At 41.5% G+C, this 491,457-nt stretch overlaps 9 protein-coding genes and 3 long non-coding RNA genes across 41 annotated transcripts; 6 read left to right on the forward strand and 6 right to left on the reverse strand.

Moving 5' to 3' along the window:
- The first annotated feature begins 291 nt into the window (after nucleotides 1–291).
- ARMC2 (armadillo repeat containing 2) lies at nucleotides 292–93,104 on the forward strand. 9 transcript variants are annotated; one of them, XM_081186572.1, is made up of 23 exons: nucleotides 292–431; nucleotides 30,034–30,080; nucleotides 37,035–37,093; nucleotides 44,618–44,702; nucleotides 47,451–47,539; nucleotides 62,928–63,066; nucleotides 64,524–64,780; nucleotides 65,465–65,537; nucleotides 66,226–66,405; nucleotides 68,373–68,572; nucleotides 73,248–73,324; nucleotides 74,521–74,607; nucleotides 75,481–75,656; nucleotides 76,999–77,101; nucleotides 77,815–78,035; nucleotides 81,696–81,841; nucleotides 83,720–83,819; nucleotides 87,158–87,470; nucleotides 89,240–89,362; nucleotides 90,555–90,668; nucleotides 91,301–91,433; nucleotides 91,589–91,749; nucleotides 92,785–93,104. In XM_081186572.1, exons 7-23 carry the CDS (start codon nucleotides 64,563–64,565, stop codon nucleotides 92,907–92,909), a joined length of 2,550 nt encoding a protein of 849 aa, XP_081042698.1. In that variant the 5' UTR covers nucleotides 292–431; nucleotides 30,034–30,080; nucleotides 37,035–37,093; nucleotides 44,618–44,702; nucleotides 47,451–47,539; nucleotides 62,928–63,066; nucleotides 64,524–64,562; the 3' UTR covers nucleotides 92,910–93,104. The 9 variants fall into 9 exon arrangements, with proteins under 9 accessions (XP_081042698.1, XP_081042699.1, XP_081042697.1 ...); XM_081186571.1 differs by lacking the exon at nucleotides 292–431 and adding an exon at nucleotides 462–692; XM_081186576.1 differs by lacking the exon at nucleotides 292–431 and adding an exon at nucleotides 541–692 and having other exon boundaries at nucleotides 66,226–66,397; nucleotides 68,368–68,572.
- Nucleotides 19,247–39,426, reverse strand: LOC308583034. 4 transcript variants are annotated; one of them, XR_014006002.1, is made up of 4 exons: nucleotides 38,994–39,062; nucleotides 25,205–25,300; nucleotides 24,951–25,092; nucleotides 19,247–19,684 (listed from the first exon to the last, which is right to left on the reverse strand). It is a non-coding gene; the product is annotated as an uncharacterized lncRNA (long non-coding RNA). The 4 variants fall into 4 exon arrangements; XR_014006003.1 differs by lacking the exon at nucleotides 38,994–39,062 and adding an exon at nucleotides 38,766–38,987 and having other exon boundaries at nucleotides 19,248–19,684; XR_014006004.1 differs by lacking the exons at nucleotides 19,247–19,684; nucleotides 38,994–39,062 and adding exons at nucleotides 21,437–22,946; nucleotides 38,766–38,987 and having other exon boundaries at nucleotides 23,332–25,092.
- A 929-nt stretch (nucleotides 93,105–94,033) lies between the features above and the next one.
- SESN1 (sestrin 1) lies at nucleotides 94,034–145,811 on the reverse strand. Of its 6 annotated transcripts, none has more exons than XM_081186611.1 (10): nucleotides 145,095–145,811; nucleotides 105,719–105,784; nucleotides 104,531–104,731; nucleotides 102,070–102,252; nucleotides 100,896–101,135; nucleotides 99,159–99,306; nucleotides 96,985–97,094; nucleotides 96,572–96,762; nucleotides 95,761–95,905; nucleotides 94,034–95,100 (listed from the first exon to the last, which is right to left on the reverse strand). In XM_081186611.1, the coding sequence occupies exons 1-10, from the start codon at nucleotides 145,389–145,391 to the stop codon at nucleotides 95,014–95,016; spliced, it is 1,668 nt and encodes a 555-aa protein (XP_081042737.1). In that variant the 5' UTR covers nucleotides 145,392–145,811; the 3' UTR covers nucleotides 94,034–95,013. The 6 variants fall into 6 exon arrangements, with proteins under 6 accessions (XP_081042737.1, XP_081042736.1, XP_081042739.1 ...); XM_081186610.1 differs by having other exon boundaries at nucleotides 96,985–97,097; nucleotides 145,095–145,778; XM_081186613.1 differs by lacking the exon at nucleotides 145,095–145,811 and adding an exon at nucleotides 110,086–110,298 and having other exon boundaries at nucleotides 96,985–97,097.
- A 267-nt stretch (nucleotides 145,812–146,078) lies between these two features.
- Nucleotides 146,079–146,831, forward strand: LOC308583049. Its single transcript, XR_014006027.1, has 2 exons — nucleotides 146,079–146,173; nucleotides 146,425–146,831. It is a non-coding gene; the product is annotated as an uncharacterized lncRNA (long non-coding RNA).
- Nucleotides 146,832–154,363: 7,532 nt separating this feature from the next.
- CEP57L1 (centrosomal protein 57 like 1) lies at nucleotides 154,364–167,956 on the forward strand. Its single transcript, XM_081187098.1, has 11 exons — nucleotides 154,364–154,484; nucleotides 155,178–155,316; nucleotides 158,021–158,200; nucleotides 158,996–159,117; nucleotides 160,690–160,806; nucleotides 161,304–161,381; nucleotides 163,363–163,458; nucleotides 164,326–164,403; nucleotides 164,497–164,711; nucleotides 166,201–166,345; nucleotides 167,514–167,956. Exons 1-11 carry the CDS (start codon nucleotides 154,431–154,433, stop codon nucleotides 167,736–167,738), a joined length of 1,449 nt encoding a protein of 482 aa, XP_081043224.1. The 5' UTR covers nucleotides 154,364–154,430; the 3' UTR covers nucleotides 167,739–167,956.
- An 854-nt stretch (nucleotides 167,957–168,810) lies between these two features.
- Nucleotides 168,811–232,973, forward strand: LOC308582958 (uncharacterized protein). 6 transcript variants are annotated; one of them, XM_081186534.1, is made up of 49 exons: nucleotides 168,811–169,974; nucleotides 174,643–174,747; nucleotides 175,052–175,184; nucleotides 176,377–176,449; nucleotides 178,489–178,599; nucleotides 180,225–180,338; nucleotides 181,521–181,715; nucleotides 181,816–181,966; nucleotides 184,267–184,409; nucleotides 184,796–184,948; nucleotides 186,774–186,872; nucleotides 187,359–187,523; nucleotides 188,631–188,743; nucleotides 189,298–189,427; nucleotides 189,524–189,727; nucleotides 190,835–191,027; nucleotides 192,828–192,955; nucleotides 193,668–193,868; nucleotides 193,980–194,101; nucleotides 195,137–195,365; nucleotides 195,969–196,171; nucleotides 196,913–197,071; nucleotides 198,254–198,344; nucleotides 199,174–199,314; nucleotides 200,102–200,250; nucleotides 200,972–201,083; nucleotides 201,772–201,821; nucleotides 202,833–203,009; nucleotides 203,812–203,929; nucleotides 205,762–205,927; nucleotides 211,887–212,025; nucleotides 213,983–214,136; nucleotides 215,601–215,696; nucleotides 215,951–216,094; nucleotides 217,366–217,577; nucleotides 218,676–218,814; nucleotides 220,131–220,251; nucleotides 221,285–221,394; nucleotides 222,244–222,393; nucleotides 222,531–222,584; nucleotides 222,715–222,882; nucleotides 223,402–223,554; nucleotides 224,987–225,121; nucleotides 226,390–226,542; nucleotides 227,751–227,960; nucleotides 228,403–228,523; nucleotides 230,854–230,916; nucleotides 231,810–231,943; nucleotides 232,778–232,973. In XM_081186534.1, exons 1-49 carry the CDS (start codon nucleotides 169,809–169,811, stop codon nucleotides 232,787–232,789), a joined length of 6,762 nt encoding a protein of 2,253 aa, XP_081042660.1. In that variant the 5' UTR covers nucleotides 168,811–169,808; the 3' UTR covers nucleotides 232,790–232,973. The 6 variants fall into 6 exon arrangements, with proteins under 6 accessions (XP_081042660.1, XP_081042657.1, XP_081042659.1 ...); XM_081186531.1 differs by having other exon boundaries at nucleotides 169,233–169,974; nucleotides 232,231–232,973; XM_081186533.1 differs by having other exon boundaries at nucleotides 169,233–169,974; nucleotides 175,052–175,178; nucleotides 232,231–232,973.
- Nucleotides 189,244–192,814, reverse strand: LOC308583045. The gene is made up of 2 exons (XR_014006023.1): nucleotides 192,509–192,814; nucleotides 189,244–189,421 (listed from the first exon to the last, which is right to left on the reverse strand). It is a non-coding gene; the product is annotated as an uncharacterized lncRNA (long non-coding RNA).
- Nucleotides 232,935–246,323, reverse strand: CD164 (CD164 molecule). The gene is made up of 6 exons (XM_081186677.1): nucleotides 245,882–246,323; nucleotides 241,824–241,910; nucleotides 239,564–239,638; nucleotides 237,262–237,315; nucleotides 235,997–236,104; nucleotides 232,935–235,665 (listed from the first exon to the last, which is right to left on the reverse strand). The coding sequence occupies exons 1-6, from the start codon at nucleotides 245,988–245,990 to the stop codon at nucleotides 235,502–235,504; spliced, it is 597 nt and encodes a 198-aa protein (XP_081042803.1). The 5' UTR covers nucleotides 245,991–246,323; the 3' UTR covers nucleotides 232,935–235,501.
- An 11,458-nt stretch (nucleotides 246,324–257,781) lies between these two features.
- ZBTB24 (zinc finger and BTB domain containing 24) lies at nucleotides 257,782–273,733 on the reverse strand. Of its 2 annotated transcripts, XR_014005982.1 has the most exons (8): nucleotides 273,639–273,733; nucleotides 271,020–271,988; nucleotides 269,031–269,198; nucleotides 268,296–268,379; nucleotides 267,340–267,423; nucleotides 265,981–266,062; nucleotides 258,710–258,805; nucleotides 257,782–257,822 (listed from the first exon to the last, which is right to left on the reverse strand). XR_014005982.1 is itself a non-coding variant. In XM_081186593.1 (7 exons), exons 2-7 carry the CDS (start codon nucleotides 271,981–271,983, stop codon nucleotides 264,718–264,720), a joined length of 2,208 nt encoding a protein of 735 aa, XP_081042719.1. In that variant the 5' UTR covers nucleotides 271,984–271,988; nucleotides 273,639–273,731; the 3' UTR covers nucleotides 264,502–264,717. The 2 variants fall into 2 exon arrangements, 1 of the variants encoding a protein (XP_081042719.1); XM_081186593.1 differs by lacking the exons at nucleotides 257,782–257,822; nucleotides 258,710–258,805 and adding an exon at nucleotides 264,502–265,543 and having other exon boundaries at nucleotides 273,639–273,731.
- A 2,269-nt stretch (nucleotides 273,734–276,002) lies between these two features.
- Nucleotides 276,003–353,059, reverse strand: AK9 (adenylate kinase 9). Of its 4 annotated transcripts, none has more exons than XM_081186689.1 (41): nucleotides 352,934–353,059; nucleotides 351,298–351,422; nucleotides 347,805–347,868; nucleotides 344,874–344,926; nucleotides 344,329–344,425; nucleotides 342,295–342,407; nucleotides 340,710–340,901; nucleotides 331,928–332,053; nucleotides 330,792–330,866; nucleotides 327,528–327,626; nucleotides 326,600–326,739; nucleotides 326,340–326,520; nucleotides 325,346–325,490; nucleotides 324,484–324,600; nucleotides 323,967–324,041; nucleotides 316,901–317,049; nucleotides 315,073–315,229; nucleotides 314,162–314,276; nucleotides 313,333–313,388; nucleotides 304,764–304,889; nucleotides 304,183–304,260; nucleotides 303,062–303,145; nucleotides 302,125–302,331; nucleotides 301,311–301,453; nucleotides 299,732–299,944; nucleotides 298,818–299,084; nucleotides 297,811–297,932; nucleotides 296,315–296,534; nucleotides 295,164–295,226; nucleotides 294,375–294,590; nucleotides 292,453–292,671; nucleotides 290,551–290,764; nucleotides 289,820–290,021; nucleotides 287,691–287,837; nucleotides 286,813–287,033; nucleotides 281,748–281,944; nucleotides 279,314–279,483; nucleotides 278,251–278,349; nucleotides 278,060–278,162; nucleotides 277,400–277,514; nucleotides 276,003–276,524 (listed from the first exon to the last, which is right to left on the reverse strand). In XM_081186689.1, exons 2-41 carry the CDS (start codon nucleotides 351,415–351,417, stop codon nucleotides 276,322–276,324), a joined length of 5,703 nt encoding a protein of 1,900 aa, XP_081042815.1. In that variant the 5' UTR covers nucleotides 351,418–351,422; nucleotides 352,934–353,059; the 3' UTR covers nucleotides 276,003–276,321. The 4 variants fall into 4 exon arrangements, with proteins under 4 accessions (XP_081042815.1, XP_081042816.1, XP_081042814.1 ...); XM_081186690.1 differs by lacking the exon at nucleotides 352,934–353,059 and adding an exon at nucleotides 352,007–352,161 and having other exon boundaries at nucleotides 344,874–344,920; XM_081186688.1 differs by lacking the exon at nucleotides 352,934–353,059 and adding an exon at nucleotides 352,007–352,161.
- On the forward strand, nucleotides 352,283–410,691 carry FIG4 (FIG4 phosphoinositide 5-phosphatase). 3 transcript variants are annotated; one of them, XM_081186697.1, is made up of 23 exons: nucleotides 352,283–352,469; nucleotides 360,364–360,462; nucleotides 361,803–361,926; nucleotides 363,390–363,546; nucleotides 365,358–365,408; nucleotides 367,776–367,924; nucleotides 369,727–369,855; nucleotides 371,271–371,371; nucleotides 372,346–372,508; nucleotides 373,591–373,688; nucleotides 381,944–382,077; nucleotides 382,927–383,043; nucleotides 386,282–386,327; nucleotides 387,896–388,044; nucleotides 388,310–388,476; nucleotides 390,525–390,663; nucleotides 394,199–394,257; nucleotides 394,721–394,871; nucleotides 395,458–395,541; nucleotides 398,108–398,303; nucleotides 404,974–405,056; nucleotides 406,603–406,689; nucleotides 409,408–410,691. In XM_081186697.1, the coding sequence occupies exons 1-23, from the start codon at nucleotides 352,422–352,424 to the stop codon at nucleotides 409,583–409,585; spliced, it is 2,709 nt and encodes a 902-aa protein (XP_081042823.1). In that variant the 5' UTR covers nucleotides 352,283–352,421; the 3' UTR covers nucleotides 409,586–410,691. The 3 variants fall into 3 exon arrangements, with proteins under 3 accessions (XP_081042823.1, XP_081042824.1, XP_081042822.1); XM_081186698.1 differs by having other exon boundaries at nucleotides 352,283–352,433; XM_081186696.1 differs by lacking the exon at nucleotides 352,283–352,469 and adding an exon at nucleotides 353,195–353,496.
- Nucleotides 410,692–418,655: 7,964 nt separating this feature from the next.
- Nucleotides 418,656–458,397, forward strand: GPR6 (G protein-coupled receptor 6). Of its 3 annotated transcripts, none has more exons than XM_081186753.1 (3): nucleotides 418,656–418,882; nucleotides 450,681–450,913; nucleotides 456,938–458,397. In XM_081186753.1, exon 3 carries the CDS (start codon nucleotides 456,962–456,964, stop codon nucleotides 457,943–457,945), a length of 984 nt encoding a protein of 327 aa, XP_081042879.1. In that variant the 5' UTR covers nucleotides 418,656–418,882; nucleotides 450,681–450,913; nucleotides 456,938–456,961; the 3' UTR covers nucleotides 457,946–458,397. The 3 variants fall into 3 exon arrangements, with proteins under 3 accessions (XP_081042879.1, XP_081042878.1, XP_081042880.1); XM_081186752.1 differs by lacking the exons at nucleotides 418,656–418,882; nucleotides 450,681–450,913 and adding exons at nucleotides 454,832–455,014; nucleotides 455,110–456,415; XM_081186754.1 differs by lacking the exons at nucleotides 418,656–418,882; nucleotides 450,681–450,913 and adding an exon at nucleotides 456,475–456,706.
- The last annotated feature ends 33,060 nt before the right edge of the window (nucleotides 458,398–491,457 follow it).

The following is a 491,457-nucleotide window of genomic DNA, read 5'->3' on the forward strand; positions in this document are numbered from 1 at the left end:
AATCAGCAAAGTACAAAAGGGAAGCAGAGCTGAGGGGCTGTGTCTGCTTTCCATGTTGATGGACCTTGGCTTGGATGCTCCTGGACTTGGGAGCAAAACTAGGCTTTATTTCATCTGGGTCAATGACCCAGTTTGGCACCCCCTGCACGCATTACCATATACACAGGCTGTGAACCGCAACGGCACCCCTCTGTAGGCTTCACCTGGGGCAAATAAAAACTGGCTATGCCCCCCCCCCCAGCTCTGCTAGACCTCTATGGGACTCTGCTTTGGTTTTGATTTTGGACTATGCTCTGACTCCTGGACTTCCAGGCTTGGCTGCTTGGATTGGCCCTGGACCGCATTTCCTGACTCTTGGACTTCAGACTTCGTTTGAGTGGATTGACCCCCTGGACTTGGACTTTGGACATGACATACTGACGTGCTGCCAGGTAGGCCAGGGGTTCAGGACACCAGAAAACGATACAAATAAAAGTAAAGAAAGATTGCAACCAGGAAGGCTTCATTTCCAAATAGGAACCACAGAGTTAACTTTTAGAGGAGGAGCCATTTGCCTCCTGGTGGACTGTGGGGAAAAGAAGCCCCCTGGTGATTAAGATGGCTGCTGGTAGTAGTTTTCAGTTGGGATGCAGCATATGGAATTCCCTCCCCAGGAAGACTCGCCAGGCACCAAACATCCCTTTTTACACCAGGTAAAGTCCCCCCCCCTCTAGCATGTTATCTAATTGTTTGTCAATCCTCAGATAGTTAATGTGGGCTCCACCACCCTGGCTGGGCCTACTAATGCTGGCCCTGCCTTGGCCTTCCGATACAGCGTCCCTCAGGGCATTGTGGGAAATATATAAGGGCTGTCAAGTGTTGCTGCTTCTGTCACCTGTAAAAACCCACACTTGGGGCCACACCAGTGTAGGAGGGGACTGATCAGGGTGTAGTTTTGCCAAAGCCCCTTCAGTTGTACTCTAGGGACAATATTTTTACTTACTTCACCAATTTTTCAGGTGCAATCTTCTGCTGTATTGGAAGCAGCACTGCCCTATGATGAGCAGGTGTAAGGCACCCTCATCCCCTGCCACACCCTAAGGCACCCATTCTTGCCATAGCTGAATTTTTTTTATGGGAAATTCCCTTCTTCTGAATAGGATTCCTCACAAGAAAAGGGAAAAGTTGACAGCTATGATTCTTATTTTTTGCATTGCCACAGTGAATTGGTATGGCACAACATGCAGGTGCAATAGTGGTGAAACATCAGCGTAAATCCACTTCTGTGACAAATCTTTTGGTTTCACACAGAGAGAGGAATTTAGGAGTGATCTTATCCTTGCCCAACAGGCATTCCTTGATAGAATTACAACTGTAATCCATAGCATTTTCTTTCTTAATGCATTATTCCTTATTACCAGTGTGCAGCACATTTTTATGGGCCTTATGCACTGTATTTATTTAACATATTTATAGGCTGCTTTTCTAGGTCAACCCCCCTCGTGGTGGTTTCCAGTATACAAATCGTTATAAAAAACAACAACAATAACATAATATTATGCCACCCCCAATCTCTGCCATGTAGTAGCAAAATTCATGTGGGGTTCCAGGTGTTGTACCCAAGGTTGTTTCTGTTGGAAAATTCAGGCACAGCAGAGACTGTAGTGTCTTTACACCTAAGCATTGACGAAAGGTGTGCAGAGCATTACACCCCAAGAGTGTCCCATGCTGCTTCTCCCATTGTTTCAGCCAGCTTGGGTCCAAAGAAGCAGCTAGCCATGCTCTCTGGGTACAGTCTCTCCCAGACAGCCTGCATGGAGTTCTGCTGCCACCTTCCTTCTCGATCTTTCTAAAAACCTCCTGCAAAAGGACACTTTTTTACTGTAGTGACATCACAGTCCCTGGCAATCTCCCCCTCCCAACTCTTTTGTCTCTGCCCACTATTCATGGGGGGAGGGGAGGACAGTATATGCATTGTCAATCACTCTTAATGGCTCAGTAGTCTGCTTTCTTTGGCTGATAGAGGTGCCATTAAGAAACAAACTCCTGAACAGGAAAACCTGTGTCGTCTGTATTTTTACACTGCTAATTTCAGAGCCTGTTAGCTTGCCTTAGTTTTCTAAACACTGATTAAAGCTCAACACCCAGGAATGTAGGGAGGGGCAGGGCACCCAGAAACCCAGGGGAATCAGGGCACCCACAAATCAGTAATGATACCAACAAGTTGGCACTAACAATAAAATATTAAGCCCAGCATAGTAACACTACCATCTGACCAAATTGTTTATTCTACTTATGTATTTTTTATTTTATTATTTTATATATTTACAGTGTCTACTGATTTCCTCCTCCCTTGGGCCTTTTCCAGTTTTTCAGAGTGGTCTTTAATATATTTGTAATTTGTATACAGCTTTATATTTTGTTGTTGTCATTGTTTAGTCGTTTAGTCGTGACCGACTCTTCGTGACCCCATGGACCAGAGCACGCCTGGCACTCCTATCTTCCACCACCTCCCGCAGTTTGGTCAGGCTCATGTTTGTAGCTTCGAGAACACTGTCCAACCATCTCGTCCTCTGTCGTCCCCTTCTCCTTGTGCCCTCCATCTTTCCCAGCATCAGGGTCTTTTCCAGGGAGTCTTCTCTTCTCATGAGGTGGCCAAAGTATTGGAGCCTCAACTTCACGATCTGTCTTTCCAGTGAGCACTCAGGGCTGATTTCCTTAAGAATGGATACATTTGATCTTCTTGCAGTCCATGGGACTCTCAAGAGTCTCCTCCAGCACCATAATTCAAAAGCATCAATTCTTCGGCGATCAGCCTTCTTGATGGTCCAGCTCTCACTTCCATACATCACTACTGGGAAAACCATGGCTTTAACTATACAGACCTTTCTTTATATTTTATACAATGCTAAATGATACTGCTTGGAAACCACATTTGTGCTGTCTTGGGTTCCATGATGTACGAAAGGTGGGCTATAAATGTAGCAATAAATTTGCAAATGTATGCAAAATCTGATGAAAAGGTAGTGGTGTGTATGAAGGAGTATAACACTAAAGCAGATTGGGGGTTTTTCAGAGTGTAAGATGCCCAGGAATGGGGAGGGGGATTCAGACAAAATGAAACAAAGGTGTAATGAGATCTCACTTGGGTCGTTTCCAGATGATTTGTTTATTGAGCATTCATCCTGATTTGTTTGCACAAAGCTTGTAGGGAGGTTATACAGTGTCTGCTGTTTATTGAGTATTAATTCTGGGTTTTTTTTCGGGGGGCGCTGGCCTGTTGGAAGCCATATTAAAAAAATGTTATCCCACACGTTCTAGTACATTTTTGCATAATTTTCCTTACCACAAAGGGACTGTTTTTCTCAAAGTGAGCTTGTTATACAAGAGCACCAAATTCACTTTAATTGTGCAACCTGAATTTGCCAGTATGCAACTGAATCCATCCCACAAAATAGTGACAGCCTAGAAGAATTTTGGTGAAAATGTGTGAGTAGACCAATATGTAATCAGTTGTTTTTAAAGCAAAGGATATTGTGACAAATATGAGAATAGAATCATAGAATCATAGAATCATAGAGTTGGAAGAGACCACAAGGGCCATCGAGTCCAACCCCCTGCCAAGCAGGAAACCCCATCAGAGCACTCCTGATATATGGTTGTCAAGCCTCTGCTTAAAGACCTCCAAAGAAGGAGACTCCACCACACTCCTTGGCAGCAAATTCCACTGTCGAACAGCTCTTACTGTCAGGAAGTTCTTCCTAATGTTTAGGTGGAATCTTCTTTCTTGTAGTTTGGATCCATTGCTCCGTGTCCGCTTCTCTAGAGCAGCAGAAAACAACCTTTCTCCCTCCTCTATGTGACATCCTTTTATATATTTGAACATGGCTATCATATCACCCCTTAACCTCCTCTTCTCCAGGCTAAACATGCCCAGCTCCCTTAGCCGTTCCTCATAAGGCATCGTTTCCAGGCCTTTGACCATTTTGGTTGCCCTCCTCTGGACACATTCCAGTTTGTCAGTGTCCTTCTTGAATTGTGGTGCCCAGAACTGGACACAGTACTCTAGGTGAGGTCTGACCAGAGCAGAATACAGTGGCACTATTACCTCCCTTGATCTAGATGCTATACTCCTATTGATGCAGCCCAGAATTGCATTGGCTTTTTTAGCTGCCGTGTCACACTGTTGGCTCATGTCAAGTTTATGGTCAACCAAGACTCCTAGATCCTTTTCACATGTACTGCTCTCAAGCCAGGTGTCACCCATCTTGTATTTGTGCCTCTCATTTTTTTGCCCAAGTGCCACCCATTTTTTTGCCCACTTTACATTTCTCCCTGTTAAAATTCATCTTGTTTGTTTTTGCCCAGTTCTCTAATCTGTCAAGGTCGTTTTGAAGTGTGATCCTGTCCTCTGGGGTGTTAGCCACCCCTCCCAGTTTGGTGTCATCTGCAAATTTGATCAGGATGCCCTTGAGTCCATCATCCAAGTCGTTGATAAAGATGTTGAATAAGACCGGGCCCAAGACAGAACCCTGTGGCACCCCACTAGTCACTCTTCTCCAGGATGAAGAGGAACCATTGATGAGAACCCTTTGGGTTCTGATATGAGAATATCAGAACAATGCTCAAGATGGGAGCTGTCTGGGAGGTGTCAATGTATTTACACATGATTACATGTCTATCCAGCTCTTCCTCCATGGAGATTAAGGCAGCATAATTTTTCCACTCCATAGTAGCCTCACAACAACCCTGAGAGGTAGATTACACTGAAAGTGTGTGAGCAGCCCTATATCACTCAATAAGCTTCATAGCTGTTGCGATTTGAAGCTGGGTCTCTCCAGTTCACATCCACCACACTAAGCTGATTATCCAGATGCCTGTTCCTTGATCCCTATTTTTTGACATATACCTGCATTTGCAAAACAAGGTGGAATATGGAATTAATTATGGGCTGCATAAGCTACTACTAGAAGATATTCTTGGAAGAAACAGGCAAAAATTATTCAACTCATCCCAGGCTTCCCAATATATTATCCAATGTTTTTTAAAAACATTATTCCATCTCTTTCTCTTTCCTCCCAGCATAATTTGAATAGTGCTGAATCAGCACATCTAGTTCTCAAAGAAAGTCTTGTGCGATTCAGCCTACATTTGCAGTGTTGGGACTTGCCCTGGGAAAGCAAATTCTCATTTGTTTAAATGCAGCAAGGTTGTATTGTATGGCTTGGGGTGATTCTGGACTGAGTAAATGAAACTTACACACAACACAAACATACATACAGTCCATTTGGCTGTCACCTTGAAGGCAATGCATACTTTTTGCAAAACACTGAAGTGTAATTATTGGCTTTCCTTCTGTTTCACCAGTCCTTTCCTGTTGCTACCTTTAGATGCCCTTGGGAGATGGTGCTAATGAGATGACCTGCTGCCACCAATATCTGTCTCTTTAGGATTATGAAATTGAGTTGTTCAAGTGGATAAAGTCCAGAATTAGAAACTGTACGTCACCTGCATATTATAGCTACGTGCTTCATTTAGATTTGGCTGGTGACACACCTGTTTTGCATAAACATATTTTCTCATTGCTCCTCCTTAGAAAGGAATCTCTTTCTGTTAATGATGTTTTTCCAGTAATGCAAGAAGTGACCTATCAATCTTCTCCGTCTCTCCAATAAGAATGTATTAAGGAAGCAATTATCCTGTATTTGGATAAGAATTATTTTCCTCCCTTCCTTCTACAGCCTGCCTCCTTATGCTGGTTTGATTCCAGAAAATAAAAAGGCAGACCATAGTCTTATTTGGGGACCAAATTCTGCAGGTGAAGCATGTAAATCACAGTCCCATTCCTTCCTGCTGAAGAGTTTTCTAACACTCAAAAGTCTTCACACACCAACAGAAGGTGTAAAAATGCCTTCATTTCCTTTGAGACTGGCCCAAGGCAGAGAATGCATTTATGTCTCCGGACACTTCTGTTTCATTTGGATGAGCATTGATTAGAACTTTTTTTAATAAATTAAGTGCAATAAGTAGAATGACCCTTTACAATGTCTTCCTCTTATTTGTGCATGCTGTCAGTCTGGTAAAGCCACTAGTGTACTCTACAAAAGGAGTACTTCTGTAGAATAAAAGATGTGGGCATGTGATCAAATCAAGTCTGCATTCCTGTACATTTATGAAAAAGGTTATGTGGATGTACATGTACAGTCTTATAAGGCAGCCTATCCTTTGTCCAGGCGTTGCTCTTGGAACAGTCTTCCTAACTGCAATCTGTTAAGAGGTGATACCAATAACTTCCTCCCCTCAGCAGATTCAACTACTGGAACCTAACTCTAGTTGTTTTTTAAATAAAGAGTTTATTATTATTATTAATATAATTTATTTTTTATACCCTGCCCATCTGGCTGGGTTTCCCCAGCCACTCTGGGCAGCTCCCAACAGAATATTAAAAGCACAACAAAAGATCAAACATTAAAAACTTCCCTAAACAGGGCTGCCTTCAGATGCTTTCTAAAAGTCAGATAGTTGTTTGTTTCCTTGACATCTGATAGGAGGGCATTCCACAGGGCCGGTGCCACTACTGAGAAGGCCCTCTCAACAAATTGATAAAATAAAAAGTACAAATAAAGCAGCGGAACCCAACCATAGTTGATTCTGTTTGGTAGGAGGAAAAAGTAACAAATAAGGAGGCTGGTTGGTTCTCTAGATCAGTGTTTCCCAAACTTTTTTGGGCAACGGCACACCTGTTTACTGAAAAAAAATCTCGCGGCACACCATCATTAAAGCCCCGCCCCGTGACGTCAGCGCGCAGCGTCACGCCGGGAGGGACGCACGAAAGTGAAAGTTTTTTCCCTCCCCCTTGCGGGGAACCTCCAAGCCTTGGAGGTGGGAGGAGGCAGCAGAGCGAGGGACTGAGGGACGGCGGCAACTGAGGCGGCGGCGGCTGTTGTGGTGGTGGCGGCGATAGCGGGCGGAGGAGGGGGCGGCGGGGCTTGAGGAGCCGTCGCCGGGAGTTGCTGCAGCTCCTCGAAAGGCTTCTCTCAGCTGCGCTCAATCCGCCTCGGAGAGGATTTCCCCTCCGGTCCCATGCGTTCGTTTGGGGCATCGCTCCGGCTGCTCCCTCTCCCGCCGCGCAGGAGCGATGCCTCTCTCTGGCTCTCCCTCCGCGCAGGCTGAGGGAGGGAGGGAGGTGCGCGTGTGACCCGTCTCTGCTGGGAGACCAAACCCAGCGAGGCAGAGTCGCGCGGAGGCGCCCAGGCAGCGCTGCCGGCTGCGAGGAGGAGCGCCAGGCAGCAGCAGGAGGCGCGGCCTCTCCTCGCCGCCGCCGCCCCGACTCGCCCGCCTCCCTCCAGGCATCTCGCGGCACACGAGGCAACGTCTCACGGCACACTCGTGTGCCGCGGAACACCGGTTGGGAAACACTGCTCTAGATGCACTGCTACAGGGCTTCCCACAGCATTATATCGTCCATGTGGAGTGAGGGAGTTTGCCAAACTGGAAAGCTATGGAGACTCTTTACACTGGCATGACAGGCTGCAGAGAGGGATGAATGCCTCTAGAATGAGCAAGGAAATGGTTGGGCAAAACTCGCATACAGGATATAACCAACATATTTGAATAACAGTGTTGCCAAAGCTGTTGGTATGGGATGGGAAGTAGTGAGGAGTGGAGTCACTTCTGAAATACGTGGCTCATGTGCAAGGAAGCCTTTAATGTGGCTACACCCCCTCTGCTCCCATTTGCAATGTTCTGATGACCCCTGTTGCTGTTGGTCATCCTTGATGTTCCTGAATTTATCCACCCATAGGATTGGTATCCTGCCATTCTTAAAAAATATTTTCAGATTTTGAAAATATGGTTCCATTATCCACATTTGCCCTCATGTAGCCATTTGTTTTCTTTTATTTAAAAAAGAACATTTTGTTGGCTTGATATTGAAGCAAGTCAGAAGCTGTGTTTGCAATTTAGTTTTGTAAATATCGGTACTTCACTTACTTGCATGGGAAATGGTTGCAATTTGGAAAGTGGAGGAAACTGCAGGTGCCTGATCTCAGGTTCCTGATCTGCAACCACGTTGATGACAAGGGATGAAAGCTGTGTACACCTTGCCAACACAGCTAGGTTTTTCTTTCTCTCAATTTGGATTGAAGCAGTGTTTCATCAAATGACAGGATAGACATGGAATGCTGTGGCTACGCCACTTCCCAAACCAGTGGTGGGAGGGCACTGGATGCAGAGCAAACGAGAATGTGTACCCAGCCTAATTTTACAATGGAAGGATTTGTTTCACAAGGTTGCAGTTTAATGGGTATCATGTTTCCTTCTCCCATATCTATCCTTCTGCCTTGATACATGGATTTGGGAGTACAGTCTGGAAATCTAGCATATCAACCACACCTTACCTTCTGCTGATTTAGAGAAAGAAACCTATGATTAGGCAACAATTATAATGAGCACCACTATTTTTAAAATCTAAATGTTCTAGTACAAGATTTGTCATGTCTTTGGTGCCCCCAATGAAATTTAACAGCAGGCCTATTTGGGTGGAATGTGACAAAAGACTGAAGCTTGAACACTGAGGAGGATACACAGATAATAAGCTATATTTACTGCACAACCACTCTGATCTAGCTAGGAGATATACATGTAGAAACAGGCATTCAGCATGTATCTGTTCCATTGGATTAGGCAAACTGCACATGAAAAGAGGGCCTATGCATGGTGGTGTGGAGTGTGTCCAATTTCTGGAGCTACATTTCCCAACACTGGATTTGGAACTTCTAGCAAACCCCACTCACAGTGGTCCTTTTTGTCCATTCTAACAGTGTCAATCCCAGCAAAACCATCTCAATAGTCGGTATCACCTGTAAAAAGGCACATTCATACCTGTATCCAAAATAAAATGATTCATGGAAATTGTTATTATTACTATTTATTAAATTTTTATGCTGCCCTTTATCCCTGGATCAGAGGGTGGTTTACAATAAAAAGCAGAAAAATACATAGCATAGTACCAAACAAAAATAATACCGCCCCCCCCCACCTAGTTTAAAAGGCCATCAGTTGTTTAATTAGCCAAAGCCCTGGAAGAAGGGGGATGATTTTGCCAGGTGCCTAAAGATATGCAACCAAGATTCCAATTGAGGTTCACTGGGGAGAACATTCTGCCAGTGTGGAGCCCTTGCAGAAAAGGCCCATTTTCGTGTTGCCACCTTCCGGACCTCTTGAGGAAGGGACACAAAGAAGGGCCTCAGATGATGATTAGTCAATGAATGCAGAGACACATTACTGTTATTCTTTGTTCATTTTTATTCTGGCTTCCTGTGGTGGTAATTGTGGTGGTAAATTTGTTTTATGATTTGTATGTAAGAGAGGTAAATAAAGTTCTGCAGAAGGATGATCATGTTATTGGCAGCTTTTTATAAATATAGCAAAAATAAAATGATCTTCAGTAAAAAGTCTCTTTTTAAAAATATAAACTTTCTCCCTAATTATAACCTTAATATTATTTGTTGGTAGCTTAAAATATTCAAAATGTTTGTCCATTGTTCGATTAATTGCAAAGTTCAATATAAAATGTTAACTTTCATGTGTTTTACTTGAAAATAGTTAAAATGTATTTAAACTGGAGGCTTCACTAAAATAAAGTCAATGGTAATTGTTCCTTCAATTGTAACAAAAGTATATCTTTCTAGAAACCTATAGCTTTGTTACTAATAGAGAAATATCAGGCCATTTCCTCTGTGTTCAGCTGAACTTCTGGTGACTTCTTGATATGTGAGATACAGATATTTCCACCATAGCTCTCTTGTTAAATTGGACTTCAGTGTTTCTGTCTCTCTTAGATAGGCAGGAAGTGTAGAAGACTTTCAATAACTAAGCCAGTGTTTTTAAGAGTATTTTGTACTTGACACTGCTATACATGCAGTATTTATAAAGTACATGTTTCTTTCAACATGTATACTAAAAATAGGACACATCCACAGGCCTATCACTGGCTTGCCAGAAAAGACATGTCTGGTGTCAGGACACATCAGTAGTGACATTAATGGGGAGGTGAATGGCAGCATCCCAAGAAAACTCAGCTTTGCATTCCAATAGCTCTGGTGCACTTTGTGATACATTGTCTGTGAGCAAATGGGGCAGTGGAATAAATGTAATGGTTTTAAAAAACCTCCCCGGCTTCATTTATCAGTCGGTAAAAGTTCATGATTTCAAGCATGATGGATAAGAAGCATTCCCCTGATTAAAGTCACCATTCCCATGCCTCAGCTGATCTGAACCCCCCTTTAAATGGCGTCTGGTGCAGCCAGGGGTGTAGCGTGGGGGGCAGAGGGGCCATGGCCCCAGGTGTGGATTTCTGAAGGGCTGCTTCCATGCAGGAGACCCTATGCAGGCACCCCCAGCATGGTCCGGCCTGGCGGTCCCCTCCTGGTGTCAGAGGAACCAACGTTTGCAGAGAGAAACACCAGAGTGTGCTGCGCTGGGGGTGCCTTCTTTGTTCCGGCCAAATGCTTTGTCGACTGGCTGGGTTCCCCCCTGAACAGGTAGGCAGGCTTAGCAGTGTGTGGTTGTTCCTTCTTGCGCTGGCGCCACCCTCCCTAGATCCCAGCCTTGTAAGGCTGGTGGGGATGCAGTAGCCATGCACCCTTCGATCCCAGCTTTGCCTTTGCTGGTGAAGCTGGGATCGAGGGCACATGGCTGTTGCGTTCTTCTCGTGCCACCCTCCCCGTATCTGAGCCTTGCTGAGAAGAATCAGACTTGTAGCATTGTTTTTCCTGCCAGGTGGTTACAGGAATGAATGCAGGTTGCTATAATCCTGTGCTCTTTCACTGAGCTATCAGTAGTGCATTTAGGTATTTTTCTACTCTGGGCTCAGTTGGCGCGGTGATCTTTGTATGGCAATGTGCAATTGCTTATTTCAAAGTACGATAAGCCAGACATGATGCATCTAGTTACATTTTCTCCTCATTCTGCTGAATGAGGTGCTGGACGTCTGCCCTGAAGTCCTGTCTTGATGGCACCACTGTAAGAAATGGGGACTTCAAGAATGAGAAAATGTGTATATTAGACTAACAGGTTTTAGCATTAATGCATTCACCAGTGGTTTATGGAGAGAGAAAAGCTGCAAACATATGAGCACTTACCTTGAACTGTGTGTGTGCTTGAGTATAAATGCATAAAATCATGCTAAAACTGATATTTGGATGTCTTTCACAGGATCAATGTACATATGTGATGATGGTGTTTTACATTGGTTTTTTACTATGCCAGTGTTTTAGCTGTTTTTTTCTATTGTATTGTTCAAATGATTAATTAATAAATAACATAACTAACAAATAAAACTACATCACCCTACCCTCTGAAATTATTACTAAATTATTACTAAAAAGGCATACAGTGATTGCTCCATAACTCTAAATTCCATGACTTAATAATTATACTTTTTTCTGCATATCCTAATATTGATTAACTTTGAACTTGACACTTGGCTAATTTTTAAAAATGTATTTTAGTGTTACACCTGGATTGTACATGTGGGCAGGAACCTTTTAATGTAAATTGAATGGTGAAGCTTTTAAATATGTTCACTTGCTCCTTTGAAAGTGTTACCTGACTTAGCATCTTACAGCAAGTGAGAGAGCAAATTGACGTTTTTATACACGTAGTTAGTGAATCTTGAAAATTAATTCCATTTAAAGGTAGTCTATTTTAATTCTGTGAGAAATTGAACTTTGCCTCTGAGTCCTGTAGGGTGTTAGGATGCTATTAAAAATTGGAGATTGGATTCCTTGGTCTGTGGTTGGTTGTCTGGACCCCTCTGTAAGGATATACAAAGCACACAAAGTCCTTCAGAAAAAAGGGCCCTCCAGCAATTTCTCTGAAGTATAGAAATAAGTCACGTTTATTTTCAGAAATGGTGTGTGGTTAGCAATAGCTCTGTGTGGGATCACGTACCCCAGAGCTTGTTACAATTTATAGCTTCCACTGTGAACAAATGCTGCCAATAAATCTGTTCTCTGTGTTTAAGTCCAGAGCCCAGAACAGATATAAATATAATGTATTTATTCTTCAAAGATTCATAATTTTCATTTTCTTAATTTTAGCTGTTTTATCAATTTCTATACTGCAAACATTTTATAATCTACTGTCTTTATCTTGATTGACATAACTTGCTAACTACATGATCAGTTTTCTATCTGAAAACAGAATCCTGACTGAAATGTTTGTGGGTCTTTAGTACACAGAGTATAGCAGCAGCATGATTTTAACACCTAACAATTGAGATTGTAGTCCTATATATGCTTAAAGGTAAAGATAAAGGTACCCCTGACCATTAGGTCCAGTTGTGAACGACTCTAGGGTTGTGGCGCTCATCTCGCTTTATAGGCCAAGGAAGCCGGCGTTTGTCCACAGACAGCTTCCGGGTCATGTGGCCAGCATGACTAAGCTTCAGCGCACAGAAACACCGTTTACCTTCCCACCGGAGCAGTACCTATTTATCTACTTGCACTTTGATGTGCTTTCGAACTGCTAAGTGGGCAGGAGCTGGACCGAACAACGGGAGCTCACCCCGTCAGGGATTTGGACCGCCGACCTGATCGGCAAGCCCTAGGCTCTGTGGTTTAGACATCCTATATAGATGCTTACCTAGAAGCAAATACAGTAGTACCTCGGGTTACAGATGCTTCAGGTTACAGACTCCGCTAACCCAGAAATAGTACCTCAGGTTAAGAACTTTGCTTCAGGATGAGAACAAAAATCATGCGGCGGCAGTGGGAGGCCCCATTAGCTAAAGTGGTACCTCAGGTTAAGAAGAGTTTCAGGTTAAGAACGCACCTCCAGAACGAATTAATAATATTTTTTATTTAGGGTATATGCCGCCCTCCCCAACTATATATATATATAGTTCTTAACCTGAGGTATTACTGTACTAAAATGTACTTTTACACCAGAAGCCACCGCCGTGCAATTTCTGTTCTCATCCTGAAGCAAAGTACTATTTCTGGGTTAGCGGAGTCTGTAACCTGAAGCATCTGTAACCTGAAGTGTCTGTAACCCAAGGTACCACTGTATCCCTGAACTCTGTGGGACTTAATTCTGGTAATATATTTAGTTTAGTTGTGAAGAAAATACATAATTAGTCCTCTTTGCACAGTTCCTATTTAGGTTGAAGGAAATTTGACCTCCTACTTATTGTAGGTACTATTTTGCAATGCTGTCTATTAAGGTATGACTCATTCTAGAAAATAAAGTCTAAGGCAAATCTTGATGTACAGCCTTGAGTTTCTTAACCCATTCAAATGTCTATATACTGTATAGATAAACACTTACACATGAACTTTGAGAGAAAACTGGATTTGCCTATGTATGTTTGCTGTTTCACTTTACCTAATCAGGAATCAAGCTCTGTACTATCTGGTCAATTCATGCTATGTACTATCTGGTCAATTCTTCCTTAGATGGATTATTTTTAATTTCACTTCCTCTTAAATATGAAGAACAGCATGCTCCAATTCTATTTAACTTCAGATTTTCATGCCTGCAGAATGGCCCAGTTTTTCTCCATTTAACTCATTAGCCTAGGTGCAAAAAAATAGTCAAGGTAACTATACTCTATAAACTATACTGTATAAATGGGTATTTCTTATATTGATATATTTGTAGCTTAAATATCCTGGGTGGTAGTCAACTAAGTTTTACTCAGAAATTTTACTCAAATTTACTGAAATTAATGGACCTAACTTAGTCATGGTTATTAATTTCATTGAGTCTACTCTGACTAAAAATATAGTTGAATACCACCCCCCTTTATATATTATTTTTACTGATTGATAGTTTGCTGTTTATTCCCATCATACGTAACATCCCCTCCCGACTGACATTTTAAAAACTCTTTAATGCTGGTAATTTTCATGTGTACAATGCAGTGCTTTCCCCCCAAAAAATGTTTAGGGGTACTCTCATTTTGACTCAAGAAAATCACAATATTATAGTTCAAATCGGGGGAAATAAATACAGTAAATGGACAAAAGTACAAAGATTCACAAAATGTTTAGGTGTATCTGTACCCCTGCATACCCCCAGGAAAAAAAGCACTGGTACAATGCATCCTTTTTGTATTTAACGCTAAGATTTTGAACTCTCCTGGATTTTTTTTTAAAGAGGATCTTACATTTTCTTGGGATTTAAACTAAGTTTTTCACTTGACCTTTAAAAAACTCTGTTATTTTATGCAATGCATACGTCGCAAGTGTCCTGGAAAAACACGGGACATCTTATTTTTTCTGTGAGAGCACAGTGGCCATTGTGGGCACTGTGATCTTGCATGATGTCATGCCGAGATCTTTCCTTGAAAAAGTGCTTTTTTGGGGGCTGCGAACTTGTGTGGTGCCCCAAAAGATGCATATTTGGGCTCCATGGTGTCGTGCAGGTCACATAACTTGCCTGGGAGCCCAGACGGGAAGGCACACATCTTGGTTTTGGGACTCAGCATGTTGCAGGGTATGTGCAATGCACAAAGCTTATTAAATTAATAAAAAGCAATGATGGACAAAAAACCTTTGATTTTTCCTGATGTCTAATTTTTATGTCACTATATAGCCTAAGCATAAGTTTAATGAACACTGAAATTAGAAAATATATTATTATGTAGCACATAGGGCCAAAGGCTCCACTGTGCCAGACTTCACCAAACGTCAGCCCTGGAGTGAGTGCCAAGATTCAACTCTAGAACATAGGAAGGCTGAATGCCACATTTCACTCCTTTGAGAAAGTGGGATATAAATTAAGCAAATAAAAAAGCAGAATGGAATTGCTTCTGAATAGATATTGAATACATTCCTTCTAAAACTTCAGTGTTTTAGCAGAAAAACAACTAATAGATCTAGAAGTATCCCCAGAAAGTATCACAGAAAGTATCCCCTCTCACATCCAAGAGTCAATGTGGAGCAGATCTACCCTTAGAGAATGCAGACTGCCTTCACAATGCAATCTGTCACCTGCATTGACTATTAAGTTTGCCTCACTTACAATGAATTGCCAATTGTCTAGACTTGGGAGTTATGGTTGTGGTCCCTAATATACTGCAAATGAGATCTTCTCTCCATTAAATCAGATTTCCATAAACTAACCAGTGAAAGGTCTGTCCGTGTGTTCGAAGCACATCTCCCATTTAATAAATGCCAACAGATCCTGTTACATTTCGGCAAAAATGGCACAATCTATTCTGGTAGCAGCCATGGCTTGAACTAAAAGTTATGAGATGCCGTACTGAGAGAGATGAATTCTCTAAAGAGCTGTGACAGAATATAATTATGGAAGCCTTTCTGAATTTGGCAGTACCTCTCGCTTTGGTGTGAAGCCATCATTTCCCCTTGCCATGTAGCTAAATTCCTGTGCTTGTTCTCACCAATGCTGAATTCATCACTGTGGCAAGGTTCTTTCAGAAACTTCCATTTGCCCCTTTTGCCAGTTTCCAAGGATCTTATGGACAGAGGCAGCCTTTGTCAGTGTGGGGTTGCTTATGAAATGGGTGGTTTCATGCATCAGTGTGGGAGAATTCTCATCTATTCAAGACCACGATGTGCCAGGTGCATCCACTTACCCAGCCTGGAGGAACTACTGCTGTCTCATCTGCTGCTGCCAAGAAAATTGTTTAGCCTTGTCTTGGGCCAAAAGGGTGGGGATTAGAAGAGCAAGGGAGAGCAAACTGTCTTTCTCACACACAAATGAGTGCACCAGCCTCTTAACTCCCAGTGGTTTTGTAACATTGATGGGATTAGTGCATTCGCCTGCTCCTCCTCCTCCTCCTCTTCTTCCTCCTCTTCTTCTTCTTCTTCTTCTTCTTCTTCTTCTTCTTCTTCTTCTTCCCCACCTTTCACCAGCAGGACCCAGGGCAGGTTACAACAGTTTAAAATTCAGAATTAATTTTTTTAAAAAACAGATTACAATCACAGGGATAGGGCTCTTAGATCTGGTGGAAAGGCCAGGGTGAAGAGGTGTGTCTCCAGCATTTGCCAGAAGCTTTGTAGTGAAGAAGCCAGACATGCTCACACCAATTAAAAGCCCGATACAAAGCAAACTTCTATGTACCGCCTTAGGACATGTGCAGAATGATAAAAGGAAACAAAAACTCCAATGCAGAATAGCAATTTTCTCTCTCTTTATTTTTCTGGGTCCACAATGACTACATTTGTCTGCAAACAAAATTGCTGGACCAAGACGACATGCATGCCTGATGATCAAGAAAAGCCTGCCTATCCTACATTAGGGAGACATTGTTCAGAAATGGTGCATCCTTTTGTAAATATTGCCCATGTATTGGTGCCAAGGTTACTGTCAGTTCAGGTTATGTGTTGAAGAAATAAAAGCAATGCACGTGCTGCCTGAGGGAAACTTTTAACATGTGCCCCAGATTTATAAAGGGAGTAATATCCTTTCAGCGATCCTTCTGTTCACTTCGGCCTAATATCCCTTCGTGCAGGATACCTTTCAGTCCTCTTTTAGATTCGTTCCTTTTGCTGCTTTCTGTAGGGCAGTCAAATTTGTAGTGAAAAGGCGGCAACTGTAACCTGTGTAAATTTGCTACCTGCTCCAAGTCACAGAAATGCGACGTTTCCTGTATGGTCCCACCAATCATCCCTATCTGAGTTTTCATGGATAACTGGACATTTTATTTTTATTATTTATTTAAATCCTCTGGCAGCTTGAACACTGTCAAATTGAACATGATTATGAGAAAGTGGAAATTTAAAACAGGTTCCACATGAAGTATGTTTACAAACAGTGGAGGGCGTTTAAGTTGTATTCAGAGTAGACCCTAACGACGACGACAACGACAACGACAACAACAACAACAACAACAACAACAACAACAAATATGTTGCCCATCTTACTGTGTTATCCCAGTAAATATAATAAACAATTAAATTAGGTCCATTTTCAATGAGTCTACATACATACATACATACATACATAATTTTATTTGTATGCCACCTTTCTATAGTTAAAACCATGCTCAAGGCAGCTTACAACATGAAAAATATATAATTACAAACATAACAAAAGTAGTAATAAACAATAAATAACACATTAAAAAGTAAACAATCAAATTAAAACAATTTCCACATACATTTCCGCATAATAAATCTAAAATAAAGATTAAAAAATAACAATAGCAGTAACAACACCCCTCCTTCGCCAAAAACCCCCAACTTCCTTCTAATCAATACCCAGCGGGCTCAGCTTTTGTAGCTGGAGTCAGTCAGGGCTCTGCCTTTCTAGGACAGGTGGAAAAAGAATGCAAGGCAGGGAGCAGGTCTTCCAGCACTCGCAGTCAATCTGGTGCTCTGAGTAAAACATAGCTGAACACTACCCAGAGCATCTGAACATCTTTATTTCCCCATTTGTCATCCTTTGGTCAATGTCAGTTGAGTCAATGTCAGTTGACTTGAGTCAATGTCACCACTACAAAATTGGTTACAATGGTGACTACGGAAAATTAACTGTTAAAATGCTCTGCCTTAAAAAAAAAAAGCTAGGCAACAGTTATTCATTAAGTTATTAATTCCATTTCAACCGTGTTTGGTTCTCCCTCTTAGAAAGAAACTGAAACCCATTTGTTTCTGAAAGCTTTTAATGGTTGTTTGACTGACCATGTTGCCACCTCAGGCTTTAAAGCTTACTTTATTATATATGGTGTTGAATGGCTGCTTTTAATATAAATGGCTGTTTTTTTTTTTTTTGTACACTGCACTGTGTGCAACTGCAGAGGAGTGAGATACAAGAAATATTACAATTACAGCAACTTCTTTCTTCGCAGTTTAAAGGCAGGGGGTGGAGGAGAGAAAGATATTGCCTGTGTGACTTGAAGATTGCAGTTACAAACCTCATCCTACATAGGTTTCCTTAGATATTTCTGGACAAGATCAGGTTTTATTTTCCAGGCTAAAATATGATCAACTGGAATTTTGTCATCGGCCTTTAATGAGGACATCTAAAATACCACCAAATTCTGTCATGTTGTTTATGTATTTCCTTTGTAATAAACAGAAGTGTATTAATTGTCACTCCCATAATCTGCCAACTTCCCCCCATTAATTTTTATTAATTTTTCAAATTTATAATCTGCCAATGTTTCTTTTAGAAACATTTCAGTTCTTCTGTTTCTTCATCTTTAAGGGTTCATTCAGTCATCAGGTAATGGTTCTGACTAGTACTCTGATCCTAAACATTTATAACTCTGTATTTTGTCAGGGATGTTAACTAGCTTTGCTAACATCCTGCTTTGTGTTCATTCTGAGAACCTAGGCTGATGTAGTAAAGCATAGCACTGGACTTTAGAAAGTCAAGATTATTTAATTTTCCTCAGCAAATAACATTATGATAAAAATAACAATTCAGCCTCTATCTCCTCAGCCAAATCTGTGCTTCTCTGTTTTCTAAGCTTTTGCTCACTGTAGCATTAACAGGACGAGGGAAACCTTTCAGTTTTGTGTATAGTTACATCCATGACAGGGAATGGTGAAGTTCACCACTGGCTTCTAAGTGTTCACCAAAAGAAATATTGGATGGGAGGACTCTTGTGAAATAAAATAGTTCACATTTTGTTTTTCTACTTAAATTTCCATTTTTATTCATAAACATTATTGTATGCAAAAATCCCTTATTCCTCACTTCCCTTGTTTTCTCCTTGGTTTTGTTTTTAACCAGCAAGTTGCGCGCTTTTAAACACTAGAAAATCATAGAACAACAATAATAATACATTGCTAACCACAAATGTAAGAGTCTAAGAGCCAGGCCATGATAAAAAGGTAAAGGTAAAGGTACCCCTGCCCGTACGGGCCAGTCTTGACAGACTCTAGGGTTGTGCGCCCATCTCACTCAAGAGGCCGGGGGCCAGCGCTGTCCGGAGACACTTCCAGGTCACGTGGCCAGCGTGACATCGCTGCTCTGGCGAGCCAGAGCCGCACACGGAAACGCCGTTTACCTTCCCGCTAGTAAGCGGTCCCTATTTATCTACTTGCACCCGGGAGTGCTTTCGAACTGCTAGGTTGGCAGGCGCTGGGACCGAACAACGGGAGCGCACCCCGCCACGGGGATTCGAACCGCCGACCTTTCGATCGGCAAACCCTAGGCGCTGAGGCTTTTACCCACAGTGCCACCCGCGTCCCATCCAGGCCGTGATAGAATCTGCTTATTATGGATATTTCTGTTTTGGCTGAAATCTTTGAAGGGACTGTATTTTGATTGATTTCTGGTAGAGAAGGGGAGAAAAATATACCGGTAACTCTATATCTTATGCATTAAGATACTGAGATATGTACCAAGTAATATTATTGACAAGGAACAGAACAGACAAGGCATGGTGGCTTGCCAAGGCCCTCACCTGAATAACCATTATTTTTCTTACAGAAAAAAAATATTATTTAAAAAAGACTACTAGCCCTAACTTAAAAACAACCCGAACCCCAGAGTTAATACTTTGTATGTTTCACCCAATACTTTGTGTGAAACAATGTCTCGTAAATAAATAAGCAAGCAAGCAAGCAAGCATGCTACGTGCAGAGTGCTAAAATAAAATTGATGTATATAATAAGAATGAACAAAGAATCTACACAAACAATATTTCACCTGAACAATATTTTACCTATGGTAAGGAGTGTCTTTACGTCGGTCCACTGTTTCCTGACAGATCTCTCTCCGCCTGTGAAGAGTATGAAGAATATGGCACTTCTATACAACATAACAAATTATTTTCAAACAGATCAAAGCAGCACTTTGCATGAAGCCTGGATGCCAGTGTGAAGAAGCCCAATAACTCTTGTAGCATGCCATACATTTAGGAGTCAGGTTGATGCATTCTGCACTGTTTCCAGTCACCATGCAATCTTCAGCATAGACCCAAAAGCGGCACTCTTTTTCAGGGACCCTGGGGAAGCAAAGGTGGAGTGCTGTGCAAAAACATTCTGCAGAATGTGGCTTCTGTTGTTTGTTTTCCAGCAACTGGCTGCCATGAAGCACCTAATGTGACATTGATTCTGCTGAACCATCTTGGTTAATGGATTATGTAACTGAATTCTCTGTCATTCCCCCCCCCCATCACATACATTTAAACTGATGCCAGTATGACAGAATGAATACGACTGAACATAGGAATTTCATATTGATTCAAAATTCCTATAATTTATCAATCACTAGGTCATAACTTTATATATTTACCACACTCTTTGTTAGACTTCGTTCCTATTTTTAGTTGCTTCCTTTTACAATCACAGATTGGTAAGTGTTTGTTAATCTATGACATGAAAAACAAAACGAAATCTTGTGCTATCAGGTATCCCAAGCTGTGGGCGGCGATGGGGGGGGGGGCAGGGCAGGATCCTCACCTATCTGCAATTCATGGGACAATTATAAGAAGAAAATGATCCTGGTGTGCTTTGTTATTTGCTGAAAAAATGCTTTAAGAACTTGCTCTTAATTTTTATAATTGTCACACCATTAATGAAACCTTAACTCATATCAACCATATAAGGTTAAATTGAGTAATCAATCAAATTTGCATAAAATTGAAGGGGAATAAAATGAGTTTTAAAATAGAGCATCATATATCAGTTATTTGCAGATTATGTATGTATGTATTTATGTATGTGCCACACAATAGATACCCGTGTGGAAAAAAACAGGGATGAGCCTGCTGCCTGCAGTTTTTGCAAATACTTGGATTTAAAATATATAGTTTAATATATTTTAAAATGCATTTCCTGGTTTAATAAAGAGCAGCTCTTTAATCAAAAGGTTTTATATCCATGAATATAACCTAATTGACTCAAATTTTATTTTAAGTAGGACTTGCATTAGCAATGTAATGCAATTATCTTAGGATGTACCTTTACATTTTTGTAGATCAGATTTTCAAAAAAATAAATGATTTGGTTTGGTTTGAGCAGAGTACTCTTTACAGCTTCTGCAAAACTCACTGACAGTGTTAAAACAATAGTATAATTGAAGTGTCATCATTATAAAAATAGTTTTCTTTCAACTTCATTTGTTGTAGTACTAGTAAGATTACCACTCCTCAAGGTGGCCATAGTATATTAGCATTTTGTTATTCATTTAAATATATGCAAATTTAAAGTCACCCATTACCTAGTACTGGGTATTTGAAAAGCCCTCCCTCAAAAAAATATTGCTAAAAAAGATGAGTAAAGCAGGCCAAGACACTCTACATGTTACCAACCTATTAAAAAATTAAGTACCAGAAGAAATATTAAATATGAAACATTGTGTCTTGGCCTGGTATATTTCCAAGAGAGAAATCAATATACCTTTATTTAATATGCAAATTTCAATCTCTTGAAGGATCCCCATTTGCTTTATTATGCCAGCTGAATATAACTATCCTAAACTGCAAGATTCCGAAACAAAATGAGCTCATTGAAGATGTCCCCCTACAAAAAACCAATTACCATCAATTATCTTGACTCTGCCATCCAATAACTATTGCACTTCATAGAAAAATGTACGGTTTAAAACAAGCTATGATGGAGGCATTGTTAAGTCTCTGGAAAGGTTTTGAAGAATAACGGACCATAATAATAATATTGGGTGGGATCTAAAACAATTAGAAGTTCTGCATTCCAAATGGGACTTTTTGGGGCGCAGGGATCTAATAATTTCTAGTTCATCTTCAAGTCCATTCTTTTGCATGATTTTTTTTTTTTACACATATTTATACTTTTTAATCGTTGGTGGATTTTAAACAATTCACATCCCTTCCTCTCTCTCTCTCTGTATGTGTGTGTATGTTTCAATGCTTTCTTAGTGTTCTTATGTATATTTTATACTTCAGCATTGCATCTTGTAACATATAGTGAATGGTGAAAAATATTACCAACGATCATTTGGATGAACACAACATGAACTGAACTAGTCAGTTTTATAAAAGGATGAACTGCATCTGGAATTTGTTCCTTTTTGGATATCATAACACAACCCCTTTTAAAATGAATTTCCCAAGCTCTGTTCTATGTATCCAAATTCATAGGCGCACCCAAAGTAGGTCTTTGGAGACACGGGCAATTAGGCTTTTGCTAAGTAAGTTTGCCCATCCTTCCAGCTACATTCCAGCCCTTCTGACACCACAAGACAGGAGTGAGGAATCTGTGACTCTCCAGGTGTTTGACTCCCAACAGCATGGACAATGCAAACCCTCCAACATTCCTCAGATGAAAATAAGGACATTTCTTACTCCTCCCCAACAGACCCTCCTCAACCCCCCCTTTTTTTGTTCCCCTCCCTGCAGAGCATTTCCTATCAGAAGAATGGTGAGTGCCATCACCAATGGGACACAGCTCACACACCCTCCACTGTCCTGAGAAAACTCCTTAATCCTGCTTTTATTTTATTCTTTGGTAGGGTTACAAAAAGAAAAACATACACCAAGAAATAAATTTTAGAAAAGAGGATTGAATGTGGATGCACAAAGCATTCTTTAATTAAAAAATCAAGACTCCTTGCGCTCCGCTCTACCACTCCTTTGTTCCCACCAAGGGGAGACAGTGGGGCTGGGCCTCAGTGGCAACAGCCTCTTCTCCTCCTCATCTGCTCTCCAGCAGCCGCTACAAGCTGCCCAAGGGAGGAGGCCAGCGGCAGCAGTCCTGGAGAGGCCATGGGGGGCTCCCTCACCACCACCTCTGCTCGGGACAAGCGCCAGCTCACCCTCTTCTTCAAGCTCAGCAGCAGCAGCAGTAGCAGCAGGGGAAATAGGGACAGTTCGAGATGAAATCAGAAGCCGGGATGGCTTTCTTAATTCCAGGATTCTCCCTGGAAAATCAGGACACTAGAAGGGTGTGGACAACGATCAGGGATTATGGGAACTGCAGTCTATCAACTTCTGAAGGTCTGCAGATTCCCCATTGCTGCACTATAACTTAGTTATCTTGGTGGGTGTTTTAATTAACGGTAACCTTAAGGGACGCGGGGGGCGCTGTGGGTAAAACCTCAGTGCCTAGGACTTGCCGATCGTATGGTCGGCGGTTCGAATCCCCGCGGCGGGGTGAGCTCCCGTCGTTCGGTCCCAGCTCCTGCCCACCTAGCAGTTCGAAAGCACTCTTAAGTGCAAGTAGATAAATAGGGGCCGCTTTATAGCGGGAAGGTAAACGGCGTTTCCGTGTGCTGCGCTGGTGCTGGCTCGCCAGCTGCAGCTTCGTCACGCTGGCCACGTGACCCGGAAGTGTCCTCGGATGGCGCTGGCTCACGGCCTCTAGAGCGAGATGAGCACGCAACCCTAGAGTCGGACACGACTGGCCCGTATGGGCAGGGGTACCTTTACCTTTTACCTTTTCTTTTAACCTTAATATACCAGAAGGACAGCTGCAGCCAAGTATGTAGAGAAGGACTGAATTCAACAACAATGCACAACAATGTTTATTACAGTATTATATTTAGAGGTTGTACTGTATGAATTAGCACACTTCAAAATAGATCCAAATGCTTTGCTGCAAATATAAATACTACTGTAAACAAAACAGAAAAAAGCTATAAAAAAATTCATGGTAAGTGTTGTTTTTTTAACAACCCTGATAGCAAGAACAACCAGAAGCTGTAGTGGGGGGAAAGCTTATGTAAGTGTGGAGTTATCTAAACTGTCACTGTAGGAGTTGAGGGCAGGGAAATAATGAAATATACGCAAATGCTGGATGAAGTTTTGCTGCAATTAGGTTGCCAGATCAAAATTTCAAAAGCATAGCAGACTGCCAAGCTGAAGTCTCTGTGAAGTTCTATGGAGCTGGAAGATTTTAAAACAAGGAGGGATGATCATTGCATTTATGGAGCTGTGCTGTTCTGGAATAAGGAAAGTCCTTTAAGTAAGAGACATCTGGCAACCTTAAATTACATGATATGTATGTAGACCTGACCTTGCTTCAACTTTCTAGCGGGCAAGGAGGCGATTTTTCTATATTTATCTGATGACGTTTGAGTCAGCTTGGGCAGACTTCAGTAAGAAAAAATGTTTAAAAGCACTTCAAAAAGATAAGATCAATAGTTATTTTTAAGCATTATTTTCCTGGTTTTGCTGGCCAAAACTTCCAGAGTTGCAGAGAATGATCATTTTTTATTTATTTATTTATTTTAAAAATAAATTGTTGTTCAATGAAAACTTCATCCTCAGCTGCTAAAATACATGGCTATCACCACTTCTGAAACTACTATGAGCATTCTTAAAAGCAATAAATTAAACTAATATTACTATTCAATTTATTTTAGCCTATCTGTAAGCATATTTTATCTGCTTCCATTATTTTGTCTGGAATTTGTCATTACTAAAGAGTGTAATCCACATTGCATTTTAAATTATAGAAAAGCTGCACTTACATTTAATAGATTTGGATGGCACCTGGCATTTTTGCATCAGATTAGTCATTGTTTTTCCTTGCAATCAGAATTTCCTTGTACTTGAAATATATTTGGATTGTGTCCATCTTATTAACACACAGTTAAATATGGGGACTCACTTGAAAGCTCCACATTTCCGGTGCTAATCATGATGCTGATGCAAAGCGATAAGTACCTATCTTAAAATACCTGACTTTTAAAGGAATCCTCAAATCAGGGTGAAGCATGAATCCATTAGTTGGCATGGGCAGTTGATCAATGAATTAATCACAGCTTTAACAGATGGATTTCTGTTCCAGTTGCAATCAGAGATGTAGCCCTTGCAGCGGTGACAGCCTATGAACACCTCATGAGTCACACAAGTTTGATTTCCCAAACAGTGACATTATATTGTATACTTAGGAGAAGCTAGTATATTTGTAAAATAACTGCAAAACATCATTTGCTTTGAGACGTAGTATTAACTGATCTATATATTTATTTACATTAACCATTAAAACAAAGTAACTGCTTGACCGAACACTTTTAATACATTTTCATTTCAAAAGCAGAGAATCATAGTCTGAATCAACTACCTTTCAATGGATACCTCAGGATACTCTTGCACTGCGATCGTACCAGCACTGTATAACGATGAAGTGCAGTGATGTCTATTTTAGCCATATCGGAGGGGGAGTATGTTGTCGAGTAAGATGCTTCGTATTTTGCTGCTGCATTCTGCAGAGCAAAATCAATTTTTAGCTGTCCGAAACGTTTGTTTATTTCTGAAGAATTGGGAAATAAGCACATGGCAAAAGTGATCAGAGCAAAAGATGACTCGTTTAATCACCTCTTCGTTACAAATATCCAGAATTCATCTCTTGAATCCCGTCAATATGAAGTCTAACTCCTCAAGAACATAAGATTCATCTTCCAGATATTCAACCTAAGGTGGTGTAAAATGTAAAAACAAAAAAACAAAAACCATATGAAACCAAACACATGCATTTCGGGACTCTGTAGCCTTACTCCTGTACAGTATATCAGTGCTACTAATATTTACTACCACTGTTAAATTCAGCAATGGTTTACAAACAGTACTTGCTCCATCGTATTTAGCTGTATTTAGTGCAGCAAAATCTGTTACTTCAGAATTTGCCGGTATTGATTTATTTAGACTGTAACCTTGGGAGCAGGCACATAATCTTTTAATATGTGTTTAATTAATTATTGTATATTATTACTTATGCCCCAAATATATCTGTATTTACTCTGACATATATCCCATTGAGTTCCGTAGAAACTGGGAAAAATCTTATCCACAATTACCTGGGAGTAAGCCTTACTGAAAATAGTGTTGTCTACTTCCAAGTAAATATTCATATACATACTCTGGTTTCTCTTCAGATCGTATAAATCTTTCGCCTTTTACCAAGTAAATATTCATACAGTTGCACTGTGTGCTTAAAATTGCAACCAAAGGTGAATAAAATAGTCAAGAGAGCTAGAGGACTTGTTTTTAGAAAGCATCAGATGTTTTATGGTGCACCTTTACACTCTATAAAACAATCCCGACAAAAATGTCTTTGAAGCAATGGAAACTTGTGTCAAGCAGCATATATTGCATCCATCACATTATGAATTGGTATCTCCTCACTTGTATATAGTATAGACTGTACAAATTAATCTAAGAATTGAGGAGTGCTGCTTTATGAATCAAGAAAATCCTAAAATATTTAATTATTCTGTTTGTATTCAGAGGTTTTAGAAGTCAGGCTGATGAGCAAGAATATAGTTAACCGTCCACCTTCCAATCTATTTACTTTTAATGTAAAAGGTCTGCCTTTTATATCTGGTTTATCCATGGTTCAGTTGTACTGAAGCAACTGTCTGGCTCGGAGCAGCAGTCTAAATGTTCTGCTTTCTTTCGGCCTTCAGTTAAGTGATTGAGAAGTAGTGAGAAGTGGAATGATTTATCCAGACCTTTAAGTGACTTTTAAGATTTACATTTTTCGCTAAGGCCTCTGTGGCCATAACAGGAGACATATACTATTTCAAGAGTATTGAATTCTCCTCCATATCTAATTTTTGTGGCTCTATCAATTGCATCTATACAGCAAAAGGAATTCCCCGTGAAAGCCTCATAAACTCCAGCAAAACTGAGTACATATGGATCCTGCTCCACTTTATCACACTGCAATTGTCAAAAGCCTCATTTTTACTGTGTACCATTTTTCTACAGAAACCTTCAGATCTGGGGATGGTGGAATCTTATTTTCAAGCTGTATCTTATATATAGGAAATGTTGGTCCTAAACAGGTTCTATTTCTATCCAACTGTAATGGGACTTAGGGAACTACTCCAGGGTATCATCACTGCAATATTTGTTCAGCTAATGTTGTTCAAGGGTGCTAGGAATATTAACACGGAAATAGTCTACATCATACAGAATCCTTGACATTTTAAAGGTAAAAGCATAGTCAGTTGAACAACGAGACTAAATAATTTACAACCAATTTTTTTTAAAAAATAATTGATTTCATATTTAAGTTTATATCCCAGTTTTTAATTAATGCGCTAATCCTAAATATCTTCCCACCACTGTCTATTAAGTCACCTCTCTTCCCTCCTTCAAATCTGTCTGCAAAACCCAACTTTTCTACAGATATTTTACTAGCACACTCTGTCCTCAGGGCTCCTCCAGACATCCTGTTTATTGAGCATTCACCCACATTTGCTTACACAAAGCTTACATGGAGGATAAATTCTGTCTGGTCTTTATTGAGAATTTGTTCTGTTTGTTTGCAAGGAGGTTCTATGACAATGAGCATTCATCCTGAATACATCCCAATTTGCTTGTGCATCTTCCTGCTAATCATTCATTCACCCCACACTTTGTAGTTTCATTTCCCCATCACTTTCTTAACTGCAAAAAACAGGGTTTTTTAAAGTGAATTTGATGCGACAGAGCTCTTTCACCTACTTTAGCTGTGCAAACCTAGATTTCGTGTTCACTTGAATCCCTCCCTTGAAATACAGATAGTCTGGAGATGATGCTATTCTTTTGCCTGCAGTCATTACTATTTTATCCTTTCTACTTTTGCTTATCAAGTCCTGCCCTTTCCGTTTCCCTCTGTCCTATCTATAAAAGTCTTCTTAACAGACAGTGCAATGGTGCACTGATTCTACTAAACAAATGCTAAATAGCAGCAGTAATAATGATAGTGCCAGCACTAGCACACTTATCCAAACGTTGCCATTTATACACCCATTGGACTAGCACTCCAGTTAAGGAGGCAGCACAGAGGGGCACCCTTCCTGGCCTTTCTTATACTATTCACGGCCTACGTGAAGCAGAAGACTCATGCGTCTAAATAACAGTTTTAATAGCTCTTCCTTTATAAAAACAGGGTGGCTAATAAAGCAAAAACCATGCCATCAAAGTACAGATCTGTGAATGCAGCACCTGCCTCCCTTGTTACATTATATGCATGATGGAAGAGAGAAACTGCTCTTCCAGCTCATAAAATGGAGCACAGGTCAGGTGAGTGCACAATCCAGGCCGCAGCTTGGTAGCTCATTGAACTGTAGCTCATTGGTAGAGCATTTGCCTGAAACTCTGGTGCACTTCTGTTGGTCAGTGCAGACAATGCGGAGATAGATGGAGCGTTGAGCCAACTCAGCATAAGATAGTTTCTTGCATTGGTTGTATAATCACCGTATTTTTCGCTCTATAGGACGCACCCAGCCATAGGACGCACCTTGTTTTAGAGGGGGAGAACAAGAAAAAAAATCTCTCCCTCTGCGCAGCACCCCTTCAGCAAAGCGGCAGGAGAAACGAAGCCCCTTCCATTTCTCCTCCCGCTTGGCTGAAGGGGCGCTGCGCAGAGAGGGAAAGCGAAGCAAAGCCAGGAGACCGAGAGGGATCGGTATGCACCGACCCCTCTCGTTCTCCAGGCTTCAGCGAAAGCAATGCAAAGCCTCTGGAGCGCGGCGGGAGTGCTCCCACAATTTTGCCCATTCTCATTTACCATATTTTTTGCTCCATAAGACGCACACATATTTCCCCTTAATTTTTGGAGGGGGAAAAGTGAGTCTTATAGAGCGAAAAATATGGTAAATGAGAATGGGCAAAATCGTCACCATTTGTGAGGTATTCTTAGGCAATAATTCAAACACAGCCTTTCCCCGCAAACTGGCGTCAGAATATTATAGGACTATAATAATAATAGCAAATAATAATACTTTTATTATTATTTATACCCTGACCATCTTGCTGGGTTGCCCCAGCCACTCTGGGCAGCTTCTAATGCATATGAAAACATAATAAAACATCAAACATGAACAACCTCCTGATACAGGGTTGCCTTTTCTTCCTTATGTGAAATCTCAGCTTATCTTGGCCACTGTGAACTGGGACAAGAAAAAGGGCAGGGTCTTTTGATTTGCTGCTTCAGCAAGTGAAAGATTAAGACAAGATGGATGAAATGCTGTGCTTGTGCAGTAGCACTAATTTGGGTATGGTATTGGTCTTTCAGGACATTACTGCCAGAAATGCTGATAACCAGATAATCGAAGGTTTGGATAACAGAAATGAGGTTTGGATCATGGAAGTCCCAGTAGTTCCAATATAAAAACTAAACTGACGCATTAGTTTCTGGTGCTGAAAATTAGTTTTGCAGAACTACTGGGCTATTTCCATCTATAATGTTTTTAATTAATTCAGTCCTGGTCAGTGAATAAATTAAACCAAGACTCACAACAACCCTTCTGAAGTCACATTTAATCTTCACTCGTTTCTGGAAACTGTAAATGGGTTACAATGCTACACAAGTTTCTCTCTTGTATGTTTAATGAGCATAGATCCTCCTTGATCCCCTTCTCTCCAAGCACGTACATGCATGCACATCACCAGTATAATTTCCATGCACAAGTTCTGAACACTGTGAATGAGAAGTCCAGCATCTTTTTAGTGAAAGCAGACTGCCACCTATAGGTGTATGTTAGGCTTCGCAAATAGGCTCTTTTTTGGGTAACAGGCCCTTTATATATACTACGATAAATTCAACTTAAAATTGTTATAATAGGATGACACAATCCTAATATTAATGTAGTTGCATAGTATTGTTTTATATTCATTCTGCTCTTCTATCCATAAAAAAACTAAACCCTTTAGGAGATTATTTCTACCTGCAAGATGGGTAGAAAAGCAAAAGGGTTAAAAAGAAATGTGGTATGTTCATTTTAAGAAGCAAAGCAATGTTTTAGTTTCATTATCTAGGCAGACCATTGATAGTAGACAACCTGTTATTCTGATAAAAAAGAGTGTTGTAAAAATTGATACAATATTACTTTATAGCATACCTATTTGTCTATATTGTTGCCTATTTATCACTTACATAACCATAATTTTAGTCATGCATTGTATTTCCATTAAATCTGATATGTGTCCAATGTATCGCAACAAGGTTTATTAAAGATAAACAGCTACATTCCTTTATTTTGTTTTTCATTAAATCTTGGGGTAAGGGTGGGATGAAACGCTTGCAATGAAAGTCTTGGTTATGTAAGACTCAAGTATCACATAATCAGTCTCATCAGCATACACCTTGAAAATGGAAATAGAAATTACAATTCCAGATATAGAACATTTTAGATTATTACTCTTATATTTTGCAGGTCAACATTTTCTAAATCACTTGGATAGATCTTGGAACAGTTAAAAGGTAAATAGAAATCCTTTTTATTTTTACTGTGCAGCTAATGACCTGGTCTATGCTACATGTATTAACATGGATGCTACTGCATAATTTCTGAAAATTAAAATCATATAGTAAAAGTTGCTATAAATGCTTTGATAGTGTATTTGGTTTTGTGTTGCTCTTTTTTAAAAAAAGATGCATTAAGCTTGATGCATTGAAAAAGAGTTAACGGTAACATTTTCAACTCTCTTACTTAAGAGTAAATGTTGCTGATGGCATCTGACTCGGAATTACTGGGGAGGGGGGAGAGGGAATTAAAAGAAGTGCAGCTTTTATAAAGTTCTAAGATTGCCGAATGACTATTTAATTTTGTTTTTAAATAGTCTTAGCCATTGGTGTATTGAAAAGGCCCGTTTTAAAATGTCCTGCTTTCTGGGTTTCCTAGTTTACCCGTCTTTGTGTGATGTATATATCCTTCCTTATTTATATCAAATTATTTAAAATTTATTTTATGCTATAACCTGTACAAGGTTGTAAGTAAATGATCTGTGCTGCAGGATTTGGACGTTGTGTGTTAAACGACTGTCCAAAAAAGGAGTACAGCAGTATCTGTTTGTGTTAGTTTTTTCCTCCACTCAATTCGTGGTTGCTGCAATACATTTTAGTAATAATTTGAACAACATTTCCCAATTACAACACGTTCAGCAGACATATTTTGAAACAATTCCACCCAATTTATATATTTTTGTTTGGATCTGGCCCACCATCTTGACACTTTGGATAGCAGGATTTACTTTAAAGATTATTTTACTTTGTAAAGTACAGTATTAACTTTAGAGGAGAAGTGGCCAAAAGTATGAAAACCAACATCCTTGAGCATTATAATTCTTATTTGTTTTCTAATCTATACAGCAAATGGCCTTCTTGGTAAAACCCTTGGTAAAACAACTGCCAACACTTCCACAAAATATAGAATACATTTGTCATAGTCCAAACCAAAATCAATACATAATACAGTAAGAGTCCACAATTTTCTGGAAAGGGACAAGATATTTTAAACGTCCCCTCAAATACTGGATGAAATAAGGGGTAAAAACCCACTGTAGTACTTACAAAAGAACCTAAAAACGAATGTAAAATTATGCTCTGCAATAATGTGCTTTTATGAAATACTTTTCTATTTAATGTAGAAAGAGAATGGATACGTGGGAGACATATAGGGTGGGTGGAGAGCACAAGTAGAATTTGGCCTTATGTCATTCCCATGTTATATAATTAGAAAGCCAACTTTAGAGCCTTCATCCTGAAGGATAATTCAAGCAGAAAAGCGGGGGGTGGGGGTGGGGAAGGGCAAGGGTGCTATATAAAATTTGGAAAGCGACGACCAAGAACATAGTTATATGATTTATCAATGAGTGATTGCCTTGCATGGAGAATTTTAAAAGGAAATATTAAGTAATCTTTCGAACTGCTGTTTATTTTTTTTATGTCAATTTCATATTTTAATGAAAGAATAGAGGCAATTTCCTCCTTTTTTATGAAATGTGAAAATGCTGGATCATAGAATTTGCAAGGCAACTTTTAAAGTTGTATAGAATTCTGCTAATAGTTTACAACTATTTTACTATATTACTATATAACTATATTACAAAGAAATATAAAGAACAAGTGTTACTATACAGGTGATAAATCTGTTAGTACAGGGGTCAGCAACCTTTTTCAGCTGTTCACCATCCCTCAGACCATGTGGTGGGCCGGACTATATTTTTGGGGGGGGAATGCACAAATTTCTATGCCCCACAAATAACCCAGCGATGCATTTTAAATAAAAGCACACATTCTACTCATGTAAAAACACCAGGCAGGCCCCACAAATAACCTAGAGATGCATTTTAAATAAAAGGACACATTCTACTCATGTAAAAACACGCTGATTCCCGGACTGTCCACGGGTTGGATTGAGAAGGCAATTGGGCCACACCCAGCCCCCGGGCCTTAGTTTGCCTACCCCTGTGTTAGTATATGTAAGAGAGTTCAGGTGTCTCAAGATAAATAAAGTGTAAGTATCCTGTAGTAACATTTGCACTTCTATGCTAACATCCGATTGTCATCAACTAGATATGATAATGCCTATTACGGGACCAAGAGTTTTAAAGCCTTCAAATATCACATTATTCATCGGACAAACATCTAACCAGCAGTCCAGCACAGTAAAATGTGTAACCAAATTAGCAACCCATAAATAACACATCTTAGCTTAATGTTCAGTTTATCTCTCTATGTTCATTGGAACTATTAATTGCACAAAATGAAAAATGTTGCAAGGGTGAATTGCACCATAAATAAGTTCTGGGAGGATCTTTTATATCATGTGAGTGGGGGACGGAGACGGGACAACAGCATGTTTTCTCCATAAAGTCCAGATCTCAAATGTATTATATAATTCATTGAGGGCCTAATGTTTCATTTCTTCAGTTACAAAAGAAAACTACTGTATGGAGAATTTAGCTAAAAATCCAACATTAGCTAGAAAAGAAGTTAGTTGCATCACCAAAACGACAACTGGTGGTCTATGAATCGATATAGAGACTGATCAGAGACATTTAAGAGGGAATGCAATCACAGACTTGATTATAATACATAATATGTACGTCTATATTATTGGTATCAGGACTTGGGATGCCTGAAGTTGGGATGCCTGTATCTCTAGCTAACACTAAATTTTATTTTATTATTGCAGAGAAGGAAATGTCCTTCTATAGCCAATAAATGTATGGATTACAAAGTTTCACTGAAGAGCTGCAAGAAAAGTAATTAGTCTTGTAAGAATTCTGTAAGATGGGGAAAGGGGAAAGGGGATCTCTTATCATGGTATACTCGCTGTTCTAATAAGGCGCCATTAGCTGTTACATAATCACAACTATTTCTTCCTCTTAGCCTATGTTTATGCCCGGCAGTTAAGGTCCAGCATAATTAAATTAAAATGTCTTTGACTAGAAAAAAAATGAATGAGGTACTTTTTTGTTTCAGCTCTTTACACTATGAAAGAGAAGCCTGATACTTGCTTCGACAAATGTTCATGATCTTTTTTTTAAACATCCTACCAGAGGTAGAGACCTTTACTGACGTAAGATTGGGATCTGTCTGAATGGGGGATGTTTTTTTTAAGCTGGCTAAAATTACTGGAAGCGTTTCTGAAAATAAAGAGAAAAAATTACAGTGCTCATCTGCCCTAATATTTTCACACGCAGCAAGACTGGTTTGCAGTGTCAGGAACATGCATCTGATCTGTGTCACCTGCTTTGCCATCTGAAAATCAGTCTTGGTGCAGAATTGCAGTGGCCTCCCATTGGTGTAAACTCATCTATTTGAAGAGGCAACATTATTCCATTCTGCAGCTTTTCATTGTTACAGTTGTGTGCCACAACAATGTAATTTATCCATTTGGGCTACCACTTGAAGTGTACCACTTTCCATCTAATGCCCAGTCTTTAAGGGCACATTCCCATACTAAAGATTTACTGGACGAGGAAATAAAAGATTTGATGGGAGCTCTATATGCTGGCAGAACACCAGATATGCTACTGCTGTGGGAGATACATTTGGCACAATTGTGCAGATACGTTGGTGGAATGGCCAAAACCAAGTGGAGTTGTGGTTTCGACATGGCCGGAACAGAGGAAGAACACGTTTATGCTACATTCTAGACTCTCCCAGACTACGCGCACCCCGGTCAATGGTGCAACTTTACACCATCCCTAGATCAGGTGCATATTTTTTTTCCATCACACACATTTTATGCTCATAAGGGGGAATTCTGGTAGCAGGACACTATGGAGAAAGAGCACTTTACACCCTGAGCTTGCAACACATCTGGGCATTGGAGCACATTGCTAACGCTTCTCTAGAATTCCAGACACAAATATCCAACACCAAACTCTACTCTACTCCAATACCCAGGGATGCCAGGACAGAGCACCCACACAGGGTACTCCCGCTCCCATGCCTCCCGAGTCCCTATGGGAATATGGGTGTCGTCTGAACTATACTGCTCCTACCTTGCAGCAATTAGGAGCAGGATCGCGCGCACACAGGCAAGGCCCTTATCCCGCAGCCATGCAAGCTCTCTGCCGTCAAAGACCAGGTACTCCAACTGTTGCCACTACTGTACCAGTCAACACTCATGAGCATTTTTACCTTGCATTCTCACAGATGGATGAACGGGGCAGAAAAAGCTGTCCCCATTCTCGCAAGAGTTCCACAACAACCCCCAAAGGGGAAGGAGTATGTATACTCACAGTCAGTGTAGTCTCTCTTCCTCCACAAGGTGTACAGCTAACGGTGGCAGAGCACTCAGGTAGCATTACTCCCTCTTCTCTTTCAATCCCTCACACACTGTGTGTTCAGTATATTGCTTGTTATTTGCTGTGGTGGTGTTCCAAGGGCACTATAGCCATGTCGGTCATTTTCACATTTTCTACTTGTACGTTCTTTCCCCTCTCCTCCAGGTTGAACACACACTCGATATGGTGTCTGAGCGTAAGTGTTCAGACAGTGCCTTGTCAGTGGTGGCACTACAGTTTTGGAATCAACTTCCTGGTTGTATCTCTGTATCTCTCTCAGATATCACAGAGGTTTTCTTTTGACAGGCTTTTAAATTCAACAATTTAATTGCTAAAGACAACTTCTATCCATTTTTTGGTGTTGTTTGTCCTTGTTTTATTCCTATTTTGTTTTTATACTCTTAGTGTTTTACTTTAATTTTACTTTAACTGTTTTGGAGCAGAAAGGTGGTATAAAAATGACAAAGTACTGAGTTAGCATACCAGGTCCAATAAATTAAAGCCACCAGAATGTGCCTTTGTTGTGCAAGAATCATATTGATTGGATATCATGGTGCATTACAATTGTTTCCACATTTCCATTTCCTTGGATTTCTGTTTCTTGCTTATCCTCTCTTCCAATATCCAAATTTAGACAAAAGTCCCCACAATTATAAATAACAATACAGAAAACACAGAAAGTATTGACTGTTGCTTGCAGATGTGGGGATCATGCCTCATTTAATGTTTATAATGCACACTCTACTTGTGCCAAAATTCAAGGTAGTTACACATTTTATGGAAAAAAGGGTAGGACAACTAAGAAGAATGGAAATTCAAGCTTCACTAACTCATTTCCTAGGAGAGGCCATTGTCCCAGAAAAAGTGGTATAACTAAGTTCGACAAAAAAAATCTCATTCCCTGAAAGGCATAATATCAGAAAGAATACCGTTGTGCGGTAAGTAATCTGAATCAACATTGCATGCATTGCACATCCACACAGTAATGTACGGCCCTAGTGACATCACTGATTGCCACCAAGTGTGGTTTGGGCTCAGTGTATGTTGATAATTAATGCCTATTTGTAGCACATGAGAGAGGAGAATCGTCCTACTGCTTTTGTGGGAATTTTTAAATTGCATTTGTTGACTAGTGGAGAAAGATGAATGAAGTGAACATGCACTTCATATTTCATCTTGCAAAGTACACGATTCAAAAAAAGAAACAGCCCTTCAGTGCCTCTGATCTTTAATTAAAAAGTCAAGAGCTTTAATCCAATGCTACCAAAAAATAATAGAAAATTAAATATAAAAACTTCTCTCCAGGAAAACAGGGGGGAAAAATAGCCTGTGGTTCACTTATGCCTATGATTAAATATAGAAAAATGGCAGTTTCTTAGAATGGAAGGCCAGCCAGACAGCACAGCTTTTCCACAGAACGTTGGGACGGGAAAATGCAGAATGTGTTTATTTGGAAGAGTCTTTGACTTGTCTTAATTTTGACCGCCATTCAAGGTCTGTGCAGCTGAATTGTCATTCATTGGGGATATGTACAACCTGACCCAATATGTTTATGATCTAGTGGCACTATTTTAAAAAAATAATCCCAACATACCATCTGCACCCAAATGCTTGAGGCAGAAATTATTATAAGTAGTTGTACTTTTTAGATCGGTTTATATGACACGGGACAGAATGGCTCGATTTGCCTCAGGCAAGAAATCGACACTAGAAGTGAAGAATTTTATTTACAAATAGCTGTCCAAGTATGTCCTTAACATCGTGTTAGCCCACCTCCTGTTTGGGTCTTTAAGACTTCCCATGCATTCCCCATCTCTGCTCCACTTACTGAATTGGATCCTAAATACATGACTACTTCTTCCACATTGTCATCTCCCAGACTCATCAAGAGCATGTTGTGAGGTCTTCTCTACTGCAATGTTAGAACTTGAAAGTCATTTCTTGCAAGGTTAGGTTAAATTAGGTTTATTACACCGATATCTCACCAAATGTGATAAAAGCACTAGGAAACATTTAAAGACTTTTTAATGTTATTTAGGTTGGCTTTTGGTGGCAGAAGTTAGGCTAGGTAGGATTTAGTTTTTATTATGATTCATCCACTGCATTGGCTTCAGTTATATTATATGTTGTTTAATGTTAATGTATTATTACCCATCTGGTGCCTTTGTTCAAATAAAATATGTAATTAGGCCGGCCCCGCGCTTCATTGTGCTGCTGCTGCTTCTCTTTCCAAAATTGCTGGTATAAGAGTGCAATAAGCACAGGTGAAAGATAGATATAATGTGGATCATCTAGAAGTGGACTACCCAGCAAAGTGCAAGAGGCCACAGCTCTGACCAGTTGTCCAAGGTAGTAAACGTTGCCAGTGGCTGCAATGCTTTCAGTATGAAAAAGCAACAACATCGATTAGAAAAATGTGAGACTGTCAGCTCACTCCCAAGTTGGAACTTGTCCCTTCAGAAATGTGGTTAGGAGTGTAGTGTGACTGTCTTTTTATATTTCCATATGAAGCCCTAAATCTAAAACATACAAGTTTCTGCATTGGACCATAAGTTTTGTGTTAATGTTGACCCAGAAATCCTAGAAACATCATTACTGCCATCAGTTGATTTGTTTTAATGTTTGTTTTATTTAGAAAATTTATTAATGAGGAAGTGAGAGCATTATCCAGAGCTGGGTTTATGGTGAGCTGCTGTAAGTATAACCCTATGACCTTGATTCAGCCCTCTGTGGAATCAAAAGATTAGAGGGCCACCATTGCCATTCACAGTAAGAGAAGGAGGAAGAAGAATAATGAAAAATATCTTATTTCTAACCAGACCTCTGAACGGTCTGGCTGTTCTATGAGATTCTGGGTTTCTGATGTTCCACATTGGTTTTGTTCCGCTTCATTACCAAGCAGATTTGTTATCTGAGAGTCATTATCCCGAGTTGAAACTAGGAAGGATTCCAACTACCTGTTTCCTTGTTAAAACATCCTAGGGAAAAAACATATTTAGGGGTATCTTGGATTCAACGTTCAATTTAGAAAAACAATTCAAGAAAAATAAAATTTAAGTGGAAAATGATAATTAAACAGAAATGTTTTTAAACAGTAATATTATTCTTTGCTGGCAAATGCCGCTTTCTTTCACATCTGGAAACATGTCTTGGTCATCAAATGAAGCAAGCTAGATTGCCTAACTGCTGTTGCCCTGCCCCTGCTTTTTAAGGGGTTTGTCTCTCAGTCTAGAAAAGCATACCTCTTCCAGATCACTCAGTCAGTCAACTATTATCACATAATGCAACAGTCTCAAAGCCCCACAGAAGTACCACAGCTTTACCACGTTCACTTAATTCTGAAAGTTGTGTGTGGCAACCAAACAGCACGCTGTTAGTGGCTATCTAGTCATATTACACTGTTCAGGTTTTAAATATATTTAACATTCTGTTTGGGAAACAGTTATTTATTCTGTCTTGTTTTGAGGAGAGGCCCAGAATTGACGAAAGGAAGCCAATAAAAGACAATAAAACAGAAGTAAACATAAGCTTCTCTCTGCTGTTACATACTCTGACTAGTTTGCTTGCAGTGCTATATACATGCATTTTTCATTTATAAGCTCTAAATCATCTTCCCAGTTTCTTCTTTACTGCTTTCTCTAAAATGGTCCACCTATGTTAGGTTTGGATGAAAATTTTGTAAAAGAGGCTTATTTATCTGCTTTGGCTCAATGGACAGGTACATTCATTTTGGCTGTGCCAAACTGGAACCCAGAAAGCACTGCTTACTATTCTGGATTTTTAAAAAACTGCTCCACACTGGCTTTTCCTGAAGCTTCTCTTATGTATAAAAACCCTGTCAGGGATTTGCAAGCAGCAATAGCAGCAGCCTGCAAGTCTTTTTCAGCATCTCTGAACAAGCCAGTACCCTTTTCTCTTTACTTATTTTGTAAAAAAAACACACACCAAAGATTTGATAGGACATTAACAGTACATCTAACCCCTCTTTTCCTCAATCCCCGGCTCCACTTTATTTTCCCAACACACAAAGAAACACACACAGGCACAGGTATCCATGTAAACAATGTATTTACCTTCCTTTTTTTTTTTTTTGCTGCTTCTTCTTCTTTGCATAACATTCATTTTGTGATACTATTAAATCTCAGCCGTCTGCTTGACGCACAAGCCATCTTAAGATGGTTTTGTTTTGCTTTTCCAAGCCCTTCCAAGAAAATTAAAATGGAATAAGGAGGGTAGGGAAGAGACAGCACAAGAGGAGCTAGATTCGGCATGAGATTTATGCTACATTTCACTGCCCCGAGGATCCTTAAAAGGGGGGGGGGGAGACACACACACACCAGAAAGCAAGGGAGAAAACTGTACTTACATTACTGCACACTCCTGCAAATCTCCTCCACCTTCCCCCTCCCCTTTACAACCTGATAGTACTACACATCGCATTCCTAGTGAGCTCCGTTCTCTGGATACCGAATTAGAACCCCGAGCAAAGGATCAACCACTTATCTCTTTAATCTACGATTTAAAGTACATTAAGATCAGAGCGAAAATAAAATCACTGACATGGCATGAGAATATTATAACACACATGACAGACCTTTCATGCCTCTATGTATTTCCCTCCCTTAGTGACAGACGTTTCATTGGCTTCTCGCCGCGGCACGAGCCCTGCCGCTATTGGCTGGCGAGGTCGGGCTTATCCCTGTTGGTAGGCAGAGGCTGGCTGCCGGACTGGCCAATCGTGTGTTTTGTTTCCAGGAGAAACATGGCATGTATAGCTATTTAAATCCTACTACACGGTGATGTAAGCGAGGGGGCTGTTGTAAAAAAAGAAGAAGAAGAAAAAGGAGGGTGGGAGAAGAAAAGAGGTTAGTAATAAGGCAAACTGAAAGGAAAATCTTGTCAAGCTGAATTATTTACAGTGCATGAGTTAATCCAACTGGAGACAAATATAAGTGACCCACCACACCTGCACATTGAACCAATATGTTAAAACCCTCTTCTGCAAAGAAATCTGCACAAACACATATGGCCCTTCTATTAGCCCAAATGCTGAGGTAATTTAGAGACACTGTTTTTGTCTCTTGACATAAATCTTTAAAATTCAAACACTTGGATTAATATTCAGGACACATCCTCTCAAATACTCTGTTGCTGCTATATATAAATAAAAGAATCCCCATATATATATATATATATATATATATATATATATATATATATATATATATAATCCTTGATCTACAACTTGCTTAGGGAGAAAAACACCTTTCTCTTTTAAAATGCAGTGTAGTACCATTGTTAGAGGGCTGTATTTTTGCAGCAGGGTTGATATTTTAAAGGACTGTCCAAGAACATTACTGCATGGAGTAGTAGGCACAGAGGTTTTATGGAGAATCATTTGGAGTACCGTATCCCTTTGACCCATTTGCTATATTCCTTCTCTTCCTACATTCATGCAAGTGGTCAGAGAGATTCATGTAAGCGCTCTTCCTCCCCTGACCCTGTACAGTTTATCCCACCAGTAATACAGCAAGCATAGTAATGGTAATCCTGGTCCTTGTGCTGTTAAGCTATTTGTATTTGAATTTCCACCCAAACAAGATTTTTACAGTAAGTTATTGGAAGAAAGGACAAGATTTGCACATCCACTGTATCTGGGAATCCCAGGGAACAATATTACAACATGGGCTTCTGTTTTGCAGGGGCACCATGGGTGTAGCGGGGGGGGGGAGCTGCCCCCCTAGATCAAGTAAAACAATAGAAATACTTAACTAACTGATCAATCACATCGGTTCTGCCCCCCCCCCAGGTCTTGCCCCTCCTAACAAAAATCCTGGCTACGCCCATGAGGGGCAGAGGATTTAAAAATCTGTTCAAGGAGAACCCTCTGAAAGCTTATTGCAGCTACCTTCAAGTAGAAGATCTCTAACAGTGGATAAACAAGCTTGACCTCCATTACTGTCATGGAAGACTTAGTGGACATTCAAGTCAAGGATTGCCCCGCTCAAGCAGAAACCAACAAAAAGCAGAAAATATGGTGCCGATTTGCAAAATTGAATAAACAATATATGCAAATGTATAAATAACTATTGATATCTGAGCTATACTGCCACTAAACATGGAGGCTCAATTTATTTATTAGTAGCATCAAATACCCGGCACTGCCTGAAAATTTGTAGAAACCACACAATATAGTAATTTTTTAATGTGATTTGTGAGTTTGGGCCTATCATGCCAAAAACACTATCTTTTTGCGTTTTTATGACTGCTATATCTGATTCTGTCTTATAACTTTTTGTTATATTCATGAGACTTGCCTTTTATTCAGTGTTTTTGCAGCTGTAGTGTGCCAATAAGGCAGTATATTAAAGAAAGGTCCTTGTATTGCCTTTGCCATATTTGGTATATGTAATAGTCTTGTAATGTTCTGCATGGAGTTCTCTATAATATTCATTGTGTGGCTACACTGGTGTTTTAAAAGTATACTCTCTAAACAACAACAGCAACAAAGTAGCCTCTGTTCGCCATTGCGGATTCATGGTACAATAGACTGCATTTAATTCATAAGAAAGGCAGGAACTGAACATTTTGGAATGAGATTTGGGTCTCAGACTTTATAAATAAATGACAGTTATATGGCAGAAATAGGCAATTTCTTCAGCACTTAAAACCATGCAGAAAACCCATTAAGCTTGATGGCTGTTTCTTCAATTTGCTAATTTTTGTTTTTCTGCAATACAGTTTTGTGTGCATTTGGTAGACAGCATCATTTAGCTGGCATAGAAGAGATATCATAAATACCACAGTTTTTATGTCAAGTATGATCAGACATGAACCAAACTATATGCCAAATGCGAATCAGATCCCGTATTTTAATGCTTGGAATAAGGTATAACCAGCAGTTACATAACTGATTATCTTATTCTGGACACAGCATTGCTTACTGTTGGAAGAACATTGCAAATCTTCATTATATATGCTAGTGGCATGTACATGAGTCAATTAATTTTTCACCATTTTTATGTATTAATTGCATATGTATTTAAATCATCCAAAGAGCCTGAAATATGTGAATTGTCTTTTTAAACCCCCCTTTATCCTCACAACACTTCACACAAAGCACATAGTTAAAGTTTGGAATTTGCTTTCAGAAGATGCCTTTTAAAAAGGGTTATAGACAGATACATGAAGGAAAAGGCTGCTATCAATGGCCCATGATGGTTAAGTTCTACCTCCAGTGTCAGAGGTAGTGTGCCTCTGAATGTCAGTTTCTGGGAACTGCAAGTTCCAGCAGAATGATGTTGTACTCAGGTCCTGCTTGCAGGCGTACCATAGGTATCTTCTCATAGGCTAGGCTTTTTATGTTTTGTGAGGTAGCTTAAGAATGGGAGATTGTAGCTTGCCGCAGCCAGTCAGCCAGTGAGATTCATATCTGTTTGGATTTGATATCCCGCCTTTCACTCCCTTTTTTGAGTGAACATGGGCCTTCTGTGTTAATTGCAAAAAGAAATGTCCCTTAAGCCATCAGTAGTCTGGGAGACACAGCTCTTGCTAGTGGGAGACTTAAAATACCAAAAATGTCACTAAAGCCACATGAACAAACATTTCTTCTACCTGGCAATCCTCTGATTGGAGAAAGGCTTTTCTTTCTTTCTCCAACCATTTTCAAGACAAAGAGCTCAAAATAATAACCTTTGTGCTTCATTTTGAACTAAAAGCATCTTCTTCTAGCACCCTACAGAGATGATTTATTCATGGAACAGCATAATAGGTAAGAGTAAAAATAGTTGAGGTGCCCTTTTGGCTTCAGTAAAAAAATAAAAATCAAATTAAATTGCATTTAAAAATAACTACTTTGACATTTAGTTTAGATAAATACTTTACCCTTCCCTGGCACCAGTCCTTCAGTTTAACTGAAACATATGCTGCTTCCATTTACATTATCTCTCCATCAAAGCAGTTCACATCTCCACTTTTAGAAATTATACAAACCACAGAGACATTTGAAGAGCCTGCTTCTTCCATAATGCACAGGCTTTAATATTTTGCCACTTCTATTACTGCCTTTTTAAAAATGGCATTTCCAGCAATTTAGTGACTATGCTGGTTGCAGAAATCAAAAAGATTTGGTTTGGTTTGGGCTGTTACTTTTAATGTGAAAGTACTTTAAGCTTTTGTATACCACAGTATTATATTTTTCTGGTTCTGGAAGGTCAGGATTCTAGTTTGAATTCCAAATTGCAGAATTCCAGCTTGAACTGGTGGTAGGTTACCCGGTGTGTTAGCAAAGGTTGCCATGGACTAACACGCATGTGGCAACCTACAGGCCACACACAATCATAAGGAAACCTGCAGCCTCTGGGGGTGCCTTGCTACTCACCAACATTCCTTCCATTAGTGAATTTTGATGCCTCCCCAGTGGGTTTGTGCCAAAGCCCACCCACCTCCCTCCCCGTATAAACCATGCTCCCTACCACCTGCCAAAGTGTAGTTTGGTGGTCTTGGAGCAGTGGGGAAAGAATGTGAGATTAGCGATGGCAAGCCATTCATCTAGGACTACCGAGACCAATTGGTGCTGATTATATTTTAAAATTAGTTATTATTTGAAAAATAGATATTAGAGTGCAGTAGGAACAATTAACACTGTGAGGGAGTTTTTAACAGGAGCAGCATAGGGCATCAATATTCCATATATTTGCCCTGGTTATTTAAAAAAAGTAATATGTACTATTTGCAAACAGCCAAACTAAGCAACATATTGTTAAGAATTTCAGCAAATCATTGAAGATAATAATGCCATGGGACTACGTTGGTTTTTCCAAATGACATGTAACCTGCCTTTCACCATGCAACTTCTTTTTTAAATGGCCCACACTTTATTAATTTTTGACCAGGCTGTTTAACAACAGATATCTGTTTATATTGCATGGTGGCATCTAGCAGGACTGACTGTTCTGGTTGTATTTTTTTAAAATCTCCATAAGCAAGCACTAAGGAATTGCCTGAGAGCAAACTTTATACTTCAACATCTTTGCCTTGCAGCAAGTGATAACTTCAGAAAAGGCAAATAAATGTTCCCACCGTCCTGTCCTCATTCTTTGACTACAGTAACTGCTCTTGTCTCACCGTAAAATTTGCCATGGCAGGTTACCTACTTGATTTGTCCACTGCACTTGAAGTGGTTGCTAAAAATAGTTATTCTCAGCCTGTCTTCTTTGTCAGTAAATGCATCCCCCACCCCACTCCTGTCATTAGGAAAATACACGAAGATCTACAAAATGAGTAGATGAGGACTGGATTCATCAGCTAGTAACCATATGGTCTCACTCTAAATATAGAGTGATGATAATCAAAAGATTATGTGATGGGAGTCATTGCCTTAAAAATAAAGATAAAATACAATAAAAATAAAACACAACCACAAATAATCCTTACATCGTTTTTGTCATCTTTATTTTATTTTATTTTATTACGATATTACCAAAGACTTTTCTTAACTTGAGTGGTATCCTTGCCACTTTTATATCGTGTTTTTAACAATGAAATCGTATCGTATACTTGAATTTTAAATGTTATGATTGACCTGGCTGCCATTGTATGTTCACATGCACCATTTTAATTGGATAGTTCGTTTTTGCCAGCCACTTGGGATATTTTCCAGTAGAAAGATGGGTTATAAGCAATTGTAAAGGATCCCTGGATGGTTAAGTCCAGTCAAATTCGACTGTTGGGTGCGGTGCTCATCCCCATATCCAAAATCCAGTGATTTAGCACCTCTACTAGGTGAGCCAGAGGGTGCCATATAATGAGGTATGGGGGAAAGAGAAAGCTTCCTGCTCCATAATTGTATGAGGTTCTTGTACACAAAAAGGTCTGAAAAGGGTACAAGGTAGGGAGCAGAGATCGTTTGGGGAACACTTGAACATTTCACTAGTCCTAAAAGCTGCTTCATTTCTTATAATTTTTTTACACAGAAGAACCTTCTGTGTAGGAAATAATGTAGGAAATATAAAGACAAGAACATTTCTGTTTCCATATAGTGTGCATGCATTAGGGAACCATGGCCATTTGTGGTTTCCTAGCACTTATACACATGTGCAATGTGCAATATTTACCTATGAAACTGCTGGGGCAAGTTGTCCAGATGTTTGGGTTGCAGCATCACCAGTATCAGGATGATACTCTGCTCTACTTCTTGTTTCCATCTTCTGATTCCAGGGAGGGGAAGCTAATAAAATCCAAAACCAGTGTTTGGAGGTAGTTCTGGAATGCATGAGAGTCAGAAAACTGAGCTTGCAGCCAGGTAAAAGAGCAGTAGTGTAGCAGATTGTTTCATCATCATCATCGTCATCATCATCATCAATTTTTATTTGTACCCCGGCCTCCCCGGCCGGAGCCGGACTCAGAGCAGCTAACATCATATAAATAATACAATATCTATCAATATCTAGGTAGGATTATACTCCCTCTGAAGGACCAATTGCACAAAGGTGTTTTCCTGGATCCAGTGCTAACTGGAGAAGCTCAGTTGGTGGCAGTTTTACCAACTTAGGCTGGTATGCCAGGTGCAACTGTATCTGGAGAGGCCAAACCCTTCCTCAGTTATCCAGATTGGACCACTGCAATGAACTGTGCATGGGGCCACATTTTAAAATGGTTAAGAAAATTCAGCAGATCCAATTTCAGCTGCATGAGTTCTGTTGGGACCTAGACGGTCACAGCATGTGGCACCATTACTGTACCAGCTATACTGATTAATGTAGCATTGCCATGCTTTAATAAAAGTGCTGGTTATGTTTTTTGAAGCTGTACATGTTTTGGGTCAAAGCTATTTAAAGAACAGCCTGCACCCAAATCAATATGCCGGCAGTCTGAGGTCAACAATGGAGACTCTTCTGATTTGCCTACCACCAGCAGTAGTAAAACCAGAGGGTATAAGTCACAGGGCATTTTCCATGGTAGCCCCCCAGCTATGGAACTCATTGTTAATTGGGTTCTTTCAGACTGAAATACTGCAGACTTTCCAGAAATATTAGGAGACTTGTGTCCCCCCCTTTTTTGGTAGACTTTTTCTTGAAGGACAACTAATTTGGAGGGATTATTCTCTGCTGTTGGGATTGTCTCTATCTCAGTAACCTTGCATTGGCTCAATCTTTTACTAATTGTTGGTTTTTATTATTTTATCCATTAGTATTTTTTTTGTGTGTGATTTGAATGTTTCATATATTATTGTTATTTGCTTGTTTAACTTTACGCTCTTGTTTGCCACTTTGTGAGAAATGATCTAAAAGGCAGGATATAAATTTTAAAAGTAATAAATACAAAAATATTACACTCTCACATATGTCCTCCACTGAAGGCACTTCTGTCAGGGAAAGCTTTGTATAGTGCAAGGCAAGGAAGCCTTTCAAAATGAATGATGATTCTAAAGTATTATTCAAAGTTTTCAGGAGCACTTTTTAATGGGATAATCTTTAACACTTGTAATTCATAAAGTAATATACAGCAGCTGAGATTGATTAATAGTCAAAGCAAAGTTGAGGCATGTAATCAATCTCAACAATTGTTTATTGAAAATACTTTTCAAAGTGACAGAAACTGTTGGTTTTTCATAGTAAACTATAAGATTGAAAGTGGGGGTTGTTTATTTCCATTGGCAGGGACTTCTTGGTTGGCTCAGATTGTAGATTACAGGGAGTCACCTTTTTAGATCCAACATTTATAGATCCTGCTGCAGTTTGGATCCTATTCAACTCAGTACATAACACCGGGCAATACCTTTACTAAGTTCAGTCAAAATGACACAAAATTGTGAGGAAACTATTGAGTTCTTAGATGTTAAGTGAAACATCTAAGGGGAATAAAAAAAAGGTGCAAAGGCCTATCTAATCCAGTATCCTGTTTCAGCAACCAACCACATGCCTTTGGCTCAGACCTCATCAGTGTATATCTGAAGATGTTTGCCCCTGTAAACATCATTTTACATTTACCTATATGTAGGTGTTGCTTAGTGGCAGACCACATGGACTGCATGCAAAAGCTTCCAGGTTCAATCCCTGGCATCTTCAGGTAGGGCTAGAAAGACTGCTGTCTGAAACTCAAGGGAGCTTCCGCCAGTCAATGCTGAGCTAGATATGGTCTGACAATATAACTCATGTTCTTATGTTATCAATTCAGACCTTAATCTGGGGAAGTTTTCTCCTTTTGACCTAGGTAGTGAAGCTGAAGGTTTTGTTCTTTGGATGAAGCCAGAGTTAGCTCAGATAGCTTTTGCAACATCATAAAGCTGCTTATGTAGGTGTGGGATTTTTGTTCTCTGTGTGTATCAGCAGAACACGCATAAGCCCACCCCACCCTGTTACACCCCATTATGCCCCCGTTCTGCCCTCCTCTGGGTCCAAAATGACCCACCCATCAGCGGTTGGTTGAACACACACAAAATGGTTGCCACCTGTACTAAGAATTATTATCTAGACCAGTGGTTCCCAATTGGTGGTTTGCAGACACCAGGGGGTCTGTGACACCATTCACATAAAAAATTCCATAGAGATATCAAAATTTTCAAAAGTGGGGGGTCCATGACTTGGCTTTTGAAAAATGGGGTCCGCAGTACTTAGCTAATTGAGAAGCACTAGTCTAGACCCTTATTTCACTCAAGGGCATTTTCAGAGCCAACTGATATTTTGCGTCATTGGAAAAACTACAGAATTTTGCAAAATCTATGGTGATTTTGAAAACAATCAGCCTTAAATGTACAGTAGTACCTCAGGTTAAGTACTTAATTCGTTCCGGAGGTCCGTTCTTAACCTGAAACTGTTCTTAACCTGAAGCACCACTTTAGCTAATGGGGCCTCCTGCTGCTGCCGCGCCGCCGGAGCACAATTTCTGTTCTCATCCTGAAGCAAAGTTCTTAACCTGAGGTACTATTTCTGGGTTAGCGGAGTCTGTAACCTGAAGCGTATGTAACCCGAGGTACCACTGTAGTACATTTTTTAATGGCATGAACCTTACACAGATCTAACTGTAGACAATAAATTGTTTGTAACCACAGGTTATCCCACATGGAGAGTATTTTCATGGACATCAAAATATAAATCAAGCCAATTCAATGAGGCCTGTGTGAACATTGTGACGCAGAGGGTAAGTTTATCCAGATGCACATCTGTATCTACATTAGCTGGGACACTACGTCTAGGCATGAGTTTTTCTTACTGGATTTGTTGATGTGAGAATAGGGCCTGCCTCGAACATCACAAAGAGAGTGGATGTGCCACGTAAAAGCTGGCAGTGGAAAAATTTCAGAACCTGAAATAGTTGTGTAACAGGCACATGTTCCTCCGGTAAAAAGAGGAAGGAAACAAGCTTAAGACCTTGCGATTCCTAAAAAGGCAATGAATTAAAATGGACAGTACATTGTATTAGAAATATGTTATTTTGTAACAGGAAGATTGTAAGCCAAGCCTCCGAAGGAGGGGCGGCAGTTAGGGCTTAAAACCTTCATGCATTGCTTGAACGGGGCTCTTCGGTCACACGGGGATGTGATGGGAGCCCGCCTTTGCAAACGCGACCCAATAAATATATTTGGTTAACCAAGCTAAAGGTCTCAGTCCGTTTATCCACGTTTAGGATTTTCTCACAATTTGGCGCCCAACGTGGGGCTCCTTACCGTCCAACGGGGGAATCGGTGGAGACGAGGGGCTTGAGGCGCCTCTCCTTGATTTCAGGGAGGTCCGTCCTCTCCACCCGACCCGCCGTGGGCGAAAGGGGCTAGACGAGACCCATAGGAAAGTAATGATCGGTAGGATCTCCGCCGTTTGAAATACGGGCAGGAGAACTTGCAGGGACGCCTGCCTGTCCACTACCTGACGGAGGACTGGACTGACCGACGGGGTGAGTAGAAGGGAAGAAGCAAAAGGGGGACTGGAAAAACTGGGAGGGGGACGAACTCCCTGGTAAAAGAGAAGTCCAAACGGACGCGTGAGAGTGGACCGGATCCCTGGTGGTCCGGCGGGAGGATTAGCTTGCGGTTCCGTCCTCCCGCGAGGGAAACGGCCAGGCGATTCCGCGTGTTTGTGTGTGTGATTGGGGAGTATTTTTGTGACGATGGGGAAGGGACAGAGTAAGTCCGCCCGCAGAGGACGGGAATCTGAAAAAGAGGCGGCAAATGACGCCGGAAAAAGGAAACGTATAGATCCCAATTCACCCCTGGGACAACTTCTGCAGCAATGGTCCGAGGAAAATTTACAAAAATATACCCGGAACCTGGTTAAAGTCACCATGATAAGACTTTGCCAGGATCTGTGGCCCGGTTATCCGATTGGCCCAAATGGGGCCTATCGTTGGAGCCCGGAGGGGGAGGTGGATAAATATTGGATGAACCAGTTGAGAGCAGTCAGGAGGGGCGGCGCCCGGGTCCAGCCCCACAATCAGGACCGGGCCCGCAGTTGGGGTTGGGCACGGATGCCTCCAGAACCCAGCCTAGTGCTCCAGAGACTAAGGAGGGGCCGGAATCCGAAACGGAGCTCCCTCCCCCTTATTCTCTGGACCACGGACGTCTGAGAAAGGAACTAGAAAACCTGAATAAGGATCTACAGAATTTGCCCATGGATCGCACCCATGGGTCAGGTGGACGGAAGCGTCCGCCGGCAACGCAGGGAGGGACACCCATAGCTGCAGTTTGGCCATCTCCCGCTAGTTCTCCCGGAGTAAATAATTACCCTTTGAGGGAGGTCCCGGGAGGGGTAAATGATGGAGGAGCAGCCGTAATGGTTCACGTAGTAAGCCCCTTGAAGCCCAGTGAACTGCGAGAGCTGGAAAAAAAAAACCCTACCCAAATTACATGAGAACAGCCAGGAGGTGGCGGAACAATTAGAGTTGTGGATGGGACCGCACACCCACACGTATACGGAATTAATGTATATATTGGGGTATTTGTTCACTCCGGAAGAAAGACAAATGATCCGCACAGCGGCCATTAGAGCATGGGATGCAAGACACCAAGGGGCGGCGGGGGCCGTAGCGGGAGACGCAAAATTTCCTCTGGCAGAACCTGCATGGGACATAAACATTCAAGCTGATCGAACTAGGATGAATGACTTAAAAGACATGATATTGGAGGGCATACGTAAGGCGGTCCCTCAGACAAGAAACCTTACAAAAGCCTTTGAGGTCTGCCAGACGAAAGAGGAATCGCCCGGGGATTTCGCGGGTCGTATACGGGAACACCTTGTCAAGTATTCAGGAATCCAACCGGATACTGAAGCTTTTACCAACCTCCTGCGCATGCAATTTGTAACAAAGTCCTGGCCGGACATCCAGAAGAAGTTACAAAAATTGGAATGGCAGGACGCCACCATGACCGAACTGGTCAGGGCGGCACAGCAAGTGTTCGTTAATAGGGAAACGGCGAAAAACAAACAGAAATGTCAAATGATGGTGTCAGCCTTTCAGGCAGCGGCGAATAAACAAACGCCGCAAGGGAACCTGGAAAGGGGGGTTCTCCCCTTTTCGGCAAGGAGGGAAAAGAGGGGAGGGAGGCCGGGGCAGAGGACAGGGGATCGTCTGACTTGTTCTCGGTGTGGAAAAATGGGACATTTTGCCAGGGAATGCAGAGCCCCTCAGCCGATGAGAGAAAATGGGAAAAAATAAAAGAACTACTGACACAAGCCCCGGTGTTAGCACTGCCCAACCTAAAACTGGTGTTCCACCTTTATGTGACAATAGCTCCACAAGTAGCAATTGGGGTCTTGGCCCAGAAAAGAGGGGGGCGGTTTCAGCCGGTGGCATTCCTAAGTAAAACACTGGAACCTGTGATTAGGTCCTGGCCAACCTGCATTCAGGCTGTGGCGGCCGCTGCTTTATTAGTGGTGGAAAGCAGGAAACTAACATTTGGGGCTCCAATAATAGTGCACAGTCCCCACCAAATTTCCTCCATTCTCACAAACGTGGCAGCCACCTGGATGACGGAGGGACGTTTGGTGACCTACGAGACAATTCTTAGGACTAGCCAAGACATTGTGATAGGGACGGATAGAAATTTAAACCCTGCCGAATTCCTTGCGGGCGCCCGGAAAGAGTGGGAGGAGGACGAACATGATTGCAGAGAATCTATAGAAATAGTCTCAAAAGTAAGGGAGGACTTGGAGGAGACGCCGTTGGAAAGAGGAGAAAGATGGTATACAGATGGGTCAAGTTATGTGAAAGAAGGAAAAAGGAGATCTGGGTATGCGGTTGTGACTGAGGAGGGCGAACTCATAGTTGCGGCAGCATTGCCAGGGACGTGGTCAGCTCAAAAGTGTGAAATCATGGCCCTCATGCGGGCTCTCGAAGAAGCACAGGGACTAGAGGTAACAATTTGGACGGACTCCCGGTACGCTTGGGGGGGTGGTTCACACATTTGGAAGAATGTGGAGAGATCGGGGATATATAAAAGCAAACGGAAAGGAAATAGATCATTGGAAACTAGTGGACCGCCTTCTTAAAGCCTTGATGGTCCCCTTGCGGATCACTGTAGTACACATCCCGGGACACGGTAAGGGAAGGAGTCCCGAGGAGGAGGGAAACCGGTGGGCGGACAAACGGGCGAAAGAAGCCGCAGAGGAAGGGGAATTGGAAGCAGGAGTTAAGGAACTGGCTCTAAGGATCCCCGTGATCGAAGGACCAGTGAAGGGAGGTGTTTTTAAGAAAGAAGAAGAGGAACGCCTGCAAAAATTGGGATGTACGCATGGAGGGACTGGGGAATGGAGAACAGTCGAAGGGCAACTGGTGGTGAATAAAAACACAATGAGAGGAATATTGGAGAAAATCCATGAAAGTAGCCATGGAGGAACTGAGGCCATGATTAACACCGCCAAGGCTCTATATTGGAGTCCAGACATATGGGCGATGGCGCATGGGGTGGCTTGGAAATGTCTGATATGTCAAAAGGTGAATAAAACTAGGGCAAAGCAACGGGAAAAAGGGGGTCGCCCCCTAGCTGTTTGGCCCTTTCAGCGGGTCCAAATAGATTTCACAGAGTTGCCAGAAAAGGGAGGGATGAAATACCTGCTGATACTGAAAGATCACCTTACGGGCTGGGTGGAGGCGTTCCCCAGTCGAAGGGCAACTGCCCAAGTAGTCACTAAGATCATCCTGGAACACATCATTCCCAGATATGGAATGATGGAGGCGATGGATTCCGACAGGGGAACCCATTTCACCCAACAGGTGCTTCAGGAAGTAATGCGGGCTTTGGGGGTAAGATGGGACCTACACACCCCTTGGCACCCCGAGAGTAGTGGAAAAGTGGAGAGGGCAAACGGGGAAATTAAGAAACATTTGACAAAGTTGTATTTGGAAAATGGGCTACCTTGGACGAAGAACCTCCCTCTGGCCCTTATGAGAATTCGAACAACCCCGAGAAAAGACACAGGGGTCTCCCCATTCGAGATGTTAATGGGAAGGCCCTATTTGGCCTGCTTGGGAAACCCCATTCCGGAGTTCCGAGACATGTTTTTGAGGAAATACTTGCAGACATTGTCCCAGTCTTTATTGTCTCTTCACAGACGAGGTCTTCTGGCGCAGAGACCACCTCTCCTTGGAAGCCAACATCCCCACCAGCCTGGAGACTGGGTGCTCATAAAAACCTGGCGGACTGAGAAGCTAACCCCGGCTTGGGAGGGACCGTATCAAGTTCTGCTGACAACTGAATCGGCAGTGCGGACCCGAGAGCACGGGTGGATACACTATCACTGGGTTAAGAAGGCACCACAGGATTGGACTGCTCGGGTCGACTCTAGCAACCCGCTAAAAATCACGATCCGACGAACCTAGGTAAGGGGGGGATGAGCTCGAGGAGGAGAAGGATGGACTGGCCAAAGATGACCTGGACATTTTTGCTGTGGGCCACGGCTGCAATCACGGACGAACAGGCCTGCACGGACTGCATCCAAGTTACCAAAACTGGGACTGTTGTCACACGGACATTGATGTATTATAATGTTGCTCCGGAATGTGAAAAAGAACTAGGACCTTGTGTCCATAACCAAACCCAATATTTCAGGTGCAGAACTAAGGAAAACAAGACCGAGTGTTATGAGCCCCTAGCAGTAGGGCCCATTACATCCAGTATATATGTGTATGGGTATAAGGGAGGGACGGCAAATAAGGCTGGAGAAAGAGCACACATGTTTACCCTGGCACAACAAAGGCGAGGGTATATAGCTCACAACATCACGAGGGGTGCAGATAAGGTACATGTTTGTTTTGATGCATGCGCTGCCATCACAAAGGGACAGGGGCCTAACGATCAAGATGGAGTTACCTGCGGGTCACTGAGCTGGGAAAGAGCTTACCTCCAGGAAAATAAGTATTTATTCCAGCAATTTGCCGGCTCTAACGTAGGGGCCACCCGGATGATCAATTATTGGTATACTAAGGGGGTTGATGAATCACCTTCGTATCAGGGTCCAGAAGGTGTCAATATTACCCGGGCAGGAATTTCTACGACCTGTAGCTCGGGAAAATGCAACCCTGTGTGCCTATGGGCTAAGGAATTGCCCTCCACCAAACCCAAATATATCCATGTAGGGTTGGGGATAGATGGAACTGGGAAGGATCCCTATGGGTATTTAATCATAATGATTCACACTACCAAGGTAAGCAAAAAACCTATATCAGTATATGAAAATTTCGAAGAGGAAATACAGCAACTAAACAATTTACCTTTACCCCCAAAAGCAAATAACATGTTTCTAAACCTGGCTGAAACCATAGCCAAAGAACTAACAGTAAGGAATTGTTTTGTGTGGGAGGGGGACAAACATGGGAAGGGCTGAATTTTAAGGAATTATTCGGCTCATGGTTCCCAAAGTTGCCAGGGTTGCAAGCCATCGTAGCCCTAATTGGATTAAAAGCCGCAGGATGTGTATTGATCCCTTGTGTGTTACCTATCTTTGTCAGGGCAATCAACAACTCCCTCTCCCTGTTAGCACAGCGACATGCTGCCACCCAAATGATGGTAATGAGGTATGAACCTGTGCCTACAGAAATGTGTGAGTTCGAGGCAAGCATGAAAAAGAGGGGGGATTTGTGAGAATAGGGCCTGCCTCGAACATCACAAAGAGAGTGGATGTGCCACGTAAAAGCTGGCAGTGGAAAAATTTCAGAACCTGAAATAGTTGTGTAACAGGCACATGTTCCTCCGGTAAAAAGAGGAAGGAAACAAGCTTAAGACCTTGCGATTCCTAAAAAGGCAATGAATTAAAATGGACAGTACATTGTATTAGAAATATGTTATTTTGTAACAGGAAGATTGTAAGCCAAGCCTCCGAAGGAGGGGCGGCAGTTAGGGCTTAAAACCTTCATGCATTGCTTGAACGGGGCTCTTCGGTCACACGGGGATGTGATGGGAGCCCGCCTTTGCAAACGCGACCCAATAAATATATTTGGTTAACCAAGCTAAAGGTCTCAGTCCGTTTATCCACGTTTAGGATTTTCTCACAGTTGAGATTGGGGCAATGGTCATATACTATCTCACACTATGCTCCTGATTATGTATAGTGGACAAGATAAACTGTCTTTAACATAGGAATGGTAAATCATGATTAAATGCAACTTATATCGTTCGGTCCCAGCGCCTGCCAACCTAGCAGTTCGAAAGCACCTCCGGGTGCAAGTAGATAAATAGGGACCGCTTACCAGTGGGAAGGTAAACGGCGTTCCGTGTGCTGCACTGGCTCGCCAGATGCAGCTTGTCACGCTGGCCACGTGACCCGGAAGTGTCTGCGGACAGCGCTGGCTCACGGCCTATAGAGTGAGATGAGCGCACAACCCTAGAGTCTGGCAAGACTGGCCCGAACGGGCAGGAGTACCTTTACCTTTTTATATACTACACACTGCCCAGACCCTAAATTTCCTCCCTCATTGCCTTTGGTACAGGAACCCCAGATATGGAATAGGTTGCCCAGAGCCTTCTCTATTGTTGAGTGTGGGGTTTTTTTTGTAAGTGAATAACCTTTCATTCACCCATATCTTTTCATTGTGTTTTGAGTCTGTGCTGTAAACTGTTTATACTGTCACTGTTGCAAGGTTTTCTATTTAACATTTTTTGCTGTCTTTTACTGCTTATTGTTGATTTTCATTATCATGCTGTATAATTTTTAATGTTGCCTTGTTTGTAAGCCATCCAGGGATTATTTATTTATAAATTAAAATTGTGATTCCAAGTCTTTCCCACTATTTTTCAGATGTCTCTTTCAATGTATGATATAGGAACAGCCACCACAGATTTTAGTTTCTTTTTTGACTCACGCCTCCATTAGCATGATGACACACTAGTTTGTAACTGTGCTGAAGCCATTGTTCAGGGTGAGTTTAAGGAGAAATTACATTTTCTAGAAAGACTTTTTCCTTTGCAGCATTCCATAAGTCCCAGATCCTAGTGTATGTTACTTGGTTTGATGACACATCCTAATGTAGTCTGTTCTAGATATAGTAGATGGATGAAGAAAGTATGTGTATTTGAAGAAGGAACCTTTTTTATAATTTAAAAGAATGAGGTGCAAGGGATTTCAACCATTAAGACATGGCAAATAAAAATTACAAAGGGAAACAAAGCAGTGGAATAAAAATTAACTCTTGAACTTGACAACCTAGAGAATGGGGAGAATAAAATAATGTGCATATGAAAAGAGTTAGAGAAGGAGCCAAGAAAGCTTAGTGACTTTTATACAAAAGTGGCTCAAAGAAATGTTAGATTATGATAATCATAGGGAAAAGGTTCATGCTCATTATTTTGCCAGCATCATGGAACTAGATCCAGAGGTTTTGACTGGATGCTATATAGGTAAAGGAAAGGTTCTGGGGAGGAAGCCAGAGAGAACAATTAATTGTCCATTATGTGTCAGAAAATGACTTTTGGAAATATTTTTGCCTTTTGATTCTTAAACCAAGAGGGGGACCAGAGAACAATGGAGCACCAAGAAAAATTAGTTCATTGCAGATGGAGTTTGATTTCCTTTGTGGTGTCTGCCTGCACAGGAAAAGAAAAAAGGAGGAATACAGATGAGAAGAATCTTAAATATACAGAAAAATAATATATTTCTCTTTGTGAACTTGGTGACACTACATAGCCAACAGGGAAAACGTCTCCTAATTTCAGTACTGGTATTATAAAGCCAGAATGACATATGAAAATGATTTTTCTTATATATCAGCTTATAATCCCAATCCGAACCACCTTTACTTGGAAGAAACTCTTCATTTCGTTTAGTGGAATTTACATCCAAGTAGGTTGTTTAGGACTGAAGGCTTAGGTGCTAAAAAAGACAGAACTTTTTTAAGTGCTGGAAACAGTATTGTTGAATTGCCATTGCCCCACCATACTTTCTTCTTTCTTTTTGTCCCACCATAGTTGTTGATCAAGCTAACTTTTCAGGTTTTGTAGCGCTTCCAGGGATGGGCTGGCCAATTTCCCACAATTTCCCCCTTTGGGGTGCAGCAGAAATTTTACCTCAAAAGGGATATTGTAGAGTTGGAAGGGGTTCAGAAATGGGCAGCCATAATGATAAGGGTCTGGAGCAACTCCCCTAAGAGAAAAGCTTGCAGCATTTGGAACTTCTTAATTTTAAAGAAAAGGTGAGCAAGAGTAGCATGATAGAAGTTTATAAAATTATGCATGGCATGGAGAAAGTGGATTTTCCACAGGCACCTTGTTGGCTACTGAGAACAGGATGCTGGACTATATGGGCCTTTGGCTTGATCCATCAGGTTCTTCTTGTGTCCTTACGTTTATAATTATCTCTGTGAGAGAACCAGGTGGTGGACTATATATGCAATTTGCCTGATCCAGCAGGCTCTTCTTATGTTCTTAGGTTTAGGTTGGTTAGGATTAAAAAGGCTGGAGAGTCAAGCGTAAGGGGAATAGGACTTGTGATGTGATGTTTTTCCAATTAAGTAGTTGTCGTTTCATCACTTTCTGTGTAAGGGGTTGCCTTATACCGAGACTTGTAAATTTTTGTTAAGAAGTGTTACTTTCTAGTTTTCCTCTGTCTCTATGCTCCTCCCCACTGTGTTTTATCTTGCCCAGGGCAGCCCTAAGTGACTTATAACCAACAGGGAAGCAAAACCCTCCACAATACAGAAAAACTGGAGGGGGTGTTTGAAATACATTAAAAGCATGCCAACCAATTCTAAAAGGCCACAAATAGTTAAAGGCCAAAGACATGGTTATAGAGGAAAGTTTTTCATAGAATCATAGAACTGAAGAATTGGGACTCAGGTGGTCATTTAGTCTGATTCCTTTCAATGCAGGAATCTTAACTAAAGCATCCATGACAGATGGCCATCCAACCTCTGCTTTAAAACCTCCCATGGAGAAGAGCACCACCTTCTGAGGGAGTAATTTCGGCTGCTGAACAGCTCTGGCACCTAAAGATATGTAATGATGGCGCCAAGTGAGCTTTATGCTTATTCACTTCTTCAGTTTCTTTCTCAACCGATGGTTTGTGATTTCCTTACATCTTTGCATTGCAGTCTGCTGGTGCTGCTATTAAATGCAAAGTCAGTTCCTAACAAAATCTCATTCACCCATGATTCCATGATGGATAAAAAGGCTGACCTGGCTTGTATAACTGAAAGCTGGCTTGACGAGCTGAGGGTATAGTTTCTCCTAGTTATGCCCTCCTACTTAAGTGCTCAGTTCAGTACCAGAATAGAGTCAGAACTGGTGGCGGCGATGGAGGGTTTCTGAAGTCTCACTGTCTTCAGGCTTCTTGTCTGTTTGAGTGCAGTATGGAGTATATGTATCTTGTGTTGAGTGACCAGGACAGATTAAAAATTCTGCTGGTGAATCACCTGACAGAGGCGGTATTGGATATGGTGTTGAAGATTCCCAGGATGGTTGTTCTGCGCTGGGGGGAACCTAGTTTTCATGCTAAGGTCACCAGGTCCTTGATGGCTCTGGTCTTTATGGGCGCCATTACAATCCTGAGCTATTCCAACATGTCTTTAGCCCAACACATAAAGCAAGATACACCTGATAGTTGTTTCTTGGCCACACAGGAAGATAGTAATCTGAAAATGGGGGATTTTGCATTATTATGATTGAACCACTTCCGGTTGAAATCTAGACTTGCATTTCCCCTCTGAATGCATGGGAGGTCTAGTAATGTGATTCACACTCAGATGCTTATGGACACTGATGGACTCCAAAGGGCTTTTTGGGATCTTCTGGTGAGCATGACAGGCACACTTGCCTTAGGTCCTTACATGTATGAAATAAATGTCAGTAAGGTCATAATGTCAGTAAGGTCATAATGCCTCAGCTTTTATATGTTTTGGAATCTGACTGTGGAAGAAAAGCAAATAGAAATACAAAGCAAGGGGCCCGGAAAGGACCATTGCTAAAAGGAGTTGTTTGGGGAGAAAAGTCAAAACAAAGTGAGCTTGATTAATTTTCTGCATTACTTAGACTAAAAGCTGGTCAAAATAGGGCAGGAAAGTCTTGTACAGCACAATTTTACTAAGAAGTCCTACTGAGCTCATTGGAATTTGCAATGTAATCCTATTCATTGTCTGCTTATAAGAATGTAAACTGAGTCCTGCTGGATTAAACCAAAGCCCTACCTACTCCAGCACAATCTAGAACCAAAACCCTGTCTAGAAGCACAGGTTCTGCAATAAATGCCCTTCTTGAAGTACCCCTTTTCTTTTAGCAAGCCCACTAATGATCTAGAGCCCTTGCCAGATCTGCAGCTGCTGCTATAATATAATATAATCTGTAGATCAACATGGTTTCAAAGATTTAGGGTGTGGATTATTTTTTGAGGTCCCTTCCATCTCTGCAATTCTATTATTTAGGCTGAGTGACAGGGTTGCTGACATAAATATATATAAATGAAGCAATAATGTAACATATAAATCTTAGAGACGACACACAGGTAGAAAAAGTAGTCGTGATGTTACATATAAGGGTGTTGCAGTTATAGTGAGCAAGGAATAAAAACAAACTAGTGCAATTAAGATGGGGCTAAAGTCTGTTGCGCCGGTCAAGGCATCGCTGTGGAAACCCCTAGTAAACTGATGTAAGGCGTGGGCACAGAGCTGACTTTGTAACCCGATACCGGGCAGAGTAACTATGCTGCCAGAGAACACTTCAGCAGAACCAGCGGCAATGTGGTGCCTATTTAAAGGTAAAGGGACCCCTGGCTATTAGGTCCTATTTAGGTCCATTAGGCCTATTTAAACTTGAGCGCTAATAAATGACTTCCCACCTAGCACAGTTAGCATGGACGAATACTACGATGTCGTTTTTGCGGCAGAACAGACCCGCCTTTCCCGCCTGCTCGCCCGCCAACATTTCGGGACAGGTTGCCGTATTAAAAAAACTACAACGCGGAAGTAGCTCGAGGGGGGATAAGGGCAAAGGCTTCGACCGCTGCTGTAGAGCATGCGCCGTTCTTCCGAGCATGCCCAGTACCGACGACGGAGGCGCCCGCTGCCCACTCTTACGGTGCACCGGCTGCGACGGGAGCAGAAAAAGCAGCAGCGGCTGCCGCGGCGACCGGCCTTTCCTCGCAGGATCTCGGATACATTTCTTCCCTTCAGTAGCTTGGAGGACACGGGGAGCCCAAGGTGTGGAGGGTCGGAGGAAGGGGGCAGCTTAGTAGGGCTTCTGCGCGCGCGCGCGTGTGGTTGCTATGGTGACCGAGGCTACCTGGTCGGTTCCCAGGGAACAGGATGCCGCCTGGAGCAGGAACTGCTAAGGACTTCCTGGCCTGACTGCCTAAATTCTCCCTCTATATACCTCCGTCCGTCTGTCTGTGTGAGTTACTGGACTTTTCCTGGGCTGCCAACCCTCTTGGCGGATGGCATCATGGGTGCCCACCTGCACTCAAGCCTTGGATTGGGATTGAGGTTTGGTGGTGGTGGTTAGAAATGCATCTATTCCTAGAAGATACTGAAAGTTAAATAGGTAAATATGTAGAAAATGTAGCCTTAAAGACAAGAAGAACCACGCTGGTACCAACTCTGTTCTCTCTAGAATCAGCTTGTTGTGTGAATGGTTGTGAATAGCAAATACATAAATGTCCTACATTTTGCCTGTGCAAAAATATAATATGCATAAGGCTGCTGTGTCGGTCAGAAACAGGAGTAATTGTGAAGCCAGCTATTTAAATCACGTGGTATTTATTTGCAGCTGAGTTCCTGTTATAACTATATTGAAGTTATCCCACACTAGCTAGCCTATGTGTATATGGCTGCTTCTGCTCAGGATGTGTTTGTGTGTGTAAGGCAGGGGTGGTGGTTGTGAAAAGCCCCAGCTAGTAAATTCATTTAAATTCATTTAAAACAACTGTGGTGGGGAAGTTGTGCCAGCTGCACTGATTCTTCTGATTCCTTTGAAGTATCAATGATTGGTTCAGGAATAATCTGAATAGCTCAAGTTACACCAGGCCTGAAAACTGTTATTTAAAAGAGTTTGGAAAACTGTGACAAATGAAGACAAAAGGATGATCTTATAATTTTTTAGTAGTCTGGCTATCTTAAATTGGTCCCTAACTTATTGTGAACTTAGGCAACTGAGTGCCTGTTCATTTAGCTTGGGTAACCAAATTTTTAAAAAATGTATATAGAAGTTTGTAATAATCTAAAACACACACTCCAAATACAGTGCAACAAGCACATGTTTGCTTTCAAGATATAGGAATGCAATTGTATCCATTTGTAGAGGAAGGAGGAGGAGAAATGGGCATGCTCAATAGCAGTTTATAGTTATTTATTAACTTATTTGTTTAAAACCATTTATATCCCTCTCTCCCTAAGGGTATTAGAGTGGCATAAGCTAAAACACTAAAATATATAAAAAGTAAGTATTCTGGAGGGTGGGGAGATTAGAATTGGGTGGTGGTGTATGCTTTTAGAGTTAAAATAAACTCCCTTCCTTGGACTATACTGGTATGTTTCAGAATGAAAGAAAGGGGAAAGGGACACACCTAACATTTCCCAGCATCCTCACCCCTGCTATTAAAAAAAGAGAGTTGAGAATAAATCAAGGCAGGCAGGCAGCCTTAAACCTAAATCCTCTAGTGCTATATAGACAGTGATAGCCAGGGGTGTACCTAGGTATTGGTAAGATTGGCCCTGCCAAGGGCCCAGGTCAAGGGGGGGGGGTGTAGAAATCACACCCTTCCACTCTGACTCCATCATAGCAGGCCTGTAGGGCCGCCTTTCTGGCCAGCTGGCAGCACTATTAGCTCCGTGCCTAGGGTACAAGGGGGCCTAGGTATGCCTCTGGCAACGGCCTTAGGGGGGGCTTCAACAGAAGAAAAACAAATTTCCTCCTTCCTCTCCTGAATTCCCTTCCTGAGACCTGATCAGCACGAATCTTTGTGAGTTTTTAATCTTTTCGAATCACTGGGGGGAAAGCAGCTCTGATGTGCTGCTAACTTTTATTTTTCTTCTCAGAATTCAGATTAGTTTTTATTTCAAAGACATGATGGCTCTTCCAGTGTAGGAATGCCATTCAGATTAAGGATATGTGGCTCCTTCATTATTCAAATAAAACATAAAACACAAATACTGAAGGAGCATGTTTTTAATAATGTGTGTTTTATTATTTTTGAGGGAATTATGCCATATCCTAAGAATAAATCATAACTTTTTCATTATGAGCAGAGTTGGTCAAAATGTGGTAAGTGAGGAGACAGGAATTTATTTTTTTTAATAAAATTCTGTTTGCAGGCTTGACTATGGCTCTGCAATCAACGCCTCCATCATAAATGTACTTGTAAGGCAGACAATTTAAGATCGAAAGGAGATTTGATTGAAACTTAATTAGAACCTGTCATGGGCTATGCTTCTGCTGCAGTACAGAATGTATTCATGTCTCCCAGGTTGCCAGTTACTTAATTAAAAGAGAGCAAATATTAAAATCCAATAAATGGTATATCTCTAGAGCAAAACGTAAGGATTTTAAAGTAGAAGGAAATGACTCATTCTTCAAAGACTGAGACCAGCAACATAGGAATTGTTAAGATGTTCTAAAACTTCACAGTGCAACAGGGAGTATAATAGAAATTGAAACTGAAAGATTTTGTTTCTGTTTATATTCCTGTCACAAATTTAATTTATCATTTGATTATAGCACTTATTTAATTAAAATATAACCTACTGTTAGTACTTACAAGCCAAAATCATGACTCCAGCTTGGAGTTTGTGATAGAAGAGAAGAAACAAAAAAGAAACATAAACAAAAACAACTCACAAAAAATATACGTATCTGATGCAATTTTCCAGATTAGAAAATTGGTTTGTTTGCTAATCTACTCCAAAAATTTGTATAGTTCACTCATCATTTTAACTCTCATGACTTCCTCAAAGAAACCCTGGGTATTGTAGTTTGGTGAGATATCTAACTATTAATGGAAGTATGTGAAGTTTACTATCCACATCAAATGACAGTATGGATTAGCCCAAAACCAAACCATAGCTTAGCCTCAGATAGCACAGCAGCAGCAGGATTGGATGAGGAGTACAGCAGCCGTGATCTTCACTTCATGAGCCCACATGCTGAGCCATGGTTGATGTGTGAACTGGGTTACCATATACTGAATTGTATTTCCACATACATACATACATACATACATACAAACATACATACATACATACATACATACATACATCGAACCGCTATAGAAAAGTCCATGTAACTACTGAAATAAGAACTTAACACTTAAAAACTTAAAAGACTTACAACTTTGTTGGCACAGCCTATGGTTATGAAAAGGTCTGGCAGGGAGTTCTTCTTGCCAGTAAATCCCTCCAGCTTGCTCAGCGTTCAATGAATGTGTAGTTTCCCAGCTGCATTTTCCGCATGTTGAATTTCAGAGGCCAATTGGCATACCTTAGAGCAGTTGTTTTCAGCCTATTCCGTTGAAGGTTTCTCAAAAGCTTTTAAAATGATTTCTAAGTGAGAAAAGCCATAATAGCAGACCAACCTCTTTGAGAAACCTGCATTCACCTGCTAGTCATCCAGTGTAAATTAAAGAAGTACAGAGAAATCAAGTGTGTATATGCATGGGTGAAGTAGGTCCCAGTTACTGTTCAGTAAGAAGCTTGGATTCCTTGAAAGAATGTAATACTGTAATGGCTGTGGAGTTTGTGCTTAAAAAGAAGTGGTTTGGAAAGAAGCACAGTACACAAAGTCCTGAGAAGTTTTTTCTAGAAGTCAAACTGCCATGCCTTTGTATGCAGCGGAGGCAACAAATTAACAATAAATATTCTGGTTAGATTTTTGTTGGTTATCTACAAAGAAATTGAGTTGGCAGGTTGCCTTAAGCTGCATAAATGTGGAAGAAATCTTTCATTGAGATATGGAGTGTCTGGAGCTTGCATTTTTTAAGTTGATGATCTGTCTTGTGTAGGATATTAGTGTTTGTTCTTTTTGGCTGTAGTTTCGGTTTACATTTTCTATTAGAACAATCCCTAGATAGCACTGATAACTTGCCTTGTTTGTTTTGACAGTAAATGTTTTCTTTTTATCATTCAGATCCTGCTGTGATATCATCATTGTAGTATTTACCACATCTTCAGCTTGTGGGTGTTTATATGGTTATTTAATGAAGTTTTCTATGGAGTCAGGAAACTGTTGTGTTTGGCCCTGAAAGTGCATAGCAGTGAATCCTTTGGTGAGTATCTTTTGTGCATATGTTTGTGTGACTTCCTTCCCGCTGGTAAGTGATGTTCTGTGCTCACTGTACTTCTCCATTGTTTCTTTGCCATTAATAATAAAGCAGTAGGATAATAATCATTGGCACTTCAGTACTGCAAGGAAGCTTGAGTTATCTGAGAGTGCCTTTCTCTCCCAGGTTCCAAAAGCTGCATCTTTGAATGGGCTAATCCACATCAGCTCTAAAGTTGTGGGAAAGTGGGATCACAACCACCTGGCCCATCAGCTGAGTGTGTCTGGCCTGCCTTTGTCCCCCAGTAATGCAGCTACGACATGCATAATGCAGGTAGAAGTTGTAAAATGTAAAGTTATAAATTGTATACTGACGGAAGTTAGAAAATCGCACAGGAGATACTGTGACATAGTTCAGATGGAATATCCAGCACACTTTTCAAAATGGCCTTAAATGTATGTTGGAAGTCCTCCAGGAGACCATAGAGTTTAAATACTGCTCTTCTACTCTGTTAAAACAACCCCACACACATGCATACCAGTAGCTCCCAATAACACCCCAAGGGGATTTTTTTGCTGAACAAGAAGAAAATGTTCAGTAAACCTTACTACAGAAATGCACTGAAAAGACAAAAAATATCCAGCTTGTCAACCTATATAAACAATACACTGTAGACAAAATGCCCTCTTCAACATCACATAAGTGTTACCTTCATGTGTGTATTAAGCTCATCTTACATCTTACCATGGGCCAAATATAACACTGCAAATAAATATTTTAGATTCTGAAAGCAATAATTTATTATTTTTAAGGCATTTATTTAAAGCAGCCATATCTGATGGGCAAGGCTATGCTGTGCATAGGTTCTGTGAATTTAGAGATTGTCTGAAATAATGTTTTACAGTGGTACCTCGGGTTAAGAACTTAATTCGTTCCAGAGGTCCGTTCTTAACCTGAAACTGTTCTTAACCTGAAGCACCACTTTAGCTAACGGGGCCTTCCGCTGCCGTGGCACTGCCGGAGCACGATTTCTGTTCTCATCCTGAAGCAAAGTTCTTAACCCGAAGTAATATTTCTGGGTTAGCGGAGTCTGTAACCGGAAGCGTATGTAACCCGAGGTACCACTGTATTTCGTAATGGTCTTGATGCCTTAAGGGTGCATTTGCACTTGCATGTGCTGCTGATTACTTTAATTGTATCAGGAAGTAACACAAATATATCAATAATAGCAGAAACAAAGCAGCACTGGAGAATCCTGCAGCAGAATAGCTTCTGCTGCCATGCAGACTAGACTGACCATGCTAATTTGTGGTGCAGACAGATGGCTGAGCAGCATGAACTAATGACCAATGCAGTGGGAAACACAGGGATTAGATGTTCATCAGAGTGTGATCTGAACCTTGAAATACTGACATTGCAATCAAGTTTCTAGAAGTTTTATATTTCCTATCTCTTCTGCACAGTGTTGGAGTACTTACTGCAAACTCATTTCTATCAGAAAAATGAAGCCCACAAAGAACAAAAATGTAGAATATTCGGAAGGTTTCTATAAGCCCCCATTAGCTGTCCAGAAGACCAGTGCTGAGATAATAAATGAAGCACGAAATACACTAAGGATTTTAAGAACCCAAAGACCGTTCACACCAAGGGAGGAGCAAAGGAAGCTTTTTGGATCTGCGTCTTCAAGAACACCTGAAAATAGACCACCTTCTGCTTTTAGGTATGGGGTTTTGGAGGGAATGGCTATAACCCTGTATTCCATGTGAATGGGGGATAAAATATAAGTGTCTGTCACCAATATTGATTCAGGTGCATTAGAGAAGTATAAAAATGCAGGTATAAAATTGTCCATCTATTTTGGTAGGGAGTACATGCTTCCTCTGTATGGATGTAGCTGATAAGAAGTTTGGCTAGAAATAACTGAAGTGTTTCTGACAACTTTTAAAAGGAAAAGAAGTATTCACTGTCAACCCAAAACTATTATTAGGTTTAATGTGTAGGAAGCTGAAGCACCTCTCATTTGCTTTCTGGATGTGTCATCTCCTGCTCTTGTTGATTTTGACATTCCCAAAGGAATTGCTTCTAAAAGAGAAGCACTATCACTATATGGATTGCCATTACAGCTGCTCAGTAGCCAGCATAGAGGGATGACTAGGAATAAGGCAGCGTTATTGCTTGTGCCATTGAGTAAGTACAATAGGCACCATGGCATATAACTAGCCCCTTTATTTTCTTTACATCTTCTCTAACCTGTGTTTTGTTTTGCATTCCAAAAAGCGATTTTCAGTAAAGCAATTTGGCAGAGGTAGAATTTTCACTCCATTAGTATGCACATAGAAAGTACTTTGTGGAGAAAAACATGTTATCTACACATTTAATTAATATGTTCTGTTTTTCATTCCAGTCTCCATGCTTCCAGCTTTGAATGGGTTGAATCAAGGCCTGTCTCTTGTGCACGCCTAAGCCCACTGGACCATGTATGTATTATTTTTTAGCAGGGCTTTGTGTATTCTGTGCTCCATTAAAATTATGTGCCAAGAAAGACTACCTTCTGCAAACTTAATGCAGATTGACACTTAAGGCCACTTTCCATCACTTAAGTATTTTTCAGCTGCCTCTCTGGCTCCTTAGGTCTCTGCAAGCATTTCTTACACAGCACAGGAGGAACTTGCTTTTTACAATTAGATTATCAGGAAAGTGAATTTGTGCCCACTACCACATTCGGTGCTTTTTTTGCAGTCTCATGGAACTGTGGCATATCCCTGGTCCTATCCATTGGAAGTAAAATTACAAAGGCTGATACTGAAGCATCCATGTCTTGCTTCCCCCACCCCCCTTCTTTCTAAAACCATCTTTGGAAATGTGTGTAAATAAGTTTTGTGGAATTTCACTACAGTGATCTGTAACAAGAATACCCTTCGGAGTATTTGTTCCTTTGTGAATTCACTTAAGACCTCAGAGTCAGCTCCTATTATTTACCAGGAAGATAAGATGAAGTAGTAAACAGACTGGCTTAAGTTTAGTGGAACTTATTGCTCAGGGAAAACTATTATGAGAATAAATTTGTCAATAAATAGATTATGGCAAGACCTATAATATTAATAACCTCCATCTTCTGATTCTTACAAGTGGCTGTATGTTGAATTAGATCTTTTCTTGTAACAGAAGCCAAAGCTGCTGTCATCACCCAGGAATAATGAGGAGCATCATATTTCACCTCCTAAATCACCAATAGATTCAGAGGAAATTAGGAGAATCAGCAATGCTCGTGCCCGTTTATTTAGAACCGCATCTCATGGAAACCTTCTCCCAGATAAAATACTACTTCCCAATGAGAGTAAGAATGTTTCTATTTAATCCTTTTTACCAAGCTTTTGTAAGAACTCAGATTATAAAATATATTAAAGTCAGCCTAACTGAACAATTGGATTTCATAGAGTCATAGAGTTTGAAAGCATCTCAAAGGTCCCCTAGTCCAACTCACTGCTGATGCAGAAAATTTTCTGCTCCAGCAGCCCTAGCTTGCGGTCATAGGAACCTAGGAAGCTGCCTTATACTGACTCAAACCACTGATCCATCTAGCTCTATATTGTCTCTCCAGGATTTCAGGCAGGGTTCTCTCCCTCCCCTTCCTGGAGATGCCGAGTGATTGAACTTGAAACCTCCCACATGCATTTCAGATGCTCTGTTTCTGAACTATGGCCCTTCTCTTAAAGTGCAGTGATTTAGTTTGCAGTTCATTCCAAGTGAAATGTCTTTTCATACATTGGTGTGGATCCTAAGGGCCAAACTGTGCAAGATGCTAATGATGTGATCAGAAATAGTGTTGTTTTTACAATGAAATGCCAGGCTGGGGGAGCTGCAGTAGTTATTGGCCTCACAGCATGGGAGAGGGGAGGTTTAATCTCATTAAAACTCACACATTCCCAAAACATAAATGCTTGGGCAGTTAGCATTTTGGGGAGGGGGGCTTCTAGTTACTAAGTTTGGCTGTGTTTGTGTGACTTTTAATGAGATTGTGGCTGGCAGGGAAGGCTTAAATCATAGAATTGGACAGTAGGAAGGGACCTTGAGGGTCATCTAGTCCAACTTCCTGCAATGCAGGAATAAGCAGCTGTCCCATATGGGGATCGAACCTGCAACCTTGGTGTTATCAGCACCCCTCTCTAACCAACTGAGCTATTTAGAAAGCCATGCTTCCCCCTCCCCGCTTGCTGTTCTGTTGACTATCCTCCTCACCACCCCATGTGCCTGGTATTTAATTTTAACAAAACAATGTTATGAATACTATCATGGCGCTATCCTCTCGTGTAGTTAGTCCATAAATTAACCTTCTACAAATGGATGGGTTCCTTCCATCTATGGAAGACTTTCAGTCCAGTGGAGGAACCCACAATCAAAAGGAGGGAGGACAGTTTTTCATCAATTCCTACTGTAGCCCCACCACACCGTTCCAGAGAGTCCCTGAGCCCTCCAGAGAGTTTCAGGGGATGCAAGGGGCTGCAGGGGGGTGGAGAATTACCAAAAGTCACCTTCCTCCCATTTCACCAATAGAACTAACCAAGGATACAGACAACTGCAGTGAAGATACATCAAACTCTGGAATAGTTTCTTTTTTAAAAAAAATCTGATCCCTTGCGGGGGGGCAAGATTTAGTTGGATTTGGGTTGGGTTGAAATGCCAGATAGTTAGCTTGGAGCACATCCATCTATATACAGATGGATACAATATGTAGTTCTTGATTTCTATACTATCTAAGAAGATAGAGGGGATTACTTCTCAATCAAGGGGGTGGGATCATAGAATTGAAGAGTTAGAACGGATCCTGAGGGTCATCTAGTCCAACCTCCTTGTAGTGCAGAAATATTATTTCAGCTAAAGCATCCATGACGAAAGCATATTTTCACTGCTTTGTCCTTTGGGAAGAAAGTTAGAGAGAGACTGCTTTGGAAAAAACCATTAAATTTGAGTGTGCTTCTTTAACCTTATCTTACTACTGATGCTGCAGTATATAAAACATTTTCACTTAGTTTAGGAATAAAAGTTTCTATACAGTAGAAAGGTTGAGCTCTTATGAATAAAGATCTCATTAGGAGTTCATGTGTCTTTAGAAAAAACTTTGATGGAAAGAATACCAGCCTGCATCAGTTCCTTTTATACAGATTTATCTTATTTTAGTTAATGCCAGCTAGCAAGGACAGTTATTACAATGTGAATAATAATATTTCAGAAGACTAGCTGTCCTTTTAAGGACATCTTTCTGTATGTTTCCTTTATAAGAACACTTTAACCATTTTGTTAAAACAGGTAAGACACTGAATTTTGAAGACCATCCTACCACGTGTGATAGTTCTGGAACTAGAGATGAAAGTCAAAACCTGACTGTCCAGTTGACCTTTAAGGATAAGTGTGTTCCATTAACATATAAAGAGCATCAAAATAAGATAGAAGGGGAAGAAGTATATCCACAAATGACAGACATTTTGCCTTCACCTCAGTGCAGCAATCAATGGTCAGTATTTTATTTATCTTCAGGTATTTTCACACAAAACGTTTAAAAGTGGGAGCAGCTGGTGTGCTGCAGTGCTGTCATGGAGCCATGCTACTGGCATCAGCATCACTGTTGCCTACTGGGGTGGTGCAAGGGTGCAGGATGGCACTGGATGCAGAAGGGCCATCTTGGGTCCAGCAGTGCACCAACACAGCACTGACCTCACTGACCTCACTGCCCTTCCCCGTGTCCCTGGTGACAATGGTATCACTGTCAGGAGGGTAGCTTCATGGCACTATACCATTGTTAGCTGTCATGATGGTTATCACAAGAAAATGGATATATTTAAGAAGGATTAAATAAGGATTTATGGTATAGTTAAATCTGGTCCATAGCTATTGCTGAAAAATTAGCTGAAAAATTAAGATATGCTAGAGGCCAAATAAAAACATTATTTTTCAACTACATGGCAAAAAAATGATTTTACATATTAAAGATGATAACAGTGTTCAAATTCCTCCTGTTACAGATAGGTAGCCGTGTTGGTCTGCCATAGTCAAAATAAAAAAATTCCTTCCAGTAGCACCTTAAAGACCAACTAAGTTAGTTCTTGGTATGAGCTTTCGTGTGCATGCACACTTCTTCAGATATTCAGGTATCTGAAGAAGTGTGCATGCACACGAAAGCTCATACCAAGAACTAACTTAGTTGGTCTTTAAGGTGCTACTGGAAGGAATTTTTTTATTCAAATTCCTCCTGTAAAATATGCTACTATTTGGAATCCTTAGTAACTCTCCAGTTACTGATAGTTATAAATGAAACAAATCTTTCAAATAATGTTACCACCCAGCAGTTTGAAAGCATACCAGCGTGAGTAGATAAATAGGTACCATTGTGGTGGGAAGGTAAACAGCGTTTCCGTGTGCTCTGGCTTCCGTCATGGTGCCCCGTTGCTCCAGAAGCGGTTTAGTCATGCTGGCCACGTGACCCGAAAAGCTCTCTGTGAACAAACACTGGCTCTCACGGCCTGAAAGTGGAGGTGAGCGCTGCACCCCATAGTCAAATTTGACTGGACTTAACCACCCAGGGGTCTTTTACTCAACACCAATATAATATTACTATTTTCCCCCAGGGATTTTGAATGAAGCGACCCAAATATGTGTGTGTATGTATGCTTAATTTTCATCTTCATTAGATTTTATTGTATTTCCTTATTCCTGATTCAACTGCCAGCTTCCTAAAAAGACACTGGCTTGCTTCTCCCCTTGGCAAGTGTTTTTAGCTTTATCCCCTGATGCAGTAAGGAAAACTAGTTCCTAATCTACCAAAGGATCAAATGGTTTCCTCTTGAATTGGTGTTAGGAATCGTAGCACCAAACTTTGTGCTTCCTGCTGTTGTAAATTGTAAAATGTTTAAAAATTGGTAGACAACTGTTTACAAAATTAAGGAATACTTCCTATGCCCCTTTGCCTGACAACAGCAAATCGCTGCCCCTCTCCAAATACTCTTTATGGATCTAAACATACAGGACCCAGGGTCAAAACTATCATTCTTGTCCAGGCTGTATTTTAAGCCTCTTGTACCTCTTTCTCAAAGATTGAAGCTAGATTTGTTTGCATTGTTTATAGGAACATTATTTTGTTTAACAATAATGACAACTAATGAAGCTTCCAAACAAAAAACAAACAAAAAGGTGGCTAGGGTATTTGGATGCAGACTTTTTGCTACATTCCCTAAAACATGGATTCTGAGCCCTTGTTAGATGATTGTAATGATTTTCCAGGCAATGTTTTTTTTAATGTTCTTGGGCCTATTAACTTTAGTGAGATGCTCATTTTGTCTCCATTCAAGTAGGTGTCATTGATACTTAATTCCCCAATGGTTATCAGCCACTAGTTCTACTTTTTGCCTTTCTTGCCAGTGCATATGCTCTGCTTAAGATTGATCAGGACTGTATGCATGCAATTGTTGCTGCAGAAGAATCTGCCAGTTCCAAGAGGCCAGGAGTAAAAAAAAGTCTAATTAATTTGTACCCAATTTCTCCTCCACCAAACGATTACCCGATTGTGCCAGCTGTTGCTATGTTATCACTTTTCTAAAATAAGATGGAATTAATGCTTGAGTACACTTGAGTTTATTACAATATGTTTCGTAGTAATATTTCAGAGTAATATTATCAGCTAAAGTTTCTTTAACACTGAGCCTGAGAAAGTAATTTGATAACCACTTCTAACAGTTTAGAATGTAGCTATTGGAAAACAGCTTGTGTCCTGGACTTAATCCAAGTCTGCATATTCTACGGTATATTGGAAAGACCAAACAAAAGGAAAGAGATTGAAAGGCAATGAGGAATGGATGCAGAGTGGGATGCCAAACATAGGGCACTTGAAATTTAATAGGAAAAGGGCAGGTTGGTGGAAGGAGGCAGATATAAAGGAAAGAATATACTTCATTTTCATCCTAAGCTGATTTATGTCCCTTCATACTAAAATATTTTGTATAACAGATTTCATGGGCTGCAAAAACGTATTGAGCTTTTCCAAATTTGCTTTCATTCTGCTCATTTTGTATGGCAGCAAGGCTGGAAATTAGTTTTCGTCCCCAAGTGAATACTTGCTTGCAAAGGGTTTGCATCTACCGTTCTTCATAATTGATGAGACTGTGCCTCGCACAGAGTGATAGTTGTTAAATTTGCAGGTATACTCAAATAATTTGTCACTTTGCAGAATTACTGTTGCAGTTAAATTTCTGTACATTCACCTAAACTGATTTATCTCTATCAGCACATTTTCACTTTTTCTTATCCATATTACTTTTGAATGCTAGATGTTTACATGCCCTCCAGTTTTGAGGCAGATTGTTCTATTTCATCTTCACTGTGCTTAGTGAATATGATTTGACAATGCCTAATTATGGTAGCAAAGTATGTAGGATTAAAATCTTATGTAAGTGGATTGATGCTCTTTAAATTCTAGTATTCACACTGACAAAAGCACTGCTCTACGTAATAGGCACCTTTAATTTTTCTTATGTCCATGTTATTCAGGTACATGCTTACAGTTATAAGTCAGAGTAGACCCAATGAAATCAATTGACCTACTCATAAGTATGAGTTGTATAAAATCCTATGGGATCTAAAAAACCAAATAATTCAAACATAAGCTTCTGCTCTAGTTCCCCTCCTCCCTTTCCCCCCTAACCTTGTGTCCCCTTTCCTGAAATTTGATAGTAACTTAGACATGAACTTCTAGCCATAAGAACTGCCCAGTGGATTCACTGGCTGTAAATGTTGCTTCATATTAACATTTTGTGACCAAATTACCACAGGACCATTGAAATTCAAGCAGAACTCTTGTTTCTTTAAAAGTACTCTATGCCACCTTTCACAGCAAAGCCTTCCCAAGTTGGTTTACAGAAGCTTAATATGCATAATGGGATGGTTAGATAATTACTCCTCATAATTAAGAGAATTGTCTTTATCTCACAAGCACCAACAAGTGTGGGGATTTTAAGGGCGAGATGGATGTATGGTTGTTTTGTGGAAATCTTAATTGAGCTCAGAAATGAGAATTCACAGACTCTTAACTGCTTTGTACACTGCAAAACACTATGGAAATGATAGAAGAGTATTTCAAAGCAAACAGTTTTTTTGTAAAATAAAATAAAATCTACCTGATATTTTCTGTTGAAAATATAAAATGTATACTTTTTTGAAGATCAGATGTTAATATATACATTTTGCATCAGCACCAATTGCTCTAAGAAATTACCATAAGTATAATTTAAGGCTAACATTTAGATTCACTTCATTATTTCATGACAGCAAAATCCTTTGTACTGTTGATTCTCTCAGTCTTGAATAGAAAAAGAAGTTTGTCAGTATTTTATGTTCAATAATGGCGGCCTCTTGTGGCCTGACGGTTTAATTGCAGCATGCTTTGATTGATTCATGAAATAGTGTTTAAATACAACTTGTGGGAAAATGTAAGTAATATATAAAATTATTAACTGTATTAAACAATTGACAGTCTCACTTATGATAATGGTAAACACAAGTGGTACTCGTAGTAATCAGTGAGGTGGAAGCACAAAAGGAGGAAATACTATTTGGGCTTTCATTGCTCCTATAACTAGCTGGTTAAAATGTATATAATATGATGATGGGCCTTTTGCCTCAGCTGGGGATTGCCTGTTTGCTTTCAAGACTGGCACCAAAAGACATAAATAAATTTATGGCTATTTTTGCTTAGCTAAGGCTGGACGGAGCAGAGAGACTCCTGCTCTATCTATAAGACTCCCAAACTGATTGTGGTGAGTTAACTTAAGCCAAGAAGTTTCTGTGTCAACACTTGGCAGCCTCTGCATTGATACTCTGATTGTGAGCTGTGGTTGGTAGTCCCAGTCAGATAATAGGAAGTTATTGGGCTAGGCGGGAAGCCCAACTCTCCAGTTTATCAGAAAGTTGGCGTTTATGTTCTAGTTTGGGTTGCTGAGAAAACACCAGTCAGAGACTACAGTGTGTGCATTTTCCTGGGGGATGATTTGGTGAAGTTCTACCAGCACTGAGGTGCACTTTCAATTTTCCAAAAATGACTTTCCCAGTTGTGTGCATGGAAAGCTGAAAGTGCTACTATGTACATGATGTTGATGTGTACCTACAGTTTTCTCTGTGTTAATCTCATTCCCATTTTTAAGTGACCAGGTTAACGGGCAAGAAAGTCCTTCATCATGCCTAGAAAACACTGAGTGGACTAAGTCTGCAACTGTGTCAGGTACATCACATAGTTTGGTTGAGTATAGATTTTTTTTTAATAAAAAAACTGGTTTTCTTTCTTGTACGCTGCTGGGTTGCACCTTTGCATTTAGAAAACATAAGTGATATGCATAGTTGTAAGCATCTGATTTTTTTCATGAAGCTGTTTTTATTGTGATAGCAGTCTTTCTCAACATTTTTCTTCAAGAAGTACTCACAGCTAACATTTTACAGGGTGTTGTAACATAACACCTGGAAATAACTCATTGGGGTTTACTTCCAAGTAAACATGCTTAGGAAAAATTGTGCCTGATACTAGCATGCCAACTAAATCTAAAAGTTGCACCATGCCAGCTTTCACACCTTGCTGCAGTGTGTCAGGTTTCTGAATAGACATGATGTTCTGTTTTATTTATTTTCTAACTAAAAATATAACCTGTACCTGAAATTTGAAATAGCCTTTAGATTTGTTTCACTTATATAATTTTTGAGTGTTCCCTTCTAATTAAAAACTGGGCTAGAAGTGATTCAACCTGCCTGGTACTCTAATTTGCTAAACAGGCATATTGGAAGCAACCCATTACAAAAGTCTTTTTAATGGAGCATTCAAAAGCTGCAAAAGAACATCATCACTCAGTATTATGATATGCTAGCAGTGGTTAGAATTCGTATGCAGCTGCCCAGTATACATTCTCATTTAGTACAGATTGACATAGATTAGGTAGTCAAGCTATTTTACACTGCTAAGAACCTGTTAGAGTGATTCACTTATATGTAAAGCTTAGTGTATTTCTTTTCCATTGCTTCTGCAAAAAGGTTGAAACAGTAAGCTTGGAAGGGTTCGACTTTCAGTGTTGCTAAGGCTTTTGTATTTACATACTAGGAACAGCAGCCAATAAATGCAAGCCAATGTCATTTCTCTGACCAGACTGCAAAGTTGTGGTTATGACCGACAAACCACCAAGACATTTTGTTCAACTTGTCATTTTTTGTTGTTTCCTTTAAAAAAAATATCAAACATACATTGAGGTAGTTGAAAATAATAACCTTAAATAATTTTTTATTGCTTGGGCAGATACTGTACTTCAGATTGTTAAGATTCCACTCATTTACACATTTTAAAGTATTAATATGGTTGTAGTTTTAAAATCAGTTTTGCATATGTTGTGTAAGTTTCATTGTGTGGTCACTTAATAACATGTTTTCAAATTTCAGAAAATACTTTGGAAGCTAATGAGACAGAAGAGGAAGAAAACTACTGGAATACGAAAATTTTACCAATTCTACATGAATTAGAGTCTGGTGCATAATGGTTTCTATGATACTTGTTATGACTTTCCCAAAATAGATTTTCCAATACTTACTTCCAGTAGTTGATATTCCACTTAATGTTCTTGCATTGGTAATATATTGTGGCCTATGGTTGAGGGCGTGATCCACATCCACTTTTTCAGCACTGTGATCAGGACTGCCATTTCAGATTTGGGGTAGGGGGAAATGCTATTTAACATGTACATGAAACCACTGGGGGTGGTCATTAGGAGATTTGGGCAGTGTCCTATCAGTATGCTGATGACATTCAGCTGATGCAGATCTCAATGATATCAGGTGACCTGCTTTTGCCTGCATGGTGTGAAATCAAACCATGGGGGCAAAAGCATAACCCGCAGGGTACTGACAGTCAGCTGATCATCAGTGCTTGTAGAACACTATGCACAATGCTTTGCAAGTTCCAAGGATCAGCTGGTCATTGAAGGTTGCAAAGCTTTGTGCATACGGCTTCATAGCACCTGAGGTGCTTTGCAAGTGTTGTCAATCACCTGATCAGTGGTGCCTGCAAACCCCATTTGGCTGAGCCACATGTTTACCTGCAACACATATGACATCATACATGGCATCTATGAATAGGGCAGGTGGGCGCAGCTTGTCCAAAATGGCATTACAGACCCAATGGAGAGAGCTGATGGGCCTAATTAGGCCCCTGGGCTGGAGATTCCTCACCACTGACCTAAAGGTTTCATGTTTAGGCTACAGTTTTTAGAATCATGCTTGATACTGAGTTGCTTACATCTCTGTAACACTTCCTTTTAGTCAATTTATGGTTTTGTTTTTTCTTGATGACTCTGAAAAATGTTTGATAATTGATGTTGCTTTATGCTTTTCCATATCAAATAGAAGACAACGTAGAAAGACTTTGCCATGCCTGTACTGTTCTCTATAAGGCCTTGGAGGAAGGAAATATGCTTTGCAAGCGATTTAAAAGACGAAATTTGCTTCTGAAGACTTTATACAAATTAGTTGACATTGCTTCAGATCCGCTTGGCCTGAAACTTGCAAAAATTATTCTGGACGTAAGTTAAAGTGTGGAGGGATCATGGTGCAATGTGATGTTTTGTATGTGCTTTAAGCACCCTGTTTGTGTGATATTGTATGATGAATCCTAAGTATCAAGAAACACAACAACTTTTCACAAAAGAGAACACACAGAGTTAAACCAAAATTTCAAAAATACTGGATTAACATAGTTTTATAAGTTTGAAATACAAATCCTGTGAGCATGTGATTTTTAATAATTGACATATTAAAACAAAAATATGTATTGCTACATGGTATCCCAAATACATGCTTTGTATTATTGGTTTTAGCGCACCAGAATATCCAGAATATTTGTCTGTTAATGCTGTGCTATGCATCAAACTGGAAAATTATAAGCATCTTTCAAGTGAATCAGACGTATTAGATTGTTAAATAAAGCCACAGAAACTTCCTGTTAGAAATATACCATTAAAATGCAACCCACAATAAAAAAAACATGAAATCTCTGATTAAAAAAACCCTAAGGATCTGGAAAAGAAATCCAGTGATTCTCTCATTGCTCTATGTATCATAGGCTCTTATTCTACATTAAAAATATTGGGGGGAAAGATGTGAAACACATTTGCATACTTTTAGTTTTCATACTCAGTGAAAATTTTAATACTGTTCCTGTAATGGGTGTGCAGGAACAGTCTTGTCAGCCGTTCTGACATGACGTTCTCATTTTTAGATTTTAAACTGCATTTGTAAAAAAACCCTTCACTCCTATAAAAATAAACCTCAGAATCATGAGTGCAATACAGATAGAATTAGGCACATCTGTAGAGATCTCTGTGACTTATGCACATGAATATGAACGAGTCTTTTAGTTGCCTTTTGGTTTCTATGCTTTTAATATATATTATTCATAAAAGGTTGAAGTCTCATTGAAACCAAGCTCATGCTTAAATCTCTCACACCAAAAACAGTGGAACTTAAAAATTGCATAAATGGTTTGAATTGCACCCTTTATTTTGTGTTTTGCCTGATTAAATTTTTGTGTAGTATTTCATGCATGCTTTCCATATCTTCTCACGAATGTGTGTGTGCCTTTATATGTGTGTGTGCTTGTTTGGAGAAGGAGCAGTCATATCACTTTTGCCCAGGAATTCAAGAGCACAGTTAGGAAAGGAGAGTCTGATAATTCTGTGATTAATTATGCCAGACAGCCCGTTATGATGTAACAACCCCAGCTTCCTAAACCATAGTTTAATATTTTTGGGAACCCATCAAGGCCTTCCTGCACTTTTTTGACACACTGATCCTGTCTATTTAAAACAGATTTCCCCATCAAGTATTGATTGCACTGATGTTGCTTTTTTCCTGTGTTATTTGCAGCTGAAAGTAAGTGGAAAGAATCTGCTTAATGTCTGCAAACTGGTGTTTAAAATAAGCAGAAATGAAAAAAATGATTCCATCATTCAACATGACCAAATATTGGGCAAGTATCTCTTAAATTCTACCGTGGCTGTAACCATGTTTTATTTCTTGGGTAATTTATAAGAGAAAATACACATTTAATTTGTTGGGGAAAATGGAGCCGTCTCGAAATGAAGCAGGAATGCAGACATGATTTCCAGGCTGCATTTTGATTTTAGATTGCTTCCCCCCTCCCCCCCGAGCATAAAGCACTCTGAATTTCCCACACTATTCAGTATCCAGGTATGTCTGCCTTTGATACTTCAAGGATGGAGGGAAGTTTTTATTTTAACCTTTTGAACTCAAATAAACCACAACTGAGCACCAGAAAAAATGTCAGCTCACATCTATATTCAGCCAGCCTGCTATCTTGAAGGTAGTGAATGTATTTGATACCAGAAAGTAATCAGTAATTATGATCCTTCATTTTGATTACTTAAAGTTTTGCATATGTACACTCTAAAATTGGGTGGCAGTAGCTTGTGTGAATCAGAGCTCTGCTCACCCAAGCTCCCTCCAGCCAGTTTCCCTGATACTGTAGCCCATCATCCCAGCCCTGTTCCTTTTCAGAACAGGGTTTTTTTTTGGGGGGGGGGGTGTAACAGCAGGCTGCCTTGGGAAGGAGGAGGTGGGGAATTTCCCTTGGGCAAATGTCTGGGCACTCCCACTCTTGTTCACTTCAAGGTAAGAGGCAATAAGCATTGTTCAGATTAGCATTCACAATTTTCTCCATAGATTCTCTGCTAGAAGTTCTGAAAGCTGAAGACTTGCAAGCAACTACTGAGGCCTTTCTCTATTGTATGGGCGCTATAAAATTCATTTCTGGAAATGCAAAGCTCATTAATGAGATGGTCAGCAAGGGAACTGTTGAAATACTGTTGCAACTAATGAAGCAGATCAATGAAATTAATGAAAATGATGCTCGGTTTTCCAGTTCAGGACACCTCTTGGTTCAGGTCAGAGTTAAACTTTTATTTCAACCAGATAAGATTTGGGACCAGTCTTGAGACTTTGCATAAAATATAAAACAATGAGAGGGAGAAAACAGGTATGTGTGTATTTATGTATAACAGTTGGAGCTTCACAAGTTATGGTAAAGAATAGGAAATATAGGAACAAACAAAAAATAACTAAAGATAGCAGTTTATATATTCCTGTATAAGGTACACACAATTATCTTTTTAAAACACTTTTGACTTTGCCCCTTAGATATTTTGATTTCTACTGGTTATCATTTGTTAATACAAAACACCAACTTTATTTTATTTAGAGCTTCCTTATATCAAAAGGAAAGCATTACCAATCACTGCTGTTTGTTTATCATTCCACACTTACTTAAATCCATTCAAATCTTGTTCAAGTGTAGTGCAAATTTATTTTCTCTGACTAGCTCATGTTGCCTAGATGAATTTGTTTAGAGTTGCCATACCCCTTATTTCAACATACTTACTAATCTCTTGAATCGTAGTCTCTGGTTTTATTTCCTGTACTTTACATATACAATTGCAGCTGCTATGATCACTTGAAAAAGAAGAGGTAATGACATATTACTCATAGAAAGATTCCCTTTACAAATAATGAAGATATGTAAAAATAAAAGTATTCTGGAAGCCAAAACATTCTGCCACATAAATAACAAAAGCTCTATTTTGCTAAATATAGTAACATGTGCTTTATTTTAGTCAGTAACGGAATCCTAACAGGGATCCAGAGCAAGCTTATAGGAAGTGCTGTTTGATGCTCTTACAATTATCTATCTCACCTGTTATGCACACAAACAATATGGTGGTGTTGGACTGTAGTGTATAGAGTCTATAATCATAGGGTCACTATGAGAAAATAGTACTTCAGCAAGGGAAGGCAAAAAAAAAAAAGTTTAATTCTTGTGACTACTTTCTATGCTTTTGGCAAGTTGGGGGAAAAGTGATAAAGGAATGGAATCAAATGTCTTTATGCCCTTTTCTATTATTTAAGAGGCAAAAGCAAGCTAGCAGAGAGGCAATTTTCAGAGGAGATTAGAAAAGGGATAGAGAATCAGTGAAGCAAAGAGATGCAAGATAGATGTTCCGTATAGCAGCAGTAGCCGATGAAAAAGCTCTTGTTCCAGTATGGATGATGATGAAACATGGAAATTGGAGTTTGACTATTGACAAGAGCAGAGGGGACATGCAGATCACTTTGCAAATGGCATTTATGTAAGTCTAGCAGTGGGAGTCATTGGTAAAGTTCTCATCAAAACAACCCCACTTTTGCTTGTATTGTGCTTTGTAGAAAGTTTACAATTTGGAGGGATTTTAATGTTGAATTAACCGAGATTATCATTACTATTGTGGTCATCACTCTGTAGAAGAGGAGATGCGACTCCAAGAGAACAATATGGTTGATATAACTGACAACTTAGCAGAGCCAGAGACAATACAGAAAAGAGCAACTAAAACAATGAAAGCATTGGAGCATGTTCTCTACAAGGAAAGGCTGGAGTCTTATTGGGAGTTTTCTATTTTTGGAAAAGATAACTATATGAGAAAGGATTATAAGTTTATGAACGGGATGGAGAAAGTGCAGAGAGAGACTTTTTATCCTTTTCTCTTCATATTAGGGTCATGTAATGAAATCAGTTGGCAGCATATTCAGAACAGTCAAGAGGAAGTATGTTCATCACACAGCATATAATTAGGGTGTAGAATTCACTTCTGAAATTATTGCCAGCCATGATTGTTTTCTTCCATGGAAGGAAGTATACCTCTGAATACCAAATTCTTGAAGGGTTGTTGACTTCATGGTCTGCTTGTGAGCTTCCAGGAAAAACAAAAGTTGCTCTGTTACAAGGGCAAGCTCCCTTTAACTAGCTGCCACTGTTCCAGAGCAACCCCAACTTGCCTTCCTTCATATCTCAGTTCACATTTTGTTAAAGCTGGATTATTTTTGTTCAGTGGGTTAGCTATTCAGAGAGTAGCAAATGAAGACATCCAAAATGTAGGAAGCTTTAAAAAAAAAACCCCAAAGCTGCTGTTCACCACCACCTGTCCCACTATTGGCAATCTTGTCCTTGCTAGCTTTACCAGTTGTTTGTATGTATAGTCTTCTTTTTGAACGCTCTGAAGTACATGAAAGGCAAAATATAAAAAGTTAACATTTAAACATGTGGAACCAAAAATTAAAATAGCCATAGCTCTCAGTCACTGACAAACCAGAGGCCTGCCTAAAAAGAAAACACTTAAATTGCCTTCTGAAAGGGATTTGCGCAGCGAACTCTGATTTGTGGATGCTATGTCAAAAAAGGCTTTACTGCTGGTAGAAACTAGTCTCTGTTACTGATGACATACTATCAGACCTCATGCTTCCTACTTTATGGCATAGCAAAGTACACGTGTAAGAAGACAAATTATCAAATACAATGGATCCATGCAGGGTTTAAAAAGTTAAAATCAGCACATTGAAATTAGGCTGGAAACAATGACCAGCGGACTTCTTGTAAATATGGTATAACATACTGCATGCAGTTAGTGGTGGACATATCCTGCTGTATTCTGAACCAGCTGAATTATCTTCAAGGGCAGCTTTACACAAACTGTAATATAGTAGTTAAGTTGTGAGGTTATCAGGGCATGCACATTACAAGTTGTGTGTTTAAAGAAGGGCACCATTGAAATTTGTGCTGAAAGGGGCACACTGAGCGCCACATGCAACACTTTGCCAACCCAGGAGGAAACTCAGATCCAGAAATATGCCCCAAATGCATTCCTGGTTCTTTGTGGGGAATGTTATCTTATCCAGGGCAAGCATTACTGATTTCAAGAAACTGCTAAAGCTAGTTCTGTTGGAAAAGAAATGGAGAACTGGGTATTGTCGGTATACTGATGATATCTCACTCCAAACTGCAAGACAACCTTCCCCAATGGTTGAATGCAGATGTTAAATATAAGAGAAACACTGCAGGCTAATTCCTGCAGAGAAGGGCAGCAGCCTCCTAAAACCACCTTCTGGATCCTTTCAGCAAGGTAGGAGTAGAACTACTGCAGAAGTATTGTCCTGTACTTCTAATCCACAAAGTTGGTCCAGAAGGATACTGAAAATGAAGGTGCTGAAAGTGGCAGAATTTGTACCCCTTCTGTCTATCTCCTGGTGAAGGTAAATCTTGGCCCCAACCCTTGGTCAGAAGCTAGATTGAAATAGGTTTAGGAAATTTGGTTTCATCCAGGAGTGTCTGTCATGGTTTGCTCTAGTATTTTGGTTAAAAAAAGGAAGGATCATCACACGCACATGCAGTAGTTCCCTGTCCAGTTGTGAAGAGATACTAGGTAAACAAGACAGGTCAAAAGGCAGGAGGAGATGGATTCACTTGTATCCAGGGAAGGAACAACATACTGTCTGCTTTTAAAATAGAGAAATGCGACTCGTGCTGTCCTCTATCCTGTTTTTTTAAATTATGTCTGTATCATTGCTTCGTATTCCAGAGTTTAAATAATCCACACTATTTCATACATGTCTGTAGAGTTTCTTAGAGCAGCCATCAGAGGAGGTTTAGGCTAGATCTAACCTTGTTAAATTTTCAAAAGTGTCTGGGACTCATAATAATGTGATGATTTATTCATGTTTAAATATATTTTCTCCAGCTCACTGCCACTTTGCGGAACTTGGTTGACTTGCCTCAGTCAAGGTGTAAGCTCCTGGACTCTGAAGCAATTCCAGAGCTTTGTCTGATGTTGGAGAAGCGTATGAACGACAAGGATGTCTGCACCAACGTGGCCAGAATATTCAGGTAAAGTCCTTTAAAGAAATACAATAGAGTTTGTTTGTTTCCCACGGAGCAAATACGTGCAGCACCCACTTCTTCACCTCCATCCCCAGCCATGCTGGTTTATTTTGTACTACCATCTTTTGTATGTGTGCAGCTTTAATCCTTGAAATATTGTTGTGGGTATTGTTTTGAAAGGGAAATGTTCTGCCTCATAGACTTAAGTCACATAAATGGACATACACAGAAACAGTCCTTAAGTACTGAAGTCAGCTTGTGTGCAGTTAGGGAATTTTAGACCCTGGACTTCATGGTTTTTATGGTGCCCCTTTTCTCTTTAAATAGCAGTGTTGGTTATTTTGCTTACTTCACAGCATGGCAAGCTAGCTCTCTGGTGTTTTGCTCATTTCACTGAGTGAGGCCCTGGACCCCAAAGTTCTGACCTGACGGCACCACTGCTTGCATTTGCCTTGCCTGAAATAGGACCCCGTTGCACATGCAGGCTGAACCTGCAGATTTAAATACGCTTCGCCTCCTCAAGTCGTATGACATTATTAACTAAATCTCTGTTTGGTCTCTCCTTTGTGCATGAGCCACCAGCATTGCTAAGCCCAAGAACCCCATGCAAAAATCACAAAAGGAACTTCTGTAGGAATTGAGCTGGGAAGCAATTCCTTTGCACATACACATTCCTAGGTTCAATCCTTGGCCTAATCAGTTAAGGAAGGATGTCCACAAATTACTGAAAGGCCTGTATCTCAAATTTCCCAGAGCAACTGTCAATGGGCTCTTCTACACCTCCTTCACAAATCCACATTTTCCAAATCCTTTTTGTACATTGTTTGTGCATTGTAGCCCTCAGTTGTTCCATACCACTGCTCACTTGTTATCACATCCCATTGTCACAGGACCACACACCCTGCTCATATGTTTTTTGGATTTAGAGTTATTTTGCTCATTTTGAAACCCATGGACCCTTTGTCAACAACCCATAAACCCAATTACACTCCTTTCTGTCACTGTTTCCAGCTGAAATAAGGAAAAGCACATGCCCTGCTTCTCCCTGCCCTGCGCCCCAGTATTTCTGTGGCACCATTTGATTACCTTTGCACTCTGAGTAAACATCACTTCTAGGTGTAGCAATGCAATTCAGTGATGCAGACCACTATCTCACCCTACTATTGTCTCTACCAGTCAGTATAAAGCCTTTTCTTTCCCAGAACAGCTGTGATGGATGCTTCATCTGCTTCTGAACCTTCCCTTATTGAGGCTCTGAGGGGGCATGACAAGGAAGGGTTTTACAGTGCAATCCTCTATATGTCTATTCATAAATAAGCCCCATTGAGTTCAGTAGAACTGACTCCCAGATAAATGCATTTAGGTTCTTAAGAAAAGGAGGTAAGGGAGGGGGGCTGTGGGGGACATGCTGCTGCTACTTGTCCTTTGCCAACACTGAAGATCCATGTTACTTTGCACTTTCCTTTGAGGCATGTTGGCCTGGATGGGAAAGGGGGTGTGGAGAGAGAGAGGGAGGGAGAGAAAGAAAGAAAGAGAGAGAGGGGGGGGGGTAGGCAGCACCATAGTTGAAACCTTGGATTTAGCATTCTGTCTGGGTCCCAAGGAGGCAATGGTTTTCTTGTCTTCCACTTTAATTGGAGATCTCAGATTCAGCTTTTGATTGTCATTGCCCTATGCAATATAATTAGCTATTCATTCATAACGGCTCAGCTCCTCTGTTATATAATCCTTATCTTTACTGTATTGGACCAGAATCCTAGCCTATCAGTATGAACACTGAAAAATATTTAAAAATGGAGCAAATGACTTGGCTTGGGCAAGAGCAAGGGACAACTGTAGGAAAAGTTACCCTACTGATGCATGTTATTATTTTTAAACATACAGCAAACTTTCTTCCTTCAATGACTGCTGTACAGCTTTGGCAGATTGCTCCAGATGTTACATCTTATTTTTAGCCCTGCTAAACAAACACCCAAAGAAGCAGGTCAGTTTTTTCATCTCCTGCTTTTTATATTTTAATCCTCGGATGTGTCTGTGGTGTCGTATGTGTGTAAGCCCATATTCAGTGACCTACTTTCATGTGCATTTACAAGATAGAAATTTTAAACGGTTGACAGCATTTCTAAATAGTAAATTATTGAAATGGACTCAACTTAGATTAACAGCGGGGGCGATATAAGGGACAGGCAGTTGATTAACTCCCTTCTTCTTCTTAGCATACAGATGAGTCGTTTTTGGAGTGTTGGGGCGGGATTCAACCGAGTTGTTGCACAAATAGAACAAAATCTGCTTGCGCAATGAGACTTTTCTCCTTTCACCTTCCCTTGCTTGATCCTATGCCCCCCAAATATGCTCTGAAGAGTTGGGGGGAACCTAGAACAGGTTTAAGGGGCGCATCGGGTGAAGAAGTCCTGTTGAGCGAGCTCTCACACACCCTTCTTGACGCTGCGTTGAATTCCCCACCCTTGACATTTCTCCTAATGGACTTCATTATCAGAAATAAGCAATATAAGGCCTATGTGTTATATTGGGCCAAACTTTAATTCTGACCGCCAGCCAGACATTGGCTCCACCATGCCTGCCTCGCTGCCCCTGCACCCCTCCCTTTCTCTGTTCATGTATTCTGCAGAGTGTCAGCCGGACAGAGGTCGGGCGAGAGGTGCAGCTCCACCACGGCATCCGCTGCTGCCACCAGGCCTGCAAGAAAGTTGCCACACAGTAGCAGTGCTACAATGGCTGGGTGACAACAGTGCATGGCACCAAGCTTCAGTGTACTAGACATATTTCACAAGCCTTACACTTGCTTCCCCTTTGCTTTAAGTGCTAAGTAGTCTGACTCCGTTCATGCTTGCTGCATTCATTGGGCACACCAAAGTAAGTGTGCATTGCAGCCTTAGGCTGATCGTAAGAATTTGTACTTGTAGGTAAATTCCATTGAAAACAGGCCTTCCAAGAGGAAATGTGTTTAAAAGCAGGAAGCCACCCCATGATAACTAAGATAATATAAAATTCCCTTTGTTATCTCACAGATCTGTGGGAAATGCTGAGCAGATAAAAATAGTTATTTTGTACTGGGAGTTTCAAAAAATGTTTCACCCGAATCCTTTGGCCTTTTATGCCTGGCGGGCAATTGGCCAGCATCTCAGAAGAATAGAGTAGCAGAGGCTAATGACCTTTCTTCACAGGGACAAGAAGTTATAGTGAGTGTCCCAAGAATTTTTGTACTAGGGTCTTTTCTTTAACATGTTAAGCACATAAAAAGGGTATGACCAGTGATACCAAAATGATGCATGAACAGCTAAATAGTGATGTCTTGCTTTGTTTTAAGCCCCACTGACTTCAGTTGAATTTATGTGCTTGAGGTCAAAGCCCCCACCTTTTAAATCTTCAATAGGGATTGCTTTACTTTTAAAGTGAGAAGTTTGTAATCCTTAAAAGATGTGGGTTTACTCAAATCTATACCAATTCCCCAGGGGATTTCTGTGGTGACTGAGCCAAAACCAGCCACAATGGGTCACTCTTTCTCCTTGGTAATGTCACTGGTACAAGGCTGGGCTGTTTTAGGCTGAATAATTCTTACTTAGAATGAAGTTATCTGAAATTATTGGGACTTAGTTCAAGGGAAATAAATTTAGAACAAAAATGTAATTATTTTAGTTTTAGGATACTAATAGAGATACAAAGAAATCATGCGTTCTACATAAGAGTAATAGTTTCTGTATTTTGGACCAAGTCTCAACAGATCTGCTCTCCCAGTTCATACTGTCGTTAATGCTCCTCTGTTTAAGATTTAATGAATGACAACTATTGCATTTCATGCTTCAGGAGTAACTTTCTTCCATTAAAGTTCAATTCTTCTTTACTAAATCCGACACATAGATTTTAAAATTATGGAATTTTCAATCAAATCAGAGTGATTAGGCTCATTGGAGAATTCATGACACCAACCAATGGACTATTGAGGACAAAGTTCCAGCCTAAAATGACTTTGAAGATAAGAATTTACTCCTGATGAAATACTTATGAGTAGCTCTGCATGTCTTATAGCTGCCTCTCACAGGGAATAGAGATATGGAAGACTTGTTTTCTGTGGGCTGACTAGTGCATGGTTTATTTTTCTTGTCGTGCAAAAAAGTGTCAGAATTCTGAAACCTTCCATCGCTTCCTCTAGTCTGTACTGTAGTATCCTGAAATTTACACTACTAATGCAATGCCAGACTTATTTTAGTAATTTTCTGTGAGCCCACAATCTCACAGTAGAAATCCCACCCTATCACACCCTTTTATTTATGTCTTTTCATAGCCTAGAATGTTACATAGAAAATAAGTATTCTGGTATAGCAAACTGCATAACAGCATGGACCTGATGTATGCAACAAATAATAACACAGCCAGAGCACTTTGCCTAGTGGTAATACCATTGGTAGAACAGTATATTCAGTCTCAGACCACCAGCCTATTGAACTAACTTTAAATCTGTCAGTCCAAGGTCTTATTTGTGGTGGTGTTTTGTTTCTTGCTACGTAAGATCCCATGACAAGCCTGCTGGATTGTACTAGTGGTTCATCTCACAATGGTGAATCAGATGTCTATGGGAAGCTTGCAAGCTGGAGATGAGTGCTTCAGCTCTCTCCCTGCAATTCCCTGCTGCTGGGAAACCCAGCCAGATGGGTTATTTATAATATATAAATAATAAATTATTATAGTCAGAAGCATCATGCCTCCAACAGTGGAGGTGGAACATAGCCATTGTGGCTCATAGCTGTTGGTAGCCTTGCCCTACTGTGCTAGCTGTCCTGAGAACATAAATTGTGTGAAGGTGCGAGATATAAATTGATGATATCTAGCTGATAATTCTAATTTATGACTGGACAGTCCTGTTTCCAGACTGCTGCATTTTAACAAAACGAGAAAGTCAAAAATATTTTAACTTTGTTCTCCTGATTCATCAGTTGCTTGGTAACTAACGAAGAAAGGTATTCCTCCATTCACATATGGGGATTAAAATAAACAAAACTGTAATAAAACAATAAAATACAGCTAATACAGTACCACCATAAAATAAAAACACTTTAAAACAGAAATATATGTACTTAGGACTATTAACACATTCTATTTTTAAAATATCACAAGGCATTCTTGGCTTCTATAAGGTTTTGACATGAGACAGGAGAGAGGTAATTTTACATGCTGTGGGTTTTTTCATTTTAAAATACTGTACAGTAGGTATTAACTGAAGTAAAGACGACCATTTTCTTCTTGCAAACCATTATTGATCACTTTTACTTACAGCAGGGATGTTTACATCTTCTTTAATTCCAGGATTTAGTCATCCGTATCATTTTTATTCTTGGAAATTTAACAGCAAAGAACAACCGGGCCCGGGAACAGTTTTTTGAGGTGCAAGGAAGCATTAATACCCTGATAGCACTATTCCAGGCTAATTGTGAAGCTGATTTAAATAGTAAACTGCTGGAAGGTGATGGCGATGTAAAAAATCTCAAGCATCCGTCTGAAGCAGAAGATGTGCTCATCAAACTTGTAAGAGTGGTTGCCAATTTGTCCATCCATCCCACTGTAGGCACAAGTCTGGCAACAAACCATCATATTGTGACATTACTCATTACAGTACTAGGTAAGAACTGCTTTGTTCTTAGAGGAAGAAACGTTTTTCCTTAAGTTTCCCATAGTGAAATAATTTAAATCCTGCTAAAGTGATGAAATTGGTTGATTAATGATACTAGAAAACTGGCTGCATCTCCAAGATTTCCCTAGTGTTTTCCAGTCATCCCCCAAACCATATTCACCATCATCTTCCTTTATCTGCAAGCTTGTCTGCTGTTCCAACTGCTGCATACCAGCCATCTCCTATAAACCATAGTGCATGTCATTTCTCCCCGATATTTCCTATATTAAGTTCAACATCTCAAAACTGAACCTCTTCACACCACCCTGTACCCTCTAGCTAGTTCCAGCTCCCACCCTCAGAAACTCAAGCACCCTTTGCTGATTTAGCCCATTGAGAAAACAAAGCAAGCCATCCATGCTGATTTTCTTCTTTCTGCTACAAAAACAATACTGAAACCAGAGGGAAGATGGTGTATTTTCTAGTTATATGACCATGAAGCCTTAAGCCACTGGGACCAAGCTCCTTTTCACATTTCAATGGAGCTTACTACTAGGTCAGTGTGACTTAGAATTTCACCAGGTTTTTCTATAGTGCAGTGTAGAGAATAGTGGTGGGCATACATCATAAATGCATAATACTTAATGTTTGTATAGCACACTCAAGCTTTCAGAGTTCTTCACGCATGCATTTGGTTCGTAATCCTTACAACATCCCTCAAAGGTAAAGTGATAGTATCTCCCATATTGCAGATAGGATGGTTGAGGTACAGAGAGAGTTGCTTGATTAGTTGCTTGAGTTGCTCTGGTCAGACCTCACCTGGAGTACTGTGTCCAGTTCTGGGCACCACAATTCAAGAAGGACACTGACAAACTGGAACGTGTCCAGAGGAGGGCAACCAAAATGGTCAAAGGCCTGGAAACGATGCCTTATGAGGAACGGCTAAGGGAGCTGAGCATGTTTAGCCTGGAGAAGAGGAGGTTAAGGGGTGATATGATAGCCATGTTCAAATATATAAAAGGATGTCATATAGAGGAGGGAGAAAGGTTGTTTTCTGCTGCTCCAGAGAAGCGGACACGGAGCAATGGATCCAAACTACAAGAAAGAAGATTCCACCTAAACATTAGGAAGAACTTCCTGACAGTAAGAGCTGTTCGACAGTGGAATTTGCTGCCAAGGAGTGTGGTGGAGTCTCCTTCTTTGGAGGTCTTTAAGCAGAGGCTTGACAACCATATGTCAGGAGTGCTCTGATGGTGTTTCCTGCTTGGCAGGGGGTTGGACTCGATGGCCCTTGTGGTCTATTCCAACTCTATGATTCTATGATTCTATGATTAAGACCACCTAATTAGTTGATGCATTCAGTCTTTTGGGCCACTATGCTACACCAACAAACTGGTATCAATGGTAAGCAGGATTGCTGGGGCTGTATTCTGTGATGATACACTCAGCTTTGATGGATATAAATTTGAGAGCCCATATAAGTAAGGTCTGGCATTGACATGTCTTGAAAGCCTCTCTCTCACTTGCAAATTTTCACAAGTCTTGCTGCACATTTCTTATTAAAATAGCAGTATGAAGGATTTTAGCAAGGAGAAAGGGCACATATGAACACCTCATGGAAAAACCAGGCATGATCACAATGCGGTTTTGGAATGGCCCAAAGCTTTCTTTTATGTAGTCTTTGGAATGTTGTGAACAACAGTCACCAAAGCTGTGAAATGTCAAAATGTTAAGTTCCTTGAAAAAACACTTATGTCTTTTTTTGTCCAAATTGCTAGAAAACAAATCAGTTGATGAATGTGAGGAGCTGGTTATTAATACCACAGCAACAATCAGCAATTTATCTTTCTACCAAGTGAAGAATTCTGTAATCCAGGAGAAGAAATTATATATTGCAGAGTGTAAGGATTTTTTTATTTAAAAAGATTAGTATATCATATTTCTGTTATTATAATGATATAATATCCCTCACTGTATTGAGCAACAGTGAGAAATAGCACTGAAATAAGACAGCTGTTATCTACTTTCTCAGTTTTGGTTGGTAAAGCTGATCTCATTTGATAATCCTTGTGGATGAAATGAATATGAAATTTGCTCAGTTTGCAAACTGGTTAGGCTGGAGAACAGCAGGTTAATTTCTTAACTGAATTGTTTCATCTGTGTTCTGCTGTTGCAACTTTGCTCAGGCCCAAGGTGGCTGATGAGTGTAGATCTAAACTCAAAGTTGCTCCTGCCCATTGCAGATTAAAAACTATAATATCAAATTTAAAGCTCAAGTATTAGGCTCAAAAACATTAAATGAGAAGACATTAACAGGAGTCTACACATATTCCAAGACTAGATGAGTATTTCCTTGGATTTAGGTAGTTTTTGGACTAGTTAGTTTTTTTGGAGTTGTAGTTACAGGAGAACTAGAAATTATTTTAGAATACTGAAAACTCAGTGAGTGATACTGAGGGGGGAACTGAAGAAGAGGAAAGGGCTGCAGCTGGAGAAAGAATACCATAACAATAGGCCAAATGTTAAATGTATCAGTATGTATTTTGCTTCATCCTGGTTTTGTACGTCTTTTAAAATAAGATCAAAAATAAAGGGGAAACTGTGGTGTCTGATCAAGAGATAGTTTCAGTGAGCATCTCCTGAGGGCAGATGTTATCATTGGACCCTGTAATATGCTACACCACAATGTAGGTCTGAACTTTGGATTCGTAATATCTTGTCCAGAGGCCTAACCATCTGTTTTAAGGCACACCCAAGCTGGTAGGTTTTGTGTGTGGTTAAATATGAAGGAGGGCAGAAATTATCATGCTCAAGGCATAACTCCTACAGAGCAAACTGCATGCCCTAGCAGTTGGTATTTCAGTTATTGCTGGCTTACCAAGTGTAACCAAAATGTGCTTGTCTAGTCACACATCAGTATTTTCATATGACAGAGATTCAGTAGTTTAGTTTCCAGCAGACTCTCTGAGTATTGAGCTTTCCTACTTCCACTCCTCTACGTTGTAAATTTTCTTCAGTTATTTAAGTGTGTTGCAAAGGTGACCAATTTCTTGAACTATGCTAAGTGCACCTTTTCTGCTTCTGTACTAACAGTGCTTTTAAAGCTATTAATGAGCAGTAATATGGATGGAATTCTAGAGGCTATTCGAGTCTTTGGTAACCTTTCACAATGCCATGAAATCTGTGACTTCATTATACAGCGAAAGGGTGAGTTTCTGTCCCATTAGACCAAATAAATAAATATCAGTTACATGACTACAATATGTTGCCTATTCAAGTTTAACGTATCGAGTGCTAAAATCCATTTACACCAAAATGGCGCCATTTGAAAGCATATGGATTAGAACAATGTGTCCGATAGGCTGCTTATAGACCTTGGAATTCAGAGATTCTCATTATACCAGAGCAGGTAATGTTGGGCAGATACATCATAATAGCTCTCCGTGACTAGGGCCACTCTGAAATCATAGCAGATAGACCATCAAAAAGGCAGAGGTTGCAAGAATTGGAGGGAAGTTAAAGGGCACCTATGGCCCATCGTGTTGTTGAGCATGTAGCAAAGATGTTAACAGTCTGAGCTGTTGGTAAAGCACATCTTATTTTAGTTGTTATAATAAAGAAGTTTAATGATTCAGCTTTGTAGTGCTCATATTGTTTAGCATTGGATAACTGCAACTTGGATGCTGGGAGTGAGAGAGTGGTATTCCGGCAGTGCACCACATAAATTCATGGGTTGTTGGGTTCTTCAAACTCTCAACACACATTTGTTTCATTGTTAACACTGTGAAAATTCTTAAAGACAATTTTGTTCTCTGAAATAGCTTTTTCTTGCCATCTAGTGTACAAGTTCATGATCGCTTTGCTCGATACCAAACACCAGGATGTCTGCTTTTCAGCCTGTGGAGTTCTCCTCAATCTTACAGTGGATAAAAGCAGGCGTAGTATATTGAACGAAGAAGGAGGCATTAAAAAGTGAGTTCAGAAAACTAGTGGGAGTTGGAGGGTTAAGTGAGCTTTTACTGACGTTTATGTTGGGGAGGAGAGAAACATCCACGTTTAAGGACGGCCTCAGAAAAGGTAGTCCTGACAAAAGTGTTAAACTAGTCTTTACTCCATTATTGCAACAGGTTGATCGATTGTTTGAGAGACTTTGGGCCTACAGACTGGCAGCTGGCTTGTTTGATATGTAAAACTTTGTGGAACTACAGTGAGAATGTTAGCATGGCTAAGGCTTGCTTTGAAGATGACGAATCAAACACCTTGCTCGTTATCCTTGCATCATTTTTAGGTAAGCTGTAAAAGCCAATCTCATTACCCTTCCTTAACAAGTAGAATGAAAATACAGAAGCTACTCACTCAGACAGCTGTATTCTGAATACTATGTATAGTGCTGGTTACCTCCTCGCAAGAAGAGGTTGGACACCTCCCCTAGATAGAGTAAGATCCAAAAAGTCTTCCTTGACTGCTCTGAAGGATTCTGGGGAAGGAGAGGAATTCCTTTTTGTGCAAGTGGGAAACTACAACTAGATATCACCCATATTGTCTTCAGTTTGCAGGTAGGGAAATGCAAAAGGCAGAGGCATGACAGAATTGAATAAAGTCATTAAGAGAATGGAATATATTTTTCTTCCTCTTAGGTAATACTAGAATTTAGTGTTAATGCCATGAAAGTGACTGGCAGTAGTTTCAAAACAAATGAAAGCACTTCACAAAATGCACACGTACCTTATGGCAGCAAATGCCATAAATAATGGTAATGGCCACAGGCATAGATTGCCTAAAATCAATTGGGGGGTGCATTTTTGTCAATAGCTATGAGCTATAACAGTACCTTCATGTTCGGAGGAAGCATGTCTCTGAATACCAACTGTGGTGAGGAGCAAAACATAGGGGAGGGCTCTTGCCTTCAGGCCTGTCTTGAGAGCTGTCCAGAAGCAGTCAGCTGTGGGCCGTGATGCTGTACTAAATAGCGTCTTTGTCTAATCCAGCAGGGCTCCAATGTTTTACCTCTACTTCTGATCATTGTAATTCTATTGTGTTGAATCCAACTAAGCCATATTTACCGAGAAACTACCTCTTGTTCAAATGGCAGTATAGCAGCTGTGTGAAATTATCTACGCAGTGTTCCATCTAGACCAGAATCAACACTCACTGCTGTCACATGCACAAGGTGGATTTTTAAGAAGACATTGGCACTATTTTTCTGAGTCTTACTCACGTTTACTAAAAGGAAAATCCTGCATGTTTTGTGAAGAGACCCTAAATAATTTAAATGCATTGTTCTGTTTCATATTGACTGATATCATTGTTGTTCTTGCTGCAGATGAAGAATTAGCTCTGGATTACAATTTGGACGATTTAAGAGATTATCACAAACTTTGCTGGGAAACAGAGTTCAAACCTGTGGCGCAGAAGCTTCTCCAGAGGATTCAAAACTGCAACTTTTGAATTCCTTATTTTAAGGTGGGTGCGGAGGATACTCCAGTGGCCGTTTATGCAAAGTTGTTGCACTCAAAAGTGCTTTGACAGAAAGTGGCTTTAGGTAGTTTTCTTTTGTATTAGCATGTACGTTTATTGTATGATACCTTTTTCTTAAATTTCCAGTGGCATTTAGGGATGTAAAAATAAACCAGCTGCAGCATCTGGTTTGTGTGTCTTTTTAGAAAGCTAAAAATATGCCCCAAGACAGTAGAAGTTTGCAGAAAAAGTGATTATCACATGATGAGCAAGGATTCACTGTTCCTTGTCCTGCTGACTTGGGATATTAAATATGCATTTATTAGATCGGATTGTAGAAAATAGAGCCTTAATGGGGGGGAAATAGCAACTTCTGGCCTCTCCTTCTGTGATTTCCAGAAATTTAGAGGTGCACTAAATCAGCATTAAGAGGGGTTTTTTTCATGTGTGTAGCTAAAATTAGACATTGCCCCCCAATCCTATGTTTCATACAACTGTTTTTTAGATAATGGAGTGTTCTCATACTAACTCAACTAAGACATTGCCCATAGAGAAACTGATTATATGACTTGCTATCAACAAAATAGTGGTGGAAAATCTCTACTACATTATACAGAAGAGGCACATGCCCAAATAACCTCTATAGGAGATTTTGCATCGTTAGCTCCTATTTGGTTTAATGCAAAACTACTATATTCTACTCTTCCCTCTGATGCTTTAAAAAAAGGGCTGCATCTGTTTTAAAACTGAAACTAAACAATCTGCAAAGAGGCAAGCATCAGCTTTATACAATATCCTTGAAGAACTGAGAACATCTTTGGATGTTGATATTATTAGACTTCAATTGCTTTATACAGCAATTAGTAGAAGGTATGTTTTAGCCTAAGCCAATTTAAGAACCACACATTCGTTCTATGATTTTTTGGATCAGCATAAACCTTGTATTTTATTTTTTTTACTAGAGGAAATAGCAGATGCTTCCTGTTAAACTGTCAAGGGTTGCATTTTAGTTTTTTGTTCTTTCCCCTCAAACACAAATAGACAGCAGTGCAGGGCCAGATATCGCACTCACTACTCTATACTAGTTAATGCTAGTTCAAATAAAATGCCTGAAATAAGAACAGAACAAAAATTGTTTTATTTAAACAATTCAGTAATACTGACAGATTTTATAGCAGTTCATGCTGCTCATACAAAAGTATCCATATATTTTCCAGAAACAGCTGTATGACAAACTTAAGGGTTTTATCGTTATGCTATTTTCCTGCTTGACTACATAAGCTAAGTGATGGACCATAGGCATGGGTAAGCAAATGTATTGAGAGGCTGCCTGATAGTCTGAATTAACTTTCCCACACCTTAGATAACTTCTAGGAACAATAAGAAATAGGAGAATGTTTGTCCTTGTTACCAAGCATTTAGCATTTCACATAGTTGCAGTCTTAAGCAGCTTTGAAAATTCTTACTCCTTTTCACACTGTTGATTTAGCCACACAACCACTGTGAACAAGTCCAGGCCAGTAACATTTTTTTTAAAAGAAAGCTAGACACTCCTGTTACAATCAAAACTGTTAGTGTGAATACAGTTCAGTTTCAAATCATTAGCAAGGACTTTCTCTAATAACCATATAAGGCTCAGATTTCATTTGCAGCTTAATTGGAATTGCTAGTCTCTTCATTTCACTAGCAAGTACAGCAGCATCAAGACGTTTCCTTTAAAAAATATCAATTATTCTTATATCAAAAGCAGAAGTCTTTAAATTCTCCTCGTGTCCCCAGATTTTGTTATCTACTTGCAACAAATACAAGATTTACGTAATTAACTACTTGGCTGCCACAAATCATGGTTTCCTGTGCAGGAAACCTGTGCAGGTTTCCTGAGCAGGCTGTAGTGATCAAGGAGCCTCTCTGAACAATTTTGTCCACCAAGCCCAGTAGCAATATTCCACCAAGGAAGGAGCTGAAACTAAAAGAAAGTTATGGCACAATCGATCTCATGGCTTTTAGCCACCACTGGTTCCGAAGCTCGGTAGCATCTCCTAGTAGGCAGCACCTGCTGCACCTTCCAACCCAGTTAGCCAGCCAGCCAAACATTTCAGGTCATGTAGCGAGTAATGGCTCTCAGAGCATACAGCAGTTCAGCCTGCATCCGCGCTTCTATGAGAAGCAAATTGACATGAACCTTTAAAGAAGAAAAGAAGCATAGCTGAGTTTCAAGTATGTCTCCTGTCCAGAGTATTGTTGTCAAGCATGCAGGATTTCTGTGATTAAACGTTTCACTGGTCAACTCATTAGGCTGTGAACCCAGTAGCAGTGGCATGGTGGCTACTGGCCCTGGATCTGTAAAGAGTGCATGTTTCTCCATCTGACAGCCATGGTCACTGTTTGAAAGTATTAAAATGAATCAACAGAAAAAAATATTAAACCACTAGAATCCTGTGTACAGAAGACAGGCAAGTGGGAAATAGTGCCCAATACATCCTCACTGTGTGATAAGGTTGGCCAATGTAAAATGAAGGCACTGTGTAGAGCCTTCCCTGGGATCTAAGAACATACTATGTAGGTGCTGTAGGCAGAGGCCTACCCTTAATGAGATCTTTGATCAAGCTTGCTACAGTGATGTGAACCAACATCATTATAATCCTTATTCTCTCATACTATGAATGTAAAAATACAAACACTGCTTATTTGAAAAAAGTATACAAGTTTGTAATAAATGGGAGATTAAATCTACGTAGAATCATGGGAGTTGCAAACAAAATGTATTGGCCTCATTATCTAACCGTCAAGCAACATTATTGCTCAATATAGGAAAGTCAAAATATATGTTTGAAGAACATACCTTCTCAGAGTGTTTGAACTGTCTCCAAAAGCTATCATACATTCTGTTTGTGGTCTTCTCAGGAGCACACACCACAGTTTTGATGTAAATTTTAAAACTGCGATCCAGTAGCTGGTTAATTTCACCATAGTCATAGTCATCATATCTGTTTGGAATTAAGGGAAAAACTTATCTCTCCAAAAACAAATATTTTTGTCATTACAGTACGATCATCATAGTAGCTACTTGACAGGAATAGGTGTTTCTGTGGATCTCCAACCACAGCCCCATGACAGTAGCCTTCTGAATACTTTCTCCTCTTCTCTCCAGTTGAACAACTTCCCTTCTCCAGTGCTTTTCTCTGCTTCCCACAGCTCTGGAAGATTACTTCCTTTGTGTGAAGCAGCACTATCACATGGTGCTTACAGTCCTACAGGTTTCTTCTGCCTTTCTCTATCCTGCAGATCACTGCTTCCCATGCCCCTACCCACAAATAATTCCAGTTCCTTGGTGATTTCTTCAGGCCATGAACCTGAGAGTAGTATAAAACCCTATTCCATACTAGCATTTTATTTTATTTTATTTCAAATTAAGGCAAATTACATTCCAAGCCACTAGGCTATTTGCTCTGACCTGGAACTCCTTATCAGCTTATCCAATTAATGTATCCATGACTGCTGCAGCATGGGACAACATAACTTTTGATGTAAGTTTTGCAAAGTATTCCTTACAGGTTATGTATACTAAACTCAGAATGTCAACAATGTCTAGCATAACAAACAAGTGCACAGCGTTACCATAAAGCTGCCCATATACACATAACAGGACCAACCTTATTCCAAACATACAATGGATATAATTCCAGATTGCCCGCCTGAGCATTGAGGTATCCACATCTTTATGCATGGCCATTGTGTTGTAAGTCAGGTTGTATGCAATCTGAAACTTCTCATCTATCAACTGCCCCACATCTGGATAGAGACGATTTACCAATGAATAGCCATGGTCTTCCCATGAATAGTCCTTAAAAACAAATTCGGTACGTGAGTGCAAGTTCCCAAGAAAGGTGCCATTGTATTACACACACAGTTTTAAGCTAAGCTTGCAAATGGATTTGAAATGGCTTAAGGAAACACAATCTTATTTTCTTAGGATAATAGCAAAGCCCTACAATGAGCTTAGTGTATAAATACTAGTTATGCAGCGCACTCTTCCAAGTTTTGCTACTTGCAACCTAAGTCTTACCTGAACATGGAACGTGGGTACTTGCATTCCATGTCTGGAGAAATCTTTATAGCCATAGCTAGTATCCTCAAAGTGGCGAGACACATCTCTTGTTGGCACAGATTCTTCATCTTCTGTTAAAAATGTAACAAAACATTGCAAAACTTAACACCGAAAGCCCTGACACAAATGGCTACAATTTAAAAATTGTATCCCTTTAGTTTGAAAATCCTTTTCTAGACCAAATACGGACAAATCAATTAAAATTGATAGTTTATTAGACAAAACATTTTATTAAATGCAACATTGAACCTATATTACAGAAGTAGAGAAGTAGAGAATATGTAGCCCTCCAGATGTGGTTCAGACTACAGTCCCATCAGCCCCAGCCAGTGTGACTGATGTCAGGGTTGATGGAACTTGTAGTCAATATCATATAGAGGGCCACCAGTTCCCTATCCCTCAGCTATGTGAAATTCAAGGCCATAACTCTGTATTTTGTGTTTATTCATTTATTTTGTATTTTTATGCTGCGAACCATGAAGGGCAGTATATAAATAAAATAAATAACATCCACATATTAATGCAAGTCGTGAGCATATAATTTCTCTACATCTGACTTGATGAACAGAAAAAAATACAGGGCCAGGAATTAGTAACAAGTCTTCTTGTTTCTGGTCTTAGCATTTCATTCTGTACATTTCAAGCTCATTGGTATGGTCAGATGGGATTGAAACACATTGTTGCTTTAAGTTGAATGGCAGCATTTTTAGGATTTCAGCCAAACTTTGGGATCACATGCAGCCCACCACTACACTAGTTTTTCACTGGATATGTCCTTGCATCCATGTGCTCTTGACATGACACTGCACTGACACAACAATACTAAACGTTCCAAGATAGAATAAAAAATGAATGCTACAGAAAACCATGTCAACAACTAGCAACATCCTGCTTCTAGGTTTTTATGGCAGTGGAAAGGAGGATATAAACAGAATTTAAGATTGGAGTAAAACCAAAGTATAGCAAAAGGAGGATATCTTTAGTTTCAAGTACAGTGGTGCCTCGCAAGACGAAATTAATTCGTTCCGCGAGTTTTTTCATCTAGCGAATTTTTCGTCTTGCAAAGCACGGTGTAGGAAAAGTTTTGGAAAAGCTTCAAAAATCACCAAAAACCTCAGAAAAGGCTACCACACCGCGTTCTATGAGTTGCTCCTCGAAGTCAAGTCGCAACTGTATTAACGGTGTTAAGAAAAAGGAAACAAACTTGCAAAAAACGCAAGACGTTCTCGTCTTGCGAAGCAAGCCCATAGGGAAATTAGTCTTGCGAAGCAGCTCAAAAACCGCAAAACCCTTTCGTCTAGCGAGTTTTTCGTCTAGCGAGTTTTTCGTCTTGCGGGGCACCACTGTACTATTTTGCCTGCGTATTTCCACCTAATCATGTATACATGTTAATGGCAAACAGTTCCAAATATTTAATGCTTTCTCTGTGTTGGTATGGCCACACTCCAGATACAGCCAGATACAGACTCACTCCCCATTGGGAGGCCATAAACTCCAGACTCATAGAAGTAACAAGCGTGGTCAGGTACATAAGATTAGCTGTAGTCTTGGTACAATCAACAGTGTTGATGGAAACAAAGTCCATACTCCCACACCCCATTATGCCCCAAAATAAAGTGCACCTCAACAGTGCTAGGTGCAAGCAGACTGCAGATCTGCTTGTTGCTGGGTTTGTATTTTCATTTTAATATACCTGGACTTTTTTTTGTAGGTGCCTAACGAATGAAATAAACGACTCTAGGTGGCTCTTCCAAGTAGGGAAGGCCAGGGCTCTCTTCTGCTGCTAGTGTTAGCTGACAGCCAGTGGGAAAGGGTCACCTTAATTAAGCAGTAGACACACTGGGTGGGGCATGACAACACACACATCCCTTGGCAACATACCTCCCTACATGCGTAGGTTTGTGTCTTGGGCAACTACCCAGATGAACTGATTAACTTGTAATTAAGATTTTGAGTTATAAAGGAGATCGGTGTTTTTAATGTATTTCATTATCTGTTCATGACAGTGGAAACTTGCTGTGATCTGGAATTGACAAAAGCATTTTACTATCTAACTTGATAGGCAACACTAAGACATGCGCCACAAGCCAAGATGGTTTTTAAAGATATGTTGACTTTAACTATGTTCCCACCTGAGCAACACACCAACATGCTTTCTCTCTTTTCCTTCTCAAAACGAGTGGCTTTTTCTTCTTGACTGGCTTTAACATCATCTCTGCATTCCTGTAGTTGCTTCAGTTTTTCCATAAGTGCTTCTACTTCACAGAAAGGCTCAGTGGTCTTTAAAAAAACACCAATATTCTAATGCATTGGGATATTGTACTGAGAGTATACAGTCACAGGTAAGTATAAACATTATACTATGTTCCAGTTCTATGCCTCCCTGCTTACTACCTTAAATTCAATGGTGCCCTCAGTTTTGTTGATATTCTATTTGCCTTTATTATGCAATGATGTAATGCAGAATTAACAGTTATAGCTGTTTCTGGACAGGGATACCTGGCTACAGTGTTTGATGCATTAGTAGCTGAAGTACATCCTATTAAGTTTTGTCCAAAAGCTGCAGCTTGTGCAAAATGCTGTCCAAAGATCTAAAGTTCTTAAAAAATGGCTATTTCAAAAAAAGGTATTAACAAAAAACACAACAGCTACATTTAAAATTGGCATCACATACCTACAAGAAAATTTAGTTGATATAACATCCAACATAAGTGACATAACATCCAATTTCTGTCTATCACCTTGTTCTCAGGCTGTAGTTTGATGTAAAAGATGTTAGGAATAATTAAAACAAATGCTCTATTCCTGCTAGTACTTCACCCCCCCACCCGCAAAAGATAGCAACATTACTGATTAAACATCTCACTTGTGAAATGTGATGTGTTTTTTATAACTGAAATTCATTAGGACTGCTTTTCACATTATTGTGTTGTTGTTAATAATAATAATAATAATAATAATAATACTACACATACATACAAAGTGTATGTGCATTCTTGGGAGTTGGAATCTGCTTCATGGTAAGCCTGTTTCTCACCTTTGGAACCTTTTAATAATTCTCAGTGACACATTGTTTTTGACAATGGCAAAAGTCACTAGACCAGCTAAACCAGGGGTTGGCAAGGTTTACTTTGCCTTGGGCCAGTTCACTCCAGTGGAGATCCCTCCGTGGGCCAGATCACGCCCACAATTTTCGGTACCACGGAAGCAAGTCCCCACACTGTGCTGGTTTAGCACAGCACATGGGGACTCGCTGAGCAGGCAGCTCGTGGGCTGGTTAAATGACCCCTGTCGGCTGCTTGTGGCCCATGGGCCTTAGGTTGCCGACCCCTGAACTAAACCATCATATTAAATTAGTGAGGACTTGAACAATTTCAGTTCAATTTTGATCAGCTCCACACCTCTCACGGCAAATAAATTTCTTGAATTGACACTTGTATTTTCCATATCAAGTGTGTACGTCAGGCATAGGCAAACTCAGCCCTCCAGATGTTTTGGGACTACAACCTCCATCATCCCTGACCACTGGTCCTGTTAGCTAGGGGTGATGGGAGTCTTAGTCCCAAAACATCTGGAGGGCCAAGTTTGCCTATGCCTGCTGTACGTTATCCACATTTAGGGACCTTGGTCTAACTGGGCTTCCCTGATGCGTTTGCTTCAGAAAATACAAATACAGTTTCTACATTCATACAAGTACAAATACATTTGCTGCTTTGAAAAGTCACTGATTTCTGCCCCCACCCCCAATGAATAAAAAAGTGCTACTGGGATTTGTCATATACTTTCATGTACATATGCTTCACTACCAGTGGAAATGCTGGAAAAAATGTTCATGTATGTAACTTACTTAATATAGGTGAAATACTTACAGCAATATTTGCAGCTGGGCCCTGCGTCTCATACACACCATGATTTCCATTTGCAATATCACAAATGCAGTAGCCACTGACAGAAGGTGGCCTGAACGTGTGACCACCGTCACAGTGAATTTCTGGGTTGATTCCACAGCCAAACGTGAAGGACGCAAGCGAATGATAATGTGTAAGGAGAACTACAGCATGGATCAGTTCTGCCAGGGACCAGCTATGTTCTTCAGTCTTCAGAAGTTGCTTCAGGAGGAAAAAAGATTTACAAGTTCTCTTAGAAACTTTGCTTGTAGCTACCTCACAAATCTGATTATACAATAAGGCCACAGATATTTCCAGCATGACACACACTCATGCTTTTCTATCAGGAAGATCCTACTAAATGCAAGGACTGAATACCCATGAGCAAGATTTTCAACTAGGTGAATACTTTATAGCGCTGCAACTTTATACATGATATTGCTCTATTATCAAAATTGAAGGTAGTTTAGATAATTTTGAAACAAAAATGTATGCTAGCTAAGCAAAGGGAGACCAAATAATTCTAAACACTAATTTCTAATTAATTTTTAAAGTATCTAAGGTCAGGTGGTTCAGGGACAAATTAGTCACTGATACACTAAAATGATACTGTCTAGTATAATGAGAGCTAGTTAAAAATAATTCAGTTTTGTTTTGACAAATGGAAATCAACATTAGATAGTTAATCTCAGGGTTCAAAAAGGAGAAAAAGAAAGGAAAGGAAAGGAAAGGAAAGGAAAGAGCACTTGGACCTACCATGTCCCTAAACGATCCTTCAGCATCAGGTGCTCTATGCGAACAACATGAATCATAGTTTAAGGATGGTGCCCATCCATCTGAGAGCTATATATCAAGACTTGGCAAGTACCTAGTACTATGCCATGCCCCCCCCCCAAAAAAAAACCCAGCTGGTATCCCAGTAGTAAATAGAATTTCCAAGTAAGAATGTTGTTCAGTACAGACACTTAGCACTTGTGTTTCTATTAAGATGATTTGAATGTTTTAGCATCTTATGACACAGCACATGGTAGCAAATATTTAAAAAGGTATGGATTAAAATACTAGATGCTTGAAAAGCTCCAAATAAAAAAAAATATTAAGGGAGCTTACATATATAGTATTTATATGTAAATAAATAAATAAGTAAAATACTCACTTCAATATGTTCTTTGGTAATGAGCCATGGTCTGTGCGCCAAGATTTTATTCAATTCACCCAAATTCTGCAGTTTTTGAGGTGCATTCTCTAGACCATTCAACCACTTAGGGTCTCCCCCAACATGAAGAAAGCAATTGACATGGACGTTAACCAAGTAGGAGCACTGGTGCCTAGCTGCAGCCTGGAGGGAAAATAAGCAAAAGAACTATCAAACTCAGAGATTCCCTGCAGGGAAGTTCCTTGCCTATCAATATGGATAATTACAGAGTATAGCTATGCTCAAGAATGGGAAACAACAAAAAACCTGCCTGTGTAGTCATGTTTATGTATTTTGTTTGCATAGCGGTTTATTTCTGTATGTGCTTTGTAGATGGCAAAAGCAGTACAACAGCAACTTTTATTTCTTTACCATATACAAATGTATTCACTTTATAAGCCAGTGTACTCAGAATAAAGTCCCACTGACTGGTTGCATCCAATGAAATTGTTCTTTCCACGCAAATACTGAAGCAACAGGACTCCTCCTCCCTTATCTCCTTGCAACCCCCTCCCAATTTGCTCCAGAAGATTGGAGGACGCCCCCCAGAACACATTTAGGGGGCATAAGAGGAAGGGCAAATTCTTTTACACAAGACGTCCTTGCACAAAAGGGCCACTTTGTTCCAGGTAAAATTATATAAGATTGCAGCCCATAATTTTAACTTAAATATATCAGAGATACTTTGTTTCTGCTATTTTAGTCTAGTTCCTCCAATCCCTTTCATACATGAAGGCTAGAGAAAACAGCTTGAACACTGTTTTAACAACAGCCATCATTAGATGTTTCCTCCCACAACTGTCATTCTCTTTGTTCGACAGATTTCCTGGAAAGCTGCAGCAATAATACTAGAACCTCAACAGACAGTCTTAAATTATTTGGTCACAAATGAGCCAACTACAAAGTATTAAAAGATGCGTGACTGGGTCTCTTGCCATTTTAAATTTTGCTTAAAAGCAGCCATGAGGCAAAATTTGATTGCAGCAAAAGTGCTCGGAAAGAAGTTGTTTAGACCTTTTCCTCTCCTACATTATTTCACTAATCTAAATCTACCCCCCCCCCAAAAAACCCTCCCTATTGTTTGCCCTGAATTATGCGCATTTCAGTCATTTGTTTTCTTTGGAGGGGGGGAACCTATAAAAATTTTTTCGTCCTATAGGGCGCACCAGCTCATAGGGTGCACCTAGTTTTTTTGGGGGGGAACAAAGGCGGCTTGTGGAGAGCTGCCCGAAGCCCGGGGTGCGCTCCCCGGGTTTCAGGCTGCTGTCCGCAAGCCTTGGGAGCCCGGCGGGAACTCCCACCGGGCTCCCAAGGCTTGCGGATAGCTTCCTGAAGCCTGGAGCGCGCGAGCGGTCAGTGCGCACCGACCCCTCTCGCTCTCCAGGCTCCAGCGAAAGCCTGCATTCGCCCCATAGGATGCACACACATTTCCCCTTCATTTTTGGAGGGGGGAAAGTGCGTCCTATAGGGCGAAAAATACAGTACTTTCTAGGAAGAACTAATAGCAGCTTGGAGAGGAGATTTAGATTAGTGAAACCTTTTCCCCACTGCTGCAATCAGATTTGTTCAGGGCAAACAGAACTGTCAGAATAAGTAGAAGCTGACAGGATGAGGCCACTCACCTCACCTTCCTGTCACCCTTGCTGCTGGTGGTCACCAGGAGGTGGAGGGGAGAGGCAGCAGCAAGGTACAAATGCACTTGTAGAGCCAATCCGTGTGTTTGCACCATGCCTTTGTTACTCCCACCTCTAGCTCTCAGTAAGCAGCAGTGGAATGGGTAACAGGAGGTCAGGTGAGTGCAGCTACCCTGTTCCGCTGACCACTACCAGCTAGAATACCTTAAATAATTCCTCTGCTATTCTAGCCATTCTAGCCACTGAAAAATTATAAAGTAGAAATAAGTAGAAATATTAGAAATAAGTGTTCCAGATTGCAAAAATTAAACACATTTGTTCCAATACTTTCTGACTAATATACACCACAAACATGCACAAGAGATGCCTAATCGGTGGGCCCCTGATGTTGTTCGACTTGAAATCACATCATTACCATCCATTGGTCATGCTGGCTGGAGCTGATGGGAATTGGAGCTCAATATTACCAAAGGGCTACAGGTTAGCCACAGTATGAACACAGAATTCCCACAAAATTAACAAACTTCATTTATATTTTATACACACCCTTCATTCAATTTAGAATTTTCTGACTGTACAGTCACTTAAGCATTTTAAAGAAACAAAAATTAAATTATTAAAATACACACAAGAATAAAATGCATGGGTGAGCATACATGTTTTTTAGTTTAGTGCCAAAGAGATTGCAAAGATACTAAGTTTCTCTTAAGTACAGCCATATCTGATATAGAAACTTTAAAAGATGTACAAAATACTGCCATTGCTTTCTGTTTCATAGTTTAACCTACCATGATACCAATGTAGTGTCGATAGTGAAGAGGCAGTGGGCCATCCATCTGCAACAGATAATGCTGAGTTTTTAAAAAGCTCTCCAGGTACTGTGGGTGGAAAACCATCACCAGGGCAATGTTGTCCAAATGCCCTAAAGTTGTGAAAGACTCTGCAAACAAAGCATGCATGTGGGTATCTTCAGCGCTCACTTGGATAATCTGTTTGAATTAGAAAAAGAATAGTGGCAAAACATTGTAAGAAATACAGACATAGCAGCCAATAGGAATATTTGTTAATATTTACTAGCTCCAAATTAGTTGTTAAATCTTAGTATAGCAAATTGTGTGCTGGATCAATAACGTGTAATAATATGTTTATTATTTATACCCCACCCATCTGGCTGGCGTTCCTAAGCCACTCTGGGCAGCTTACATCATATATAAAAAATTGTAAATCATTAGACATTAAAAATTTCCTGATATTATGGGGCTGCCTTCAGATGTCTGATAGCTGTTTATTTCCTTGACATCTGATGGGAGGGTGTTTCACAGGGTGGGCACCACTACTGAGAAAGCCCTCTGCCTGGTTCCCTGTAACCTCAAGCTTTATATCAATTTTTAACAGAGATAAGTGGACAGGGAACATATATTTATTGAAGGGCAGTATGCTAGCCTATAAAGAGGCAACAGTAGTAACCCCAAAATGCTGAGTTATTTAAATAGTTAGCTGTTGTGGGAAACATGTTTACGACTACTAAGCTTGGCGTAATGTTAACCAAAGCCACATTGATAAAGCCTCTTTTTACCACCCAAGTTTTATATCAGCCAGCGTGTGAAGTAGCCCAGGAAGATCACTTGTTCACCTTCTCTCATACACTCACACTATGCACTAAAAACATGCTGGTTAATTAGATTTAAACAAACATACATGTCCACTACAATTAAAGGGCAAGCTAATCCTTACCTAGTATCCAAACAACACTGGGTTTATTAAGACAAGCTAGTATGAGTGTGCCATTAAATATCAAAATTCCACATGGACATTACTGTTTTCTAATTCAGCAGAATTCTTGCCAAACTCCTGATGATTTACTGTGGACATGTGAATAATACTTTGCAGCTGTTCCTCAGCCAATACTAGATTCACCACCACCAAAAAATGTAACAAGTTCTCTGTGTACTTGCAAAATGTAAATCACCACGCACCTCCATCTCTGGGATGAATCTGCTTGGTCCTTGTCCCAGTGGTCTGGGGATCCTAATTCCAAGTTCCTAGAAAAGAAAATTGCACTATCTGAACTTTTAGCTATAAACATTTCAGCTGTGGTTTCAGGGGAAAGAAAGAATTCAACACTGAAACCAACAGAACTGTCCTTGTTGCAGAAGTGCTGCCTGTGGAAATTTTCTATCTGTGCTTCATAACAAGCCACACTTGTTTACAGTATACCATACTGATGCCATTAAAAACAATGAGACCTGGTTCACTGCAAACCTAGTTTTGCATAAAGCACTTGGCAAAGTGTCCAGAACAAGGAGTTCAGCTCACAGCTGCCAGTTGACTAATGTCAGTGATACTAAAGGCTTTTGAAGTACCTCTCTGCACATCCGCAAACCAGAATATGAAATCTGTCAGTATCTTTCAGGAAGCAACACAGCTGTAATCTTATCGAAGGTTTTTGCATGAGTGTGGGAGTTACATGCATCAACCACAAAAGTATATGCAACTGTGTTTTTAAGTTCACTGTTTAAAAATGACAAAGAACAAGCAATGATTTCTCAGACTGAAATTTCATGCCAATCTGAAACACATCTACCACAATACTTTCACTAAAAGAATCAACAGACTCCAGTGCACAACTAGAATCCTACAAGTCAGCAGACAGTGGGAAAATATTTGGCAAGAACCTTTGGCAAGGGCCACAGGATGCATTACAAAATTAGTGAGTGGACTTGCCATATACCTTTACAATTAATGTGATTAGAAAAAGCCATCTGCATACCTATATCAGGGCCAATCGTTGTGTGGTGCGACTACATAGTCAAAAGGGGGGGGGGACTGAAACCTGCTGTGGCCTATCTGAAACACCAGGCCCACAGACGTATTCAAAGAGTGCTGCTCAACCCCTGCTTCTGGGAGATGCTGAGCAGTTTGGGAACAGGGAGAGGCACTATCCTTGGGCTAACATCAGAAGGGGAAGACTGAAACCAGCTGCATCCAAATTGATGATGATGATGATTAAACTCCCCTCATCTTGTATCTTCTTTTGTTCTCCTGCCCTCCCCCATTTTCTTTTTGCTGTTTTTGCTGTTTGTAGCAGTTGGTCTGATGAGCAGTTGGGCATCATTTTTTACAGCTCAGGGTAATGTTGTTTAAAAATATTTGTACCTGACTTAATATTTTGTATTGTATTTTTAGACTGCATAGTTTTTTTGAGACACAGTTAAGTTCTATTTGGTATGTAGATTTGATTTCTTTTGTATTTCTGAGATTCCTTTACACTATATTTGATTATTATATTGCTTACTGGCTTAGAATCAGAGAAGCGTAGCATTGGAAGGCACTCCCAAGGGGCATCTAGTGTAACCCCCTGCAATTCAGGAATCATTGCTTAAAAATCCCTGACAGTTGGCCATCCAACCTCTGCTCAAAAACCTCCAAGGAAGGAGAGTCCACAACCTTCTGAGGGAATCCATTCCACTCTCAATCAAACTGCTCTTACTGTCACGAAGTTCTTCCAGACACACACACAAAAAAACATGTTTACTCCATCCTTCTTCCCAAAGGAGCCAACACTATGTTAACTGCTTTAGCAATTTCTCATAATGCTAGAAGTTGTGGACATCCAGTGAAGCTGAATGCTTCAGTATTCAGTATAGATAAAAGAAAGTACTTCTTCACGCAATGCATAAATTATGGAATTTGCTCCCACAGGAGGAAGCAATGGCCATCAACTTCAATAGCTTTAGAAGAGGATTAAACAATTCCTTCAGGAAAGAGCTGTCAATGACTAAAAGCCATGATGGCTACACTCTGCCCACATGGTCAGATGCAGTATGTTTCTGAATACCAGTTGCTGGAAACCACAGGAGGCACATGCACTTTGGTCCTAAGGTCCTGCCTCCCACAGGCATCTGGTTGGCTGGTGTGAGAACATGATGCTGAACTAGATGGGCCTGATCTAGCAGGCTCTTCTTATGTTAAACTGAAACTGAACTAGTTTGGTGTTGGAGCCGTCCATGGTTCCAACCATGGGTAGATATTTCCAATTCTCTTGTTCTCACTTTTCAGTACAGAAATAATGTGTGTTTTATAAAACCACAATATTGTACCTCTTTAGTTACGTGAGAGCAAGTTAAAACTTCCATGCCTTGCTCAAATGTCACTTGAAGACAATAACTCACTGATCATGACACCGCTAATGTCAGCTACCAGTTACAGTGGTGCCTCGCAAGACGAAATTAATCCGTTCCGCAAGTCTCTTCGTCTTGCGGTTTTTTCGTCTTGCAAAGCACGGCTATTAACGGCTTAGCGGCTTTAAGAAAAATGAAACAAACTCGCAAGAACTCGCAAGACATTTTGTCTTGCGAAGCAAGCCCATAGGGAAATTTGTCTTGCGGAATGACTCAAAAACCGGAAAACTTTCGTCTTGCGCGTTTTTCGTCTTGCGAGGCATTTGTCTTGCGAGGTACCACTGTATACTTTCATGCAATGAGAGGCATTGCATTGCAGTCATTGCATTAAAGTATTTGACATCTTTACACAAACTGATACACACTGAAAATTCATGTTTTCATTTCAGCTTGAGACAATAATGGTACTGTCTCCAAGAGAGCTATCTAGACTCAGAGGCATACTATTTTTTTGTCCCTCTTGTGCATAAAAATGGCATGCCTCTCACTACTTACAGGGAAGTAAGGTAGACAGTCAACGAGCTTCTCTTTGCTTAGTCAGAGATGTTATCCACACACACTGTTCCCACTGTAGCCTAGTCTCTGAATAACATTATGATTCATGACTGACAACTTACACCACTTTCAGATGTTTAAATTATTTGCCAGTTATTTACAATTTTGGCACTTGATGCCTTCAGAGGACTTTTTAGAAACTGAGAAAATATTGTAGTGCCTGTATATAAATGTTAAACATTCCAACTAAGTTCAGACATAAATCAAGTAGGTTTAATTGCTTATCAATATGCTGTCAAAATTGTACTGTAATTTACTGCTAATATTTCAACTCCCGTTTTCATAATGTTTTTACGTTCTTAACTACAGTCATGCATGCATAAATAATTACTTTTAGTTAAGAGAAGTACTACTAAGATCATTGTGATGTCTCCAAAGTTATATTTCTGATATGTAAGAATGCAGGAGACTGGTAAATTCCAGCATTAGTTACTGTTATTCATAAACTGATATTGTGGTTCGATGTGAAGTTCCACATTTAATTTCCCCATCAACACTTTTACTAAGTTTTCCCCACATTCTCCAAAAATTCTAACCACAGAAGGTTAACTTGAGCAGTACACTTTATACTAGAAGGTGGTTTTGAAAAGACTGCAGACTATTACAGTGGTTTTTCATTTGTTAATTAAGTTTGTGTTTGGGACTTGAAAAGTAAGTGCAGGGGTAGACAGTGCTGTGCCCTCCACCTTGTTATTGGACTTCAGCTTCTATCAGTCTCAAGCATCGTGACCATTGATCAGGGATAATGAAAGTTTTAATCCATCATGACCATTGATCAGGGATAATGAAAGTTTTAATCCAGAATCAACTGGGGAGCACCACGTTGGCTACCCCATAGCTATTATCACAATCTTTTGTGTGCTACTCTAGAACATGCACATAGCAAAAATCAGCTTTGTCCTCCAAACACCTGAGCCCTTCCAAAATAAAGCTGCAGGAGGCTTTCAAGGGAGAAATATTGCCACCCATGAATAAACAATACAAACAAAACAATACCGACATTTAAGCATTAAAACGGGCTGCAATACCCAGTTTCGAAGCACACCCAACAACTTTTAAAGACAACAATGACACTTAAATAATTGCCCTTGACCCTACGTAGAATTGCTTTCCCAGGTCTGTTGAAACCACAGAAGAGGATCTTTTACAAGCTAGTCATCCTTTGTTAGGTTCTTCGCAGGAGGACCAAATGAGGCTTCAAGAACACGCCAATACGGCAAACCAGGGGATTCAGACGCAGATCCTCACAACGCTGCAACGCTTCCAGCATCTGCCCCCCACTCCCCAAAAGGTGCTATTCTTCCCCTACATGCTTTTCCTGCAACCCAGCCTAAGAGCAAGCAAGTGGGGGGTGGGGGTGGCGAAATGCCAAGCGACGTCGACGAAGCCAGCAAGAACACCTGAAGCTGGGAGCCTTTCCGTAAACAGCTGAATCTACCTCAGGCTCGCTCGCTTTCACTCCCGTTGACTGACAGCCGAACAAGCGGCGCGCGAGCCGACTCAACTTCACAACAAGCAGACTGAAGCACCTCCAAGCCCGAAGCGAGTCCCCTCCTCCCGATGCACCCCGCTGGTTCAAGCCCTCCCTTCCCCCCCTTTTTTTTTACCTTGCGGCACTGCTGGCTTCCGCAGTGGTTGCAGCAGAAGCCCGAGGTCCGGTTGGCTGTGCTGGCCAGCTGCATGCCTACTAGCTCGGGTCACGGGGAGGAGGAGCTGCTGGTGCCGCTGCTGCTGCTGCTGCTGCTGCTGCTCAGAGCGCGCGACCGCCTCCTCGCCTCAGCAAGGGCGGCAGGCCGAGGCTTAAAAGCCAGCCTGTGGGCGGGCAGGCCCAGCACAAACAACAAGCCCAGCAGAGCCCGCCCCCTTCAGCGGCTGCCCAATGACCGGGAAGCGGAGGGACTCGCAGGCAGGCAAAAGCGCCTGGAAAACGAAGGGCTGAGGGTCTCCGGGGAGAGCGGCACGTGGATTTACGCCCCGTCCCCCTAACTCGGGCCGCGAGCTCCTGACGGCTACCCCGACCCTCATCTGCTCTCCCAAGACCTCCCTTCTCAACCCCCCTCTTTAAGCAGAAAAATAATAATAATAAAGAAGCCGCCGCGTTTTTCTTTAGCGCTGACAAGGAGAGGCACAATATCCCAGCTGCAGGCAGCGACAGGCCCTGGAGCCAGCTATCAGCCCTCTCCCCTCCCACTCTCCAAATAAAGTTCGCGTATGATCTTAGAAAGCTCTCTGTCTGGCATGCCTCCCTGCCACGGAATAGGCGCTTAGGGATACTGCTGGGTGGAGGGCAATAGCAACCACCACCACCACCACCACAACAACAGGAAAGGGGAACCAAGTCTTCTTAAAAACTGGACCCTTCCCAGTTGAGGAAAGGCTTGCAAAACGAAAAGGGCTCTGTTCAACAGATGCAGTTCACTTTAGGCTATGCTAGCTTCTTCAGGCGATTTGCTGGGCATCAGCATTGTCCTCTCCCTCTCCGATCTGCCCTGATTTCAAAGTTCCCAGTCTTTTGCCCACGTTCCAGACACAGCTTTCCTTGCTAATTGTGTCACGCCAGAAAATGATGCGACATGCTAGTTGTTGCTGGGGAACAACTGGTCTGCATATTTCCACAAACTTCCATCATCTTCATGTTCAAATTCCTACAAACAGAGGCTCCAAAGCTCCTCACTAAGGTTAAAAAGATGTTCTGTCAGTCCTTGTGACTGAGTGAGCGCGTGTCAATTTGCACTATTTTTCAAGAACTGAAAGGAAACAGAAAAATAAAGTTGCAGAAGCCAAAGCTTTCAGTTGACTCAACATGTATTCACTTGCTCTGTACAAAGCACATTAACTCCGTGTGGGGATTTGTGTACAGTTGGTTCACAGTGTTTACAATACATATCTCCCTTCAGGGAGGAAAACTGCTGAACTTGCAAAAAAAAGTGTTATTGCTCTCAACTGTGACAGGATAATGGGCTCTTTATTTTACTTCTCTCAAAAAATTGTCTCAAGACGTGTGGATTTAAAAAAAGGGGGGTTGCCTATATCTTCTTTATTGTTGATATGCATATTTGACACACCAAAATAAATCAGTAATTAAAGGAAGTCAAACTACTGTTGCTTGAACAACAAAAATATAATGATGCTAAGGGGAGTTGGATACTGCTTCACATATTACTCTAACACAGTTTAGTGATAAAGAATCTTGGAAATAGGTGGGGAAGGCATCTATCCTGCCATGAGTATTGGCTTTTGTTTTGCCAATTAATTCTACAGGTTCTTTAAAGGATCTTTGATAGTCAACATATGAGGGGAAATATATTTTTATTTGAACAGAACAGGAAAAACGCCTTAACGAGCAACAAAAACAAAACTCCTCAAACAGTAAACCTCCTTAAACCTTCTTACACAGTAACACAAAACACTCTACCACCAAGAAGTAACCCCAAAGGAACAATTTCCAAATAACAATTCTCCCACCAGACCTTCACTCACATATAACACCAGATCCAACCGTGGGAAGCCTCAGCAGTGTTTGGTCCATCATCCTCTCCCTCCTCACCCCATTGCCCTGCACTATTTATACCTGCCTCAACCAGGTGCTGCTGGATATCTCCATGGCCGCCACCTGTGGCAGTTAGGGCTCCTACTCAGGGCAATCAAGCCCCAGCTGGCCACCCTTGAAGGCAGGAGTGCTCCTGCAAGGACTCACAGGAAGGGTTGGCTGCCTAAAGCCAAGCCTACTCCTCCTCGGTTTTTCTTCCGCATTTTCCACTACAGCTTCCTGATCTGATTGTGCAAAAAGAGGCAAAAAGAGAAGCTGTATTGTCATTTAAGCATTACAAAACAGCTCTCTGCTTACATCAGATATGGGGTACTGTTGGGCCTTCAAGACATTGCTGAACTAGAACTCCCATTATCTCTGTCCATTGGCTGTGTTTGCCAGGGCTGATGGGAGTTGTTGTTCAGCAACATCTGGAAGGCCAAAAGTTCCCCACACTTGGTTTACACCCACAACTTCATTTAGAATAAGTTTCTTTCAACTCAAACAGGTAAATATCAAGTCCTTGCATATTCAGGAACCCTTCCCCCCATCTAAATATTATTTACACTGTACTAGTAAGAGATAAACAAGAAAAAAAGATAAGGGAAGTATAATGGAACCCACTTCCCAAATACCCTAGGACAGCCTGTATAAACAAAGAAAACTTCCACGCAGAAAATCTTCCAACTCCCTCCTAATAACGAACTATCAAAATATAAATCCACAATACAGCAGTGATGTTTGCAGTTAAGAACAACAACACATAATATTTCAGTGTTTCATTTGTAGTTATATGATTCTAGTATGGAATCCCCTTCTGAAGGCTTATTTACTGTTTGGTCTTGTAAATGACACAGTACAAATGCGCTGAATAGTAGCAAGACTTCCATAGATATTATTTGTGTTAAAGTGTCAACCAGCACTAGAACATTATCAACCATTTAGAACTCATCTAGATCAGTAAAGAAAAAGTGTTTTATATGCATTGTATATGCATTATAACACTGACACCAGATGGGGTTGTGGAGTTCCCTTTTCGCCAATGCGGTTTCGCATACAAAGTTTACAACGCGTTTTCCTGAAACGCTTCTTTGATGTGTCTAGATCCAGCCTTAGAATCACCATTTCCATGCTATGGAATACTCTTCCATGAGAGATTGCACAGGCGCCGACACATCTATTCAGCTGCTTGAACTACAGACGTTCTTGGATTGAGATTGTCTGACTATGGTGATTCATGTACTGGTAACCTCAAGGCTTGACTACTGTAATGTGGAGCTACCCTTAGCCCTGGTCTTGAGACTCTAGCTAGTGCAAAATACTGCATTGAGAGTGCTGTGGGTCTAGACTAAGCATGCAACTCTGATGCTCAAAAGTTTACATTGTCTGTCTATATGCTACTGGACCAGTTTCATAGTAATTCGCAAGACCCTTAACAACTTTGCTACAGAATATATTAAGGACCACTTAATCCCTTATATCTCTGCCTGACCACTGAGGTCTTTGGGGGAGTCACTGTGTGCCCCCCCCTGCCCATGGCTCGGATGCTTGCCTCAGGAGCTGTGCATTCAGAATTGTATGCCCAATTTTATGTAACTGCATGTGAAACATCTGACACTTATTGAATACTTTTTTCTTCCAGCAGGCTTTCTGGTTTTATAGTTTTAACCAATTTGCCCCTTTTCTATATTCTATGTTCTGCAACCACCTAGAGATGATTGTAGTTAAGGAGTATATGAATTGCTTAGTTTAAATGAATGAAATAATAGCATTGCCTTTATGAACATTATCACAAGTGTGGCCATATGGTGGCATTTCTGTATCTTGGGTCATGGAAACACTCAACATGCAGTGTTTAAAACCAGCAACAGCCTTCATCTTTCTTCTCTGGCAACTCTTATTGTCCAGGGGCCAGAAACTATTCCTTAATTGCTGCCAGTGTGACTTTTTATAATTCAGATTAAATAAATCTAATTTTCTTCATTAAGATTCTAAGTTTTAATTTCTTGAAAACATAACAATACTAGATTTCTTTGCCTCCATATGTTCATTAGGACTAACCTACTGAAACTCAGAAAAGTTGTGTAAATTTCTAATCTATCATACCTCTGGAAAAGAACAAAAGAGAAGAAATGAAGCAGGCAGAACTGAGCAAAGCAGGAGAAAGCAGTTGAAACATGCCACACTCCCCTTTCTAATTTTGCCCAGGAACAAAGAAGTGAGCCTAGCAACAGTTTTTACCCAATCAGAGATCAGATAAACAGGTATGAGGCTCAGCTTCTCAACACCTCAGAAAGGCCAGCCTCCTCAAGCAACTTCTCTGATTGTGTACTGTAAAAAACTGACTGCCATTTCATAAGCTGAAAAGGAACATTTGCTTTCCTGCTCTATAAGATATAAGGCACAAACAAATGTTTTCATGTACAGGGCTACCTCCACTTGTTAAATAAAAACAAACGTGTTTTCCTTAATTTGAAGAACTTTTGTACTATGAACTATTCATCTATTTAGCTTCCCTGTTTATTTTAGGACTCTTTTTTCTTTTGGACCTTGGCACAGAAGTTGTTTCATTCTGTTCAATCTATCAGCTTGTCCATCTAAAGTCTTGCCTATTAACTGAGATCTCATTGTACTGCTAAACATACAAATTCAAAGATACACTTAAGTACACCCCCAAAAAAGAAACATCAGCCCAGTTTAATGCTGCTGTAGGTATTCTGGGAAAATCAGTTGTTTTGAAAGCAGTATTGTAATTACTTAATGCTAAATGTGAATTTATTTTCTACAACCCAGTTGATACCAGGAACTCGGCCTCATTGCCTTTTAATAAGACTGCATGGAATCCTTTGTCACAAGTGACTTGCCACTCATATAACCTCTAGTAACTCATATTTAACAGGACAACTATTTTAAGTACACCCAGTTTAGTTTCTAGAAAACATGTTTACAAGGATAGAGCTAAAAACCATGCTTAAAATACATACTATTCATTATCAGCATAAAACCTTAAATAAAACTGCTAAAACCCACTAACTTTTAAATAAGATTTTAAATAGATCCGACCAACCATCGTAAATGCACATTCAAAAACAACATGCAGAAGGCACGCAAACTTTGGTATGCTGAAATATGTCCTCTCCTCCCACAATATGTGGTGAAAAGAGATACTGTTCTTTGTTTCCAAAATGAAATCAATGTTATTTTCATAATGTTCTCAGAACTCATGAACTACAGGGGGAGGGGAAACAGCTAATGGTTATTGTGGAAATAAATGAAATTAGCAATTGTTCCCAAACAAGCAAATAAAGGGAGTGCATTTAGTTCTCTATCCTCATTAGCCACACCTACCCCACCCCAATGATCTTTGATTGCCTAGGGAAGAGTCTCTTGATTCTCCCATCCCTTGAAAGCCAGCAGATACAGCTAGGATAGCCATACAGGTTTCCAGTCCGGGGAAAAGAGATGCACAGTGCTTCCTTATAATAGCATTCTTTCTAATTGGGCCATCACACACACACACACACACACACACACACACACAGACACACCATTCTCTTAGTTTTATAGGGCTCAGAGCACTAGTTAGTGTAATTATCACAATACTTTTACAAGCTGGGGAAGAAGACCTGAGCAACTTTACAGAACTAACTGCAAGGCTAGATTAAAATAAGAAACTCAAGGATGCCTCACTCAAGGTGCTGAAACTGAGAACTAACACTACAATAATACAGATGCTACACTCCACTACACAAAAGGACCGGCATATTTCCATCTGTTCACACAACACTTCAAGTGCACACTGGACACATAAATTGTATTTCCCCCCAACTTGCAGCTATGTCAATGACCCTGGGGCATTTATCAGTTAAATCAAATCACTATTGCATTTAGGAGGATTAGAGCTAGTAATTAACTACCTGGAACTGAATAATGCTGCCTGACAGTCATTTCTCTCCTTCAAACTATATATAGGTGGCATCTAGAAACATATAAAAAACCCACTGTGAAAATGCTTTTTTTTAAAAGAAAAATTGAAAAATACATTGAATTTGGCATAGCTCACTTTCACCATCTAGTGTCACATTTGTATATTGCACTTTAGAACACATTTAAAACGTTTTATTTGCAGCTGTATGGCTGAGTCCATAATCTGAACTGTCACTTTCGTGTTCACTGTTTAGAAATATCTGAAACATTCCCCATCACATGTACCTAGACAAGAAAGGCAATGCCAACGATTCAAGGGACAGGAGTGTAACCTGTTTCATAGCTGGCAGGAAAAAGTCTCCAATAGTTGCATTGCTGAGCTCCCAATCACGTGCATACATTGTTACAAAGTGTTGAAGCAGTTTTAATAGAATTTGTGAGAATTTATTTTTGATACCTCCATACACCCCTGCTGCATCCTTCCTATTTGTTTATAAGCAAGCCAAAGCTTATAGGAGAGAACAAAAAGTTTGAGAAATTTGTTGTTTCCAAGAACCGCATTAGGAAGTCAGTCACATAAGGGGCTAAAGATCTTCAACTTGAAGAATGTAAAGTGTATTGCCAGACACGTTATCAGACATTTTTCCAATCTTGTAGTCTATAAATATAGAGCATTCATGACCCTGGAATATTATTTGTGTACTATCTAGCTTTCTAGTCTTTCTGCCTGGTGGCTGCTGACAGATGAGAATTCCTTTTATGCAGATCAATGAGCAGTAGCCATTTACCCAGCCTGTAACTATTTACCAGAACTACCTTTCCTCACTCGCTTGCAAAGGAGAAAGCTTTATCTTTCAAACTCTCCCAAACATATTCTTGGAGACAGTTGTATCTATACACATCTCTAGATACGGTTGAGACTATCCTGCATATATATGTGCAATTTTGTTCACTGCGTGGGTAGCAAATTAAAAGCCAGCAATCAAGATAGCCAGTATGCTCAGAGTAACATATGCTAAAATCTTCACACATACACCCCCACCCCTTGTTGCTGGCTTAGCCCTGGCAGGAGCGACCTCAGGGAGGCCTCCTACATAGACAAGCTGTTTGGTGACAGCTTATCAGGACTGGATAAATGACTAAAAGTGCTGCTTCATGCATTACAAAAAGTAATATGCACAGGAGGCACTCAATAAAGGAAGTGACATTAAGTCTGTATACAGTCAGCCATAAATGACCACTTTGTGAGTTTAAATCATGCATGGTTTGACTGTGGGTCTCCTGCTGATCAGAAGGGAGGACATTTCCTGTTACCCGCACCACAACCCCCAAACACAGGCTATTGTTAAAGGAATTGCAAATAGGAGGTGTGATCTTCTCTTCTATTCAAGATGCAAGAACAAAGAATGGATAATATATTACCTGCCACTCACTCTTCTAAAGTAAGTGCTTTGGAGCTCTCAGCATGAGTGGGTGCAGAGAGTGGAGAGTTCAAATAGGCATTTTAATACTTTTTGGCCCAGAGTTTGTTTTCTTGGCACAGAAACTCAATCCAGATTAGACAGAGGTATGGCTGCCTAGTTTTCAGGTCCATGAGGTACAGAATGGCTTGTTCTGGACTCCCTGGGAAGAACCAAGCGTGTAGCTTGAGGATACTCCTTGATTCATCATCACTTGAGGCCCAGGTAGCTTCAGTGGCTAGGAACATCTACTTCCAGCTCTGGTGGATATGCCAGCTCCAGACCCTTCTGAGTAAGAATAACTTCGCCACTGTACTCCATATTCTGATAACCTCCAGTTTAGACTTCGGCAGTACATTCTACACAAGGCTTACCATGAAGACAGTCCAGAGGCTGCAACTACAGCAGAAAGGGGCAGCCCAGCTCTTTGCTCAATATCTTTAAGGACAAGCATAACACTTGTCCTGAAGCAGCTGCACTGGCTGTCAAATCACTTCCAGGACCAAGTCAACATATTTAAAGCCTAAACAATCTGGGTCCCAAGTACATGGAAGATTACTTCCTCCCTATATGGCAGTCAGCATTTGCAGAAGAGGGTTTTATTATGTCATCTCCCTTGGAGGGGTGGGAAGTGATGACCTGTGGGAGAGCTTTTTTCACAAGGCCCCCGAAATTGTAGAACTCCTTCCCTATAGTGGTGTGTCAATAGGAATCTGCTTTAGGCAATCATGGATAATGCACTTCTCCTTGGCCTTTAATAGTCAAGCTATTGTTAGCATCCCCCATATATCATTGTATAATCTGCCCTAGGACTTTACAGTCAAGGGCAGGTAACTAAATGATGATGATGATGATAAAGGAGGAGGAGGAAGAAGAAGAGGAGGAAGAGGAAGAGGAGGAGGAGGAGGAGGAGGAGAAGAAACAGCAGCTATGATATGAAAAAGGGGTTTGAGCCCTTAAAGGTTTGGTATTAAGTTTACGGTATTTTTATGAATTGCATGTGTTCTTGTGTGACCACATTGATATTATAGTGTATTTTTTGCTGATGCTTTAAAATAGGCTGTATGGATAATTCTGTATGAAATTAGCAACTGTTTTTGAATAAAAATGAGAAAAACAAGTTCTATCAACTCTGGGGACTCAAACCAAATATTAGCCTTTTCTGTGACAAAATAACTCTGCTACGTATGTTCAGTTTGCCAGAGGTCCAGTATACCAGATGGGTCACAGCTCTAAATATTGTGCTAAAAAGAAAAAAATAAAGATCTGCTTCATATTAATCAAATGGAACTCAATGTATACATTTATAGTGAGAAGCTCCTGGGGGAGCTGGTTCTGAAATGTAAACAACAGTTCATTTAAAATGCATCAAAATTTAAATTTGCCTGTTATTGGAACTAGGTTTTAAGCTCACTATACAGTAAGTTATTTTGAGCTTGTCAGCTATAAGTAACATTGTAAATATGGAGATTAATGGCTAAGTGTGTGGTTAAGGTGAGAACCAAAGAGCTCATTTTCCCTAAATTGGTCCTTTTCTATATCTAGGACTGGGCCTGAGAGAGGCAAACAGAAATAGTGTCTTGTGATGGATATTTACAGAATAAGTAACTCTCTTGTGCTTAGAGTGTTTTCTGTATAGCTACATGGCTGGAAATGATAAAAGCACACACATGCCAAAGCCGGAGAACTGAAGATTAGCAAATAAATTCCAAATTGTTCGCTAAGACTGAAGCAGACTGAAGCGTTGAAGCATACTATATATCTCAGGGGTCAGCAAACTTTTTCAGCAGGGGCCTGTCCACTGTCCCTCAGACCTTGTGGGGGACCAGACTATATTTTTGGGGGGGAAATGAACGAATTCCTATGCCCCACAAATAACCCAGAGATGAATTTTGAATAAAAGCACACATTCTATTCATGTAAAAACACCAGGCAGGCCTCACAAATAACCCAGAGATGCATTTTAAATAAAAGGGCACATTCTACTCATGCTGATTCCCGGACTATCCGTGGGCCGGATTTAGAAGGCGATTGGGTAGGATCCAGCCCCCGGGCCTTAATTTGCCTACCCATGATATAACTGGTCTTACTAGTTCAATGTCTTGTTTGTACTGAAATAACAGTTGTACTTATGTCACTACAGTCTCATCTAGAATTTCTACTAGAGTCGGCCGACTTCCGGTTTGGATCGCCAGCAGTATGGGTGCGCGGAGAAGTTGCTGAGCGACTTCTCCGAACTGCGCGGGGTTCTGAGGGGCAACGCAAAGGCACTGCGACCCCCAAACTTCCAGGGGGGCCCCCTGGAAGGAAGCGCTACCAGCAGCGTCGGAGAGGTCCGAAGCCTTTTGGAATTTTCCCTATTTTGGGAGGACTCTGAAGTAATGGGACCGAGAGACGCATTTCGGTAAGCTCTGCGACCCCATGCAGTTATGTCTCGAGCCCCCGCTGAAAAGCGGCGACAGATTTCCGAAATCTTTTAGAACTGCTGCCTTTGGAATTGAAAGATAATTGCTGAACTATAAAAAATAGGTGAATAGACCCCAAGGTGCAGCAGATGTTAATGGATTAAACTAAGGAGCCCGACTTGTATTTCGGAGCTAAGATGGCGCTGGGAAGCTAATCGGAAGAGCGAGACAAAGTAACAAGCTTCACTTGCTGCAGAACAAAGAGAAGGAAGTCCCCGCTGGGGGTTTACCTCGCGGGGCAAAGTAACCACTGAAAGAAGTGTACAAACGAAAAGAAACTTTAGAGACTTTGTATCGAAAGTGGACTATTGGAGAGCTGGATAGAAAGTTAAAGGGGAAATCGGGAGGAGTGGGGAAGACAAACAGAGGGGGAAGAAAGAACAAGTCAGTTTGAAGGCTTCGGCAAACTCCCCCCTCCACCAGCCCCCACTCCGTTAACTCCCGCGACGGATCAAAACTACCCCGACCCGCTGTACCTGCGTTTTCTCTAGCTCTCCAGCTTACAGCCTGTTGCCATACTGATTAATATTAATCGGAACAACTCGCGCAAGCCCCTGTGTGTGAAAAGAAACAGCTTGCTTTCGTTCGGGGGACGTCCGGTCGGGCTTGCCTGAAGCTGGTCTCCCCAAAGGACTCAGAGACTGGGAAGGAACTTTTCGCCTCTCTCTTTTTGGATTGAGCCTGTGTCATTGAACCAGCCGTTTTCCTGACGACTGCCGCTTTTTTCGGAGACTGGAATTAGACTCTTCATTTTTGCCTCCTTGCCCCCCCTCCCACTTGCCCACCCCTTTCCTGTGCCCACCTCTTTTGTTTCCTTTTTTTTTTCTCCCCCCTTTTTTCTTGGTATTTTAAGCCTTTGGTTGTGTTTAAGGAACTATCTACAAGATAGAACCCCAGCTTACCCAGCCAGGCAGCAACACCGCATGTGGCTGATTTAAGAAAGTTGGACAAGAACCTATTATATCGGGGAACGGATTAAGCCAAATAAGTGGCTGAAAACCAAAGGAGAAGCCTTCATATTACCTGTCTTATTTAGACTGTACTAACTTCTTTATTGTCTCTCCTTTGGGTTATACCTCCAGTATACCTTAACATTCCCCTTCCCCCTTTTTCTTTGGTTTTTTTTTTTCTTCTTTCTTTTTTTCTTTTTTCTTTTTTTTTCTCTCTCTCTCTTTTTGCCTTTCAGTGGAAATCTATTTTTTTGATCAGCTAAGTGCAAGGATATGTAAATTAGATGGGAAGGCCCTCAGTATGGTGTAAGAAATTTAACTGTGTATAAAGTGTGAATATAGAGGGATAGATTTATATTGATCTAAAAGATACTATTAACACAAATATTGCTTGAATTCAGGGAGCAGGTCAATATAATCCTTTTTGTGACATCCAAAAATATTCAAGATTGTATGCCGTGCTGGGAAAATCACAAAATCCCTAAGTTAATTCATTGTGAGAGGTGGGGGCTGAGGGGGGGAGGGGGCGGACAGATGTCGGGGAGGGACGGAAAGAAGGCGGTGGGAACACCAATGGACAGGAGAACCTCAAGGCAAGAGGAAATAAAAGACTTAGATGCATTATGGCTGAAAATAAAAGAGGAATTCAGACAAAATGAAACACGTATAGAAAAAAAGTTAGAAGATATGCAGAAATCCTTTGATAAAAAGATTGAAGTTGTTACAGGAGAACTTTCAAACAAAATAAAAGATTTAACAGTCAAAACAAAGTCCTTAGAAGAATTAAACAAAAAAATGCAAAAAGATTTGAGGGACCAGAGAAAAGAAGCAGAAAAAACTAAAGAAAATTTTGGAGATTTGAGTAAAACTCAAGAACAGGTGCTAGACAACCTAGCCTTGATGGAGATGAAACAAAAGCAGTTGAACCTAAAATTCAGAGGAATAGGGGAAGAAAGAGAGGAAGATATAAAAGGGAAAATGATCAAAGAACTTGCGACATGGCTTGCACTGAAGGAAGAAGAGGTTGCACAAAAGATAGAAAACGCTTTTAGAATAAAAGTAAGACCCAAACAAAATAGATTGAAAAAAGCCCCAGGAGATTGTTTAGTGATCTTCAAATCGTTAGACATGAGAAATATGATTTTGAGAGAGAGCTACCAGAAGAAACTGATAATTGATGGAAAACCAATTATCATTTTTAAAGAAATTCCTATTAGACTACTTCGGAAAAGAGAGGGCTACAAACAAATAGTTGGTATTTTAAGGAAAAATGGCATACAACATAGATGGGAATTCCCAGAAGGGATTTCCTTTTTTTACAAAGGGAAAAGATTTAAGGTAACTGATAACCAGGAAGTCAGCAAATTTTTACGTAGATATGAAAAAGACCTCGGGGGGGTGGAGGAGAGATATGGAGAGAGGGATGGACAGAGGGAAGAAAGAGGGGCGCGTTTGGAGGGGAGTTTGGAGAGGGAGGGTGGAGCCAGGGGAGGGGGGGATGAAGATGAGGGGGAGGAGGGGGAGGAGGAGGAGGAGGAAGAGGTCGAAGAACAAACAGAAGACAAACCCACCCGAATCTAAACAGACAAAAACCAAACCGGGAAATTACTGACTTACTGGTAGATAAAAGTGATAATGAACCTTAAAATCGCAACATGGAATGTAAATGGTTTGAACGAAAAAGCCAAAAGGAATAAAATTGCAAATGTGTTGAAAAAGGAAAAAATGGATGTAATCTGTATTCAAGAAAGTCATGTAGCTAAAAGGCACAAACATGTCTTAATAAATAAAACCTTGGGTACGGAATTTATAAACTCTACGGAAGAAAAAAAAAAGGGGGTGGTAGTATATGTGAAGGAAAAATGGGAACCAAAAATGATATACAAAGATGAGGAGGGGAGGATACTAGGGGTTCAAATCAAGTTCCAGGGAGAAAAGATTAATATAGTTAACATTTACGCCCCAAATACAAACAAATCTGAGTTTTTCAAGAAATTAGAACAGGTATTATTAGATTTAGACGACAACAAGACGATATTACTGGGAGACTTCAACGCGGTGCCGTCACCAGAAAGGGATAGACAAGCGGAAAACAGAAAACGAAATCAAGGAAAGTTACCGAGATCATTCCATGATCTAGAAGAAAACTTAGACTTAACAGATATATGGAGATATAAACACCCAACAGGAAAGCAGTTCACCTTCTTCTCCGAAGTACATAAAAGCTGGGGCAGGATAGATCAGATCTGGACCTCGAGAGCACTTACCCTAAGAACAACAAGTTGTGAAATTCACCCAAGAACACTTTCGGATCATAACATGATAACCCTGGAAATCAAAGGGATAACACAGGGAGGCTTTAGATGGAGACTAAATGAATATCTACTAGAAAAAGACGATGTTATTGAAATGGCCAAAACTACCCTAAAAGAATACTTTAACTTAAATTTAAATACAGAAACAAGCATAGAAGTGGTCTGGGACGCCAGTAAGGCGGTAATAAGAGGTCTATTCATTCAGCAAAACAACTATAGGAAGAAGATAAGACAGCAGAAGAAAGAAGAAATACTTAAGCAGCTAAGAGATTATGAGAAAAAATTAACAGACCACCCGAAGGATGAACAAAGTATCCGAGCAATAAAAATGTTACAAACACAATATTCGATGCTGACGAGTCAAGAAATTGAATGGAAAATCAAACTAATGAAGCAAAGATACTTTGAGTCAGCGAACAAAACAGGGAAATTTTTGGCCTGGCAACTGAGGAAAAGACAGAAACAGAATATGATAAATAAAATAAAAATAGAGGAAGACTTGATAGTAGACCCAATTAAAATACAAAAAAAGTTTCTGGAATTTTATGAAGAACTATATAAGAAGGGGGAAGAGGACCCAATGCAAATAGAAAGATATTTAAAGAGATATAAAGGGAAGACTATCACGGAGGAAGAAAGATCTCAACTCAACAAGCCCATTAACATAGAAGAGGTCCAAAATGCTATAAAAAAAATGAAAATAGGAAAAGCTCCAGGCCCAGATGGTCTTTCGGCCAAATATTACAAAGTTCTAGGAAACCAACTATCACCGGTGCTCTGTGACACAATGAACAACATCTTGAGAAGAGGGAAAATACCTGAGTCGTGGAGGGAAGCTTTCATAACATTAATTCCAAAACCGGATGTAGATAAAATGTGTATTAAAAACTACAGGCCAATATCCCTATTGAACAACGATTACAAAATATACGCTGATATTATGGCAAACAGATTAAAAAAGTGTCTGCCAAACTTAATCCACAAAGACCAAGCAGGCTTTTTACCAAATAGATTCCTGAAGGATAATGTGAGACACACTATAAACTTAATCGAATATCTGGAAATTAACAATAACATACCAGCGGCCTTGATCTTCATAGATGCCGAAAAGGCGTTTGATAATGTCTCTTGGTCGTTCTTATTAAAGACTATGGAAGAAGCGGGGATAAAGGGAGAATTTCTGAGAGGAATACAGGCAATATATTCAAATCAATCTGCCAAACTGGTGATTAATAACAATCTTACAAACATGTTTCAAATTGAAAAAGGAACCAGGCAAGGTTGCCCCCTCTCCCCGCTCCTATTCATTATGGTTTTAGAAGTTTTGGCAAATAAAATAAGATTAACACCTGAGATTAAAGGGATCAAAATAGGATCAAAGGAGTTTAAATTAAAAGCCTACGCGGATGACTTGATGTTATCATTAGAAGAGCCGCAAGAGAGTATGGAAAAGGCGTTGGAGATATTAGAAGAATATGGCAGACTGGCAGGATTCAAATTGAATAGATCAAAGACCAAAATATTAACAAAGAATTTGAGAAATGATATAAAAGAAAAATTAGAGAGCCAACATGGAATTAAAGTGACTAAAAAAGTAAAATATTTAGGGATTTGGCTTACACCGAAAAACATAAATTTAATTGAAGATAACTACACATCGACCTGGAATAAAATCAAAAAAGATCTGGATGTCTGGAGCAGAGTTAACCTTTCGTGGCTCGGTAGGATGGAGGCAATAAAAATGAATACTCTTCCCAAGATGCTATTCCTTTTTCAGAATATCCCGGTTATTAGAGGGACCAAAATTTTCAAAGATTGGCAGAAAGTCCTCTCAAGATTCATATGGCAGGGGAAAAGGCCAAGGATCAGATACAAACTACTTACAGATCGAAAGGAGAGAGGGGGAATGGCGGTACCCAACTTAAAATTATATTATGAAGTGGCCTGCTTATGCTGGGTGAAAGAGTGGATAACTTTGGAGAACACGGATCTATTAGAACTTGAAGGTGTAGATAACAGGTGGGGCTGGCACGCCTACCTTTGGTTAAATAAAGGAAGAACACATAAGGGCTTCTTGAATCACATCATTAGAGGCCCACTATATGAAGTTTGGGAAAGAAATAAAAAATTGTTGGAACCAAGAACACCCTGGTGGCTGTCCCCAATAGATATTTTATCATTTAAAAAATCAAACTTGGAAGAGAAAAACCTAACATATGAAGACTTACTGATAAGCTACCGTGAAAACTGGAAACTAAGACCATACGAGGAACTGAAAGGAAAGCTGAAGGGTTGGCTACAGTACCATCAGATCAATGCAAGATGGACGGAAGACAAAAAAGTAGGAATGAGCGAAAAGAAATCAAAATTCCAAATTGAAATAATTGAAAGTAAATCTAAATTATTATCCAAATTGTATAATATCTTATTGGAAGAGGATACTAAAGATGTAGAAATTAAAGAGGTTATGGTAAAGTGGGCAAGAGATTTGGGGCACAACATAGAATATGAGAAATGGTCGAAATTATGGAATCAGGGAATAAAATTTACAGCAAGTGTAGCAATTAGAGAAAACCTAGAAAAGATGATATACAGATGGTATTTAACACCAGAAAAACTAAATAGGATGTACAAGACCGGTAACAAGGCTTGCTGGAGATGTAAAACAAATGAAGGGAATTTTATACATATGTGGTGGACATGTGAGGGAATAAAAAAATTTTGGAATCAAATATATGATGAACTAAAAAAAATATTTAGACTCACATTTCCCAAAAAACCAGAGGCCTTTTTACTAGGGATGGTAGGAAAAGAAATACCGGAAAAAGACAAAACCCTGTTCCAATACGCAACAGCTGCGGCTAGAATGTTAATTGCCCAGAATTGGAAAAACCCAACTACACCAACGGTGAAGGACTGGCAACTGAAGTTATATGATTTTATAGAATTGGCAAGAATGACGCAAAGAATCAGAAATCAAAAAAATACAAAGTTAAAAGAGGATTGGAATAAATTTATGGTATATATTGAAGGCGATTCTGGTAACCTAACAACTGTAGTAGGTCTGATCTAACTCTTCCGATGTTATAAACCATAAACTAAAAACTAACACCAGCTGTAAGACGAATCTATTGAAAGTAGAAACCCGAAATCAAGAGGGAAGGAAGTCGATATAAATATGTGGTACGTGTTTTTCTTTTTTCTTTTTTTTTCTTTTTTCTTTTTCTACTTAATGTCCTTTTAATGTTTAATGTCTAACTTTTAATGTCTCTTTTTGGCTGTGCCTTTTTGGATGTGTGTGATGAAGGAAATACAATAAAAAGCATTTATTAAAAAAAAAAATAGAATTTCTACTAGAGTCATTTCTGCTTTCAGAAACTCGTCATCTCACAACACTGTCCTGCTAGCTGATGTCATGCTAAAGACCAAAGTCTGAGATTAATCGATTTGCATTCCTCCCTTCCCCCAAATTTCAATTCTTGGAGGTCAATGGAGGCAATTTGCATTTTAAATTTCAGTAGATTCTTTTTAAAAAGACCTTTGACTTCTACAATATTTTTTATCAAACGTTTGAATCCCAGCCCCCCTAATCTTGGTCTATGGTGATTGCTTGGGAATAAGGTAATTTGAGGACATGTTTGACTTAGGACTCAGCCATTCCAAAACCATTTAACAGAACTGTTTTAGTACAGTTGCACCATATCTCACATGATCACACTGCTAGTGAGAACACTAGCACATTGCCTGAAAAGAGATAATGTGAATTGAAGGCAAAAAACAATTAGGTTTAAAGGGGAAACTGCCTCCCCCAGTTTGGTTTCTCTGCCAAACTAGGCTGCATCAACATAAGTGTTGTGCTCAGATCAAGGGGTGTCATAATACCGCTCTGTTCTGCCTTGGTCAGACAACACCTGGAATACTGGGTCCAGTTCTGGGCGCCACTGTTTAGGAAGGATGTTGACAGGCTGGAATGTGTGCATAGGAGGGCAACTAAGATGATCAAGCATCTGGAAAACGAGCCTTATGAGGAACAGTTGAGGTAGTTGGATATGTTTAGCCTGGATAAGAGGAGACAGAGGTGATAAGATAGCCATCTTCAAATATCTAAAGGGCTGTCACATGGAAGATGGAGCAAGCTTGTTTTCTCCTGCTCCGGAGGGTTAGAACCAAACTAATGGCTTCAAGTCACACGAAAGTAGCGTTCAACTAAACGTATGGAAGAACTTCCTGACACAGTAAGAGCTGTTCGAGAGTGGAATGGATTCACTTAGGGGGTGAAAGATTTTCCTTCCTTGGAGGTTTTCAAGCAGAAGTTGGATGGCCATCTGTCATGGATGCATTAGTTGAGATTCCTGCATAGCAGAGGGCTGGAATAGATGACCCTTGGACCCTTCCAACCCTACAATTCTATGATTCTCAGTTTTAAAATTTGACAAATGAAAAGTCTCTGCTGGAGAGCTCCATGGTCCAAAAATTAAGTGTTTCTATAAAAGGTGGCGTACACTTCAGAAATGATAGACAGCAGTACATTTTTAAATTTCATGATTGATTGTGTTTAAGAAGCTTGCTCATTTTCCAGTACAGTAAACTGAAGAACGCTTTGCATGCAAACGGTACACAAAGACAGTGTTCTAATTTTGGAGGTTACTTTTAATTTTTAAGGTATTTGTTTTAAAGTGACTGTTAGTCATTATGGGGTTTCTCCCAGTAAAGTTATTTCTTTTTGCCAGATAATTAAGATGCATAGATAATGTAGATGTGGTGCATGTCTTTACTTAGATGGGTATTTAGTGATTTTGATGTTTTGTATTGTTTTTTATTGATTTATTGTACTTATTGCATATTTATTTTGTATTAATATGCTTTTCACTGGTTTGGGGGACAAAAAACCATTAAATAAACCATTTTTTTAAAGTGCCTTTTGTATGGTTAGGCCTTTTGACCATATTTACCACCAGCTTCAGTAAAATGCAGGCAATAACAGAACAACATGCTTCTCAGTAACTAGTTTTACCACCAGGTATTTTTTATATTCCCCAAACTTTAAGGAACTTCCTCCATAAAGCAGCTTACAATCGCCAATAAAAACACCACCTCTGACTCTAAAATATAAAAATAAAAAGTACGGTAATGTACAACTAAACAATAAACCAACATAAAGTACAGAAACAGAGGTTGAAGAACCACACCAGCAAGACTTAGCACCACTTCCTCTGCCCACCATCTTCCTGCCTACACAGTATTTGAAATACGGGAGGAAAGAAGGAAATGGATAGTGGGAAGGGAATAAATGTTATTGGAGAACACCAGAGTGAATGGAGGTAGAAACTGCAGCAAAGTTGTGACACCAGCATCCAACATTTTTCTAGTTCTGGCTGCTCTGGCTGCCTACCATCTTGCCCAGCTTTTGGCTATGAAAGGCAAGTAGGGATTTAGTCTAAGAGCATGTTGTCTCTCCCTCTTTAAGCAATTTAAAGAGTTGGGAAGAAGAGAGAGCATTGATAGATATGGACTAGAAAGAGCCTCTAAATGTTAAATCTGTTTGAATACAATGGTGATGATGATGATTTCTTAAATTTGTTAGTCACTTTATCTTGCCCAGGGCAACCCAAAGTAACTTACAACCAACCAAGCAGACAAAAAACCCAACATAGATGCATTAAAACCAAGAGGAAAAAGAAAAACATTAAAAGCAGCCCACCCTCTCAGAAAACAGTTAAAGGCCAAAGGCCTGGTTATAGAGGGAAGTTTTTGCCTGGCACTTAAAGATTTGTAGCAAAGACACCAGGTGAGCCTCCCTGGGCATAGCATTCCACAAGTGGGGAGACACTGCAGAAAAGGCCTGTTGTTGGGTTGTGACCCTCCAGACCTCTTGTGGAGGAGGCACGCAAAGAAGGGCCTTAGGTGATGATCACAGGACGCTTTCAGCTATGCAGGAAGACGGGGAAAGTTTGATGATTGACTGACAAAGTGAAAGAGATGGGGAAATGGTGGAACCAGGTGTGGTGAATGGCAGGACTACTGCTCCACTGGTATACAGAGGGGATCACACAGGTTCCTCCACCAGCATTGCCCTGTGTCAATCTACCTTTCCTGATTCACTTAGACCCCTCACTGCTTCTTCTACTCCATTTCTGTTCTCTTCTCCCTCCTGGGCCCAACACATACCTATCCTACTTCCGTCCACCATCCTTTATCCCAATTCATTTTAACAGTTATTTGAGGATTTTAGTGGGCAGCTGAGCTTTAAACATTTAGAATATATATATATATATATATATATATATATATATATATATATATATATATATATATATATATATATATATATTCATATTCCTATGTGTAATATTTTGGATGGGTGGACATTCAACAAAAACACCTGTAAGGTCTCAATTACAATTAAGTGTACACTTACGAGTAGAAGAAGCCTAGTCTTTAAGCAAGTCAGTACTTAACAAGTAAACAATGATGGTTTTATTTCACAGCAATTGAGCAAAGTGTTTTAACTGTGCAGTTTCCACTGGGAGCAAAATAGAAAGGTTAACCTGTTTCCAGCCCAATGCCTTCATGTGGGAGAGAATTGCTTATCTGCTTCCCTTTGGAAAAGCTTTGTTTCATCTTGCATTTAAATGCTCTGAGGGCACAAAGATGTTTCCTGTTCAGTGATGTATCACAGCCAGATTTTTTATTCTTTCATAAGGAATTGTAATAAAAATGTATCGTAGTGATCCCAAAATAACTAAGCCAATTTCTAAACGAGAACCTCCAACACTGGCAAAATGTAATATTGTTATGTATTTATTCACTTTGTATTTGTTACCTGCAACTGCAAGGCAAGTTAAGGACATTTTTAAAAACAACATGCTTTACATTAAGTTACATGTGAAAATTGCTAGTAGAGGAGAAAAATTAAAAGGAATCCTTCTTAAATCAAGTGAACAGTGTATGTCTCACATCTGAGTAACACAGGAATACAAAAATTATTTAAGTCTCACTTGTAGGAAGGTACAAAGGACAAGAAGCTGGGCTTTGCCTATTTTACCTCCTTTCATTTGCATTATTCAAGTACAAGAAAAGTTATTTCTGAAGAAACATAAAGATTTCTGTAGAAGCACACAGTCTTGTTTTGATGTCTGAGAAGGAAAATTCATTTATCAGATACACAAGGTTCCTAGAGTTCTTGACCCAGGCAACAGAACCAAAGGAAAAAAACACCATGACATCTTCATTGGAGTGATGTTCACAAATCCAATCTGACAATCACAGAGAAAGTCTGAAGTACACTTTGCCAGAAGAATAACACTTAAGAAGGAAAAGAAAAGCTGTGAGTAGCACATGGAAGAAAATACAGTGGTACCTCGGGTTACAAACACCTCGGGTTACGGACTCTGCTAACCCAGAAGTAGTACCTCAGGTTAAGAACTTTACCTCAGGATGAGAACAGAAATCGTGCGGCAGCAGCGGGAGGCCCCATAGCTAAAGTGGTACCTCAGGTTAAGAATAGTTTCAGGTTAAGAACGGACCTCCAGAACGAATTAAGTTAACCAGAGGTACCACTGTAATGTAAAATGGTGCATTAGGCTCAGTGGCTGCAAAAAGATTCAGAAGGGATATTTGACTTCACTTATGTGCAGCAGGAAGTAAAAGAGCCTCGCCAGCAACTAAAAACATTAGTTGGCTACCAAGGCCAGTCAAAGCATGTGGATCCTTGCTTATAAGGAAAGGATTGCACAACTCTGCCTTTCAACTCTCTTTTATCCCTATGATCTCCTGTTCTTGTATTTCCTTTAATATACTTTTTTACATGGCATGCCTACTCCTTTTGTTTTTTAAACCTGGCAATAAAGAACATGCTGGGTTTTGTGGGACTAACTGCCAAGCGTCTCACAGAAGATGTAAGGTGTGTGCACCTCTGTGGAATCTCAAGATCACGGTGGATGAATTTATATGGGTGTTGTTTTAAGGAGCAATTTGGAAACTTGGCATGAGGGCAATTTATATAAAACTCAGTAGAAAAAATAGAATGCACACCTTGATTGTTTTTTTAAACTAAGCACAGATCTAAGTAGTATTTGTCCCTGGAAACAACTGAATATATATAAATTCTTGTCACGAGGCCCTTCTCTATGATGCCCCCCCCCCCATCCCAGAGAGGTTCAGAAGGTGGCAACCAAAGAATGGGCCTTTTCTGTGGTGGCTCCCTGATTGTGGAATGCCTGACACTGCATGTCTTTAGGCACCAGGCAAAAACATTCCTCTTTTACCCAGGCCTATGGCTATTAAATAATCTATGGCCTGTAAAAGTGTGGGGGAGAGGATTGTTCTTATGATGACTAAGCTATCTGTCAGTGTGCTTTTTATTGTTTTTATCACTGATGTTTTGTAATGTGTTTTTAATGTTGTACACTGCCCTGAGATCTTTTGATAAAGTGTGGTTAATAATAATAATAATAATAATAATAATAATAATAATAATAATAATATACAGAGAGAGTACATGCTATTGTACTGGCTACCCACTAGCTCATAACCAAAATTTACTCTGTAATGTTACTTTCTTTTTCTTTTTTTAAAGAGCCGATTACTGTAACTTCTAGCTGCTTTCATTTAAAACATTTTCAAGTACCACAATTATTGTTACTTATTTCACTAGATTCAAAAACTAAAATTGTGTATAAGAAAATTGTAATATCTGATGTGGGCACATGCTAAGCATATTATTAGTAGCACTAATAATAAAATAAGATCGAGTAATTTCTGGTTATTAGGAGTATTAGCAAGTCCTTTATTCAACACACACTCATAACACTCACACAACTCACACAGGCATAATTGCAATTAGTCTGTACTTTGGGTTGTATGGGAATGCATGCACACACACACACACACACACACACACACACACAGCAAGATGCAATGTAGTTAAGCTCTTGCACAGCTTCCTACGTGTGTCAATGTACCATTAGGTATGAAAAACAACGAAGCATTGCCCTACCCACAAAAAACTCACATAGCACTCACCGTTCTCAAAAGAAACACACTTATTCATTCCCCTCATTCGTAGCCAACCCACCCAAATAATTTGCAAATACTGTAATTATGTTTGTTTGAATATGAAGTGTTGCATAAAAGGTTTCACTGAAACGCACAGAAGATTCTATCTTATTTTTAGGGGATAAACAGATTCCAGAGGTGTGATCTCCTCCAGCCAATCACAAAGCTAAGACACAATGCTGCCATTTCTCCATGTCCTATTACAGCAAAGGGTGGCTTGTTTTTCTGCTTTTGTCTGAGATCTGAAATGATGAATGGCTGCTTCAGGGAAAAGATCAAGCTGTGCGGTTGAGATTTATTATGAAAAGTAGATGGAACAAACAGCAAGTGTCAGAGCAGAAAACATGTTCCTCTCTACTGTTTGTATCTCTCTAAACCTAAACTTACAGGGCCAAATTAGGCAGGATTGCAGACGACCTCTAAGCAGAATCCGGTTTGCTGCTGAACCTCTTAAATTTTAAGAGTCTAAAAAGTGGAAGGGAGGGTGCTGAAGAACAAAGTGAGCAAGCAGGAGGAGCTGAAGCCTCTGCCAGCTCATCCTCCACAAAACTATTTTAGAAAAAAGAACCCACACTCACACGTCTCTGCCTGATGTTCAACAAACATTATGGCTTTGCAAAAAGAAAAGAAAAGAAGGTAGTATATTTTTTTCTAAGCTGGGATTCCATAACCAGAAACGACTCCTACCAGGAGAAAAATGGCTAAAAGCAAGCAATTATGTATGGCTGGACAAATGAAGATGTGAGAAGTTGAGCTTACAGCAGCACTGCAATTTCAGTAGGCGTTTACTTGAAATGCACGTGTGAAATTCTCACAACCTAAATGCAGGTTTCATGTTCCTTCTGTTCAGATTTCAAAGCACATGAAACCATCCTCCAGGTACCTCAAACGGCTGTCCGCTTCTCAAACTTCCATTAACAAATACATTTGGGAACTATACTGGGGATTTTAATTTCTCAAACCCGAGTCACATGCCAAAGCATGGCAGAGTTACAATGGACTTTTCTCTTCTGCTACCATTCACCTTCCTTACATCAAGACATGCCCACCCCTTTTGCCTGCCTCATCCATTATCTCTCCCTACTCCCCAAAACAAACCTCTAGCTTTGGTGTTCCACAAACTGGTGGTTGCAGCAGTTGTAGAACTCTTTCTCCTACGTGCCTCTTTATTTAAAGGTGTTTTTACATAACTTTAGAGGTAGATCACGCAAAATAGTTCACAAAAGGCTATATAACAATAATCAGTGGGTTTTTTTAAATATAGTAAGAGGAAAATATGGCAGTTTAGAGCAAGCTACGATTGCCTCTTCTCAGCTCCCTTTGGGGCAAGATGGTCTTTCAGAAGTCCCTGTGGGGCAGCTGGGGAAGAGAGGGGCCAACACTGGGAGAGGGATTGTAGCAGCTCGCTAGGCCGTTTCTTTCTTCCCTGCTCTCACTGGGGCAAGCTGGTCTTTGGAAAGAATGGCAGGTCTATTAAGCTCCTATACACAGACCTCATATATGGCTCATCTTGTTTCAACCCACCTAATGGTACACAGGAAGGGAGTGTTTATGTTTTCATTTCAAATGTATATTCTCTTCTGCCAACGAGGCTCCCAGAATAGCTTATAGAAAACCAATAAGATTGCCGGTATTGATGCTACCAGCCTACAAATGTATCAAACTGGTGGTATCCAACAGCACATCTTTTTCTACCGCTATACATGGCTGACCAGCTGCCTGCAGCAGAGGCACAGAGTGGGGGGTGCTGTGGGGGCCGTGACCCCAGCCAGAATTTTGAGAGGGGGCGCAAACAGGCGCCCCCACAGCAGACTCCTTCATTGAAGCCTATCTCCACGCCAGAAGGAGCTGGGCCTTGTGGCCTGGTGCAGCTCCACCCCCCAGGGCAGGCCTGACCCAGGGGAAAAGAGCAGACGAGTGGGCGGCAGTGCTGCCACCCCCCACCTCGGCTGTGGCACACCTGGTACCCGGCAGCAGCAGCTCTGCTGTTGCGTCACTTCTAACCCAACAGCGGAGAACAGCTCTCCTCAAGCTGCAGTAGCACCACTGCCAGGTCAGAAAGGTGGCAGAGAGGAGGAGAGTGGGCAGCAACTTCCCACCCCTCTCCTAACCCTGAACTGTGGCATGCAGAGGGTGCCCTCCGCACCCCTCAGGGGCATGCTCCAAGTGCCCACCCCAGGCAGAATGGGCATACGCTCCGCCGCTGGCCTGCAGCCAGGCAGGCGGAGATGCTAGGCACCAAGGATGGCTCCTGAACATCGCCTGGCTAATTTTGAATGCTGCTCCAAAACCTGATGTAGCTTGTTGGGGGACCCTGTGGAGTAGATTGAGAGGGTGCAGATTGCTGCGGCAAGGAAAAGGGGAAGTCTCCTCATGTCCAGCAGTGTGATGTCATATCTTACCCCACACAGGCAGCACACGGCAATGTATTTCTGTTTATTTGGAAGTGAAATCGTATTTCTTCAACAATGACGTCTAATAAATGGCTTCCCCCCCGTTTCACATCTTTTTACATCTATAAAATGTAAGGGGCCAGTCCTCAAACATCCAGCTGATCCATGCCCTATTTGCCTCAATGGCTTGTGCCGGAGGTGTTCCTGCAGCTACCAGCCAAAGGGAACAACAACAGTGTTGTATAACAAGTATAAACAGGTTTACATGCTCCATAGTTGCTAAACTGAATAGACCACGGATATTAAGAGCAGTAGAAACAGCTTTTATTTTCGTAGTTATTTTATTACTAGAAATCACAGACTGAAAAGTCCACCAATGTTAAAATTCACAAAACTATAGTAGGTAATTAGTTAGGACTACAGTCCCATTCCCTGGGTTCCAAACCTGCCATAAACCACAACACTTTTCTTTTTAGAGCTTTAGACTATCCCAAATTTACACTTCTCTTTATAAAGGTTACTATACCAGCTACTTTCCACAAGCAAACATTTCACTTCGTCATAGAATCTGTGTCCTTTTTGAGTAACAAGTGTACTTTTATTGACCTCTGGGGGAGAACTCAGCTCAGACAATGTTTCCCATATTTAGTTTTGCTGATATTTTGGGTTGCTATAAGGACTGTGTAAGCAAAGTCTATACATTGGTGCCTCGCAAGACGAAATTAATCTGTTCCGGGAGTCTCTTCGTCTAGCGGTTTTTTCTTCTTGCGAAGCAACCCTATTAGCGGCTTAGCAGATTAGCGCTATTAGCGGTTTAGCGGCTATTAAAGGCTTAGCGGATTAGCGGCTAAAAGGCTATTAGCGGATTAGAAAAAGGGGGGGAGCGAAAAAAAATCGGAACACTTGCAAGACGTTTTCGTCTTGCAAAGCAAGCCCATAGGGAAATTCGTCTTGCGAAGCAGCTCAAAAACGGAAAACCCTTTCGTCTAGCGGGTTTTCCGTCTTACGAGGCATTCGTCTTGCGGGGCACCACTGTACACAGAGTTTGTTGCAAGACTGCAGCTTTCATATTTAATATGCAAATGTATTAACTGTGCCTTTAAAATATGAGCACCAATTTCTCTCAGGAGTTAAGCATTGTTACCCGCAGAGTAGACCTCTTGGTTGCTCAGCCCCCGCTGTATCAGATTGTATCTTAGCCTGCTTCCTGCAGCTGTAGGCTAGACAGAGCCTCCGTACAGGTTGGCGGACCTGAATATACATATGGAAGTACTTTCATATACCTTTCACTCCAATGATCCAGTTTCCATAAAGCTACCTTAAATTATTCTACCCTGAGAAACTAGAGCAAAATTTCCTATTTACCGTTGTCTACATATTATGATAGGTACACGGGTGGCGCTGTGGTCTAAACCACTGAGCCTCTTGGGCTTGCCGATCAGAAGGTCGACAGGTTGAATCCCCGCAATGGGGTGAGCTCCCCTTGCTCGGTCCCAGCTCCTGCCAACCTAACAGTTCGAAAGCACACCAAAAAGTGCAAGTAGATAAATAGGTACTGCTCTGGCAGGAAGGTAAACCGTGTTTGCGTGCATTGCTCTGGTTTTGGTGTTTCGTTGCACCAGAAGCAGCTTAGTCATGCTGGCCACATGACCTAGAAAAACTGTCTGCGGACAAACGTCGGCTCCCTCGACCTGTAAAGCGAGATGAGCGCCGCAACCACAGAGTCGTCCATGACTGGACTTAACTGTCAGGGGTCCTTTACCTTTACCTTTTACCTTTTTACATATTATTACATATTCACTATTTTGCACAGCTTCAAAGCTTTCAAGCCCTTTGGGCAACTACATTGATTTTTAAGGAATTATTTCTGAAAGGAGTGACATCTGCTATTAGTTGTACACCAGTGGCAACTTAGGTTGCAGCAGTCCCTTGCATGCCAGCACCTATGCAAGTTTTACAGCTGAAATGCAATGGGTGTCGCTTTCAAAATAAGCATTGTAAAGAAAACCCGAAACCAGCTCACATCTAATGAAGGCAGAATATTTAGTTAAAAACAATGAAGTCACAGTGCCCCCAAGTGAGGGGGAAGGAGAAGTAAGCAGAATTCATGAGCAATGAGAATGTCCAGACCTTTAACATGCAACTGGTGCAACTTTTCCATTCAGCAGGTACTAATGCATGTCTAGGTCACATGTCCAGTCCTTGGCCTAGCTAGCATAATGTCATGTTTGGATTTAAGGGAAATTAGTTTTGAGTTCACTTCTTTTGTTTTGATTTTTTACCACTTATTTAGATTTGAAGGTAGTGTTAATGTGCTGGATTAGCCCTTCATGCCCCCAAAGTCACTCCCTTACATCCAATCATGGTGTTCATCATTGGACAGGAATATCCTCTTTCCTACACTATCTATGCACTTTTGATGTCTGCCCCTATAATTCTAGAAAGTTTTCCCCTGAAGACTCCAATTGGAACATGCTTAAAAGCATGTAAGTATTTTTATATTAGCTTTCTGTTGTCATAGCCAAGCTGTCCTATATGCCTTGGGAGGGAAGGTGGTTTCACGTGTCATTTTTACTCATCCAGCTTCTTAAGCCTGGAGAGGCAGCTATATCTTTGTGAAGCAAACTGTTCAGGGGATAATTTCTGGTCATGGCATCATCACTAGTTGGTGCCGATCTTTCAGTTCCAACAGAAGACCAGCTTATAACTCAAGCTTTTGGATGAATATGGGTATCTGCATTTTATAAATAGCTTTATTTGCTGTGTAAGCTATTGTCCAGGCTTCCTCAACCTCAGCCCTCCTGTTGTTTTTGAGACTACAATCCTCATCATCCCTGACCACTGGTCCGGCTAGCTAGGGATCATGGGAGTTGTAGGCCAAAAACATCTGGTGGGCCGAGGTTGAGGAAACCTGCTCTTGTTTGCTTTTATATTTTGACTGACTAGATATGGGTTGGACTAGATTACCCTTGGTGTCCCTTCCAACTCTACAGTTCTATGAAAATATATAAACACAGTGGAAGCCTCTGGCATATGATGGGCCTCTACATTAGGTTAATGAAATGCATTATATGCAGGGCTGCCTCTGAAGACAGCATGGAAACGTCATCCGATGCAGAATTCAGCGGCCAGGTTGCTCACCAGGTAAAGAAGGTTTGAGCATGTAACATCAATCTTGGCCTGACTGCACTGCCTGCCTATCAGTCTCTGGGTCCAGTTCAAAATACTGGTTTTGACCTATAAGGCCTTATGTGGCTCAGGACCACAATACCTCAAGGGCTGCCTCTCCCCTTATGAGCCTACCTGAACCCTGCAATCATAATCTGAGGTCCTTCTTCATGTGCCCCTCCACAAAAGGTCCAGAGGGTGGCAACACGAGAACAGGACTTTTCTTCAGGGGCTCCCTGTCTGTGGAATGCTCTTGCCAGGAAGACTTTCCTGGTGTTTTTGTTACATATCTTTAGGCACCAGGCAAAAACTTTCCTCTTCTCATAGGCCTTTGGCTAACAATCTATGGCCTTTTAAACTGGGGAGGGGGTGTATTGTTTTGTTTACTTGGTGTGTATTTTTGTTTTTAAATTGTGAGGAAGAGCAGTATATAAATTTTAAAAATACAAAAATATAATAAATAAATTTAATATTTGCTGATGGCTTCTCTTTTAACCTTGGGGGCCACATAAGGAAAACTCATCTTTTTTGTTGGGTGTGTATAGTTTAAGAACTCTTGCTCAATGCAATCAAAACAGAAATCATTTTCTGGCTTGAAGTGGAAACAAAATATCACTTTGGATAATCACAAACACTGAAACCAAAGACTGAAAATGAACTCTTTTCGGTTTCCAAAATACTGTGGTTAAGACACCCTCTTTTTCCAAATGAAAGCAATAGCTAATATAAATCAAGTAGAACAACAATGTTCTGGGAAACGGGGAGGGGGGGGGAAACAAAGCCAACAGACTGTTGTGACTCTAAGCCCAAACAGGAATATTTCAGCAGGCACACACATTCTTTGAATTCATTCTGATAGTTCAGGAATATAACTTATATTTAGGCATAGCTCTGTTAAAACCAAACAACTTTTTTTCTTTGCCTCTCACAAGCTAGAGACAAGGACACTTGCTTGGTTAAGAAAGTCACAAATGAAGTTAACTGAAGCAATATGCCATGCTCAAAACAATTAGGACAGCAAATCAACTTGCTTAGCTTCATACCCATTCTCTAGCTTTGCACTTCGAAGTAAAAAGTGTGAAAACTGACATCCAAATTAGCTCTGCGCTTCATCATCACAATCGCTGTGGTGACACTGTACCCTTGGCTGTATTTGCTCCTTTATCAGTTTGGGGTTGGGAAGAAGCATATCTTGTTGTTTTGCATGACTGAACATTTCTCCACAATCTAGGAACTGCACAGCCCTTGAAGATAAGGGCCAGACTTTTGCCACAGGCATCTGAAGCCTGATCGCATAGAGCTTTTTAATTTCTTCCAAGGGCAGAAATCTTCCAGGCAAACTTCACACTGGGTGGGAGAAGGAAGAGAACAACAAAAACTGACAAAGCTTTTTTTCACAGGAGAGCCAGCTGCTGTGTAAACATACATTTCATTATCATTTGGCAGCAGTTCAGCCAGATGACAGTCAGATACAAGGCATGCAAAGCCTATGACCTAACATAACCCAAGCTAAAAACACAGTAGTGCAGACTGGTCTTCTCCAGCCTGGTGCTCTCCAAATGTTTGGACAACTCCTCCAAGCAGCCCCAGCCAGCTTCTTTGTTTAGAAATCCTGGTATGCTTAGAAAGATGTAAAAAAAGGAAGAACCGCAGCTATCAGTCTCCTGACTTCAGGAACTATGTTGTCAAGAAACATTATAGTTGCCACTTGTTCTAACTATGCATCTTTGTAATGAATAATTTTTCACAAAACTTCAAGCAAGTTCCAAAAAGGACAAACAAAATGATTAAGGGAGCGATTCCCCTATTGCAGCATTTGGGGCTTTTCAGGGTAGAGAAATGGCAAGTAAGAGGGAACGTGATACAAGTTTTTAAATTATGCAGGGCATGACAGAGAAAAGTGTTTCTCCCTTTCTCATAACAGTAGACTTTGTGGGCATCTAATGAAGCTTAAGGTTGGAAGGGTCATGACAGATAAAAGAAAGTACTTCTACACACAGCGCCTAGTTAAACAATGTGCGGAAACAGAGGCGCTGCCTGTAAGTTCCACTGAGTTCAATGGGGCTTACTTCTAGGTGAGTCGGGTATAGAGTTTAAGCCTTAAACACCTTCAGTATTGCTACATGGCTAATATCCAGTCCCTAACCAAGTATATGCTTCAAGTTCAAAATACTTCTTTTTTAGTGGCCCCGAGTGCCTTCCATCAGCTTCGGCTGGTGGCCCAGCTACGCCCTTATCTGGACAGGGATAGCCTAACTACTGTTGTCTATGCCCTGGTAACCTCAAGGTTAGATTACTGCAATGCGTTATATGTAGGGCTGCCTCTCAAGATGGTTCAGAAACTTCAGCTGGTGCAGAATTCAGCAGCCAGGTTGCTCACCGGATCAAGACGGTTTGAGCATGTTACACCAATCCTGGTCCAACTGCAATGACTACCAATTAGTTTCTGGGCCCAATTCAGAGTGCTGGTTTGACCTATAAAGCCTTAAACAGCTCAGGACCACAATACCTCAAGGACCGCCTCTTCCCATATGAACCTACCCTGACCCTGAGATCATCTTCTGAGGCCCTTCTTCGTGAGATCCTTCCTCAAGAGGTCAGGAAGGTGGTAACATGAGAACAGGCCTTCTCTGCAGTGGCTCCCCGTCTGTGGAATGTTCTCCCCAGGGAAGTTTGCCTGGTGCCTTCACTATACACCTTTAGGCGCCAGGCAAAAACGCTCAGTTTTGACAAGGCCTTTGCCTGACCTGACCTGACCTACATCCTATACCCTTTTAAAAATGCTGGCTCTTTTTAGGGGTTTTTTATCGGGTTGTTGTTTGTATTTTGATTTTATGTATGTGATCCTTTATGTGAACCGCCCTGAGACCTTTGGGTATAGAAATAAAATAAATAAATAAAATATGTAATGTATAACCAAGAACCAAGTTATTACAATTTAATGTAAGCAGGGAAGGTAATGGAGATCTCTTGACAAATGAAACTCAAAAAAGAAGATGACCATTGAGATTTAGCTCTGAGTTCTCATACCAAGGCAAAATATTTTATTAAGGATTGCTGCCATATATTACCAGTAACAGGGTAATCAAGACTCTGAAAATATTTTAACCCATATTGTCATGTATTTTTGTTTTGTATTAGCAACTGTATTACACAAACAAGAGAAAAAGTTTGTGTAAAAAGTCATTTAAACATCAGATTTGCACAAGTCATTGATCTACAAGTTGGGGTTTTTTTAAGTATCTACTGAAAGGATAACAACAACCTGCACAGGATGCAGAAAAACTGTATGCCAATATAAATCATTTAAATATAAACTTTCTTAAAATGCAAGACTCATTGTTTTGGGGGGTTTTTTAAGTTGCTTTAGTATTGTTTTATTTATTGTTCCCTTATTTGGGTATTTTTAAACTAAAGAACCAGTTTATAATTGTCTGTTATTGTGATTATACATCATTATTTCCAACAAGCATATTCTGATCCCATTTTTACAATCAGTATATCAAGCGACTAAACTACCAGTCTATTAAGCAATCTAAATAATTTATATAGCACAGAAAAACAAAAAAGAAAGGAATTTATAAGAAATAATTCAAAGTGCCCACAAATCTTTCATTTCAATGAAAACAACCATTAGGCCAAGACTTGAAACTGCATCTGAGGTACTGCAAACCACCACTCATTACAAAAACATACTGAAAGAGATAGTTGACTGTTCCTTTACTGAATGTTTCACTTGGAGAGGCAAAGTACCACATTAAGCACAATGCTTTTGAGTTGGCAGAATGCTTGGAAAATTCTGCTTTCAGTTTAAGTTTACAAATACTCCTCTACATAAACCTTCCTGCCTGGGCCATCCTAAGAAGCAAATGTCAAAGGCAAAATCCTAAACATGTCTACTCAGAAGTAAAAGGGATACTCCCAGAAAACCTTCAACAGGAATGCAGCCTTAAAAAGCATTCTTTCCAGCAACCTTCTAAGTACTATAAGCAGCACTGTAACACTGTATAGGCTTGATCAGTCAGACTGGAGGAGACCAAGAGTAGACCATTGGTAGACCCAGACAACAATAATTCCTCTTGCCACACTAATAATGGTAAGTGTGGGACCACCCAGTGGAAAGCATTATCAGAGGACATACTTCTTCCCAATATTGAAGCTGCAGAGGGAAGCAGGTTTATTTTACTTAACAAAATCTATATACCGCTTCACTGTAGCAAAACTGCCAATCAATTTACAAGAAATATTAAATTTTTTAATAAACAGTTAAAACAAGGAATTAAAAACATTATAAAAATTAAATCAGCAGTGAACTAGCAAGATGTCAAGATAGGCTTGCCTAAACAAAAATGTTTAAAGCAAGTTCCAAAAAAAATACAGCACCTGCCTGATGACAATAGGCAGGAAGTTCCAAAGCGAAGGTGTTGCCACACTAAAACAATAATTTATTACAAGTGCAGAACAAATATTGTGTGGCACCTGTAACCTTGTCAGTTCCAAGGAATAGTTCAAGAAGTTTTGTGGTGCTCCAAAACTGGGAGGAAGGCTGGACGTTTTGGGGACAGCCCTGTGACCAAAGGATCCAGGCAGCCTTGGCCATGTGAGGCCAAACTGACAAGCAATCTCCACTCTGCCATTGGCTTTTCCTGTCCCAGGCTTCCCTACACCTCAGCAGGAAACGTGGACAGCAGGAAGGGGTAGCACCCAACCAGACATGATCTCCACTGGTCCCTACATGAAGAAAGTGGGGACAAAGCTGGCACACTTTCCTGCCCAGCATCCTTTCCCTACAGAAAGGATTGTCAGGTGGGGAACTGATGACTACAATTTTTGGCTGGACCTGCAAGGCCAGGCAAAAATGGTAGATTATTAATTTCCATGGACCACCCGCAGGGGTAGTCAACATGGTGTCTCCACATGCTGTTGGACTACAACTCCATCAGCTCTGACTACTGGCTATGTTGACTGGGAATAATGGGAGTTGTATTCCAACAACATTGGTAGGACACCATGGTGACCACCAATGGACCATAGAGCCTGCTGATAGCTGGGATACTTTCCATGAATACTGGACTAGGTGGACATTGATCTTATCCAACAGGGCCTTTCATATGCTCTCAGGCAATAGTGCCTGCTCAGGTTAGCAACATAGAGGCCCAGATCAAGCAATATTTCCTCCTTGAACTTCTACTTATGCACAGCTATTACACTTTCTTAACCTGCCCACCAGACACACCTGTTGCATAAAACATCCATACATCAGTGCAATATCATATGCAGTCCTGAAAAGTGTTAATGAGTTCCCTTATTCAGTCTCAGAATCAATTGCACCTCAATTTTGTCCTGTGTGTGGTCTGTTCAAGTGTTATCACCATGCACTGACGTACTGTGATCATGAAAAGAAAACACCATCCTATTTCCCTTCTGGACACTGGGTGAGTGGGGCGGGGGATAACTAGGGGGAAAGTTCAGTTATATGGTCTGAATCAGAAATGTGCTAAAGGGCTGAGATCCTGAGGGCCACCATACATGAGACATTTAGCACTGAGCATGCCCTTCAGTACTAGCTTTTTCTGTAATGGGTGTGTGTCAATATGAACTTATTTCCATGGGTTATCACTGTAGAACATTTATAATATTATGGTATGAGAATGTATAGCAGGACTACTAATAGTGATAACTAACTTTGTAGCTTTACTATATTGTTATATTTGTCAGAACTTCTGGCTTTATAAACCTGTAACAACAGAGTTGAGTCAGGGCTGGTAGCACGGTGACAGAACAGGAACTATATTGGAAACACTCATATTTTAAAGCAGGTTGACTTAATATTAAGCTTAATTTCTGTCAAGTTAATGTGAAAATCCAATGCATTTTTTCTCTCAGTAGTATTCAGTTGTCCATTTACCTCAGGGGTGGGAAACTGGATCTACTCTGGGGTGGTGGTCAGATTATCTCCCTCACCCTGCACTTACTAAGTTTGTCCACCTGTTGATTGTCCACACGCCTTTTCAGAAGCTCCTTTCAAAGAGCTATTTTCTACAGCGATTGGCAGGTCTTCAGAAACCCCTTATAAAGAACCGTCTGGCCAGGCACTTTGCAGGCACAGCCAGTTGGAGATCCCCTATATGACATCAGGTATAGGGAAGTGGACATGACCTGGCCAGAACTGTCTCATGGGCCAACTAGGGAGGCCTGTTGGTCCCAGTTAGGCCTGTGGGCTGGAGGTTCTCCACCCCTGCTTCAACTAGATAAAAGGAATAAATCTTGGCAAAATCTTCCACATGGAAGAATAAAAGTAATAATCTTCATCGTAATTAAAATTTGAAGGGCCCAATGACCTTGCAAAGGTTGGCGGATTCTGACCTTTATTTCAGGCAAGTAAATTCAGTGGCGGAGCTTCATGCTCTGGCACCGGGGGGGGGGTGTGCTCCCCCCCCGCACTCCTCCTCCTCCACTAGTGAGTTAATTAAATGCTGAACAGGTCAATAAGACCTGTTAGAATTATACTGCAAGTGTAACATTCTTTACTTGCATAGAACATAGTTACTATCAACTGCTAATTCCAACAGAAAAGGAATGGAGATTATTTGCTGGAGTTTAATTAATCAGCACTGCTACTGTTCCACAGGTCTCCAATGAAGCACAATTTCCAAGCGAACACATTGGAACCTTCTTTTGTTAACTATATTACTATGAGCAGATGGAGAACTTGCTCAAAGAGCCACTTTGAGCCAAAGGTTTTCCCAAAGGTGAATTAATGTTTACTGCATAATCCAGATAAGGTTAGGGGATTGAATTTTGTCAGCTGGAAGTTAATGATGTTGCGTGTGGGTAAATCCTAGTTCAATTCCCCTTAAGAAGATCACTGCTTAAATTTTCTTACATCCCAGTGCAAAACAAATTTTATTAGAATGAAATCTCATCGATCATTTACTCAGAGGTCAAGGTTTGGCAGCAGCAGAAGAAACAGACCTAAATCCTTGACAATCCTGGTGAAAGGATCTCCAACACCAGGTCTGAGAAAGACTCCGTCTGCACCCTTGAGCCACGCAGCCAAAGTAGCTGCATGATACAATTCGGCTTAAGACAGCTCCCCGCTCTACCACGGTGACCTTGGTCCCTCAGTTTGCTTTACCTCACAGGGCAGTTGCAAGGGTGAAAGGAGGAAAATCCCATGTGCCTTGAGCGCCTTGTCTTACCATCGAAACACGCACACACAAAAGTTCCGTCCTGAAGGCACCCAGGCAGAAAGCAGAAAGGCCTTCAGAACTCAGCGAAACTTATTCCAAGGGAAAGAGTTGCAAACTTCGAGACGCTTCCCGAAGAAAGCACAGGAGCCGGGCATTTACCTGAACGCTCATCAGGATGGCCTCGCTCTTCTCCCTCACGTCTCGGAAGGGGCATCTCTTGGACAGCATCAGCAGGCGGGCGAGCATTTCGTTCAGCCCGCCACGAGCCCCGCTGGGAGGCGGCGAGAGCCCTTCCGCCGCTGGCGACGCCGGAGGAGACGCGGCTTCTTTGGCCGGAGCCACCGCCTCGCTCTTCTTCAGGACCGCCTGCCTTATGCTCTCCATGGCGCTGTCTCTGGCGCTGCGCTCCCTGCTGCACAGCCCATCCCACCTCACCTCTCCATCTCGGTCGGCCATTGTCAGAAAGAGATCCCCGCTCCTCGCTCTCCCAAGACTCAGTTCTCCGAGGCGGCCGCCATCCTCCTCCTCCTCCCCAGAACAGTCAAAGGAATATCGGAAGGCGGCGGCGGCAGCGCTGATCGGGGTCTTGTCCTGCGCCTTTCCCCCACTTCCCTTCTTACCCGCCAGCCCTCATAATAATGGCCGGGTGCCGAGAAGTGCTTCGCGGATTCGTTGCAACCAAGCGCTATATAAATATTGCGAAATAAAATACGTCTCGCTCCCTGAATGCGCGAAGAGGCGCCTCCGTTAGGCTGCGAGAAGCTCGGCTTGCAGAGTCCGAGGACTTGCACGGATAAGAAAGTTGCTTCGCGCTGGCTGGGACCGTGCGAGGAGGAGAGTCCCTCCCTTCCTGGCGCTCCTCTCTGCCCGCCGCCCCGCTTTCAAGGGGAGAAAGTCCCCGTCCGGGCTCGCCTGCTCCCAGCCCTGCAGGGCCTGGGTCTCTTCCCTCCCCGGACCCACCCCTCGCCCTTCGGCAGCGCAGCGAGGAGGCAGCTGCCCATCAGCAGAACGGGGGCGGGAAGGAGAGGCTGGCGCGAGCCCGCCGCGAGGCTTCTCCGGATGGAACCCCAAAGAACCGGAGCGGGTCGGATTCGGCGGAGCGCCCCCGCCCACCACCGCTCCCGCTTCTGAAGCGGCCAGCCTCTCTCCCCGCCATCCCCCGGGGCGGCTGCAGACGGCAGGCCCCGCCCCTTCTCTCAAAGCTGCACGCGCCGCCTCGCCCGTGGAGTCGACGCGAGGTAGATGTCCGGTTTCAGCCAATCCCCCCTCTGAGCTGTCAAACCAATCGGCGCAAAGTGTTCCCGGGGCGCCTGGGACATATAGTGTCACGCCCGCGAAACTGCAGAGCTTTCTTGTTCGAGAGGAACTACAAGTCCCAGAAAGCAGTGCGCTGAGGGAGAAATGCGTCTGCTCCATCTGGTCACGTGGGAATATTAAAAAAAATTGCAACCACGGCTATATTCCGTGTTTCTTTTGTCTTTGTCTACAGGCGACGAGGGTAGTGGTCGCTTTTGCGATGAGAAGGTGAAAGAATGGTGAAAGGTGAGAGGTGATGAGAAGAAGAAAGAAGATGGTTGCTTTTGTGATGAGGTGCTACATAGATATAGCTGGATATATACTGGGGGACTAGCTTTTCTTAAAGATCCTGCTCCGTTAACGGTAAACGGCTGCATAGTAACGAAGCGTCTTCAGAAAGTGAATGTTGGCTATGCCTGTACTTTCGTTAGCTCCATTTTTACTGGATTATAACCCATGTTGGCCCTGCTCAAAGACGACCTATAGAAATTAATGGACATGACTAACTTGCATCCATTATTTTCAGCGGGTCTCCTCCAATGTTTCTTTTAATATGAAGTTTATAAGCATTATAAATAAATCAAATTGGGCCTCTTGTAATTTTATCTCTGTGTCAGTTCTTTGTGTTTTGGACTCCTAGAAGAGTAGGATTGTTTTTCATTTTTTAGAAAAGCAATAGTCGCTCAGTTCCTTTCAGTCTGTGAAGTTAAAGATACAGTGGTACCTCAGTTTACGAACTTAATCCATTCTGGAAGTCCATTCTTAAACCAAAACCGTTCTTAAACCGAAGCACACTTTCCCTAATGAGGCCTCCCGCCGCCAGTGCCCCTCCACCGTTCGGCTTCCGTTCTTAGACCCGAGGTAAAGTTCTCAAACCAAGACACTTTTTCTGGTTTTGCGGAGTTTGTAAACCAAATCATTCTTAAACCGGACTGTTCTTAAACCGAGGTACCACTGTACTTCCTTTCACTTTTATATAGGGTCATTGAATTAATTGAATACAGTAGCCAATTAGTCATCTATTTTGTAACAAGGAAGGCAAATATTAAGTTAAACATCACAATAAATAGCTTATTCTAGAAGCTTACAGCTTTATATACTTGTCTATTATATGTATGACTCGCTTAATGTGGATACCACTACATCTCACTATGCCACATATTTAATGTATATAATCTTGTCTATTGTTTGTGCAGGTTAAAATGCAATTGGTATCTGACTACATCTTCACAGTAGATGAGAGGGAGTATTCTTACTGAACTTTGTAGGATGCAGTGAAGCTTGGGAGAGGTAGTTATGCAGCTGAAATATTATCCAAAGTAAAACTCCTAACACTCTCTGGTATAAAGTTTGGCTATCTTTCCAAAACAGCTCTTGACATGAACATTTGATATATAACCTACACCAGCCTAAGCCATTCTAAGCAATACCATGAATAAATCCCTCTTAACATAATGGGGGCTTATTTCAAAGTAAACCTGTTAGAACTGAGCTGTAAGTGCTCCTGAGCTGCAGTTTTATAAAACCCTTAAACTAAGATACCTGTATCATGCAAAACAGCTCATAGTAGAAAGCAGGTTAAAATTCAAATATGCCATAGTTAAGTGTGTTCTAAACTGTCTTGAAGGTTAAAGTGTTTGCAATTGTCTTTGCTTCTACAGTTGTGTAATTGGATCTTTGATATAATCCTCTTCCACCATGGTATAACTTCAAAAGAACTGAAATAATTATCCACAACATCTCTGACAAGCTAAAACTAAAATTCAGCAAAACTCAGTCATCGTAACATTTTCTAACCTGTTCATTTTAGCTCTTCTGCTTAGAGCCAAGCATTCCTGGCAAACAACCATTTGAATACTTAATTCCTATTTTAATGACATTTATGACTTGCTTTTCTTATATTCCTTGTGAACTAATGCTAAGAGGAAAAACATGCTATATTATTACAGTGGTACCTCGGGTTAAGAACTTAATTCGTTCTGGAGGTCCGTTCTTAACCTGAAACTGTTCTTAACCTGAGGTACCACTTTAGCTAATGGGGCTTCCCACTGCCGCTGTGCGATTTCTGTTCTCATCCTGAAGCAAAGTTCTGAACCCAAGGTACTGTTTCTGGGTTAGCGGAGTCTGTAACCTGAAGTGTCTGTAACCCAAGGTACCACTGTATACATCTATATGCAGGATTCACCTACCCAGTCACATCAATGGAAGTCCTACACAAGGACTTCATCTTGCACAATGGACCTCCCCCCCTTCCCCAGTGCCGTCTGCGATGGGCCTTGGGGGCATGGGCATAGCCAAGAGAGAGCAGCTGCCCCCATCAAGTAAAACAAAAGAAATACTTAACTAACTGACCAATCACATTGGTTCTGTCCCCTTAACACGCCATGCTTTTGGGGGGTGTCAGGAGAACCCCTAGAACAGCTTATGGGGGGGAGGATAAGGGGGTCATTCTTTCAGGCAAGCTGGAATGCTTGTGCTGACAGAACAATCAGAAGAGTACAATGTTGAATTCCTCCCAATATGAGCAACAATAATTAAATGTATGCTGTTTGATCTTACGCAGTGTTAGGCATACATAAAACCATTAGGTTTTCAGTGACTTCTCAAAAGTGAACAACCCTGGGTTTAAGATGGTCACTTTTGAAAACTTAATATAATATATGCAAAGGGCAAAAAAAATTTACTTCATTTCCGTTTCCTCATATGGATGTTCTAAATCAATTGCTACTCTAAACGAGCTCTCAACAGGATTATTGTGGTTAATATAAAGTTATGTTAAAATGATTTAGATGGCTGTTTTGTGCTTGTGCGAACAGTCAGTTATTGGAGTTGGGATTTAATGTGACACATTGGAGGCTTTTTGTATGTCCCCCCTTATGTCAAGCTGGGGGCTGGGAGAGTGGAGAATAGCACCAAAATACATTATTTTTCCCAGCCTAATCATCATAGCAGGAGGAATTTTCAAAGAAACCATCAAAATAGTATGTGCAGATGTTCAGCCAACTGTTTTCTCAGTTCTGGATGGAAAACAAGGGGGGTTGGGAAGTAGGTTCATGTTCCAAACTGGCCTTTTTAAACAGTCTCTTGCCAGTCATATTGGCTTCAGGACAACAGTTAGAAGAGCAGAGAGTTTCTCAATATTGATGCCCATATTGTAGCTATTAGCATGAATTTATTTTGGAAAGCGGTCAGAAACTGAATGATTCATAACACTGAAGGCTGAAATGTGGACAAACATATGTGGATAAATGTGCACATTCCAGTAAACCACCTTGGAGGATTTATAACTGTTTGCCTGAATGCAGGGCACAGTAGCAGTTCTCAAACCATTTAAAAAGTAAGTAATCCGATTAAACACGGGTGGCGCTGTGGTCTAAATCATAGAGCCTAGGGCTTGCTGATCAGAACGTTGGCGGTTCAAATCCCCATGAGGGGGGTGAGCTCCCGTTGCTCAGTCCCAGCTCCTGCCAACCTAGCAGTTCGAAAGCACGTCAAAGTGCAAGTACAGTGGTACCTCAGGTTAAGTACTTAATTCATTCCGCAGGTCTGTTCTTAACCTGAAGCACCACTTTAGCTAATAGGGCCTCCCGCTGCTGCTGGGCCGCCGGAGCATGATTTCTGTTCTCATCCTGAAGCAAAGTTTTAACCCGAGGTACTATTTCTGGGTTAGCGGAGTCTGTAACCTGAAGTGTATGTAACCCAAGGTACCACTGTAGGTAAATGGCATTTCCGTGCACTGCTCTGTTTCGCCAAAAGCGGCTTTGTCATGCTGGTCACATGACCCGGAAGCTGTACGCCGGCTCCCTCGGTCAGTAAAGCGAGATGAGCGCCACAACCCCTGAGTCATCCGCAACTGGACCTACAGGGGTCCCTTTACCTTTACCTTAATCCTATTAAAAGTTAACTTCTCTGAAGCAAGAGTGTTGACTACTCTGAACAACATTTTTAATTCTAGAACTCAGTTCTTTCTGGCAAACTGTGAGCCACAGTTGTTAAGCAACTTTCCCAACTAGACAATGAATCATAACTCTTTTGAGAAAGATTTCAATTTTGCATTTTTAAAATCTGCTGCCCATAAGAAAAAAAAATGTGAACCTTAAAAAAAATTTAATTTGAGGCATTAATGTAAGTGGATAACACTATGTCATATCAACTTTCTGTATGCTATACTTGCAGAAATATACATATCTATATGTATCAAAATACTATGTATAATGCAAACGTGGTTTTAACTCTAAAATAATATGTATATACATATACTTTCCAATACTTCTGCTTTGTATTATGCAGGACTGTTACTGATTTGGTGTTTGAAGTTGGTATGCAGTTAACATGAGCTAAGCATCTGACTGCTATAAATGGGAGGTCTCGCTAATTAAAACATCTTCGTGTTTCCTGCACTAACACTACAGCAATAATATCAACTGCTGAAAATCAATTACCCTTGACAAAAATAGATTAAGGCCATAGACCTATGTTGACTTACTTGGGAGTAAGTCTTGTTGGACAGGTGTTTGAGTAAACATGCAGTCTTAAACTGCAAACGATGAACACCAAACTCAGACTAGTTATTACTTCACAGTATCTTTTTATAACTACTCTGCAGGTGAGGGCTTAGATACCATCTTATCAGTTGATCCATTCTACCACAATGTAGGAAATGGAATTTCCTCCCTTTTAGTATTAGACAGTATTATCTTTCAGGTGCCTACTGAAGACCTTCCTCTTTCAACAAGCCTTTTGAGACCTTTCCCAGTCTGCATCTGCATTGGAGTTGTTTTTAAGGTGTTTTGCCACTTGTTTCCCACCCTGGGCTTTTTTCGGGAGAGTGGGATGCAAAATAAATATTATAAATCGGGCAGTAATAAACAGTCACTTTGTGTATGTGGTCAGTGTTGTGAAAAGCTGCATCCCAGTCGCCTACACTGTGGCTGGTGGAGAGCTAGCCACTCCCCCTCCCCAGGGCAGTTGCGCCTTTAATAAGTAAAAATTCCAAAAGTATTGCTAAAACCCGCCATGTACCACGGCGGACCATCGGTCTATCTAGATCAGTATTGCGGCGCTTCAGGGTCTCAGCGTGGGGCTGAGCCCTACCTGGAGATGCTGTGGACCCCCTTCCCGCACAGGAAAAAGCGCGGCAAAGGCAAAGGACAGAATGTGCACGTCCATTGTCTGTCTATCCATCTCTCATGGAGCCTATCAAACCAGTAATTCAGCTAATTCATCCCATCGCGAGACGAACGCACTCTCCCCTGCATGCAATGCAAGGGAAATGATGGCGTGCCAGCCCAAGAGCAGCACAAACAACCTCCTCCTCCCGCCCTGAACCAAGGAAAGCACTTCTGCGGGCGAGGCAGGAGGGCGGGCAGCTTCCCTAATCCAGGGGGAGCCGCTAAGCGACCTGGGAGGAGGCGGGGCCAATAATCCGGGTCACGGGGCGAGGGCGTGGAATCCCCGAGAGCGGGAGGGGAAGCGGGCGGCTTGAAAAACGGCCCCGGCGAAGAAGGGCGATCTAGGAAGTGAGCCGCCTTTTATGCTTAGCTGTGGTCTACCCGAAGCCGGGAAGCAGAAGGCGAGCGGCATAACTGGGGCTGGGTCGTAGCGCGAGCTCCTCTGGTGTTTGCAGCTCGGGTGAATCCCGGTAAGGTGTGTACGCGGGGAGGGAGGGGGCCGTCGTCTCTTCCCCTGTTGAGTTTCTGCTGGTTGCTTCCTCCCCCCCCCCCGCCCGTTTTCACCTGGCTCAGGTTCCTCGCTCCGCCCGCGTCCTCTTTGTGACCGTGGCCCAAAGGGGAGACCCGCAGATCCCTTCCTTTACCACCCAGCCCTCGCCCAAGGGCCCCACCCTGCAGTAACTTCCAGCGCCTCGGCAGAGTCCGTAAAGAGTGTCGTGCCTGGGTTTTCCCAGCCCACCCTCCCCCAGGAGAGGCGAGAGCAATTCTGGCCACAGACCCCCCCAACAGTTCGCTTCCAAGCCCACCCTGGCGAGCCAGGAAGAAGATGCAGGCAAGCGAAGAACACTAAACCTACAGCTGTTTTTATGGGAGGGGAAGGAGGAGGGAGCCGAGATGATGATGATGATTATCATTATTATTATTACCACCACCACCGGGCGGACACAAAAGAGGTGTTTGGTGGCGGTGAAGGGGGCATCCCTGAGATACTCGCTGTATTTGGCTGCAATCTTGCACCCACACATGCCTCGTTCAATTCAAGACGGCTTGCTTCTGAGAAAACACGTGTAGGCTTGCTTTTTAAGGCCTTTAAAACACGCGCCTCCAGGGCTTAATCGTTTCACTTTAAAATGAGGGAGAGGTGCTAGAGCGCTCCAGCCATGGCTCAAAATGAGCTCAGGTGTGGATGCAGGGATAGGTGACAAAGTACAAGATACCTCTCTCGCCCTGACCTAGCCACTGTGCTCCACGCGACAGTCACCTCCAGACTGGATTATTGTAACTCACTCTACGTGGGGCTGCCCTTGAGACTGACCCAGAAACTCCAGCGGGTGCAGAATGCTGCAGCGAGACTCCTTACGAGGTCTTCACTGTGAGATCACATTCACCCGGTGCTACACCAGCTGCACTGGCTCCCGGTGGAGTACAGGATCAGGTTTAAGGTGCTGGTTTTACCCTTTAAAGCCCTATACAGCCTAGGACCCTCGTACCTACGGGACCGCCTCTCCTGGTATGCCCCACAGAGAAACTTACGGTCTTCAAATAAAAACTTCTTGAAGGTCCCAGGCCACAGAGAAGTTAGGCTGGCCTCAACTAGAGCCAGGGCTTTTTCGGCTGTGGCTCCAATCTGGTGGAACACTCTGCCACAAGAGACCAGGGCCCTGCGGGACTTGACATCTTTCCGCAGGGCCTGCAAGACAGAGCTGTTCCACCAGGCCTTTGGCCATGGCACAGCCTGACTCCCTCCCTCGGCAATCTTCGCGGAGCTCTGGCCCAATGGTTGCCTGTGGCCTGAATTAATTAATTTTATAATGACTGATTTTAAAGTGTTGTTTATGCTATACTTTTATACTGTTTTATTGTTGTTAGCCGCCCTGAGCCCGGCTTCGGCTGGGGAGGGCGGGATATAAATAAAATTTATTATTATTATTATTATTATTATTATTTAAGAGTATTCCTTAAGTAGCTTGCAAACTTGTCTGTCCAATAAAAGGGTGTTTTTTTCCTTTCAAAAACATGTTTAAAGATCTCTCTGACTTAAGTGTCTCGGTCCAAATATAAAAATTATTTCACACCCATCTGTCAGCCTAAAACAGAAGGATTTATTACAGCTACTAGCTGAAATTCTTTGCCTAGTTACTGGGATTACAAGGCCTATTTAATATTTGTACCAGTGTAAAACAGTTTAGGCTTGTTTGCAACACTGCTGCACCCAGTGAAAACATTTGGACAGAACCTGTCCAAATGAGCATTGTTTTTGTGTGTAATATTGTGTCCACGTTTGTTCTTTGATTACATACATGCTGCTTCTAGCTGAAATTGGGTTTTAATGGTTTTCCTAATAAATGATTACTGGTACTTTGTGCAAATAAAGCTGTGTGCTCCTACACTCTTGGTAATATACTTATTACTTTGTTGAACACCTAAACATTGGTCATTTTACATAATATGTAGGAAGATGGGCTCTGCTGATGGTGAGGATACTATGAACCAGTTTAGTTTCCACAAGAATGAACAAGATTGGGGTGGGAGACTTTGGTTAGCTATGGTGAACAATTATGTAAGTATTGTACAAAGGCTAATTTCATTTGAACAAAAAGTCCTTTGGAAGAAAAAAGTTGCCATAACAAAGGATGAAGGGACAATGCTGGAAAGAGCAAAAGTATGAATGATTTTTCCAGACCAATTGTTTGAGAGATTATTGTATAGAATCATAGAATTTTAGATTTGGATGGGACCCCAAGAGTCATCTAGTCCAACCCCCTGCTATGCATTGAAAATCTGCAGCTAAGTGGAATGCAGGCAGTGCAATCACATCACAAAGTGTAGAGCAGGCTAATATATTTTGCGCCATTTTACTGTTGCAAGCTTGTGGGAAATCATCCCGACTTGATGTAGCCTCAGTCTTGTTCATAAAAAATGTAATCTGTCTTCTCTTCCTTTCTTTGTAAATGTCTTAAATCAATACAAATAGCTGAGGAAAAAATCTCATTCTGCTTATACTTCAAAATAAGAATCACACAACATAATGACTTTTCTGTCTCGGCAGGTGAGTCTAGAGTCTAGACCCCCTATAATGGAGGTAAGTACTGTAATGTGATGTTAGCAGCCAAAGAAACTAGCCCATTCTAAAGCAGTCCCTAAAGAGGCAAAGATGTTTGAGCAGGTTTTTTTAAGTTAGGGAAAATAGCTTTCAGTGTAGCATTACTGCAGATTCTTCTCTTTTTTATGAATCTGTCAGCTACATTGATCTTTCTATTTAATTTCCAAATAATCACTGGGAAACTTAATGCTTCTTAGCATTAGGGGTCTGAGGGAACCCTCTCTCAAGCAACATGAGAGAAAGAACATAGAACTACAAAGGAATCTAACCTAAATTTACATCATTGCACAGAATTAGGCAAAATAGCTATGTGGGTTTATTTTTAATGGTTCTGACTTTATATTTTAACCTGCTATGGGAGCATGGAAACAAACGCCTGTGAAGGAAAGTTTTGCCACAGTGAACTAGTTAATCTCAAAGTCATTGCCCTCAGTCTTATTCCCACCAATAGATGTTAGAGTCAAATTCATGCATGAAAAGGAAAGTAGCTTACTGAACAAAGATAAAATGTACATTCCTTGCTCTGTCTACTCCTTGCTCTATTCCTTCCATGTAGCTTATTGCCCAGGAAAAAACACGACCCTGGGTGAAAAAGATTCCCCAGCATAGTGGAAGGTGCCTGAATCAACACTTTAAGATAACTATAAATGACACTGTATATCTTTTCTGCAGTCTCTAGATTCTGAGTCGAAGAACAGCTACATAGGAAGTTTTCTTCAGCCTCCAGGTAACATATACTCTGCATTTGCAAACGTCAGATCAAAGGAGGCAACAGCTATGGCAAAAGACACTCCTGCACCAAACAACCAAGGTAAAACACAAAGTATTGTAATATGACACATGAGTAATGTGACATTTAGTCAGCAAATATTCTTGGCCTATGCTGAATGCGTTTTGGAATGTGCTACTGGTTTAGAACTTATCTGATATTTGAGATCCAAGAAAAATAGCTAGAAAGACAATGTTGGCTTGAGTAACATATCTTCTAGTGAACAGGCTCTCTCTGGTATTTGTTCGAGGTGACACTTCTCCCAGGTGCAGCTAGGCAGTGTGTGGGGCTACTCAGATTTCAGCTACAGAGTAAAGGGAAGCTGCCTGGGTGAAAATATGTGCACTTCTTTTTCAATTTGCTGAGACTTCGTAGGTGGCCTTGTCTGGCAAGCTACATAGCTCAATTCAGACCTCAAACCTCTAAGTAATAGTTTAGAACTTCAACCGTAGTTTAATCCTCAAAATGTGAAGGCAAACCATGGTTTTGAGCTGCTTCTGTGCTTCTATTTGATGTCTGTTCAATGGCATTCTAGTCTCTTAAGTGCAGTGGCCTCAAGAGGACAAATGATTTGTCAATTTTTTCATCACACCAAACGATGATTTTGCCAGCTAATCACAAACTAGTTTGTTGATCCATATATATCTATATCTATATATCTAGATCATCTATGTATCTATCTATATATCTATATATCTATATATCTATCTATATCTATATCTGTATCTATCTATCTGAAAGTTTTGATATTAGCACAAATGGCCAATTCACTGACTGGATTTCATTTACCAGCTTTGCTTACAAAGGTAAATTTGGGCCATGTTCCTGGCCTTTTATTTTTAGCTTTTTTACTAGTCAAAACAAAAAAGAAACAAGGCTTCTGAAACATAACAAAAGAAACACAACCAGTAAACATCATTGGAATTTTTTTTGTCACAAATGAATATAATGCAAAAGAAATATATTATACTACAGTATTATGCTGCAATAGCTGCACGCACATGTGGAGACTTGATAAGTACTGCATGTGCTTGTGTTTGGTTTCATGTTTTCTACAAGAGTGAGAGTTTAATTTGGCCTAACCTGAAGTGCATTCAAAATGACTTCTCTATTTGCCATAGTCTGTTTCCTGTCTGTTTTTGGCATGGAACCATTTATTTCATGCCCAAGTATTTATTCACACAGCGCATAGTTAAACTATGGCACTCACTCCCACAGGAGGCAGTGATGGCCACCAACGCAGATGTCTTGAAAAGAGGATTGGACAAATTGATGCAGGAGAGGGTTGTCAGTGGCTACTATGCATGATGGCTGTGCTTTGGCTCCACAGTCGGAGGCAGCAATTCTTCTGAACACCAGTTGCTAGAAACCAGAGGAGGGGAGAGTGATCTTTCGCTTGACTCCTGCTTGAAGGTTTCCCACAGGCATCTCATTAGCCACCGAGAATAGGATGCCTTTGGCCTGATCCACCAGCCTCTTCTTATGTCCTTACATTCTTATTTATTTTGTTAAAGAGAAATGTAACTTTTGGTGTTGGACTATGCAGCACGTACCTATTTAATGTTTTACTTACTTGTCCTTGAATATTTCATTATCTTAAACTTGGTTGGTTTTTTTGAGTAAAGCAAACATGAGTGGGGGCAGGGAGACAAAAAGAATAGCAAATATCTTTGTTCTGCCTTGGAAATGCAAATCTTCAATAGAAGTCTGAAATTCAAGAGTGAGGGTGCCTGCCAGCTCTGCTGGAAGAGAGTTGCACAGCATGGGACCAGCAACACTCAATGCCAGGTGTCTAGTCGAGATGAGTTAGGCCTCAGTAACTAACATCTCTCCTCCTGATGGCCTCAGTGATTGGTCTGGTAGTCATGGGACTACCAGAACACATTGCAGTCGTGGGACTACATAGAACACATTGCAGTAATCCATTCCCAAGGTTATCAGTGAACGGGCAACAGCTGTAGAGTTCTCCAACACCACTTTTGACAGTTCAGTGAGGAATCTGTCTCTTTGGCCCTGTAGCAGATGCAGACCCTCGTAGCATGTTCCGGAGCAGAGAGGTATCCTGGCAAATGGATTGCAAATGTTACGGGCCATAGCAAACCCCCTTGCCAGCCCATTAAACCCATGCTGGTGCTGCACCAAGTTCCCAGATGGGAACAGCTGAGTCAGATCAACTCCACTCAGCTTGCCCACCTAGGTCTTGGTAACGTTCCACTCCCTGACTAGGAGCAGGAAATTACTGCTAGGTAGCTGTAGTGAACCTCTTTATTCTGTCATTCTTAGTATATGGTCTTGTTCATCCGAGTAGAAGAACAGCTTTCTTCTAGTGGAGCAGGATACACAACTTTATACCAAGAAAAATAAGGATGTGTGATTAGGGCGTTTTGCAGCTATCAGCAGAGAATGGGCAGTAATATTTTGTAGGTTTGTGTATGCATGTGTGTCAAATTATGCCTTCTATGATCCACCTGCTCCAATCTGAGTGGTGGTTACATTGAACCAGAAGCAGTAAGAGAAGATGAGAGAAACCTTCATATTTTTGGTGCCTTACTGGCTTTCTAACCATAGCACAAATGACAGAAAGTGGATCTTTAAACAAGTCTAAGTTTCTATCATCTAAGCAAAATATAATATCACTGATGTTGCAGGTTGATGCATAACTGATGTTCACATTAAAGTAGCTTCTTTGCTTTATTGTTATTAAAGCAGAGATGTGTCATTAACAATTAAGTTACCTTTTCACCAGCTCTAGTGGCAGCCCTTAAAACTCTTCAGGAAAAGATCCGCCGTCTTGAATTAGAGAGGTCACAGGCTGAAGAGAACCTGAATTGCTTGTCCAGAGAAGCTGCCCAGTATAAAAAGGCCTTTCAGCATGACTCCAATGAGAAGGATATAACTCACCAGGGAATGATGCAAGAAAAGAAAGGTACCTCCTATTACCACTGATGACAGCCTTACCATTCGCATCTATTATATCTTAATCTCAAATGAGCACTCATGTTGTTGTTTGATTGTTCAATTAATGTTTAATCAGGATATGTAGTAAATAGGTCTATCACATGATTTAAATATTTAAATATTTTGTTCTAGCAGATCTGCCTTTTAACTGCTTTACTGATTGTTTAAATAAAAATGCATATTGCACTTTGGCGATATTGTAGAAGTGTGTGATCATTTGCAATTTTTAAAAAGCAGAAACTGCTGCTTATTAAACTATTTTCATTTAAATTCCCTTATGCATGGGTGGAGAACTTGTGACCTCCAGATGTTGCTGGACTTCAATTCCTGTGATCCCTTGGCTGGGATTGATGTTTCTATTTCTGATGTTTTAATCTTTTTTTTTTTTAAATTGTAGATTGTTTGCTTCTTTCTTTAAGCTACTTTGAGACATATAGTGAGAGGCAGGGTACAAAGTCCTTAAATATACAAACATAATTTCTTTTAAGAATTGTGCAGGCTTTAGGCAAGCCATAAGAATACTTATCAGTTTTTGCAGGAATACTTTCATGAGACTCTCTGAAAATAACCAGAGCGCTTCATGTATCTCTACTGTTGATAACCTAATAAAATGAGAGGACAGTAATGGGATTGGGTCATTAGTGAAAGCAAGCAAGTTCATTTCAACAGCATCATTATATTGCAAATTAGAGCATAAATCTGTAAAATCAAATAAGACATAATTATTACTCTCTTTCCCTCCCCCTGCATTCCTCCCCTTCAGATGTGAGCATGCAGTTAAGGGCAGCACAGTCTCGCTGCTCTTTGCTGGAGAAACAACTAGATTACATGAGAAAAATGATGGTCAATGCAGAGTTGGAGAAGAAACTGGTTCTAGAACAGCAGGTGCACATGTTTAATATATCATATTCTTGCCCTTTGTTTCTCCTTCCTTTGTATCTAAGAGGATTTGCTTAAACCTTGTTGGTGTGGTCTCTTGTTAGATCTTGCTTATCTGTCACCTTCATAGACAGTCTTGGAAAACACTGAGAAATTTGTGGTTGTGAAAAATTGGTTGACCGAGCATAAGGTGTACATATATAGATTTCCATGCATTTTTTGTCTGAATTAATTTTAAGATGTATTTTAATTAATTGATGTCTGTTTTTATGCTTATTGTGTTATTTTTATGATGTTAGCTGCTCCGAGCCCGGCCTTGGCTGGGGAGGGCGGGATACAAATAAAAATTTATTACTGTTATTACTATTATTACATGCTTTGTTTATCAGAAGAATAGAATAGAAATCACACAACTACAATGTATGGTGGCTTCTATAGATTCCTGTGTTTTTAGTAATGTCACCTTTGGCTAAATTTAACAACAGCAGCAGCAACAACAACCAAAACAACAATGTTATTATTTATATGCATCTGACTGGGTTGCCGCAGCCAACCTGGTTGAAGCTGTTTTCACCAACACTTTGAATTGTGCTCAGAAATGTATTGGGAACCAGTGTAGGTCCTTTAGAAGCAGTGTTATATGGTCCCTGCAGCTGCTCCCAGTCACCATTCTAGTTGCCGCATTCTAGATTGTAATTTCCAAGTCATATTCAAATGTTGCTCCACTTAGAGTGCATTGCAATAGTCTGCAGATGACAAATATTACCTCCCACCTCCCTCAAAGCTGTGGAATAGTGTGTAAATAAAAATGAAAATAGCCATCCAACTATTCTTATCTAGATTTTTTAATACTAGGGTTTCTTTTAAAAATAAACTCAGATTTCAAGAACCTTTCTCTAGGAGATCATGTTGCCTATAAATGGGAAATGTCTCATAATTGTTTCCCATTTACTGAGGCCAATAAATGCCTCAGTACAATCTCTGTTGAAGCTGTGTGTGTGTTTCACGGAAAGGCATCAGTAAACCCAATATTTTTTTTCTGCGATATTCTTTGCCTAGATGCAAACTTGCAATATTGAAAGTTGGCATTTCTGTTCCTTAGCTAGATTTAATGCAGCTTGGTGTTACATGCAACTAGTAAATGTGCAGTGAACTATGGATAGCAGATAAGGATACACATTTCCATCCATGTTCCAAGGTGCATTCCCTTTTTTTGTGCTATGCACTGCTGGTGTCACTTGGACACCTGGAACCTAATGCATGTATGTTTACAAACTTTGTCCATCTCCACCTCAATCCATATGCACCAATACATAGTGATATCCAGTGCCAGCTGTCATACACAGAAAGCAGATGCCTGAATCTTCCCTTTGTTTCCATGTGCAGCAAGATCCTGTGCAAATCTGTATGCATTTTCAGTTCTTGTCTGTAAGCCTCCTAAACTCATGCCTATAGCACTTGCTGCTGCATCATCATTCCATCTTCTGTGGCATCGAATTTGATAATCTGAAAGCTGTAAATCATTTGAGCAAAGCTTGCTATCAGTTGCCAAACCACTATCATGTGCATATTTTTCAGATGCAGCTTCAGAAGGAAAAAGACCAGAATCAGCTGGAGCTATGTGCAAAACTTGACAAGCTTGAAATTCTAGAAAAAGAATGCTGGAGACTTACTAGCACTCAGAAGACTGCAGAAGTAAGTAAATAAATATCATTAAATGACTTTCCTAATAACATTTAACATTTGTGAGACTGGTAGCAAAACTTCAGTTCTGGATCTGGGCATTCCTGTGGCAAAGGGAGATAGCGGCAGAAGTGGGAGCGCTGCTGTTACCTATAAACGCCACGCTTCTACATTTGGTGGGCAGGGCTGTTTGTTTCTGTCGTATTTTTGTATTTTGGTTAATATGGTCCCCATATGTTTTGTGCCGCTTTAAAATGTGGATTTTTAGTGTGATTTTTGTCTTTATTTCTGATATTTTTACTGTATTGTAAACCATTCACATATTTCTTTGAAATATGGAATGGTATATAAATTACCCAAACAAACAAATATTTTGCTTTTGCTTTTCTTTCCTCAGCCTTGTTTCCTTTAATGGAAAGCTTTGGCTTACTTTCAGTGTTCTCACCCTTAAAATGATAACTGTTGAGTTCATTTATTGTATGTGGTCCCTTCCCTGCCCCCCCCCAAAGGACAAGATCAGACACCTGGAACAGAAGCTTCTGGAAGAGCAACACCAGCGCAAACTAATTCAAGATAAAGCTGCGCAGGTAGGAAGATGAGTATTTTTGCAGTGATAAAACGGGAGGTTCTGCAGACAGCCTTATGCTGCAGTTCTGCTTTAACCAGCAGTGATCCTGAATACAAACCGTGACACACAAGTGTGTTTTGCTATCTATATCTGCATTAGTTTGGATCTAGTGACTTTATCCTAAATGTGATTGCAGGAAATGCCATTTCCTTACCCCTGCCCCCTTTTGCTTTTGAAGAAGGACAATACCATGAGAATAGAAAGCTACCAGAAATACATTGTTCCTTTTAGTTCCTGACCCATCAAGGGAAATTCAGCCCATCAACAAAGTATCATTTCTGAACTTGCTATTCTTGTTGCCTATCTGTGACTACAAAAAAGGTCTCTGTTAACCAGTTGGAGAGCACACCATAAATCTGTAATTCACATGGTCTTGGTAAGTTGTGCAGGCTTGGTCTAATAAAAATAATAGTTCTAACATATTAGCAAAGATAGATTAATGTGTTTTAGAGAAAGGTGGTCCTGTTCCTTGCTAAGCAAGAAGTTTGTGCTTAATAAGTAGCTTTACCTGAGAGACTTATTAGCCCCAAATCCTGATGTATAAGATGACCTCTAAGTGGTTGAATAATACACTTGGCAAATAGACAGTACTGCATTCCCTCCAGTGGTGGGCAGAGCCAGAACTGACGATGGGCAGAGGCAATAGTGTTCTGAATAAACTGATCCAGACTTGACTGTCTAGATTCAGTTTCTGCCATACCTGTTTCAGATTATAGATGCATAGAATGGTTTCAAATTCTGTTCAGATCTACTCTGAAGTAAGCTCCGCTGTGTTTGATGGTGCTGCAGACATACATACTGTATATAGTTTTGTGTGTGTGTGTTGCCTTTCCATAGTTCAAACTATACTCAAGGCAGCTTACAGCATGAAAACAATACATAAGTACAACATAACAAAAGTAGTCATACACAATCAAACATCAAAAAATGGACAACCAAAATGAACAATTTCTGCATAAGATCTAAAATATTCAAAAAATATTATCAATAACAACAACAACTTTTCCCGCCCCAACAAAAAACCCAAAACAATACCTCAGTCCAAAAGTTTGTACCTGGAATCAGTCAGGGCTCTACCATCCCAGGCCAAATGGAAAACAGACCTGCAAGCCAGGGAGCAGATCTTACAGCACTCACAACCAAGATGGTAACACTCAAATTAGTATATAGATGAATTTCTTTAGTACAACAGACCAATACAACTACTATTCTGAAATTAAGTAATTATTCCCTGGCTTTAGTGTGCTGCACAGCCACTTATATAGCAGGATCCTACTAATTTGTTATTTGATAGCTGGATGGGGAAACTAGTTCTTCTTAGGTTTCACAATTAGGAGAAAACCTTAGAACAACAATTTACTATCATCAAATAAAATGCTGTCCCTTCCAATTGTTCTGAAATTAAATGGATCTGGAGTAAAGTATTTTTAAAAAACAAGTAGGAAAGAAAATGGAAAAGAAGAGACTCTGATGTTATGGAAAAATGGGGCAACTTCAGGGGACACCAGGGGCTACATAAAATGAGGCTGGAAGTCATTTATGATATAAAGGAATAGTTTTACTATTTTACTAGTACAACCTGATAGAAGTAAGCCCTATGTTCTGACCAAATGCTGCTAATAAGTTTAGGCAAGAGTTTTGTTCCATGCCAACATAGGGTATAGTTTTTAACCCATTAAGCAGATGGCCTTTTTGAGAGCAATCATTATTCACTGTAGTGGTATTAAACTGCTCAGATGGGTCTTACAAACTGTTAAAGCTTCTTATCCATTGGCCACTTATGTCACACTGAAGAGAGGGATCACTATCTCAGTGAACATCATTGGCATCTGTTGAGAGAGATTTGTTATCTTTGGACCCAGCTGTTTTCTCTCTCTAGCTTTGGACTGAGATACCACTCTGTCCATTTAACAAGACATGGTTGTATTTTTTTACTGCAGCTCCAAACGGGACTTGAGATGAATAGAATTCTTATGTGTTCGCTTTCACCTCAGAAAGAAGCAAATAAAAAAAGCAGGAAAAAGAAAGCCGTAAAGGTAATAAAATAAAATAAAAGGAAAAAAGTTAGGTCTCTCAGCTATGTCTTGAATACCAAGAAGAAACTAGTCAAGTGGTGTATTTCTGTTATGTTCTTTGTTGTGTCTTGTGAGCCCTTGAACTAGATAGAACCGGTGGGACTTCCAAATTCAACTTACAGCTTCTTCTCCTTGCCCTGTCACCTGTATAATTAGGTTTGGGGGGGGGGGAAATCTATTGACACCAATAGGTATTTTCCAAGTCTAAAAGCAGCATGAAGCAATAACAAAAAAATGTGCTCATATAAAAACTGCAGTTAGGTTTGGAAGAAGCCTTCTGTTGTCTTCAATGGCTTTTTTTGAAGCTTAATGGTGAGATTGACATTAAAAGGGTGCACAGGGGGGTGAATGGGTGTGTGTGTGTGTGGCATCCTCAGAAAAGGCTTCAGGTGTGACATGGTGCTACAGAGGGAGGAAGAACTGACAAGAGGCAGCTTGCACAAGTGGATTTAAGACCTCTTCTGTATTTTAACACACAACTATTACTTTATTAACTGTACAGCAAGTTTGTCTTTTGAGCATTTTTTGTATTTTGCCAAGTCTCAAGACAGCTTAACATCCTGTTGATTATTCTGAACATTGGAGGTGCTGATAACGTTGGAAATCTTGTCTTGGTAACAATGCAACTTCAGCAAACTATAATAATACTTCTTAAAATTGCATATAGCAGCATGCTCCTACACGGTGTTCTAGCCATTTAAAAGGTTGCTTGGGACACTATAGAGAAGCAATCCGATGTCAAAATCAACACATGATACAGTTGCAAGTTTAGGACACTACTTCTGCTTCTTGAAATAAAGGAATAATTCTAGTTTTTATACTTCTCAGAAACCTTCTGGTTTGAGGAAAGCATGCGGCTCACAGCCATACCTACCAGCTGGGACACTACCTTTTGTTGCTGGGAAGGTAAGCGATGTATCATCATCATCACCATTGAGAACTTGTTTTAAATTACCGTTTGTTTAATGAGGCTTTCTTATGTGCTGCTTTCCCCACAAGTCTGCTAGCTCAAGTCACTCAGTTGTTGCAAATGTTCAAAGCGTCTTGCATATGATGAAATATCGTAGTCAGAGCGCAGCTTCACAACGCCCAGAAGGGGGTGAAAAGAGGACTGGCACGAGCAGACCTTCATCTTGCTCCACATCTTCCTCTGCTACTGAGCATCTTTCAGATCTTCTCTTGATTATGCAAGATGAACTGGGACAAATGAACTTGTAAGTACTCATTTTCATTTATCCATTTGAATACCAAAAAAAACCCTGTAGGCTTGGAGCAAATTGTTTTGTAAGTTAAGAAGAAACTATTTGGGCACTTTTGCAAGTGGTGCTAGGAATAATTTTAAACCCCCGTTTTCCATGCGGATATTGTTGATGGCACCCGTCTGTCTCAAGAGACAATGGAGTGCACCTCTGGCGGTGAAATCTAACTGCTGTGCTAGCAGCACCAAAGTGACCTCCCTGGCATGCAAGCCTGGGCTGTGTGTATGGAGGTCCTGGACTGCCCAGATGACAAGACCTCCCTCTTGGCCTTGCTGATGTGGTCCAAAGGAAAGCAGAGAAAAATTGTTTGACATCAGCTTGGCCACAGGAGTTTCTGAAAGGAGGTATGCAAGGCACTATCAAACCATCTTAGGGACTCCACTCCAGATTTGTGTAGGGTTTACTCCTTAGCCTTTTCTTCTCCTGAAGATATCCCGCAAGGCAGCAGAGGTTTAGGACCAGAGTTTTCCTTTTCCTAATGGGTTACCTTCCCAAGTCAACAAGCCTCATGTTAGTATAGTAGAATAAGTTACTGAAACAGCAGTGCAGCATGACAAAGTGCTATTCAAAAGTAATATATGATAGGGCAGGTGCGATGGTGCTGTTAAAAGAAAAAAAGAGGTGTGCCTAACACAGCTCTTTAGATTCTAGTCCTCCTGTTTTTAGTATCACTTGTGAAAACACCCTAAGACTTTAGTGGCAAGTCACAGAAAGCAATGAAGGATTTAAAAGGTAAAAAATGTATCCTGCAGTGCAAACCCCTTGTGGGCTTAAGCCTATTTTGCAACTTGCCATTTATGGTAATTTACCCATCTTCTACAAGCAGCTGAGTACTTACTTTAGGCTCTAAACCATAACAGCAAGAATTTATGTCTGTAGAAGCCTTTAAGCCACAAGACTCTTGATTACTAATGCGGTGTTTTGTTAACTGCCAGCTTCTTATTGTGACAGAAGTCAAAACACATTTAGTCCTAGTAGGGTGCACAATAGCATATCCCGTTAATGCAGCTCTTCTGGTCTTTTGCATATCTTCTGGTCTTTAAATAATACATTTTCTTCTCATTGTAGCATTTGGAGCTCCAGTAACTTCAAAATATTACTTTTTCACTCTGTTTATCCATCCAAGCCCTAGATAGTCTATTTAGAACTTGTTTGTAACTCTGTTGCTAAAGCAACATCTGCGTAGAAAACAGGACTATAGCAATATGAAATTTTTACGCTACACAGAGAAGTAGCTTATTTTCTGATGATAATGTGTTAAGGACAGTGTGACACTGCTTCAAACATAGATACTTTACTTTCTGGAATGAGAGGTATTCCCTAATAGTACTTATGTTGTCACTGTGCATAGTCATCGTACATTGGATGACATGCTGAAATACAATAATCAAGTGGTGGATTGGATTGTGCCAAAAATGACTACTAAGAGTTTCTCTTCCAATAGTGAACATCAAGAACTCCTAAAGCAGATACAAGAAACACAAAACCAGGAGGTTCGGGAAGACCTAGAACGTGAACTAGATTGTCTTGTGAAACAGATGGAATCTAAAGGAGAGCAGATATCGAAACTGAGAAAGCACCAAGAAAATGTAAGCAAACCGCCCTGAAGTCAGGAAAAGGGATTGACAGTGTAGGCAGTGCAAAAAATAACTAGTATTTTCAGAAAGACAGTGCCTAGATTCTATGAGTCTTGCAGAAACAATGCGTAATAGGTGGTGAGGTTATATAAATAAATTTGCTAAGACTTATATGGGTGTATTAGATTTTGAATGAGACAAGCAAACTAGATGTTGTGTAGGAGACATATGAATTGTCTCCTAAAAGGCTTTGAAAGAGTGGGTGGATGTATTCTTGATTTTTACTGTTTTATCTTTTAAAAACCACTTTGAGGATTTTATTTTATTTTTTACAATCAAGCGGGGTATAAATTTTATGAAATGAATAAATCAATTTATGTGTGAGAGGATGGGTCTTTCTTTCTGAAAAATCAGTCTGTAAGCCTGCAATCAGGATTTGCCATTTGTCTGCTCAGAATCACAACACATACCCAGATGTTTTCTCACCGGTAGGCAAGGGAGGTCCTCATATCTTATTTCATTCTCCGTGTCCAAATTCATTGGATGAGAAAGAAATAAGCAGCTCTGCTTTTTATCCCCATCCTTCACCATTCCTCTTCTCCATGGGGGCCTCCCATGATTGCTTTTCATTAAAAAGAGCTAACCATTAAAAAACTGTTTACACATCTCCTGTGCAGCATCTGGTTTTGTGTGTGTTAAATTGAGGAATGTTTTTTTAAAAAAACTAGATGCTAATACATGAATATGTTGTCCCTTCTAGACTATAACTGGTCTTACGGATTAAATAGACGTCTTCACCTTCTCTGTTACTGGGTTGTAACATGACTCATTGATAACTGTATTTACATTATGAGTTGAAAATTATGCCACCACCATGATGTAATATTTTTGTGTATTGCATATTACCATATGCTTGCAAGGAAGTGTGAGGTATATCTATGCTTTCTAGTATTTTCATTCTTCCCTTTGTTCTAACCAGCCACTGCAAGCAAATTCCACAATTGCAGAAAAACAACTGACAATGTCCTTGCTTGGCCTTCCTGTATCATAAACAAATATATCTGGAAAAGTACTCAATGTCTTGGTGGGGAAAGCTGTGTGGTATAGGCAGGGTCCTTTGTGCCAAAAAGTGCATGTTTCTTTGTACATTAGATGTATTATAGAATTGTTCTCTTCTTAGGTTTACAGACTGAGGCAAAAGGCTAGAAAACTGAAACAAAAAGCAGCCAATTCAGCATCAAGACCTAATCGATTAAAAGGAGCAAAAGAGACTGCAGCCTCTTCAAGAGCCAGTGTGAATAGTGCCTGTCCTATGAATAAAAGCACAAGTTCTCTCCAGCTATTAAAAAGTGCTCAGAAGCTTCAATCAGTATTGAAGAAAGATGATATTGTGTGGGAACCTTAGTTCTCAAAATTGGCTTATAGATAAATGCCCATTGGGAGCTGATTTTATTATCTTGGCTTGAACAAATCTGTTCATTAATGTGCCCTTAAATTCTGCAGCTTAGTTTTGGAATAAATATTTTTTTCTTGTTTCTATCTTGACTTTTAATTTTACCTTAAAAAATATAATTGTAATTGTTCTAATGAAGTGTTCTTTTTTATTAAAAATAATAATAACAACCTACCAGCCTATATAGAATAAATACCACTGGTTTTTGTACAGTATTGAGGGGAGAAAGAACTGAATCATCTATGAGCAAAAATTAGCATTTGGCTTCTAAATGACTATCTATGCTTATTCATTTATTTATTTAAAACGTTTATAGCCTGCCTTTCAATATTTCCCCCTGAGATTTAATCTATAGTTTTAAGCCACATCACTGTTTATCTGACCATTATTCTTAGAATCCATATGACTGAGGCCTCTTTAACAGCAATCTAAAGGGACGCGGGTGGCGCTGTGGGTAAAACCTCAGCGCCTAGGACTTGCCGATCGCATGGTCGGCTGTTCAAATCCCCACGGCGGGGTGCGCTCCCATCGTTTGGTCCCAGCGCTTCCAACCTAGCAGTTCGAAAGCACCCCCGGGTGCAAGTAGATAAATGGGGACCGCTTACCAGCGGGAAGGTAAACGGCGTTCTGTGTGCTGCGCTGGCTCGCCAGATGCAGCTTTGTCACGCTGGCCACGTGACCCGGAAGTGTCTGTGGACAGCGCTGGCTCCCGGCCTATAGAGTGAGGTGAGCGCACAACCCTAGAGTCTGTCAAGACTGGCCTGTACGGGCAGGGGTACCTTTACCTTAAAGAGCTTTCAGTCATTTATTTTTCTGTTTTGAGAAAAAGGATAATTAATGTATAGCAAGAAAAAATAAAATTCAACAGAAATAGTTAGGTGTCAGCCCTGCATGACTTGAGAACTCAATGAGGTGCCCGGGATTTGTCTAGGGGTTGGTTCTTGTGAAAGGGGGGGAGGGGGTAATGAACTTAACCAGTTGGTGTTGGGCTTGTAATACTCTTTATCTGCCTGTGAGAGGTTTCGTGTTCAAACTCAGTAGGTAGTTGACTGGTGCAGCAAATGCTGTACATGCAGATGTCCAGTCCTCAATCCATTGGGCTACATCCAGCACAAGTGGACTTTGGGGCATGTAGCATGATTTATTCTCTTCCCTGCACACACCCCAAATATGTTTCAGAGGCTCCCCCAACAATTAGGAGTACATCTTGGTTGAGTGCAGGGGGTAGAGCAATCTGTTCCACTAATGGTGTCTGTTCCAGTGGCAGATAGATTCTGGATTTCACCCGAAGAATCTCTGAGTTGCTTTTTTAAATTAAAGTCCCAAACCAAGTAATAGAGGGGTGGTCAACTGATAGATGTGTGGTATTCTAAACTTTTTACTGGGGTTTTTCCACCTACTTCTACGAATTCATGAATATGGATATTTATTTGAAGTTATCGTTGTATACCCTGAGATCTTTAGCATAGGGTAAGATGAATAGTCTAAAATAAATAAATAAGGGACAGAGATATGAGGAATATCCACATTTCAGCCCTCTTCATGCCCCCTCCAAAAAGCCTCTCTTGAAAGTTGGTGCACCTTTTGATTTCGTATGTAGGGCAGGAGACTGTAGCAGAAAGAAGAATTGGGGGAAATCAGGTGAAGTCGGGTCATGTAAGGGGAATGTGATTATTGAATATAATTATTAATGTTTGATAGCAAAATGCTTTTTAACAGCTTTATATATATAAAAAATGTGGCTTCACCATCATTGCAGTCAATATTCTAATAGATTTTGCACTCCTCTTATTTAGCTTCGTAGCAGAACTGACTGCATGCCTACTTTGTCTTTTGCCCTCCAGGGCTGAAAGAAGTATTTGTTCCTCTCCTTCTGTGGAAAGCTCCTGTATTCTGCATTGCAATGGAGCAGTGCACCACCCATTAGTTTTAGAAGCATGGTCAATTCTTTTTCAGTGGATTGTGTGTATGCATGCTGAGGTTGCTATGGTTGCAGTTCGGCCTGCACAAGCACAGTGACGAATGCCTCTGTTGCTACTTTGGTGTTCGATTTCACTAGCTATAGAAACCTGTGGGAGACGTGGTTTGCTGCTACAGTTTCCAGTAACACAACAGGGCTTCTCTTTGCTCTGCTGGAGGCTGTTTACCTTCTGCACTTGGGAGGCTGCGACCTTGCTTTTCCTACCAGGTATCATATTGCTCTCAAGCTGTGAGATCTAAGATAAGGCAAAGCATTTTAAATAATTCCAAATAAATCAGTTTATCGTTTATCACATATACTGCGCTAAGTGCAGTCTGTTAAACTCTTTTCCTTGCTTATTAATTCATGCTGTAATTGCTGCATATAAAATTTTCAAAGAAAAGTTAGCTTTCTGTTAGCTGACACAGAAGCCAATATGTAGCTCTTCCCTTGGCAAACTAAATCAAAACTAAACTGAAATAAGTTTTTAAAAAAATAATCATGGAGCTAAGGGGAGAATAATGATTCCTTCAATCTAATTAAAAGCTTTAAAACTGTATTTTTAGTTTCTGTGCAGGTGTGTTGGCTGATAGACTGGATAAGGACTTCCCAAATCAAAACAAATAACCTTTTTTGTCTATTACCCCACTTTCTCTTCCTTAATCTTTCTGCTGACCGCCCCCCAGCCATAACAACAGGCATTTCACTAGCTGTGTTTTTAAGCTTGTAGACAAGTTTGATGTCATTAATCATGTTTCCTTTGAAATTTTATACAGTTATTTCACAGTGCTGATCTTAATCTCATTACTAATTCAACTTGTTCAATCATGTCTTTGGCCTTTAAAGGAGGGAGTAAAACTGATCAGCTATAATTTCAGAAAATAATTGAGGTCCAGACCTTGGAGACAATGTACCATGGAATAGATACGGTGCTTCGAGTAAGAGCTTGCATGTTTTTTAAAAAAGAAAACGGGTGGAAAATTGCTTTTTAAAAAAGCAGTAGCAGCTGCTCATTGTCTTTTGCTGCGTCCATAAGAAAATTACTTTGGTTTAACAAATGCACACACACACACACACAAAAACACAGCTCTCAGTCTTGTGTGTTACCTTGGACAGTGTCTTTTTATTATTATTAAAGATTTTCTTGGTTTACAAAGGTACATACCTTTTCTTTTTTCCCCCAAGTTGCAGACTTTTCTACAGATCAGTTACATTTGTTATGAGACATTAGTGTTGAGTACAGTTTAAGGTCAGGAACACGGTGGGGGGAGAGGAGAGGTGGTGGTGAAATTTATATTTTTTGCAATGTACGTGTGTGTTCTCGTATCAGCGTCAACTAGATAGGTTCTTTTTCTATTCGCTTGTTACGTTTCCTTGGTAGTGAGAAAGGTTGGGGGCCCGGGGTATGGTTGGTTGTCTGAGGTTGGCTGCAATGTGGTTTGTTTACCTTTGTGAGGGGAGGAGGGCTTGTTGGGTCAAGTAAGCCAGATTGATTCGTATGCTGTTGGTGGGTAGCGTCATTCTTTTTGATATATCACATTATGTTTTCAATTTGTGTGGTAAACAGCCTCCGGGTGGTTTGGGCAATTTTCTACCTTCCTATGAAAATGCTTCACATTGCAATGTATTCCAGGGCATGTTAACTATCTCATAGATGAAAAGTGCCTGTACTATGTGGCTGCAGGTTCACACAAGTTACTTACCATGAGACAGAGATTTATGTGGCATGACTTCTTGGCAGCAACTAATGCAATTCAAGCAACTAAAAAATTGAGCCTTCGTATGAGCACTGCAGGAGTTAATGTGAAACTGGACTATGGAGTCATACACTTAAGAGAATAATTGGATGTGATTATCAGCATAGACTGGTGGAAGTGGTGGCCTTATAACATTTTGGATTATTTAATCATGTTTTCCCATGCTACTAGGGCTAGCCACTGCTGTGAAGAAGTGGCAGGGTGGGGGGGACCTGTTCTGGTGCAGGGTTGGGCGAGATCAGCTTTTCAACATCGCGGTAGATCACCAGCCAAACATCATGATCTGGCGATATACCGCAACATTGAAAAAACAGCATTGGCCTCAGCCTGCGAGGCGCCGGGGGAAATTGCTGCAGCTCTCAATGCGGTTTCTCCCCAGCGCTTAGATGTTTGTACGGCTTAGCTGGGGCACGGAAGGGCTCTTGATCCCCACCTGAACCATCCCTGGTGCTCCCCCTGCTTGTGCAGGGCTGGGGGATCCTTTTTTTTAAATAAAGTTTTTTATTGATGCAACAAGAAAAAAGAAAAAAACACAAACACCAGATTACAAACAAGGATAACCATAGACACATAATTTTCTTAGCAAACAGAAAATTTGGGGAAATTGGGGGATCCTTTAACTGATTGGAGGGGAGCGGCAACTGCACGCTCCTCAGCTCAGCAGTTAAAAAATATGCAGAGGGAGGAACAAGCTGTAGCGATACCTTGCTGATGCAGCTTTTTTCCTCTGCGCAGTATGAGGGCAGAGAGGGATGGCGGTTTCACTCAGCGATATATCACCGGTGTAACCGCCGCCACTCCCAAGTCCCTCTGCCAGCAATGCTCGCTGAAGGAAGTCACTAGCAGAGGGACTCAGTGTTGATATACCGCTGAGTGAAGCCGACATCACAGTCTGCTCCTCATACCGGTCCTGGGCGATAAATTGATATATCACCCAGGCCTATTCTGGTGGTGTAGTAGTTAAGAGTGTTAGACAAGGATTAAGGAGACCTCAGTTCAAATTTCCACTCGGTTCACTTTACTGGGTGGTTCTACAAATAAATTGCATGAGGAGGTGAGAGAACCATGTACACTACCTTGAGCTCCTTGAGGAAAATGTTATGTAGATATAGTGTCATTTCACTAAGCCGAAACAGAGTGAAGGACTTTGACTTGCACTTGTCATTATTGGCAACAGATGTAGGCAGAGTATTGGGCCTACTTTAGTATTTCATGAAATCTGTACATTTTGACACACTAAACCAAATGCAGCTCACCAGCCATGTAATGTGACCTGATGACACACGACCCCACCCAATTTCTTCCTGAGGTAACTCGGTTCACCATAAGGTCTGGATGCTGGTGCCATAGAAAAATAGTATCCAATTATTAGTGTGTAAAACAGCCTCTGGTTGTTATCAGCCTCTGGATGGCGGCTAATGGATTGAAGTTGAATCCTGACAAGACAGAAGTACTGTTTTTGGGGGACAGGGGGCGGGCTGGTGTGGAGGACTCCCTGGTCCTGAATAGGGTAACTGTGCCCCTGAAGGACCAGGTGCGTAGCCTGGGAGTCATTTTGGACTCACAGCTGTCCATGGAGGCGCAGGTCTATTCTATATCCAGGGCAGCTGTCTACCAACTCCACCTGGTACGCAGGCTGAGACCCTACCTGCCCGCGGACTGTCTGGCCAGAGTGGTGCATGCTCTAGTTATCTCCCGCTTGGACTACTGCAATGCGCTCTACGTCGGGCTACCTTTGAAGGTGACTCGGAAACTACAGCTAATCCAGAATGCGGCAGCTAGACTGGTGACTGGGGGCGGCCGCCGAGACCACATAACACCGGTCTTGAAAGACCTACATTGGCTCCCAGTACGTTTCCGAGCACAATTCAAAGTGCTGGTGCTGACCTTTAAAGCCCTAAATGGCTTCGGCCCAGTATACCTGAAGGAGCGTCTCCACCCCCATCGTTCTGCCCGGACACTGAGGTCCAGCGCCGAGGGCCTTCTGGCAGTTCCCTCATTACGAGAAGCGAAGCTACAGGGAACCAGGCAGAGGGCCTTCTCGGTGGTGGCGCCCGCCCTGTGGAATGCCCTCCCATCGGATGTCAAGGTGATGGACAACTACCTGACATTCAGAAGACATCTTAAGGCGGCCCTATTCAGGGAAGCTTTTAATGTATGATATTTTAGTGTTTTTTAGTTTCTGTGGAAGCCGATCAGAGAGGCTGGGGAAACCCAGCCAGATGGGCGGGGTACAAATAATAAATTATTATTATTATTATTATTATTATTATTATTATTATTATTATTATTATTATTATTATTATTATTATTATATCAGGCAGCAGGAAGCAGATTTTAGAAGTACAATAATAATAATAATAATAAAAATACATCATCCTACCTTGGTTGAAATAAACCACCATGCCTGACTGTTTGTGTCAACTGAATAACCATTTTGTTTTAGTTTGCTTGCCTCTGCAATGTATGTTTGTTCAGATTAGCATAAGCGCCTGTTGGATAAGGCCAATGGCCCATCTACTGCAGCCTCCTGTTCTCACAGTGGCCAACCAGATGCCTGTGGAAACCCCAAAACAGGATTCAAGAACAAGAGAACTCTCCCCTCTTGTGGTTTTCCAGCGACTGGTATTCAGAAGTGTTGCTGCCTCCAACTCTGGAGGCAGAGCATAGCCACCGATAGCTAGGCCTCTCCTGCATGCATTTGTCTAATCTTGTTTCAAAGCTGTCTAGGCTGGTGGCCATTATTGCTTTGTCTATGCTGAATGAGGGCGCTATTTCCTTTTACCTGTCCTGAATCTTCCAATACTCAACTTCATTCAGTTCTAGTGTAATGGCGGGGGGGGGGGGGAGAGAGAGAGAGACTTTACGTATGTACTTTCTCCATGCTATGCATAATTTTATAAATTTCTATCGTTCCACATATTACTCAACTTTTCTGTAAACTAAAAGGTCCCAAATACTGCAACCTTTTACAACTCTGCAATATCTTTTTTTAGGTGAGGGGACCAGAACTGTACACAGTATTCCAAATGTGGTTCCACCATATATTTGCCATAATGGCATTGTGGCAAATATATGGTGGAACCACATTTTCTTTTATTTTCTAATGATTCCTAGCATAGAATTTGCCTTTTTACAGCTTCCACACACTGGGTTGACATCTTTATTGAGTTATTTACTACAAGCCCAAGGTCTTGTTCCTGGTCAGTCACTACACATGGGTGGAATCTGAAGAGGCACATAGGTGAGAGCTGAACTTTTTCTACTTTACTTTCATTTCATTCACATTTTACCCAACCATGTGCGGTCACTTCCAGTACCTTCCAGGTTGAGGGGAAAGTGTCTGTAGCAATGAAGTGTGCACACACATATGGAAAAGTCTAAAAAACAGATACTTGGTTTTTTAAATCAGTTTTTAAAGTTCTCCTGTCAAAGGGTGTGTGTGTATTTGTCCTATATTGCAATTCATATTTATGTACACTTTAGGAAATCTGTGGCTCTATAGCCGTGCTGAGTTACTAACCAATATTCCCTTTTTGTGAATCAAGGCAAAATGGATGAAATTTACAAGATCTCTTCCACTGAGAGGGTCCAGCAGGTGGAAAAGGAACTAGCTGTACAGCTGGAAGAACTAAAGACAGAAATAGAGGGAAATGGGGATCTGCAGGGGACACGGTACTGGTAAAGAGAACTATTTTCCACAGACAGAAATATGGTTCTAGTGTAAATGAACTGCTCTGTTTCAATGCAACTCCCATGCATTTAACTGTTTGTTAATTGCAAGAGTAGATGCCTACCTGTTACTATAATAACTATTATTTTATGTATTAAATTTATTAGTCGTTTGTTTGCTACCGCAACACAAAGCAACTCACGGTGTTTTAAGCAAACACATGCATACATTAAAACCAGCATAAAAAACTGAATTGTTATTTTAGCTTCATGATAAAGTCTCAATTAAAATAAATAAATAAAGATTCATTTTTAAAAAAAAAAAACCAGAAACAACCCACCCACACAAGAAGATAATAGATAATTAAAAGCCAAAGCCCTAACGAAAAGGAAATGTTTTTGCCCAGCACCTAAAAACCATGTCAGCAGGTAAGCCTCTCTGAGGAGAGCATTCCCCAAGCAAAGAACTACCACTGAAAAGGCTCATACACAAGTCGCCACTCTCAAGACCTTCCATGGAAGGGGGCACACAAAAAAGGACTTGAGATGATGATTGCAGCATCCTGGTCTGTTCATATGTAGCATTTATCATACATTAATTTTACTGTGTGGTGGCTTTCAGCTTTCTCAGGCCCAACCTGTAGCATGGTACTCATTTTCACTTTAGTTTTAAATCCATAAATATTGCTAACTTGGCTTGCTCTTTCTAGTTCTGTCCTGCTCTCCTTTCTCAAAGTGTGGGATGAACCACCCATTGAAATTAAATGGATTAGGGTGTTGAAAACTGTCACTTTGACTGAATCCTGCTAAACGTTAATGTTTTGTTCAAAATGCATGACTCCATTCAGCACAGGGAACCTCTTCCAAAGGAGATGGCCAGTCAATCTACCCGAATCTAGTTTCTGAGAGCATCTGCTGCATATCCATTCATCCAATATGTATTCTGGTGTGCTGCTTGTGATTTATGAATGTGTTAGAAGACCATTTTGCTAAAAGCAGGGATCTGCCAATGGGCAAAAATGAAAGAGTCGTCATGGGCAGGGTGGCAGTGTATTCATAACTACTGCAGGCATAAACTATATGAATTTTACAAGTTTTTCAGATGATTGACTAATGTACTGAATACTAGAACCACATTGTTTTCAAGTATTTTGTTGCTAATTCTACATTTCTCTAAAGGAAATTTGGTAATCTTTCATAGCTCTGTCCCCCTCCCAAAGGATGTTGATTACTTCAGAAGAGAAAGGGAATTGGCGCTGAAGAAATGTTTACAAGTAAGTGATGAAAATGTCAGTGTGAAAATACCCCATTATATAACGTAAAAGTCTCAGAGAAACCAACCTTGGGTAATCCTGCAGTCCTGTGCTTCGTGCTTACCTGTCCTACTAAAGTCAGTGATGCTTGCCTCTGAGTAAGTATGGTTAGGATAAGCCTGAAGTTCAATCTTTTTAGTAAATAATCTGTATTTTATTATTTCAGCTTTTATAGTTTTTACAGGAAAATAAATTGAGGGATAAGAGTGCAGTAATAAGCCCAGTGCAGCTTGTAAGAGCATGTAAGACCTTCTTAATCATGTCCCTGCTGTGAAGGGTCTGGATCCATCTGGCACTATTAAAGTGGTGTCTGATGCCCATTGAGACTAGTAGGGTGGAAGGCAGAAGGCCAACAGTAGGTGGAGCCAGAGCCCATGACAACTAATTCTAGATTTGCCCCTATTCATGTCCCTGCTGAGTTCTATAAGGTTAACAATGAGGGCTCATCTGCAATGTCATTTAATTCATCTTGTTCCTTTATTTATTTTTAAGTTAAACGTTTTGCAATAACCATATGACATTCCTACTGAGAGGACGACATCAATGTTTCTTTCCTTAGTGTGAAAACCTGCCTTTTCACTAACCAGTAGTAACATGAAAAGGTTTTTAAAATCCTCTGTTAAAGTAGCTCCAGTGGTTGTTTCCTCCACCGAATTTTCACTATTGCAGTTTGGTTGCAGCCCACCTTTCTGCTGCCTCCACCTTCTCTGCATGACTCCAGTTCTCATTGTTGCTTCTGGGAGTGACCCTGTTTAACTTCCGGCTGGCTGGTGACTGCAGGTGCTGTAGACAGAATGAGCTGTGTTTTATTAACCCATCGCTACAACTCACACACTTAATTAGCTCTTTTGGAAAAACCAAATGTGTGCAATATCAGTGGTACTCATAAGTACTACAGCCAGGCAAACAAACAATGAAGGGGGGGTGGAGACTTGGAAACACCTTTCCTTCTTTCCTTTCCAGACAGTGTGTGTGAGAGAGACAGGTGCTTTCTTTACTTCCTTCTGTCCTTTCCTCTACTTGTGGGGGGCAGGGGAGAAGAAACAGCACATGTGTTTTGCTGGGTGTGCACGCACATGTGCTGCTGAATAAAGAAGGGACAGACTGAAGAGCAGATGGTTGGGAGGTGGAAAGAATAGCTAAAAGAGTACAACACGTGTGGTTCTTGAAGCCCTGCCTCCAGGTGGTTATACATGCACAAAGCAGTCAGACGTGCAGAGGCCGGCAAAGGACAAATCGAAAAAGAAAACATGGATTTTCAGGTGCAGTGCAGATGAGTCCCGAGATCAAGCTCAAAGAAGCTGACAGCCAGAGCCACTTTTATGCAAATAAGAAGGCAGGCAGGTGGGGTCTGGTTTGGTGGGGCAGTGCCCCATTTGGCCTAACAGTACGGCCTCCAGTGTTTACTTCAGTAACCTTTTGGATTTTTAAGTCTAGTGGTGTGATAATTAACTAGCAGTGTTTTTTCTTTAATTCAGTAATTAAGTTCTCCCTATCATAGGGACTCAGGATGAAGAATATTTACCGTAGTATGTCCCTTTCCCCATGGGATCACAAACACTCTACTGAACTGAGAAAGGAGAGGGGAAATTCTGGAAAAGGAAATATATTTATGATCTCAATCAACCTTTCTAGGGTCTTCATCTTAATCTAACACAGTGCTCTTAACCCCCTGTCGGTTATGGGCCCTTTGAAATTCTGATAAAAGCTTTGGACTCCCTTCTCAGAATAATATGTGTGTGTGTGTGTGTGTGTGTGTGTGCGCACACACACACACACACACACACACACACAATTTATTGCTTTGGGAAAAAATTGTGCTAGGTTCACAAACCTCTGAAACCCACTCTACAATATGAAATTTAAAACAGCTTTAGTGTTCAAAACTTTCAATGAAAGTGTTTTTGACATGTGTAGAACTCAGCTGCTGCACCTAGGGTGTCTTGCACATACAGAACTTAATTTCAGAGCAAAATTATTTTTCTGTCCTTCATTTACAGGTAGCAGAGGCAAAGCCTCTTGTAATTCAGGCTGATCTCATGCAGAGGGAGCTAGAGATCTGTCTAAAAAGAGAATATACATTTGAAAGCTTACCTTTGTTACTGCACCAGGTAATATTTGTCATGTTTGTGATTTGAAGACTCATTTGGCATTTTTCAGTGTGAATTTGCTATCATGGGCAAACATGAAATGAAACTTTATACAGCTATGTCTGTGAATAAAAATAGGTGCCTTTACATAGATTTTTTTTTTTTTTAAACAAACACTACAACCAATATTTAGTATGCTCACAAGTTGGTTTTCACTGTGGCAGCAGCAGCACAAGGAATATCCTGTACATCTGATGGCAAGGGCATAGTTTCATTCAGCTGACTGCTTATCAAATGCCAGGAATAATCAATTGATAATTCCCATTAATTAGTTAATGACTAAGGATGTTTCCCCTTAATTATCAGTCAATTTGCAGGGTGTGGTCTATGATCATTGCTCTGCAAGCTGTTCTATGTGGCAGAAAAGAAGGCAGTTACTCTGCATTGTGCAAAGAGCCACTGAAAGAGAGAGATTTGAGAGACTTTAGTTTGATTTAGCTTTAAAAAGGGCAGGTTCCAAGCAGCTGCTTAGCCTTGTGACTTCTGTGCTTTGGGGATCTGATACAGGATTAGTATCTGCCTAAAGTAGGATTCTGTTGGCTTCCGTTGTGCTCTGCTTATATTATATGTAAACAGATCACAAGCCTCCAGTGTGCTGCTTTCCCTGTCATCCAGAGGAAACCAGTGCAGCCCCAGGCTTCTTGCTTTACTGAGAAGCAAGGAGAGCATAACAGCAGCAGAGCAAGAGTGATTGCTACTTTACATGATACAAAATATGATTATATGTGTTCTTCCCCACAGAAGTTGTACAGGGGAGCCAGGAGAATATGGGCCAAGTTCCACATAATTACTTTGACTGGGGGTGGGGAACCTCAGGCCCAGTGGCCCTCAGGCCCCTTGCAAATATTTCGGGTCCACCCCCAGGCCACATCCTCTCTCTGAAGGCCATGCCCTCCCTGACCCTGACTCTTGAACAGTGATAGTTTTCTAGAAAAAATGCCAGAACGTGCCACAAACACCTCCCTTGTTCTGTTGGAACCCACCTGAGAGGTGCTGGAACTGAGTTCCGGTGAGTTCCAGCTGAAAGAAGCCCTGTTCTTGAACTGTGAATGTGTCTGTTGCCTGTGGGATGGAGAGGAGAAACTTCTGAATTGTGTGTGTCCATAACATATCCTACTATACAAAGGTAATAATAATATCCATTGCTCCACCCATTTTTGACCTCCGGCATGTGGCCTCTGAATGGTTGCAAATAGTGGCCCTTGGTCTAAAAAAGATTCCTGACCCCTGACCCAGGTCTTACTTTGGACTCATTCTAGTGCACTGGAATGTTTTGCTTTGCCCCATTTGGACAGATGATTCCATACCGCATCCTGTTTTTCAAACGCCTCTCCATTCCTTTCCTTTTCAGTATTTTGCATGTGCTAATAAAAGAGGCTTATCAGTAGGTCACTACTCCCTGATACGCACTTGGGTCTGGCCATTTCCTTGAAGGAAATTAGTTTTGACAACTCAAAACCTTTCATAAATTCCAGCACCTATAAATCTATAACAATATATACAAATAAAAGTACCGTATTCTGGAAACAATGCCACTGTGTTTTTTGTGTGTGTGTTTTTTATAAAATCTGATGCTTTTTGTATAGTTTTTTACAGAGAGAATCACGCAGCTGGTCCAAAGCAAATATTTACACATGCTTAGATGGAAGAGATTTTGTCAGCACAGCAGTGTTATTGAGCAATTCTATCCTTTGTACCAGGTATGCTAATCTCATAGTGCCACAGATGCTAAAAATAGAATCATAGATTTGTTGAGTTGGAATAGGAACATGGGTTTTCCTCCCAGGTGTGTAATAAAAGCTCAGCTGTGTGTTTGGCTTGATTTCCTTTGCATGTAGGGAACAGAACTGAAAATATGTACATACGGTTGAATCCAACTAAGTCCTGCTTGGAAATAGACCCCTTAAAATCAACAGATGCAACTGACTTAATCCCATTGGGTCTACTCTGAATATGTATGGATACAACCCATTGTTTCCTTTCTGTATAAATGAATTTCACCTTATAATGCTCAGTTAACGTTATGTGCAAGATTATGTGCCTTATACATAATTAATCATAATGCTCAGCATCCAGTTGTGACAGCCCTCTATGGCAACCTCATTCTCAGTGTAGCTCAAAACCCAGATCCAGTGGCTATCATGCACTTGCAAAAAGATGCTGCCTAGCCCCTGTTGCAATATTATCCTTACACTTGGTCATAATAAAGCATGTGCACTGCTGCTTGCACAGCAATGGCAACTCTCAAACACTTTGAGCTAATGTGAATTTCAATTAATAATAATAATAATAATAATAATGGTACTGCTGCTTCATCAAGGAATAAAAGTTTCCCTGTTTGTAGAAAACAAGACTGTGAAAACCTTTTCCCCTGCTATGCTAATTTTCTATGTGCAGGAACTGTACATAGTAACTATTACAAATAGGAGATTTGGTGCTCTGATAATCTGAAGTGCCAAAGTCTATGGAAGTTATACCATAAGTGCCTCTTCCATGTGTAAATCAGTTTTAATATTGAAAACCAGAGGTTCAGGGGACTGTTAAAAGGACATGGACCATATAAGCAATGCCAGTTATTAAGATATCAGCAGCCTGTGGTGGTTTTGAAGATGTCTATTAAAAGAGTCTTGTGTTCTCAATATTTCTTGGTGCATGGACCTCCATACAGTGAAAAGCTCTGAAGACTTTTTTTTAATAAAAAAACCCTTTCCAAAACATTGTTTTTCAGATTTTATCTAGAGGACTACATCCCCCCCCGCCCCCACAAATGGCACATTCCTGTTCTTGATTTGAGACTTCTGGAGAGGGAAAGGCTAAAGCAAGGATGTTCTAGATAATTAATCTTTCTGAGAAAATAATGTCTCTTCTCTCTATCTCCCTAGAAACAAGTGGCTCATATTATGCAGGAGTACAATGACGCTGTTCAAAGGGCAGCAAGATTGTCAAGTGCCCGGGAGAACTTCCTGGCAGGAAAGGAAAATCCTACAAATTTAGTGACCCAAGAAGACCTGGCTATTTACACACAGTGGCTAGTATGTCACCTGCACTCACTTAAGACCATCCATAACTACCTTCAGGTGAGATGACAATTCTAGACTGTAAAAATGGATAACTTAATTATGGAACCTTTGGGTCCCACTTGTGCTTTAAATACAAAATATGTGTTCCTCTCTGTAGGTACTCCAGTACTTGCCTGTTTCTCATAGAATGGAGATTAACAGACATCCTGTCTGGGGTGATGGTGATAAATTCAAAGCTGTTGGCAAAACTGTATATTTGTCTCCCAGTATCCAGCTCTCTATTCACCCTGACACATCAGCAACAGATGGTAAGAAGGAATTACCCTCACTTGCCTTAGGGCCTTGCTGTACAATACAGCAATATGGCATTAGTTTGCAGTTGTTGCATGTGGTCTGTCTTCCCCAAGTTTCCCTTCTGTTGTTGGGATATTGCATTTTCCAAGCATGCAAACTGTTATATTGATGCTGAGGGAAATACAGAGTACTCCCCATTTGTTTTCTGTTCATTGCTAATTACGTGCGGTGTGTGGAATTGAGCTGTGCAAGCATCACAGTCTCCTATTAGAGACAAAGGAGACGGGCCATATCTCAGTAGCAGACCACCTGCTTTGGATGCCAATGGGTCTTGGGTTCTGCCCTTGGCAGGGGTGCCTGTCCTGTTTCACCACCTGAGGTGAAATGAGAAGATATCCCACAGCTGCTGAAGCCTCACTTACTGGGGTTGTGCAGTGACAGCTTCTGTTAAAGTCTTATGAGATCTTGCAGAGTTCTCACAAGATCACACCACCACACAGAATTCCTGCTTTAGTCTGCCTTATGGGCAGGTTGTCCCTGGCCCTCTGCATCTTCAGGTAAGACTGGGAAGGACAAACCCTGTCAGAAATCCCGAAGAACCACTGCTAGTCAGTGCAAACGATACTGAGCTAAGATGAATCAATGACCTGACTCAGTATAAGGCAGTATAAGTTTCCTGTAATCCTACTTCTACAATTTGAGCATTAACAAGGGCATACCATACAGTCCTTCCACTCTCTCAACCTTTCAATCTAAGCAAAGGCCATTTCAGGATAGCAGCCAGGTGGGGATATGCAGATATACGCAGACAACATATGGGCATTTATTCTGAAAGGAAATGAACTTTTATGGAGACAGAAAGTTAATCACGATGATTTGCTTCTTTGCTGTTTACTTTCAGCGACGCGTTGTCCAGGAACATTTGTTTTATAGTGTTATATTAAATAAGGTCTCCAACTCAGTCCGCTTTATAGATCTAAGCTTGATAGATTAAACAGAAAATTGATTAAGCAAAACATTAAAAGCTAAGATAGAGCCAAGTGTAGAACAGGGACACAGATGGCCCATTACTGCCAAGCAGTGAGATAACAAATTAGATTACATATAACTCTACAGATCCTCAGGAGCCTTATTGAACTTTAGCAAGTTGTTGCATGGTGATTAAAATTCTTGGTGTGTCAATGTGCTGCTGTACAAAGGACACTTGTGTGGTATAGTTATATCTGGGATTCATAGTATAACTTGGAAGAAGTTTATCATCAGAAACAAAAGGATACCTTGAAGGGCTGCTGCAAAAGTCTTGAAAGCACAAGACAGAAGCTGGTTACTAGTTTTCAAGCTGTATTAGTACTGTTTGAAATTGAGCTCAACAAGAACACTTTATAAGGAACTGAGGCTTATGGTGCAACCCAAAATAAGTGTTGACTCACCAAATATCTTCATAGCAGGAGGCTCTGCTGTTCAAGAGAAACCATTTTGTGTTATGACCCCAGAAGACAGATTACAAATATGGAATTTGGGGTGTGCATCTCACAATAATCTGTTGAGCCACCACAAAACACACCCACATGTTTAGAGGAGTGTCCTCTATGAGGTTAAATAGAGTCATAGCAGTCCCAACACTTAGCACAAGACACTGACAGCTGTGTAGGTTCATGTTAATAACTGCCAATATAGGTAGAAGTATAAGGAACAGGGGGTATGCATCTCTCTGCAAGCGCTGGTCCACACCAAATCATAAACCCACATATCCAGACGGATGTAATGTACAGAAGATAGCATAGAAGTGTCTGGCCCAATGCTTCATTTTGGTGTGATATACTGTCATACATGGTAACATTGTCGTCTGGGGTTATCATGTGCTAATGAATATTGTACAAAAATGTTGTGATGGTTCATAATTGTGGTGGTTCTTGAATGGGAGAGCCTTCCAGTTAGGGAAGATGGGCCAAAGCTTACTTTGGAATGCAGGGGCATATAAATCTCAGTTCTTTTAAGTCGTTCTATTGAACTCTGTTTCAAACTGTCAGGTGAATAAAAAACTGGGAGCTCATGCCGCCAAGACTTTTGCAGCAGCCCAACTATATTTACATCCTTTTATTTGTGATTTTAGGCTTACAACCTGGCCATTCAAAAGGCTGGCCATATACTTTTCCACCGCTCCAGTCTTCCTCTGTGGCCTACTGTAATTTTAATAGTTTAGGGGGGTGTGTGTGTGATATTGTATATATATAATGATGCACCTGAAGGCAACTTGGCAGCATTACAAAGTTTGTTTTATGCATCTTTTCAGTTTATTCTTGCCCTCTTATAGGATTCCAAACCATACTTCCCCAACACACTGCAGAAATTGAGGAACTAAAGCCTCAACTAAAACTTTTACTTTCTAAATTTTGTATCAACTATGATGTGGAAGACCTGAAGCATTCTGCTGATGAGATGGAACTTTTTTCTATGGTAATTTAATGGTTGCTCTTATATTACTGTATATAATATGTATACTGATGTGGTCCCTCTCCTCCCGCTGAAAGTCTATAGCTAAAAGAATAAACAGTTCAACCAATTATTTACTTTGATATCAGCAGAGTTAAGTCTATAATGATCTCCCTTCTGAATTTTTTATGATCCTCCAAAGTGTAATAATAAGGAATTTGGGGCAAAATCCAGAGTAATGTAAGTACAATTAAATCCCATTTTAAGTCAATAGAAATTCATTATGATGTTCAGTGAAGCTTAAGTGCATACTACTCCTCTCTTTGAACTATCTAACATATTAAATATTTTGCAGTGCTCAGTGGAAACCTATGTTTACTAGTAGGGCATCTTTTTCCTGGGATGCTTAGGTCATGCATGAGTTTAGAAGCATTTTCAGTAAACAACAGACAATGAGAACATTTCCTGTTTATGATGCTGAAACGCCTGGATCAGAAACCTGGGGTACCAGAGACCCCAACATGGCTTTGAAAAAGAGAGCCAACTGGATTCCTTTCATAAAGGTAATAAGACCTGCATTTGGTTGTTCTGATAAATTGTCTGCTCAGGCTAAAATATCTAAATTCCCAGCTTCTCATTAGCAAACCATGTGTACTCATCTTGAGTTGAAGTGGGTTAAATGGTCTCAGTTCAAGGGCCCTTGTCCAGAAACTTGGCATGTGCAGAAATATGATTGGCTGCTACCTTTGACAGAGCTGATTGGATATTTGGACAGAGTAGTGGGGTGCCTGGATTCATCCCTTCCACAAGTGGATAGCACTAAGAGCAGCAAGCAAATGGTAAGATCTTTGCACACATTCATTTCTGTTCAACACTGGCACACCTGGATTAAGCCCAAATCTGCTGAGTGCTAGTTTTTTTCTTTCATGCAAAGCATCCTTTAGTTCCTGTACAGTGGTGCCTCGCAAGACGAAATTAATTCGTTCCGCAAGTCTCTTCGTCTTGCGAGTTTTTCGTCTTGCGATGCACGGTTTCCCATAGGAATGCATTGAAAATCAATTAATGCGTTCCTAGGGAAACCGTCTTCAGACCAGGTCCGGGGACAGTCTGTCCCCGGACCTCGTCTGAAGGCTGGGGGGGGGGGGACAAGGGCTTTTCTTCCCACCCCCAGCATTTTAAAAAAACCCGGGACAGCGGAGGACTTCTCCGCTGTCCGGGGCGATTTAAAAGCCCCTGGGAAGGCAGGCAGGGGGGACAAAGACTTTTGCCCCCCGCCAGCCTTCAGAAGAGGTCCTGGACCTCTTTTGAAGGCGGGCGGGGGGTGAAAGTCTTTGCTCCCCCCCCGCCTGCCTTCAAAAGCCCTCCGGGACAGGCAGGCAGGGGGGAGCAAAGACTATTGCCCCCCAAGCCTTCAGAAGAGGTCCTGGACCTCTTCTGAAGGCGGGCGGGGGCGAAAGTCTTTGCTCCCCCCCGCCTGCCTTCAAAAGCCCTCCGGGACAGGCAGGCAGGGGGGACAAAGACTTTTGCCCCCCGCCAGCCTTCAGAAGAGGTCCTGGACCTCTTCTGAAGGCGGGCGGGGGGCGAAAGTCTTTCCCTCCCCCCCGCCTGCCTTCAAAAGCCCTCCGGGACAGGCAGGCAGGAGGGAGCAAAGACTTTCGCCCCCCCGCCAGCCTTCAGAAGGTGTTCCCGCCCCGCCGCCCGGCTTCGGAGCATCGTTCCGAAGCCAGGCGGCGGGGGCAGGCTTCTCCCCGCCGCCCCTTGCTTCAAAAGAGGTCCGGGGACAGCGGGAAGCGCTTCCCGCTGTCCCCGGACCTGGGGCTGCAGGGAGAAGATCGCTTCTTCCCCGCTGTCCCCGGACCTCTTTTGAAGCAAGGGGCGGCGTGGAGAAGCGATCTCCCCGCAGCCCCTTGCTTCAAAAGAAGTCCGGGGACAGCGGGGAAGAAGCTTCCCGCTGTCCCCGGACCTGGGGCTGTGGGGAGAAGATCGCTTCTCCCCGCTGTCCCCGGACCTGGGGCTGCGGGGAGAAGATCGCTTCTTCCCCGCTGTCCCCGGACCTCTTTTGAAGCAAGGGGCTGCGGGGAGATCGCTTCTCCACGCCGCCCCTTGCTTCAAAAGAGGTCCGGGGACAGCGGGAAGACCCGCTGTCCCCGGAGCTTGCGGGGCAAGCTTCGTTTTGCGAAGCAAGCCCATAGGGAAATTCGTCTTGCGAGGCAACTCGAAAACGAAAAAACCTTTCGTTTTGCGAGTTTTTCGTCTTGCGGGGTACCACTGTAAATGCAAATTTGTGCACACAAAACAATTCAGTATGTCCCAATCACCTGTGCTGCATTAGGACAAGGAATGTGTTTTCTTTATGTTCCTTACACATGGTTTTTTACTGACAAGCAGATTAAACCTCACCAAGATCCATGGCAGCAAAAAATATTCAGGAAACTGGAGCATCGGAAGGTTGATGAACTGCTGCAGATTCAGTCAAAATTTTTAGAGGTAATAAAAACTGCTGAGTAACTGTTTCTCCACTCCCCACGTCCATTTTTTTTGCATTTCAAGGTTCTTGGTATATTTCTAACTTGTATCCACTTCTATCAAACCTGTCTCCAATTTGTGTGACATGTAGCAGGTTTACGTCAAATTATTTATTTATAATTTAAGTGAATCAAAACCCTTTTGGGTATTTCAGGATGAAGTTTTTTAAAAATCTACACTCAATAACAGGAAAGAATTCCACAGTCAGTGATTCCAAAGACTGTTTTTATCCAGGGCACCATGAACTTTCATTTTCACATTTTGTCTTTGCGATTTATAGTGGGGTGTTGTTGTTTTTTTAAGTACTCTTACATTATGTCTAAACTTATTTGCCATTCCTTGAAATTTCAAATCACTCAGCTGGATCCAGACAAAGTTAGTCTATATTATCTGAACTGTGGCTTCTGGTTTTGCTAAAAGTCAAAATATGTTGCTGTGACAAACTAGGTTTCCAATCCAGAACAGGTGATGGAGGTTCTTCAGGAGCAAGCATCTGCAGTGCTAGAGCCAAGATCAATGACATCGGCTTTTAGTACTTTTACACCTTCTTTTAATTCACAACAATATGATCAAATCTGGAACAAGATTTACCACAACTCCAGATTCCATCAGGTAAATATGCAGAAGATTTTATAAACTGAAATTTGTGTAGGTAGAGATTGTGTACATTTTCTTTTGGAATGAATTTTGTTACTTTTGAAGAGGATCCTCCAATTCAGGGTAAGTTTTAATATTATGTGACAACTGAGCTCCCATTTGACTACTGCGTATTTACGAAACTGCTGTCCTTGCTTTATTTTGTGATGACTTGCATTTTGCTTCATAATAGTTGGAACTGATAAAATGCCACCACCGAATTCTTGCCTTTTTATTACTTCAGACAATCGGGCGACAATATGAGTCATGACAATAAGATTATCACTCTGTCGGGTTGGTTTCATGAAAGTTGAGAGCATCGTTTAGGATGCATGTCTGACTAATATCTCAAATGGGGTCTTGGAAGGTCTGTGTTCCAAAATACAACCCCACCACCACCAGTTACTTCTTTGTTTGTTGGTGACTTTGGCAGTGTAAGAGATTCTCAGTCTGTTTTGAAGTTGATAATGGTTTGTGAAAATCCAAAAAGGAACATAGTACTTTTGTTAGAATAGACTAAAAATCACAGAGCAGTGTGCTAGCTTTTGAATAGATCATAGGGTGGCAGTCAACAAAGCACAAGGATTAATAATCGCACAATGGTGTTTCTCTCCCTTTCCTTCCCTATGTGTGCCATGTGAAATCCCAAAATATGTTTGGAGGTTGGGGAGAAATCCAGAATACATTTTGCAGGGGCGGGAGTGCAGGAAGAGAAATCAAGGAGGATGTTCCATTGCGTAAGAAGAATCCTTGTGCTGGCGAAACATTGTCCTTAGTCCTGTGTTGAATACAATTCAGAATGTGTGACCCACCTCCTTGGAAAATAATGGAATAGAATGGAGAAATCTGCTTGGTACTTCTTTTTTGTAGTCCTTAGTAGGTAGCAAAGGTTGATCTCTTGGTCACCATATATTGCTGCTGTACTTGCCATTTTGATGGGTCACAAGTTGCACAAGCAATAAGAGAACCAGTGGGCTATGATGTAAGGATTCCTTTGTTCATAATTTTATAGTTACAAAAATCTTGAAAACGAAAACTTTTGTGTGTGTTTGTCTATAATAACTAGCCCTTAAATATGGACAGGAGCAAACCAGTGATGATGTTGATAATCCTACCGTGGCAACTGGAGAGAAGGAAATGAGACACTCCAACTTTAACAAGACCTCCACTTTTTCAAGAAAGAAAAAAGACACAAGGTGAAATGAATATTGCCAGTTCCTCTGTGTGATGCTTATGTTTAATGCTAAAAATGAATGGGCTGTACTAAAGCTGTCAAAACACAAATGGAAGGGCAGCTTCTCAAATTGCCCTGTCTCCTTTCCAGTGTTGGGCAAGCACTTACCCAACTTGCTTCCTGGGAAGGAAGCACTTACTTCCTGGGAAGGAAGTGGGAGGGCTCTAGGACCCTGGCAGAGCCTCACACCTCTTTCCCAAAGCTTGGTTTAAGGCGATACCACAAGGATTGGGGGGAGGGCGTCAAATGGCCTCGCACTGGGCAGCATATTATCAAGGTCCACCCCTGCATATGTGTACTCACTGGCACCACCTTAAATGTGATTGCACTAACACACTCTCCTGGGCCTTCTAAATGTTGTTCTGTTCTGGAGGTTTCCATGTGAGTGATTACAGTAGGAGCTTTACCTCCTAGAAAGCAAATATAAAGAGATTATGCAATTTAGATGTAACTGAGAATCTCTTTGAGGAACAGTAATTTAATTAAATTTCTCCTTCTTGGAAAAAAAAAATGTAGTTACACAACGACCTTGCAGCTGCTGGGGTTAGATGAGGACATGGAGGCCGACAGCAAGGGGCTTCCCATGAGGAAAGGAGCCTACTTATCTCTCCTCCTTTTGCGTCACTTGCAAATCCGAGAGCTGCAGGTAAAAAGAAAAATCACATTCAAATGTTCATATTATGCAAGACTGTACATAATAAGCCTTATTTTTATTTCATCGTAACCGTCTCATTTGTACTAGAGAATTTGTTTGGGCATCCTCAACTACTTCAGATCTGTTGAAAGAACCCTAACCTTCAGCACCTCGGGTCTTGCCTTGAGTGCCGGCCATCTGGTCTCCACTGCTGAAGATTCCTGTCGGGTAAATGCAGCCAAAGGGGGCAGAGGTGCCTATGGTGGTCTTGGTTCACACCCCTATGTGCATTACACACCAGCTGACTATAAGGTGAGGCATTTGGGTACTTTGTAAAATAGCTTCATAGAAAGACACATGAATAAAATAGGTGCGGCACCGAGGTCAATGGGTGCTCCAGCTGACCTTGAATGCAGAAGGGCCCTGGTTCAATCCCTGCCATTTCCAGCTCCCTGGAGAATTGCTTAGTGTAAGGCAGCTTCATATATATATGGAGTAGGTCCTGCATGTTAGAGGATATAGCATATGGGGGCATTTAGGGGAATCCCCAGTCTCCTTACAACCCCAGCTCTATTTATGACAAGCTGTATTTACCCAAGCTGATGAAGTGCAGGTCATAAAATCAAAGCCATATGCCTTATGCGGAAACGCATTTGAGTGTTCCACATCTGACACAGAGTTATAGATTTCTTATCTCTGTTCAAAGGTCGAAGCAGACAAATTAACATTAGGCATATGCCTTCGTTGTATTGCTTTCAATGCCAGCTAAAGCCTTTTTTGGTTATGTAATTTTCTGGTGCACATTTGCTTTTCAAACTTTCTTTTTCAATTGAAAAATAATTTTATTCTATCTACTGTTTTTGTCTGTTTTTATTGCTATTGTTAAATGGCTATTTTATACCATTTTATGTAAACTACTTATGGAGGGTGTTTTTAAAATTAAGTTGTGTATAAATTTCACTAACTAAATAAATGCAGCAAACACATGCACAAAGTCTCCCTCCTGTACACTGCAGCCTCCCCCATTACTATAATTACTACCCTAATCGTGTATTTTCAGAAGTTCCCCATGGATCTCATTGGAACTTGCTCAACAGCAAGCATGCTTAGTCTTGCAGCCTTAAAGCAGTCTGTTCTATGGATGGGTCAGACTTTTAACATTCAAAATCTGCCTTCAGCTTGAAATTCACAAAAGATACACTGCTTCCACTCCTAAACCTCATTGCCAATCAGAACTGAATCTTCCTCCTCAAGTTTACAGCAGGTCAAACTCTTCCATACCTTTACAAAACTCTTGAAAGTTACACACACACATGTGTATGTACGTATGCCCACATGCCCACATGTATTCACTGTTTTATTTGGTACTTCTAATATCGGCTTCATCATGTATTTATTTTTAATCTGTCCCTGGCACAGGTTCACAGTGTGCAGTTTATGGAGTTTGCAGAGGTAGAAAACCATGATGATTTTTACACCACAGAAGACATGTATGTTCACACCCAGGATCAGCGAGGGGCTTTTGTGATGTACGATGTAGCCCTCCAGGACCTGAAAGAGCTAGAAAAGCAGCTTTTGCTTGTGGCAACCCAGTACATTGAGGCAGGGAAAGGTAAGAATCAGCACAGTTTGGTACACTTCTGCAAATGAGAAGGACAGAGAGGGGGGAAAGGAGCACAAATGGGAATGATCATTCACAAGGATGATCACCAGCCCAAAAGTTGGTATCCCAAAATCTCGGCCAGGGTGCCTGACTTTGTTTATAGCAAGCTGTTTATTGTCAGCTACTGAGCCAGCCTAGCAGAGTGGGACTCTGGACTGTTTTCATATGGTTGTGTGAAATGTTGAGACCTGTGAGGAAATCAAAAAGTTCTGGGAAACCATTTACAATGAACTAAAAAAAATATTTAAATATACATTCACAAAAAAACCTGAGGCCTTCCTTTTGGGGATAATTGGAGAAGAAATTAAAAAGGAAGACCAAACACTTTTCCAATACGCAACAGTGGCTGCTAGAACACTAATAGCACAAAATTGGAAGACATCCAAAATCCCAACTTTAAGTGATTGGCAAACTAAATTATTTGAATATATAGAATTGGCAAAAATGACACAGAAAATAAGAAACCAAAAAGGTACAAAGTTTAATAATGAATGGAATAAATTTATGACATATATTGAAACAGATGTAAAAAAATTAAAAATCACAGTAGGCTCGATATAGCGCCCACGACGTAAAGAGATTTAAGAAAGTGAAACTGCAGATAGGAAACCTTTTGTAACATATTCCAAAACCAAGCTGAAGGGAAGTCAATTTTTGTTGTGTTACTTAGTTATTGTAAGTTTAATTTGTTGGTACTTTATGATATGCAATGTTTTTCTTTTCTTTTTTGTTCTTTTGTTTTGTCTTTTTTGTTGTTTTAATGTTTGGTGTTGTATAATGAAATGAAACTAATAAAAAGAAATTAAAAAAATAAATAAATGTTGAGGTCTATGTCAGTGTTTCCCAAACTTAGGTCTCCAGCTGTTTTTGGACTACAACTCCCACCATCCCAAACTAGCAAGACCAAAGACCAGGGATGATGGAAATTGTAGCCCAAAAACAGCTGGAGACCCAAGTTTGGGAAACACTGGTCTGCACCTTTAGGCACCTCATATCACAGTGTATAGTCTATACTTGCTGGACTGGGGCAAGGGACCTTTTTCAAGTAGAGGACTACATTCCCCTGTGGGCAACCTTCCAAGGGCTGAATGTCAGTGGTGGGTGGGGCCAGAGGATGTCACTCTTTTGTGCAGCAAGCTTTTTTCCAGCCAGTGCCAGATTTACGTAGAAGCTAAACAAGCTATAGCTTAGGGCCCCACTCTCTTGGGGGCCCCAAAAAAATTTAAAGGAAAAAACCCTGGATGTACATTTCCAAAATATGAGATGAAAAAACAAAATAAAACCTACATTACAGCAACAGTGTTTGTGTTGTGTAGGCTCCTATGATGTAATTAGGTCCATAAATTACCATATAGCATATAGTCAACACAAGAAACAGCGACAATTTGTTGTTGACAAAGGACAGCTGGACATATAAAGGGCCCCATTACCTTCAGTAGCTTAGGGCCTCATCAACCCTAAATCTAGCCCTGTTTCCAGCAATGTAAAACCCAGAGGTTTATCACACTCATCTCTCCAGCCTTCATCCAGGCAAGCAGGAGGTATCATTACAGTTCAAATATTCATCTAACCCAGGCAAAAGCACTTAAGAGGCTGTGGAACAAGGTTGGTGGGCTGTGTGTGGCTTGGGAGAGCCCTTGGAGCCAGATAGAGAGCCTTGGAGAGCCGCATTTTGTTAAGTAGGCATTGTTCTTCCTTAGCTTGCTGGTTTCTGTGGAAATGCCTGTTGTGCTGTTTTTCCTTTTCGAGGTCACAAAGCATGCCGTGATTCCAGTAATAGCAACTACTCAGCCTGGGCTCATGCATCAGTGGATCGATCTGCAGTAATCCTTGACCTTTGGACTTGTGAAACAGCTTTCTTAGAAAATAAATGGCAGGTGTATATATATTCCCACATTATTTTTAAAAACCAACCAATCTGAGCTCCTGTTACATTCAATATTTTTTAAAATTAAAATTATTTCTCATCCTTCCAAAGTTGCCTAGAGCTGTCTTTGTGTGTTGGACTATTCAAACCAACTATACTTGCAAACAGCGATCATTAGCATTTTTGGAATACAGTATTTTACATCCCCCTTACCCCAGTCATCTTATATAGCTCTAATAGCTATAATGGATCTGAAAAACTTAAATTAATTGGTTTGGATATTTTCCAGGCCTATCATAATTCAGAGACTAAAAGTGTGCGATGTGACAAAATCCAAGGCAAGTATCAGACTAATGTTTCATTGATTTTCAGTGGGCTTACTCTAAGTATCACTTTAATCTGAATGCTCCATTGTTATTAAATGAATATGAAGCTGATTTTTTTAAATTATACTCAGGTTTTTATCATCTGAAATGCAAAACATTTTATCTTGAAGCATTTTAAGTCTCCTGTTCCACAGCCCATCCAGCCCTTCCTTTGTGGCAATTAAGGTTCCTCTTTCCCGAAGTCCCACTCCCAGAATGGCTAAGCCACATAAAACATAGCTAAAATTAACAAAGGTGAAATAGGGAAAGTTAACTTTTTTTTTAAAAAAAATAGAAATTATCTTTTTTAAATAAAAAAAACCCACCTACATATTTTTGCTTTAAATCTATTTTCAGCTTTTGAATAGTTACTTCGAAGCATATCAACATGCATTAGATTCAGAAGAAAGATTTGCTTTGGCCCAAGTTGTAACAGACATCATGTACAGACGCCCTCGATTTGATTTCCATCTTGGGTATTTTGTGAACATCTATAAAGATGAGTGTGCTTGCCTTGAGCTTCACCTACAGCTGGTGAGAGGTGTACTGAACAAACAGGTTAGTGGACTCTTTGAGTTAGTTATTTATTATTTTTAATCTGTTTTCTTACATTTATATCCCACCTTTTCTGCTACATGAGGCTTGTGTTTTTATTTATTTGGTTTTTAGATAGATAACCAACGTGAATATAACCACAGGATTTGGCGTGATGGTCCCAAAGGTGGCACCTGTGAATTTGGTTTCCCCCCATATATAATTGCAAAACAATTAATTGCTATTAATAACACCCCGTGAGTAATGTCTGTCTCTCTTTATCATATGATGCAAGTACTGTATTATAAGGTCACACTGTTATCCCCTTGAATTAAAGTGATGTTGGTGCAGATAAGCTAATCAAACTGTAGATGAGTAGCTTTGTTTTGTCAGCTTTCCCACGGACCTACTTTGCACATAATGTTAATGAACAAACGTGGCTTTTCCAAATGAAGATTTTATTGACAACATTGCAAAGGGAGGTTTACAAAGGGGTTTCAGCTCCCCAACCACACCCCACATTACTCCTTTAAACTATGGAGGTTTGAAGGAGAAGCAGGAAGGATACTGGGAGTGCACCTTCCTCACCAAACCTCCCATCCCACTCCCCATTGACCTTGCCAAACCTCCCCTTAGACCCCTCCACTGTTGAGGGAAGCTCAAGAACATGAGCAACACAGGGGAGAAATATTTTCTCACATTTGTCCCCTCCCGACTAGCAATGGTAGCAAATAGCAGCAGGACGGAAAGGAGATACTCTCTCCTTCACTGCCGCCTCTTCGGTGGCAGCAGCAGGACAAAGAAACAAAGGAGAAAAGGCCTTCCTACCCTTCATCCTGCTGTTGCTGTCACTGCCACTAACAGGAGGAAGGGGTGACAGGTGAGGTGGGCAGTGGCAGCAGAGTATGCTCCCGTCCTGTCCTGCCTGTTCCTTTGTTGCTAACCCGAGCCAGCCACCACCCATGCTGCTAACTCACTTGGCTGGTCAGCCTGCTCTGCCTGCCTGGGCTGCTCACCTACAGTGCAGTTTGCATGGCTCCCCATGATGACATCCTTACATTGTCATTATATACTAGAATACAGAATGATTTATAAATGAAGAATATGTATTTATGCAATTTACATAAAACACTCAGTATGTAAAGGTTTGCATGGAATGTATCAGATTTCAGGTTAGCTTAAACAAAACTATCATTTGTCCTATTAGGCTCTTTAAAAACAAAAGTAATTTCTTGTAATGTAATGATTCTATCCTTTCATAATGCTTTTTAATTTTGTTTTTGTTTTTAAAGTTCGGCTTTGAAGAACATTTATTTGCTCGAGTTCCATCCTTCCCTTGGCCTAGTATCTTTAGTTCCTAAAGCTCTGGGTCATATCCTCCAGGAGTTCCAGCAAAGCTGTAGGCCAAAGACAGCCAGGGAGGCAATTAATCTGGAAAAACATGTACTTCAACTTGCCCTGGACACATGGCTGACCATGGAACAGCCAGAGTCTTTCTATGGCTCTCAAATTCAGAAAGATGTACGTATGTCTTCTACATCCTAAATCTGTGGTGATTTTGTCTTGTTTTTAAATAATTCAGGCTATGATATACATTCTTACCTGAAAGTAAGTGCCCTTTTGTTTAATGGGACTTACTTTCAAGGAGACAAGCATAGGACTCTGCTGTTAGTGATCTCTGTTGCAGACTCTACACATTCATGTCAGTTAAAATGGACTGATCTGTTGATATGGTCTACAAATCTTCTTTCTCTTGTTGACACAGTCAACTAAAAGTTTCAATACAAACTTTTAAGGTTTTTATGCTTGTGAGCTGGACAAATTCAATGGCACCCTTGTGATCTAAGGTTAAACACTCACGTATTAGCTAGTAGAGAACAGTAACAGTTATCAACCCATCTAGGAGCTCAGAGAACCCTTATTGTTCTTCTTTAGCTTCAATGGAATCATCTAGCTAATCCCTTTCACCAATACACATAGGCATTCTCTATTTCAGTGTCAATTAAGCCATTATATTTAACAGCCTTAACTTGTCATCTGAACCTGGGCTTGTGGTTTGATAAGACAATTAAGCAACAACATTGTTTTTACTGACTGTTGAAAGGAAGTGTATGTCCCCCATAGTTATTCACAGAAGTTCTGGTTGAAGATCCTTGTCTTGTAAGAGAGATTGCTATGTCAGCACTGAAATCAGCAGAAGAGGGAAAGCAGAAACAGGGGAAAGAAAAGCAAGCTTTTATTCTGAACATCTTCCCAAGGCTCCTTGAACTTCTAACCCTCCGCCATCGATTGATAGAGGCAGCCGTAGAAAGTGCACAGCTGCAGAGGTGAAGTAATGGGCACATGGGATGGCAATGCAGGGAGCTATCTTGAAATCCCAATGAAGAAGGATTGAAAGTAATCATTAAGGACTTTTGTGCAGCAAGGTTTCCCCCCCTGCTCTTGGGGTATGTAGGTTAAAATGCATATCCAGTGTGCCATAATATTGGGACTCTTGTTGACGTTTAGGTCTCTCCTCTCGTCAGTCCCTCCAAACCACTATTTCAGGTATGCCGCCTTTATTCCACCAGGATGGGGAACCCCTTTCAGCCCAAGGGCTGCATTCTCTTCTGGGCAACTGTTTGGGACCCACATGCCATTGGTGGGCAGAGCCAGAGCAATGAATGTGAATTTTACCTTTGTAGAATAGGCTAGTTTCCACACCCACCCATCCACTCTTCCATCCAGGCAAGGAAGAAGCACGATCAGAGTTCAAGGACACATTCCAGCCAAGCAAAAACAGTCACGGAGTGTGTAAAGCATAGCAAGTGTGGGTCCTGAGGGTCAGACAGAGATGTCCCCCAGCCCTGAGATTCCCCATCCCTGTTTTATACCCACGGTCAGATTGCCCACTGTCTCCCACACCTATTGAGACACAGAATGATTCTTAAACTCCATAATCAATAGCGCACAGTTGCTGGCAAACAAAATTTCTGTTTCTAGCAAAGCAAGAGTTGCCATCAAGGGTGACCCTGACAGTGGCTAAAGAAACATTGCAAAGTTAGATGTATGTGTTCTTTCCCTTTTAGACTCTACAAAGAATTTGCAGGAGAAATGGGCTTTGATGAGTTCCATTTATACTTAAGGCCTGTGTACTTTGAATTTGCAACTCACAAAGAGAAAGCAGACCAGCCCTCACCAATATTTGTTACTTCTCTTCTAGAGCATCACGACAGTAGTGTGGATAGGTAAACCAGAGCTTTATGGGTATTTTGGCACATTTTCCTCTTCTTTCGATCAGCCCCAAACGCAACATATCTAGGTCCAAATGATGTGGAAATAGAACAGCTATTCTTTCTTAAAACTTTCCAAATTGATCTTCTTTCTAAGCATTGTCATAAAGTGTGGCTGGAGCTTCTGTTGTTTTAATTCACCCTTTTCAATATTAGTATTTTAAAAATAAAAAGCTAGTATAATTTCACAAAAGAAAAGTGCACATAAGGAGTGAAACCAAATCCCCTTCCCCGCCGCCATCAAATTCAATGTAGCTCATCTATTTCAGGGTTTCTGAGGCACCAGTGTTTATTAACACAAACTGCTGAAGGTTTATTCCATGAAAGAGACCATAGCTGCCATTCTTCTCCGGTAGTATTTCTTAGAGGCTGGGATGTGGATACTCCATAAACATACAGTTGTATTGGGGGCCAAGTATTCTCATTTATACTTAAGGTCTGATTAACGTTGCCCAGTTAATCATCCAGCCCTCAGTTGTATCATAACACACTCTCTTAATCTACTCTGCATATTTGTACTGTATTCTCAATAGGCCCAGCCCTCCTAGATTTACAAAATTGCAATGACTCTATGTCCCCTGGCTTCTATACGGGGGTGGGGGTGGGGGTGGTAGAAGAGTACTGTAATTAAACAAGTGGCTTTTGCAGTTATTTGTAACCAGTCTCCCATATGAAATTAAAACCAATCACAAACTAGCAGAATGTATGAATGTCTGTTTGTTTAATTTATATCCCGGCCTTACTTCCAAAGAAGCCCACTTTGCAGTGGTATCATTAGAGACATGGGCTTAGATCCTAACTAAGCTTCTGCTGGCAGGAACATCCCATGAGTGGAGTTCTGTTTACAGGACACTCCAACTTTCACTGACCCTTTCCCCTTTGCTCTTTGAAAATCTACTCTGTAGGTGCTGGAAGACTCTCTGAAGAAGCATGGCAAGCAGAACCAGGAGCCCTTCGGTTCACAGAAGGGTAGTTAGGATCCAAGTCATGTTCTGTAGATAAGATTAAAAATATTTGTAATAAAAAATGCGAATAAGAAGCAAGCACAGCACTTTCCCTTTTCATTTATTTACATTTCTACGTTCATGAATGCTTGCATATTAGTTTGTGTAATTTAGAAATATTTACCTCTTGCAGATATATTCCATCCAGCTTAATGTTAAACATCCATGATATTGACAATCAAATTGGAAAATTTAGCTTTCGTACAAGAGACAGCATTCTTCAGGTGACTGAATTATTTCCCCCCAGTAATTCTCAATACTGTACAACCACATTGAATACATTTTATTCCTTTCCATCCTATATATATTGTCTTGCACCAGAAGTTATTTGAGAACCAGCAGTGTTCTGGGTTGTCATTTTTAATATAACTGTACCCTGACTATCTCAGTCACTGTAAATCAGGTAAGGGGGATCTACACTGTGCGTAAATTACATTGTAGATGCACCATTTCTAAGTTATAGCCATTCAACAAATTTTAAAAAAATTAAAGGAACACAATGAAAGATATTTCAATGTTCCTTTCTGTTTTCCTGGACTTTCCTTCTCATGATTCACCTGGGAATGCACCTGATCTGCAATAGTATGGGGGAGGAAATAAGTATAAAATATGTATTGAAACAGACATTTAAAAGGTGAAGCTACCTCTTCTTCAACATTTCCTCCAAATATTCTGATGAACTTTATTTCATATTCAACTCCATGTGGCATCCAATTTTACTATTTAGGGCTGTGAACGCACTATACATTTACAGTCCATTTTCATTCCCGTTAAAGAATCCTGGCAACTGTGGTTTACCCTTCACAGAGCTATACAGCTCTCAGTATCCTTCGCTACCTTCAGCTCCCAGTATAAAAGTATACTGTATATGCAACCTTACATTGCACTTAATTATGGTTCTAGATCTATGCAGAATAAAATCCTGTATCTGAATGCAAGTGAAAAGATTTCAGTGCATCTTAAGGATAAGTACATCTATATCAAGAGAAAACTGTGCAACTTCATGTTACGGTTATTATATGAGTCCTAATAGTTTTTATCTTAATTCTTCAGCTGTTACTGAAGTCTCATGGACTAGAAAATCTTCAGATTGCTCTTGCCTGCCAAGTCACTCATAAAAACACACTGCTTGTTGCTGTTCAACAGGCTGCATTTTGCCCCATGATGCAGCCCTCGCGGACGCTGGATATGAAGGTTTGCATTTTCTCCCTCTCTCCAACTATACATGGAATGCAGTTGTGTAACCTTTTCTTACTTTTTGAAATGAAAATCACCCACCAGAGGCTACAGTTGGAAGGTGAGTGGGGAAGGTATATGTAACCCTTTCCCTATAGGCTACTACACTCCTCAGAATCGCCCTGTCAGGTTGTCAAGATCCAAGTTTGGGGCAAGTACTCTTGGGGGAGAATCCAAGCAGAGATTTAAATCACACAATATGCAGCAAAGCATGGAAGTATAGGCCATTAGACCTTTAAAACATGTCTTTCCAAGTGAGTTCCAAATAGTACCCTATTCACCCAGCATAGGAAAAGACCACACATTTAGTAAGTTAACAATTGTTTACTTACGAGCTCTCTAAAGGTCAGGTTCATGTGCTTTTCCATACATCAGTCAGAAATGTTGCACAGGCAGTAAAACTTAGTTTAGTTCCAAATGGTGAAAGGTCCTAAATTATTGGTATAAGAACTTAAGAGTGGCTTGTGAGAGCCATGTGGTCTGAGCTGGAGCAACTAGCTCAAACCTCTTTACACGTTGAGTTTCTCAGGTAGACAGAGGGAGGAACAAAGACTTGGTTACCTAGTTCCTCCCAAGGTGAGCTAATCATGGCAGGATAGCTTACTCTATGGTCTTAACCCCTTAATGCATTAATTAGACCAGCAATTTGGTTATATGAGGCGGTTTATCCTACAACAAGAACCATTAGGTAATGGGCAGTGGTGTAGATCTGTGTAAAAGGAAATGTGTGTCTTTAATGTTTCAGGAAGGAGGTCTAAGTCTGAGGAGTCAGAGCAGTTCAGCAAGTAGAAGTTCTATGGTTGGAACTGAAACAGAAGACCAGTTTCTGGCCACAGCACCATTGGTTTTACATTCCATTCGACATTTTGCAGCAGGACGCAGCATTTTAAAAAGGTAGGTTGATAGTATAATGGGCTGCAGGGTGTTTTCCATGTATGTATGCACGCATGTTTCAATGCACACAGGTCTTTCTTTCATTCTCACCCTAAGGCTACAGGTCTAAGCATTCTTACTAGGATGCAAGAACCACTGATATCTTCATGTTCCTGCCTCTTCCAGCACTTTCAAAGACCGCCATTCCCATAGCTTATGGCATGCACGTATATCCATTGACATGATCCCACAGTGTTGCAGTTTGGCTCAATCCATACAAGCATTCATTTACAATCTCATGGATATTTTTACCAGCTTTTTTTGCTCTCCCCTTTCTGGCTGGGCAAGGAATGGATGAGAAATTATTTTATGCCCTGCCATTCCTCAAAGGACCTCTATAATACTGTACTGGGGACACCCTACATAATAGGTCCTGCTCATACTGTTGGAATATGTATACACCTTCAGCTACAGAAGTGGTGTTGGATCACATTAAGGGAAATAAGTGTTGTATTGTTAGAAAGGAGCCACAGCTGACCGATAGTATTTGCAAAGTCACTATATTTACAATAAGCATGGATTCCTCAGTTAAAATCAGTCTGTTTAATCATGGCATAAATACCAAATGTTTATAAAGTGTAGATACGAGGTAAATATTAGTTGTTCAACTATGTAGTTTGCCTATTAACAGGAAAATGTCAGTATTTCTACCTTCAGGATAACATTATTGCTCATTCTCCAGGCCTCGAGAAGCTTTTGTCTCAATTCAGTTGGAGAAACAGGGTCCACGGGACATGATGCTGAACACGTTCATTCAAAAGAAACAAATCCTGGGGACTAGAATGCAAAATCCTGTAAGTGTGCCAGGAAATCATCTCGGAATTTACTTACATTTTGTTGTATGTGTTTTCAGACTAACGCTTAGGGAACTTTTTGGCTTCAGAATCAGTGCACTCCCGAATGTTTGGGAGTTGTTTAAAAACACACACACAATATTAGAAGCTCAACTGGAGTGTATTGTGGAAACTCAGCCTAATATAAACCAGCATGCTTTGGCACAAAAAAGGTGGAAGCAGCTAGCAAGGGATGCGAAAAAAGAATTTGAGGACCACATTGCTAAATACATCAAGGCCAACAATAAGTTATTTAAATACATTACAGGAAGGTGGCTGGATGACAAGGAAGTCAAAGATGTGCTAAAGGAGGATTAGGAGATTGTGGAAAAGCTGACTGAATTATTTGCAACTTTCTTTGCAACAGAAAATATAGGGAACATTCTAGTGCTTGAACTAATGTTTGAAAAGGGGAGTCTGAGAAACTGAGGCAGATAGTAGCGATGAGAGATGAATTTTTAGGCCTGAAAAAGGGCAATCACACACATCAATAGGAAGGAGCAACTTCCCTATGAAGAGAGGTTGCTGTATTTGACTTTTTGAATACACAACTTTCCATTGATGTGTGTCTTTGTAAGATAATATATATGCATAATTATGTAAAACTGGAAATCTTATGTAAAAAAGCAAATGGTATAATTTGTTACAGGAGGAAGTTGAAAAAGTCAAAAGAGAAGTTATTGTTGAATACTGCCATAAGTAAGTACACAAAATTTATACAGCATATTTCCACTAAAGGCTGGTGGAGCTTGTTTGTATGAATGTATGTAAAAAGTTTATTTTCCTATTCTCACTGCAGGCCGATGTTATATTATATTGGTACAATGTGGACATTTCAATAATGGGAAGACAAAGCCAAACAGTCTGTCCTTAGATCAGCTAGAAAATAGAAGACAGTAATGTCCAAGCCTATAAGTAAAAAACAAAAAGCCTGCCAAAATGTAACAAAGCAAAACACAAACAACATAAATAATACTAAAATAATTTCAACAGGGCAAGTTGGAAAGTAAAAGCAATCTAGTTATGCTTCAGGCAGTTTCTGCAAATAAACTGCCTATATAAGAACAATTGTAATAATCTGGGTCACAGCAGTTGTTAGACAGTCCATTATGTTCTGGGAAGGGGGAAGAGAGGGAGGGAGGGAAGAAGAGGGAAGGTGAGTTGCGGTTATCAAGATAGGCAACCCTGAATAAAGAGTAGTAGGCCCTGATTCCTCAGGAGCAAAGGTGTTTTCACCTGGGACATCAATTTTGGATCTTGTAATATCGCTAGAAACAAATTGTGACCCCTAATGCTACATGAATTTTATGTGACTCACCTGAGGGAACACAAGAAGCCTGTAGTTGGATTGGATACTGATTGCAACAGCCTAAACAGTAAATGCAACCTATTTCCAATTGTGTAAATGTAAGAATCACACAACTGATTTGTATGGAACAATGGAAAATATTTAAAGGTGTCTACATTCAAATGAGTGCTACCATTTATTCTTCACTAACGTTGAAAATACAATGTATTTTATACAACACATTTTGTCCATTCATGAGCAAGAGAGCACTAAGAAATTACGAGGTTTCTAATGTGCAAATATTTATAATTTAGATATTTCCTTTACATATCAGTGAAAGAAAACAATAAAGCAGGGAAACTGGTTCTTCAGATATGAGCACTATAGTGTTTTGCTAATGCTAAACTTTGGTACCATTTTAGGATGAACCATCGTATATCACAATACTCTCTGCGAAGTCAGATTATTGCTTATTACAACAGTTTAAAATCTATGCTAGATGATTTCCCCAGTGTGAGAGACAAATACTTCATGATTGGGTTACCGCAAGAGAAGAAAGAAAAACAAGAATTAAAAGAAAAGCCTGAAGATGATCCCAGGTATATAAATATTCTAAGCTGCTTGTTTATAGAGTTCTAAATCATGTTGTTTTGCTAATTGGGGACAGTGGGATTACTGCTGCTAGCCAATAGTTTCTTTCTTTCTGGCTATTAGATAGCTATAATCCCACCAGAGAAAAAGGCAGAGTATAAAGAAATTAACAACAACCCTGTGAGGTAGGTTAGGCGGAGAGACAGTGACAGGCCCAAGTTTACCGGTAAGCTTCATGGCAGAATGGGAATTTTAACCTGGCCTCCCCAATTCTAGTTCAGCATTCTAATCACTACATCTGTTTGGAAATGTCAAAGGATATGATGGTAAACTTATAAACAGAGGGAGAATCATGTGAATAAAGCCTATAAGTGTTATCTTCAAAGTGGGATTAGAAGCCCACCTCCCTTCCCCTGTTAGACGGAGAGGTAGCTTAGGAGGCTGCTATGTGGTTTGCTTGTTTTATCATATTTTCCTTTGGAAAACTCGGAGCAGCTTGTGGGGGCCTTCCGCTGTTTCTCATCTAGTCACTTTATCAATTCCACACCACCTCAGTTTCCACACTGCTATTTTTGCCACTGTTGTGTTATCGGCTGCTTGGGAGAAATTTGTGTGAAAAGGCACCACTTAATATAGTAATTATAAAATTATGATTATATAGGTTATATTTCTTGTTTTTATATATGCATGTACCACATGCAGCAAACGAGAAACAACTGTATAGTTATTGCGCAAAAATACCTGTTGAGTGCCACAGAACATTGCAATGTGATTATGCAAGTAATTCACTTTTCTCCTGTAACAACTCAGGTCATTCCAGACACGACCTCGTGGTTTGCTGTCCACAGATGGACGGTCCTTCTTGAATCTGTGGTTCATCCCTCACCCTTCTGAAATCCTATCTGTGTTTAAAATGCTACCAGAGAAGGTTCGTACGCTATAGTCCTGAAGAAAACTCTTGTCAGTCAGACTTTATAGATCAGGGTGGTCCAACATGCGGCCCTTGATTCCTTTTTTGGTGGCCCCCTAGCAACATTTGGCGCCCCTCCCAATCCTTGCACTGCCTTCCCAAGCTGGGTAAGCAAGGTACTGTGATTTGGGAAGGAGGTGTGAGGGCTCTGACAGGGTCCTTTCCAAAGCCTAGTTAGCACTTTTTGAGCATGGGGAGGAAGGTGGGAGGGTTCTAGGACCCTGCCAGAGACTCGTGCTTCTTTCCCAATGCCCTGTGCTGCACTTAGCCAACTTTGAGAAGGCAGCAAATTTTGGCCTTGCTCCTCGCCTATTCGCACAACAAGGCAGTGTGCAGCTCGCGGCTTCTGTGTTGAAGTACTCCTGTGGCCCACTTGGTATGAAAGGTTGGACTACCCTGGTTTAGATTAACCTGGTACTGGTCTCTTTTGTCATGTTGCCATATTGTGCTGCTGTTGAAATATTATTAGAAGCTACCATGGATTCTGCTGAATAGGCTGGACTAGGGAATATGGGAAGATTTCTGAAAACTGGGAGGAGGACATTTCCATGAATGGGGCGTTCCATTCGCAGAAGTACCTCCCTCCCTTTTCTCCAGTCCCTTGCACCACAACCTTTACTCCCAAAGCAGCCGACAATTAAAATACACACAAAGATAAGAGGCTGCATGAGTCGCAGAGTCACAGGGTTGCAGTGGCAGAGGAGACTTGCCCAGAATCTAGCAGAAGCACCCTGTATGAACAGAGTTGCATGCAATTTGGGCCAATCGCCCCACCCTTGCAGTGTCCTGTGTAGCCTTTGGATTCAACCCAATGTAATTAGGAGTGTGTGGTTAGGCAAAGATTGCTCTCTTCTGCCCATGGCAATTAGTAAAACACTTGGTAAAACAATTCAAGTTCTCTCCAGTGGGAGAGAGGATTCCAGGTGGGAATGGGTGACCACCGGCTGTCTAGCAGCCATGGTGGAGACAGCCTTCTGAACTCCATCAGCTGCCTGAGGCATGGTAACAGTTGTATGAGGGAGGAACTTAAGACCTTAAAACTGAAAACCCCACTCAGTTCTTGAATATTAGATGTTCTATTGCTATATGATGAGATACAAGGGAGGGAGGCAGCTACAAAATTAACCCCTGAGCAAAGACTGATCTGGTCCTCTCCAACGGTAATCCCAAAATCTACCACCTCAAGTGGACTGCCTCTTTTGTCTAATGGCAGAACTAACCTTGAAGAAAGCCTATGGGATATTAGTAATATTTTCTGGGATGGATTTTGAACAGTTAGTAAAGGTAGCAGTCCAGTCTAGAGACTACCTTGAGGTGTTTTCAGATGAGGCCTCAATATTGCCAATGGGTTGTTGGCAACCATTTCTTTTAACTTATTGGATTTCCCCCAGAAATAGGGGGGGAAATGATTAAATGGGGGTGGAGGCAAGCTGGTGTTTTGATGTTGATGATGTTGTGTGATGCTGCAGTGCATGAGAAGCACTGATCCAGGCCTATGCAGAGCTTGCCTAAGGCCCAGGGCAAGAGTCTTGAGTTATAAACTCAAACAAAAAAGCACCTGGTCCCTGGTGGGGCCCCCCAGCCAGCTTAGCCCTCTGAGGCCCAGGGCAAGTGTACCTGGCTGCCCCCCTCCCCTGTGTGGGCCTGCACTGAGCCCACAATTAACACCCATTAGATTGCAAATAGCAGCTGCTGCTTTCAGTTTGTGATTGCTAAATGGCTAATTGATTATGACTTGTGTTTAATTTTTGAAAGATTTTTCTCCCTGTATTTCCTTCCCTTTTCCATAGACTGGCTTCAGAGCCCTGAGGCAGACACTGCAAATTGTTGCAGCTTTTCACGACATTATTTCCTACATTTTCAGCTTTGCACAGCTAGGAAATGCAACAGGCTGCCTTGATTATGTGTGTCCTCCTGACCATCTCACTGCAGAATGGGGAGGGACTGAATGGATCGGTTAGTAACAGATGTTCTTCTTTGAAACAGATAGTGAATGTAAGGGCTAGTTTGAAATGCGCTGTTCAAAGGAATACTTTGGGTATAGATGTCTTAAATCAGAAACTGCACATTTATGCTTAACATCTGTGATTTTCTCTCTCTCTGTCTCTCTCTCTCTCTCTCTGTGTGTGTGTGTGTTTGTGTGTGTGTGTGTGACACACACACACACACAATTTTCAAATTAAGAGTTTCTGGTTTGGGAAATATTTCCTCAAACCATATTGACTGGTGATCCAGTCATGTATGGGTTTTCCTGAAGCGGGGGGCGGGGGCGGGGGGCGGTTCTTTCCCTCACACATTTGACACAGTTCAAGTTAAACATTTCTGGTTTTCTGTGGTAAATATTCTTACTTGATTGTCTTTGATGCTCTATGAGACTGTAATCTGATATCAGTGAGATTTACTGCTGAGTGAAACATCTTCAGCTGAATTGTCAGATGTTCTAAAGAAGGACATCCAGTTCATTGAAACAAAAGATGGGCAGGGAGGCGTCTTCTGGGCCCATATTTAAACTACAAACACCTGTACAGCCCTAATTTAATGAAAAGCTACTATACATTTGCCATTATGTATTCTGTTGGATCTTGTTCACAAACCAAATTATTCAATCAAATAATGTTTTAACTGTCTGCTGAAATGGTTATATTGTATGGCTTGCTGGTAGCTAAAACTCATAAGCTGGGTTTTGTCACAGTTTTCTCTAGAATGGAACATGGTTGTATTTTACCAGTTCTTAGGTTATGCCTGACTGTGTATGTGCATCCATGCCCATGAGTGGATATATGCATGCATGTTCAGACTCATGATCTTTGTACATGTTTGCACTAGGGTGTGACATACACTCTGCAGATGTTGATTGTGTGGGGTGCTTTCAAGAAGTAAAGGAGCAAAGTAATGTTTAATAATAATAATAATAAATTTTATTTATATCCCGCCCTCCCCAGCCGAAGCCGGGCTCAGGGCGGCTAACAACAATAAAACAGTACAAAAGTACAACATAAACAACATTCTAAAATCATTCATTATAAAAATTAATTAATTCAAGCCACTGGCAACCATTGGGCCAGAGCTCTGCGAAGATTGCCGAGGGAGGGAGTCAGGCTGTGCCCTGGCCAAAGGCCTGGTGGAACAGCTCTGTCTTGCAGGCCCTGCGGAAAGATGTCAAGTCCCGCAAGGCCCTGGTCTCTTGTGACAGAGCGTTCCACCAGATCGGAGCCACAGCCGAAAAAGCCCTGGCTCTAGTTGAGGCCAGCCTAACCTCTCTGAGGCCTGGGACCTTCAAGATGTTTTTATTTGAAGACCGTAGGTTTCTCTGTGGGGCATACCAGGAGAGGCGGTCCCGTAGGTACGAGGGTCCTAGGCCATATAGGGCTTTAAAGGTTAAAACCAGCACCTTAAACCTGATCCTGTACTCCACCGGGAGCCAGTGCAGCTGGTATAGCACCGGGTGAATGTGATCTCGCAGCGAAGACCTCGTAAGGAGTCTCGCTGCAGCATTCTGCACCCGCTGGAGTTTCTGGGTCAGTCTCAAGGGCAGCCCCACGTAGAGCGAGTTACAATAATCCAGTCTGGAGGTGACCGTCGCGTGGATCACAGTGGCTAGGTCAGGGCGAGAGAGGTAAGGAGCCAACTGCTTAGCTTGGCGGAGATGGAAAAATGCCGCCTTTGTTATAGCTGCAATCTGCGCCTCCATGGAAAGGGAGGTGTCGAAGATTACACCCAAACTCTTAACGGACGGTGCTGGCACTAATTGCGCCCCCGCAAGAGATGGGAGTTGCCCCCCCAATCCCATATCGCCCCGTCCCAGCCACAGGACCTCTGTCTTCGAAGGATTTAGCTTCAACCGGCTCCCACGTAACCATCCAGCCACAGCTTCCAAACATCTGGTCAGTGTGTCTGGGGCCGAGTCAGGATGGCCATCCATCAACAGATAGAGTTGGGTGTCATCGGCATACTGATGACAACCCAGCCCAAAACTCCGAACAAGCTGGGCGAGGGGGCGCATAAAGATGTTGAAAAGCATCGGGGAGAGTATCGCACCCTGAGGTACTCCACACACCAAGGAGTGGCGCGATGACAATTCCCCCCCAAGCGCCACCCTCTGTCCCCGACCAGAGAGAAACGAGCGCAGCCATTGAAGGACTGTGCCCTGGATCCCCACGTCGGCAAGGCGGTGGTCCAGAAGTTCGTGATCGACCATGTCGAAAGCTGCTGATAGATCTAGAAGAATCAGCAGCCCCGACCCGCCTCGATCCAGCTGTCTACGAAGGTCATCTGTTAGGGCGACCAGAGCCGTCTCGGTCCCATGACCAGCGCGGAAGCCGGACTGGAATGGATCCAGAGCCGATGTTTCATCCAGAAACCCACCAAGCTGTTCAGCAACCGCTCTCTCAATCACCTTACCCAGGAACGGAAGATTCGAAACCGGGCGGTAATTGGATAGATCTAAAGGATCTAATGATGTTTTCTTTAAGAGCGGGCGCACCACTGCCTCCTTCAGTTCCCCTGGGAATGTCCCCGTGCCAAGGGACAAATTGATGATATCCCCCAGGAGGGCCCGCACCTCGTCTGGACACGCTCTAATCAGCCAAGACGGGCACGGGTCGAGAGGACAGGTGGTGGGCTTTCCAGCTCGGAGGAGTCTGTCCACATCGGCTGGGGATATCTGGTCGAAGTGGTCCAATACTGGACCCGAGGACAGTCGAGGGGCCTCCAGTTCCTTTATTGTATCCAAATTGGCAGGGAGGTCATGGCGGAGCGACAAGACCTTCTCCGCAAAAAAGCTCGCAAATGCCTCACAGCCGTGTGTCAATTTGTTATTTAAATTTGGCTGTCCCTCAAGGGACGTTAGAGACCTGATTATACTAAATAATTGCGCTGGGCGAGAGCTAGCGGATGCAATGGAGGCCGAGAAGTAGGACTTCTTAGCAGCCTTCACCGCCATCTCGTAGGTTTTCATAAAAGCCCTATAGGATGTTCTTGAGGCTCCGTCACGGGCACCCCGCCATACTCGCTCTAGCCGTCTGAGGTCCCGCTTCATTTTCCGGAGCTCCTCGGTAAACCAGGGAGCCCGGTTTCTGCGGGGTCGCAGAGGGCGCTTAGGTGCGATCTCATCGATGGCTGCCAGGAGCTGGGCATTCCAGTCCTCAACAAGCTCAGTCAATGAGTCGCCAGGGGGAGCAAGGTCCCGCAAGGCTTGGCGGAATCTCTCAGGGTCCATCAGCCTCTGCGGGCGAGCCCAAATTGGCTCGCCACCTAAGCAGGGTGGGGGTGGAAAGTCAATCCTGGCTTTCAGAGCGTAGTGATCAGACCATGGCACCTTAATCGAAGGAGACATGATCACATCTATACCGACGCCAAAGATCAAATCCAGCGTGTGGCCTGCTTGATGTGTGGGGCCCGAAACAAACTGGGAGAGCCCTAGTGTCGCCATGGAAGACACCAGGTCCAGAGCCTGTGAGGAGGGAGTGGCATCAGCATGGATGTTGAAGTCCCCCAATACCAATAGGTTAGGGAACTCCAAGGCCCAGCCGGCCACCGCCTCCAATAGGCCTGACAGGGTGGCTGCTGGTGCGCTAGGTGGCCGGTACACCAGCCAGACAGCCAAGCTCACCTCGGAGCCCCACACTAGGCCAACACATTCAATGCCGGGAATCGATGGCGATGGCAGAGCCCTGAAAGTACAATCTTCCCGGATTAATAATGCCACCCCTCCCCCCCGGCCCACAGTCCGCGACTGGTGGAGGACAGAGAAACCCGGGGGCGCCATCTCTCGTAAGGTAACTGTTGCCCCTTCGCGCACCCAGGTCTCCGTCACACAAGCCAGGTCGACCCCCTGCGAGATAAAGAAATCTCGCAGGGTGGCGGTTTTATTGCCTATAGACCTGGCATTGCACAGCACCAGTGACGGAGGTGAGTAATCCTTGCTCACCCTACCCTCGTCCCTCGGGATGGGGCGCAGATTGGAAAGGGTACGAGCGTATCCATATCTCGATCCCCTTCGCCTGTAACATCTGCCCCCACCGCCATACCTCCCTCGCCCCTCCACGGTAGCAATCCCAGGCCTCATAGTGGCCTCCATTGATGGCAATTAATATTATTCTTTCGCAGCCTAGAACAATAAAACCTTAAAACAATAAAAACAAAAAACAAAAACAACCCAGAAAACAATAAAACAATACAAACAAAACTGCAAAAATTACAAATTCATCAAAATCTAACAAATTCCCCAGCCCACCCAAACATCCATCCCACCCCCATATATAGAATCAAAAGGGAGAGAGAAATATTAAAAAACAAAAACAAAACAAAACATGTTAAAAAGAGCTCTGCACTCCTCCGGGTCCTCCTGGGCAGTAGCAGCATCAATGGCAACAACCATCCTTGTGAGGCCCCACCCTGGGCCAGATAGTAAGTGGCAGGAGCAGTCCTTGTGAGGCCTGTCAGGCCCTCCCTAGGCCAGGTGGTAAGTGGCAAGAAGGAGCAGGGCCCTCAGGCACTCACGCAGGAGAGTCTTCCTGGGCAGCAGAGCAGTCCTTGTGAGGCCCCAGGCCCCGCCCCAAGCCAGATGGTAAGTGGCAAGAGCAGGGCCCTCAGGCACTCACCACAGGGGAGTCTTCCTGGGCAGCAGAGCAGTCCTTGTGAGGCCCCAGGCCCCGCCCCAAGCCAGATGGTAAGTGGCAAGAGCAGGGCCCTCAGGCACTCACCACAGGGGAGTCTTCCTGGGCAGCAGAGCAGTCCTTGTGAGGCCCCAGGCCCCGCCCCAAGCCAGATGGTAAGTGGCAAGAGCAGGGCCCTCAGGCACTCACGCAGGAGAGTCTTCCTGGGCAGCAGAGCAGTCCTTGTGAGGCCCCAGGCCCCGCCCCAAGCCAGATGGTAAGTGGCAAGAGCAGGGCCCTCAGGCACTCACCACAGGGGAGTCTTCCTGGGCAGCAGAGCAGTCCTTGTGAGGCCCCAGGCCCCGCCCCAAGCCAGATGGTAAGTGGCAAGAGCAGGGCCCTCAGGCACTCACCACAGGGGAGTCTTCCTGGGCAGCAGAGCAGTCCTTGTGAGGCCCCAGGCCCCGCCCCAAGCCAGATGGTAAGTGGCAAGAGCAGGGCCCTCAGGCATTCACCACAGGGGAGTCTTCCTGGGCAGCAGAGCAGTCCTTGTGAGGCCCCAGGCCCCGCCCCAAGCCAGATGGTAAGTGGCAAGAGCGGGGCCCTCAGGCACTCACCACAGGGGAGTCTTCCTGGGCAGCAGAGCAGTCCTTGTGAGGCCCCAGGCCCCGCCCCAAGCCAGATGGTAAGTGGCAAGAGCGGGGCCCTCAGGCACTCACCACAGGGGAGTCTTCCTGGGCAGCAGAGCAGTCCTTGTGAGGCCCCAGGCCCCGCCCCAAGCCAGATGGTAAGTGGCAAGAGCGGGGCCCTCAGGCACTCACCACAGGGGAGTCTTCCTGGGCAGCAGAGCAGTCCTTGTGAGGCCCCAGGTCCCGCCCCAAGCCAGATGGTAAGTGGCAAGAGCGGGGCCCTCAGGCACTCACCACAGGGGAGTCTTCCTGGGCAGCAGAGCAGTCCTTGTGAGGCCCCAGGCCCCGCCCCAAGCCAGATGGTAAGTGGCAAGAGCGGGGCCCTCAGGCACTCACCACAGGGGAGTCCTGTGTTTCTATAAGAAAGTATGCAACTTTCTCTAAAATGGTTAAAAATAGATCCTATCCTTGGCTGTAATTACAAGGGCTGAGCCAGTTTGCCTCCTTGGATTTATTGCCATCCTTGGGACTATAGGGACTGAGCTCCTGTTGTCCCAATGCCACCATTGCCTCCCATAGGTTTCAGCTTGGACTGAAATTAAATGGGTAGAAGCATTGGATGTAAGAATGAAATAAATAAGGCAAATAAATGCCAGGATATTTTATTTATGACTGCTGTTGGGATTCTAGGAATTGAGCTCCAAGACCTGCAGAAAAAAATAGACAATCTTCATAGTCCCTCAGATCCGAAGAAAGTGGCCCAGATGCTGAGCATGCACAGAGAAGTTACACTTCTGCAATTTGAGGCAGCTGTTAGATATTCTGTGCGGTAAGAGATTAGCATAGTTCAAAAATAAGGATGTTGATTCAAGTTGGGGGAAATGTCCAAAGGAAGGATCTGGCAGGTGTTTTCTTTAAGGCTGAAACTACACATTATGAGAAGTTGTATATCACTTTCCCCTGACTCTTTAAATTTCTTTTAACCAAAAGCTGTCATATGAAGCTGTGGATTTAAATAGAGGAGGGGAGATGCACAGAGGCTGCCTATTCCCCACCCTACCCCCACCCCCACCCCAGCCATTTGCCCCACTCGAAAGTAGCTCCTTGCCGTTTTCCCATTTATTTGAGAAAACATACAAGTACCACTATCTTTTCCCCTGCCAGCTAAAAAGCAGCTGGGGGCAGAGGCAAATTTGTTGAGGACAAAAATGGCAGTGAAAAAGAGTTACGCAACCTATCTTTCTCCCCTGCCCCATCATTCCTTCATTTAAATTTGCAGCTTCTTGAGTTTGCTTTTAGTTGTCCTTTATATATATATTAGCTGGTGAAAGTTGCACATGATTGTGTGTTTGTGTGTTTCAGCCTGTGATTCCAAAACTTATAATAGCAGCGCCACCTGCAAAACACCTGTTGTTTTGCTTTTATTGGAAACCTTTCCGAAAAACGAATTCTAAAAATAGCAGGTTTCGGTATTGTGCACCAAAGCCACCTTTAAAATTTCTGATCATGGGAGGTGTACATCTAGCAGTATTTTAAACACTGATTAATCTCAAGAAGATATATAATAAAGATATTTAGATGAAATTAATGTTTTCTTTGTTCATTTCCATGTGTTGCAAAAAGGTGTTGCATTTCTGTGTTTTTGTAGAACCCTGTGCTGTAATAAGCAGGGACATGGGTGGTGCTGTGGGTTAAACCACAGAGCCTAGGACTTACCGATCAGAAGGTTGGTGGTTCGAATCCCCGCGATGGGGTGAGCTCCCGTTGCTCGGTCCCTGCTCATGCCAACCTAGCAGTTCGAAAGCACGTCAAAGTGCAAGTAGATAAATAGGTACCGCTCCGGCAGGAAGGTAAACGGCGTTTCCGTGCGCTGCTCTGGTTCGCCAGAAGCGCTGGCCACATGACCCGGAAGCTGTACGCCGGCTCCCTTGGCCAATAAAGCGAGATGATCGCCACAACCCCAGAGTCGGTCACAACTGGACCTAATGGTCAGGGGTCCCTTTACCTTTTATGCTGTAATACATAGATTTAAGATAGTTGGTCATTCAGATTATTTAATCTGCACATTAGCTAATAAGAAGTTTTAAAATAATATAGCAGCCTTCATAACCAGGTCCCCTCTAGAAGTTTTGGATTACAGTTGCCATCCATCCCAGCCACCATGTCCATACCTGAAGGGAGAACTTGCATGTCTACCCTGTGGTGAAATGTGTGTGAGTTCCAAATGCACATAGGTTAGGAGCCGGAGTAAACTCTCAACAGTGAGAGAGTGCAGTGGGTTTGCTTGCTTTCTCCATCTTGAATCACAGAGTTGGAAGGAACCCTGAGGCTCATCTAGGGGTTGGGAGAGTTATTGAATTCTACCAGAAATGCTACATTGATTGCTATTGCTCAGGGGCATATTTATACAAGAGGCGTAGGAATAATGGGAGTCATAGTTCTATGAGGAATAGATCTCAAGCAGAGAATTCTCAGCATCCTTTCCTGATCTCAGATTTCCTGATTTCCAGGATTTGGGGGAAGAAAACCATAACAGTTAAACTGGCCTAAAACCTCTCTTCAAAAAGCAGGGCTTCTCACTAAAGGGCAAATCTCATGTCACTTTCAAGCGAAGTACATCGTCATGCTAATTTTCTAAATTATGGGTGTATGGAGCAGTTTGAAAATAAGTACATGTTAAAATCAGACCTTTTTTAAAAACAAAAAACAAAACATTGATTAATAAATAGGAAATAATTTTATTGTATTTGCTTTTATAATGTATTTTTTCCCCGGTAACCCTCCAGAGAAGCATTTTTATCATCTGGAAATGTTTCTGCCTATCAGAGCATTACGGATCACATTTACCATGGGTTGCCTCCCATAAGTAACACCATTGTTGGAAGTGCCTTTGCTTCCCAGCTCCGGCTTCCACAGCCCCTAGATCCACATGGCCACAGAGTGAGTAAAATAGTCTTCCAAAGATTCCTCTTCCTTAACTGTTTCCTTCTCTTTTGTATTATTGTTAGCTGTGCAATCAGCACAGGGCTATATGTATGTGTCTCTTTGTTGAAAAAGCCAAGATGTCTCCTTGGGGTATTTTCTCAAAATACAAAAGGTTTCATCACAACAGTCTCCAGGTTTTTTTAGCTGTTTCTCTTTTCGCCAGTCCACCAGCAGTGGCATAACTGATGTCAAAATTTGAGCCTTTTGAGTCTCTTGCATCCTAAATCTGATGATGGCTTAGGACCCAAAGCACTTGGTTCACCTCCTTATGGCAGCCAATGGTCTCTTCTCTTACTTGGGTGGTTCCCTGCTTGTGGTAGGCAGGTGGCCCAACTCTTTTGCTGTGTGGCACAATCTGTGGTCTTAACTGCCATCACAAGACAGCACAGTGTGGATAGCATGCAAAGGTGCAGTTTTTGCACAGTCAAGCCTGGTGGCTCATTAACTGGAAACTAGCAGCTGCTGTGGGCACAGGACAGAATTGTCTGCCAAAAGCAGATCACTGCTGTGCACTGCCCCTGGATCAACTGGTATCTTGGGTCTAACTATATTAATGATATAATTAGCAATCACATTGTGGGCTTTCAAAAATTAAATACCAGGTGCATGGAGGGTGGGAGGGCAGAGAATGTCATCATTGGCATCACAGCCTATAGGGAGAGGGTTTTAAGTCTTCCCTCCCCAACTGCAATTTCAGTAAAAATTCACCTTCCCCTCACATGGCAGCTAGCATTATTAGGAAAATACATCTTGTTTATGTCAATGCAAGTTTTCTCCTAATACTATTTGCTGTATGGGGGGGTGTGGATTTGAGAAAGGCTTAAGCCTCCCCATGTATTGCTATGCATATACAGTGGTACCTCGGGTTAAGTACTTAATTCGTTTCGGAGGTCCGTTCTTAACCTGAAACTATTCTTAACCAGAATTACCTCTTTAGCTAATGGGGCCTCCCACTGCTGCCACGCTGCCGGAGCACAATTTTTGTTCTCATCCTGAAGCAAAGTTCATAACCCGAGGTACCACTGTAACGTTTATCCCCCTCCAGCTTTTCTCTGATCTGGTATTTAGAGTTGCATCCAGTGAAGTTACAGTGGTACCTCAGGTTACAGACACCTTGGGTTACAGGTTACAGACTCCACTAACCAAGAAATAGTACCTGTAAGCACTGAGCAGCTGTTGGCTAGTTCCATCAAGTCCCACAGGGGTCTTCTTTTGTACCTGGCTTGATTTCAAGCTGAACCGTAACGGATAAAAGGAAAGAATGGGGGCAGGATTTGGTGAAATTGGGTAGCCTTACTGCCACTTTCTGCCTAGCAGAGAAAGGTGCATACTGTTAGTGAAACTGCATTTTAGGATATTTGGTTTATATGTGCTTGTAGCTTAATATTACATTTTTAAGTTGCAACTCTTTGTTTCTAGGCAGTGTTGTTGTTCCCATGGAGAACATTCCTAGCAAACACAGGTCCATTTCCTGTTATTATCAGCAACCTAGACCCCATAAACTATAATATGCAGGTATGGTACTCTTATTACCTCTAAGGTGCATATAAAATTCAACTGGGGGCTGCCATCCCTACTCACCAACCCAACTTAGAATTGTTTTTATGTGCAGTTGTCCTTAACCGATTTTATATATGTATCCTTAATATATGTCATTATATTGTAAATTGCTTTGAGGTGCCTCGTCATGGGAAGCGATTCATTCATAAATAAATAAATAAATAAATAAAGTATTTTGCAAGTAAAAATTGACTGACTGACCTTTCTAGCTATGTCTGTGTGGACTGAACGATGAGGATCGAAAAGTAGTCCATGGGGAGCTGGTCGAGATGCAGCTTGCAATGGATGATGTACTCTGGAGTAATTATGAGGGTCTGAATGGTCATGGAGAACAGAGAGCATCTTTTGGAAAGGTAAATTAGAGACAGCAACTCACTGACATCTGGCACCATCTTTGCATGAACAGTCCAGTTTAACTAATGTGGTTTTTATTCCTTTTTTGTAAAAAGATCTAGTCAGGTTTCAAGTTAAACAAAATCACATGGTTGCAGCGCTTGCTGGAATGTAGCATGTTAGAAGATATATATTAGAATTGTGTACTACTGTATATATGAATACAAAACCTCTGCATGTAAACTGGCAAGCGTGTCTGGCAGAAGTGACTTACACAAGTGGCACAGTAGATGACTGAGCCAATCAGAATGCTAACAAATGTGGTGTACAGTTTTGTATCTCTTGAGGTTCTTCTCTTTATCAATGTGAGTAGTATGAGGTGATGCAGCTTTTGTGTCTAGAACATCTGCTCTGCTACATTTTCTCTGCCTGCAACACTGGCAACACTAGTTAACACTGTAATGCAGCCCTGCCTGTCACTGTACAGTTATTCGGTCTCTCTAATCCTCCCTCACATATACGCAGAGAAGTCCAATCTCCCTTCAATTCACTTAGTATGGAATGGTTTTTGTGTAGGAGAAGCAGAAAGGATAGCTTCCAGCCCTTCTGCCAGCTTCTGAGGGCATGGCTGGCTTGTGAGTGGCTGATCAAAAGCCACCTGTCAATCAGAGCACACCTGGGTCAAGAGATGATTGTAACCAACAGACCTTTGTTCTCCATACTCCATCTGACTTTCAGTGCTGCTACGTCATGTGTGAGGAGACCAGAAGCAGCTACAGCAGGATAGATACAACTGAACTAAAATGGTTTTCTTAATTTTCTTAAAAGCACCATTCTGCCTCTTCCCTTTGTCATCCTAACTTTTATTCTTAATTAACTTATTAATATTGGCTGTTCAGTTTGTGTATGCATTTCTGCCAGGCTCAATTATTTCTTCCTCCTGTGCCTAGACCATTTGGCTTCATGCTTCACGTGCATTTATAAGTGGGATTTGACAGAGAAAAACAAGCTACCTTGGGCTCTGGTGAGAGACCAGGAAGCTGGGTGCTTTCTCTCTGTTTCTCCTCATATAAATATTTACCTTGGACCCTCAGGTTTCATATTCCCCACCGCCAGATTGGATGGCATGTAAGGAAAGTGTGGTAGGTATCTACTTGAGAGTCCCTAGCATGGCTAGCCTATCCAGACTGGCAGTCATGGCAGGAAGAGAGAGTAAAAGTCTTCCCTGCCATTATAAATGTATTCTGGCTTTAAGCTTCTCTGTCTGACGCTTTCCCCACAATGATTTTAGCAGAATTTGGCAATGACAACTGAAGCAAGTGGAAAGACTTCAAAAGCACTGTTGGAGCTGCCTGATTCTGTGGCTTCAAGTTCCTTGCAGAAATCTTACCTGATACTGTGGAAGCAACTGGAAATTTTAAAAGCAGAATGGGGGAGGCTTAAATTAAAAGTTGATGATATCAACACAGTTCCTCTATACAAGCAATTTACTGAACAATATGGGTAAGTTCCATTTCCATGTAATAGATTTTGGAGTGAAGGTTAATCATCAACAGTGCAGACAACAAAGTAAAGAAAGAAACAGTACTCAGTGCTTTTTTGTTTTCCTGGGTTTTTCTTGCTCTTTTATTATAAATTTGATTTCATTTTCAACAGTTAAAACTAGATTACTAGGAAACACGGCATTTCAAAATCTTGTCTATAAAAAAGTGGGGTGGGATGGAAAGGAAAATAAAGTGGAAAAGGGCTTTCTTTTCCTTGGCTTTCTCCACTGAAATCAGAAACCAACCACAGAGTGTTTAATAAGGCACAAGGATGCAGGAACCTGCCCCACCCACCCTGCCCATGGTACATTATGATGACTAAGTTACTGTATAATGTGATTCATAAGGAAAGCATTTTACTTGTATTCCAGTCATCCTCAACAACCTTATGAGTGGCAAGAGAGTTACTTTCTTGCTTGCAATCAGCCAGTTAGAAATGTGATCTGTGAGGCTTGTGGTCTCACACACAGTGTAGATGATCAGTTGTAGGTTTACTGATGGTTGGTGAGAGGGACAAAGGACCATTTTATCAGTCCAGTTAGATCCCATCTCACACTTGCCAGGTAAATCTTTTAACTCCTTTAGGGAAATTGCGAGGAGATGGCTGACACGGGATCAGGGAAGTGGCTCTCTTGACAATGTATCACTAGGATTTCTTGATTTTCCTGCCAAACAGGATTCAATTAGGTGCTTTTTGAGTGTTTAGGAAAAGGAACATGCCTTATTCTGGAGGCATAATTTAGTCAGAAGTTCAGATTTTGCCACATTCCCAACATGGAATTCGCCTTCTTCACTTTACACTTACACTGCCCATTTACCCAGTTTAGAGAGATTCTTCACAATTCCTTTCTGTTCTAACACCCTTGAAAAAAAATTGTATTTTCATTAAACCTGGCTACCTCAATCACAATGAGTCTCAATCCTTTATGAACAAGTTTAAAGGCACATAGAAAAGTGTAATATTGAGGGCATGCTAGAAACCAATGCAAAATAAATGGAAAACATTAAACAAGAGAAATTAAGCATGTACAATGTCTGTATCTCTGCATTTGTCTAGTACTGAAGTTCTGTATCCTGCTATGAGAAGCATGGCTATACATATGGGTATAGAAGATGATCTTGAAGGATTTGGATTGACATATCACTCTATTCTGCCCCCTAAAGATGCTTCAGAAACTGAGATAAAAACACACCAGGTAAAACATAGCTAACGGACAAGCAGAATACAAAAAGAGAATGATTTTATACTTTTTAAAATTGTAGTAAAATATAGTTTCTGTGGTACATTAGAATCCCATACATTAGAATCCTTCCCAGCAGCTTAAGATAGTACAAATGCTGTGAGTTGTCTGTCCATATTTTACTTGTTGCAAACAAATCCTTAACATGACTATGCTCCCTACATAATGGCTGACTAAGCCTCCACCGCCCTACACACACACATCCACCCTGATCTTGCACACACAGGTAGCCTGAATAGTATCTGCAGGCTGAAGAAGCTACCTTAACAGTTTTCTTCAAGCAGAAGTTTTGTATCTGGCTCTGAAGCTGTTTGGAAAGTTTGCAGAGGCATATACGATAGTGGCTTGTGCTCCTAGCAAATGGTTCAGATAACCTTAGACAACAAGGCCCACCAAACCAAATGCCTCTCAGCAGGTATTTGTTGGAAACATGCTTATACCAAATAAAACTATTGCTCCAGCCATTGCTTACACAGTATTGTTTACACAGCCTGGCAGTGACTCTGCCTCTGAGCTGAAATGTTTGGTGACTTGCTTGGGGCTTGATAACTGTCCTGTTTTTCCTGTCCCCACCAAGCAGCAAAAAAACCAGAAAGTTTATACATTCATCAGGTCAAAAGGCCTGAGTCAACCTTTTTGACAGGTCAGTCCTCAGCTCACAGCATTGCTCCTGATGCTCTCTGACAATAACTATCAAAATATTGTTTGTATAAAAATGTACTTTTGCTAGGTTTATGATTTTTTAAAGCTGTCAGGCTGTCACTTGATTAAAGAAATCTGGCAATTAATCAAATTAATTTTCATAGTTTAATCAATTAAATACACATAAATAAGTCATTGTTTTGAAGAAAAAGCATACTGTTTTAATATAGTGCATGCAAATGTTGTACCACTGTAGATGTGCGCTTTCCTATTACTTGAGAGCACAGGGAGACTGCCTCTTCCAAGACAGACTTGCAGTCTCATAAGTACTATCATTTTAAAAACAATACACTTTAAAATAGGTGTTGTCTATTTAATTCAGATCCCATTTTAGTCTATTTTAAAATACATTAAGGTGATTGATTTAAAATTTTAACCCCTTGATCAATTAATGATTTTAGGCCTTAAAAATGATTAAAGCTGCTGCTGCCTCATTTAGAGTTTGGCCTTTACCTTGTCATTTTAGGAAGTCTAAAGTGACCATATACTTTCTGAAGAAACATGGCTTCTGAAGGTTAAATGAAGATATAGTTAAAAGCAAGCTAGTTTTTTCTGCTTTTTTATCCTAGCTGCAAAAACTCTTGGAAAGTCTAGAAATACATATGATCCGTGATGTACAAAAGAAAGTTAACAAAGAAATAACGCTGGTTATATCTGAAAAAACAAGAGAAGAAAGAAACCTCTCTACAGGTAACGACTGAACCCATCTTGCATCTAGCTTCTACTCCGAGTTCTGTTTTGACCGGGGGGGGGGGGGAGTGAGAAACAACACCCAGTAGTTGCTTGTGTACATACCACAGTCACTATGTCAGCACCACCCTGAATTTCTCCATATATCATCTGTCTTTGGTGGTTAGCCATGACCCACATAATACTTTCTTCAAAGCGCTGCAACTAAGGAGTCATGGAGAAAGTTGCCACACTAAAAAACACTAAAGCTGGTCACTTGGAGATGCTTTCTTCAAACAGCAAGTGTAAAGAGGCCTCTGCATATACAGTGGTACCTCGGGTTAAGTACTTAATTCGTTCCGGAGGTCCGTACTTAACCTGAAACTGTTCTTAACCTGAAGCACCACTTTAGCTTATGGGGCCTCCTGCTGCTGCCGCGCCGCCGGAGCACGATTTCTGTTCTCATCCTGAAGCAAAGTTCTTAACCTGAAGCACTATTTCTGGGTTAGTGGAGGCTGTAACCTGAAGCGTATGTAACCTGAAGCGTATGTATCCTGAAGCATATGTAACTCGAGGTACCACTGTATTCAGCAGCCCACATTTGTGTCGTGTTAAGCCAGAGGTAACCAACACTGTGTCCTCCAGACATTGTTTCATGTCCTTCTCATTCCACTTTTATCAGCATGTGGGATACATCACTCTTGCTGCACCTACAGGTTTTCTTTTTCTTACAGAACAGTGGGACTTGTGCTCTGTCAAAGAGCATGACGTACGTCTATAATAATGATAATGATTATGATAACATCATTAGTCACATTCAGGCACCCTTTGTCTGCCTGCAATTATGATCTGTGCTCATGCACATTTGGGTTTCTTTATATTTTTTTTAAAAAGTAGCAGAGTAGGACTTGTGCTCCATCAAAAAGCCTGTCACATCGCAAGATACCCAGTGTTAGTCATACTCAAGGTAGACTGAGGCTTCCATATTTTATTACTCTGAAGATTGAAGAAAAAGACCCCCCAACCACCAACAAACAAAAACTTGTTGTTTCAGAGCTCTGGAAACATCATGGCATGCAAGAAATCTTCTCTGTCACAAGGCCAGAAATTGTTGAATCATTTGTACAGAAGCTAATGGAAAATCACCAAGAAACTGATGCAGAGGTACATAAATTGTTTTTCTTTTCCAGTGATTGAAATCTCGTGGGGCAAAATAACTGCATAACTTAGGTTTTTCTTGCTGAAATATGTGCTGCGCTACAGGCATTTTCTGCTAGAGATAAGTACTGTCAGTCATATCTAAGTCATACTGAAAGGAGACCCATTGAAATCAGTGGACTTAAGTTAGTTGTCACTATGATTTAGTCAGATACCATCCAATGAGTCTGTTTAAGCATGTTCTCCAATTTTCATATTCCAAATTATTTTGCTGGACCCAGGGCACACACTTTCCTGGAAATGCTGTTTTTACATCCTCCATGGGCACAAGCTGTGTTTATCCCATGGTTAAGGAGAAAGTTCTCTTGCATATTTTTAAATTTAAATATTTCACCATCTAGCCTAAGAAGATACATTTTAGAGCTGGGTCCTGCCTGGCAGAAATTATTAAACCTGGCTACTGAATCAAATAAATTATCCATCTAGCCTAGAAGTAGCCAAAATGGTGTTCTCCAGTTGCTGTTTGAATGCAGTTCCCATCAGGCCCTGTCAGCATGGCCACTAGCCAATGGTTAGGCATGATGGGAGTTGTGGTCCAGCAACATCTGGGGGCATTGCATTGGCTACCCCTGATCTAGTTGATCCTGATTGGTGGAAGGTACTAAGGATCATTTTGGAGGTTTAGGCTGTCCTATGCATCATACCAGAAATCTTCAAGCAGAAATTCTGGTGACAGGACCTTAGATATATGTGCTCTGGCACCAGTGAATAATGGAGGAACCAGTGGAAGTGAATAGATTTATCTGTGTGACCATCAGAAAAACCTGACAGTTTCATTTTTTGTTTCCCCCTCAGATAACCTTTCCGAAAGACCACTTACAAAAATGCTTCACTGCTCTGGGTTGTGATGTCATGGCCAGAGAACGCAGCAACTTTGAGACCTACTCCATGTTTTATGAAAATTTACTCCGTCAGCAACATCATCTCCTCTATCAAAAAGAACAAGTATTCTCATACTGTTGATTGTGGTGGAAGAGGGGTCATGTGCTGCATTGATTGCTCGGCCAAACAAGTAAAAAAATGGTCGATTGAGGCTTTTGATGGAGAAACCAAATGAAAAATGCTTTTTCATTCTCTTTCAGGAAATGCATGCTGTAGAAGACAAGCGAGGAAATGCTGAGCTGGGTCTTAGTCAGGTTAGTAGCAGTAGTTTTATTGTTTATTGTAACCTCAGGAATATCTCTCAGGGCCTGGCATCTTAATCCCCCCGTTACTCATTTTTGAGAAAACGAGTTATAGCATAGCATTTTTCTCACCTTTTGCTAGGTAGCAGAGCTGAGTCATGAGATGATTATGGAAATGATGGCTCTGAGAGCTAGAATTGCTGATCTCCAAGAAGAAGCCCATGGCCTCAGAGATAAGATCAGGAAAGAAGTGCAAGAAGATTATGAAGCATTGGTGCAAAACATATTTATGATCTGTCTGCAACTAAAAGTAGGTACAGAAGTAAGACTTAATTGGATACAGCCCATGACTTGGATTATATTGGAAATCACAAAGGCCATTTCCTTTGGATTCCTGTCCATAGATTTATATTCTAAGAAAGTTGTGTTTGTTATAGTGGCATGGTTTCTTGTTTTGGTTTGTAAGTCTATGGATATACAAAGCCAGGACTCCAGGCTATAGCCAGCCTCCTCTGCAACATCTGCCTGCTGGTTGTGTGAATGTGATACCTAGCAGTACTCTCATGACCTTTTCAGCATTTCTTTGATGCAGGTTTCTTTTGTGCAGTAACCTGTTAGTTATTGCAACATATCTGGATATATTTTTTTTAATGGAGCACTTCCATTGCAGAAGAATCACCTTATTTCAGAAATAAATCATTTTGTTGCTGGAAAAATAATAATAATAATAATTATATTTTAAGGAAATCTTATGGAATTACTTGCCTTCCTTTAAATTCATGTACATTATGTGGCATGTGCAGTTTATGGCTTCTTCTTGTGGTTGCAGGGAAGAGTGGATGAATATCGTCTAAGCATGAGCCAACGCATATTTGAGATCATCAGTGAGGTGAGAAGAGAAGGAGTGGACAAAATGATTGACTTGAAGAAAAAGTACGGCTCCACAAAAGATAACAAGACACTCAAAGAACATTTGGCTCAGGTAAGTGTGAGAAATGTGGTTTTAAAGAATGTTTTCTAGAAAAGGAATTCATAGGCCCAATTAAAATGCCCAGTGCCAAAAGAACTTGGAAGAGCATGTTCTTGCTGTTGTGGAGACCCTCCTCCCATAGGAACCATTTGGGGCACAAAGGCCCCAGGGTCAGGCCCTCATCAGGTGATCTTTCTGAGCTGAGACAAGGGCCGGCATCTGCAAGGAACAGAGTGAGCACAGTAGAAGGATGTACCTCATTGGTGGAATGTTGTTCACCTATAGATATGCCCTACAGGCAAGCTGCCCACTTTAATTAAACTGGTGGTCTCCCCCCCCCCCCATGGGCCTTTAAACATAGGGCTCATTATAAGAGACGGCTTTAATGGATTTTCTTGTGTTATGGTTTATTTATTTATTACATTTGTAACCTGTCCTTCCTCCCAGAGGAAATGAGGGTAGTTAGCTGCTGTAGTGTAGCAGCGAAAGGAGTGAGCTATCAGACAGGAAGTTCCTAGTTTGCATCTCGCCTCTGTCATGAACTTCAGGCCAGCTACTCTCTCTCTTTCACCCTCACTTCCTCTCCACCTGCAGTACTGGGAACAGTAACACTGACTCATTTAACATTTGCATAATGAGTTCAAGTGTTCATAGCACTTCACATGTATTATATGCCTATTATCCTTATAGTGACTCTGTTAAGTATTACTATAATGTTTATTATAATGAGCCTTGCTCGGCAAATCCAACGTTGGGTGGAATGTAGTTAAGCAGAGAAATAAATATGGTTTGGCTTAAAACAAAAGTTGTTTCTTTCCTAGAAAGTTCTGAAGCTGAAATGCACCTGTGCTTAAAATGGGCATTCTTATGTTTTTGAAGTGTTCTGTTTTATGATTTTAAAATCATAAAACAGAATCATAAAATCATAGGGTAGGTTGTAAATTTATATGTTGGTTCTTGCTCATCAAATCATTCATATGGACTCTTAGAGTTTTGCTTGTATGAGACCACACAGAGTAGCCAAGATGCTAACTGTTCAGATTATTGACTTTCTAAAAAAGCAGATGTTCTGGAAGATAAATATAGTACAAATGGAGGAGAAAGCTCATATATCAGATTTAACCCAGAACTGGAGAAATAAAACCCATTATAGATACTTTGTGTGCGTCATTGTGGGCACAGCTGTAATGCAAAAATAAAAATTTCAGAGCTTAGCTCCATGTGATAATAAGCCAAAGCCACTGGTTTGCATAACAGCCACAGAGTGAATACTTTGATTTCAGATATGGGTGTGTTATCATGGATGCACACTTTAGTGACTTAAGTTTCTGCTGAGTGTTCACTTTTCTTTTTTCACAAGTACAGACTCTGATGCTTATTCTTAAAAGTGCATAGTCAAGCAGCTGCTGGAGCTTACCTTGACTAGAATTATCTGCCTTCTTAGCAGGGGCACCTGCAAGCACTACAGGATGAAAACAACCAGTTGAGAGTTCTGCTATGCAAACTGAAGGCGATGAGCTGCTGGAAAGAAACAGTGCAAAAAGCACGCTCATCTGCCACATTGAGAGAAATGGAGAAGGTGAGAGCCCCCCCCCAAGCCTGTTGAAATAAAGACATTCTACATAATTGAAATAAAGAGAATAATTTGTTCTTTAGTGAAAAGGGCCATTGGCTTCAGCCACGTATACTTGGTAATACCAGTGAGTGACTGCATGAAGAGCGAGATGCATCCTTTTCCTTAGAACAGTCTATTTAATTCTTAGCCCATGAAAAAACTGAACTGCATATTAGGGCCAGTTCAAGCAGACACTAATCAGTGAGCCGTCAGGAATGCATACACACCTTACAAAACTGTGCATGATATCTAGGGGCAGATGAACCTGCCAATTTTTGTTTCTCTCCATTTTTTTAAGTTCAGTTCTCCAAATTTCAGATCAGTTTGCAACTTTCTTTTTTAAAAATATATTCATGAAAATTCACATTCTTGTGTGAATTTATCCTAACATACACACTTTTGCAAACCATTATTTCTAATGGAACACATTTTTGTACTTTGTTTTCATGAATGCATTTCAAGTACACCCAATATATCCATTTTTGAACATATTTGTTTGGTTGGAGAATTCAGAGAAATGCAAATTTGAAACAATGGCTGTGTTTGGGTTCCACATATGTTTGTCAGTTATGTATGGAGGTATGATGAATGTGTGAACAAGAACTCAGAAAGTCCGCCTGCTTCTCTCTGCCAGTTTAACTGTAATAAAATAGTTATGAGATTAGTAGCTCTGGCTTTCATTCTTCTCCTTTGATGCGTGATGTGCTCACATGATTGTCTCACTTCACAGATCTTGATTTATCATACCACTGCAAAAGTTTCCAAAAATAACCATGCCATCTGGTGTTGAGCCTGATTGTAGCCACATAATGCAAAATCAGAAGCTTGACAAGTGCTGTAGTTGTAAGATGCCACTTCAGTGCATGTCTGTGAAATACCTCTTGCCACCTACAAATGACTGTATGCATCAACCCTTTCCCACAAAGAATGTGGTGGGGATTACTTACGCTAACCTGGCACTGTATGTGGTTATTTTACAATACCCATCAGAAAGATTGCGACTGCTCAAACCAATTTTATTGTATTGCAAAAACACCATGAAATTAAAAGAAGTAGGGTTTCTTTTTCTACATGTTAAAGGGCACAAGCTCAAATACTTAAATATTTTGCATAACACTTCTTCCTAAGTAACCCAGTGTAGGGTGTTTGTTTGTTTGTTTGTTTGTTTTGGGGGGAGGGTTTTGTGGCTTGATTCTCTACTTCACATCCTACTGAACCCTTTGCATTCACAGGAGGCCATTCAAAACAAAAAAGAGTATCTGAAATCCAAGCTGATGGCAGAACAAGAAGCGATTATATTTCAGCAGCAGCTGCGGGCTGCAAGGAAAGCTTTGGCAGAGTCTCAGACTGAGAATAAAAGGCTGAAGCAACAGCTAGACAAACAGGTATGTAACCAAACTCTGCTGTAATACTGTCTATACAGCAAATCAAATTACTTTCACTCGCATTGACTTCAGTGCTGAAGCTATGAGATGGGCAATGAGAGATAGTCTTGGGGTGTAATGTTCTGCACTCCCTCCATGGAAGACTTTAGGTGTATATAGGTGTAAAAGAAACCATATATCTTAAAATGCAACTGCCTTCACTGTGTCTGACCCCCAATGGAATCATGATCCTGGGTGAGCGCCTGGAACTCCTGGAATCTTGCTACTGCTTGGCAGAGAGTGGGGGAGGCACTGAACCTTTGTAATATTACTTATGTAGGAGGTGAAATGTGCACTATGTGATGTGTCTGCCCACACCAATTTAAGATTCCAGAGATGGATGTAATTTAGAAATTAAAACCCTATAAGTGAATAGCAGTGGCTTAGAGAGGATTTGCATAGCAGCTCCTTGTAGCTCCTTGTGAAATTGGGGAACCATCTTACATACTGAGAATCAGAATACTTGCCAAATGTGTTGTTTCTTGAATCATTACTGTTGACAGCAAAGACAGAATGAATATATTACATTTTGCCTCTTCTCAGCAAAACTGTTCAAGATCATTATTCAACTGAAATGAAAATACAATGATCTGAAATGTGAAGATGCAAAATGTCTCCGCATACTTCCAACCCTCAATACAGTTAACACAAGTTTTATAGTAATTAATATCTAACAGTGAAGGAGAGAGGGTTTTTGATGGTGAAACCCTCACTTTGACCTTTCCAAAAGAAGTCAGATTGGTGCAAGTGTTAATGTGTCTGTATTTGCCCAGACATTTAAATTTTGTTGTATTGGCTTAGCTTATTACAACATCCAAACTGCTCAATAGTGAATCTTCCAAAGCAATTTACAACACAGATTAAATAATGTCATCATACCACACATAGCAGTTCTTAGTCTGCAGAATTTCTGGTTTATATCTTTCCTACATTGGACATTGTTTAAACCAGAAATTCTGCAGAATAAGAACAACTTCACTGCCAATAAATATTATTTGAAATAAAATTGTCTTCATCTGCCTTTTAAATGCCAAGAATGATATCCAAGTAAGTCATACATGAATAGACCTACTGAAATCAATGGGTCTACTCTGAGTATGATAGCATTGGATATCACCCATGTTCTCTTCTCCTGTGTTTTACAAATCTCTTTGGTATTTTATGCAAAGGGACACTTGCTACAGGAAGTAGAACACAGGATGAACCAAGAAGTTCACAGAAAGCAGCAACTAGATCTAATTAAGACAGCAAACTTGGAAAAAATGCTGGAAAGCCTTGGAGAGAGAGAACTGAGATTGCAGTGTCTAACAGAAGAAACTGAAAGATCATCCAAGATAAGGCAGCTTCAGGGAGAAAAGGTTAAAAAAGAAATCCAACAGGTAAGTTTATAAATACATACTTTCAGTAGCTCATGTGCCAGTGGTTATATATTCCAAGATGGGGGCTTAATATTGCAAACAGGTCATTGACAGTGGGCGATTTTTATACTTATCCACACCAAACCATCCCACCCCCATCCCAAAAGGGTAAATCAAGGTTTAATGGTGGAAAAATGCAGACAGGCAACTAGACACCAATGATGTTGTGCAGACTGGGTGAAAAACCTGTATGCATGATCAGCGCTCATCCCACAATTAATACCCAAAGTTTCATAAATATTGCTTAACCAAGCAGCATCTGATATAATCATGCAGGTTCATTCAAAGTTTGCAACTTCCAATTCCTTCCTTCTCTTATGTATTTCATTTTCATAAATGGACAACAAAGATACATAGATTTGGAACTGTAATGTTCGCTTAGAAAAATTTAGTATCTTTTTAGGTAAGAAGTCAGCTGTCCCAGGAACGCAGTTTAAAACTGGATGCTTTTCAGAGGATAAAAGAGCTGCAGCATCAGCTGTATGACTCAGAAGTTGCAACATCCCAGAGAAATTCTTCTGCAGGTATGAATGAATGTAGGTTGAATGATAGCTGGTTGCAAGAATATTGGTGCTCAATAGATTGTTTATTTCATGCCCTGCTGTATTTTGAAAATGTATTATACTTTACTTTGGATGTTAAACAGTTAACAGTAAATGTGCTGGTTAATAGGTTATTAAATGTGAACCAAAGATGCAGACCTTGGACTTAGTTAGGTCACCATGCCCTCTCTCATATACCAGGAATAGATCAACACAGACAGAGACAGAGTACAGACCCTGTTATCATCCCAGGCTGTGGCGGGGGAAGCAGGTGCCTACACTAAGCTGTTGCCAGATTTGCATGAGAAGAAATACATGCACCCATTGTGGCCTTGTAACTCCTATAAAGCCTCTCCTGGGGGGCAGGATAGGCCTGGGAAGTGCAGAGGGAGTTGGAAACAGCCAAAACTCAGGCTGAGGCAGCTTGTGCAGGAAGATTTCTCAGGGTGCGTGCACACCTGGGTGACCCATGAAGCTCCGTAAAGCCCAGTATTGTCTACATTGTCTTACAGAAGCTCTCCACAATCTTAGGCAGAGGGCCCTTCATATTACCTGGCTGCTTCTTTTAAAGGAAGACCTAACGAGGGGATCTTCTGCATGCAGAACTCATGCCCCCTCCCCTCAGTAAGTTAGGGAGTGCACTTTCACTTGCGCAAGTCTGGATACAACCCAATGAGGGCAGAGGTCCTAGATCCTGTCTCACACTTCAGCTAACAGCCGCTTTGAACTAGGAGTTTCTCATTACGCTAAGCGGCTTAGTGTTAGTGTCAAGTCTGTATGGGAGGCAGCAGTACCAAGTTATTTGGCAGGCTGTAGCAATGAAGCAGCTACTTGTCCTGTCAGTATATTATTGCAAGATTGCAATAAATGTGGATGGTGATATGAGCATATAAGGATGGGATAAATTAATTTCTCAGCCAGTTTGACTATTCACTTAACCACCCCAGCTGTCATATTACATTGTGTTTGATAACTGAGCCAAAGCTCCAAGTAGATCCAATTTGTTAATCTATTTAAAAGATGCTAAACTGAATTTGAAAGCTGATCAGATTACTGCTCCCCACCTCTAAACCTTAAGCAATAGCATTAAATGAATACTTTTTGAACAGACACGCAACTGAGACAAAGTGTATTGCTAATGTGATACAATAGTAGTGACTGACCATTGTTTCATGTGAACGTCTTGTTGCATTGTAGAGAGTAGCAGTTTAAGGTGCTATCTTTCCAAAGAAAAGTCCATTTTACTAAATCAATCCAGGAAGCAAACTGTTTACATGGCTGTATATTGCACAGTATTGATTTCTGGAACAAATGTATGCCTACAACTCACGGCATTGCCATCTTAATTTGCAAAGACTGTAGAAATGAACTAAAATTTTTCCTACTGGTGAACCCTCTATTGTACAAGTAGTTCACTTACACTAGTTAATGTTCAAATCCCTTTTGCCTGACATAGACAATTCAGTTATCAGCACACTCAGCAGCTGAAGTGCATGCAAAAAATTAATCTTAATCTACTCTTACCTTTCAAAATAGTCCAATTAAAGGTAACACCTGTATCTCCTAACATTTTAGTGCAAGGATATGCAAGGGATACACAAGGCAATTTAAACAGCACTAGATTCAATCAGTGCTAGGATCGCAAACATATCTTGCTATCTGTACAGCCCAATACATTTACCAGAAGATAAGTGCATTGTGACTCAGAAAGCAAAGACATTTGGCCATGTCTTCTACCTTTAATTGTTTCAAAGGTGTCTTATCTTACTATATAATAAAATTGCGGAGTGTTGCCACTGTTTCAGAGTCTGACCCCCAAATGATGCTTCAGCATAACTGTATTGGCTTGAAAGTGTGTGTGTGGGGGGGGGGGTGGTCTCAGTGGTGGGCCACCATGGGCATAGAAAAGGCAGGAAAACTGGCTGTATTGCCTTAGCTTTCACCTCATAGTAGTGTTGGTGCTTGTCTTGAGATGCCATACTATATACATAAAAACATAGGTAGCCCAAGCCAACTGTTTAATGGAGGGAAGTGCTTCAGAAAACTGCTCTCTGAAGTGTCTCCCCACTCCGTTTAACGGTGATAGGGCTTGGATCAAGCTGTGAGAGGACAGGCAAGGTGTAAAGGGAAGAGGATTGCCAGGTGGAGCTAGCAAGGGCAGTTTAAATGAACTTGTACATGTTTCATTTTGGGCAAAAGAAAGCAACAGACATTATAAAAATACTCTAACAGATGTCGTTAACTTTTAAAACTTTGTGGTTTGTACGGATTCTTCTCACAGATTATCTAACTCATGTCCTTGGCTTTCACAGCTGTAAGAAGAAAGTCTGCTAATACTTCACACAGTGCCAGCAGTATAAATCGCTCACTTTCAGGTAAAAAGGAATCGTACTACTAGCATCAGCTGTTTTACGATGCTTTCTTCTACTTCTTTCTGTAAATTTCATCCAAAGTTCCCAGGGCAGTTCACAATATAATAATGCAAACAAAAATACCTCCCCCCCAACATTATTTCTTAGAAAGCCTCTCTCTCAACTCACCTTAAGTCCACATTTCCTTAAGCTAGTCCTTTTCAGTGTCAACCTAGACATAAAGTTAACGATGGAAGATGTGTACTTTTCTGGTTTTGAAATAGCAGCCATGAGTCTCTGGGCCCATGCAGGGTGGTGAGGGAGAGTTTGACACTCTCTTCCACTGTGGAAGTCCTGCGACATGAATTGTTTTCTCAGAAGTCTTTGCATTTAAAGGGAGACATCCATTCGGGACAAATGGAAGAAATCCTTGAAATGCAAATAGCAGCTTCAGAGTCTTTGGGGTGGTGTGCACAGTGGCGGAGAGAAAACGTTCCACTTCCCATCGCTCTGATCCTGAGGCTCATCAAGCTTCCATGTAGCAGCTTTTCACAAAAGAAATGAGCTCCCATTGCCCTAAGATAGTACAGTATACCATGTCCTAATTTGAAAACGGTTTCTTTAAAAATTGATACATAGAAGCCTGTTGCTAATATACACTACTACTAGATAAACCGTGATTGTTATCAGACCATTTATTGGGATCACATCGAAGATCATTCACATTTTAACTGTTAACCATTGACTGTGAGAATATTGTAGAAAAGTGGAAATCTCTCCTTTACAAAACAATAGTGTCAACAGCAATGCATTACCAAGGAATACAGTGTCAGCAGTGTTTGCACACAAAAACATGTTCTAGAACAAAGTTCCACAAAGGCAGCACTTAAATGACATTATTTAACATTATGTTCCAGGCTCTGCTTCATGGAACCAGAATACAGGCATTTCAACATTCACGTTAACCAAGGACTTCAGGCATCAGCTTTTGGTTGCTGACTCTGTGGGTAGCAGCAATATAAAACCAGAAAAGATTCAGAGGCCCAAAACGGTGAGTAGTGAAGTATTTGGGGAGCAATGTTAGTATGAATCTCTAATGCAAGGCAGTGACAACTGGGTTGTAGACATGTTAAGCAAGCTATACTGAGGACTTGCTTTATAAAATAGTGATATTAGATGAACTCTTCATTCATGCTTCTCAGGGAATTCCTCCTGTACAATAAACTTTTGGTCCACAGCAGTTAAGAGAAGCCATCTACCCCCCAAAAAATGAATGAAATTTTGACTATTCAAGGTGAAATAGATGAGAATTACAACAGTTTTTATTTATATTTAAAGGTACCTTGTGGGTGGAGAAATAGCGTGATAGATGTTCTCTTGCCAGCTCTTACAGACAACTCTTCTATGTCACCTGTGCAGTTTTGTGGACAGAAGACATCTGAAAAATAAGCTTCTACTGCTTCTTTGAAGAGTTACTTGCTGGTTTGATTCCATGATAAAGTACAAAGCAGTCTTGCTTGAAAACTCTGGTCATGCTCAAAAATGGGATGTTTGCTTATAGTTATCCATAACTTTTAATAAGCCTCTTTCCCACCAGATTCTCTAGTGCCAAAAATCTGACGACGTGAGGTTATTAACTGGATGAAGCTAGCAGCAGATTCAGCACAGGCAACTGAAAGCCTTTATTCAAACAAATATATAAGGAATGCACTGTCACAATATTATGTGTTTATGGCAACAAGCTTATTTGGCTGGCCATGGTGCATTTGCATGACTTTGACCAAATTCTGCAATTATGTAGCTGATTTGTGTTTTGTCATACTATGAAATAATTTTATAAAGCTGCATCTGTAGACTTCCCATTTTATTTTTGTCTTTGACAAAGAGCTTTAAATGAGATATCTGCTGGATCACCCAACAATCCTCACCACTTGAAATTTACTTTGGCAAATGGAGAGGCCATGTACAACACACATTGCTTTTTATGGCCCAGAACAAGCTGGATTTTTTTGGGAGGAGAAAAAGATGGACATACGAACAGAAACAGTTTAATAAATGATTTATTTTGGTTTTGTGATTAAGTAGTTTGCATTTTCTTCCAATGAAGACAACACACATATGCAGTACAGTAATGTCTATAACATTCCATTCTAGATGCAACATACTTGCAGGTGTTAAATTTTAGGGAAAATCTGTATTAAGAGCTTGGAAGTCACAATTCACTGCCTTAAAAATCTATTTCACAGACAGGGGTGGTTAAAAAAAACCAAAACCCTATGCATATATTCCAAAAAGCAGACAGAAGCTGTGAAAATCTATTAGTTTACCTAATTTGTATGTAGTCAGGTTAATGTCACTACCAGAAAAATAACAACTGTCACTGATCTAGCTATAGAAGGTAAGAGGGCTCACCCTCACAGTCTTAGCCAAGGTTTGGTAAGTTAGTGATAAAGCTTGGGTCTAGAAAATCAAATATGCCACTGCATGAAGATATTAGAAATGTCTTAAAGACCTGGTACACATCTATACCCCAACCAAGTAGAAAATGCAGACTTCCTGAAGAGTAGCAGTGAGACCTGAATTTCCTAAAGTCATTGGAAAAGAACAATTGCTGGCAATGGGGCAAGACTAGTGACTAAAATTCCTCTCCCCACATTCCTTCAACAGACATGTAGCTGACAGTAATAAAATTTAAGGCACTTGAAAGATTCATGTTAACATCAGCACAGAATACATGACTGTTTAGTGGTGTTTTAAACAGCACTTACTCTTGGCTCAGTAATAAAATTGGCTCAAATTTCAATTCTGGAACTGCAAGTTGCACTGTTAAGTCTTGAAATCTTCTGCTACAAGTTTACAAGACGTAGCCATTCAAGAGCCAGTAAAGGAAGCAACACTAACTAGAAATAATTTCTAAGTCTCACCACTAAGCATAAGCTTATTACAGCTTTAGAGTGCAAAGAGGCTTTTTTTAAACTGTCACCGTTTAGAAGTGCATTTATTTATGCTTAAGGTTTAGAATATATTCAGATATTTTATTTAAATTTATGAAGCTAAAAGAGATGGGGAATTATGTTAAACAATGGACTATATAGCTTAAGGCCATTAAATACCACCTACTACAGATGTGTTGCTTGCTGAAAATTGGCTGATCAATTTACCATTTCATACACCTGAGCTGATTGTCTTTTAGGAGTGCAGTTGCCTGAAAGTTACAGTACTGTTTGCTAAGTATTATTATGAATAAACTTTCTATGCAAAGTTATTGAAGTGAATACTATTAGCTACAAGGGCTAGAGAAGTTGAGCAATTAAAATGCAGTAAAATTTTGCAATAAGCCATAAACCTAGACTTATCAGCAGCAGCTTAAAATCAAGCAAGCAATAGAGCTAATCCAAAAGCATCACTTAACGTTGCATTTCTAGCATTTAAACTATGCTTGCCATATAACCTGCAAAACAAGGATTAGCAGTCTATTTTGACAATTATCAAAAACTTACATAGCTCCAAGTGCTCGGGCTGCCTACTTCCACCTTGACTATCTGTGTTTTATGAAACTTAAGGAAGGAAACTGCATTGATATAAGAGCAAATATTCTCTCAAATCCATACAGAATTATGGTAGGTTTGTAATATCCACGAATTGCAATCACAAAATGTGAAACTACTGCTCTGAAATGTAAAGCATGTCAATAGAACTTTCCAAGGCAAGTGTTTTTGAAGGCTAGAGACACATGGCTTTAGGAACAGTATATGAAGATTGCTTACACTGTTTTCTTTCCATATCTGTCTTCACAAAAACTTTTATATAAAGTCAAGTATATATAAATAATGCCCAAGGTCATGTGTCTACTAGAATGAAATTGCTGCAAGTGGAATGACATTCACTGTACCTCAAACAAATAAAATGGCACAAACGTATCAGTTTGCAGCCTACTCATTAAGGCACTGGTCTTTCTTCCTTATGCACCAAGGAACTAGCATTCTTTGACTCTCATTCTTCCTATGGCTGCTTACACTTACATTAGAAAACAATTATCCTTCTGACACCAAGTATAGAAAAATATGGGCTTCCATAATCCTTAAGGAAAAAAACATAGTTCTAGAAATTTGCCCCAATCTCCTAGCAGTACACTATAAAAAGCCAGTTTTCACACACATAGTGTTTTATGCCAAGTCACCAGGAATTCACATTTTAATAGTAATAATAATAATTATAATAATAATGTAGGGGGCACTGCATTTAAGGCTAACTTATCAATTGCAATCATAAAGTTATCTATCAAGAACACTGCTGCCAATGAATACAGTTACTATTAAAGTCTACATTTGGCATGTCAGATAAAAGAAACGGTTTCACAGCAGCAGCCACTAAAGAAATTTCAGACAGCCAATGAGGATTCATGCACAATATTGCAAGTATTCTTGCAGAGCAAAACATGATTCATACAACCTTCTTCCAAGCATGTTGCAGAAACATTTTCTTTTTTAAAAAAAGTCTTGAAGAATAAGAGTATTTTGAATTGCTGTCTTCTATAAGGAATAAAGATATTTTGGTGCAGCTAACCACAAATGTTGACCTTGTAAAGTCCACTTAAAAGCAACGTATTCTAGAGGGTATGATAGTTTTGTTCTTTGGACTTGCAAAATTTGTAGAGAAAGAATATTACTGCTTGCAGTCCCAGTACTAGGACGATACCACCAATGAAACTGGCAGCATCAAAGGTGGATTTGTGTGGAGATGGTTTGGAAGTTGGTTGGGGAGAAGCTGAGCCTGTCAAATGAAAGAAATAGAGTTACTAGTGATAGGCTGTGCAAATTTAGAAAGCTACTCTTTAATGCATGGATCACCACCGAGCACCAGTTGGTGGCCCTAATGTCTTGGATTCCTACCACTTGGATCCCCCCCCCCACCAAAAATAATAATATTTTGGATTGTTATTTTTAAACAAGAGGCACTTCCTTCACCAACCGAGGGGTCTGCATTCATGCACAAGTATGCTTTGAGTGCACATGATTGAGAGCTATATGTATGTGCATGCGAGAGAGATGCTAATGTCTCTGTGACATGACTGATTTTAATCTTGCTATAAATCAAATATTACCTGGTGTAGAAGTTGTGTTGCTAGCAGCAGGTGTAACTATTGTACTATTAGAAGCAGTAGGTCTGGCAGAAGTAGGTTTGGCTGGTGCAGTTGCGTTATGTGTAGGACCTGTTTCAAAGAAAATACCACATCTTGGAACCAGCTTTAAATAACTATTTTAATCTTACAAATTGAGCAAATGATTGCAGAACAAAGGCACTGTTAGATGCATTTCACAGTAATAATTATAAATGAAAAATATTTATGCATGGATAGAAAAATTGGTAGTAGTTTTAAAAAGTCATTTCCTCCATTTTGAAGGCAATGGTTTTTTTTTCAAATTATGAGATTATCTGAAATCTATACAATATAATTCAAGAATCAAAAATTAAACACATTAGGGAAAACATTACTGAGGTTATGTAAGAAGCTAAGTCCCCAACAAAGTGGACAATTAACAAAACCAGACAAGTAGAAATCATTTAAGCACAGATCCCAGGAACCGCCTGCCATATATACAATAATGTCGATTCCTGACATTCCAGAAGAGAATGAAAGAAACATGAAAGTATGCATGTAGAGGAAGTGTACATGTAGTCACTCCCCTGTGCATTCAAATTTTTTCTTGGCTAATTCTACTACATCCTCTTCACTAACATGAATTCTCAAGACAGGTTTTTCTCCCATCAATAAATTGTATCATCTACCTTAGTGATCAAAGACAATTCAGTAAAGGACAGGAAATTATCAGTATTCTGGCCTGCAACTCCTAGTACTGGTATCTGAAGGAGCATCTCCACCCCCATCGTTCTACCCAGACACTGAGGTCCAGCGCCGAGGGCCTTCAGGAGGTTCTCTCACTGTGAGAAGCCAAATTACAGGGAACCAGGCAGAGGGTCTTCTCGGTGGTGGCACCCGCCCTCCCACCAGATGTCAAAGAGAACAACAACTACCAGACTTTTAGATGACATCTAAAGGCAGCCCTGTTTAAGGACGTTTTTAATGTTTGATGCATTACTGTATTTTAATATTGTGTTGGAAGATGCCCAGAGTGGCTGGGGAAAGAGATGGGCAGAGTATAAATAATATACTACTACTACTACTACTACTACTACTACTACTACTACTACTACTACTTGCCTGTCCTTTATAGTGATTAAGCCATTTCAAGAAACTGGATAAAAACATGAGCTCTCATTTCTGATTTTCACAGAGTAATCCTGGAAACATTATTACAGGTGAAGCCTTTATACTTGTTTACTTATTAATGCACAAAAGTTTGTTACCTGGGGTAGAAGTGTTGGCTGTGGTAGGTGCAACTGTGGTAGGCTTAGGAGGAGCTAAAAAACACACAAAAGTATGAAGCAGAAAACAGAATATTTAAACACTGAGGCTACAATCTTAACTCCATTTACATGTGAATAAGCTCCATTGAATTCAATAGCTCTTAATTCCAAGGAGATTTGGATTATGCTATAAGAGGTACTAATATTATCAATAGCCACCTCTGCTCCCAAGATACATCTGAGGCTGTGATGGAGAACAGATCATACAATTACAATTGTAACTGGCCCCAAACGTTGACTTTCACCCTTCAGCTTACATCTTTACTGTGGTGAATTCTTCTGAGATTAGGTACCCACCCATAAATTATTTTCTGCACATACTACTGCACAATCACATGCAGGTGGATTCAGGTAGGTAGCCGTGTTGGTCTGACACAGTCTGTCTGTCTACCTCTCTATATTGTCCAGTAGCACCTTAGAAAGCTTATACCAAGAACAAACTTAGTTGGTCTCTAAGGTGCTACTGGACAATTTTTTTATATATGCAGGTGGATGTTAAACAATTACCTTCCCATGTTGCAAATGCAAAATGTGAAAAAACAGCAAAGGGGTTTTAAGGCGTATCTTCTGATAGCCAGGCACTCATTAAGAATTCACACTAACAGTACAATAATATACATGTCTACTTCACAATTAAGTCTCTTTGTGTATAATGGGCCTTACTACAACCTAGGCTTTGGTTTATGAATGGCATCGAGTGGGGAAAAGGGTTTTGTGTCTTGAACTACTGTATCTCCATGATCAGGACCAGCAGAACATCACTGACTTCCCCTGGTAAACATGAAGCGGGATGCTGGGAAGAAACAATGACTGCCTTGTCAACCACAGCATTCTCTCAATATTTAAAGTGTGCCCACTGGTCTTAAAAACAGCTGCTCTACCTACACGTGGCATCTTACTATGGTGGGGCAAATATTTAAAAAATAGATGTTTCACTAGCAAATTAACATCCCTCAGATACAGCCCATCCTAAAAAACAAAGCACCAAGCCTATACCTAAAGTGATGCAATTATTCACTTTCTTCTTATTCCAAGAAGCATTTTCATCATGGCTCAGTTAAAAGGTCCTCAACTGTGGTACAGTAAGAGCACATGCTTTGCATGCAAAAGGTCCCTTTTGAATCCCTAGCACCTTCAGTTAAAGCTGTAAAAGAATACTTTCCGAAACCCTAAGAGTCACAGCCAGTCAGTGAACAATCCTGAGCTAGATAGATCAATGGTATGACTCAATAAAAGGCAGGATCCTATGTTTCCAAACTCCTCCTATTTGGATAGACACACGACATCAATTTGCTATTGCACACTCACCACTACCTGAAGCAGTGGATAGCCATGTTATCCATGAGAATCTACTTGTAGTGGAATGAAAGAGAAAGGGTGAACTACTACAGCACTTACTGTTTGACAGCTGTCCAGTTCTTGCAATAGACAAGAGCTGATTGTTGGTGGCATGCAATAGTTACTCCTGTCTGAAGATATTCCCATACAACCCAAGTGAAATTACACTTTCCCAACTGTTTTACCATACGGACAGAAAATAGCTTCTGCTATCCGTTCAAGTGCTAATTATTCAATACTGGTGGGGGAATAATTAAATAAAAGATAATTTGCCAGATTACATCCAAGAAACTCATGTTTAAAAACCTCTACACCTCCTACCCTGCTCTTCCACTGGGCCTTTTACCTAACTTCTTCCATTGTCCCAGGTGTGGCAGATCTGTGCAGCAGCAATAATAACCTCTCCTGTGGCCTTGGGTCAGGGATCATCAACATTTATGGAGCAGTGGGCACACTGAGAAACCCGTGAGTCCCACACACGTATGTTCCACCAGCAATACAGCTTGAAAAAAGTGTTTCAGCTTCCATCCCCGCCCCACCTAATTTAGGAGTGGGGAAACGGATCTTCCTGGAATGTGCAGCTAGAGAGGGAAGGCTTTAATTTCCCTCCCCAGCAACATTCTCCAGGATGATCATCCACATATACTCCCACAATAATGAAGCTTGAGAAAAGCTTCCTATTAAGACCAAATTTTGAAATCTAATTATGGTGGGGGAGGGGTAATATGCCCTACAGAAGAGGAAATGGGGATGCTGTGGAAGTCAATGAAGGTTTCATTGGATGTATGTGCGCCTGCAAGGGCTGCACTGGCAACCCCAGCTTTGGAGACTTTAACATTCCCAACTGCATGGATCCTAAACAACAAATTGGTTTTACATCACAAGTGTAGTAGTAAATATTTACCTGAACAAGTTTCATTTCTAAAAGTAGACGTACAGTTATCACTTTCCGTTGCATTTGTACAGTAGGACAAAGAACCTTACAGAAAAAGAAGATTGAGGAAGAATTTTCAGTTTAGTTTTCCAAGAGTGAAACATTCGATGCAATATTTTGGCTACAAGTTTCCATTAGAAACATTTATCTTCATTGTCCTAGAAAAGCTATACAGCTGCTAAATTAGCTTCACTTGTGGTGCTTGTTACATTGCCATTTAGGTATTATCTACTCCTAGGTATTATCTACACCTTGGTTTAGCAGAGGTGTTATTTTAGCACAGAGCAATTAACCAACCAATATACTGAGAGTTCCAGAACTCTGGAAAATTAAGAAGTGTCATGAAGATTCTTCTTTATATTTGTCCCTTAACCTCTGAAAAGCTCCACAATACAAGTCTGCGCCTGGTCAAAAATTCTATACATAAGAGCATTGGTTTCACTAAAAATACACATGTAGGTAAAATCTGTATACACAGTGGAACTTATTTTCGTGAGCTACAGTATAAAGTTAGTGCGCTGCTACTTGGAAAACGTGGGGGAAACCCTGTTTACTTACACACAACCCCATACATATACAGAACAGGGCCTATAAGTAACAAAATGTTTCAAGACCTTAGATTTTCACAGGCCGGTGAGAGGTGGACCTAAGAGTCAAACCTCAGTTGTCGAACGTAATCTGTTCCGGAAGCCTGTTCAGCTTCTGAAACGTTCAACAACAGAGGTGCAGCTTCTGATTGGTTGCAATAGCTTCTTGCACTCAAGTGGAAGCCGCATTGGACGTTCAGTTTCCGAAAAATGTTCGAAAACCAGAGTATTTACTTCCGGGTTTTCGGCATTTGGGAGCCAAAACATTCGCAAACAGAGCCGTTTGGGAATCGAGGTTTGACTGTATTTCACCAGAGTACACACACACCAAAGAAAAACCAGAAACTGAGAAATGAGCTGGTTGGTATGTAAAACTCAAAAGAAATTTATCATACTCCTGCTTCTTGGTCTTCATTGACCCCCTAGGGCAGGGGTCAGCAAACTTTTTTTCACAGGGAGCCGATCCACTGTCCCTCAGACCTTGTGGGGGGCTGGACTATTTTTTTTTGGGGGGGGAATCCCCCCGACTCTCCCCTCCCTTCTCCACAGCACCAGACGAGCCCTGGTGGCTGCTTACCCGTGCCCTGCAAGCAGCAGAAGCTGGCAGCAGTGGAGAGACAATGAGTGGCGCGAAAGGGCTGGCTCCGGAGAGGAGCTGCTTAAAATGGCGCTCAGCCAACTGCAGCTCAACAAAGCCCAGCCCCCTTCCTCTAGGCAGGAGAAGACCAGGAGGAGGGAGGGAGAAGGTACCACCGCGGTGTGTGTGGGAAATGGCGCAGCCCGAACAATCAGAATCCCCACGCCGATTCCCAGACCGTCCGTGAACCGGATTCAGTAGGCAATTGGGCTGGATCCGGCCCCTAGTTTGCTGACCCATGCCTTAGGGTTATAAGGTTCTGTGGGGCAGCAGTAGTAAAAGCCCCAACTGACAAAACCTTCCATGCAACTTTAAACAAACAGCTGCTGCCAGGTTCAAGTTTCAAGACCCAGCAGGCCTCTGCCTCCTCAACTCCCTGATATTTCAGCCTCAAACGCTCCTACTTTTCCCCACCTCATTTTTTCAACACCCATGGCTTTCTCTGGTTGCAGTTTTTTACTCCACTGTGTCCTTTGCCCACTTCCAATAGTGAGCCTGTTGCTTGATCAGAAAATCTCCCTTCCCCAAATAAAAAGCCTGAACCCCAGCTTACAGCCCAAAAGACAAACTACACAGATATGCATCTTTTTCCTCAACTGAAGACAGCCTCTGAGTGTGGCAGTGTCCACAGAGGGTGGGCTTATTAGCATGCAGTTTGACTCAAAAATGATAAGTCCGGGTTTCACACCTCAGTAAGTGCCAACCACTATTAAGCCAGAAAAAGCAAACATAGGTACAGTGGTACCTCGGGTTACATACGCTTCAGGTTACATATGCTTCAGGTTACAGACTCCGCTAACCCAGAAATAGTGCTTCGGGTTAAGAACTTTGCTTCAGGATGAGAACAGAAATTGTGCTCTGGCGGCGCGGCAGCAGCAGGAGGCCCCATTAGCTAAAGTGGTGCTTCAGGTTAAGAACAGTTTCAGGTTAAGAATGGACCTCCAGAACGAATTAAGTACTGAACCCGAGGTACCACTGTATTACAATTCAAAATAATTCCATTTACCGTTGCAGAAAATCCAGGTGCAGTTTATTTCAGACTTGTCAGTACTACTAATGCAGGAACTACAGTTGGTATGTTTTTCACAGCCAGCTAAAAAGGAAGAATGCATTTTTAAACAGTTGATAGATCACAATTTCAAAAGGTCACTACAAATTATGAACAGTCTACGGCACCCCTGAGGTATAGAAGTGTGTCAAATGTGAATCAACAAAAGCACTATAAAGTAATTGTTTTTTTATTTTCAAATGAAAAATTAACATAAGAAATTAACACCTGTAACCAAGGAGAAAGGACCATAGACATTCATTTCTGGTTACTTCTAGTTGAGTTAGTTTTGCAGTGTGGACAACACAAAATATTCATTCAGTTTTTATGTAAACTTCCTGTCTTCCTTTACCATTTATTCATTGTTGAACAGCCCAACTACCTCCATGGCTCCTTCTTATTTGTGTAAACAAATGTTTGTTACTTGTCTTAATGTTTTTAGCAATATGCTTCCCACATTTTTTGTTAGTTTAATTTACTGTATTTTAGCATACCAAGTCTGTAATGTCCATCATTAATACAAACGGTAACTAATGTTTGTTCTTGGCTTACTGCTTATGGTTTGTCTAAGGGAGACAAACCATGAGTGATTTTGAATGTGGCAGTAAGTCAGGGTGGGTGGGACCCTCCAGACATTATCCCCCATCAGCCCCAGCTTGCATGGCAAATGGTCAGATTGATGGGAGGTGTACACTGGCAACATCTGTAGGGCAACGTGATTCACAATTAGAGCTGCATGACATAGAAAATGATCGTTTATTGAATAATTATTTGAGGATGACCTAACTTTATAGAAAACCAGAAGGCTAGCTTTTTGGCTCCTATGTGTTGGTGGTGGTCTACAACAGCACCAATAAATGGAGGCTACTTCTGGCCTCACTACCTCTTGCTTGCAAGTGTCCTTTGTCAGATGTAGCAGTTCCGAGATGCTATATTATAGACCTTTCACAATGACAGTGATGGTAAGTCCTAAATTCCAAAGATTGTTATGAATGCTGTATTAGACCTATTATTTTAGCTTATCGGTGCCTAAAATACTACACTCTGCATTTGTACCAGACCTGAAATTGCTTTCCTCTTTGAGATTTTTATGGAAAGCAATTCATAAAAGAAATAATAACACAAACTGCCTTCAGGCCTTTGCACATAGCTACAAATAGGTTTCAGTCACTGTGTGTAGGCACAGGAAGGAGCCCTGGTCAATGCTGACCGCCCTGGTAGCTATGTCTTACAAATCTTCCCTCCTATTTCCTAGGAATAGGCTTGGCCAGCTTCGCTTTAATTCCATTAAGCACATATATTGAAATGAGTTTGTGTGCCATGTTCGGGAAACAATTCTAGTTTTAATTTCATACTCCAATTGAAGCCCCACCAGTGCCAAGGAATATGTAAACTACTGCAATGAGATATCTGCTTTGAGAATTAAAGTATGACCTTTCCCCTCTTCTGAAAACTATTGCTAGTGGGCAAGGAAGGAGCTCGTAGAGCCCTGCATATAATCAACTATTTGAAGTTTTCCACTCCTGTTTTATGAGGAGAGCATTAACAGTGCAAAGTACACTATAATATCAGAAGTGACACCTTTGAAAAGCTGTACTTTAGTAGCATACTGCATTAAATACATATTTATAAACGAGTTAATTATGTGCATTAATTATACAAAAGAACAATGATGTGTGAAATGTTCCTCAAAGAAGGGCCTCCAGAGTGAACCTGCAAGCTAACACGCCAAAGATGAAGTATCCTAAAATGTTATCCAACTCAAAATAAGCAATTGGTCGTTTAAGATGAAATTCGTAGGAATAACTTCTTTGAATGCCCAAATTAGTTCTAAGTAGATATTAGTAAATAAAACTATTTCATTCCTCCATTTCCACTTTATTTTCTCATTTAGTTAAATCAAAACAGGCTGAATGATACTAGCACCACCACCACCCACTTTCAACTGATAAACATTCTACAGAATTTGAAATGTGTTTGTGGGAGGGAGTTATTGGTTTGTTTTTATTATGTATTTTGTGTTCTCATTTTGTATTTTTATGTTGTGAACCCCCCTATGACCTTCTGATGAAGGGCAGTATACAAATTTAATAGATAATAATGTGGGTTTATCTGTTAGAAGTATGCACAAGATATCTAGCATCAGAACAGCCAACTCAGCTCTATGTCCTTCAGGTTAATTCTAGTCAAACCGTTTTCAATAGGTTTTAAAAGATGGGCTTGCATGCTATGTAATGTGTGAATAAGTGAGCAGAAATGAATGTCAACAATTTAGAAAACTCCAGTGAGGTAATTTATTTTGGGGGAGAAAAAATCTAGACTCATCCTGTACAGGGAGCTGACAGAGAGGATAGGGCCTCTATGAGGCAGGTCAGAATGGCTTTTCTCAGGTGGGAGAATTCAACTCTCTGTGTGTGTGTGAAGGTTAAGATAAAATGGTGACCAAGGGCTACATATATTTATAATTTTGTGTTTTATGAAGATTATCTTACTTTAATTTTGTCTTTAGTTTCTTTCTGTTTGATACATTCTTTCATTTTTCTCTTTAGTTTGGAATTTTATGGTATATTAGGTTGAAAACCTTTAATGCATTTGATTAAAAGAAATCTAGACTCATCCTAATAGCAGCTTCTACAGACATTCATCGCAAAAGCAGCTGTTAAAACACATCAGCAGGGGAATCCTTGGAGGGTGGAAATCTTTTCCCTCAAGGCCTTCTCCCAACTTACTTGCCTCCATCAGTTGTGCAGTTGCAAGGACAAACAAATGAACACAGCTTTAAAATAAGAGAACCAAAGTACTTTTTTTCTGTTTATAGCTTTCATCCTGTTAATTTAGACAAAACCTCTTATATACTGCCCAGTGCCATGAAAGTTGATGGTGCCATCGTAACAACCATGATGATAGAAAGGCAAGGAGGAAAACAAATAAATACTTGTGTTATCTCCCTGAAAATAGAGGTCAGATTGCCGATTAGACGCTTGCAACCTCTCTCAAAATAGCTCATACGCTGTAAAGAATTAGGGCTTTTGAACAATAAATCCTTGCACTTCATCCCTTGCGTTAACTCATAGCTGATATACAGATCGTGCGTCACTGCAGGATAAATAAATACACAAAGAGAGAGGGCAACATTGCTGCATTGTCTCGGCTCGAATGTTCGTAAACTTTTCAGAAGGGGAGGCGGAGCGCAGCGAACACGGAGCCAACACAATCCGAAAACAGACCGAGCGGGGCAGCTGCCAGTGGCCTTCCGCCGCCTTCATCCCCACCACCACACCCCACGGTTTCGTTTCTCTTACAAGCGACGAGAAGGCAACTCTCCTGAGCCTCAGGTCTGGCGGTGGGCGGACCCTTTCCCACGACCCGAGCTTCCCAACGCCGCGAATCCTGCCTCCCCGCATTCTTCCTGCCTGCCAATGCCTCTCTCGGAGGGAAGAGAAGGGGACGCAGAAGCCGCCCCTGCCCCAATAAACTAGGGCTAGAATCGCCCCTGACGCGGAAGAACCGCGGTGCTTGAAGTGAACTGCATCCGCGGCGGGGCCATGTTCGCCCCTCAGCAGCTGCGTGCCATGTTTAACCATTTCAACCCCTCGGCCTTTTTCGGACCGAAATCAACTGTTTGCCACGTGGGGAGCGGGGAATTCCACGTTAGCGGGGGGGGGGGGGTCTGCATGCCTTCAAAAGAGTAAAGGTGGGTCGGTGCCGGAGGTCCGCTCTGCCCCCCCCCCCGCCCCTTGGCAACCCGTAACAAGACCACCTCCCCCCTCTCTTCATTCCCTCCGCCCTCGGGGCTCCTTTCTTCGAGGAGGGGCTGCACTACGAGCCCCGTCCAGCGCCGGTCCGTCAACGCCAGGGCGGCTATCTCCGCGCGGAGGTGAGCCTGGCGCGCAGAGCGCGTCGCAGCCTCCGGGCCCCCTGTGTTCCCCCCGCTTCGCTTTCAAGGCTTCACGGCGCCAGGAGCCTTTTCGCTCCCGAAGCCCTGCGCCGCCCACCCACCCGCTCCGTCTCCTCACCTTCCTCCTCTTCGGCCGCGGCCAAGGCGGACGTGAAGCAAGAGGCGACCACCAGCAGGAGCAGCGCCCAGCCCAGGGCAGCCCAGCGAAAGCGGCTGAAGCAGCTCATGGCGTCTCTCGGCGAGGTAAGCGAGGGGGATTCGCCCCACGAAGAAAGAAGAAACAACGACGGGAAAAGCGGCTCAGCCCTCAGCTCGCGCAACCCGCTCCGCTTCCCGGCCGGTCGAAGTCTGCAGTCACGTGACGCGGCCGTTGGGCGGCCCGCGCGAGCCGTTTGACGCGTGGATTGAGGCAAGCGCCAGCGCGTGCGCGCTCTGTCTCTCTTTCTCTCTCAGCTCCCTGCGTAATAAGAGATGGTCTCGTCGACGCGTAAACCCCTTCAAGCAGCGCACACACCCCCGCCTGCTGCAATGGAACGGCCCTCAAGGGAAAGAGCCGCTTCCTCGTCACGTGACCGAAACCTCGAATGGCGTGGAAAGATCCCGACGGAGCGGGCGTGGCTGATTCGACGTCCGCTCGCTTGTCGCTCGATGTCTCAATTCGTGCGAAAATTAGATCATGGGTTGCTTTGTAGACGCGGGTGTCGTTGAAAGATCAATATTGATCTTTGGCGCTGGGATCACTTAAATAGCTTTGTGATAGGAGAAAAGCGATTAAGTCTCAATGTGAAATTATTAGCTGGTAGTTCTTGACCTTGGGCAGCGTCAGAAATACACTTTGCGTTTAAGGTAAAGGTACCCCTGCCCGAACGGGCCAGTCTTGACAGACACTGGGGTTTGTGCGCCCATCTCACTCTATTGGCCGGGGGCCAGCGCTGTCCGGAGACACTTCCGGGTCACGTGGCCAGCGTGACAAAGCTGCATCTGGCGAGCCAGCGCAGCACACGGAACGCCGTTTACCTTCCTATCTACTTGCACCCGAGGGTGCTTTCGAACTGCTAGGTTGGCAGGCGCTGGGACCGAGCAGCGGGAGCGCACCCCGCCGCGGGGATTCGAACCGCCGACCTTTCGATCGGCAAGCCCTAGGCGCTGAGGCTTTTACCCACAGCGCCACCCGCGTCCCTTTTAAGCCGCAAAAACCAGACGGGCAGTAGTGATGGCAGGGCTTAAACTCCACTCAGTAGAATGAGCAGAAGCCCCGCTGCCCACCAAATGCAGGCGAGCTGAACAATGTCACCTAAAAGCAGAGACGTTGAAGACAATGCATTAAGTCCTGAGCCTAAAATTATTTTTGTATTAGGTTACTTGCCCTTCGCTGCAAGGTCCCAGGGCGCGTCACAACAATGTAAAATATCTCGTTAAAAACAGACTAACAACCAAGGGTGAGGGATGATGACTGCCAGAGGACTTGAAGTCAATCTTTAACAGGAGAGCTGACTGGGCAGACTAAGAAACCAAGCAGCTCTGGTGTTGCATATAGGTGCACGCTTTGTAATACAGTAATCCCTGCAATGCTTATATGCAGAGGATATCGAGGCACAAGGCTTGGTCTGCTCCAGGTGTCCACACATGACGGCCAGGATCCTGTGCGACATTACCAAGAAGCCCTGGTCACACCAATTGGACCATGCAGTTCATCTGCTTAGGGCAGCAAAACATCTTAAATGATGAACTCTTGTGTGACTGAAGCAAAACTTCAGTCCAGATACAAAGCCAGGGACAATGGTGTACAGAAAGGCTGTGTATGCACTTAAAATTCATAGAATCATAGAATCATAGAGTTGGAAGAGACCACAAGGGCCATCGAGTCCAACCCCCTGCCAAGCAGGAAACACCACCAGAGCACTCCTGACATATGGTTGTCAAGCCTCTGCTTAAAGACCTCCAAAGTAGGAGACTCCACCACACTCCTTGGCAGCAAATTCCACTGTCGAACAGCTCTTACTGTCAGGAAGTTCTTCCTAATGTTTAGGTGGAATCTTCTTTCTTGTAGTTTGGATCCATTGCTCCGTGTCCGCTTCTCTGGAGCAGCAGAAAACAACCTTTCTCCCTCCTCTATGTGACATCCTTTTATATATTTGAACATGGCTATCATATCACCCCTTAACCTCCTCTTCTCCAGGCTAAACATGCCCAGCTCCCTTAGCCGTTCCTCATAAGGCATCGTTTCCAGGCCTTTGACCATTTTGGTTGCCCTCCTCTGGACACGTTCCAGTTTGTCAGTGTCCTTCTTGAATTGTGGTGCCCAGAACTGGACACAGTACTCCAGGTGTGGTCTGACCAGAGCAGAATACAGTGGCACTATTACTTCCCTTGATCTAGATGCTATACTCCTATTGATGCAGCCCAGAATTGCGTTGGCTTTTTTAGCTGCCGCGTCACACTGTTGGCTCATGTCAAGTTTGTGGTCAACCAAGACTCCTAGATCCTTTTCACATGTACTGCTCTCAAGCCAGGTGTCACCCATCTTGTATTTGTGCCTCTCATTTTTTTTGCCCAAGTGCAATACTTTACATTTCTCCCTGTTAAAATTCATCTTGTTTGTTTTTGCCCAGTTCTCTAATCTGTCAAGGTCGTTTTGAAGTGTGATCCTGTCCTCAGGGGTGTTAGCCACCCCTCCCAGTTTGGTGTCATCTGCAAATTTGATCAGGATGCCCTTGAGTCCATCATCCAAGTCGTTGATAAAGATGTTGAATAAGACCGGGCCCAAGACAGAACCCTGTGGCACCCCACTAGTCACTCTTCTCCAGGATGAAGAGGAACCATTGATGAGCACTCTTTGGGTTCGGTCAGTCATCCAGTTACAAATCCACTGAGTGGTAGCATAGTCAAGACCACATTTTACCAGTTTCTTTACAAGAATATCATGGGGCACCTTGTCAAATGCCTTGCTGAAATCAAGGTAGACTACATCCACTGCGTTCCCTTCATCTACCAGGCTTGTAATTCTGTCAAAAAACGAGATCAGGTTAGTCTGACATGACTTATTTTTCAGAAATCCATGCTGACTATTGGTGATCACAGCATTCCTTTCTAGGTGCTCACAGACTGTTTGCTTAATGATCTGCTCCAGAATCTTCCCTGGTATTGATGTCAGACTGACTGGGCGGTAATTATTTGGGTAATTATTTGTAAGAGGGTGATAGAAAGAATGTCGATTCCAGTTACAGCACCACTTTCCTGGCTGATTATTCTTTTTAGGTGGAAATTGACCTACAGAGCAGCTTGCAAATAGTGTTCTAGGAATACTGACATTCCTCAATGAGAGTATCAGTAATAGCAGAGAAGTAAACAGCTTGTGCACAGCTCACTACTACTAATCTTCTGAAAGGAGCAAGTATGAAATTTGGGGTGCTTCTACACTCACTATTTTCAGGTGGGATTCAGTCACATACTGGAAAATTCAGATTGTGAAATAACTTAATAGGTCTTGTGCAATGAACCTACTTGATTTTCTCACAGAAAGGAAGGTTCTAAATGTCCAGATAAATAAAATTGTCAGACAACATGGAGATGTGAAGTGACAAGAAGCATGCTGCACTTGTACCTCCTGTTCCTTCAAGGCTGCATTTAATGTGGCCTTCACCCACAGGACTGTTGTGATAAAACACTGGGAAATGAGAGAGGATTCTTGTCATTCTTTGTTAAATGGATCCCCATTACAAACACAGGATGCACAGCCAAAGAAAGAGAATGGCCAAGAACATTATAGCTTGCACCAGAAAAATATATGCAGTAAGCCTCTTATTAAGTATGCATCTGTTTCATTTCAGCTGACTGAAGAAAGACAATACCAATTACTGTTTAACCATTTTTCTTAGGGACAGCCATTTACTGAATAAAAGGACACACTGTCACTTCCTAGGAGAATATTTTATGAATCTTTCTGATAGCTACTTAGCTTTAGCATCAAAAATTCCCTTAAAATGTCAACTGGAGTAAAAAAATACAGTGCCTTTTCAACCTCTTTCAAAGTCTGTAGATGAGCCAGCTAAGACACTCTGGCTCCCAAAATTATGTCAGTGAAATACAAATGAGAAACAGAGCGCAATTGATGTCTCTTTCTTACCATGTTCTGACTGTATTTAAACTTTCTTGTGCCTTAAAGAAACAGGATGGGGTGTACATAATTGTTATAAGTCCCAAATAGAGATCATGATAGAATAAATGATCAACTGAAGTTATTAAGATTAAACTGTAGTGTAGTTAATTACTTTCAGAAACAAAAGCTTCCAGCCTCCTCACTGCAATGCCAGAGGAGAAGAAGGATGGTGTGGGAATCTGAAGCTCAGACACATAACAGTAAACACTAGCTGGATCCCCTCAGTATAAGGAGCTGGCTGAAGAAGCCTTCCAAATCTCACGCGAAAGATGTTTGTCTATATAATGCAGTCAACCAGTGGAAAAGTCATGCATTAGTATATTAGAATTGTAGAATTGTAAGGGACCCAGAGGGTCATCTAGTCCAACCCCCTGCAATGCAGTAATCTCAACTAAAGCATCCATTATAAATTTAGCCAAACTGTGCAGGATGCAGAGTAGTATGCAATTTTGTCCCGGCATTTTATTTTAAAAGAAAAGCAGTCACAGGAACCTGCAGCCATGAGTACAAAACCAGCAGGGCCATTAGGCAGGCCTGCTCCGTTCCCACTGAGCTATTTTTCCTGGCCCAGTTGCTTGCTTCCTTATGAGGGAAAAGACGCAGAGAGAAAACAGCTTGGGAGGTGAATTTTGACTGGGAAAATGTCAGTGGGAGAGAACACATTTCCCATAAAGTTTCCCGGTATGGTCCCTGGCTTGTCCTCAGTGCTTGCTGAGCTGAGGAAAAAAGCCTGCCTCCCAGGTAGACAATACCTAGCAAAATAGACCAATGGTCTGACTCAGTGTCATATCTCACAGCTTGATAGCTATCCACCCACCAAGAGTTAAATACGTTACTGAGCAGCGATAGTGCTACCCCGCCCCCCTCCTTGGGATATGAAGTGCCCTTCAGATATGGTGAGCTTAAGCTGCTGTGTGCTGGCATAATTTTTCCGGGCAGCACAGTCTGTAGAAATCACTGTTTTCAGAATCTCAATTTAATCTTTCAGTATTCTACACTCCCTTATATCACACTCATTTAGTATGGTTTCTCAGTCTCTCTGTTATCTTGCCCTCTGTTTTATCAGATTATATCACGAGACCAACCTGATCAAGTGTTTTGCCACAGAATGCATAAAACCCGTACTCTTAACTGGGCTATAAATCAGGCAGTTAGCCTTCAGCAAACATGGTGAACAGTTTCTTTTGTCAGCTATAACAGATCATAGGACTAACCACTGCAGATCCTTTCTTTAATCTATGTTCACCTTTATGCATACTGGCTCCCTCATTCATTAGCCATATCACAGGTCAGATGTCACAATTCACCCAGTCTTACTATTTCAGTTGAATAATTACTATTGTCCTGTGTTTTTCCGAAGGGTTTAATTTAAACAAGGCAAAAAAGGGGGTGGGGAATAAGAAACAAACCTTAAGAATGGCAACAGACAGCCTGAGCTACAATCACACTCTGGAAGGATCCGAGTTGCATTCAAAATTTGCAGCATTATGTTGCTCACTAGGCATGCAGCCTATAACGGAATGGAACTGTTTCAGTAGTTTTGTGTTGGTTTTGGTTACAAAAGTATTTTTTTGTTTTGTTTTAGATTGTTCTGACAAGGATGGTCAAATGTTCAGCCCAGAAAACTGAATTTTAAGGGCAAATGAAACCTATAAATTTAAGGTGGAAAAGCTAAACAGAATTTGCTGACCTTCTGATTGGCCAATAAATTGTTATTCCCCCCCCCCATACATTTAAAGTACATGGCTTACCCCAGTGAATTCTGGGAACTGTAGTTTGTTGAGGGTACTAGGAATCGTAGCTCTAGATTTTGAGAAGAGTTTCACAAGCAGTGTATAGTCCAGAACTGGGAGGCTGTTGCTTAAAGAAAACAAGATGGAGGCCTGATGCACATATGCAGCTCCCTGGGTGCACTTAAGAGAGCTCCCTGCATAGTGGTCACATTAATACATTACATTAGGTTCCCAAGATCCTGTAGTCTCAAGTATAAGGCTGTTTTGGCAATGAAACTATTTGCCATGGAAAAGGAGACAACATGTTTTTCTTTTCTTTTTTCAAAGTGAAAAAAATGCTTTTATATTTAACCCCCTCAAAAAAATTAACAGAAGTAAATCCTATGTTCAGAAAACAACACTGTCATGCATTACAGTAAAACAAAATATATCTAACATCCATGGCTATGGCTGAAATACTCCACAGTTCACAATTTTACATTCTACAACTGGCCTCTCGTTGAATGTTTCCACTGCTTCCAGTTCCCGGAGAACTTCTGAGCCCTCAATCAGCTGTCTAAAGTAGAGGGGGAAAGCTAGGTAAGTACTAGGAAGCTATTCCAATTATTTTCAAGTCTAGTCACTGCTGTCATGCTGTACCAATATAGATACTGCATCTAGCCAATTAAGCAGTACTGCCTCCTCCATATTTTAACTCCAACATTGCTCTTGAGATATACCGCAGAGCTCTTAAACATACCCAAAAGCCACATATTTCTCATTCAAGTAGGGTGCTGGCTGTAGTGTGATGTAGAACTGAGATGCATTGCTGTGGCGTCCTTTGTTGGCCATTCCCAGAACACCTCTCTTGTCATGGAGAACTGCAAAACTTTCATCTAGGAAACAGTTTATAAATGTTGTTTCCAAACAGTTTATAAATGGTGGCAGTGTTCTTTCCACTCATTCACATTTTCCCCATTTTCCATCTTCCTCACCCATTTGCCCCAGTGCGCACTAAGCTATCAGCTGAACAACCTGAAATAGTTCTGAACTTTTTAGGTGTAAAAGTTAGAGCTGCATAGTGTGCATAACCTGTCCCAACCAATATCCATGTCAGGTTTCTTCCCGCATCCCCATAATACGTACCAAGCCTTATTCTATTATGTTGCAAGTTTATCTGATTCCACACTCAGTGGCAACCAGTGTTGTAGAGTGGGGCAAGAAAAATCACAACATGCCCTCAGAGAAAGAATGTGCCACTTTTAACAGCATTTCTGCATTGACCATAAAAAATATTATTCAGTCTTTTGCTAAACACTTTCTCCAGGATTAAGTTTCACTCTGTTCAGCAGCATATCTACAAGTTCACTTAAATTTGCAGCTATTCATTTCCTCACACTCATTCTAGTTTGGATTTTTCAGGCATATGGTTGCCAAAATGATAAATTGCCAGCAATCAAGATACAACAGGCCTTTTTACACATGAGCCTTAAGCTGCCTTTGAGTATCTTCTGCACACAAACATCTGATCATTGTGAGGAAGAGAAAGTGAGCACTTGTAATGCAAGCTGAAATTCTTGTTAATGTAGTTTTTGCATCTGCACTACACCTCTGATGGAAGCAAAAGCCACTTTAAACCTCATGTAGAAAATCACTCAGTCAATTTAACTAATTTCCAGCAGGTATTTGAAAAACATGCATTTTGTGCTTAATTGAATCCCATAGTCTATTACATTTGTACATTTTGTATTCAGACAATATATTCAGCATAGATTATGCATCCTAGTTGTTGTCAGCAGGACATTTGAAGAATATGCTCCTACCTTCAAAAAAAGGTCCATAAATTGACTCGCCTCCAGTCCCTCTTCCTCCCCTTATGTCTGTATATTAATTGAGAAAAACTAAGGTTATGAAATTACCTTTTCTGTATTAGAAAGAGAACATGAAACTTCCAAATGTCACCTTATTAAATATAATTTCATGACACTATCTGATAGGAGTGGCAAACAGCATGATTAATGACTGTTTTCAGCAAAGATCTCTACACTCATGCAAGTTTGTGTTGAATTGACACCATTTTTAGGTTTGGTTCTATCTGCCCCAAAGGCTCCCATACAATGAAATCTGCACAACACCCTCAATATGATTATCTTCTCTTCCCACTTAATTCCCTAATTTCTCTTAAAATATTGTCAAATAGTGGGTTTTTGGCTGAGAAATAGCAGCATGACAGGTAATCAATGCCCAGCCGTTGTTTTTCACACTTACCCAAATGTGCACATTGGCTCCTTTATTTTCGGTGGAAGGACCAAAACTGTGCATACAAAGGAGTGGGTTTGCAAAGCAACTGGCTCAGTCCAAGTGAATGGGGAATGGTAGGAGTCCTCCATTTATGGATCCCTGCTCATGCTTGCAACAAATTGCCAGAGTGATTTGTTTGCAAGCCTTTGAGACGAGAGGGATAAGGGGGGCAGGGAGAGAAAGGCTTTTATCTTGTAATGAGAATGCATAAATCAGTCTTCCTCAACTTGTTACCCTCCAGGTGTTGTGACATCTCCCATCACCCCAGTCCCCATGGCCAATAGTTAAGGATGAAGGAGGATGTAGTCCCAATGACCCTGGAGAGCCACAGGATTGGGAAGATTGGTATCAATACTAGTATCATCTCAAAGCATCACTCTGATGAGTGCAAATGCAATTATACGTGTCAAGTAAGACAGGAAAGTTGCATTGTGTCTTTATTGTATAAACAGGTTTCAATACCCACCTCCTCCTTGTATCCAGCCATTTTTTACAAGCCGGTGAAAGATAGAATCACGGTAAGTGAGTGGAAGCCCAGACATAGACTTCTTTTTCTCCCCTGAACACAAATACTGGAAGTTTTTACATGTCCTGGGGCAGATATCAGAATAGAGCTGCACAATGGAGATAGAAAGCATGTGTTAAGTTTCTACAAGTTCAGTCCCAGAGAAGGCCCTTTTGTCATGTCAGTAAAGATCTCCCCCACAACTCTGGACAATTTTCCAAAGAGGGAATGCCTCTTATAAGATGGTACCTGTCAATTTGCTATTGTATAAAAAAGGGGGGGGGGAGAGATAAAATATACTTTCAACTAATGAGGGAATATTTTCAGTATATCAAAATATTTTTAATTGATTAGTCTGTTGCTTATCTACTAACCATTCCAGGCTTAAATGAATACAAACGTTCAGCAGCGCAGCATCATAAGGCTGTGCCTATTGTAACCATTTTGAGCAGCTATCCCACCCATCCAGCTCATTTTGGTTCATGCTCAGCAGCAGAAAGCATTAACTGTACAGCCATCTCCTTCTCCTCAATTATATCTGTACCTATAGTTTGCAATGGGAATATGAACGCCTGCTAGGATGCTACTTGCCTCTGCCCCTGCTATGCATTACACCTCCACATTTTCTTGACTCACTCAGCTTTTAGCAATCAATTGATCGGAATACCACAAAAACACATTGTACATTCAGAAAGAATTAATAAATTTGAGATACAATCCTAAACTCTAATGGGAGAGAAGTTCCTTACACTAGGTATGGGGCTGGTGCTACGTTGTACGATAGCAGTGGAGTATAATAATATCCAGGAAATGGCTGTGTGGCACCCATGACTCTGCCCGGATGTGACTGTTCTGCTGACCAATATTTTCTGGCAGCAGAGCTCCAGTGGCCAAATGTTCCACTTTGTTGTTGTTGTTTAGTCGTTTAGTCGTGTCTGACTCTTCATGACCCCATGGACCAGAGCACGCCAGGCACTCCTGTCTTCCACTGCCTCCTGCAGTTTGGTCAGACTCATGTTGGTAGCTTCAACAACACTGTTCAACCATCTCGTCCTCTGTCGTCCCCTTCTCCTTGTGCCCTCAATCTTTCCCAACACCAGGGTCTTTTCCAGGGAGTCTTCTCTTCTCATGAGGTGGCCAAAGTATTGGAGTCTCAGCTTCAGGATCTGTCCTTCCAGTGAGCACTCAGGGCTGATTTTCTTAAGAATGGATAGGTTTGATCTTCTTGCAGTCCATGGGACTCTCAAGAGTCTCCTCCAGCACCATAATTCAAAAGCATCAATTCTTTGGCGATCAGCCCTCTTTATGATCCAGCTCTCAGTGTACTTCAATGGTGGCCATTTATCCCACAATCCGCTGGTATAGCAGAGCTTCCATTGAACCCTACAGCCTCTTGGGCATTGGATCCAGAATACAGAATTGTGCCTCTGACATTTTTACATTAACTTTTTACATTAACTTTACATTAACTACATTAACACATGCATATATGCTTCATTTGAATGAGCTGCAGTTCCTTGGAGTTGAATGTTGAGTCTTTTTAAAATACTATGCACTAGATCCAATGCCAAGGTCTGATTTTTCTTCAGCCACTTACCTCAAATAGCAATTTTCCTTTAGGCTCTGCCTGAATAGATATTTCAAAGTACACAAACACATGCTGCCAAAAAAAGATAAAGAAAAAAGGCAAAACCAGTTGTCAAAATAGAACACAGTGACTAATTGGATAAAGATTCTCTTTTGAACATTAGTCATGCTTCAGAAAGTAAAAGGTTGAATCCCATAAGCAAGAAGCCTCCCAATGTGTTCTGTATCTCTCAAGCTGCCACTTTCCAATTTCCTACTTCTGAGAAATCCTGTCATCAGCTAAGCTGCCAAAGAACTCCGGGTCAATGCAGATGTTTCTATGTGTTTTAGGGTGCACATTCTTTTCTTAGGCCACTGGCAAGGCCTTTTGGGCTTAAACTAAGGAAGCATAGTGTTAGGAGTCTTCTGCAAAGAAACAGAAAAAGATGATTGTAACTTTAAGAACTGTTTCTGTGAGCTCTGGGTGTAGTTTTCTATGCTGATTAGGTACAGCTGGTGATGAGTACAAAAGGAAGAGAAGTTGCAGTCTGAATTTGCCTGCAAAAGTGAATACCCGCATGCTTTGTGTTTGTAAGGTTGTAAATAGAACTCTTGCTTGAGTATTTTACACCTGTCTCATGGTTCTGTCGTCTGCTGCCAGGAAGATACAGTTCCAATATATAGAACATACCCAAAACTCCCCTATGTCTGTGCAACTTGTGTGAGGAGGCGGGGAGAAGTTCCATCCATGAGCAAACTGGCTTTCAAGGAACTAGTCTGCCATCCATAGGATGGGGCCTTGTGGGCCTTCTCCACAAGCTCCAACACCATGTTGTTTTCTTCCAAAAATTGAAAAGAGAATTTTGTTAGCAAAGAGCCCTCATGTTGAAGGACATAACATTTTCTTGCCATAGCCAGTTATGACTCACGAAGCAATCGTTTTATATACTCTACCTTTCTTCCAGGGACATCAAAGTGCCCAGGAAAGAGTGTTCAGAGATGCAGGGAGAGTGTGTTTTGACTACATGCTGTTTTGGCTTCATGTACTATCCCCGGAACATAACCCCTGCATAAGTTGAGAGTTGACTGTATTGTAAGCAAGCAAAGTCATATACCATGTGACCTGGTTCAGATATCACATTACAACACACCAAACCATGATTTGGAGTATGAGGAATGTGTGGCAGACTGGCACTCTCCGTTTTCTATGCCAATTCCCCCTTCTATTTCCCGACTTCTTCTTACCAGTTTGCTGTGATGTCTGAATCAGGCAAATTATGGTTAGTACTAACCTCCAAACCATGACTTGAAGTGAGTTATCAAACTATGATTTGGAAAATAGTGCTTAGCAAAGTCCACCTGATTTAGATATGACAGCAACTATGGTTAGTGAATTTTAAAATGTTGATGAGGTGCATGCATGTGCAAGTCCACAGAACATTTCTAATCCTCCAAAGGATTGTTCAAACTGAGACTATAAGGCAAAAATAAATAAATAATGGAGTCACACAGGATCACAGCCAATCTAAAATATGGTGACCAGCAGTGAAATACTCTAGCTGAAGACACATTTTGAAGCTACAATATTGTTCACAGACCTATTTCCTTTGGGAAATCAATAACCTACCTGCTTGTTTCTCATGTATTTAGTGAGGAAATCCTGTGTAATTGCTTCATAAAGTGCAACAGGCTTGAAGTCCTCATAATCCCAAACATCATAGGCCCACTGTAACAGCTGTTTTTCATCTCCAACAAGCTGGCCATCAATAAAGCACATCACGTTGGAAGGATATTCCCATGTTTCCCCTTTTAACTCCTGTGATGAAAATGGCAGTGTTTCAGAATCAGCAGGCATTTAATAGAAAAATTAAATGAAGATTTGCAAACAGGGAGAAAACCCACAGAATAGCAGTTCTATCGGAAGTACCATGCCTAAGTTCCCGAAGTCAGGTGTCATCACTTCCAGGAAGCAGAGTGCTGGTCTATGTCTTGGAACAGATGGTGTAATCTGCACCTGGTTCAGTGCAGTGCCCTTGATTAGTGCTTAACTTCTAAGTTCTCATACTAGGGAAGTACTGTACCATATTATTCATGTACCTCTTCCAATGTTCCTCACAATGCCTGGACAATTTGGACAGAACTTGGACCACCTCAACTTTGTCCTGTGAAGCAGCAAGGCAGAGCATCAATCCTGTCAGCAAAACTCCTTGGAATAAGGATGTAGCATTTCAAATATAAGGCTATGGAAGGATGGGGAGCTTGTGTCCCTCCAGATGTTGTTGGACTCTATTAGTCCCAGCTAGCATGGCCAATGGTCAGAGAAAATGGGAGATGTAGCACAATGACATCTGAAGGGCCACAGGTTCCCCATTATTGGGCTAGACTAGTGTCCATCAGTGGGAAAGGCTACAATCATATTGCTATTAGTCTGTGGGTGCCAGACTCCCCTGTGCTATGCATTTCAGATTCCCCTGTGTTATGAGTTTCTGGGTGCCAGACACTGAACCTACTGGTTGTGTGCTCAAGCACCTATCTGTGCTTGGTATAATGCAGACTAAAGGCTCATTTCCTGAAAAGATGTTATGAGCAGAACCTGGAGAATAAATAAATCATTCAGTCTGAAAATTTCAGGAGAGTGCATCTGCTGTAATACCAAAATCAAACCAATCCACTCTGTTTTGGAAATAAGAGAAGAAGAAATACCTTTTTCTTCTCCTGTAAATATTCATCCCATGCAAACTGCAGCAAAGGAAGCACTTTCGGCTCTGCTATCTTGTTTGGAAAACTTTTCCTCAGGCCCTGGTTATTCAAGAGAAAATGACAATATTAAAAAAGGACAGTACAGATCTCTTTATAATTGCTGGTGATGGAATCAATCCAATCATAACTGTACTTTTGCCTTGTTTATCTCATTCACACTACTGTATTTCCATGGGGATGGATGAGTTGTACTGGTGATGAGTAAAAACCATGGCAAAATATAATAAGGTCAATTCCTTCTCTGTTTACTCCTGAAAGCAGCTTGAACACTAGAATGGTAGTGATAAAGACAACGAGCTAAAAGTTAGGATGTCCCAAGTTCACATCTTTCTTCCGTCATGAACTCACTGAGTGTTCATTGCACTCTTCACAGTCACACATCCTGTAATATGGAGAACATAACAGTCACTGGCTTTACAGGTTCAATGTGAGACTTACAATCCCAATTTTTTCCCTATGAACCAGCGTAAACACACACCCTGAAGCCCATTGGCCCTAATGCAGCAGAGCTTTGCTCTGTGTCTTTGCCTGGGCAGTGGCTAGTTTTAGGCCTTGCTTTCCCCCCGTTTCCCTGCATCACATCTCTGCCTTCCCACTGGACTACTCCTAAGGTCCCAAACTGATCCTGCAGGGACATAGGGTTGTAGCCAGTGCTGCACATGCAGAGTTCCACTTGCCTGAGGAAGGTTCTCCTTTGTCTCCTCTCCCTGTATGCCTTCATAATATGCTCTGGAGGGTCCCCAGACCCCTTGGAATAAATTTTGAGGCAGGGGGGAGGCTGTAGGGAGGAGGAGAGCAGGGGAAAATCCACTGAACGAATAGAACAACAGTCATCATACAACCATCATACTCCTAGCAAGTCTGAGCACTCTCAGACGTCTCAACCAGGTGTATAAAGATGGATATTTATAAACAGATGTCCATTCTTAATCCTTCCTTTTTCATTCCCCTCAGTGAGCGCCTCCATTGTTTCCAATCTTACCCTTCATTCTCTGTGTAATAAAACTCTCTTGTGTTTAGACAGCCCAATTGGTTTATTGAAGTGTCAAAGGCCACATAAAACAAGAGAGGGTCCTGATGTGCCTTGGAGATACAGACATATTGAAGAAACAGCCTGTCATCAACACAGAAGAGCTGCCTGCCACTTCTCAGTAGTGATATCCTTGAACATGAATGTGTCATTTTCAAATGAAGCACAGCTAGGAAGCACTGCTGCTGACTGAATTCAAAGAGGTGCAGACTGGAATGTTCCTTCTTCCATGTATCCACACTCAGAGAGAGATGCACAAACACCTAAAGTGGTTTAGAAATTCAAGGCAAACACCTGGAAGGTGGACACAAAAGATTTTTGCTACCATACTGTATTAGTTAAATGACCATCTTTTTTTGAACCAGGGAGTTGGACATTTTGGCTCCTTGAAAGCAGAGCTTTCCAAACTGTGTGTCGCGACACATTAGTGTGTCGGCTGCAGTGTGTAGGTGTGTCGCAAAAATGCTCCCTGCACTCCTCCTGGGGCTGGAAAGGGGTTAGTTTAACCTCTGCTTTGCTAGTAAAATTGAATTACTGTGTCGCGAAATGATGCATTTTCAAGTTTGGCAGTTTCAAAATGTTTACTTTGGTTACTGAATACAATGGAAATAAATATATTCCCATTCAAACTGATAATTTTCTGATGCAAATTCCTTATGCAAATTACCCTAATTCATGTATAATTTCCAATTCAAAATTTTCTGGAAAACTTGTATCATCATAAAATATTACAAGAGGGTACTCATATAAGCCAAATGGAAGTGGCAAGTTTCTTAATTAAGCTTTTTTCCCCATTTTCTTTTTTTTGGTGAGGAGAGCCCATTCCACAACTGTGCTTTGGAAGGATGTGCTTTGTACTCTGCAACTGCAACTATACGTAATACAACAGCTGAGGAATACAGTCTACATAAAGACCACACAAGAAAAAAAAGAGGAAGAATGATGTTAGCAAGTGGCTCCAGTAGGAAGAAAAAAGGTCTGCAACTTACGTACCTCTGCTGCACATTTTGCCATGTGAAAGGAGGGTTCTGTGAGAAGCCCTACAACCTCCACCTCTTGCAGCCTCACAGGCTGCACAGCACCCTTTCTCCACATCCTTCACAAAGTTTTCTGTCTTTTCTCCTCTTCTCCTTGCTGCCTCAGTTGCCTCCTTCCCCTCAAACATCCGGGAGAAGGAATAAAAACAATCCTGGTCCCTATAGCAACTCCAATCAGATGCAAGCATTCTGTGCCACTCTGAGTTCTGCTAGCCTGTGATTGGTCCTTGGTTTCTTTAGTATTTCTACAGCACAAGATGACAGAACCAATCACCTTGTAGCTTGTGAGTGATCGTAAGTCCGATGTTGGGGAATGTTATACATTGTTCAGATTTTCCACCTTCTCTCTTTATAATAATTCTCATGTTGTACAGGTGACAGTGCCGTGACATATTAAGTTTTGCCTAGCAAAGTGAGATCTATAAAAATGGTCTAAAGTCTCATACAAGTATTGCAGATATCCCCCTTGTTTTTATTGGGTAACTATTTATGGCAATATTTTGTATTAATTTATAAACCCTTAAAAAAAAAGAACTATTGCAGTTGCCAGTGATCTTAGAATAGCAGATAAGAGCTACTATGATGAATTTCTTTTGGCCCTGCTGTACTTCAAATCACGGCCCTACTTAAATGCTTAGATATATAAATGGCACATTTATTCTATGTAGGCAGCTTGGAAGAATATAAAATTGACAGAGAGTACATTTTAAGTAAGTAAAATATTTATGTACAATTTATTTTGATAGCTGCATTCTTGTTGTACATTTTTGCCATGCAGTCATAATTTATACATTTATAGTATACCACTTTAATCAGTAATGATTCCTAAAAATCCTGGCAACTGCAGTTCGTTAAGGGTCCTGAGAGTTGTCAGGAGACTCCTGTTCCACTCCCAGAGCTACAATTCTCAGAGTGGTTTAGCAATCAATCCCTGTTCCCAGGGAACAATGTGACACATTAAGCACATGAAAGTATTCCAGGGTAAAGCAAAAATAATAATAAAAAAAATCATTTTAATGCTTTTACAGTTATTAGAACCAGTTTTCTGGATAACTCATAACTTTATTTATTCTTGTAGCAAATATCTAGGTTGTAGATGCGTAACATTATTTTCCATTATTGGAAATATGCAGAAGCAAGTCAAATGAATGTTACTTTTGTAATTGGATGATTTTATAAAATAACATTGCTTTACCTTTAATTTTATGTAAATATGATTTCTAGATTTATGTGCTTCTAATTCATACTGCAGGAGCATAATCAGAAAATCTGACTGGGGGAAAAGGTTGACACAAACAGGATGCAAATGAGCTCCTGGCTAGGAAGAAGTGTTAGAAGCATGCAGATAAACTACACAGAGAAAAATGCTAGAAGGCTGAATTTATGCATTGTTTTTATTTTAAAGGAGAAACAGTTCCATTTCACATACAAGAGTAAATATGTATAAGCATGAAAATTTAACCCTTAACTGAGGAAACAGTATTATTTCCTTCACCTAGTGAATTATTTTTGCAACTGCATCCGTCACAACAGAATTATAAAGTCAGAGGAAGAACTGTTACAATTTGGAAATTTATCCCCCAGAAATTTTTTCTTTCTTTTCCAACTTTCGCTCTTTGAATTTTTTAAAATAACATTCTTTTTTAAAAAATCCATTTAAACTTTGATATTTATGTTGTATTTTTACTGTTACCAATTAAAGAGTTATAGTTTTTAAGAAACCTGTTGAGATTTGTGCCATCTTAAATCTTTGATTATGAAACCATTTTTAACCTAGAATAAAAACAGTATTGTGTTCTCAAGGCAAAATATGAAGCTGTGTTTAAAATTTAAATATGTGATTAAGGTATCCTGCACTTATTTCTAGCATTTTAAAGTAATAATGTTGTTTTGCAGAGATGATGAATGTTCATTCTCATCTTTTTTTTTTTGCTGTAAAAGCTTTTCTGTTGTAAAAGCTAAGGCACAGAAAGTTTACAATTTGGCTATAACTATACTATCGGCAGAGTGACTAACTGAATCAAAGATTGTTAATAGCTTATTCTCATCATCACATTATATCACCTTCATAAGAAGAGCATGTTTGAATGTTTACAGAAGGAACATTCTTATGTAATACCAGCAATCTGTGGTAAGGTCCTTACTACACTCCCCAAGGTTTTTGTATTTACTTCACTAGACAGGACAGCTCTCTCTCTCTCGCGCGCGCGCTCTCGTGTGTGTGTGTGTGTGTGTGTGTGTGTGTGTGTGTGTGTGTTCACAGAGAGGCGTTCTGGACACATTCCTCCACGGTAGTGAAGAGGAGGATTTGATTGTGTAGCTTCACATATGCATCACCGCATGGTCTCTGGGCAAAAGTGAGTAACGTGACAAAAACAGTCAAAAGATGCACTGATTGCTAGTGACACATTTTTGGTGCCCACCGTATTGCAGAGAATAGGTACATGGGTGATTGCAAACATGATATGACATAATATTTGTCCTTAACTTTGGCTGTGTCAAAAGCACCTCCCCTTAACACAGCTTAGCACCACATCCAACCGTTAAGCATGGATAACACAAGGGTGCCAAGATAACCTGGAAGGTTCTACTTCCAACATTGATAGTATTATTCCACTGGTGCAGACAATGCTGTTGAAGCTTCCTTATGGTCAATTGTATCAGATTTACTTCCAATCTCCCAGAAGAATGGTGGTTGGATGTGCAAACTGTTGTGCAAGCTGGACCAAGAAATGAAAAAGCAGAGGCCAAATGCACATCAAAATGTTTATCAGAGGGTGGCTATCTGCCAACAGTGCATTATTGAAGTAGAATATGAATTCCTCTCCACAACAAGCAGAACTAGACTATGGTCTATTTCAGGTCCAGTAAAACAGTGGTTTAGCGGACTGAGAATGAATGTTATGTCTTCACGTTCCCTCGCCAATGCTTAAACAACTGTGTCCGAGTTCATAATCAGAAACTGTCATTTAAGAAATCCCAGAAGCATTGCATTAAGATGCAAGAGAGAAAATAGGATGGAAGAGGGGGATACACAGTCACAACACTTGTTGATCTAATAAACCATGGCTTACTGTTGAATTTGAATTAGGCCTATATACAACTAGAGTTGAATCATGAATTGAATCGGCAAAGCCTAATGTAAAACCCAAACAAGAAAAACAATTTTCTTTAAGCCTGTAGGTGGCACTTTTCAGGATGGCCTGTCCACACGTGGTCAGAAGTCCAACTTTACTCTTCCATCGTTTTGAAACTACACACATATGCTTATACATCAAGACAAATCTTAAAACTGGATTGGAAATTGTGGTTTAACTGGCAATATTGCACATGTATTCGCACATATAAAATGGCAATATGTATGTTCCAGCTTGCCATTGTAATGCACATAAATAAGCACAACTGCTTTTTCATGGGAAAGGAAGGAAGGAAGGAAGGAAGGAAGGAAGGAAGAAGAAAATAATTCCTCTGTAGATATCCAAGAGCAAAGTAGAACTCTGAAAACAAGCACATAATTATACAGTGCATGATCCAGGAGAAATTAATTTTTACATCCCATCAGCTTAAATGGGAGCAAGTGAAAAGCTCTTTTCCACTGAAACAGCTAAAATGGTTAGATCCCACCAATAACTATTGCAGTAACTATTGCAGTTCAGGCAAAGTAACTATTGCAGTTCAGGAAAAATAGGCATGAGTCTTGACTATGAAATCACCCTATCAATATATATTTAAGTTAAGAAAACATAAAAATAAAAAATACTCAGCTTTACAATAAAGTGAACCATCAGTATTACCAAAATGCAAACTTAAATAGATGAAATATGACTTGGTTTGACGTCATTTCACTTTTGATAAATAAATAAAGAAGCAAAACAGCCCTTATTTTAAAAAGTCTGCCTCTCAATATGATGATCATCAGATGACTGGCCTACAGTCAGAGACTGCTGAGGTGATTCAGAGACATGTACAGTTTGAGTCTGTCCCTTGCTAATCTGAGGAGGTAGGACTGTAGCTTGGCTGATGCGAAACTCCTGGCTAGGTTCCTGAGCCACCTGCAGGTGCTGGCTTGGATGTGATGTTCCTGTGGTGATCTGGAGCACTTCTGCTGGATTCTGATTGGCATGTAGATGCTCCAGAGCTTCTTTGGAGAGTGTGATGACGTGCACTTGCTCAGCCTGTGGAGGCTCCATCTGGCTGCTCACAATGTTAATATTCTGAATCTGGTCTGCTGGCTCTGGCTGGGTGGAAAGGAGCAGGTTCTGTAGCTGCTGGGGTGGCTGAGTGAGAAGGGTAAGACTGCCTGCATGGTCCGTCATCACATTTTGGGTGCCATCTGCAGTGACAACACTAATACCTTCGCTATGGCTGGGCACAAAATTGATATTGTGCACAGAATCTGTGACCAGCAGCTGGATCTCCTGTGCTCCAGAAGTGGAGAGTTGATACTGCTGCAACTGAAGAATGTTCCTGACTTCGTCTGTGGTGCTGCTGCTGCTGCTGCTGTGGGGAGCACTGCTTGCTTCCTGTAGCTGCTTTTCTTTGATGTGGATCTTTAAATGTGACTTCAAATTGTCTAGGCGCGCAAACTGCACGCTGCACTCTGAGCAAGAAAAGGGCTTTTTGCCAGTGTGTAAGATACAGTGTCTCCTCTTGGCACTGGAATCAGAAAAGGATTTCCCACAAATGCTGCATGTGTAAGGTTTTTCTCCTCTGCAAGGGAAGACAGGTTAGCTTCATCAAGTACGTGAAAGCTTGAAGGATACAGACATTTCACAAAATTTCATGATGCAGTGCAAGACAGGATTACGCCAGTGTACTTATGCTGTCCGCATTGCCTTGGTTTGGTTTTATTTCTAGTTTACTAAGTTGGCGTGTAGACAGCAGCCTAGTAACAAGGTGGGCAGGCTACAGTGCAGGCCATGATTTGTAGCTGGCCCACAGAACACAAATTTTAGTATACCTTTGGGGTACAAGGACAGCTTTTAAACTGTTCAAAAAATCCCATTTTGTATTTTCAGCTAAATATTCAACTTCTGTAGTTACAGTGGACACCCAGTCTGCAACAATTTAGACTCAAAGTATTTCCCATAAAAAAAACACTAGTTCCTGACATGCAGCCACACAAAACAAAAGGAGGAATAGCATACCTGTGGATTCTTATGTGAGTCTGGAGAGAGCTTTTTGCTGTGAAGGACTTGCCACAAATTTCACATGTAAATGGCTTTTCACCTACAAAAACTTGTTGGTTAGTGTAAAAGCATGATACCACTGTTTACCGTAATTAAAAGCTAGCATGATTTTAAAAAATACGCTCAATTACAGTGTGTGGGACTTTGACATCTGAGCAATATCTTACTAACGAAACAACAGCAGCACTCTAAATATCATTATACCAGAACACTGTTTGTGATGGAACATACCAAGAGCTATGACTGCAGAGCATCAAATATAATAGCAGCTACCACATATAGGGAGTATTCTGGCTGTAGGGAGATAATTGTGGCAATAAATTTGGGATTAACTGGAAAGCCTGTCAGAATGTAAAGAGCACTGGAAAAGAAGGGACTCTTTTTCATCTAAGTAATATTCAACAAATCTCATGGCTAATCAACACACAAAAAAGAAGAGAGGTAGAATCCATCATGCTCTTCTTCCTCATCAAAGTCGCTTTGGATGTCAGCAGCTGCATCAAGTATTCCTTCTGTACTGTTCCTAAAATGTTGCTAGACAATATGGAAGGAATTCACAGTGCATGCAGCTCCTTTTCATGCAAGCATTGCTTCCCCTGGAAGTTGAACCTATGCTAGCCTGGGAAGGAATACAGCATTGTGGCTTCCTTCCACACAGCTTAAGTCCTTCAATGTTACTGGAAGGTCCCATACCACTGAGGTAACATGAGAAGGAAGCTTACAGAAACGTTTCACAGTATAACACTTCATTTTGTTGAAAAACAATGCTTTATTTGGTTTTGGTGGGGGGCGTTGTTTGAATGATTGAAAACTGTTAATGTTTTATATAGCCTTTCTTCTTTTTTAAATGGCACAATATATTTATGTTTTTAAATGTAAGTAGCTTGGAGACTTTCTTACAAACAAGTGACTAATAAATCCTACAAGTGCTTATCCATATTTCTTTTTTGTCATTTTGCCTCCACATCCCTCTGTTCTCTAAAAGAAACTCAAGGAGTCTGCTTTGTATCAGTAAAGTCCTGCACATTATGGATTTGGTGCTGTTTAGGATTCACCAATCCAGATTAAAATCCATTTCAACCACATTTATTCTCTGGGGCATATTGCTGTCTCTTCCAATTCAGCTGTGCATCAACATTCCCAATGTGAATATCAATTTGTGCCTAGCTGGTGCTAAACTCTCCCAGTAGGAGGGCAAATCTCTTATTTGACCTGACACTAACTATAGGCTTGTGTGTTCCAGCACACTGCTATGCCCAGAGGCCAAACCCAAAGGATAGCTGTCTCTTCTCTGAAAGAAATATGGAGGGGCATTACCTGTATGTGTTCTTAAATGTTTCTTTAACTGAGCTGCATCCATGAATTTGCGATGACACAGGTTACATTCTGGCAAAGAATGGCCTTATTACAAAAAGAAAAATAGGTATCCGTTATCTTTTCTGAGTCTATTACTATTATTTATTAAAATGTCTGTCCTGCCTTTTGGTTCAACAGCACTGTCAAGGTAGCACACAAACATACAAATCTGACATATCCTGAATCAAACCAATGCCACAGTTAAGAGAAGCAACACAAGGCAGTTATAGAAAGAACATTATTTTCTGGTATTCAGAGAGATTTGAGTTGGTTAAATATTGTTTCCATCACAACATTAGTTGTTTTAAATTCTACTGACAGCAGAGTATTAGAGAGGCAGCAGAACATTAAAGTTCACATAGGTTTCTGTGGACCAAAAGGATCATGTTTGCCACTCCTAGCTTACCTCTGGAGCCCAAGACCAGAGGTGCTACACACATATAGGCACTGTAACCCAACGTGTATAGGTTAGAACATCATGAAGAATGTAGAAGCATAAAGCACAAGGAAATTCATGCTACTTTTACTGTGCTTTGGGATGGAGAGGGGGTGTGCAAAGTTGTAATCATACATCTCCCCCATTGGGTAATGCATGGGAGCAGTAGTTGCACTCTTCAAAAGAAAAGTTATGTTGTCCTAGAAGTGTGTCTAAAGGAAGTGTAGCTCTCACTCCTGTCCATGCTTGTACACAAAGTCACCTTGAGGTGGTATCCTCAACTCTGGAATAGCCTCAAAGATGGGAATATTCAAGCTAAGCATTCAAAAGACTCACATTCCTTCTTAGCATGGAACTAATATATAAATACCCTCTGATAGCTTGATACAGTTATTAAAGAGACTCATTTGAAAAACGTAAGAAAAACAATGTGCTAAAAAAATTCCAACAAAATCCACCACGCCTCTTAAATTTGTTATACCTGTGTGCACTCTGTAATGACTCTTAAGTTGTCTCTTTTGGCTGAAGTATTTTCCACACTGATCACAAGTAAAAGCCTTCTGACCTGAAAGAAAAACAGAGGAGTTTAGAAGATATTTCAAAGAAATCACAACAGATATCACTGCATAGCTTATATTATGTTTAGTCTGGGTCTTACTCAAACATACAACTAAACACCAAGCAAAAACAATCCTGTGCATGTTTATTCAGAGGCAGGTCCCCCTGTCTTCAATGGGGCTTATTCCCTGGGGAATTCAGAGAGCCTTATATGTGTAATTAACAGGAAAATTACTCCACAACATGTGGTGATGGAGAGCAGCCTAGAAAGCTTTTTAAAAGGATTCAACCAGTTCATGGAGGATAAAGTCTATGAAAGGTTATTAACCTTACCAGCTAAATTGAACTTCTGTGTGTAGAGGCAGTATACCAGATGCTGAGGACAAAGCATTAGGAATGCTACCCATTATGTTAGTCATACATGGAATAGACCCACTGAATTCAACAGATTTCAGAGGGTCCATTCTGAGTACAACTTAAGTTGGATATCAGAATTAGCCAAACCCTTCATGTACTACTTTGTAAGGGCCCAGAGGCCTCAGGCATTCTGCAGTTGGAAACCATGTTGGGCTTTATGGATCTAGGAACTGATCCAACCAAACAATTATTTGCTAATTAATTTACACTCTTAGCACAGCTAAAATGATCTTGACATTACCTGTATGAAGGCTCATGTGCTCCAGGAGTGAATGTTTTGTTGTTAAAGCCTTACTGCAAACAGTACAAGTGTATGGCCGTTCTCCAGTATGCATTCGCTCATGAACTTGGAGAGAGTGTTTCTGGGAAAAGCCTTTACCACATTCACTGCACTTAAACGGGCGCTCCCCTAAAAGCAAGGTACCAGGTTTGTGAGTGGCAAATAGTTAGACAATTCAAGTTGACAGAAAGATGCTTCAAACCACATTATTTAAAAGAAAACCCCAAACATTTTTTCAAAACCGTAGGTTAAGAAAAATAAATTGAATGGTTATCGTGAAATCATTATTAATAACTTGATGGTATTCAAAGTGCTTCACATACTGTATTTACACAAATCTAAGGCACCATCAAATCTAATGTGCACCTCAATTTTCAAAACCTTTAAACCAAAAAAGTGTTTGCTATGTCAGTGGTTTTTCAAGCTTGAAATCAAATCTAATGTGCACCCACATTTTCGTGACATGATTTGGCCCAAAAAGGTGCACATTACATTTGAGTAAATATGGTATGTTCTCAGGAATCCTAATAACTGCCCTGCAAGATTGCTCAGTATTAATATTATCACACTGCCAATGGAACGGCAAAGAATCAGGGCCATGCCAAAGGCCACTGACTTAATCTATGGACTTCCTGATTTGCAAACCACAGCTATACACACTATTGTAAGGATCTGTGTAAATTTATTAATTAATAACAACAACAATTATGCAACTGTATAAATACAGCAGTAACATATATGTTTTGCAAAATTTACCAATAAGTTATACAGCAGATGATGGAAACATTAGACTTTCTTTTTGCATTGGGACAGCGCCTGCTGGGTTCTTCAGCTTAGAAAGCAGACCTTCCCAGACAAGATGCATTGGGGCAATGAATGATCATGACAATGTGAGTCCACTGCCATCCCCATAAACCATAGCAGCTGGCCATTACTGCATTACGTTGCAGGGAGGGGGGGAATATTCAGAAAAATATTATGGAGAAACCACCTTCATCAGTTCCTCTTCTGAAAGTTAAGAGCTTGCCAAAGTTCTATGCTGAAGTTTTAATGAAATGTTTTGATGAATAGATTCAGTAAAAGATTATTCTAGAAAAATCAAGCAGTATTTAGACAACAGTAGTCTATGCTATGTGTAGGGACGCGGGTGGCGCTGTGGGTTAAACCACAGAGCCTAGGACTTGCTGATCAGAAGGTCGGTGGTTTGAATCCCCACGACGGGGTGAGCTCCCGTAGCTCAGTCTCTGCTCCTGCCAACCTAGCAGTTCGAAAGCACATCAAAGTGCAAGTAGATAAATAGGTACTGCTCCGGCGGGAAGGTAAATGGTGTTTCTGTGCTCTGGTTCGCCAGAAGCAGCTTAGTCATGCTGGCCACATGACCCGGAAGCTGTACGCCGGCTCCCTCGGCCCACAAAGCGAGATGAGTGCCACAACCCCAGAGTCGGCCACAACTGGGCCTAATGGTCAGGGGTCCCTTTCCCTTTACTATTCTATGCTATGTAAATATTTTGCACTGTTCATGCAACAAAATATATATACACAAAAAGGAACATCTGAATGCAGTCTATATAGAGTCAATAGCTGCTTTTCATATATATCATAAATAGGATGTTATCTGGCATATGGGTTTTTTTTCTCGACTTTTGGAGTGTGCAAAAGCATTTTTTCTGCTACATTGTTTATAAATTTAAAACGGACTTTTTGTTTAAACTATCTATCTAATGATTTTTAGTGTGTGATTTCATCCAATTTGTAACTGGATTGATTTCATTAAATTTATATACCTATATAACTGTTAAATCATTAGCCTACGGTCATGCAATAAAAATTACATTTCACCTTAAGAGCTAGCTAAAACATTTCAATAAAAAACACAGTTTAAGAAGCATTGTGGCTATGGTATGCTACAATTATATTACTGAATGAAATAAACTGATTATTAGTACCTACCCGTATGACTTCTCCGGTGAATAGCTAAAAAATGGTTATATTTAAATACCTTCCCACAGTCTTTGCACTCAACTTCAGAACCTGTACGTTTTCTTCTCCTATCATGTCTCTTTTTCAGCCCATTGTCCTCTTCATCACCAGTAAGTTTATAATCTCTTAGCTTGATAGACCGCTGTATCCTACGTTTGCTGTAACGACTCTGACTGGCCTGCATACTTCGGCATTTAGGATCATAGTTCTCATCTTTTTCAGTGGAGACACTCACCGCAGCATCTGAACTACAAGCATGATCAGTATCTCTTGCTTCTCTGCTTACAGGAACCTCCTCATTGGAATCTCTGTCTTCCACCACGGCATCTTTATCCATAAAGTTTTGCTTATTGTGAACAGAGTTGTTCTCTCTTAACTGAGCATCTTCAGCAGATATCCCAAGTTTTTCCTCTTGGATATTCTTCACTTTTCTTGGTCTTCCACGTTTTCGCTTTGGCGGATCTTCACTTTTCTTGTCATTTGTCAAGGCAGCTACTGTGCCCCCATTAGTAGGCGTGGCAGATAATGCGCTGCTAAAATTCTTCTCTTGTTCTGTGTAAGCCCTTACTAAATCGTTCACTTTGAGGAGATGAGCTGTGGCTAAAATCTGCTCTGTACTTTTTTCACTAGCTTGCAGAGAACCAGTGTAGATAAACTCCAACAGTGCACCAAAAGCATCTGACACCATTCCTTCCAGCATATAGATCGACTGGCCAATCTCTCCCTCATCAACAAACATCATGGAGAAATATTCACTGCTGGCAGCAAGTAAAGCTTTGTGTGCTCTAAAGTGAACATTTTCTACAATTAAAGTGATATCACACAAAAAATCTTTTCTCCTCTGTTCTTCAAAACTGGCCAGAATAGTATCTCTGTGAACTTGTGAGTGGATGATTATACGCTTCTCAGAAGCATCAGGAACTGCTGTATCCATTGTTGCTATAAAGAGAAGAAAGGTTGAGAAACACTGCTGTGATTCAAGGAGCTTCTTCATGATTGGAAAAGTTCTTGTGTATGCACATGGGGCAATTACAGAACACCACACAGAGCATTAACTGCTGTTCTGGAGGATTCCCAAATCTCCTAATGTAGCTTGGAAGTTAGCTTTTTTATCTCTCCCTGTTGGTTTGGATGCATGGAGTATTCCTCCATGAAGATAGGAAGCTGCATTGTACTCAGTTAGACTATCAGTCCATCTGTTTAGGGAAGTTTTTAATGTCAGGTGTTTTATTGTGTTTTTAATATTCAGCCGCTCAGAGTGGCGGGGGAAACCCAGCCAGATGGGTGGGGTATAAATAAATTATCATCATCATCATCATCATCATCATCTAGTTCAGTATTATCTACACCAACTGGCAGCATTTGTTCCGGTCTTCAGAAAGGATACTTTGCTTGGGTAGCTATACTTTTAAAAATAAATGTAGTAATTTACTAAGGAAACTATTCATATTGATCAAGCATTCTTCTGCTTAGAATTCGCTATTCCTGTTCCCAATAAAGGACCATGAGACAAAGTAATTCTGTTATAAATAATGTCTCTAAAGCAGCCTAAGGTTCATCTGGTCCAATGTTTTATTTCTATTAGCAGAAGGCCAGAAATTCTCAAACAGAGCTTGATGGTGACAGAATTAGTTGCCCCAGCATCTATACTTGAACATGGGGACTACACTTGGCTTTTATGGCCAATACCCAACGACCAACTCAACTACTATGAATTTCTCTATGCACTAAAGTATTCAAGTATTTCTTGCATTCATGGTAAGAAATGCTTACCCTAGAAGACAGAGTGTTGTAAGGAAAATAGTAGCATTAATACTGTATGCCAGAAATGGACGTAGCCTTTATCTGCAGTCATCTGCATGTGCCATCTACTCACAATACCATCACTAAGAACATCAAAGATATCAAGTTCTACGCATTCCCCCCAAAAAAATTTATATCACAGTTCCATAAAGACAACAAGAGTATGCTAAAGTTCCTTCCAATGAACTTGTTCCAGGAGGGAAATATCTCACTAATGAAAGAACAGGCAAAACTAATTTTCTCCCTTATTATTCTCTAAACTCCTCCCACCTAATGACTTCCATTGACAACCAATGAGAAAAACAAAAACAGAAGAAAAGGGAGTTATAATGATGATGATGATAGCAGAAAGATAAGGAACCGGAAAAGGGAGTAAACTTGCCCATTCTTTTCTCTCCTCTCTCCAGGCAGAGGTGTCTGTGTGGGAAGAAATCAAAATTCTATCCTCTGTCCCTTTTTACTTTTCTTGACAATAAGCAGAAGTTCAACAGGTGATGCTTCTTCCATCACGGCGTGGAGATGCCAAATACTAGAAAGGCTCCACTTGGCGAATTCCTACTTCTTGGGCGATTATTAATTTAAAAGACGCAAGAGCCTTGCCAGGAAAGACAGCGCTGGCAGCCCAGCCCCACACCAGAAATTGCTGTCAACTAGGAGCAGGACAAGGGACCACCCTGACTGGGAAAGAGTGGCAGGCGCAGGAGCATGGAGGGAAAGGGGAGGGGGGAGGCAGAGCCCTCCTCGGTGGAGACAGTTATCAGCGCTTCAAAGGGAAGGCAGACTCACCACGCGCGAAAGAGGCTCCGGACCCCGAGCCCCGTGACAGGCAGTTGAGCAAGAAGCCGAACGCGCAGGCCAAAAGCGGCAGCCGCGCATCCCGGAAGTGACGCTAGCGCGGAGCAGGAAGTGGGTCAGAAATCCAGCGCGCGGCAGTGGGCGGAGCAAGAGAGGAAGTTCGCTGCGCTGGACGGGAGCGGCGGGGGAGACTCCGGAGGGCGCAGGCGGCTCGGATGGTTCGTATGCTGCTCTCAGGCAGTCAAGCGGGAGCTGGCCGCGGAAAGGAGGCACGTCTGGCGTATTGCTGCACCGGCAGGGATAAGTCAAGGGCGGGCGTCCCGTCCTCTGCCGCTTCCTTCCCCGAAATTGGACGGCACAAGGCAGCTGAGTGTCACTTGCTCTCCTGCAAAAGCAGACGTGGAGGCGGCAAGGAGCAGCAAGCCTTGCCTCCACGTTTGTTCGTCTCTCGGGTACGGATCGGACTTGATTTACGTATAAGCTAAACAAGCTATAGCTTAGGGCCCTACTCTCTTGCCCCCCCCAAACGAAAATAACCTCGATGTACATTACCAAAATATCAGATAAAAAAACAAATAAAACCTACATAAAGTTGTGTAGGCTCCTATGATGTAAGTACAGTGATACCTCGGGTTACAGACGCTTCAGGTTACAGACTCGGCTAAGCCAGAAATAGTACCTTGCATTAAGAACTTTGCTTCAGGATGAGAACAGAAATCGTGTTGCGGCAGCGGGAGGCCCCATTAGCTAAAGTGGTACCTCATGTTAAGAACAGTTTCAGGTTAAGAACGGACCTCCGGAACGAATTAAGTTCTTAACCCGAGGTACCACTGTAATGGGTCCCGCCTGCCAGCGTGCTCCCTAAAATATCACTGGTTTGCTCATTTCTATATATAGGGTGTCTACATTCTGCATGGACTGGTTGCATGGCAACATGTGAAAATAGCTTTAGATACCTGTTAGGTCCATAAATTACCATAAAGCATATATTCAACACAAAAAACAGTGACAATTTGTCGTTGACAAAGGACAGTTGGACATATAAAGGGCCCCATTACCTTCAGTAGCTTAGGGCCTCATCAAACCTAAATCCGGCCTGGGACTTGCCGCACCACCCAGTGCTGGTGAGTAAGCGAGAGATGGGATAAGCTACCTCTGCTCGTGGCTGGAAGGATTGGGGCCCCACTCGCTCTTGTTGTGGGCCAACAGGGAGGATTGGAAGCGCTGGACTCGTTCATTGCCGCTGCCACCATCCAAATGGGGGGTGCGGCCAAAGGGAGCAAAGGAGCAGGAGTCAGAGCTATATAGCAGGTTAACCAAATAAGTGACTATCCAGACAACGTTGCTTACACATCATGCTCAAGCGAGACATCTTGATGCTAGAAAGTATACAGGAAAAACCACTTGTTTAAATCCTAGTCTTGGCTGATGTTAATTCTTTGGTCACAGGAGAATCTTGTACAGTGGTACCTCGGGTTACATATGCTTCAGGTTACATACACTTCAAGTTACAGACTCTGCTAACCCAGAAATAGTACCTTGGGTTACGAACTTTGCTTCAGGATGAGAACAGAAATCGTGCTCCAGCGGCGCAGCAGCAGCAGGAGGCCCCATTAGCTAAAGTGGTGCTTCAGGTTAAGAACAGTTTCAGGTTAAGAACGGACCTCCGGAATGTATTAAGTATGTAACCAGAGGTACCACTGTAGTTGCTGAGCTGGGAGGCTAAGCATAAAGGCATTACTTGGAAACAAGCGCAACTGAAATCCCTTTATATAAGACCAGAAAAAGTGATAACCCACCACCAAAACACTGTTTAATGGGGAAGTCCCTGAACGGGAGGTTGATGGGAATGGTTCAGCTCAGACACTAATTTGCTACTTCATCGAAAACAGGTTTATCAAGTACAGCAAAAGATGCCACATCTTCTAAGAAACATCTGATTTCCCACTTCTATAAAGAAGGAATTGCGTGAAGGGAGATGCAGGCAGGTGCAGTCTCTTTCATCTGAGAACCTATTCAAAGTATCTCAGTGTGTTTGTTCCGCCATATATGAACACAGTTCATATATTGACTGCATATTGACCGTTCATATACTGTATTGACAATTGACTGCATTTCTTAGATGTGCCCACACATGAAATAGCATGCTAAGTGGCTCTCGTTCCTTAGAAGATTTACACATGCAGAAGTAAAATGACCACCCTGTTCACAATACTATGCAGAAGGGCAAAATAAAATTATTTACTAATAACTCTTCAGAATCAGTATGCAGCAAGCAATGGGTATTAGTTGAATATTGTTTAATTTCAATTAAATATAGGTAGAAGTTAATTCTTCATAAAGAATAAAGATAAAAAATCACTAATTACAGAAGACCAAAAGCATGCTCTCAGTGGCTTTATAATAAAATACATTACATTTAAATATCTGCATTAACAGCATTAGAGAACAATAGTTTTAGATTGAATATTTTTCAATGACAGCAAAATAATTAAAAACCAATTATATTTTAGTATTAGTTGCAGAATATATGAGTAAATTGCAAATTGTCCCATTAAAATGCATGAAACTATAGGACTTTTGTTTATGTTGCTGAGGCTGTTACGCTAGATCCATCATTTATTGGGCACAAAAACCAAAAGAATTTAACATTCAAATGTGAATATATTCCAGGCTAATGAGAGGTTGGATCCACATCTTTGAGAGACAAAAAGGTATGTAATTTGTGATCAAAGTCAATAGGTCGATTCTGAGGCTCTTTATACCTCTGGGTCATTTTGATTCCCAGGTATGGGATAAGTTCACAATGATCTATGAAGCGTTCCAACTTCCTCTTGTACTTCTTTCGTATATAATCAGAGCTCTTGGGGTTATATGCTGCAGGAAGTTAAATAATACCGATTATGCCATATCACTTGTACTTCTTAATTCATTGTGCAATTATACAACACCTAAGGACATATTATAGAATTATTTATGCAACATCAAGTGCCTACAAGATCTCCACACTGAATCCCTATCTACATTACTGTTAACAGTGATGGTGCAGTTGCTTCTAACTAGAAATCCAGATTTTAGGTACAGTGTCTAACTTAGTTATCTAGTGGCCAAAACTACATGTGATGGAGGTAGATCCATGTAGGTCTGCACCATTAACATGCAGAAGAAGGGGTAGATGTGCAATTTAAAGAGTCAAAAGCAGTGCATAGGTATTGGATGTCAAATCCTTCCTGCACCCCACACCTGTGCTTCCAGCTGGGCTGCTTCTTGAAGCCAGGTGTAAGAAAAGTATCTGGAGGGATGAATTAAGAGGGCCAGGTAGGAGAAGGATTCAGCACCCATCGCCCCCACTTTCCACTTTAATGGGGCAGGCCCATATCTAAAGACATGGGGTTGTATCCAGTGTAGTGTGCTTTGTGAATGTTCTGTCAGAGCAAGGATTTCTGCTAGCACAACAGAACCCTACCCTGTCACTTCTAGTTTGATCATAGACTATTCTAGCATGAATGTGTCCAGCTTGCAGGAGAATAGCCTTCCACTCGCATAAAGGGATTTCTCCTATCCCAACACTCCTTCCCATGCCCCCCAAATCTCTCCTGGAGGGTTGAATGGGAGATCTTATTGCATGAGCAGAACTCTGCTTGCATTGACTTGTGTCACCATGTATGTTTAACAAAAGATCAATGTCAAAAATATAAACTAATTTTTATTTTATTTTACTTCATACTATAATAGCACAGGTTTTACTGTACCTTTCAAATGATAGGCTATGAACAGCAGAGCAGTCTTTTTCACACTTAGGAAAGGAAATTTTGGTTTTAAACAACCTACTTCATTCATTGCTTTTATCAGAGCTGTGGCCACACCCTACAAACAAACACAAACACTAATGTTAGTTAAGCAATACAAACACTACTCCATTAATAAGGTTTTATGTTTTGTAATCTTTACTGCTTGGTGCTATCATTCATAATCTGGCCTTTAATTCTCTCCTCTATATCAATTACAGTGCCTTTCAGTTTTGTATCACTTTGAAAGTTGCTCAACATATTCCTAACTCTGCCATTGAAGTCATAGCTTCAGCAGCCCCTGGAGCTCTGATAAATACCTTTATCACCATCTGTCAGTTTGGAGAATACCGAATGACCTTCCAGAAGCTTACAGAGTTAAAAGAAGTGCAACATGTGGGTCCTTATTTCCATTACTGTCCATTACTTTAGAAAAAGGAGGGAAGGCATCAGTCATGTTTACCAGAATAAAAGAAAATCCTTTGCAAAAATAAGACTAAAGCTGTGACATGGCTTCATTACATTACTGAATTCATTTAGCAGCGTTGAGATTAGATACTGCCTATTTGAATCTTGGCCCCCAAAGTTAAGTCAATTTGAGTGTCATTAACAATAAATAATAACCTGTTCCAGGTATCCAGTCAGGGGAAGAGCTGTCAGCAATATTGGCTCCTTTATTGGGGGAAGTTTATGTGGAAGGGTCTGGTTCCAATATTTCTCTGGTAATCTAAGAATACAGAAATTGTAGGTTTTTTTAAAAAACAAAACCAAACACAAAGCAATAAATAAAAGTAAAAAAGTGATGTATTCAGTACCTCATAAACTTTTGAAGCTTTTCTTCACTTTCAAAAATATATAGCTTGTTGCGATAAAGTACAGCATATTCAATGTCCCCAGGTACCAGTGCTTCATACCTCAAAACAGCAAATGAAAGGAAGATATCACCACCACATTTGCATCTCATACTTGTTGCAGTTGTTCTTTTACCCTGGTTTTAAGTGATTTGTGGCTTTAAACTGAAATTTCATATTGAGTCCAGATATTGATTTGCAGCCAGTGAAACTGGCATAAAAGAAGAGCTGCATGCTCCAGAAAAACATTTTGAACCAGGTGTTTTCAAAAGCAGATCCAGCACGTGGCAGGAACCGGTCTTTGTATAATACTGCAATCCTATACATGCCTGCTCTGAAGTAAATCTCACTCAGTTCAGTGGAGATTGCAAATAAATGGGTATAGGATTGCAACCTGAAGCATGCATGACCATGGCCAGGTCTGCTTTCTCCAGAAGTCACAGTTGATACACTTGCCTATGAAGTGCTTCTGGCCACACCTGCCACCTGGAGGAGTATCCCCAAACTATGAACCGGATTGTTTGAAAAGAGTACAACCTCATCCAAAGCATGCTACATCAATATCCTTGGATCAGGACTTCTAACCAGGAACATTTCTGTTAAGTGGATTACATTTGTATGTCCTCATCCAGTCCATTACTGATTGTGGATTCATGTGGCTGATCTAAATTTTTAATCCATGAAGGGTAACAGTTGCATAGTTTTTTGAGGTGCAAAACAGTCCTTTTGTGAATGGAAGGTATTTACAGAATGCAGAAAAGCACCTTTGGATACACCCAAATAATGCAAAGATTCTTAAATCCTATGTAAAGTTATCAAGTACACCCCCACACCATGTTAACTTCACCTTCACCACTTTAAAATTTTATTCAATAAAGTCCAATAAATAATACAATGTGATGCAGAATAGTAATGATTCTGCAAAGTGGAAGGTGCTGGAGTTTGCCTGTTTGAGAACATATTAGCACAGATTGCATTATTTCTATATTCTATATTAACAGAAATCCTTGGAAATGCAAGTGTTTACCTTTGCTTCCCATCTAGGTAAGTAACTGGACAGAATCCTTGCAATTCAGCTTGCATAGGAAATAAAGCCTTCACATCTGCTGCAGTCAGTTTCTTTGGTAGTTTATGTGGGAGAGGGAGAGGATAAGGTGCTAATGGGGGGACATATAATTCTGGATTCTTCAGGAATTTCTGCATTGAAAGCAATGTATGAGAAGGAGGAGAAACATTTCATGTTTTCATTCATGGTCAAAATCATTTGAGGCTACTTATTAAGGAACAGATGTATCCTCCCCCCTTATTTCTTATATAACAGAAGTTCTGAAATTCTATTCTACAGATCAGTGGTCCATGCGCTTCAGTCAGGTGGCATAGCCACTGTGAAAGGCAGACATGGTGAATTAAATATTTTTTATTGTATATTTGTAGCTGCTTTTATTTCTTACGTTGTGTTTTATTATCTATTGTATTTTATATTATGTGGAATTCAAGTTGTAATACAATAAAATATATAAGAAATAAGATCAGCAAGAAAAATACAATTAAAAAACATACAACATATAGGAGAATACATTATAAGTCATACAAAAGGCAGAAAAATCTTTTAAGTGGTCCACGAAGACTCTTAGCAATTTTCCAGTGTTCTTGGGGGTTGGGGACCACTGTTATATATAACATTCTACACCAGTTGCATTAGGTGCACTTCAGAATAAAGACATAATCCAATCTTGAATGAATGGATCTTTATTTGCATCAGCCATCAGCCACAGCAACAAAACAACAATGTGAAATACAAAGAACAGAAATAAAAAGTCAATTATATAAAATACACTTTAGGGTCCTGAATCAACAGTCAAATAGTGAACCCTGCAACCTTTGCTGTCACCTGCTCATCTTGATCTGCCAAGAGAAAGGACACAGTGACAGTGGTTGGGCGACCCGGAATGGACAATAAAAGAGGGGTGATAATCTCATTCCTCAAGTCTTTATAAAGAGTGCAAGCCAGAAGGGCAGGCGCCACCGATTTGGGACTGCCATCTCCACAGGGACATGTGTTTTTTGTGTGGAATCTGTTGGACTCGTCCCTCAAGTGCAGCCAAGGGCAATACATTCAATCTTGCGAGGGTAAAAGCATGTCTATATTTTAGAATTGCTAGGTTATGCAGATAGGGTGCCAGAGAGTCAAAATGGGAAGGTGGAAAATAGGCATACCATGGGCAAAATTTCCTTATCATGGCCAAGTTGTTCTGATGCTTGATATAATTTAGGTGCTGACAAATTAGACTGTTTGCTTTACTAAAACCCAAAGTGAATAGCTGTTGTGGTGATAAACCACAAGAGTAAAGTTTTTGATAAACAATTTTAGTCCAGGGGTTCTTGTGACAATCTTGCAGCACTAGGGATATTAGACCGGGGGGGGGGGGGGATTTGAGTTTAGGCAAAGCCAATAGTTAAGTGTCCTACGCCAGATCCATAATTCTACCGAGGGGAGGTTAGCCTGGCGCAATGATGCGTTTGGGACACAGGGTGGTACAGAAAAAAATGCCTTAAGAACTTTGATTGGACAGCTTCTGTAGATCTAAGGTGAGTGCCTGTCCAAATCTGAGCCCCATATAATAACTGATGGGGTTTAGCTTGGAACACTTCCAGGACTGATGGTATATATTTCCCACCTTTTGTGTGGAAAAAGCGTGTCAGAATTTTGGTGCTTTTTCTTTTTCACATAATCCAATCTTTGTTTAAGGGACAGAATCCAGTTCTGAGAGATAAAGCAGTCCGGGAGAACACAATAAAGGTAACATCACCATGGCCCAGCTTTCAGTGAAAAAAGAGGCTATGAGGACAAGCAGGTGATATGATAGAGGGTGTGAACTTATTCGAAATAAAGGCAAACGCTTGGGTATTGCCATCCCTCCATAAAATCATCATTTCACTCAACACACACACACATCAGGAATGCAAACATTTGGAAAGAAAATTCTAACCTAACAATGGAACTTCCCTTTCACTGGAGTCATTTTGAATAAAGGGTTTATAAAAACAAGGCCATATGACAAATGCCACAACAAAACAATGGCTAACTATTTCTTGGAGTCAGCATCCATAAAACAATAATTCTTAACACTTCTATATAATTAAAACATTCAAAGTGCTTCCCATAACAGTAAACTGGTTTGAGTGCCATATTGCAAATGGTTGAAGCTAACTGGAATCTAGTCCTCAAATACATTTGTTAGTATTTAAGATACCCCAAAACTCTTCAATCTTTTGGCTTGCCTAAGGCCACCTAGTGAGTTTGTGGCAGAGGTAAGACTGCAAGTAGGGAGTTTCCAGCCCACACTGAGCTACTGCAGGACACCAGCTCTTTGAACTTTTATTTATATATTCATTATGCCAGCACCCATTTGCTTTCCAAATGGACTATCTATATATATTCTACCCCTTTTGATACTTACATCTAGTTCCTCTTGTCCAGCCATTTTGTAGTAATGTCCTCGAAATTCTGCTGCAAACTTTAGAGAAGGCGTTACAGAACAATCAACGAGCTCTCCCTTTTCTGCAAGGCTGACAGGACAATATTGCCCAAACTCTCCCAGCCGAGACAGCAGCTCTTGCGGCATGATACACAAATCGGCAATACTGGCTGCCATTCCTGTTAACAATTGGATACAATGCTGTGAAGTTTCACCTGTGACACTGCATATTTGGTAGAGTATACCTATTTTACTGATATGTGAAAATGCAAAAGCTATACCAAACAATACAGAGCAAATCAGTATGTTATGCTGTATATAGCTTGGTTGGCAGGTCAGTCAGATTAACTTCTGTGAATATCAAGAAGTTAGAAAGATGTTTCTAATTTAATCTAGCCTCCATGAAGCAGAGAAAGCTCACCAGTTTGTGGAATCTAAAGGCTTACTACACATGACTAATTTATTAGAATGCGTCGTGCAAGTTAGCTTTACTAGCAGTATTGTATTTCATTCACAGCTGAAAAAAATCCATTTGCTAAATGGATTCTTTACATGGAGGATACTAAATTATAACTAGACTTTGACCATATGTAGCTTTTTCCCTTCAGTTTCCAAACAGAATCTGGAGTCTGCTTACAAAATGCTGCTTTGAATAAAAAATGAGTAAGAACAACAATAATAATTGAAATCAAGTTTCAAGCTGGCGCTACCTCATATTGGTGAAAGGGCAATCTGGAAGGATCTTGACTGTACCAGATAACAGCACTACCATCCCATTTACCATTTGGGTTGACTTGTAACCCCTTTGAAAGATGATGGGCAAGAAGCAGGCCATAAATGTATAAATACAGATAATAACTGCAGAACTTTTGAATTGGTAAGAGTTGTATCCAGTGTTGCATGAGCTGAAAGTAAACTTCCTCTTTCCTTTCCTCTCAGCAACACCCCCCCCCTATTCCCAACAAAAGCCTCTCCTGAGGTCCGGGGGGGGGGGACCTACTGAGCATTGTGGGCTGCATCTTATGGGGTTGCAGTGGGAGGGAGGGAATAGCCCAAAATTGGTTGGAGTAAACTTGCACCTGTGGAGTGCTAGGTTCTTCCACCTGATTTGGTGTGATTCATGGGATGAGTTCTGGTTGAGAGCAACATAATGTGAACAATGGCCAGAAATCTGGGACTCAAACAACTTGAAAGTCATGATAAAGCCCAGTGTGGACCAGCCCAAAGATTTGTAATGGGTTCATGTTCTCTTTATTATTCAAATAGGTCGTGTGCTTCTTCATCAGACTCTGAGCTTCTATTTTTAAGTTTCATATTAATCTTCATTTATTTGAAGTTAAAATCAAATCCAAGTAGCATAATAGAATTACATATAAAATCCACTAACAAAAAAGCCCCCCATTAATGTAAAGCAGGATTATTTGCTGCTGTTGCTTTGCCGGTGAGTCTTGGGGAGGACCGCTCCCCCTGAAGCCCTTTTTCCACCTTGGGCCTGGGGGCGGGCCCCATACTCCACCTCAGCATATAAGGCTCCAAGGAGGCCTCGGGACATTGCTGCTGCCGCTCTGCCGTGAGTTTGTGGGGAGGGCCGCTCCCCCTGCAAGCCCATTCTCCACCTTGGGCCTGGGGGCGGGCCCCATACTCACCTCCGCAGCTTATGGGGCTCCAGGGAGGCCTCGGGTGTGTGGGGTGGGTGTTTAGTTGGGTGTCGGAATTTGTTTAATTTAATTATGTTGTGTTTGTAACTTTGTTTTTTGTTTTTATAGTTTTATTGTTCTGTTAGTTTGCTTTTTGTATAGGCTTTAATTTGATTTTAAGGGGAGGGGTCAGGGCTGCCTGGGAGTGGGTCCCAGCAAACAAAATGGCTGGGGCAGGTTCCACGGGGGGGGGGGGGGTGCACTCGGACAACCGATCTCAGTGATCATGGGTAGGAGGAGGAGTTACGCTAAGACCAGACCATGTCATTACCAAGGAAGCAGGCTTAGTCGTAGTCTGAGGACTATCCCTGCCTCCAGGTCTGGTCCTGACCGGAAGGATACTGGAATCAACAAGGCAAACCCACATGACCTGAAAGTGTTGCTGTGCAATGCCAGGTCAATGATGAATAAAACCACTGCCATCCACGACCTGATTGTGGATGGAGGATTTGACCTGGAATGTGTGACAGAGACCTGGTTGGATGAAGCAGATGGGCCCGTCCTTGCCGCTGCTTGTCCACCAGGTTTCTCTTACGCACAGCAACCCAGGCCTTGTGGGTGGTGAGGGGGGGGGGTTGCAGTGATTTTTAGGAAGTCATTAGTTTGCACCAGGCGTCCTATTGGAAAGACCCAGTTCTCTGAGTGCATGTTCTGGAAGTTGGGCAATAGGGGCAGTACAGGATTCCTATTGGTGTACCGACCTCCCCGCTGCACCAAGGATTCCCTGCCCGAGCTGCTTCAGGTTGTGGCGGATGTCCTCCTGGAGACACCTAGCTTGGTTGTCCTAGGGGATTTTAACATCCATGCCGACACAACCTTACAAGGGGCTGCTCGGGACTTCGTGGAAAGCATGGCCTCCATGGGGCTGTCCCTGAAGAAGTCTGGCCCAACTCATAGCCACGGGCATGCCTTAGACCTGGTGTTCACCTCTATGGATGTTGGTGATCTGACACTAAGTAAAAGCAAAACCAAAGAAGTGCCATGGTCAGATCACTTCCTGGTGCAACTGGACCTCTCTGCGACCCTTCCCCTCTGCAGGGAGGCGGGACCAATTCAGATGGTCCGCCCCGCCACTTAATGGATCCAAATGGTTTCCAGAGAGTGGTAGGGGATGTTTTATCCCATGTTGATGGCCTTTCAGCTGATTCCCTGGTGGCCCACTGGAATGTGGAGTTAACCAGGGTTATTGACTGTTTGGCTCCAAAGCGCCCTCTCCGATTGCATGGAGCCTGGACAGCCCCGTGGTTTTCCACGGATCTGAGGGCAATGAAACAATCGTTGAGACGGCTAGAGCGCCGGTGGCGGATAACCCATTCTGAATCTGACCGGACACGGGTTAGAGCTCAATGTCGAGCCTACCAAGTGGCGACAGTGACGGCGAAGAAGACTTTCTTCACCGCCTCTATTGCATCTGCGGAAAACAGCAGCAGGAGACTCTTTCAGGTGGTTCGCAATTTAGCGGAACCACCTGCGACATCGGGGCCCAGTACGGGCCACATGATCTCCTGCAATGACTTTGCAAAGTTTTTTGCAGATAAAGTCGCCCAGATTCGAGAAGAGGTAGACTCCACCGTGGGAGCAGGGCCGGGGCAGGAGAGTGCTAGAGTCCTGTCTAGTCAAGTTGTGTGGGATCAATTCCAATCTGTTACCCCCGAGGATGTGGACAGGCTGCTTGGACGAGTGAAACCAACCACTTGTCTCCTTGATCCTTGCCCATCCTGGCTTATAAAAACTAGCCAGGAAGGACTGGGCGATGGGCTTCGTGGGGTGGTGAATGCTTCCCTCCGTGAGGGAGCCTTCCCAGACCTGCTGAAAGAGGCGGTTATTAAACCGCTTCTTAAAAAACCATCTTTAGATACGGCCACGATAGCCAACTATCGCCCAGTCTCAAATCTTCCATTCTTGGGCAAGGTGATTGAGCGAGTGGTTGCTGAACAACTCCAGGCACGCCTGGAAGAAGCGGACCACTTGGATCCCTTCCAGTCGGGATTCAGGCCTCATCATGGGACTGAAACTGCTTTGGTCGCACTGGATGATGATCTCCGGCGGGCTAGGGACAAAGGTTGAGAGCTGTTTCCTAGTTCTGCTGGATCTCTCAGCAGCGTTTGATACCATCAACCATAACATCCTTCTGGACCGTCTTGAGGGGCTGGGAGCTGGGGGCACTGTTATACAGTGGTTCCACTCCTTCCTCATGGGCCGTGTTCAGAAAGTGGGGGGGGGGATGAGTGTTCAGACCCCTGGGCCCTCACTTGTGGGGTGCCTCAGGGTTCTGTCCTCTCCCCCATGCTTTTCAACATCTACATGAAACCGCTGGGAGAGATCATCAGGGGATTTGGGCTGGGTGTTCATCAGTATGTGGATGATACCCAGCTCTACCTCTCTTTCAAATCAGAACCAGTGAAGGCAGTGAAGGTCCTGTGTGAGTGCCTGGAGGTGGTTGGAGGTTGGATGGCGGCTAACAGATTGAGGTTGAATCCTGACAAGATAGAAGTACTGTTTTGGGGGGACAGGAGGTGGGCAGGTGTGGAGGATTCCCTGGTCCTGAATCGGGTAACTGTGCTCCTGAAGGACCAGGTGCGCAGCCTGGGAGTCATTTTGGACTCACAGCTGTCCATGGAGGCACAGGTCAAATCTGTGTCCAGGGCAGCTGTTTACCAGCTCCATCTGGTACGCAGGCTGAGACCCTATCTGCCTGTGGACTGCCTCGCCAGAGTAGTGCATGCTCTGGTTATCTCCCGCTTGGATTACTGCAATGCACTCTACGTGGGGCTACCTTTGAAGGTAACCCGGAAACTACAACTAATCCAGAACGCGGCAGCTAGACTGGTGACTGGGAGCGGCCGCAGAGACCACATAACACCGGTTTTGAAAGACCTACATTGGCTCCCAGTACGTTTCCGAGCACAATTCAAAGTGTTGGTGCTGACCTTTAAAGCCCTAAACGGCCTTGGTCCAGTATATCTGAAGGAGCGTCTCCACCTCCATTGTTCTACCCGGACACTGAGGTCCAGCACCGAGGGCCTTCTGGCGGTTCCCTCACTGCGAGAAGCCAAGTTACAGGGAACCAGGCAGAGGGCCTTCTTGGTAGTGGCGCCTTCCCTGTGGAACACCCTCCCTTCAGATGTCAAAGAGAACAACAACTACCAGGCTTTTAGAAGACATCTGAAGGCAGCCCTGTTTCGGGAAGCTTTTAATGTTTGATGTATTATAGTATTTTAATATTCTTTTGGAAGCCGCCCAGAGTGGCTGGGGAGGCCCAGCCAGATGGGCGGGGTATAAATAATAAATTATTATTATTATTATTATTATTATTATTATTATTATTATTATTATTATTATTTGCTTACCTTGTCGTATTCTTTCCAGATAGATCTGGATCTTCTTGGTGATTGCTTGAGTTTCCTCAAGTATTTTGTTCCAGATCCACCATTTGCTGTGTGCTGCATCAATCACATACCAGTTTTGGTGCTGCTCCTCGTAGTAAGGTCTTATTTCTTCAGTTTGTGCTCTGTAACACGAATTCTTGATAGAGAGAATATGGGAGCTGTCGTGCATTGGATAAGGATATCTGAGAAGACAATTTTAAGTGCATTAATATTAGGCTTTAATATCAGCCTAGTATGAGCAGTAGGTTAGTACACAATGGTTAACTGCTCCCACTTCACTACTTCCCTGGTCCATGTGTGAGAAACCTACCAGGAAGCTACCATTAAGCTTGGCTTCCTGTTATGTCGAAACCCTAACAAGCCACAACTGCTAATCAGCCTTAAACCATGGTTAGTTGGTGGCTTACATATTGTGGCTTGTTAGGAAATAACAATCCACGGTCCGTTGTTTGGATGTAAAGGGAAGCCAAGCATAATGGCAGCTTCGTAATTTGTTTTTCCTGTTTCTGCCAGGGGAGTAGTGAAGTGGGAGCAACGTGACATTGTCTACCACGCTGCTCCTTCACTGTAAACAATGTTAAGCCAGAAACCATGTCTAATTGTGAAATACAGTGGTACCTCGGGTTACATACGCTTCAGGTTACATACGCTTCAGGTTACAGACTCCGCTAACCCAGAAATAGTACCTCGGGTTAAGAACTTTGCTTCAGGATGCGAACAGAAATCGTGCTCCGATTAAGAACGGACCTCCAGAATGTATTAAGTACTTAACCCAAGGTACCACTGTATTAATGTGACCTGAGGGAGTTATTACTTCACACCCTTCATGGTGTTGCTACCTGTTAGGGATTTGTTTATCCTGCAGTGCTCTTCTGAGGACCTCCTTCACATCAATATCTAATTCAAAGATTTTTACTGGAATGATTTTCATTTCTTCAAGAAGGTCTACTTGTTTTCTTGTTACAGGGTATCCATCAATAACAACTCTGTGGGAGGGAAAATGACCACAATTCAGATTGGGTTCAGATTAATTATTTATTTCTGTAACAGTAACTCTTGTTGATGAAGCCCATACACATGCCAGGATATCCTGAATCAGGAATAATAAACAGAGCCAAACAGCATATCCATTCTTTATTATTCCTGTTGGCACTGTGCCGATTTCCAGAATTATCTTAAAGCTTTGAATCAGCCTTTTTATAAAGAAACATAACAAGGGTAATGCATTTTGAAGGGACTGAATAAAACTAGAATAGGCTGTCAAAACATAACATCATTCACCAGGGAACTAAACAAAGTAGGTATTTTTGAGCTAGCAGGCCTCAATAGTATTCCAACATTGTACATAGACCTAAATTAGGAGTGAGGAACCTTTTTGGCTCCATGGGCAAACTTTATCAGGGGCAACCCACCTGTCAGTCACATGATGTCCCTTCCCACCTTGTGTGGGGTTCCCAAGCTTCTCGGGTACAAGGGCCATTGCCAGCCCCACAGTTTGTAAGCTTCTCCATGCTTTTCCTTTTCACCTCTAATGTCAGGGCAGCTTCACCAAACCATCAGTGCTGGGATAGAGAAGCTGTTTCTACTGACTGGAAACTGCTTTTCCTCCTTAAGGAAGTCACAAACCTACTGCCCATCAGCTGATAGGTGGTTGGGATCACACCTTCTCCAGTACAACAACTATCATAAGCCCACTTTAAGCTCCCAATTGTTCTTTGAAGCCTCAATCCACACATTATGTATGACAGATGTAAGGGAGATGGGTGTGGCTGCTCAGCTTTGCAGGGCAAATAGGGAGGCCTAGCAGGCCAAGTTTGACCCTTAAGCTGGAAGCTCATCACTCCTGTGCTAAGTTATAGCCTATCAACTACAGAATCTGTTCCTCCTGTCCTTAGTCAGGAATCTTATACAGCTGTACTTTGGAAGCCAAACAGAATCCGTTATGGAAGTCCGTTCAACTTCCAAGCCATGGCTTCCGATTGGCTGTAGGAGATTCCTGCAGCCAACTGGAAGCATTGCTGGATGTTCAGCTTCCAAAAGAATGTTCATAAACTGGAACACTCCTGGGTTCGACTACTAAGGAGTTCGTCAACCAAGGTACGACTGTACATGTTTATAGACTAAGATAATGGCCTGGTTCACAAGTCATACTAAGCCAAACCATGGCTTACCATGAATGTGTGGGCTCCAGGAGAGGCGAATGTGACCGCTTTGTTCCTTCCCAGTTGCTCTACTGCTGTTCTCCATGAAGTTAAGCCATAGCTTTGATTAGCAAGTACTCTGAACCTGAGTTCATGGTTTAGCTTGCTCCAGGCTTACCATAAGTAGTAGGCAAGGTTTGTCCTATGTTTTAGGGCTCATGGTATGTCCGGGATAGCTAAACCACATGTCTGGGTTTGGATGATATGCTAAGTCATGGGTTAGTGTAGTGTAGCATCAGAGCACTTGGGAAGGAGCAAAGGGGCTGTGATCTCCTCTCCAGGAGTCTGCACTCTGTTGTGTTCATGCTAAGTCATGGTTTGGCTTTGTGTGTTGTGCAATCCAGGCCATTATGTTCAATGGGATTTACCCCCAGATAAATATGCATAGGACTGGAGCCAGAGCCCTTCTCTGTTTCACCAGGGCTTTAGAAAATATCTAAAAGATATATTTGCAGGATTAAGAAACAAACTACGTTTCACAATTTCAAGTACGATTTTTACTATCCTCCTCCTTTAATGCAGAATACCAAAACACCCTGAAGAGAAATGCTTATAATCTGCCAGCATGCGTATCTGAACCTTTATGACCAAATTGTACAGCATTATTTATTACATTTTTTGGTTTTATGTTAGGCAAGGCAGAGTTGCATGGCAGACAAAGGCAACTGTCTTCCATATCTGCTGGAAGCAATGTTATGCAGATGTAGTCCTAAATGTGACCCATCTGGAGGCAATGCTATGAAATAAATAAAATGAAAGTCTCTCACCCTGAGGTGTTACACACAGTATCCATCAGTGAAATATCTAGAGCCCTCACAGCAAGTTCATCAGGTGCAGTCAGTCCTTTCTGCAGATGCCACTTCAATATAAGTGCTAGTTCTGTCTCTGGCTGATTGTTTAACACCATACGGATGGCATCTCCCATGGAAAGGCGCAACAATCCATATTCTTTTGCAAATCTTTTGGCAACTGCAAAACAGTTTTGTTGTTAATGAGCAGCTTTTGACCACACCGACCCATAATACTGACCATTATGTTTTAAAAGGAAAATGATTGCATCAATAGAACAGAATCACAGTCATAGGTGACCCTCAGACACCACACCGTTAAAGTACATGGCTTCCCTCCCAAGAATCCTGGAAACTGGAGTGCTGTTAAGAGTGCTGGGAATTGTAGCTTTGTGAGGGATAAACTAGTTTCCAGGTTCCTTTGGAACAAGCCATGTACTTCAAACATATCTTGTGGATGTGTCATTAGACCTAGACAGCTATGATAAAAGCGTAAGGTTTACTATGACTGCTTTCTGAAAGTAGCCTGCTAAAGGTGATCCCTTGTACAGTTTAACATCACACAAGAAAAAAATAATGTGTTGGAAAAAACCTAAATGAACTTACCGGCAGTATAGTTATCTGGTAGAACAGAAAAATACCATCCTCTCCATAAATGCAATACTGTTATAACTATATAAACATCTATACACTCAGGACTCAAGACTTACCTGTAGTCTTTCCAGATTTTGGAGGCCCCACAACTGCAATCTTAACTGGCACAGTTGGCTTTGGCTTTGGCTGACGGAGATATTTGATGGGATTTTTCATAAATGTATCCCTGTTCTCTTTGCTTGTAAAGAAATAAATACAATTCCGATGGATAAGTGGAAAGCTAGGAGTATCTTGATTTTGAAAAGGCTTGATTGCATCTCCTTCACTTAGCTGTAATAAACACAGAATTATTCACCTCCAGAACTGCTGTTGTAACTATTTTCCAATGAAAAATGTACCAGTACATTCACAATTTAACAAATATTATCTTTTGATTTATAAGAATGAAGCAAAGTTTTCCTATTTTCCTACTTAATTACTTATGCTAGCACAAATAATTGGTGAGGAAAAGTTGGCAAGAACAGTCACATCAGTTAAACTAGGCCATTAAATAATCAAGCAGTTCTTTTAATGCATTCTTTTGCAGAAAACCATTATGTTAGTAAGAACAATAATAATTTAACAATTTAGTAATTTCTTCTTGGGGTGTCAAGTGCCTATTAGTTTGGAAGTGAAATGTAGCTCATCCCATCTTCCTCACTGTCACTGAATGTCAAAGTTAGGAACTCCTATTTTTGGTTCAGGGCAGATATACCTCTACTCGGGGCACAGCTACACTAACTTGGGTTTCTCCTTTGTTTTATATGGGCAACTCCCTTGGGGCAAAGAAAAAAGGGTCTAAAGAAAACAGCCGTTGCTGTAGGCTGTCTGAGGGCTTCTCCACACTTCTGTTTGTCCCATGCCTAGAAAGCATGGGTCCAAGCTTTCTAAGCATGGATCCAAGTGACTATGCTTGCCTGTCACTTCCCCGTGGAAAACCTGCTCTTTAGTGCTAAATTGGAACAAACTGCATTCTTCCTTTGGGGCAGGCATGTCCAAAGTCCAGCTCCGGGGCCTAATCGGCAGTTTATTTCCTGGAGTTTATTTTCTAAAAAAAAGGTCAACAACTTTGGACGGCCCTCACGCATGTTCACTTCATCAAATTTGGCCCTCTTTGAAAAAAGTTTGGACTCCCCTGCTTTAGGGGAAGGGCTGCAAAACAGAGGACCTGCCTTGAATACAGAAGGTTCCAGGATCAATCCCTGGCATCTGCATGTAAGGCTGAGAATGTTCCCTGTCCAAAACCCTGGAAAGCCACTGTCAGTCAGTTTAGACAATACTGAGTTAGATGGACCAATGGTGAGACTCTGTAGAAGGCAGCTTCCTATGGGATGACTTTGGCTAAGCACTGGCCCACAGATGGTCATCTTGCCTGACAGCTCTTGAGATATGATCTTCTGTCTAGCTGAGAAAGAAACTGATGTCCATACAGACCATGGTAAGCTATTGCTGTGTCTGCGGTCACCACCTAATGAGAAGAGGAAGAACAAGGAAGGCAGGGAACAAGGAAGCCCCTTCCATCCACTATCTGACCTTTGAGATTCTCTACAGGCCACACACACCCTGAAACACATCCTGAACCAGACCTGCTTTGTACTCTGTTTTCCTGGCTGGAATGTACTTGAGCTATGATCATGGTGTTTCTTTGTTTTTTGCTTGGAGGGATGATAAAGAGGAGTGTGAAAGCCTGAAGAGATTAGCCCACTGTAGAAAGCCTACTGACTGGCATGTGCCCTAGGAAGGTTGATCAGAAGGGAATGTGACCTTCAAGGTTAAAAGGTTTCCCACCCTGATTCTATTAGCAGCAGATATTATATTTGCACAATCAATCCTATTTTACCAATTTAGAATAATAAACAATACTTAGAAACAATAGCATAGCACAATTATGCATAAGAATCGATATAGGACCCCACATAACTGATTTAAGAAATAATGGTAAAAAACAAGCAAAATATTCTTCCCTAAAGGTTATTTACCTTGATTGGGTCCCATTGGCCAAAATTGCTTGGATGTTTATAGGCAAGAACTAGCATCTTGCGTGCAAGGGATAAGCTTATTGGATAACATTTCTCAAAAATGCTTTCACGATTTTCTATTAGGTCCTTCAGCTTTTTATACAATTGATAGCACACAATGTGAGGCTTTCGCTTGGATACAAGAGTTACTTCGGGTATCAACAATTTTTCAAGTTCCTCCTGAGAACAAAAGCAAGCAAAACAGAAATAACAACAACAACAACAACAACAACAAAGCCAAGTAAATCCTTAAGAACACGAACAGAGGCCTTCTGGATCAGACCAAAGGCCAGTCTAATCCAGCATCCTACCAGATGTCTATGGGAAACCCTCAGGCAAGACATGAGCACAATAACGCTCTCCCTACTTCTGCTCCCCAGCCACTGATACTGAGAGGGATACTCGGGTCATAGAAGTAACATATAACCATCCTGACTAGTAGCCATTGAGAGGAAGTGCAAAGACTGCAGACATGCGAAGTGAGCACCCAAACAAAAGAGAATGTGACAAAATGGATCATATTTTCAAAGCAGCCCAACACATTTCAGACCATTATATTTAAAGACCGCCTTTAGCATCTTGAGACACATTCTCTTTTGTTTGGGGTAGGAGGCACTGATAGCCTTATCCTCCATCAATTTGTCTAATATCAGTTTTAAAGTCATCCATGTTGTTGCAACAAATTCTATTGTTTAACTATGCCTTTACTTAACCTTGCAAATAAAGCAATATATTTAGCAGGCAACACAAAATATTTAGCAGGAGACTTGTACCTATGTGTCAGGTGGCAGGTTGACTTGTGATATCTGGCAAACTACCTACCTCACAATCAACAACCTGCAAGGCTGCTCGACAGATCTCCAATCAAAATTTACAACTATGGGTATTAAAATTGACATAGGATTAGCTACCATAAAACCATTGAATTGAAGGGTTGGAAAGGGCCCTAAGGGTCATCTAGTCCAGCCCCCTGCAGTGCAACCTCTAATTAGCTGGGTATCATAAATCATTTTAAGTAAGCTCATTTTTTTCTGTTTTTAAAGCTCCTTGAAAACATCCCCCCCATAATCCTAGCCCTTTTTAAAAGAAACAGATTATGGTATTTGAAATCATTCTTGCTCGATGATAACTCCTGCAATAGCTGTGGGAGATAGGGCCAATTTATAGAAGAAGGCCAAAAGGAAGGCAAAAACCACTTGGGTGAAACAGTCCATATTATATATTTTTTACTGGGAGGTGCAGTTAGCAGAAGATTAGTGATCAGTGGGAGGGTATGTTGTGGGTCACATAAGATCAGGCAGTGGGCCAGGTGCAGCCCAGGAAGACTGCACACTTCTGAACTAGAGATAGAAAACAATGGCTTTTTTCCTGGAAATTATGCATACTGACTGGAGAATGTGTTTACTGTGCCTTATGCACAAAATTCAGTTAAAATAGGCACATTCCTCACAGCCTATTGAAGATATGTATATTGACAATAGAAGTCAACTCCCAGATCCCTTCACCGCCATAAAATATTTGAGGGGGCTGCCCCTCAAAATTGATGGGCATTGCCATTCAAATTGTGTGTGTGTGCCGTGTCTTGTGATTATGTGTGGTAGGGCTTACTTGAGCCCCCAATATTTTATTCCATTTGGCACATCTGATATGCAGCAGGAAATGCCTACAATTGCCTCTTCATGAACAAATTATGTATGCATTCTCCAGGAGGCAAGTCTGTTGGGGTGTTTAATTTTGCTCTGTAAAAGTGAATACAATACTGATGATTTAAAAAGAAGATATTTCATATATCTTCTTTTTAGATATAGTAAAATAGTGTCATTTAGTCTCTGTTACACTTATATTAAAGCAGAATACAATACATCAGGCAATGCTGAAAATACCTGCACTGCTTGCAGATTAGTAACATCAGTTTCATATTTCTCTGAGAGTTCAGTTCTTATGCGCTCAATAGCCTCAGACTCCTGCTCCTCTTCTTCATCTTCTCCCTCATCTTCTTCTTTTGGGAACTCTTCTTCCAAAATAGCTTCAATATCATCTTCTTCCTCCTCCTCCTCCTCTTCATCAGGAACTTCATTTTCAAGCCTAGCAGCAGCCTCCTAAAAGAGAAAATGGAAATATTTATTTATTATATTATTCCTGAAAACATTTATGTAAAATAGAATTTATGGCAATGCTTGTTGATTCTTGTTCTCAGTTCACTATTTGTGTAGAGGTACAGAAAAACTGGTGTCTGGAATACATCACAGTTAATAAAAATTAATTTGTGTTGATTTCTAAGGGATTAATTTTATACACAAAAAGCGTATTATTGTTTTGCCTGTTTATTAAAACTGCTTCCAGCCCAAGTTTTTCCTGCACATTAATTTATATGCCCTAATTTCGAAGTACCTACTCCCTGACAAATATGCAGTAGACACTTGACTATATTTAGACAGCTGACATATATAAAAAGGGAGTCATGAGTTGGATCCAAAATGCCCTTCTGTGAATGGGAAAGCTCCTATATAATCAGAAATACAGTATAAACAGCAATTTCTCCCAAGTCCATTTATAACACAGTTATCTTTTTTAATAAGCATCATGGATGCCAAACTGAGAGCCACTTTACAAAATCCAATATACAGTAAAGTGATCATAATGTTTTTTGTTATTTTTAATGTTTATCTTACCTCCATTTTCCTTTTTGCTTGTTCTACCAAAAGCTCTGCCCTTCTTTGAGCAACCAGCTCTGCCTGTTAAAAAGAGTACATATGATACACACACACACATTAACAACTGATGTGCTAAAATTCAATTTCAAAAGGTTTTTCATGGGCATCTGAGGATACATGGGAAGGTTAACTTTTTCTAGTTTTCCTATACACCTGTGGAAACCAGTGCAGATCCAAATTGCAATGGATGTTCTGTGGTTTTTTGTCCAAAGCTGGACTGTAAGGCAACATTTGACTGGGTAGATATGCTTAAGAAGGGTTCTACTAAGTTTACAATAATATGATGAAGCCCAACAGCAATATTTCATTATTTTTCTTCATTAAAAAACATACTTCTTTATGTAGTGACCGGCATACCCTTCAACATTCCTCAGATGAAATTTGGAACATTTCTCACTCCCCCCTAGGACTGTCCATGGAAAATTTGAACACTTGGAGGGTATGAGATAAATGCAACATTTATGGAATATATTCCACTTAAGAAATGCTGAAGACTCAGTGAGAGTCAGGAGCTTTGATTTTGTTTAATGTGCACAAATCTAAACGCAACACGTGGCTAATAATGTATTGCCATTAGTTTGATCATACTACAAAACTAATCAAACTAATGGTATTACATTCCTGGGCATGTGTTGCATTTGGATTTGTACAGATTATTCTGTATTGCAACACAGGGTTTTTCCCCTCTGTTGATTGTGTTTAAGACTGCAATCAGTGCATGCTTATCAGAGACTAAATTCCATTTAATTCAAAGGGCCTGGTTTTTTTAGTAGACATGCACAGGATTGCACTGCAGTTTTTGTTCATAGAAGCCTCCTGATGAGCTGGATCATTTGAATTACCGCTTACTTCAAATCAGCACTGCATCTGCTTCAAGCCAGGTGGGGAGTCTCAAGCAGGCACTCTCATCTAGGCTCCAGAAGGCAAAACAATTCTGAAGTGGTTAGGATACCTATGTGCCACAGAAATTAGCTGTCCACCTTTTAGTGCTGCACCAATATTTGCTTTAAAACTCCTACAATATGAGTTTGGATCCCAAACCTGCAAGCAGGGATACCGTACTTTTTTATCTGTGATATACTGCCTATTAATAGATACTGAATACTTACTCTTAATTTTGCCTTCATGTCTTTTATCTGCTGCTTCTTCTCAAATTTTCTAGCTTGTTTCTCTTGCCATGTTTGCACACGCTTGGGAAGAAGTCGGTCAGTAACATCCTCTTCATCAACTTCAAGGTAAACTGCAACATCAGGACAAAGGCAGCGGTCTGCTAAATACTGAGCTTCCTCTGCTGTTCGAGGAAAACCATCCAGTATAAAACCTGTGGATCTAAATGCAAAAAAGTAACTGTCCATTTTCCATGGACTTCCCAATTAATAGCAAGAATGTAATTTCCCACTAGTAGGCAAGGGATGGGTACAGTTGGATGGAAAAAATCCAATCAGGATTCGTAAGGTCAATATTCCAGGCTCCTAAATGTATCCCTAATGCAGCTCTGCATTTGGAGAAGATATTTAGGGCTTCTAGGGTAGATTGGCATGATGGCCACTTACTGTGAATGTTCCTTCTGGTCCAGGGTAAGGGAGTGATCCAAATGTGGATTGACTCTACTTACTATACAGAGCAAGCAGTATCACATGACACAGATTTGAATACCAAGGCTGGCTTAAGAGGCTCCATTTCAATTCTGAACTGTTGGGAGAGTCAAAATCTCTCTCTCTCTCTCTCTCTCTCTGTGTGTGTGTGTGTGTGTGTGTGTGCGCGCGCGCGCGCGCATACATGACACTGGAAGAAAACAATGGACCCTGTATGTAGATGCTGAAGGAAAAAGAGAGATAGCCTGGACAGACGGACTCTAGTGAACAGAAGCCAATCCATGGCACTTGCAAAGAGACATCTGAAGACTGGGTGGGACTTGATGCCTTAACTGACCGGAGAACAGAGGGAGCCAGGAGGAACAAACTGCTTTTGCCAAGGCAGGAGAGAAAAAACTGAAGAGATTCACTCCACCTCCCATAATTCTGCTCCTGCCTTCATCACAACTCATGATCATTACCCAACCCAGCTAACACTTCCATAACCCACTGTAATTTTTAAAATATATAAGTACTACAAACAACAACAGAAATCACACTAATACCAAATCTATGAGAAACTTAGTAAAAAGCTTTTAAATAAAAGCTCGCCAAAACAGCATCTATAAATGATCTGCAAGGCTGAACTGCAGTGGATCTCATATGGTAGTTGATTTCAAAGACTAGATGACACTTATTCTACAGTGATTTTTAAATAGAGAAGTGACTAATAAGTTTCATAATTCAATAAAACTAACAAGACCAAGCACCAGCCAGTCTCGTGTTACTGTAAGTTAGGCTGTTTTTCAGATCTTTCAGGTTCAGATGAAGAGAGGTATTTGTCTTGATATGTTTGACCCAGGATGCTGAGGCAGTGTAATCCTATGCATACCTACCATGAAGTCCCACTGAGTTCAATTCTTTGGATCTGAGTTCAGTGGGGCTTATTCCCAGGCAAGTAACTACAGGATTGTGGCCTAAGAGTTATAGATGGGAAAAAAGCCAGACCATATTAGACACACAAAAATTACCGAAATGGTTCCTTCATCCACCAATCAAGAACAATGCCGTCAAGCACCTCCATGGGCAAGACTTCACCTTCTATTAGATTTGCCTTGATTGCTTCTTCTTCGTCTGTTAACAGCATCTCTTTCTGTTAAAATGATCCAAAATACATGTAAGTATTTGATCTCTTCTTCGCTTGACAACTGTTTAGCAGTATAAGGGTTTTATATAACTCATTCTCTTTGCTCAACATTTTTGTAACAAATTACCGCATTTTTCTGTGTATAAGACAAGGGTGTGTTTTTTTTTAACCAAAAAAGTAGGTTTAAAATTTGGGCTCATCTTATACACGAGTAGTGCTGAGGGTGTTTTCTTAATTTGGAGTCCCCCAAAATAGGGGGCATCTTATACATGGGAGCATCTTATACATGGAAAAATACGGCACTTCAATATGTTTAAATTATATTGCATAATATTTTACATACTGTAAAACAAAGGTTTGTATATGTATTGATTTCTGTTTCCTAAGAGATACATTTATGGGTCAGGTATATAGGAAAATCCAGGCTACTTTATCTATAATATTAGTTGAAAAACCTTTTTTTTTTTAAAAAAAAAGGAATAGCTGAATCTTTTTCAAGCAACTTTGAATTATTCATTTTCATTTAGCTCTCATGGGAAATTGGATCACTATAGAAAGTGTATGCATCCTGTTTTTAATTCACAAAAGCTACTGAACACTGCAAACTAGCACAACAGGGTGAAAGGCTAGGCCTAGCCTTTGACCTGACATTATTTATTAAATTTATATCCTGTACCATCCCTCAAAGTAGCTCAGGCAAGCATGCTGTTGTTCGACATGCAGGCAGGGCTTTTGGTGTATGTCTAGGGAGAACTGTAGCATGTGAACCTCCACCTACAGTCTAAAGTTCCACGGTTTTGATTTTGTTTATTATGGGACTTGATTTTGTTCATTATGTAAACTGGTTCAAACATTCATCTCAGAAAGCCATTAATGTATCCTAGGTGTTACCTCTTGAAGTCGCTTAGTTTCTTCTTCACCCTCAAGTTCTTCAGCTGCAGATTGAGGGGATTCAACCATTTCTTGTATGGTAGCCTCTTCCTCATCTTCCTCCTCTTCTTCAGGTCCAACTCTTTTTCCAGTTTTGATCATGATCAATTCCTGTAGTCGCTCCTCAAACTGAATGTGGAAAATACCTAATTTGTCTGCTAACCAACGGGCACAAACTGTTTTACCTGCTCCATGCGATCCTAAAAGACATATTCTTATAGGGGGAGCCTTAAATAAGAAACAGAAAAAAATATAAATATAAATGTTTGGATTTTATAAGAGCAGGTTTCTGCTGAATAATAATACATCATTTAAAATCTTGAGATATTTCAGAGAAAAGAACTGCATTTATTTCTTAAAGGCAGATTATCAGATGATTGTACATGCTTCAGTGTTGGTAACAGAAATAAATTTGCTCTCCTATCCTGATTGTTTGCTTCTCATGGGTTGGTCACTATGGTAAAGAGAATAGTGGACTAAATAAGCCTTTGGCAGGGCTCTAAAAGAGGTAGTTAACAGTGCTATCCTATACATGTTTACCCAAGCATAAGTTCTACTGAGTTCAATGAGGCTTACTCCCAGATAAACTGGGTAACAGATTGCAGCCAAAATGTATTCAAATTCACTACAGCTACTCAGCATTCTTCATTTCCTTCATTCAGCTCAGTATTACTCCTTTTCCCCCTTAGTAAAAATGATAGTCCATAAATGTATACTCATTTAACAAAGTTTTAAGAAATTACGTCTTCATGCAATGTGCCTCCTATATTTAGGCTTCTCATAATTGAGTTAATACATTGTCTGAGACTTGGACTTTGGTTTATTAATCTCTTATCTATAACAGACATATGAAAGAAGCTGAAAATGTTGCATACTTTCAATGGCTCATTACGAGACACATATTCTTCGGGGTTTTCCAAAAATTTATCTCTGTTTTCTGGAGTTGAAAAATAATAGTGTTTTTCTCGATATTTAGCTGAGTTTTCAGTAAGTCCTGGGTAAAGGATAAAGTTTTCCTTTAGAATCACTGGACAAAAGTGCTTTGTATCTCCCATATGTCTCTTCCTCTGAGCAGCTTTTTCTTCATCCTTAAAACAGCAAAATAATTCTGATGAGGTGTTGAGCATAACTTTGATAAACATCCTTAAAAAATTAGACTTACTTATTAGCATACTTATAAGCATCCAAACGGCCGCTGAAAGCTGCATATCTACCACTGCCCCTCACCCTTAAATGTGATCAGGGCACTCACCTCTGGCAGTGTTAATCATATGTAGGCAAAGTGGTGAGGTAGGAGGGGATGGGGAAAAGGTTTTTCAGCAGAGTATGGTAATCATGCCTAGCTTACCCCCCATGGTTGATAAATGCTGTCTGAGTAAATACTCCAGCAGCTAATTGCGAGGTTGCCCCAACAATTTTTTTTTTTGCATTCTGCAAAAATAGATTAGCATAGAAAAAACTGATTCTACTTGGGGGCAGCATTCACTGTAACTCTCACTGGATTGTGATGATGTGGAGCAGTCTAAAGAAAGGTAGCAGTAACACATGCAAGTTGTATTAACTTCAGTGAAATGTGAACACATAATGGAAGCAGTCCTACATTTCAGTGTTATGCAGATCAGTGCTAATGAACTTGTATAGTGTGACAGACTGAATTCTGCACTTGGAATGTAAGAAGGCATTGTTTTCCATTCTATCCTGTATTTGTTGTGTGCAGCTCTGTTTCTATTCTGCAGCAGTTAAGTCTTCCTCCAAAAACTATTTTCCTCTCACTGCTGCTGTGGCAAAATTATGTAACTTATGTAATTGATTTTGTAAATTATGTTGTCATTACGTTATTTTATTCCATATATTTCATTCCTAAGGGAACGCCATACAAACGGGACCCCCACTCACCCCACAATCAATTAGGTATCATTAGTGAACTGAGAGCAACAACAGCAGCCAATATCAATCATATTTGCTGGCTTGATTTCCACCTGGGACATGGGAGAAATAAGCTATCACAGCAATTTCTGGTGCCATTTTCATTTGAATTCTCCAAAATTCCTATTGGGCACTCAGCACAAAGTTGGAGAACACAGACCTAATTTTGCATCAAATTCCCGAGTTTAGTATCTCAAATCCATCCTAAGTTGGCTGGTGCTATGAAAGACAGCAGCCACCTTTACTAATTTTACCCTTTGCTTCTTTCCCCAAGAAGAGCAATGGACTTGGTCAGACACCCCTCTTCTCTAGAATGTGTCCATTATGCACATACTATCCACATTTCAATAATGTCAAGGCACGAAGATAATGCTGAAGAAAACCCCCAAATCTCAGCACTCCCTTACATGAAACAGTATAAAACATGAGGCTGAGAACGAAATGCACCATAGTCTTCAATCTGTGATTGGGGGGAAATGTATTTAAAATCATAGCTAAATATAATCTTACATTTAGGCTGTTACTTACTTCTTCCTCTTCTTCTTCCTCATCTTCATCCTCTTCCTCCTCTTCCTCTTCCTCTGCCAGTGCCTCCGCTTCAGCTTGCAAATCTTCTTGTTCTTCATCGTCATCTTCAGGACCAAATTCCCAGCCATGGTACTTAAAAGGTTCTGCCAGAGATAATCACGCTCTAATTCATTTTCTTTAAAATGCAAGTATAAAAGCATGCAACAGCAGAGATAAATCATGACATAGTCTTTCACTAAAAATCGATTGAACATATAACAACTTTATCCGTAGCAGCAATGTATTATCTGCTCCTGACCCAGGCTGAGTCATCATCCACTGAAGGTTCAAACCTCAGAGCCAGAAGCTCTCGTCCATCAGCTGTTCACCAGAGACCACTGTAAGATCAGATCCAGAGAACATTACCCTGTTCCACTTGCCAGAGGGCCTGCCAAGAAAGCACCATAAAATTCTAAAGCTCAGACAGAGATTGGGAACCTGTAGTCCTACATATTGTTGTAGATGATGTGCAGAGCATGTTGCATAAAGAGTAGGAACTTATATAACCCCTTTGTTTTCACAGCCCCAGCCAGGCTGGCAAGTAGACACTCACAAGGTGTTCTGCTACCTTTGGAAGTAGATCATAAGCTCTACAAGCCTACCATAAAGAAACTTTTTATGATCATATAACAGAAACATCCTGTTAAGCCCTTTCATATTTTTTGAAAAACTAGCACTACTGCTCTTCTAGAGTTCTTGATTTATTTATTGTTTCTTCTTTCAAATATCTCCTGGTCTAGAAATAATGTCAATAAAAAACAATTATGAGACTTACGTTCCATAGATTGAATAGTTTGGTCAAGAAGCATTTGCAGAGTTTGCCCGTCAATCTCCAATTCTGAAACCTGAATTAAAGGTGATTCTGCAATTGCTGCTTCCGTTCTTTGCCATTCATGCAGAAATTGGATAATCTTGCTTTTAAGTGGATCCATTTCTACTACATCTGGGAAAGCATCCTCAGGATATTCAGGTAGCCTGACTCCTGGAAAAAAAGCAAACTGCATTTTAGATAACAGTTTGACATTGTATGAAGTATATTGCCCCCTCTATATTGATATTCAGGCATGAGTGCCCACACTTATGTAGCCAAAATGGCACCACCCTCACACAGGAGGGAGGTACCAACAGAAACTGGATACTCCACAGTGTAACACTTTATTGCAGGTCCCATTTCTCATAAGGTAATTTCAAATAATGTTTTCCCTTCTCATTGGCTCTTTGTAGCACATGCTTTCAACAAATCAATAGTTCTTTTCAGCATAACATGCTGGTTATATTCAACTCAGTCAGAGTAGATACACTGAAATTGATGGCCTTAAGTCCATTAACTCCAGTGCATCTACTGTGATTATGATTTATGTAGCATATCACCCCATATGTTTAATAATTTATTTTTCTCACTATCTGAGAATCACAATGGCCAAGTTATTGCATTGTTTCTTCATGGATATACTGCTAAAGAAAGGGGAGAAAGGAAAGAGGCTCAGTTACTTTTTATGTTTGAGTATCGTTATTTAATTGCATAGTACTGTATGTCAATTCAAGTGCACAATTCTTCACTGCAAAACTGGATTTATGGTGGAGAAAGCAAGACATGTGCATAATTGTCATTACAATATGCAACACAGGATCTCTAGATAATTGAATGGCTAAGAAAAGGAAAGAAGGGAAGGAGAGAAGAAGGGAAGGTGGAAGAAAACTTGATCTCTAACCTAGTTCAGATGCAACACTCTTCAGTGGTGCTGGTGGCTGAGGTTCTTCTTCAGTTTCAATGTGTTCTGCTGATTCTTTTGATTCTGTGAGAACAAGCAGAAAATGATTATGCCTTCTGCATGTTTTATAGAAGAGAAGGTTAACCTGTAGCCTTCCAGATGCTCCTGCACTACAGCTTCCCTCATCCATGACCACTGGCCATGCTGGCTGGGTAGGAGCTAGAACTCCAACTACTTCTGGAGAACCACAGGATCCCCACTTGCACTTTATAGGAAAGGTTCAAAAAGATTTCAAAATATCAAGGGAGTTACTACAGAGATACAATGCTGCAATATGCAAGAGCAGGACTAATGGTAAAGGTTGACATGACCGAAGATGTCCAGGGTGGAGGGAGAGGAAGAAGGAGAAAGAGCTGAAAAGCATGCTTTGGAAGCTACTACAGTTATCTGCAATTTAGGAAGTTAAAACGTGGGTACGATACTGGTGTGTCATCAAAATGTATATTATTGACGGGATTTATTTTTATTAGTAATTTAATACGCAGTTGGCAGACTGAGAAGACACAGCCACTGAATTAAATTTAGAGGGACCATATCAAATCCAGCTCTTATTGCTCATTATTCACACAGTACATGCACACTATGAAGGAAATGCTCTGAATGTAATTCTTGCATGTATGTTTGTTTGGGGATTATGGAGTAGTTTGGGCACACACTTTCCATGAGATCTACTAGCTGATCACTTAGTACTAACAAGAGAAAACTAAGGAACAGTTGTGATTAATTCTCCTTTAAGACAGGTTTTGGATTTGAGGCTAGAGATAGCTGCTGAGACCTTTTAAGTCCTTGGCTGTCTCAGAATAACCCGGGGAATCTTTGGAAGTATGACTCTTCTTGTTTGTGCTCCTGAGTGAAGTCATGTAAAATTGAACTTTGTAGTTGCAGAAACTAACTTCAGGGCACAGACAAACCCAAAGTTAACAATAAAGAAAATCAACATTTCCACCAATTATGTTGGAAGTGAAATAAATGGCACCAGCCAAATAAATAAAAATAAGTAACATTTTTTATTTATTTGTGTGGCAAAATGTATGCACAAAAGTCTGATTGTGAATTCCTACCTGTCTTGCTCTCCTGTTGCTCTTTGGAATCCAGAGACGCTTGCGCTTCATCAAGTTGACCCTCAGTTTCTAATGATTCTGTGATTGGATATATTAAAAGATAAAATCACTATTGAAGATAAACTGGGATTCTTTACATAACTGAGACACACTTACACACAAATTCATGTTAGAACTAAAAACTTTGGGGAAGCACACAGTTTCTATGAGATCAACTGGCTCACACAAAACATCATTTGTGTGGTGCTGTCTATGTACAGTGCTAAGGACTCAGCTATGTACAATTCTAAGGCCTGGCTTTTTTGCAGCCTGAATGTCTGAACTAGGGTACAGAAAGATGTTATTACTAGAGAAGATATGGTCAAAGGAAAATGGAAAAGGAAGATAATACAAGACAAATGTCTTTGTTAGGCAAAAATCAATGGTATTGTGTGCAAATTTTTTTTGACATCTTTACATTATTTCATTATTTAATAAATGATATTTGAGAGAAAGTAAGTGCAAGCAAAGGCATAGAATAATGTGGCACCGAGTTTCTTTTAATATAAAAAAGGATAAGCCACATGGTACAGAAGACCAACCTCCAGATTTTTCTTTCTCTTTAGTCTCGTCAGAAGCAGAAGGTTGTATTGTTTGGCCTGATTCAATCACTGGTGGCATTTTGGTCTGTGATTCAGATGCAGATGGATGATCAAAGTCTATGGATTCTGTAGGCACAAGAAAACACATCCTTCCTAATGTTCACAAAGCCACTTTAAATCTTCAAGGATAGAAATCCATAGTATTATTATTATTTAAAATTATTATTATTATTATTATTATTATTTAAAGTTTTTTATTTATACAACAAGAAAAACAAACAAACAAAAAACACAAATACCAAATTATACACAAATTACAAAAATAACCATAGACACATAATATTCTTAGCAAACAATAAAACATCTATTGGTCTTATTATTATTATTATTATTAACTAGGCAACAATTCTCTTTTTAGACTAGATGTATGTTCCAATAGGTAGGTGTCAGGGAACTGCCATCAGAGCATCAGGTGGTGGAGGGACTCAGGCAGGATGAAAGAGACTCAACTGCTGAAGCAGGGACCAGCAGGGGGAGGAGTGGGTCTCTGAGGGAATGCGAGCAGGAGGGAGGGCTCAGGGAGGCTTCCAGCGAGAACAGTGGGGAGGTATCGGAGTCTCCCATAGGGAGACCCATACCTCGCAGGAAACTGTCACGCCGTGAGTCCAGGAGACGCGTTTCCGTTAAGGAACTTCTTTGCTGGAAACGCTTCCGCAGACAGCCACTGTCGGACTCTACTAGTGACTAGAGCAGACATGTCTGAGGAGCTCCGTCACACACGGAGGTTTGTGGGGGCGCACAAACTCTGAGGGAGCACGTTTTCACGCACAAGCAGCTAATCAAACCCTCACAGCAGTCCGACAGTCTTTGTACGCTGCCTGTGCAAGAGAAGGCATCATGAGCGAACCAACCGGAACCGGAGGAGCAGGGGCTGGAGCTGGTCCAAGCTTGGAAGATAGATACCGAGCGTTGGAGGTTCAACTGGCCCTGCAGACGGCGAGGCTGGAGGAGAGAAGGGCTCAGGATGCAGACAAGAAGGGGAGAGCCACTCAATTCCCCAGAAAGGTACCAGGATTGGTGCAGAAATTTGGGGGGGACCCCAAGGACTACCATGCTTTTAGGACAGAGATGCAATATGCCCTTAATGTGCAGTTCGATGAGTTCCCTGATGAGGAATCGCGAGTTGCTTTTGTAATTGGGCATCTTGAGAAAGGGGCTAGAGACTGGGTGCGACCCCTAATGGCAACGCACAATGACATACTAAAGGACACAATGAAGTTCTTTCGTGCAATGGATATCATGTTTTCCAGCGATATTGAGGAAGGGGTGGTGCGCAGACAGCTAATGGCTTGTAAGCAGGGGAGTCGATCTGTCCGTGAATATTGGACTGAGTTTACCATGCTGATTCACAGACTGAGTTGGGATTTATCGGCGGCACCCGTTCAAATGCTATTTGAAGAAGGTCTTTCTTCGGGGGTGAAAGACGAGCTGGCACGGAGCCCCAGGGCGGAGTCTATGGATCAGCTGACCAAATCTGCGCTGACCATAGGAGCGCGGCAGGAGGCAAGAGCCTTGGAGAGGCGGGAAGGGAGAGGGGAACGTTGGAAGGAGTTCCGCATTCCAGACATTCCTGAGCCAGCTTTCCCGCCGGCAGAGCCGATGGAAATCGGAACAGCGCGCGCGCGCGCATTTTCAAAAACCAGCGAGGGAGCTAAGAAGGAGGGAAAGGGCCCTCGGAAATGCTATCTCTGCCAACAGCCAGGCCACTTTGCCAGAGTCTGCCCCCAGAGGAAGGAATGGCAAGGGATGGTGGGAGCTGTTGAGGGGGGAGAAGAAGGGGGAGCGGAGCAGGTAAAAGCCAACGCCTGGTTGCCACAATTGGGGCACTGCAGCCAGGCCAAAGAGCAGTGAAAGTGCCCGTGCCAGAAGCTCCTCGACCTGCTCTAGTGATTGAAGTGTCGCTAGAGCTGCAGAATGGGCACCCCCTAAAAATAAAGGCGCTATTGGACTCAGGCAGCTCCTGCAATTTTATGAGCAAGGAGTTTGCTGCTGAACACCAGATACAGACCATCCCTTTAAGCAACCCCCTGCAGGTGACCACGATTGATGGCAGGGAGTTGTTGGGAGGAGGAGTCCGCTTGCAGACTGTCCCAATGATAATGAGGGTGGCAAGGCACACAGAACTGATAGCGTTTAATGTGGCCACCCTGGGAGGCGCTCCCATTATTTTGGGAATGAGCTGGCTAGCTCTACATGATCCGCTGGTTGGCTGGCATCAAAGAGTGGTGTCCTTTGGTTCAGCACATTGCCTAGAACACTGCAAAGGGGAGAAGGGTTCAGTAGGGGCCCAAGCCACCCTAGCAGGGACTGAAGTAATGGGGAAGGTGAAGGTACCACCACAGTATGCAGATCTCAGCGACGTGTTCAGCGAGAAGGAAGCTGACCAACTACCACCTCATAGACCCTTTGATTGTCAGATCAATTTACTCCCTGGAGCACAGCTTCCCGTGGGCAAGTTGTATGCCATGTCAGACAGGGAAATGCAGGAGTTGCGAGGGTTCATTGACAAGAACCTGAAGAGAGGCTTCATCAGAGAGTCCAAAGCAGCAGGGGGGAGCCCAGTGTTCTTTGTGGACAAAAAAAATGCAGACAAGCCGAGACTTGTATGTGATTTTAGGCGGCTGAATGCAGTGACTGAACCGGTGGCGTTCCCTATGCCCAGAATTGATGATATTTTGACCATGGTGAGGAAGGGAAAGATTTTCACAAAGCTGGATCTAAGGGGGGCGTACAACCTGATACGCATAAGGAAAGGGGATGAATGGAAAACCACCATGTTTACCCCTTTGGGGGCGTTTGAATACCTCGTTATGCCATTTGGATTACAAGCAGGCTCCGCGTGTTTTCAATCTTTTATGAACCACGTGCTGGGCCCTTTGCTCTACAAGAATTGCGTTGCCTTTCTAGATGATGTGTTGGTGTATTCTGAGAATGAGGAGCAACATGTGAGAGACGTCAGAGAAGTGTTGAGCAGACTGCAAGCCAACAGGCTGTGGGTCAAACTGGAGAAGTGTCGGTTCCATACCAAGGAGGTGGAATTCCTGGGGTACCGCCTGTCAGACAAGGGATTGGCCATGGATCCCGGCAAGGTACAGGCAGTGCTGGAATGGAAAACACCCAAAACCAAGAAGGATGTGCAGAGGTTCCTAGGGTTTGGAAACTTTTATCGTAAGTTCATCCGCAACTTCGCCCATCTGACGGCGCCCATCACTGACTGTCTCAGCAGTAAGAAGAAGTTTGTATGGACGGCGGAGGCGGGGCGAGCGTTTGAGGAACTGAAAAGGGCCTTCGCCTCTGAAGAACAACTTCTGCATGTGGATTTACGAAAGAAGCTAAGGGTTGAAACAGACGCATCTGACAGAGCCATAGGGGCGGTGCTTCTTCTGCAGCCGGGGAAGGAGGAGTCGGAGTGGCGTCCGTGTGCCTTCTTCTCGCGGAAGCTGAACAAATCCGAGAGGAACTACACGGTGTACGACCGAGAACTGCTTGCTATTCATGAGGCGTTCCGGAGATGGAGGCATCTGCTAGTTGGTGCACAACATAAAGTGCAAGTGTGCACGGACCATAAAAATCTAGAGTACTGGAGAACGGCGCGAGTGCTCAACCAAAGGCAGTTGAGATGGGCCCAAGAGTTCTCCAAATTTAACTTTGAGATTTGTTATGTGCCAGGCCCAGAGAATGTTAGGGCGGACGCTCTCTCACGCAAGCCTGAATATTTGGAGGGGGAGGGAGCACCCGAAGAAACCCATATCATTCCAGAGGACCGCTGGGTGTGTGGGGCGACTTTGGTGGGGCAAAGGGAATTGGTAGAGGGTACGGTGCAGGATGCATACGCCCAGGGGAAACTCAGGGATCTCAGAGGGGAGGAAGACAAACCCGGTGGTTTTGAGGAGAGAAATGGGGCATTGTATTATAAGGGAGCGTTATATATACCTGAAGGGGAATTGAGGGAGAAAGTACTCAAGCAGCTGCACGATAGCCCCACAGCAGGGCACTTTGGGCAACACAAAACCATGTGGCTGGTTACCAGGGAATTTTGGTGGCCCAAGGTCAGGGAAGATGTGCGGGAGTATGTGAGAGGGTGTGAACAATGCCAAAGAGCCAAGGGGGAGAGGCAGGCGCCGGCTGGTTTATTAGAACCACTGCCCACACCTGAGAGACCGTGGGAAGCAGTGGCAATAGATTTCATGACTGATCTGCCAAGGTCTAGAGGGAAAACAGCCATCATGGTTGTAGTAGACCTGTTAACTAAAATGGCCCACTTCATAGCCTGCTCACATGCGGTTACAGCAGAAGAAACCGCCAAATTGTTTGTAGAGAATGTGTTTAGGTTGCATGGCGCCCCCTTGAGGGTGGTTTCAGACCGAGGGAAACAATTTACTTCCAGGTTCTGGAGGAAGCTCATGAGCTTACTGCATGTAGAGGTTAATTTCTCGACGGCCCGTCATCCTGAAACCAACGGGCAGGCGGAAAGAGCAAATGGGGTTCTCCAACAATATTTGAGGTGTTATGTTAATGACAGAGAGAATGATTGGGTGGAGAAGCTGGCGTTGGCAGAATTTGCCTACAACAATGCAGAGAACGTGTCCACGGGGATGAGCCCCTTTTTGGCTAATCACGGGTGCCATCCCAGAGCCTTCCCAGGGGGGGAGGGGGAGAACTGGAGCGTTCCAGCTGCAGAACAGTTCGTGGAAGAAATGGAAGCGATCCATCGCCAGCTCCAACTCAACTTAAACAGGGCTAAGGAGGAATATAAGAGGCAAGCAGACAAAAACAGAAGGGAAGGTGAAAGCATCAGGGTGGGGGACCAGGTGTGGCTGTCAACCCAAGGGTTGCCATTCAAAGGAGGTTGTAAGAAATTAAGACCCAAAAGGCTGGGTCCGTTTGAAGTCATACAGCAGGTCAATCCAGTGGCTTTCAGGCTCCGGTTACCGAACCACATGAAGCTGCACCCAGTTTTTCACAGGTCGTTGCTGTCACCGTATAGAGGAGACAGTGAGGGGAGGGTCACTAGGGGACCAGCAATGGAGGAGAAGGAACACAGCTACCATGTAGCGGAGATCCTCGATTCCAGGTGGAAGGGAGATCAAGTAGAGTATTTGGTAATGTGGGAAGGGGAACCGGAGTCGGAAAACACCTGGGTTAGGGCAGAGGATGTCAATGACGAGGTTTTAATAGAGACTTTTCATCAGAGGTTCCCACGTAAACCTCAGCCTGTAGCGAGGTTCCGAAGGGAATACTTTGCCACCACCGACGAGGAAGAGGAGTTGGAGGGGTTCCCAGATTCTGAAGAGGAGGAGGATTCAGCTGGCCAGGACGACGATCGATGGAGAGAATTGTTCGAGACGTCAGAAGATGAGGAAGATTCGTTTCGGGGTTTTAGCCCTTCACCTCCCAGGGGGGAGGAATTGGGAGGGGGTGAGGGGGGCCCTGGAGGGGAGGTGGATGTCAGGGAACTGCCATCAGAGCATCAGGTGGTGGAGGGACTCAGGCAGGATGAAAGAGACTCAACTGCTGAAGCAGGGACCAGCAGGGGGAGGAGTGGGTCTCTGAGGGAATGCGAGCAGGAGGGAGGGCTCAGGGAGGCTTCCAGCGAGAACAGTGGGGAGGTATCGGAGTCTCCCATAGGGAGACCCATACCTCGCAGGAAACTGTCACGCCGTGAGTCCAGGAGACGCGTTTCCGTTAAGGAACTTCTTTGCTGGAAACGCTTCCGCAGACAGCCACTGTCGGACTCTACTAGTGACTAGAGCAGACATGTCTGAGGAGCTCCGTCACACACGGAGGTTTGTGGGGGCGCACAAACTCTGAGGGAGCACGTTTTCACGCACAAGCAGCTAATCAAACCCTCACAGTAGGCATGCTTGAAATCACACAGGAGGCAGAAGAACAAATAAGGCATGGTTACATACATCTCAGTGATTATGACTAAAAGCAACTCTGAATTACAAAATATCAAAGAGATGTCAGTCATGTTCAGAACTTGGGATATTTCCCTAGATAAGTCATCAGGGACAGAGGCTTTTTAGTGCTGGATCCATAGCTATAGAATTCTACCCCACCCCCACCCAAGATCTACATAAAGCCCACTCTTGAAATATTTCTAAATTGATCCCAATGACTTTTTAAAAAATTATCTGTTTCCAAAATGTCCTATTCAGACTTTTTTATTGTTTTACCCGCTGCTTAGTCTTTAACTTCAGATAGCTTGTCAAGAGGACATAACATCATGAAGAGCGCATAAGATCTAACAAGCATAAAACCAGCAACAGATGATAACATCTATACAACAGAGTTCACAGCCACACCAAATGTGTTTTGGCCCATCCCTAGCTTTGTTTACTTACCTACTTCTGGTCCTCCTAACCTTCAGCCACTCTCTTGGATCTTGACCTCTGTCTGGTTTCAACTATACATCTGCTTCTAGTCGTTTGATTCATGATTTATTGCTCTGGAAAGTGCTTGTGTTAGACCATGCATCTGTCCCATTAGAACAGCCTGCCAGGGTCCCAGAGTCTGACACTCAAGAGTCTGACTACTTCTGAGGCCTGAAAAGTACGCTTAGAGGCAACGTTTTTCACTGTGTAATGTATGAAGCCCCTCTTAGTCAAAGAAAACAACTAAAAAGTTTCAATCAACATTCCTTAGACTCAATGCCTGCAACAATAAAATTTATCATGCTTGCTTTGAGAATAGAAACTGAGTATATGCAGTTATATGCAGGTGAAATCAATCTGCAATAGTAGATTGAACAGGAGTAGCATCATCATGCAAAGGTCAACATGACTGAGATGTTTGATTAGTCAGTGTTTGATTATGGAAATCAAATTGTAGCTTAGGGAAAACATGATTTTCTCAGGCAAAGAACTGTGGCTCATCTTCAGTACAGGCATTTGTGCATGACATTCTTTTTTCCTTGATGAGTAACTGTTTGAATAGAAGATAACAAGTACCACCACCCAAAAGCTAACTTTATCTCACACAGAAATATTTCAGCAGCTTCTATAATTTTTTTAGGGTTCAGTTCAGAACTTTGTTCACGAGTCACTGAGTTGGAGGAAAAAGAGAAGGCAAACGTAGCAAATTCCTCCTTTCCATCCTCCAGCAGGAACCTGCACTGGCTATCAATCCCTTCTGCAAACAGGAGTCTTTTCTTTTACAGAATCCAAGGCGTATACCTTTTCAGAAGGCAACTCCATTAATTTTTAAACATATATGTTTAGTACTGCAACTTGAAATGAAAATAGTTTTTTTTTTTAGAAATAGCATACTGAATTAAAGAACCCAGTAGTTATGTATGGAAGTGAGAGCCGGACCATAAAGAAGGCTGATTGCTGAAAAATTGATGCTTTTGAATTATGGTGCTGGAGGAGACTCTTGAGAGTCCCATGGACTGCAAGAAGATCAAACCTATTCATTCTGAAGGAAATCAGCCCTGAGTGCTCACTGGAAGGACAGATCCTGAAGCTGAGGCGCCAATACTTTGGCCACCTCATGAGAAGACTCCCTGGAAAAGATCCTGATGTTGGGGAAGATTGAGGGCACAAGGAGAAGGGAACGGCAGAGGACGAGATGGTTGGGCAGTGTTCTTGAAGCTACTAACATGAGTTTGACCAAAATGCGGGAGGCAGTGAAAGACAGGAGTGCCTGGCATGCTCTGGTCCATGGGGTCACGAAGAGTCGGACACGACTAAACAACAACAGATTCTGAAATATTTTTTTTAATATTTAGCAATGCCAAGTGACTATCAAAGGTAAGCATTTAAACTTTAGAAATAAATACATACATTAGGTGACTGAAAAATCATTCATATATTCTGCATTTTGCACAGAACTATGTCCAAAATGAACACTATCTTGGCACGTGCTTTATAACAAGTTGAGATTTGAATTTCTTATGCACAAGCACCACAAAAAAGGGCAAGAGTGAAGATGCTCACTCTTGTGCAGGTATGCTCATTCAGAGGAAGCAGCATCTTCAAGCACTTCTCAAGCACCGCTTTTTTGCAGTCCTTATGCATACGGCAGGAGGTATTATATTGGGAGCTGAGGTCCTAAGTCATACAGGGTTTTGTGGGTCAAAACTAGCACCAGGGCTGGCCTAGGACATTTTGCTGCTTGAGGCAAAGGACAAGATGCCCCCTGCCCAGCCATTCAACATGCAGAAGCCTGCCAGATCGACAGATACCTCTTTCCTCAATGACAGCAATAAGAGAAGCATCCTCCACTACACTCAAGGGCAGCAAGATTGTTTAGAGCAAGCCAAATAGTGAGCATACACAGGGAAGTGAATATCTGGGGGCTCAAAGGAATGTGGGGGACACTGGGGAGGGGGGAGGGGAAGACTTCTGTTGCTGCCATTGCACCAGAGCATCTGCGGCCTGAGATTAACTGTCTTACTAACTAATGACCAACATTCTCAATTGGGTCCAGTGGTTGAGCTCAAATTCACAGGATCAGCTTCCACACAGAAACAATTCCAAATATTGCTATTGCATTATTTTTTTACCTCTCTCTTCGGCAAATTCTTCAGCTTGCAGTTTCAGCATTTCCTGCAGTTCTTTTCTGCAATTAGTAAATTGTACAGATATTTATGAAAAACTGGTTGAAAACTCTAGCTCATTCTTCTTTAAATATATTCCTGGAACAGGGTACAAACCAATAAATCCTAATATTATTTTATTAATAATATTTGCTAGTTGCTTTTCTCACAGACTGCACCAAAGAAACTTACACTGAAAGCAATTACGAACTGCAAAGTTAAGAGCTAAAAACACAGCTACTCTGATAAGAGGCTGGAGCAGGACTAATACATAACAAACCAAATTAATATACCCACAAGACAACAAAATGAAACTACAGTCCAGTGAGGGCACACACATTTATCTCCACAAAGGCCTGGACAAATAACTGTGATTTTAACTAGTGCCAAAAATACATCAGGGTTGGCACCAAGCCTGTAGAAGGAAGACATTCCACAGCCGGGGTGCCTGCATCAAAAACACCCTCTTATACATTGCTGCATAGTGGATAATTGACAAATGTGGCAATGATAAAGAGGAAATCCTTGCTAAATTGTAACACCTGGGCAGGCATATGGGGTACAGGTGTTCCATCAAGTAAATAGGTCCTAAGCAGTGTAGGGATTTGAATGTTAGAACAAGCACCTTGAATTTATCTCAGTAGCAATCCAGCAGCAATGCACTGCTTCTCCAGAGACGGTGTAATATGTTATTGGTAGGCTGTCCTGCTTAACAGCCTACTTGCAACTTTACAAACAACCCCAAATGCAGCTCCATGTATAGGGCAAATGGTGTTTCGTTTTTCAAATATTTTACCTTGCTTCTTCTTCCTCTTGTTTCTTCTTTAAAGCTTCATCTGTTAGCCTTTTTATAATTTTAGCATCAACTTCTGCTTTATTTGCTTGGTACAGTCTAGTGAGCAATACCTTTCCTGCAATGTAATAGAAAAAGATGCTATGAAATAAGACTTAGAATTTGCATATAGTTTCAAAAATTAAAGAGAAATTTCATATATCATGGACATATCATTGTACAGTTTAGGACAGGTCTGTTTCTGAATGAACTTCTCTCCCTTTAGTAGATTACTTTTGATGCTCCGTAGGCAATTAACTCCTTTTCAGAAAGTTAAGAAGTTTAGCTGGCAAGAAAATGGGAAAAAATAATAAAGATAAGCTTTTTCTAAATCAGACCTTAATTGATGCTTGCAGGTGGTTTCCCCCCAAGCTACTTAGGATAGTTCAGTGATAAAAAAAAATAGTAATGGGGTACAGAACCCTGGTTCAGTTCCTGGCAACTCTAGTTAAAAGGAACTTGACAAGCAGACTGAGAAACACCTCTGCTAGAGACCTTGGGGAACTGCTTCCTGCCAGAGCATACATTGTTTGGCTAGATCAGGGCTGGGGAATCTACATATACAAAATCAGAGCCTGCTGGATCAGGCCAAGGGTGCATCTAGCCCAGCATATATATCCTACTCAACAATGGTAAGAGTCACATCCATTGCTCTGTCTGCATTTGCACCTGGCTCCACCCAACACTGGCATGCAGTCTTTAGAAGGTTACTGATAAGTCCATTTGGTTGAAAAAGGTTCCCCACCTTTGGGCTAGATGAACCTATGATCTGGCCCAGTATAAGGTAGTTTCCCATGGTCATATACTTCCCACCCTGGAGGATTGTTTCAAAAATAGCCTTAATGTTAGACATTCAATTTTAAATATGCACCGACCATTTTGTTCCGCATTCTTCAAGCAAATCACAGTATCTGGTAGAAGTTCTTTTTCTACCAAAGCTGCCCAGTGTTCTGTCGATGGAGGAAAATTATCCAAGACCCATCCTCCTTTTTCTGCAGCTCCAGGATATCTGTATTTATTTGATTTAGAAAGCTGTAATAAAACACTGCCATTAATAACAACAAATAACATTGATAAAGCTATTAGTAAATTGTAGTGTAGTAGTTAGATTGTCGGACTATGGCTGGAGAGACCTAAGTTCATATCTTCATCATTTATGAAGTTCTCATGGGTAGCCTTGAGCTTGTCAGTATTTCCCAGCCTAATCTACCCAACAGGTGTGTTGTAAGGGTAAAATGGGACAGCATGTGAATACTGTCTTAAGTAATAGAATTCTGATCAAGCATATCAAAACGAGCTCACATATGGTACATTAATGTATTAGAAGGAAGAGAGGGAGTTGCAAATTTGTGCCAGTTAGTGGTTGCTTCCACACTGGCCCCTTTCCTCCTCACAATTGTCATTCTTTGTTCACTCAGTGTCACAGAGCATCCAGATGGTATCGTTGATAAATTGTTACAGCCAAGTGTTTTCTGTATTCCTCAAATTTGTTCAGTTTTGGTAACAACAAATATTGCAATAAAACCCAACTACAGAGCCAGTCTGTATAGTTAAAAAGCACTAAAAAGAACTTAAAAAGCACACATTTTGTATCGCTTCCCATCAATCGTAGTTGGGGCATTAAATGGTAAACTCTTAATTATTCCTTGTTTGAATAACTTTTCTTAATTACCCCAATAATTAAGAAACATGGGGGGGGGAGCTTTCAAAACTGATTTCCTCTCATTCCAACTCCTCTGCCATTTTTATAATGTTATTTGCCAATAATTTTATAATGTTATTTGCCAATAATTAAAGACTTTGGCCACGGTAGAAACTGACAATGGAGTAGTAAATAGTGCAGTCCTATGCATGTTTATCCAGATGTAAGTCCCACTCTGTTCAATGAGGCTTTCACTCAGGTAAGTGTGCACAGTGGGCAGTCTAAGAGGAGACTTTCTAGGGGCAATTAAGAGGCAACTCATCACACATCTCCTGGCCATGAGGATCAGAAAGCAATAAAATGGACAGGACTCACAAGCAGGAAACTTTTAATTAATATGGAAAGGTTCTTTTGGGAAGTTTAACATTATGTAGGAGATCCTGGTCATGAGGAAGCATTTTGTGGGATGGTAATATGTTATATTAATTACTGTGTGCAACCTCTGTTTCCTGCAAAAGGTCGGGAAGTTGTGAGATTAGAAACAAAGGTGCACCAGAATGGTGATGCTCAAATGACTGATGGGAGAGCCTCTGAACTCTCATGGGAAAGCATTCATACTCAACAGTATACAAGCAACTGGTGTGGTGGGATGATGCCATGGAACCGCCCTCACAACATTAACAGAATTGCCGCTGATTACCTAAACAGTGCTGGTGTGGGGCAGGGGGGTGGAGTTTGGGGCTGGGAGGGGAATACCAGTAGCAGCACCAGACTGGCTCCATGGATGTGCCTGCATAATCCCAACTTTGTCTCCACCCTGCTCCACTTTGGTAATCAGCAGTGCTGCTGCTGCTACTGCTGTGAGGGCAGCTCCTTCCTACCATGCCAGCTGTCCCTGTGTACACAAAGAACCAGCTGTTGGCTTTAAACTACCCTATATTCTTAAGTGAAAATATTCCAAACCTATATTCAAAATAGAGAATTTGAAAAGAAAATTCATGAAAATGCACATCATGAGTTACATTTTTTTGAAATAACAGCACATTTCCTGGTACTTTTACCTCAGTAATTGCTTCTTCTAATGCATCAGCGTATGCTTCTGGTGGTAGCAGTATTGGAGAGAACATTATAGCTTCAATGGCTTTCTGTACTATCTCTTGCACCTCTGGATGCTCAGATGTTACCTCCGAAGTCTGGGGCACTGAGGTTTCTGTTAGAAAAATGTAAATGGAAACATGCAGGTGAACATTAGATTCATTTTGCCAGAAACATTGGTTTGACACTTTGACACCTGCCTGTGACTGCATTCCCTGAGGAAATTTCTGCTCAAGTGATGCTCCCTGTGACGTTTTCCCATTCCTTGTAATTATGTTTTTATAGGGAGATGGAAATGGTTAATGTAGATCAGGGGTCAGTAATCTTTTTCAGCTGTGGGCCGGTCCACCATCCCTCAGACCATGGGGTGGGCCACACTATATTTTGAAGGGAAAAAATGAACGAATTCCTATGCCCCAAAGATGCATTTTAAATAAAAGCACACATTCTACTCATGTAAAAACACGCTGATTCCCGGACCATCCGCAGGCCAGATTGAGAAGGCGAATGGGCCGCATCCAGCCCCTGGGCCTTAGGTTGCCTACCCCAATGTAGATTGACCAATGAGAAAGCTCAAAGGCGGAGCCTACCTGGTTTTGAGGCTCAGCCCAGGGGTTTACCATAGAGAGATACAGGAGTGAGGGTCAGACAGAGGCAGAAAAAGTTGAACATAGTGGCTGTGACAGAGTGGGAGACAGGGATAGAACTGAGAGAGAAGAGTATGACAGTGTGAGACATTGCCACATCTGGTTAAGGGCGTGCATTTGAGAAACCGTTCTGAACATATTTAAAACTTGTGGTTTTTTTTAAATATAAATTTTTATTGGTTTTACAGAATTTTTAAAACAATACAAACATATAAAAAGACATACAAACACGTATAGTTTCATGACCTTCCCCCCCCCATAAACCTTGTTTCTCGGACTCCCCCATACCTCCCCTTTCTGCATCCCAATGTCCAAAATTTTCCAGCAACTTCTAATTTAGTTCTATCAAACATATGTCTTCTTAGTCTTTCCTTCAGTCTAATCTTATATCGCTGTAACTCTTTCATTCTCAAAACCTCGACATTCTAACATTCATCAAGTTTATAATAGTCCTTAAGATAGATTTTAAATTTCTTCCAATCTTCTTCCGCCGTCTCCTTCCCCTGGTCGCGGATTCTGCCAGTCATCTCAGCCAATGTCATATAGTCCATCACTTTCATCTGCCATTCTTCCAGAGTGGGTAGATCTTGTGTTTTCCAATACTTTGCGATAAGTATTCTTGCTGCTGTCGTGGCATACATAAAAAAGATTCTATCTTTCTTTGACACCAATTGACCGACAATGCCCAAGAGAAAGGCCTCTGGTTTCTTAGGGAAAGTACATTTAAGTACCTTTTTCATTTCGTTATATATCATTTCCCAGAAAGCCTTAATCTTCGGGCACGTCCACCAAAGGTGGTAGAAAGTACCTTCAGTTTCTTTACACTTCCAGCACTTATTGTCAGGCAAATGATAATTTTTTGCTAGCTTGACTGGGGTCATGTACCACCTATAGATCATTTTCATGATATTTTCCTTTAAGGCATTACATGCCGTAAATTTTATACCGGTGTTCCACAACCATTCCCAGTCAGCAAACATAATGTTATGACCAATGTCCTGTGCCCACTTAATCATAGCCGATTTAACTGTTTCACCTTGTGTATTCCATTTCAGCAGCAAATTATACATTCTTGACAGATTCTTGGTATTGGGTTCTAACAGTTCAGTTTCTAATTTTGATTTCTCCACCTGGAAGCCAATTTTTCTATCTTGTTTGTAAACCTCCATTATTTGATAATAATGGAGCCAATCTCGTACTTTAGGTTTCAATTTCTCATGACTTTGTAATTTCAATTTATCTCCATCTTGTTCCAAGATTTCCCAATACTTTGGCCATTCGGCCTCCATATTGAGTTTCTTCAATGCCTTAGCCTCCAAGGGTGACAACCATCTAGAGGTTTTGTTTTCCAACAAGTCTTTATATCTTATCCAAACATTAAATAGCGCTTTTCTGACAATGTGATTTTTAAAGGCCCTATGCACTTTGATTTTATCATACCATAGATAAGCATGCCAACCAAATGCATTATTGAAACCTTCTAAATCCAAGATATCTGTGTTCTCGAGGAGCATCCACTCTTTCAGCCAGCAAAACGCTGCTGCTTCATAGTACAATTTTAAATCCGGCAGGGCAAATCCCCCTCTTTCTTTTACATCTGTCAGTATTTTAAATTTTATTCTGGGCTTTTTGCCCTGCCAAATTTCGAAATGTCTTTCTGCCACCTCTTGAAACAGTCCATCTTGTCAAGAATCTGCAAGGTTTGAAACAAAAATAACATTCTAGGCAATACATTCATCTTGATAACTGCAATTCGGCCTAACATTGACAATTTCAAATTTGACCATATTTCAAGATCTTTTTTGATTTCTGACCAGCATTTTTCATAGTTGTCTTTATACAAGTTCAAATTTTTAGATGTCAAGTGAACCCCTAGGTATTTCACCTTCTTAACCACTGTCAAACCTGTTTCTTCTTGAAATTTCTCCTTCTCCATGGCTGTTAAATTTTTTTCTAAAACTTTAGTCTTTTGTTTGTTCAATTTAAATCCGGCTACCTGGCCAAATTGTTGAATTATCTCCAACACCCTTTTCGTACTAGTGTCTGGCTCTTGTAAAGTCAATACTAAGTCATCTGCAAAGGCCCTTAATTTGTAGTGTTTAGCTCCGACCTGTACACCTTTAACCTGCTGGTCATTTCTAATCATATTTAGCAACACTTACAGAACAGAAATGAAAAGTAATGGGGAAATTGGACACCCCTGTCGTGTTCCTTTTTCTATCTTAAGTTCCTCAGTTATCACATTATTTACAATCAGCTTAGCTTTTTGTTCAGAGTATATCGCACCCATACCATTCTCAAATCCTTGGCCTACCCCCATCCCATGAAGATTCTTTTTCATAAAACTCCAGGAAATATTGTCAAAGGCTTTCTCCGCGTCCACAAAAATCAGTACTGCTTTGGTGTTTATTTTCACCTCTAGTAGTTCCAAAATGTCTAGTATATTCCTTACATTGTCTGATAGGTGCCTTTTTGGGAGAAAGCCTGCTTGATCCTTATGAATCTTCTCCATCAACACTCTTTTAAATCTTTTTGCCAAAATGTCTGCAAAAATTTTATAATCCACATTAAGTAATGATATTGGGCGGTAGTTCTTAAGTTGAGTCTTTTCAGTCTCTGTCTTTGGTATGAGTGTAATATAAGCTTCTTTCCACGACTCTGGTGCCTTTTCCCCCTCTAAAATCTCGTTACAGACTTCCTTTAACGGTTGAACCAACCACTCCTTCAAAGCTTTGTAGTATCTGGAAGTCAGTCCATCTGGTCCTGGAGATTTGCCCAATTGCATGTCCTGAATGGCACCCTCTATCTCTTGTTCTGTTATTTTCTGATTTAAATCCACCTTGCTTTGATGAGAGATTTTTTGTAATCCATATTTGTTAAGGAATTCATCTATATCCTCTTCATTTTGTGGCCCTTGAGAGTATAGTTTTTTAAAGTAACTCAAGAAGCAGTTTCTAATCTCATTGGGTTTAGATATATTCTTTCCATCCACTTCTAGGCTTGTAACCGTATTTAGTTTCTGCCTTTTCTTCAATTGCCAGGCCAGAAGTTTGCCACATTTATCTGCCGACTCAAATGTCTTTTGTTTCATTTGCTTTATCTTCCACTCAATCTCTTGATTCATCAATTCCATATATTGTGTTTGGTATAACTTAATCTCTCTTAAAATCTCCTGGGACTTTGGTTTTGATCTTAATTTTTTCTCTCCTTCTTTTATCTTTTCCAGAATCTTTTCCTTCTTCTCATTCTGGTTTCTCTTTTTTATTGAATTTTGTTGAATCAAAAATCCTCGCATCACAGCTTTGCTTGCATCCCAAATCACTCTTTTTTCCACATCGGCCTTTAGGTTTATTTCAAAATAGTTGTGATGGCCTGGGATTCCGATTCGGAGGATGAAACAGAGGAATCCCAGCCTGCACAGGAGTCCCCGCCTCCAGGGCCGGCTGAACTGGGGCAAGGCCTAGAGGCTGAAGAGCCTGCACCTGTGGCAGTGCAGCAGGAGCTGGCCCCAGGTGAAGTCCTCCTGGCCCCAGAGGGGCCTGATGACTCAGTGGCCACAGGTGAGCCTCCTCCAGGGCCCAGTAACCCTTCGGCCTCTCCTGATCTGCAGAGGCTTAGGGCAGAGAGGCGAAGGGAACTAGTTGCCCCCAGGAGGAGTGCTCGCCTTAAGGCCAGAGTAGGCGGGGCTCCTGGGGGTCGGGACCGCCCCTGACCTTAGAAGAGGATAAAAGCCCACTCATCCCGGCCCCAGGTTGCGGGAGCAACGTCGTTGTTGGCTTCGGACCTTCCTGTGATCCTGATCCCTGCTCGGCCTCCTGTTCCTGACTAACCGGTACTCCTGTTCCCTGCTCGGCTTCCTGTTCCTGACTATCCAGTACTCCTGTTCCCTGCTCGGCCTCCTGTTCCTGACCATCCGGTGTTCCTGTTACCTGCTCAGCCTTCTGTTCCAGCGTTCCTGTTCCCCGCCCGTCTCTCTGCATCGGACCTCGCCCCGCTTCGTGTGGACTCTGCTACATTCACGGTACCTTACCCCCGGGACCAGCACAATAGTCCTTTAAAGTTTTTTGGGCCTTCATGTGGATCTCCTCATCTCGAAACAGGGTGTCATTCATCCTCCATCTAAATTGACCAGTTGTTGTAAGTTTCATTTCCATCTTCACGGCGTTATGGTCGGAGCAAGTTTTTGGGCAGATTTCTACCTTCTTGATCTTAGGAGCCATCCCACTAGTAATCCAAATTTGATCAATTCTGGTCCAGGTCATCATTGCTTGGGAGAAGAATGTTCCCTCTCTCTCAAGAGGGTTCCTCGTTCTCCATATATCTATTAAGTCCATATTTTCAGTCATTTCAAAGAAGGTCTTCGGAAGTCTCCCTTCCTTGGAAATTGTCAGTCTTTGTGCCTTGTCCATGTTTGTAGAAACCACGCCATTCATATCTCCCATAATTATTACATTGTAATCCAAATAATCCATCAGAGTTTCATGAAGCTTCTTAAAGAATTCTGCCTTGCCTTCATTTGGTGCATAAACTCCAACTATTAGAAATTTTTCTCCTTGTGCTTGTATTTCAACTGCCAGGTATCTTCCTTGTTCATCTTTAAACATCATTTTTGGAGCCCATTTCTCTTTTACATAAATCACAACTCCTCTTTTCTTGACTTTGTCCGATGAGATAAATTCTTGTCCTAATCTTTTGTTTATAAGTAATTTCCTGTGTACCCTGGTTACATGGGTTTCTTGTAGGCAAATCAAGTCCAATTGTTCTCTTTTCAAAATGTGAAACACTTGGCGTCTCTTCAAAGGCATGTTCAGCCCATTACAATTCCAACTAAGGAATTGCAGGGCCATCTTGTTACTTTTCTGTTACTCCTCCAACCGCTCCAAGTTGTTGCTCTTCCTCTGATGGTGGTGGGTTAAGTCCAAACGGTAGGTTCAGAATATCTAGTGCTCTCCTTTGTTCTGCAATTTGATCCACCGTTCCCTTCTGTAGGTCCTCTTGGTTTCTTTCCAAAAACTTCTCTTTGTCTTGAATTGTCTTTATTTTCACCTTCTTCCCCTTGTAGTTAAAGGACAGTCCTTGTGGGAACTCCCACCTGAAGAGGATGTTGTTCTTCTTCAGCAGGTAGACCAGATCCTTGTAGAATGTTCTCACCTCCAAGATATATATTTAAAACTTGTTTGTTCTTCAATAAACTTTAATCTTCGTTGTTGACTTTACAACGTGACTGAGACTCAGTATTTCACCAGAAGAAACCTGGTTGGTGGCAGCGGAAGAATAGCGGAGTGGTGTGCAGGTCAATAGTCCATGAAACGACGGGGGGCTCTGAACGAACACCACACTCCCACAGGTGGAAAGGGCTGAGGCAGAGATCTTTACTTCTGTCTTTATAGAATGTCATTAGAATGGCCCTTCCTCTAGGCATTTCTAGCTACACAGTGAATGTGCAGAAGAGAAAAATGCAGGCAGAAGAGCTAAATGCCGGGCAAATTAAGTACCTTAAACAAAGGCAGACCTATCAAATTATCATTGATAAATTATAATAAGAATTGCCCAGGCCACCTCAATGGACACCCATTTCTTTGGGAAATGCTTCTGATGGTGACGTATGCTCACCACACACTCATCTCAGTGGTAAAGCACATTAGTGAAACAACTAACTTGGGCTAGTGCACAGGCAACAGTCCTCTGGTCCATTTCTGAGCCCACTGTGAGATATCTCACAGACTGCCTTCTCCTGCACGAACCTGCCCAAGTACTATGATCCTCATTCAATGCCTTTTTCTGGATTGGTGATCTGAAGTGGGGCAGGTGGGTCCTGGGTAGGTCTTCCTTCTCATTTGTGATGTCCCACCTTTGCAAAATGCTCCCCAATGTCAAGAGACTCCATTATCTTTTCCAGGTGAATAACTTTTTATTTAACCAGGATTTTAGTTCGTTTAAGCTGTGTAAAATCCAGATAAAGCGTTTTCCCACCCCACCTCAAATGTATATTTTCATTCCATTTTAAAACTTAATAGTACACAGGTAACTCACAAGTTATGCATATTTAACTAGTGTGCATTCAGCTTTGCAAACTTAGCAAATAAAAATAAAAACGGGGTGGAAAGTGGGCAGGTGTCTGGGGAGAAAAGACTTTGGCAATTACACTCACCATTGAACCCAATGTGATTTGACTCTATACCCAACTTTGGCTTTATGCACTATCCCAAGATGCAGCCCTGGTGTAAGGTGAGAGTCGCCTGTATCATAAACTGCTTTGAGAGGTTGCTTATGCTCTACATAAAATAAATAAATAACCTGTCATCACTAATAAATAAAATGCTATGTCTAACAACACTTCCATTTTGAATAGTTAACTATTGCTACTTGCTATGATCAATAATACCAATTTCTTCTGCAGCCTGGGATGGAGACAACTCTTCCATTTCACCTTCATCTTCTTCTTTTATGATACTACTTTCTAGGCATAGAAAGAAAGAAAAAACACATGGACACATATATGTATTCAGTGTTGTGGACAATCATTTTATTTGTTCCCATTATCTTCTCTCTTACTATGTAAGGACCCTGCCATTGGCTGCATCCACTAATGTTACAATCAGAACACCATCAAATGCATGCTTGTGAGAGCAGACAGGCGGGCATGTCCAGGGAGGAAAAGGCATAGATAACCTAACGGGGGGGGGGGGATTTCAAATGCATATCAAGTAAGCACATCCACCTTTGTGGCAGGATCTAGAATCTATCTAGATTTAAAGCAGTATGTTGAGACTGAGCACAAATGATTCTGGATTAAAAAACACACTCACCACTATATTTTTGTGCTACAAATGGATTGATGTGTATACACAGCCATAGTTTCAGATTCTGACCTGTTCTCACAAACCAAGTTACTATAATACCTTTTTGGCTGCCAGATGTTGTAACACTTTGCTGCACTGAACTTATTTCACCAGCGGTAATACCCTCTTCATATTCATCTGGCTCTTTGTCACTTAAGTCTTGGGCTATCAATGCCGCTGTAAGAGAAAATTAAATATGGAGAAGATCTGTCAAGAAAAGACAACTACATTTTCTACTATAAAAGGGTACAGCATACATTTTTACTGGGCAGCAGGGCACCAATCCAAAGGGAGCAGAGGAATCACCAGCTTCAAAGCCTTGCTGAGCTCTGCTGGCCTCAGGTGGTGCTTGTGCATTCCTCGCTCTTCAGCATTCCCCCCACCCCTTCTTAAAAAAGATTGTTCTTCCCAGCTCCAGGAATGGCATACTTCCCCCTGCTATTCTGGGGCCATATTGGGGAATGGAAGGGTTTTGAATCCAGCAGCCTCCCTCCAACTACCCCTGGAGCACTTCCTTTTTGCCTTCTCCACCACAAGTGGTGGGATAGCATGGCACACTTACATGAGAATAAACGCAGCTGAACATAGCTTTTTTTCTGAGTAAGCATGCAGAAGACTTCACTGCAAATGCCTTGGAGTTTGATACTACTTGGATTACAATATGATTTAAATATCTGAAATTGCTAACCATACTATTTGGGTAATACTAGGGTAAACAACCTAGCGTCCTCTGGATGTTCTGTACTATAACTCCCATAATCCCTGACCAATAGCATGCTGGTTGAGGCTGATGTTTTAGTCTAGAGAGCACCAAGTTGCCTATCCCTGCTGTAGTAACATCAATGATTGCCTTTCAATGGGAAGGCCTTCCAATATAACACAAATAACTAAACACCTCAAATTTTACATAAGACAACTTCACCTTGCTCCTGGTACAGCCGTTCATTTTCCATTTTTTCTTTCACTTTCTGAATGCCTGCCTGAATTGCTTCATAGCGAGTCTGCTCAATGAGCTGTAATCTTGCCTCTTCAAATTGTGCTTTAAGAAGATCCTCCATATCAATAACCTAAATAGTCATTGAAAGTAAAGTATCAGGGGATTGTGGGAGAGAAAAAATTATGCCTGCACAATTTTTCTCAAAACATAGAAAGTGGAAACTTGAAGAGCCCCACCTCCTTATGTCACCTGCACCAATTGATGCACCTACTGCCAAGTCTGGTAACGAAAGCTGAAACCTCATAAAATAGAAGTTAACCTTCTTTTGATGTCATTTATTTTTATTGAAAAATATTTTTCAAGGATCCTTGTTTTTGCTACTGACCTATCCGTCCCTGTACCTTTAAATCTGATATATATCCCCTCACCTTTATGGCAAACCCTTTTTTTACTAAACATCTCATTGGGGACCGCCCACCCCCCATTTTTTCTGCAATATCCTTGGAATCTCAAACTGGGCACTTAGGACAGCCCAGCCCACTTACTCTTTGCACCACTGGGCAGTGTGCAGGCAGAGGGAACTGCTCGTCTGATTGCTGAAACTCTATGGTGCCACCTCTGGAAACACTGAGATGGTGAACTGCAGCTTTCAGCTCAGTAGGATCAGGTGACTGAGGAAACCAATAAGGACCCATCTGGCCTTTCATAATTGCTGTGACTGGACTGACTCCTCCATTGGAGCAACTTATTGCTTATTGTGTAGGTTGAGATGCAAGCCCTGCCTGAATCTGCGTAGCTACCAATCTATCTACCAGCATGAGACCTGGTCTCATACCTTGACTTTTGTTTATTCAGGATCCTATCTTTGGTTCCTTGTCAGCAAAACCATCACATGACTGGGAGCCTTAATGCAATTTAAATAAAATAATCTATAGACTAAATTATTGTCATTTATACACAAGTATTAATTTATACCTACCTTTCCCTGATAATAGTTTGCAATCAAGCCACACAAGGTTGTACGCCCAGATAATGGAGGTCCAAATACTACTACTTTACAAGGTGGAAGAGGCATAGGTGGTAGAAGATAGGGACGGGGATTCAGCATAAACTCCTTCAGGGCTTCTTCACTTGAAAGCATATACATCTTACCTAAGAAGCTAAAAAGAAAACAAAATCATAGAATGACAGGCTTAGGATGATTGTACTCACATTAAGGTACACTGGATTTTGGCCTACCCAAGGGCATAGTCTGTTGATCCCATGATAACTTCCCCTTGTTTTAAAGCAACAGGACATGCTCGTCCCCATCTGCTGCGACGCCATCTGTATCTAGGTGCTACAAGTTTGTAGGCTGCAAGCACCCGGAACAGTTCATCCTGTATGCAAAAACAAAAGAATTAAAGTGCTACATTTATTTTACAAAGTGATCAAATATCTTCACATATTTCCAAAAATTACTGCACTACATTTACATACTACAGATATGTAGCTTTGCCTATGTAGGGTACTGCACAACCATAACAAGGGCCATAGGAGTTAAGGGACATGGAGAGGGAAAACTGTAATTTATTTATTGTAAATATTTATATACTGTCTATTATGAAAACATCTCAAGGTAGTTGCATCAAAAATGCAAGAAAAATAAAATAAATCTAGCAGTGTTACTTGTTAGTATAAAATTTAACTGAAAAAGGTATGACAAATGACTGGCATCAGTAGCCTGCAAGTATAGGTAGGCCTTCATAAATAAGTAGAAACTAAATCATCTTATGCCTTATTTCCATGGGGAGGTTAAAGAGTGGGGGCCACAACAGAAAAGGCTCTCTTCCTGGCCTCCATACAATGAGGTTCTACAGGCTACTGCACAACCACAAGGGCCTCATAAGATGACAATCTAACCATGTTAACGATTATTTGTTTTGGAAAGGTGACAAACAAATGGGGAGTGGGATTAAAATGTTGGACAAAACAAACAGTGCTGAGCTGATGAATCAGGATCAACTGTTTGGGAGCCTCATGGAATATATGCTTCTAGTTTTGTCTTGCGCTTCTGCTAAATAAAAAATAAAAGATTTCTTAAGTCTATATCAGCATTAAATGTCATTGCCACCTTTGCATTATAATGTGCTATTGCTATTGCTGCAGACAACAATATCAAGCTTACGTTATCCAGTCCATCCAACATGTCTTCCTCACCACTCTGCAGTTTGGTTATAAGAGCTCCATTTCGTAGGCCCATGGACTGAAGACGAGCTATTACTGACTAAACAAAAACAAAAACTTTTTGCATAAATGGTCCTTTATACATTTAACTGATATAACATACCGTATTTTTCGCCCCATAAGACGCACTTTTCCCCCTCCAAAAATGAAGGGGAAATGTGCCTGCGTCTTATGGGGCGAATGCAGGCTTTGGCTGAAGCCTGGAGAGCGAGGGGGGTCGGTGCGTACCGACCCCTCTCGCTCTCCAGGCTTCAGGAAGCTCTGCGCAACCCTCGGGAGACCGGCTCCGAGGGTTGCACAGAGCTGCCTGCGCTCCTGGGACCAGCGCAGTTCTGCCCGGCCACCGGGAGCCGGGGGAGAAGCTCCGCCCCGCTCCCGGGGGCCGTGCAGAGCTGCCTGCGCTCCTGGGACCAGCGCAGCTCTGCCCGGCCACCGGGAGCCGGGGGAGAAGCTCCGCCCCGCTCCCGGTGGCCCTGCAGAGCTGCCTGCGCTCCTGGGACCAGCGCAGCTCTGCCCTGCCACCGGGAGCCGGGGGAGAAGCTCCGCCCCGCTCCCGGGGGCCGTGCAGAGCTGCCTGCGCTCCTGGGACCAGCGCAGCTCTGCCCGGCCACCGGGAGCCGGGGGAGAAGCTCCGCCCCGCTCCCGGGGGCCGTGCAGAGCTGCCTGCGCTCCTGGGACCAGCGCAGCTCTGCCCGGCCACCGGGAGCCGGGGGAGAAGCTCCGCCCCGCTCCCGGGGGCCGTGCAGAGCTGCCTGCGCTCCTGGGACCAGCGCAGCTCTGCCCGGCCACCGGGAGCCGGGGGAGAAGCTCCGCCCCGCTCCCGGGGGCCGTGCAGAGCTGCCTGCGCTCCTGGGACCAGCGCAGCTCTGCCCGGCCACCGGGAGCCGGGGGAGAAGCTCCGCCCCGCTCCCGGGGGCCCTGCAGAGCTGCCTGTGCTCCTGGGACCAGCGCAGCTCTGCCCGGCCACCGGGAGCCGGGGGAGAAGCTCCGCCCCGCTCCCGGTGGCCCTGCAGAGCTGCCTGCGCTCCTGGAACCAGCGCAGCTCTGCCCGGCCACCGGGAGCCGGGGGAGAAGCTCCGCCCCACTCCCGGTGGCCCTGCAGAGCTGCCTGCGCTCCTGGGACCAGCGCAGCTCTGCCCGGCCACCGGGAGCCGGGGGAGAAGCTCCGCCGCGCTCCCGGTGGCCCTGCAGAGCTGCCTGTGGTCCTGGCACCAGCGCAGCTCTGCCTGGCCACCGGGAGCCGGGGGAGAAGCTCCGCCCCACTCCCGGTGGCCCTGCAGAGCTGCCTGCGCTCCTGGGACCAGCGCAGCTCTGCCCGGCCACCGGGAGCCGGGGGAGAAGCTCCGCCCCGCTCCCGGGGGCCGTGCAGAGCTGCCTGCGCTCCTGGGACCAGCGCAGCTCTGCCCGGCCACCGGGAGCCGGGGGAGAAGCTCCGCTCCGCTCCCGGTGGCCCAGCAGAGCTGCCTGCGCTCCTGGGAGCAGCGCAGCTCTGCGCCGCCATCCCGAGCGGGGCGCTAAGTCCCGCCCCGCTCGGGATGGTGGCACAGAGCTGCCTGCCGTCACGGGACTGCAGGCAGGTCTACGCCGCCATCCCGAGCGGGGCGCTAAGTCCCGCCCCGCTCGGGATGGCGGCACAGAGCTGCCTGCCCTCCCGGGACTGGTGCACTTCTCCCCATCGCCAGCCCCACAAGCTCGGGGGACAGCGGGGAGGCAGAGCGTGCCTTCCCACTGTTCCCCGACCTGGTTCTTCCAGCCCCGCACCTGGGGGAGAAATAAAAAATTTTTTCTTTATTTCCCCCCCAAAAAACTAGGTGCGTCTTATGGGCCGGAGCGTCTTATGGGGCGCAAAATACGGTATGTACTTGTCGAAATACAAAATCAAACAGGAATTGGCAATTTACTCAGGTACCCCTCAAAAGTAATCAACAATGTTTTTAAACAATGGAAAGAAAAATTCTAAATGGGGTCAGAGAGGAATGGATTCACTGACACTTTCAATGTCCTGTAGGCTTCTGCTGACTAGGGCACAAGTAGGTGAGGGGCAGTTTCTTCCTGCTTTTTCACTGTAGCAACTCCAGGCTGGCACAGCTGAGGAGCTTGAGGATTAGGCCCTGCAGAAGACCTACAGGACCCTGCCCCAGAAATGCCCTATTTCAGGCTTTCCTGCTACCATTAGCAATAGTTTTGTGTCTGCTTGGGCACAGCTGAGGCCTCTGCTGCAACACAGGACTGCATTATTTTATCTCCATCAAAAAAACATACCAGCTGCAATGCAGAGTCCTACAAATGAAAGGCTTTCTATTTTTGAAAGAACAATATCTACAAATGTGAGGGTTTCAACTGTTTCCTTCAGATAAAGAGTTCACAAACGGAAGCTCTGTAAAAGTCCTGTTGTCCTGAAAAAAGTAGTACTGGAATTGGGGACAGCTCCTTCCAATGAAGGAGACCAAGCCTCTAAAGCAGATAAACCTCTACCACTGAAGGAGAACAATATTCTACATTTGACTGTGCAGGAAAGTTCATGTGTGAAAAAGGTTTGTACAGACATCACAACATTCATGAGATTCTGGATCAGAGCATGTCTCTGTATTGCATCTTTATTAAGAGTTCAATCTAATAAAATCCATGTCCCTGCAGATAAAACAAAAACCTATCTGAGTATCATATTCCAAGCATACTAAATGAGCCTGTTTCTTGTGAAACGAGCACAAGGCACTGGTGAAATATTTCATGATAGCTAGAATTGAGGCTAGTAAGCATGGAAATATTCTTGAGCTGCTGGCAAAAAAATTTGCTACAGTGTTTTTTGTGCACAGTATATTTATCTCTGTATGTGGGAAGAGACTGATGATCATCCTGATGTAGAAAACTATTGAACCAATATTTTTGGATGTAACTAATTATTGAACTAATGACTGTCCTTAACTATATGGGCTCAACAAGCTTGTAAATGAGGCCATAAGTGTATTATACAACTGTCCCAATACTGTGATAAATTTTATTAGACATACTAAAATAAAGGAAGCAGGTATCCATTTAAACAACAACAAAAAGCTGCAAATAATAATCTGATAATAATCAATTAGAATCATAGAATCATAGAATCATAGAGTTGGAAGAGACCACAAGGGCCATCGAGTCCAACCCCCTGCCAATTAATCATGCTTCTTTTGAGAGGAATATATAACAATTGCTATGTACATACTGCAATGAGTTCTTCGGCAGGTTTATTTCCATCTAGTTCAAACAGGTACTGGGAATCCTGCTCAGCCATTAACGTCTAAAAGTGAATAAAAAAACAACAACCAGAAGCAAACATGCTTTATGCATACAGCTGACTGAAAAGACTACACTGCTATCCAATTCTGTTCCCTTCCAGTCTGATTTCAATTACTTATTTGAGAACAGTTTATAAAACTGTTTTTTGGACATTCACTTCTGTACAACGCTTTATGAATAGTAAATGTCTAAAATAGTAGCTGTACTAATTCAGGGTATTATATTCCTGATATTATATTAGGGATTATTGTGCACATAGATGGAATTGCCTTCACACAAAAGACTCACAAGTACAATTGCACTTGTAACTATGTTGTGGCATGTAGCAAGAGATAAAGAAGAGATGTAGTGCAGGCAGAATAGCAATGCTAACTATCCTATCCACTTTGCCAATACTGGGAACACACCTTGATCTAAAACGAGGCTGGATCTTAATCTTAACTCAAAACTACAATACTAGTCAATGCAGTAGATCATAAAATAAGCAACTGATATTCTTTACCACCAAATGTAGATATCACAGAATTGTTGAGTTTGAAGGGGCCGCAAGGGTCATCTAGTCGAACATCCTGCAATGCAGGAATCTTTTTGCCAAACATGGGGCTCAAACCCATTACCTTGAGATTAAGAGTCTCATGCTCTACCAACAGAGCAATCCCAGTCTTAGTGGCATGACAAACAGTTTTCCAACATGCATACTGAATGCCCATACTTCCAGTACAAAGACACTACCCATATCCCTGTAAACAAAAAAGCTAGGTAGGAAAAGAATGTATTACCCTACAATTTATGTTTTAGAGTTCTACTTCCTTATGCATGGGCCCAATTCAACCACCCAGTTCTGTGCTGTTACAGCTGTGATGAGTAACTACAACATGAATGGTTTATAGGAGCAGTGGGCATTTGTGTTATCATCAGTATAATTTACGAGCATAGTTCTCACAGGGCACATGTGGTGATTAGCAATATCAAACACATTTTGAAGAAATGACAATCAGGTACTTAAAAACAACAACTAACTTACTTGTAGAAGTTGTAGCACCGATCTCATCTTGTTCTTACCTCTAAAGGACGTAGCATAATGTCCTTATAGATTGCAACTCTCTCTTGTATGTTTTCTAAAAAATCTTCTGGTCTGTGCACTAAATGTGGCAAAATTTCTGTCAGCATGATCTGATCAGCTATTGCCTACAACAAAAACAAAAAACACACTTTGCTTCATTATAATTAAAAATAGAATATACCAAGCTTGCTTCCATTTCCTACTCAAGTATTTACAGAATGAAAAATCTAACCAGTGGCACAAAGGCGTTTTCAATTCTATAAATTAGAGCTCTGTGTGAGCACCCTCTATATTGTGTGCATAAAGCATGGGTATGCCTTGGGGTCACTAGACAGTGGCCTTCATGGATTGAAGGTAGTGGACTGAATCCAACTAAGTCAGGGATGGGAACATCAGTCCCAGGGACAAAATGCCTCTCTACCAGTGGCGTAGCGTGGGTTGTCAGCACCAGGGGCAAGGCAAGTAATTTGCGCCCCCTAACCCATGGATTTTAGCACTCGAGTGTGAGCGCGCCCCCCCAGATGTTGCGCCCGGCCCCCCCGCACCCCCATGCTACGCCACTGGGGCTGGGGGCGAGCGAAGGAGCCAAGGACCCCCCCCCAAGGCTCAGCAGGAATTTATTAAATTTATTATTTGCGGAGCACCCGCGGGCCGAGGCAGCCGAAGCCCCCTCCCCTCGGGCGCCTCCCCGCCCCCCTCCTCTCCTTGGGCTGTAGGTGGAGCTCCAGATCCGGGCTTGGCGAGCGCCTCTCCTCCTCCCGGCCGGGTCCGGGGGCTTTCAGCCGTGCTCCGTCCTCGCCACACCCCCCCCCCCGCGGCTGAGACTTGCGCTGAGAGCCGGAGCCAGCGGCGCCCGCTTCTGCCGAGAGACCCTCGCCCGCCCGCCGGCTTCCTCTTGGAGGGTTTTGGGGAGCGCAGGGCGCGGCGAGGCCCCTCGGAGCTCTCCTCCCTCCCAGTTGGCAGAAGCAGCAGCCGCCTGTGGCTGGGCCGAGGGGATGGCGGCGGCGGCGGGGTGCGGAGGCTGCCCGTGCCCGGCTAGGCGTCGGTGGCGGCGCTGCTGCAGCGGCTGCTCCTCCTGGGAGCAGTGAGTGGAGCGCAGCCGCAGCGGCGGCGGGGGGCACGCGCACGCTAAGGCACAAGGCTGGTGGTGGCGGCGGGGAGCCCGGCGGAGGAAGGAACTTGTCCCTTCCCTCTGGACTCGCCCCCCCCAGATGTTGCGCCCGGTGCGGCCGGCACCCCTGGCACCCCCCATGCTACGCCACTGCTCTCTACCTAGCCCTCTGGACTCTCCCCTGGCCACACCCACTCTCCCCAGACCACAATCCTCAGTGGCCCTGCTTTGAAACCTCCTTGGGTGTTTTTACCTGGTTGGAATGCATCCCTGAACTCTGATGATATTTCTAGCTTGCCTGGATGGAGGGCAGAGAGCATTGTGCAAGTGCGGGTAGAATCTAGCCTACCGGTAAAGGTAAAATTCACATTTGTTGCTTCACCCACTTTTGCACCTGACCACACCCATCAATTACAAATAGAATTGTTACCTCCGAGGATGTGGACAGGCTGCTTGGACGAGTGAAACCAACCACCTGTCTCCTGGATCCTTGCCCATCCTGGCTTATAAAAGCTAGCCGGGAAGGACTGGGCGATGGGCTTCGTGGGGTGGTGAATGCTTCCCTCCGTGAGGGAGCCTTCCCAGACCCGCTGAAAGAGGCGGTTATTAAACCGCTTCTTAAAAAACCATCTTTAGATGCGGCCACGATGGCCAACTATCGCCCAGTCTCAAATCTTCCATTCCTGGGCAAGGTGATTGAGCGAGTGGTTGCTGAACAACTCCAGGCACGCCTGGAAGAAGCGGACCATTTGGATCCCTTCCAGTCGGGATTCAGGCCTCATCATGGGACTGAAACTGCCTTGGTCGCACTGGTTGATGATCTCCGGCGGGCTAGGGACAAAGGTGAGAGCTGTTTCCTAGTTCTGCTGGATCTCTCAGCGGCGTTTGATACCATCGACCATAGCATCCTTCTGGACCGTCTTGAGGGGCTGGGAGCTGGGGGCACTGTTATACAGTGTGTCAGGGAACTGCCATCAGAGCATCAGGTGGTGGAGGGACTCAGGCAGGATGAAAGAGACTCAACTGCTGAAGCAGGGACCAGCAGGGGGAGGAGTGGGTCTCTGAGGGAATGCGAGCAGGAGGGAGGGCTCAGGGAGGCTTCCAGCGAGAACAGTGGGGAGGTATCGGAGTCTCCCATAGGGAGACCCATACCTCGCAGGAAACTGTCACGCCGTGAGTCCAGGAGACGCGTTTCCGTTAAGGAACTTCTTTGCTGGAAACGCTTCCGCAGGCAGCCACTGTCGGACTCTACTAGTGACTAGAGCAGACATGTCTGAGGAGCTCCGTCACACACGGAGGTTTGTGGGGGCGCACAAACTCTGAGGGAGCACGTTTTCACGCACAAGCAGCTAATCAAACCCTGCACAGCAGTCCGACAGTCTTTGTACGCTGCCTGTGCAAGAGAAGGCATCATGAGCGAACCAACCGGAACCGGAGGAGCAGGGGCTGGAGCTGGTCCAAGCTTGGAAGATAGATACCGAGCGTTGGAGGTTCAACTGGCCCTGCAGACGGCGAGGCTGGAGGAGAGAAGGGCTCAGGATGCAGACAAGAAGGGGAGAGCCACTCAATTCCCCAGAAAGGTACCAGGATTGGTGCAGAAATTTGGGGGGGACCCCAAGGACTACCATGCTTTTAGGACAGAGATGCAATATGCCCTTAATGTGCAGTTCGATGAGTTCCCTGATGAGGAATCGCGAGTTGCTTTTGTAATTGGGCATCTTGAGAAAGGGGCTAGAGACTGGGTTCGACCCCTAATGGCAACGCACAATGACATACTAAAGGACACAATGAAGTTCTTTCGTGCAATGGATATCATGTTTTCCAGCGATATTGAGGAAGGGGTGGTGCGCAGACAGCTAATGGCTTGTAAGCAGGGGAGTCGATCTGTCCGTGAATATTGGACTGAGTTTACCATGCTGATTCACAGACTGAGTTGGGATTTATCGGCGGCACCCGTTCAAATGCTATTTGAAGAAGGTCTTTCTTCGGGGGTGAAAGACGAGCTGGCACGGAGCCCCAGGGCGGAGTCTATGGATCAGCTGACCAAATCTGCGCTGACCATAGGAGCGCGGCAGGAGGCAAGAGCCTTGGAGAGGCGGGAAGGGAGAGGGGAACGTTGGAAGGAGTTCCGCATTCCAGACATTCCTGAGCCAGCTTTCCCGCCGGCAGAGCCGATGGAAATCGGAACAGCGCGCGCGCGCGCATTTTCAAAAACCAGCGAGGGAGCTAAGAAGGAGGGAAAGGGCCCCCGGAAATGCTATCTCTGCCAACAGCCAGGCCACTTTGCCAGAGTCTGCCCCCAGAGGAAGGAATGGCAAGGGATGGTGGGAGCTGTTGAGGGGGGAGAAGAAGGGGGAGCGGAGCAGGTAAAAGCCAACGCCTGGTTGCCACAATTGGGGCACTGCAGCCAGGCCAAAGAGCAGTGAAAGTGCCCGTGCCAGAAGCTCCTCGACCTGCTCTAGTGATTGAAGTGTCGCTAGAGCTGCAGAATGGGCATCCCCTAAAAATAAAGGCGCTATTGGACTCAGGCAGCTCCTGCAATTTTATGAGCAAGGAGTTTGCTGCTGAACACCAGATACAGACCATCCCTTTAAGCAACCCCCTGCAGGTGACCACGATTGATGGCAGGGAGTTGTTGGGAGGAGGAGTCCGCTTGCAGACTGTCCCAATGATAATGAGGGTGGCAAGGCACACAGAACTGATAGCGTTTAATGTGGCCACCCTGGGAGGCGCTCCCATTATTTTGGGAATGAGCTGGCTAGCTCTACATGATCCGCTGGTTGGCTGGCATCAAAGAGTGGTGTCCTTTGGTTCAGCACATTGCCTAGAACACTGCAAAGGGGAGAAGGGTTCAGTAGGGGCCCAAGCCACCCTAGCAGGGACTGAAGTAATGGGGAAGGTGAAGGTACCACCACAGTATGCAGATCTCAGTGACGTGTTCAGCGAGAAGGAAGCTGACCAACTACCACCTCATAGACCCTTTGATTGTCAGATCAATTTACTCCCTGGAGCACAGCTTCCCGTGGGCAAGTTGTATGCCATGTCAGACAGGGAAATGCAGGAGTTGCGAGGGTTCATTGACAAGAACCTGAAGAGAGGCTTCATCAGAGAGTCCAAAGCAGCAGGGGGGAGCCCAGTGTTCTTTGTGGACAAAAAAAATGCGGACAAGCCGAGACTTGTATGTGATTTTAGGCGGCTGAATGCAGTGACTGAACCGGTGGCGTTCCCTATGCCCAGAATTGATGATATTTTGACCATGGTGAGGAAGGGAAAGATTTTCACAAAGCTGGATCTAAGGGGGGCGTACAACCTGATACGCATAAGGAAAGGGGATGAATGGAAAACCACCATGTTTACCCCTTTGGGGGCGTTTGAATACCTCGTTATGCCATTTGGATTACAAGCAGGCTCCGCGTGTTTTCAATCTTTTATGAACCACGTGCTGGGCCCTTTGCTCTACAAGAATTGCGTTGCCTTTCTAGATGATGTGTTGGTGTATTCTGAGAATGAGGAGCAACATGTGAGAGACGTCAGAGAAGTGTTGAGCAGACTGCAAGCCAACAGGCTGTGGGTCAAACTGGAGAAGTGTCGGTTCCATACCAAGGAGGTGGAATTCCTGGGGTACCGCCTGTCAGACAAGGGATTGGCCATGGATCCCGGCAAGGTACAGGCAGTGCTGGAATGGAAAACACCCAAAACCAAGAAGGATGTGCAGAGGTTCCTAGGGTTTGGAAACTTTTATCGTAAGTTCATCCGCAACTTCGCCCATCTGACGGCGCCCATCACTGACTGTCTCAGCAGTAAGAAGAAGTTTGTATGGACGGCGGAGGCGGAGCGAGCGTTTGAGGAACTGAAAAGGGCCTTCGCCTCTGAAGAACAACTTCTGCATGTGGATTTACGAAAGAAGCTAAGGGTTGAAACAGACGCATCTGACAGAGCCATAGGGGCGGTGCTTCTTCTGCAGCCGGGGAAGGAGGAGTCGGAGTGGCGTCCGTGTGCCTTCTTCTCGCGGAAGCTGAACAAATCCGAGAGGAACTACACGGTGTACGACCGAGAACTGCTTGCTATTCATGAGGCGTTCCGGAGATGGAGGCATCTGCTAGTTGGTGCACAACATAAAGTGCAAGTGTGCACGGACCATAAAAATCTAGAGTACTGGAGAACGGCGCGAGTGCTCAACCAAAGGCAGTTGAGATGGGCCCAAGAGTTCTCCAAATTTAACTTTGAGATTTGTTATGTGCCAGGCCCAGAGAATGTTAGGGCGGACGCTCTCTCACGCAAACCTGAATATTTGGAGGGGGAGGGAGCACCCGAAGAAACCCATATCATTCCAGAGGACCGCTGGGTGTGTGGGGCGACTTTGGTGGGGCAAAGGGAATTGGTAGAGGGTACGGTGCAGGATGCATACGCCCAGGGGAAACTCAGGGATCTCAGAGGGGAGGAAGACAAACCCGGTGGTTTTGAGGAGAGAAATGGGGCATTGTATTATAAGGGAGCGTTATATATACCTGAAGGGGAATTGAGGGAGAAAGTACTCAAGCAGCTGCACGATAGCCCCACAGCAGGGCACTTTGGGCAACACAAAACCATGTGGCTGGTTACCAGGGAATTTTGGTGGCCCAAGGTCAGGGAAGATGTGCGGGAGTATGTGAGAGGGTGTGAACAATGCCAAAGAGCCAAGGGGGAGAGGCAGGCGCCGGCTGGTTTATTAGAACCACTGCCCACACCTGAGAGACCGTGGGAAGCAGTGGCAATAGATTTCATGACGGATCTGCCAAGGTCTAGAGGGAAAACAGCCATCATGGTTGTAGTAGACCTGTTAACTAAAATGGCCCACTTCATAGCCTGCTCACATGCGGTTACAGCAGAAGAAACCGCCAAATTGTTTGTAGAGAATGTGTTTAGGTTGCATGGCGCCCCCTTGAGGGTGGTTTCAGACCGAGGGAAACAATTTACTTCCAGGTTCTGGAGGAAGCTCATGAGCTTACTGCATGTAGAGGTTAATTTCTCGACGGCCCGTCATCCTGAAACCAACGGGCAGGCGGAAAGAGCAAATGGGGTTCTCCAACAATATTTGAGGTGTTATGTTAATGACAGAGAGAATGATTGGGTGGAGAAGCTGTCGTTGGCAGAATTTGCCTACAACAATGCAGAGAACGTGTCCACGGGGATGAGCCCCTTTTTGGCTAATCACGGGTGCCATCCCAGAGCCTTCCCAGGGGGGGAGGGGGAGAACTGGAGCGTTCCAGCTGCAGAACAGTTCGTGGAAGAGATGGAAGCGATCCATCGCCAGCTCCAACTCAACTTAAACAGGGCTAAGGAGGAATATAAGAGGCAAGCAGACAAAAACAGAAGGGAAGGTGAAAGCATCAGGGTGGGGGACCAGGTGTGGCTGTCAACCCAAGGGTTGCCATTCAAAGGAGGTTGTAAGAAATTAAGACCCAAAAGGCTGGGTCCGTTTGAAGTCATACAGCAGGTCAATCCAGTGGCTTTCAGGCTCCGGTTACCGAACCACATGAAGCTGCACCCAGTTTTTCACAGGTCGTTGCTGTCACCGTATAGAGGAGACAGTGAGGGGAGGGTCACTAGGGGACCAGCAATGGTGGAGAAGGAACACAGCTACCATGTAGCGGAGATCCTCGATTCCAGGTGGAAGGGAGATCAAGTAGAGTATTTGGTAATGTGGGAAGGGGAACCGGAGTCGGAAAACACCTGGGTTAGGGCAGAGGATGTCAATGACGAGGTTTTAATAGAGACTTTTCATCAGAGGTTCCCACGTAAACCTCAGCCTGTAGCGAGGTTCCGAAGGGAATACTTTGCCACCACCGACGAGGAAGAGGAGTTGGAGGGGTTCCCAGATTCTGAAGAGGAGGAGGATTCAGCTGGCCAGGACGACGATCGATGGAGAGAATTGTTCGAGACGTCAGAAGATGAGGAAGATTCGTTTCGGGGTTTTAGCCCTTCACCTCCCAGGGGGGAGGAATTGGGAGGGGGTGAGGGGGGCCCTGGAGGGGAGGTGGATGTCAGGGAACTGCCATCAGAGCATCAGGTGGTGGAGGGACTCAGGCAGGATGAAAGAGACTCAACTGCTGAAGCAGGGACCAGCAGGGGGAGGAGTGGGTCTCTGAGGGAATGCGAGCAGGAGGGAGGGCTCAGGGAGGCTTCCAGCGAGAACAGTGGGGAGGTATCGGAGTCTCCCATAGGGAGACCCATACCTCGCAGGAAACTGTCACGCCGTGAGTCCAGGAGACGCGTTTCCGTTAAGGAACTTCTTTGCTGGAAACGCTTCCGCAGGCAGCCACTGTCGGACTCTACTAGTGACTAGAGCAGACATGTCTGAGGAGCTCCGTCACACACGGAGGTTTGTGGGGGCGCACAAACTCTGAGGGAGCACGTTTTCACGCACAAGCAGCTAATCAAACCCTCACACAGTGGTTCCGCTCCTTCCTCCTGGGCCGTGTTCAGAAAGTGGTGGTGGGGGATGAGTGTTCAGACCCTTGGGCCCTCACTTGTGGGGTGCCTCAGGGTTCTGTCCTCTCCCCCATGCTTTTTAACATCTATATGAAGCCGCTGGGAGAGATCATCAGGAGGTTTGGGCTGGGTGTTCATCAGTATGCGGATGACACCCAGCTCTACCTCTCTTTTAAATCAGAACCAGTGAAGGCGGTGAACGTCCTGTGTGAGTGTCTGGAGGCGGTTGGAGGATGGATAGCGGCTAACAGATTGAGGTTGAATCCTGACAAGACAGAAGTACTGTTTTTGGGGGACAGGAGGCGGGCAGGTGTGGAGGATTCCCTGGTCCTGAATGGGGTAACTGTGCCCCTGAAGGACCAGGTGCGCAGCCTGGGAGTCATTTTGGACTCACAGCTGTCCATGGAGGCACAGGTCAAATCTGTGTCCAGGGCAGCTGTTTACCAGCTCCATCTGGTACGTAGGCTGAGACCCTATCTGCCTGCGGACTGTCTCGCCAGAGTGGTGCATGCTCTGGTTATCTCCCGCTTGGACTACTGCAATGCGCTCTACGTGGGGCTACCTTTGAAGGTGACGCGGAAACTACAACTAATCCAGAATGCGGCAGCTAGACTGGTGACTGGGAGCGGCCGCCGAGACCATATAACACCGGTCTTGAAAGACCTGCATTGGCTCCCAGTACGTTTCCGAGCACAATTCAAAGTGTTGGTGCTGACCTTTAAAGCCCTAAACGGCCTCGGTCCAGTATACCTGAAGGAGCGTCTCCACCCCCATCAGTCTGCCCGGACGCTGAGGTCCAGCGCCGAGGGCCTTCTGGCGGTTCCCTCACTGCGAGAAGCAAAGCTACAGGGAACCAGGCAGAGGGCCTTCTCGGTAGTGGCGCCCGCCCTGTGGAACGCCCTTCCAGCAGATGTCAAAGCGATAAACAACTACCTGACATTCAGGAGACATCTTAAGGCAGCCCTGTTCAGGGAAGTTTTTAACATGTGACATTTTACTGTATTTTTGGTTTTTATGGAAGCCGCCCAGAGTGGCTGGGGAGGCCCAGCCAGATGGGCGGGGTATAAATAATAAATTATTATTATTATTATTATTATATTGAGTAAAATGTATTCAGCATTGTTTCTGAACAATTCCCAAGTCTTCCTTTACTTGCAGTATTCTTAACCTTACCTGTTTAGATAACCCGGTTAAGTTACCTCATTTGTCTCCTCTTCTTCTTCCTCTTCCTCTTCTTCCTCTTCTTCTTCCGCAGATTTACGTGGCTCTTTCTTCTTCTTCTTACGCTTTTCAATAATATCAGGATCCCACTCTTCCCTTTGATATATTTGCCCTGTTTCAGGGTGCTGCCTTAGTCCACTGATTCTCTGGCACAAATCATAGTCAGGACACTAGTGAAAAATAGGGGGGATGGGATGTTGTTTACATAATGATATTGTTCATCTTTAAGATTAAACATAATACCATAGTGAGTCTGATCTCAGTATGAGCTATGTTGGAGGCAAGCCAAAACTGTATTTCGGCTCTGCAGAGCCTAACACCTGCCTGGGATCGCTCTCATTCGTATGCTATAAAGAGGAACAGAACTTGGGAAAGACTGAGCAGCAGCATCTAGTTAAAAGGAAAGGACACTTATAAAATTAAGTGCCATATTGCCTTAGCATGAGAGGCACAGGCACAGCAGGAACTGACAGAACCCTTTCTGGGTGTCAAATACTAGGACTCAGTAAAACCTCTTTTAAGGAAAGATGAGGACTTGGAGTTTTGAGAACACTCATAAGTTGGCTGCTCTCATATGGGGGAGACTGCAGTACAATAATAATACTACAAGCTGTATCATTATATCCCCCCTAAACAGCAAGCGCTGCAGAAAAATGTAAAAGGGCAATGCAGTGGTGGCCGATTTCTTTAAATACGAGGCTATTTTGTTGAAAGCTTTGACTGGCGTTACTGCACCTAACCTCCTTCAGGTCTGGATCCTGAAACAAGAACTTTCATATCTGTCATGGAAATTGTATTTGATTGGTCCTTTTCCATCCTAGTAAAGCTAAAAGAGAGCTTCACAATTTTGTACATTTTTTAAGGTTGTGCACTAGCCTTGCAACTAAAAGTAAAGTATAAAATTAAAGTGTACAAACATCTTCAAAATAATAAAAGGGAAATTAGAAGCTGTTTCCAGATAGCAGTAAAAAGGGATGATTTTGTATACATGCACATCACTAGTCCTATACAGGGTCTAGTCCAATTCAGTACTGTTTGGTTCAATGTCACCAGGCAGTGGATCACTTTATTCAGCAAAATGTTCATCCAGCCCCTCTGCCCTTAGCTAAAGTGAATGTCAGCATAGCTGCTGCTGGGGGAACTTCAAATGACTAACCATGGGATCACCAACCTTTTTGGCACATTTGAAGTGTTCAGAAAGTGCCATGGGCACCAGAGAAAACGTTAACTTTGGGAGAAACCAGAACCTTTGAATGAAACTACTAGAAACCTGGTATTAAGCTAATTTTTACGCAAAGTAGGTCCACTGAAATAACTGGACCTAACTTAGTCATGTTCACCAGGGTTTTTAGGGGGAGCACCCACCTAAAGTTGTTTAACTATTTTTTTTGGGGGGGGAGCATGCAGCCAAAGTTGTTGAAATGTCCTGATGCTCACTTCATTTCAATGGGTCCACTGGACTAAAAATTAGTTGAATTGTCTGAAATATTTCGCTCCACAGGTATAATCACATTTGCAGAGTAAGTAGTAGATTGACTAAGAAATAATTAAAACTGACATTACCTTAATATTAATCAAGAAATCTGGTTTTAATTTTGCATTTCTAATTACATCAATTTGTTCTGGTATACTCATGTGTTCTTCAGAGAGAGAAGGAAAATCACAGAGAACATAACCTATGGGGAAAAACACACAACCCCACCCAGAAAAAAAACACACTATTTAATGGGTTATTGTTTTAAAGTTGAAAATATACAAATTTTACAACCACTCTTACAGAATAATAAGTGTGTAACCGATGTTGTTTGATGAGGATGGGGGTCCTAGAAAAATCTTGTGTGAGAACATCAATGTTCAATCATGCAGTTATCTTGCTTTATGTGACACTAAATTAGCCAAAAAAAAAAGGCTAACCTTTCTCCAGCATCTGATTTAGGATGGTGTGTTCCGCAAGCTTTGCTAATGCCATATTGGTTGTCAAGATAACCCCACAATTAATTGGTACTTGTTGTAGCAATGAGCATATATATATATATATATATATATATATATATATATATACACACACACACACACACACACACACACACAGTGGTGCCCCGCAAGACGAATGCCTCGCAAGACAGAAAACCCGCTAGATGAAAGGGTTTTCCGTTTTTGAGCTGCTTCGCAAGACGATTTCCCCTATGGGCTTGCTTTGCAAGACGAAAATGTCTTGCAAGTGTTCTGATTTTTTTTTGCTTCCCCCCCTTTTTCTAAGCTGCTAAGCCGCTAATAGCCTTTTAGCTGCTAATCTGCTAATCCTTTAATAGCCGCTAAGCCTTTAATAGCCGCTAAACCGCTAATAGCGCTAATCCGCTAATAGGGTTGCTTCGCAAGACGAAAAAACCGCTAGACGAAGAGACTCGCAGAACGGATTAATTTCGTCTTGCGAGGCACCACTGTGTGTGTGTGTGTGTGTGTGTGTGTGTGTGTGTGTGTGTATATATATGCTTTCGTAGATTTTCACGGGTACAGGAATGCAGGTTTTGGTGTCTTCGGGTGTCTTCCCGTGTAAGAGTTGGGGTGTCTAGGCGACGTTTCGACGAGGTCTCACTCGTCATCTTCAGGCTGGTGCTTTCACCAGCCTGAAGATGACGAGTGAGACCTCGTCGAAACGTCGCCTAGACACCCCAACTCTTACACGGGAAGACACCCGAAGACACCAAAACCTGCATATATATATATATATATATATTCACCTGCTTTGATATAAGCTAATTGGCTTGCTCTGATGTTATCATTATCTGTGGGCTTGGGGATTGGGCTCTGAGCCTAGAAATGGGAGCTATCTGTAAAGTTTGGGTATTTGTCACATATATCCTCATCTAGTCAGCTGAAATGACGTATGCTGCTTTGTGTATTAAAAAAAATGTATGCATGTTTGCTTGGGCGTGGACAAGTCATCTCCTTGCTGCGGTGTCTGTCTCGTGTCTATAAAGGCTAGAGACCTGCCAGGCTGCTTTGCTACACCTTCTTAATAAAGCACTAGAACTGGCCATTGTGGTGTATTTGGCATCCTTCTTTGGTATCCCAACAACCAACCACTCCAATGAGCCTTCCTTTGGGCCTGTGGTTCAAAACAGGGGGTATGGGCGGTTCTCCCACACTGGGCGCTGAGCAATGGGGGTGCAAAATTGAGAAGGTCCATAATTGAGAAGGTCCATTTGGGGGCACTAAATTTTGGCCTTGCACAGGGCTCCATATTATCAGATTACGATATTACCAAAGATTACTCTTATGCAGGGAGACAAAGCACTGCAATTTATAGTGTTTCCAAGCCATGGAATCTAAGAGAAGAAGCCCATATTGCTTTATTTCAAATAGTTACCGTAGACAATGGATTTCTATGCATCCCTTTAATAAAAAATAAAAATTATGGGATGATTTATAATATTTATATGTTCATAGGTTGCACTGTTGCTAGCAAAGCATAATGTGCAGATGTATCCCCTTGTTACCTTATGTTCAGGGCTACCAAGTAACTAACATCGACCCTCCACCCCCATCATACACAATTCTGCCTTTAAAGAAGGATTTGGGGGAGAGAAAAAGTACCAAAGTGAAAAACCTCTGGAGATTCAATCTTTTTCATAAGCATCTTTATAATCAAGTCTTCAGGTATAGCTTGACCTTGATAGAGCAATTCATTACACTAAAGAAAAAGAAAAACAAAACATCATATTCTGCATACATAAAGTAAAATACATAATTAACACACATTAAAATAGGCAGCTACCTAATAACCATTCAGACTATTCACACATCTGGCCCGGCTTTTTTTACTCTGAAACTAGCTCCACAAAATCTCCAGAATCATAGAATCAAAGGAGTTGGAAGGGACCCTGAGGGTCATCTAGTCCCACCCCTGTAAAGCAAGAATCCTGCCCACAGCCATCCCTGGGTGGGTTCAAACCACCCATCTTCTGGTTAACAGCCAGACCCACTGATCCATTGCGCCACTCAGGGCATCTTTCACCACATTTTTCACCTCTTCTTTTTAACTGAAGCAACAGTGAGATGAAATGGACCTTCACTAACATAGCCTTAAAAACAAAATATGCCCAATAAATCAATTAAAAAGTACAAGGTAAGGGCTCTACCTTGATTCCATATTCTGTTTCTGCTGTTATGTTCTCATCAATAAGCTCTGAAGCTAAAAATAATACATCATAGAGAAAGAGGTTACAATTTATTAGAGTTGACTTCTGGATGCATATGCACATTCAACACAACAGAGTTTAGATTACTTTAAATAGTAATTAAACAGCAACAATGTAGAATGATCATACAGATCATGATACACCCCGCTTCTTTAACTACCCCTCCACCGTGGGATGTAAATGCAATCCCTTTGCTAGATGTGCATTTCACAATACGGAGATGATGTCAACATGGGAAGATAGGTATATGCTTAAATAGTTATCTGTGCCTCATTAGAGGGCCTTTTCTTTGGTGTCTGTAGGCTTTGCTAGCCCCTTCTTTTCTCTCTTGTGAGAACATAGGTCTTTGGGAAACAGAATGAAGGACTATGTAAGAGCCCTTATGGATCAGCCATAGCAACCAACCAATTATGTATGAGAATCCCACAAACAGCCTTTTCATTATGTTGTTTCTCAGCACCTGATATTCAGAGGCATAATGTCTTTGATTCTAGATATATAGCCATTGATAGCCTTATCCTTCATGAATCTATCTTCTCTCCTTCTAAAGCAACTTGATGAATCCCACAGTTTATCTATGCGCTGTGCGAAAATTAAAAATAACCTGTACAGAAGACCTTTGGAGACAGGAACAGTGTAGGTATATTGAGCTGTTGTCTAAATCTTCAACCTTTGTACGGTTTAGGATTTTTTATTTCTAATTTTAATTTGCATTTTTTGTCATGGGTTAGGAGAATTTTGGTATGTGTTTTTTTAAAAGTTTAAACCGTTGGCTGACTCAATTTTTTTAATGCAGATACCAATTATTATTTTAAAAAGAATAAAGAAAAAGCAAAGCAGACTGCATGAATTCACAGCTGCATAAATAGAAGAAGAAGAGTTTGGATTTGATATCCCGCCTTTCACTCCCTTTAAGGAGTCTCAAAGCAGCTAACATTCTCCTTTCCCTTCTTCCTCCACAACAAACACTCTGTGAGGTGAGTGGGGCTGAGAGACTTCAAAGAAGTGTGACTGGCCCAAGGTCACCCAGCAGCTGCATGTGGAGGAGCGGAGATGCGAACCCGGTTCCCCAGATTACGAAACTACCGCTCTTAACCACTACACCACACTGGCTCAATAGCTAATAACTAATTTATCTTCATGCTGTAGATTTACTAGAATTTAAACATAGCCACTTAATCCCCAATCTGATTAAGAGTTTTGTGATGTTTTCATTGGCCTAATAAAAGCATTGGCTTATTAGAGATTTTCAAAGTTAAAAGGCACCCTCTGCCAATGTTGGCTTCAGAAAGCAGCATTTATATCAAGAAAACAGTAGCAGAAGAAAGGGGAAAGCACTTTTTCCTCCCCTCCTGTTCTCTGATCTTCAAAGTAGCTATGCAAGCTGACAATTAGTTTTAAAAAGGTGAAATATTCTGATTATAGATATCCTGCATCATGAAGTGTGGTTTTATCCACCAGAGGGCTCCCATGTTTTTCTAAGTAATGAAATCCAAGAACACCAAGATTTGTAAACGGACAGTTAATTACAAAGAACTAAGTTAAAATAAGTTACGCGCAGATTTAATGAAAACTTATAGTGTGGTTTAAAAGTTGAGAGATTCTAGTCTTGCAAATATATTTGATTCTTTGGAAATGACTGTAATTTTTCACCAAGGGTAGAATTTCAGAGAAGCACTTATTTCTGAAACAAACAGGTAAACCTCTGTTGCCTTCTCAGCCTTTTACTCAGAATCCTGCTGATGCCAGATCAGTCCCAAGCAAGCAAGTGAGAATTCAATCACTGCCCTGCTGTGTTCATTCTTGCAAATTTAAGCAAAGTAACAGCTCCCAAGGAAATCAGATAACCTGGGGAACTATGGTTTGTTTCTGAGGGGCAGAATGAACTTGCAGAAGAACTTAAAATTGAAAGAAGAAAAAGAACAGGTAGCTGAAGTGGCAATGAGGTTTTCAGTTTGAACCTCAGAGAGAACCTGTATCCCCTTTAAATCACTTCACAGCCGTAAAAGATGTTACTGTGGTAGCTATGCCTCCTGATTCAATTCAGCCACCAATCTTTCTCTGCCCGCTGAAGGTAAAATGAGATTGTCCTTGTTTCACCTAGCAAGAGGGGAAAGGTGTGTGACTAGATGGAGGGTGATGTGCTGAACGGGAGTGGGGTGGGGGCAGAAGTTGGGGCTACAACATGCAGCTCTAGATTGTGACCTGCACTTTAGGTGAGGCCGAAAGGATATTGTTTCTTATCTAAGCCTCCTTAAAAAAAATGTAAAGAAGGTTTTATCTTGTACGTATTATCTTTTTCAGTATTTCAAAGTTTTCTTCTAGCATTTCCAGACCAATATCAGGTCTACCTTTTCAACTATGATCCTGAAACTTAATATCTAAAAAATATTCTGAACCAGTCTGACTATCCCTTATTTGGCTTCTATATAATTGAAGGAAAACTGAAGTGCTATATAACTGAAGTAAAATTTGCCAGTGACCAAAATGTAAAAGGGAGGTTAAAAAGTATACATTGCATACAATAAATGAAGGACACTCCTACAACTCTGAACAAACAAGACCATAAGACTAAATGAACTTTGCTGAACCAGACTAAATACCCATTTAACACATTTTGTTTCCAACACTCTTATAAAAGCTGGCAAGCAGGGCATGAAGGCAGCATTTTTAATTTATTATTATTATTATTATTATTATTATTATTATTATTATTTATTTCCCTTTTACTATTAAAGTTCTTAACTTCTGAAAACAATGGGAAAGATGCATATTGCTTCATTAATCCGACTGACACGTGTAATTTCAGAAATCATTCAAAAAAAATCTAATAAGTGACATATTGTCTAACATAATATTGCTTATATTTACCATCTATGAGTGTGCATTTCCAGATCTGGGCTAATTTTTTAGCTAATGTTTTCTTCCCAACACTCTGAAAAAGAAGATAAATAAACATAAGAAGTATTGTTTAAAACTAGAATAATCCCTGCAGTGCTTCAAATGTAACATAATATAATGGAAAGACAAAGACTAAATTTTTATTATTGACTTGTATTTATGGATTTTAAATGTGCAAGCCAGAAATCATATTTGTCATCCCTGTATCTGATAGAATATATTCCATTGCTTCCATTTTTATACGAAACTTAAAACTGTACCTTCTGTTCCTTGCTAACTTTCACAGCAAAAACATATTTGACATTTTAAACTTGCTAGCCCCGGAAAACCAAAGTAACTGAAGTGATTAGATTCTACCTCCTATGTGATAAACATATTTACAAATAAGGTTCCATGCTGGGCTTGGGTGGGGTATAAAGTTAACTAAAGTAAATTTCTCCTACTACATGAAAACCGGTAGTGATGTAAAATATTATAGTATATAAACCCAGATAGTTCTTGTACCTTACTGCTTAAATGTGTGCCTAGGGGATAGTTTTATGCATAAAAGCAAGAGCTACTCCATTCTGGAAATTGTAGTCAGCATGTTGTTGTCACACATACAATCTTCTGTTGAGGATTGAGCTTAGGGAAATAATTTGAAGTAGAAACACTGAAAACACTGATTGGCTAGGGACCTGTGCCATCATAATCCATCTTCTCTCAGGAACAGTTTTTCAAATTATAAGCAACGTACAGGTTTTTAATTTTAAAAACCCAAAACAAAACAAGACACAATATACCGGTAATTGTTTTCATGAATAGCTGCAGAAATAATGAACAGCTTGTATATCTCAACAAGATTTAAATTTGGACAAGAATTGAAGGGCGACAGCCCACCAAAAGAATGGGGGAGGGACAAACTACCAGTCAGGAAATCAGTATTTGTTGCATGAGTGCCCATTGAAGAGCAGCTGTAACAAGAAGCCAGGCTCAGGGCTGCAGGGGCTAAAAAACATATTGGCTCCGGTTTTTAATAAGCATGGTGGGTTCCAAATGTACAACTGCTGCTTTACCTTCTAGATCTGTTTTGACAAATTGCACCCTGAAACTCAGTGAAGAGACTTTTGAGAGAAATCTAGGACTCAGCTACATTGCCAAATAAAAAGTGTCTTATATGGGTCTTTATACAGTCTAACACTGTGACACCAGATGGCGCTGTGGAGTTCTGTTTTTGCTAACCCAATTTCTCATAAATGTTGCAACATGTTTAACTGAAAAAGTTCTTTGTTGTGTCCAGATCCGGCGCTACTCAAAACAGACACAAACATTTTGGCAATGTGCACAATGCTGGACTTGCTGAATCAAATCCAATATATTTAGCATTGAGATATCTCAACACCAAGCTTCACAATGACATATTCATTATAAACTTCTAAAGAAGCTAATTTAGTCAGTGGTAAAGGATCTGCTTAGGGCTTGGAAGGACTGGAGCTCCAGTCAGCCTGATCTTATCACTGAGATTTAGAAATAAATCTCACTGAAATGGGTGCATTCTCAAGTTTCATGGCTGAGAATATAAATATACTCATTTAGAAGTTAGTGCTTTTACAATCAATGGTTTCAGATGAGACTGTGATGCTCAACATTCTTACTTGGAACTAAAGATCAGCCATGTATTACTTTAATTACATGGAATCACCTCTAGGTAGTGGCTTCTCTATATTTTCACCATAGCGTGCAACAGAGCACATCATGTCACCCTTCATAGACTCTTCGAGTTGGAAGGGACCCAAGGGTCATCTAGTCCAGCCACCTGCAATGCAGGAATCTCAGCTAAAGCATCCATGGCAGATGGCTATCCAGCCTCTGCTTAGAAACCTTCAAGGAAGGAGACTCCACCACCTCTCATGGGAGTCTGCTCCACTGCTGAATAGCTCTTACTGTTAGAAAGTTTTTCTGAGTGTTTAGTCATAATCTCCTTTCTTGTAACTTGAAGCAATTGCCTCAAATCCTACCCTCCAGAGCAGGAGAAAACAAGCATGCTCCCTCCTCCATGTGACAATCCTTAAGATATTTGAAGATGGCTATTATATCTCCTCTCAGTCTCCTCTTTTCCAGGCTAAACATATCCAGCTCCTTCAAGAATTTCTCATAAGGGTTAGTTTCAAGACCCTTGATCATCTTGGTTGCCCTGCTCTGCACACGTTTCAGTTTGTCAACATACTTATTAATTTGTGGTGCCCGAATTGGACACCGTGTTCCAGGTGTGGTCTGACCAAGGCAGAATAGAGTGGTACTATTACTTCCCTTGAACTGGTGTTGATGAAGCCTAGAAAAGTGTCAGCTTTTTTTTGCTGCTGCATCATACTGTTGACTCATGTTACGCAAGACCCCTAGATCCTTTTCACATGTACTGCTGGTAAACCAGGTGTCCCCCATCCTATATTTGTGCATCTGGTTATTCCTGCCTAAGTGCAGAACCTTACATTTGTCCCTATTGAAATACATTTTGTTAGCTTGTGCCCATTTCTCCAATCTGTTAATTCTGATTTTGTTTTCTGTGGCATTAGCTACCCCTCCCAGTTTGGTGTCATCTGCAAATCTGATGAGAATCCCCTGAATTCCTTCATCCAAGTCCTTTATAAAGATGTTGAACAAGAATGGGCCCAGGACAGAACCCTGTGGCACCTCACTTGTCACTTTTTTCCAGGATGATAAAGAACCATTAATGAGTACTCTTTGGGTTTGGAAAGTCAACCAGCTACAAATCCACCTAATAGTTACCTCGTTCAGCGCACATTTTACCAGCTTCCTCACAAGAATATCATAGGCGACTTTGTCAAAAGCCTTACTGAAATCAAGATACACTATGTCCACAGTAGTTTCCTGATCTACCAAGTTTGTAATTCCATCAAAAAAAAAGAAAACAGATTGGTCCAGCATGACTTATTTTTGAGAAACCCAAACTATTTCTGATGGCAAGTTAGGGCTACCACAGAAACACTGCAAAGAATACCAAAGCACAATAAGATATGTAATTTATGCTACATATTACAACAGTGGTGTGGGTAAGTCATCCTGCAGAGGCCATTTCCATTGTTACTGAGCAATATGGAGGAAAAGGCTTTGATGCACTCCATTCATCCCACTAAGTTCAATGGGGCTTAATTCCAGCAGTGACAGAGCTTCATGCTCCGGCACTGGGGGGCAGAGAGCAGGCGGAGGCGGAGGTGACGTTCACCCTGGGGGAGTGGTACGCCGCCTGCAGGGGGGGGACAGCTGCGGGATCGCGCTGCCGGGGGCAGTGCGCTCCCCCCGCACTACTCTTCCTCTGCCAATGAATTCTAGGTAAGTGTATATACTTCCTATAGGTACACTCCCATTGGACACAGTGGGGTTTACTTCTGAATAAACATGTATAGGATTGTGCATCAAGTTATATTGTTCAAAATGCCAGTTTAATCAAACTGGAAATTCTTACGGGTTTCCCAAGGATGGCGAAACAGGTGGGCTTAGATGTCAGAAAGACTCTGTCAGCTTCGTCTTCATCATATATATCTACAAAGGGATAAGGTTGCTCCTCCTGTTGAGATGTCATCATTAAGCCTACATTAGGAGAAAAATGTGTTCAATATCAATATCACTATTACTTACAAGAAAAACCAATTTACTGACAAGCCCTACATCACAATACCCTTTGGCAAAAACCAAGAGCGTACAGTGGTACCTTGGGCTACATACGCTTCAGGTTACACACTCTGCTAACCTAGAAATAGTGCTTCAGGTTAAGAACTTTGCTTCAGAATAAGAACAGAAATCGGGCTCCGGCGGCGTGGCGGCAGCAGGAGGCCCCATTAGCTAAAGTAGTGCTTCAGGTTAAGAACAGTTTCAGGTTAAGAACGGACCTCCGGAACGAATTAAGTACTTAACCCGAGGTACCACTGTAGGTAGGTTTCCCAGTCCAGAAACCATTCTTTATGCTACAAAATGTTAGGTTTAAACTGTAAATTTAGATTGTTTTCAAAACGGCGAACCCTGAGTGCACAGGCAGAAAGTCGGTACAGTATAAGAAATGTAGTAGCATTTGAAAAAGAAATCATATGGTATTGTTAATAAACCCCGACTACACAGCGGCACGAGAGAGTCTGGCTTCGGCCAGCACCGGATGAAACGATATGAGGAGCACTTACTGCGTGACTTGACCAAACTGTGTCCCTCTGCTTCTTTTTGGTGGCAGCCCACACTGAAGCGGCGCGCGATAGGCTACCACTGATCCGCCGAGATTGCTGTTTCCCCGTAACCGTGGCGACCGCGACCAGCCTCGCCGTTCTCTTGGAACCGCCCCCGCTCCCTTCGCCCAATCAACGAGCGCGATGAGGACACGAGGCCGAGTAGTTTTTAAAAGGGCACCACCAACCGGTCTCTTCTCAGAGGGCCAACGGCCACGCTCAGCTGCCAGAGCGTTCGGCGGCTGGGTGAGCGGCAGTTGGAGTCGCCTTCGAGAGTTTCGAAATTAACGGTTTCTCTGTAGAAGAACTGAGAGCCGTTGGGGGGGGGGAATGGAGCCTTTTCTGATCGTGTCGGCCCTTAACGGGGTTCGCCTACATGCTCTCAGGAGTAAGTGGCGCTGAACTCCGTGGTGCTAACTCCCAAGTACGCATGAGTACGATCAGCATCTGACGAAGCGGGTTGAATCCGCGAAACCTTACGCCCTAATAAATTTATTAGTCTTTAAGGTGCCACGAGACTCTGTTTTAAGATCAGGCTGCAGCTACGCGAGGCGAAATCCGCACCTTGTTGAATGTGTGTGTTCGACGGGACTTGCTCCCTAGGGAACAAAGAAGCGCGAGACCTGAAAGCCTCGCGCGTTTATTATGGCACCAGCTTTTGTGTCCTCTACACCATCAGAGGTATGGAGGGTTCTCCTCGGTGAACAGCAAATCCCCTCACATGCCCAGACCTCTGAACCGAGGATAATACTTCAAGTATCTGAGGAAGACTCCGGTCCGCGAAAGCTGGTGCCATAATTGTGAGGCTCTTGTGACAGAGGCCAGGCACAGCTGTCCTTTGGAGACAACAAATAACCTGCTGGTCTTAAAGGTTCCAGCACGGCTCACTCTCTGGAAGTTGTGACCACGGAACACTCCTAACGGAGTGTGCTTAGCACTGCAACCATCAATAAAGCGCTGGACAACACACACGGCCCACAAACGGCGCCCTTCTTCCACCGAGAACAACGATATACGCAGTCCTGGCAGAACGGGCTTTGTTCCCGAACGTAAAATGGCGTCGGCAGAGGCAGTCACGTGAACTTGCGCTGTCTTCGGCTGTCACTCTCCTGCGCCTGCGCAGGATGTAGGCGGGACGGGTTCCTTCCTGGTGTTTTGGAGAGTCCCCGCTCCTTCTACCTGTTACCCCCCTTAGCGAGGGGGCTGGTGGGGGGTTCTTGCTGGTTCAGTGGAGCGAGAGGGGGAAAGGGTTCGGGGTTCATGGACTCCTCTATCCCCACTCGGTAACCTCGGGGTTTCTGGGAGCAGAGCTTCCCTCAAAAGAAGGAAGGGGCGCCCGAGAAGGGGTTCGCCGCTGACTGAGTGCGGCCCTCTCCCCTGCTGTCATCATGCCTGTGGCGGCTCCAATCATCAGCTCTGTGCAGAAGCTGGTGCTGTACGAGACTAGAGCTGTAAGTAACCCCCGCAGCGCCCGCTATTCTCTCACACTGCTTGACTGATGACTGGGAAGCTGTAAGTGCTGCGTTGGGAAGCGGGGAATGCCACTGCTGATGATCCAGCCTAAACCTTCTGAGCCCAGTTTACAGCATAATCCTATGGATGTTTACTCACGAGCCCCACTGTGCTCTCTAGGGCTTGCTCCCTGGACCAGGAGTGGGTAAACCTTGGCTCTCCAGATCTTGATGGAGCTCCCATCAACCTTTGCCAGTGATAGGTGATGGATGATGGGAGCTGAATTCCAGTGACACCTAGAGGGCCACTAATGTTTCACCACTCCCCTAAGATGTGCTCATGGTTTAGAGGGGAGTGACTCCTAATGAACTGGATGGGATTTTTCTGAATAAACATGCATAGGAACAGACTGATAAGGGGCCATACTGTTTGGACCATAGAATAATCAAGCAACACTGTTGAGGGGGCAAAAACCTCAGAGCAGATCCCTACAACGGCCCAGTGATGGCTGAGCAATCTTAAAGGGTATGGAGTGCTGATTGCTGTAGAAGGGAATGAAGGATTCTGGAAGAAGTTGTGGCTAGCTGAAATACTGAACAGAATCATTCCACACTTAGACTCTGCAAGTGGAATCTGCAACTATGTTAGTAAACTGAGTTAGGTGCTGATTTTGTTCAAAGAAATGAAACACCTCATAATTTTACCCAAATTGTAGGGTGAGGCTGCCCTGTCTGTCAAAAAGGTAAAGGGACCCCTGACCATTGGGTCCAGTTGTGACCGACTCTGGGGTTGCGGCGCTCATCTTGTTTTATTGGCCAAGGGAGCCGGCGTACAGCTTCCGGGTCATGTGGCCAGCATGACTAAGCCACTTCTGGTGAACCAGAGCAGCGCACGGAAATGCCGTTTACCTTCCTGCTGGAGCAGTACCTATTTATCTACAGTATTTGCACTTGATGTGCTTTTGAACCACTAGGTTGGCAGGAGCAAGGACTGCGCAACAGGAGCTCACCCCATCGCGGGGATTCTGTAGAAGGAGCTAAATATTGCTTGTTTGATGAAACATGGTCTTCAATTGTTATGCCACATTGAAGTAGAGGTACTTCAACTCCTCAGCGCTGTGCCTTTGCCTCTTGCAAGCAGCCTGGTTACCAAACCTTAAATTTAGTATAATATGAGAAACTAAAAGATAATGTAATATGTTTACCTGGATGCAAGTCCTACTGTGTTCTCAGTTAAGTGTGTGTAGGATTCATTAATCTGTTGCCGATGTTTCTTGGCTTAGCTCAGTGTAGCAAAGCAGCAAAAAAGACCACGGGAGCCAAGTGACCACTAAATTTGGCTTAGCATGTTGTGTGATTCAGGCCTGTGACATTTACACTGTGACCCACTTCTAGACATATTTGCTCAGATGCAAGTCAAACTGAGTTCAATGGGCTCTTTCAAATGAGCATGGGTAGGATTGCTGCTTATTATGAATGGTGATAATTTATTATTGAAGAGTTACATTTACTGCTAGTCCTTTAATTCTGTCATCTATTAATTATATACTCGGATGTATGTTTTCTATTTTTTAAAAAAGTTTCATTTCTGCATAACATATATAGCCTCTAGTTTTATTGGCTGCCTATTTGTTTGATAAATAAATTTAAGGTGCTGGTGTTTATCTGTGAAGCCCTAAATGTCATTGGGCCGAAATACCAAAAGGATAGCCTCTCTCTCTGCTACCCCAGCTATGTCTTAAGATCTTCTGAGGTGGCTCTTGCTGTGTTTCACCATAGTAACACAAGAGAGAAACTTATTTGCAGTCGCACCTCATATGTGGAACACCCTCCCCTCAGAAGTCTGACTGGAAGCAACATGGCTATTATTTTCTTGCCAGATCAAGATGTATTTGTTTATTTAATTTCATAAAATTTATACACTGATTGTAAAAAGTGGTTTGCAAAAGGATTAAAATAGTAAAATCAAGAAAGGAAAAATACAACCCTACTTTAAAACATACAGAAGTTAAAATACTGAAGCAGATTAGCTGAACTTTCAAAGCATCTGGGTATGTTTGTTTAAACAGGAATGTTTTTAGCAGATGCCAAAAAGAGTACAGTGGTGCCTGCTTTATTTCAATAGGCAGGGAGGCCCAAGGTGTAGGCGCTGCCACACTAAATTACCAAGTTCTTACAAATACAGAATGGGTGTGATGGGGCACCTGTGGTAATACCAATGTATCTATTTGCCCAGACATTTAAAAAGGTTTTAAGGTAGTCATTGCGTAAATATGATTGCTCTAATTTTGACTGCCTTTTTATTTGTCTATGGCAGGTTTTATTGTGTTTTGTGTGTGTGTGTCTGTGTGTGCGTGTGTGTGTGCGCGCGCACACGCACGCACTGTATATAATTTGATATGTACCCTGCTCTAGTATCTGACAGATTATGGGCATTTTAAAGAGGTCCCCATCTTATCTCTCCTAAATTGTTTATCTGAATAGTATAGGCTTTGCCTGCATTTGAGAATTGCTCCTGATATCTCACCCCAAGACTTGTCTACACAGAATCCAACTGAGATTGTTCATAAGTTCACTAGACAATGGAGAATGTATGTTTCCAGGCTATATACATATAATAATAATCTTTATTTGCATCAGCCACTATCCATAGCAATAAAATAAAATAAAATACAATGTACTGAAATAGAGGTAAAAACTTAATTATATAAAATTACATTATGGAGGTTTACATCAATAATCAAATAACAGATCTTATTCTAATTGCCCCTGCTAAAATTTTTGCAGTTTTTGGCTATTTACATATATATTTCTCCTAAGGTAAAATGATAAAGGACCCCTGGACGGTTAAGTCCAGTCAAAGGCAACTATGGGGTGTGGTGCTCATCTCGCTTCAGGCCAAGGGAGCCAGCGTTTGTCCACAGACAGCTTTCTGGGTCATGTGGCTAGCATGACTAAACCACTTCTGGCGCAACGGAATGCCGTGATGGAAGCCAGAGCATATGGAAATGCCATTTACCTTCCCACCGCAGCGGTACCTATTTATCTAGTTGCAGTAGTGTGCTTTTGAAATGCTAGGTTGGCAGAATCTGGGACAGAGCAACGGGAGCTCACCACCATCTTGCTGATTTGAACTACCAACCTTCCAAACAGCAAGCCCAAGAGAATCAGTCGTTTAGAAGACCACAGCACCACCTGTGTACCTTATAGTATTTCCCCTAACACAGCTTTAGGGTGATTATTTTCACTGGGAAACAACATAGGGAGAAAGAGTTTTTCAAAAACTTCCCAGCTCTTCATTCCTGATTGAGACCCACCCTACTGCTATTTACAAAATGGAAAAATACCTGTTGCAGATTTTCACCTTTTCTGGTTTGTGATAAGGAACTGTGCTTCCTGTCCAGTATTCTCTCTCTATGACAATAATATTTACAAAACACTTAGGCTATTTTACAACATGCAATAAATTGTAGCAGTTCATGGTATGTGCATTACATTATCAGCCACAATAAAAATCAAGCCATATTTTCCTTCAGAAGGTCAAATGTGGGGAAAGATAATATTATGAATGAATCAAAACAAATTTGGGTTCCTTAGAAGCATATTGAGAATTCAAGAGTCGTGAGGCATTTTTAAAAGGTAATGAAGGGGGAAAGGACAAACAAATGGAAACCTTGAACTCCACAATGTGGAAATTTTCTTTTCGGTTTTCATTTGCCATGTATACATTGTATGTATGAGATTATTCCTATCTCTGCATTTCACTATATATTCCCAGAGCTTAGTACCACATTGTCTTTTCTGATTGGCAGCAGCTTTTTTTAATAAGAGGCAGAGGTTTCCCCCAGCTTTTTGGCATAAGATTTCTTCTTTAACTTGATATGCTAGGGTTTGAACCATATACATTGAAAGCAGGGCCAATTGAACCTTTGGCTCTTCAGACATTATTGAACTACAACTCCCGTCATAATTAATCATTGACCTCACTGGCTGGGCTTGAAAGGAAATAGAGTACAGCAGCATGTGGATGGTCACAGGTTCACTGTACTTGATCTGCAGCTTGTATTATGCCACTTTCTAGACCCTGCCTCCGCAACCCACTCCATATTAGTCAAAACATTAGATGTTATCTTTTGCTTCCTAATCTGTTATGTTTACCAATGCAAATACGTATTTGTGTCAACATGCATAGGATCAGCTGCATGGATGTCAGGTGGCTTTTTTTCCCCTCCCCTCAGAATGATTTGAAGAGCTTGCAGGGCATAGTTAAAACATAAATCTTACAAGACAAAGGTGCCAGGCAGTAGCATTCATCTCCATTTCCCCTTTGTATTTATTTTGGTGGCTTTTATAGCCTTGGGGATTATAGAATGGGGAATTGTAATATACAACTGTACAATCTCTAAATCTTTTATCATGAATGCTTAGTTTTGCATGAGGTGGCAGTGAACCTTTCCCTTTCAATCGGTTCAAATGGTGGTTTTAGAAAGCAACACATTCCCACTGTAGAAAAGGAAGTCTGTTTTAAATAATCACACTGTCAAGAGAAGTTCTCTCAAGTATATTTCAGATGTTTGCAAAGCAAGGCCAAGAGAGCCACTTGTAAATCTGAGATAATTATAGCAACTGCAAGCATACTGGGGCTCCTTGCTTGTAAGCAAGCTTTTGATTCCCCCTTTCCATTGCAGTGCTGTTGACCAGCTGCATGTCAACATCTATTTGGTTTGCAAAGAGCTTCTGACTCTCCACTGAATGTGGAAGGTGGTGCTTGCTGGAAGCTGTGTGTGTGTGTGTGTGTGTGTGTGTGTGTGTGCAGAATGCCTATGGAGCTGAGAAGGAGGTTAATCGAGTGGAATGTTCTTGAGCAATTAGAAATAGTACAGTACTCTTGGAAGAAACTTTTCCTTTCAATTTGGTGGAACAGAGAGGATGAGTGTGAATTGCTCTTAATAAATAATATGTTGGGTTAATCCGCTCCTTTAGGCTTCAGCAATTGCTGAACTGCATCTTGAAAGGTGGCTGGCAATTGCTGACTCATGTTGACTATAATTTTAGATGAAAGTAAAAATTTACGGACACTGATTAGATTGGTGCATTATCATTAAAATTTTCTCTCTGTGATAGAAGGCTACATAACATTTATGCAGGATGCAGTACAGTATAGCTGTAAAGCAAACTATTGTGAGGGATAGTAGCTATTCCTTAGCATGTCAGTATTTGATGTGCATGAAACATTAACAGGAATATTGTTTCTAAAGAGAAGGAAGTGTTGTGTATAACACAGTTGAAACCATTTATATATATGAAGAGTGTATTGCACATGATGCTTGCAGGATCTCTATGCTTCACTGAAGAGTCATTGGAATGTGACTGTTGTTACTGCTTTCCTTGGTCTCCTATCTTTATCTCCTTGCATGGAGATTAAGGCTGCAACTGAGTTGGGTTATGATCATGAGCTATGGCAAAGGCAGGAAGCATTAAAAATAAGAAATATAGTAAATGCCATTTACATTTGGTGTGACAAAAATGGGGAATTGGATATCTATCAAAGCTTGATTTGATGGAAATGCAGAGATATGGCAATTGCCCCCAATTATACATATGTATTTACAAAAAATAACTGCAATTTGCTCTGGATATTTTAAAAGAGTAATTTGTAATGTGTACTTCAGATTGTTTTGCTCAGATCAGAAAATGAACATTTGTTTGGTATCCTTGTGGTATTTTGCCAAGTTAAAGGTTGCCTGGAATAGCTGCCAAACATTTAAATATGCATTTCTCTCTTGAGTCATTCTTCTAGAAAAACCTAGGTACTATGTAAAATTGTCTCCATTAAGATAACAGGGTAATTTTTATTATAGACAAGATAGAAGGGAAAGGATTTACCATTTTATCCCATTACGGTATATTATAAAGACTTAGAATGTGTTTTAATATTTTTAAGTCTTTATTGGGATAAAAATCCAGCTGAACAAACATATAACAAAAAATATTATTTTGTTTCCGTGTTGTTTTTCAATTGTGCAGTCCCCAAGGCAGCTTGCAAGGAGATTAAAACAATTGATAATACTGTACTGTACAGTAAAATAAGAGCAAGGCTATGTGGGAGATCTGCTTTGGTGTGGGCAGACCTTCACTCACATAGCATAACTTCATCTTCCTCTCAGGAAAATCTGTGAAACTGGGGACCTTAAAGAGTAGATTTGGGGGGCATTCAGGGGGCTGGAGGACAGAGGGGGGAAACCCACAAATCCTATTGCAGGGGTGGGTTTTTGTTGACTGTTGGTGCTTCTGAAGCCTTGTGCACAGTGCTTTGCAAGTCCCAATGATCAGCTGATTGTTGTCACTTTGAAGACTATACCCACACAGCTTGATTTCAAACCATGCAAGCAAAAATGGTTCACCCAATGTCATTGTAGAATCAAGCCCACCTTTCAAATGTGGTGGGTGGGGCAGATAAGGATTTGCCTTGTCAATCAGATCCAATTACCCACTGCTTTTGTGTGTGTGTTTGTGTTTATCGGGTGGAATTTTGAAAGCAGTGAGGTCAGAGGAAAGTGGAATGCAAAATGCACAGGCTGAAACTTAAATGTATCTAAAATTGATACAGTCACTATTCACAAAGTAATGTTGATGATACAGTAATACTGTACAAACATTCTGGCATTAGTAAGATAAATGACAGCTGAAGTAGGATAAAAATGTGTTATATTGATTAAGGCCTAAATAAGGAGGCTCTTACCTGTGAAAGCTTGTGCTATAATAAGGTGCAACAAAACTCTTTGCCTATAGTTATGTTAAGTGTGGTTGTGTTGGTTTAATTAGCTTTGTATGAAATCTTATTTATTTCTTCTTCTTTTTACAAAGCGTTATTTTCTTGTTGGAAGCAATCATGCAGAAACCAAATATCGTGTCTTGAAAATTGATCGCACCGAACCAAAGGATTTAGTTGTTATTGATGACAGGGTGAGTACATCACAATTTGAGACATTATAGCGAGCAGTATTAATAATCAACTATTTTGAATTCAAGTGGAAATGAAGCTATTCAGATGGTCCCTTTCCTAATGTTTCATTTCAAAATATTGGTTCCTCTCATTTTATATTGTTTTCCTGTAGAGGGGCTGAACAATAGTAAATGAATGGCTGTGGTGGCTGATTTTGTTGTGGTAACTGGGAACGACTTCTGAGCTTGGCTCATATCAAAATGTTCTGTTCCTATGACAGAAATGACTTCCTCCTATGGAAGATCTCTTCTGAAGAAAGAACACATTTAGGTACAACCTACAATGTCCTCTGAGAGAGAATTTGATTGCATATTTTTCTCCTGTGTCATAGAAAATGAAACTTGCAGGACTGAAGAAAATCCATTAGTTTTATCTCCAGTACTATAGTAAAAGAGATGGAAATTGATTAAGATATGCTACCTCCCTCCCTCTGTGCTTATTTGTTGTGTGCCAAGTGGCTGTGAGACCCATTGCTTTTGATTTTTGTGTCAGCCTGATAATTCACAATTATCTCATTCTGCCAAGCACTAAGAAGGATATTATTACCCATTTTACTATACAATTTGTGCAGATAATAATAATAATAATAATAATAATAATAATAATAATAATGGAGAAAAATGATTGTTGGCCTCCACCTGTTGATATACCCTTTTGAATGATCAAGTCATAAGAATGCATTTAGTGGTCTCTTATTTATTGCCATGCGTGTGTGTGATGGAATGATTTCCTATGGAACCATTTAAATGAGTTCTCTGCGGCAACTTACCATCTGTGTGGATTTTTCTAGAATGATACTATGAGCAAGAACCATCAAAAACCTAACATCCTAGTTAAGGATTCTTCTTGAAAAATCCTCTCAAGTGACAATATTCAGCCCCAGTAGTGTCTCCAGCTTTTTCTATCGGCATATTACAAAGTCTATCTCCCTCATTGAGTCTTCAGTTTTATTTAAATGAGTTGTTAACAACATAGCTTAAGATTTTTTGGAATGTTAATTAACCATAATTGAATCTATGTTTTTTAATGTGAAGAAAACACAAAACACTTTAGACTGGGGCCTAAGCTGTATTTGAACCCTTTTTGAAATCAACCCACTTTGCTGCTATACATCTTGCAGCATCTGGTTTACAATTGGATTATGCTTTACAAAACATGAAAGGATGAGGAAAACAGCAATCAGTTCATTCGTTTTCCAACAAGACATAGAAACAGTCCTTTCTTTTTCTGTATATGCAGTTATTCAGAGCAGTTTTTAAAGGAACATATTTTTATATGATTGCACATTCTCCATTTTAAGCATGTCTATACCCAACAAGAGGTGAGAGAGCTGCTTGGTCGCTTAGATCTGGGGAACAGGACAAAAATTGGACAGAAGGGCTCCTCTGGATTATCCCGCGCAGTCTCCGCTTTTGGTTTAGTAGGTAAGGCACACCTTTTTATATATTTATTTATTTATTACGAAGTGACTTGCATAAATTTGAATATTATCAAGTCTTTGTAAGTAGAGTTACCGTATTTTTCCGTGTATAACATGCCCCCCGTGTATGACGCCCCCTATTTTTGGGGACTCAAAATTAAGAAAATGGGGAGAGATTGCCCCCGTGTATAAGAGTACCCCCCCTTCTTTAACATTATTTTTTAGTAAAAAAAACTAGTCTTATACACGGAAAAGTACGGTAATTCATGAAACCAGACACAAAATCCCATAACTAAAAGGGAATTTGACCCTCAGTTTGAATAAAGGTTCCTCAACCCTGCAATAAAAGTACAGACAATTCAAGAAAAACTGTAAAAGCAAAACAGCAGCAAAGCATACTAAAATACCCTGTCCGTTAAAAGCTATTGTGCCTAAAAGTTAAAAAGCTAGACTTCAGCTGAATGTATTGTGTAGAGCAGGCATAGGCAACTTGGCCCTCCAGATGTTTTGGGACTACAGCTCCCACCATGCCTGACCACTGGTCCTGTTAGCTAGGGATGATGGGAATTGTAGTCCCAAAACATCTGGAGGGCCGAGTTTGCCTATGCCTGGTGTAGAGCATTTTCCATCTGAGGCACTGCCGCTGAAAAAAGCCCTATCCCCACGAACCACTTGTCTAAGTTTTGAAGGTGGGAATAGCTGGACTAGAGACTAGAGACTCTGACAAAGATCTTTAAAAGCAGGGAACAGTGGTTCTTATATTTGCTGTTGTTCCTGCACGTACACACATGCAGCATTGTTACAACATGCAAAATGTCTCTGAATGTAGATAAGTAATTAAGGGCCAGAGTAACTAGCCAAATGCCAGAATCCATAGTTGATGAGTAGTTAAATGATTACTCCTAATAAAATTCAAAGAATGAAAAATTCACCTGGTCTCTGTATCAAATATTACCACTTGAAGTGGATGTGGTATTTTCTTATTCTGCTAGGCAGGGGTTCTTTTCCGTGCAGTGATGAAAAGTTTTTTCAAGTTGAATTTAATAACGACAAAGTGTAGACAAATCAGTCATTGTACAATCAGTCACGTTGCAGTATCAGACATTGATATGGGGTTTTTCGGTTTCCTTAGTTCACCCCGGCACTGACTTGATGAAATATCCATCAAGAATCCAATAAATTATTTTGTAAGGAAAAGAAAAGAAAATCAAAAGCCAGCAACCACTTTCGAAAGCACATTTTAATTTATATCCTTGAATAATTTAGTTTACAATTTAGAAGGAAATGCATGCTCATTTCATACAATTCTGTAAATTAAAGGAGATCCATTTGCGCAGGAGTTTTTTTCTCCAACTGCAGTTTTCTGAGGTGTTAGGAAATACAACTTGAAATGGCATGTGCTTGGTTTTAGCTGTCTAGTACTATATTGAATAAAATGACAGAAGTAATTTCTTCTGTCTTTTACAGGCTTTGTCAGATTTTTAGAAGGATACTACATTGTGCTAATTACAAAGAGAAGAAAGATGGCAGATATTGGAGGACATGCAATGTATAAAATAGAAGATACAACTATGATATATATTCCAAATGACTCTGTACGAGTGACTCATCCTGATGAAGCAAGGTAAATTATCCTTTTTCTCTTTGAGATAACATAATCATACACAGAGGACAAGGGTTAATAGCACAGTGATATGCATGTCTACTCATAAGTTGGCATCCATGTGACTTGGGAAATAATGGAGGAGTGGTTCTTTAGGGGTGAAGTCAACCCTTTGGAGAGTTACGGTGCCTGTAGAGACCAATAGGAGATAAACATGTTTCATAGAAACTGGGGCTGATGAAGGTGGCCATTTGTGCATCATGGTGTTTCTTCTCTCTGCGCTCATCTCAGCCGTCATTCCTCCTCTGGTCATTGCTGTGGATACACAATCTAACTGTCTTCAGGCACTGTGGTAATCTTCAAGGGATTCCCACACAGTGGAGTTGATGTTGCCAGCCTTCAAGTCTTGTTGCAGACATCTTTGTAATGCAGAGTTGGTCTGCCAACAAGCCAGCTGCCTGAAGCCAGCTTCCCATAGAGCATGTCCTTAGGGATCCTACCATCTTCCATTCTGTGGACATGAACAAGCCAGTGTAGATGTTGCTGAGACAAGAGTGCAAACATGTTGGGAATGTAGGCTTGGGATACTACATCTTTGTTTGAGACCCGTTCCTGCATTGTGATGCCCAGATATGGAAGGCATTGAGGCACTGCTTCTGGTGGGTGTAAGTTGCCCACATCTCACTACCATGAAGCAGCATGCTAACTATGTGATCCTGGTAGACCTTCATCTTGGTATTGGTTGTTAGCATCACATTCTCCTATACCCTTTTGGAGAGGTGAGCCACTGCTGTAGCTGCCTTACCAAAACACTTGCCCAGCTAAGCATCGATGGAGAAGATGCTGGTTATGGTGGAGCTCAGGTAGACAAAATCATCTACCACCTCAAATGTGTGGTCACCAATGCTGATGCATAGCTATGGGTTAATAGCACAGAGAAGGGTTAATAGCACAGTGGTGTGTGTGTCTATTTAGAAGTAACTCATTGAATTCAGTGGAACTTACCGTACTTTTCCATGTATTGGACGGTGTTTTTTTTTAATTAAATTATGTTAAAAATTGGGGGTCATCTTATACATGGATAGTGCATAGTGGGGTCATGCGAACCGGAGATTGCCAGCAGCTATTGGGCATGTTATTGGTGGCTGTGGCAAGGGCTGGTGTTGATTGTCTGTCACTGATCAGCAGACAGACGATATATGGCTTTTGTGACATGTGCGAGTGTTGTCATAGGTCATGCGGTTGAGCTCAACAACTCTGGGCAATCCTCCCCCAAAAAAGCTCAACAACTAAAAATTTCAACCACTATAGGCAATCTACCCACCATTTTCTTAATTTGGAGTCCCCCAAAATAGTGGGCGTCTTATACACGGGGGCGTGTTCTACACGAAAAAATACGGTACTCCAGGTAAGTTTGTGCAGGATTGCTGCCTCATTTCCTTACCTTTCAGAGCACTGGTGGGAAACCTTTGGCCTACACTGTTTTGGCCAAGACTCATCACCTGACATCGTATGAAGTCTAGTATTGTGGCTTGTCTTTATACTGGTGCATTGTCATTAACTAAAGTTTTGGTGTTTCCTTCTCTTTTATGACTTTTTTTCCTAGGGTATGTACAGCTATCATATGTTCTCCTGGCATCTTCATTCTTATAGAGAGGATATGGTTTTGAGCTCACAAACCAATATAAGAAATATTCAAAACATGTTCAGAGCTAATGAGAATGACTCTTTGACTGATAGGATGTTTCATTGTTGGTGGAGGGGCTAAAGTATTGGGGCTATAACAAAACAAACCCTTGCTTTATGAGAATATTGTCTTACTGTGTCTTTAGATACCTTCGAATATTTCAGAACGTGGACCTGTCTAGTAACTTTTATTTCAGGTACGTTTTTCATTTCAAATGATTATTAGAATGTTGAAATTGGTTCTTAATTATGGAACATCCAAGAATTTCTTCTCCATTATCTCTCTCACAATCCTGTAGAAGGATAAAGATGTCTGAAGCATTTCCATTTAGAAACACTCACAGGCAACTTCTTATTTGTTAAAACAGAATGTTCTTGTTGCCTACCACTGTCCAGGTCCTAGGATCCTTCTGTTCTCATATGTGAAATTCAAGTCAAGTCAAGTAACCTTTATTGGCATCACATAGGAACGTTCAGATACTTACTTGGCAGGGGAGACACCTTGATCATATGTGAAAGTGTCTCAGCCATTCTTGTCTCTGGCTCCTTTACCTGGTTGACTTTTTCATGTAGTTTGACCCCTGCAGTGGTGAAGGTGGAAGTTCCAAGGATCAGTGGGCACAATTGACCGCATACAAAGCTAATGATGGATGAACCCTTCCATCTTAGTTTTTAGAAAGTGCCTCAGCTAAAACAAGTTATTTTCTCCATGAAATCTGAAAATGACTAGCATTATTTCTGAGCCCATTCTGAAATTTGCACTCCTCTGCATTCCCAACCATTTCATTGAGAGTGTGTCAGGAGCTAAGTCTTGCTCTCCTCCCACACACCAGAGCCCTGCCCCATCATCCCTTTTTCTTATCACAAAATGTACCTGGGTGAGATCTCCACTACCACTGCTGACTAGGATCAGGGGCGGAGGGAGGGGTGTGTGGTGGGGGTGGTCTGCCCCGGGTGTCACTACTGAGGGGGGGTGACAAAATGCCAAGCGGCACTCACCATGGGGCCTGCAATGCGCCAGAGCCACACGTCTCCCCTGGGAGAGACACAGTGGCTTGGGCATGCACAGACTCCAATGCTGCCCAAACGGTCCGCCCGCTGCCTCTCCCTCAGCTGTAGGGCAGCTGAGTGGGAGGAAGCAGGCAGACTCTGGAAGCCCCACAGAGTGTCCTGCCCCAGCCCCCGTGTCCTGCCCTGCCCCCATGGGTGGCTGGCCCCGCCCCTGGGCGCAAGGCACATGCGCCGCCCCAGGCACCCCAGCGGCTTGCTCTGCCTAGGATACAGAAAAACTAGTATCTTAGGTGCCAAGAACCACAGGGCATGTAATTTCCAGCAATTCTGTTCCAAGTGTCCTGGAATACTACATTTCCTGAGATACTTAGCGCCTGGGATGCTTTCATTTCAGTATTTCAGGCATCAGGATGGGGGAGATGTTACAAAGAGGCCTCCCAAGAGGCTTAACTGCAGCTGCTAACAGTTAAGCTTTGGGTAATGGGAAGGAAGAGTGAGGGACTGAGCTCATTACGAACCAAGCCCAAGCTCCACCAAAGTTACAAGTTATCAGTTTCAGCACTCCATTTAATAACAAAGCTTCAGAGTTGTTGTTGTTGTTGTTTTATTTTGTAAATGTCTGCACCACAGGATTATCGTTTTTACCTTGCATACCCAAGTCAGATCAGTTTCAATAAAAGTGTCTACTCTTGGGACAGCTCTGGAAGCTCCATCTTGTGCAAAACGCTGCAGCTAGACTGATGGTAGGAACAGGCTACTGCCAGCACATGTCTCTGGTGCTTAAAATCTTGCATTGGCTGTTTACGTGTTTATGGGCCAAGTTCAAGGTTCTTGTACTGTATTCATTTACAAGGCCCGTAATATCTTGAGTCCAGAGTACCTTAAGGACTTCCTGATTCCTGATATCCCTGCCTAGCCACTAAGAACCTGGGGGGTGTCTCATTAGTGGTCCCCCATGGCTCAGACACCCAGTTTGTATCCACCAGAAGCTGCACATTTGGTATTGAGGACCCAGATGAGATCAGATAGGTGCCCTCCCTTGTTGAACCTTAGTCGCTTGACAAAGACCTTTCCATTTCAGCATGCATTTTAATGAAGTTTATGTTTTTATGATTAATTTTAATGGGTCTTATCCACTGCATGCCTTTTTGTAATCTTTATGCACACTGCTCAGGAAGTCATGTGATAAAGCAGTATATAAATAGCTGAAATACTAAATAAGTAAATGCTTGTATTTTGCCCTACCTCCAAAGGATCTCAAGGTGCATAATAGAGTTATTCCCTTTTATAATCACAGCAGCCCTCTTAGGCTCTGATGATGAGGGACTAGACATGGTCCTCAAGTTGTGTCTTGACTGAGGAAGAGCTCATATTCTGCCCACTACACCCCACTGACCCTTCTGTACCATATTGGATTAGGCCCGCCCAAGGCATATGTAGAAGCCATAACACCTGAAGGTAGCCTGTTTTGCATTTGAGCAACTGCGGACCTGTCTCCTGAATTATGTCAAAAGTGCCTCTACCATTATATTTCTTTTTCATCCTGATTTCAGCTACAGCTATGATCTATCCCACTCTCTTCAGTATAACCTTACTGTTCTGAGGATGCCTCTTGACATACTAAAGGCAGAAACAACTCGAACGAGGCAGGAGAGTTTTGATATTTTTGAAGATGAGGGACTTGCAACTCAGGGTGGAAGTGGTGAGTGTGACTTAAATAGAAATAAGCCATCAGGCATATATTTGGAATTATTTCAACAGCAGAAACATCTAGCTCTTTGTTATTGATTATTGTAGTGTTGTAACAGCTCCAAATTAATGAAAGATTACATAAAGGGCCAATTACAGCTAGTGGAGTTGGTTTTTTTATGTTTTTGACCAAGACAATGTCTATAAAAGATTAATTGCTTATTTTGGTAAGTTAAATGGTAACTCAGGAGAATAATTGGACATGCTGAAATATTTTTTTTTGGACAATTGATTATTCAACTAATTTGAAGGTTTGACAGATACAAATTTATGCATGAAGCATTAATCTGTCTTCCGTAGCATTTAAATAGTGTTAATAGCTACTGCTGTTTTGTTCAACCGTGCCAAATACTGATGGGAAAATAGGGTAGTGCTTGTTAGAATTGTAGTGTTTGGGAGCACTCATGAACTTAAGCCAAAGCCTTTCACTATTTTATTTTTGGATCAGCAATGAAAATTAAATTTGTTTTTAAAATTTCAGTTATAGGAAAAGAGAGGTATAAGTTACTGGAGGAAAAATGTGGAGAATTTGGGTCCTGTTTAGACATTCTTAAATTGTATCTGTGGAGGGGCTGCCTGTACAGGCCTCCACCTGCAACCTTTGCATGTTGAGTGGGAAGGATTAAAGGGGAATTATCAGTGCATATGGCCAAAAATGGTTACAATTCTTCCCTAGGTACCACTTTGCAAGGAGGATTGCAACCATGTTTACTCAAATGCAAATTCAATTTCCCTTCATGTTTCCAGTCAATATGAGAAGGTTGGGGTGGAGGGGCCAGGGCCAGCAGGTATACCTCTACAACCCCTCCACAGTTAAAATTTGAGAGTACATGAGTAGGGTGTTGGTTTTTTGTCATAGCTCCCATCTCATCGTGAAGGGAGTGAGCATGAGAAGCACTCATGTCAGCTATCCTGGAATCTTATAGAATCATTAATAATAATTAGATGAAGTACCACTCATGTGGGCAGTTTGTAAAACTCCTACCATTTTTGGGGTGGGGGAGAAGCATATATAATGACTCTCATTCTATAATTTTGAAGGAAATCTGGCTTTCCTATATGGCTCTTAATACATCGCCCTGGGATCTTTGGATAAAGGGAGATATGTAAATTGAATAAATAATAAAATTAATAATAGTATTGGGGAACTTTGTTTCCTGAGAGTGGCTTGAGCTCTTGCTCCCATTTCACCTTTACAAGACATAGACTGTAGTCGTAGTACAGTGGTATCTCGGGTTACATACGCTTCAGGTAACCCTCTGCTAACCCAGAAATATTACCTTGGGTTAAGAACTTTGCTTCAGGATGAGAACAGAAATCGTGCAGCGGCGGTGCAGTGGCAGCAGGAGGCCCCATCAGCTAAAGTGGTGCTTCAGGTTAAGAACAGTTTCAGGTTAAGAACAGACCTCCAGAATGAATTATGTTCTTAACCCGAGGTACCACTGTATATGACTAAAGTAGAGCTCTGCTACACCAGACCAAAGATTTGTGTAGTCGAGTTTCCAACAATGGTCAGCCAGAGACTATTGACCTTGTTTCTGTTTCCTCCTGTCCTTGAAAACAGTGCAGAATCTCAGGGGTGAGAGCATTCAAAATCAGTGATTATGAAAAAGATCTTTGTTCACTGTTTAAGATAGATAAAAATAGATTATTGCCTAAATACGTATGCAATTGATTTGAGTTGGGAACAATCAGTCTGATTAAAATCCACATTGAACACACATACTTACTGTTTTGGTTGCAATTATTTTTCAGGTGTGTTTGGAATTTGCAGTGAACCTTATAGGAAATATGTGTGGAATGGTAAACTGCTTGACATAGTCAAAACCACGGTTCATCGAGACTGGTTGTTGTATATTATTCATGGATTTTGTGGACAGTCAAGTATCCTCCTACTGTTGGTGATTTATGTTTACTACAGGAACAGCAAATTGAAATTGTAGAAAGAGAAATGAATTATGGTAACACACAATATAGTTGTTGTTCAGTGTCTTCGGACATGCTGATTAAACCCATTCACAAATTAATTGCCTAGTTCTTTTTTAAAGGATCTTTCTTGGGTCTAATTGCTGTGAAAAGGGGACATGAGATTTCAGTTTTCATCTGCTGCATAGATAATGAAACACAATGAAGGAAAATTCTTATTCCGAGCATGCATGTTACGAGAAATCGTGCATGGGCTAGTATTGCCAGTGAAGAAATAAGGGCTTGATAATAGCTTAATTTACCTATCACAGTGACCATGTCTTTAACTAGCTCCACTGTGAAGTCAGGTCTCAATAGGATAATTGAACAGACTAATTTAGGGGCAGATAGTTGGAAACACAAAAGAGTAGAATTACTATAAAAATACATTAGTTGAAAACAGCTCCAAAATGTGCAACAGAAGGATCAAATAGAATATACACTGAAGCAAATGACACTTCATTTGTTATTTTTGAATTGCAACTAAAAATATCCTGTCTAAAATATTATTTCCATTTGTAGTAACCTTTACTTGTAGCTCCATATGTTTAAGATTGAAAACTGCAGATATTTCTAAACACAAATCACGTTGCATGTGAGCACAGGGCATGTATCTTCCAAAGCTCCCCCCTACACCCACACGCTTATCAAGGACTATTATTTGTAATACTGAAGCCTGATGCTCAACGTAATATCTGAAATTGAATTGTTGCATAACTATATGTTTAGAATTTGGTTCTTAGATTCTTTTTTAGTTCAATATATATAAAACATTCTGGAAATAATATGCTTTCATTCAGCATTGCTTTTAGAAGGTCATCTAGCCTTAGCATAAATAGTCTTTGTGAAGTAGCCATGGCTACCCTGTACATTCATTGAGGACATTTATGAAAGAGCATTGAAAGGGGATTTGCTTTTTTTATCTTTCAATTTTATTGCAAAAACCCACATTTCTTGTTTGAGAAGATGCATGGGATTACAAGTCTGTGGCAAAAGTGGTAAGCTGATATTCTAGTCCCACAGTCTCAGGGCTGCTGAATGTTTGAGAGTTCTCATATCTGCTTGAAATAACTCTTTGTCCAGATAAAGTAATCCAAAATAGTTAATAACCATTTCTTTTGCTTTTGTTATCAATATTCTCGTTTGAAATGGAAGCCCTGCAGATGACTATATATTAAAAAAATAGAAGATACTCTTCATCTGCTTCAAAACAAGTTACAAAAAGGCACTGAGAGTAGGTGTATTCGTGTATATGCCAGGACTAAGGGAAAATTCAAGAGAAATAAGCTAGAGAAATAATATAAACATCTGTAACCCTTAACTTGGCTTCCAAGAGCTGCTCATTTATGGTCGTCCAGTGTACGTCACCCTGATAGCTAGAAGATCAAGTAAATTTGCTGGAACACGGTTTCTGAAGAGAGGAGCAAACTGTGAGGTAAAATAGATCATTATCTGTTTTTTCACTGTGAGAGTTTCATGAAGACAAGTTATTGCTATATAGAGACTAAGACCTTAAATCCTTTAGCTTTGTAGCACGGGTATTTTGCCTCATTTGGGCAACGATACAAGCAAATCTAAAACTTGTAAATCATGGTATTTTTGAGGATGACATTTATAGTTCAAAATTCATGTGGTGTATTTAATGTGCTTAATTTTTTTAATGTAAAATACTGGAAACCCTTGGGCATTAGTGAGTGTCCTTGATTTCAGTGATCTAATTTACCATATATCTTTTCTAGGCTTTGTTGTGCAATTACAGGTGTGCTACAATTTTCTAATCACATTGTGCATGTTCACATAGGAACATGCCTACTTATGCCTATCGGTGCAACTACCATTGGCAAGTAGCCCTAAGGGAACATGGCCTTCAGATGAAAATTGTTTCCCATTCCTGAAATAGACTTACAAGCCAGCGTATACCCAGGATCCTTATTCTCAAGTGGACGTTTCAGATGATGATTGGATTCCATGTGAACATCAAGGTCTAGGGGATTATTCAGAATTGTCTGTCCTTAGTTCTTTTTGTTGCCTAGAGACGCTGCTTACCTATATAGGTAAGGGAACAAAACATCTGGGACAAGATAAAGCATATTTCAGTAATTAAATTCCTTAGGCTTATACCAGGCAGTCTTCTAGTACACTCATGGGTCTCTGGTTTGACGCAGCTATGGATTTAGGCTGTTCAACCTGAAAATGTTTTTGTAGAAGAAAGCAAAACTAAAATTAATAGGGCGTTCTTCCAAACAAATTTGTTTATGTCTGGAGTTAAAAACCTTAAAGTTGGATTAAGAACAAGTGCATTTGTTCAGCACTGCTTTAACTACGATAAGTCTGATAAATGGGTGGTATAAATGTCACTTACGAGGATGCGGCTGAAAATGTGATGTCATGGCTTTTTTTTTGGTACAGGGAGATGTAGCTAACGAAGTAGAAACTGAACAAATACTCTATGATGCTTCAGTGATGTCATTTTCTGCTGGAAGCTATTCATCTTATGTCCAAGTGCGGGGTTCTGTCCCTCTCTATTGGTCTCAGGATATTTCAACAATGATGCCTAAGCCACCAATTACATGTGTGTATACAATATGTTATCTTAGAACTTGTACAGATGCCTACTGTCAAATCACTAGCTCTATTAATCCATTCCATTGGACGCAGGGAATATAAATGTTGTCCTTCCACATCGCAGACAAGACAAGGAATTATTATTATTTTTGCGCACACGCATAGCAATTGTAGGTGAAGAGAAAGTAACGGGACATCGGGTGTCAACTAGGTATCTCTTTTAATGTCTAGCTTGATCAGACAGCTATTCCAAGATCTATTCCTTGGACCTGTTTGGGCTCCACTATTCACTCCCTAAACTAGGTCTGATTTTTCAGCTGAAGGCGGTTTTGCATAGGGTTTTGTCCAGTTCCCCCTACACACAGCTGCCCCCAGTTTGCAGCCTGGCAATAAAATTACAAGGATTGTAGAACCACGGCTGTACCCTCCCTTTGGAATTATTTGCCCAACATTTCCTTACCTTGCGCTTCCAACCTTGCTAGTTTTCATTTCTATTTTATCATTTTAAATGGGAGTTCCAGATTCTTTTTTTTTTTTTTTTTTTTGGCTGTCCCTTAACAGGTCAGGAGTAAATATATATTTAACAAGAGGCTAGCAGGCAAAGAATTTCAACAGTCTGAAATAAACCAAAAAATATTTCTTTCTCCCTACGTTGTAATTTATTTACAAGTTTATTAAGCTTGCTAAAACTTCATAGCGTGTGCTTGACACTGTAGTCAAATGCTCCCACTCCTATGCCAGCCTGAATATTTTTGGAGACTGCTAAAACTTGGCACATTTAGTGGTGCAATTCCTAATACAGTGGTACCTCGGGTTACATACGCTTCAGGTTACATACGCTTCAGGTTACAGACTCTGCTAACCCAGAAATAGTGCTTCAGGTTAAGAACTTTGCTTCAGAATAAGAACAGAAATTGGGCTCCGGCAGCGTGGCGGCAGCAGGAGGCCCCATTAGCTAAAGTGGTGCTTCAGGTTAAGAACAGTTTCAGGTTAAGAACGGACCTCCAGAACGAATTAAGTACTTAACCCGAGGTACCACTGTAACAAAATAATCACAGTCCACTTAATAATAGTAGTTCCTTTTTCTAGTGGATCAGGCTGACCCCTATGCACGTGCAGCTGCTCTTCATTTTGATCAGATGCTCCAGAGGTTTGGCTCCCCTATCATAATTTTGAATCTTGTAAAGGTAAGGCATGGTTTTATCTTCATTTATTCATTAAGCTAATGAACTTTTCATATATTCATTTCCTTGTGTTCATTTCTCAGAGAGAAACTATTGAAAGCAAGATGTTGGCTCTTAGAAGAGCAGTGTTTAGCACTTAAGATGCAAAGTAGGTTTAATGATAAGTTCATGTGCACAGTGATAGGCAAGCATTTGAAGTTAACAGACTTCATGAAAAATATATCTGGGAACAATGCAGCTTCCACCTTTGATTTTAATTTGCAGATAATTATATTTTACTGCTTTTATTATTATACTGTTAAGAACATTGCTTTATGTATTTTAATTTCTTGAACATTCTCAAGGAAAGGCGTCTGGATACAAGCTACATTTACTGAAGATTCCACTGCCTTCTGCTGGTTTAGAAAGAAGGCTGATTCTCTCCCTATCCCTTCTCCTAGTCCCCATGAAAAGCAGCTACAAAGGATCCTCCAAGCTTCTGAAGCCCATTTATGGGGGCAAGTAGGCTTTAGGCCACTTTTGAGGTGTCAGCAAGTGCCTTTTCCTTATAACTTACCAGTGAGTCAGTTCTTCCCACTGAAGTGCTTAAAATGCAGTGAGATAATCTGTTGAACTGTCACATGAAATAGAGACTTTTGTGCCCTTTTGTGGGTTCCAGCTATGCCCTTTGGTATGAAAAATGCTTGGATCATTTATGTAAGGTAACAAAGTAAAGGACCCCTGGACGGTTAAGTCCAGTCAAAGGCGACTATGGGGTGCAACACTCTTCTCGCTTCAGGCCAAGAGAGCCGGCGTTTGTCCACAAACAGCTTTCCAGGTCATGTGGCCAGCATAACTAAACCGCTACTGGTGCACAGAGGACTGTGACAAGTGCCAGAGCGCATGGAAACACCATTTACTTTCCCACTGCAGTGGTACCTATTTATTTACTTGCACTGGTATGCTTTCAAACTGCTAGTTTGGCAGAAGCTGGGACAGAGCAATAGGACCTCACTCCGTCGTGCGGATTTGAACCGCCGACCTTCCAATTGGCAAGCCCAAGAGGCTCAGTGGTTTAGGCCACCTGTGCCACCTGTGTCATAGCATTTATGCAGCACAGTTCCTGGGTATCTTTATCCTGTTTGCAAACAGATGGTACAGATCCCCCATCCTTGTGAAACCAGCCTCCTCTCCTCTTCCAAAAATCTAAATGTCTGCAAGTGCCATATGTACACTATCTACAGACCATCTGCAGTGTTTGACAGCCTTCAGCAAATGATGCATAGACATAACTTAGTGAGTGCTGATGTGAGGGAGAATTGTGCTCTGAGGAAGCTTGCATGATTCACTGCACTCTTCCTTGAAGACCAATCCAAGTCTTAAAAGTAAAATTGGAGTCCTAATCCACCCCCATTCGTGATGTGTGTAGCATTTTTAGGCATTGTGTGCCAGTGTTTTATATTTGTGGTTGTAAGTACTTCTACTAGAACTCAGTGGCTAGCATAATTGTGGTATCCACATAAATAAAGTAAAAATAATGCAAAAGTCATTTTGGAAAGTGAGGGCTCATTCTCAAACCAGCTCAACTCTGACAGCTCTTTTGGGCAAAATCTGTCTAAAACTACTTCATTAGGAAGTAGAAATATTCTAATTTTTTTGCTCTTCCCAACAGTAATCTAAAGCATATACAGTGGTGCCTCGCAAGACGAAATTAATTCGTTCTGCAAGTTTTTTCTTCTTGCGAGTTTTTCGTCTTGCGAAGCATGGTTTCCCATAGGAATGCATTGAAAATCAATTAATGCGTTCCTATGGAAACCGCTTGCCAGGCTGGCGGTGCGGAGAAGGGCTTTTCTCCCCACCGCAAGCCTTCAGGACAGGTACGGGAACAGAGGGGAAGGGGCGCAGCGCTTCTCCTCTGTTCCCGGGGCTTGCGGTGGGAGGAGTGTTTTTCCTCCCCACCGCCAACATTCAGAACAGCATTCTGAATGTTGGCGGTGGGAAGGAAAACCCTCCTCCCACTGCAAGTCTTCAGGACAGCCATCCAAAGGCTGGCGTGGGGAGAAGGGCTTTCCGCCCCACCGCCAGCCTTCGGAGCAGCCTTCCGAAGGCTGGCGCGGGGAGAAGGGCTTTTCTCCCCACCGCCAGCCTTCGGAGGAGCCTTCCGAAGGCTGGCGCGGGGAGAAGGGCTTTCCGCCCCACCGCCAGCCTTCGGAGGACCCTTCCTAAGGCTGGCGCGGGGAGAAGGGCTTTCCGCCCCACCGCCAGCCTTCGGAGGAGCCTTCCAAAGGCTGGCGTGGGGAGAAGGGCTTTCCGCCCCACCGCCAGCCTTCAGAGGAGGTCCGAGGACAGTGGGGAAGAAGCGCTGCGCTTCCCCACTGTCCCGGAGATTTCCCTATGGGCTTTCGTCTTGCGAAGGAAGCCCATAGGGAAATTCGTTTTGCGAAGCGCCTCCAAAACGGAAAACCCTTTCGTCTAGCGGGTTTTCCGTCTTGCGAGGCGTTCGTCTTGCGGGGCACCACTGTAATACATTTTGCATTTTATTATTATTATTATTATTATTATTATTATTATTATTATTATTATTATTATTAATAATAATAATAATTTATTTATACCCCATCCATCTGCCTGGGTTTCCCCAGCCACTCTGGGCGGTTTCCAGCAGAATATTAAAAACACGATAAAACATCAAACATTAAAAACTTCCCTAAACAGGACTGCTTTCAGATGTCTTACGGTAATTTACAAAATATCCTTTTGTAGAACATAAATTGGAGTGAAGGAGCTGTGTCTTGGGAATAAAATAAACCAGGCTACCAAAATAGTTCATTTGTTTTCACTTGCATTGTTCCAGGGCTCTTTCGGAACAGCTGTCAACAGCCAATTCAACACTCCAAAATGCATTTGCCTAACAGGATATGCAAGTCCCATAAGAGTCTTTCAACATCCCTCTTTCTCCATCTCTGTCAGCTTCTATTTGTGGATCCTCCTGGGAGAAAAATAATATTAGTACCATTATTTCAATATATTGTAAAGCTAAGTTAAACAGATACATGCGAGGCTCTACATGAGGCTTCTAAACAGAACAGGGCACAGCCAAAAGGAAATTTAATGTGTATAGAGGTAAGCGATTTTTAACAACCAAGTTTTTAGTGCTTAAGTTCAAACATAGTAAGTTGTAAAAGACTGATGTAGCAAAAGGGGCAACTATTAAAATGTTTCTCTAGTTGCCAAGACTGTGGTGCTCTAGAAGGAGCTAAATCTTAGGAACTTCTGTAACATTCTAGGTAAAAATATTTCAGGATACCTTTACAGAAGTTTGAAACTCTGTAGCATTTCAAGAAGCAGTTGAAAAATTCCAAACCAGCTATTCTAGCTTTCCTTCCCTGCATCTGAAGAAGGAGGGGTGCCATAAAGAATGACTAAGCTGGTTATCGGCAGGAACTTTTCATCTTGAGAGGATAAAACTGGAAAAGATGTAAGGCGACTCTCTGATCAGTGTCAGCCACTGGCAGCAATGTTTCTGCCACACTCCAAAATCTCTCATGGGATGGTCAGTAGAATCACTGAGTGCATAGCATCTGTGCATCGTTACTTAGTGCATCATTGATTGGCTGCCTAGATAGACATATTTTCTAGGCAGTGCAGTCACGGGCAGATTACACGCACATGGCATGCTCAGAGCATTAGGGTGGAAGCAAAAGGCTGTAGGGACAAGAGCTGATGATTCATATGTGTTCTCTTTAAATTGCTGTGCCCAGCTTGTAGAGGAGAACGTGGACCCAAGCCAGGTGTTTCTTGTCATAGCTCTTTAGAAACTGGAAGAGATGGGGGAAAGCAGCAGATGAGACCAAAAGATACATTATAATGCTGAAAACAGCTAGAAAATAGGGAAGCAACAGATGGAAGAAGTTTTCAAGCTATCATCAAAATATTAATACAAATTCTCTTTATAAGTCCTGGTGCTTGCTTGTGGGTATGCTAACTCAGCATTAAGTCTTTTGGAAAGCAGACACTTTCTTTGGTACTTTATATTCTTGAAAGCAAATGACACCTAAGGAAGAAATATCCACTTTTCTGTTTAGACGATTCCCTCGTCTCATTTATACTTTCTTTCTGGTGCTGGTCATTCTGCCTTAGTATGTTAAATATGTTAAGCATTTGCTATATTTAAAGAAAAAAGCTATCCAGACATCTAGCCCTACCTAGTACATCCAGAATTGTGGCAAATCTTTATGTCTGTTGTATACAAAGAACAAGAGCAGTAAAAAATTTTATGTTTCAAGTCTATCCTTGGAAAAGGGTGACTTGACTCATATTTTGTTAGGCATATTTTAAATTGCACATCATTTAAATTATTATAATTATCCCAGTACCTGAACTTTCATACATTAGTTTTTGCCTCTGCTGTTCTTGTATTATGACCTACTAGTCATAGAAAAGATGTGATAAATAGTGTGTGCTATTTATAACAGACTGAGTGGTGCAGCCCTATTGAAAAGCTTTGAGCGAAAGGCCTGCTGAATAATGCCATGGCTTGATTAAGCCAGATGCTGCCCTTCACTACTGTATCAGTGTATATTATTGTTATTTACTCCCTTGGGCTAATATGACCATGATGGTCAAAACAATAACAATAATAAATGGAGAAGAAGAGTATCCCAAAAGGTAAACATAGACCAGCCTTTGCCCATTAAGTGCAAACTGAGTTGATTATATAGGCTTTGTGTGCCTTAGTGTCTTGCATGGGCTTATTAGGGGCAGAAAGTTGACTGCCCTATGCATACATTTGTTGTCAGGATGAGAGGGACAATTTTTTTCAAAAATCACCTTGATCCCTGTGCCACTGACAGAAGATGCTGCTAGATCAAAGAGCCTTCTGTCGGAAAAAGACACCATTTGCAAACAACTTGGGATGATGACGCAAATATATCGCCTTGGAAAACATTCTGCAAATAATACTGGGAATGTTTTTTTAAAGGTACAAAAAAAGAAGAAAGGTTTACACTGACAGCATTTTGTAACATATGTTTTAGGTGCACAATTAAAAGCTTGCTCTACATTTTTGAATACGATACTTGTTAAAATGTCTACAGTGGAAGTCATGATTACATGAAAATGCTGAAAAAGTATATCCCTAATTATTTTTCCTTTCCACATCGCATTAAACAAACTAATGCATTTTTTTTAAAAAACCCTCATTGATCTGAAGAGAACTTCCAAATACTTGAATTAGAAAGCCTCTCTGGTTGATTAGCAGTTAATTCAATGCTTCCTCACATGAACAGGATACTATTTCCCCTTCCCCCTACACACAAGTGGTAAGAGAGCATTAATGTTAACATCCTAGCATCAAGCACCCACAGGGAGACACATTTGCAGCCACACTACAGAAGCCCTGTGAATGATTCACATGGCAGAGTCATGTGAGCCTGGATACACAGTATAGTTCTAAACTCAATCTAAAAATACAAGAGCCACAATGATTTTGTTCCCTGTTATGTCTAATGTTGTTTACAACGGCCTCGTGCTTGGCCTCTTAAAGGCCATTTTGAATTGGAGGGATGTGTTTACGTTTTAGTCACCGGATTTATACAATTGAAACTGGCATTTCATGAAATGTGCAACAATGGTAAAGTAAGGACAAAAAAGAAATTTAAAAACCTATTCGAAAGTGTTACTAATTATGGATATTATCTAGTCTTGGCCTGATGGAGAGGATTTATGATAAAGACCAGCCTCTTGAAAATCACACTAAGTTAGTACTTCAGTATATTTTTATATCAGAAGCACTGCAAGTTTGAATTACTAAACAATAGTTGTATATTCAAATATAAATTTTTCCTTTCCTTTCTTTCTTTTACAAGTCCAAGTATGGATAAGTTTAATTTATTGAATTGTTTCATAAGACATTCTTCCTCTAAAATTTGTATGGAGAAATGTTTTAACCATGGGTTGAATACAGTGACTGTGAGAGTGGAAAGCAGCTGGGCATGCAGTGGAGGCTGTTGCACTAGGGCTACTGGGCACATATCTGCCAAGGAGAATCTCAAACAATTTATAAATATCCCCAGTCTCAAAACAATACACTTTTTCCTGCCCCGCAGACATTTTATACTTTCATTTGAATGCAGAGCAGTTCTTGGAGATACTTATTTCAGTCTCCTGTTCTCTGGACAAACAACTCTCTGCACCACTTAGCCAATTCCAATCACAGAGTATTACAATAGGTAAGAAGTCCCTTTTGTGTGTCGCCAGGAATTATTTAATGGAAATTTGCAATATAGTGCTTGGCCTTGAAATAAATTTATCATCAGTTTGCACTAGTAGTTGCATCCTTGGGTGGTTACAGAGGTGATTTACTCACCCACTGAGGGACATAGAAGGTAAGAGAAGACAGCTTACTTCCCAAAACGTTATGGTTGTCTAATAGGATGTGCCACCCTCAGCAACAGGTTCAAAGGTCTGAGGACTGCTGTTCTGCTTCTGGCACCTCTACAAAACACTTCATTAGCCTTTTAGTTTGGAAGGGACAGTCAGGCTTTCTCCTTGGTCCCAATTACCGGTATCTAGAGGACTATACTTTATAGGACTTGAAGAAAATCTGTCTGAAAAAGAATTATGACTATGCTTTAACTTTTGAAATTCCACCTCACAAAATTATTTATTATTTCCCCTTGCTTTCTACAGACTCAGGCTGGTGACTCTGTGGAAAGGAGCTAGTCTTCATGCCAGTTCTAGTCTTTCTTCAGCTTGTTTTTTCTCGAAAGCATTGCCATCATAGACGCATTGTATTTTTATGATATTAGATCATTCAGGAGGGAACTAAAAGACAATATAAACCTACATATTAGTCATTATTGATACTGACACTTACTTCCATTGGCCTGGTTCACATGGCGCTGTAAGCCAAGCTATGGCTTACGAGGACCTAAATAATTGGGCAGGCTTCTGGAGAAAAGCTCAGTCACTTTGTCTTCCAAGGTCCTTTGTGTTCCTACGCTGTGCTGAGCTAAGCCAAGGCTTGATTAAACAATACCCCTGCCCAAGAGCCTGTTCAGCAGCTTGGCTTTCATAGCTGGAGTCAGTCAGGCACCCTGTCCTCCCAGGCCTGGTGGAATAAGGCCTTTAAGCCAGGGAGCAGGTCTTCTAAGATTCACAGCCAAGGTGGAAGATCTAAGCTGAGGAAAGGATAATCCTTTAGTTTGTGGTTATATACAGCAGACTTGGCTGGTATACAGGCTTACAAGGGGCTTCTGAGTCGACATGCATAGGACTGCCCAGGATGTGACATTAGTTGTGCATTATTTTTACAGTTTGTTTTCCATAAACTCTGCTCAAAAGCCATATGTTTGCAAATGCCATTTGGGTTTGGGGTTAGGATATGGAATTAAAGTCCAGCTCATTACACTTGTTTCAGATGGAAAGCCCAGGATATTGAGGTTTAAATAGGTGAGATTGCTGTTTTCATACACTCTTCTTGCCACAGAATAGTGTTTCTACCCTGTGAGTGGGTGAGGAGCACATGGGAAGTTGTAATAACTTTGCATGTCTAATAGGCCCATACATTTGTCAGAACTCAGGATTTTCCCAAAATGTAGCTTACATTTCTTATACTACTTGGACTTCTATTTCTCATAGCAACATTATCACTTGAAGTCACTGAAGCAAAAGAGTAGCTTAATACTTAATGAGTATTAACGAGATCATTTCCTCCTAGCCCATTCAACCTAGGCCCTCATCACAGAGGTACACCTGGCACCTTTATGACATACTTTCCATTGTATCCTAAATACACACCTATTCACCTTGACCTTTGACACTTGATACATATATTTTAGGACCACCCATTTATTTTGATTGCAGTCTGTTCCAACTGTTTTTAATACTGTATTTTAAGCATGTCTTGGGATCTCATGATGAATGGCAGATGCATACTCTAAAAAATAATAACATATGCTAAACAATAGTGACTCTTCTTTTTTTCTTTTTTCTTTTTTGCATTGGTACATGTGCTCACAAGATCCCAGGACCTTGCCTTTTTAATTGAGTGAAATGAACAGATTTTTCTGTCAATTTAAGGAGGCTTGAGACAGTGATTTCTCTTCATTATCTTACATCTGTGATGATCCCCAGAAAGGGCTGCCTACACTTTGTGGGGGCAGAAATAAATCCTACCCTGCTGTATCATTTGCAATATTTGTGTTCTCTTTTTTGTTCAGAGTTAACATTACTTTGTGTATGTACTACCATGATCAGTTAATTTTTCCCTTTTGAAGGAACGTGAAAAACGGAAACATGAAAGGATATTGAGTGAAGAGCTTGTTGCTGCTGTCACCTACCTCAATCAGTTTCTACCTCCTGAACATGCAATTGTATATATTCCATGGGACATGGCCAAATATACAAAGAGGTATGTGTTTTATTACTAGAGCAGCACATGACTCCAGATGTTAGTTGGGACAGAGGGAACTTTGTCATAACTCTCTTCAGAGTGTGTCTTTTGTGGACCTGGAGATGAAGTTCCATTTTTATATTGTTCATTTAGTGTATCATGGGAATGTAAATAAAATGTGAGTCATTTGTGTTAAATGGTACTGTTTGGAAATCAACCCAGCCAGCTCTGCATTTCAGAGGCTTTTTGCTTAGACTTTAAAGCACTTCATGGGTGGAATTCAACATTGTTCTATTACAAATGTTCTATCTGTGCAAGTATTTCAGCTTATCCCCCCTTTAGTGTTTTGTCCCATGGTAGCTATATTGTGTTATACCCTGCTCCCCATGGCAGCCATTTTGTAACTGTTGCCCACAGCACTTTCTCAAAATTCCAACTGTATCAGATAGTCCAAAATGGATTCTGGGTAGCTTTACATGAGTAAAACTAGCAGAGTTGTTCGATTGTTTATGATCCATTCTTCTGGAGATGCTGTAACAGGAATGGGAAATCTCTGGCCCTCCAGATCTTGTTGCACCAACTCCTGTCATGGTGTCTGTGGCTGTTGAGAGTTACCAGTTCCCCATCCCTTTTCTATGAAAATGATTTTGCCACAGAGAAATGGAAGTAGTTAACAGGTTATGCTTTTATTGATAGTCTGTTGCTATCTTCTTTTTAAACTTTGGTTAACATTGCTTAGGGATACAGTGCATGCAGAGTGCAGAAGAGGCTGGTGTTTATTGAAGTGATTTTTTTTTAAAAAAGATGTTCTTCCACGAGAGTAAATACAAACATGTCTTCAGTGTTTTTGCTTTTATTTCCATCTAGCAAACTATGTAACGTCCTTGACAGGCTGAGCGTTATTGCAGAGAATGTAGTGAAGAAAACTGGCTTCTTTGTAAATCACCCTGCTTCCTACTGCAGTGTCTTGCGCCCAGATGAAAAGTATGTATGCGGGAGAATGCTCTCTTGTGTATAATTATTTTAAAAGATTTCTAAAAAGTGGTTTGAAATCCACATTCATTTATTACCAATGTAGATAAATAGAAAAGTATACACCAGCTATTTCATAACAACAAGGGGTAATCATTTGTCATACAATAGTGTTTTATTATTTGTGTTGTCAGCAAATCTCCTATACCTTTAATTTTATACTTTCTTGCTTTCCTGGGAGATGATAAACAGTTCTAAGAACATTAATTGAAGGTTATTTGTAAGCAGAAGTCAGCTCAGCTTTTCTGGCTGCTTCAAGAACACCAATTTTATGCTCCCTTTTTAGTATAGTAAGCCGAAAGTTCAAATCTCATTATTGTATTTATTCATTACAACTATAACCCACATTTCTTCCATGGAACTCAAAGCAGCATGCACATGGTTTCCAAATAGTTTTCAAGCCATGCACAGACCAGATCCTGACCTGCTTGTTGGATGTTACTTTATTTGATGTAGATTGCTTATTTTAAAGCTATGTTTTATTGTCACATTTTTGTATTGCATTAGATTGTTATAAGGTATACATTCTTTGTTTCTTCAGCTGGTAAACCGCCTTGAGTATTGTAAGATAGAAAGGCGGTATACAAATTAAATGATGATGATGATGCTTGTCATAGCTGCTGTATCCTGTGCTTTTGAACCTTGCCCCAAGTTTCTAATGAATAATTAGTATGAACAAATTAGGGAATACATGCAGTAGTTTATCATGTACACTGGGTTTCTCTGGGTGATTTTTAAATCTTGGCAGCTATCTTGCCCGCTCTAAACTCAAAAGCCAGTTGAGCACTGAGTGCTGTTAGCTGAAGTTTTATAGCAATATTTGTTAAAACACAGTGCTCTTGTATGCTGTGGATTGTCTCTGAAGTCACCTAGGTTTCACTAATGCCAATTTTGTGAAGTCCACCAGGATATTAAAGTTCCAGTCCAAAGAAAGCTCATCATGCTTACGTCCCATGGAAAACAATGAGAAAAATTATTTGGAACTTATTTGTTCCATTAAATGGCACTTAAGTGTGACTAACTAGCTTTGATTCATGGTTGAAGAGTTCTGATTATTCCAGGGGGATAATTTTTATTATTTCCCTGGTCAATTGTTTTTAAATCTATGGCACTGTCAGTGTGCTATTTGAAACTACCTACCTTTGTTACATGTGATAGTTTGTCATTTCTAGCTAGACAAAGGACTTCCTTAATTATTCATTTATTAATAAAACATCACATGGAAGGAGAAGAGAAATCTGAATTAAATCTTGCAGTCCAGCTCCTGAAAAGGAGCTCTCCTCAAGCTGCTTTAGAGAAAAACAGCAATTGACTGTTGAAAGATAATTTCCTCCTCCTTTTTCAGTAAAGAAGTATTTACACAGAAACGATTTGTTGCTGTTGTTACAATTTATATACTACTCTTCATCTGAAGCTCTCAGGGCGGTTCACAAGATTAAAACCATTGGTTCACAAATTGCAATACCATCAATAGAATCTAATGATCAGTTACTGTAAACTATGGCTAGGGAACTTGTGGCCCTCCAAGTGTTTTTGAACTCCAGTGTCCATCAGCCCCACCCAGCATAGTCAGTGGTCGGGGTTGGTAGGAGTTGTTGCCAAGCAACCTCTGGAGGGCCACAGGCTCTTTATCCCTGCTAGGAATTATATAGGGAATGCAAACGGTATTTTATCATGTAGCAAGTTCTGCCTCACATGGTTTATTTCCTGGGTGATTTGATAGGCTACATCTTCCCAATACAAAACTGGTTCCTGTATATTTTATCAAAATTAATGTTGCTATACACATTAACACAGTTTTGCTGTTGCTCATTTCTTATTTGTTTCAATTGGCTCTGAGTAGTAGTCACTAAGATGATTTATTCTTCATGTAGCAGATACTGTAGCATAAGAGGCAAAATACAAATCTTAAATGTGTGTAACAAAAAAGACTGTACTTGTAATGCTTGATTTTTCATTACAATTTACAAATTAATTTGAGACTGCTTACACAGTTATTGATCTACCACATACAATTGCTTGATTCAACTTGTTAATATATTTTTATGTATTATTCAATGGTGTATAAGCCATTAATATTAAAGGGTATTTTTTAATATTTACAGGCAATTCATTTGTGTTGGGATGTAATGAAACTTGTTCTTGGGGAACCATTTGTCTTGAGACCTGAATGTCTATTCCATTACAAAGCATTCAGAGTAATTTATATGCTAATGGAAATTAACTATGTGGAAAGTACTTCCTTCAGGTGAAGTGTTAGTAACAATTCTCTTGAGTGAACTGCTTTCTTCAAAAGAACGAAACTTCCTACCCAAATTGGGCCTTTTAGTACTGTAATATCAGCCTTGGCTTCCCATACAAGGTTCAAACAGGATTACAGTGGTGCCTCGCAATACGAAATTAATCCGTTCCTTGAGTCTCTTCGTCTTGCGTTTTTTTCGTCTTGCGAAGCACGGCTATTAGTGGCTTAGCGGCTATTAGCGGCTTAGCGGCTATTAACGGCTTAGCGGCTTAGCGGCTATTAACAGCTTAGTGGCTTTAAGAAAAAGGAAACAAAGTCGCAAGAACTCGCAAGACGTTTCGTCTTGCGAAGCAAGACCATAGGGAAATTTGTCTTGCGGAACGACTCAAAAAACGGAAAACTCTTTCGTCTAGCGAGTTTTTCGTCTTGCGAGGCATTCGTCTTGCAAGGTACCACTGTAGTAGCATTTTCCCTTTCCTCTGTGCCATAATGCCAAGTGCCCTGGTTGTAGGATAACATTTTCTGTTTAAGCATTTCTGTGAAAGAACTGAGGCCTACTTGTACACTTAAGTTTATAAGCTGCACTTTAAACCAAAACTAACCTATACTGAGCTTGACTGAAGGCTAAGCATACACTATTTGTTTCTAAATTGAATTTTCCAAGTCTGCACTTCAACCTTTTTCAGTGTTTGTAGAACTATGCATTACATTTGACCCCCTTTCCAAAATGCAGGGTAATTTCTGGTTGATGTTTACTGTAGCCGCTACAGGTTTCCTTGCTAGAGCAGAGCTTCAGATTCCTAGAATTATCTCCCCAAGCATTAAGCTCCAGAGTTGTAAATGTATATAGGATTATCTCCCAGGGTTATGTCTTTACTGACTGAGGACAGATTGATGATAATTCTTATAGAATAAATGTTTTGTAACACACAATGTTCTGTCTTACAGGTGGAATGAGCTGGGAGGAATTGTAGTTCCCACTGGCCGTTTACAGGTATTTTAATGGAGTATGTAACCTGAAGCGTCTGTAACCTGAAGCGTCTGTAACCTGTAACAGTGGTACGTCGGGTTACAGACGCTTCAGGTTACAGATGCTTCAGCTTACAGACTCTGCTAACCCAGAAATAGTACCTCGGGTTAAGAACTTTGCTTCAGGACACGAACAGAAATCGTGCAGCAGTGGCGCAGCAGCAGTGGGAGGCCCCATTAGCTAAAGTGGTGTCTCAGGTTAAGAACAGTTTCAGGTTAAGAACGGACCTCCAGAACGAATTAAGTTCTTAACCTGAGGTACCACTGTACAACATAATATCCATAATTTCAGTTCCAAGAATGTTTTCTGTTAATGTTTACGCTTCTACATATTCATAGCTAAAACACAGATTTTTCTGTATGAAGCAGAATTGCTGCACAACTTTTCAATGTGCTATAGATGTGCAAGCACACACTTGATGTCTCTATAGAGTGCCAGTGTGGTGTAGTGGTTAAGAGCGGTAGTCTCGTAATCTGGGGAACCGGGTTCGCGTCTCCGCTCCTCCACATGCAGCTGCTGGGTGACCTTGGGCCAGTCACACTTCTCTGAAGTCTCTCAGCCCCACTCACCTCACAGAGTGTTTGTTGTGGGGGAGGAAGGGAAAGGAGAATGTTAGCCGCTTTGAGACTCCTTAAAGGGAGTGAAAGGCGGGATATCAAATCCAAACTCCTCCTCCTCCTCCTCTTCTTCTTCTTCTTCTTCTTCTTCTTCTTCTTCTATAAACATATGGTTTTCCCCCAAATACTTTTAGTATCAGGGTTGAAAGCAGTTTTTTTGAAATGATATCCAATACTTCAAATTTAAAGTAGTATTATGTAAGAATGAGAAATCACTGTATTAATCTTATTATCAAAGCAATATGACTCCGAAAAAGGTTTCACCTATCTCATACTGTGGATATGGTTAAAAAAATACATTTGTTCAAGATGCTTGCATAAAACCAAACATGAGAAACCTGCCATGAATTGTGGAACTGAGGAACCCGAGATAGCTCAGTCGGAAGAGCATGAGACTCTTCATCTAAGAGTCGTGGGTTCAAGCCCCATGTTGCAAGATTCTAGCATTGCAGGGCGTTGGATGATGATCCTCATGGTCCTTTCCAGCTCTACAGTTCTATGATTCCATGAAAAATCTGTTCAGTTGCATCCCCCTCAGATGCTTGTAAAGAGAAAGAGAGTTGCACTGGTGGAAAGATGTGCAACTCTGCTTCCTTAAATGAAAGCTCCTTCTGTTTATGGGGCATTTACATTGGTTTCTATGTATTATAAATTAACAAGAGAATAATTAAAAAAACCTGAACTATGTGCACAAACAGTTCCGTACACTTTGAGTGAGTTTTCAGTGTACCTAAAAGACTTCCATGGGTTTGCAAATGTGAGAATCTGCACCAGTGAACCACATGTGCAACCTTAATTAAGTTCTATTAGTATAGATGATTTGGTGGCAAAAATTACTGCTATGCCCTAAAGAATAATTTGATATTTACTAATGGACTTGAAACTAATTATGTGTCCCTGCACTTATTTTTTCAGACTGGAGTTCTTCGAACAAATTGTGTTGACTGTCTGGATCGCACGAACACAGCCCAGTTTATGGTTGGGAAATGTGCTTTGGCCTATCAGCTTTATTCCTTAGGCCTGATTGACAAACCCAATCTGCTGTTTGACACAGATGCCGTTAGGTAAGACATTTTAGAAATTATCATTATTATTAAAATAGTAGGTTTTTCCTACAACTGTTAATAGAAATGGAGCATATATGTTTTTTGTTATTGATACTTTTCTAATTTCTGTTTCGACACATCATTTTAGATAAGTATGGATGTTTACACTTAAACATTTTTCTAGGTGAAACATAGTAAAAATAAAATAGAAATAATCACTGGCATACTGTTGTAAAAATTCATCTCGTTGGAATTCTTAACCATGTTGTTCTCTCTGCTTTAGATTATTTGAAGAATTGTATGAAGATCATGGAGATACATTGTCACTTCAGTATGGTGGATCTCAACTTGTTCATCGAGTAAAAACCTACAGAAAAATAGCACCTTGGACCCAGCATTCTAAAGATATTATGCAAACTCTTTCAAGATACTATAGTAATGCTTTTTCAGGTAACTTGAATTCTTTCTCTGAGATTTCCAACATTTGTCATTCTTGATAAAGTGAGAATTATTTTTTAAAAAACACAGATTTTTTAAACAACTGGCTACATGGTGCTATTGAATTTTTATGATGAAAATGAAACTGGGTCAAAATAACATGTTGACAGCCTGAAAAGTATTTGGGTCAGGCTCAACTTTAAATTCAGTAGGACAGCTTCAGAGTTAAACCTTAAGGGTTGGACACTGTAATTGCTATCAGGCATGACAGTGTAACCCTGGACAAAATCTGCCTTCTCTCAGTGAGCAGAATGGTTGTGTTCAAGCAGCCATCAAGGGTCTGTTTTCCAGCTCCCATATAGGCTGTAAAATATCTAAAACACCCCGTGTGTTAGTGGAAATCGTTCATGGCTTGGAGTAAAGCACTCAGTCAAATAGTAGCATTATAATATTCTAGCAAGGGCCATTTACTTCATAACTGCCACTGCAGCTGTTAAGGAACACGAAACCACGGGGAAGATTACCTTGCTAATATGAGCATTAAGCCCAAATGTATGCAGCCAAGTGATCTATTCTGAGAAATTTGAGTGCAAGAATGGTAAGTGTTTAGACAGAATCCTTCTTAAATAAACTTATTTTTCTGTAGAGAAGCAGACAAAAATAACATAAATATAAGCGAAATAAGGTCACATAGGCAGGTAACTTTCTTCACTGCTTGACTGAATTGGAATTGCCAAGCAGCACTCAAGATTAGAGGGCATCCAAATGTCATACTGCGGTTAAAACGTTTAGAACCAGACATACTGTTATTTCTATTATAGGTATAAAAGTGTGTCCTTCTAATCCCTTTTCAAACAGGCAACAGAGGACAAACAGTAGTTTGTCAGGCATTATAAGCCACTGATTTCTTTCCACGTTATGTAGTCAAGATTATTGGAAGAACCATTGTAAAGCAGTATATCTGATCTGTCTAGGAAGGGTAATGACCCACTACAGACTTCAGCATTAATGTTGCCACATTTCTTGTTTCTGGAATCTAAAACAGGCTATTTATCCAGAAACAGGACTGGACAGTCAACTTCCCTTTAACTGATATATAGGAAAGTAATCTGATTACTCTATCCAGTTAATCATGGTGCACTACAGTCCTAGTCGTACTAATTCTGGCCCTTTAGATTTTTTGCCGAGTGAGGGCAATGAAGTGTTTAAGCTAACTCAATTACTTTGGCTCATTAGCTCCTGGTTATATGTCTTTCCACAGACGGCATACAAAAAATGTGCTAGAGCACACGTAGGTACAAAAATAATTTAGAAAAGAATCTGTACAGGATTTTCTTAATTGCAGTGCACACTTTCAGCATGGCTAAAGGGAAAACAGTTAATGTTTCCATCAGTGCTTCATCTTTTAATAAAACTACAAACTACTATTTTTCAAGGCCCAGCTTTGTTGTATTAGTTTGTTCATAAAAGTTACTTCAGTTATTTTCACATTTAACAGACAACGTTGATACTTAAGGTAGCTCCAGTGTTACTTCCCTGTTGCTTTTCTTGTATTCGGTTTTTTCCAGTTGCATTCTAAAGCTGTGTTTATTTTGATAAACCTGCAAGTTATCCTTGTATATCATATGCTCTCTGTTAATTTTATGGATAATGTTTTGGAAGTTTGCCCAAACATGGAGGAACATTTCAAGGCAAGTTCCCAAAACAAAAAGGAGTGGAGTGAAATGATTAGAGAGGGGAAGGGGATGGAGATTTGCAATTGCAGTACATGCTGGGGTCTTACCATTTACATTTTTTCTTCTTCCTTTTGAATATATTAATACTTTTCAGTGCCAGTAGCCGTACCAACCACTGCTTACAAAGGCAAAGCTCCCCTCTCCAAAAAGACATTTTGAGAGGGTCAAACTGTGACTCCTGAAATGATCACCCCCAGTTTGCCATGTGGCAGTAGGGTGACAAATTGGTGTTCTTGGTGTTGTTCCTTTCAGCCCACCCCTGGATTAACCATGTATCACACATAAATATGTGTATGGCTCTCAATTGTTACTCATTTCTTCCAGATGCTGACAGGCAAGATTCAATTAACTTGTTTCTGGGAGTATTTCAACCAGAAGAAGGGAAGCCTCACCTCTGTGATCTTCCTACTGATTTTTACTTGCACCAGAAAGACACAATGACTCTTATCCAGGCAAGGAGAAGGTATTTCATGGCACTCTTCTTGTTAGCTTCCCCCCAAAATTAGGGCGATATAATCAGTACCATAAAATAATTCTAAAACCAAGTAGTGCAATATTTTAAGATAAAACAGCAACATACAACAGTTTCTAATCCAGACCAATAAAAAATATGTTACAAGAATAGTAATAGTTTTAAAAACATATTTGGCCTGTTGTTTTAACCAAAAGCAGATTGAAATTAAAAGGTCTTCAAAGCCTAATCTAAAACAATCAGAGAACAAGTCAGCTGTATCTCCTTTTGGTGTTCCATAGATATGGGACCATCACTGTCAATGACCTAATAGTCATTGATAGTATACGTGCAAGAAGGGTTTTTGTGGCCCATCTCAAGGCCCAGACCCATTCAAGTTCTTCAAGTAAACTGAACCATTTAGGCTTTAAAGAACAATACCAGCAATTTCAATTGCACCCAAATGTGAGTGGCTCACCAATGGAGCTGATACAGAATTTTTATAGCATGATCTGAATGCTTAGTTCCCACAAGCATCTGGGATGGCTGCATTCTGTACCAGCTGAAGGTTCCAAAGTGTCTTCAAAGTCTTATGTAAAGCACATTAGTAGTCTTGTATGGATGTGACAAGAGCATGAATAACTGAGGCAGGGTCCACTGCTTCTAGATAGAGTTGCAGCTGGAGTATCAGCGTAAGCTGATAAAAGATGCTCTTAGTCATCACCACCATCTGTGCTTCCATAGACTGCACAGAGTCCATGACTTGGTCTTTCAGGAGAAGTGTGACCATATACCAAACCATCTGTACACCTCTACCCTCTCCCATAGTACAAAAGAAGAAGGAAGAACTGGTGAAAATCACCTTCACCCTCCTCTTCTGTTAGCAGAGGCTCCTGCTAGATCAAATACTCCTTTTCAATTGAAGGGCTCTTTCCAGTCATGGAAGGGTAGTATAGGAGACAATCTGTTGTGCCCCACTTTAGGTTGTCAGATTTGTAAAGTTGACAATGTAAATAAAAATGAATGAGTAGTGTTCTTCTGTTCATCATCTCCACATCTATATAGGATACGGTTAGCAGGGTGCTGAATCAACTTAACCCCATATTTCATAGTAAGATGAAACATTGTGCCAATTTGTGTTCTGGAAGGATTTGCTGTCTTTAGTGTTGTTCCCTGCTTTCAATAAGCAGTTAAATCTTGTTCCACATGACCCCAAAGGTTAAGTTCTAAGTTAGATTTGTAGTCTCATTTGATAACATGTGTTCCCTTTATCCTCAACATTTATGTTACTATTACATCTTGTAGTAAACAATAGTAACTATAAGTTACTATTACATCTTGTAACAAAATGATCTCAGTTACAGGCTACTGGCCCATCTTCAGTTGTGTTTTCTACATTAAAAAAATTAAAATATTGCCACTATGTTTGTCATGTAATTCTTAATAATAATAATAATAATAAATTAAACATAAGGCGTAACCTCCATTTGCTAAAACCTTAGTCATACTGAGTCCACAAGGGTTTAAAGCACTGTATGACATTGCAAAGTTTCTGGCTATTATCTTTGATCTTTCATCTTTTTAAACTGCTATTAAATTTGTAGGTCTTGACTTTTTAGCTCCAACTGTGTTTGGGCTTTTGAGACCAATATATATTGATTGTGCAGATCAATATAGCCATGCTGCCCTTGCAGACTCCAGAAAATTCTTCATAAAAGTGCAGTTACACGGCTGAGACTATAAACTCTTCTAGCCAAGAAGGGTTTTTTATCTTTTCACACTTAGGTTACCAGATCAAATCATTCCTCAGTCAAACAAACAGCAGGATGTTGAAGTCAATTTCATTATGTGTAGAGCAATAGACACATGGACCACAATCCATATTCCCTTGTGTGTGACTAGCATTTCCATTGCTGGTTATAGCAGAAAGAGCAAAGCAAAAGCAAACATGGCTATCAATAAACTCTAATTCTGTGTTCTATGTCTTAAGAAGATATTATGGTTGGAAATGTTTAAATTGGGCAACTATAATAATTTCTAACATAACATATTATAAGTTTGATTTTACGATATAGTTAATTATAATTAAAATGTAATTATAACCAGACAATTCTCATAGTTTAGGGATGTAAAAAGTGGAGTCCCCCAATATTCATAAATTATTTGGAGTTAATGGTCAGTAGCAAAGTAATCAAGTTTGCTGATAGCACTAATAATTCAGGGTAGTAAAAGGGATTGCAAAGATCTCCAAAAGCAAACTTGGTGAGCAGGCAATAAAATAGCAGATAAATTTCCTGTAAAGTATAATATGATGCATATTGGGGCAAAAAATCCTACCTCTTAAAGATATGCAGATAGGGAGCTGAGTTAATGTTACCTAACTAGGAACAAAATATTATAGTCAGAGTGAAGAGTTTGATTAAAATGCTCCCTAGTATATGTTGACAGCTGTGAAAAAGGAGAATTCAGTCTTGGTGAATCATTAGGAAAGGGATCAAAACTGCTGGTATTTGCAACTGCACTAGGAGTACTGTGCACAATTCTGGTTGCCCCAACTCCAAAAGCATATCATAAAACTGGCAAAAGGAAATACATCTTCATATAGCATGTAGTTAAAGCTGTGTAACTGTCTACTCCAAGATACAATGATGGCCACTGACTTTGATAGCTGGATTAGACACATTAATGGAGGATAAGCCAAGTAATGGCTGCTGGCTATGTATTTTCTTGGGTAGCAGAGGCACATGCATGTGAATACCAGTTGCTTATGGGGCCACAGCTATTGCCCTCATGTCCTTCTGTGGACTTCCCACAGACGTTTGGTTGGCCTCTGTGGGAAGCAGGATCCGGAACTAGATAGACTGTTGGTTTGATCTAGTACGGATGTTCCTGTTGTTTCTTTTGCTCTGTCAATGTGTATTCTAGCTTACACCATCGTGTGGAGGGTTGATAGTCTAAAATTTAACAAAGGGAAACAGCAAGTGGAAGCAGAGGTGTAATCAGGAAAAGAGCATGCTTCTTCCTGTTGGACATGCTCAGGCTTAGTTACAGCAAGGCACAGGAACTACAGTGGTGCCTCGCAAGATGAAATTAATCCGTTCCGCGAGTCTCTTCGTCTTGCGGTTTTTTCATCTTGCGAAGCACGGCTATTAGCAGCTAAGCGGCTATTAACGGCTTAGCGGCTTTAAGAAAAAGGAAACAAACTCGCAAGAACTCGCAAGACGTTTCATCTTGCGAAGCAAGCCCATAGGGAAATTCGTCTTGTGGAACGACTCAAAAAACGGAAAACTCTTTCGTCTAGCGAGTTTTTCGTCTTGCAAGGCATTCGTCTTGCAGGGCACCACTGTAGAGGGTTTCCTAAATACTGCATGGGCAAATGCGCTTTGAGAAGGGATTTGTAGGAAGGAAGAAGAGGCATGATTCAGGTGTTATAAGAGGTTGTTCCTTGTATAAGGGAGAAAGGGTTGGAGCATTTGATGGAATGGGAGAACTTTTGGATATAACTCACTGGATTTTTAAAACTATTGTTTTTGTTCCATACTTAAAGCTACACTTTCTGGTGGACTCCAGGTGTCCTGGAATGCTTGCCAATGCCTTATGATGAAGGTCAGTTATACGTACAAGAAAGTGTGTTTTTCCTTTATTTTTAAATCTGAACACAATTTGCTTACATAATAGTAACATTAATTGGACACAATTACTAGAATAAAAATAGAAAAGTGAAATAATGTACCTGTTAACTTAAGGATCAAGAGATCTGCTGAAAACACACATGGAGGTATTTACTGTACTACACATGGCCATTCTTCTATAGAAAATTAGTAGTTTTTAATACACTGGGTTGTATTCAAACTATACATGGATGGCATTCTGCCCACACTCCACTCCACTAGAGGAATGGGGGAGAAGATGATTTCCCCTGACACCTCTTGCTGTCCCCCACTCATCTTGAAAACGCTGCTCCAGAGGGTCAGGGAGGATGTTGTGAGGGCTCCAGGGGGAAAGAGTCCCCTTAGCAATAGATGATACAGTATTTAAGAGATTTACTTTACCTGCATTTCTTTTTTAGCAATGTCTGTTGCTGAAAACAGAAGGAAGCTAATAGTGAAGAAATTTCATAACTATGATGAAGAGATTGACATTCATAATGAATTTTTTCGACCCTATGAACTCAGCAGTTTTGATGACACTTTTTGCTTGGCAATGACAAATTCAATTCGGTATGTATGTTTTATTTTTCAAGATAATAGAATTTTGATTCAGCCTTTCCATTTTACAAATGAAACTGAATTGAATTCTTTTAGAAAAACTTTCCTTACATAGCCTTAAAATGGCTTTCAATACAGAAGAATTCGTATCTTTCATATGATGGACGAATCTGCAATAAAGGATGGACGAATCTGTGCTGATTCTGAAGCTTTTGACATGTGTATCTGCTTAGATAGAGGAGCACCAGTTTTAAAATGTATAAAATTACTAGTGTCACTGCTGGTGTCGACCTAGTTCTGTCTGCCGAAAGTGTGGGCAGGCAGAAGTACTACTGGCAGACTTCCCTGAAATGAGGTTTTCCAGAGAAGGAGTTGAGCAATCCCACAGCTATCAATTTATGGCTTCAGGCCTAATCACTATCCTGGCTGATAAAGCATGAAGCAAGTTTTTGCCCCCCCCCCCATTTAATGCTCTGGCCAGTATTAGCAACAGGGTTGCAGAAGCAGACCTTTCTGTCACCCCCCTCCCCGCCTATCTAAGGTTTGGATTGCTCTGTTAACTTGTTATATTTGATTCTTTATTCTTTATACCCTTCAGAGATTTTATGCCCAAGAATGTTGGCATTGATCCCAGCCCATTTACTGTACGTAAACCTGATGAAACTGGAAAATCCGTTTTGGGGTAAGAAGAAAATCAGGAATTGAATGCAGAAATGTTTTTTATTTACTCATTTAGTACCTAATATTAACTAATATGGGGCTTAATACAATGATATCCGTAGTTTAACCTTCTTGAGTCAAACCAGTAAATGTTTTTTGCGTGTGTATAATTTATAGACACTATATTGGATTTACAAAGGATGGTTTGGAGTGAGGGAGGAAAGACCCCCCCCCCCAAAAAAAATCTCGTTTGCCTTATTTACATATAGTTGGCCATCTATCTACAAACAGCTGAGATTCCCTGTACAAAAGGTAAATTGTAATGAGTTGCTGCTCTCCAGTCCTCCTCCCTTTCTCTGAATGCAAAGAAAAGCCAGTTCCGATACCCTTCTTGTTTCCTTAGTAATTTTAATTGCTCTTAATTTTAATTAAAGTTTTGATGTAATTTTAGTTAGATTCTAGGGAGTGGTTTATTGCATACAAATGGACCTAAATGTCAATTTCCACCAGTAAGACATCGCTACAGCCCTGCCTTGCTGGCCACAGTGGCAGTGCCACTCGTCAGGGCTAGGATCAAGCTGGGGCTGGGTGAGAACAAGAGAGAACTAGGTTGGCATCAGTGGACACAGAGGCATATGCACCTGCGTCCAATGCCACCTCCAACTTGGTGCTTCCCCCACTCTCACTGCCACCCTGCCCTATCTTAGTCTCAATGAGCAGCAGCCCTGACATAGCTAGGAGGACATCTTCATATGCCACAGCTGTTTTCCACAGATAAAGAAGCAGAAGCTGCCAGTGTGATCTATTTCTGCAAGAAAAGCAGTTATAGCGGCAGTGTATTTGAAGTTTCATGTTACCAGTGCAGTTCAAGTCACAGATTTGAATGCTGTGCTGAGACATCTTTGCACTTGTATTAATTTATGAAATAATTTTCCTTTGTATCTGACTATTTGCATGCTTCAACCTATAGGACAACTTGTTCTTCTGACTGGATACTGAGGTCTTTGGTTCTTTTGCTCTGTTCTCTTTGACTTTTTTAACTACTTTTTTTTTTAATAAAAAAGAGCATTGAGTGTAGATTTTTATTTCTTCATTCTTCTCATCAGGCTGTAAAAATCCATTTGCTCAGAACACAAAAGCTTTATATTTCTAAGAAAGAAATTACTTAAATGTATGCAAGAGATCAATAAGGCTATCTGTGCTGGGAATCCTAAAGTGAACATTTGTACCTGAACAATATAATAGATCAATCACATTCTTTTCCTTGAAATAGCTCAAAGACTCCAAATTGTTGCTTTTGATCCATATTTTCAAAAACTCAAAGTGTCAAAATGTTCTGAACCTGGTTTGGAGCCATTAAGCTACTTCACTATTTGTCAATTTATAGTTTTCCATGACTGGACTAGAGGTATTAAAAAGTGACTCATTGCTTCTAGCAAAGCTTTTTGAAAGCCGCCTTCGTACTGGGTTTGCTTGCAGAGTTCTCCCTAATAACGTTAGGGAGAACATTAAAGCTGTTTTAATTAGGTGCTTATATTCTAATGTTTTTGCACCTTAGTTTAAGATGCCGTAGTCAGTGTCCTAGTCAAAATGACAGGAAGACCCAAGCGTTCGGGGACAGAATAAACTGTGGTTATAGTTGAGAACAGTGGAAAATATGTAGTGTTACTCAGAGTTAGATCCATTGAAGTCCATTGATTTAAATACTTACAGCAATCAATTTCAAATTAGTGGTTTGTATCCAGTGGAGTTCTGTCAATACAAGGACTTCCACTACCTCTTCTCTTCTTGATCTGCTCACCCAGCCTTCCATCTTTTCCAGGGTTTCCCCCCAACTCTCTTGATCAGATTTGGGGGTGCATGGAAAGATAAGAGAGAAAGAAAGAAATCCTTGTATTAATGGGACAACTTCATTGGATTCAACCCATTGGACTGAAATAGGGTAGATCCTTTAAAACCAACAGGACCCATTTACTTCATTCCATTGATTTCATTGGGCCTACTCTGAGTATGACTGTTGGATACTACTTAATGAGTATAACAGATAATTAGAGAACCCAAAGGCCTGTGACATAAATGGAAAGTAACATATATAGCAGAGGAGTCCATAGAGCATTTTTCAAAGCAGCATTGTGATAAGACTGAGAGTTGGTGGAGACACAATGCTCCTGGTTTCTTTATCTGTGCTTATGACAAAGGTGGGCTGCAAGGGTGCATCTTTTGAAAGGTCGCCCCCTTCCCTTCAGACCCCCTCCTCTCTTTTTAAAATTTATTCTAATAGCCTTAACCAAGACCTGGATATATTGTTTTCTGTTAGGGTCAGTGATGACAACAACATTTGCACTCATAATGCTTAACTGTGGCTAAGGACGGGGAGGCAGAATTTGCTGAAGGGAGGAGGGAACACTTGATCTTACATCCCATTCCCGATCTCTTAAAGAAACCATTTGGACTTTCATACATGAGAAAAGAAGAGGCTTTCTCTCTTCTTGCCCTTTCACTTCTGTCTCTTGAAGGGAATGGTGATAAAATTGAACTGCCTCTTTCTTGAGATATCATGATGTGTAATAAATTCCAATTTTGTTTAGGAACAAGAGCAATAGAGAAGAAACGGTGCTTCAGCGCAAAACGGCTGCTAGTGCTCCACCACCACCCAGCGAGGAGGCCGTGTCTAGCAGTTCGGAGGATGATTCTGGAACTGATAAAGAAGATGAGGGGGCTGCATCTCAGCGTTCGACGCCAGTGAAAATGACAGATACGGGAGATAATGCCAAAACAACAGAAGTAAGGAAGTGTGCTAACCCGCAAAGGGACAATATCAGCACATCTCTTTCTTTACAGCATACCGTATTTTTCGCTCTATAAGACGCACCAGACCATAAGACGCACCTAGTTTTTGGAGGAGGAAAACAAGAAAAAATATATTCTGAATCTCAGAAGCCAGAACAACAAGAGGGATCGCTGAGCAGAGAAAGCAGCGACCCCTCTTGCTGTTCTGGCTCCATGGGATAGCTGCGCAGCCTGCATTCACCCCATAAGACGCACACACATTTCCCCTTACTTTTTAGGAAGGAAAAAGTGAGTCTTATAGAGCAAAAAATACGGTATTTGTTCCAGTGTTGTGTTTGATTTGTGTTTAAGGCTTACTAAAATGAACATCTCTCTTTACATGTTAGGGGCTTTCCTCACTCAGCAGTAAGAGAAGGTACTATATACTTTTAAAAAGAAGACACTTTAAAAAAAATACCTGTAAAACAAATATGTGGAAGCTTGGAGGCAGATGTAGTTCTTAAAGCAGTTTAAAACTTCTCTCTTTAACTCTTTTTTAAGGGAGCAAGGTAATATATTAGTTTTAAAGCTGAGTTATAGTGTTGATTTGTATTAGTTGTTTAAATTAAACTAGGTAATTCAGCTAGGAGTGAAAGATGTGTTAATAGAGGATTGGCTTAATACAGAAATATGGCTTAATAGAGCTCTTTCAAATACGAACACTAATCTTTCCAGATGACACTCCTGTGCAGACTTCAGTACCATTATAATACTTCAGTATCTGGGGATGTTAATGAAGATCTGTAAAAACAATAACACAAAACAGATTAGCAATTTTATAGCAGCAGAATCTGGATTTTAAATATTGCACAAGGGAATGAACACAGCAGGCAAGTGATAGGAAGAACGCAGATGATGATGCCACTTGCTCTGCTGTGACATTTGTGGGGAAGCCCATGGCTCCAGCCAGTTTTCTTGCATGATCATTGCTTGAATTTAATTTTCTTGTTTCTAGATAAATTTACTGTAGTTTGGAGCACCTTGATGAATTTGGAAGGTCATAGGCTGGCCCAAACCATTTGTTTCCCCAAGCAGGTGCACGGCACTTTATCTTGTAATCCTGCTCGTGATGCTAGGTTTCGCTCTCTCATATTGTGACCTAAGCATGATTAGAGCTGCCCCCAGAATCCTTTACAGTGGAGGTGGCTAAGGCACAACCTATGGGACATAAACAACCCTCTAAACACTTTTTGTGGCCTCCCAAGTCTCCCTTCAAATTTGTCATATAAATGAAATAAAGAAAAACAGTTTAATTTGTTGAATGGTTATGTGGGTAATGCCAGGAGCCAAGATGCCAGAAGGCTTTCATGGTCACCCAAGGCCCTTTCAGATGTGGGCAGGATGAATTAGGAAGAAGCAATCCTTCAGGACCCAAGCCATTTTGGGTTTAGTAGGTAATCATAGTAGAGGAATGGGACGCGGGTGGTGCTGTGGATTAAACCACAGAGCCTGGGACTTGCCGATCAGAAGGTTGGCGGTTCGAATCCCCTTGACGGGGTGAGCTCCTGTTGCTCGGTCCCTGCTCCTGCCAACCTAGCTGTTTGAAAGCACGTCAAAGTGCAAGTAGATAAATAGGTACCGCTCCGGCGGGAAGGTAAACGGCATTTCCATGCGCTGCTCTGGTTCGCCAGAAGCGGCTTAGTCATGCTGGCCACATGACCCGGAAGCTGTACGCTAGTTCCCTTGGCCTATAGAGCGAGATGAGCACCGCAATCCCAGAGTCGGCCATGACTGGACCTAATGGTCAGGGGTCCCTTTACGTTTACCTTATAGTAGAGGAATTTAACAGTCTGACTCCTTCCTAACCCACTGAATGGAACATTATACTTCATTTGGAGATTTAGCGCAAGAAAGTCTGATTGAATTTAATTTGTTGAATCCTAATTTGACCTAATACTACAGTCCTATGCACATTTACTGAGAATAAGTTAAGTGACTTGAGTGGGTTTTATAAAGACTTTGCCAAGAGCAAAGTGCTGCTTGCACAATAGGCTTTTCCTTCTTTTTCTTCTCTGATGTATCACCCTAAAAAACCTTCCTGAAGGTCAGGGAACCCTCAAGAAAGACATGGGATGTAGTGGTGGGAATGTGATAGGAGGAAGGGGGCAGGAGAACCCATTTGCTCTTCTATTCACGTGAAATTTGTCTACAATCTCTTGTGACTCCAAAGTAAACTTGGTTAATGAGATCATCCTTGCAGTCTCTGAAAGTAAATGGCTTCACTCATCATAGCCTTGAATAAAGTTTAATAATTACTGTGTCTAATGATAGTGAAACAAAATTACTATTATCACTTTTCTAAGAATGACTTACTTATGGATATTATTTTCCAAGTCTTTTGGTATGCCTATAAGAAGGTGCTTATTATCTAAAGTCAGTCAGTTGCCAGGTATGCTTTTCCTTCATTGCCATGGGTTGTTTCTGTGATAATAAGCAATATTTGACACAGAGGCCTAAGCAACAAGTTAGAGAACTAATGTCCAATGGTTTGTGTTCATTTTGGGGATGTACTTGGGGGGGGGGGCAGCAGGCCTCATTGCCCCTCTACAAACCTTATTTGAGGCTCTTTCAGGAGAGGCTTACTTTGTGGTGTTGATGTGGCTGCTCAGAAACATGAGTCCAAACATGACTGGACAGGCACTAGTAGTTCAAGTCTTTGAATTGTGCCTCTAGAGTTCAAGGCCCTCAAACTTTACCTTTTATATTCCTGGTTTCTCTGTTGTGTTGGCTTGTCAGTGATATAATTCATCTCTTTGCAATCAGCCTCTCAAATAAAGGAAAACAGTTGTCTAATGTTGATATTTCCATGTGAAAGCAATTAATGTACTTTGGCAATCAGCCTTGAACAGAATATTGGCACTTCCACATAGCTGAATATGCTGAAAAACTGGTTTAAATTGCGTTATTTTAATCAGTAGGTTCTTAAAAGTTGCAGGAATTGAAGCTGTATCAAGGTCAAACTTTGTAATGCTGGCTTCATTAAAGTAGAAATCAATTAAATTAACTTCCTGCTGTTTACAAAAATTAAGGAATAACACTGTAGTCTAAACTTTCTTTGTTCTCAATGTACAAAACATTATTTGTGTTAACTAGACCCCTGATGAAGAGTTCTTAGTAAAATATAAATTAAATAAATAAAGGATTGTCCTTTATACCCACATCTTGCATGATGTGCTCCAGATACTCAAAAGAAGCTATTTTCAGATGTTTACAAATTCCCAGTTGTAATCATATAAGAGAGGAGAGTGGGGTCACACATGTTTACCCCAGCTCCCATTCATTGTGTCCCACATTGTCCCTTCCCCAAGATTATCCATGGGATGAGGACACGTCTGCTGTGGGACAACCTGTGGCACATATATTTGCCATCCACATAACTTGAAATTCTGCTCAGGGACTTACTAGTCGTCTTACTAGATGTTTAATATACATCTTACGAGATGTTTAATATACATCTTGTTTTGAGACGTACCAAGTGAAGTACCTTTAGATACAGTGGTGCCTCGCAAGACGAAATTAATCCGTTCCGCGAGTCTCTTCGTCTTGCTGTTTTTTCGTCTTACGAAGCATGGCTATTAGCGGCTATTAGCGGCTTAGCGGCTATTAATGGCTTAGCGGCTATTAACGGCTTAGCGGCTTTAAGAAAAAGGAAACAAACTCGCAAGAACTCGCAAGACGTTTCATCTTGCGAAGCAAGCCCATAAGGAAATTCATCTTGCGGAACAACTCAAAAAACGGAAAACTCTTTCGTCTTGCGCGTTTTTCGTCTTGCGAAGCATTCGTCTTGTGAGGTACCACTGTATTTTAGTGTTGTTTTTTATAAGGAGGGTTGAATGTAAAGAGTCTGCTGTACAAATGAGACACACTTCTTCTGCATGCATGGGACCCTCTGTAGCCAGTTTTGGGGTGGTGGCTGCAAACAGCGAAATTGGCAACACTACTCTTCTATTTCCAGGTAATTTAGTGGGATGTATGGGAGGAAATTTTTAGTCAAAAAAGCTATTTGATGGGATCCTGAGAGTTAGACAATCCATTGTCTGTATTTTTCATCTGTTGTCTTGGCTGGTGACTTGGCATGATTTTTAACCTTTTCCCTATCCACTTAAGCACCTGGTTTTCTGACAGCATGGCAGTGAATTGCCTTGATCAGTTGCCTAGCTAACTCACCGTTCTCCCTTCACACATTTCAACAACGGGGCGGGCGGGTGGGGAGAATGAGTCACAGGGAATTTACGGGAAAATAAAGGAGGCATTGTGAGATAACAAAAATTGTTCCCGTAATTTAAAAGAAAAAAATGGATGGCAAGGTTAAATTAAAGTATGAAGTAACTTTGACACATCTGCTATTGAAGTCTAATGTAGCATTGCAGCTAATTTATACTAGCTTAATTTCATAAATGTGGAGTTATCAGGAACCTGAAAAGAAATGACAATATACTTTTGTATAATGTCCCCCAAAAACATCTAAAGATACATGGCGATGATAGTATTGTGAAAGCTTTATTTAATGTTTTGCTTCTTAAAAGGAACGTGAAAAATTTAACATGAGTCCAGACAATGCAGTACTGTATATTTATACACATTTTAAGTTCAGAGTCCTCAGAATTTTCATGCAACTGCCATTCTGTGTGATAGCACAATATTTTTGTGTGCCTTGCACACCTAAAACTAAATGTTGCAGGATGGAGAAGCACTCTTTAGAGATTCAGGTAACCTGAGTTCAAGCAGTATGAGCAAAAAGGGAGCTCCAAAAAGATCTCTCCAAACAGAGTGACTAGGCATTAAAATAGTAAATGCAATTCAAGGGTAAAGTGATGCACATGGAGGCAAAGAATTCTAACTTAATATAAAAGCTAATGAGGTCTAAACTGGAATGAGATCTTGGGATCATGGTGGATAGCTGAATGAAAATGTCTGTCTAGAGCGCAGCAGCTGTGAAAAATGTCGTTCTTGTGTTTGGCATCATTAGAAATGGAATTGAAAATATAATTAAAGTAGCAAATTCATAATTGGTTTTTTAGAAATATATTGTTTAGCTGTTTTGTTCATTGGCTGCTTTGTGAGGAATGGTGGAATAGGCCTTTATAAAAATCCACGGTGCAGTCCCATTTCAAATACTGTGCATCTCAAAGAGAGCATTGTAAAGCTGTAAAAGGTTCAGAAAAAGGCCACCGGAATGACTGAGGGGCAACTCCTATGAGAGGAAAGATTATAACATTTTGGGCTTTTTTTCTTTAGGGAAAATGCAAGTAAAGGGGAACATGAGAGAGATGTATAAAACTGGTGCATGGTGTGGTGAAAGTGGACAGAGAGCAGTTTTTCTTTCCCTCTTATAACGCTGGAACATGTGATCAACCGATGCAGTTGAATGTTAGAAGATTGAGAAGGACGTACTCCTTCACACTTAAACTATGGAATTCACTACAACAAGATGATACAGTGGTGCCTCGCAAGACGAAAAACTAGCTAGACGAAAGAGTTTTCAGTTTTTTGAGTCGTTCCGCAAGACGAATTTCCCTATGGGCTTGCTTCGCAAGACGAAACGTCTTGCGAGTTCTTGCGAGTTTGTTTCCTTTTTCTTAAAGCCGCTAAGCCGTTAATAGCCGCTAAGCCGTTAATAGCCGCTTAGCCGCTAAGCCGCTAATAGCTGTGCTTCGCAAGACGAAAAAACCGCAAGACGAAGAGACTCGCGGAACGGATTAATTTCGTCTTGCGAGGCACCACTGTAGTAATGACCACTAATAGTCATTACCACCAGTCAGTGGCTCTGTTCATATTAAAAAGGTAAAGGGACCCCTGACCATTAGGTCTAGTCATGACTGACTCTGGGGTTGTGGCGCTCATCTCGCTTTATTGGCCTAGGGAGCCGGCGTACAGCTTCTGGGTCATGTGGCCAGCATGACTAAGCCGCTTCTGGCGAACCAGAGCAGCACACGGAAACGCCGTTTACCTTCCCGCCGGAGCAGTACCTATTTATCTACTTGCACTTTGACGTGCTTTCGAACTGCTAGGTGGGCAGGAGCAGGGACCTCACAATGGGAGCTCACCCCGCCGTGGGGATTCAAACCGCCAACCTTCTGATTGGCAAGTCCTAGGCGCTGTGGTTTAAACCCACAGCGTCACCCTTCTGTTCATATTACCAACGGCTATTAGCCATGGTGGTGTACTATCTCCAGTATCTGACAAAGTATACCTCTGAATGCCAGTTACTGGGAATTATAAGTGGGGAGAGTTCTAGTGCACTCATGTCCTCTTGTGGGTTTCAGTAGACATCGGGTTGAACACCATAAGATCAGGATGCTGCATTAGATATAGTGAGGTACCAAGATGGAAATGCTTCAGTAGGACACAAAACTGGCAAATAAAATTTTCTCGCTGCTTTTAGAATTCCCTGTTAGTGGAATAATTCTGTTTAATACTGATACGTAGCTCTCAGCTCTATCATGAAGTAGCAGTTGTTTACTTTGGAAAAACTGAAAAAATGTTGCTCTTGAGTATTGTCTTTTTATTCATTCTTTTTTTTGTCTGGAAGCCACCTTGCATTTGTAAGAGGCAGGTATAAATGTTTAAATAAATTTTAAACCCAAGATTTATTCTCACTAATATTTCTCTTGTTTTGCTGCAGAATGTAGTACAGCCTATAAAAGATATATATGGGATTAACCTCTCAGAATCTCCTTCGGAAGATGATCTCGGCATATACACAAGGTAATGTGTTTCTGATTATCTCACTGATGCTAGCAGGGAACAAATTTTTAAAAAGTGAATAGTAAAAGTGTATGTTCCAGACAAAATTAAGGACATTTTAAATTCCACTTGTTTCATTGGGAATGTTCACAATGTATTGAAAGCCAAAAGATCTTTAAAGGTCCTTACCTTTTACCTGGATTGTGCTCATTGGTTATCTATATATAGTATATATCAAGCTGCACAGCAGCCCCATAATTTTCAAAAATCCTGGTCTACCTCCAGGTGGCTTACATTATTTCCCTCTGCTCCCAAGTTTATCTTCAAACAATACTGTGAGTTAGGTTAGGCTGAGAGATTGTGACTAGCCCATGGTCAGCTTCATGGAGAATTGAACCCACATCTGCCCTATTAGCTTAGTTGTAGAGCATCTGCTTTGCATTTCAACATCTGGTATCTCTAGGTAGGACAGTGGGTAATCCTGACTGAAACCCCTGCCAGTCAGTGTGGACAATATTGAGCTATATAAACCAATGGTCTGACTTGGTATAAAGCAGCTTCCTATGATTCAGTCCAACACTGGCTCTTGGGAACCTGGGATAGCACACTCGCTAGAGCATGAGACTCTTAATCTCAAGGTCATGGGTTCGAGCCTCACATAAAATCATAGAATTGTAGAGTTGGGAGGGACCCCAAGGGCCATCTAGCCCTGCAATGCAGGAATCTCAGGTAAAGCATCCATGACAGATGACCATCCAACTTCTGCTTAAATAGCTCCAAGGAAGGAGGGAGACTGTTCCACTGTTGAACAGCAAAAGATTCTTGCTTTGCAGGGGGGTGGACAAGACTAGACTGAAACTAAAGCCTGGGAGGTGATGCAGGGATCCACTACCAACTTTTGTTCATCCTCTTCTGTCTTTACCTATCTTACTACTACAGTGCAGGCCTCAGTGGCTTCTTTGGCGTCTATAATAATCCATGGAAAGGCGGGGGATGGTGCCTCTACCAGCTCTTGGGCCCTTTTGCTAACTCTGCAGTTATATTTTTATGTAAAAATATAGTCTCTCTATATCTAAGAAGCATTGTATTACAGAAGATGGCTTACATCAGTTAAAATAGCAATATGTTAAAAAATCCAGTCTATGTCAGGGCTTGCTACTTACGTGCTGTTGCAACAAGTCTTGCACTCACTGAGTGAAGTTAAAGGAATCACATAGGTCTGGGCCATGTGCAAAGTGCCAGCTGAACCGAGCTTCTCAGGAACACACTATGACTAAAATTGATTAGGCTTTTAGTGAGATTCAAAATGAAAAGATGCCTTGAAGGGCCTCCAAAGTACCTAGATCAAAGTGGATTTTTAAAAATAAATAAATTCAGAGCTACTGCATTACTCACCCACAATATTAGTGTCAGGAAAAAAGTGTGGTGTATGTTCCAGCTGCCCTTTATGGAACTTGATGTCCCTTACTTCAAACTGTATGACTCCTATATAGCTGCAAAAGACATGTTATTTTCTTTATTTCAGAAAGTTCTTTTTCCATTGTGATTTTTCTGCCTCTATTCATAGGTTTGTTCAATTGGGGCACAGTCAACACAAGCACGACAAGAGTCACCAACAACTTTGTTGTAAGCACTTAGACGGGGTTATAAACTTGTAAGTACTTGCTGTCTTTTATTTTTCGGTTCATGCTCTTTCAATGCCCCTTTTCCAAATCCCCTTCTCTCTCTCTCTCTCTCTCTTATTCTCACACTTCACAGTGGTTTTTGTATATTTTAGTTAGGCTTTGTATTTTCAGAGACTGTTGCTTTATATGCATTATATAAGACAAGTGGTAAAATCAAAGTGGTATGTAAGAAAAATAGGACATTGGCTTAGGGCAGGCATAGGCAAACTCGGTCCTCCAGATGTTTTGGGACTACAACTCTCATCATCCCTGACCACTGGTCCTGTTAGCTAAGGATGGTGGGAGTTGTAGTCCCAAAACATGTGGAGGGCCGAGTTTGCCTATGCCTGGCTTAAGGGGGAAACAATAACCATAATTTACAGTTCTTCACTGGCATATGCAGTACACAGAGGCTTCTTTGCAGACACTTTAGTTCTTACGTTATGGTTATTTACTTATATTGTTCCATCAGTGTGAATGGTGCTTTACAGCATACAGGGGGATAATTCCCTGCCCCAAAAAGCTTACAATCTAAAGTTAGTACAATGGAAACAACAGAGGAAGGCAATGTGCTGGGGGTTTTCATATTTGAGTTTAGTTACAGACTCGGTTGCAGTAGGGCATGGGAACTAGGGCTAAAAGTGCCATGGAAAAGGTGGGTTTTGAGGGTGGGTTAGAAGGGTGTAACAGATGGGATTGTCCAGATGATCTGGGAAGCATTTCTTAGCATACAGAACAGCAAAGGATAAAGGGAACAGTCTTTACAAAAACAGGAAAGGTCACAGACGATTTATTGAGATAAAAGCAGAGAGATAAAAATAGGACAAGGCCATCAGGGATTTGAAAGCAAGAACAAGGTACCCTTGGTAGATGTGGGAGTGGATAGAAACCCACTGTAGAGATTTAAGTGACGAGACAGGTAAATGTTTTTCACAACAGAGCACTAGATAGCTGTGAGATAACAGAAGACCAGAGAGACGTTTATGCTAAAGGAACACAGAGGAAGGGCTTTATTTTCACAATCATATTGTAAAAGAAGTGACACAACTTTAAAATGGCCTGAGCATTGGCAACACATGAGAGAAAGGAGTAAAAGATAAAGGCATGGCTAATTACCAGGGTGGGTAATAAACTTCTACATTCATAAGGAAAGTTTAAGAGGAGAGGGAAGTATGGGAGGAAAGATGAGAAATACTGAGTTTGAAATAATATTTAAGGAGAAATATCAGAGATTCAGTTTGAGAAGCTGGAGTGGAGTGAGGCAAACAGTTCAGAGATAAAAGAGAGGGGGGTATCATCTACATACAGGTGATACTAAATGCCTTTGGATTTGATAATCTCACCTAGGGACATTAAATATATAGAAAGTAAATCAGAGGGCTAAGAACAGATTCTTGAGGGACCTCGGCATGCGCCCCATCTGCACTATAGATTTAAACCAGTGCCATACCAATTTAAACATTCATGGCTTTCCCCCAAAAAATCCTGGGAACTGTAGTTTGTTAACGGTGCTGAGAGTTGTTAGTAGACCCCTATTCCCTTCACAGAGCTGAAGTTTCCAGAATTCCTTGGAAAGAGGAATTGACTTTTAAACCACTCCAATAACTGAGTTTCCTCCTATGAAAACATTGAAATAATGATTTGGTAGAAGGATTGCCAGCTGAGGACAGAATCGTGGAGCTCCATAGCATGAAGGCAGTTATGCAAGAGTGGGAGCGCCTTTGTCAAAGGCAGTGGGAGGACCAAGGAGAATGACACCTTTTACATCAATGTAAAAAAATCCTGTGCAAATTTGCTGTTGTGCAGGCTGATCAATATTCATTGGATCCAGAATGTTTAATAGTTAATGGTTTTTAAATATGTACAGAATCTCCATCAACCATAGCTAAATTATCTCCATTAGAGACGCTGTTTGCCACCTAATGTATCTTAGAAAACTGTCACAACAATGCTTCCCCTTTCTTCACCATCCCTTGAAGGGAGAGAAAATCTATCTCTGGAAGTTAGAGGTTATAAAGCTGTGTGATTCTTAGAAAGAAAAAACTTCTCAGGTTGAAACCTAGTGACAGACAGGTGAGCGGGCAGGCGAGTGTTGTTGTCGGCGAGGCGTGTGATTGTCAGTGGCGGTCAGGCGGGTGAGCGAGTGTCGGCAATCCCCCCCCCCAAAAAAAGAAGCTCAACAACACTAGGCAATTCTCCCCCCAAAAAAGCTTAACAACTCTGGGCAATTTCCCCGCATTCTCTTAATTTGGAGTCCCCCAAAATAGGGGTCGTGTTGTACACGGGGCATGTTATACATGGAGAAATATGGTACAGGTGATGACAGATTAATAATAAAACAGAACATGGGCTGTATTTTTTATTGGCAAAAGGTGACTCTTCATTCTGCTTAGATGCAGCACATTGTTGCTAAGATACCAACCAATTAAACACTCAACAATGTTTTGCAATAAAACAGTCTACCTGCAGTTTAAAATATATTGTGTTTTATAGATCATAAGTGCTTATTACTAGAAATCCTAGTAGAAATTATCGCATTTCAGGATTTTCCCCTTTATTGTATTATCAACTTAACTTACCTACTAATGCAAAATGGCATGGAATCCTCTGAGCCTACAATGGTGATGTATATAGAATTCATGCCTACCCTCCTCTTTTATGGTTTCTCTGTATTTTAATGCTAGTTTTATTTAATTTACTTTTCACAGAACACACATCTCTGCTTTCTCCCAAGACAACATTTATGAAGTCCAGCCTCCTAAAGTAGAAAGAAAATCTACTGAGATATTTCATGCTCACATCCAGGCTGGCAAAGGCATCATGCAGCCATTGGGAAAAGAAGACATCCTCCTGTATCGAGAATACATTAGAAACAGATACATGTGAAGAACAACAGTTTTTGAGTCCTCTGACAGCCTGAATCACTGAGTCACAGTGGAAAAGCAGATATCTCTATTATATGCTTCCCTCTACCATACGTCAGATGCTTCATAGCCTATCATGACTTTTTTTGTTGGTAATTAAGTTAGAAAACAGATACAAATATCCTCTCTTTAGAAACAGGAAAGAGTGCCTATTGATAAGACTTGTGAACTGTTCAGATTAATTATGTTCTCTTTAGTTATCTGTGTTGCTTAGGTCAAATTTCTTGGGCACTTAAGTATATATATAGGCACTTACAATACATATAGCCAGTGGGGAGCAGTTGAGAATGCTTTTCACAATTATGGAGTTCGTTGTGTTTGTCTAAGTCAAGGTGAGTCAACATGGTATCCTCAATATACTTTTGGGCTCCAGCTCCCATCATCTCCAGCCAGTCTGGGATTACAAGAGTTGTAGTTCCAAAACACCTGAAGGACACCATGTTGTCTACCCCTGGTCTAAGCAGTATTTATCATGTTACTGCAAACAGGATATGTTTGTAGTCAGAGTGCTGTAAAAGAAAAATAAGATAGAAGACACATCCATCCAAGATGTTTGTAGGACATGATCTGAGGGTAGTATTATATCTGTCTACTTTATCGATAGCAGGAAGTGAAAACGTGCCAGCAAGTTAAGTAAGCATACTGGGAATTGAAATGGCACTTGGCTCTTGTTCTCTCTTGAGATGTTGGCAGGGTCCCAGCAGCATCTCTGGAAACATTATTGTGTGCTGCAAAGTAATTTCTAAAACTTCCCAGATCAGAGCTGAGTGTCATTAAAATTTTATTTGATAAAGTAGTGATGTGTTTGGCAATTAGGTAATAGAGATGAGAACTCGCCGTGGCTTGAGGCATGGAGCATTGCACTGATGTACCTAGCTGCATATGGGAGGATTATTATTCTGGAACACTAGTGTGCTCTCATAAGCTTCTGTAAATTTATATGAAAACTGGATTTCTATTGGATTCAGAAAAAAATGAGTTCCTATTGTTTGATTAGTGAGAAACCCATGCCCCATTCCCAACAAGTATCCTGTTCTTTGGCACATAATAAACATTGAAGTTGTGTTATCTCTTTGTTTATAGGTGTCTTGCTTTGATATTGAGCAGTCAAATTCCACTCTAAAGTCCACTCAGTTTGATTTCTGCAAACAGCTATTTACACCCAAGAATGCTCTTTCTGTCAGATCTTTTTTTGCTACCTAGATCCTTCATTGTGACAAGAATGAGCTTCTCTTTAAAAGGTAATTCTAGAAGAAAACATGAGTTGTGGAGCCAAGTATTTAATGCAGAGACACTTAGACAGCCCCCTCAAGAAGGAAAGTTGGGGAAGTCATTTGCACAGGTAGGTGAATTAAGAAGCCTTCCTCCCCTTATTTTCCTTCAAACATTAATTTATCATGCAGCCAGCAGGCCTAGGCTTTTGGCAGGTAGCCAGCTGCCTCCTGTCAGGTAATGGCCAAGCCAGTTGCCAAATGCCCATTGACAAATAATTAGCAAGTCTGGCCAACAGTCACATGCTTGGTGGGAAGTGGGAAGCAGCTGGCGCACACTGACTTACCAGTGCGGGTGATTATCTACTTGACATGCATTCCATATTCCACTATCACCCTGAGTTTCATTTAAAATATTACTTCTGCAAGCCGTGTATCTTTTCTGTAAGTATAAAGCAGCATTTACATTAAAAATGCCAGTATTAAATCAAACATTTGCTCTGAAAAGAGCAAGAAACAATAATTATTTTTAAGGAGCACACATCATCTGATGAATTCCTATCTAAGGTCACAATTTCTCTTTGCCATTGCATCTAGTTTTAGTAGACTTAAGACAGATTCCATTTGTATGGGAGTGATTATTAATGAATGGAAAAAGATCTATATGCAATTAATCTTTTTCTACACTTCATACTTGCTGTAACATAATATGCTAATGTTGCTCTTTCTATATTGGTATGCTGTTAAAAGTTTATTTTTAAAAATCATGTATGTATTTCACTTCTACAGGTAGCTACCTTGGTTTTTTTCCTTACAATTAAATATTTGTACCTATGGATAATTTAGTAGATTTGCCAGACCAAGAAAAATAAACAGCAACAGGTTGCACATTGCTTGTAAAAAGACAAGTGAAGTGTGTGTTCTTTTATTGGAAAGATAAGTGGTTTTTCATACTTATTTTTGTGCCAGAAAATTTTTCCACAGTGCAGTGATGCTGTATATTTCTAAAGTACCATTTTGCTTAGGCTAAGGTTTTAGCGATACTTGTAATCAGTAACTTTCACAAGACACAGTCCCATCTCTTCAGGGCTTCTCTCTCCTTTTTGGTAAAACAAAGAATATTTCCCAACCCCCATTCTGTACGCCAGCATTTCCCTCTCATAAAAAATAATGTGAAACCCATTGGCATGGGGCACATCGTCATAATGCCTCCAGGGAAAGAATCCCTGATACCCACTTACTTTTTTTTGGGGGGGGGGGGTAATTATATAGTAAGCCTCTTTTCCTTACACCATATCCTCTTCTAAAGCTGTTAACCATAGGTTCCTGGTTCTGATGTGATGTGAATCTATACTTAATGGCAGACTTCCTGATTTGCTCTCCCATCCTGGGGGTTGAGAACCTGTGGCCCTCCTGATGTTGCTGAATTCCCATTATCCCTACCATTGGCCATGCTGGCTGGGGATGATTGAAGCTGCAGTTCAACAACTTCTGGAGAACCGCCGATTCTTCACCTCTGTCCTACTTCAACAAAGAGAGAAGTGAAGAGGCTCTGTGCACAGCCAAAAGGCTCGTTCATATGACAGATTGAATACAGCTGCTCCTATTTCATTTGACCAATTATGCATTTGGGCCATACCTCAATATCTGTTTCTGCTCCTCTGGTTACAATGACCTCTCATGCCTTTATGTAGTTCACTTGCTTGCTGCACAGGTCATTGCCTGTCTAGACCATTACCATTTTTCCAGCACTGGCCAGTTCTTTTCCTAACAGTTGACTCTCCTATGGAAGCTGCTATTGAGCTGCAGTTCTGCATAGAGCTATTAGGTTTTGTTTTACTTTATTAAGTAACTGCTATTTCCCTGCAGTCATGTGGATTTTCATTGTTCAATACAGCAGTTATTGTAGCTATTGTTCTGTAAATCCCAAGAGGCTCTTGTTACACTCAGTTTACTGTAAATCTATTTTTCTGCCTCTGCCAACGGCTGTATTTAGCTATCCTTCATACTTGGATTATGGGGCCATATTATGTGGGTCTCTTTCTTTCTTTCTTTCTTTCTTTCTTTCTTTCTTTCTTTTTACTTATCCGTTCTCCAAACATGAAAACTCATTATTATATTTTGTTACACTTACTCAATTAATGTATTGCCACCTTAATTTGCAAGAACATGGGCCTATAGTAACAGCTACATTTACAATGCTTTTAAAAGCACATCATTATTAATTGAATTTCTATACTACCCTTCATCTGAAGGTCACTGGGTGGTTTACAATATAACAACACAAAAATACACAACATAATAATAATATATGGGAGTTATTATTTTTATTACATTATTATTATTATTATTATTGTTGTTGTTGTTGTTGTTGTTGTTGTTGTTGTTGTTGTTGTTATTATTATTATTATTATTATTATTATTATTATTATTATATCTTAAGCCTACCCACCATGTCATGTATTAATTAAAGTGATATGTTCACAAACTGCATTTTAAAGCCTCTCTTGATCATCCTGGCTTGTCCCCCAACCTCTCATCCTTCCCTGTCACTCTTTGGCCTCTGTTGCCAACAGGTGTCGTGGGTTGGCTGGGTGCAGATGAGTGCTGGGAGACAGCAGCTAGGGGATCCCCAAGGGGAAAAGGCTCCGAGCCAGGGGATTGGTGGTGGGACAGTGAGGAATGGTTAGAGGGTGGCCAAGTTGGGACAGGCTGCTGAAGAATCCAGGGAGTCTTCCCTTCCTGCTGTCACCGGCTCCTCTGCTCCCTGGTCTCTTAGAACACAGAGAGAAATGGAAAGAGCAGAGCAGACCCTGGAGAGGAGGAGCCTTAGTGGTGGGAAGGCGGGGACCTTCCGTCCTCGCAACTGCCTCATTGGGGCAAGACCTACTGGGAAGAGTTGCTGGGATCACTAGGCCTGCGCTGTTATGGTTTGCTTGGATAAAGAATTAACTTCACTGACACAGTGTTTTTCTTTTATTGCTGACCTACGCTTTATTCCAGCTCGTGACAACGGGAGACCCTGTCCCCCCGGCTACAGTCTGTAATGTCATGGGGGAGTGGGGCGTCCTTGAACTTAGTATGAAGTAGAATTGGAAGTCTTAGAATCAGCAGCTCCCTGAACTACATTTGGTGCAATAAGCCATGCAAGCATTGCCCTATAGGTCTTGTAGACTGGATTAGTAGTTCTGGAGTATTTCAATGGAATCCACTAGGCCAGCAGAAAGATGTGAAATTCTACTTTGGTATGTGATATAGTTTCCTTAAAATAACAATTTGTCATTTATTAACACAGATGATAATATAAGAAAAATCATGGTGCACATTGGGTACAAATTCAGAATATACTTTTAATGAGTTGCTATGTCATTATAAAAGGTGGCACTCAAAGACACCATTACATTTCTTCCTTTTATCCTTTCTCCTGTGAAAAAAGTTTCCAACACGTTTTACAATGTGTTCTAGACTCTTGTATTAGAAGGAACACTTCTTAGTACAGTCTGTACAATTTTATCATAGTTTTCCTATTCCAGTTTTCCACAGTTGTAAATATTTTGTCTCTCCATTTATCATTGAGATCACTGAAGTTTTAGACTATCCCCTGTAACACCTATATTAGCTTTGTGTCTCAAATTTGGAGATGAGCTGCTCTTTTTCCCTTGTGACCTTAGACCATTGGTCTGACTCAGGCAGGTGGTCTGACTAAGGCAGCTTCCTATGTTCCTGCAAGGTACATAGAATAATATCATGCTTAATCTTGTTACGTGATTTATTCCAGTTCTTGGAACAAAATTCCTTTAAAAATGAATCCACTGAGAATGAGTAAGGGGTTACTTTTGCCTACATCAAAAGTGGTGTCCTCTTCTCCCAGGCCTTTGGCCAATTAAACAATCTATGGCCTTTTAAACTGGGATGAGGGTGAGGATGTTTTGTTGTATTTTTTATGTTTATGTATTTATTTATGTATTTATTGTTTATGTATTTTTGTGTTTTTATATAAGGGGTCAGCAAACTTTTTCGTCAGGGGACCGGACCACTGTCCCTCAGACCTTGTGGGGGGCCAGACTATATTTTGAAGGGGGGGAATGAACAAATTCCTATGCCCCACAAATAACCCAGAGATGCATTTTAAATAAAAAGACACATTCTATTCATGTAAAAACACGCTGATTCCCGGACCATCTGCGGGCCGGATTTAGAAGGTGATTGGGCCGGATCTGGCCCCCGGGCCTTAGTTTGCCTACCTATGTTTTATATTGTTATCCGCCCTGTGATCCTCAACTGAAGGGCAGTATATACATTTAATAAATAGTCAGCAGAGTTAGTGGGTGATTGCTAATTACACCAGCAGCCAGATATTAGAAGCTACAGTTGGAAACCTTTAGTTTTGGCCTATTGAAAGGCATGCTGTTTTATTTCAAAGTAATTTCTGCTTGCACCACACAATCTTTGCTCTCTGACTAGGGCTCATTGATGGGTACTGCCATCTGAACACCTTATCCATTCAGCTGCTTGTAAATCTTCAGCTTTCTCACAAGAAATCTGGAAAGGTGATAAGTTAGCTGAAGGGTTCTAATATAGAGGCATCATTGCCCACAGAATGCATGCTCATCCTACTGTCAGCTCTGGTTAACAGGTTGCCAGTGCTCACAACCCTGCAGAACCTGTTTATGTAGAAATGATAGTAGGAGAAAAGAAAGGAGGGTATAGACCTTGAGAAACAATCTCCCCCTGAAAGCTACTTTCTGTATCCAGTCACAGGTAGGCATCAAGGTGTTCATTCTGAAGCTAAATAATCAGCTGGGGCGGGGGTGGGGGGGATATAGACTGAGCTGGCAGAAGTGGCAAGTGGCTGCACATTTGTGATCCCATCTACTTATTACCAGCAATCTGTTCAAAAGGTCTAATGAGGTGAAGGCTGCCACAGTTATGAGTGCTCTTTCAAAATCAGAGGAAATGAGTATATTTCTGCTGCAAGTAATTCCTGAACAAATGATTGGATAAAATGAACTCAAATAATTACAAATATTAATATTTGGCTGTCACACACATTGTAGATCTCAGTGAGTGTACAGTTAACTGGGGGAGGAAATTAAACCAATTAATTTGTCTCTAAGAATCAGCCCAAATATTCAGAAAAGCCATGAAAGTCAATGACATTTTAACATGATTAGGTTCTCTCGAAGGAACATACGATCTTCGTTACCTTACCTGACCCAAGATTTAAAAATAACATTTAAATTTCATCTTCCAGATTTGTCAGCCTGGGAGAGTGTGAATTGATAATGCAATAAAGCCAGAACAGAAACTGGATGTTCCACCTAGCCCTAATCAACCAGCAGCGGTCAAGGAGTTCAAAAGAATAATAGCCAACTCTCCACAATCTCATTTGGGAAGTGGATTTGCTAACCCTTTTAAGATATACCGTACTTTTGTAATTCCTGCATTGGAATTGCTTTGCTTTGCACTGATTACTGTATTTGCTACACAACTAATAATTTGATTCTAATTAGGCTACCTGTCATCTAGTCACAGTCTCATCTTAACTCTTCTTGTGCAGTTCGCTAGTACAGCAGTCAGTGACTTCATCATGCAGTTGATGTGAAAGCATATTCTGTATGACTTATTTGCGTGGTTGAAAAATATTCTTAGAAATGTTTTTCCTAACAGAAATAGAAGACTGTGTTTGTACACACATCCTGAGAACAGCAAAAAAGAGAGAGAAATGTATGGGCACAAATTGAATGGGGTGCAGTTAGGTTCACCACCACTGCCCTATTAGGTAAACCTATGGCACGCATTCCAAAGAGGGCACTCAGAGCCCTCTCTGTGGGCACACACAGCTTTGCCCCAGCAGGGCCATAGCTTCCATGCCAGGGGCGGGGGGGGGGAGGAGGAGGAGAGGGCTCGCGCATGCCGTCCAAAGCCTGCGGCACCAGGGCCTAGCGAGTGAGTTGGGGGGCTGAGCAGGCATTGACTTTTGATGCACCAGGGCCTCCCGCCAGTCTGTTTTTCCTACTCAGGAGTAAGCCGCCTTGTGTTCAGCAGGGCTTAACTCCCAGGTGAGTAAGCATATTGTTAAGTTGTGGGCGAACATATCAGACGACACAGCGATTCTTCAAACAGCTCTTCTTTATTCTTAGGCCAGAACTGAACTAAGCTGAAGGGCTCAGTCAGCCTCCTTATATAGAGCTCCAGTACCTTGTTACTGTAACAACTTTCTAAAACTATCCAATCACTGACCGTCACTTTCGATCCTTCATTTGCACACAAACTATCCAATCACTGAACGTCACTTTCGATCCTTCATTTGCATAACTATCTACAGTATCCCCCTGCTGGCCCAGGGTGAGAACTTCAGTACATAACACATATAAAGATGGCAACCTAAGAAGGGGCTGCTGGGTTTACATGTTTGCTGGGCTTTCCTGCGGAAGCCAACCAAGAAATTCATTCCATGGAGGCTGCGATCAAACAGCAGCCGAAGAAACAGCAAAATAATAATACCCCACCAATCTGGCTGGGTTTGTGGTTTGTTTGTTTGTTGTGTGTGTGTGTGTGTGTGTGTGTGTGTGTGTGTGTGTGTGTATATACACACACACGTATGTGTGCACACACACAATCATTATCTCATATTAAAAACTGGGAGAGGGTGGTACAGCCCACCAGTGTACACTAGTAGCCAAAATTGTGGAACCTCCTGGAAAAAATGTATTTCCGAGGTTTGATGGCTCATAACACCACTTAGTTTTGGAGTAATACCAGTGCCTTTTTTCCTGTGGGGATGCAGGGGGACACATACCCCTAAACATTTTGTGAATTTAACAGGAGAAGAAATTCACTGTATTTATTTCCCCCAATTTGAACTGTAATTATTTTCCCCCAGTGGTGATTTTCTTAAGTCAAAATGAGAGTACCCCTAAACATTTTTAGAAAAAAAGCACTGAGTTATACCATAAAATTATATATCAGTGGAAAGATAATTTAATGAAGAATGTAATGCAATAACTTTTATGAAGGATTATTTATTACAACAGCAGTCATAAAGAAGAAACGTGAAACACACAGAAAAAAATGAGATAAACAGGTTCAATTGCCGTGTTGGCACTTTGCGATAAATAAGTGGGTTTTGGATTGCAGTTTGGGCACCCAGTCTCTAAAAGGTTCACCATCACTGTAATAGGGTATACAAGTGGAACAAGTTGTGCTCATATGACACAACTTGTCCCACTTTTCACTCTCCCTCAATTTCCTTTTCTGTGGCTACTGGTAGTCCTCATTGGGCTGCACTCCCCTGGAAAGAACAGGTTGATATCTTGGGCTTGTTCCCTGATTTAACACTGTCACTATAGGCCCCTTTCCAGCTATAGCTGGTTTGGAAGCTATGGCCCCATTTAGACAGAAATGACTTGGCCCCTGTACTCCATGCTCTGGCAACTTCCAGACTGGATTACTGCAGTGTGCTCTACATGGGCTGCGCTTAGACAAAACTTGGGACAGTTCAACTGGGCCAAAGTGCAGCAGCCAAATTACTGACTGGGGTTCCCTTTAGAATCCCACACAATAATAATTTAATAATAATAATAATAATATTACTCATACCCCACCTATCTGGCTGGGTTTCCCCAGCCACTCTGGGCAGCTTTCAGCACACATGAAAACATAATAAAACGTCAAGCGTTAAAAAAATACAACCCATTTCAAAACAGATACACTGGTTGAAATGGGTTCATTTCCAGGCTCATTTCCAGGTGTTCCGTATTGGCATTCAGATCTCTACGTGTCTCAGGCTCCAAATAGCTGGGGGGAAATGCCTCATTTTCTACAGAGCCTTCCTCACCCCTCTGCTTGGGCCTCCATTGTTCCACCACCCTCAGAAAGCAGCTCAGGGAGTGTGGCCCAGGAGCGGCTGTTTTCTGTGGCAGCCCCTAAGTTGTGGAACTGCCTCCTCACGGAAGTCTGTCTGTCTGGCATCTTATAAAGCTTTTGGCAAATGCTAAAGACACACCTTTTTACTATGGCTTCTTACCCACCTTAGTTTTGTGGTGGTAAGTTTTTTTTAACTGTTTTTCTTTTGTGTATGTGTGAGGGGGGGGGAAACTAGCCTACTCCTGAACAATGGCTTTTTACCCACCTTAGTTTTGTGGTGGTAAGTTGTTTTAAACTGTTTTTATTTTGTGTGTGTGAGGGAGAGGGAAGGGGGAAAACTAGCCTACCCCTGAACAAAGCTAAATTTTCTTTTTGTTGCCTTCCCACTTGTGCCTCTGGCTTCTTCCACCAAAGGTTGCTCAGAAGGGAATGTGGATTACTTGGAATTGGTAATCTGTTTGTTGATGGCTGCTAGACTGTGCATGGGCCTTATCATTGAAATGACTGGAGATATGAATGGTCTGAATAGAAATGGTAGAAGTGTTAGAAGGAATTAAGTATAAATAGATTAATAGAATATTAAAGGGAAAAATAAGGTTAGAATGTGTTAAGATAATTATAGGATAGAAAACAGAGGAAGATGGAAAGGAATTGCTGAAACAATTAACAGAAGTGGAATACAAAAAGGGAGGTGTGAGGTCGTTGAAATAAGTGAATGAAAGATAAGATACTGAAATTGTTTGATGTGTTTTAAACTGTTTTTGTTTTGTTTTGTTAGTTTAATGTGTTAGTGTTATGCAGTGTCTTTGTATTGTATTGTATTGTTCTTTTTCTTTTGTAGTGTTTTCTTTTGTAGTGTTTAAATTGTTGGAAAAGTAATAAATATTACTTTCCAAATATATATATATGGATGGCTGTAGTTTTGATAAAGTTATTTATGATTGATGGGGTGGGGAATCAACAGACAGAGTTGGACTCGATGGCCCTTGTGGTCTCTTCCAACTCTATGATTCTATGAAGAAAATTGGATTGAATTCATTTCTCATTAGAACACAAAGGTGTTGTTTTTTAATTAAAAAATCCCCAACTCTAACAGCAATAGGAGTTGCTATATTTTGTATTTGATTCCATGATCTATCTATTGCAGATTCATACTTCATAACCATAGATAGATAGATAGATACTTAGGAAACATGTATAAACTGGATTTGATGCCAGTGTTTCTCTCCTTTTGCTAGCCACCTGTCTATAGTAGTCAAGCATATTGGGTTGAATCCAGACTACATTAGTTGTGCTTATGTTCTAATAAGTTCAATGGAAATGAAACCATACCTTGCCTGTCTATTTCAGTGGGTACTAAATGCAAGTTTCTGAGTATGAATCCGTTCCGGTGTCCCATCCTGAGTGGTAATAACTGGTAGACTTAGATCCCATCTGCTCTGTACATTTAAAGCTGCATCATACCACTTTGAACAGTAATGCTTTCCCCCAAAGTATCCTGGGAACTGTAGTCTGTTTAGGGTGCTGAGAATTGTTAAGGAGACCACTATTCCCCCTCACAGAGCTACAGTTCCAATAATGGTTTAACAGTCAATCATCAAAGGGAACTCTATGCATTGTAGCTCTGGGCGGGGAATCAGGATCTCCTAACAACTCCCAACACCCTTAACAAACTACACTTCCCAAGATTATTTGGGGGAGCCATGACGGTTTAAAGTGGTGTGATACAGCTTGTTACAAGTGTTAAATTTATATAGTCCTGATAGGGCTTTGTATGATTGTCAGCAGGCCAGTTCTAAAGTTAGAATTCCAAAAAGGAGGTTTCCATCCAGTTCTCCCTTCCATCTGTAAATATGCAACAGTCTGAACTATATCATGGTATTTCTGTACCACTCCAAGATGATGAAGTTTAACTCTGTTCTTTGAATAATATTTTTATAAACACTTAATGAATAAATAGATTTTTTTAAGGGTAGATTATCTGATAATTTGGAAACACTTATTTTCCTGAAGATACTGTACCTATATCCCACCTATTGATTTACAGTATAAAAAAAGAGAGATAAAAATGCAGAGTAAAAACCAATGCAACAATGAATCACAAATAGTGAAAGCAGAAGAAAACAAGATAAAGCAGCAGTAGAAAGAAATAGCATCAAAACTTCTGAAACAGAAATAAAATGCCATCCTGTTCATTTAAGCACTATGATTAAAATAATTCTTTTAATCTGGTGCCTAAATCTAAGTACATTTGGCACCGGACCAATTACTCTGAGAATTACAAGAGAGTAATTCTCTATGCCACCTAGAGCCTAACATGTTTATTTTGGCATAATCTTTCATGGATGGAGTCTACTTCATCATATGCATGAAGTGTTATCCTTGTTTAGTAGGAACACACAAACATGCATGAAAAGGGAAAAATTGTAAACAGTGGAGTCAAATGGCAGCACAAGTATACTGTGGAATTCAGGTAGTTTAGCAGAACTACGCTATTCCATAGATGGGTCACCACCAAAGGACTGGGCAGAAGCCCAGTCACCTCCTGCCTCATCCTCTAAAGGTGGCTAGGTGTTTAATAGAGCAGATCCATATGAAAGCATGAGGTTATCCCAATATCTGAGCTGTTTTAATGCTGTTGAGATATGCTCCATAATCTAGTTACTGTCTTCAAAGGCAGCCCAAATTGTAGAAATTTAATACAGATGTAACCAGAGCATAGATATGGTCAGACCCTCTCTGTCCAGGAAAGGGGCACTTGGTGCAACAGTAGAAGCCACAAGTGCTACCTGTGCACTCAAAAGAAGGGCTGGATCTTAGTACCGCCTACTTGCACACCTGTTCCTTAAGAGGGAAAAGTACAATCTCATCCAGAACAGAGTAAACAGTTTTTTCCTGAACTGTTCCAAACAATTTTACTGTACGTTGGCTTGCTTTCTCCGCAGGATCAATATTTACTGGATCTCTTATCAGCAGTGAAAATTCAGTGCCGATACTGTAGATATAGGCATTCTGTAATGTTCATTATCTCTGAAAGATACCATAGGCACAAAGAAGGGTCAGTGTGAACTGAAATATGTCAGGCCAACATAATAACCAGCAAATTGCAAAGCTCTAATGGTCCTCCTTCAAAATAACAGTTAAAGAGTTCATGACACAGTTTCATGCTGCAAATGACACAATTCTGTCATTCTTTGCTATTAGACCTTTTATTTCACAGTTATGTGGCACTAATTCTTCTTGAATGTGGTGCACAGCATTTTGCTTTAGACTTTTTCTGTTTGATTGGGAATGACACACTGAAAGGAGCCAGGCCCCGTCTGGCTGCTTTATTGCCTCTGTCTTGAATTCTTTTTCTGCACATAGACCATCTCAAGTATCTACATTTAATGTATTTTACAAGTGTGGTCTCCATGCTCAGCTAGCTTTCACACTTGAAATGCCAAACAGGTTAAAAACACAACGCCTCTTGAATCTGACCTGTTGTTCCTTTGGGGGGGCCTGTTGGAAGAATGAAGGGTCTTTGAGTGGCAGTCTTATTATCATTTATTAAATTTATATATTGCTCTTCATTCTGAAGATCACAAGGCAGTTTACAAGTTAAAAACACAGAATGCATAACATAATGATAAAAAATACCCCTCCACTAAGTTTTACTCAGAGAAGACCCCTTCTCCATAAGTAGAATGTGAAATGTGTTCATCTGCTTACAACAGGCGTGGGGAACCTCAGACCCAGGGACCAAGTGCAGCCCTTGAGGCCTCTTTACCTGGCCCTTAGGGCACTCTCCAGGCCTCACCCATCAAAAACCTTGCTTCACACCCCCTTTGGCTGTTTTTGGCTGGCTTGAATGGAACTTTGAATTCCAACAATGACTCTTGCTTGATGTCATGGACTGGCTGGATGCAGAGGAGGAGGAGAAGGAGGCATCAGCTGGGGAACCTCCAAGGGAAACCTCAGGGGAAGAAGGCTAAGAGCCAGTGGATTGGTGGTAGGACAACAATGAGCGACCAGAGGGAGCAAACTGGGAGGAGAAGGTGTTGGAAGCTGAAGAGGATACAGGATTTGGTGAGCAGGAAGAGGCTGGGGCAGAGAGCCATCCAGAATCAGAGGCAGAAGCAGGGGTTGTTCAAGAAGCAGAGTGGAGGCGGGCTGCTGAAGAAGTCAGGGAATCTCTCTTCCTGCTGTAACCAGCTCCCCTCCCCACCCCCAGTCTCCCAGAACACAGAGGACGGAGCAAACAGAAACAAGACGAAGGAGCCTCATGTTGGTGGGGAAGGACCCAGGGGAGGAGCCTTAGAGAGCAGTGGGAAGGCGAGGACCTTCAGTCCTCACAATTGCCCCATTGAGGCAAGACCTACTGGGAGGAGTTGGTGTGATTACTAGGCCTGTGCTGTTTGGGTTTGTTTGAATAAAGAGTTAACTTCTCTGACAGTGTTTACGTGCTGACCTGCCGCTGACTCCCACTCCTGACCCTTGCCTGGATGAGAAATAGACAAGTGTGTGTGTAGAAACTAGCCTATAGTAGGTGCAAAGGCTCCACTATTGCCTCTGGTCCTTCCCATCACCGGCATGTGGCCCCCAGAATGTTGCCCACAAATAAATGTGGCCCCCAGGTTGAAGAGGATTCCCCATCCCTGGCCTACAGGGCTGTGTAGGATGAAGGATGCAAGGATTCTAAAACACTATTGCACATAAATGATTAATGATCAAAGTATACACAGTTTTGATGGGGAAAAGGCAGCCTTTATTATGCTGTGAACTTTAGATTTGGCTGAAAACCCAAAATAATCTTGGTCCTTTAAGGGGGAAAATCAATAATCCAAAGATAGATCTCTGAAAAGACGATAACCTTGTAAATGGTAAGGATGTTGCTTATCTAGAATGAAGTGTGCTGTTCCTCATTACAGACTGACAAAAGAGCCAAGTGTGCTTAGATGAATGTGCCTCTTAGCTAAGTTGGTATCATGTCATGGCTTAGGCTGATGGGAGGTTTAGCAAACAATTCTGAGGAATGCAGCTGAGTGAAATACTGGCAGCAGTTAGTGATTTAGCCAGTAGTAAATAGAATCCATTGTTGAAAGTACCAGTAAAAAGGCAGGTTACTGGCAGGTTACTGACTTCATGATAAATCATTAGGGATTGATTAATAATTACAGCAAATGACACACATGAAGACAATCCAAAACCAACTGTTCTGCCCTGCATTTAAAAAGCAGTTGTAGGGGAGAAAAGAAGTCTGGCTTAAATGTATGCTTTTTGATATTCAAGCCATTTGTTTTAAAGTCCTATCCCATAAAAATATATCGGGGTTTTGTGATGTCTATATATTAGAATTGTAGATGCATTAGTTGTGGGTGAAGTGGAGAATACAATTGTTATGCAAAGAAAGCTACAAAAGGACTTCAGTTTCTTTCTATATATTAATGTAGGTGGGATTCAAATCATAAGATCTGTCAGTGGAAGCCCTGCACAATCACTTCTTGCACAACAGGGTCCCCCCCACAAAATTGGTTTTAATGGAGAGAACCCCATGGGAGGAGGAGGTGGGGGATCAGTCTGTCTGGAAGTCAAAATGTTTGCATTTGTGAAACTATCAGAAGCGTGTGACATTGAATTCCTCTTATGTCTGGAGGTTATACCGTATGTTGCCATGGTTTCGGTTTCAAGGCACTTAGATTTTTAAAGAATTGCAGACAATGAACAGGTGACATAGAAATACGTGCCAGTGCTTCCCATTAAGATAATTCAAGAAAAAACTCTGGCAAATTGATATCAATCCCAGTATTATTGTGTCAAGCAAAGGTCTGTCCTGGATGATTTAGAAAAGTGGTCCCCAACTTGATGTCCTCCAGCTGCTTGGACTACAGCTGTGTCTGCTGGAGTCTAATACAGCTGGAAGGCACCAGGTTGAGATAGGTTGGTGGTTAAAATTTGTGCAGTTGGATGCTAGCAGAATCAACTTTTTCTTTTTCTGTCATTACTCCTCACTATTGCCAGTTGTTTATAAAAGAGAGCTGGCATAGCACAGTGGCTGAGGAAATTCCCAGTTTGAACCTTGATTCCGCTAGGAACTCACTAGGCAACCTTAGGTAAACCTAAGCCACACTCTCTGTTTCAGTCCTTCCGCCTGCAGTATGTATAGCAGATAATAATATTGACTTCCTTACAAGGACTGCAGCTAGAGTGTATATGCAAAGACCTTTGAACTACAAGTATTGTATAGGGATGGGCGAATTTCAGGGTGGTGAGCCTGTTTTCTTTTCCTGTTCCCAGCCTACACTTTGTCACCCTCCCAGTACCATGTGGTCCTGTCCCTTGCTTGGTGCCTGTAAGATGACAGCAAAATTAACTTGCATTTCCCAGATAGCAAAATTTTATTTAAAAGAAGCAGATTCCTAGGAGAATCAGACACATGGAAAGGTTGTTCCTGATATGAGTATCATATATTAGTCTAGTATATATTGGAGTTGTTTTTTTTTACAAATTAAGAACAATGTTTGCACCTGGAGACTTGCTGAGCAATTTCTGATTTCCCTTTGCGTCATTCCATCCATCTCCTATCTATCAAGAACAAAGCACATATCGGAATACATATTTCCCCACTGCCAAGAAGTTTGGTTTATTCCTTTTTCTTACTGCTTTTTTGCCGTAGGACAGGAGCTGCCTGGCAGCATTCACACTTATTTTCCATGGAAGTGACGGGCAGCTTCACACACCAAATCATGTTAGCCCTCTTTCCACAGGCCGCAAATGGCACAGCATGAGGGGAAATGGGCTCCCTCTGCTCTTCAACCACTTGCAGGCAGCTTTGTTTGTTTGTTTGTTCAGGTTTGTCTCTGCAACTTGGGTTTGTCACAGGGCTACAAGAAGAAACTGTGCATCACTTCCCTGAACTGGCATTAAGTCGAACGGAGGGGGAGGACTGTGCGTTCCAAAGACAGCCCTGGCCACTTCCTTCGACTTTGTTCTTGCTCCATTCGCACAGCCCACTGCTGCGGTATGCAGGTCTTCTGAACTGCTCAAACTCGGTATCAAGCCATTCTTTACCCTATCCTTCTGGGTTTTTAAATATCTATGGAAGTGAATCATTGCAGTATCCAAGCAACAAGATAACAAAGAGAGAAAAGAGAGAACAGTATTAGAGCCTATTGTGACAGGTACTTTTCTCATGGGCTCTGGAAGCCCTGGAGCATCAACAGAAGCTCACCGTGAGGGAGACATAACATTTCTCCACTTCTTGACTATGTGCATTGTCAGGGGACTACTGCTGTAGAAGAGCTGTGGTGCTTAATCCAAGGCTGAGGGAAATGGTCTGGGGGTTTTTTGAGCAGCCCACTGTCTGGCCTGTAACTCTCCACCCCTTATAGAATAACAGGGTTCATTTGAGCCAGAGTCCAATTTCTGCTAATGAAATAATACTTCTGCTGATCTGGTTACCCACCGCCAGCTTCAGAGCAAGTCACTTCAAGAAGATATTTCGCTAGCTGAGGTCTCATTGCATTTGATAGGAAAGGAAGAAAACAGGATGGAAAGTATCCCATCCTGAGCCCCTGTCCTTCCAGCAGGGCTAGCACAAGAGTTTTTACTACCCGAGGCAATACTGTAATTACTCGAGTCTAATGTACCATCAAATCTAATGTGCACCTCGAAACAAAAAAAACTATTTGTGGCAAATGTACATGTTCCATCGAATCTAATGTGCACTTTAATTTTTGCAATGTAATCTGTTCCAAAACGGTGTGCATTAGATTTGAATAAATACAGTAAATAAGATGGTTCCCTGTCTCCATTTCATGGAGCGGCAGCTGAATTTTGTTTCAAAACACCAGCAGCTGTTAGCATCCTCCACCACATCTGAGGCAGCAGGCTAGTTTAGAGGTCCCATGACAGGCTGTGTGGTATACCCAGCTCTATCCTTGATCAGAAGAGAAATATCCATGGGCTCAGGAGGAACAACCAGGGAGCTGCCACTGCTGCCGTCCAGCATCTGCCACCTAAGGTCATTTCTTTATTTTTTTCTAATAGTAGAGCTGGCCTTGCCTCCAAGATACCAAGCCACCATCTATTATTGGGGCTCTTTCTTCAGACAGAGCAAGTCTTCTTTCCGAAAACCAAACTGAGTTCCAGAATGCCTTCTGAACCCAGAAGCTCCTTGGCATCACCTCTTTTCTTCCTCCTGCTCTTTATGCTGTTTCTGTGGGGAGCATCAAAAACATTTCCTTCCTCCTGTTACTCCTGTCATGCCTTCAGGTTGGTAGTCAGAATTGGTAGGCAACTTTTTTGCCCCACATCCTAATAGTAAATGCCAAATTTATCAGGTAAGGTTTGATCTTCCACATCAGAAAGCATTGTCTTCTCTAAACATCAACTTTCTGTCTGTAAAATTAACAGCCTCAAGAAAATTCATTCCAGACCTTTAAAAACAGTTGGATTCAAAGGGGGTGTTGAATAATCTCATGGATCAAACCAAAATATTGAAGCTAGGCTCTTCTTTGTGACTCCTTTTTCTTATGAGAAATATTAACACCTGCAAGAGGCTATTCCTTGGATGCAGCCCCTTATTTTGGCACATTCCTGAGAAGAGCTTTACTACAAATCATCACTGGATGGTTTGTTGTTTGCCTCTTCACAGAACAAACAGTCACAAGGCTAAGAACACTTGCAGGTATAACACTTGCCACTCAATGCTCTATTTCTGGCAACTGTAGAGTGTCTTGGTACCAATTGTACCTACCTACCTCAAGTGATGCTAATGGAACAGGAGGGCAGCAAACGTCTCCAATAAGTGATTGAACTAAGCAGGTGGAAAATTGTGAATGATGGACCATTTTACAGGTGGAAGAAACCACTGCCTTTTTACTTAATGTAGTTGAAAAGTAATGTAAGTTAACTATATACTCTCTCCTTCCTGCTCCTTGTATTCATTCATTGCAATTCATTCATTCATTCATTAAATCTGATGCTGCCTGATCATAAGGGCAGAGCATCACAGTGAACAAACAACCCATATTTGGAACCCCAGCATGGTGTCATGAGCAAGGCGTGTTCAATAGTTACAGTCAGTGATCCTGTGACAATTCAGTGATTGTCGGGCCTTAAACAGCACTGTGCATAGAAGCCCTAACTATCTTCCATAGCACTAAGAAAGACACTTTGCAAGTGTTAACGGAAAAATCTGAGGGCTCTCTTGGACAAAAAGTAAAGACACCAACCAGGATAACTTGGAGCAAAACAGCAGCCTGTAGGCTTGGCCTTTATTGATCTGTTGCAACAGGGTGTTTCCCTCACTAGCAAGAGAGAGGAAAGACCCAGAACAATGGCCTGCAAGACCTTATAAAAACTTTTGAAATTCCCCTCCTCTAGCTCAAGCCCACCCCCAGAAACATCATGCATACATTACAGAAAGGAGGGGTTGACATCATGCATACGTTACAGAAAGGGTTGACATCATGCATTCATTACAGAAAGGAGGGGTTGAGGGAGGAGTTGTGGTGGTAACCTGAGTGTCCTGTCACCTGGCTGGTTCCTCCTTTCCCCCTCCCCATGAGTACTTTCCAGGTGACAATGGGGAGTTTGCAGTTTCCTGCCCCCAGAGGGAAGATCTGATCATTGTCCTTTGTTTCAGCCCGTGGTGAATCCACTGTTCTTTGTGATTTTGATTGTCTTCTGTCTGGGATTATCAGGGTTGACATAGCAACTGGGCAGGGCTCCTGTGGATGTGCTGGTATGCTGAAGAGATTATGGCTGACCGGAAACCAAGCACCCCCCTTTGATCCTTTGATAGTCTGTCACATGGAGTAAAAAATGGAACAGTGCAAATCCGATGTATGGTTGATTTTCTATAAATGTGGCGTATGTAGTGTGTGAGTGTGAGTGTGTGTGAAGTTTGTGCAAACAGAATGATTGGGGTGGGGGGGTTCCTGCTACAGTTCCCCCCTTCGGAGATAAGATTGCAAAGGTGGCTACTTTGCAATCCTTTTCTCCGCACAATTTAAGGTGGTAAATAATAACCTGGTATTCTCCGTCCCAGATGTGTGTGTCCATGTGAACCTGAAAGGGACTTGGATATCATGCTACTTTAAGGATATTTGCATGGAAATATAATGGTGTAACAGTGCACTGCTCAGTTACTTGTGGTATTCTAGCACCTTGGAAGAAATATTTTCTCAATAGTGATCTATGCTTTTCATTTAGGCAGGAAGGTCCACTAATGACTGAAAAGTGCAGTTTGCTTCCCCCCCGCCATTTGTGTGTTCTCAGGTGTCAAGGTAGCTCTTCTGTGGTCTCACATCGGCATGGTGTCGCAGTAGTGGCAATCCCTGGTGAATCCACTTAGGGCTTTCATATTCATCATGTAGCCTGGCACCCACCACAGCTGGCACAGGTTTCGGACACGTCCTGAGAGAAATGTCTTCGCCTTGGCCAAAATCCATGGGATTTCTTATTATTACTACAGGCTCTGGTCTCGCAGATCACTTGCACTTTAAGGACCAAAAAGCTAATTGCAGCCTGGATACACTTGCCCAATTCAAACTGAGTCCAATTTGAATTTATGTGCCCATGGTTCTCAACCTTTCAAACCAGTCTGTAAAGGAAAACCGTTCTTAAAAGGGCACTTTGTCCAAATAAGTCAATTTAACTCTATAAGGGATCATTCCTGCTAAACCAAAGCATGTGCACCTTCATGTATCTTATAAGCTTCTCCTTGGTAAAGCAAGTTTTTGCACATTTTAAAATGGATAGGGAAAGTTGGCAGAGTGCCAGGTGGGACAATGAAATGTGGTTATCTAAACATTGGACTACACAATAGTGTGAGCTATCAGAAAGTATAAAATGCATGAGAATTGGTGTGCAAGCAATAAGACATTAAACATAAAAATTACACACAAAAATACCCCCCTTGTGGAAGTAACACACTGTCAGACACATTTCAACATTCCTACATAATAACACTTAATACAAAACAAACTAATTAAATATCAGTTGCATATCTTGACACAATTGTGATATTTTACGCATGTATCTTTTGAATCCTGGAGCACAGAGGCTTGAGGTTCAAGTGAAAAGATGTCCTTGCAAGTCAACTCCACCCCCCTTTGTCAGGCCCACTCCCCATCAGTCTATATCCTTTGAAAGAGATAGCTGTGGACACTTTGAAAACTCTGGCGTTGCAGGTCTTGTGATGGCGAAGGGGTTGGGTTGTTGCTGCTTTTCATCATTGCACATCTGTAGAAGTGATATCCTGTAAGGGGCAGGGTTTTGGGGCGACTTAAAAACACAGTTAGACAAGAAGGATGTCCTCCAGTTTTCATGGGAAGCTGCAAATAATAAAAAATCTTAGCACATTAAGCGTTTCATTCATTCCAATATTATTATCACATTTTCCTATAACTACTGTTATTATCTGCCAAGTTCGTTTGCTGGAACTGTAAAAAATACAAGGTTAAGATAATAATGAAACACACACAATGACTTATGAGGAACGAAAAATAAATAAATGCTAAGACACACAATTTTAAGAAATCTGAAGTAACAATGAAAATAAAAGAGTGTTTCTTGAAGTGACAACATCGGCTATAGGACAATACTGGAAAATGACTTAATACCAAGGAAAAAAATGAATGGCAATTTAAAGTTGTGCAAGTACCTTGCACTAGCCAAGATGACAGAATTAATAAGAAATGCTCAGGCAAAAAGGTAAACAAATACCATTCCACAAACAATGTTTGGTTGTGCTTCGATTAACTTCATAGACATCATGGAGAGACAGATTAAATAAATGAAAACAGATTATTTGTAACTTTAAAAAAAAAGTGTCAAAGCCACAAAGAGATGGAAGTCAAACTGTAGCAGGGATTCAGACTTGTTTCACAGAACAGAAAGAAAGTTGCTGTGGGAGGAAAAAGGGACAAACACTTTGTTATCGGGGTTCACATATCCTGTTAAAAGGGAAAATTATTTCATGTGAGAAGTCTGTCAGGAAATGCTGTTCCTAAAATTCCCATTGAGGGGGGGAATGCTTTGATATTTACCTGTGAAAAGAATTTGGCATGTTAAGATTTGGAACCTGGAAAGCTCTTGACTTTTTGATGGGCTAGTTTTTTTTTGTTGTTTTTTTTTGTTTGTTTGTTTTTTTTTAGCCTTTTGTCTTAAATAGCCCCTGGAGCAAAGACAGATTAAGGGTGATTTCCCTCAATGGTTCCTCAATGGTTCCGAGTTTTCTTTTACATTTGGAAGAAACCTCCTCTCCCCCCTTACAGTTCCCCCCTTCCTCTCTCTCTCTTCTTTAGCTGATCTAGCCTCTGTGCATGTGCAGAGTTCATGTCTCAGCAAACCTTTTATACTATTGAAAATGTTGCATCCTTTGGCTACATTACCATTTGAACTGTAAGGAGTAGATTTTGAAAACAGGGTTTGATTTTAAACAAAAAAGAGAAACTCAGCAATTTAAGTATTCACCAAAGCTAGCAATTTCAGCCCAAGCAAACTGAGACTGCTTCCTTTATGTACAGGAAAGGGCTAATATCCCTCTGGCCATTCGCGGAACAATGCCACGCCCTTATATATGGGGGAAATGGCCAGAGGGTCAGAATTCATAGGATTTTTTTTTTTTTTTTTTAACATTCTCAGCCATTTCAGCCTTACCATTTGCAGACAAAAAAATATTACTATTATTATTAATATTATTATTTCCTGCCCTTTATTTACAGGAATGGTCAAGGCTAATTCTACTTGATTATTCATTTGTATGTGCTTAAACTTTGAGTAGACTTTTAAGTCTGATTTTTTAAAAAAATGATAAACACTGTAATCACTCAAATGCTTGATATTACCAGTTGGGCTTCACCTCTCACCTTTTAAAACTAAAGAGCAAAGCTAGGCTGAATTTCAACTCCATTACCACACCAGAATTTAAGAATTACCCTCCAATGCTTGCAGACACATGGTCTTCCACACAGCCACAAATTGGGAGAGTTGAAAGGGACCCTGGGGTCATCTAGTCCAACCCTCCAAAATATAGGGTTCACAGCAAGATTTCGCAGCAAGATTTGTATTACCAGAGAGAGACACACATACTTATGTACACAGACACAACTGGGGAAGAGACCACAAGCCATGCGCCTATCATGTACTAAGGAAGAGGAAAATAAAAGTACATAACTTTACACAGAACCCTTTTTGCAGATCTTGAGATAGTTTGAGTGAGTTTGAAATGATATTTAAGGAAGAAGTGAACAGTTTTCGTAAGATAGGGAGAGGATCTCTTATAAAGCACAGTTAAAGCAGCCCTAGATTTGATTTTTTTAAAGGGAATACACAAGTGTTGCCCCCTCCCCTCTTTGCAGTTTCCTTTAAAGGAAGCTTACTCGGGAGTAAATTTACCTAGCACAGAAGTAAGAAGGGAGAAAACAACTGAAAGAGGCAGAGTGAAACAAGGGGGAGGGGGGCATTTTCTAACAAAAGAGGCCATGAAGTCTTATAGAGACTGATATCAGGAGCCTTACAATAACTCTTCTGTCCAACCAAATCAAAGTTAAAACTGGACTCAAATATTTTTTCTTAGAATGAACACCATACTTTTATAGGCATACGCTTAATGAAATACATACACTGCATTTTAGCTTGAGAGAGCAGTTGTGCTCAACTAGGCTTTTGCAGCAGAAACATTAGGTTAACTTCTCCTTCCAAAATAGACTGGAGCAAACTCAAAGTTACAATAAAACATCATTTACCATTAGACTTAAAATCACCCTCCTCACTTAAAACTAGAAGAAAGAGGTGGGGTAATCCCCCTTTCAGAACACAAGTAGCACGTATACAGGATTTCACCACTTGGGAGGGAAACTCTCTTTTAGAGCCTCTCTCAAATAACAAAGATTTGTACACTCCATTCTCCATTTTGTTTTGTTTAAGATCAATAAGGCGCAACATGGCTTCCTTAGATTTACAATTTTGAAGCAAGCTTGCAATTTAAAACTATGTGCATTTAAGAACAGTTTGTGGATGCCAAGGCCAATGTAAATACAAACCCTTGAAATATTTATTTTAAGAGAAACTAAGATCTCTAATGCTGGGCTGTTATTATATCTACTGCCTTCTGAGCACCATTAAGTTTACAGTTTCATGTTCTAGCTCTAGGCTACAGTTTAACAGCACAAACTTGACCATTTTTTCCCCTTTATTTTATTTCTATTTTTTCTCTAATTGGAGATGACAAGCTGGAGGGGCATATTAGAATCCTCTCTGGGGCAAAAAGGCTTCATGGAAGCTTTGTTGCCAGGAGGAGTCCAGCTAGGGTGTTTAGTGAGCTCCCATTCTCTCATATGTTATTATTGGGCTTTATTTTATTTTTTTTTTCGTTAACAAAGTACGCTAAAGACAGAAAGAGTGGAAACACACACACAAGGGAGGAAAGGCAATGGGAAAGAAAGGGTGAACAGAAAAAAAATCCTTTCAGTACTCAAAGTACCCTTGACTAACACAATTCCTACTTATCTATAAACCACGAATTAATTTCTGAAAATCTCAAACCTGAACCTGAAACAAAACCACGGGTCTCTCAGCCCGGAAACTCAAACCACGGGTCTCTCAGCCCGGACTTCCTTTACCTCAGCGCTGTTTACAAGACTAACCCTAGTGTGGGGCCCCACTTCGTGAACCGCCCCTTCTACCCTCCACAACAGCCTCCTGCCTAGCCTTTGAGACTAAGTTTGGGCTCCCTACTGGACGCCTGCGCTGTGCAGTGCCAGATTGGGGGTCCGAGAAAACAAAGTTTTGAAAGGGGAGCAAACGACCTTGCGTTCTCACATACCCGGGTCATCCCTAACAAAGGTCGCCAGGCAGGAGGGGCAGCTTCATTTGCAGAGTTAGGGTAGGTGGAGAGTAAGAGAATACTTGAAAGACTCCTCTGGACGACTCCGAGAGAGGGATGTCAGAGAAACAGTAAAAGAGCCACGCTTTCCCGGACTCAATTCCAAGACGGAAAACGGGGGAGAAAAGAGATAGAGAGATTAAGATGTTCCTGGACGACCCCGGGGGGGAACATCGGAAAACAGCAAAAGGTACCACAATTTCCCCGGCCACACACCGTGTAAGAAATTGAGGGGAGAGAAAGAGAAAGGTTTTGGCGTACCCAGACGACTCCGAGAGGTATGCGCCACACAGTAAAGTTCCGCGATCTCCCTGGCCACTTTCCGAAGGGGAGAATCGGGTTAGAAAAGGGTAAAGTTAGAGCGCACCCGGCCGACTCCGAGGGGCTACGCCAGAAATGAGAGAAGGAAAGTCTGGCTGTCGTGGGGTCGTTACTTTTCCACCCCCCTTCCAATGCATTTACTTCAAACCATACTCACGTTCGAAGATGTCCCCCGCAAATCCCAGGATCCTTTTCTTTTTAGCCGGCTTGACCTCGCCTTTGCTCCCCTGGTTGAGCTTTTGGTGACGATTGATTACCGCCCGCAAAGAGGAGGCAGGGAGAGGAAGAAGGATCCCTGGGCTAAGGTTGCCCAGTGGCGCCCGATCCCTTCTATCTCCCCTCTCACCTTTACAGGAGAACCAAGTGTCCCTTCGTGGTCGCCAACTGTTAACGGAAAAATCTGAGGGCTCTCTTGGACAAAAAGTAAAGACACCAACCAGGATAACTTGGAGCAAAACAGCAGCCTGTAGGCTTGGCCTTTATTGATCTGTTGCAACAGGGTGTTTCCCTCACTAGCAAGAGAGAGGAAAGACCCAGAACAATGGCCTGCAAGACCTTATAAAAACTTTTGAAATTCCCCTCCTCTAGCTCAAGCCCACCCCCAGAAACATCATGCATACATTACAGAAAGGAGGGGTTGACATCATGCATACGTTACAGAAAGGGTTGACATCATGCATTCATTACAGAAAGGAGGGGTTGAGGGAGGAGTTGTGGTGGTAACCTGAGTGTCCTGTCACCTGGCTGGTTCCTCCTTTCCCCCTCCCCATGAGTACTTTCCAGGTGACAATGGGGAGTTTGCAGTTTCCTGCCCCCAGAGGGAAGATCTGATCATTGTCCTTTGTTTCAGCCCGTGGTGAATCCACTGTTCTTTGTGATTTTGATTGTCTTCTGTCTGGGATTATCAGGGTTGACATAGCAACTGGGCAGGGCTCCTGTGGATGTGCTGGTATGCTGAAGAGATTATGGCTGACCGGAAACCAAGCACCCCCCTTTGATCCTTTGATAGTCTGTCACATGGAGTAAAAAATGGAACAGTGCAAATCCGATGTATGGTTGATTTTCTATAAATGTGGCGTATGTAGTGTGTGAGTGTGAGTGTGTGTGAAGTTTGTGCAAACAGAATGATTGGGGTGGGGGGGTTCCTGCTACAGTTGGTTCCTGCTACACAAGCCATGGGCTTCCTGCACAGCACTATGCAAAAATAGGTCACCTGTCAGGTGATGGTCAGAGAGGGGGTGGGATCTGTCTCCTCTCACTCACTTTGATTATTTAAAGTGCCAACACCAGGAGAAACAAACCTGTGAGCTACCTCCTGGCAGGGTTCATAGAGGTTAAAGGGAGCAGAGAGTGCTGTGGAGAGGCAGATATTCAAGCATCACAAAGATAGTCTGAACAATTCAGAGTGCAGAATGCATAAGCAGCCCCTCCCCTCTCCCTCCACCACCTCCTCTCTTGCCAACAACACCCTATCCACACAAGAGCACCTTGACTGCACCAGCCACGCTTGTCAGACAAAGCAATTGCTGACTTTAAAAAGGTGATGAGGAAAATGAGTGTGTATGTGCGTGTGTGTGTCAAAGAAATGGCTGTAAATGCTAAGAAGGACTTTAAATTTCAACTCTGTTGTGGGTTTACACAAAAGCTTCCAAAACTGGCTTTCCAACCTCACTGGCCACATACTCTCCACCGCTGCAGTGGATACACTTCAACGTGAATATATTTGAGTGGCCAATGAGGTTGGAAGCAAATTTACAATGTCATTTCTAAAATGTCTGTGTGCTTTTGTCCTATGTGAATGATTGAAAACACACCACATGCAATATGAGTATAATAAAATTAATTGTCCTAGTTGCCATGGAAACATACCTTTGGTAATTTCCTAGGCCAAATGCTCCAACTATCAAAGATGCATGCTTTATTTAGTACATCGCTAACATAAGTCTCCTCTCTTTTGATCTCTTCATCACGGGGGAAATAGAACCTACGGTTTGTGCAGTGAGCTGCTTTAAATGAGAATTTGAGGGATATTGCTTTCTCTGGCTTGTAAACCAACCAGTATTCAATCTCTAATCTTAGAAGCTCCTACAGAGCATGCAACTTGCACCTTTAGCTTGTTTCCTAGGTGACCAATGATTGGTTTACTGGGTGACAAGACTAGCTCGATTTGAGGAATGTGCCCTTTGAACACATCTCGGTAGCGATGATTCATCAAAAGACACCTGACCAGCAGCAATTCACAGAGCAAAATTTATTTTATGCTAGGTGACAATTGTCTCTGCGGTTGTTTTCAGTGTGTTCCATACAGACCCCCTGCTCATTTCATGGGGAGTTGTGGTTCAATGCCAGCCAATTGGCCAGTGATCGATTTCCATGATCACTAGGGCGGTTTCTTTCCATATATGGAGGCTAGATTGGATCCTGCTTGACTCTCAGCTACCCCATGGGATGCTTGATAGGCCACGCTGCCCCGATTTGCCACATGTTAAGATATAGGTCACATCCATTCATGCTAGCTTCCCCCCCTGCTACCACCTTTTCAGGTTCTGCAGCCACAAAAAACCCTTTCCGTTGTCTAAATGAATGTCAGGCACTTTACATAAACAAGTGTGATTTGCGCAGTCTACTATTTTATTGATTTTACACTTTTTAGAGGAGGTGAAAGGAGGCATAATACAGTGAGAATTTTACTAGGGTACCTAGAGGAAAGATGTGATTAATCCATTTCTGATTTCTTACTCCTTTTCTCTGATACTGGAGGACTTGCTCAGCAAACCCATATGTTTACAAGCTTGTTTATTTATTTACAGCATGCATAAGCTGTGGAATAACACATGTTCTCTGAGTGGTGAACTGTGAAAGCTTAAAATGCCAACTGTTGCTGATTCAAATCATTGCGAGAATCAAATATTACAGCCCCCAAATTCTTTCAGGGGTGCGATTCTTTTCAAATCTTCTGGGGACTGCAGACTGGAATCTCTCCAGTTAGAAGAAATGGGTAGAGACTTCTGCCCAGGTCCTTGGACAGTCACTGCTAGTCAGAGCAGACAGTAAATGCACAAATGTCCAACCACCTGCATCCATAGGTGTAGCCAGGATTTTTGTGGGGGGAGCAGGCCTTTTGTTAAGGGGGGCAGAACTTCAGTTTGCTATGTATTTTTATTGATTTAGGGGGCAGCTGCCCCTCCCTGCACCTACTTTGCCAATCGCATGCCTGCATCCTGTCATTCCCTTTCTTTCCTGCCTGTAAAGCAGCTTCCTGTCTTTCCCTCTACAGTGGTACCTTGGTACTTGAATGTCTTGGCTCCCAAACAAATCAGCTCCCAAATGTCACAAACCCGGAAGTAAGTGTTCCAGTTTACGAACATTTTTCAGAAGCCAAACGTCTGACGCGGCTTCTGCAGCTTCCGATTGAGCACAGGAAGCTCCTGCAGCCAATTGGAAGCCGCACCTTGGTTTTTAAACTGTTTTGGGAGTCGAACAGACTCCTGGAATGGATTAAGTTTGAGAACCAAGGTTCTACTGTATTTCCAAAGTGAGTTTGGATCCTTATGTAGCCAAAACAGTACCATCCATACAAATGGTAAAGGTAGCAGCAGGCATGGGGGGATCCAAATGTTTTCAGAAGTAAATAATTCTTTAGTGAGGGAAGTGAAGGGAAAGCCAAAACATCCTTATGAGGACTGAGCATGCTCAGTGGTGGCTACAGAATGCAGAATGACTGTTGGTGGGGAATGGAAAACCAAGACAAAGAGAGGGAATGGGATATTCTGAAAGAGGACGCAGCTGACTAACCAGAATATGAAACAGGAGTACTCTAGGTTCTTCTTAAAACATAAGAATAACCCTCCTGAGTAAGACCAAAGGCCCATGTTGTCCAGCATGCTATACCCACAGTGGCCAAACAGTGCCTGTGGAATTTTCTGGAAAGTGTTGCCACTGGTTTCAAACAGCTAAGAATCCCTTCCTTTCTTACATTCCAACCAATGGCGCAGCTAGGTAATTTTTAGCTCCTGGGTTTGGTGATCTTATGGAGGAGGAGAGAGGGCCATGTGTGTGACCTCCATTCTGAAGCACGCATTAACAGTCCAACAACATCTGGATGATTACAGGCTCATCTTCCACTAGATGAAACAGTACATTAATGGACAACAGAGATCCAAACATATTTTTGTTAAAAAATTGCATTAAAAAACCAAGTGCTTTTAGAACAAAGGATGCAAAGTCTCAGCTAAAAAGCTGTATGCTCCTGTTCCTAGTCTTTTAGTCAAGTTAATTAATTTAATAATTTCATGATGTTATTACAATTAATGATTTCATAAATCTGTTGAAATGGTGGTTTTCTTGGAATACACAGCCTTGGGTAAAGTCCCTCATTTTACAGCCATGCTGATCAGGAAGAACCCAATCTGCTTTTATCTTCTCTTCCATTCCTGTTCCTATTTTTAGACACATTGGCTTCATGCAAGAAAGTGATTGCATCTGTCTTTCTCATCATAACCAAATGCTTTTGTTGACATTAGCAATCAAATGGCGTTTGCAGAGCAGAGACTCAGACTGTTGTCACTATGACTCTGACCCGTTGAATGGATTTGCTGGATCAGCACACAACCTTTGTTTTCAGTATGTTTGCGGCTTTTAATTCACCATTCCTACTGAAGGGTTTGAATGATGCGTAGGTGTTGAATATTTGTAGAAACTCATGAGGATTTATGAAAATAACAAGTGGCCCTTCAGAATGGTGTATATTTAAAAGAACTATTATTTAGCAATTCAGCATGTGAGATATTGGCATAAAACAAGAGAAATGAAACTGGCTTGCTATTAGCTTGTGCAAAAATAATCTAGTGTAAGAGCCATGGTTGTGTTGGATCTTGGCTAGAGACACATAGGTTCAAATTGCTATTATTATCTCTATCTTTCATTATTACCTATCTTGTTGTATGCATGGTATTGGGTGAAGTGAGAGAAACCTATGTAAACTCCTGTGAAGGGTGGTAATATGACATATGGGATCATTAATAATTGTAAGACTCAGGGCTTTTTTCTAGAAAAAGAGGTGGTGGAACTTGCTGAGCACTCACCCAGATTCGAGCTATGTAATACCTATATGAAACTGCTGTAAGAAGCAGTCATGAGAAGTTTTTGGGCAAGGATGCTGATGACACTCAGCTCTATTTCTCCATAATATCTGGATCAGGAGATGCTATGTAGCGCCCAAGACGGCTGCTTAGACATGGTAGTGGAATGAATAAGCTGAGTTTGAATCTTGGCAAAGAGAAAGCACTTTGGGTGAGTGGTCCCTTTGTCTGATAAATTAGTCAATTGCCTGTCCTGGACAGGTTGCAATCCCCATGAAAGAACAGGCTGAGGATGCTTCTGGATCCAGCTTTTTGTCCAGGAGCCTCAGTGGCTCAGTAGTTTACCAACTATGCTTGGTACAACATCAACAACCATTCCTGAACCAAGAGAGCTTGACCAAAGTAGTCTTTTTTATTGCGTGGTGAGGCCCCAAGGCCCACAGTTCCCTCAGAAATAAACATACAGACACAAATATGTTGGGTTAATGGGATAAATTAGGCCACAACTTTATTGGTTACAGATGTGAGTGGTTTGGCTTAGGCAACTGGGTGAAGCAAGACTATATCCTGACTCCTGCCCATCTGCAGGAGTCCTGTAAGGGTCAACCACCGATAGGGGGAACCCTAAGATGCACATCAATTGAGGGTCAGCAATGGGGTCATGGCATGGCCCTAGTCCACACCCAGGCTTCGGACAGGAACATCACCCCCGGATCCCTTTAATAGAATACCCTTTACATGGAGGGGCAGGCCAGAGGCAACAACCACGCCTCCCATGACAAGGCTTATCCAATGCCTAACCGCCACCTGAGCCAAAAGGCTCGCCGCCAACACCCTCACACCTGCAACCAACCCCTAATGCCTTTGACGATATTGGCCAGCCAAATATCATTGGAAAGGTGAACACCATTACTGTGCAACAAGGCCTCCTGGTCGAATGTAATGGCAGGGTGCCGTATCACCTAGCCCCACAATAGTTGCGCCTTCTGTGCCATGGCACAATCTGCAATTTTCTAGGCCCTGTTGATTGCCGCCTGGTGGGGCATCCACGTCAACCACACCTCTCCAAGAGTTGGGATCATATTATCGTCAATTCCAGGTGTAAGGCGACCAAATTATCAAAGTCCTCTTTGATGTTCCAGGTCAGGTCAATGCCCTTCCTTAGGACCAAATCATTCATTCCAAGTTGAATAACCAAAGCATCGGGAGGCCCATGCAGGGCAGCTCTGGCTGTCACTGTTGGCAAAAACTCCTCACACCTCATGCTGGGTCTTGTGACCCAAGAAATTATGACATTTTCAGGCAGCCCCAGGCAGCTACCCACGCTGATATTGATGGGATGCACCCGGGCCCAGTGGGCAATACTGTGTCCCACCATCCAAATGTTAGTCAGGGGGTAACCTGAAATAAGAGAAGTGACAAGGCATAATTAATGTACCTTCTGTACGCCTCTGATCTCCAGCATCCCATATTCTTGATTCTGTTTGTTGGAAGACTCCAATCTATTGACATCAGGCAGCTGCCTTCACTGTACTCTTTTCGTTGCCTGCTTAAAACAATTTTGTGTAGGCAAATCTATCCAAAAATGTAGCTGTTGATGTGTTTTAATTTATTTTTAGTTTGCTGCTTATTTGAATTTTCTTTTCAAAGTTTTGACTACTTGTTTTTAACTGTTTTTACTGACATTTTTAATTTCTTGTAAACCCTTCAGAGATTGTAAACCCTTCAAGCGTCATAATCACAGAGTTACAGTTCTCAGAGTGGTTTTACCATCAATCACTCTCTCCAGAGAACTCTTGAGATTTGTATCTCTTTGACTGGTATAAGTGTCAAATACAAGCTTTTTTTAAAGGGATGATGGCATCAGCCCCAGTGGGTCCCAGCATTTGCTTCACCAAGATGATGCTGGGCCTGCCCAACCCTCTTGGGCTGCCTAATATACTGGGCCATCTCAATTCAAGAAGGTCAAAGACTAACCAGGCCAAGGAAGTCACCTTTTCAGGAGTCTATGAATCAGTAGCAAGAAATGAAAAGAGCTCCGTTTGCCTGCTGCACTGACTATAACCACACTATAATAATTAATTAATTTCTGAGTAAAACACATTTGCTCTGGTTTCTGTAAATTGGCGCTATATTCTGGAAAGGCTTATATATTAGTCATTTCTTTATGTGTTTCCCTTTCTTTGTCTCCCTGGGGGTTTTTCACTATGAGGCTGATGGCCTAGCCACAATTTGACAGATCTCCCTGAAATTTCCACTGGTGATTCAATCTCTAATTCTTATTTTAAAGGTCTGCACAGTACCATACTTGTCAAGAGCCACTAGGTATTCGCTTCTGAAGCTGTTGTGTCCTATAACCCTTTGGAAAGCACAAAGAATGATTGTTGGAAGGTGGCACAGCTTGAGAAATCAAAGGCATTGTGCTCAGAATACCATTTCAATAGGCTAAGGGCATGTTTCTTCCCTATAGGGTGTAGGTTGGGATCCAATCAGTCCTTTGTGCATGTGGGAGGTCAGGAGATCTCTGGAGTGGCATGAGGAGTAGGAAACCTGGTGCCATCATCCCATGCATGCACAAGCTTCTTTGGGACCTAAGCCATAATATTTTTTTACTTAATTTTTCATTCAAGCATATTCACTCTTTAAAACGGAAAGCAGACAAAACAGAATGTGCGCTATTTAGAGCAGCTCTCCAAATGGAGAGAACAAAAAAGAACAAAACCAATGCAGGCAGATAATTAAAGGTGGGGCTAGAGAATCTGAGCAGCACATTGCTGAAAACATCAAGACCCAACAACAACAAACTCTTCAAATACTGTATATGTAAATAGCAGGATACCAATTAAAGAACTGGTTGGACCTTTGGATGACAAGAGAGGAAAAGAAAAGGAGATTGCAGAGAAGCTAAATGAATTATGAAGACCAGGGAGAGACGACTGAACTTTCTCAGGAAGGGAGCCTGAGTAAATGAAGCAAATGGCGGTGACAAGAGATGAAGTTTGTTTGCTTGCAACTTTAACAAAGAAAGAGTTGACTTGGATTAATTTAAAAGAATATTAGACAAATTCATGGAGGATAAAGCTATAAATGAGTACCAGCCACGATGCCTATGTTCTGCCTCTACTGTTAAATGCAGAATCCCTCTACCAGCTGCTTGGAATCAGAAGTGGGAACACTGCTGTTGCACTCAAGTCCTGTTTCAGGCTTCCCAGAGGCATTTTAGCTTCCATAGGCTTCCCACAGGTTGGCTAGCCACCGTGAGAATAGGATCCTGACCTAGATGGGCCTTTGGCCTGATTCACCAATGCTCTTATTATGGTGTCCTCCAGATGTTTCTTGTTTCAACTCCCAGCGGTCCCAGCAGCATGGACAATGGCCAAGTCTGATGAGAGTTGTAGCCCAAAATGTCTAGAGGGCACGAGGTTGGGAAAGGCTTATTTAGAATGAATGATTCTGAGCCATTCCACACATGACATGGCAGTCAACTAAAGTTTGTCAGTGACAGGAAACTGCAGTCAACGACTGGCTTTATTTTGTCGCTTTTACACACTACACTCTAGGTGTACACTTAGATATGCACCTAAAATAATAATAATAATAATAATAATAATAATAATAATAATAATAATAATAATAATAATGTCTATAAATATACAGCAAATGGGGATGCAAATCATAGCATTTGTCATTGTCTAGTATGACCCGGAAGCTGTACGCCGGCTCCCTCAGCCAATAAAGCGAGATGAGCGCCACAACCCCAGAGTCAGTCACGACTGGACCTAATGGTCAGGGGTCACTTTACCTTTACCTTTAGTATTTTTGGCAGTGAATTTTTAGGATGGAGATTTGAATGCTGTGATTGTCCTGCTGACGAGTTATGCCTGTTTTTCTTTCATTTGACCTTTTAAAGTAAGGGTAACTAACCTCTGTTCCTCCTGGTAACATCATCCCTGGTTTTTGGTCATGCTAGCTGATGATGACGGGCAACAGAGTCTAACAATAGCTGGAAGGGCATGGCATGGGTTAACTGCTCCTGAGTTACAGCATCCTTCTCCCCTACTTATTATAATGACACCCCCAAAAATGTGTAAGATCAGCCTATTAAGCACTATGTGAGAACTTTTCTGACACTGCCAAACCTAATTATTTTTCACTTAGTTGTCTAAACAAATTAAATTAGCAAGGGCACAGCCAGAATGTCAAAATTGCTTTTAATGAATAAGCCAGCTGCTCAGTTGTACATAACTCTTGTCTCAGTACCTCTCTGTCACACAAATTTGAATTTCCCCCTTTGCTGCCTCCATAATGTTTTTAACAATTATATATTGTAAATTACCTAAGGACTGCCCCATGTTAGGCAATTAATACATGATGCACAGAACCGAGGTTCTGTAAAGGAGGGGTGGAAAACATTGACCCTCAAGATGTTGCTGGACTATAACTCTCACCATGCTTGACCATTGGCCATACTGGAGAGTTCTCACCATTGCTATGCAGCAATCTGAATATTAATGCTTCTTCTTCAATCATCTTGGATGTGCACATCTCTTGTTTGCCTTGTTTCACTTCCAAAAGTATCACTCCTGGCTGCTTTCCAGGTCTGTGGCTAACTGACCTACAAAAGTATTATGAGAATCTGCCAGGTGGTGATAAGCTGACCTACTGGAGTAAGGGCTGGCGAAGGGCTATAAAAAGAACATAAGAGCTATGCTGGATCACACCAATGGCCCATCTGGGTCAGCATCCAATTTCTGTCAGCCAAATGCCACTGCAAAACTAGAAAGCAACAAAACTCCCACTTCCTCCACAACTACTGGTATTTAGAGGTATACTGTATAAAAACTTGGAGGATTCATTAGCTATCATGGATAATGCCTGTGCATTCACCTAGTCTGGTGGAGTTTGTGACTGGGGGGGGGGGCATGGCTGCTGTTATAAAATGTAGAATGTGGAAAGTAGAAGACTTCCTTTGATCTCATGCACCATCAAGTTCCAAGAGAAGCAATGGCTCCTGGCTTTGGAAAAGGCAGTGACAACTAGAGCAAACCTCTGCTGCAGCCCCATCCCTATTACCGTCAAACAGCACAAGTTCTAAAAATTCCAACCTAGCAGTTCCAAAGCATACCAGTGCAAGTAGATAAATAGGTACCGCTGCAGCGGGAAGGTAAAAGGTGTTTCTGTGCGCTCCAACATTTGTCATAGTGTCCTGTTGTGCCAGAAGCGGTTTAGTCATGTTGACCCAAAAAGCTGTCTTTGGACAAACGCCAGCTCCCTTGGCCTGAAAACGAGATGAGCACCGCACCCCATAGTTGCCTTTGACTGGGCTTAATCATCCAGGGCTCCTTTACTGTTTACCTACTTGTAATCTCAAGTTGGTTTTGATTTTGGTTGCTGTTTAAATGGCTGTTTTGTACTCATTTACGATATAATTTAAAAAGGAATGAAGCCCTCACCCTTCCACTTTTAGGCAGGATTGCTCATATACTATCCACACCCCCACCCTACTCAGCCTACATTGCCCTTCTTGCAATATTACCGCCGTGGGAGAGCAGAAGCATAAAAGAATCTTCATGCTTTCTGCAGTGGCTACTAGAAAGCAGGTAGCTGCAAGATGACTCAGCAGCAGCGAGTGAGTCAAACTCACTACTGAGCTTTAAGAAAGGAATGGATGTGGGCAAGAAGACAGGATTACTAATAAATCTGACCAGAATTGCATTCCAGGTCAGCCCCAACAGCTGCAATCATGTAGCTCTTGACAGTGAAGCAAAAAGCTTCTGCTCTGCTTTGTCTTGTAGCAAGTTCATGCTAATGATTTGTGTTGCGGAGTTAAGACTGGCAGTCTCTACTAACCTCAAGATCTGGAGCAAGGGAAAAATTCTGAACTCAGACATAATATTTGGAAACTTGCGTGTAGTTCTCCGCAGTCTTCTGTGCACAGTCAAATTTAATTACAACGTGCTGGTACGCATGTGATGTGAACCCTGGCCTGTGCTTTAGCGTATCTGCTGAATGTGTTGTCATGGACACCCTGCTTGATTCAGTTCGCAGTTCAGTGGCCTTGTCTTTGTGTGGCCTTGTAAAGGAACGGTACATTTCGCTGCTGAACAGCATGAGGACAATAAGCTTACCTTTGCTGGGCAAATTGTTTCTAGAATTCACTCCCAACAACTCATTTAATGAAATGGCTCTCGTTCTGAGACATAAAATGTAAGGTCCATGTTTCAGTTTACTTGCATTAAAGTGTAAACATCATTCCTAAGGTGCCTTTGCATTATAGAGATGACAGACATTTAGTGTGTTTTTGGTGATGCTCAACCTTAGACCCAGTTTGACCATGGTATCTAGATAAAACATCAGAGTTCAAAATACCCTGAAGTGCACCAGCAAAATGTACCAACTGTGTGGATGTAACTCTATGCAGAGATACACACAGGATCTGCCTAAAAATGAGAATAGAATATTGAGGGAAAGCACCCGTCTTATTGCTCACATTGGCTTCAAAAAAGGCAACCTCAAAAAGCTGCTTCATGCTTTATATAGTGGCTATGTTTGCTACAGACACCCTGCTGTTACACAGCTAAGTGTGAAGGGATGGTGTGCATTCCTAACACAGAGAGGGGTGCACTAGAGTGTTGATTGGCTGCAAATCCATATGTCATTTATGTGCCTTTCACACTTTACCTGTTTACTTTAATAAACACTCCACTGCAGCCATGGCAAATGTTATAGTGCAATACCCATCAGGTGCAGTTGTATGGAAGCTGCAGTGAGTGGCTACTGATGAGAGGGCCTTCTCAGGTGAGTGGCACCCCAGGTATGAAATGTCCTCCCCATATATGTCTGCCTGGTGCCTACAATGTGGAAAAATGAGAAATTGGTAGAAATGAACTTGACAGATCTTTCCATCCCAACTCTGAATCTTTGTTGTTGCTGTGAACTTTGTCTTAGAATTGTTATCTTCTCTTGCTATATTAGATTTTATGGTTTTATTTTTGTATACAACTCTTTTTTAAGTTCACTGTAAATCACTTTAGTTACTGGGTAGCATATTAATACTGCAAATAAGTAAATAAATGTTCCATAATGGAACACCACATGGGTGGGGGCTGAGTGGGACTAATGAAGCCACATAGGTCTTTACTATGCGGTCAGTATGAGCTGAAGCTTTGCATGAAGGGCAGCTGTAAAGATCTTATAAGTTATTGTAGCAACCAGAACCATCTTTCCTATAGGGCTTAGTGGTGCATCGCGCCAGGGCACCGTCCTCTCATGGGCGCCCCAGTGAGTGGGGGAGCTGTGCATCTTCCCCTTTCCCTGCACGCCCGCCAGCTGCGCCCCACCAACCATATGGCTGGTGAGAGTGCAGCTTCCCTCCCAAGCCTCTGCAGGGATCACTTTCCTCCGAAGGTGGCCTGGGAGGGAAGCTGCATACCTGCTTCTGTGCCTGGCTGCCTGGCTGGATCTCCCCGCGCTCCCCTTCGATATATATATATATATACCCTTCACCTGCCCACACAGGAGCATGCTCAGATGACAAGCAATGCCATTTAAAGGCTGGGAGGCTGCTTCCCTTCCGCCTGACGACAACGTATACACATGCTCCCACTGCCCCTCTCCCTTGCCGTGGGGTGATTGCTCTTCCAAGGAATGGCAGAAAGCCCCACAAGCACCCACTGCAGAAACGGCCAGGGGAAGGAGCGATGGATCCCGGAAGGCGAGAGAGGGGTGAGGGAGAAGGATGAGGGATGTGTCAAAACATGTTGCCCCCACCTATTGGGGGAGGGGGGCGGTTCCTGGAGAAGAGGTGGCCCCTTTCTCGCAGTGGGAGGCAGCGAAGGCAGCCAGGAAAGCAGACCGGAATAGGTGCGATGGGATCTCCCGACTTTTTTATATATAAAAAAAACTTTGAAGCAGCTGCAGGGGAAGCATAGAATCATAGATGTCTGACTTCGATCATAGAATTGTAGAGTTGGAAGGGGTCCAAAGGGGTTATCTAGTCCAACCTACTGCAATGCTAGGGGATTCTATTAGCAATGTTTACAGGTTTTTTTTTTTGTTTTTTTAAAGCATGGGAGTGTGGATTTAAATCCCACTCCCCCCACATGGTCCTTCTTCTTTGCAGCCCCAGGCACCTGTTTCCTGTTTTCTTTTCCTGAGCAGAAATAAGCATGCTGTCAGCTCCCTTAAAAAAGGTCGACAACTCTGGGGAACCTTTCCTAAAAAAGATAAACAGCTTTGGGCAAACGGGGGGGGGGGGAGCACCAGGCAGATCTTTGCACTCAGGCACCACATATGCTTAAGACGGCCCTGGTAGCAACAGCACTTTTTTGTTGGATCCAGTGATCATATAAGTTCTGCTCACAGAATGCTCTTGCTGATGGAACAGGAGACCATTTTAGTTGGTTCCCCCTGATGATGCTTTTAAGCATGTGGTGTACAAGATGCAGTAGGGAAAAGGGGGGAATGAGTGAAACCTGTCTCCCACTCTTCCAACGGTGGGAACCTACTGTACATTGGATCAAAGTCCCTTTGATGAATGGAAGGTACACCTTCATTAGCAGAAAGGCAACACTGGATATAAACCAATGACAACTTTAACAAAGTCGCTTTTAAGCTGATGAAATTGCTTCAATATTCATATTTTTCTTTTTAAAAACTTTTTGTATGTATTTTATGATGCTGGTGTTTCTTGACAAGCATGCTAATGAGAATAGAGATGGGCAGAGTGTTTCTTTAAGACAGATCCTCTCAATGGCATTGTCAATTCAAAAACAGAGCTCTGTTCAAGTTTAATGCAGAGCCTCATGACAAAGCACCAATTACCAAACAATTTCACGGCTTGGTATTTTTTAAAAAGAAAACTAGAATGCTAAATTTTTCAGTGCAGATCAATACAGTGGAGGAAAGAAGCATTATTTTGTGATTAGGAAGGGAAGCACCAATTAAGTAGGGTGATTAATAAATTTAATAACTGCAGGCTTGAAGTTTTTTAAAAATGTTTTAATTGAATGTCAGAAAAAATGACATTTAAAAAATGCCCTCCCTGTAATAAAATACTATATTTAAGTTGGATAGGCTGTTGAAAAGTTAACATAAAAATATTTAACACAGTTCTTATCACTATTTGTACTTTCCATCTCCCTTATATCTAGTTTGCCCAGAGGTAACAATTTTGAAACCCCACTGATTTCAATGGGATGATGTTTTCCGCAAACTTTCTCAATGGGCTCTATAGCCTGTTGCTGTGATCTAACACCTATTGATCTTATCCCTTGCCCAAGTCCTGGTTTCTGTCTCTGTTGGCATTGTTTTCTCCTTTGACCACATCATCAACCTCTAACTCAGTTCCCACCTCCTCTCTTACTGCATTACACTCAAACTCACCACTGTTTGCCACTCTCAACAAACCCTCCCCTTGTCCTTCGTAACACTTGGTCTCTTTTAACCCTCTAACCACCATTCAGCCTCCTATTTACCATTTGGTCCAAACTATTGAAAGACGTTCCTTACTTGCCAAGTACAAAGTTTTCTACTCTGCCTCATCCTCTTGAGAATTTATTCTAAGTTTCTATGGGAAAGTTAAATTATGAAAAGGTTTCACTACAGTTCTCAGTTACTTCTTCAAGAGCTTTAGGCATGCAGAAATGTAATTATTTTGGAATCTCAGCACACACTTTTGTTTTATTTTATTTTTAAAAGCTTTATCAAATCAATTTTACTGTGTGTATATAGCTTACAGAAACATAAAAGTTTATGAAGCCAAGCATAATGGAAAATCTGCAGAATCTAGTCCCCTTTATGCATTATACTTGTGAAGGAGTGTGATATAATTAGTAGGAAGCAGGATTATAACCCTCCACCCTCAGGGTCATGCGCCACTCTTACCCTGCTGCCATCTCTCTACACGGAGCACAGATATTTGAAGGGGGGGAGGCTTTGGGGGAGAGTTTTATAACTACAATGAGAATTAGATGAGTGACACTTGGACCCTGGTAATTCCTCAGGGTTTGCATTGAAAATGAGAGTGATGCTTCCTGAATTTGCTTTGTCTTCAATCGCATCAGCACATTCAATCTGATTGGCTACATTGTGACATCATTCCATTCTGACATCATCAATTAATCCCTAATTGTGACAACCTCTCATAATCCCTAATTGGTTAGGATAATCTATTTGACAGATGGAAGAAGCATTCTCCTCATCTTCCATGGACTTTGCTTGACCTCAGTGACACTGCAATGTAGCCAGCTCTAGCTCGTTGACTGGGATAGCTCATGTAATTAAAGCAGAAACAACAGGATGCAGTCATTTAAATACAAAAAAAGAGCATTGTTACCAAAAGAGCAGCAGAGACAATGGCAGAAAACAGGCTTCAAAAAAGTGATATGACGGCATAATTATTATGCAATTATATATTGCTTCTATACTAACTTTCTTCTTAATTAGTTGTTTCAATGGGGGTGTTAGCCATTTTCAAGGTCTCATTTTTTAGAATGAAAGGCAGTATATGAATATATAAATATATAAAGAGGTCTGGAAAAAATATTTCTTCATCCCTGAAAGCACTATTTTCTCTGTCACTGCTGTAATGTTTGTTAACTGTGCTCCGAAAATTGCAAAGAGTGCAAGTGTAAACCCTTTTAACTACAATGATAAACTCTATTTGATGATTTATCAGGAGTATTGTTAGACTGGCTTCTAGGCCTGTTAGCATTATGGAAGTAGGTCACTAATCAAAGCTCAAAGAATTCCTAGTACTTCTTACGATAGAAAATATGACAGAGATTTAAAAGATTATTATTTATAATTTATTTTAAAACTCTATAGACCACTTCTTGGCATTAAGCCTCTGAAACAGTGTACAGAGTAAACACAGAATAAAACTCAGAAACACAAAAAAAATAAAGAAAAAAGAAACACAAGGTCTAAGAACAATACAATCAACCTGATAAACTCTAAAACAATAAAACCATCCATACAAACAAAAGCACTTCATCAAAGATAAAACTGATCTTCTATAAATGACTGGGTTACACTTAGGGAAAGCCTTCCTAAACAAAAGCTTCTTTAGTAGGCAACTAAGCATCATCATACTTGATTTTGGCTTGTAATTGATTACAGACAGTAGATGCTGCAACAGCAATAGTCCCAAGTTCTAGAATAGGCTAGGTGCACCTCTGGGGCATATGGTACTCTCAATATAGGCTGCAAATCTACACACACTTACCTTGCAGGAGATCCTGTTGAACTCAATGGGGCTTATTCTGAATAGAGATATCTAAGATAGCAGCACAAGTCTTTCAGATTTGTTCAGCTGAATATATATTTGACTAGGCAAATTAAATCCTGTGTATATTTAAGATGCAAATGAAACAGAGATGAAAGGAAGAGAGGTGGTGACCCCCACCCCAAAAACCATTTCACAATACATTAGAACATGATATTCAAACTTCAGGATGCAAATGCTGGAGTCCTGACTGACCTACTCTTAGCTTTCTTGGGTTACTGCACCTTTTAAAGAAAAGCCATAGAAAATCTGGAAAAGATTCAGGGAAGTGTCACAGACTGAAAAGTCTTTAATACAATAAGTGTTTTGAAAGCCTGAAAAAGAGCTGTGTCTTTTATAGGGACAAGGAGGTACATTCTAACACCTGTAAGATGCTATTATAAAGATGACGCTAATTTGTTTTCTGTTAACAGAGGAAAGAACAAGGAGTAACAGTTTTAAATGGAGGCGACTCAGGAAGGAACTACATGTTACAGGTCATACAAGGCTGTCAATGGAAACAGAAACCTCCAGTTGGTTTCTTTCCTAATGCAAAGCAACACTTACTCATGTGACATCACAGTATTGAATGTGCTACCACCCACAGCACAACACTTACTGCAGCTGAAAAGAATGGAGAAATGCAAAAGTTGACATCACAACCCAGGTAAATATCTTGCTACTTTTTAATATAGGGGAAAGGGATAATCCAGCACAAGGGTGCAATTTTTGGAGGCATCCTCATGTCATAACGTATAATTTTGCCCGGATTTCAAATGTTGCACTCAGCAACAGAAACGTCAGCATGAAATATCTATCTATCTATCATCTATCTATCTATCTATCTATCTATCTATCTATCTATCTATCTATGGTATCTATCTATCTATCATCTACCTACCTATCATCTACCTACCTATCTATTAAATTTCTATCCCACTCTTCCTTCCAAAGGAGTCCAGGGCAGCAAAAAAAGTGATAAAACAGTAAAAACATATTTAAAAGGCTTGTTGCGGGGGGGGGGGAGAGAAAAAGGTATATAGTAGGTGCCAAAAAGACAAAAGAGAGCAGCAGTCTAATATACAACAGCAGGGAATTCCGAATGGTAGGTGCCACAGCACTACAGGCCCAATTCCTACATTGTGCATTTCTTACCTCCTGATAAGATGGTATTTGCAGGAGACCCTAATTATTTTTCAGGAATATATCCTCTGGAGTTCTCTTGTACACACACCTTGATAAGAGGCATGAATAATTTGTATTGGGTATTCATTCCAAAACGGAGGTAGGAATTCAATGTTGTGCTGTGGCAGTCATTCCATCTGTGCAAGCTTTTCAGCTTGCAGGACAGAATGATCCTCAACATGCATACACACTCCCAAGCCAATTTCAGGGGGTGCATGGGGAGAGGAGAGGTGTGGAAAGCCTTGATGTCTTAGTGGAAGTCCTTGTGCCAGCTACCACTAGCAGGAATAGCTAGCTGAATAAGATATAAAGTGGGATAAAAGATAAAAATGTCAGTTGATTGTGGACTGATTCTTTATGCCATATAACGTATAACATCCATCAGTTATTTCAGTCACAGCCATTAGATTCATACCAAACGTTGTGAAGATGTTAATAATGTAATATTACTAATGACAGCTGGAGTTGGGATCTCTTCTGCCTTTGAAGAATGAAGGTTGTTTCATATGTTTCTCATGGGGAATCATCAAGAAGTGCAAAGATTTTCACTTTAATTGCTGTTATCTAATTATCCTCTCCCAAACGGGAGACAATCAAAGCTGGAATGTGTCTTTAAGGCATTGATTTCGTAGCTACGTGTGGTTTTTAATCTTGATCACATGTAGCAGCAGCAGCTGCATTATTCCAGTTAGTTTTGAACGTCATACTATCTGAGTACAGCATAGTGAATGATGTTGAAGAAACGGTGTTTTCAAATAAAGAATATCAGGAGGACACCAAACTTGAAGACAGGAAGAGAGGAAGCCCCCCCCCCCCCCCGGTGCAGCGTGCTTTGAATATTTTTTTCCAGGAGCATGCTTAGGATGAACTTGAGACTTCAGCCTCTGTGCATATTTCCCCCAAAAAACTGTCTCAAACTGATCATGCATCTGAAGAAGATATCTGAAATACACTGAGCCCAATAAATATATATTTGCAAACCTGAAGGATTTATTGCCCCTTTTCTTTTACAATGAAACGGGTAATGAAAGCATTCCCTAACAGTACAATTCTGTACACCAGGACTAAGTCCCATTGAGTTCCATGGGGTTTACTGCTAGGTAAGTGTGTATAGGACTACAGCCTATGACTCTTGTATCAAGGGTTTCCAAAGATTTAATAGATGTTTTACTGTATAGTTCCTCACTCTTCTCAGTAATAGGGAATCCCAAAGGCCTTCTACAGGGTTAGTTTCTTTGTGAGGAGAAAGCACTTGTGTGTGTCTTATGATGTTCTATATCTTTACAAATGTACAGTGTGTGTGTGTGGGGGGGTTAATCAAGCATACAGCAATACCTGTGTGAAACTATAAAGAGTGCAAGTTTCCCTCAGAGAAAAGAGCATTAGAGCCCCCATAAAGGCTCCTTCTTTTTAGTCTTCTGCAAAAACCTACAGTTCTATCCCACTTCATGGGCTACAGGGAAATTTGTTTTTCTGTGAGTCTCACCCTGGGTGAATGAGATACTACCAATAGTACTAGCCATGACTGGCCATTATGGCCTATTTAAGAAACCTGTTGTAGCAATCAACACCCACTGGAACATAAAATTGATTCTTGCGTTGTCTGATGAGTGTGTACAGATTATTAAAATAGTATGAAAAAAATTATTTTGCTTGAATAACTACTTCCTAAAGGTAAAGGACCCCTGTCCATTAAGTCCAGTCATGACTGACTCTGGGGTTGCGGCACTCATCTCGCTTTATTGGCCGAGGGAGCCGGCGTACAGCTTCCGGGTCATGTGGCCAGCATGACCAAGCCGCTTCTGGCAAACCAGAGCAGCGCACGGAAATGCTGTTTACCTTCCTGCCGGAGCGGTACCTATTTATCTACTTACACTTTGACGTGCTTTCGAACTGCTAGGTTGGCAGGAGCAGGGACCGAGCAACGGGAGCTCACCCCGTCGCAGGGATTTGAACCGCCAACCTTCTGATCGGCAAGTCCTAGGCTCTGTGATTTAACCCACAGCGCCTGGCAATAGTAAAAGTAACAAAATTGAGAGTTTCAATTTGTTTCTCGAAACACTCGTGATGTTGTTCACCAGCCTTCTTTTGCAGCAACTTGCAAGGCTTGCACTTGATGTGCTTTCATACTGCTAGGTTGGCAGGAGCAGGGACTGAGCAACAGGGGCTCACCCCATTGCGGGGATTCGAACCGCCGACCTTCTGATCGGCAAGTCTTAGGCCACAGTGCCACCTGCGTCCCAAACTACTTCCAACATTGTGATTAACATGTATTCATCTAGAGAAGTATCATGTGTTCTGTTGCCGAACTGCTAGTATATCTTCTAAACTGGTGTTTACAGGACTCAGGCTGTGGTAAAAAAATTAAATTAAATTCAGGGAACACTGAGATACTTATGAATCAAACTCAGACTGACAGCAGCAAAATGTTCCACCTACACGTATAAAAAAAACCTAAAGAAGAAATAGGGAAAGTGGCTTTCCTTACCACTTTGCAGGTGTCTTTTTTCTCTCCTTAGGCTGGGTTCTCACTTTGTACTGATGGCCTGGCAGTCGCTGAAGTGCCATTCCTTCCTACCTCAACAAGGCAATATGAGAAGCTCTAGGGCCATACATAGGCTCCTCCTTCAATTAGCATTAGTCCAGTTTCCTAAAAGGCAATGCCAGCCTGGGGTTGAGCTGCAGTATGGATTTTCCCCACATGGTCCAAAGCTTCAAATATTATTCCGATAGTATGGGAAGGATCATGGCGTAGTGCTGTAGCAAATGCTTTGCATGCAGAAAGGTGCAGGTTTAATTTTCAACATCTCCAGGTAGGACTTCGAGAGAACCCTGCCTGAAACCGTGGAGAGTTGCTGTCAGTCAGTGCAGACAAGAGCGAGCTAGATTGTCCAGTGATCTGATTTAGTACAGTATAAGGAAGCTTCCTTTAGTGTATATCATTAGCAGATGCTAATTTTCCTCTTTGTCTTGACATAGACTATAGTTTTGTTTTTGTTCAGTGAAATAGATGGGCAGTGGTGGTGGGAAAAGAACCTTTACTGTGCTACATCTTCTCCTTCCAGTTCTGATTTAAGGCAAATTTCTCAACCTGTTTTCTAATACCTTATCTTCTCCTCAGTCTTCTTTGTTCTCAATGCAGTTTTTAAGAAGGTTGCATTAGAGCATTCTGATCTTTAGTTGCTAAGGCTGCATACACACTAAACCTTTAAAGCACAACTGAAGCACATTCTTTTCCTCAAAAAATTCTGGGCACTGCACAGAGGCATAGCTGGGGGGGGGGAGCGCTGGGTGCCACACCGCGGGGTCAGGGCGCACTTACCGTGCCCGAGCCTCGCTTCTCTCCTGAGAGTGACACCGTGGCTCAGGCGTCTGCAGGCTCCACACTGCCCAAAATGGCAGCATGGGGCTTGCATCCCAAGTAGCTAGCTGTGCCACTGGTACTGTAGTTTACTCCTCACAGAGTTACAATTCCCAACAACCCTTTAAAACAACAGTGATCAGAATTCCTTGAGGGAAACAACATGCTTCAGATGTCATATTGTGTATACAGCCTAAGTTATTCAGACTGAGACTTTATGCAGTTATTTGAGGGTAGGTCCACAGAAATTGGTGAAGCCTTTCCCTGTGCACAGCATTGGGCTGCATGGTAGCACTTGATTAGTATATCCCACTGAGTCCTATAAGAACTGCTAACTGCTACTACTACTATTTCTCCTTAAAATTTAATGTGGTGCATTCACTTTGCAAAGTACTTGGTGAACTCTTTTGCCATCCCTCCCATAGCAGTCTGAGAAAAGTCACTATTGTTTCCACTTTGCTGATGGGGAAACTGAGGCTCAGACTGAGTATTTCACACAATTCCATGATATATTTTTGTGTTAGCTTCCATACTGACTTCTAAGGGTAGCCCCATGTTAAGCACATTGCAGTCGTCCAAATGGAAAGTCGCTAGAGCATTGAGGACAGGTTATCAGGGTCCAAAAAAAAAACCCCAAGGACAACCAGTGACCAGCCGGAAGTGGGGGTTAAGCACCCCTAGCTGAGGAGTCTTCTTGGGACAGCTGCGACAGAGCAAATCCAGTCGCACTCCTAGACTTACTAACTTGTTCCTTCAGAGGGAGTGCAACCCCTTCCATGTAAAAGTGTGGATGCAACAGCACGTGTTTGCAAACACGTGTCTCACACTCCAGGGGGCCAAGGTGAGCGGCAGCTCCCCCACGACCGCACTGGCGTGGGAAGCGCCTCGCCTTGCGGGGGAATCTCAACGACCGCGTTGCCTGGTCAGGAACCAGAGCGGGCGGCCTCTTTCCGGGTTGAGGCAGCAGGGCGGGAGGGCGCTTGCAGCTGAGCGCGTCCTATCTTCGCCACCCACGAGCCCCTTTTCTCCCCTTTTCCCCCTCAGCCCTGCTGGCCCCCTGCCCTCCCCCCACAGCAACGTTTCCCGCCTTCTTCTTCCCCTCTCCTGCCCAGTCCACGTGCCCTTCGGCGCTGCTCTTCCCCTTCCTTCCCGCTCCCGACTGGAGTATCTGCTCGCCTGCGCCCCCCGCCCCGCTGCTTTCGGGGACGCTTCTCCGCCCTCTTCAGACGCTCAGCGTCTCTGCTCGGCGGTGCCTTCCTCCTCCCCGCAGCCCCGTTGCTCTTTCATCCCTCGAGTTTAATTGCGCGCGCTTTCCCCCCTCCCTCGGCGGGCGGGGGCTCGTCCGGGGCCAGCGCTCCATGTGCGCGCTTGGGCGGCTGATGGCCCTGCCCTCGCCTCTGTCATTTCTACGTCAGACTCGGAGCCGCCTGAGAGCGCTCCCGCTCTTTCTGGCTCACACTCGGGACGGAGACGCGCAGGGTGGCAGCCGCCTGCTCCCGCCTCCTCGGCTCCTGCCCGCCAAAGGCAAAGAAGGGACGCGGCTCCAGCCACGCGACGGGCAGACGGCGGCGAGCAGCGGCAGAAGCAGCATCCATGAGAAGCATCTCTCAGCCTTGAAGCAGAGTAAGAGCGGGTGCTGCGGGGGGGGGGGGTTGTGTGTGTGTGTGGCGGGAGAATCGCAGGACAAAGAGAGAGCGCAGCGCGTAGCGAAAGCCAAACCAGCGGGATCTTAATAGGCTACGATGGCGAGATGCGGTTGAGCCAGTCGCCTGCTTGCGCGAACGAGGCTCTCCTGCCTTGGGATCCGCTCCCAAAGAGGGAGGGAAAACTTTAGTTTCAGCACCACGGAGAGCGCCCGTCGGCTTTTGCTAACGCGGCTCTCTGAGCGCACCAGCTGTTGACCAGGCTCTATGGGTTTGTGTTGCTTCTTTCCCACCTATGGATGCTGATCCCCACTTCCTTGTGCCTTAGACTAGACATGTTTCCTTCACTTTCGTGTTAGATTTCTGCCTTCTATTATTTTGTCCTTTTAACTTAGCTATTATTCTGTGTTTCCTTCTCTCTTGTTTTTTTTTTGTTTTAGCAAAGGCATTATTTTAACACCCCTTTTCTTCCTTCCTTTCTTCCTCCTTCTTCTCCTTGCAGGTGGCATACCTAGCTGCGGCAGAGATGAATGAAAGCATTGCCTTGAATGAAACCAGGAGCCCTGTGCCCTGGATCCAAGCCAGCAACCAGAATTCTTCTCTGGAGCTCTCCTCCAAGCTCCCCATCTTTACCATCAACCCTTGGGATATTATGCTCTGCATTTCTGGGACCATCATTGCCTGTGAAAATGCGATCGTTGTGGCCATTATATTCTACACTCCCAACCTAAGAACCCCAATGTTTGTGCTGATTGGGAGCTTGGCCACAGCAGACCTACTGGCTGGAGTTGGCCTGATCCTCAATTTTGTTTTCCAGTATGTGATCCAGTCAGAAACCATCAGCCTTATTACAGTTGGCTTCCTAGTTGCCTCTTTTACTGCCTCTGTGAGTAGCTTATTAGCCATCACAGTTGATCGCTACCTTTCCCTGTACAACGCACTGACTTACTACTCTGAGAAGACTGCTCTCTGTATTCATATGATGCTGATCATCACATGGGGGGTTTCCCTCTGCTTAGGACTTCTACCTGTCTTGGGCTGGAATTGCCTAGAAGATTATTCATCGTGCAGTATTGTGAGACCCTTGACCAAAAGTAATGTGACCTTGCTGTCTGCCTCCTTCTTTGTCATCTTTATTCTCATGCTGCACCTGTACATTAAAATCTGCAAAATAGTTTGCAGGCATGCACACCAGATAGCACTCCAGCAACATTTTCTGACTGCATCTCACTATGTTGCAACCAAAAAGGGAGTCTCAACACTTGCTATAATCCTTGGGACTTTTGGAGCCAGTTGGTTACCTTTTGCTATCTACTGCGTAGTTGGAGATTCCCGCTACCCTGCTGTGTACACTTATGCCACACTTCTACCTGCTACCTACAATTCCATGATCAATCCTATCATTTATGCCTACAGAAACCAAGAAATTCAGAGGTCTATGTGGGTTCTGTTTTGTGGCTGCTTTCAATCAAAAGTGTCCTTTCGTTCAAGATCCCCCAGTGATGTCTAAGTGACTTCTCCTTCTGTGTCGTTTTGCACAAAGTGACAATCTTTGACTTTTGTGAATTACAGTGCCTGGTATGAACCAGATACATGTTGTGAAATTGTTTTTTGGGGGGAGATGTTTAAACAGTAGCACTTTATGTGTGTGTATTCTTGAGAATGTGAAAAGTCTAAAGCTTCTGGTTGTGGGTGGGGGGACAACAGTGTGGTTGTATACAAGATTGTGCATCACATTTGTAAAGTGGAGGCATTCCAAGACTACGTAATTATAGCACTTTATTTTTAGCTGCTGAACTGCCAAAACAGTATTGCCATTTTTAAAGGGCAAAAAGAAAGAGAGAGAAGAAGTAAAATATTGTCTGATTATTTTGGGATGTGAGTGATAATATATTTTGCTGCACAGTATTGACAAATTATGACATTTTGTACACAAATAAAACAATTCATTACATATTTTTATTTTGTGTGTCGAGCAGATTTAATAGCCTCTAAGAGCCTGAAAAACCTTTCATGATGCCTCACCTTTATTTACTTGAAAATATGAATTGGGTTTATCCACCCATATGAAATTAGTTTAGTTATGCAGAGGAACCACATCATAAAACAAGTTTCTCAAATATACTGTTTTGTTTATTTTGTTTCTATTCAGTAGTAATTTTATTTTCTGTAGAGATAAAGCTAATCAAGCATGTGTATAATATTAATTCCTCTAAGTCTTTAAAAGGCCTCATCACTATTCTTAGGTAAGATATGAGACTATCAAATAAAATTGTTTCAAGAGAGGAAGCAAGATCAAAGAGTTATTCTGATTCTCAAATGATGGTTGCAGCTCACAGGGAAATTATTCTATATGAGTGTCATTGAAATCTTCAAGAGTTCCAATTAATTTCCATTCATTTGGGGGGGGGGTAGCATCGGAGAAAATTTCTATATTTTCCCATTTGACCTCCTTTGTGGCTTAGTTTAGATTTGGTCCATGTTTCCTTCCTGACACACCTGCGCAAGCTCATAATAAATTGATTTCTGTGACAATCCACAGGCCCTAGGTGCCTCTTTTTGTCTGTCTTTGTCTGACCAATTCTTCAGGGGGACTTATGCACAGCTTGCTGGCTGTGTGCATTAGGCCACATTGTGATATAACCCATTCACTTATAATAAGTCATTTTTTTCCAGAAGCAGCAGGTGAGAATTACATCTTAGCTTGGAAGGACTTGCACAACTGAATCAAAATTAATAAATAAACCAATACTTTGAAACCATAGTGTATTGCAGTATACGTCTAGATTCAAAGTATCCTTGGGAGAGTTCCTACTTAACTAGAGTCAAATGATTATTTATTATCACTTCTGTTTGAATTTAAAAACTGCAGCTATCTAAAACATCTCTAATAAGTTCTAGAAAGCAGATTCCATATTTTTTTCTAGGTCATAAATTCTTTAAAGTATTTTAATCCAGATGCAATCTTTTTAAAGAAAGAAACAACCTATAGTTTAGACCAAATCATCTGGCATTTGCATCCTGCAGCAGTAGAGACTCAAAAACCCAAAACTGCATGAACACTTTGATCCAGTAACATTAAAATGAGGAAAACATAAACATTCAAGGTTAACAATATCTGGGAACTGATAGTAATTGCTCCAATCCAGTGAAAGCAATATATGCATGGGAAATAGTTCCTCTGACAGCAAGAATAGACACACTTTTTTCTCTTGGGTGAGGGCTGCATTTCATTGGGTAATTTGTCAGGCTGCATACTGGTAGTGAGTGTGACTGAGGCAAAAGTAAAAGGGGCCAAAGTTTGGCAGGATTGCTTATTTTCTCTCTTCCAACTCTTTCGTGCTGTTTTTCACTTCCTTGCTATCTGCATGAAATTAAGCAGAGACACATGACATGAGAGGGCAATATGCAGCTCTACAACCTATGATGTGTATGGATTATTGGGGGGGGGCAGGGAGGACCCTGGATTCAATAGCTGCAGCATTCAGACTCCTGCAGTTTTTTTAAGGGATGGTGACACAGTTTTGCCACGAAAATTATGAAATTCATGCGATGCCATTCACTTGTTGAGACATGGATTGGGTGTGGGGGGAGAGAGTATGAATATAGTACAGGCTTCCTCAACCTCGGCCCTCCAGATGTTTTTTGCCTACAACTCCCATGATCCCTAGCTAGCAGGACCAGTGGTCAGGGATGATGGGAATTGTAGTCTCAAAACATCTGGAGGGCCGAGGTTGAGGAAGCCTGATCTAGTAGTTACCCCTTCCCTTCCCCCAAGTTGCTGAACAAATCAGCAGAAGTATTGCTCTGCTAGCACTAGTTAAGTAGAAGGACAGGCTCTGAGAGAGTTTGGTTGTGTTGGCAGTTCCCTAAACTGGAGCAAATGAGTATATTGTGAGTAGAATGTATATGTTAGTTTTAATATCTGCAGCAGCTACACAACATCATTTGGCAACAAAGACTGTAAAGACCAAATCTTTTGGATCAGGTGATCACTACATCTCTCGCTCCTCCCATTTATTTAAGTATAGACCAAGAAATACTACACAAAAATATGCTTGAAATACAAATTTAGTCCATTGATTAAGTATCAAACAACTATAGAATGCCAAACATCAGGTATTTAGATGTAAAGACCTAGTTAGGTGATCCGTAATTATCAAAATGAGGAAATGAAAGGCTATTTCACACAGGCATGCATGCCACATGATCTCCCATCACTTTACTGTTCAACTCGACAACTTGCAGTGTGAACTGCTTTTACTGGAAAGTATTGCATTTGAGGTGACATGAAACCTCTGCTTGTGTTTGATCTGGGAAGGCTGTTTCCATACAACAAAGCCATCAGCTGGCATGTGGTCATCAAAGGATGAAGCATGTATAAACAGTGCCAACTAGTTTCAAGGAATAATACTGCTTACACTGTACCTACGTAGTATATATAACATCAGATAGACAACAATCTTTTGTAAATTTTTGGCTATTTGAGCATCAAGCTGTGCTAATGATATGTGAGCAATGTCTTTAGTTGCTACTTATATAATCCTGCTCCACCGTTACCAAAATACAATGAATTTACAGTACACCAGCATTTACTGAATAAGGAATAAGCTGTACATAAACAAGAGGCGATAGTTCCACTGATTGACATCTAATTCATTTCACATAATCTTTTGTGATATTGTAAAGTTGTGCATTTTTTACAATGCATGCAAATGTTTATTGAATGTTAAGGTGTGAAAACATGGGCAGAACAATCCTTTACTCATATTGCTTTGGGACCAGATACACTATATGCCGCTGCTACATTGGCAGAATTGCTACCATATCCAAGGTGTGCTCAGGAGGGGACAAGAAATATATATAAGCAGAAAAAAGAAAAATTGGCAGACATGTTATCAGCAGTCATGGGAATTCTGCCAATACCTGACAATCCATGTTCTACACATAGAGGGAGCCAGTGAACCCATGATGATGGGGACCCTCACCCAACACACCCCTGCATCACACACACCCCACCCCACCCACATGGAAATAATACAATACCACAGCATCCCCATGAACTCAGTCTCTGCTCCCGCCAGCCCCAAAGCAAATATACAAATTCATTTATACTGCTCACAACCACAGTTTTATAAGCACAAGGGAAGCAAGAAGACACACGACAGCGCTCACCTAGCTCTTTAGGCAGGATACCTACAAATATTACACACACACCTCCTGGGACAAGTGTTCAAGACTCGTTTGGAAAGTTTATTTTGTAGGGCAGCTGAAGGAAGGCACGGGACATACAACAGGGGCAGACACACACACAACAGCAGCAGCCTCCAGTGGCTCACTCCATAAGGCATGGATTTGGAAAGCAGGAGACGAGAGCTTAAGCCTATCAGGGGAAATGTGGGAAAATACCCTACTCACTTTGAGGGAAAGTCATGTCAGAGGGCACTGCATGTGCCTAACCATTTGACGTTGGAATGTGCCTGCCATTTTGAACCTGCAAATTCCCAGATTAGTGAATCCTCTTCTTTGAAGTGAATAGACCAGTCTACACATTGAAGCACGTGCAAGATTCTGCATTGTTGGAGGGCTGTCTTGTTAACACAAGTTACTTACTGGTGCATTGAATAATCTGATCGATCATTTATGGTAGGATTGTTTTTAATATTAATTTCCCCAGATGGTTGGGCACAATCCAACCATAGGTATGCATTTTAAGTACTATTAAGTTAAATGGGTGTATGGGGTATGAGGGGACTTACATGTACTGGCCTATATCCAATTTAGTCTTGAATAACTGTTCCCACACCCAGTTTTTCATCAGTTGGCATTCCATGCCACTGAACATGTTCTTTGGAGGTCTCCCCCCCCCCATGTGTTTTGTCCTGCAAAATGTTGTGCTTCTCCCACCCCAGCCTGCTGATAATCTCTTTCTCTCTATTGTGCATGGGTAGTGCCATTTTGGATACAGAAGCAACACCATGCACACCCTAAACATTGGAAGTAGAGGGCTTTTTAAAAATAAAGTTTTCTGTAATGTCACTTGTAATTGCTGACTTAATGCTGAATCAAGCTGAGCGGGGTGGTTGCCATCACTAATTAGACAACAGTATTAGGAAGGAAAGAAATGGAGTTCCCTCTTCCCAGTCTAACCTCATGGCTGCATAATAGTTGATGCTGTCAGACCCTTCATTTCAGATGGCTGCAGTTGTAAAGAACATCCCTCCCTCTCCCGCCCAACCTAAGAGGTGTCTGGTGCCATCAGAGCTCTGTGATATGTGACCTTTTCTCCACAAGGATGCACACTGTTCTCATAAAAACCCACAGAAAACATGTGTACAGCATAATATTTGAAGATCGTGCAAGTGTCTGTTCTGCCTCGTGTACACTCATTGGGAACCCTCTGCCACTCATGTATGGCATTATGTTTGCAAATGATGACATGTGCTGATCTATGTGGGTCTTTCTCCCCCTTGAATACTAGTGTATACATGTGGTGGAGCAGACCTCAGAAACTCCAGTATCTCTGGCAGAACATAACATCTCTTATTAAAGGGGTTCCTCGACCATATCGGTATGAACGCATGGTTTCCTACATCAGGGCAGCTACATTTTAACCATTCCCCAATCATTTATAATACTGAAATCGATAAATGTTAATAATTGGATAAAATCTTATTTTTTTATAAAAATGTGCAACTACTCAGAAGACCAATATGTCTGAACAGTAATAATAGTAATAATAATAATAATAATTTTATGTATATACCATGTCAAAAAATTCTCTCTTGGCTTGCAAATTGTTTCTGGGAAGGAGTACTCCTAAATGAGGAAGGGGACACTTTGGTTTTGTTCTGGTTAACTCTTGGACTAGAATTGACGTCAATCTAGTTGCAGTAAAAAGATTGCCTTTCATTTTCTTACTCAGGTTGGATCTGCAAGGGTACCTGAGCAGAATAACATTAGCAGCAGCTATGACATTTCTGCCTTTCCAAATAAGAGAAGCCTCTAGTTATATGCAAATGTTGAAAGCACTTTGGGGAAGAGATAATATTCACAGTGTAATTTTGCATGTCTTAGCTTTTCCCGCTTGGAGGGCTCTTTAAAATTTAGTAACAAGCACTAGAGAGAAATCCCAGTGTGAAATGAATGAACTAGAGATTTATCAGCAAATTTGATTACATTTTATTCGAGTTTTATCAGAACCATAACTCTCATTTGCAATACAGGTGTATAATTGTCATAGCATATCTGAACAGTATAGTATAGTGCTGGCTTTTCACCAATTACTGTTGTTGTGAATTAGTCACTGTTCTTATATGCATATGAGATTTGCAGACATTACATTGCCTTTTTCATTCTTCATTGCCTTTTGGCTATTTACAATCTGCATCACTGTGTTTGAATGTGTACATGTGTAAGTGGGATTATTATTATTATTATTATTATTATTATTATTATTATTATTATTATTATTATTATTATTATTATTATTATATTTATATTTATACACCATCCATCTGGCTGGGTTTCCCCAGCCACTCTGGGCGGCTTCCCAAAAAATATTAAAAATACAATAAAACATCAGACATTATGTTCCCTAAACAGGGCTGCCTTCAAATGTCTTTTAAATGTCAGGTGGTTGTTTATTTCCTTGATATCTGATGGGAGGGTGTTCCACAGGGCGGGCACAACTACCAAGAAGGCCCTCTGCCTGGTTCCCTGTAACCACACTTCTCACAGTGAGGGAAATGCCAGAAGGCCCTTGGAGATGGACCTCAGTGTCTGGGCAGAACGATGGGGGTGGAGACGCTTCTTCAGGTATATGTACATATTCATGCATATCTTCTAACGGAGGATTACACTTCATGTATCTGATGAATTTTGAATATTTTAGCACATAATTGGGAGGTAGAATTGCAATTGCAATCTAGCCATTGTTTTTTTTCAACAAAAACGACCCAAAAAGTTATTCTAGAGACCATAAATCTATTAAAAACTATTTTCAAATTCTACAGTTTTGAAGCAGTAGCTTTAAATTCTGTTTTGGATGCAGTGGCTTTTTGTAACTGAGTGTGAAGATTAACCTGAAGTTAAGCATATTTGAGTCCCAAGCATATTTGAGTCCCAAGCTATCCAAAAAAAATGGGATGTAAATGTGTTTGAATGCTGATGAATCATTCAAAAAAATAAATTGTAGTTTAGTTTTTGTTTTGAAATTTGAAATTACAAAAATGGATACCACCCAACCTATAAATATTAGTTGTTGATTTCTCTTGTTGATTTCAAAATAATTGATTTCAGTACCGTATTTTTCACCCTATAGGACGCACTTTTCCACCTCCAAAAATGAAGGGGAAATCTGTGTGCGTCCTATGGGGCGAATACAGGCTTTCGCTGAAGCTTGGAGAGCGAGAGGGGTCGGTGTGCACCGACCCCTCTCGCTCTCCAGGCTTCAGGAAGCTATCAGCAAGCCTGGGGAGCCTGCGGGAGGTCCCACAAGGCTCCCCACACTGCGGATAGCAGCCTGCCGCCCGGCGCACAGGGCGCCCTGAAGCAGAGGCGCCCTGAAGCAGACATCCGGCAGCCCCACAAGCTCGTGGGACAGCGGGGAGGCGCAGCGCTGCCATCCCGCTGTTCCCCGACCTGGTTTGGATTCCCCGACCTGGTTTTGGGGGGGAATTAAAGAGAATTCCCCCCTTTATTTCCCCCCAAAAAAACTAGGTGCGTCCTATGGGATGAAAAATACGGTAGCTTCTTAAGCCTTTCACATAAAATTAAGAATAGTCATGTCCCATTGATTTAACTGGATTCAGGTGTGGATTCTAACTCAAGAAGAAGGTGGGCCCCACAAATTATATGAGGCACCAACACATAATGGCAAATTATGGCTTCTAGAAGGACATCATGCAACATAAAACACTCAGCCAAACAAATATCCAATAAAAACTTGGAAGTGTTCTGGATGCTGCTGTAGTCTATTTAATTGTGTGTGTATGCATGTGTATGTGCATGTTCTATTGCTTTATTATTTCTATTACTTTCTGTTAACCCAATGCAAGCAAAAGGTTAAATCCTTAGACTGCAAGAGAATAATAACTAGCTACACTGTCCCCACTTTAAAATAACTAAGTAGGCCAGCCCCATCCTAATTTTCACCCCTGGGGGTGGGGATCACGCTCAATAATTTGAGAAGCTCAATAAGCTCTAGAAGTTGGATGTTTCAATAATGCTGGAAATTACCTCTAATTTCTGCTTGAGTGTCATCTGTTATTAGATTTTAATTACAATCAAATCAACCCATTCATATGAATACTCGGTGGTGGTGGCAGGCGTAGGAGGGAGAATGTGTTGCAAGCACGTTTTCATTTTTAAAAAAAGAAGAAGAAAGAGGAGCATTTGAACTGAAACATCCTACACACACATCAACAAAACATGGTTTTCAGATTTTAAATGGATGAACCTGGTAAACTTTTACATCTGTTCTGCATCAATTTATGTCACAAAATGCTCACAGATATATAAGTAAATGAATAAATTGACAGCACTCCAAAGCCAAGCTCTTTATTAGATGAGCTACACCAATGGGGTAAGTGCCAGAGCCCTTAGCCAGAGCGCATTCTATCCTTATTCAACAGGAGTTTTGCCTGAAGGGTCCACAAAAAGCTGATGCACTATTAAAGCCTTCAGTGTTAATTTCACTAGCCTGCTATTGCTAAAGGAACTATCCAGTCAGAGTTAAGCATTTTCAAGTCCCACTGGGTGCTATTCACACTGGCGGACGAAGCTGGGGGTGGGGGTGCAGTCTGCCCTGGGTACCATCCGGGGGGGTGACATCGTGGCTGCCCTGCGGGACACTCGGCGGCATCCCCAGGACGCTTGCTGCACACCCCGCACAAGGCAGAACGCTTACCATGCAGCCCCCCCAAAGTGCACCATGCACCCCACAGGCGGCACGCCACACCCCCTGGGACGTGCGCCAGCCACACCCCCAGATGTATGCCGCTCCCAGTGCTGGAGCAGGTAACTTCGCCACTGGCTATTCAACTATATTTTAAGAGTACTCACTGAAATTTATTAGCGTGAGTAAGTTAGGTCCATTAATTACCACTTAGTTGAATATCACCCATTGATTTCAGTGGGAGAATAGATTCCTTGCTTACCACTCTTCTAATCATAGAATAGCTTCTGTGTTCTACCAAACCAGGGTTATATCTATTACTCATAAATTCAATAAAAGGAAACCAATTTATACAAAAAGTCTCTATTGTATTCTTCTCTCTCTGGTGTAAAAAAAATCCCATGAATTTCATCATCTCTGTTTGCTGCTTTTCATAATTTAATTAACAATTCCTTTAGAGCATGGGCTTCAAAAGGAATTATGCCCCTTCTTTGCCACCAGATCTTTTGCACCTGCCAATGTACTCCATACCAAATTGATGCTTTCCTTCTACATACAGATCCTAGTATCAAAGTACAGTGGTACCTCGGGTTAAGAACTTAATTCGTTCTGGAGGTCCATTCTTAACCTGGAACTGTTCTTAACCTGAAGCACCACTTTAGCCAATGGGGCCTCCTGCTGCTGCCGCGCCGCTGGAGCACGATTTCTGTTCTCATCCTGAAGCAAAGTTCTTAACCCAAGGTACTATTTCTGGGTTAGTGAAGTCTGTATCCTGAAGCGTATGTAACCTGAAGCATGTGTAACCCGAGGTACCACTGTAAAATGACTGTATAGAATTTTTTAAAAGCCAAAGGTTTCTTGATAATTTGAACAATGACTTACTAAAACTTCTTCCAAAAGGGTCTGATTACTGGGCATTTCCACCAGACATAAATAACATTACCCATTATTATCTCCTATTTGTTATTATTATTATTATTTTATATATCAAATCAACATGCTGTTAAGAGCCACTGATAAAGTATTTTATAATGATTTCCTTTTAAAGGGAATTTCAAAGAAGGCTGCATTCTTCTCTCCTTACAAAAGGCAAGAACAGAATTCAACTAAATGTTGCTGGTAGACAGTTCCTGGAAAACAATGTACTTTATTTTACACAGAATAGTGATAAGGTGTCTCATTACCAAATTTACACATTTTCCCAGGCCACAGTTCTCAGGTGTGACTGCCTTTCAATTGTTACTCTGATAAACTGCATCCTTATAAGGAAACAAACTAATTCTGTGCTGTATCATCTTAGTGAACATTCAAAGGGAATTATAGGGGAAGAAATACTGGTAATAAACTGGTGGTTGTATTGACCAGAGCTTGGATAACTATTTAAGTAGGAATTTAGGTTTTGCTCTGATAAGTGATTAATTTCATGACACATTTTGTATGACTAAATATTTACCACAGTTGTAATAGTAGCAAGTAATCTTCTGCATCACAGGAAAATAAATAATAAGATTGCCATACCTGCAGGGAGATATGATTTGTCACTTCTGGTTAATGTTATGTACTGTAGGGAAAACTGAATCTATTTACAACTTAATGCTACAAAAAAGGCGTACTCCACAAGATCTAAGAGGTAAGAAAATTAAATTACTCTGAATTCATTAATCTGCTCAGAGGAGAGATCTTCAGCATGGTTATCCCTTCCAGTTTTTGAGTTATTATTTCCATAGAACCAGAAATTTAGGATGAAAGTCACAGTTTATCAACTTCGGCTCTCAGACCTAGTGCAAAGTATCCTTACCACGATGTCTGGAGGCAGTTCTGGGATGGATGTCAGCAGAGGCTTAATCCAGATAAAATGGAAGTGATATACTGTAGCTGGGTGGGAAACCTGCTGATCTGAATTGAACTGTGAGCAAATTGGGTTGGCTGGGGTTGTACTCCCTCTGAAAGACAAAGTTTTCACACAGTGTTGTTGTTTTAGCTGTACTTGGTGCTATCTATAGAGGCACACATGGTATTGGTTATCAAGGGTGCCCTTTACTAAATTCAGATGATATATTCAGCTGCATCCCCATTTGGGAAAATGGAACTTGCTACAGTCATTCAATGCCCTGGTTAATTCAATGCCCTTTAAAGAAACTTCAGCTGCTGAATAATGCAGGTGTCTGGTTGTTTGTGAGCGTATATAACACCAATTCTGTGCCCAGCTGCACTGGTTGAGAGCCAGTGTGGTGTAGTGGTTAAGAGCGGTGGACTTGTAATCTGGGGAACCGGGTTCGCGTCTCTGCTCCTCCACATGCAGCTGCTGGGTGACCTTGGGCCAGTCACAGTTCTTTGAAGTCTCTCAGCCCCACTCACCTCACAGAGTGTTTGTTGTGGGGGAGGAAGGGAAAGGAGAATGCTAGCCGCTTTGAGACTCCTTAAAGGGAGTGAAAGGCGGGATATCAAATCCAAACTCCTCCTCTTCTTCTTCTTCTTCTTCTTCTTCTTCTTCTTCTTCTTCTTCTTCGAGAGCAGTTTGGAAGAGATATTCTTACTGTTTTGTAAAAGAGTTAGCACAACGGTTATTGCTCCAAGCGCATTAAAACTTGGTTAGAATGCAAATAAGTGAATGTTTTACTCAGAAGTTGCATCAAACAAGTCTCCATCTGTTGGCAGGAAAACAAAGGTGAGAGAAAATGTTCCAAATGACTTAAACAGAAAAATAATTGGTTTCCGTACAAAAAGGATCATTCAATATTTGGGTTAGCAAAGACGCAGGCTGTAAAATCTCCTTCAAGAAAGTTACAGTTCACTTGCAGGGAGCCATGGCCACAAGGCTTCTCGCTTGCTCCAGGGAGCATGAAGAGAGAAGAAGAAAGGGATGGGGCAGAGGTTGCGAAAGCCTGCTAAACCATACCCATGCTGGTGACTTGAGCTCAGGACTCAGATTAACCCTTTCATGCACTCAAGTGTTAGTCAGTAACTGTATATTACAGCAGCCAGTGCATTTCCAAACCCAATTTGAAGACTTTAATGCCCTAAATGACTTGGAACCAGGTTACTTAAAGGACCATCTGCAGCTGCATGAAGCTTCCCAGGCCACAGAGACCCCCTGCATGTGCCTGCTGGCAGGACTTGCCAGGTTTTTAGACAGGAGAGACACAGCCTTTTCTCTTATGGCCCCATCTCTATGGAATGTCCTTCAACTGAAGACATTCCTGGCTCCCTTTCCTATTTTTAAAGGAGTCTTAAAGACCTGAATGTCTCAGTCTGTTTTTTATTGATGCTGGCTTTACATTATACATTCTGTAGTTCTGGGTTCAACTGTTAGGCAACATTTCAAATAAAAATAAAAATATTACTAACTGTTGTTTTTTTTATATAAAATTTTTATTGGTTTTACAAAATTTTATAAAACAAACAAACACTTAAAAGGACAAACATACATGTATAATTTCATCACCTATTTTCATAAACCTCTTTTCTCGGACTTCCCCATACCCCCCCTTTCTGCATCCCAATGTCCATAATTTTATAGCAACTCCCAATTGTTACCTTCCAATCTCTGTCATCTTAGTCCTCTCCATATTCTGACCTTGTATCACTGTATCCCTTTTGTTTCTGAAAACCACAACACTTTAACATTCATTAAGTTTATAATAGTCCTTAAGATAACTTTTAAATTTTCTCCATTCTTCTTCCACCGTCTCTATTCGTTGGTCGTGGATTCTGCCTGTCATCTCGGCCAATGTCATATAGTCCATCACTTTCATCTGCCATTCTTCCAGAGTGGGTAGATCTTGTGTCTTCCAATACTTCGCGATAAGTATTCTTGCTGCTGTTGTAGCATACATAAAAAAAGTTCTATCCCTCTTTGACACCAATTGGCCGACAATGCCCAGGAGAAAGGCCTCTGGTTTTTTAGGAAAAGTACATTTAAGTACCTTTTTCATTTCATTATAGATCATTTTCCAGAAAGCCTTAATCTTTGGGCATGTCCACCAAAGGTGGTAGAAGGTGCCTTCAGTCTCTTTACATTTCCAGCATTTGTTATCGGGCAAATGATAAATTTTTGCCAGCTTGACTGGGGTCATGTACCACCTGTAAACCATTTTCATAATATTTTCCTTTAAGGCATTACATGCCGTAAATTTGATACCGGTGTTCCATAACCATTCCCAGTCAGCTGACATAATGTTATGACCAACATCCTGTGCCCACTTAATCATAGCCGATTTGACTGTTTCGTCCTGTGTATTCCATTTCAGCAACAAGTTATACATTCTAGATAAATTCTTAGTACTGGGTTCTAACAATTCAGTTTCTAGTTTTGATTTTTCCACCTGGAAGCCGATTTTCCTGTCCTGTTTGAAAAATTCCATTATCTGATGATATTGAAACCAATTTTGTACTTTATGTTTCAATTTCTCATGACTTTGTAATTTGAACTTATCTCCATCCTGTTCCAAAATTTCCCAATACTTCGGCCATCCGACCTCCATATTGAGTTTCTTCACTGCCTTGGCCTCCACTGGTGACACCCATCTAGGGGTTTTGTTTTCCAACAGATCTTTATATCTTATCCAAACATTGAACAATGCTTTTCTAACAATGTGATTTTTAAAGGCACTATTGATTTTGTCGTACCATAGATATGCATGCCAACCAAAAGCATTGTTGAAACCTTCCAGATCTAAAATGTCTGTGTTCTCGAGGAGCATCCATTCTTTCAGCCAGCAAAATGCTGCTGCCTCATAGTACAATTTCAAGTCTGGCAGGGCAAAACCCCCTCTTTCTTTAGCATCTGTCAATATTTTAAATTTGATTCTGGGCTTTTTGCCCTGCCAGACAAATTTCGAAATATCTTTCTGCCACCTCTTGAAACATTCCATCTTATCCAGAATCTGCAAGGTCTGGAACAAAAATAACATTCTAGGCAATACATTCATTTTAATCACTGCGATTCGGCCTAACATTGACAATTTCAAATTTGACCATATTTCTAGATCTTTTTTAATCTCTGACCAACATTTTTCATAGTTATCCTTATACAAATTCACATTTTTGGATGTCAAATAAACCCCTAGGTATTTAACTTTCTTGACCACCGTCAACCCTGTCTCCTCTTGGAATTCCTCTTTTTCCATATCTGTTAAGTTTTTTCCTAAAACTTTGGTTTTTTGTTTATTCAACTTAAATCCAGCTACCTGGCCAAACAGTTGGATTATTTCTAAGACCCTTTTCGTACTAGTGTTTGGCTCTTGCAAAGTCAATACTAGGTCATCTGCAAATGCTCTTAACTTATACTGTTTAGCTCCGACCTGCACTCCTTTAACCTGCTGGTCATTCCTAATCATATTCAGCAACACCTCCAGAACTGAAATGAAGAGCAATGGGGAAATTGGGCACCCCTGTCGTGTTCCTTTTTCTATCTTAAGTTCCTCAGTTATTACATTATTTACAATCAATTTAGCTTTTTGTTCAGAATATATTGCAGCCATACCATTCTCAAAACCTTGGCCTACCCCCATCCCATGAAGATTCTTTATCATAAAGCTCCAAGAAATATTGTCAAAGGCTTTCTCCGCGTCCACGAAAATCAGTACTGCTTTAGTATTTATATTCACCTCTAGCTTTTCCAAAATGTCTATTATATTCCTTACGTTGTCAGCTAGGTGTCTTTTTGGAAGAAAGCCTGCTTGGTTCTTATGAATCTTTTCCATCAACACTTTTTTAAATCTTTTTGCCAAAATGTCTGCAAAAATTTTGTAATCCACATTAAGTAGTGATATTGGGCGGTAGTTCTTCAATTGGGTCTTTTCAGTCTCTGTCTTTGGTATGAGTGAAATATATGCTTCTTTCCACGATTCAGGTGCCTTTTTTCCCTCAAGGATCTCATTACAAACTTCTTTTAGTGGTTGAATCAACCATTCCTTCAGCGATTTGTAGTATCTGGAAGTCAGTCCATCTGGTCCTGGAGATTTGCCCAGTTGCATATTCTGAATGGCAGCCTCTATCTCTTGTTCTGTTATTCTCTGGTTCAGATCCATCTTACTTTGATGAGAGATTTTTTGTAATCCATATTTATCAAGGAATTTGTCTATATCTTCTTCGTTTTGCGGGCCTTGAGTATAAAGTTTTTTGAAATAACTCAAAAAGCAGTTTCTGATTTCATTGGGTTTAGATATATTTTTTCCATCCACTTCTAGGCTTGTAACTGTATTTAATTTCTGCCTTTTCTTCAGTTGCCATGCCAGAAGTTTGCCACATTTATTTGCTGATTCGAATGTCTTTTGTTTCATTTGCTTTATCTTCCATTCAATCTCTTGGTTCATCAATTCCATATATTGTGTTTGATATAACTTAATCTCTCTTAAAATCTCCTGGGACTTTGGTTTTGTTCTTAATTTTTTCTCTCCTTCCTTTATCTTTTCCAAAATCTTTTCTTTTTTCTCATTTTGTTTTTTCCTCTTTATTGAGTTTTGTTGAATCAAGAAACCTCGCATCACCGCTTTACTTGCGTCCCAGATCACTCTTTTCTCCACGTCGGCCCTCAAATTTATTTCAAAATAGTCTTTTAAAGTTTTTTGGGCCTTCATAAGGATCTCCTCATCTCGAAAGAGGGTGTCATTCATTCTCCATCTAAATTGACCAGTTGTTGTAAGTTTCATCTCCATCCTCACGGCGTTATGGTCGGAGCAAGTTTTTGGGCAGATTTCCACCTTCTTAATCTTTGGAGCCATGCCACTAGTAATCCAAATTTGATCGATTCTGGTCCAGGTCATCATTGCTTGGGAGAAAAAGGTTCCCTCTCTCTCCAGAGGGTTCCTTGTTCTCCATATGTCTATCAAGTCCATGCTTTCCGTCATTTCAAAAAAGGTCCTAGGAAGTCTCCCTTCCTTAGTAACTGTTAATCTTTGTGCCTTGTCCATGTTAGTGGAGACCACACCATTCATGTCTCCCATGATTATCATATTGTAATCCAAATAGTCCGTCAGGGTTTCATGAAGTCTCTTGAAGAAGTCAGATTTACCTTCATTTGGTGCATAAATTCCAACAACTAAAAGTTTTTCTCCTTGTACTTGTATCTCCACTGCCAGGTATCTCCCTTGCTCATCTTTAAACATCATTTTTGGGGCCCATTTCTCTTTCACATATATCACAACTCCTCTTTTCTTAACTTTGTCTGATGAGATAAATTCTTGTCCTAGTCTTTTATTTATAAGTAGTCTCCTGTGGGCTCTAGTTATATGAGTTTCTTGTAGACATATCAAGTCCAGTTGTTCTCTGTTCAAAATATGAAATACTTGTCTTCTCTTCAAAGGCCCATTGAGCCCATTACAATTCCAGCTAAGGAATTGCAGAGCCATCTTGTTATTTTTCTGACACTCCTCCAACAGCTCCAAGTTGTTGCTCTTCTTCTGATGGTGGTGGTTTTTGTCCAAGCGAGAAATTCAGGATGTCTAATGCTCTCCTCTGTTCTGCAATTGGGTCCACAGTCCCCTTCTGCAGGTCCTCCTGATTTCTTCCCAAAAATTTGTCTTTGTCTTGAATTGTCTTTATTTTCACCTTCTTTCCGTTATAATCAAAAGACAGTCCTTGTGGGAATTCCCACCTGAAGCGGATGGAGTTTTTCTTTAACAGAAGAGCTAAATCCTTGTAGAAGTTTCTTAAATCCAAGATATATTTTGGGATGTCTTTGAAGATCTGTACAGCTGAGTTTCCAATTTGCAAGGCCTTTTCAAAATGTAGCCCTAATATTTTGTCTCTTTCCTCCTTAGATCTAAATGTGATCAGGCAGTCTCTCGGGGTCTTTCTGTCCTGCTTTTTGCCCAGTCTAAAAGCTGTTGTAATTTTAAATTCGTCTTCTTCCAGATCCCAGCAGTCAACAAACTCCCGTGTCAAGTATTCCACAAGGTTGTCTCTTTCGTTCTCTGGAATCAATCTTAATTTCAAATTTCTCTCTTTTCTTTGTAGTTCCAAAATATTACTAACTGTTCTTGTATCAGTTATTTGTAATGTGTGTGTGTGTGTACAAATGTATTACTTTTACAAGTTTTTATGTTCTTAATTTGTAAACCACCATGAGGTGTTTTGTCCCTATAAAGGTGATATAAAAATAATCTAAAGAAAATAAAGAAAAGTGTTTGCTATTGGGTACATATGTCACCTGCCCCAAGTGGTGTAGGGAGGTTAAAAAACCCCAGAGGGCATGTACCCTTGCATATATCTCCAAATATATGCCCATTATTCCATGAAAAACATCCCAGGCAAGACATTCATCCACCTCTCATGGAAGTTTGATCTGTTGCTATTCATAGTCTTTTGTTGCAATGCATATGCTCATAATATTTGATCTAAATCTTTCTCTCTGTAATTTTAAGCAGCTCTCAAACTGACATCTTTTATCCTAAACCCAGTTACTGATGGGTATCATTATTCGGTGGCGAGGGAAAAGCACTCAGCACCCTTTCACAGGCATCCTGCATGTCTGAGCTTTTGGAATTAGAATAGGTTCCCAAATCAAAGCATTTGTGAGCCCTGGTTTGAATTAATCCTTTCCCATTTGACAAGCATGTTCTACACCCACAAGGCCTCATGGTGACAATGAGCCTATATAAGCGCATGAGGTAATGTTGCAGAAGGCTGAAAAGTACTTTCACTTATGTACACAGACCAGCTATGAGTCCAAGGTACAATCTACATATGGAGTTCTGGGGTGGGACCTGGTGCTGTGATCTTACTTCTCCCCACCCCCATGCATTGATTGTACCTGGTTTGCAATCATCTGCACAAAACTTAGGCAGCACCAGAACGTCAGCCAATAAGACCTGGAGAGTTTGTGTGCTTCTCATGCGTATCAAGTGAAAGTTCACAAACAACAGATAAGGAGAGCTCTAAAGATGGGGGTTCCTTCGTACAATACATTTTTCTACACATGAACAACTGGAAGCTTTCTTCCTTGGCATGGAAACTTTCTGTATGAAAGGCTTTTAAATTTTATTTTATTCTGTTGTGTGTGCCCCCACCCCAAACAGCTTTCCCTTCTCACCGCCATTTATGAGGAGGCCATGGGTATAGTAAGGAGGATGGGTTGGGGTTAGAGAGGAATTAATCTGTCAATGTCAGTTTAACTCTTTCTCATTTTTCCAGCCTTCAGTTCTTCCCATTTCAACATCAATTCCTGATTTTTTCAAAAAGTCTGCAGGAACATTTCTACACATTTTTGCATGCGATTCTCCTAATATGTAGGGATTTATATGCTACTTTTTCCACAAACAACTTCCCCTAAAATTATGCATTTTCCTGCAAACTTTGTCCTGATACATACTTTTTTTGCATGCATCTTTTGGTTGGAGATCTGTAACACAAAATTAGGAAGAATGAGAATTTTGAAGGATAGCTCTGTTTCAGTTTGCATATTGGGTTGGTAAGAGCAAAGGAGGCAAGTTTGGGTTTATTTTCCCATCCCTAATTACAATAAAGGGGACCTACTTCTTGGACTGCCTGGTTTGAGGAGTCTGAGGCACAAAGTGAAGGATTGCTAGTTCTGTTGAATGCTACTACTCGGGCTACTTTTGTATGTAATTTTCAATGTTCCTTGCTTGGATAAAGAAACACAGTGGTACCTCGTGTTACAGACGCTTCAGTTTAGAGACACTTCAGGTTAGAGACTCCGCTAACCCAGAAATAGTACCTTGGGTTAAGAACTTTGCTTCAGGATGAGAACAGAAACTGCGCGGGGACAGCAGGAGGCCCCATTAGCTAAAGTGGTACCTCAGGTTAAGAACAGTTTCAGGTTAAGAACAGACCTCCAGAACGAATTAAGTTCTTAGCCCGAGGTACCACTGTATTGAATAAGGCAGTGAACTTGGCTTCTTATTTTTGTAGCAAGAACTTAGCTTTCAACCCACACGCTGGCATATCACCATAACTTTGAAATTGCCATCTTGCCACCCCTTCACTGAATGCAGTTAATAAAAACCAATCTGTGTTAATCCTTTAGTTGGCCAGATACAGGACTACTTAAAACAACATGAGAAAATCAATCTTTGTTAACACATGCTACTCAGTGACTAATGGTTGTAAGATTTATTTAGCACCAGCATATGCAAAGTTCTGAAATATGGGGGAGATGGGATGGAAATTAAAATTCTGAATGTGCATACACTGAAAACAAAACAATTTCTTATACGACTCCTTGCATTCTCTTCCAAATTGGACAGCTTGTTGACTTCTGTGTTCTGGACTCATTGTGCTGCCAACCCAGCATTACAATACTGTCAGTTTTAATTATGCTAATTTATTCTCCTGATGACACTTCATGCTTGGAAAACCCACTGCTTCCATTGACGCAAGATTACAGTGCCATACGCCCAGTGGTATTTTGGTCTGTCTTTGCTGCTTTTTCCTTTCTCAGTAAATTTCAGCCTGGAAGTGATTGGATTTGCAACTGAAATGGAGTCAAACTAATGAACTAACAATGTGTAACCAAGCTAACTTGAAAAAGCTTCATGTCATCTTTTAATACTCAGTGGAGCTTGTGCTGTATAACTGTGGCTGCAGTTGGTTAATAGGCTGCTGATCTAGATGGACAGGTAACCTGACCTGGTAAAAGGCATGGCCCTATATTCCTACAATCATATCAAACTGTGCCAACTTCATGCATCTGTCTACTACAAAAATGCAAATAAAACTATAAACTAAACTGCTGATTGTTTTTAAAATCCTAATATCCTGGATAGCTGGCGGCAAGTCTTACTGGTGTGCATAATCCTATGACAGAGGCTGGCATGTAGTCCAGCAGGCCAACAAGTCCAAAGTCCAGGTTCCTACCCCGGCAGCTGATCCAGAGGTCAGCATCTGGCAGTCAGTCCCATACAAGCAAAGTCTCAAAGAGAGCCCTGGAACATCCAAGATGTGGCCCAACCAATGTGGAGACTTGAGCAAACACAACTCCTTAGCTCTGCTGCCCCTTTTATACGCTGCATGCTGATTGCAGCCTCTGAGCTTGATGAGGCATGTGACCCTCACTTGTTCCAGCTGAGGAATCACACCCATCCTTCCAGATCCAATGAGCCCCACCTGGCCAGCTAGGGAGCTGGGCTGTGGATCCTTGCCTGCCTCAGCCTCCTAGAGCATGCCTCCTTACACCTCAAAGCCTGCTGTATTCAGGGAGACAGGGGCCTCTCTGGCTCTGGTGATGGGTCTTGCTGCTGTGGTTCCTATGCACTGACCCCCTCCCCTCGCCATCCTCCACTGAACTGTGAGTACTTTCTACACCAACCTCTCCTTCTCCATCCCCATCTTGCCCCAGTGCGTCTCATTCACCCCTTGCTGGGATCCTCTTCCTTCTTGCCTTTGTCCTGCCAGTTCATGACACTTAAGCTATATAGTTTTAAACATCTGATTTTATTGGCAATTTGGATCAGTAATTTATATTTTATGTAAAACACTTAGAGGTTCTGACAATTAAGTGGTATATAAATTCTGTTAAATAAAAAGCATAAATATGTGGGAACAGTTCTATAGCTGGCATATGGCTGGTTGAAGGGCTGTGGGAAGCAGTGTGCATGTCACTGCAGCGACAGAAAGGAAGACCAACCTACAAGATGGTACTTTCATTACCTGAGAACAGGTACTCCTGCAGGAAAATGGCCACAGGTGAGTCATGCCCTTAGAAGTTGGGCAGGGCCATCCATTTAACTTTTTTATCCTCAAAGTGACCCCCAGTGTGAGGTTTATGGTGAGAAGGTGGATCCACTCCATTCTTTCGTAATTTAGTGGGAGTGATTCATCATGGGCTAACTGTAGTGACAAGGCATGGTGAAACTGGGTTTGGTTCTAGGGGGTCTTTTGGCTGTCCCCATGTGCTATTATTGGAAATAGGGAACAGAATCTTTCTATGCGTTGGAGTGGCATTTTTGGTGATCTCAATGTTACTGCTATGATGCCAACTTGCTATTTATCTGCTGCTTGAATTTATAACTGCATTTTAAGTATTATTGTCGCTGTTAGTGCTAATTTGATATTGGTTGAGGTGGGTATTGTGATTTTGCTGACCTATTAGCATGGCAATGAGAGTTTATTCCCCAGGGTATATTTCCAAGGTGAACTGGGAGGACAAGAGCCTCGGGCAGAAGTTAGAGAAATAAGTCAAATTCCTCATATGGAGAGTAGACTTATTTGCTGGAGCTCAATTTTGTTGCACTAGAGATATGAGAGATGGTGTGGCTAGATCAGGCTGTAATTAAATAACTGCACTTATTATAAGATCATGTGCTCTTTACTGAGTCTTCTCTTGGTTGCCTTCTCCCCTCAAAGCTCTGTGGTCCCATAGCAACCTGGTTTATTTTTACTTGGATTGTGGCCAATGTTGTGTGTACCACCGCTTTCCAGACCAGCAGTGTGAGCACATTGGATGTGCAGTAAAATGGAATGCATACACAGCCTAGATGTCTTTGAGCAGAGGTGATAGTGGGACAAATGAAAATACTATGATGTCCTCACTCTGTCAGGAGAAGGGGAGACTGAGAGGAGACAAAATGGCACCCCTTTAAGAAAAAGTTGAGTAAGTTTTCAAAAACAACAACATACAAACAATAAAACAAAAACAATGGCTGTATGGAGCACATTATTGCAGTTGGAATAAAATTAATTAAAGGTTTGGTGCACTTTTGCAAACATCAAATTAAAAGTCAATTAAGGGTGGTGCTGAAAACCTTCTAGTAAAGGCAGTACACCGAAGCTGCTTGCCAGATGGAACAAGCCACAACACTAGATTCCCGACAGATGGGGCACTGTTCCTTCTTGGGAGGGAAAGGACTAGGGGCAAGGAAGCAGAGAGGTCAACACAGTGCAAACACACCAGCAGGAACACTGTCTCCACTGGTGCATATGGACTGCTCTGACCTCCCCTCCCCTTGCCCCTTCTGGTAAATAAGTCACCCACCTGTTGCATAGCTAGCAAAGTGGCTCAGTCCAGCACCTTGAGCCATTCTGGTTATGTAGCCATCTGTTGGGAGTGCTCTGGTCCTGGATCTTCTGCATGAAATGGGTGCATGGATTAAATGTTACAAATGTCAGGGCACTGTGTTTCAATGTAATACTTTTTGAGCTTAGTCATGCTGGCCACACGACCCGGAAGCTGTACGCCGGCTCCCTCAGCCAGTAAAGCGGGTTGAGCGCCGCAACCCCAGAGTCGGCCGCAACTGGACCTAATGGTCAGGGGTCCCTTTACCTTTTACTGGGAAGGTGTGTTCAGATGCAGTATGAAAGAGAGAGAGAAAATGCAAAGTTTTAAATTAGGAAGATATTAGTACCCCCACTCTTTGGAAGAATTAGACAAGTTGGTTCAGTGGGTATGGTTTTGCTTTGCAGAAGGTTTCTGTGCCTTCTGCCATACTTTCTCTGCTTGCCCTCTTCTCCCTTCCCTCTTCTCTGAGCACCAGCCATGATTATCACTCTTTAATCTCCCCATTGCAACTGCCAGCAAGCAGGAACTCTTATACAACACTTGCTCTCAGGGATTATCTTTTCCCAGAAATTATTCATTCTGCTTTTCTCAAGAGTCCTCAAGTCTATAGCACTGGAATGGATGCTAACCCTTTCAAGGTTGAGACAAAAGTGGTCCAGGTTTTCATTCGTCTTTTTTTCTTGCTCATTGTTTCTTATTCATCTGTACACAAAAGATAAGGAAAACATTATGTACCTTGCAAAGCATGCTTGAAAGATGCAAATTTGCTGTAAGAGAAGTAAGGGCACATGTGAATATGAAAAATGACTCAATCCACAAGCCAGCTGAGCAGATTTATTTCTATTTCTAAGCTGATTGACAGCTCAATCCAAAGCACATTGTTTGGAAGTAAATTCTTCTGGGTTTTGTAGACTTTGCTTCCTAGCAAGTGTTCTTAGAGTCGGCATGACAGTCCGGTTGTTTTATTGTGAGACTAAAAGGGGAGCAGTTTGATTAGCCACAGCAACAGTAACAACTTCACCAGTCCCCCAAGAGCCTTCATAAGTCACCCCTGCCAACCAGAAGAGCCAAGAGGTGCAGACTGCATGAGGAAGGATCCTACCACCTGACACTACCTGGCCCAAATTGCCACAATGGCAATGATACTTGAGGACTTCTATTCAAAGTCTTGGTCCTACAGTGTTCCTTAAGTTTCCATTTTGTACTCCGTGCTACTTGGCATATTATTTATTTATTTATTTATTTTAATTTCATAAAATTTATACACAGCTTGATTGTAAAAAACAACAACAACCCTCAGAGCTGTTTCCAAGAGGAATGCAATAGAATTATCAGTTAAAACAGTTAAAACAGAACTATTTACAACATTAGAAATTAAAATCAGCAATAAATTGAAAAGAGTTTAAGACTCACAACAACATTCTACATATCTGGGTAAAGGGTAAAGGGACCCCTGACCATTTGGTCCAGTTGTGGCCGACTCTGGGGTTGCGGCGCTCATCTCGCTTTATTGGCCGAGGGAGCCAGTGTACAGCTTCTGGATCATGTGGCCAGCATGACTAAGCCGCTTCTGGCGAACCAGAGCAGTGCACAGAAACGCCGTTTACCTTCCCGCTGGAGCGGTACCTATTTATCTACTTGCACTTTGACGTGCTTTCGAACTGCTAGGTTGGCAGGAGCAGGGACCGAGCAACGGGAGCTCACCCCGTCACGGGGATTCGAACCGCCGACCTTCTGATCGGCAAGCCCTAGGCTCTGTGGTTTAACCCACAGTGCCACCCGTGTCCCACATATCTGGGTAGGCTTGTCTAAAAAAAGTGTTTTTAGTTGTTGCCAAAGGGAGTACAATGAAGGCACCTGCCTGATGTCAGTAGGCAGGGAGTCCCAAAGTATACGTTCTGCCACACTGAAAGATGGATTTCTGACAAATGTGGGGTGAGCATTGTGTGGCATTATGCAACACTTGTAACAGTGCCAGCTCTGCGGATCAAAGCAGTTGACTGGGCATATATGGGGGTAAGACAATATTACAGGTAAACTGGTCCCAAGTTGTTAAGGTCTTCTGTATATGAAACCACTGGGTGAAGAGCTCTGGAATTTGTTGTTTTCCGTCTAGAACTTCATACTTCCAAAGCATTTTGTTCTCTGTCCCCTTGCTGTGGAGTAAATAAGCTACATGGAGGGGTGTGAGTACACAGTGGGAACTATTTTTCAGATTCTGACTTAACGTTCATTTTTCATTTATAAACCCAAAGCACGGGAAAATGGGTAACCTGAGGTAACAGCCTTTGAGAACCATTACAACAGGCCCATGTGAAATGCATTTTACAAACGGTTGTCTCAGACATTAGATTGATCTGCTTCCACAATCACAATTTCTGCTACTTTTCTTCAGTGGCTAGACCTGGCATATTAGCATGAGAATGATGACTATGCTGCCTTTTCAGGCAATTTTGTGTGTAAGTAAGTAGCAGGTGGCATAGCTAACTGATTTTGAAGAAGTGGCTTAATTCAACACAGACAAAGGCTTCCAGTGCACCTGAGGGCAGCAGACTATTGGGGGTAGGTATGTGACAGACCTGTGGCACATATAGTTCTAGTCTCCACCAGAGGTGAATGGCTAGAGACATTGGGAGAAATTGGGGGGGATCTCCTGCCCCCCTCCCAGCATCTGCCACCTGAGACAGTTCCCTCACTTTGTCTAAGGCAGCCTTTCTCAACCTGTGGGTCCCCAGATGTTGTTGAACTACAACTTCCATCACACCTAGCTAGCAAGGCCAGAGCTCAGGGGTGATGGGAGTTCAGGGTGCCATCGCAGCTCCCCCCCCCCCGCCTGCGCTGGGTGCCCTGCCCCGCCCCGAGACATGCACCAGCCCCACCCCCACCTGCGCTCCGCCCCTGGTGCCGGAGCATGAAGCCCAATCACCTTCTCAATCCGGACTGCAGACGGTCCAGGAACCAGCGTGTTTTTACATTAGTAGAATGCGCCCTTTTATTTAAAATGCATCTCTGGTTTTTTGTGGGGCCTGTCTGGCGTTTTTACATGAGTAGAAGGTGTGCTTTTATTTAAAATGCAACTCTGGGTTATTTGTGGAGCATAGGAATTTGTTAATCCCCCCCCCAAAAAAAAAATAGAGTCCGGCCCGCCACATGGTCTGAGGGAAGGTGGACTGGCCCACGGCTGAAAAAGGTTGCTGACCCCTGGTCTAAGGGAAGGACTAGCACTGCTGAAGCTAGGGAGGTAAGGATGTGGTCAGTATACCACCCTGACTTGCATGGGATATAAATGAAATGGGCAAATCAATCAATGAAAAGGTGAGGATGCAAATAATGAATTATCATTAGCTCTAGTCAGTGTTGGAAAAGAAATGTATCTATAAGCTCACCTTTTTCCCTGACAGGGACTCAAGATGACTTACAGATAAAACAGAAACAGCTAAAAACATACATGCTTTTTCATGTGTGTGAGAGAAATGATATTGAGACCCTATACCTGAGGTGGGAAATACAGCCAAGTGGGGTATGATTTTGAGCTGAAATAGATGATGGGGTAGACTCATGGAATTCTGGGTAACATGGAATTTTGGGTAGTGTGCAGACTGAGTCTGTCCTGTCTGAAGAAAAGTTCTTTGTGCCTCAAAGGGTTTCATATTCTTGTTCCAACAATCCAGAAAGTATATTAAATTATCCTCAGTCTCTGATATAGGAAGGTTTAGGATATCTAAACTTTCATACAAATACTTTTCAAGATTTTAAATGGTTAAAAAAAACAATGGTGGCAAAAAAGCCAAAGTTAAGTATCTTTTAAGACACAACTCTCTTCTGTTGAAATGGATAGGATTTTGAAGTGCATAGCTTTTCTTGGATTGATTCCAAATCTCTTTTATATCTTAGTCTATTGTACTCCCTAGCTAACACTTTTGATGTTGGATGTTATTGTCTTCAAAATTCAGAACACTGGGCTAATGCAATATCTCCTTCAGATGGCCCTTCTCTGAGGCTTTTAACCTCAAATAAATAAATGGCAACAGCTTCTTGGCTGTTCCATTATTTTGTTATATTGATCTGCTGCACTGAGCTCATGGTGTTATGGTCAAACAGTTCTGACTCTGTGGCTCACATCTACAAGAGGAGGCAAGAGAATTATTACTCAGTTCAATTTCCTGTCAAGCACTATTTCTCAGGAGTGTGTATTTTATTGAATTCTTCAAATAAGTTTGCTTGCCTGCACACTCTTTTTATGATTTGACACCTTAAAGAGTCTCTTACAACACCTTAAGCACGTGTAAAATGCCCCCCGTCTCACTCCCATGTAGAGACTACGCTTCCAGGAAATGAATGCATTTTAAATTCTCTGCTCTTGATCTTGTATGAAAATGTGATCCTTCATTGCCTGTTTTTAAAATATTTATATACAACAATCATCATAGCTGTCAACTTTTCCCTTTTCTTGCGATGAATAAAAACAATCCATAGGAAATGGGACAAGAAAACAAGAAAAAATTATCATAAAACCAAACACTACCTTAAAATGAGCACTGGAACAAAAAGTCTTAGTCATGTGCCTGAAGTTCAGAAAGTAGGGTAGTTATCTAATCTCATTTGGGAGGGATTTCCACAGGCTTGGGCTCACTACGCTGAATGTAATTCTTCTAGTAGTTATGAGCCATGCATAAACCATAATGGATCACCAACAGAGACTCCCCCAAAGATCTAAGTGATGGGGAGGGGGTATAAGGGATCAGGTGGGTCCTTGTGATATCCTGAGCCCAAGTTGTGAAGGACCCTGTAAATTAATACAAGAAGTTGAACCTGGCCTGTTTCTTTCCTGACATCACAGCCATGAGTAGGGTCAATAATAATAAGCTCTGAGAAGTGTTCACTCAAATTCACTATGAGTCTTCCCAGTAAGTATAGATAGGATTGCATTCACAACCTCAGTAGTATGGAGGAAAACATATGGACACGAATATTTTCATAATGCATAAGTATGATCAGCACTTATAAATATCTTGTGATTGTAAGTTCTCACAACATCCTGTTGAAACTGTGTAAGGTAAAGGTAAAGGGACCCCTGACCATTAGGTCCAGTCGTGGCCGACTCTGGGGTTGCGGCGCTCATCTTGCTTTATTGGCCGAGGGAGCCGGTGCACAGCTTCCGGGTCATGTTGCCAGCATGACTAAGCCGCTTCTGGCGAACCAGAGCAGCGCACGGAAATGCCGTTTACCTTCCCGCTGGAGCGGTACCTATTTATCTACTTGCACTTTGATGTGTTTTCGAACTGCTAGGTTGGCAGGAGCAGGGACCGAGCAACGGGAGCTCACCCCATCGCGGGGATTCGAACCGCCAACCTTCTGATCAGCAAGTCCTAGGCTCAGTGGTTTAACCCACAGCGCTACCTGCCACCAACTATTATGTCCTGGTGCCCAGACTGAATTTGAGTCAAACTGTTTCTCAGGAGAATGTTTTTCAAAGTTATCCATGAGTTTCCATCTCATCTGCAATCAAGCACCAGCCTTTGCAGTTGGTCTGTAGATCTTTCTGCACCTTTTATTCTTCTTCTTTATTGCATTTCTATACCGCCTTTCATCTGAAGATCACAGGGTGGTTTACAATATAAAAACACAAAAATACATACCGTGATAACAAACAAAAACAATAAAATAGCTTTCTGCAGAAACGAATACTGCAAATCATGCACATGGGTAGAAGGCAACTCGTTAACCATTCCTGCAGGGATTCTCTATCCAGTTCAGCTTGATCTTGTTACAGAGGAATTACTGAAGTCGTTTAGGGATAGCTGCCTTGGCTATGGCCTTAGAAACATGCCATATAAAGTTCTATTCTGAGCCCCTGAGCAATGGAAAGGCGAAAAAGTAAACCATAGCTCTTCAAACTCTTTCACCTAACTGTGTTACAGGTTTTTTTTTTCCTTTTTGAAAAGCATTGATGATTTAAGAAGCAGGGAGCCTACAATAACATCCTATAATAGATCTGTGTTTGAACTACAGGGACTCAGTAATGATGTGCCTGCATGGGGTAACACATCCGTTCCCTGCAGTCCACCTGCCTGCAGCCTCCTGCTGGCAGTGCCATCTTTTGCTTTGAAACACAACAGCCCCCACCTGGCTCTTTTTCCTCCCCCTGCTCTTTCACCTGCCTCATTCTCAGCCTCCCAATAGACCAGAACACAATGGTGCTCTTGGGAGCTGTGCTGTTGCAGCAGGATGGAGCATTTGTTGGGAGAAAGAGAAAGGGTCTGAACCCAAACTAGGCATCCTCTCAGGCTGCTCACTACAATGACAGCAGAGATAGTGAGACACTATTTGTGGTGCTCAGAGGGATTCAGGTTTTCCAGCTATCTCATGGCATGGGCTGGGACCTGACCCAGCCATTGAAAATGCTTTGTTTTTATCACAGTGCCCCCAAAATAACCAGCAAGGGTATTTATAATTTATCCCATTGGCTTAGCTGACAGACTAGCTGCCATTTAGTTCTTTCTTCCCCTGAACTGTTTCTTTCCTGCATAGTCATTGTAAGAACAGCCATGTAACTTCAAGAAGTATTGTTCCAGTTTCTTTATTTTCCCCTTCCCATCCCATTCTTTTTTCTTATTGTGTCATGACTATTCAGAGGTGCCGCCTTGGGCCAAAGATTGCCCATCATGCTTGCATCATCAGGAGGAAGCCTTGCCCAGCGCCACACAGTTTCAATGGCCGCAGCTCCTTCTCTCTCATGCTCAGGAGGAGCCTGCCTTTGATGCTGCACTGCGCTTGGCTTGTCAGTTCAGCCTCTTCTAGTAATGGGTGGGTGGGAGTTGAGCCCCCGGTAAGGAATATTGAGGGGGCTAATGGCACTCCTGCCCCCCTAGATTTGGTACACCTTTGTCTATTAGATTGTAAGCTTCTGGGCAGGGACTACCTTGTTTTTTATAATAATTTTTATAGCACTTACAATATTTTAGTGCTTTTAAAATTACATATAACATTTTTATCTCACCCTTTTCCCAAGGAGCTCTGGGAAATACTAGGGGGACTTTGCAGATAGGTTATGCTGAGGGAGTGATTGGTCAAAGGACGCTTGTTTCAACATCCAAAGATTCACCTCTAGCATTTGGGGACTTCCGTCTTCCAATTTTACTTATCATTATTATATTATATTATTATATTATTATATTATTATAGACTCATGACATGCAAAGCGAGATATGTCAAGCCTTTATCTCATATATTGGTTTCACCTTTTAAGTGGAATTACTGAAATAAATGAACTTTTCCACGATATTCTAATTTTCCAAGTTTCACCTGTATACTGCTGGTGCCTTTCCCGGGAAAGTCAGAGGCTCACTATGTCAGGTTCCTACTGGAAGACCGGACACAAGCCAGAACGTTGGCAGTGGCAAAGTTTTTATCGGTGGTTGCAAGAACAAACGAGCCCTATATTCCAAACAAAGTGCTTGATTAACCTGGAGGTAGGCTGTATGAACTCTGTATTGATTTGTAATGTTTTGTTGGGTCTCTGGACCGTAATAAAGATTGTTGTTGTTGTTGATTAGTCGTGTTACACAGATTTCTTGCTAAGTGACTTACAAATGTATTTGAAAATATAAACATAAATACATTATATTAACAAATTCATACAAAAATGCATGCAATTCATAGAAGTATACAAAACAACACCCCCACCCAATAACAACCACAGGAAGCTTTGGCACCATACTAACAGCAAAAACAACAACATGCTAAAATATCAGAAGCGAGGGAAATGGATGTTGTAACCTGGCACTGAAACAAAGGTACCAGGCAGACCTCACTGAGGAGGGTGTTCCACTGATGCAAAGCCACAACTGAAAAGATCCTCTCCTATAATTATTTAATGATAATATATTTTTTTGTACTCTACCCATCTGACTGAGTTGCCCCAGCCACTCTGGACGTCTTCCGACATAATATACAGAAACACCACAACAGAGCAGAAAACATTAGAAGCATATGCAAGGCTGCCCTCAGATGTCTGTGGAAGGTTGTATAATTATTTGCCATGATCCTCTAGTCCTCCCTCAAAGAAGGAACCCTGATAAGTAATGCTGCTGGTGTTCTACTATAGATCAGGCTGTGGCCCAGCTGTAGGCCCAGTTGCACCTGTTGAAGGTGATGACCTAGTTAGTTTCAAAACTGAAGTGATATTTGAATCCGGATCTCCCCAGACTTAGGACGTTTCCGCTTGTTCTATGCATAGAAAGCACTGGTCCTGCTCCATTACTAGGGAAAACCTGCTCTCTAGCTCTAAATTGAAGTAAACGTCAATCCAGAGAAAACACAAATTGCCGTTTGCTCCGATTGCATGCTAAACAGTGGTTTTCCCTGGAGAAAAGCAGCGGAACAAAAGGGAGTAGGGATAAGCCATGAGTCAATTACATCACGCAACTCTAAATACCAGGTGTCACACTTTCCTGTGGAGGAACAGGGCGTGGCATTTTAAAAATATTTTGACTCCATTATTGCAAAGAAATGAATTAAAAGGGCTGATTTTTTGTAAATTATATAAGGCTTCTTTGATGTGCTTTGCAATCTTTATGCTGCTTTGATTGCTCCTTTAAGTTTGGTGATGAATAATCTCCACATGGCTGATGATGATCAGAGGATGAGAGATGAATGTTCTAGTACAGAATCTTTTCTAGAAAATGGTGGGAAAGAGTATGCTTATTATAAAGGGCAGAAAGAACAAACAGACAAATTGCTAGTTGGTTCACAGAGGCTCCATACTGAGTGAAATATTAAAGCAAATAAGCATAGGATCAATATGTAATAAATCAGCAGAAAACAAGTTTCCCTGCTGAAAAACAGTGAGATGCCATGAGGATGGGTTATATCAGGTAAAATCAATATTTTCTTTGTCAAACTAAGTAGTATGGTGGAAAAAAGGAAGACATTTGTCTGCCTTTCAGCAGATGTCCTCAAGGAAGAACAGAAGGCAGGTTAGTGCAGATTATAGCATCCCCAAGAAGGAAGTTGGTAAACTTCTTTTTTAGGACACACAAGCTGTTGGAGGTACCATGAAACCTCACATGTTAAATTATGACCATGCAGCCAGCTTCAAACTCTTTCTCACTACCTTCCCCTTTGTTCTTCAGTCCTTTTCTCAGCCGCCCTCCTCACAATGAAGATTTTTCCATAATTCCTTTGCCCAGGCGGAGAGGTCAAGCTGAAGAACCAGACCAAAGTCAGTAGCTTTATAGGGCCAAGTGGCTTGTATTGGGCCATACTCACTCTTTGTGTCACTTGAACCCTAGGAGGTGCAATATGACCGTCTGTAGTGGTGGCCTTGGTGGTACAGAGACAGTAAGGCATCAGGGTCTCACTACTGAAACCCTCTTGCATCTTATACCCCAGATGCCTCGATTCTTGTCCACAACTGTAAAAAAACCCAAAGTACTGTATGTGTACTTGAAATGGTTTTTGTGTTTTCATTGCCCTGCTGGATGTTCTTCTTTTTCATGATTATGTTTTTATTATCCATTTTGCATTTGTATTTTTAGTAGGGATGGCGTAGGAATTTGGTTCCCAAAACAATACACAAGCATAACTATCCTTCAAAATTCACACTTCTGTGATTTTTGCAATGCCAGAACTAAAATATGGGAATACCCATTTTGAAAAACTACATAGCAGTCATGATTGCTGTACAGCAGTTTGAGATATCAATTAAATAAGGCTTGTGTCAGCCACCACTGCTTAGTTTGCTGTAATGTGTGAGTTAGGGGTTTTCAACCCAAAGGGTTTTGTCATACATACCTTGCTCATAGCCCCATAAAATAATTTATTACTGTAGTTAGTTAGTCAGTATGTAAAAAGTGATCTGGCAAAAGACGTAGGTGTGATCTGGAAGAAAATGTGTGAACTGCCAAAGGATGTAAGGGAACCTGATAAATACTAGCTATGCTTGCTCAAAAGTAGGCCCCACTGATTTCAATAATACTTATTTCAAAATAAACCTGAATTCTGAGTGTTTATTTATTTTTGAGACTGTCTTGTGATGTAAGAAGGTGTCTGGCTGTGCAGAAGATGCTGGTGAGAGCAACACATGCAAGGGCACATGACATGCAAAGATTATTCTAAACTACTCCATTTGCCAAGTAAGACAATCTGTGCAGTTGATATTTCTCCTGGCTGTGTTTACTCTTCTCTGAACAGTAAGTTAATGAAGGTGTTTTGAACAATCATGTGTTGGCAATGAGATTTTTTTTTTAATTATAGTCAAAATTTTGAATTAGAAAGAATTTGACTTATGACGTTCCACTTTGGGCACTTAAATAAAAATAAAGCAGTTGATGAACAAGAATGTGATGCTATCACAAGCTCAGCATTTGTGTAGACAGCAGTAGTTTAATCAGCAAAGCATCTTTGCTGTCATTTATAAAATGAAAATCTGGGGTTAACGTGTTTAAAATTAGAAAGGCAATCCCTGTGTGTGTGGTTTTTTTTAATTCAAATATTTTTTATTGATTTTCATGTAAATACAAGAACATAGAACTACAGTAACCTGTCCAGTGGTACATTCTTAAGTTTCATATGCAGTACACAGTACATAAGCAATACATTTATTTATGCATTGTCAATTCAGGTATCTTCTCCACAGAGATTCTTGTGTTGTGGGTGGAATGAAAGTATATACTGTCTCATTTATAAAGGAAAATAATGGAAGCCAAGTCTCGCCAAAAATGTCTATCTTTGAAGTGCCTTTAATTACCCTTCTATGGCGAGTAAGGCATTCCAATAGAGCCACGTTCCAAATATTATTTACCCAGGTTTCAAGGGGGATTTCTGTTAGCTGATAATAGAAAAAAATATTAAGTGTCTGCATTTAAGGTTATTTTTTAAATTTGAGCCTAAGGATAACAAGGCAAGAGCTGAATTGGGTGGAAGGGATTGCTGAGTAATTTTGGAAATAATCTGGAACACCTTTCCCCAAAAGGTGTATACCAGCGTGCAACTCCACCATGCATGAAAATATGAGCCTATCGCTCAGTGGCCTTTCCAGCATGGGCGAGAGAGGGTAGTGTTTATTTTGGCTAGACGTGGTGGAGTCCAGTGCCAGCGAAATACAATTTTAAGAGAAGCCTCCTGCAAACGAGCAGAGATTGTACATAGGGATGGGTTGTGCCAAATTGACTGCCATTTATTATCTGCAATTAGGATCCCCAATTCTCTTTCCCACACTGTCTGGAGGCCTCCTGTATCACCTGCATATTGTTCTAAAAGAATGCTATAATTTAAAGTTGCAGCTCCTTTTATGCCATATTTTGATTTGTTATATAGAGATTCAAATGACATAAGAGAATGAAGGCCATTCCCCTTGCATTCCAAGTATCTTGGAAATAATAGTAGTAATAATAATAATAATAATTTATTATTTATAACCCGGCCATCTGGCTGGGTTTCCCCAGCCACTCTAAGTGGCTCCCAACAGAATGAATGTGCACAATTGAATAGATTGAAACCAGGTTAACTGGGCATCATCCAATTTCTCTAGGAGATCATGCTTTGAGGTTGCTTTACCTCTAGGCAGAAGGTCTCTTATCCAATGGATACCTTTCTCCTCAAGTTTTTAAAATTGTCCTTATTTATCCACAGAGAGGCAATCCCTGTGTTTGATGGGAAGGGTACAGTCAGACATAGCTGCTCGCAGAAGAAAAAATAAAGGAGCAGCTAGTTATGATTATAACTGAAAGATCAAATGAGTCTTAAAACTCCATTCCTGGCTGTATAGGCCACTTCATTTTGTCTGAACTGCTTTCATTTGTGACTTTACCACTGCACAAGTGCTTTTGGTAGGTTAGTTTAAGGAGTCTTTGCCAACCTGGTGCCCTTCACAAGTTTTGGACTACATTTCCCATCAGCCCCAGCCAACACAGCTATTTCAAGGGCATAAGGCTGATGAAGGCTGGTTTAAGAGATATTGAGCTTCAGGTTTTGCATCCACTGTGTGCAGGAAACTATTCCCTGTTTCATGAAAAGACAGCGTCACTAGATGTACATCTCCGTTAAAGTTTGTATCATACTGGCTCAACTGTGCTTCCTGAGCTCATGTTTGAAGCTCACATGTAGATATGGCCTTCACAGGCTGCTCTTCATTATATCAACATCAGTAAATGTGTTTTATTTT

This window comes from Podarcis bocagei (genome assembly GCF_964188305.1).
Source record: "Podarcis bocagei genome assembly, chromosome: 3".
Taxonomy (NCBI): Eukaryota; Metazoa; Chordata; class Lepidosauria; order Squamata; family Lacertidae; genus Podarcis; species Podarcis bocagei.

Coding starts and splice junctions, on each gene's coding strand:
- ARMC2 (XM_081186572.1), top strand. CDS start 64,563: ATGAAGCCCACAAAGAACAAAAATGTAGAATATTCGGAAGGTTTCTAT. Junction 68,573..73,247: donor CCTCAGTGCAGCAATCAATG/GTCAGTATTTTA, acceptor CCCATTTTTAAG/TGACCAGGTTAACGGGCAAG. Junction 77,102..77,814: donor TCAACATGACCAAATATTGG/GCAAGTATCTCT, acceptor TTTTCTCCATAG/ATTCTCTGCTAGAAGTTCTG.
- ZBTB24 (XM_081186593.1), bottom strand. CDS start 271,983: ATGGATACAGCAGTTCCTGATGCTTCTGAGAAGCGTATAATCATCCAC. Junction 269,199..271,019: donor TCACCGGAGAAGTCATACGG/GTAGGTACTAAT, acceptor CCTTGCTTTTAG/GGGAGCGCCCGTTTAAGTGC. Junction 265,544..265,980: donor ACTCACATAAGAATCCACAG/GTATGCTATTCC, acceptor CTTCCCTTGCAG/AGGAGAAAAACCTTACACAT.
- AK9 (XM_081186689.1), bottom strand. CDS start 351,417: ATGATGACATCTCAACAGGAGGAGCAACCTTATCCCTTTGTAGATATA. Junction 342,408..344,328: donor TCCAGAGGTTTTTCACTTTG/GTACTTTTTCTC, acceptor TTTTCCCCATAG/GTTATGTTCTCTGTGATTTT. Junction 324,601..325,345: donor ACGGCTGTACCAGGAGCAAG/GTGAAGTTGTCT, acceptor TTTCTCTTACAG/CGGCATTGATAGCCCAAGAC.
- GPR6 (XM_081186753.1), top strand. CDS start 456,962: ATGAATGAAAGCATTGCCTTGAATGAAACCAGGAGCCCTGTGCCCTGG.
- FIG4 (XM_081186696.1), top strand. CDS start 353,434: ATGCCTGTGGCGGCTCCAATCATCAGCTCTGTGCAGAAGCTGGTGCTG. Junction 367,925..369,726: donor TGCAACTCAGGGTGGAAGTG/GTGAGTGTGACT, acceptor ATTATTTTTCAG/GTGTGTTTGGAATTTGCAGT. Junction 373,689..381,943: donor TAATTTTGAATCTTGTAAAG/GTAAGGCATGGT, acceptor TCCCTTTTGAAG/GAACGTGAAAAACGGAAACA.
- SESN1 (XM_081186610.1), bottom strand. CDS start 145,391: ATGGCCGACCGAGATGGAGAGGTGAGGTGGGATGGGCTGTGCAGCAGG. Junction 97,098..99,158: donor CATGTTGGTGTGTTGCTCAG/GTGGGAACATAG, acceptor CATTTTTAACAG/AAGATGAAGAATCTGTGCCA. Junction 95,906..96,571: donor CATTGTATGTTTGGAATAAG/GTTGGTCCTGTT, acceptor AATTCCAAACAG/ATATGATGACTATGACTATG.
- CD164 (XM_081186677.1), bottom strand. CDS start 245,990: ATGAGCTGCTTCAGCCGCTTTCGCTGGGCTGCCCTGGGCTGGGCGCTG. Junction 236,105..237,261: donor AGCCAACACTTCTACCCCAG/GTAACAAACTTT, acceptor TCTTTGAAACAG/GTCCTACACATAACGCAACT. Junction 235,666..235,996: donor CAACACAACTTCTACACCAG/GTAATATTTGAT, acceptor TTCATTTGACAG/GCTCAGCTTCTCCCCAACCA.
- CEP57L1 (XM_081187098.1), top strand. CDS start 154,431: ATGACTTTTCTGTCTCGGCAGGTGAGTCTAGAGTCTAGACCCCCTATA. Junction 154,485..155,177: donor CTAGACCCCCTATAATGGAG/GTAAGTACTGTA, acceptor TCTTTTCTGCAG/TCTCTAGATTCTGAGTCGAA. Junction 166,346..167,513: donor TGAGAAAGCACCAAGAAAAT/GTAAGCAAACCG, acceptor TTCTCTTCTTAG/GTTTACAGACTGAGGCAAAA.
- LOC308582958 (XM_081186531.1), top strand. CDS start 169,809: ATGCCTCTGTTGCTACTTTGGTGTTCGATTTCACTAGCTATAGAAACC. Junction 187,524..188,630: donor ACAACTCCAGATTCCATCAG/GTAAATATGCAG, acceptor AAATATGGACAG/GAGCAAACCAGTGATGATGT. Junction 230,917..231,809: donor TATAAATCGCTCACTTTCAG/GTAAAAAGGAAT, acceptor ATTATGTTCCAG/GCTCTGCTTCATGGAACCAG.